We start from the raw sequence: 571,345 nt of genomic DNA, 5'->3' as shown, positions 1-571,345 counted from the left end.
CAGAAGGTTCTGTAAACGATGAGAAGAGTATATGGTTATCGCCTGTAGGAGGGTTAGTTTTAGAGCTTCTTTGGCGAGGCACACTGCCGCTGCCAGGGCTCTAAGGCAGGGTTGCTACGCTTTCGTGGAGGGATCCAGTTGTTTTGACAGGAAAGCTACTGGTTGGTGTCCAGGTCCTACTGGCTGGACCAGCACCCCAGTTGCTATTCCCGTCTTTTCTGTAGTATATAAGAGAAAAGGTTTGTTAAGGTTAGGCAGCATAAGCTGGGGTGAGGAGAGGAGGGCATTTCACAGTTCTTCAAAAGCACGGACCACTGCTGTAGGAGAGATGAGTGGCCAGAGGGCATTTCTTTGGCAGCAGCATACAGAGGCTTAGCTAATAAGGCAAAGTTAGGGACACAGTATCAGAAAAACCCCACCAGTCTGAGAAATGACAAGATCTCAGCTCCTGAGGTGGGTGGTAGAAGAGCTCTAATGGAGGCTGTTCAGTTCACTGTGAGTGCCCTGGAAGAAGGAGTTGGGGACACTCCAAGGTTTGTAACTTGTGGGGTGGATAACTAAGCTTTTGATGGAGAGACTCTATATCCCTGCTGAGCCAGGAAGTTTAGAAGGTAAGCCATGTCTTGAACAGAGGCCTCTTTTGTGGGGCTACATAGGAGGAGATCATCGACCTACTGGAGGAGAGTGCTGACTCCCATGTCATGATGGGACAGATCTTACACCAGTGCCTGCCTGAAAAGGTGAGGACTACCCCTGAAGCCTTGAGGGAGGACCGTCCAAGTTAGTTGTCTAGTTCAGCAGGTGTCTGGGTCCTCCCAGGTAAAGGCAAACAGTAACTGGGAATCAGAGTGTAGAGGGATGGTAAAGAATGCATCCTTAAGGTCTCAAACTGTAAAGTGGGAGGTGTCCAGGGGAACCTGAGACAAGAGAGTATAAGGGTTAGGGATGACTGGGTGAAGAGGGACTACAACCTCATTGATTATCCTCAGGTCTTGAATGAGCTGGTAGGCCCCCAATGGCTTCTTGACTGGAAGGATGGGAGTATTACAAGGAGAATTAGTCAGTAACAGAAGCCCTTGGGAAAGAAGACAGTTAATGATAGGTTGGATGCCTTTGTGATGGGCTTGGAAAATAGGAAATTGGGGCCTAGAAGGAAAGGAGGATGGGTCCTTGAGGCGGATGAGTACTGGAGCATGATGGCTTGCCACTACAGGAGTAGAGGTGTCCCAGACCATTGGGTTAACATCAGTCGATAGTACAGGAGGGTCCACAGAGGCCTCAGGACCACAACTTATACTGGATAGGGTGATGAGTGAACTCGGTTGGGGATGACTAAGTGGCAGGGAGATTGAGGCACCAAGCTTGGATAGGAGATCCCTCCCTAACAAAGGGATGGAACAGGACGGGGATGAGTAGAAATGAGTGGGTAAGAGGATGGCCCTCAAACGTGCAGGCTGCCAGACCTGTCTCCAGTTGCTTGGAGGGGATTCCCATGACACCCACGACCAAGACCTGGGAAGGATGTAAACGCCTGTGAAAGGAAGGTAAAACAGAGTAGGCAGCCCCCATGTTCACCAAAAGGAGATGGACTTACCCGCTACCCACAGCGTGGCCCTGGGTTAGGCAAGGGTGATAAGGGTGTTCGAGTCCAGACATCTTCAGTCTTCAAGTAGGCCCAGCAGGTCTGGGGGAGAGTCTCTCGGGGGGGCCTGCCTCTCATGAGACTCTGTCGCAGGGGATCAACCTTCCCCAGCCGGGCACTCTACCTTCCAATGACCTCTCTTACTGCAAACCGGGCAGGGTTTAGTCGGCTTATTGGTCAGATTTGGGCATCTCTTTGCCCAGTGGCCTTCCTGGCTGCACTGGAAGCAAGATCTTGGAGGCTCACGAGCTCCGAATCAGTCTTTGGTGTGATGAGACCCCTGTTCTGCCAATTGTAGGGCCACCATGAAGGCTTGGGTCCGGGATGTTATCCTCCTCTCATGTTCTTCATCAAGGGTATGAAAGACTTTAAAGGCCATGGCTACCAGGTCATGGAGTGGAGTCTGGGGCCCCTCCTCTGCCTTTTTAAACTTATGTCTTGTGTCTGGGGCTTACTAGGTAATAAAATGAGTAGCTAACACCATTGGGGTCGAGGTGGGTATGTATAGAGAGAGCCTCAGTGAGCTGGTTAACAGGCTGGGTTCTCATCAGGTCTCTGAGTAATCTCTCTCAGTTTATCATAATTAATGGCCTTTTGAGCCATCTTACTCATACCTGCCAGTAAATACCAGAGCATTCGGTCCCTCTGAATTCCCCCATCTTGGTTATTATAGTCCCATTGGGGGGTCCATGAGAGGAACCGCTTCCATACCAATTGGCTCAGCTGATCCGTGTTATGTGCCTTGTTTGCACAATGTTGGGTAGTGGAGGTAACATGGTCATATTCTTCAGAAGTAAGAGTGGAGGTTAGGATAACATGTATATCATGCCAGGTAAGTTTGTAGGCCCAAGTTAGGTAGTCAAACTCTTTGGTATAAACTGTGGGGTTAGAGGAAAAAGAGCCCAGGAGTTTCTTAATCTGGGATAAATCTAGGGAAAAAGGGGAATGAACCCGGACAACCCTTTCTGTCCCCACAACCTGTCAGAGAGGGGCTACTAGTTGGCCCTTTGTTTGGGGTGGCCGCTGGGCCTTGGATCTGGTGACTGGAGGGCTAGACCAACTGGGCACTAAGGGCGGTATGGGCACATAAGATGATGGCAGGGTCGGAACAGGTAGTGAAGGACAAGATGGCAGTGATGCCAGAAGAGGAGGATACAAACAGGGAATGGTGGGTGTGGGGTGGGGTGTAGGGTTGTGAGAAAAAGGAGACAGGTCTGTGCTGGAAGGAGTCTTGTGTGTGGCTTCTGGAAATGGAAGGCAGGAGGAGCCTGTTCTGGTGGGGAAAGAGGGCGGTGAAGGCAGAAGGAGAGGGGGAGGGGGTGGCACAGACACCGGAAGAGGAGAGGAGCAGGAAGATGGCGTGGCTGAGAACGAAGAACCTAAAGATAGCAGTGATGCGTGTGAGGTCAAGGGACCTAAAGATGGCGGTGGCAAGAGGAGGAGGGGATTGTGGGCAGACGGAGGTGGGCAACCGAGGTCCTCCAGTGGATCTGAAAAGGCGGAGGTACTGGGCAGAGTAAGAGGCTGACAAGATTTAACTGGAGATCAGACCAGGAGAACTTGGGTTGTAGAACACAACGTAAAGGTCAGGGCGGGAGTGCAATGTCCAAAAGGCCTGGACATACAGGACTTCAGACCACTTCCCAGTTCGGTGACAGAAGTTAGTTAGGTTGGTGAGGAGGCTAAAATCAAAAGTTCCCTCTGGGGGTCAGTGAGATTGATTGTCCAGAGGATACTCGGGCCAAGTCTGAGAAGAGAGTCAGACCAGTTTCCATTTAGGGATCTCCTCCACTATATCTAGGGTCGCCAGATTGGATATGAGACACCACAGAGGGGTCTGAGCCTTCGATTTAGAGGACTGGTTCCCCATGTCTGTTACCTGTTTCCCAGAGCCCCTAAACTGGCCAGCCCAGCGTCCCAAACTCACTCAGGTTAGGAGGAGACAGGGAAGTATTGTACTCTTCCTCAGAGATCTGGGAGCCCGGATGAGGACATCTCCTCTATCTAGGGACCAGGACAGGCTTAATGCCTAGACAACCTGGACATAGCTATGATTTTGAAGTTAACCAAACCAGGTGGAGACAGGACTGGGAAAACAGACCAGGGGAAAGGAGGGACTCACCGAATCGCAGTCTGAGGTGCTGAGAGTAGGTGGAGGTCCTGGATCAGGGAAGGAGGGGTGGGAGCTACCGGTGGTCGGCCGGAGCCCTGCACCTTATCTCCTTCCTGGATTTCAGCACCAGATGTAAGGTAAAATTGAGCCAAAATGACCAGGCAAGGAGGCAACAAAGGAGCCAAAAGTTTAATAGGGCACAATTCTGGGTGATGTTCACTGGTCTGGTTAGTCACAGGCTGGAGAAGTAGCGTCCAGCAGGGCAGGCAGTGAGTTTATAAAGAAGTTAGGGGGAGGGAGAGCATAAGTCGACAGTGGCATGAGGATTGACTAGCCTAATGCACATGTCATTGGCTTTTACATTAGACAAAGTACTAGAAAGTTACTACTCCTTTTCCAGGTTGGGAGGGGGCAACAGCTGGGGATTTTGGCACATCATCAGGCCAGAATCTGTTGGTCTCTTTCCCTTACTACACTGGGGTTGGGGGCTTTGCAGCCCCCTTTCCTTATTTGGTGAGGGCTGAGCTTGTCTGACATGCTCACCCCTCCCTCCAGTGCCTCTAGCCTGACAAAGAGCTTCTTAATTTTCTTCTGAGATTGTTCAGTGATTAACATTTTGGAACTCTGAGGGTCATACATACTGGTTTACTTGCTCTGAGTTCTAAAGGGTTCTAAAACTACCTCATGCAGCTCTGTCCATAAAAGATAAGTGGCAAATATATCAGAGATCAATTTAAGGGTCACTTCTATTTTTTTTTAATGAAGGTGTCATTGATATACAGTGTTGTGAATGTTTTACATGAGCAACATTGTGGTTACTATATTTACCCATATTATCAAGTCCCCCCATTACCCCATTGCAGTCACTGTCCATCAGTGTAGTAAGATGCTATAGAGTCACTACTTGTGTTCTCTGTACTATACTGCCTTCCCCGAGCCCTCCCCCCACATTATGTGTGCTCATCATAATACACCTTAATCCCCTACTCCCTCCCTCCCCACCTGCCCTCCCCCATCCTCTTTCCCTTTGTTAACTACTAGTCTCGGCCCCTTCTTTTACAGAAGAAAAACTAACTTTTAGTTAATGCTTCTTCCTACTGTGAGGTCTTTTATTTGTCAATAGACTATAAGCTCAAGAATTGTTCTATCTCCTTATCCCTTGCACATGCCTAGTATCTAATGTAATAAGTATTGAATTGTGCAAGTGTCTGCTGAGTAAAGAAAGAAACCCTAGTTAAATCTTTGAATAATCTGGATGATGAACCAGTCATACTGAAGCATTGGGCATTTTCAAGAAGGAAAATTACCAATGGATAGAAATCTTAGTGTGAGCTTCATTACAACTGTTGGGAGCAAACCTGTGGGCCTTTAGGCAGACTCGGTCACAAAAGCCTTAAGACAACAGCAACGTTTGAGTAAAGTCTTTCCTGTAAAGTCAGCAACAATGAATCCATCCACGCGTTAGAAACAAGTTTTCCCCTATTACCAAGAAACGCATTTAGTGAACTCCTAGGTTAGAGCTAGTGGTTAGGTTACCTGCAACATGTGCTTTTCTAGGTTAGAGCTAGTGGTTAGGCTACCTCGCAACATGTGCTTTTTCTGTCCTTTGTTAATCAAGAAACACCCTCTGCCCCAGGGGAAAGCCCCTCCCTTAAAACCTCCCTCCCAAGGGCCCCCACCCCCAAAATGGCGAACTCCCCGCTTCTCTTCCGGGTCCTCCGTTCCCGCCAGTGCCAACCAAGACCCAATCACCCCTCTACACCTCCCCGCCGGTGCCACCTAAGGTCCAATTATCTCCTGACCCACCCCTTACTTGCTAACCTGTATAAATTGAGCCTGCAAACAATAAACTGTGCCAGCTTGATCAGACATCCTGTCTTGCTGGTCGTTCTTTGTGTCCCTTGCCTCTCTCTCTTTTTTTTTTTTCAATTCTCTCCTCCAGGTCGTCGACCCCCGTTGATAGTCCTGCAGGTTGGGACAACAACTATGGAACTTTGAAAAGCATTAAGTTAAATACATTGCCAATAATTTTGACAACAACAACAAAAAGCCATGTGGGCAAAGATTCTGATGGCCTCTGCCTATACGGGACACTCATGTGCACCAGCTCATCCTAGATATAAGGGCAGAGCATGGAGTGCTTCACAACCTGAGGAGGGGCCTGCTCTTCACCCTGGGGAGCCCGTGGTTGTTTTGTTTTTTTTTTCTTAATTACAGCTGGGCAGGCCTTTGAAACAGGAGAAGATGTACCTCCAGCGGTGGCCTCAATAACAGATCCGCCCATGGCCCCACCTCCTCCTCTTCTCCCTCTGGCTCCTCCAACATCTCCAGAGCTGAAGGCAGCACTCTTTCTTCCCCCTCCCTCATGACCTCCTGCAACACGGCTTTTTCTGCCACCTACCACCTCACTGCTGCTAAGGAATCTTCTAGAAGCATGACCTGCCTTTTCAGTAACTCTCTCTTTGCTAACCCTCTTGATAATCCTCTCTCCTGTATAACATTTTTCACTATCTTGATGAAACGAGACCCTACAATGCCAGCTGCTACACAGCCCCCTAAGGTCTCCAAGCAGTCTTCCAACTCAGGGAGGGCTAATTCTGCAACTTCAGGTGTTTCCACCATTCTCTAGTTCTGGGGAAGGCACCACTCCTCTAGGAGGTACTTTCCCCTAGACCAATTCCCCACTAGGGTCTATGAAATTGGAAGCCCCACAGCTGGGGGAATAATAACACATGAGTCTGTGTCATTTGCCACTACATCTACTGGGCCCTTCCTACCATCCATGGAGGGTTCCAGGCATCTTCCCACCATCTCTAGGGGCAGCAGTCCCATAGGTTGCATCCATTTCAACAGATTTCAGGTTCGGAGGTCCTGCCACCTACCTCAACTATAACTCTGAGGAGAGGAAATCCTGGAGCAAAATACCTCTAAAACCAAAATCAAAGGGAGAAATAAAGCTTAAAACCCACTTATTGCTGAAAAATTGCAGTCTAGTGCATCTCTTTCCTACTCTGGCAAAAGCAAGCAAGCCCTCCTTTTAACCTTTACGGTTCAGATAAGCCCTCAGTTGCCCAGGTAATTACCCACTCATAATAAGATGTACTTCTCTCCACCCTGAGGAACACCTGTTGATATGCAGATGCACTAAAGCCAGGCAAGATATTCTGGAAATATTACAATTTTAACCACACTCGCCCTTGTAATTACCTATTGATATGGAGATGGCTACTTCTCTCCACCTCTTGGAAACACCTATTGATATGGAAATGCACTAAAGCCAGGGAAGAGATTCTGGAAATATTGCAATTTTATCCACATACCTGAAATAGAAAAGACTTAAGTGTTCATCAAAGATGAATATTTGGGGATCACTTAACAATTCTGCACTTCTGGCACTTTATCACATTCCTGAAAATCTTCAACTGCCCATAAAACCCCTATACAATGCACAACCACAGACTCTTGTCCTCTCCTGGTGTGTGCCAGGAGCTCTTTCCTCTCATTTTATGTGGGCAAAACTAATATTTCCATAATATCTTCCCTGGCTTTAGTACATCTGCGTATCAATAAGCATTCAGAGGTGGAAAGATGTGTGGCCCCTGGTGCATTTGCATCATTCCTCATGGGTAGAGAGAAGTTAAACTTCATATCAATGGGTAATTACCTGGGCAACAGAGGAGGGCTTATCTGTACCTGAGAGGTAAGGAGAGGACTGGATTTGCTTCTGCTGGAGCATGAAAGAGAGACGGCCCAAGACTGCAGCTTATGAGCAATAAACGGATTTTAAACTTTATTTCTCCCTTTGATTGATTTCGGTTTTTAGAGGTATTTTGCCCCGGGATTTCCTCTCCTTGGACGTACATCTAGCAGTATTTGACAGTATTCCTCTGCAACTGAAACCTTGTCATAATGAGTGTGACTTTTGGGAGGGACACCCCTAGAAATGATGGGGACAAGTGGCACTCATGCCGAGGGAAGTGTATCTACACTTCTGTAGTCATGGAGTCGCCACCATTGCTACTGGCCATGCCAACCCAGGCCCATGACCCGAACCTAGGGCTACTACTGTTCCTGCTGCTGGCCGGAGCCTGGTCACAACTATGGAAAGGAGCAGAGATCCAGGTCACCTTGGTAGAGAGGCAACTGGCTCCTGTGTACCACACCTTGCTGGCAATGGAGCCCATCACCAGAGCAGCTCCAACCAAGGTAATAAACACCTATCCCATTGCAAGGTGAGTGAGAAACTGGATCCAAAGGCCACAGAGTCATGTGGCACAAACACCTACCATGTATATTTGACTGGCCATTTGCCTTTGGCATTCCCACAGAATAATGAAGCAGACAGATTGGCCCAGGTGCCCTGGCTAGAAGGAAAGTTTGCCTCTGATGTGACCCAATGGCTACATCAGCATTTGTTGCACATGGGGCAAAAGACAATGTGGGCTGTAGCCTGTGAGTGGGGCTTGCCACTGACCTTTGAAGAAGTCAGCCAAGCCCAGAAGGAGTGCCCTGCACGTTGTGCAGATCAGCAAACCACCAAGAGGGGCCTAGAGTGTGTCCTTGCAGCCTAAGGCCTGTCTCCGGTGATTGGGAATGATCAAGGCACCCACTTTTTTGGACATGCGTTGCAAGCATGGGTGCAGCAACTAGGAATAGAATACACATGGCTTTGGACATTTTGACACATGGACTGGTGATCACTGGCTCTTCTGGCACCTTGGAGAAAAGGCCTGGAAGCTGGCCTCCTGTGTATTCTGGGAATAACAGCAAAGTGACCCCCCACAATCATGGATATTTGCTCTACAGTTCTTGTTTCCAGAGGGGACCTTTGGCTGCAGCTGCCACATGATGGCTGGAATGGAAGAGCTTTGGACTTAATATGCATAAGACTTTGAAGCTAGCTGAATCCTCTGGCTTGAGGACTGTCATGACTTTATTGTTGTTGCTATTATTATGTCATTAGGCTGGTCACAATGATCCAGTTTTCTCTCCCAGGGACCACTGCAAAAGAATGGGAATGAGTACATTGTGAGGCAAGATTTCTAGAGGGGTGGCCTGTGGGTAAAATAGTAACATTTCCAGAATATCTTGCCTGGCTTTTGTGCATTTCATATACTCAGGGGTGGAGAGTTCATCTCCATGTCAATGGGTAATTACCTGTGTTAGGGTCCAGGAACTCAGGGTTTTCCCGAGAGAACAAAGCACACAGGCATGGAGATGTAAGTACAGGCAAAGTCTTTATTCAGCCAGCAAGCTGGGGTCGACAGCACCTCCCCTGACACGCAGGCCGAGTCGGAGCTGCAAACCCCCAGGCAACTTTAGGTATTGCTTATATAGGATTTTCACAGCCGTTACACCGAAGCCCGCGCATTTCTACAACCAATAATTTTAAAACACATTCTATATTCTACCCTTTTAGGGAAAACTCCAGTTGCCTGACCGCTTCAATTGTTATATGTTGCTTACCCAAGCATGTCTATGTGACTTATCATGGATCACGCCCCCAGGCTGTTGCCCACTTCTAGTTATCTAACTTAAAGCAGGCGCATTTCTAAGCTTAGCCTCCGGTTGTTTATTCAAAACTGGATGGCCCATGCTTTAGACAGTTAGGTTAAATGTTATTGGTCCTTTTTCCTGACTCTTGATGCCCTCTGCCCTCCTTTACATTTCCCCCCTTTTCTTGATCAGACTAAGGAATCTTCCGCAGCGGTGTTTAGGGCCTGATATTTTTGGCGAAGGACCAGGAGTTGGACAGTGTCAAACTTCTCTTGCACAAACTGAAGCAGCCTATTTATTATACACGGGCTATGGTAAGCAAAAACAGCAGGATGACCAGTAGCAAACCATGGCTTGTGCTTAAACCAAGATTCAAACCAGCCTTCGTTGCTGGTGCTTTCATATTCTTTATGCTGCCTGTCAAGATCTTTTTTTAGTTTGGCTAAGGAATCTCTAACTGCACCTGTCTTATCTACATAGAAACAGCATTCTTCTTTTAGGGCTGCACATAGCCCACCTTCTTTTAAGAACAAGAGGTCCAGGCCTCTTCGGTTCTGTAGGACCATCTCTGCCAAGGAGGTGAGGGATTGCTCCAGGATTGATACTGACTGTCGGAGCTGTTCTAGGTCCCTGTCGACTGCCAGCCTCACGGTTGTGAGCCCTTTTTCCCATGTCACGAGGGCTGCGAACCCAGTGCCTGCCCCTGATATCCCTAGGGAGACAAGGATCCCAATGGTCAGGGCAGTAACAGCCTCCCTCTTGCTCCGGTGGGGATTCGGCCTTTCTTCCCAATAAGAAAGGAGAGAGTCATGAGAATGATATATTAGGCGAGGTAGAATGGCCACCAGCACACAAAACTCATTATTAGTATTGAACACAGAGGTGGATAGGGCCGGGGTGAGGCCTGTCTTTGAACAGAGCCACCAACCCAAGGAGGGTATAATCCACTTTCCTTGCTCCCACAGGGTGCCATTATAGGAGGAGCATTACTGGCTCTGGGCCATCAGGACTGTGCCTACACATGTACCAGCGATAGAGACTTGAGCGATTGTAAGTCTCCTCGGTCTCCCGTCCCAGTAAGTGGGATGGGAGTTGTTGATAGTGTAGGAGCCATTTATCCCGATTGCCTCATAGAAGGGGGGTGAACCTGGGTAGCATAGCCAATGGGGATCGGTGAGGGAGGAAGTGGTGAGGTTAAGAGTCTCTACTACTGCCTGCACCATTTCCCACATGGGATTATCTAACCCAGAGGGAGTGTGCTGGGACCATAACCCAGAGGTCGATGGACCCGGTCCTCTTGTGGGTTCTGGAGCAAGTGTCCTGGTCGGCATTTTCTCATCCTTTTTGCTCAGGCCCTTATCTTGGATTGAAGGTTTCTGGGGATTTATAACCAGGTTGGGACCTATGGCGGCGGTGGGAGCTAACACGGTTAATTTAATGGTGAGGGTTGAGCCTTCTTCCTCATGTCCCCAAGATTTATAGTACTTTATCCCCCATGTTAGCCCTCTTATCCAACGTGATACCTCAGTCTTTTTGCCCATCTCAGTGAATTGAATTCGTACCCAATCCCGGTCCCGGTCACAAGCCCTGTCCCTTTGCATGTGACGTGGGAGGCCCTGGTTGACATAAGAAAATTTGACAGCATCCCCTTTTGTAACCGGCCATTTCTGACCCCCATCATTCGAGGTTACACAGGTCAATTTGGCACACCAGAAGGGCCCCCACCCACATGACTCTCCTTTAACTGCTTTTGGGCAGGCATAAAATCCCTGGGCCTGGGTGCCAGCCAAAGGGGTGATCCCCCAAAGGGTCCTGTAACCTTGGTTGATCCATCGAAGGCAGAAAAACAGGTCAGGCCACCAGGTTCCGAGTGGCGCACTGTGTTCTGTGGTGCTGATGACTTCCCCAGTTGCGCAGTTGACCAGCACCAGGTCAGGCCCCATGGCTGGGGGGGGGGGGCTGGTCACAGATGTGGTTCCCTTTAAGGTCCATACTAAGGCACTTATCAGCAGGATCCCCTTCATCTTCGGCTTAGGTGTAGTTTCAGGGGATTCGCAGGATGCTGCTGCACCTTCCACTCCTCCTTGAGGGCCGCTGGATCCTGATGAGGCAGGATCTTCCGAAAGTGGGTGTGGTGCACCCAAGGAGCGATACCGTCAACCTGGAGAGCAGTGAGGGTGGTAAACAATACAACGTAAGGTCCTTTCCACCTGGGCGCGAGAGTCTTCACTTGGTGTCTCTTGACCCACACCATATCCCCTGGGACTATGCCATGTTCCGGGCTCGGAATTTTCCCGCCATCGTAATACACTTGGATCAGGGGCCAGATTTCCTGCTGCACTTTAGCAAGAGCTTGCAACACCTTCAGATAGTCAGGGGACGGGTCCTCTACACCGGGAAGCTGCACTCGCCGGATTATGGGTGGAGGAGTCCCGTACATTATCTCAAATGGAGTTAAACTACGTACATAGGGGGAGTTCTGAGCACGGAAGATGGCTAAGGGAAGGAGGGTCACCCAGTCCCCACCAGTCTCCAATACCAATTTAGAAAGGGTCTCCTTCAGGGTCCGATTCATTCTTTCTACCTGCCCGGAGCTTTGTGGGTTATAAGCACAATGTAACTTCCAATCTACTCCCAAACCTAGGGCTAGTCCTTGCAGGACTTTGCTAACGAAAGCTGGGCCATTATCGGAACTTATTGCTTCAGGGACCCCATATCTGGGGATGATTTCCTCAATTAATCTTTTTGCTACTACCTGGCTAGTCTAATGCTTGGTTGGAAAGGCCTCCAACGACCCAGAGAAAGTATCTACCATAACCAGCAAATACTTGTATCCATACTTACCTGGTTTTATTTCGGTGAAGTCTATTTCCCAATTCCTCCCTGGAGCCCTCTCCCTTTCCCGGGTACCTGCCGGGTGCAGCCCTCTTGGGGCTGGTCTTAGACTTGCAGCTACTGCATTCATTCATGATCTGACGAGCTGCTTCATTCTGGTGGGGAAACACCAACTGCGCAGACTGGAAAAGGCTGAGCAGCTTTTTCCAGCCTAGAAGGGTGAACTTGTGCAGATTAGCAAGCATGTACTGCCCCAATGCTTCAGGCAGGATCAACCTACCTTCTTGGTCCCTACTCCAAATTCCCTCCCTAAACACTTTCCCCGAGACTTGTTTCTTAATCCACTCAAGATCCTGGGGGGAATACTCAGGTTTGGGTGGCAAGGCGGGCAGTTCAGGTATGGGTATTTCGAGGGCTGCAAGTACAAGGGAGTCCGAGAGGGCTGCCCTTTTAGCTTCCGCATCAGCATGGCTGTTGCCGACGGCCTCAGGTGTCTTCTTTGATTGGTGGCCCAGTACATGTATAACTGCTACTGCTTTGGGTTTTTCGACAGCAGCTAGTAGTCTTTGGACTTCTTACAGATTCTTTAGTCCCTTCCCTTCTGCAGAACGGAATCCTCTTTCTCGGTAGATGGCACTGTGGATATGGACAGTGCCAAAGGCATATCTGCTATCTGTGTATATGTTGGCCATCATGCCTTCTGCTCTTTCCAGGGCCTCAGCAAGAGCAATAAGTTCCACCTTCTGTGCTGAGGTGCCAGGGGACAGAGCTGCGCTCCAGACAACTTCCCCTTCGTGGGTTACTACAGCTGCTCCTGCTCTCCTGACCACCTCCTGCACAAAACTGCTCCCATCCGTATACCAATTCAGCTCACAGCTTGGTAACAGTGTGTCTTTCAGGTCTGCTCGCACCTGGATAATTTCGGAAAGGATGTCTCTACAGTCATGGATGGGGGTCATCAGATCTGGGTCCGGCAGAAGGGTGGCAGGATTTAGGGTTACCGGGTCAGAGAAGGCAATTCGTGGAGAATCTAGTAGAAGCCCTTGGAAGTGGGTGAGTCTTGCGTTCGTCTTCCATTTTCCTGGAGGATGCTTGAGGATCCCCTCTACAGTATGTGGGGCTGTTATTCTTAGGTTCTGGCCAAAAGTCAGCTTGTCTGCCTCTTTTACCAGTAAAGCGACGGCTGCTAGGATACGCAGACAAGGTGGCCACCCGGAGGCCACTGGGTCTAGCCGCTTGGACAAATAGGCCACAGGTCTCTTCCATGGGCCCAGCTACTGAGCCAGGACTCCTTTGGCCACTCCCTTCTTTTCATCTCTAAACAGGATAAAGGGTTTTTCTGGGTCTGGCAGAGATAGGGCGGGGGCCCGGAGGAGAGCTTCTTTTAGTCTGTCAAAAGCCTCTTGTCGTTCCTGAGTCCATTGCCAGCCCGGCCCTTCTTCGGTCACTTCATATAGCGGTCGGGCTATTTCTGCGTACCCTGGAATCCAAAGCCTGCAAAACCCCGCTAAGCCAAGAAATTCTCTCACTCCCCGGGGTGAGGAGGGGATGGGGATAGTCAGGATAGTTTGTTTCATAGCCTGCATTAGCCACCTGGCCCCATTAGATATTTTGTACCCCAAGTAGACTACTGACATCTGACAGATGTGGGCTTTCTTGGCGCTGGCTTGATATCCCAGTTCACCTAGTTCAGCCAGCAAGTTCCCTGTGGCTTCTTCACACTCCTCACAGGTTTCTGTAGCCAGCAACAGGTCATCCACATACTGCAGCAGTGTCACGCGGGGGTGGCTCCTGCGAAAGGGCTCCAGGTCCTGGCTTAGGGCTTCTTTGAATAAGGTGGGAGAGTTCTTGAAGCCCTGTGGCAGTCTAGTCCAGGTAAGCTGCACTTTTCTTCCTCCCCCTGGTTCTTGCCACTCAAAGGCAAACAAAGGCTGACTAACTTCAGAGAGTGGGATACTGAAGAAGGCATCTTTCAGGTCCAGAGTAGTATACCACACATGTGCGGGTGACAGGTAGCTGAGTAGGGTGTAAGGGTTGGGCACTGTAGGATGGATGTCTTCTACCCTCTCATTGACTTTCTGCAAGTCCTGCACTGGTCTGTAATCTCTACTGCCAGGCTTCCTCACTGGAAGCAGGGGCATATTCCATGCAGATTGGCAGGTTTTAAGGATTCCTGTCTCCAACAGTCTATGGATATGGGGTGCTATCCCTTTCCTAGCCTCTTCCGGCATTGGATATTGCCAGACCCGGATGGGTAGAGCCGCGGCTTTGAGTTGAACAATGACCGGGGATAGGTGTTTAGCGAGACCAATTCCTCCGGTCTCGGCCCATGTGTAAGGGAACCTCTGTAACCAAGAGTCCATTTCTCCCTGGCCCCCCTTTTCTTGATCCGCCTGAAACAGACGATGTTCGTCGGCCAGGGACAGAGTGAACACATGCGCTGGTTGTAGGGGCTGCCCTTCTTTGTCCATGATTTTTATCCCTTCTGGTTTAAAATGAATGCACGCCCCAACCTTGGTTAATAAGTCTCTACCTAACAGCGGTGCGGGGCTCTCAGGTACGACCAGAAATTTGTGAGAGACCTGATGCCTTCCTAGGTCCACTTTTCTGCTAGTGGTCCAGGCACATTTCTTGGACCCTGTCGCTCCCTGGACTATACTTGTGCGTCCTGGGTTTAGGGGACCGTGGGCCTGGTTGAGAACTGAATATTGTGCCCCAGTGTCTACCATGAACCCAATGGGAGTCCCCTTCATGCAGAGGGTTACTCAGGACTCGGGGAGGGGTGCCGAGCCCCATCCCCGTCAATCCTCCTCTCCTAGGTGCAGGGTCTTTACAGGGTTCCCTCCTCCTTGTTCCCTCCTTTGGGGGCACTCCCTCTTCCAATGTCCATATCTCTTGCACAGGGTGCATTGATCTTGTCCTAGTCGGGATTGGCGGGGTCCTGTTCCTCGAGGTGGCCTAGGGCCCTCCTTCACCCCGGCCAGGAATATCCTGGCCATCTCCTCCCTCTGCTTCTTGTTTTCCCTCTTCTGAAATTCTCTGTCTTCCTTCCTATTTTTCTCCTGTATTACCCATTTCTCTTTCTTCAGCCTTTCTTCTCTATCTTCCGGAGTTTCCCTAGCATTGAAGATCTTCTCTGCCTGCTGCAGCAGCTCTCTAATAGAGATCTCCCCCAGGTCCTCCCGCTTGTGGAGTTTTCTCCGGATATCGGGGGCTGCCTGGTTGATGAATGAGAGGACTATAGCTGATCTGTGTTCCTCTGCTTCTGGGTTTGAGGGGGTGTACTGCCTGTAAGCATCAAACAGCCTTTCCAGATACGTGGCTGGGCTTTCCATTTCCCCCTGAACAATAGTTTTTACCTTAGCCAGTTTAGTGGGCTGTCTGGCGGCTGCCCAGAGACCGGTCATCAGAGTCTGGTGGTAGACCCGGAGACGCTCCCTACCATCTGCAGTCCCGAAGTCCCAGTCCGGGCACGTAAGTGGGAACGCCTCGTCGATGATGTGCTGGAGGGTAGTGGGTCTTCCATTCTCTCCAAGGATATTTTTCCTGGCCTCATTGAGGATACGCTCTCACTCTTCCGTCGTGAAGAGAGTGCGGAGCAATTGCTGGCAGTCGTCCCATGTGGGACGATGGGTAAACATAATGGACTCCACTAGACCTATAAGACACTTGGGGTCCTCTGAGAAGGGAGGGTTCTGAGTCATCCAATTATAGAGGTCACTAGATGAAAAGGGCCAGTATTGATATTGTTGAGCGATGCCTGTACCGATGGCACGCACAGGCAGAACCGGCACTGCTCCTTCTGAGGTGGAGGAGGGAGCCTCCCCTTCTTGTTCCCTGGCCCCCCAAGGCCTTAATTGCATTCCTCCTGTTCTACCTGGTGCCCAGCGTGGGGCCAGGGCAGGGCAGTGTGGGGAAGCTCTTTCTGGCCTCCTGCCTCCCTCTGCTGAAGAGTCTGGGGAAGCTGCGGCCACCTGGTTCCCACTGGGTTTCCCAGCCTCGTTTTCTATCCTCCCGGCAGCTTCACCCCCCTCCTCCGCATACGGGGGTGGCTGCTCAATTGGCAGAAGGGGGTAGAGAGGAGAACTGTTGGGGAGGACAGGCGGTGCACTCGGGCACACAGGATATCTGGCCCTGCGATCAGTGGGCTCTAATTTTTCCTGAGCAACTCGGACGGAGGTCTTTAGGGGGTCAGTATGAGGTATCCCCACCAAAAAGGACCTCAGCCAGGATGGAGGATTCTCGGCTAGATTTTCCCAGACCAAGATATAGGGGAGTTGGTCAGGGTGGCCCTCAGGGTCTTGTCGGGTGATAATGGTTTTGACTTTGCCGATAAGGTCCAGGGAAAGAGATCCCTGGGTCGAACAGCCTACTCCAAAGGAAGGCCACTCGACTGAGCAAAAGGTGTCGAGCTTCCCCTTCTTGATGCCAAGGCTCATATTTAAGGCCTTTTTCTTGACCTCCGGGAAATGGGAAAGGATCAGACTCTTAGGAGTAGCCTGAGCCTGACATATAGTGAAAAAGAAGAAGAAAAAGGATATGAGGGAGACAAAGGCGAAGGATGAAGATGCCACTTCAAACAAGATGACTGTTATATGTGCTTGTGAACGAGTGCCCGTTGTTGCACAGTTTTCCTTCTGCGGGGGACGCGAATTTATCTGGGATTCGCGGCTGTGACCCCCTTATCCTGTCACGGGAGTCTTCTAGCGGCAGGCGCCCTAATGGCTCTTAATTGCCCGACCCGTGCCCACGGGGATTGATGTAGTAGTGGCAGATAGGAGGAGTATAGTGAAAAAGAAGAAGAAAAAGGATATGAGGGAGACAAAGGCAAAGGATGAAGACGCCACTTCAATCAAGATGACTGTTATATGTGCTTGTGAACGGGTGCCTGTCGTTGCACAGTTTTTCTTCTGCAGGGGACGCGAATTTATCTGGGATTCGCGGCTGTGACCCCCTTATCCTGTCACGGGAGTCTTCTAGTGGCAGGCGCCCTAATGGCTCTTAATTGCCCGACCCGTGCCTGCGGGGAATGATGTAGTGGCAGAAAGGAGGAACGGAGAGAGCAGGAGAACCTTAGAACAAGGAAACTTAAAATGAGAAGCGCATAAAAAAATATAAACCGAAACCAAAACACAGTAAAATAAACACCAAGCACACATACCACATCTGATCACACTCATTTGGACCGGTCCTTCTCTCACTCTGGTGCGCACCACACTCACCACTTTCAGGATCCTCAAAAACTCTCGTTATTCTCCTGAAAGGCGTCCACTCGGACCGCCGCAGGGTGACGAGCTCGATCTTTTCCTCCTTGGGCGCCAGTTTTCTGCCCATCGGACTTGCCTTCCTAAGGCCTAGTCACTCAGACCTTAGGGCCAGGATTGGTTACCTGGGCTTCACCCAGGGTCACTAACCTGGGGGCCGGGACTACCAACCCAGACTCTCTCACTCAGGGTCACTAACCCGAGACCATACACGGGATGGCGACTCCCGCTTTATAATGGATTTATGCAGACACAAGGGGGCGACCCTCAAATTGCACTGCCCCGTACGGATAATTAGACCTTGCCTCCAGCCGTCCTTTGTTCTCAGGGAAGCCGCACGGATCCCGGACAAGCCCCCAATGTTAGGGTCCAGGAACTCAGGGTTTTCCCGAGAGAACAAAGCACACAGTCATGGAGATGTAAGTCCAGGCAAAGTCTTTATTCAGCCAGCAAGCTGGGGTCGACAGCACCTCCCCTGACACGCAGGCCGAGTCCGAGCTCCCAACCCCCAGGCAACTTTAGGTATTGCTTATATAGCATTTTCACAGCCCTTACACTGAAGCCCGCGCATTTCTACAACCAATAATTTTAAAACACATTCTATTATGTAACCTTTTAGGGAACACTCCAGTTGCCTGACCGCTTCAATTGTTATCTGTTGCTTACCCAAGCATGTCTATGTGACTTATCACAGATCACGCCCCCAGGCTGTTGTCCACTTCTAGTTATCTAACTTTAAGCAGGCGCATTTCTAAGCTTAGCCTCGGGTTGTTTATTCAAAACTGGGTGGCCCATGCTTTAGGCAGTTAGGTTAAATGTTATTAGTCCTTTTTCCTGACTGTTGATGCCCTCTGCCCTCCTTTACACCTGGGCAATCAAGGGTGTATCTGAACCTGAGAGTTTAAAGGGAAGGGCGGGCTTGCTTCCTTGCTTCTTCACAAGCAGAGGAGAGAGATGGCCCCGGACTGCAGTTTGTAAGCAATATACAGATTTTAAACTTTATTTCTCCCTTTGACTGATTTCAGTTTTTAGAGGTATTTTGCCCCATATTTCCTCTTCCTGGACTTACACATCCATAGCTTCTGGTGTCTGTTAATCCCTGGTTAGGAGCTCTTTGCACATGAGAGGTCCAACACTCAACAATCGACCTTTTGGGACCCAATATAGACTTCTGAAAACTGGTGTGGGTAAAATTGTAACATTTCCAGAATATCTCACCTGGCTTTAGTGCATCTGCATATCAATAGGTGTGACTTAAGGATGGAGACGTCATCTCCATATCAATGGACAGTTACCTGGGCAACCAAGGGCTTATCTGAACCTGAGAGGTAAGGGGGAGGGCTTGTTTGTTTCTGCCCAAATAGGAAAGAGATGGCCCTGGACTGCAGTTTGTAAATAATAAACAGGTCTTAAAGTTTATTTCTTTCTTTGACTGATTTCAGTTTTAGAGGTATTTGCCCCAGAATTTCCTCTCCCTGGAGTTACACGTGTCCAGAGACGTCATGGCATACTGATATCCTTCTGAAGTGGACAGAGACCCAATATAATTGATCTGCCACCTGACAAGGGATATCAGCCCCCTTACTATTTTCCCATGTTGCTGTAGGACTCGGTGTAAGTCCCTCTTAGAGCACACAAGTCACTACTTCTGAGCTCAGCTTAATTCTTCAGATGCCAATGGCAAGTCCCACTGACGGGCTACAGCCCACATTCTCTTTTGCCTTGCATGCAACAAACGCTGATGCAGCCCTTAGATTACATCAGATGATATACAGTAGGTGAAGGGTCCCCACCAGCAAGATGGCAAACTTCCTGCTTTTCTTCGGGGTCCTCAGTTCCCGCCGCCGCCACCTGAAGCCCAATCACCTCTCGCCCCCCTCCCAATCCCAGCACCTAGCCAACAGCCACCAGCCCTGAAGAAGTGACACCTCAATCAATTCATGCCACCTCCTATATAACCCAGCACCTTTCCCTAATAAAGCGGAACTCTCCGGTGAATTGCTGCTATGTGTCGCTCCTTTCCTTTCATTGGTGCTGAAACCCGGGAGACGGGACACCCCAACTGGGCCCCGTCTTCCCCCGACACCAGCAGCAGCTTGCCCTCGTCCTCTTTTTCTGGCGATGGCTCATCACACTCACCACTCCTCTCTGGCCTTTAGGTAAGTTTTCCCCCCGGAATGGGCCACTCTTCCCCGAGCTATCGCAGTGCCATTGACCGTGATTGTCGGGCAAGGCCCTGATGCTCGGGGATGAGGAGGGAACGCTCCCCGCCTCAGGCCTTCACGGCTGTGGCGGACCCTCAGGCCCCTCCTCCAAAAGCAATAAATCCCCGCCTCAAGCCTTTACGGCTGTGGCGGACGCTCAGGCCCCTCTTCCGACAGTCATAAACGCATTCACCATCCCTTCCATCAGTGCTGAAAGTTTTTAAGCAAAATTTCTCTGGGGTGAGCCACTCTTCCCCAAGCTATCGCAGTGCCATTGACCGTGATCGTCCGGCAAGGCCCTGACGCTCGGGGATGAGGAGGGAACTCTCCCCACCTCAGGCCTTCACAGCTGCGGTGGACCCTCAGGCCCCTCCCCAAACAGCCATAAATCCCCGCCTCAAGCCTTTACGGCTGTGATGGACGCTCAGGCCCCTCCTCCGACAGTCATAAATCCCCGCCTCAGGAATTCATGGCTGCGGTCGACTCTCAGGCACCCCCCTCCAACAGCTATAAATGAGGTGACTCCTTTGTGGATGAGAACGCTCCCTTTTCCCCCCCTCCTCCTTCTGCTCCATCCGCCGAAAACGCCTAGCGCTAGGTACCTCGTGACTCCGGCACTCTGCCTTCTTAGGGAAGTCTGGGTGACGACCCACATTTCCTAAGAAATTCCGACTCATATACGAGTTTCCGCAGACCACCAAGGATCATCGGGGACGCCCTTTGTCTCCTTGTGGTCTGCTTCCAGTCCGAGGATCTCCGTTCGTCTTCCCCTGTTTGTCTCCTTCTCTGTCCTTTACCATGGGAGCCTCCTCATCCCTCCCTGAAAGTTCACCTCTTGAATGCCTGCTTAAGCATCTGGCTACCCTCTCCCTGACGCCTGATATAAAACCAAAACTTCTCCGTAAATATTGCTCCCAAGATTGGCCAACATACCCCCTAGACAATAACAACCAATGACCCGCAGGGGGAACTCTTAATCCTAACATCACTCGCGATCTTTTTAACTACTGCCAGCACCTGAAAAAATGGAAGGAGATTCCCTATATCGAAGCTTTCCACCTCCTCTTCTCCCCGCCCCCTCCAAAGTTCTCCTAGCCTGCAAGCCACCTCCGCAGAAGCCTCCTGTTCACTCCCTTCCCCTTCTTCTCCTATAAGAGCCCTTCTCCCTTCCTCCCCAACCATCTCCTCCCCCATCTCACCTCCTCCACCTTCATTCCCTGCAGATTAAGCCTGAGCCATTCAACCCCCCTTTAACTAGGTCCCAGGAGCCTCCTCCGTCTTTGTCCTCATCACCTGTTTCTCCCCTGTTAGGGACCGCCTTTGTCTTCTCACATGTTTGTAGAGAGAATGGGAAAGCACCTCCCCCCATGTCTGAACGCAGCATGGGAAAGCACAAGCTAGAGAACAACCAGTACAGTCCTTAGAAGTTATCTGTCCACAAAAACATATCTTGCCAAGACTCCTCACTCTGAAAATAGGGAGACCTTGAAGATGTGTAGAAACACCGCCCCTGCTTCTAGCTATGCCCTTTCCCCACTTGCCGATGTGGCAAGAATAGAAAACAACGCATTCCATAAGCAATTAACTGCAGCCCTGCTGTAGCTCAGTAGAGCATGGGACTCTTAACCTCAGAGTCATGAGTTCAAGCCCAACTAAAGCAGCAGAGGCAAGCAGCTGGGCTGCTAGCTGGCGACATGTGGGTCGATTCTATCTTTCTTTATTTTCTTTGCCCCCCTTCTGCACTTCAGGACCTGCTCGACTAGGCACGGTTAGACCGCGTCACTCCCCCACAGACTGAGCCAGAACCCTTCAGTCCCCCTCAGACTCAGTCCCGAGAGCCTCCCAAAATTATCGCCCCCCTCCGGGAGGTAGCAAAATCCAAAGGCATCGTGTGCGTTCACGTCCCTTTCTCCATAAGAGATTTAGCCTAACTAGAGAAACGCCTAAGTTCCTTTTCCACTGATCCCATGACACACATCAGGGAGTTTCAATAGACCCTCCAGTCTTATAGCCTCACACATCATGACATTTTCATGCTCCTGGCCAATACTCTCCTCCCTGAAGAGCGTAGACGAGTTTAGGACTTCGCCCAAATGCAGGCTACTGAAACCCACAGGACTGACCCCACCTATCCCCCTGGCCCCACTGCTGTCCCCGAACAAGACCCACACTGAAGTTATAACACCGCCATGCATCTCCGCTCTCGAGATATTTTTGCTTCCTGCTTAATAGCAGGTCTGAAAAAGGGCAGGTTGTAAAGTAGTCAATTTTCAAAAGCTCCAAGACATAATTCAAAAGAGAGATGAAATCCCCTCCGAGTTCTTAGACAGACTCACTCAAGCCCTATTACAGTATACCAGCCTGGACCCAGAAACACCTGAAGGAAGACATGTCCTTATGACATACTTCCTAGCTCAAGGCTACCCCGACATTAAAGCTAAACTCAAAAAGTTAGAACAGGGCCCTGCTACCCCACAGACTGAGATCCTAAGAGTGGCCCTTAAAGTCTTCCATAAGCGGGAGGAGGAGAAAGAACGCCGTAAACAAAAGGCTGATGAGGCCAATTTCCAAATGTTAGCCCAGCTGATAAAAACACAACCTGGGCGCCCCTCTACAAACAAGCCCCCCCAAGAGCTTGTTTCAAGTGCAGAAAAGAGGGACATTGGTCAAGGGCGTGCCCCTCCCCCAGATCTCCTACCACCCCATGCCCCAGATGCCACAAAAAGGGCCACTGGGGGTCTGATTGCCCAACCACCCGAAGGGGAGGCTGGATGAACAACCCCCATCCTAAGCCCGCCGTAGTGGGGCTGGCAGAAGAAGATTGATGGGGCCCGGGGGCTTCTCGCCCGACCATTTCCATCACCAAACAGGAGCCCAGGGTTACGTTAACAGTAGACGGTCGGCCCATCTCCTTCCTCCTAGATACAGGAGCCACCTTCTCAGTCTTGTGAGAATACCGGGGCCCTACCACGCCAGCCATTACTCCTATAGTCAGAGTAGGAGGTAAACAGATTTTCCCATTAAACCCCCCACCCACCCTTTTATGCACAATCCAAGACAATCCCATACCTTTCTCCCACTCCTTCCAGGTTATGCCCCAGTGTCCCATCCCTTTACTAGGACGAGACATCCTTTCCCTCCTCCACGTTTCCATAACTATATCCACTCCCACAGCCCCCAGTACTCCCTTTCTGATGGCCCTCATAGCCGACGACCCCCCTCTGCCCAATGACAGCTCCGGTTCTGCCCTCAAACACCCTGTTAATCCCAAAATTTGGGACATTACAAGCCCCTCCGTGGCCCTATGTCCCCCTGCGTCTATCAAATTATGTGACCCCTCTCAGTATATCTGTCAGGCCCAATACCCCCAAACCACTTCAGCCCTCATAGGCCTCCAACCCGTCATTCAAGCAGACCCACTCACTCCCCATTTAATAACCCCATATTAGCTGTTAAAAAAACCAATGGATCTTTCTGCCTTGTCCAAGACCTTCGCCTCATCAACATAGCCATTGTCCCTATCCATCCCTTAGTTCCAAATCCATACAGCCTCAGCATCCCACTTCTCAGTCCTAGATCTCAAAGACCCATTTTTCTATCCCTCTAGACCCCTGCTCCCAAGATTTTTTCATCTTCACCTGGACGGACCCATACACAAGACATTCTAAACAACTCACTTGGTCAGTTTTGCCACAAAGCTCCCGAGATAGTCCCCATATTTTTAGACAGGTCCTAGCTCAGGACCTCAAACAGTTTCATCATGATCACTCCAAGTCCACCTTATAATACATAGACAATCTTCTACTCTGCAGTCTCTCGTGGGAACAGTCTCAACTTGACACTGCCTCCCTACTTAACCTTCTAGCTTCCAGAAGTTACCGAGTATCCCCCGTCAAAGCTCAAATCTCTTCCCCTCCTGTCGCTTACCTCAGATTCCTTCTATCTCAACAAAGAAAGTCCATTACCTTAGAAAGAAAATGGCTCCTCTCTGACCTGCCCATTCCCAAAACCAAGACAAAAATCCTTTCCTTTCTAGGCACTTTCTAAGCCTAGCTAGATATTTTAGAACGTAGATCCCTAACTTCTCCCTGCACCCTGTTGGCAAGACCCCTATACAACCTCAGCAAGAGCCCCCCTAAAAAACCATTATCCTCTTCACCCCGACACTCCTTCATTAACCTCCGTCAAGCCCTTGTAGAAGCCCCAGCTCTCCATCTTCCTGATTTGTCGAAGCCCTTCTCATTATGCATTCATGAGAGGTCCAGTCACGCTCTAAGAGTCCTAGGCCAATATTATGGCCCATCCTTTGCCCCAGTAGCTTATCTCTCCAAGCAATTAGACCCCACAGTTCAGGGATGGGCCCCCTGCCTATGAGCATTAGCCGCTGGACAGTTCTTGCAGAAAGAAGCTCATAAACTGACATTCAGGGCGCCCCATACCATTCTGTCCCCACATCACATAAAAGATCTCTTAACCTACAAATGTTTACAGACTCTCCCTCCCTCCAGACTCCTCACCTTACTGTCCTCTTTCCTCCAAAATCCCGTTCACCCCATTTGCCATCCATACCCGAATCATGACTTTTTCCTCCTTTACTGCTCTCTCGCTTTTTTTCCTCATTCCTATTGTCTTCCCCACCACCCCAGCCTCCTTTGTATGGCGGTTCAAAGTCAGACAGACATACACACAGCATCAAACAAAAGTTACTCCCCTCATTGCCACACCAGACTGCCCTCTGAAAAGCTGCTCTGAGCCTTTATACCTCCACTTTCCTCCCTCCACTGAAGTGTTCACTAGCAGCTACCCTTATTCTCCCTACCTCTGCTTCCTCTATGACCAAAAACAAGCCTATTGCAGGCAATGGCCAGATACCTACAGGAGATGTCCCTACTAGTCTTGCACCATTTACTACATAGGTAACTTCCAGTACCCACAGTATTACTCCTCCAACCGTTTCATGAAATATCCGAACGGCTCATTCTCCTTATCAATCCCAGATCCCTGGGACTCTCGATAGGCTGCCAGAGTCACAGCCTCAGTTTACTACGGGGGGTCCTCAACCCCCCACGGTACCCTTCATATCTCTCAAAAGTATGTTCCCTCTCATTCCCAGATCTCTCAAGTTGCATCAGATAGCAGACATTCCAAAAAAGTCGTTATCCAAACTCTTGATAGTGTCTCTTCATCTTCTTATCCCCACCCCTCTTCCCATTTCTCCTACTCTTCATTACAGCTCATTCAGGACACCACCATCTTTCTCAACCACACCCTTAACACAGCCAATTGTTTCTTGTGCGCATCACTACAGCGCCCACTGCTGGCCGCCGTGCCCCTTAATATTTCCAACTACTCCTTCCATGCAGAAAGACAATCCCTCTGCCCCCTGGCAGACATACCCTTATGGGAACCAGAATACGCAGATAATCTCACCATCCACCACTGTGTAGGCCCAACTCCACCCCCCTCCAGCGCACTTCACTGCCTCTCTATCTACACCCCTACCTCCGGCTCTAAGAGTTTTACGCAACCGGGACACTTCTTTTAGTGTAATGGCAGTCTTTTCAACTCAGTGCCTCTCAACTGCGATACACCCTGCATTCTCGTCACCCTAATCCCACGGTTAACACTTTACAGCATGGCAGAATTCCTTGAGCTCCAACCTCCCTTGCCCTCATGCACAAAAAGAGCTGCTTTCCTTCCCATCATGGTCAGTAGCTCTTTGATCACCTCAGCCATTGGGGCAGGGTTTTTGGGAGAAGCCTTAGGTCACTCTCTATAGGCAGTTAGAGATCTCAACGCCAAACTTGAGAGAGCCCTGACATCCACTGCCGATTCCCTAGCCTCTCTCCAAAGACAGGTCACTTTGCTAGCTAAAGTCACCCTTCAAAACCGGCGGGCCCTAGATCTGCTTACAGCCGAGAAGGGCGGCACCTGCGTCTTCCTCTGGGAAGAGTGCTACTATTACATCAACGAATCCGGCATTGTAGAAACTGACATTACCAAACTCACCGACCTTGCCTCCAGTCTCCACTGTGCTTCCAATTCCAACCCATTCTCTTCAATACTAACAAACCCCCTCATCACCTAGCTCTGGCCCATTGCAGGCCCCATAATAATCATTCTTCTTGCCTGTCTCTTCTTACCCTGTATAATAAAGTTCATCAAATCCCAAGTCGGAAAAATCTCTAATCAAGCTTTCAACCAGCTTTTACTCAGGAACTACCAGCTTCTGGCCACAGAAGATCCCTCACCCTCACGTGACCTCCTCACCACACGCTGAGATGGACCCCTCTCTCCACTGGAAACTGTTCCTGGAAACAATAGCTGCAGACACCTGGCTCCTGACACCCATATCCTCTTGGCCAACCTATAGTTACAGGGAACCTTCATTGATTTCCAAACCTGAAGAAGTCCACATCTACTCGTCCTTACTGCGGGGAGTCCTATCAACCCTTTCCTCCCAATCCTCAAGCCCTCACTCCCTTCTCCGCCCCTGTTCAGCAGGAAGCAGCCAGAGAGAAAGCAACGTCCACAAACCCATAGAGGAGAAAGGGGGGAATGAAGGGTCCCCACCAGCAAGATGGCAAACTTCCGGCTTCTCTTCGGGGTCCTCAGTTCCCGCCGGCGCCACCTGAAGCCCAATCACCTCTCGCCCCCCTCCCAATCCCAGCACCTAGCCAACAGCCACCAGCCCCATAGAAGTGACACCTCAATCAATTCATGCCCCCTCCTATATAACCCAGCACCTTTCCCTAATAAAGCGGAACTCTCCGGTGAATTGCTGCTATGTGTCGCTCCTTTCCTTTCAGTAGGTGTCTATGCCACACCACTCCATGGACTTTGGGTCCAGTCTCGTACTCAATCTGCGATGGGATAGGTAGTTATTACCTTGGTCAGAGCTGTTCCAGCGATAGGCTCTGTAGTCTGCAAGGCATGGTACACAGCAGCCAGTTGCTTCTCTATCAGGTTGACCTCTACTCCTTTCCATAGTTGTGACCAGGCTCTGGTTGGCAGCAGGAGCAGCAGCAGCAACAGCAGCAGCCTTTGGCTCAGGCCACGGGCCGGGTTTGGTGTTTCCAGCAGCAGTGGTAGTGTCTCGCACGACCACACGAATGCAGACACACGTCCCTTGGCCCGAGAGCCACTTCTCCCCATCATCTCTAGGGGAAGCCATCCCAAAGGTCACAGCCATTATGACAGTGATTTCGGATTTGAGATCCGTTGACTACTCCCAGATGTAACTCCAGTTAGTGGAAATCCCAGGGCAAAATACCTCTAAAATCGAAATCAGTCAAGGAGAGAAATAAAGTTTAAAACCTGTTTATTGCTTACAAACTGCAGTCTGGAGCAGTCTCTCTTTCCTGCTCCACAGAAGCAAATCCAGTCCCATCCCCCACCCCCCCTCATCTCTCAGGTTCAGATAAGTCCTTGTGAGACAGGGACCATGGATATAGTCAGAGTAGGGTGAGGGCATCTGGAGGGGGCAGGGCGGGATATTTGCAGTCAGAGCAATGTAACTACATGCAAGGAAACCCCCCTACTAAAACTCTATGTTAAACATTGAGCTCTAGAATCATTCTTCAGTGAGATCAGTTAATGTTCCCCAGATAAAGAAGATTAGCACATGTTTTACTATGCTAATCATTTGTAACCATGTGTAAGATTCACTTTAGCATGCTAAAAGGCCCAGGCCTATGTGCTGTCTTTCCTCCTTTGAATCTGAGGTGATTTTGCAAACTGAGCAATTAACTTAGCATGCAGACCCAGCTGTAGACGACATGGTAAAAGGCAGGAAGAATTCCATCTTAAAGATAAGATTGCATTTTAATACCCAGGAAGTTCAAGAGGCAAGATTCTTTAGCAAGTAGACGATACCTCAGCCCACCTAGGGGGCTGGGCAGGCAGCCTTTTGATGTGCTCCCTGGCCAAAGTGCCGGTGTCCCAGAGAGAAATCAAGACAGGAAATTCCTTACAGTTAAGTTAATTTTTAATATTCAGGAACCACTTAATAAGTCCCACCCCTAAGTTTTTTCATGTTCTCGAAAAATCCTTAACTGCCTTTAAAACCCTCTAGACAACACACCACTACAGACTCTCTTGTCCCCTCCTGGCATGAGCCGGGAGCTCTGTCCTTTCACTGTATCTCTAAATAAAAGCCTGTACCTTGCTCTCCTACCTTGACTGTTTGTGAAGCTCATTCTTTGGCTCCGCAAACAAGAACCCCAGCATCACTTGGTTGCTCAGGTAAGTACCCATTGATATGTAGATGAGCCTTTCTCCACCCCTGAGTCGCACCTGTTGGTATGCAGATGTACGAAAGCCATACTTCTCTCTACCCCTGAAGATGCACTAAAGCCAGGTGAGATATTCTGGAAATATTACAATTTTACCCACACACAGGCTGAAGTAAATCTTACAGTGGCATGATCTAATTGACACAATGAAGACATGGGCTATGCTGAAATGCTTTTTTTAAAATCTTGGGAATATTCAAACGGTCCAGGCCAAGTTCCTCCAGGTCTTTTGAACTTTAACTGATTAATTCATTAACTCTGAGTCTTTTTTTGCTTTCGAGTTTTAACTGGTTACAATTTTGAGTCCATTTTAGTGCATTTTACTGGCCTTACTCTCTATGCACCCTGCTCAGATATATTTTTCTGCCTAATATAATCACATGGTTGCTAATTTCTAAATAATTTTAACACTTTTTCACATTTATAAATGAACTGGACCAAGGATTTTGTTTATACTTTATTTTAAATACTAAAAATGATCTGGGTCTGCTGAATTCACTTTCAGCATGACAACCCCACAGCACCACAAGGAGATCTGGGCTGAGTATTCTGTTCTCTGGGGATATTCCAATGCTTTCAACTTGGAGAGTGGTAGAATACACTACCCCAGAAGATGCAACTTAGGCATAAGAATTATTTGAGCCAAAGGCACTTGGAAAACAGCAGGTGCAAGAAGGGCACTCTGGCCACCATTTTCTTTCTAACAACAGGAGACAAAACTCCCATGTGAAAGATGCCTTACCTCTACCAGGAGGAAAGAAACACTGGCTACCAGAGACAAGAAGTTGAGGCCAAGAGAAATCTGTACAAGCAGACCTTGTTAAACTAACACTTATATTCCTTAAGCCTCTCCATCTTTGTACTTTTCGACAATTGCCTCTCTTTGTTCAATTTTGCATATAAACACTTAAGCCTTCCCACTCCTTTAGGTTTCTATTTTCCTATTAGATTTCTCAACTACATATAAAAATATGTAAACTTTCTCCTGTTTATCTGTTTTATGTCGCTGTAATTCTCAGGCCATCTGGAGACAACTAAGAGGGTAGAGGGAAGGTTTTGCCTCCCTTACAGACTCTCCTAATGAGACAGGGACCATGGGCTTAGACAGTGGGGCCTCCAGAAAAAGCAAGGCAAGATATTTACAGTCAAAGCAATGTAACAATGTAAAGTCCCTATGGAAACTCTGTGTTCAGCATTATGCAAAGTCAAGGTCACATTAATTCTCTAGGGTAAAGATACCAGACTAGAGTACAGACATCTTCAGTGACATCAGTTAAAGCTCAAAAGGCCAGGAGCAACATGGCCTAGAATGTTTGAGTCTTCTGCAAGGTTGGCATAATCTGTGACTTCACTGTAAACAGCCCTAGCAAACAGAAAACAACCCAGCCCACCTTGAGGGCAGGGCAGGTGGTACAAGTCCACACACCTAAGTCTTTTTGCACATTCCCAAAAATCCTCAATTGCCTATAAAACCCCTGGACAGTGCACCATCATGGACTCTCTTGTCCCCTCCTGGCCTGAGCTGGGAACTCTGTCCTTTCACTTTATCTCTAAATAAAAGCCTCTCCCTGGATCTCCTACCTTGAGTGTTTGTGAAGCTCATTCTTCAGCTTCATAAACAAGAACCCTGGCATCATCTTTGGGGGCTCGTCCAAGATATCTTTGGAGGTGAGTGTCAGCATCCAAGCCTGCTTTTTTCTTTCTCTGTCCTTATAGAAGGAAATCATCTGTGGCACACAAAATTGGGCACTTGTCAGCCACTTAAATGGGACTAGCTTAGCTGCTGATCCCAAAGTTGAGTGACAGGTTCTCCTGTGTCTCCCTCAGTGGATCCCCCATCTCCCTTGGGAGCCAGAAAAATCAGTGGAGTGGAGGCCAGGATTCCCTTCCAGAGGCATCTCCTTGGATGTGAGGGACTGAGGAAAGCCATGGGCAACTGCGAGAGTCTAGGCTGAGGCTACACTTCTGCGGCTTCTCAAAGGCCCACGTGTCTGGAATCAGACCCCGACAGCCCAACCAGGTATCTGTGAGGAGTGTCTCTTTCTCTGTCTCTGACTTCCATCCTGCTTCTTCAGGCCACCCTGGCCTCTGAGTGAGGCAGGGGATGTTCCTAACTCTCTCCTAACTTCATCAGTTTTATGGAACCCGATGCTCACCACTGCAAGGTAAGAGATCTACACTTCATTCTTATTCCTGACTTAATACTGCACCTTTTACCTCACAAAAATGTGTCTGGGCACCCATTAGCCACTTAAAGGATGATTAGCATCAGCCACCAGTCTTAGTGAAAAGTTACCCAGTGTCTGCTGCTCCCTGATCCCCTGCCTCTGGATGGTCGGGAATGGTCGGGATCTGAGCCAATTTCCTACTTTCCTCTCCTAAACTGTGGACTCTGAGGGCAGACTGGATCAGTAGACAGCGGTCCTGGATCTCAGCTCGGGCCAATTCATTTGATGGCACCGAGTGAACCTCCAGCTAGGCTGCTGCCTATGTGAGAGTAGCAGATGACCCCTGACCTCTTGTCTCACATATTAGATTTCTTACAGTGGGTGACTAGCAGGATAATTACCATGCAGTAGCAGAAACTGGTGTTTATGAGTATAGACCACCCCCCCACCCCATAAATGTCCGTGGCAGCCTCTGAATTTTATCTCTGGCCTTGGAAAAACTTCCCATGCTCCCCATTCAAAGCAGTCCTCTTAGGCCTGCACCACTTTCTCCTGTGTAATGTAAATGAGGTCTGTGAAGTAATCAAAATGAACCCTGAGCCCAACATGTAATTGGCTCTATTGATCTCACATCCTTAGAGGCAGTCATCCTGGGGCTGGGTGTTTCCTTTTCTGCTGCCCCAAGGAACTGAAACAGGCTTGTAACTCTGACCAAGGCTCTGGCAGCCAGAGGTCACACAGTCCCTGCACTTACCAGACATGAAGGGGGCTCTCAAGGATTGACTAAAACTCATGCAAAGAAAACCAGGATAACTCCCAGAAGGCATAAAGTAGGAGCACACTGGTAAGGTTCCACTAAATTCAGAGCTCTGAGGTGACTCTTGCTGAGTGGGAAGGCAAGAGGGAAATCAAGGCAAGGTGCAGGCCATGCTGGTAAGGAGTGGTTAAGTCCAGTAGGCCTGGCAGAGAAGGTGACTGACCACTGTCACCCAGGCTCCAAGGCGAGGGGATGCCCTCACAGAGAAAGGATGACCAGGTGTTGCACACCTGTCCTTCTCTCTCTTCCAGGTGGGAACATCCTCTTCAAGTTTAAAGCCAGACCTGCCTCTGGCATGCATTCTGAGGAACTGGGAGCAATTAGATCCTTAAACTGTAAAAAAGTGCCTTATCTTCTTCACACAAGCCTGGCCTCAATACAAAGTCTCTGATTAGAGAGGCTTGGCCACTGAAAGAAGTATACAATATAATAAGGTTATGCAGCCAAATTTATTTTAATGCAAGAAAAGAAAATAGTCAAAAGTCCTGTGAACTACAACAATATGGAACTAGTTTTCTAAATTCTTTTCATGGAAATCTATTCTACTTATTAGGTTCATCGCTATCCTCAAAAATTGGAAAGTTTTTAAACTAGACTCCCTGAAATAGAGGAAATTTATCTTTTACAATACAGCCTGGCTTTAAATGACTGGTACTAGAATTGTACTTGCATTCCATTTCCAGCCCCCTGGACGCACACAGTCCCTATCAGTTCAGAGCTTTCATCGGCCCTGTTAGTACAGGGCCATCTAAACCTTAACCCATTTATATAAACTGCTCGCACTTAGAGTGTATTCTTGAAAACTGAGATGCTTTTAGTCAAATAAGCTAAAAGGAAAGAAGGCAATTGGATATCAGTAACTCAAATCTTTGTATCACTTTATCTCTCAGTGTATATGTTCTTTTATGAAAAGTGTTGCTAACTGTAGTCATTACATCTCAATCTGTTTCTGTGTCTAAGCATGTAAATGAAAAATATTTTTCTACCTCTGAATAGTATTAATAAAATTGATTTAAAGACAAGTGTTTGTGAAAATTGGGCATTCTAAAATTTCCGGAAAATTCTAATAGAAAATATTAACCATTAATGCTAATTTAAGTTGAACTGAAATGGACATGTCCTATGGTTATCAGCTGCCTAAGTTTACCTAAAGTCATTTAAGTTGATGTTATCTGCTAAATCTTTCAAGAATAAAATGCTTAGAGGCTTGACTTTGTCTAATATTCAGTAATGGTTTTGTAAGTAATCTAGCATAGTGTTAAGAATGAGTAAACTAACTGTAGCAAGTGAACATCTTAATAATAATTGTGTGTTACAGTGTGTATACCTACCTACAGCCTGAGAATTTTTGTAGTAACCTAAAATCTTAATGTTTTGATAAGTGTAGACATATTTTGTGCTTAGTGAGATACTGCTGTAAAGCACACAGTTCCAGAAATTATAAAATGTCTTCATAGGGGGAGGAGCCAAGATGGCAGTGTGAGTAGGACAGCGGAAATCTCCTCCCAAAAACATACATATTTTTGAAAATACAACAAATACAACTATTCCTAAAAGAGAGACCAGAAGATACAAGACAACAACCAGGCTACATCTACACCAGCAAGAACTCAGTGCCTCGCGAAGGGGGTAAGATACAAGCTGAAGCCTGGCAGGACCTGAACACCCCTTACCCCAGCTCCCAGGAGGAGGAGAGGAGTCAGAGCAGGGAGGGAGAGGGAGCCCAGGACTGCTAAATACCCAGCCCTACCCATCCGCACTGGGAGTGCAGAAACACAGTGCGTAGTGTGCTGGACACTAGGGAAACGGGACAGTAAAATCTGCAAGTGGGTCCCCGCAGCCGGCACCCTGGGACAAAAGAAAAGCAAGTGCTCTTTGAAAGTCTTAAAGGGACAGGGTCCTCACAGCTGGATGGAAGCGACCCGGCACACTAAGCCCAGCAGCTGGGAATCCTGGGGAACTCCAGGTGCACTAACCTCCTGGGTGGCAGCACTGCTTGGAGGCCCCTCATGGCAATAAACAGCCTCCCGCATGTTCCCCCTCTGGTGCAGCCCCACCATAGCAGAGCAGGCTGGCCATGCTTACAGCAACAATGGAGCTTAACTCCATAGCGGCCCTGGCAAGATTCAGAGACCCCATCTGCATGCAATGGCTCAACACAAGCCTCTAGGGGTCGCCATTCTCTGAGGAGAGGAACACGAGGAGCAAACAGGAAGGGATTTTGTTCCCCAGCTGACACACGTGCCATCTGCCCATCACCATGAAAAGGCAGAAGAATTTGTTTCAGACCAGAATCACACAGACATCCCCTGAGAGGGACTCTGGGGAGATAGACCTAACCAATCTTCCTGAAAAAGAATTCAAAATAAAGCTCATAACCATGCTGATGAACTTGCAGAGAAATATGCAAGAGTTAAGGAGGGAGAATACAGAAATAAAACAATCTCTGGAAGGACTTAAAAGCAGAATGAACGAGATGCAAGAGGCCATAGATGGAATAGAAATCAGAGAACAGGAATGCAGAGAAGCTGATGCAGAGAGAGATAAAAGGATCTCCAGGAATGAAACAATATTAAGAGAACTGTGTGACCAATCCTAATGGAACGATATCCACACTATAGGGGTACCAGAAGAAGAGACAGAAAAAGGGATAGAAAGTGTATTTGAAGAAATAATTGCTGAAAACTTCACCAAACAGGGGAGGAAATAGCCTCTGAGCCCATGGAAGCACATAGAACTCCAAACAGAAGGGACCCAAGGAGGACAACACCAAGACACATAATAATTAAAATGGCAAAGATCAAGGACAAGGACAGAGTTTTAAAAGCATTCAGAGAGAGGGAAAAGGTCACATAGAAAGGAAAACACATCAGGCTATCATCAGACTTCTCAACAGAAACCCTACAGGCCAGAAGAGAATGGCATGATATATCTAATGCAATGAAACAGAAGGGCCTAGAACCAAGGATACTGTATCCAGCACAATTATCATGTACATATGAAAGAGGGATTAAACAATTCCCAGACAAACAAAATTTAAGGGAATTTGCCTCACACAAAACACCTCTACAGGGTATTTTAGAGGGACTGCTCTAGATGGAAGCACTCCTAAGGCTAAATAGATGTCACCAGAGAAAATAAAATCACAGCAGAGAAAGTGGAACAATTAAATACTAACCAAGGGGAAAAAAACAAAATCAACTACCCACAAAAACAGTCAAAGAAAACACAAAAGAGCGCACACACACACACACACACACACACACACACACACACAAAACAACACCTAACATACAAAGAATGGAAGAGGAGGAATAAGAAGGGAGAGAAATAATGAATCATCAGACTATGTTTATAATAGCTCAATAAGCGAGTTAAGTTAGACAGTAAGATACCAAAGAAGCTAACCTTGAACTTTTCATAACCACAAACCTAAAGCCTGCAATGGCAATAAGTACATATCTTTCAATAATCACCCTAAATGTAAATGAACTGAATGCACCAATCAAAAGACACAGAGTAATAGAATGGATATAAAAGCAAGACCCATCTATATGCTCCTTACAAGAGACTCATCTCAAACCCAAAGACATGCACAGACTAAAAGTCAAAGGATGGAAAAAGATATTTCATGCAAACAACAAGGAGAAAAAAATAGGTGTTGCAGTACTAGTATCAGACAAAACAGACTTCAAAAAATGAAAGTTACAAGAGATAAAGAAGGACATTACATAATGATAAAGGGGTCAATCCAGCAAGAGTATATAACCATTATAAATATATATGCACCCAATACAGGAGCACTGACAGGATATGTGAAACAAATACTAACAGAATTAAAGGAAGAAATAGAATGCAATGCATTTATTTCAGGAGACTTCAACACACCACTCACTCTAAAGGACAGACCCACCAGACAGAAAATAAGTGAGGACACAGAGGCACTGAACAGCACACTAGAACAGATGGACCTAATAGACATCTATAGAACTCTACACCCAAAAACAACAGGATACACATTCTTCTCAAATGCACATGGAACATTCTCCAGAATAGACCACATACTAGGCCACAAAAAGAGTCTCAGTAAATTCCAAAAGATTGAAATTCTACCAACCAAGTTTTCAGACCACAAAAGTATAAAACTAGAAATAAATTGTACAAAGAAAGCAAAAAGGCTCACAAACACACAGAGGCTTAACAACATGCCCCTAAATAATCAATGGATCAATCAAAATAGAGGACCAAATCAAAATAGAGATCAAGCAATATATGGAAACAAATGACAACAACAACACAATGCCCCAACTTCTGTGTGATGCAGTGAAAGCAGTCTTAAGATGAAATTATATAGCAATCCAGGTGTATTTAAAGGAGGAAGAACATTCCCAAATGAATAGTCTAAAGTCACAATTATTGAGATTGGAAAAAGAAGAACAAATGAGGCCTAAAGTCAGCAGAAGGAGGGACATAATAAAGATCAGAGAAGCAGTAAATAAAATTGAGAAGAATAAAACAATAGAAAAAACCAATGAAATCAGAGTTGGTTTTCTGAGAAAATAAACAAAATAGATAAGCCCCTAGCCAGACTTAGAAAAAGAAAAAGTGAATCTACACACATTAACAGAATCAGAAATGAGGAAGGAAATATCACGATGGACTCCAACAGAAATACAAAGAATTGTTAGAGAATACTATGAGAATCTATATGCAAACAAACTGGAGAAACTAGAAGAAATGGACAACTTCCTAGAAAAATACAACCTTCCAAGACTGACCAAGGAAGAAACAGAAAATCTAAACAGACCAATTAGCAGCAAAGAAATTGAAGCAGTAATAAAAAAACTACACAAGAGCAAAACTCCTGGGCCAGATCGATTTATGGTGGAGTTTTACCAGACAGAAAAGACATAATACCCATTCTCCTTAAAGTTTTCCAAAAAATAGAAGAGGAGGGAATACTTCCAAACTCATTCTATGAGGCCAGCATCACTCTAATACCAAAACCAGGCAAAGACACCACAAAGAAATAAAATTACAGACCAATATCCCTGACGAACATAGATGCAAAAATACTCAACAAAATATTAGCAAACTGAATTCAAAAATACATCAAAAAGATCATCCATCATGATCAAGTTGGATTTATGCCAGGGATGCAAGGATGGTAAAACATTCGAAAATCCATCAACATCATCCACCACATCAACAAAAAGGACAAAAACCACATAATCATCTCCTTAGATGCTGAAGAAGCATTCGACAAAATTCAACATCCATTCATGATAAAACCTCTCAACAAATTGGGTATAGAGGGCAAGTACCTCAACATAATAAAGGCCATATTTGACAAACCCACAGCCAACATTATACTTAACAGCGAAAAGCTGAAAGCTTTTCCTTTAAGATCGGGAACAAGACAAGGATGCCCACTCTCCCCACTTCTATTCAACATGGTACTGGAGTTCCTAGCCATGGCAATCAGACAACACAAAGAAATAAAAGGCATCCATATTGGCAAGGAAGAAGTTAAACTGTCCCTGTTTGCAGATGACATGATATTGTACATTAAAAACCCTAAAGAATCCACTCCAAAACTACTAGAACTATTATTGGAATTCAGCAAAGTTGCAGGATACAAAATTAATACACAGAAATCTGTGGCATTCTTATAAACTAACAATGAACTAGCAGAGAGAGAAATCAGGAAAACAATTCCATTCACAATTGCATCAAAAAGAATAAAATACCTAGGAATAAACCTAACCAAGAAGTGAAAGACCTATACTCTGAAAACTACAAGACACTCATGAGAAAAATTAAAGAAGATAGCAATAAATGGAACCACATCCCATGCTCATGGATAGGAAGAATTAATATTGTCAAAATGGCCATCCTGCCTAAAGGAATCTATAGATTCAATGCAATTCCTACCAAAATCATCCTAAAATTCATATGGAACCACAAAAGACCTTGAATAGCCAAAGCAATCCTGAGAAGGAAGAATAAAGCAGGAATAATTATGCTCCCCAACTTCAAGCTCTACTACAAAGCCACAGTAATAGGACAGTTTGGTACTGGCACAAGAACAGACTTATAGACCAATGGAACACACTAGGGAGTCCTGATATAAACCCAACCATATATGGTCAATTAATATATGATAAAGGAGCCATGGACATACAATGGGAAAATGACAGCCTCTTCAACAGCTGGTGTTGGCAAAACTGGACAGCTACATGCAAGAGAATGAAACTGGATTATTGTTTAACCCCATACACAAAAGTAAGCTCGAAATGGATTAAAGACTTGAATGTGTCATGAAACCATAAAACTCTTAGAAGACAACATAGGTAAACATCTCCTGAATATAAGCATGAACAACTTCTTCCTGAACCCATCTCCTCAAGCTAGGGAAACAAAAGCAAAAATGAACTCATGGTACTACACCAAACTAAAAAGTTTTTGTATGGCAAAGGACATCATCAACAAAACAAAAAGGCATCCTACACTATGGGAGAATATATTTGTAAAAGACACATCCGACAAGGGGTTAACATCCAAAATATATAGAGAACTCACATGCCTCAATACCCAAAAAATCAAATAACCTGATTAACAAATGGGCAGAGGAGGTGAACAGACATTTCCCCAAAGAAGAAATTCAGATGGCCAACAGACACATGAAAAGATGCTCCACATCACTAATCATCAGGGAAATGCAAATTAAAACCACAATGAGATATCACCTCACACCAGTAAGGATGGCCAGCATCGGAAAGACTAAGAACAACAAATGTTGGCAAGGATGCAGAGAAAGGGGAACCCTCCTACACTGCTGGTGGGAATGTAAGCTAGTTCAACCATCATGGAAAGCAATATGGAGGTTCCTCAAAAAACTAAAAATAGAAAAACCATTTGATCCCAGAATCCCACTTCTTGGAATATACCCAAAGAATACAACTCAGATTCAAAAAGACATATGCACCCCTATGTTCATTGCTGCACTATTTACAATAGCCAAGATATGGAAGCAACCTAAATGTCCATCTGTTGATGAATGGATAAAGAAGATGTGGTACATAGATACAATGGAATACTATTCAGCCATAAGAAAGAAAGAAATCCTACCATTTGCAACAACATGGATGGAACTGGAGGACATTAAGCTCAGTGAAATAAGCCAGGTGTAGAAAGACAAATGCCAAAACATTTCCCTCATTCACGGAGTATAACAATGAAGCAAAACTGAAGGAACAAAATGGCAGCAGACTGAGAGACTCCAAGAATGAACTAGTGGTTACCAAAGGGGAGGGGTGTGGGAGGGCTGGTGGGGAGGGAGGGAGAAGGGGAGTGAGGGTATTATGTTTAGTACACATGGTGTGGGGGATCACGGGGAAAACAGTGTATCACAGAGAAGGGACATAGTGGATCTCTGGCAACTTGCTGCACTGATGGACAGTGACTGCATTGGGGTATAAGTGGGGACTTGATAATGTGGGTGAATGTAGTAACCACATTGATATTTCATGTGGAACCTTCATAAGAGTGTATATCAATCATACCTTAATAAAAAATTAAAAAAAGAATATACTAACAGTTACCAAGGGGAAAGAACTGGGGAGGGTGTGTGGGAAGGTAGAGATAATAGGGAAAATGGGGCATTACGATTAGCACACATAATGTAGAGGGGGTGACATGGGAAAAGCAGTATATACAGAGAAGACAAGTAGTGATTCTATAGCATCTTACATCGCTGATGGACAGTGTGACTTTAATGGGATATGTGGGGGGGACTTGATAATGGGGGTAGTCTAGTAACCATAATGTTGTTCAAGTAATGATAATGTGACATTAATGATATCAAAATTAAAAAATTAAAAAAAAAATAAAACACTGGTTATATTGCCAAGGCTTTGACTGGAATGTTATACCTGAGAGACACGTGCGTAAACTCAGATATGAACAGCTTTAAGGAACTAAGGTTGACTTTATAAAGGCAACAACGCTCTTTGGAAGAACTGGCCTGGTATCTTGCTTACAGGGTTCCCAGCAGCCTTACCAGGTGAGTAAGGAAGGTCACTTCCTGGCAGGTGCAGGAACCTCAGGATGTCTTGGGGACCTCGAGAAGAGAGAAATTTGCCCAAATCTACAGGTACTGCAGGCAAAATCTGGCTTGGCTTTCTGGCTTCAAGAGGCTTTTAAAAGTCCAATCTGAAATTCCTTATAAAAAGCTCCAGCAAAGCACATTTAAAAGACCCTATGTAATCACTTGCTCTTTTTGCTGTACTTATGCAAATAATAAAACCAAGTGTTAAATATTTTCTTAATCTGTTTACTTCTAATAAAAATGAAGGTGATTTTAGAGAAAAGTATTGTTTCAATAATGCAGCCTTATCTATAGTAAATCCTAATACTAGTCATTGGGACATAGACTAGATCCAGAATTTTAGTTTCTTCAAAATATCTGGCTATGATTCTCCAGATATTTTAGTTTTCTCCCATAATTTCAATTAAATTTTTACTATTTCTAATCCTCATATTGAGCCATGCATTCTTAATCTTGTCAAGTTGATTTGAAATGGAAAATCCAACTTCACATGTTACTACTTAACCTAATAACACAATTTATTCTATCTTGCCTAGAAGCCATAAAACTGCAAATAGTAATAGAAATGGAACCTGAAATAGAAGTGCCGATCTTCTGAGGGGCCCTCTCAACTGACCACTGATGGAGACCTAACTGCACCCTTTACTGTGCCCCTTCTCAACATGAAGCAGCCAGAGCGGTCATTGCCCCCTTTCCCTAGCAGCAGCTAGGGTCTCTATCTGTAGAGGGGGAAATGAGACAGGGACCATGGGCTTAGACAGAGCAAGGTGAGGGCCTCCAGAAAAAGCAAGGCAGGATATTTACAGTCAAAGCAATGTGACAATGTAAAGTCCCTGTCAAAACTCTGTGTTCAGCATTGTGCAAAGTCAAGGTCCCATTAATTCTCTAGGATAAAGATACCAGACTAGGAATATAGACATCTTTAGTGAGATCAGTTAAAGCTCAAAAGGCCAGGGGCAACTTGGCCTGGAATGTTTGAGTGTTCTGAAAGGTCAGCATAACCTGTGACTTCACTGTAAACAGCCCTAGCAAACAGACAATAACCCAGCCCACCTTGAGGGCAGGGCAGGTGGTACAAGTCCACACCCCTCAGCCTTTTTCTCACATTCCCCAAAATCCTCAATTGCCTATAAAACCCCTAGACAACGCACCATCCCGGACTCTCTTGTCTCCTCCTGGTGTGAGCCAGGACCTCTGTCCTTTGCCTTTATCTCTAAATAAAAACCTGTACCTTGCTTTCCTACCTTGACTGTTTGTGAAGCTCATTCTTCAGCTTCGTGAACAAGAACTCCAGCATCACTAGGACCACAAAAGAGAGGACTAGAGAAAGGCCTCTGTCAGGAGCAAGAACTGGTCCTGGTAGAGGGAACTTGGTGTATGATTAGTAGGCCTAGTAGAAAATACTAGAATTCTTAGAATCAGATGGGTGGAAGAGTGAGAGGCTGTTTTAAAAGACAAAAGTTGGAAGGGGAAAACCAGAGAGACAAGCTGTCATTACTGGGGACCAGTCCTGGGAATCCATCACTCTCCTCCCCTCTCTTTCTCCTCCCAATTCCATGTCTCTTCCCTCTGAATCTTCCTTCACATTCTCTTTCCCACTCGCCTTGCCTGGTGTCACATTTTTTTCCATGTGTGTAGGTTTTTAACCTCTCTTCTACTAAGGACTTCCTTGGTGATTTACTGAAACCTGAGCACCCTTTGAGGGAAAAGACTTTTCATGAGTAGAATAGAACATTTTAAATTACAAAGGAAATCAATTACTTTCTAATCCAGTTGTTTTTGTGGGGCTTCCACAGTGTGATAGCAGAATGAAGTAGAATCTCAGCTGGGCGACTGAGGTTACACAACCAACCTCCTTTGCCCAGAACCAAGATGACCCTAGAGTTGGGGTGGTGAAAAATAAGAAAGCTTAGGTTCTGCAAGTCTCAGAAATTGAACCGACTAGACATCAGTAATTACTATCCAAATATAAGCAATAGTGGATCTGGGGAGCAGTTCCAAAGGAAAGGGCTATGCGCCCCCTGGTGGCCACCGCGAGGAACGTAAGGCTCTGGCAACTGTGGGTACCCAAAACAAAGAAAACCAAATAAAAAGCCGCGGACTCCCGGCGATGATCAAGACCTTGAAATGAGATGTTGTGCGCTCTATAGGAGCTAGCAAGATGCAGAGAAAATGAGCTTCTCTTCTCCCTAGCAGCTTGGGATCAGTTGCCCAAGCGTAAACTTTTTGAACCAATACTGAGGGCAACCACTGCACGTTGAGGATGAGGAAATTGGATTCTACAGAGCTTATGGATTTCCACCCAGCCAGAGATGACCAACACTAAATCACGGTCCGGGCCTATGATCATCCTACTTCTGAGCTCCAGGAGGAACCAGGGTAGTGGATGGAAGAAACTGCTGCGTGGAGTGGAGTCCGGCTTAGCGAGGGACTCTCCTCCCTGGGCCTTTTACAATGCCTCTCTTAGTGCTGGTTTCCACCCAGACTGAACCGCAGACTTACATGGAAAGGACATCCAGGATAAAAGGGTCTTTCTCAGTCCATCTCAAGGAGTCCCACCGAAACTTACCATGGATCCACCTCTTTATCCTGTTACTGGAATTTCCCAACTTTCCATGGCAATCGTGAATGCTTTTCTCCAAGGTCTTTAGGCTCAAGTGAAAGTTCAAGCTGAGCCAGGTTTCTGTGCCTCTTCTCTGGGGGCTGCTGGGGAAATAAGAAATTCGAGGCTCAAAGAACACTCATTGCTGATGCCGGGGTTCTTGTTCACGAAGCCGAAGAATGAGCTTCGCAAACACTCAAGGTAGGAGAGCAAGGTACAGGTTTTTATTTAGAAATAAAGTGAAAGGACAGAGCTCCTGGCTCACGCCAGGAGGGGACAAGAGAGTCATGGTAGGCTCACTGTCTAGGGTTTTTATGCGCGGTTGAGGATTTTCAGGAATGGGGGTAAAGGGCTAAGGGTGCAGACTTGTTGAGTGGTCCCAGAATGCTCATTTCTGATAAGTAATAGAAGAAATTTTCTGCTCTGATTCTTTCTCAAGATAGCAGTTTCCCTCCGGGAGCACGTCAATCAAAACCGCCTACCCTGCCCTCACTGTGGGCTGGGTTGTTGCCTGTTTGCTGAAGTAAGAATCTTACTTCTTAACTTCTTGTGCTGTTTATAGATGGGCTTGTTTATTAAATTAGTTTTTTTCCTAGATTGCAGATTACTTGGTTAGGATCAGAGAAGGAAATACAGCACATAGGCAAGGTTAAAATAAGCTGGGCCTTTTAGCAGGCTAAGGTAAATTTTACAGTGTCATGATCTAAACTAATACAGTGAAGTCACAGGTTGTGCTGAGATACTTCTCTTTATCTGCAGAACACTGAAACATTCCAGGCGAAGTTGCTGCTGGCCTTTTGAGCTTTAACTGATCTTACTGAAGATGTCTATATTTCTAGTCTGGTATCTTTACCCTAGAGAGTGTGACTCTGACTTTGCGTAATGCTTATCACAGAGTTTCAATAGGGACTTCTTTGCACATTGCTGCATTGTTCTGACTGTAATTATCTTGCTCTGCTTTTTCTCCAGAGGCCCTCACCCTATTCTGCCTAATCCCAAGGTCCCTGTCTCATTGCTAAACAGTGTTATAAGTTTATTAAAAATGTCAGAGTGCATCCTTGCAGGTAGCCCGCATATGGCTACAAAGTTATAGTGAATTTTCAGCTCTATGTGGAATTTAAACTAGTTGTCATCATCCTACTCCTAGTAAACAGTCAGCATTGTTTAGGTTGCTCCAGTAATGATATTAAGCTTACTCCGACATCCTGTTCTTCAGAATTCTTTATCAGTATCTCCTATGGTTGCTTGTGACTGCATCGCCTGAACAGTACAAACTGCTCATCATAATTCTTCAGCATCCCTCTGCCAGACACAGGGCACAGGGGCTGGAGGAGCGGCGGTGCGCAGGGACTCCTGACCAGCAGGGCTGGGGCCCAGTGGGAGTTCCCTCAGGGATGGCGGTTTGTAGCTTTTCCTCCCCTCCTGTGGTGAGCACTGGCAACGGGTGCCTTGCCACCTGTTTCAAGGTGTGAACTTGAGAAGCTGCCAGGTCCAAAGGGCGATGTCTCATGTCCTTGCTGTCTTTAACCAAGCATTTTAAAGAGAAACATCCCTCTTTCTGACTCAAGAGCATCAACCGTACACAAACACGCTGGGAGCGGTGGCCAACAAAGAAAAGGCAAGGGAAGGGTAATCATGAAACTAGACATTTTTGGTTTTCTGTTGGCCTTTTTCTTTACTGTCTAAAGTGTAGAAGTTTTCCTCGTCCCTCCAACAGGCTTCCCCCATTCCCACTAGCTTTATTTTCTTCATCTCTCCCTATTCAACCCTTTCCCCCTCAGGACCGAGACGCCAGACTGAGACCTCGCTGTGGTACAAGGGTGGGGAGCTTAGTTTGGTCCCAGTGAGCACATGTTGAAAGTCGAGACCTTGGGCAGTTCTTAGCTCTGGAGATGCAAGCACATGGGCCTTGGAGAATCGTCCTCCCTTTCCCAGTTCCTCGTAGCACTTAAAGCTTAAAGCCCGCACTGGGGTTGGTTCCAAGGACCCTGTGGCAGAATGCATCCTTCACTGAGCATTTACCTACTAGAAGCCAGGCCCCGCTCTAAGGGACCAGCTGCATCGCCAGCAATTCCCTGGTCCTGCATGGAATTCACATCTAGAAGCCTCAAGAGCAGGCAGCGCGGTGGGGGTGGGGGTGGGGTACTGCTGGTCATGTGCTTTGCACACGCACGCTTTGTGAGCGCAATGAGTGAAACAGAGCTAAGAATGGGAAAGCTACAACTCAGCCGGAGAGGCTGTGGTGGTTACCTGGAGCTAGATGGACTACTGAGGAGATGAGAAGCAGATGGGAAAGCAGTGGATCTGGTGGTGTTTGGCTGTTGGAGTCTGCCCCGACCCGCGGGATGAACGTGGAGTGTAGCCGGAGACGCCTGCAGAAATGAAACAAGCAAGGGACACAAAGAACGACCAGCAAGACAGGATGTCTGATCAAGCTGGCACAGTTTATTGTTTGCAGGCTCAATTTATACAGGTTAGCAAGTAAGGGGTGGGTCAAAAGACAATTGGACTTTAGGTGGCGGCAGCGGGAAGGTGTAGAGGGGTGATTGGGTTTTGGTTGGCGCCGGCGGGAGCAGAGGACCCAGAAGAGAAGCGGGAAGTATGCCATTTTGTGGGTGAGGGCCCTTTGGTCTCCGGCATCTCCTCCCTTTCTGTTTTTTAGGAAGGGTTGGAGCACTACTTAGGGTGCTTTGAGCCACTTATCTTCTGGGTAGACAGTGCCTGTCTTAGGTTTAGAGGTCTTATACCTGGCCTGTTTCCAGGAGCTTGCCTCCTTTCGGAGTCGGCCTGATATTTTCAGGGGAGCTTGCCCTAATACTGGATCGGCCTGTACATACAGGAGCTTGCCCCAGTATTAGATTGCCCTTTTAACCAGAGGTCTTATATCTGTCCTGTATCCTTGCAGGTATATCCTCTTAATTACCCGTCATTGACTACCAGTCTTGACTTTAGATCTTATGATTTACAAGTGGGGGGGCTGGCTGCAATTTCAAATAGTGCAGGTCTCTTAAGGCTTGTTGGATGAGTTTCCACATGCTGCAAAGGACATAAGGCAATATGCTTAGTAACAGCAATAGAAGACATAAAATGCTTAGGGTTAAGAGAGGTGTGACAGCATGCCAGACACTATTCAGGGGTTCTTTGAACATGTCGAAAGACAGACATAACTTGAATATATATATAGGTTTTAACAAACTACTAGTTAAATTGCATATACACATTAACAATAGGAATATAGATAGATACATAACAAAGGCAGACTTACAATTACTAGTTATATCTAATGAAATTAAGAAAACTAGTCAGATAGCTTAGGCATTTGTAAAAACTTATTGACAATATGATGGATATCATCTAATTGATTTTGGGTAGTTTGAGAAAAATCAAATTGAAACAGCACATTCTTGGAAACTGTTCACATCTTACATGCTCTTTTAACAGCAGACTGTCCACAGCAGTGTGATTCTGAAGCACTGCAGCTCACACTTCTCTCAGTTCTTGATTGAGTTCAGATAATACAGAAGCAGTCAAATTTGTTATTTTGCTATATGCACAGGCCAGCTTAGATATCTCTTTCTGCATTCTAATGGCAAGTCCAGGAACCGGCAGGAGGAATGCAGCTGCAACTGCAACAGCGGCAGGATCTCAAAGTTTCAAGTTTTCATGACAATCAGATAGCAGAGCTAGGAGAAGCTTCTTGCACTTATATTCAGGTGGTCTATTAGAGCAGGAAGAATGCATCCCACTTTACAAACACCTTGATAGTGTGAAGAAAGGGCTTGATATGTTTTGTTGTTACAAAAAAATACTCAACCATTTGGAAGTCTATATCTAGAAGACCATTTTACAATGATTGAAGAATTACAATAAGAGGGCACATGAGTACAATTAATACATACACAATCAGTAATTATAGTAGTATTAACAGGTAAATTTAATTGGGCATCAGGAGCAAGCACTTTAGGGGGAAGTGTGATGTTTTTTGCCTGAGATATTAGTAAACACCATAGGAGAAAGTCTTATGCCTATTAAATTCTTCTTCAACAGTTCACTGATAGAGGAATTTCTTGCTACACAAAAAGATGACGTGCAACTTTTGGCTCATGAGTAGTTGTAACTACAAGTTAGGTGAGGAAAAATTATTTTCTGGAATGAGCGATATATTTAAATACACCTAATTACTCTTATACAATATGACAGGAGTTCTTTTTTGAAGCTTTTCACAAGTATAACTGCCAATATCTTCTTGGGACAAAACTGCTTTATAAATATCATAATGATCACCATCTCTAACAGACCAATCAGCAATATCATTCCATCTAAGTTTTCCTCTATCATGTGTCTATACATTTCTTCTGTAGTATGTACATACATAAGTGCCATTATTGCAAATAAAAAAAGATACTATTATTTAGTGGGCTTCAGTTTTCCGTGTTTGACATGCAGACATTAAAACACTCAGTAATAAAATCGAGCATTATTCCTTTTGACAGCACTTTTTAGGTAAGTATATATCAGCTAAATAAGCCAAATTAGTCAAATATTTTCTTTGATGAGAAGAAGAAATTCTACTGATATGTTCCAGGGGCCCTCTGGAAAATATCAGAGTTAATTGAGAGGTAAAATACTTTTTAAATTTGGTCTTGGGAAGTTGTCAAAAAGTTTTTAAGGCACTTGCCTAAATAGAATTATAGTTATTAAGTAACACTTATTATTTAACCAGAATGATAATAAAAAAGTTTAAAAGCAAATGCAGAAGGTTACATAGTTGTTAACAACACTTAGCTTAGTCTTTTTAATATTAAGATCTTATTTTCTTAAATACTCAGACAATTCATTTAGACTTTAAACTTATGAAACTGTTTTAATAAAACAATTAGAGAACCCTTTGCAATCTTTCAATATTAAGAGCAGACTAACCGTTAAAGAATACTTTGTCTTTCTAACTGAAAACAAACGTCCAATTTTGCTGTGTTCTCGATATTAAGACTCACTTGCTTTAATTTCACATAGCATGATTATATCTGTAAGAATATAGTAATTTATTCTTCATTTGCCCCATGGTCCCAAGCACACAAGCCGGTGAGAACTGTGCCTGGGCTTGCCTGGGGCTTGAATGGGTTTATCCCGCCTAATCTCTAAACATCCCGACCCTCCCCCAAAGCAGCAGGCCGAGCTGATCTGCCACAACAAAAGGCACCACACTGCTCTCTCAGTCTCTGTATCTCTGTCTCCCTTTAAATAAATAGCTGTATTTTAGAACAATTAACCTTTTTTTACTCTCAACAAAACAGCTTACAGTTGGAGGGCGGGGCGTGGCGGCAGGAACAATAGCAGGGCCTTTAGATGGCCAGTCAGGATTATTATGGCGTGCTGCCCCTTCCTATAGAGTGGCCTCATCAGCGGGACTAAGGGGCTCATCAGGGTTTAGGTCGATGAGAGTAGGGTAAATACTTGGGGGAGGAATAACAGCATCGGCAGAACTATCAAGGGGAGGGGACAGAGAAAGAGACTCAATTGTTGGCAAGGGCGGGAGTTCGTTTGGGTCCTGGGAAGGGTTTGTAGCGGGATCTGAAGGATGTGTTTTAAAAGAAAGGGAAGCTGGCCGGAGGCTTCGGAAGGGGGACAAGAACGGGATTTTAAGGTTTTTTCTCCCTCAATAACAACTTTCTGTAAATCGAGCCATTCGCGATGAACATGCAGGATATCATTAATGAGATTCCAATAGCTAAATGCTGACACAGGTACTTTTCCTGGACCAAAAACTCTGTAATAGTCTTGAAGGCAATGGCCCACGCATTGCCATTTCTTTTCACTAATGGTCCCTTCTTGAGGGAGCCAAGGACAGACATCTTCTAGAAAGACAAAAAAACATTTCAAATCTTTTTTCTTAACCCTTGTTCCTCGTGTCCTGAGGGACTCCTTGAGTCCGCTAAGAAATACCTCGTGGGAGTTCAGTGAGTTGTCCATTAGGATGGCTGCGACTTCCGCTCTATGTAAGTTTGAAGTTCCCCAATTCAGCCGCGACTACACCAATGTCCTGAGCCACTGGAGCCACTCTCATCAGCTCAGATGAGCCCTTGCTTACGTAGGACTGCCGGCAGGTATAATCCACCTGCTCGGACCCTCTAGGGCAGGGACTCTGTAGTCAGAGTCCCTTGTGCAGGCCCTATAGGTGAACGACCATTAGCCCAAAGTAAGCACAAGGTTTTCAGAGAGGAAAAACCAGAGGACAAAACAAGGAATAAATCGCGGCAGCAAATTAGAGGGAGGGGATCAGTGAGAACTCACAAGAGGTATTTAAGATGCTTGCTTGGGTGATGCGTCTACTCACCTCTCCGGGATCTGTATTATGGACGGGTGAGCCGCAGTGATCCTCAATGCAGAGTCGACATCAGGTGAATACCCGTGCGATGACTCAAATGAATGCCTGGCCAGGGCTTCGAGCAGACGTTTCAGCAGGAGTCCCGGTGCCCCACGTTGGGCGCCAGTATGCCCCGACCCATGGGACGAACGTGGAGTGTAGCCGGAGAAGCCTGCAGAAATGAAACAAGCAAGGGACACAAAGAACGACCAGCAAGACAGGATGTCTGATCAAGCTGGCAGTTTATTGTTTGCAGGCTCAATTTATACAGGTTAGCAAGTAAGGGGTGGGTCAAAGACAATTGGACTTTAGGTGGCGGCGGCGGGAAGGTGTAGAGGGGTGATTGGGCTTTGGTTGGCGCCGGCGGGAGCAGAGGACCCGGAAGAGAAGCGGAAAGTACGCCATTTTGTGGGTGAGGGCCCTTTGGTCTCCGGCAGGAGTCCCCCAACTGACTGACCTGGAATCAATGTCCAAGCGTGCTCAACGACACCACTCTTGGCCTCAGTGTCTCCTGTGCCACAAGTTTCTGAGGTGCAGTATGAGGATGTCTGCAGCCAGAGGTTGAAAAGCAATTTCTGGGATCAGGATGTGAGTTTGGAGAAAGGTACTATTTGCTTCTTGGTGGGTAATTCGTTTTCGCTTTCAGCTGCTAACCAAAATGTTGGTGGTTCGTGCACATCCAGGGAAGACCTCTCTTCATTGAAGTCCTTCTAGCCACTTGCATAGAGAAGCCCAGGCTTCTGCTGCTGAAGAACCCAGAACTCACCCTCATGAGGGGACCTTCATGGTTGGTCCTGAGCAAATAAAAATGGGAAAGGGAAGACTTCTAAAGTTTTAATCAAATGGAGACTTAGATAATGGATTTTTTCTTTTTAATTTTCTTGTGGTGGTAAGAGGAGAGATTGCATTCTTGGAATTTTATGTGAGGGACTTAACAGTAGTTATCCTACTGCTCTTATGGAATTGTTTGGTCTATGCTGGTATGGGATACTTACTATAAACCCTTGTCTATTGAGCAGAGGCAAACAATTAGCTTGAGAAACATCTCATAGACAATAGAAACAGATGCATTCTAAAATAGATTAACCTGAAGTCTGATTTTGATCCTTTCAAGTCTTTTTTTGGTGGTATCCTAGCTCACGCTGCTATAACAAAATACCATAGACTTGGAGGCCTAAACAACAGACACTTATTTCTCACAATTGTGGAGGCTGAAAAGTCCAAGATCAAGATGCTGGCAGATTCAGTTCTTGGTGAGGGCCCTCTTGCTGGCTTGTAGAAAGCTGCCTTCTTGCTGTATGCTCACAGGAGAGTCAGAGGAGGAGCTTGTGATTCTTCTTATTTTCATAAGGCTACTAATCCCATCATAGGGGCTCCAACCTCATGACCTCATCTCAATCTAATTACCTCCTGAGACCTATCCTAATTCCATTACATTGGGGGTTACAGCTTTAACATATGAATTTGGGAGGGACATTCAGGACATATGAAACATTCAGTCTACAACAGGCAGTAACAAAGATATATTCCTTGAGTGTCTAAAATGCCTGCATAGTGACCAGATAGCACAGACTTGAGAACAGTCATGTGAAGGTGAAAGCAGAACTTGTCCTCTAGTTCTTCAGTCTTTTGCTCCTAGAGGGAATGTATGTGTATACATGCATGTGTGTGTGTGTGTGTGTGTGTGAAATAACAATCAAAGAATTGTTGAAAGGTACAGGTGGTGAAAAACTTCTCAACTCCTCTATTCAACCCTATAGTTCCCAAAGGCCAAATAATATTAACTAATTGTTCTTAATAAATAATTTTATTTTTAATAAAACAAGATAAAATAATTTTATTTTTCAATGAAATCAATAATCATGACTTTATTACTGTAAGGTTGAAGGCACTGGGGGGAGGGCTGAGCACATCAGACACTGATGATGTTCCAAAGTCCCCAGCTGCTGCCCCCTCCCAAACTGAAAAATGTGCCTTAGGCTAGCCAATCCTCGCCCCTCTGTAAATCTAAGCTCTGACTCCTCCTGCCCTCTTTAAAAACTTGCTGCCTGCCCTGCTGGGGGTGACTTTCCCAGCCTCCATTTCTGTAGACTAAGAAACCCTGCCCAGGAATTTGCGTTCAAATAAACTACCTGGCCCTTTGTTGCCTCTCTTCACCTGCTTATTTCAACTAGAATTTATCTTACATTTGGTGCCAAAATCCAGGGAAGGAGCATGAGCGCGGGGCTCTAACAGGCCACTGGTGGCCCCGCCCCCTCCTTCCCCAACCCAGGACCTCAGCCTGCTATCCGCTGCGTGGACTATTTTCTGGTGAGTCCCTCAGTTTCCCCCAGTCTGTATCCCTTCCTAACTCCATGTCACCTGGTCTGTTAAAAATCGTAGCTACATCCAGGTGGGGCATCCAGCCCCTTGGGCATCCATCCCACCAGCTGTGGGCATCCGGTCTGCTACTGGCCCTGCAGTACAGGAGACGTCCCTACCCCAGGCCCTAGGACGTCTGCGGGCATCCGGCCTACGCCTGGCCCTGCAGTGTGGGAGATGTCCCTCACCCAGGCTCCCAGGATGTCTCCCCTGACTTGGTGTGCTTGGGACACTGGGTGCTCCTCTCAGCGGATTAGTTAGCAAGTGGTGCAGACATGGGGAACCAGCCCTCAAAAGCGGAGGCTCAGACCCTGTTGTGGTGTCTCATTTCTAATTTGGCTACTCTATATTTGTCCCGGGAAGTTTACAAACAGAAGCTAGTCTTTCTTTGCTCTGAGGCTGGGCCTCAGTATCCCTTGGACAGTCAATCTCGCTGGCCCCCTAAGGGAACTTTCAATTTTAGCCTCCTCACCAACTTGATTAATTATTGCCACTGGAGCAGAGAGTAGAGTGAAATACCATATGTACAGGTTTTTTGGACTTGCTCTCCCACCCAGACCTTTATGTTAAGTGTTCAATGACCCAGGTTCTCCTAGCCCGATCTCCAGTTAAAGATTGTCAGCCTCTTACTCTGCCCAGTCCTTCCTCCTTTTGAGATCCGCCAGAAAACCTCAGTCGCCCGCCTCCCTCAGCTCGCAATCCCCTCCCCCTCTCTCCACCACCATCTTTAAGTCCTTTGTCTTCACACATGTCGCTGCCATCTTAAAGCCCTCCATTCTCAACCATGCTGTTGTCCTGCTCTCCTCTTCCAGTGGCTGCATCACCCCCTCCCCCTCTCCTTCCGCCTTCACGGCCTTCTTCCCCCACTGGAACACGCTCCTCCCGCCTCTGGTTCTGGAAGCCACGGACAGGAAGCTGAGGAGAGGGAAAGCAATTAGATATCAATAACTCAAGTCTTTATATCGTTTTGTCTGTGTATATGTTTTTGTGTGGGAGGTGTTACTGACTGTAGTTGTTGTGTCTCAGTTTGTATGTTTGTGTGTCTAGGTGTGTAAATGAAAAATATTTTCATACCTCTGGATGGTATTAATAAGAATTGATTTAAAAACAAGCGCTTGTGAAAATTGAGCATTCTAAAACTTACAGAAAATCTGGTAGAAAATGTTAAGCATTAATTCTAATTTGGGTTTGGCTGAGGTGGGCATGTCCTTTTTTGGTTGTCAGCTGCCTAAGTTTACCTAAGGTCATTTAAGTTGATGTTATCTGCTAAATCTTTTAAGAATAAAATGCTTAAAGGCTTATCTTTGTCTAATATTCAGTAAAGGTCTTATAAGTAATCTAGCATAGTTGTTATGAATGACTGAATTAAATAAGTGTAGCAAGTGAACACCTTTTTAATTGTGTGTTACAGTGTGTATACCTATTACAGCCAAAAAATCTTTGTGGTAGCCTAAAACCTTAAAATTTTGCTAAGTTAAAAAGATACACCTTATGCTTAGTGAGAGATTGTGTTGTAAAGCTCATAGTTAACAGAAATTATAAAATGTTCATAAATTTGTCAATCCAAACAATGCTAGTGTAACAGTATACAATAGCCTGCCTCTCAGTGTTCACTAAAAATTAAAGTACCTAATAGTTTTAAGTTCTAATTAAAACTACTTAAAGTAATAAGGAAAACATTTCTGCATGCTAAAGAATGTGTCTTGAACAAAGAAAGTAACTTTGTTCTAAAGTACAGCTGCTTATTAGAGAGAGAACTCTAAATATAAAAACAAAGTTGTAGAAAGTTTGTAGAAGAATTTAATATGGTCATTGAAGGGACCCCACCAGTAAGATGGTGAACTTCCGGCTTTTCTTCGGAGTCCTTGGTTCCCGCCGGCGCCACCTGAAGCCCAATCACCTCACACCCCCCCTCCCAATCCCAGCACCTAGCCAATAGCCACCAGGCCCATAGAAGTGACACCTCAATCAGCTCATGCCCCTTCCTATATAATCCAGCACCTTTCCCTAATAAAGCGAAATTCTCTGGTGAATTGCTGCTGTGTGTCGCTTCTTTCCTTTCATTGCTGCAGAAACCCAGGAGACGGGACACCCCAACTGGGCCCCGTCTTCCCCCTGACACCAGCAGCAGCTTGACCTCGTCCTCTTTTTCTGGCACTGGCTCATCACATTCACCACTCCTCTCTGGCCTTTAGGTAAGTTTTCCCCCTGGAGTAGGCCGCTCTTCCCTGAGCTATCGCAGCGCCATTGACCCTGATCATCCGGCAAGGCCCTGACGCTTGGGGATGAGGAGGGAACTCTCCCTGCCTCAGGCCTTCACGGCTGCTGTGGACCCTCAGGCCCCTCCTCCGACAGTCATAAATGCACTCACCATCCCTTCCATCAGTGCCGAAACTTTTTAAGCAAAATTTCCCTGGGGTGGGCCACTCTCCCCCAAGCTATAGCAGTGCCATTGACCGTGATCGACCTGCAAAGCCCTGACTCTTGGGGATGAGGAGGGAACTCTCCCCGCCTCAGGCCTTCACGGCTGCAGCTGACCCTCAGGCTCCTCCCCCAACAGCCATAAATTCCCGCCTCAGGCCTTCACGGCTGCAGTGGACCCTCAGGCCCCTCCTCCAACAGCCATAAATCCCCACCTCAGGCCGTCACAGGTGCGGCAGACCCTCAGACACCCCCTCCAACAGCCATAAACGAGGTGACTCCTTTGCGGATGAGAACGCTCCCTTTTTTCCCCCCTCTTCTGTTCCATCCACCGAAATCCGTTCTGTCTGCCGAAAATTCCTAGTACTAGGTACCTCGTGAATCCGGCACTCTGCCTTCTTAGAGAAGTCTGGGTGACAACCGACACTTCCTAAGAAATTCCGACTCGTATACGAGTTTCCGCAGACCACCAAGGATGATTGGGGACGCCCTTTGTCTCCTTGCGGTCTGCTTCCAGTCCAAGGATCTCCGTTCGTCTTCCTCTGTTTGTCTCCTCTGTCCTTTAGCCATGGGAGCCTCCTCATCCCTCCCTGAAAGTTCACCTCTTGAATGCCTGCTTAAGCATCTGGCTACCCTCTCCCTGACACCTGATATAAAACCAAAACTTCTCCATAAATATTGCACCCAAGATTGGCCGACATACCCCCTAGACAATAACAACCAATGGCCCGCAGGGGGAATTCTTGATCCTAACATCACTTGCAATCTCTGTAACTACTGCCAGCACCTGAAAAAATGGAAGGAGATTCCCTATATCGAAGCTTTCCACCTCCTCCTCCACCCGCCCCCCCAAGTTCTGCTAGTCTGCAAGCCGTCTCTCCCGCAGAAGCCTCCCGCCCACCCCCTTCCCCTTCCTCTCCTACAACAGCCCCTCCCCCTTCCTCCACCACCAACACCGCCCCTGCAGAAGCCTCCTGTTCACTCCCTTCCCCTTCTCCTACAACAGCCCTTCTCCCATCCTCCCCCACCATCTCCTCCACCATCTCACCTCCTCCGCCTTCATCCCCGCGGATTAAACCTGAGCCTTTCAGCCCCTCTTTAACTAAGTCCCAGGGGCCTCCTCCATCTTTGCCCTCATCACCTGTTTCTCCCCTGTTGGGGACCACCTTTGCCTTCTCACATGTTTGTAGGCAGAATGAGAAAGCACCTTCCCCCATGTCTGAACGCAGCATGGGAAAGCACAAGCTTGAGAACAACTGGTGCAGTCCTTGGAAGTTATCTGTCCACAAAAACATATCTTGTCCTCAAAGATGAGCACCGAGACTCGTCACTCTGAAAATAGGGAGACCTTGAGGATGTGTAGAAACACCGGCCCTGCTTCTAGCTATGCCCTTCCCCCACTTGCCGATGTGGCAGGAATGGAGAACAAAGAACATTCTCTTTACGCATTCCATAAGCAACTAACTGGAGCCCTGCTGTAGCTCAGTTGGTAGAGCATTGGACTTTTAACCTCAGAGTCGTGAGTTCAACCCAACTAGAGCTCCTGGCAGAGGCAAGCAGCTGGGCTGCTGGCTGGCGACGCATGGCAGCATCAGCCCTCTCGGTCCAGTTCTATCTTTCTTTATTTTCTTTGCCCCCTTTCCACACTTCAGGACCTGCTCGACTTGGCGCGGCTAGACCGCGTCACTCCCCCACAGACTGAGCCAGAACCCTTCAGTCCCCCTCAGACTCGGTCCCGAGGGCCTTCCAAAATTGTTGCCCCCTTCCAGGACGTAGCTTAGACAGACTCATTCAAGCCCTATTACAGTATACCAGCCTTGACCCAGAAACGCCTGACAGAAGACATGTCCTTATGACATACTTCCTAGCTCAAAGCTACCCCGACATTAAAGCTAAACTCAAAAAGTTAAAACAGGGCCCCGCTACCCCACAGACTGAGATCCTAACAGTGGCCTTTAAAGTCTTCCATAACTGAAAGGAGGAGAAAGAACGCCTTAAACAAAAGGCTGATCAGGCCAATTTCCAAATGTTGGCCCAGCTGATAAAACCACAACCTGGGTGCCCTTCTACAAACAAGCCCCCCCCCAGGAGCTTGTTTCAAGTGCGGACAAGAATGACATTTGTCGAGAGCATGCCCCTCCCCCAGATCTCCTACCACCCCATGCCCCAGATGCCACAAAAAGGGCCACTGGGGGTCTGATTGCCCAACCACCCGAAGGGGAGGCTGGACAAACAACCCCCATCCTAAGCCCAGTGGGGCTGGCAGAAGAAGATTGACGGGGCCCGGAGGCTTCTCGCCCGACCATTTCCATCACCAAGCAGGAGCCCAGGGTTACTTTAACAGTAGACGGTCGCCCCATCTCCTTCCTCCTAGATACAGGAGCCACCTTCTCAGTCTTGTGAGAATACCAGGGCCCTACCACGCCAGCCATTACTCCTATAGTCAGAGTAGGAGGTAAACAGATTTTCCCATTAAACCCCCCACCCACCCTTTTATGCACAATCCAAGACAATCCCATACCTTTCTCCCACTCCTTCCAGGTTATGCCCCAGTGTCCCATCCCTTTACTAGGACGGGACATCCTTTCTCTCCTCCATGTTTCCATAACTATATCCACTCCCACAGCCCCCAGTACTCCCTTTCTGATGGCCCTCCTAGCCGACGACCCCCCTCTACCCAATGAAAGCTCCGGTTCCACCTTCATACACCCTGTAAATCCCAAAATTTGGACATTACAAGCCCCTCCATGGCCCTCTGTCCTCCTGCCTCTATCAAATAACGTGACCCCTCTCAGTATATCTGTCAGGCCCAATACCCACTAACCACTTCAGCCCTCATAGGCCTCCAACCCATCATTCAAGATCTCTTAAACAAAAATTACCTCAGACCAACTCACTCCCCATTTAATACCCCCATATTAGCTGTTAAAAAAACCAACGGATCTTTCCACCTTGTTCAAGACCTTTGCCTCATCAACATGGCCATTGTCCCTATCAATCCCTTAGTTCCAAATCCATACACCCTTTTATCACAGATGCCTGCCTCGGCATCCCACTTCTCAGTCCTAGATCTCAAGGACACATTTTTTTCTATCCCTCTGGACCCCTCCTCCCAAGATTTTTTCACCTTCACCTGGACGGACCCATACACAAGACATTCTGAAAGACTCAGTTGTACAGTTTTGCCACAAGGCTTCCAAGACAGTCCCCATATTTTTGGACAAGTCCTAGCTCAGGACCTCAAACAGCTTCATCATGATCACTCCGAGTCCACTTTATTACAATATGTAGGTGATCTTCTACTCTGCAGTCCCTCATGCGAACAGTCTCAACTTGACACTGCCTCTCTACTTAACCTTCTAGCTTCCAGAGGTTACCGGGTATCCCCCATGAAAGCTCAAATCTTTTCCCCTCCTGTCACTTACCTCAGATTCCTTCTATCTCAACAAAGAAAGTCCATTACCTTAGACAGAAAACGGCTCCTCTCTGACCTGCCCGTTCCCAAAACCAAGACAAAAATCCTTTCCTTTCTAGGCCTGGCTGGGTATTTTAGAGCGTGGATCCCTAACTTCTCCCTGTTGGCAAGACCCCTATACGACCTCAACAATGGCCCCCCTGAAGTACCATTATCTTCCTCACCCCAACACTCCTTCATTAAGCTCCGTCAAGACCTTGTGGAAGCCCCAGCTCTCCATCTTCCTGATTTGTCGAAGCCCTTCTCATTATACATTCATGAGAGGTCCAGTCAAGCTCTAGGAGTCATAGGCCAATATTATGGCCCATCCTTTGCCCCAGTACCTTATCTCTCCAAGCAATTAGACCCCACATTTCGGGGATAGGCCCCCTCCTACGGACATTTGCTGCTGGACAGCCCTTGCACAAGGAAGCTCATAAACTGACATTCAGGGCGCCCCTTACCATTCTGTCCCCACATCACCTAAAAGATCTCTTAACCTACAAAAGTTTACAGACTCTCCCTCCCTCAAGACTCCTGACCTTACTGTCCTCTTTCCTCCAAAATCCCGTTCACCTCCTTTGCCATCCATACCCAAATCATGACTTTTTCCTCCTTTACTGCTCTCTTGCTTTTTTTCCTCATTCCTATTGTCTTCTCCGCCACCCCAGCCTCCTTTCTATGGCGATTCAAAGTCAGACAGACTTACACACAGCATCAAACCAAAGTTACTGCCCTCATTGCCACATCAGACTGCCCTCTGAAAAGCTGTTCTGAGGCTTTATACCTCCACTTTCCTCCCTCCACCGAAGTGTTCGCTAGCAGCTACCCTTATTCTCCCTACCTCTGCTTCCTCTATGACCAAAAACAAGCCTATTGCAGGCGATAGCCAGACACCTACGAGAGATATCCTTACTGGTCTTGCGCCATTCACTACATAGGTAACTCTTGGTACCCACAGTATTACTCTTCCAACCGTTTCATGAAATATCCCAACGGCTCATTCTCCTTATCAATCCCAGATCCCTGGGACTCTCGATGAGCTGCCAGAGTCACAGCCTCAGTTTACTACGGGGGGTCCTCGACCCTCCACAGTACCCTTCATATCTCTCGAAAGTATGTTCCCTCTCATTCCCAGATCTCTCAAGTTGCATCAGATAGCAGACATTCCGAAAAAGTCATTATCCAAACTCTTGACGGCACCTCTTCATCTTCTTATTCCTCCTACTCTTGGTTACATCTCATTCAAGACACCACCATCTTTCTCAACCACACCCTCAACACCACTAATTGTTTCTTGTGCGCATCACTACAGTGCCCACTGCTGGCTGCCGTGCCCCTTAATATTTCCAACTACTCCTTTCATGCAGAAGGACAACCCCTCCGCCCCCTGGCAGACATACCCCTATGGGAACCAGAATACGCAGATAATCTCACCATCCACCACTGTGTAAGCCCAACTCCACCCACCTCCAGCGCACTTCACTGCCTCTCTATCTATACTTCTACCTCCGGCTCTAAGACTTTTACGCAACCGGGACACTTCTTTTGGTGTAATGGCAGTCTTCTCAACTCACTGCCTCCCAACTCCGATACACCCTGCATTCTCGTCACCCTAATCCCACAGTTAACACTTTACAGCATGGCGGAATTCCTTGAGCTCCAACCTCCCTTGCCCTCGCACACAAAAAGGGCTGCTTTCCTTCCCATCATGGTCGGTATCTGTTTGACCACCTCAGCCATTGAGGCAGAATTTTCTGGGGGAGCCTTGAGTCACTCTATGGGCAATTAGAGCTCTCAATGCCAAACTTGAGGGAGCCCTGACATCCACTGCCGATTCTCTAGCCTCTCTCCAAAGACAGGTCACTTCGCTAGCTAAAGTCACCCTTCAAAACCGGCGGGCCCTAGATCTGCTTACAGCCGAGAAGGGCGGCACCTGTGCCTTCCTTCGAGAAGAGTGCTGCTATTACATCAACGAATCCGGCATTGTAGAAACTGACATTACCAAACTCACTGACCTTGCCTCCAGCCTCCACTCTGCTTCCAATTCCAACCCATTCTCGTCAATACTAACAAACCCCCTCCTCACCTGGCTCTGGCCCATTGCAGACCCCATAATAATCATTCTTCTCACCTGTCTCTTCTTACCCTGTATAATAAAGTTCATCAAATCCCAAGTCGGAAAAATCTCTAATCAAGCTTTCAACCAGCTTTTACTCAGGAACTACCAGCTTCTGGCCACAGAAGATCCCTCACCCTCACATAACCTCCTCACCACACGCTGAGATGGACCCCTCTCCCCACTGGAAACTGTTACTGGAAACAATGGCCGCAGACGCCTGGCTCCTGACACCCATATCCTCGTGGCACCATTAGAATCAACAGGTCCTTGACCTATGGTTACAGGGAACCTTCATTGATTTCCAACCTGAAGAAGTCCCCATCTACTCGTCCTTACTGTGGGGAGTCCTATCAACCCTTTCCTCCCAATCCTCAAGCCCTCACTCCCTTCTCCACCCCCATTCAGCAGTAAGCAGTCAGAGAGAAAGCAATGTCCACAGCCCCATAGAGGAGAAAGGGGGGAATGAAGGGCCCCCACCAGTAAGATGGCTAACCTCCGGCTTCTCTTTGGAGTCTTCGGTTCCCGCCGGTGCCACCTGAAGGCCAATCACCTCTCGCCCCCCTCCCAATCCCAGCACCTATCCAATAGCCACCAGCCCCGTAGAAATGACACCTCAATCAGCTCATGCCCCTTCCTATATAACCCAGCACCTTTCCCTAATAAAGCGGAATTCTCCGGTGAATTGCTGCTGTGTGTCACTCCTTTCCTTTCAGTCATGCTATATAAAATTAAAGCAAATGAATCTCGGTATCAAGTACACAGCAAAATTAGAATTTTGTTTTCAGTTAAAAAGACAGTTTTCTTAACTGTTAGTCTGCTCTTATTATTGAAAAATTGCAAAATGTTCTCTAATTATTTTATCAAAGCAGCTTCTCATGCTTAAAGTATCAATGAGTTGTAAGAGTATTTAAGAAAATAAGATCTTAATATTAAAAGGACTAAAAGCTAAAGTTTGCTAACAACTGTGTAACCTTCTTTATTTGCCTTTGAGGTATTTTGTTGTCATTCTGGTTAAATAGATAAGTATTGCTTCATAGCAACCTATAATCCTGTTTAAGCAAGTGCCTTCAAACTTTTAACAGCTTCCCAAAATCAAATTTAAAAAAGTACTTTTACCTCTAGTTAACTCTGATATTTTCCAGAGGGCCCCTGGAACATATCAGAAGAACTTTTTCTTATTGGAGAAAGTATTTGGCTAATTTAACTTATTTATCTGATATATAATTACCTGCTTAATTACCTAAAAAGCACTGTCAAAAAGAATAATGTTAAACTTTGTTACTGAATGTTTTGTGTTACAGAAATATCAGAATTTCCTTATGTCAACTGTCTTACAGAAGGCTCTCATCAGATCTTTAACCATTGTCATTTGTAAGTTTTTATTATTTATAGTCACTGTTTTATTACTCTTAAGCTAGTAAAGAACTAGATTTCAGCAGAACGAGTATTAGTTACATAAGATTAAGTAAACCAAAGAAGATGATTTTGTAGCTTTTTGTTTCAAATGATGTTGGTAAAGTGTTTTAAGCTTTTTTTCTTAAGCTGACAATAGTTCAGTAAATGACTACCTTTATAAGCAGAATTGAGACTTTATCTTTCTCTCTACCTGATCCCTCTAGAATTAAAAAAAAAAAACTCTCAGTGACTATTTTTATATTTCATGGCACTATGTTTATTTGCACAAGTTCAATAAGAATCTGCTTTCCTTGTAAGTAGACCAGTTAGAAACACTGGTTATATTACCAAGGCTTTGACTGGAACGTCATACCTGAGAGACACGTGTGTAAACTCAGATATGAACAGACAGCTTTAAGGAACTAAGATTGACTTTATAAAGCCAACAAAGCCCCTTAGAAGAACTGGCCTGGTACCTTGCTTACAGAGGTGTATACCTCTGTAAAGCCTTACCAGGTGAGTAAAGAAGGTCACTTCCTGGCAAGTGAAAGAACCTCAGGAATGTCTTGGAAACCCCAAGAAGAGAGGAATTCACCCAAATCTACAGGTACTGCAGGCACAACCTGATGGCAAGTCTGGCTTGGCTTTCTGGCCTCAAGAATCCCTTAAAAATTCAATGTGAAATTCCTTACAAAAAGTTCCAGCAAAGCATATTTAGAAGATCCTATGTAATCAATTGCTCTTCTTGCTGCACTTATTTAAATAATCAAGCCAAGTGTTACTTATTTTCTTAATCTAGTTACTTCTAATAAAAATGAGGGTGATTTTAGAGAAAAGTATTGTTTCAATAATGCAGTCTTATCTATACTAAATCCTAATACTAGTCATTGAGATGTAAACTCGATCCAGAATTCTAGTTTCCCCATGATACCTGGCTATGATTCTCAGTTAAACTCTTCATGTTTCTAGTTCTCATATTCAGCCATGCATTCTTAATCTCATCATGTTTGTCCTTCCACAATGGAAAATCCAACTCCAGATGTTGCTACTTAACCTAATAATTTGTTCTATCTTGCCTAGAAGCCACAAAACTTCAAATAGCAATAGAAATGAAACCCAGAATAGAAGCGCCAACCTTCCAAGGCCCTCTCAACTGACCAGTGATGGAAACCCAGCTGCACCCTTTACTGCACCCATCTCAGCATGAAGCAGCCAGAGCAGTCACCGCCCCTTTTCCCTGGCAGCAGCTAGGGTCTCTATCTGTAGAGGGGAGAATGAGACAGAGACCATAAGCTTAGACAGAATAAAGTGAGAGCCTCTGGATAAAGCAAGGCAAGATATTTGCAGTCAGAGCAATGTAACTACATGCTACAAACCCCCCCCACACAACGCCCCTTCTCAGTCAGAAGTAGCCAGATCAAGTCATCTCCCATTATGACCAAAAGGCTGGAATGTAAGGTTGAAGGCACTGGGGGGAGGGGTGAGCACATCAGACACTGATGAGGTGCCGAAGTCCTCGGCTGCTGCCCCCTCCCAACCTGAAAAATGTGCCTTAGGCTAGCCAATCCTCACGCCGCTGCGGGAGTCCAGCTCCAGCCTAGGGGTGGGATGCCCAAAGGTGCAGGACGGAGTTAGCACATGGAGAGACAGGACATGGAGTCAGATGGAGGTGGTCTCTCGTCAAAGTGCCGATGACAGCTTTATTTATACTATTTTGCACAAGGATATGATTATTTTTTATTATTTTGATGATTAACTAGAATACACAGTTGGTTAATAAGTATTGGCAAGCTTTTTTCTTTCTTTTACTTTCTAATCTATTCATGGTTGGTCAAGCGTTAGACAGGTGATTGTTTTTCTGTTCTTTGACTAAAACTTTTCTCATTAACATGTACTCTATTGTGTTTTACGTTTCTATGCAACACAGTTTCTAAGAAGTGCATGTGACCGCAGGAGCGTGCAGTATGTAGCAGCAACTATGGAGTCTATCAGCTCAGGGTGTAATACAGGTCACCTACTGCCACAGTTAGCTAGAATTCTTTCCCACAAAAATATTCTTAGAGGCTTTAATAAATGTATAATCAATCTAAAATCATAAACTCATATCTTCATTATAAACCCCTTTATAGGGCACAGTAAGCAGCAAAATAAATTTCCCCTTCATATCTACATTTCTCTTTCTTCTGTGTGGATACCAAAATCTCCCTGACATATGCTACACAGCTCTCTATGACTCCACTACTGCAGAGACTAAACAAGTTCTTACATGGTGAACAATGCAAGGGCATTCATATCATAGAAACTTTCTGTTTTAACTACAAACTTTAAACTATAAACAATCACGTCAAATGTATGATTATTCATTTGGTTTTTATACTTTATATGTGAATCTAATAATGTTAATGTAGTAAGCAAATGCAAGATATAGATAGAAAGCATGATTTAGAACTGTAAGAAGGCAGGTATAGATGATCAGGTTTGTGCCTACAGACCAGGTCTTAATCCAAGCTGAACAAGGGCAACAAAACATCCACAGGTGTAGAAGATTTCTCTCAAAACTGGGGGGGTGAGGTTCTAAGCCTCACCTCTGTTGGCCCCCTTTTTCTCACCTGATGGCCCCCCTGCGACTGTGCCTGTCTTAGGTTGTTCCTCCCTTGAGGAATCTTACCCGTCTCTGGCTAACCAGCCATCTTACGGGGCCATACAGGGAGATGTAAAGCTGGTAAGTGAGAGAGAAGTAATATTCTTTGAAAAGGTTAGTTTTTCACTTCTTTGCAGATTTATGCTCCATGGCTTCTATGCCCAGCACTTGTTTTGAGGTATCTTTACTTCCTGGAAAATCATGGTGCTTGGTAATTTCACGTATGAGGCACAAATTCTAGTAAAGGGCTGTGATTAGGAAAGAAGAAAAACAAACTATAGAAGTAGTAGAGGGAAGAAAACATGAGATGATTAATTAAGTGTCAACAGGGTTATTCTATTCAATATTCTTTCATAACTTGATTTCTAGAAAACTTTCCATCACTAGTTTCACTAGCATAAACAAGGGGAGCATTCTCAGTGGAAATGGGGTGGTCAATGTTTGACTGACTAACAGCAGGTTTCAGTACTTTATGCTAAGATCACCATTTGGCCCCTGTGTGTTCTATTCTTCAGGAGCACTGTCCTGAAAAGCTTTTGGGAAGTTTATGTTCTCATCTTTTCTGTGCTGTTTAGCAAAGGTTAGCTTAGTCTTTGACAACAATGCAAGCAAAAACAAAGCTAATAGTATAATGGAAAATAACAAAATCAAGGTGGGTAATAGAGGGAGCCAGCTGCGAAGGCCCCTGCCTTGCAGGGGTCTTCCTCCAGCCTGAGCTTCGCTACACAGCTTGAGTAGCATGGCTCCCAGCACGCCACTGTAAATCTAAGCTCTCCCTCCCCCTATCTTCTTTAAAAACTTGCTGCCTGCCCTGCTGCGTGTGACTTTCCCAGCCTCCATTTCTGTAGACTAAGAAACCTCGCCCAGGGATTTGCATTCAAATAAACTACCTGGCCTTTTGTTGCCTTTCTTCACCTGTTTATTTCAGCTAGAATTTATCTTAGAATTACTTTTATAACAAAACAATCATCTACTCTTTCAAGTATAAATTAAAAACTTCCCATAAACCAGGCTACTTCCTGCTGTAACTCAGTTTTGACTATTGGCTGCTGAAGCCACAGGGCACACCATTAACCCACAGTCACAGCCTGTCACCTCAGAGCTTGGGCAAGTCACAATCTCTATGACCTTAGAACATCATGATCCAGAAATTCCAAAGGATTTTTTTTCCTTTCTTTCTTCCCTTGTCTGTCTGCTATGAGCTAGAAGCTCAAAGATACTGAAAAAAATATCCTGCATTTTGAAATTCTACTCACATTACCAATATTTTTGTGGAAAAGAGAACTCAGCTATGGTATACGAAGGGCCCCCACCAGTAAGATGGCAAACTTCCAGCTTCTCTTCAGGGTCCTCGGTTCCCGCCGGTGCCACCTGAAGCCCAATCACCTCTCGCCCTCCTCCCAATCCCAGCACCTAGCCAACAGCCAACAGCCCCATAGAAGTGACACCTCAATCAATTCATGCCCCTTCCTATATAACCCAGCACCTTTCCCTAATAAAGCGGAATTCTCTGGTGAATTGCTACTGTGTGTCGCTCCTTTCCTTTCAGTATGAAAAGCATATACCAGTGTCAGTAAAATTGTAACATTTCCAGAGTATCTCGCCTGGCTTTAGTGCCTTTGCATATCCTCTGGGTTGGAGGGACACTTATCTCCATATGTTTGGGTAATTACCTGGGCAATGGAGGGTGTATCTGAACCTGAGAGTTTAAAGGGAAGGGCTTGCTTGCTTGCTTCTTCAGGAACAGAGGAGAGAGATGGCCCTGGACTGCAGTTTGTAAACAGTAAACGGGTTTTAAACTTTATTTCTCCCTTTGACTGTGTAACTCCAGGGAGAGGAAATCCCAAGGCAAAATACCTCTAAAAATTGGTATCAGTCCGTGGGTAAAATTGTAACATTTCCAGAATATCTCTCTGGCTTTAGTGCATTTGCATATCCTCAGGGGTGGAGAGAAGTTCATCTACATATCTACAGGTAATTTTACCTGGGCAATGGAGGGTGTGTCTGAACCTGAGAGTTTAAAGGGAGGGACTTGCTTGCTTGCTTGCTTGCTTGCTTCTTCAGGAGCAGGGGAGAGAGATAGCCCTGGACTGCAGTTTGTAAGCAATAAATGGGTTTTAAACTTTATTTCTCCCTTTACTGATTTCAGTTTTTAGAGGTATTTTGCCCTGGAATTAACTCTCCTCAGACTTTCAACCAGTTACAGAATTTTCTTTTAATGAAGTTGGAAAGATCTGACAAAGAAATGAGGTTCTGACAAGGAATGATTGGAGCAAAACTTAGCCTAGAGTTTATAGTGATCTCAGGGAGGAAGGACTGAACCAAATATATACATACATACATATCTCCAGTCCAAACATCATACAGGTGTAAAGACAACAGATATTCTCATACAAATGAAAGAATTCAGGAAATACAAAACCTTTTTGAATAACCTACTTGACACTAAAAAATGCAACTACTGATACAATTATTTCACAATTAAAATCTCAGAAATGATGGAACTGTACAACACCAAGGGTGAACCCTAATGTAAACTATGGACTTTAGTTAATAATAATGTATTAATATTGGCACAGCAATTGTAACAAGTGTACCACACCAATACAAGATGTTAATAACAAGGGAAACGGGGTGGAAGAGAGAGACTGTATGGAAACTCTGTACTTTCTGTTCAATTTTCCTTTAAACCTAGTACTACTCTAAGAAATAAAACCTAATAATTTTTTAAGAAAATTTCTTGAGAAAAAGACCATATTTTGCTGCATATTTTTCTGTCCCTCCAGATTCAGTTTCACCATTATAGACACTATTATATGCCCCAGAAATTTAACCTTTGAACTGCACAAAAAGGCTCATCTGTCTACTGGCTTTGTGTTCGCTACAGCCTAGGGAATGCACTGATTGGAGATGGGAGAGTGGGAAGAATATGAGATCAGGGTAATTATTCACTGCAGGCTGGCAGTGATTGTGTTCTCCACCACTCCGAAATGCCACACCTATTGTTTCCTGGAACTCTACTACAGTTACAGCCTTAGCTACAACTATTACTCTTCCAGGTTCCAGGAGTAGTTCTCACTCCCTTGCCCAATCAGGCTTAGCAATTAGTCTACACTGTTGCTAGTGCTGGGATACTATACCATCTTTTCAGTAGTTACATTTCCCTCTTACAGCCCAGGAATCCTGAGCTGGGAGGCCCCCTTAATCTTCAGTAGGTTTAGTCTCCAAAGACCCCCAAGGAATTTGCCACAAAATCATCTGGGAGCTCACTGTATCTCTATTCAGCTCATTGGCAGAAGAATAATTATGCATTTTTTTCCTTCAAAAATACCCTTAATAAATTTTCTTAATTGAAGTATGGTGGGAGCCATGTTACTCAAGCTGTATAGCAAAGCTCAGGCTAGAGGAAGACCCCCGCAAAGTAGAGGCCTTCGCAACTGGCTCCCCCTATTACCCACCTTGATTTTGTTATTCTCCATTATACTGATGCCAGGCTTCTTGTTTACAAAGCCGAAGAATGAGCTTCACAAACAGTCAAGGTAGGAGAGCAAGCTACAAGATTTTATTTAGAGATAAAGTGAAAGGACAGAGCTCCCGGCTCATGCCAGGAGGGGACAAGAGAGTCCGTAGTGGTGCATTGTCTTGCGGGTTTTATAGGCAGTTGAGGATTTTTCAAGAACATGAAAAAAACTTAGGGGTGTGGACTTGCATCACCTGCCCTGTCCTCAAGGTGGGCTCAGTCAAAGTCTCATTGTTACGGCTGACAGCAGAGTCACGGGTAGTCACGGGTTATGCTGACACCCTTGCAGAACACTCAAACATTCCAGGCAAAGTTGCTTCAGGCTTTTTGACCTTTAACTGATCTCACTGAAGATGTCTATATCTTTACCCTAGAGAATTAGTGTGCCCTTGACTTTGTATAACTCTTAACAGAGTTTCAGTGGGGACTTCTTTGCCCATTGTTACATTGCTCTCACTGTATAAATATTCCACCCTGCTCCCCCCCCCCCACCCGGCCCTCACCCTACTCTGACTACACCCATGGTCCCTGTCTCAATACTATTGGCTTTGCTTTTGCTTGCATTTTTGCCAAGGGCTAAGCTAACCTTTGATAAGCAGCACAGAAAGGAGGAGAGCATAAATTTCCCAGGAGCTTTTCAGAACAGTGCTCCTGAAGAATGGAACACGCAGGGGCCAGATGGCGGTCTTGCCATGGAATACCAAAACCTGCAGCTAGTTAGTCAAACATTGACTACCCCATCTCCACCTAAGTGGGAATGCCCCCCTTTTTTATAATGCTAGTGAAATTAGTGATGAAGAGTTTTATAGGAAACTTAGAGAAATAGAGTTATGGGGGAATACTGAATGGAATAACCCTGTCTGACACTTAATCAAACTTCTCATGTTTTCTTCCATCTGCTACTTCTATAGCTTTTCTTCTTCCTTCCTAATTACAGCCCTTTACTAGAATTCATGCCTTCAAATGTGAAATTACCAAGTACCATAATTCTTCCAAGTGGTAAAGATACCTCAAGACAAGTGCTGGGCATAGAAGCCACAGGGCATAAATCTGCAAAGAAGTGAAAAGCTAACCTTTTCAAAGAATATTACTTCTCTCTCACTTACCAGCTTTACATCTCCCTGTATGGCCCTGTAAGATGGCTGGTTAGCCAGAGACAGGTAAGATTCCTCAAGGGAGAAACAACCTAAGACAGGCACAGTCGCAGGGGTGCTATCAGGTGAGAAAATGGGGATCAACAGAGGTGAGGCTTAGAACCTCAACTCTCCAGTTTTGAGAGAAACCTTCTACACCCGTGGATGTGTTGTCGCCCTTGTCTAGCTTGGGTTAATACCTAGTCTATAGGCACAGACCTGATCATCTACACTTGCCTTCTTAGAGCACTAAATCGTGCTTTCTATCTTTATCTTGCATCTACTTATGATAGAATAAATATTGAGGGGATAAAATGTACCCATTGCATTAGAAATATAGATGGTGATACCTGCCTAGCTAGCTGTAGCAGTGAGTGACCTGTATTTCACCCTGAGCTGATAGACTCCATAGTCACTATTACATGCTGCACGCTTCTGCGGTCACATGCCTTACTTAGAAACTGCGTTGCATAGATACAAGAGACACAATAGAGCACATGTTGCTAGGAAAAGTTTAGGTCAAGGAACAGAAAAAAGCACCTGTCCAACACTTGACTAACCATGTATAGATTAGGAAGAAATAGAAAGAAAAAGCTTGCCTATGCTTGTTAATAAAAAGAACAAATAAAAAATAATCATACCCTTGTGCAAAATGGTATAAATAAAGTTGTTATCAGCACTTTGTCGAGAGACCTCCTCCAACTGACTCTGTGTCCTGTCTCTCCGTGTGCCAACTCCGTCCTGCACCTTCAGGCATCCCACCCCTTGGCTGGAGCTGGACTCCGGCAGAAGTACCATTGATATACAATCTCATATTGTTTTCAATTATACAACACTGTGGTTCAACAGTTACCCATATTATTAAATCCTCACCATCACTATAGTGCAGTTACTATCTGTCAACACAGAAAGATGTTACAGAATCATTGCCTATATTCTCCATGCTGTACTACCATTCCTGTGACCAACTTATATTATGATTGAGAATTTTTGTGCCCCTGTAGGTAAAATTGTAATATTTCCAGAATATCACCTGGCTTTAGGACATCTGCATATCAATAAGCGTTCAGAGGTGGAAAGAAGTATGGCTTTAGTTCATTTGCATCATTCCTCAGGAGTGGAGAGAAGTTCTTCTCCATATCAATCCTTAATTACCTGGGCAAGGAGGGCTTATCTGTACCTGAGAGGTGAGGGGATGGGCCGGTTTTGCTTCTGCAGGAAAGAGAGAAGGGCCTGGACTGCAGTTTGTGAGCAATAAACGGATTTTAAACTTTATTTCTCCCTTTGACTGATTTCGATTTTTAGAGGTATTTTGACCTGGGATTCCCCTCCCCGGACTCACAGCCCCTTCATCTCCCTCACCCTCCCCACCCTCTCACCCCACCCCCATGACAACCACTAGTCACTTTTCAGTGACTGAGTTTACTGGTGTTTTGTTCCACAAATAAGTGAAACTACATGGAAAAATACCCTTAATAAATTTATTACAGTCTTGTAGGGGAAACCGTTTCTAAGCATGACATAAAATTGAAAATCCCTAAGGGAAAAAGATAAGTGCATTTAACTTCTAAAAAATTTAGGAATTTTTGTACCAAACAAAGCAAAAATTTCTAAAATAATTTATCATTATTTATGAAAGGAAAGGAGCGACACATAGCAGCAATTCACCGGAGAGTTCCGCTTTATTAGGGAAAGGTGCTGGGTTATATAGGAAGGGGCATGAGGTGATTGTGGTGTTACTTCTATGGGACTGGTGGCTACTGGCTAGGTGCTGGGATTGGGAGGGGGGCGAGAGGTGATTGGGCTTCAGGTGGCGCCGGCCGGAACTGAGGACCCCGAAGAGAAGCCGGAAGTTTGCCATCTTACTGGTGGGGACCCTTCATTCCCCCCTTTCTCCTCTATGGGTTTGTGGACGTTGCTTTCTCTCTGGCTGCTTCCTGCTGAACAGGGGCAGAGAAGGGAGTGAGGGCTTGAGGATTGGGAGGAAAGGGCTGATAGGACTCCACGCAGTAAGGACGAATAGATGTGGACTTCTTCAGGTTTGGAAATCAATGAAGGTTCCCTGTAACCATAGGTTGGCTAAGAGGATATGGGTGTCAGGAGCCAGGCGTCTGCGGCTATTGTTTCCAGGAACAGTTTCCAGTGGAGTGAGGGGTCCATCTCAGCGTGTGGTGAGGAGGTCACGTGAGGGTGAGGGATCTTCTGTGGCCAGAAGCTGGTAGTTCCTGAGTAAAAGCTGGTTGAAAGCTAGATTAGAGATTTTTCCGACTTGGGATTTGATGAACTTTATTATACAGGGTAAGAAGAGACAGGCGAGAAGAATAATTATTATGGGGCCTGCAAAGGGCCAGAGCCAGGTGAGGAGGGGGTTTGTTAGTATTGACGAGAACGGGTTGGAATTGGAAGCAGAGTGGAGACTGGAGGTGTTGGATTCCCCTGAGGAAGGCGCCGCCCCAAATCACTCACCAAAGACGTTTCTTGATGCAACAAGCAAGAGGAATTTATTCAGAAGCCAACTAGTTGGGGTCCAAGTCAGCCTGTCGCAACGGGTCTCAACGAGGACCCTGAGTACTTACAACTAAGTGGTTATATAGGATTTTCTGAGGCATTCAGCCCTAGAGAATTACCATGGTTACAGATTATGTTGTAGTAACAAGATAACAATACTACATAGCAAGATAACAATACTACAAAGGCAGTAATTTTTCAAACCTACGATTTCTGGGTTAGTGCCACGTCCTGGGGGTGTAGCAAGGTAGGGTCAGCTTTTATGTTAAACTAACCGAAAGGTTAGCGCTGCCAGCAGTCATGATTGATTAACTTGTTTTTCCAGAGGAGTTACCTGGTTTCAGTTGTTCCCTCTGAGTCATATATCAGAATGGCTTTTTGGGCTTCAAGATGGCTACTCTTAGGCTAACTTATTTCTCAGGGAGGTTGGGGTCCTACATTCCCCACTTCTTTTTCTGAACATTCTAATCATGGAATGTTGGTGTCTTCTTGATGTGTGAGGGTATGATACTGTTGTCTCAGCATTAGCACCTGCACAGCACTTACTCTTTCTCTAATAAAGGTTATTACTCGATTTAAAATGCAGGGACCTAAGGTGAGGAGCAATATAAAAATAAGCAGGGGTCCTGTCAAGGTGGATATTAGAGTTGTAAGCCATGGGGATCTAGAGAACCAGGATTCAAACAGGCTCTGGTTAGCTTCTCGTTCTCGCTTTCGCTGATCTAATCTTTCTCTTAATTTAGACATTGAGTCTCTTACTACTCCAGTATGGTCTGCATAGAAGCAGCACTCTTCCTTTAGAGCTGCACATAATCCACCTTCTTTTAGAAATAGTAAGTTTAATCCTCGTCTGTTTTGCAGCACTACTTCAGAGAGAGAGGTTAGGGACTCTTCAAGTTTAGAAATAGACTGTTCTATAGTTCTCAAATCTTCATCGATAGCTATTCTTAGTCCTTCATAATGTTGGTTTTCTTGTATAATTGCAGCCGCCCCTGTTCCTACTCCGGCTGCGACTCCTACTCCTAGTAATACAGCTAGAGTGAGTGAGACTGGCTCTCTCTTATACCTTAGTCTAGGTTCTAATTCTGCCATGAATGAGAAGTCATCATGATACATTAGTCTGGGTACTAACTGGACCATTATACAGAATTCGTGGGAGAAATTGAAGACAGAGGTGGAAACACATGGAGTTAGTCCAGTATTACAGGCCCACCATCCTTCAGGTGGTGGGACTAAATACCTGTTTTCTCTTGTGGGGATCATGGGGATGGTCTCATTACATAAATTTTTATGCGTGGCGGGAACCGTACCTAGACACTTTCCTATTCCAGACACTTCGGTTAGTGTTAGCTTTTTATGACTGCCCCAACTACAAATTTCGTGGCTGGTTGTATTCTTAAAATCAGCTGACAATCCCAGCCTTTCATAATAAGGTGGTCTAGAAGAAAAACATAACCAACAGGACTCTGTAGCATTTAGGACTCTGAAAGCTCCCTCAACAAGGGTGAGGAGGCGCTGTCCATTGCTAGAAAAGGAGGTCAGTGGGCTAGGAGCAAAGACGGGGACAGCTGAAATAGTTAGGGTTCTTTTCGGGGCTGGGGTTGGGAGGCGAGGCTGATCTGGTAAGACAGTGTTTGGTCCTACTGGAATAGCTGGGAGGGTTTCTACTTTGAGTCTAAGAGTGAATACAACTCCATTATCATATCCTTCCTGATAGAGTCTTAATCCCCACATGAGCCCTCTTTCCCAATTTGCCTCCTTTCCGGCTTCAGTAAAGGAAATATCAATAAGATTACAGGTAGAGCTGGTCATACATTGGGCCTGAGTACTGTTTCTTTTAACTCTTATAAGACTTGGAGGGGAGCTCCCGGCATTTCTGCCTATCCAATGACATGTCCCTGTTTGTTCACAGCCCCAATTTTTGCAGAAAAAGTCTGTCTGCCCACCACACTGTGAGGCCTTAGCACGATCGGTTGAGGGGGCTGGGCACACATAGAAGCAGGTATCTTGGAGTTTTTTCATAGAAGCCCGAGATCCACATCCTGGCCTTCCTATTCTACCTCCGTGCCGAGGGTCTTGTTTGAAGAGAGTACATATGTCTACAGTGAGGGTAGGCCACCAAGTCCCCCTAGGATGCTGTTCTGTTAACTGGACTACTACTTGGTGGGAAGCTGGGGTAATGATTTGCCATGTCAGTAACCTGGGTTCATGGGGGTTAGGGTTCTGGTGGGTTGGAAGTAGCAGGAGCATCAGAATTACTAACAGCATAATTCTTTTTACACAAGCGAAGCTTAAGGGGGTTATCAGTCCGAGTTACTCGCCAGTCCGGGTCCGGGGGTGCCTTCTTTAGATGTGAAGCGTGTATCCAGGAAGAGACGCCGTCCACTTTTACAGCTGTGGGAGTAGTCAGGAGAACGATGAAAGGTCCCTTCCACCATGGCTCGAGGTTTCCTGTCCGGTGCCTTCTCACGTAGACTGGGTCTCCCACCTGGAACTGGTGAGGCACTGAGAGGTCTTCTGGCTGATAGGCTTCCTTGATGGAGGCCCACACCTCTTTCTGCACAGCCTCCAAGGCTCGTAACCTTTCAAGCAAAAACTTATTAGTTGCACACTCAGGGAATGTATGAAGATGTGCTGACTGAAGCGGGGCCGCGGCCCCAAACATTATTTCAAAAGGCGTTAGTCCAAAGCGGCTGGGAGTGTTCCTGACTCTAAACAGGGCAAAGGGAAGGAGGACTAACCAATCACATAAGCCAGTCTCTATGGACAATTTAGTCAAGGTCTCTTTTAGAGTTCTGTTCATCCTTTCTACCTGTCCTGAGCTCTGGGGCCTGTATGCACAATGCAATTTCCAATCCGTCCCCAGGATCTTGGCCAATCCCTGACTTACCTGGGCAACAAAAGCAGGGCCGTTGTCGGAGCCGATTACCTTTGGAATCCCAAACCTGGGAAATATTTCTTCAAGGATTTTTTTAGACACCGTCTGAGCTGTTTCAGTTTTGGTGGGGAACGCCTCTGTCCATCCTGAAAATGTGTCTAGAAAAACTAGAAGGTACTTGTATCTATACTTAGCAGGCTTAATTTCAGTGAAGTCAACTTCCCAATAAGTTCCTGGGCGATCTCCTCGAAGTCTTTTCCCGGATATTGCTTGATTTTTGCTCACGTTTACTAATTGACAGGGAACACAATTTTTTACAATCTCGTCAGCTAATTTTCCTAATCCAATAACATGATAAGGGGAGTCTCGAACTAAAGTCTTTAGGTTTTTTGCTCCCAAATGTGTCAGTTGATGTAATTGCCTTAAGTGTTCTTCTGCCTCTTTCCGGGGCAGGACAACTTTCCCTTTTTCAGACTTGTATATCTCTTGGGGTGAGGAATTTTTGAACCCTAATTTGTTTATACAAACGAGATCTTCAGGTGTGTACTGGAAGCTCTCGATGTGAGTGGCTTCCGGACACACTTGAAGGGGCAAAATGTTCATTCCCTGAGCCGCTTGCTTTGCGGCTTGGTCTGCTCTCTGATTTCCTCGAGCTATTGGAGAGTCATCTTTCTGGTGTCCAGGGCAATGCATTATTGCTACTTCTTTAGGCCTATGGATGGCTTCCAGCAAATCTAAAATTTCTTGTTTGTTTTTAACATCTTTCCCGGCAGAAGTTAACAGCCCTCTCTGTCTATAAATAGCCCCGTGTATATGAGCAGTGGCAAAGGCATATCTGCTGTCAGTGTAGACGTTAAGTCTCTTACCTTCTGCCATCTTTAGGGCCTGAGTCAGGGCGATGAGTTCTGCTCGCTGTGCAGAGGTGCCTGTTGGGAGTCCACTGGCCCATACAACTCGGTCATCATCTACTACTGCAGCTCCGGCCATTCTCTTACCATCCATGATGTAACTGCTCCCGTCTGTATACCAAGTCAGGGGTCTCGTTCCCCCTAAGGGCTGATCTTGCAAGTCCTGGCGGGTTCCTGTCTCTTCAGCCAGGATTTCCTGGCAGGTGTGAAGCACTTCTTTCTCCAAATCGGGGAGCAGAGTGGCCGGGTTTAGGATGGCAGGGGGGGCAAACTCTACTCGATCACGATTCAGGAGTAAGGTTTGGTAGTGAGTCATTCTGGCATTCGACATCCATCTCTCGGGTGGTTGCCGAATTACACTCTCCAATGCATGTGGAGCAACTACAGTAAGTTTCTGTCCCAGTGTCAGTTTGTCAGAATCTTTAACTAGGAGGGCCACAGCCGCCACTACTCTCAAACAGGCAGGCCATCCACTACTTACTGGGTCTAATTTTTTTGACAAATAGGCGACAGGTCTCTTCCAAGGTCCCCATTGCTGGGTCAACACTCCCCGAGCCACTCCACTCCGCTCATCCACAAAAAGGACGAATGGCTTAGTTACGTCTGGCAGGGCCAGAGCGGGTGCCAACAGGAGGGCTTTCTTGATTTCATCAAAGGCCTGTTGCTGTTCAGGTCCCCAAACAAACGGGGCTGCCTCTTTGGTTAGGGGGTACAGGGGGCGGCTAAGGTGGCATATCCGGGTATCCACAATCTGCAGAACCCTGCTGTTCCCAGAAATTCACGGACTTGGCGCGGAGTAGTAGGGACCGGGATCTGCGTCACAGTCTGCTTCCGGGCTTCAGTAAGCCACCTCTTCCCTTCTTTCAGGGAATACCCTAAATAAGTCACTTGTGGTTGGCAGATCTGTGCCTTTTTGGCAGATGCTCTATACCCCAGCCTAGTAAGTTCAGTCAAAAGGGCTTCAGTAGCCGCTTGGCAGACTTCCTGTGTAGGAGCGGCTATCAGTAAGTCATCAACATATTGTAACAAGGTTACCTGCGGGTTGGAGGCTCGGTAAAATGCCAAGTCCTGGTGTAAAGCCTCGTCGAAGAGGGTAGGTGAGTTCTTGAATCCTTGTGGCAAGCGAGTCCAGGTCAATTGTCCAGTAGTTCCTGTGGAGGGGTCTTTCCACTCAAAAGCAAACAGCGGTTGGCTACTCTGGTGCAGGCGCAAACAAAAGAAGGCATCTTTTAAATCTAAGACTGTATACCAAGTATTTTCTGGGGCCAGAGAGCTTAGCAGGTTGTAAGGATTCGGCACAGTGGAATGAATGTCCTGTGTTCTCTTATTAACTTCTCTCAAATCTTGCACTGGTCGATAATCTCCTGTTCCCGCTTTCTTTACAGGCAGCAAGGGAGTGTTCCATGGGGATTTACATTTTACTAATATCCCCTGTTCTATGAGCCTCTGGATATGGGGCCTAATCCCATCTCTGGCTTCTTTACTCATTGGATATTGTCTCACAGTTACTGGTGAGGCTGAGGCTTTTAATTCTATGACCACCGGGGGTTGGTTTACAGCGAGTCCCATACCTGCCGTCTCTGCCCAGGCCCCTGGAAACTGGTTGAGCCACCTCTGATTAACTCGGGAGGGTTCTGGTTCCTTAAAAAGGCGGTACTCGTCTTCTAACTTTATAGACAGAATGCTTAGGCCCAAGGGTCTCTTTTTTCTATCAGTCACTTGGGTATCTTCAGTCTGAAAGGATATTCGGGCCCCGACTTTGGTCAAGATGTCTCTTCCCAACAAGGGTGTAGGGCATTCCGGTATAACAAGGAATGAGTGGTTTACTTGTCCCACTCCTAAGTCTACTGTTCTTTGGGTAGTCCATGCATATTGTTTCTGACCCATGGCCCCAAACACCCAAGACTTTTTACTAGAAAGGGGGCCTCTAGCTTGGGTCAGTACTGAATGTTGAGCACCGGTATCTACCAGAAACTCAACGGGTTGCCCCTCCATCTTCAGAGTTACCCTAGGCTCGGGGAGGGGCTCCGAGCCCCGTCTTTCCTAGTCCTCATCTTCTAGCAGGGACAACACTTTCTTCGGAGGTCCCCGTGGTGGTTTCTTAGGGCAATCTTTCACCCAATGCCCCTTTTCCTTGCAGTACGCACACTGATCTTTATCCAAAGGAGGTCGGTTGCCCAGGGACCCTGCCTTACTAGTTCTACCACTAGAGGGCGGCCGTCCCTTACTTTCTACTACTGCGGCCAAGATTTTTGTTAAATTTCTCTCATGCTTCCTATCTCTCTTTTCTTCTTTACTTTCCCTCTCCTTCTCTTTCCTTAACTCCTTCTCTTCTTCAGTCTCTCTCTTATGATAAACTTTCTCTGCTTCTTTCACTAAATCTCTCAGCGACAAATCCTGTAAGCCCTCCAATCTCTGAAGCTTTTTCTTAATGTCGGGTGCCGATTGCCCGATAAAGGCAAGGGCCACTGAAGCACTATGCCCCTCAGAAGTGGGATCAAAGGGGGTATACCGCCTGGAGGCTTCTATCAGGCGCTCTAAGAATACTGCAGGTGCTTCAGTGGCTCCCTGGCTGACCTCTCTTACCTTGGCCAAATTGGTGGGGCGTCTTGCGGCCCCACGGAGACCTGCCACCAGAGCCTGACGATAGATGGTTAGTCGCTCCCTACCTTCTGGAGAATTAAAGTCCCAGTTGGGTCTAGTCAACGGGAACCCCCTCTCTATGTCATGAGGGAGTTGCGAAGGCCGTCCGTCGGTTCCAGGCACATTCCTCCGTGCCTCCAGGAGAATCCTCTCTCTCTCTTCCGTGGTAAAGAGCACCTGCAAAAGCTGCTGACAGTCATCCCAGGTGGGCTGGTGGGAAAACATCAGAGACTCTACTAAACCAGTTAGTTTCTGTGGCTCCTCTGAAAAGGGCGGGTGGTTAGCTTTCCAATTATACAAATCAGCAGAGGAGAAGGGCCAATATTGCAGGGGTTGGAAAGGTGGTTCCCCTTCTTCTCCAAGGATGGGAACTCCATAAGACCGGAGAGGAAAGATACCCGGTGGGTCCAAGATGACCCCTCGGCGTCGCCGGGTGCCCTGGGCAGGTCCCGGAGCCTGCCCTACTGCCTCAGCATCAGGGACTGAGGGTGCCGGAGCTGGGGGTGCTGGGGGTGCTGAGGGTGCTGAGGGTGCTGGGGGTGGGGGCACCGGGGGTGCCGTAGGGGCAGGAGGGTAAGGAGGGGGAGGGGGATCATCAATTATAAGCGAATCCTGAGTATCAGGGTAAACTTTGGTAGTTTCCTTTTCCTTTTTCTGAGGTTGAGTCTGGGCAGCTAAAACTCGAGGGCCCATTTTCTTTTGCACCCAGGGCTTTACCCAGGGTGGTGGGTTCTCCACCAACTCTTGCCAGACTACAATGTAGGGTTGCTGATCCGGGTGTCCTTGAGACGAATCCTGAAAGACAACAGCTTTTACTGCTAATAAGGTGGGGAGATCAAAAGTCCCCTCCGAGGGCCACCCAACATTGTAGGTGGGCCATTCGGAGGTACAGAAAGTCTGCCATGGTCCCTTTTTCACTTCTACTGACAAGTTATGTGCCCTCGCTCTAACTTCCGTCCAATGATCTAGCGTCAGGCTAAGGGGAGTCGTCACTGTCTATCCCATTGTCAGTATAACAATAATTAGACACGTAAAGGACACAAAAAACAAAGACACACACAGATTAGACACACAGCGGCCGCTTTTGGTTCTTTTCAGAGCCTCGAACAGAAACCGAAAGGAATCAGAGGGTTGATATTCTCGGCGCCCAAAAATCAACCCTATCTCATCAGGTTCAGTTTGCCGGAAAAACAGACGGGAGGCTACCAGGCGTCCCTGGCCTCCCAACCTCCCTGGGGCGTCCCCCAGGGTTGCAGCCTGCGGTGCTCTAGTACGTCTACCGACCGCAGTCACAGCCCCTTTACGGGATTGAGACGGCTGCCAGACAGCGGGTACCCTTCAGAACTCCGACCGGTCTCACTGAAACAGAAAACAGAACACATACAACTCAAGGCGCCACTAATCTTACCTCTTCCTCCAAGAGCGACTTCGGGAGTGAAGCGGGGTGGACACCCGATCCCGGACGAGCCCCCAAATGTTGGATTCCCCTGAGGAAGGCGCCGCCCCAAATCACTCACCAAAGACGTTTCTTGATGCAACAAGCAAGAGGAATTTATTCAGAAGCCAACTAGTTGGGGTCCAAGTCAGCCTGTCGCAACGGGTCTCAACGAGGACCCTGAGTACTTACAACTAAGTGGTTATATAGGATTTTCTGAGGCATTCAGCCCTAGAGAATTACCATGGTTACAGATTATGTTGTAGTAACAAGATAACAATACTACATAGCAAGATAACAATACTACAAAGGCAGTAATTTTTCAAACCTACGATTTCTGGGTTAGTGCCACGTCCTGGGGGTGTAGCAAGGTAGGGTCAGCTTTTATGTTTAACTAACCGAAAGGTTAGCGCTGCCAGCAGTCATGATTGATTAACTTGTTTTTCCAGAGGAGTTACCTGGTTTCAGTTGTTCCCTCTGAGTCATATATCAGAATGGCTTTTTGGGCTTCAAGATGGCTACTCTTAGGCTAACTTATTTCTCAGGGAGGTTGGGGTCCTACAGAGGCAAGGTCGGTGAGTTTGGTAATGTCAGTTTCTATAATGCCAGATTCATTGATGTAATAACAGCACTCTTCCCAGAGGAAGACGCAGGTGCCGCCCTTCTCGGCTGTAAGCAGATCTAGGGCCCGCCGGTTTTGAAGGGTGACTTTAGCTAGCGAAGTGACCTGTCTTTGGAGAGAGGCTAGAGAATCGGCAGTGGATGTCAGGGCTCCCTCAAGTTTGGCGTTGAGATGTCTAACTGCCTATAGAGAGTGACCCAAGGCTTCTCCAGAAAACCCTGCCCCAATGGCTGAGGTGATCAAAGAGCTACTGACTATGATGGGAAGGAACGCAGCTCTTTTTGTGCGCGAGGGCAAGGGCAGTTGGAGCTCAAGGAATTTGCCATGCTGTAAAGTGTTAACTGTGGGATTAGGGTGACGAGAATGCAGGGTGTATCGGAGTTGGGAGGCAGTGAGTTGAGAAGACTGCCATTACACCAAAAGAAGTGTCCCGGTTGCGTAAAAGTCTTAGAGCCGGAGATAGGGGTGTAGATAGAGAGGCAGTGAAGTGCGCTGGAGGGGGGTGGAGTTGGGCTTACACAGTGGTGGATGGTGAGATTATCTGCGTATTCTGGTTCCCATAGGGGTATGTCTGCCAGGGGGCAGAGGGGTTGTCTTTCTGCATGGAAGGAGTAGTTGGAAATATTAAGGGGCACGGCGGCCAGCAGTGGGCGCTGTAGTGATGCGCACAAGAAACAATTGGCTGTGTTAAGGGTGTGGTTGAGAAAGATGGTGGTGTCCTGAATGAGCTGTAATGAAGAGTAGGAGAAATGGGAAGAGGGGTGGGGATAAGAAGATGAAGAGGCACCGTCAAGAGTTTGGATAATGACTTTTTCGGAATGTCTGCTATCTGATGCAACTTGAAAGATCTGGGAATGAGAGGGAACATACTTTCGAGAGATATGAAGGGTACTGTGGAGGGTCGAGGACCCCCCGTAGTAAACTGAGGCTGTGACTCTGGCAGCCCATCGGGATTGATAAGGAGAATGAGCCGTTGGGATATTTCATGAAATGGTTGGAGGAGTAATACTGTGGGTACTGGAAGTTACCTATGTAGTGAATTGTGCAAGACTAGTAGGGACATTTCCTGTAGGTATCTGGCCATCGCCTGCAATAGGCTTGTTTTTGGTCATAGAGGAAGCAGAGGTAGGGAGAATAAGGGTAGCTGCTAGTGAACACTTCAGTGGAGGGAGGAAAGTGGAGGTATAAAGGCTCAGAGCAGCTTTTCAGAGGGCAGTCTGGTGTGGCAATGAGGGCAGTAACTTTTGTTTGATGCTGTGTGTAAGTCTGTCTGACTTTGAATCGCCATACAAAGGAGGCTGGGGTGGTGGGGAAGACAATAGGAATGAGGGAAAAAAGCGAGAAAGCAGTAAAGGAGGAAAAAGTTGTGATTCGGGTATGGATGGCAAATGGGGTGAACGGGATTTTGGAGGAAAGAGGACAGTAAGGTGAGGAGTCTGGAGGGAGGGAGAGTCTGTAAACATTTGTAGGTTAAGAGATCTTTTAGGTGATGTGGGGACAGAATGGTAAGGGGTGCTCTGAATGTCAGTTTATGAGCTTCTTTCTGCAAGAGCTGTCTAGCGGCTAATGCTCGTAGGCAGGGGGCCCATCCCTGAACTGTGGGGTCTAATTACTTGGAGATATAAGCTACTGGGGCAAAGCATATTGGCCTAGGACTCCTAGAGCTTGACTGGACCTCTCATGAATGTATAATGAGAAGGGCTTCGACAAATCAGGAAGATGGAGAGCTGGGGCTTCTACAAGGGCTTGACGGAGCTTAATGTAGGAGTGTCGGGGTGAGGAGGATAATGGTTTTTTAGGGGGGCTCTTGCTGAGGTTGTATAGGGGTCTTGCCAACAGGGTGCAGGGAGAAGTTAGGGATCTACGTTCTAAAATATCTAGCTAGGCTTAGAAAGGGCCTAGAAAGGAAAGGATTTTTGTCTTGGTTTTGGGAATGGGCAGGTCAGAGAGGAGCCATTTTCTGTCTAAGGTAATGGACTTTCTTTGTTGAGATAGAAGGAATCTGAGGTAAGTGATAGGAGGGGAAGAGACTTGAGCTTTGACGGGGGATACTCGGTAACTTCTGGAAGCTAGAAAGTTAAGTAGGGAGGCAGTGTCAAGTTGAGACTGTTCCCACGAGAGACTGCAGAGTAGAAGATTGTCTATGTATTATAAGGTGGACTTGGAGTGATCATGATGAAACTGTTTGAGGTCCTGAGCTAGGACCTGTCTAAAAATATGGGGACTATCTCGGAAGCTTTGTGGCAAAACTGACCAAGTGAGTTGTTTAGAATGTCTTGTGTATGGGTCCGTCCAGGTGAAGATGAAAAAATCTTGGGAGCAGGGGTCTAGAGGGATAGAAAAATGGGTCTTTGAGATCTAGGACTGAGAAGTGGGATGCTGAGGCTGTATGGATTTGGAACTAAGGGATGGATAGGGACAATGGCTATGTTGATGAGGCGAAGGTCTTGGACAAGGCAGAAAGATCCATTGGTTTTTTTAACAGCTAATATGGGGTTATTAAATGGGGAGTGAGTGGGTCTGCTTGAATGACGGGTTGGAGGCCTATGAGGGCTGAAGTGGTTTGGGGGTATTGGGCCTGACAGATATACTGAGAGGGGTCACATAATTTGATAGACGCAGGGGGACATAGGGCCATGGAGGGGCTTGTAATGTCCCAAACTTTGGGATTAACAGGGTGTATGAGGGCAGAACCGGAGCTGTCATTGGGCAGAGGGGGGTCGTCGGCTATGAGGGCCATCAGAAAGGGAGTACTGGGGGCTGTGGGAGTGGATATAGTTATGGAAACGTGGAGGAGGGAAAGGATGTCTCGTCCTAGTAAAGGGATGGGACACTGGGGCATAACCTGGAAGGAGTGGGAGAAAGGTATGGGATTGTCTTGGATTGTGCATAAAAGGGTGGGTGGGGGGTTTAATGGGAAAATCTGTTTACCTCCTACTCTGACTATAGGAGTAATGGCTGGCGTGGTAGGGCCCCGGTATTCTCACAAGACTGAGAAGGTGGCTCCTGTATCTAGGAGGAAGGAGATGGGCCGACCGTCTACTGTTAACGTAACCCTGGGCTCCTGTTTGGTGATGGAAATGGTCGGGCGAGAAGCCCCCGGGCCCCATCAATCTTCTTCTGCCAGCCCCACTACGGCGGGCTTAGGATGGGGGTTGTTCATCCAGCCTCCCCTTCGGGTGGTTGGGCAATCAGACCCCCAGTGGCCCTTTTTGTGGCATCTGGGGCATGGGGTGGTAGGAGATCTGGGGGAGGGGCACGCCCTTGACCAATGTCCCTCTTTTCTGCACTTGAAACAAGCTCTTGGGGGGGCTTGTTTGTAGAGGGGCGCCCAGGTTGTGTTTTTATCAGCTGGGCTAACATTTGGAAATTGGCCTCATCAGCCTTTTGTTTACGGCGTTCTTTCTCCTCCTCCCGCTTATGGAAGACTTTAAGGGCCACTCTTAGGATCTCAGTCTGTGGGGTAGCAGGGCCCTGTTCTAACTTTTTGAGTTTAGCTTTAATGTCGGGGTAGCCTTGAGCTAGGAAGTATGTCATAAGGACATGTCTTCCTTCAGGTGTTTCTGGGTCCAGGCTGGTATACTGTAATAGGGCTTGAGTGAGTCTGTCTAAGAACTCGGAGGGGATTTCATCTCTCTTTTGAATTATGTCTTGGAGCTTTTGAAAATTGACTACTTTACAAGCTGCCCTTTTTCAGACCTGCTATTAAGCAGGAGGCAAAAATATCTCGAGAGCGGAGACCCATGGCGGTGTTATAATTTCAGTGTGGGTCTTGTTCGGGGACAGCAGTGGGGCCAGGGGGATAGGTGGGGTCAGTCCTGTGGGTTTCAGTAGCCTGCATTTGGGCGAAGTCCTAAACTCGTCTACGCTCTTCAGGGAGAGTATTGGCCAGGAGCATGAAAATGTCATGATGTGTGAGGCTGTAAGACTGGAGGGTCTATTGAAACTCCCTGATGTATGTCATGGGATCAGTGGAAAAGGAACTTAGGCGTTTCTCTAGTTAGGCTAAATCTCTTAAGGAGAAAGGGACGTGAACGCGCACGATGCCTTTGGATCCTGCTACCTCCCGGAGGGGGGGCGATAATTTTGGGAGGCTCTCGGGACTGAGTCTGAGGGGGACTGAAGGGTTCTGGCTCAGTCTGTGGGGGAGTGATGCGGTCTAGCCGTGCCTAGTCGAGCAGGTCCTGAAGTGCAGAAGGGGGGCAAAGAAAATAAAGAAAGATAGAATCAGACCCACATGTCGCCAGCTAGCAGCCCAGCTGCTTGCCTCTGCTGCTTTAGTTGGGCTTGAACTCATGACTCTGAAGTTAAGAGTCCCATGCTCTACTGAGCTACAGCAGGGCTCCAGTTAATTGCTTATGGAGTACGTTGTTTTCTATTCCTGCCACATCGGCAAGTGGGGGAAGGGCATAGCTAGAAGCAGGGGTGGTGTTTCTACACATCTTCAAGGTCTCCCTATTTTCAGAGTGAGGAGTCTTGGCAAGATATGTTTTTGTGGACAGATAACTTCTAGGGACTGCACTGGTTGTTCTCTAGCTTGTGCTTTCCCATGCTGCGTTCAGACATGGGGGGAGGTGCTTTCCCATTCTCTCTACAAACATCTGAGAAGACAAAGGCGGTCCCTAACAGGGGAGAAACAGGTGATGAGGGCAAAGATGGAGGAGGTTCCTGGGACCTAGTTAAAGGGGGGCTGAAAGGCTCAGGCTTAATCTGCCGGGAATGAAGGTGGAGGAGGTGAGATGGGGGGAGGAGATGGTTGGGGAGGAAGGGAGAAGGGCTGTTGTAGGAGAAGAAGGGGAAGGGAGTGAACTGGAGGCTTCTGCGGGGGCGGCGGCTTGCAGGCTAGGAGAATTTGGGAGGGGGCGGGGAGAGGAGGAGGCAGAAAGCTTCGATATAGGGAATCTCCTTCCATTTTTTCAGGCGCTGGCAGTAGTTAAAATGATCGCGTGTGATGTTAGGATGAAGAGTTCCCCCTGCAGGCCATTGGTTTTTATTGTCTAGGGGGTATGTCGGCCAATCTTGGGAGTAATATTTACGGAGAAGTTTTGGTTTTATATCAGGCATCAGGGAGAGGGTAGCCAGATGCTTAAGCAGGCATTCAAGAGGTGAACTTTCAGGGAGGGATGAGGAGGCTCCCATGGTAAAGGACAGAGAATTAGACAAACAGGGGAAGACGAACGGAGATCCTCGGACTGGAAGCAGACCGCAAGGAGACAAAGGGCGTCCCCGATGATCCTTGGTGGTCTGCGGAAACTCGTATACGAGTCGGAATTTCTTGGGAAGTGTGGGTCGTCACCCAGACTTCCCTAAGAAGGCAGAGTGCCGGAGTCACGAGGTACCTAGCGCTAGGCGTTTTCGGCGGACGGAGCAGAAGGAGGAGGGGGGGAAAAGGGAGCGTTCTCATCCGCAAAGGAGTCACCTCGTTTATGGCTGTTGGAGGGGGGTGCCTGAGAGTCAGCCGCAGCCGTGAAGGCCTGAGGCGGGGATTTATGACTGTCGGAGGAGGGTCCTGAGCGTCCGCCGCACCCGTAAAGTCTTGAGGCGGGGATTTATGGCTGTTTGGTGAGGGGCCTGAGGGTCCTCCGCAGCCGTGAAGGCCTGAGGCAGGGAGCGTTCCCTCCTCATCCCCAAGCGTCAGGGCCTTGCCGGATGATCACGGTCAATGGCACTGCGATAGCTCAGGGAAGAGTGGCCCACTCCGGGGGGAAAACTTACCTAAAGGCCAGAGAGGAGTGGTGAGTGTGATGAGCCAGCGCCGGAAAAAGAGGACGAGGGCAAGCTGCTGCTGGTGTCGGGGGAAGACGGGGCCCAGTTGGGGTGTCCCGTCTCCCGGGTTTCGGCACCAATGAAAGGAAAGGAGTGACACATAGCAGCAATTCACCGGAGAGTTCCGCTTTATTAGGGAAAGGTGCTGGGTTATATAGGAGGGGGCATGAATTGATTGAGGTGTCACTTCTACGGGGCTGGTGGCTGTTGGCTAGGTGCTGGGATTGGGAGGGGGGCGAGAGGTGATTGGGCTTCAGGTGGCGCCGGCGGGAACTGAGGACCCCGAAGAGAAGCCGGAAGTTTGCCATCTTACTGGTGGGGACCCTTCAATTTACATAGACAAAAGAAAGAAGAGCTGAAGGTACAGACTTCCTGGGTCCATATCCCACACATCAAAAGGGATGACATTGAAACAAAGGTGTTGGCAACTGCAATGCAAATTGTGGGATCTCTTACTGAGGAGCCAATTCTAGACCGCAGCTAAGTGGTTTTATAGGCTGCAGCTCTACCCAGGGAAGGAGTGGTGAGGTGAGCAGAAAGCCTCATATGTCATCGGAACCTGGAAGGCAATGAGAAATTGTTGTAGCATGACAGCCTCCCAGGGGAGATGGGGAGGTGGGATCGAATGGAGATGGCGTGCTGGCAGCTCTTCACAAGCCTCTCATCAGCTCTTGTTCTGGGACATTGTGAGTAAAATTGTAATATTTCCAGAATATCTCGCCTGGCTTTAATATATATATGCATATCAATAGGCGCTCAAGGGTGGAGAGAAGTATGGCTTTAGGGTATTTGCATCATTTCTCAGGGGTGGAGAGTTCATCTCCGTATCAGTGGGTAATTTTACCTGGACAACAAAGGGCATGTCTGAACCTGAGAAGTTAAAGGAAGGGGGCTGGCTTGCTTCTTCAGGAGCAGAGGAGAAAGACAGCTCTGAACTGCAGTTTGTAAGCAATAAACGGGTTTTAAACTTTATTTCTCCCTTTGACTGATTTCGGTTTTTGAAGATATTTTGCCCCGGGATTTCTTTTCCCGGACTTACAGACATCATGAGGCAGTCTGCCTTGTGGTAAGATGCAAAATAGTTTCAGTTCAAGCCTTTGCCTGTGTGGTGTGTGTAAATACACCCAAGCACACGTGGGTGCCACAGCACAGCCATTCCCTTATGAAATTCAAAAGACAACCAACGGGTAAAATACTTGAAACACTACAACATACAAAAAGATAACTCGGGGCTGCTACTTCTCTTATTTTATTTAGTATTTTTTAATCAAGTTTATATATGCATGCAGTTTAGAGTCACACTCTTAACAAAGCTTCTAATGGAAACCAACAGTCCTCTGACGCCCTCCCTGACTTTGTTTCCTAGAAGTAACTACATTTGCGGGGGAGCCGACTTGGCACAGGACGGCGCGGGAGCCTCACTGGTCAGGGACTCAGAGCGCCCTTGGGTTAGGGACCTCTAGTCTCAACTACCTGCCACAATGCTAGAATCACTGGTCCGGATTCTTTTTTGTTGAATTTGGGGCGAAAGTGAGACGATTCCAGGACACTCCTACCAAAGTTTAAAAACAGTGGCTGCCTAGGAATCTTGAGAAGCCCATGAGTTTTGGTTGCTGACAGAGAGGATTCGATAAAAACAAATCCCAGAGGAAGAAAAGCCCGCCCAACGTGGGGCTCGAACCCACGACCCTGAGATTAAGAGTCTCATGCTCTACCGACTGAGCTAGCCGGGCACTCCCAGTCACGTTTCACCTGTTTATTTTTTTCAAGGCACAGAATGCATGGTCTAGTTACACACTAATTAGATATCAGGATCTAGGATTTCGTGGATACTCAAAAGCCCTTTAACACAAAGGAAACCCTAGGCTTCCAGAGACTGATAGGAGTTGCTCAGGGATAGGCAGGGTCGAGTCCTGCAACCTCTGTTTCCGCAATTTCCTTCTGGTCCGGGTCACTTTGAGAACCCCGTTTCTGGGACCCATACTTCTGAGGAGGAGAAAGATCGCAAGGAACTGGATGAGAGGCGCAAAACAGGCGCGGGGAAAAGGAGGGGCGCGGGAACTTGTGCTCCCGGGACTTTGGCAATGCGGTCTCTGCTTCCTTCCTCTCGTCCGATATACCCTTTTCTCCTTAAGTGACCAAGGGTCTGAGGTGGGAGTGGGGCTGAGAGACTTCTGACTGGAAAAATAGATCCTATTACTATTCATTTGCAGCACGGATTTGTTTTTAAATATCAAAATTTTGTGTGGCCTGAATACATCCCACTGAGATTTAAATTTGGCCCGAATAAAAGACTATATTCACTACATGTAAACGTCTCACTGAGATTTAAATTTGAATGGGATTCAGAGTCTCAGGCGTGAGCGCTAGCACGAAATTTCACTCCACTCTTTAAAGCGTTCATTTTTCAAACTTATGAAAGAGATGCTGAGTTCTGGAGTCATCATCGAAGGCTTGCTCAGCTCAGCTCAGGTAAAGGCCAGGGAGCCTTCCTCTGCAGCTTGGATAGCAGCTCCGAGGTTCTCCACACAGCCCTGCAGGATCTTTGTAACGGCTGGTAACGGTCGCCTCGGTCGGCGAGCCGAGGAGTGAGCTGAGTGGAAACAATCATTCACCCAATTCGTTGACTGCACTTCTGCGACGCTGCCTGGAGCAAAGGCAGAATTATGCTTTCACCTCTAAAGAATTTTTAAAAGATAAAGCTGACTGGTCAGAACGCTACCGTAAGACCCGGATTCGTGCCGAAGTTGCTGCGGCCACGACGCAGAAACACTCCTGTACGGTCGTTGCGCGCCATAAGCAGGGTAACGAGCTTTTCCTGGATTTTATGCCTTTTAAAACAGAAAGGGCCACCGTGTGTTAAGTGGATGGGGGAGACAGCATCACGCCCTCAGCACCCCATCTCAGCTGGGCTGCAGAGCTCCCAGGTCCCGACTTGGGGACTGAAAATGGCGGTTGAAGTCCGGGGACTGCTTCCGGCTTGCCCCTTCTCATGCCCCGTCTCTCTCCCACAAATAATCGAGCCTCCAGGCTAGGAGCCCGGATTTTCCTATTTACATCTCCAGCGTGTATCCTGAAATTGAGGTTTCTGTCGCCGTAATGGTGAACCCTGAAGAGAAGCGGAGCTGACGAGCTGACGAGCTGCCTTCACCCCTCTATTTTTCCTTGCTTTCCCTCACCTCTAGAAGTAACCTGGCGCGATCTCTTACGAACTGCGGGCGCTAGGTCTGACTTCCTTATTCTGACTCCGCAGTCATTCAGAGCCGCTTTCGAGTATTTAGAGAAGTGATTCCTACTTGCCTCTAATTCAGAAACTTCCCTTAAAGACCCTCAAAAAGATAATTACCGTGAAGTGGTGTGAAGCCAGCTGCCAAAATCAGCAGACGGGCTTGGCTCAGGAACCAAAATACAAAGAAAGCTCCCCTACGTTTGCTTTAGTGGGAGAATCTCCGAAAACTCAATCTCAGGAAATAGGTGAAATCTTTACCGCTCCCTCTCGCTCCCTCGCTCCCCGCTGAGCTTAATTACCTACTTTAACTTTGAAGAGGTTGAAAAGTTATGCCTGCATTGGCCGGGAGTCGTACCCGGGCCAACTTCTTGGAAGGCAGCTATGCTCACCACTATACCACCAACGCACACTAGCAAAAACTGCCATTTTCTTATTAATAATAGCTTATTAAGTTTTGGTCCCACAGTTTTCTCATTTTGAGATTCGTGTTATAAAAGACATTTCCAACACAAAGCCAAAGGAGGAAGAAGAGAAGCTCCTTAGGATTACTCCTATGGTTATACCGAAAACTCTCTGATAGTTTCTTATCCTTTCACAGGTTTAAGGAAAGACAACTCTAGTATTTCTATCCTCGTTTGAAGGAGGCGTCTAGACATGCAGTGAGAGTTAAGGCTCTATAGTGATTTCTGTACACGTGTCGTTACACATTTGAAAGTGTTTCCTTAGGGCAAATGCACAAAGGTAAAGTTGCAATTGAAAGATAGGCACATTTTAAAGTTTTGGATATATATTGCCAAATTGCTATGTGGAGAGTATCACCAATTTTCACTATTTACTGAGTATTACCAAATTACAACAGTCAACTAGATATTTTCATCTCTTCGAAAGTGCAGGATAAAAATTTGGAGTCATTTTAAGTTGCATTAATTCTGTCACTATTGAGATTGATAGCTTTTCATGAATTCACTAACAATGTATATTAGTTTTGAGACTTATTAAGTCATATGATTTGTCTGTTTTTCTTTTGAGTATTTATATTAAATTGATATTACTGATTTATACCAGTTAGTCATTTGTCTTTTAATAGTACTTACAGGGTTTTTAGATGGGTTGAAGTTTTCAGTTTTTACGTAGTCTGTTTTATTCTCTATGATTTCTGTCTTTGCTTTTATCTTGGAAAAGTCTTTTCCACTCAGGATAATTATGCACTATTTTTTCTAGCTTTTTAATGGTTTCAATTCTTGCATTTAATTCTTCAATTCATTTATTTAATATATGGTATAAGGTAGTAATTCCACTTCTATGAATTTGCCCTAAGGAAACATATAGGGATATACACAAAAATGTATCTACACAAATGTTCATCAAAGTGTAATTTGTAAAGCCAAAATTTTAGGGGTGAAAACCCCGAAAATTCCAGAAATACGATTGATTAAATTCACTTAGATGAAAGCCCACATGAGTTTTGTTTTTTTTTAATTACATATACACTGTACATTGCTGGTGGGAGCGTAAATTGGCACAATTTCTATGGAGGGCATATTGGCAATATCTGTCCACAAATGCACATACCTTTTAAACCAACATTTCAATTGCTGGGCATTTACAAAATGACATACGTACAAGATTATTTATGGCAGCATTGTTTATAATAGCAAAACATTAGAATAATCTAAGTGTCCATCAATAGGAAGCTAGTTCAATTAATTATGGAATGTCAATACAATGGAATACTATGTGCCGTAAGAAAGAATGAGGATGTTTTGCATGTCTAATCCCGAACAATATTAGGTGAAAAGGGCAAAATGGAGAACAGCATGTACAGATTGCAATCGTTTGTGTAAGGCAGAGAGTATGTTTGCATGTGCTTCAATTTGCATAAAATAATTATAGAATTATAATTAAGAAATTCAAAATTGGTTGCTTTATCAGATGGAAACTAGATGGCAGGGGTGAAATTAGGTTTATCAGTTATGTCCTTTTGCATATCCTAACCATGTAAATATCCTAAACCATATTACCTTTACAAAAACGAAGTAATTAAATTGAAAGAAAATACGTTTGCTGGAGAATATTTGTTTCCACTGATAAGTGTTGGAAATATAACTTTAAAAAAAGGCCGGTAATAGAATGAGTAATATCTTAAAATTGGAAGTCAGCAGTTATCACTGTATGGTAGATTTGTGAGCAGTGTTTTTCTTTGTAGTTATTTCCTGTATTTCAGCTTGCGGATGCGGGAAGTGACTAGCAGATACAATAATGACCTAGAAAGGATTCTTCTGGTTAGCAAAAGCTGTTTCCTTGACCGGGGATCGAACCCGGGCCGCGGCGGTGAGAGAACCGAATCCTAACCACTAGACCACCAGGGAAGGTATTGATAGCTGTTTCTGATTGAGAATACATGATTTCCACTAATTGAGTGTCTGCTTACCCTTTCTAATGTGTATGTGCCTTTAACTGCCTAGGTTTAGAATTTCTTGAATAGCGGACCTTCTCCCTACAAACAAACAATTTCTTCCTCGTATTTCTTTTTTGGTACAGAAAACCCATGAGAGAATTCCCACGCCTGGCTCCAGTGCTGAGGGAGGATCATATACACACATGGTCACAGTCCCCAAGATCAGACTCAAGTTTGGAGAAAAGAGCGAGAGACCGAGACTAGGAACTGTTTAGATTCACGTGGTTTCCTGAATTGTGCTTAGCAGGAAAGTGAAGGTTTCCAGCTGGGCTTTGCCCAAACTGACCAGAACTTTTCCTTAAGGCATAAGGACGTCGTGTGAGTAACGCTAGGAGATCCTGGTTCAACTGCAGCTTTTTCTCATCTCGTGTGAATTTAGACCAGTCTGTTGACTAAAAGGAGTATTACAGACAAGCGAAAGTCTCTCAGTCGACTGGTTTGGTCAGCAAAATCTGAGCTTAACTCGCAGGCGAGAGACTAATAAACGGACAGGGTTTCGGTGCTCAAAATTTTTTAAATATGGAGAAGAAACGGAGTGAGAAGAAAGAAAAGGAAAATGGGGGGTATGCCTAGAATGAAGGAATTTTTAAGCCATATCCACCAATGTATGCAGATTAACTTTATATGAGAGGGAGAAAAGCAAGTATAGCAAAATGTTGACAATGTAAGTGAAGGGCGACTGAGTATTCATTATTTTACTCTTTAAACTCTTCTGTAGAATTTAAAATTTTTTAAATGAAAAGTTGAGAACAACAAATGCTGGCGAGGGTGCGGAGAAAGGGGAACACTCCTACACTGCTGGTGAGAATGTAAACTAGTTCAGCCATTGTGGAAAGCAGTATGGAGGTTCCTCAAAAAACTAAAAATAGAAATACTATTTGACCACTCCTAGGAATTTACCCTAAGAATGTAGGATCCCAGTTTCAAAAAGACACATATACCCCTATGTTTATCACAGCACTATTTACAATAGCCAAGAACTGGAAGCAACTTAAGTGTCCATCAGTAGATGAATGGATAAAGTGGATGTGGTACATATACACAATGGAATATTATTCAGCTATAAGAAGAAAACAAATCCTACCATTTGCAACAACATGGCTGGAGCTAGAGGGTATTATGCTCAGTGAAATAAGCCAGGCAGAGAAAGACAAGTACCAAATGATTTCACTCATATGTGGAGTATAAGAACAAAGCAAAAACTGAAGGAACAAAACAGCAGCAGACTCACAGAACCCAAGAATGGACTAACAGTTACCAAAGGGAAAGGGACTAGGGAGGATTGGTGCGAAGGGAGTGAGAAGGGGAATAAGGGGCATTACGATTAGCACACATAACATGGGGTGGGGGCACGGGGAAGGCAGTATAGCAGAGAAGATTAGTAGTGGCTCTATAGCATCTTACTATGCTGATGGACAGTAACTGTAATGGGGTATGTGGTGGGGACTTGATAATGGAGGGAATGTAGTAACCACAAGGTTGTTCATGCGATTTTATATTAATGATACCAAAAAAAAAACTAAGAAAAAAATGAAAAGTTGAGAAAAATGAAAATGAAACAAACAAAAGTCTCCCCTAATGCCTTTTTTAGTCAGATGACCGACCGCAAGGTGATTAACTCTGCACAAGAGCTCAAACAGAAATTTTTTAAAGCAACCCCAGTACACTGAAGTCAGAAAATACTTTTGAGAATAAAAAAGATGATTAAAAAACTGATTCATCAATGATGTGTAAAAATCAGCAGGGCCTAACAGAAAAAATGGATGGGAGGACATGGGGGGTTTGGGGTTTGGGGGTTGTTGTTTTGTTTTTCTTTTAAAGTATCTATGTTAAAATGTTGTTTAAGAAAAGTATTCATCCTTCAGTCATCCAATCTCCATCCTGCTATGGGTTTAAATGCCAGAAATTAGGAAGAAAAGTAACTAAATGGTAGAGATTTATTTTCACAAAAACAAAGTAATCCTGTTGTCAGGTCATTTTCATCCATTATTCTGTCACCTGCTGGTAATTTTTGGTGACACATGAGAACCTAGGAAAAGTGTATTAGCTCTGAAAGCTAGCCTCCATTCTCAACATCAAAACACCAGGAGAAACCTCATCCTCCAGGACAGAATTAAAACTCCTCCTCTTCCTGGTACCACACACTTGAGGGTAGATGAAGGAGGAGTGTGATTCATTTACTTCACTCCATGTTCTATTTTCTTTTTCCCTTTTTTCAGACATTTACAGATCATATGCCAGACTAGGTAGTGAAGATACAAAAAATGTACTTAAAGAGATCACAGTCTAGTGGAAAACCAAATAAATAAGTGAATATAAGCAAACGGAGCAGGGAAGATCGAGTAATGTACTATTCCTATTCCTCTTGCTAACACACAACTAGACATTGCATATAAAACAAACATAGAAGCTCAAAAGGTAGAAAGGAGGAGACAGACTAGCTAGGGGCCTCAGAGCCCAAGGAACTACACAGTGGTGATTTCACTGGGTTCTCTTTTTTGCCTCATCTATCCCAGACTTGGGGCTGAAGAAGCCAGCAATCTGGAAATGCCAATGGGCTCAGCCAAAGGAAAAACAACAAAGCAACAACAAATGCCTGCTGTGTATAGCCAAAGGGCCAAGAAAGAGGCAGCCTGGCCAAACAGAAAACTTTTAGATAATAACCACTCTATGCCAGCCAAACACCACAGAAAGAACTGTGGCTCTCCCCTACTCACACCAGCAAGAGCTGAAGGGGGTGCCTAGATTTCCACCCTCACCAGGTCTGTAAGGAGGTTTCCTCCCCTTCCCTGCTAGATTGGCTTCAAAGGAGACTTAATAGAATGTGAGTACTTTTACCAACAGACAGTGGTAACAAGGCCACCCCCATTCCTTAGTATCAACGGAGGCCATGTGCAGAGGAATAAGGAAGCACTCCTGCCTCTCCCAGCCAGGCTGGTATTAGTGTAAGCTGAAACTCAGAAACAATGCTCCGCTGGCCATCAACAATGAGGAACCTCTTTCAGGTGTCAGTAGAGGCTTGGTGGGGAACCTGGATTCCTATACCTACCCAAATGTAACAAGAACCCCCTCCACTTCCTCTCCCAGTAGTATCAGAGAAAGCCAATTAAAATAGAAGGTTTAAATAAGATCCAGAGCTCTACATGCCCAGGTTTTAATAAAAAAGTACTCATTATACCAAGAATGAGAAAGATCTCAAATTGAATGAAAACAGACACCAGATGACAGATGTTAGAATTATCTGACAAAGATTTTAAAGCAGTTATCATAAAAATATTTCAACAAGTAATTATGAATATGCTTGAAACAAATGAAAAAATAACATTGTCAGAAAAGAAAAGTTTCAGCAAATAAATAAAAGACCTAAAGAGGAGCTAAATGGCAATTTTAGAACTAAAAAAATACAATAATCAGGAAAAACAAGAAAACAAAACACCTCAGTGGATGGGTTCAACAGTAGAATGGAGGGGACAGGAAAGAATCAGTGAACCAGAGGATATAACATCAGAAATTATTCAATCTGAACAACAGAGAAGAGAATGGGGGCATGGAGAGGATGCACAGCATCTCAGGGACCTGTGGGATTATAACAAAAGATCTAGCATTTGTGTCACTGATTCCCAGAAGAAGGAAATAAAGAACATGACTGAAAAAAGTACTAAAAGAAAGAATGACTGAAAACTACCCAAATTTGGCAGAGGGATAAACCTACAAACAGATTCAAGAAGCTAAGTTAACTCCAAAGAAGATAAATCCAAACAAATTCAAGACATATCACAAATCGCTGAAAGCTAGGAACAAAGAAAACAATCTTGAAACAATTTGAAATATGACACCTAACCTATAGGGGAGAAATAACTTGAATGACACTACATTCTCATCAGAAACCATGGAGGCCAGAGGAAGTGGCAAATTTTTTCAAGCACTGACGGAAGACCATCAACCTGTATTCCTATATCCAGCAAAAAATATCCTTCAAGAATGAAGGTGATACAATTCAACAACAAACAGACAAACAACCCAATTTAAAAATGAGCAAATGACTTCAATAGAATTTCTCAAAGATATCCAAATGACCAGCAAACTCATGAAAAGATGCTCAATGTCATTAGTCATTAGGAAATGCAAATCAATACCATAATAAGATATCACCTCACACTTTTTCAAATAATGGCTATAATTTTTCAAATGGAAAATAACAGTGTTGGTGAAGATGAGGAGAAATTAGAACACTTATCTATTGCTGGTGGGACTATAAACTGTTTCAGTGGCTGTGGAAAACAGTTTAGTGGTTCTTTTATAAGTTAAACATAGAATTAGAATATGACCCAGTAATTACACTCCTAGGTATATATCCCAAAGAAACTGAAACAGGTACTCAAAACAAATGCTTGTACATGCACATTCATAACAGCATGCTTTCACAATAGCCAAAAGGTGAAAACAATTAAATATCCATCAATAAATACCTAGGAATAAACCTAACCAAGGAAGTGAAAGACCTATACTCCAAAAACTACAAGACACTCATGAAAGAAATTAAAGAAGATACCAATAAATGGAAACACATCCCATCCTCATGGATAGGAAGAATTAATGTTGTCAAAATGGCCATTCTGCCTAAAGTAATCTAGACTCAATGTAATCCCTATCAAAATACCAACAGCATTCTTCAATGAACTAGAGAAAGTAGTTCTAAAAGTCATATGGAACCACAAAAGACCCCGAAAAGCCAAAGCAATCCTGAGAAGGAAGCAAAAAGTAGGGGGGATCTCGCTTCCCAACTTCAAGCTCTACTACAAAGCCACAGTAATCAAGACAATTTGGTACTGGCACAAGAACAGACCCATAGACCAATGGAACAGAATAGAGAGCCCAGATATAAACCCAAGCATATATGGTCAATTAATATATGATAAAGGAGCCATGGATATACAATGGGGGAAATGACAGCCTCTTCAACAGCTGGTGTTGGCAAAACTGGACAGCTACATGTAAGAGAATGAAACTGGATTATTGTCTAACCCCACACACAAAAGTAAACTCAAAATGGATCAAAGACCTGAATGTAAGTCATGAAACCATAAAACTCTTAGAAAAAATCATAGGCAAAAATCTCTTGGACATAAACATGAGCAACTTCTTCATGAACATATCTCCCCGGGCAAGGGAAACAAAAGTAAAAATGAACAAGTGGGATTATATAAAACTAAAAAGCTCTGTACAGCAAAGGACACCATCAGTAAAACAAAAAACATCCTACAGTATGGGAGAATATATTCATAAAAGACATATCCGATAAGAGGTTGACATCCAAATTGTATAAAGAGCTCACGCACCTCAACAAACAAAAAGCAAATAAGCCAATTAAAAGGGCAGAGGAGCTGAACAGACAGTTCTCCAAAGAAGAAATTCAGATGGCCAACAGGCACATGAAAAGATGCTCCACATCCCTAATCATCAGAGAAATGCAAATTAAAACCACAATGAGATATCACCTCACACCAGTTAGGGTGGCCAACATCCAAAAGACAAACAACAACAAATGTTGGCGAGGATGTGGAGAAAGGGGAACCCTCCTACACTGCTGGTGGGAATGTAAACTAGTTCAACCATTGAGGAAAGCAATATGGAGGTTCCTCAAAAAACTAAAAATAGAAATACCATTTGACCCAGGAATTCCACTCCTAGGAATTTACCCTAAGAATGCAGGAGCCAGTTTGAAAAAGACATATGCACCCCTATGTTTATTGCAGCACTATTTACAATAGCCAAGAAATGGAAGCAACCTAAGAGCCCATCAGTAGATGAATGGATGAAGAAGAGGTGGTACACATACACAATGGAATATTATTCAGCCATAAGAGGAAAACAAATCCTACCATTTGCAACAACATGGCTGGAGCTGGAGGATATTTTGCTCAGTGAAATAAGCCAGGTGGAGAAAGACAAGTATCAAATGATTTCACTCATCTGTGGAGCATAAGAACAAAGCAAAAACTGAAGGAACAAAACAGCAGCAGACTCACAGAACCCAAGAATGGACTAACAGTTACCAAAGGGAAAAGGATTGGGGAGGATGCGTGGGAAGGGAGGCATAAGGAGGGGAAAAGGGGCATTAGGATGAGCATGTATAATATAGGGTGCAGGGGACACAGAGAAGGTAGTATAACACAGAGAAAACAAGTATTGATTCTGTGGCATCTTACTACACTGATGGACAGTGACTGTAATGGGGTATGTGGTGGGGATGTAATAATAGGGAGGGGTCTAGTAACCATAATGTTGTTCATGTAATTGTACATTAATGATAGCAAAATACAAAAAAAATCCATCAATGAACGAATGGATAAACACCTGCATTATATATATATAAACATTATATATATATATATATATATATATATATATATATATATATATATATATATTTGGACATAAAAAATGAAGTACTGATACATGCTACAACTTGAATCAATCTCCAAAATATTATGCTAAAAGAAAGAAGCCTAGTAATGGGGTATGTGGTGGGGACTTGATGATGGGGGAAGTCTAGTAACTATAATGTTGCTCATGTAATTGTAGAATAATGATACCAAAATTTAAAAAACTAAAAAAAAAAAAGAAAGAGAGAAACCAGACACAAAAGGTCACACACTGTAGTATTCCATTTATATGAAATGTCCAGAATATACAAATCCATAGAGACAGAAAGCAGACTGGTTGTTGCCAGAGGTTGAGGAGTGACTGCTTAATGAGTACAGGCTTTCCTTTTGCGGTGATGAAAAATGCTCTGAAGCTAGAAAGTGGTGGTGGCTGTACAGCATGTTTACTATACCATTGAATTGTATACTTTAAATGGTTAAAATTATGAACTTTATGTTATGTGCATTTTACCACAATTTAAAAAGCAGTGAAGGGGAAATCTTAGCAAGACTTCTTTTTTTTAGATATAGATATAGACAAAATTATTCCAAGAGTTCCATGGAAAGGCAAAAGGACTAGAAGAGTTAAAACAAATATTGATAAAAATAATCAAGCAGGCAGAATCAGCTTACCCATTTTCAAGACTTATTATAAGGCTACAGTAGTCAAGATGATGTGATATTGGCAGAAGGATAAAAACACAGGTCAATGAAATAGAATAGAGAACATAGCAGTAGGCCCACACAGATATGCCTAAATTACTGCTAAGGTGCAAAAGCAATTCAATGAAGGGACAATACCTCTTTCAATATACATTGCCAAAGAAACTGGACATCCATAGGCAAAAAACAGAAAAAACCCTCAACCTAAGTCTCATATCTTACACCAAAACTAACTCAAAGTGGATCACCAACTTAAATGTGAAGCATAAAGCTTTCAGGAAAAAAAAATAGGAGAAGCTCTCATCACTAGGGCTATACAAACATTTGATGCCAAAAGCAAGATCAATCAAAGATAAAATTGACAAACTAGACTTCATCAAAATTAAATACTAAATTTGCTCTGCAAAACACCCTGTGTTACAAAGATGAAAAGGCAAGCTACTGATTGGGAGAAAATTTTTGCCAACCACATAACCCAACAAAGGACTATTATCTGTAATAGAACTCTCAAACCCAACAGCAAAAAAAAAAAATCCAAAGAGAAAATGGTCAAAAGACATGAAGGGACATTTCACCAAAGAGGATATACAAATATAGAAGAGATAACAATAAGCACATGAAAAGAATGCTCAACATTATTAGCCATTAGGGAAATACAAATTAAAACCACAATTGAATATCACTGTATACCTGTCAGAATGGCTAACATTTTTTTAAATGACATCATCAAATGCTGCTGAGAATACAGAGAAACTGGATCACTCATACATTGTTTTGGGGAATGTAAAATGGCACAGCCACTCTGGAAAACAATTTAGCAGCTTAGTCAAAATAATAATATGTAATTTTCATGTGACCCAGCATTTGCACTCCTAGGTATTTATCTCAGAGAAATAAAAACTAATGTTCACACAAAAACCTGTACACAAGTGTTATCCAATAATAATAGCCAAAAAACAGAAACAAGGAAGTTGTCCTTCAACAAGTGAATGATTAAACAAACTCCAGTACAGCTATAGCATGGAATACAATTTAGCAATAAAAAAGAACAAATTACTGATACATATACAACTTGGATGAATCTCCAGAGAATTACATTGAGTGAAAAAAGCCAATCTATATGATTTACATATGGAGTTACAAACTATATGATTCTGTTTATATAACATTCTTAAAATGACAAAATTATAGAAATGGAGAACAGATTAGGTTTTGCTAGATGTTAAGGTTAGAAGGGAGGTGGGAGGGAAGTGGCTGTGGCAACATGAAGGCACCTTGTGATAGACATGTTCTGTATCTTAACTGTACTAGTGTCAATATCTTGGTTGTAATATGTGTTTCCTAAGATGTTACCACAGGGAGAAACTGGGTAAGTTATACAGTATCTCTGTACTATTTCTTACAACTGCATGTAAAGCTATAATTATCTCAAAATAAAAAGGTTAATTTATGTTTAATGGATGTAGAGTTTCAGTTTTGCAAGATGAAAAGAGTTCTAGAAACTGGTTGCATAACAACATGGATGTGCTTCACACTACTGAACTGTGCACTTAAAAGTGATTAAGGTAGTAAATATTACAGGGTATGTGGCGGGGGGACTTGGTAATATGGGTGGATGAAGTAACCACAATGTTGCTCAGGTGAAAACTTCATTGGATTGTATATAAATGGTTCCTTAATAAATAAATATATATATATCAGACTCAAAAAAGATAGTACATATTACATCGTGTGTATTTTACCACAATTAAAAAAGTTTTAAAGAAATTTAAAAGTTTAACTTAAAAAAAACAAAGTGGAAAGATTTTACAAACCAACAGACACTAGAAATTGAGTGGGAAAAAATGTGATTAATTCCACCAGAGGGAGTGAAGAAACATTAGAAACACTGCAGCACACCAGTAGCAAAGCCAGCATTAGAACTTGCGTACCTCCTCTCCAAATATTTAAGATCTTTCCTTATTTTGGGCTTTAAGATCCAAGCGAGCCCCTAATCCTTTTTTACATTAGATTTTCCCACATAATACCAGATGACATCAATCTCAAGTCTCCCTGTGGTCCATAGCATTTCCTGTCTGCATGGACATTCCTGTCTTCACCATCCTTAGGCTAGTGGTTCACAACCATAGTCACACATGAAATCACACAGGGAGTATTGACAACCACAAAAATCCTGGTGGTTGGGTTCCACACGACCCCCCTCCAGAGATTCTGATTTCATAGGTCCTGGGTGTAGTCTGAGCACAAAATTTTTTTTAAAGCTCCCCAGACGATTATAACATGCAGCCAAAGGTAAGAGCTGCTGGTTTAGGCACTAGACAGTGCATCTTTCCATTAAGCACTACATTACAGTTGTCTTGAATTAGACTGTTACTTTTCATTTATGTATATTTTATCTCCATGGCAAGACTGTAATGTCCTAGAAGGCCTTAATTCTATCATATATTTCTAGCAAATTTTAAGTGCTGGGTCAACGCTTGAAGAATTTAACTAAGCCAACTTGCTGAGAAGTTTCCTGGCTTGGCGCCAGGATCCAAATTAATTTTGGTTATTTAATATAGTCCAAATATAAGATAGAACAGGTCAAAGACAAAGTCTAATCTTTAGTGAGAATGGCAGACATTATTCCTGACAGAGCAGTGGCTAAAGTCCAGGCCTAAATAACTGAGAAATCTTTGCCTGGTTAGCAGCAAAAGTCTGGGAACAAAAAAACACAAGACATTAATCACTATTCGTATCTCATGGTAAGCCCTTCTACCAATCTGGTTTGTTTTATCCACAATGTTATAATAAGCATGCCAAGAACACTCCAGAAGATGGAAGACCGTATATGTGATACAGCCTAGAAATCTATCAGAAATGCCCAAAGTCCTTCTGGGGAAGAGTCTAGGTGGACATGTCTACTGTATAAATAACAATCCAGCAAGTAGACCCAAATGGGTAGTAATTCATAGACTGAAGTTCACCTTGTAGTATTCCACAGACTTTGGTAATTTGGAGTAATCTATATCCAAGGAGCCTAAATTTCCTGATACATTCAGGAGAGATCTTGCTCTATAACATAACAGCATGAATGTCTCCTGTGCCCACCCAATTTCCAAGTTCTGCTCAATTGAGGGGACAGGAGAAGTGCTAGAATTATAAAGACTTTGGGCAAGCACCACAAGAGACACCTTAGATCAAACACATAATCTGTTGGTTTTTCAATCCATTTTAATAATAAAACGCTTTTTTTCTAATGAAATCATACCCTCAATCCCGAAGTTTAAAACAGCTCAAAGCAGAGCTGCTCTGGTTTGGACTGTGTGTAGGGAATCCCTACAGCTCTGGGAGCATGGGTTTGATATCCAAATTCTGCAGGTAATGGGGCTGAGGTTTACCTTTGTGTGGCCCTGTCCTTGGGAGGTTCCAATGGAAGCCAATTACATGAATTAGAAGGAATCAAACACCTCTCTTATATGAGAATGCTAGGAAGATCATGTCCTTGACCTCCACAAAAATAAACTGTTTCTAAAGCAAGGATGATCCATACAGTGAAAAGACTTCATCTCCTAAACCAGTTATGGTCATAGTAGTGTGACCACCTGGGATTGAGAATGTCTAAGTGTATTCCTCAACCTTCCCCAGAGTGCCTGTGGAAATATGTAGGGGTACTTTAAACAAAGAATTGTCCCTCCCATAATGTCAATAGGGCACCACTGAGAAACCCTGAAAGCAACAGAAGCCTGAAAGATTTGGGTAACTTTTTACTCAAGGTCCCAATGACATACCTCAACATGATCTCCCACAAGTGAATCCTAATCTCTCTCTCATTACTTCCACTGCCTCTGCTCTACTCCTACCAGTTATTCACATTATCAAGAAAATAATCCTTTTTTCAGATGTTAGAAGATCTGTAGCTTCCATGGAGTCCAGGAGCTCCTGGTGGTCTATCCATAATAAAGAGGTAGCTCCTTGGTGGTCTAGTGGCTAGGATACAGGCCTTTCACAGTAAAAAGGAGCCATCTGCAAAGCAGCTGCATTACAATTTTATTATGGAAATTTTTCAAATCCTTACGAAAAGAGATAGCATTATGAATACCTGTGTATGCAATACTCAGTTTCAAAATCATCTAATATCCTGTAGGCATTCATCAGCATTCAAATATCCCCACTTGTCTCTTCATTTTGTTGTTTCCTTGAAAACGGATCCAATAAAGCCCATGCTCTGCAACTGCTTGATGTCTCTTGAGTCCTCCTCTAATTTATAGGTTCTCTCTCCATCTTCTTTTTAAAAAAATATATTTGTTTGTGGAGTATTTTTTCCTGTAGAGTATTCCCATAGTCTGATGTATTTCCTGTAAACTAGTAGTTAGCTCTATACTAGAGGCTGATCAGATTCAGACTGAAGAGCTTTTTTCGCAAGGTTACTTCATAGGCAGCATTGTATACTTCACCTAGGACCAGGAAAGGCATGGTGTTTGTCTCTCCTTTTGCGATGGATAACAGCCATTGTTGATCATTGCCTAGATATACTAATTCATTAGGGGTTACAAAATGGTGATATTCTGATTATGCTATTCCATTTTCACTCCTGTGCTGAAAAGCCTCTACAAAGAGAAAGTTTCCCCTCATTTTAAGTTCCCACAGGAAAAAACAGGGTAAATGCTCATTCTTTCTGATTACTCGCAGTTTTCAAAATGAGTTGATCCCTTACCATTCTCCAACAATGACCAATGATTTTATATATTTTTTTTAATTTAAATTTTTATTTTAATATCATTAATGTACAATTACTTGAACATTATGGTTACTAGACTCCCCCTATTATCAAGTACCCCCCACATACCCCATTATAGTCACTGTCCATCAGCGTAGTAAGATGCTGTAGAATCATTACTTGTCTTCTCTGTATATACTGCCTTTCCCGTGTCACTCCCCACCCCCACTACATTTTGTGTGCTCATCGTGATGCCCCTTTTCCCCCCTTATCCCTCCCTTCCCACCCATCCTCCCAAGTCTCTTTCCCTTTGGTAACTGTTAGTCCATTCTTGGGTTCTATGAGTCTGCTGCTGTTTTGTTCCTTCAGTTTTTGCTTTGTTCTTACACCCCGCAGATGAGTGAAATCATTTGATACTTGTCTTTCTCCACCTGGCTTATTTCACTGAGCGTAATATCCTCTAGCTCCAGCCATGTTGTTGCAAATGGTAGGATTTGTTTTCTTCTTGTGGTTGAATAATACTCCATTGTGTATATGTACTACATCTTCTTTATCCATTCATCTCCTGATGGACACTTAGGTTGCTTCCATTTCTTGGCTATTGTAAAGAGTGCTGCAATAAACATAGGGGTACATATGTCTTTTTCAAACTGGGCTCCTGCATTCTTAGCGTAAATTCCTAGGAGTGGAATTCCTGGGTCAAATGGTATTTCTACTTTTAGTTTTTTGAGGAACCTCCATACTGCTTTCCTCAATGGTTGAACTAGTTTACATTCCCACCAGCAGTGTAGGAGGGAGGGTTCCCCTTTCTCCACATCCTCGCCAACATTTGTTGTTGTTTGTCTTTTGGATGTTGGCCACCCTAACTGGTGTGAGGTGATATCTCATTGTGGTTTTAATTTGCATTTCTCTGATGATTAGGGATGTGGAGTATCTTTTCATGTGTCTGTTGGCCATCTGAATTTCTTCTTTGGAGAACTGTCTATTCAGCTCCTCTGCCCATTTTTTTAATTGGCTTATTTGCTATTTGTTTGTTGAGGTGTGTGAGCTTTTTATATAATTTGGATGTCAACCCCTTATCAGATATATAATTTATGAATCCCATACTAATGAGTTTATATTTTTAAGTGTCATTGTGAACTCATATTGTGATATCAAATATGCTTAAATCCATTGCTGATAGCATCCATTTTGATACTCAGATTGTCCACTTTGGCCAGTGGGAACTATTCTAGATGCTTCTGAGCCCTTTGATACAATCCCAAGAGTACTTTGAAAGCTTCCTCGCTTATCCTGTACAATTCCTATCTTGTTTCCCATACCTGAAATCAGCCATTTCTCCAAGGAGTTCCTTTTAGTGGGAAATGGTAATTAGATAGCTCAGTTTGAACATGAGGGGAGTTCATTGCTCCCGGGATATTGTCTCTAGGCCTTTTCAGGATAAAGCTAGGAAATGTTTTAGGATAGAATGTACTACAAACTCACAGTTACGCTTCCAGTTTAAATTTAGAATTACAGAGATTTTATCTTACTTCATCAATAATAAATTTGTACCTCTTTATTCTACACCAAAAATCCTGATTCATGAAGACACTAACATTATTACTCATTTGTTTATCCCACAATAATTTTAGAATAGCAGTTAACACTACCACCACCATGACTACTTTAAAATACTTTGTGCTTCTTTTTGTTATTGGAGTGTATATTCCACTTGAAATGTCATAATCAGATTATTGTATTTTAAAATTACATAGATAGTTTGGTTGGGGGCATTTTACATTTTTGTAATAAAATCCCTTGTGATATGGGCCCATGTGGTTGAGAAAAAAACTAAATTTGTCAGCTATATACGTATAATAAAGAGAAGATACTGTGTGGTTCTCTAGATTCTGAATTAAATGTAAAGGAATTAATGCAGATGCCTTGGTAACACTATTTGGAATCAGCCTTTGTGTTAAGTTCATTTGACAAGCACTAAGAGATGATGTTATGGATGCCCATGGCTGCAAAAATATGACAAGGCTAAGTTTCTTGGTTGCAGTATCTTAAAAGGTGGCAAGATTATGTTAATCCACAAAAGTACCTTTCTGAATCTCTTCTTCTCAGTTTCTCTCTCCAAGTCTTCCTCCCATGTGGATTAGTAACTTTCAGAACATTGTATCCCCTTTCCTTCTTCACCTCTTTGCCTTTGCTAGTCTCCTTCCCTAGCAACTCAGGAGTTTACCCTTTTCTGTGTATTGGTGAGAGGGAGAGAAAAGGAATTGCTGTGTAAACTAAGGGAATGAAAATGGAGGAGGTAGGGGGATGGACAGCTGCAAGGATCTGGACTGGTAGACTGAAACAAGCCCTCATCCTAAACAGCTGAGAGCTCAGATTTCTTCTCTGCACAGCTGGCTTTTTTAGTCCTTCTGAAATACTATGCAAATGTTGGGGAGGGACTGTTAACTCCCTCTACCATGGATTTATTTAAAGTCAGCTATCTCCTAGATATGCTCTATAGAAACTAAATGCAATATTCAATATTCAATATAGCAGGGATGAGGGTGGTGGACGAAAGGTAAACAATTTCTCACTCTAATTTTTAAAGGCCAGGAGCTCATTATTGAGAATGCTGGAGGACTGCCTGGAGTAGGCAGTGACAAGAGTCATATAAACTGGAATTGGATATCTGACTTGCCTGTCATATAACTGCCCGCCCCACCACTACCAACTTGCACCCTATACTTCATATTCTTTCTAATCCAACCTATCCTTCCCACTGCCTCCCACTCTGACACCCTACCCCCACCAACGTTCCTGGAATTTTGGACTTAGCTATTTTTAAAACAGTCAATTCAGTAGCCACCTCCCTCCCCCGCTCAGCTGTCCAGTACTCTGGCCAGCTAGCTATACACTTCCCCTCCCCCCCACACCAAACCTTCTCTGGTTCCCTGACCTCAGTGAGACTGCAGCCGGCCTGGGGACGTGGGGGAAACATGGAGAGAGAAACAGGAGATACCCTGGCTGGAGCTGACCCACAGAATAGGCAGTCATGACTGGAGACTTGGATATCAGAGTAATGTTTGGCCTCTGGAAACAGTAAGTCAAAATGAAATTGCAATTCCTTTATAAGGTTTTGGACTGAATTTAGATTTTCATAAAATTATGACACCTACTTGGATGTCACTGGTCCAAAAGCTAGAATCTCTTCTATACCAAGGTGCTCCAATCCCCATTTCTCCTTCTGTCTTATTTCTGGTCTCTGGCCATTTGAAGTTTAATCCTCCATCTCTCCTCTGGCAGTCTTAGCTCTCTTCTTACCTTGTTATCTCAAGACTTCTGGTGAAGTTTTAGGATTTTTCCACATCCCCAATTCTGTGCTTTTTTCACCAAGGTCAAATTTAGCCTCAGATGATTAGTCACTGATACTCTTCTATGTTGCCCCTACTTAGCAGTATCCTTCACACTGGGCTTCCAAGGGTGGGGGCTGCTCCTTGTTGTAAATTATTTCTCCCCGCAGTTCTAGCCCCAACATCCTCTTTTCCCTCCTGCATGACTCTTCCCCCATCATATCCTCACCCCAAGAGAGGGGAGTTCAGCAGGAGCCCTTCCCCAATCCCTGTCCTCATCAAGAGACTGAGAACTTCTAAATTTGCAAAAGAAGTATAATGGAATGAGTGGTTCTTTCATCAGATTTGGAAAAATACAAGAACTATTGCCTCAGAACAAACAAATATTGATTTGCATGCTTGGTTTGCCTACCATTATTCCCTGAGAGAAAGGGATTATAATGCAGCTCTTTAGAGTAGAAGAAATAAATGGGTTCCCTTTTTGTTTGAATACTGATGTTTTAGAGAGGGGATAGGTGTTCCACCCTTATTCCTTCTTGCTGAAAATTCTTACACAAAGAAGGAAAAGATATGAATGACCCCAGGAGTATGTTCCCTTCCGATGGGGAGGGGCAAATAAGAGGTATGTTTCTGAAGTATTTTCAGATCCTTATGCTATTGGGGAGCCCACTGGGATAACTGGGATATGATCTAGCCACATGATTCCTTTTTTGACATTTCTATTTGGCAGCTCAGGATGGGGCAATATAGTGGACTCTGCCCCCCATAATCTGCTCAACCTTCTTCCCACCCCCACCTAGGGGTATTGCCTAAGGGACCTGAAAGTGGCCACAAGAGCAGGGCACAGAGGCTGAGAAGCCACATTTACTATTTGGGGAGCCCTGTGATCCCCAGACTCCATTGTGTTCATCCTTTTCGTGATCTCTCCAGATTCTTTTCACATCATCCTGAACAATCTTCAACTCTCTCTCTCCCCATGCCCAGCCAAATTTCTTTTTTCAGTCCCTTACAGGACATCCAGTCAAAATTCACTAGGTAGGAGAGTCATCAGCTGGAAAGAACCGGAGCCTGGGGGGACCTGGCTGGATAGGTATGGGGGATCCAGGCCAGTCCCCTAGTCCCTGGCCCCCCCGTGGCACTCCCCCAACTCTAAGCACTCTCACTCTCCTGCTGCTCCTCTGTGGACATGGTAAGGAAGGGCTAGGGAAGGGTTTGGGGAATCTAGAGGGTAGGCTGTCATACAGGGGTGGGCATGTGAGCATGTGTGAGTGGGAACAGGTGGATGCTGAGGAGTGCTAGTCACTCACCCCACTCAAATTGGTGTATTTTATTTCCCGTTCACCTTGGGGAAGGGCACTGGGAAAACCCTTGATAGGCAGTGAGAAGATATCTAGGGGTATACACACCTATTTAGCAAGTCTGAGTGAGGACAGGCCTAGGGAGCTGGGGGTTGGGGACGGAGGAAGGCCCTCAGTTGAAACAGCTGGAATCCCCTCTTGAAATCTGGGAGTTACGAACGTACATAGAGCGGGGATCCGGAGACCCTCTCACGATTCTCTCCCTTCGTCCTTAGCTCATTCTCAATGCAAGATCCTCCGCTGCAATGCTGAGTATGTATCGTCCACCCTGAGCCTTAGAGGTGGGGGCTCACCAGGAGCGCTTCGAGGAGGTGCAGAAGGTGGCGGCCGGGTCGGAAGGGTGGGCTCGGGAGGCCTCTGCCGAGCCCTCCGCTCCTACGCGCTCTGCACTCGGCGCACCGCCCGCACCTGCCGCGGGGACCTTGCCTTCCATTCAGCGGTGCACGGCATTGAAGACCTGATGATCCAGCATAACTGTTCCCGCCAGGGGCCCACAGCCCCTCCCTTGCCCCGGGGCCCCGCCCTTCCGGGCGCAGGACCGGTTCGCTCCTCCGGTCCCGCAGCCCCGGACCCCTGTGACTATGAAGGCCGGTTTTCCCGGCTGCACGGTCGACCCCCGGGCTTCTTGCACTGCGCCTCCTTTGGGGACCCCCATGTGCGCAGCTTCCACCACCACTTTCACACGTGCCGTGTCCAAGGAGCGTGGCCCCTGCTGGATAATGACTTCCTCTTTGTCCAGGCCACCAGCTCCCCCGTGGCATTGGGAGCCAACGCCACCACCACCCGGAAGGTCAGGGACTGGGTTGTTCCTGCAGATCTTCTCACGGTCGCCCCAGGATACCACTCCCTCCCTGTTCCCACTATTTCACAGCACTTTTCCCTATTCCTTTTTTTTCCTCAATCACTCCCACATCTTGAATCACTCCCTCCTACCAGACACTGGCTCCTGTAAATCACTTTCCCTTGGTGGGAATTTTACTCAAATGCAGAAAACGTGAAGAGAAAGCTGAGGTGAGAAGAGCTGAGGAACCCTAGGTTGAGGACATACAGAGGGAAACTTTTCCTTCTGTGGGAGTTGCTGAGATGGAGACTAAAAGGAGAGAGGGGCTGAGCAGGTATGAGGCAATACTGGGACATAAAGAGCAGGGAATCGAGGGAAAGGGCCGAGATCAGACTTGTAGCTCTGCTGGGATCACATCCCTGACTGTGTGTGAGGACTGACTGGGGGTAGACAGGAGGATGCTCTGGGCCCAAAATGAACTGTTTCCCTTTTTGCCCTCACAGCTCACCATTATATTTAAGAACATGCAGGAATGCATTGATCAGAAGGTATACCAGGCTGAGGTGGACAATCTTCCTGCAGCCTTTGAAGATGGTTCTATCAATGGAGGTGACCGACCTGGGGGCTCAAGTTTGTCCGTTCGAACTGCTAACCCTGGGAGCCATGTGGAGATCCGAGCTGCCTATATTGGCACAACCATAATCATTCGACAGACAGCTGGGCAGCTCTCCTTCTCCATTAAGGTAGCACATGATGTGGCCAGGGCCTTCTCAGCTGAGCAGGACCTGCAGCTCTGTGTCGAGGGATGCCCCCCAAGTCAGCGACTCTCTCGCTCAGATCGCAGTCGCCGAGGAGCTATAACCATTGATACTGCCAGACAGCTGTGCAAGGAAGGACTGCCAGTTGAAGACGCCTACTTCCATTCCTGTGTCTTTGATGTTTTAATCTCTGGTGACCCCAACTTTACTGTGGCAGCTCAGGCAGCTCTGGAGGATGCCCGAGCCTTCCTGCCAGACTTAGAAAACCTGCATCTCTTCCCCTCAGATGCTGCGGTTCCTCTTTTCTCAGCGACCCTCCTAGCCTGGTTCCTTTCTGGGCTCATTGTTCTGTGGCTTTGTGTTCTAGGCCAGCAAACCCATGACAGGTTCGGAAATGAGTTGGGGATAGAGACTGATGGGGAAGAACATGAAGAATCACTGAAAGAAACAGCAGGGACTAGGAGACACATGAAACAATGACATTTATCCAGTCAGATCAGGTTGCAGTCCAGGGTTGAAATTACCACAGAATAAGGATTCTGGGCAAGGTTTCTGCATTCTAGACCTCTGCAGGGGCTCTTCACCAATTTCCTCAGTACCGTTTATAGTAAGTGAATTGTTCCAGTTCATCTACTCCTGAGATCACCCAACAAACTTAGAGGTTATAAAGGTCCTGATTATCAGTAGAAAACTTAAGGATTGAGACTTTTAAGAAGAACTGAAAGAAGACATGATCAGTACCCATATGAAACTCAAAATCTAATTTCTCTTGGAAAGTAGAAAAAGGAAGAAATGATTAAGGAAAGGAATCTAGTTGATGAATATATGTATATAAGATGTGTTCTGCTTTCTTGGTTCAGAAATGAAGTGAGAATCTCTGCCTTTGGAGAATGGCACAGACAGGAAAGAAACTGTCATCCCCATTCCTAACTGATCTGTTATTAAAGCTATAAATTCTTCACATCCTCTTCTCTTGCAGATGTTGAATCTCTTTTACAGATGCTTGAAATACAGTAAGGACAATGTGTTCACTTCACTGAAAGAGAGTTCAGAAGTATCAAATATTGTTTCTGTCCTCAGGAAATGTACAGGTTAATAGAGAGATAAACTGATTCACATGAAGGAGTGATGAATGTGTAATTATTCACTAAATTCTATGGTACTGTGAATTAGATGAGAAGATGGTAATGAAAAATAAAGAAAAAATAATAGGAGATAATAAAGGAGATGGGATGTGAAGTGATCTTTGAAGATCAGTTAGGATTTAAATTGTTAAGGACCTTCTAGGGCAATAGAAACCATTTGGAGTTACGTATAGATGTATGATTCAGTGAGGAAACCAGCAAAACTCAAACGAAGTAGACAGGAAGTAATGGGATAGGAGAGTAGGTGGGCAGAGGCCAAATTATGAAGTGTCTTGAAAGGGCCAAGATGTTTAAATTCAATTAATAACTAACATCTATTGAGCTTAAAATCTGTCAGGCAATGTTCTAAAATTTCTTAAATATGAATTAATTTAACCCTTACAAATCTGCATGGAAAGTAATATTCATTTCTTCATTTTTAAATAAGGCAACAGAGGTACAAGGTTAAGCAACCTGTCCACAGTCATATAGCTAATAAATAGTAGAATCAGAAACTGAACCCAGGCAGTTTGGTTCCAGAGTCTTAACACTACATTTATGTTGTCAAGGAAATAGCCATTAAAATTTTTGGTTGTGGAGGGGAAACTGTGGCAGTGGCTGCATCAAAAAAAAGTACTTTCTTTTTTTGTTGAATGAAACCCAAACAGGACAGTTGGGGCAGGGGAAGCCCAAAGTTGAAGGAACCTAGTTTGTGAGAATAGAAGCTGTTCTTGTCCAGGATGTTCTAAAGTAACAGTGCTGCTGTGAACAAACCTGTGAAGTTGGTAACTTTTATATTCAGTACTGTTCCCCTGTTTCAGGTCTTAGTCTCCCTCTTTAGGTACTCCATTATCTGGGGCTTGCCCTCCCTGATCTAATTATGTATTCACCCTTATCTTCCCCCTCTTTCTGTTTCATACACCTGACCGTACTCCCCCTGAGCACACACACACACACTGGCAAGTGGCTACTGGATAGGGTGTCCTCGCTGGTCTGTCATTTCAAATTTCTTTTGCAATTCTTCATCCCCTATTCTCTCCTCTCTCTCTCCCCTAAGGACCACAGCCATTCTACCATTCCCTCAATGTAGTCTCTATACTTTCTCAAATAACCTTTAGTTAATCTAGAAAGCAACTTGTTCTAATGGAAGAAAATGGGGGAAAAAATATCCAGAGCTGTCCCTTCACTTACAGATAACATAGACATTTTACCTCAAAATACCTTTTAAAAAAACTCTTTATATTGTTCTCTTAGGTCAAAAGAGCAACTTTATCCCTCAGGTATGGGAATTTCAAATCAATTGAGAAGACTTTCATAGCTAACTGGTGAATGAAATTCTTTTATGGTACCTGTCATGTAGCACTACTTCCTTTGCCCAAATTTAAGTTTAGCCCTATAATCAGTGGAGTATTTAAAAATGGGTAGCTCAAAATAAGCACATGAAAAGATATTTCAACATCATTAGTCATTAGGGAAATGCAAATCAAATTAAAGCCACAGTGAGAACACATACTACACAACTACCAGAATGGCTAAAATTATAAAGATTGACCATATCAAGTGTTGGCAAGATGTGGTGCTCTCACATGCTGCTGGTGGGAATGTAAAATGGTACCACCACATTGTAAAAGTCTGGCAGTTTCTTTAAGAGTTAAGCATATGCTTACCATACAATCTAAACATTCCATTCCTAAGCTTTGACCCAAGAGAAATGATAACATGTGTCTGTATGAAACTTGTGTACAATTGTTCATAACAATTTTGTCTATATGAACCAAAAATTGGAAACTGGAAACAACCCAAATGTCCATGAACAAATGAATGGCTATACCAATTGTGGTAAATCTATACCAACAGAATACCACTCAGTAATAAAATAAACTGATACAACAGCATGATAAATTTCCAGATACTAATACAAGTAAAAAAAGCCAAACAAAATAAAGAGTACCTACTGTTTGCTTCCATTTATATAACATTTTAGAAAATGCAAATTAATATATAGTGACAGAAAAGGAGGTCAATGGTTGTTTGGGGATGGATGGAGAGAGGAAGGGATGGTTTACAAAAGGGCATAAGTAAACTTATAGGACTAACATGTTCATTAACTTAATTGTGGTAGCAATTTCATGACAATACATGTCAAAACCCATGAACGTATACACTTGAAGTATGTATAGTCTATCATACATAAAGTATTTCCAACTGTAAGTCTGGAGAGAGGAAATCCCGGGGCAAAATTCCTCTAAAAACCGCATCAGTGAAAGGGAGAAATAAAGTTAAAATTCATTTATTGCTTACAAAAGTGCAGTCCTGCCCATTTCTCTCTCCAGTACAAGTAGCAGCAAAACTGGCCCTCCCCCTCACCTCTCAGGTACAGATAAGTCCTCCTTGCCTGGGTAATTAATTACCCATTGATAGGGAGATGAACTTCTCTCCACCCCTTAGGAATGATGCAAAGGCACTAAAGTCACACTTCTTTCCACCTATGAACACCTATTGATATGCAGATGTACTAAAGCCAGGCGAGATATTCTGGAAATGTTACAATTTTATCAACAAGCCACCCCTCCAAGTCTCGCCTTACAATTTACTCATCCCCCCTCTTCTAACCAATCTAGTAACATACAATAGTAATAGCAATAAAATCTTGATAATCCTCAAACCAGAGGATTCAGCCTATGGAGATTAAGTAAATGTACTTTACAGCACAATCTATCACTAAGAACAAATGTTTCTACACTTGTTTACTCATTCCTAACAACCATGCTAGATTGCTCACAAAACTTTTACCAAACATTAGACAAAGTCAAGCCTCTCTTTAAGCATTTTTTTCTTGACAAGAGCAACACAATCATGATAATTCTCAAACTAGAGGATTCAGCTAGGTTCAAGGTCGCATTCAGATTAAGTCGAAAGCTCGTCCATTCCAGCCATCACGCAGCAGCTGCAGCAAGAGGGCGCTTCCAGGACACAAGAACTGTAGGAGAAAACAACCGTGATTGTGGGGGGTCCAATTTGCTGTTATTCCAGGAATACACAGGAGGCCAGCTTCCAGGCCTTTTTCCCTTAAGTGCCAGAAGAGCCAGCCATCGCCGGTCATGTGCCAAAATGTCAAGGGCCACGTTCATTTTATTCTTAATTGCTGCACTCATCCTTTCAACCCATGTCCAATAAAGCAGGTGCCTTGATCGCTCTCAATCACCGGCGACCGGCCATAGTCTGCAAAGAGACGCTCTAGGCCCCTCTTGGTGGTTTGCTGATCTGCACAAGGTGAAGGGCACTCCTTCTGGGCTCGGCTGACTTCTTCAAAGGTCAAAGGCAAGCCCCACCGACAGGCTACAGCTCACATTGCCTTTTGCCCCACGTGCAACAAATGCTGACGTAGCCATTTGGCCACATCAGAGGCAGACTTTCCTTCTAGCCAGCACACCTGGGCCAATGTATCTGCTTTACCATCCCCTGGGGATGCCAAAGGCAAATGGCCAGTCACATAATACACAGTAGGTGTCTGTGCCACACCACCCATGGCCTTTGGGTCCAGTCTCTCACCCACCCCACGGATGGAATAGGTGGTTATTACCTTGGTTGGAGCTGTTCCTGCGATGGGTTCCGTAGCCAGCAAGGTGTGGTACACAGCAGCCAGTTGCTTCTCTATCAAGGTGACCCGGACTTCTGCTCCTTTCCATGGTTGTGGCCACGCTCCGGCCGGCAGCAAGAGCAGCAGCAGTAGCAGAACAGTAAGTAGCCTTAGGCTCGGGCCATGGACCGGGGTCGGCGTGGCCAGCAGTAGTGTTGGTACCTCCACAACCACATGAGTGTAGACAGATGTCCCTCGGCGCGAGCGCCACTTCTCCCCATCATTTCTTGGGGCGGCCTTCCCAAAGGTCACACCCATTATAACAGATTTCGGGTTCAGAGGAATCCTACCGATTGCGCCAGGTGTTTGTACAGGAAGAGGAAATCCCAGGGCAAAATACCTCTAAAAACCGAAATCAGTCAAAGGGAGAAATCAAGTTTAAAATCCGTTTATTGTTTACGAAACTGCAATCCGGCCCATCTCTCCCTCCTGCTCAAGTAACAGCATAACCGACCCTCCCCCTCACCTTTCAGGTATAGGTAAACCCTCCTTGCCCAGGTAATTACCCATTGATATGGAGATGAACTTCTCTCCACACCTGAGGAATGATGCAAATGCACTAAAGCCATACCACCTATGAACGCCTATTGATATGCAGATGTACTAAAGCCAGGTGAGATATTCTGGAAATGTTACAATTTTACCCACACCAACAAAGCTGTCATTTAAAAAAAAATGAGGAGCCCAGCTTTCCCTCTTCCTTTGGTGGATCAGACAAAAGCTAAGAGTGACCATAGCATGAGAAGGGAAATTAGAACAGATTTTCCTTCTACAAAAACAAGAAGAAGATGATAACTGGCAAGAAAAGACAATACTTAATGACTTTACATTCTCTCTTATACACCTACCATGGGGACCATATTCTTTCCTCCAAATTGTTATTCTCAAGGTCAGACCATAGAAAAGGACATTTTCTAGTTTAAAAACATCAAGCCCTTACCTCATAATTCCTCTATTCCACCAACAGTCAGCAGGTGGCGATGGTGACTAAAAGAATTACTCTGGTGGTTGGAGCACCAGGAAAAAAAATTTTTTAGATTATCAGATACATTGACCATTTGAGAGAAAATATTAATAACCACTTGACAGAACTGGCATTTCAGAAATAAATTGAAGGTAAGTACATAAACATATTTAAATAAGTTGTTTAAATAAATAATCATAACTTCATAATAAACGAAGTGTTCAAAACAATCAAAATATACATGGTTCCATAATGGATAGTATTTACACCATGATAATAATGTAAACACTGACTACTGACATAGTCAAAATTGTGATATTACTCTATTTGGAGGACGAGGTAAGAGGAACGGGAAGGTAGGGATACTGTGATGTCAGAGTTAAAATTTCAATTACTATAACAAAAAAGATAAGTCTATATTTCTAAATTAAGAAATAAAAGAAGAAATAAGTCATTTAGAAATATGAAGTAAGTACCAGATGAAAAGCTGAAAGAATATTGGAAGAGACTCTACTGAATGTCTCACCATAGGAGCCTAAGGACTGTTGTTTTTTGTGTTAAGCACTAAGTATTATGTGTTTTCTTAACTAAATTATGTTACATTATTTTGATTTTAAAAAAAGAGGGCATTTCCATCTTGGCCAGTCCTGAACTTTACCCCTTCACTTCTCACACCTGTGGCCACCTCAACCCTTCTCAAGTCCACGCAGCACCTCCCTATTTATTTCACCCTTCCTTGTATACTTCTTGGCAAGTTTCTTCCAACATTTCTTCTCAATGAAACAATCTCCACAGTACAGTAATTACAATTCTCAAAATCAGTGCCAGGAAATTGCACCAGCGCTAAGGAAAGGGAAGAAGGCAGAACATTAGAAAATAAAAGGCTTTCCTCAATTTTTCTACTTACTCCCAAACCAAATTATTCACCATCCTTCCAACAATTCAAAGGAAGAAACAAATTATGTATGTTTCCTGAGAAATTTGTGTGTGAAAGGAAAGTGAAAGAGAAATTGGGAAGGATAATTAGATTCTGCCTCCACTACAGAGCTAATGATTTTGGAATGATTGCTTGCTATTGGTTCAAAGAACCAATTTTAATGTCAAGGTTTTGTGTAATCAGCCTGTGATACAGAATTTTTACTCTACTCCTACCTCTGAGAAACTAAGTCAGATTTTTAAAAAATTAATCAGCCTCTTTATCCTGTCTTCCCATCCTACTTACTGCAGCCAAGACTTGAAAGGTCCCTTGCTAAAACTACAGCATCTAAAATAGAAAATGTTCTGCTACGTTTTTGTCTTTATGAAGATCACTGCCTTGCATCTACCACAACCAAGTATACAGCCTCAGAGGAATAACATCAGTATTGGAGAAGAAACCCAAACCAGAACAGTGAGCAACAGGGTAGGCTATATCTGCTACACATTAGCTGATCAGACTAAAATAATCCTATGGATTGGATTTGACTCTTTTTAGAATTTTCAGAGCACCTATTTATGCCAAGCCACAAGACAACATGGCTCCTACCTTTGGGAAGCTTGGTTTAGTGAGAAGAAACAGACAGATAAACAAATAATTACAAGATAAGTGATTACTATTCATAATATATGAGTATGTCCAATATGCTGTAGGAATGCCAAAAAGGAATGCCAAATTACATCAGCTTGTAGAAACCAGAAAAATCTTTACAAAGGAGATGACCTTTTTTTAAGGAGCAGAAATGCACTAGTGTAAAGATCTTTGAGCCATAAATCAGATTAGTTTTATTCTAAGCTGTGTGACTGTAGATCAAGCACTTGAGCTCTCTGAACCACAACAGTCTCTTCTGCAAAATATCTGCCTGGTGAGAATCAAATGTTCGTGCAATTGCTTTATAATGCACGTATATAGATAGCTCTGAATACACTATGAAATGGAAATTTAACCCTTACTATAATCCTTGATACAAAAAAAAGTATCACTGAATGTCTGAATAAAAAAACAAATGTTTTAGTATATAGTTTCTTCCTCTCAGTCATGAAAATCATATTCCTTCCTCTATTCCTTCTTCTCAAGATCAAAGAACTATCTTCACCACTCAGGGTAGTGGGTTGGGTCAAGTTTCAGGTTTCAAGACAAGCTTCTGAGCATTTCAGACAATTCTTGGACTAAGGAGCTCAACAGTGCATAAATCTACCCACTGGGTGGCAGGGCTGAGTCAACTGGATTACTGAATTGTGAAAGAAAAAATTTCTCAGAAAAGGGGAAGTTGGGCTTGAGCACACAATGTCCCATCTCTCTCATGCGTATAAACATCAAAACAGTCCAATTTTCATGTCACAGAAAAACAAACCATCACCTTTCACCGCCTTACCATGTTGGCAGCCGCGCCCAGAAAATGGCACCCAATGCAGGGCAGCCGGAAGGCCCCAAACTTCCTAGTGACAAAACACCCCACACCACTAAACCACATGCTAATTACGCCTTGGCATAAGGACCAATGAGACCCACCAAATTGTTATGCTAATAAGGCGTATGGAGCCGCACCAACCAGGTCAGAGCATGAGAACTATATAAGCAAGCCTCTCCTTCCCCTCTGGGTCCTGCCCAACGCATTTGTTTCACAAAGAGCTGAAGAATAAAGCTTTCTGCAGAAGAATCCTGCTGTTGTTGCGTGCTGTTCTTGCCGGCGAGGACAGGGCGCGCGACAAGTGGTGCCGAAACCCGGGAACCAGAACATCACCGGCACAGGGAGGACCCTTCAGACGCCTGGAGAGGATTCAGAACTGCAGGCCAGAAGAAAACCCAGAGGGGGTAAGTTCCGAGAGATGTGCTCTTTAGGGTGGTGGCTGATGGTTCTCTGTAGATAAAGAGGCACCATGGGGAATGCACCATCATTAGTCACGGCGCTGCAGACAGCTCTCAAAGAGCGAAACTTGAAGGTCTCCAGCAAAGTCTTAGGATCTTTTGTAAAGGAGATAGACCGTGTAGCCCCCTGGTTTATTTGTTCAGGGTCCCTCTCAATCCTGAGTTGGGACAAGCTGGGGAAAGATCTTGATAGAGAGGAGGAAGAGGGCAGCCTGAGGGGAGGCACCAGACCCCTCTGGAAGCTGATTAGAGCTTGCCTGCAAGATGAGAGGTGTGAAAAAGTAATAAAAGAAGGTCAGAGAGCCTTGACGGATATCCAAGAGAGCATGTCAGAAACGGAACGGGAGACAGAGAGCGCGCGCGGCCGAAAAAAGGCCACAAAAACGAAAGTAAAGAAACCCCAAAGTGAGGGAGGAAGCCCGCCTAGGGCAAAAGCGAAAGAGCCCCAAGAAACGAGTGACGATCGCCTCGGAGAAAACAGTAAATATCCCTGGAAAGAGTTGAGGGACCTCCAACTCTCCAGTAGGGAATCTGAAGAAGAATTAACGTCCGCAGAAGAGGAGGAAGAAAATAAGATCGCAGAATGCAGAAGTAAGGGAACCAGCAAGGTCAAAAAGCGGACCAAGGAGGAAGTGAAAGTAGGGCGTTCCCCGACGCCCAATGCCCTGCCACCTTACGTGAGCGGCGCACTCTCTTTTTGCCACCCAGATACTCTTCAGGCAATTAGACAAATGTTTCCTGTATTTGAAGATAATGGCGTACGCTCCCACCAGCCCCTGAGCCATAAACAAGTTAAAGAGTTAGCAGAGTCCGTTCGGGCTTATGGAGTCAGTGCTAACTACACCATAGCCCAGATTGAAAGGCTGACAGAAACAGCAATGACACCCGCAGATTGGCAATACGTAGCTAAAGCATGTCTTTCGAGTATGGGCCAGTATATAGAATGGAAGGCGCTTTGGCATGATATCAGCATGGCCCAAGCACGCGCAAACGCGGCTGAAGGGCCGCCCGCAGCTCACTGGACCTATGATATGCTGACAGGACAGGGGCAGTGGGTAGCTAATCAGACAGCCTTCCCCCTCCAAGTATATGCGCAAATAAACACATGCGCCGCCAAAGCATGGAAGGCACTCATCAACAAAGGAGAAGTGTCAGGCAATTTGACAAAAATTATTCAAGGGCCGAGCGAGCCATTCTCTGATTTTGTTGCTCACATGATGGAGGCCGCGGGCAGAATATTTGGAGACCAAGAGCAGGCGATGCCCCTGATACAACAGCTAGTATTTGAGCAATGCACAAAAGAATGTAGATTAGCTATAACACCCTGGAAGCAGAAGGGATTACAAGCCTGGTTGAAGGCTTGCAGAGAACTAGGAGGACCACTCACCAACGCAGGCCTAGCCGCAGCCATATTGCAAAGTCAAAAACAAACCAAGATCCCTAGCCGAAATGTTAAATGCTTCCAATGCGGAAAATTAGGGCATATAAAGAGAGAGTGTAGAAGCCCAGCTTCAAAACAAGCAACCCAAAAAACCCCTGGGTTGTGCCCAAAATGTAGAAAAGGCAAGCATTGGGCTAATGAGTGCCGATCTGTTAAAGACATAGAGGGGAAACCGCTCGAGCAGCCAAAAAACGGGCAGAGGGGCCCCTGCCACCAGGGCCCGCAAATGTATGGGGCAACCAGCACCCAAGTGTCCTTCGGGAGCAACAAAACCCCCCAAGGAGAGCCACTCCAGGTTCCACGGGACTGGACATCCGTGCCACCACCAAAATAGTGTTAACACCACAGATGGGAGTTCAACCTATCCCTTCAGACTTCAAAGGCCCCTTACCACCAAATACAGTCAGGTTGCTATTAGGGCGCTCTTCTGCTGCCTTGAAAGGCCTGGTAGTACATCCCGGAGTTATAGATCAAGATTATGAAGGACAGGTGAAAATCATGTGTTCAGCCCCCAGAGGAATCTATCCCATATCCCCGGGAGACCTTATTGCCCAACTGTTAGTATTACCTAGCTTGCATGCTCAGTACCCCGCTGCTGGTGGGGAGAGAGGGGAAGAGGGCTTTGGCTCTTCCAATTGGAACTCAGCATTTATAGTGTTAGATTTAGCAGATAGACCAAAATTAACTCTTCAAATAGAGGGAAAGAGCTTTGAGGGAATCCTAGATACTGGAGCAGATAAAAGTATTATCTCTGCAACCTGGTGGCCCTCCAAGTGGCCTGTGACCCAATCCTCACATTCATTGCAAGGTTTAGGGTATGAATCAAGCCCTTCAATTAGTGCCAAACCACTGAAATGGCGAGCCCCTGAGGGACAAGAGGGTACGGTTACCCCTTATGTACTCCCTCTACCGGTCAATTTATGGGGGAGGGATGTCATGAGAGACTTAGGCCTCAAACTCATTAATGAATACTCCACCCCCGCCCAAGGCATGATGATGGATATGGGATACATCCCTGGTAAAGGGCTGGGGAGACACCAACAGGGACGCACAGAGCCCATCCTACCCAAAGTAAAGAATGACCGTCACGGCCTGAGTTTTTCATAGGGGCCATTGAAGACGCCATGCCCATACCTTGGCTCACAGAGGAGGCCATATGGGTTCCTCAGTGGCCCCTATCCTCTGAAAAATTAGAAGCAGCTCACTGTTTAGTACAAGAGCAACTCCAAATGGGACATTTAGAACCCTCTGTGTCCCCATGGAACACACCCATATTTGTGATCAAGAAAAAGTCAGGATCATGGAGATTGCTTCATGATCTCAGAGCAGTAAATGCTCAAATGAGAATGCTTGGACCCGTACAACGGGGACTGCCATTCCTCTCTGCCTTACCCAAAGAATAGAAGGTGCTCATAATAGATATTAAAGATTGCTTCTTTTCCATACATCTGAGCCCCAAAGACAGGGAAAGATTTGCTTTTACTTTGCCAGCTATTAACCATGAACAACCCGATGCCAGATTTCAGTGGAAGGTCCTCCCTCAAGGAATGGCAAATAGCCCCACCATATGTCAACTGTATGTTCAGCGAGCGCTAGACCCGATTCGTAAGACCTACCCCACACTAAAAATCATCCACTACATGGATGATATCCTTCTCTGCTCCCCACAACCAGCAGAAGTAGAGGAGGCATACATAGATCTCGCTAAATCTCTAGAAACTCGGGGACTGAATATAGCAAGTGAAAAGGTCCAAAAATCTAGTGTTAGCAAATTCCTAGGAGCCACCATTTACACAGATGTAATTTGCCCCCAAAAGCTTGAAATAAGACACAATCAGTTGCGAAATTTGAATGACTTCCAAAAACTCCTAGGGGATATTAATTGGTTGCGGCCATACTTAAAGATACCCACAACTGAATTGACACCACTGTTTAAAATCCTAGAAGGAGACTCACAACTAACATCACCGCGCTCCCTTACACCTGAGGCATTACAAGCCATTCGCAAAGTAGAACAGGCTTTAATGACAGCACAATTAAATAGGGTGCAATTGAGTGAACCCTTTGAGTTGTGTGTCCTTCCCACCCCAGAACTGCCAACAGCAGTCTTGTGGCAGCACGGCCCACTGATCTGGATTCATCCCCAAGCCTCTCAGGCTAGGACAATAGAGTACTATCCGGCAGCCGTGGCCAAACTTGCTTTGAGAGGAGTAAAAACCTCCATGACACATTTCGGAGAAGCTCCAGCAAAGATTATAACCCCTTACAACGTAGAACAGATACAGGTATTGTGTGCTATGAACGATGATTGGGCCATACTTGCTTATAGTTTCTCAGGAACCTTTGATAATCATTTCCCAAAACATCCCCTCATCAACTTTGCCAAAAATCATCTCCTAGTGTTCCCTCAGGTCACTAGCCTAACCCCGCTGCCTCATGGAAAAACAGTTTATACAGATGGGTCTAAGACAGACACAGGTGCCTATGTCTATGATGGCAAAGTTGTGACAAAAAACTACACACCTAACACTCCACAAATAGTGGAATGCCACATAGTTTTAGAAGTATTGCAAACCTTTCCAGAACCTTTAAATATTGTGTCTGATTCCTGTTATGTAGTTAATGCAGTCAAATCTCTAGAAGTGGCCGGGCTGATCAAAGCATCCAGCCCAGTAGCCACTTTGTTCAAACAGATACAATCAGCATTACTTCACAGACAATCTCCTTTGTATGTAACTCATATCAGAGCACATTCAGGCCTTCCCGGGCCTATGACCCAAGGCAACCACTTGGCAGACCTCGCAACCAGAAGTATAGCCTTTCCCCTGCTAGACCCTGTCACCACAGCTTCAAAATTCCATTCGCAATTTCATGTCACGGCCGAAACACTGCACAAGCAGTTTAGCATTACCAGGGCCGAAGCTAGGAACATTGTCCTTAGCTGCCAACCCTGCTGCAGCTTCCTTCCCACACCTCATGTTGGGATCAACCCCAGAGGTATTAGGCCTTTACAAGTTTGGCAAATAGATGTGACGCATATTTCGTCTTTCAGGAAACTGAAATATGTACATGTATCTGTAGATACTTGTTCAGGAGTCATCTTTGCCTCCCCATTGTCCGGAGAGAAAGCTTCCCATGTCATCCAGCACTGCCTTGAGGCTTGGAGCGCATGGGGGTTACCACAGATTCTGAAAACAGACAGTGGCCCAGCCTATACCTCTACAAAATTTGCTCAATTTTGTCATCACATGGGGATAAAACATATCACTGGCCTTCCCTACAACCCACAGGGTCAAGGGATTGTGGAGTGCGCGAACCGCATGCTCAAATCCTATTTACTTAAACAAAAAGGGGGAATTGAGGATATACCCCCCACACCAAAAATTGCTATAGCCCTAGCACTTTTCACTATAAATTTTTTGAATCTGGATGCTCGAGGCCATACAGCGGCGGACCGCCATAATCAGTGGCCAAAAGACCCACAAGAACTAGTAAAATGGAAGGACGTGTTAACTAACCAGTGGAAAGGCCCGGATCCAATTATAGTTAGATCCAGGGGAGCTGTATGTGTTTTCCCCCAGGGTGAAGAAAACCCCTTCTGGATCCCGGAGCGCCTGACGAGGAAAGTCCTAACCAAAGGAGATGACTTCTCTGTACCTCCTGACCCTGCTCCTGACATTGGAAACCCCGACTCAGGGAGTATTAAGATGGGGAATACTGTCTGCCTTTCCTAAACCTATGCCTGTCCGCTTCAATGCGGCCGTTTTTCCGCGCTTTTTCACTACCAATTCTAGTATGAATCTGCCCTACTTAGCAAAAGACACTGTAACCGCCCCCTTAGGAGAGAACCGATCGTTCTTTACTGAGGGAAGTCTATGCTTTTCCACACAGAACCTTTCCAAGTGTATTCACTTAAAACAGCGTAAGTACGGGTGGTTCGACAAGGCTAAGATCACCGTGTCACATACAAATCCTACAATTAGTGTGAACATGCTCCATTCAGTTCTCTGGATCAATGGGACCTTTGTAAACCCCCCTAACAGCACTCATTCCCATACTACTAGTCCCCAACAACCTAAATATTCCCCCCACTGTCTAGGTAATTATGAAGGAGAGTTGTGGCCCTGGACAGATTGTCAGTCACATAAATCCACCTGGGCAGACGTAGCGCAGAGGTACACCATCTCCCCTAGGATGCTTGACCCAATACTCCCAGGACCTAACGTTACTTGGGATATGGGAGGCTGGCAGCAAGATAGGAACGTGAACCCTTTCCACAAATGGATGCTTTGTGGAATTAATGGCTCCTGTTCTGACCTTTCCCCTCTAACTGCCCTCCTGGGAGGATCCATCAGCGGTAGAAGTAATGTCTCTTGTACTCATCATTCTACTTTGACCACAGGGAAATCGAATTTCAGCTGCACCACAATACATGAAGTGCAGAATGCTACTGCTTTCCCACCTTCTCCAGTATGCGTTTACCCCCCATTTCTGTTTATACTATCCAATGGCAGCCTTGACTCTTGCTCCAATGAAACCTGCTTTATGTCTCAGTGCTGGGATGCACATAATTACACAGATGCCTTAGTGGCCCGCATCCCTCGTTGGGTCCCAGTCCCTGTAGACGCACCCGACGCCATGACCCTGTTTCGAGAAAGACGTGACTTCGGCGTTACAGCCGCCATAGTGCTCCTGATCTCCGTGACCGCAGTTGTGGCCACCGCCGCTGGTATAGCCCTGGACACCTCCATCAAATCAGCTACTGAGCTCAACAACCTTGCTGCTTCAGTAGCTTCTGCCCTAGACCAGCAATCCACACTCGATGGCAAGCTGAAAGGAGGAATAATGATCCTCAATCAGCGCATAGATCTAGTAGAAGAGCAAATGGAAGTACTTTGGCAGATGGCCCAATTAGGGTGTGAGCGTAAATACCGCGCCCTCTGCATTACTAGCATTCAATATGATGATTTTACACGGGCAGCTAACCTGTCACGAGACCTGTCCCAGTATCTTTCAGGAAACTGGTCCCAAGACTTCGATGGAGCGCTAGAAGAACTGCGGCGAGAAATAATCCACATCAACTCCACCCGTCTAGATATCTCTGTAGCAGAAGGACTCTCTTCCTAGTTCCTCAGAGCTCTCTCCCACGTCAAGGAGTGGGCGGGCATGGCTGGGATGGGCGTGTTCATGCTTGGAGGTCTCATGCTCCTACTCTGGTTGTTATGCAGGCTCCGCAGACAACACAAGCGGGACAAAGTAGTCCTTGCTCAAGCCTTAATGGCAATAGACGTTGGCACCTCTCCCCAAATCTGGCTCAACATGCTTGAGAAGGAAGCCCGGCTTTAGCTTGAGGTAGCTCTTGCACCCTGAGCCCATGTGGCACTGCACCAGGCCCGAGTACCTCACTGCTTAATCACAGCTTTCTTTAAGAAGCTCATGGTGCAAGAGGGTTGAGAAAAAAAGTCCAAACCCTTTGTACCAAGCGGTCCCAATGCCAGCCAGAGGATGCGAGGCAAAGCACTGCAAGAGGTCTTGGACCCCTCTGAGAGGCATGCCTGACTGCATAGGGGTAGATGCCCAGAAACCCCTCTCCAAAAAAGGGGCATCAGAAAGTGTGATGGAGGTCAGGCCTCTGTCTCCGCCTCTGCTGGCAAGTTCCGCTTTGAGCTTCTATTAGACAAAAAAGGGGGAGATGTTGGCAGCCGCGCCCAGAAAATGGCGCCCAATGCAGGGCAGCCGGAAGGCCCCAAACTTCCTAGTGACAAAACACCCCACACCACTAAACCACATGCTAATTACGCCTTGGCATAAGGACCAATGAGACCCACCAAATTGTTATGCTAATAAGGCGTATGGAGCCGCACCAACCAGGTCAGAGCATGAGAACTATATAAGCAAGCCTCTCCTTCCCCTCTGGGTCCTGCCCAACGCATTTGTTTCACAAAGAGCTGAAGAGTAAAGCTTTCTGCAGAAGAATCCTGCTGTTGTTGCGTGCTGTTCTTGCCGGCGAGGACGGGGCGCGCGACATTACCACCCTCGCTCTGATACATAATTGGGCCATAGGCTTTGATGAAGGACTGGTTTTATATGATACAGTATAGCAGAAGGAAATGGAGTTGAAGTTTAAAATCTAACACTGATAAGAAATAATACTAGGTTCTGATTAGTGGTATATTCTATTCTAGAGACATACCCAAATCTATCAATTCAACTTACATTTAATATATTTACTCTATGAAATGTGCTCTGCTAGATGCTATGAAAAATGCAAAAATAAAGGATATGAGGAATTCATTTTCCAGAAGAGAAAAGGAAACTTACATTTAAGTTCTATATGAGAAATATAAACAACATTTGTGCTATGGAGTATCCAAATAAGAATGAAATCTTATTTGGTTGCAAGGGGAAAGATTAGGGGATTGGGAAGCAAGAAAGCTTTCACAGAGGAAAAGTCATTTGGCTGTCTACTTAAGAGTGGGTAGGATTTCAAAAAGCGGAAATGTGGAAGAAGGTCAGGCATTCCAGGTAGAGAGAAAAGCATAGCAAAGACATAAACACAGAGAAGGATATATTAGGGGAACACTGAGTACTCAAGTTTGGCTGAGGTATAAGGTACATACATGAGGAAGTAGTGGGAAATGAGACAGAAAACTTTGGTTGAGGCCAATTTGTGAAGGCTTTAAATACCAGGTTTGGAAGCATTTGAATTTGATTTGGTAAACAATGGGTTTTGGAGCATCAAAGGAACAGACAAGAACTCAATTTTGTTAGATTGATCTACTTGTGGTCTACAGATTGCAGCAGAAAGATCAATTAAAAGCTATTAAAATCTAGGCAAAAGTAATACTCTAGGACATGAACCAAAGGGTGGTGGCAGTGGAACAATAAGTGAGTCTAGGAACACCAGAAAGATGGCCTCCACAGAATCTGGCAGTTGTTTGGATGTGAGAACACATCAAAGGCAATTCTTGGATTTTAAACCTTGATAATTGGGTTCTAAGTCCAGGGAGAGGAAATCCCGGGGCAAAATACCTCTAAAAACCGAAATCAGTCAAAGGGATTAAATAAAGTTAAAATCCATTTCTTGCTCACAAACTGCAGTCCCAGGCCGGCTCTCTTTTCCTGCTCCAGCAGAAGCAAAACCGGCCCTCCTCCTCACCTCTCAGGTACAGATAAGCCCTCCCTTGCCCAGGTAATTACCCATTGATATGGAGATGAACTTCTCTTCATACCTGAAGAATGATGCAAATGTACTAAAGCCATACTTCTTTCCATCTCTGAACGCCTATGCAGATGTACTAAAGCCAGGTGAGATATTCTGGAAATATTACAATTTTACCCACATGGGTCTATTGAGAAAATCAAAGGGGGAAGAACTGAATGTGAGTGCAAGGGGAAGATAATGAGTTCCATATTAGACAAATTGAATCTGAGATGTCTACTGGAACTTTGGAGTCAGGTTAGAGGTATAGTAAAGCTTTTACATGAATTATGCACAGATGGGCAAACTGAAAAGCTAAGGTTAAAGAAAGAAAAGGAGAGGGCCAAGGATAAGTCCTTGAGAAAAGCTTTCAGGGGTCAGAGAAAAAAGGAATTGCTAGCAAAGGAGAAATGGATAAAGCCCAAAAGCCAAGATGAATGTTTAAATTTTAAAAAGATGGGTAGTTTTCAAATTATACAGGAATCAAAGGGAAGAAGTCCTAAAAAATCACTCTGGTTTCCTCAGGAAACCCTGAAGGAAACTGTTTTAGTGGCAGCAGAAGCCAGACTACATAGGGAAAAGCATAGTTAACAGAAAAAGCTGGTATAAGTTATTCTCTTAAGAAATTTGGTAGTAAAGGAAAGAAAAGAGATGGTGTGGTAGCATGAGAAGGGAAATTAATTTTTTAATATAATAAGGCAACTTTAAGAAATATCTTAAATGAACTCCAAATAAATTAATTCACCTCTTCCCATCTGTGGATAAAAAGAGTCCCTGTGGCCAGGATTCTCACCTGACCCTGGTTGACTAGCTCACTGCACACCTGTGGGTAATATGTGGCTGTTGACTCTCTATAAAGAGCTCTGCCCAATGCTCTGGGCACGACACGGTAGTACAGGCGCAAGGCTGCAGGAGAGCAGAGCAGAGGCTGGAATGGTGGCAGCACTGAGGACAGAGGCCCAGAGGACAGCTGTGTGGGACGACTGTGCAGAGAGGCCCAGAGGACAGCTGTGCAGACAGAGGGGCCCAGAGGCAGAGACCAGCTTGCTGTGTGCAGACTTGCTCTGAGTGAATGGAATTCTAGTGACAGACCTGCCGCCTGGAAATAAAGTTGGGTATAACCCTTTCACCCCAAGAACATTTTACTGTCATTTCTTTGGTCACATTGAATCCATAGTGAACTTGCCCAGGGCTGAAACCCACTGGTAAAACACCATCTTTCTCTGAAGTTGGGTAATTCCTAGATTTCCATTCTTTCCTAAAGTAGTAGAAAAACAGACCCCAATAAACATGAAATGTGGCCTTCCGATATCGTTAACAATTAAAACTAAACGTGAAAAAAAAAGAAAAGGAACCCCGACTGTGCATCCTAGAGACAAGAACTCTATTAAGAACACTGGGTTTGGAAAATGGCTTCACCCATTACTAGCTGTTTGTCCTAGAGCTTAACTAAAATAAGAAAGCTTTTTTTTAAAGACTGCTAGAGGCCCCTTTAACTCTAAAATTTTATGAGTCTTGCTCTGAATCTTTTACAGTGAAGATCAAACAAAACAATGTGCTAAAACACTGAGAGGCAGGACAACACATTAGAAAGAGTAACTACTTTAGATGAGACAGACCTAGGTTCACCATCTTGCTCTATTTTTAAAACCTGTGACCTCAGGCAAATTACTTAACCCTCTGAGCCTGACTTAATCCTGACTCACAGGGTTATTGTGAGAATTAAATGAAATAATTTAACCTTAAATCATTTCTGGGACAAGATGACAGATGAACTTATAAAAAAATATTAAGATAATTGTATAAAGGACTTGGTTTATTATAGGTGCTTGATAAATAACAAAAAAGTCACTTTGAACTCCAAGATGCTATATAGTTATTAATATACTCTTAGTTATCTATGACTTGGAGGCATACACACAGTTGAGTAGTCTTGAATTCCACACTCCCTTTCAACCTTTATTTGCCTCTAAACATTCCAATCGGAAAATCAGAAAGGCTGATGGCTAAGGGTAAAGGAAAGTTTACAGAATGTGATTAAAAGGGGTTTGTTTCGCATTAGAATTGTGAGTCTTTAGAGTTCTAAATGTTCATCAGGCCAGAGGTTAAAGAAAAGAGAACCCAACCAGCTCCTTGACTCTGACTGGAACAGAGTGCTTCCCTCCCTGGAACTTTGGCTTTATTCCACCAGGCGCTGGTAAAGCAAACAACAATCACCCCTGGGTTTCCTTTGGGCACCGAGATTGAAGAGGGTGGGAAAGGAACAGGTAAAAATGATCTAACTTGCAAAATTCCTGAATTTAGCCCTACTTTGCTGTTCCTCCTGTACCTGTCCGTTCCCCACCATACCACACCAGTGTTTGTACCCCGTTTTCAGGACAGGAATTTACAAGTTTTTCTTCCTTTGACTCAGAAACTGAGAAAGAAGAATCGGGAGAGACTTTTATGAGAATACCGGGTTATAAGGTGAAAGGTCATAAACAGTGTGTCCAGGAGGGCTCCATTTCAGAACATGCCTTGGCCACAGGCCCAGTAGGCGGCTACTTGCTCCCAAAGCTAAATACTTTTTTGGCACGTGAGGGAACCCAGGCATAACACAGAGCAAGTAAATGGTCTGTACCGGGTTCTGCAAAATGGGAAAGAAAGAAGAAGTGGGAGCCAAAGAGAGGAACTTAGAGCAAGACAGAATTGTATTAATATTTTTAAAAACTCAAAAATTCAGTACTTCATAGATGTGCTCAAATAAATACCAGCATTCCCTTTTCTCTAAGATGTCCCAAATCAACACCACCTTGATCTGTTACTACTCACCCTCTCTTCTCTTCCCCTCAAAATTTACTTAGTTACATATCACAATTTAAGAATATTGATTGATGTTATTTCTTTGTAAACATTTTGATGTTTCATATTTATGTGGACTTTCAAGCCCATCAAACTGAAAGTTCTCCCAGAAATCACAATTTTGAATTTTAAAAATTACTTCAGTGACAGTCCCACTTCTCTGCTCCCAGTAATTCAGTCAATATTGTTAATGACTGAAAACAACTCAGGCCTTGTCTGTTAACTTTCTGGCACAGGGTACTGCCTCAGGGTACCCTAAGGGTCAACATGTTCCCCTTTTTGGTCCTGAGGGTTCGTGCTGTGTGTTTGCGCATCTGTAGTAGGTGTGTGGTATGTGTAGCACGCACGTGTGCTTTCCAAAGGAGTCTTGATGCCTGATCCTCAGTTTGCTTAATACTGGGATTGAGTTGTAACTTTGTTAGGTTTAGGGTCTCATCCCAGTTAGGGTGTATGAGGAAGAAAGATCCTTAACAGCAATGAATAGCCTGCACTTTTGCTGAGAGAGATTTCTGTATAATGCTTATTTACTTCCCCATTTCAGTCCTGGAGGGGATTATCTTCCTGTTTTCAGCACAAGAAATGAGGTAATAATCTTATTATCCCAACACAGGCATGAAGCAGCCCAGGAATCAAAGAAAAGGGGGGAGAATCCATGTATTTCTGCATACAAGTTTTTCTTATTGCATTTATGAAGAATTTCTCAGGAGTCATCTCCTAAGTTGTCTTGTGGCCAGGTTGGGAAAAACCCATCTGACAGAGAGCCAAATGACAATACCGAATGAGGAGTCAAGGTCTCTTAAACATATTGTGTTCTAGTGACCCTTTTGTCTTTTCTTTCCTTTCTTACTGATTTCTAAATGGCTTAGGAAAACACTTTTAAAATATAGGGAAATTGTTCCTTTAAACAGGAATGACGCCATCTCTCCGACGATTATAAAAAAAGAACTTTTTTAACTTGAGGGCTGTGATGAGTATGGGCAACCGATTTAGGGATGTACCTTTGGTTTAGTGAGTCAAGAGAGAATGAAGACAAGAGTGAAAGTAATTCAGGAAGAAAGTGAAGAAAGTGATGCATCCTTTTTTCTCTCCCTTTCCTAGAAAAGCAGGGAGGGAGGGAGAGATAATCAGAGACTAAAGAACACTTACTGAAGAGGTAATGAGGTAACTTGGGAACATAAGCAAAGTGTTCCCCAACTTTGCACGTATAAACGGAAGAGATGAGGGGATAAGAACAGGATACGAACACGCCCTTACTTTTTCCGTTCCAGAGAACAGAACAGGGGGTACAGGGGTAAGAAAAGCACAGGCACACCGCCCTGGAATCCCGAGGGGCTACAGAGGCAGGGAGAAGGCCAATTAGTCCCACATACCCGCTTTTCAATGAGGACTGGAGAGGTTTAAGTTTTTGTGACAAGTTTTTTCCTTCATATACAAGTTTTTTGTTTTTAAATAGAGATGAGGAGCAAGAGAAGGGCAAAGGGGATCTTCCTTAACAGTAACGCCAGCATTCCTTGTCCTCCATCCCAATCCTTAAGTAGTCTCGGGTCTATGAGATTGTTTTTCACCCAATTTGACTTGTGAGCCGGGAATAAACGGTCGTTTCTAAATTAATTGCTGTGACTAAGGCTAGGCACGGAATTCCCTCATAAGCACATTTTCCTTTTACCTCAAAACACCGCTCCCAGCCCAGAAGCAGCCTCACCCGCCCTCCGACAGCAACCAGCCCTGGATGAATTCTAGGGTCAGCAAGGCCCTCCCTCCTCTGGGCCCAAAGGAAGCCGCGTTGATGCCCCTACAACCGCTGCAGCCCCTACAACCCCTCCTCCCCGCGAAGCAGCGGCGAACTACAACCATTTACCCTGCCAGGAGCACACCGTGTCCACGCGCCGCAGCAGCCTCGCTGATTGGTCGGACTCGAGGTAAACAAGGAGCAGGCAGCCAATGGGAGGACTGTGCACGAGGGCAGCACGAGCCTCCGGGCCGGCGCTCGCGTGGGCTCGCCTGCACGGGCTACTATATAGAGCAGTTTCCGGCTCTCGGTTGAATCTATTCTTTCGTCTGTTACCCTGGTGCTGTGTTAGCCATCTGGCTGGCGTTGGGAGCTCTCCTCTAGCTATTGGAGGAAAGAAAGAAAAGGAAGAGCTCATTTTCTTTTGAACTTTATTAGAATAACCAGCAGCTTACCTTTCTCATTTTTTATTTTTGACCTCTTTTCGAAAATTTAGTAGAGAGTTGAAGAAATCTTAATTTTTATTGCAAAGGGTCCTTGGATTTGGGGTTTGGGCATTTTTACCCCTCGCGTTTCTAAGTCTTAAACCAGTTCAGCCCCAGCATGGTGATGTTTAAGAAGATGAAGTCTTTTGAGGTGGTCTTTAACGACCCTGAAAAGGTGTATGGCGGTGGAGACAAAGTGGCTGGCCGGGTGATGGTGGAGGTGTGTGAAGTCACTCGAGTCAAAACTGTCAGGATCCTGGCTTGCGGAGTGGCCAAAGTTCTCTGGATACAGGGATCCCAGCAGTGCAAACAGACCTTGGAGTATTTGCGGTACGAAGACACGCTTCTTCTGGAAGACCACCCAACAGGTGAGTAGCCTGGTTGTTAACCTTCCAGAGGGTGAAAAAACTGATACGAGCAGAGAATTGAAACGAATAAATGGAGGTTGTATTAAATATTATAAGTTGCTCAGGTTGAGTGGTTTGAATCTTGTGTTGCTTCCTTATCTTTAAAAAAGTTTTATTTTACAATCTGCCCCCCGAAAAAAGGGATAATTTGTTACAGTATTTTATCGTGCTGTGCTTTGAAGGTGATCCTGAGGGATGTTGCCTTTTTTACTTAAAGATTTTCAGTATGCCTAAATTAATTATTTTGCTTCCTGTTTGAGGTGACTACTTTTAACTGCCCTAGTTGAGCCTTTCAGCATTGCAGGACTTGCAAGTTTTTGCCCATTAATATACATCAGAATATATCATTTAAGAACATAAGGGATGAAAAAGGGGAGTACTGCAATTTGCACAGTTGCATTTTACTATAACAAGAAACCTAATGTCTCCTCACTTTTCTCTCCCTTCAGGAGAAAATGAAATGTTGATCATGAGACCTGGAAACAAATATGAGTACAAATTTGGTTTTGAGCTTCCTCAGGGGTAGGTATCAGCTAGATGCAGCTTTGGACTTTTTTCTGTCTGAAAACCTTCTCTGCCTTTGATCACTTTACTGTTCTTGGAAAGAGTGTTTTAATTGTTTCCTTTTTCTTCACACAGGCCTCTGGGAACATCCTTCAAGGGAAAATACGGGTGTGTAGACTACTGGGTAAAGGCTTTTCTTGATCGCCCAAGCCAGCCAACGCAAGAGACTAAGAAACATTTTGAAGTGATGGATTTAGTGGATGTCAATACCCCTGATTTAATGGTAAGGTTCTTTTTAAGATTGTGTTCTCCTAGGTCTCAGGGATAGTGTCTTGGTAGCAATATATTAAAGGAGTCAAGTCCTAAATTACCAAGGTGGGAGGGAAAGCTGCCTACCCTAAGTAAGGAGTGGAAGGGAAAGAGAAGCAGAGGAGTTCTAGACATTCTCAAAACACGTTTTTCTTTCCCCTTCTACGTAGGTACCTGTGTCTGCTAAAAAAGATCAGAAAGTTTCCTGCATGTTCATTCCTGATGGTCGGGTGTCTGTCTCTGCCCGAATTGACAGAAAAGGATTTTGTGAAGGTAAATTACTACCTAGTGCTTAATGATAGACTAATAAAACAGGAACTATGGGTTTGGGAGAGAGGACAGAGACAGAAGTCATTAACTATACTGACCATCAGTTAATAACTTTTCATCTTTCTCATTGCTAGGTGATGAGATTTCCATCCATGCTGATTTTGAGAATACATGCTCACGCATCGTGGTCCCCAAAGCTGCCATTATAGCCCGCCACACTTACCTTGCCAATGGCCAAACCAAGGTGCTGACACAGAAGTTGTCATCAGTCAGAGGCAATCATATTATCTCAGGAACCTGTGCATCATGGCGTGGCAAGAGCCTCCGGGTACAGAAGATCAGGCCTTCTATCCTGGGCTGCAACATCCTTCGAGTTGAATACTTCTTACTGGTGAGTGGGTGGGGTTGGAGAAAGCGTTCCTCTGTCAAAACAACAGTGGTGGTTTCTCCAGACCTCTAGTCTAACAATCTTGTCTTCCTTTCTAGATCTATGTTAGTGTCCCTGGCTCCAAGAAAGTCATTCTTGACTTGCCCCTGGTAATTGGCAGCAGGTCAGGTCTGAGCAGCCGGACATCCAGCATGGCCAGCCGAACCAGCTCTGAAATGAGTTGGGTAGATCTAAACATCCCCGATACCCCAGAAGGTGAGCCAGACCTCTTGTATTTTCTTGCCCTTCTGGCCTACTTGAGTTTGTAAAATTGTGATGGTCAGGCATTTCTTGGCAAGGCTTCTTATCTCTCTGTATTTTATCTCTAGCTCCTCCTTGCTATATGGATATCATTCCTGAAGATCACCGATTGGAGAGCCCTACCACACCTCTGCTGGATGACACAGATGTTTCTCAAGACAGCCCTATTTTTATGTATGCTCCTGAGTTCAAGTTCATGCCACCACCTACATATACTGAGGTGAGAACTGTCATTTTACCATTAAACTTTGTTCTGTGGCTTTTGTAGGAAGTTGACTTGAAGTTGAAGGGATTGCTAAACTGGGTTGTTCTTTCAATTCTTACTCCAAAATGGTCTCTTCTTTTTTTCTCCCAGGTGGATCCCTGCATCCTCAACAACAATGTGCAGTGAGCATGTGGAAGCAAAGAAGCAGTTGTACCTACCCACTTGTTTCTTTCTGCCTCTCTTCCTGGACTTTTACTTTTTCAGAGACTCAGTAGTCTCTACAGTGGGGTATGGGTCCACCCCAGCCTCTTGACACCTCCTGTAGGAGGTAATCAGCAAGGCAGTCTCTTGGGCCTTTAAAGAGTGCACACTCATCCTCACAGCCTTTGAGATGTGATATGGGGATGTTTGTTGGATGGGTTTAAAAACACTAGAAAAACTCAAGCCCATCCGATTTTCTCAGATCTTGAAAATTGAGGCATTTTCAGTAGTTCTGGATAAGGGACAGAAATGGTCTCCTGGCATGGTCTTTCCCAAGGTTTTTTGGATTACTAACATTAGATCTTGAACTTCACGCCATGTGGAGCAGACCCAACTTAGCAAACCAGGAAAATGAAAAAATTCATGGCCAAAAATTTGGGAAAAGAACATTCTTAAAATCAGTGTTGCCCTTTGTACATTTACAAGAAAAACTCTACAGAGCTCTTCTTGAGAGAGCTTCCTATGTGAATTAAAGGGAAAAAGCTCTAAGGTTGTCTATGCTTAAATACAATCTGGCTCACAGCAGTAGTAACTGCCGCACCAAAGGTCTTAAAAGCCATTCTTAGAGCCTATTGCACTGTGTTCGCCTGTTGCAGACATTTTCATGTGGGAGAATGTTTCTCTTTTCATGTGACTCCTTGGAATTGATTCTGAGGTGATATTCTTAGCACTTTATCCTGTCAAATTTTGGGGGTTTCTTTTGTATCTCAAAGGTAAGCTAAAACTGATCTACTTTGCTTTAGGGATAAGCACAATGACAAAAAAAAGTGTTACTCATTACTTTTGAGACTGTGTTCCAGTGTACAGAATTCTGTAATTCTTACACTTAATTATATGAGGAGGGTTGCTGCTATCAGCCTTGCCCACTGTGACTTCTCCACACTCCAGGAGGAACTCTAGATCAGGATGCCCCAACACTGAGATCTAGAGGGCAGGTCTTCATGAAAGTCCCCTGGGCTCTCTTCCTGCCCAGTGTTAGGACACAGGATGTCAACAGCCCTCTCACTGCAGCCCCTACCACTTGGTCAATCACTTTCAGCCTTAGCACTTTGTTCACTGTCCTGTGGCAGAGCACTGAGCCTCTACCCTTTTCTGAGAAGGTATGTTGGCTGATGGTTGTTTAATTTTTTTGTTTTTTAATTGTGTATCTTTTTGTATTATAAAAAAACTATATTTTGTACCTAACCAGATATATTTTCACCCCATGTGGAGATACTCTTTGTAAAAAAGATAAAATAAAAAAATTTTAATGTAAAAACGTGTGAGATGGTGTTGAAGTTAGTAGAAAGTGTGCGTAAAAGAACTTTGGCTGTACTTAAGATTCACATTCTTGAAAACCCTGTAGAGAGAGAATATTCCCTATTGACCCTAATGAATATAGGCAGAGTTAAGGTGGTAATGGTGGAGAGGGAAGGAATGTGAGCTCCATTTAGTGTTTGGCAGTTCACTAAAGACCTACAGTGGGATCGATCTTCTGGTGGTGTAAGTTGATTTTCTACATCGATAGTTAAATTACTAAATTGCTTCAGTTTAGGAGTACATGAACCTTTTTTCTTCTTAAATGAATACTTAATGTTGAAATACAGGGAAATAGGGTTTGAGGAGATACGGAAGGAATGGGTTACAGTTCCCTATTTTAGTTTGGTTTCATCACAGAGTTTCTTCCCAGTGTTAACCTGGTTTATATGCAATAAATAATTGTTCATGACTTAAGCATTTAGTTAACAAGTATTCTTTGAAGGCAGCTACCATTTCGTTACCTCTTCAATTCCTAGCACTTACTATCCAGGCACATAATACAACTCAGTAAATGCTGAATATTCAACCCCACCTTCTTCCATTAAGGCTTTGCCAGTTTCTAATTCCTTGTAGGGTAACAACAGATTGATAACAATTCTGCAGCTAATCAAAATGGTTTTTATTATTCCTAAAAGAGTGACCACCTTTCAGAGTGAAAAACCTTGAGATGGCAGAGGTTAACACACTTTCTGGTTCCTGGCTTATTACAGCTTTGGCAGACTGATCAAGTGCTGGCTCTTGGGGGTTGGCTTTTCTGTGGACCTCCACATACAATTCCACTAATTGAATAGAAAGTGAAATTTGAGAAGATTATTTTCCACTGCCCTCTTTGTTGAATTGACAGTGGCTCTTTTGCTCTTTCCTGGCTTTTGTTTTTTTTCCTTTTTTTACCACAATGTTAGTCTCTAGCTCTACTGCCATGGTGACTCTCACCTTCATTCTTAACTTTTCAGCTGCCTTTTCTTACCTGTTCAAGAATTTAATGGCTCCACCCTTTATCAAATAACAAGGAAACTAGGTCAAAGTTAATGGAAAAGTTTTTTCTGCAGCTTGTTTTCCAGGGACTGGAGGGGTGGAGCAAGGACTAGAGCTAGCCAGAGGGCAGGACAAAGGGGTGAAGAGATTGTGGAGCACAGAGAGTCTGATTTTTGTGTACACAGCCCGCTTACTGAAACTTGATATGAGAAGGGGATAAAGGGGAGAGGGTAGATAACTTATACCCAAGATCTGTTTAGAGATTTGATCCTCAAAGGGCCTGAGCATATACATCCTTTTCTGATACCCTAATACCTCAAATCCAGCCCTGTCCAATAGGACTTTCTGTGATGGTGGAAGTGTTTTATATTTGTGTTAATACAGTAGCCATTAACCACGTGTGGTGGCTATAGAGCTCTGAAATGTGGCTACTGTGACTGGAGAACTGAATTTTTATTTTTTATTAATTAAACTAGCTCCAATGTACTAGTGACTACCGTACTGAAGAGCACAGCAAAATATGAGGAAGGAAGGAAGAACTATAGCTGTTCTCTCAGAGGAGGTTCATTCTCCCCTTGGAGCACAAAAGTCTCCACTCAAATTCCTTTTGCCTTCTGCATGCAACTCTACCTCACCCCAGGACATTTTCGGCATGTAGGCTTGCTTAAGTACACTTCACTGGGTATGGGCCCAGCTGCTTCTCCACTTACATGGGTGGATTCTGGGTCTTCCTTCCCATGCTCTTCTCATATGCCCTTTAATTTTTTAAAAGTGGTAACCTTCATGTACAGCCATTAGAAGAGATCTAGTTCTTAGAATCATTTGTTAGATTCAATCAGGTATAGGAAGATCTGAGGGAAGAGAGAATATCTAAAAGAGGGAGAAGAGCAAGAGAAAGTGAAATTAACAAGAAAACGGCAGATACTTCCACAGCCCGGGTCATTGTCTGCCTTGATGCATCTGAACATACAGGAAACACAAGGGTTCTACTTGGGTTGAGGCATTGGGAGGGAAAAGTGTGGAGAAAAGATCTGACCAAGTACCTGGTCAACAAAAAACAATCACTCCAGGCTGTAAAGGAATGACTTTGGTCTAGTTCTTTCAATAGCCTACAGACCCCCTTCCTAGAGTTCTCCAGGTGATGGAATGAATAAGGTGGATAAGGAAAATACTTTACTAACCTTCCAATGTCTGTAGCCCCTGTCACAAGCATCCTGACCTCAGCAGCCATTCTCTGTTCTGATCCCACATACACCTCCATTTCCTAAGCTGAAAAACTTCCTCTCAGAGTGGCTGCAGATCAAGGGCTCCAGGTCTTTGCCCAACAGGTGAGTCTATAGCCTATAAAAACTTCAGGAATCTGACATATCTGATAAGGGGTTGACATCCAAATTATATAAAAAGCTCACGCACCTCAACGAACAAAAAGCAAATAAGCCAATTAAAAAATGGGCAGAGGAGCTGAACAGACACTTCTCCAAAGAAGAAATTCAGATGGCCAACAGGCACATGAAAAGATGCTCCACATCCCTAATCATCAGAGAAATTCAAATTAAAACCACAATGAGACATCACCTCACACCAGTTAGGATGGCCAACATCCAAAAGACAAACAACAACAAATGTTGGCAAAGATGTGGAGAAAGGGGAACCCTCCTACACTGCTGGTGGGAATGTAAACTAGTTCAACCATTGTGGAAAGCAGTATGGAGGTTCCTCAAAAAACTAAAAATAGAAATACCATTTGACCCAGGAATTCCACTCCTAGGAATTTACCCTAAGAATGCAGCAGCCCAGTTTGAAAAAGACATATGCTCTCCTATGTTTTTGCAGCACTATTTACAATAGCCAAGAAATGGAAGCAACCTAAGTGTCCATCAGGAAATGAATGGATAAAGAAGATGTGGTACATACACACAATGGAGTATTATTCAGGCATAAGAAGAAAACAAATCCTACCATTTGCATCAACATGGATGGAGCTAGAGGGTATTATGCTCAATGAAATAAACCAGGCAGAGAAAGACAAGTATCAAATGATTTCACTCGTCTGTGTAATATAAGAACAAAGGAAAAACTGAAGGAACAGAACAGCAGCAGACCTACAGAACCCAAAAATGGACTAACAAGGGGAAAGGGACTGAGGAGGGTGGGTGGGAAGGGAGGAATAAGGGAGAAAATGGGGCATTACGATTAGCACACATAATGTAGTGGGGGGGACATGGGAAAGGCAGTATGTACAGAGAAGACAAGTCATGATTCTACAGCATCTTACTATGCTGATGGACAGTGACTGTAATAGGGTATGTGGTGGGGACTTGATAATGGGGCCTAGTAACCATAATGTTGTTCAAGTAATTGTACATTAATGATATAAAAAAAACATTCAGAAATCTGCCTTCCTATACTATTGAGGAGAAATAGTATAGTGTGGTAGTTAAGCACATGGGCCTTGGAGCCAGACTGCCTAAAATCAAATCCTACTTCCACCACTTAACTAGCTATACAACCTTGGGCAACTTTTTAAAATCTCTGTGCTACAGTTTGTTCATCTGTAAAATGAAAGGGAGTAATAATACCTACCTCAGAAGATTGTTGTGAGGATTTATTGATTTTTTATTGAAGTGTAGTTGATACACAATATTATATAGATTTCAGGTGTACAACATATCATGATTCAACATAATAATTCAGCACAGTAATTATCTACATTACTCAGTACCATGATAAATACAGTTACCATCTGTCAACATACAAAGATATTACAATATTATTGACTACAGTCCCTATGCTGTACTTTCATCACCATGACTAATTTATTTTGTAATCGGAATTTTGTACCTCTTTATTTCCTCTATTTCACTCCTCCCGCCCATGGCAACCACCAATGTCTTATGTGTACATAAGTCTATTTCTGTTTTGTTTATTTTGGTTTTAGATTCCACAGTAAGTGAAATTACTTGATATTTGTTTTTCTCTGCCTGACTTAGTTCATTCACTTAGTATAATACAATATGCTCTAGGTCCATCCATGTTGTCACAAACAGCAAGATTTCATTCTTTTTTCATGGCCGAGTAGTATTCCACTGTGTATATGTACATCTTCTTTATCCATTCATCTATCAATGGACACAAGTTATTTCCATATCATGGCTATTGTAAATAATGTTGTAAAAAACAGAGGAGTGCGTATATCTTTTTGAATTAGTGATATGGGTTTTTTAAAGGTAAATTCCCAGAAGTGGAATTAGTAGGTCATATATATATAGTGGAATTAGTGGGTCATATGGTATTTCTATTTTAATTTTTTAAGTAATCAATTTACATTCCCACAGTCAGTATGTGAGGGTTCCCATTTCTGCACATCCTCATCAACACTTGTTACTCCTTATTTTTTGGAGAGTAGCCATTCTAACTAGTGTGAGGTGACATCTCATCTAGGTTTTGATTTGCATTTCCCTGAAGACTAATGATGTGGAGCATCTTTTCATTCACCTGTTGACCATCTGTATATCTTCTTTGAAAAATGTCTATTCAGACAGCCTTTGCCCAAAGTGTTGCTGCGTTTTCCTGCTTCAATAGTGCTTGGACGAACTGGCACTTGTCCTGCACCCCGCGGGCTGCTCAGAGCCAGCCCTGTGTGGCTTCCTCACCATGCCCTCCAGCCGTCCAAGACCCCCACCACGGCTCCAGCGCTGCACAGCCCTGGCCTCTCTTCAGCCTCCCGCCAGGATGGCGGCATCCCCCTTGCAGGTGCTCTTGAACTACCACCAGATCTCGGAGGCCGTGGTCAACTGCCAGGTCAACCTGAAGCACTATGCCCCCTATGTCTACCTGTCCGTGTTTTACTACTTTGACCACAATGATGTGGCTTTGAAGAACTTTGCCAAATATTTTCTTCAACAATCTCATGAGGAGAGGGAACATGCTGAGAAACTGATGAAGCTGCAGAACCAGCCAGATGGTGGAACCTTCCTTCAGGATATCAAGAAACCAGACTGTGATGACTGGGAGAATGGGCTGAACACAATGGAGTGTGCATTACACTTGGAAAAAAGCATGAATCAGTCACTCCTGGCACTGCACAAACTGGTCGATGACAAAAATGACCCTCATTTGAGTGACTTCACTGAGGCTCATTACCTGAATGAGCAGGTGAAATCCATCAAAGACTTGGGTGACCACGCAGCCTACTTGTACAGGTGAAGACTCTGGAACCTGGTATGGCAGAGTATCTCTTTGCTAAGCACACCCTGGAAGACAGTGATAATCAGAGCTAAGCCTTAGGCTAGCTTCCCAGAGCCACGAGGGTGACTTCTCTGGCCTCTATCGTAGTGCATGCATGTTGGGATTACTTTGACCTTTCCTACAAGTTGTACCAAAACATGTGCTTAAGTCCTTTCATTTGTACCATTCCTTCAAATAAAGAAATTTAGTGCCCGCCCCTCCCAAAAAAGGGAAAGAAAAATGTCTATTCGTCTTCTGCCCATTTTTAAGAATCAGATTATTGTTATTATTTGGTGTTGAGTTGTGTGAGTTCTTTATTTTTTATATCAACTTCTTGTCAGATATATCATTTGCAAATACATTCTCCCATCCAGTAGGTTGCCTTTTCGTTTTGTTGATGGTTTCCTTTGCTGGGCAGAAGCTCTTTAGTTTGATGTAACCCCATTTTTTTTTTTTTTTTTTTGCTTTTGTTTCTCTTGCCTGGGAAGACATATCTAGAAAAAAAAACTACCAATGCTGATGTTCAAGAGTTTATTACTTATGATTTCTTCTAAGAGTTTTATAGTTTCAGGTCTTATACTTAGGTCTTTAATCTATTCAGAATTAATTTTGGGTTATGGTATAAGACAGTGATCCAGTTTCATTCCTTTGTATGTATGTTGTGAGGACTTTTAAAAATATATGTGAACTGTTAGAACAATAGCAAGTAAGTGCTTGTTATCTAAAATAAAAAAAGGAAGCGTACCTACACTTGACTGGTTCACTCCCAGACATGTCCCCAAAATTGTTCTTCCTCTCTGATTGATTTCTTTCCTGTGTTAGTGGAACAAAACAGTCTGAGAAGAGGTCAATATACAGAAACTGACTCAGCTTGGAGTTAATTGTGGCAGAGAAAGGTAGCCTACTATTGGCACTCTGATCCCCAGGCTAAGATGCACCCTCTGCATACCCCCAGTATTTCATGGTATAGCCCTGGGAGCACTAGAGTTTTCTCTCTTATTACCAGTGTGCCTCACAGGCCTCTGGATTAACTCTATCACCTTAAAATTAATTGAGTTTTCTTAATTTTTCAGTATACAACTCCAGGGGAAAGCTGCCTACCATTTGGAATGACAAGCTGAGGAACAGAGTGCTGGTTATACAGTGGGACAAAGAATTCTCAGACTGTTTTCAAAGGTATTGAATCTCTTTTGCTTTTTTTCCCCTGAGATAGACTAGACTGAGCAGCATAAAAGCCAGTGGAGGCAAGCTCCCTGTTGAGGCCCAGTTTAGCCTTCTTAGGCTATTCCTGTCCTGTCCTGAGCTTTCCCTTGGCTTAGCCTGCTATATTCCATCTTAGGCCTGTTATGTAAGGAAAAAAAAGAATGAACAGACTCTGAAGATTGAGGTTTTTTTGACTACCAATTGATTGGTCATCTCTAGGCAATGGAGTGATGGGAAGAGGAGGAGTACAGGGAGAACTTGGGGACTTGATTGTGAATCTCACATGCCTTGAGTCCTGGGATGTCAAACAAGATCCATTCTCATTCCTTTTTGGGTGATGGAGCTGCTGACTACCTCTCCAAGTCAATTAAATGGTTGGTAAACAGGTTCTTGGAAATGTCTGACTGGGTGCCCAACTTGGATATTTTTAACCTTCTGGACACATGGACAGAGGAAGGATTTCAGTCGCTGGCAGGGGAGATGGTATTCAGGGGCGTGAGAACTGTGTTTCCCTTATATGGTTCTGTGGCTAAAGACCCTTCTCCCTCCATTTCACCTGTCTAAATTCTCACTTCCTCCTTCATCTGTCCAGACTCACAGCTAATCCTTCTTTTGTCCTGTTACCTGATTTCTCTCCATTCCTGGTCTTTCATACTTGTCTCTTTTATACTTGTTTCCAACTCTGAGGAAACTTCGGTTTCCATTCCAGACCCCAAGATGTCTTTATCTCCATATCCCTCTAGATCAGGGAAAGTGTAGCTGGGTAGTGAACACTGGTTCCTTTACTTCTCCTGGAGAAAAGTGTAGCTTGCCAGTGGTACCTAAAGGCTTCTTGTCAGTTCTGCCTCCCTAAGCTCCCCTGCAGGAGAGCTCAAGCTCTCCTGCAACTCATGCACCGTACTGTCCCCAAGTACTGGGAACAGAATGTGAGACCTTGAAAGCCCATATCTGAGCCTTATACATCTTTGGAAAGTAGAAGAAATGTTGGTGGAGGTCAGAGGCAACAAATGGGAGGCGCAAAGGCAGAATCAGCTTGCTGACGATTAAAGATCTGTACGGTTTCTTCCTAAAAATTTGAATTAGTTGCAAACATTTAAAAACTAGAGTTCACCAAAATTACTGTCCTGCCTTCTCTTAAACAGCAATTATATTTGGTAACACTGAGCACACATTCCTTCATGGCATCAACCTTTTGGAGCTAATGGGAACAAGCAGGCTCTTATTTGCCAACTCTCACTACTCTCTATTAAATTACACTCACCCGCTTCACTCCTTTATACCTGCCTGATTCTGTCAGGCATTCAAATTTGTCGTAGGTTGGTACCTCTGCTCTAAGTAGAGCTTTTCATATTTCCTCTGAAGGACCCCTAAGATGAGGAAGAGCAAATATTTTTCCCCAGGGCTTCTGGAGCAGTCCAAAGTAGACTGTCACGAGTCAGAAATGTTTTTGAAATACCTACTTTATGTTTAAAAAGTACAAATTTTGATTTGTACTGCATAATCTATTTGTGTACTTTTAGTATAAATATAGCTTATCTTCTCCCACCAAATCATAAAAGTAAAATGGGCACTTTGAAGGTGTTCTGTGTATATTCTCTGGCTCCAAATATTATTCACCACATCACCCATGAATAACCCTATTTAAGTAGCACAATGCTAAAGACATGAGGCAAAGAGAGACACTAAAAGACAGACATGGAGAGAGAGTCAAGAAGAGGAAAAGAATATGAAAGTAAGAATGAGCCTGAGTGATAAGCTCTTTTTTTGGTTCTAAGACCATCCTGACCTGGCCCAGTCCATCTTCTGAGAAGTTTGTAGCCATCTCTGGTATCTGTGGACAGGTGTTAGTGTGGTGGCTCGGGGTGAAAAGCAAGTCTCAAAACAGAAGCTAGACCAAGTAAGGGAGAGTTGAGGGGCCAAGAGCAGCTAAGTATGGTCAGACAGGAAAGATTGTGCAGGGGCCAGGAGAGAGGGCTGGAAACAGGAAGCAGAAGGCTAAGAAAAGGGCTGGTCAGCATTTGCCTTTTCTCCCACTGTGCCCATCTTTGTTTCACTTCCTTTTACTACCCTACCTGAGAAAAATTAGGTAAAAGAGTTACCTTGCCTCCTTAGATGAGGGAATTTCCTCTCCAGAATGACTACATCTATGGCCATAGCAGAACATAGGGAAGATGAGTACCAGGGCTTACTTATTTCACTGCAAAAATGGGATTTAATATATTCTCTCCAAGATAGGAAGTACTTCAGATCTCTGTCCCCAACTTAACATGAGTTTGTTCTCTCTGCTCCTTTTGGTAAGGCAAAGACAGGTCTAACTAATCTCCCTCCTGTTGTAGTACCATCAGTGCTGCCTGGAGTATGACAAAGAATGTTAGAGACAGGATTTGGATATTCCCTCCTTTGTCTATTGTATACCAAAAGAAAATCACAAGATGCAGATGATTCGGAGAGGCAGGGGTCCAAATTTTGGAAAGCCCAGCCCACAAGTGAAGATCCTGGGAGGAGAGGAGTTTGAGAATGAAGAAGAGTCTCAGACTCAAAGGTCCTAGGGACAGTTGCTCCCTGCATTGGTCAGAACTGGGTCTGAGGAATCCCTGGATTCCTTCCCCCAAAGTTCTGGGCTCCCACGGTGATTGCACTTAACTTCTCAGGTCCTGCAGTTAGGGTTGGATTATCAATTTTCCACTGACTCCCATTAGGGTGGCAGGAGGGACCTCCCTTCCCTCCAGGATACAAAATGACAAATTAAGTTCTGTGGGGGTTAAGGCAAAGGCCTTTTTGAGGTGATACTAGGAAACTAAAACTTATTTCCAGCTTTCAGGTCCCAAATGATTTTGCTGGGAGAGTGAGCTCAGTAGGGGAAAGGTCAATGGAAAAGGATCAACACTGGTCTAGTCAGATTAGCTAAGCTATTCTTGTCTAGCTCATTTCTCTTCTCTGTCCTCTGGCCAGAAATGATATAAGAGAAGAGGCTATGCCCCACTGGCCCCTTCCTCAGTCAGAAATTTCTTGGTGCCTTTTTTTAATTAGAGTCCTGGCTTGCAGACTGTGACCTTGAACTCTGATTCAGGGCTTGTCTCCTTCCTTGCTAGCTGATGGAATTGCTGATTTGCCTGCCACTTGGGCTGAAGCAGTTTCTTGGAAAGGATTGGCTGTATGCCTGTGGTATCTTTAGTTTGCTCAAGCTGCAAATAGGTGGGAAAGTCCAGTGGATGGAATGAATTCAGCAAAAGCTGGACATGCCCTGACCTTTGATCTCAGAACCTTTTGGAAACACACAGGAGGATCAACATCAGCTCAAAGGATTCCTAATGGACACCTAATCCAAATTCTGTTTCGTACATGAGGAAATTGAGGCTTGGAAACTTGACATGACTTCCCCAACGGCACAAAGCTATGGAGTGGTGAAATTAGCACTGTGAACTAGTGCTTTGCTCAGTGGAGATAGCAGCTCTTTCCCTCTTCCCCTTGTTTTCAACCAGCTTACTCCTACAAACCGCGCTTTTTTCCTTTCAAACAACAAAAATGAATTGAGGAAAATAATTGTCTTTTCATAATATCTGACCCCCTAATTTTCTTTGGTCTCCAATCTGTTTTCTAAACTACATGTTGCATCCATGTCTCCCATTCAGCCCTGCCTCAAAACAGTTAAATTCCTGTGCTAAGGTTTGCAGACCCCACTTTCAAGCTTCTTGCCCAAGGTGAGAGAGAACTAGGAGGCTAGGGATTGGGTAGCAATAGGATAGGATTCTTGCCAGAGAACCTACCCTGCTGGGGCCAGGGCAGCCCAGCCTGTGGGCGTGGGAGTAGTATGTTTTCAACATAAGCAGGCCCCAGCAGGCAGACAGCACAGGGCTGAACAAACACTACATGGGTCCTCTTTAAATGCTTGCAAGCAAGGCCCTAACCTCTAACTGCTCAGGAGGTCCTCCAGAGAAATAGTAGCCCTGTTCACTGGACATATTAGGCTTCAGCCTCAGCCTGCCTAATATGACCTATGGAAAGTGGGGGAGAGGTCAATGAGAACAGTCTAGCTCATGCTTGGAGCTGTTCTGGAATCTGAGGAAGCTGCTGGATCCCATGTCTCTGGCTTTGTTCAGCAAGGTCACCTGCCAAGGGAGGCGGAGAGCCAGACAGGAAAGAGTCCAAGAATGGTCTTATCTTTCTGATACTTGGACTTTGAGGCAGTACAACCGATCCCAAATGGTCTCTCCCACCTTCCTTTGTCCTTTCTACCATTTCATGGAAAAAGATGTGTGCATATAGAAGTGGAGGCAGGGATGTGTCCTAATCCTTGTCTACTGTCTCTTGCTTAGAATCTCCTTATTCTGCACTCTTTTAAAAGTTCTCAGGCTAGCATTAGTTGAGATTTATGCAGTTGGCTATGCCCCCAACATAGACACAGATATAGTTGACCACATTAGGACTGGTGGGTATGTGTAGGGAAGGATGGTAAAAGATTTTCAGTGTCTTTTACATTTGTTTCTTGCTGGTTTCTCCCTAGCCACAATCACAAGCTAAAGTGTGACTATGGGAAACCCCAGCGATAGGTCCCCCGGCCCCTCCCCCACTCCACCCACACCATACCTCAGAGCTACAAAAGGAAACACCAATCATCACAAATTGCTCAACAACTCTGGAACTGGAACGTTCTGTTTCTATTCCAGCTTCCTTCTCTGTTCTTTCGGCTGCTTCTACCTAACACCCACTACCACACACACCCAAACCAGGCTTTCAAGGTGCTTTCCCTCAATGGAGTAACAGCCCCTATTCATTCTTTACAGTAGGGTAAGAAATGGCTAACATTAGATTGCTGGTCTTTATCTATCAGTTGATGTTGTAAGGAATTCAGTCTGCCTGCCCAAATAGGATTGTGGAATTTCTCAAAGGTTCTTCTGTATCCCATTTTTATGGTTTTCAAATGTTTAGTAGGGTTGTTAAGACAGTATCCTAGCTATCTGCATCGGCCTTCTTATTCAGTCCCTATTTTGGACACACAGCTAGCCCGTGACTGTTGCATGTCAAGTGGCTGCAACCAGTCAGTTCATCCAGAGCTTCCTCAGAAGCCAATCAGAGCCCAGGGAAGTGACTCACTAAAGGGAGAGCTGTGTGGGTGAGGAAGCATCCCTCAGAGCTGTGAGTATCCCTAAGTCACTCCCCTCCTCTCCACCCTTCTTACTTCCTGTAATGCAAAACCCCATCTCCCTCCCCCCAAGAAGGAAGTGAGAAAGGCTAAATTCCACAAAGGAAGAACCAGAAAAGAAACTGCAACTCAGCAACTCAGCCACACAGCATCTGGTAGTGAAGAGGATGTTTAGGAGGCTTCCTCTGCACAGACATACTTTACAAGTGGGGTCTCCAGGGCTTGGAAGAGGGTGAGTGCACAGAATAATAATCAGCACCTCCTCTCTATACCCTCTGCACCTGGCTTTCTTGACTCTCCCACAGAAATAGCTGTAATCATTCCTTGTAAACAAGGACAAGATCAAGGTCAAGTGTGGGAAAGAGAGGGCCTGTGTCCCTGTGAACACATATGATCAGGGACAATCGTGTCCCTGTGGCTTGAGGACCAGAGGCTCAGAGCCAGCTGGTCTTCTGGGAGTGGGCTGCTCTGCAGATGATTTGCTGAATGTTCCATGGCAGGTCTAGAATGAGACCATGTGTCCCACTGTGGGGTTGGGAGGGAAAGGGCAAAAGACAGGAAGGCTGTAACCCCCAGGGGTCACGCTAGACTGGCAGTCAAGGAGAGAAGAATGGTTTAGTTAGGCATCCCCTTCATTCCTCCATTTCTCTCCCACCAGGCCTCACCTTGGATACAGAGACAGATAAAAACATTTTATTTAAAAATATAAAACTGGCCTCACCCTTCCTAACTGCTCCTACCCCAGTTATCTCCACAAAGAACTATAATAAATGGGCAGGGACATGTGTACAGCTGTTCCAGCTCGAACAACTCCAGTTCTTCTTCTGACCCTTCCTCCCTTTTATACAATTAAGATAGCAGTTCTTTGCCCTTTTCCCAACATATCGGAGTTGATACAGGGTAGAGAAAAGGGAAGGGTAGAAAAGCTTATCATCTTCCATTACTGTCTCCGAGGACCAAACAGGTTAGCTGGCCTCTGAGCAAATGATTTGCTTGTCCACAAAACCAAAGAATAGGGACAGTTACTCTGTATCCTAAATCAAGAAAGACCTGAAGGTCTGGGTATTGTTTAGGGTCATTCCTCAATATATAGCCTCATCCATATTGTCATCACTGTCACCCCCAAAGTCCTCTCCATTGTCAAAATATGACATGATGTAGTCAGTTTCCTGAAATAGAGAAAAGAAAAAAACAAAGTTAGGCATGCTTTCAGCATTCTCCTTCGTCCCTATGTATCAGGCCCCTTCCCTCCCAATCCAAGGTTTAGAAGCCCCTTCCAGCTGTAATTCATTCTTGAGAGGGGCCCAGGACAAAGTGGGGGGCACTATCCTTTGGAGACACTATCTCCTTTGGCCCTCCAACCCTCTGAAGCGCATACTCCTGGTGCACAGAGTCAAGATGCCCAGAGCTCATGAGAGGAAGAGAGGAGGGCTGAGGGTGGAAGGAGGTCCTCCTCACCTCTTCATGTTCTTCTTCATCATACTCTTCCTCTTCTTCCTCTCCCTTCTCTTCTTCTTCTTCTTTCTCCTCATCTTCCTCTGAACTCACTTCTTCCTCCTTCTTTTCCAGGGTCTTATGTGAAGATGAATAGCTCACAGAAGGGAAAAATGGAGGCACACATAGGCCAAAGGGGAGGGAATGGATCTGGGACTGCGGTGGTCTCTGTGCATATATCCTCCTTACCTCTAGTTTCTGTATTGTTTCTTCCTTATCTTCTGTGGTCTTAGGAGGCCTTTTGGGGAGCAAAATGGTGGTCCCTGGATACGAGATAAGGTGCACCATCAGAGAGCAAACTTCGTTGTTAACTTTCTACCCACCCTCCTGCAGAGACCATGTCACTGTGCCGCCCTCATGTGGCCACCGTGACATCCAGCAACAATACTGGATGGAATGGATAGGAATTCGGAGGGGATGGGGGGGCCTCCACCAGCAGCCTTGACCCTCCAGCTGATGAAGGACATCTCTCTTCTCTCTCCTTCTTCCAGATACTCACGCTCCTTTTGTAGCTTCCGCACTCGGATCTTTAGCTCCCGGGGTAAACGTCGCCAATCTGGGAATAGTGGGAACATAAAAGTCAGTAAGACCCTGCTTGGAGCCTCCTATAACTGATGACCGATTTCAAAGGAAAGGTAAGGGTTGTGGTAAGGGTCATGAAGAAAGGAGTTGGGTAAAAGTTACTTGGAAAAAAACTGTGGCCCAGATGTCTCCTGAGCAGTGGGGCTATTTAACAGGTTTTCAGGTAGAGTCTAAGAGTGTTTGAGAGCACATCTAAGGCTCCAGAATAGGAGAAGGGACAGAGGAGGGTGGATTAGGTGGTGGCTTGTGGCTTGAGATTTCTCAAATATTTGAAAGAAGGGCAGTCAATGAAAGGGTCCATCACTTACCAGGGTTCCAGTCGATGGCACTGTCAATCGGCCCTGACATTTGATATTTGTCTGAGTAACGCTCTACATCTGAGGGGTTAGAGGTCAAGGGTCAAAGTTATATCTTTTCAGAGCTCTAGAACAGGGTTGTTCCTGAGGGTCCAGCCCTCTCAATACTCAGAAATTGTCTATTCCCTCACCCCAAACTCATGGAGTGCAGGGTGTCAGCTTAATTGAGGACCTTCCACACTCTTCTAACCTGTACCTTTGCCACCCAAAACTACAATGTTTTTGTTACCTCCCTTAACCCAAAGGCATGGCTATATTGAGATGTACAGTGGAAAGTACAGTAGAGAGCAAAAAAACAGGGTCTCTTTCTTCCCTTTACCCCTTGCTAATGGTGCTCACTTAGGCAAGTCTTAATTTCTCTGAGCTTCAGCTTCTAAGGCTTCCACGAAAGCACTGTATGTCAATATACTGAAATTCCATCCTTTCATATCAGTGGGTAAATATCCACTATCCCAAGCTTCCCAAGTGTACCCCCTTCTCCATCCTTCCTGATCTCACAATCCACTAACCACAGGGGTAATAGTTCATTTAGCAGGGCTTTTCAGAGACCCAGCATAAGCCTGCCCTCTGAGGTTGGTGTCTATAATATCCAAATTGTCAAAAATTTTAATAGGTCTCCCCACTTATACCTGTGAAATGGGCATCTTAGTACTTGACCTCCTACTGTCCCAAGACTGTTGTGAATGTCAAAAATAACCCCCAAAAAACAAAAACCATGGATACTATAATGTATTTCAAATGCATGGGTAATTATTATGATTTCCCCAGCTAGACAGTGAGCTTCCTGTGCCTCTCCTGGCCTCTCTAGCCCCCAGTGGTGCTGAGTACAGAGTGCTACTCATGAAAGGCACTCAGAATATGATGCTAACATCCCAACTGACCTCTCTTGGGGATAGCTGGCCGAATGAAGTAGGGGAGCTGTCTCATGGCCCCTCGTAGCTCCTGCTTCAGTGCCAGGACATATTCCCCTTCCTCTCCTGAGGGCAGAGGCACTGGGTGGAACTCCAAGGGCTAAGGAGGCATGGGCAGTGGTTAGTTCAGGGAGAAAATGCTGGAGTACAAATATGGGAGGGCCTTCCCCCAGTTCAATTCAGTGGCTCCCATTGGAGCCAAGAGCCAAAAGAAAATTGGTGGATCACCAATAACTTTAAAAGTCAGGGAGCTGGGAGTACGAGAGGTAAGGGCACACACTTCCTTGCCTGGAAAACATCCCATTTGAGTTGGGAGTATAGAGGCAGAGGGGCAAGACGAAGATGGTTTTATGATGGCCTAGGAGAAATCCAGGATCATATACAGTCAGACAGAGGCACACAGGAGTCTTGGGAAGGGAGGGCAGACACTTACAGGGAAGAGTGGAGAAGGCTGCAGGGTGGGTGGAGGAAGAGTATCCCCCTTCCCAATGCCCACAGCCTCCATGTTGAAGGTCAACTGGCCCCGGCCACGACCCCGGCCCCCACCCCAGCTGGCCATGGTGGAGGGGGCCTGGGTATTCAGAGATCCAAGGGAAAAACCTGATAAAGATAAAAACAAAGAGCAAAGGTACAGTAGAATGGATGGGAGGGCAGGTAAGTACAAGACACTCAATCTCTTCTACTTGGGACCTGAAAAGTCAGCGTAATTCAACAAATTTTGACTGAGAAGTCATAGTGTCAGGCAGGGTATTTCTGGAATTATAAATATGGATGAGATATGGTCCCAGCAGAACAGATAACTGCAATTAATTGAAACTGTAGCACAAAGGGGAAAGTGATTAGATCTGTGGATAAAACTTCCCTACATCCCTAAGTTAATTTTGATGTTTATCACCATCAGTATATCTACATATGACCTTTGAATTCTTTTTCTCACTGGCTTTCCAAACACATCCAGGCCCCAATTCAATCCAGTGCAATACATTTCAGCAAAATATTTATTAAACATCTACCATAAAAAAGGTAGTGTGCCAAGCATTGTGGAGGCACAGAGATAAGTCAGCAGTCTCACTGCCAGTGGCAGGGTAGGGTGGAGAGAATCATTACAGTCAAATTGATCTTTTTAAACACCACTTGGAAGCAGAGAATTTTAAAAGTGGAAGGACCCATAGAAACTAGTCCAAACCCACTAAATGCAGGACTCCACTAAGTTGTTAGTCATTCAACTTCTGGCAGCATTTTCCTAAAGAGAGGGTGTCCATTCTTCCCCAAGACAGCCAATTCATCAACTCTGATGAATCAGAAGTTCCTCCTGCTAATGACCTCTTGTCGTCAGTCTGGAGGGGCCAGTCAGAGGCAGACAGGATGGGAGATGAAGTCACCAAATGAAAATGAAAGTTGAAAGAACTGACACCCCAGTAGCAAGGAGTACATCTTGGTTTCTAATAACATTTTCCAATTAAAGGAATCAGGGCTTCTTGGAGAAATGGCTGATTCTAGGACTGGGGCTGGAAATATACAAGATGAGCCTAAAGAACCTTGTAGTGCCAGAAAGCAAGGAAGTACTCAAAACAAACACACACACACATTGAGGGGGTATGTCATAGGGGCATAAAAGTCAACTAAAGGAGCTCCCAATGACTGAAACTGGAACAATTTTGGCAATAAAAAAGTAGTATTGGATTATAACTCCCAAGTAGAAAATAAATATCCATGAATTCATACTGATATAAATAAATTACTGAATAAATTAATACATGGGGAAAAAAGACAAATCTCTCATACTGAATCCCAAATAAATTATGTATTCGACCCTAAAGAACAGGCACTCTTAGAGAATTTTGTCCAATACAATTTTGGAAAGGAGGGAAGTAATTTTAAAGTGGAGATACTGGACAAACACTGCTTCACTCAGATGACCAAGATCAACATCAACAATATTAAATTATGGGTGGGGAGGGTGAGGGGCATAAAGGGGCACAAAAGTTCTCAATCATAATATAAGTTGATCACAGGGACAGTAGTACAGCATGAAGAATAAAGTCATTCTGTATCATTGTTCCATCTTGACAGATAGTAACTGCACTAGTAGGGGTGAGGATTTAATAATATGGGTAACTGTTGAACCACTGTGTTGTATACTTGAAACCAATATACGATTGTGTATCAACAACAATGATACTTCAATTAAAAAAAATCAGCATCAGGAAAAAATTTTTTAAATTATTTTCTTAGTATGTACCCTTAATATCATGTGATAAAACTAAACTGGGCCTTTATCTCTGTGATCCTCTTCCCATAAACCTACAACCCCAGTCTAAACAGTAGAAAAACATCAGACAAATTCCAACAGAGGAGATTCCTATAATATACCTGGCCAATACTCTTTGAAACTGTCAAGGTCATCAAAAACAAGGAAGGTCCATATTTTCATTGTAAAAGGGAGAGCTGCCCTAGTGGCAGCATTCTTAAAAATAAAGAAAACCTTTCCGTTTGTTTTCTGATTATAGCAGTAATATGCATGTATTCTGGAAAAGTTGGAAACACAGAAGGTGTAAGAAAGGTATAAAGAAATACCTATTTTTTCATAACTGCAATGTAGTGATGATCATTAATATTTTAAATGTATCCTTTTGATTTCATTTCTGCATATACATACATATACACACATGCACATACACATAACAGAGCCGTGACATCCAGTATCCCGGATGGGATCCTGAAACAGAAAAAGAACATGAAGTAAAACTGAGGAAATGTGAATCAAATATGGACCTTAAATAATTATAATGTATCAATATTGATTCATTATTTGCAACAAATATACCATACTAAGATATGATGTTGACAACAGGGAAAACTGTGTGCCCAGACATATGGAAACTTCCGGTACAATCTGCTCAGTTTTTCTGTAAATCTAAAACTGTTTTTAAAAACTAATAAAAAACAAACTTGAGAAGCAATTCAAATTTAATTTTCTCAGATCTTCCTTATTTTTTATGACCTTGACAATTTAAAGAGTACCAGTCAAATACATTACAGAATGCTCCTCTGTTGGGATTTGATGTTTTCACCTGATTAGATTGGGGTTATAGGTTTGGGGAAGAAGGATCACAGAAGTAAAGTGACATTTTTATCATTATATTAAGCGTACACACTAACAATCTGTTAGCTAGGGAGCAATAAGAGACAACACAATATATGATTAAGATCTCTTAAATTAGTAGCTCAAAATATAATTGTTAACACAACTCAGAGAAGGGAGAAAGCTAGGAGGAACTGGCATGCTGAGGGGAGGCTTTATGAATCACAAAGTCTCAAGTTTGGAAGAGCCCTTAGAAACCATGTTTTCATTCATTCATTCAACAAATATTTATTGAGCATCTATTATATGCTAGACACAATGCTAGACAATGGGGATCATAGTGAATCTTCTTCTCTAGAAGAAGACATACATTCTTCCTTTGTTAAACCATATTTAGCAAATTGCTATCCAGCTTCTATTTAAACATCTTTAGTAAGAGAACTCCTTACCTCACTTTACAGATAATTCCATTTTTGGATATTTGTTCTTCAATCAATATCCAACAAGTACTCTCAACAAGAAGTATATGGCTCAACAACATGCATTCCACAATAAATTAGTTGGTAAGAAAAACATTTAAGAATATGTATAAGGTAATCTGCTCAAACATACACACACATAAATAAAAACATGTTCTTGAAGGATATACACCAAAAATTAATGTTGGTTAGTGTGAGGTGATGCGATTGGTTTTTTTGTTTTGTTTTGGTTTTGTGTATTTTTTCTGTATTGTTGAGGTACTGCTTTTATAATAAGAGAAAAATATCAATTAAAAATTTTAAATATAGTAACTGAATAGTAGATGCAATTAAGAATATGTAGTAGGAAGGGAGGGTAGAAAAATGTCTGTCTGAGGAATTTGTAAAGTTTTAAGTCCAACAAAAAAATGTGAGGAAAATGGCTCTTAGTTAATAGACTAAACTGTGATGCAACTGAAAGGACATATTAAAGGAGAGAGGATGTCTCATGGACACTTGAGAAGAAGTAAGAATTTGTCACCATGTCTTTAGGCCCTTACAAAGGGAAAGGACACTCTAACCAGCTGGCTTAGGTATCTTTCCACTTGAGAGAGACAGTTCTAGCAGTGGAGAAGGGAGCTGTTTTGAGGAGTCAAGGAAAGACTGTGTGCTTTGAGGTTGGACAAATTTAACTCCATTTCCATATACTAACCAATGACCCCCAAAGTAAAAAGAAGACAAAATTTTATTTAATTAAGGTAATAAACTGGTGGTTAGGAATGGTAAACCATTCCTCACTACCCGACTCAGTTCAGAAATCTACAATGAGCCTCTTCTACTTAAGATTGTGATGGAGTCTAAATTCTTGAAGATATTTAAGGTCTCCCATAATCTGGACCCAGACTGTTCCTCCTTAACACCAACCTTCCCATGTCCACTCCTGTACTCTGCTTCTCCCAAAACAACATCTCATATACACTGTACTTATTCTCAATCATGCATAACTGTGTATTGTGGTAAAAGTTACTAAGAAGAAGGTTTCAACAAAACATACAAAAAATGTTTTATCAAATTTAAGAAAGGCAGTACATGTAATGGTTGAGAACATGAATTTGAACCCCAGTTCTGTTATTTCCTAGCTACACAAACTCCAGCAGTTTATTTAGTATTTCTAAGCCTGTTTACTCATCTGTGAAATGGGAATAATAATAAAAGCATCTTAATTCATTCAACAACTATTTACTGAGTGCTTACCATGTGCCAGGCACTGTTCCAAGTGCTAAGGATACAGCACTGAGCAAAATGGACAAAAAACTGCTGCATCCATGGAGTTTAAATGGAGCTTACCTTCTGGTGGTGTTATCAGTATACATATATTCCAAGCCATGAGACTGGGTGAGGTCCCTAAAGGAATGAATGTGAATGGAGAGAAAAAAAGATCCAGGGACTGAGGCCTTCCTGGAGCACTCTAGTTTGCTACATTTTAATAATGAAAACAAGGAGACATCGCTCTTATTGTATTAGAACTCATGAAAATCCAAATGAAAAAAAAAATAATCCCACACAAATAATAGTGCAAAGGACATGAAAGGCAATTGAAAAAGAATGCCCAGAAAGAATATTAAGAATGGTTTTCACTTTTTATCTATCAAGTTGACAAAGTTTTAAAAAAGTAATCAGATTCTCATAATTTTGTTTGAGATGGTCACTCTCATACTCACTGGAACGACTATTAAACACAATCTTTTGGGGGTGCAATTTGACCACTTGAATCCAACAGCCTTTATTTATTTATTTATTTATTTATTTATATTTTGGTATGTACAATTAATTACATGAGAAACATTACAGTTACTAGACTCCCCCTGTTATCAAGTCCCCACCACATACCCCATTACAGTCACTGTCCATCAGCATAGTAAGATGCTATAGAATCACTACTTGTCTTCTCTGAAACAGCCTTTTTTTAAAAATTAAGGTATCATTGATATAAACTCTTATGAAGGTTTCACAAGAAAAACTATGTGGTTATTACATTCACCCTTATTATCAAGTCCCCCCCCAATTCCCCATTGTAGTCACTGTCCATCAGTGTAGTAAGATGCCACAGAGTCCCTACTTATCTTCTCTGAGCTATACTATCTTCTCCATGACCCCACACACACCGTGTGCACCAATCATGATACCCCACAATCCCCTTCTCCCTCTCTCCCCACCTGCCCTCCCCTACCTCTCCTCTTTCGTAACCACTAGTCCCTTGGAGTTTGTGAGTCTGCTACTATTTTGTTCCTTCAGTTTTGCAGTCAAACAGCCTTTTAAATGTTCATGTCCTTAATCCAGTAATCCTACTTTAAAAATCTATCCTAAAGAAATCATCTGATACATAGTCACAATATAAGTGCAAGAATTTTCATCAAGGAACAATCTAAGGTATCAAAAATTGTGAAATAAACTAATGTTTCAACAAAAAAAAATGGTTTAAAAAAATCAAATATCTATTTTAGACTATTATATAGACATAAAAATGACTTCAAATAGTATTTGAAGGCTGAAAATGTTCACAGTATAATGTCAAGTGGGGGTACATATGATATAAAATTGTATTTGTTGTATAGACCAATTTGTATATGCATACATATTGTGTATATATACATATGCACACACACATACAGGCACACACACAGTCAAGCCCTGAACAATGCAGGGTATAGGGACACTCACACCTCCCCTACAATGGAGTGGAAAATCCAGGAATAACCTTTGACTCCCCAAAAACTTAACTACTAATAGCCCACATTGACTGGAAGCCATAGCAATAACATAAACAGTCAATTAACACATATTTTGTATGTTATACACTGTATTCTTACAATAAAACCGGGAAAAAAATTATTTTCAAATTGTCACAAATCTCCAAATAATTTTCCAATAAATTTATTGAAAAAAACCCCACATACAGGTGGGCCCACACAGTTCAAACCTGAGTTGTTCAAGAGTCAACCATACACACACACACACACACACACACACACACACGTATATATATCTATACATGGAGAAAAGAAATAGAAAGGATAGATTTAATAAAATAATGATTATGGTTATCACTACATAATGGTCATGAAATACTAGGCATTTTTATTTATAATTTTATGTGTTTCCAATTTTTCTAGAATCTATATTACTTGTATAATAAAAAACAAAAGGGGTGGTTTTCTTTATTCTTAAGAATGCTACCACTAGGAAGCTCTCTTTTACAATGGAAATGTGGGATAAATTTCATTGTGCTATATATTTGTTTAGTGTATTTGTTGGATATTGATTGAAGAACAAATAGCCCAAAATAGAATAACCTGCAAAGTGAGATAAGGAATTCTCTTATTAAAGATGTTTAAATAGAAGCTGGATAACAATTTACTAAATATGGTTTAACAGAGGAAGGATGCATGTCTTCTTCTGGAGAAGATTCACTATGATCCCCATTGTCTAGTATTGTGTCTAGCATATAATAAATGCTCAATAAATATTGAATGAATGAAAACATGGTTTCTGAGGGCTCTTCCAAACTTGAGACTTTGTGATTCATAAAGCCTCCCCTCATCATGCCAGTTCCTCCTAGCTTTCTCCTTTCTCTGAGCTGTGGGAACAATTATATTACGAACCACTAATTTAATAACTCTTAATTATAACTATTGCATTTTATTTTGTCTATTATTAATTGTTCCCTAAGTCTATTAGTTTAAATTCTCCCTCCCCAATCAATTCCATTCAATTAACCTTTATTGTGTACTATGTATTAAGCATTAGACCTGCCCTACAAAATCTTATATTCTAAGAATAGAAACATTAAAGAGAGAGCGCGCACTAAGTGCTCTAATACAGGTATGCATAAAATGCTATCGTCAGGCTGGGGCAGAATAAATCCTGCAAAAAAGGTATTCCAGGAAAGCCATTGGTAAGAAATATTTCACCTTAGTCTTGATAGATAACAGGAGTTTGCCAGTCTCATAGGGGAATAATATTAACAGATTCGGGGGGAGCTGATGCCATAGCAAAATTTAGAGGTACAAGAGAGAGTCTTGCCTACTTTCTACTTTAATACCTTTCTCCTGTGCAAGAAAGAAAACTATGGGTCTCTGGCATACAATCGATAGAGCAATGGAAGCCCAGAGGAGAAAGGGTAGGGAACCAGGAAGGGCTGGATCCAAAAGGCTGTCGGGAAGCCTGTCTATCTATCTAACAACTTAGCCTGATTAACTAGTTCAGGAAGTGTGGGACCGAACAAGGTCAGAGCCTCCAGGTCGGAGCCTTACCTGCTGCTCCTCCCCCACGCGGAGCCAACTTGAAATTTGCTCTTCCTCCTCTAGCTGGTGGCGTTCTAGGTCCGCCTCCCAGAGCTTCCCATTGGTGAATTCTCCTGGCCAATCTAGGAGCCAAGGAGGGAGGCCCGCCCACTTGAGGCTGCAGAGGAGAAAGAGCGAAGGAGTCCTCCCGAGCCGAGTTGCAGAGCCAGTGACGGAGAGAGATGGGCCGGCAGAATCAACCAGGGTCGATTATTTCCTACCTCATCTCAGACTATCCAGAGTTATCAGAGGGAACATGACGCTCAGATCTCACCGAGGGGCTCTTTTGAGGGAACTCCCGCAGAGAAATGAACCCCTATGACCTGCTGGTTAGGGATCAGCCTTTCTGTGACTCACTTCATAGGTTAGCCTCGCCTTCATTATCAAAGCTTGCCTCAAATCCTACACTGCTTCCCTCCAGCACCACCAATGAATACTCTAATTTTTTCTCCTCCTGTTGGCTTGCTGCCATCTCTGTGAGAAATACGAAGAGGTTTTGCGGAAGGAAACTCAGATAACAAGAGTTGGGGAGGCAGAGCAATAGCCCAGTGTTTGGGGCATTTTCCACTGTCTTCCAGCTCCTAGCCCTTGGTGGTTGTGGTGGTGGTGGGACACCATGGGAAGGAGAGTCCTACTTTCACCAAAAAACAATAACACAATAAAGAGTTCAGAGTGGAGATAGAATCTAGGAGTTAATCATGAAGAATATCCCAGATGTCAGAGACAATGGTTCTGAGAGTGAAGCCTGTGAACTTGGAAGGCTGTAAGTTGTAGCAAGTGCCCAGTCTTTGGGATAGGACATAAACAGAACTCTGAGGCTTTGGAGAACTTGCTAAACTTGTTTCAGTTTCTTCATCTATAACAAAAAGCTAATTCCTACCTTATTGTGAGGACTGGAGATAATGTATGTAAAGTACTCGGCACATATTTGGTGTCCAATTAATGGTAGCTAGTAAAAAATGAGTAGCGTCCCTGCAAATATCTCTCTCCCTCCTTCTCCAAGAACACTATTTCTAGCATTTTGTGTCTGGTGGCCGGCAGCCTCTGCATTATCTGACGTGAGCTTTCCAAATCCTTAGGATTTTTTTCCTTGTCCCCCACTTCCCCTGATGCCTTCCAGCTGGACACAAACTTATTCCTAAAATATGCAGATGGAAGCTATGGTAACCATGGAGACAGGGCCCGTGGCAAAACGAGGCAGAGACAGTAGAGCGACCAATTTCAACAGAAACAGAGAGAGAAGACGAGCCATTTGGCAAGCAAGATGGAAAAATAGTGAGTCTAAGCAAGACTGAGAGTAAAGAGAAGCAATGAAAAAGGGTGTGTTACAAGGGTCGCTCTTCGCATGGCCCCTTTTCTATATCCCTACCCCTATCCCAAGAATATGGCGAGGAGGCATCTGGAAATGCCCCTTGCTGTATCTAAAAATGACCCCAGATATCCACTCTCTTCATACTTATCTAAGAGGTCTGTACAGGGGAGCTGAGTTCCAAGTTTATCTATGCTATGTGTTCCATTTTGGGGGAGGTGGAGTGAGGAAGTACTGCTGTGTCGGACTCCAGCTCTCCCTGACATTTAGACTCGGAGAAAGCAGCCAGATCTCTTGCCTCTGTCTACACATTATGGACTCCAGCTGTGGATCCCAATCGCCATTCTCCACCCCTCTGCACAGTGTGCCACGTGCCCTGTGCGGTAGGTCAGGTCTGGCGCACAAGGCTTGCATAAACACACCAAGAGCAGAGAATGGGAATCTGCTGAAGCTCAACGAAAACTGGGATGGTCCCAGTCGCGGTGGTGGAGGAGTCTCCTAAGGAAGTCTTAGGTTTCGGAGGCTGAGGGGAGGTCGGCTAAGCGTGGTAAATCAGGATTGGAGCCTCTAGGTTTTGAGCGTTTCTTTCTGCACGGGTGGGGGAACGGTTTGGTGCCCGACGCCCCCACCCGCTGAGACTAGGCTATAAATAGCAAGGCAGAGCTCCGCCCCCCCCCCCCCAGCTTCCCTCCTCCCGAGCCGGCGCCGTGCCCGGGGCGCACCGGGAGGAGGGACCAGGACCCGGTGCCCGGGCGCAGATATTGACACCAAGGGAATCCGGGTGCCCCCCCGTCCGCCGCCATGGGGACCCCGGGGAACCCGGCTCCGCCACCCCGGCTGCCCCGCGGCCCTGGCCTCAGTCTTGGCCGGGCGGAGATCCTGCGGACATTCAGGTATCTATTTGGGCACACAGCCTGGGAGGGGAAAGAGCAAGGAGTGATAGGGAACATAGCAGGGGCAAAAGAAACCCCCAATTCCACCCCACAACCCGTTTTAGGTCCCAAACACAAGCTGCTTCCCTCCCCCCATTCAATTTATGGGGCTGTGGCAACCTAAAAGATGTTAGGATTAGGAATATGTGTGTGAATGTATGAGTGCATGTGTGTGGGTGGGTGGCGTTCAGCCCTACACAGAAAGGGGGATTCCAAGAGCGGATAAGAAAAGGGTGATGCTGGAAAGGTCTGATAAACCTTGGGGGTGGGGATGGGGTGCGAATATCCACGCGCATGCACGTAGGCATTTGCACGCGCGCTCGTCCTTCAATGCGGGTGCATCCTTCCCACCTCAGGCATGCATGCGCTAGGAGGAAGGGGCGGCTCAGAGGCACGAGTTAGAAGAAGGGCTGTGTGCAGTGCGGTGGAGATGGCCATCCCACGCCAGATCTTTCTACCGGTGCCTCAGTTTCCCTGCCTGAATCCGTCAATAAGATCTCTTTCTGGCAGGGATTGACTTCGTCACTGAGTCCTCAGGCCTCTGCCAGCCACCATCCCCACACCCCTAGCCATCCTCGGCAAGTCCCAGTCTCAGCTCCACCGGTGCTCTCGCCCCCGCCGCAACTATGCTGCACACCGAGGGCCACGCTCTTCTCCGGGCCGTGGGTCAGGGTAAGCTACGCTTGGCCCGTTTGCTTCTCGAGGGGGGCGCCTACGTGAATGAGGGTGATGCCCAGGGGGAGACTGCGCTAATGGCAGCCTGTCGAGCCCGCTATGACGACCCTCAGAACAAGGCTCGCATGGTACGCTACCTTCTGGAGCAAGGCGCGGACCCCAACATCGCAGACCGCCTAGGGCGCACCGCTCTCATGCACGCCTGCGCCGGGGGTGGGGGCGCCGCCGTGGCCTCGCTGCTCCTTGCCCACGGTGCAGACCCCTCAGTCCGAGATCACGCGGGCGCCTCGGCGCTTGTACACGCCCTGGACCGCGGGGACCGCGAGACCCTTGCCACGCTGCTGGACGCCTGTAAGGCCAAGGGCACGGAGGTCATCATCATCACCACTGATACCTCGCCCTCGGGAACCAAGAAGACCCGGCAGTATCTCAATTCCCCACCGTCCCCAGGGGTGGAGGATCCCGCTCCCACTTCTTCTAGCCCAGGGGTCTGCACGTCGCCTTCGGAAATCCAACTGCAGACTGCAGGAATAGGAGGACGAGGGTTGTTATCCCCTCGCGCCCAGGAAGAAGAAGAGAAGCGGGACGTATTTGAATTCCCTCTTCCTAAGCCCCCTGATGATCCCTCCCCTCCTGAGCCGCTCCCCAAACCACCCCGTCACCCTCCAAAACCACTCAAAAGGCTCAACTCTGAGCCCTGGGGCCTAGTGGCCCCTCCTCAACCGGTACCGCCCGCGGAAGGGAGGCCGGGGATCGAGCGTCTGGCTGTGGAATTCAACGGCCTGACCCTGACCGGTCGACCCCGTCTTTCCAGACGTCACAGCACTGAAGGCCCAGAGGACCCGCCCCCGTGGGCGGAGAAAGTGACGGGTGGGGGTCCTCTCTCTCGCCGAAACACAGCGCCGGAAGCTCAGGACGCTTGTCCTCCTTCCGGGCTGAGGCAGAAACTGAGCCGTATTGAGCCAGTGGAGCTAGACAGCCCCGGGAATATTTGCCCTGACTCCCCGGAGTGCAGCCGCCTGTCCTCGGAGCGCCGTCGGTACAGCGCCTCCCCGCTGACCCTCCCTCCAGCCGGTTCGGCTCCCTCCCCGCGCCAGTCTCAGGAGAGTCTCCCTGGGGCTGTGTCTCCGCTGAGTGGACGGAGGCGTAGTCCGGGACTGCTGGAGCGTAGGGGCTCCGGGACGTTGCTCCTGGACCACATCGCGCAAACGCGGCCTGGTTTCCTGCCCCCTCTTAACGTCAGCCCCCACCTTCCCATCCCCGACATTCGTCCTCAGCCAGGATGTCGGGCGCCTTCGTTGCCCGCTCCTCCCCAAGTCGGGGCGCCAGGCTCTCCTAGGACCAAGCGCAAGTTGGTGAGGCGCCACTCCATGCAGACTGAGCAAATCCGCTTGCTAGGGGGCTTCCAGAGTTTAGGCGGGCCAGGGGAGCCAGGGCGCTGAGAGGAGTGAAAGGAGTCAAGGAGGGTGGGGATGAGGAACTTGACGGGACAGGTGGGAGAATCAGCTCACATACACACCACAGACACTGGGTGACTTGCATATGTTCATGGACACTGCGCATGCACACATGGGTAAACGTGTCCACAAGCACAGTACTTTTACTTGCACGGAAGGTTAAGTGTCTATTTACGGGGCATATAGACACATGCATTCATGTCCTAGTCACTTCGTATGCATAGGGGAGTTACTCGTGTACCCACAGGCAAGGCACACACAGGACCACTTGTGCTAGGGCCCCAAGTGGGTCCCAAACTCATTCGCATTTGTCCAGAAGCAGTAGGTAGCCCTTACTTAGGGATAGTCTCCAATCTCTTTGGGCTTTTGCAGAAGCAATCCCTTGCTTCCCATGTATGCCCTGCAACACAGCCCGCTTATAATTTTGCACATTCTAACGTCTTTATGAATATCCCACACCCTCCAGGTCTTGCTACTCTCACATGCCTGGCTCCTTGTTCACACAGTGCTACCAGCCCTAACCACTGTTTAGGAAATCTTCTTCACTCTCCTTGGGGGTTTCTTGTAGCAGTCCCCAGCCTCACTTGCTGTTGCCTTTCATGGTCTGGGCTTTACTTCTCAACTTCCTGCTTTTTATTCCCACTCTTATTTCCCCAACCAATACAATGGGTTGTCTAATTTTCCAGGGGATGGGTCATGGGCTCTAAACTGCTCTTCTGTCTGAGCTTATGAACACCCCAACAGGTAGAAGTGGGGAGTAACAATAAATCACTCTTGTCTCCACTTACCAAATAAATGTGTTGAAAGTCTCTGTTTTGTCACTTTTGCCTGGGGATGTGGGGAATGAGTAATGGGGAGGGAGGATCATGCTAATTATAGCCATAATAATCTAGGGAATATTTCCAGGAGCCCAAGTGACCAACTGTGGTTGAAGAAGAAAAGGAAGCGTCCTGTGTCCTGAAGGTTTTACATATTTGGCAGGGTTTCATTTCCCCAATCTCCTCTATGTCCACCTTCAAATACTTTACCTTAAGATTTCTACATAGTCCCTGCCTCCACCATCAGCAGATATATCCCAATAGATTTAACTGTCCTTTTTTTCAAGTTTCCTATTGATCAATCACAGTTTTCCCCCTGGGTGTGTGTGTGTGTGTTTGTGTCTAACTTTCATGTTGCCAGGTGCACTTCATGAATTTCCTTCTATTTCTGACTTCTTGTTCACCCCATTCTTGATTTCTGAGCCACTACAGGGTGGGTAGAGAAATTTGGAAAAAGAGAGAGTAGTAGTTGCTATAACCTCACCTGGGTAAAAAATGGCATGATGGTCAACCAACAAGGCTGTGAAGTGCATGTGTATGCGTGTAAGAGTAATCAGAGGAACCCAGTCTGACAGGTTCTATAAACAAGAGTATCTGTCTTAATCTTCTCTCTGGACTTCAGTTTGCTGATTTTCTGCATATATTCTAAATCTTCCTCATTTGAATGGGAGGTAAGGGAACAGCCCATTCTTTTAATTTTGGTATCATTAATCTACAATTATATGAAGGACATTATGTTTACTAGGCTCCCCCCTTCACCAAGTCCCCCCCACATCCCCGTTCACAGTCACTGAGGGAACAGCCCATTCTACTCTTTCTTGCTCCCTCACCCAATTTAGAATAGATTAAATCAGAAAATTACCCGACAATGTGGTATAATGAAAAGATAAAAATACTGGGAATCAGAAGACCTATGTATGAAATCCTCCACCCCGCTTTGCCATCTACTAGTTATTTAATTTGGGGCAGTTTAGATGTCTGTGTCAGTTTCCTTATCTGTAAAATAATAAAATATAGTTAGTCATTGTGATTACTAAATAAGACAATGCACTAAAGTACACTGCACGTGTCTAATACATAGTAGGCATATGCTCATTAAATGTCGGTTTCTTCCTTTGCTTTGGTTCCACCACCAACTGCATGCGATCTTGGAGAATCTCATAACTTCTCTGCGCCACTTCCTTCCTCATCTACATTTATAAAATGAAGTAGTCATGCAAATGATCTCTAAGAATCCTTTCACTCTGTCTACAATCTTCCCCAGCTTTGATCTAGACCTCCTCCTCCCCACCCCCAAGTCTCGCCCCAGGGATCTGGCCCGCTTTCTAGCACTCCCCACGGGACTCCCAAACACTGGTCCTAGCTAAGCTTTTTCTCCCTCACAGAGGGTAACGCTTTTTCTCTTCTCAATTGGTTGCTCAGAACCTCCGCCCTCCTCAATAATTTGCGTATGGCAGAGCTGGAGCCTGCCAGCTCCCGCCCCTTCTCTGGTGATTGGCATGTCCTACTTGTCCCCGCCCCCGCTTGACTGACAGTTGGGCTCCGGCAACGCCTTCTGTCCCTGAGCTAGCAGGCGACGGTGGCTGGGACCGTTAGCTCGCCAGGCTGGCAGGCATCGGACTGCTACTTCACTGGCGGCCAGGATGGAGACCATGCGAGCGCAGCGGCTGCAGCCTGGAGTGGGCACCAGCGGGAGGGGCACTCTGCGAGCGCTTCGGCCCGGAGTTGCTGGGGCAGCGGCTGCCACCGCCACACCCCCAGTGGGGCCCCCGCCGGCCCTGCCGCCACCCGCACCACCCCCGCCGCCCCTGCTCCTGTCAGGGGCCCCAGGGCTGCCGCTGCCCCCCGGCGCCACCGGCAGCCCCGCGGTGCTTCGGGAGGCTGTGGAGGCCGTAGTGAGGAGCTTCGCCAAGCACACGCAGGGCTATGGCCGAGGTGAGTCTGCGGGGTCTGGCCTCCTGCGGGACAACCTCTGTAAGGGAGCCTTCTCCCACAGTCCTCTGGATCTCTTTTCCTGGCGCAGAGCCCTCACATGCATTTCCTTTTGGGGAGTTTCCTTCTGGGCTACACACACATGAACAGATGCACACGCAGACACACGTTAAGCCTCACCCCTCCCCTTACTGAGTTACTACTATATTCTTCAGGGACCTCTTTTTACGGAAAGAACCTTCTTTTCTTCCCAACGTTTTCTCCTTCAGAAATGCAATTCCTCCTGTAGCTTAATGCCTAAACATCTCGCTGGCTTTGAGAGCCAGTCCCCATTGTGTGGGATTATATCCTTTATCTCAGATCAAGACATTTCTCACTCATACCCTCTCAATCATTCTAATGTGATATCAGCAATTCCTGGGCTCCCCGGGTAATTTACTCCATCTCCTTAACCTTGGCTTTTTAGTTCTTTTCTTATCCTCACTTTGAAATTTCCAATGCAACTTCAGATTTGCTGGGGAATCAAGTAAGTGCCTTTACAAGTCACTTAGAATAATTGTGCTTTTAAATCTGGACCCATACCATTGAGTCCATACCACCTTCCTGTTATTGGGTACCTCACTTTGGTGTCTTTTTTAGTGTGGAGCCTCACAACTGTGGCCTATCTGGCTCTGTTTTCCTAGCCCTTCCCCAGGAACTGAGGATAAATCCCAGCCTTGGCTTTCTCATTGTAAATTCTGTGGAAATGAGCCAGGCAGAAACCCTATTTCCATTAGAAATCTTCATCTTAAAGACACCTAATTTCTAGGGTTTCTGAGAAGGGGTGTGTGGATTTTCTTTGATTTTGTTTAACCAATGCAGAATTTCCTGAGTTTGAGTTTCAGATTTATAGTGCAACATGGAATATGTAGTGAGGGGTATAGGATACAGAATTTATGCCTGGAATTTCTGAGACATCACCTCTCTCTGCTTGGCTAGATCCTGCCTGACCTGAAAGTGACTATCTTTAATTTTGTAGCTTAGCAGTAATACAGAGAAAGGTTGCAGGAGTTGCTCTATAGACAGTAATGACTTTTTCACCCTCCCTGAGAAAGTGTAGTGAAGAGCAAACACAGGCTTTAGAGTCAGACAAGTCTGGATTAAATCCCAGATTAAATCTCTGTCACATGCCAGCTATGTCTCTATGGAAGTGACTTAACCTCACCAAGCTTCAGTTTTCTCAAAGGTTATGATGTGGATTAAAGAAGATATAACACCTGACACTTAATGAGTACTTTAAAAATGATAGTACTATCCCAAATTTATTGCTTCACATTTCCTTGGAAAGAATATGTCTCATTTTTGTCCCACTCTTAAATCCTCACTATACAGACCTAGAGATTCCTATGGAAACAGATTTTTAGATTCATTTTGCTATAAGTGCCTAATGATACATTTACTATCAGTTTCCCTTTTTCTTCAACATTTTGAACTCCTACCATGGGGCAGGCACGCTGCCTGGTGTGGGGAAACAAGTTCATATGATTCTGAATTCATCATGAAGTAATATAGTTGCTTTTCTAGTTTAATTCCTAGATTTAACAGGGTTATGTGCTGGAACTGACATCAGCTGTTGTCCTGCTGCTTCAGATCTCTTTGAGTTGACACCAAGGGAAGGTCTTTGTCCCTAGGTAAACATAGGAGTGAGTAGTCAGGAACAGTCACCCTAAACCTGAATCCTTCCTCTTGGAAACTTACAGGCACTTATTGAAATCATAGAGGTGTATACCCTTTTTTTTGTCCATGGTACCTGGAGAGCCTCTGGTTTGGTGTCTAAACTGAGTGTTCTGTAAAAACTTTTTCATTTCCTTAGAAAGGATGAGGGAGCAAGGGGATTGTACTGACAAAGGGCAATCAGTCAGGCTTCAGACTGCATGAGTCTTTCCTCTAACCTCCCCACCTCCTACCACAGTCCTTCTCATTATTCTTCAGTTTCTCATTTCCAGTTTGGGTGTCCAGCCAGTACTTTTGGAGAGTTTGGCAGATAGTTCAGCTTCAGGCAGGCAGAATGTCTGCTGATTTGGCTTAGAAATCCTTCACCACATGGAATCATTTATTCTGCTTCGATTAACAGGCAAAGCTGCCATTGGCATATACCCACATGCCCTTGTGACTGATGGCATGGTGTTTGGGGGCTGGCACTATTCCCCTGATTATAGTTTACTTTGATCTTTGTCTAGACCTTTCCCAATCTAGCAATGATTTACTGAATCATCTTCAATTCACATCCTTCTTCTTCCTGACTGCTCCAAATTCACCTTTTCCAGTCATGGTCTTTAGATTTTTCACTTTCTCGGCATTTATATAAGAAAATTCTTCTGTTCTTTCACCTGTTTGTCCTTTACCTTCTCCCAACCCCCTTGATCCTCATTCAAGATACACATAGCTCAGCATGCCATAGGATTTTATACAGTGCATAGGATTTGGAATTAGAGAACTTGGCTCTGTCAAATAGTGCCTGTGTGATTTTAGATAGATTGCTTAATTTCTCTAGGCCTCATCTGTCCATTTATTCATTTAACAAATATTTATTGATCACCAGATACAGTGGTGATTAAGACACTCAAGAGACTACCTTCATGGAGCTCATAGTCCACTTTACAGAGCATGTATGAGGATTTAATGGTACAATAAAGCAGGATAGTACAATAGAAATTCAGTTGGTTTTGGAGGCAAACAGTTTCTATATCCTGGTTCTGCACTGTGACCTGTTCCTTAATTTGTTCATTTTTTGTAAAGTGGGTATTATAATACTCATCTTGATAATTTTGTGTGGATTAAATGAGATAATGAATGTAAAGCATGCAGCACATAGTACTCAATGAGTGATTGCTATTACTATGCATTTGAAAATGATTTGAAAATTACATGTGATAGATATTGTTAGCATTACCATTTCTTTTGCCCCCTCTTTTCCATATAATCTCCTTCTTCTAATGCTTGACAGCTGGCAATCCCTAAACTGGCATGACTAACTAAATGACCAAGTCACTTTCTTTGCTCTGTAACTTCTGCATTGCCCTTTTAAAACCGATTTTTTTTAATTATTGCTCCCCCTTTATATCACAATATGGTTGCATGATTGGTGTAGCCTGGCTACAGCACTAGGTTGAACAAATGAATCTTGTATGGTATTTTTTGTTTATTTGTTCCTTTTCACCAGAACCACAGAAAGCTTCTTTGCCTATAAATGATTGTGGAGTTAAAGTGCTTGGTCTGAATATTTCCAATTTTTCAAATGTTGGATTTGACCCTGCATTAATTTCCTATGGATGCTTTAACAAATTATCACAAATTTGGTGGCTTTAAACAAACAGAAATTTATTATGTCATAGTTCTGGAGGCCAGAAGTCCAAAATCAGTATCACTGGGCCCAAATCAAGGTATCAGCAGATCTGTGCTCCTTTCGGAGGGTTTAGGGGAGAATCTGTTCCCTTGCTCTTCCAGCTTCTGGTGACTTGCCAGCACCCCTTGGCTTGTGGCTACATCACTCTAATCTCTGCTTCCATGGTCACACTGCCTTCTCCTCTTCTATGTTTCATCAAATCTTCTTCCCTAAGGACACTTATGATTGCGTTTATGGTCTACCCAATAATTCAAGATTATCTCCCCATCTCAAAATCCTTAACTTGACCACATCTGCAAAGTCTTTGCCACATAAGGTAATATTTACAAATTCCAAGTATTAGGACATTTTGGCAGGGACATTATTCAGCCTACCCTAGTCCTCTCCCAAAGTCACTGTCACTTTGCAATTCTTCCCTTCCAGAGAGTCTATGCACTGTGGGCTATTCACGGGTACCTTCTACAAATTGAAGTAGGAAATGTCAGATGAAATTGTTAAGCAACTTCCTTACCTTCATAGTAATGTGAATAAAGCTGGGCCAGCCTACTCTTGATCCTATCCAATCAAGGAGAAGCTTCTCACTCCCCTCTCAATCGCCTCATCTATTTATTACTTACTTATCCGTGCTCTTCCACCACAAAATTACATTTGTTTTTCTGATATAAAAATTTTACTCTAGTGTCGTGTGGTTTTAATGTTATACTCTGGTGGATATACAATGTACCTCTCATCCCACTTAGACATTCATCTAATATTTTATCTCCTAAGGGAAAAGTCAAAATTATTCTTTTTTATCATTGCACAGGCACTTAAACAGTCCTCCCTATGTTGGTCTTGTCCCTTTCAGCCCAGCATCCATCAGCAACTTCCAAAAAGCAGTTGTAGTTGTCAGATGTCTTAGTTATTGCTACCCTCCCACCTCATTGTTCTTTAATCATCCTTATGTAAACCACTATATCCATAGTTCCCAATGAAAATCTGATAAACACACATATGCACATACACACATAACTTTGCTTAGAGTTTTAGGGAATTGTGAGCCCCCATGCAATTCCACCATGGACTGACCTTAGACTCTGGGTTATGATTACCAAATTGGAAAGAATACTGGCATCACGATATCTATGTTCATGTCCCAACTGTGCCATACCTGTGTGACCACAAGCAAGCCATTTACCCTTCCTTACCCTTAGTTGAACTAGGTGATTTCTAAAGTCCCTTTCAGCCCTAAAAATGAGTGTATGAGTATTTTCAAATGCAAATCACAATTAATTGCTTTTTTTCTGGCCACTTTGCCCAATTTCCCATTATTAGAAAAAAGTTTGTGCTGCTTTTCAAATTCTGGCTGGCGCATGGAGTGCAGAGCAGGTAGGATAACAGTTATTACTGGCTACTAGATTTTGAACATCTCGCTGTCAGGGGACATATGTTACTCATCTTTTCATCCCTAGCCTAGAATAGAGCTGTGAACCTGTTGGATGCTCAAATTTTTGCTTAATGTGTGTATGGCAGCCATGAAAACATGCTGTTCATATCTCCTGCTGCAGGGGCATAACTGACTGACAGCCTTAAGTTGCTGTCCCTTCTGGATCAATCAACACATTTGCACTGAGGCCACATATCCTGCAGGCTTCTCTTAGCCAGTGACTAAGCATACAGGGTATTACTAACTCAGGCACATCTTGGTGAGGTATGGGATTCCACTGTCCTGGCCAAACCTTTCTTGGAACTGCACTGTAGTCTGAGACTCTCATATCCTAACCTCCTTTCCCTCTCTCCTTCCTCAGGTGCCTGACTTTCAACAGGGTCTCAAGGCTCTCCCTTCTCCCACTTCCTCCCCAATAAATCTCCTGCATTTCTATTACATCTTGGTGTCTCCTTCTTGGCAGACCTAAACTAAGACAATATAAAAGAATGTTTCCTTGTTCTAACTAAGGGTGGTCATGTTAGAAGATATTGGAGAATGTGTGTGATAATTTATTATTATGAGACTTTAGTAAAGCCTTCTGAAATGTTTGGAATCCTAAAGTCAAAAGGATCCTTTCCAAAAGCAAACTGATCTCATCCCTCCTTCCATTTAAAGCCTTCCAATATCTTCCCATTGCTCTTAGGTTAAAGCCAATATTCTAATATGACATACAAGGTCCTACTTGGTTTGGTCCCTGCTTCCTTTTTCAACCACATCTTGCATTACACATCCCCTCACTCTTTTCTAGCCACACTAGTACCTTTATTCATCATATTTCCAGCTGCTACAGAGCCTTTGTACATGTTGTTGTTTCTGCTGAGAGCACTATTCTCTTACTTTTTTGCCTAGTGAATTTAAACCCATATCTGAGCTTAAGTATCACCTCATCAGGGTAGCTTTCTTTGACCTTCTTAACTAAGTCAGATACTGCTACATCTCCCATTATCTACTACTCCTTTATAGCATTTTTCACAGCTGTAATTTATGTTTAAGATTATTTGGTTAATATCTTCCTCCCTTTTTAGATTGTGAGCTGTATAAGGAACAGGAACAGTTTTGCTCACTATTGTGACCTAGCATCTAGCACATAGTCTAGCAGAGAGTAGGTACTCAATACTTATTGGTGGAATGACTGAGCCCAAGTGTTGCAGGATTAGAGGAACTGTTCTGCAATACAGAACATTCCTGGGGTTTGATTTTAGCCTATTTACAACTAACAAGTTAGCCGGTTACTATTTCATGGATGCTGGCAGAAATCAAGAGACTTCTGGGTCAGAGACAAAGGACTTTATTACTCAAGGCACAGCAAGTAGCATAAGCATCATGTTTGTTTGCATCAGTTCCCCTTGCCTTCCAAGTCCAAGGTGGAGGCTCAGGGAGCTGATTGCAGAGCAATAGGTTGCATTAGAGGAGAGGAGCACTGAGCTTGGGAAACTTGCCATTTTATAGTAAACAGTAAGCAAGCTTGTTCTTTGTCCCAGAGGGAAACATTACCTCATCTAGCAACATATCTTGCTGCAAACACAATCCTGAGAAATGGCCCAAGAACAGAGCAGTCAAGACCTTGAAATCTTGGATACTCAGCCAGACAGAAAGGAGCACAAAAGACCTGTAAAGGAGTGTTTTCCATTATATAGTTCCTCCAAAAATCATTTTTGCTTAGTGAAAGCCTCAGAAGAGAAGTTTATTCCCTCTCTCTCTCACTCATACACACACACACACACACACACACACACACACATGTATAGTACACACATACTATTCCAGAATGGGAAAGGAATTGCCATGAGTTTACTCAACAGAATAATAGGCTTGAGAATGGCTAACAGGGCCTTATTTCATTGAGTGGCAGTATTGCATAATGGTTAAGAACAGTGACTGGGACCAAGACTTCTTAGGTTTGAATTCAGCTACTTTCTAATTGTTAAATCCTTGGTTAAGTTATTTAACTTCTCTATGCCTCATTTCCCTCATCTGTAAAATGGGGATAATAAAAGTACCTGCCTCATGTGGTTGTGATTAAATGGGTAAAGCACTTAGAGAAATACGTGACATACAGTAAGTGTTCAGTAAATATTAGTATTTATTATTGCCATGGTTATTATTCTTCTAGGCCAGCTGAACAATTGTGGGATAATCTGCTTGCATTCATCAGGCAGTAATGATGAATAGTGATCTGTTGACCTTGGAAACTCTGCCTCCAATATTTAAGTTATTGATTTTCCTTTGTTGTCTAGGACTAATCAAAACGTGAACTGGAGAGATGGGGACGGAGGGCAGGCATATTCTATGCAAATGAGCTTAATCACAATCTAAGTTTACTAATTAAAGTGCTTTTAAATAGTGATAGGTAGGGAGCTAAAGAGGGTACACTGTTAATATAGGTATGGGTTACAGATGCTGTATTGCAGCACAGAATGACTGGGAGGTGTTTTCATTGCTGAACTTAACTACTCTTTTTGTAGTGAATGTGGTGGAAGCACTTCAGGAATTCTGGCAGATGAAGCAGTCCCGTGGGGCTGACTTGAAGAATGGGGCTCTAGTGGTTTATGAAATGGTTCCGTCCAACAGCCCTCCCTATGTCTGCTATGTCACCCTGCCTGGAGGAAGTTGCTTTGGAAGTTTCCAGGTAAGACTTAACAAGGGAGCAGTTGCAAAGATAAATCTTAGCTGCTAGTAATCACTTTGACCATTAAAACTCTGTCTGAAATCATACATTTGTGGACCCAAACCAATTCTAGGTAAATCATTCCTGCAGGCCTCTATCTGAGGTTCATTTGACCACAAAAGAACCTCAACAGCATGCTTTTCTCTCAGCGTGCAAAAACGCAAATCCACCTTAAATTTGAGTAGTTATGCATTTGCTCTTACACAGTTTATCTATCAGCACCTAAAGCATGTTCTGATCTGACTTTCCAACTTCCTGCCATCACTTTTTGAGGACACTGAATAATATTCTCTGCCCCCAATACTTTTTCACAGGCAATTACTAAAGAAAGCAATGTTTGAGTTCTCTAAAAGATCAAAGTGGAGATCTATGGACAGTGGAAACAGTAGTCATCTAAGAGTTAGGAGATCCAAATTCTCATTCCCCTGACTGCCAGTAGGGCAAGTCAAGTAACTTCTCTGGGCCTTAGTTTCTCCATCTATAACGTAAAGGAGCTAGGTCATTTCTAAAGTCTTTCTAGTACTAACATTCTGCAATTACATGAAAGACCTGTAACATATGATGATGAAAAGAATGGTTGCTATTATAAGGGAATGAGAAATTTGACTAGATTGAATATTATCATCAAAGATAGATTTTTACATTGTAGATAGAAAGGTAGCCTTCTGAAATGTCAACTTAAGAGTCTGAGTAGGAATTTAGAGAAGATAATAGACAATTTTCTCTGTTTTCCATATGGTTTGTATAATCCTTAGACAGTTGTAAGCCCTGCTGTGTGCTCCATAGCACCCTGAAATTCCCCTATTATATCACTGATCACAACATATTGTAAATGACTATTTATCTCATCTAGTGGATTATGCTCCATGGAGGCAGAGGTAGCACCTTTCTTCTTTCTTGTTTGGTTTGAAATCCCTATCACCAAGCTCAGCACCCAGCACCGAGTAAGTGCTTAATAAAATCTGTTACATGAATGAGTGCCATTGCAGTTCAGTTCCTGCTTCCAACGGAAACAATCCTAAAGAAGCCTCTTTTCAAATCAGGTAACGAAAGTTTTTCCCTCAGAACTGCAGCCATTTCAGAGAAATAAATATATGCTCAGGATGACTAATGTTTAGGCTTTCTCTTCTAGAGGTTAAGATTTTTCCTTCCATCTCCCACTGTACCGTTACTGAATAAGAATTTGATAATTTTATGGTGATGTTCATAACTGGACAATTAAAGTAATTTGATTTTAGTTATTCTCTGAAAGAGTAGATATATCTATCTCAGCTTCTTTTAGCTTATACCTTTCTTCTCTTTTAAATTTTATTTATTTATTTATTTCCTTATTTTGGTTTCATTAATATACAGTTACACGAGCAACATTGTGGTTACCAGATTCCCGCATTATCAAGTCCCCACCACATACCCCATTACAGTCACTGTCCATCAGCATAGTAAGATGCTATAGAATCACTACTTGTCTTCTCTGTGCTATACTGCCTTCCCCGTACCCCACCCCCCTACATTATGTGTGCTAATCGTGAGGCCCCTTATTCCCTTATCACTCCCTTCCCACCTATCCTCCCCAGTCCCTTTCCCTTTGGTAACTGTTAGTCCATTCTTGGGTTCTATGAGTCTGCTGCTGTTTCATTCCTTCAGTTTTTTTCTTTGTTCATATACCCAACAGATGAGTGAAATCATTTGATACTTGTCTTTTTCTGCCTGGCTTATTTCACTGAGCATAATACCCAATCCATCCATATTGTTGCAAACAGTAGGATTTGTTTTCTTCTTATGGCTGAATAATATTCCATTGTATATATGTACCACATCTTCTTTATCCATTCATCCAATGATGGACACTAAGGTTGCTTACATTTCTTGGCTATTTGTAAATAGTGCTGTGATAAACATAGGGGTACATATGTCATTTTCAAACTGGCTCCTGCTTTCTTAGGGTAAATTCCTAGAAGTGGAATTCCTGGGTCAAATGGTATTTCTATTTTGAGCTTTTTTTTTTTATGTTGGTATCATTAATCTACAATTACATGAAGAACATTCTATTTTGATCTTTTTGAGGAACCTCCATACTGCTTTCCATAATGGTTGAACTAATTTACATTCCCACCAGCAGTGTAGGAGGGTTCCCCTTTCTCAACAACCTCGCCAAGATTTGTTGTTGTTTGTCTTTTGGATGGTGGCAATCATTACTGATGTGAGGTGATACCTCATTGTGGTTTTAATTTACATTTCTCTGATGACTAGCAATGTGGAGCATCTTTTCATGTGTCTGTTGCCCATCTGAATTTCTTCTCTGGAGAACTGTTCAGCTCCTCTGACCATTTTTTTAATTGGATTATTTGCTTTTTTGTTTGTTGAGGTGCATGAGCCCTTTATATATTTTGGATGTCAACCCATTATCAGATATTTCATTTATGAATATATTCTCCCATACTGTAGGATACCTTTTTGTTCTATTGATGGTGTCCTTTGCTGTACAGAAGCCTTTCAGCTTAATATAGTCCCACTTGTTCATTTTTGCTTTTGTTTCCCTTGCCCGGGGAGTTATGTTCATGATGAAGTTGCTCATGTTTATGTCCAAGAGATTTTTGCCTATGTTTTTTTCTAAGAGTTTTATGGTTTCTTGACTTACATTCAGGTCTTTGACCCATTTCAAATTTTTGTGTATGGGGTTAGACAATGATCCAGTTTCATTCTCTTACATGTAGCTGTCCAGTTTTGCCAACACCAACTGTTGAAGAGGCTGTCATTTCCCCATTGTATGTCCATGGTTCCTTTATCATATATTAATTGACCATATATGTTTGGGTTAATGTCTGGAGTCTCTATTCTGTTCCACTTGTCTGTTGGTCTGTTCTTGTGCCAGTACCAAATTGTCTTGATTAATGTGGCTTTGTAGTGGAGCTTGAAGTTGGGGAGCGAGATTCCCCCTCACACTTTATTCGTCTTTCTCAGGATTGCTTTGGCTATTTGGGGTCTTTGGTGGTTCCATATGAATTTTTGAACTATTTGTTCCAGTTTGTTGAAGAGTGCTGTTGGTAGTTTGATAGGGATTGCACTGAATCTGTATATTGCTTTGATCAGAATGGCCATTTTGATGATATTAATTCTTCCTAGCCAAGAGCGTGGAATGAGTTTCCATTTGTTAGTGTCCTCTTTAATTTCTCTTAAGAGTGTCTTGTAGTTTTCAGGGTATAGGTCTTTTACTTCCTTGGTTTTTTATTCTTTTTATTCTTTTTGATGTGATTGTGAATGGAATTGTTTTCCTGATTTCTCTTTCTGTTAGTTCATTGTTAGTGTATAGGAAAGCCACAGATTTCTGTGTGTTAATTTTGTATCCTGCAACTTTGCTGAATTCATATATTTCTTCTAGTAGTTTTGGAGTGGAGCCTTTAGGGTTTTTTAAGAACAATATCATGTCATCAGCAAATAGTGACAGTTTTACTTCTTCTTTACCAATCTGGATGCCTTGTATTTCTTTGTTTTGTCTGATTGCCATGGCTAGGACCTCCAGAACTATGTTGAATAACAGTGGGGAGAGTGGGCTTCCTTGTCTTGTTCCCTATCTTAGAGGAAAGGCTTTCAGCTTCTTGCTGTTAAGTATGATGTTGGCTGTGGGTTTGTCATATATGGCCTTTATTATGTTGAGGTACTTGCCCTCTATGACAATTTTGTTGAGAGTTTTTATCATGAATGGATGTTGAAATTTGTCGAATGCTTTTTCAGCATCTATGGAGATGATCATGTGGTTTTTGTCCTTCTTTTTGTTGGTGTGGTGGATGATGTTGATGGATTTTTTAATGTTGTAGCATCCTTGCATCCCTGAGATGAATCCCACTTGACCATGGTGTATGATCTTCTTGATGTATTTTTGAATTCGGGTTGCTAATATTTTGTTGAATATTTTTGCATCTATGTTCATCAGGGATATTGGTCTGTAATTTTCTTTTTTGGTGGGGTCTTTTCCTGATTTTGCTATTAGACTGATGCTGGATTCAGAGAATGACTTTGGAAGCATTCCCTCCTCTTCTGTTTTTTGGAAAACTTTAAGGAGAATGGGTATTATGTCTTCTCTATATGTCTGATAAAATTCAGCAGTATATCCTTCTGGCCTGGGGGTTTTGTTCTTGCGTAGTTTTTTGATTACTGATTCAATTTCGTTGCTGGTCATTGGTCTGTTTAGATTTTCTGTTTCTTCCTTGGTCAGTCTTGGAAGGTTGTGTTTTTCTAAGAAGTTGTCCATTTCTTCTAGGTTCTCCCGTTTGTTTGCATATAGATTCTCATAGTATTCTCTAATAATTCTTTGTATTTCTGTGGGGTCCATCATGATTTTTCCTTTCTCATTTCTGATCCTGTTTATGTGTGTAGATTCTCTTTTTCTCTTAATAAGTCTGGCAAGGGGCTTATCTATTTTGTTCATTTTCTCAAAGAACCAGCTCTTGGTTTCATTGATTTTTTCTATTGTTTTATTCTTTTCAATTTTATTTATTTCTTCTCTGATTATTTTTATGTCCCTCCTTCTGCTGACTTTGGGACTCATTTGTTATTCTTTTTCCAATCTCAATAATTGTAACTTTAGACTATTCATTTAGGATTGTTCTTCCTTCTTTAAATACGCCTGGATTGCTATATACTTTCCTCTTAGAACTGCCCTCACTGCATCCCATTGAAGTTGGGGGTTTGCCATTGTTGTCATTTGTCTGCATATATGCTTGATCTCTATTTTAATTTGTTCATTGATCCATTGATTGTTTAGGAGCATGTTGTTAAGCTTCCATGTGTTTGTGAGCCTTTTCATTTTCTTTGTACAATTTATTTCTAGTTTTATACCTTTGTGGTCTGAGAAGTTGGTTGGTAGAATTTCAATCTTTTTGAATTTACTATGGCTCTTTTTGTGGCCTAGTATGTGGTCTATTCTGGAAAATGTTCCATGTGTACTTGAGAAGAATGTATATCCTGCTGCTTTTGGGTGTAGAGTTCTGTAGATGTCTATTAGGTCCATCTGTTCTAGTGTGTTGTTCAGTGCCTCTGTGTCCTTACTTATTTTCTGTCTGGTGGATCTGTCCTTTGAAGTGAGTGGTGTGTTGAAGTCTCCTTGAACGAATGCATTGCATTCTATTTCCTCCTTTAATTCTGTTAATATTTGTTTCACATATGTTGGTGCTCCTGTGTTGGGTTCGTATATATTTATAATGGTTATATCCTATTGTTGGACTGAGCCCTTTATCATTACATAATATCCTTCTTTATCTCTTATTACTTTCTTTGTTTTGAAGTCTATTTTGTCTGATACTAGTACTGCAACTCCTGCTTTTTTCTACCTATTGTTTGCATGAATTATATTTTTCCATCCCTTGACTGTTAGTCTGTGTGTGTCTTAAGGTTTGAGGTGAGTCTCTTGTAAGCAGCATATAGATGAGTCTTGCTTTTTTATCCATTCTATTACTCTTTGTCTTTTGATTGGTGCATTCAATCCATTTACATTTAGGGTGATTATTGAAAGATATGTACTGATTGCCATTGCAGGCTTTAGATTCGTGGTTACCAAAGGTTCAAGGGTAGCTTCTTTACTATCTAACCATCTAACTTAACTCTCTTATTAAGCTATTATAAACATACTCTGATGATTCTTTATTTCTCTCCCTTATTTTTCTTCCTCCTCCATTCTTTATATGTTAGGTGTTTTTTATTCTGTACCCTTTTGTGTTTCCTTTGACTGCTTTTGTGGGTAGTTGATTTTATTTTTTGCCTTTAGTTAGTATTTGGTTGGTCTGCTTTCTTTGTGTGACTTTATTTTCTCTGTTGACATCTATTTAGCCTTAGGAGTGCTTCCATCTAGAGCAGTCCCTTTAAAATACCCCGTAGAGGTGGTTTGTGGGAGGCAAATTCCCTCAACTTTTGCTTGTCTGAGAATTGTTTAATCCCTCCATATTTAAATGATAATCATGCTGGATACAGTATTCTTGGTTCAAGGCCCTTCTGTTTCATTGCATTAAATATATCATGCCATTCTCCTCTGGCCTGTAAGGTTTCTGTTGAGAAGTCTGATGATAGCCTGATGGGTTTTCCTTTGTAGGTGACCTTTTTTCTCTCTCTGGCTGCTTTTAATATTCTGTCCTTGTCTCTGATCTTTGCCATTTTAATTATTATGTCTTGGTGTTGTCTTCCATTGGTCCCTTCTGTTGGGAGTTCTTTGGGCTTCCATGGTCTGAGAGACTATTTCCTCCCCCAGTTTGGGAAAGTTTTCAGCAATTATTTCTTCAAAGACACTATCTATCCCTTTTCCTCTCTCTTCTTCTTCTGGTACCCCTATAATGCGAATATTGTTGCATTTGGATTGGTCATACAGTTCTCTTAATATTCCTTCATTCCTGGAGATCTTTTTATCTCTTTCTGCCTCAGCTTCTCTGTATTCCTGTTCTCTTATTTTTGTTCCATTAACGGCCTCTTGCATGTCATCCAGTCTGTTCTTAAGCCCTTCCAGAGATTGTTTTATTTCTGTATTCTCCCTCTCAATTTGATCCTTTAGCTCTTGCATATTTCTCTGCAGGCCTGCCAGCATGGTTATGACCTTTATTTTGAATTCTTTTTCAGGAATATTGGTTAAATCTATCTCCCTTGGTCCTCTATCAGGGGTTGTCTGGGTGATTCTGGACTGCATCAAATACTTCTGCCTTTTCATGGCTTTAGGGGTAGTCGTAGTCAGGTAGCACGTGTGTCAGCTGGGAGAACAAAGTCCCTTCCTGCTTGCTGGTTGCCTTGCCCTTCTCTGCTGCCTGTGCTAGTTACCCGCACTGGGAGCAGGCTTTGTGTTAATTTTCTGAGACATGGCAGGCGGGGCAGCCCAGAGCCCTGCAGGGAGAGGCAGATGTGCCGGGTGTGTTCTCCTGTGAGAATGGCATCCCTTCATGCCTTTGCCTGTGCAGGGTAGCTGTTCGCTGCTGGTGGCTTGTGTCTCGCCCGGGTGCCTCTGCACTGGGAGGAGGCTCTGGGCAGCTTCCTTGGGTGTGGTTGCTCCCAGGCTGCTCTGCCGGGGCCGTGCTGTGGGAGGGGGAATGAATGGCAGGCTGCTTATCGCCATGAGGGGCTTCAGAGCTGCATTGCCACCCAGGGGGTTAGGGTGCCTGAAGTTCCCCAGGGTTCCCAGCTGCTGGACTGAGTGTACCCGGATGATTCTGTCCAACTGTGAAGCCCCTGTCCCTTTAAGACTTTCAAAAAGCACTCACTTTTCTTTTGTCCTGGGGGAGCCAGCTGTGGAGACTCGCTCGCAGATTTTATTTTTCCATTTCCCTAATATCCAGCACACCATGCAATGTGTGTCTGTGCTCCCAGTGCAGATTACTAGGGCTGGGAATTTAGCAGTCCTGGGCTCCCACTCCCTCTCTGCTCCAACTCCTCTCCTCCCACCTGTGGGCTGGGGTTGGGGGAGCGTGTGGGTCCTGCCAGGCCGTGGCTTGTATCTTAGCCCCTTCCTGAGGTGCTGAGTTCTCACAGGTGTAGATGTAGCCTGGCTGTTGTACTGTATCCTGAGTTCTCACAGGTGTAGATGTAGCCTGGCTGTTGTACTGTATCCTCTGGTCTCTCTGTTAGGCATAGTTTTATTTGTTGTATTTTCAAAAATATATATGATTTTTGGGAGGAGATTTCCACTGCCCTACTGATGCCGCCATCTTCTACTGAAATCTTCTCTGTGTCTTTTGATTGGTGCATTCAGTCCATTTACATTTAGGGTGATTATCGATAGTTATATACTTATTGCCATTGCAGACTTTGGATTTGTGCTTACCAAAGGTTCACGGGCAGCTTCTTTTCTATGTAACCATCTACCTTAACTCACTTATTGCACTATTATAAACACAGTCTGATGATTATCTCTTTCCCTTATTTTTCTTCCTCCTCCACTTTTTATATGTTAGGTGTTTTATTCTGTACTCTTTGTATTTCTCTTGACTGATTTTGTGGATAGCTGATTTTATTTTGCCTTTAGTTAGTATTTGGTTAGTCTGATATCTTTGCTGTGGTTTTATTTTCTCTGGCGACAGCTATTTAGCATTAGGCATACTTCTATCTAGAGCAGTCCCTTTAAGTAGAGATGTTTTGTGGGAGGTAAATTCCTTCAACTTTTGCTTATCTGGGAATTGTTTAATCCCTCCTTCAAATTTAAATGATAATCTTGCTGGATACAGTATTCTTGGTTTGAGGCCCTTCTGTTTCATTTCATTGAACATATCATGCCATTCTCTTCTGGCCTGTAAGGTTTCTGCTAAGAAGTCTGATGATAGCCTGATGGGTTTTCCTTTGTAGGTGACCTTTTTTCTCTCTCTGGCTGCTTTTAATACCCTGTCCTTGTCTTTGATCTTTACCATTTTAATGATTATATGTCTTGGTGTTGTCCTCCTTGGATCCCTTGTGTTGGGATATCTGTGGACTTCCATGGTCTGAGAGACTTTCCTTCTCCAGACTGGGGAAGTTTTCAGAAATTATTTCTTCAAAGATACTTTCTATCCCTTTTTCTCTGTCTTCTTCTTCTATAATGTGAATATTGTTCTGTTTGGATTGGTCACACAGTTCTCTTAGTATTCTTTCATTCCTAGAGATCCTTTTATCTCTCTCTGCCTCAGCTTCTCTGTATTCCTGTTCTCTGATTTCTATTCCATTAACAGTCTCTTCCCCCTCATACAGTCTGCTCTTAAATCCTTCCACTGTTTGTTTCATTTCTGTTATCTCCCTCCTGAATTCATCCCTTGGCTCCTGCATATTTCTCTCCATCAGCATGCTTATGACTTTTATTTTGAATTCTTTTTCAGGAAGATTGATGATTTCAGTCTCACCAAGCCCTCTCCCTGACGCTTGAGGGATTTCTGACTGAACAAAGTTCTTCTTCCTTTTTGTGGTGATGGGAGTGGTCGCCGGCGAGTGGCGTGTGCGTCAGCTGGGAGAACAAAGTCCCTTCCTGCTTGCTTTTCATCTTGCCTGTCTCTGCTGTCTGTGCCAGTCAGTGCACAGGGAACAACAGCCTCTGGGTTAATCCCCTGAGCTGCTGTGGGTGGGGTGGCCTTGGCATGGCCTAGGGCACTGGCGGGGGTTGCAAGCGAGTGGCATGTGTTCTGCCACAAGAACGGAACCCCTTTATGCTTCCCGGACTCTGCTCCCATTTCTGCTGTCTGTGCCGGTCAACCACGCACAGAGAGCAGCCTCTGGGTTAATCCCCTGAGCTGCATGGATGGGGCAGCCCTCAGAATGGCCTAGGGCACTGGCGGGGGTTGCAGGTGGGTGGCGCGTGTTCTGCCGCGATAACAAAGCCCCTTTGTACCTTCCAGACTGTGCGCCTGTCTCTGCTGTCTGTGCCGGTCAACTGCACACAGACAGTAAGTAGCCTCTGGGTATGGGCTGGTTAGCCGCATGGGGAGAAGTCTCTGTTCTAAGCTGTGTGTTTGCTGCAGGTAGGGCTGCTTCCTGGCTGTTCCGCAGCAATGGCAGGTCAGCCAGTTTGCTTGCAGTGCTGTCAGGCAGGAAGGACTGGCAGGCTGCCTATTGCCTTGAGGAGATTTGGAGCTGCATTGCCACCTAGGGAGCTAGGGTGTCTGAAGTCCCATAAAGTTCCCAGCCTGCTGGGCTGAGTGTGCCAGGATGATTTTGTCCACCTGTTAAACCCTTGTCCCTTTAAGACTTTTAAAGCACCTGCTTTTCTTTTGGCCCAGGGCAACCAGCTGTGGGAACCTGTTCACAGGCTCAATCTCGGACCTTGCTCTTCTGCTCCTCCAGTACCCAGTGCACCATGCAGTGTCTGTCTCTGCTCCTAGGGCAGACCACCAGGGATGGGTATTTAGCAGTCCTGTGCTTCCACTCCCTCCCCACTCTGATTCCCTTCCTCCCACTGGTGAGCTGGGGTCAGGGGAGTGCTCAGGTTCCGCCAGGTCACGGCTTTGTATCCTATCCTTTTCTGTGAGATGTTGGGCTCTCACAGATGTAGGCTGGCTCATGTACTGTATCTTCTGGTCACTCTTTTAGAAATAGTTGTATTCGCTGTATTTTCAAAATATATATGGTTTTGGGAGAAGATTTCCGCCACCCTACTCACACCACCATCTTGAGAAAATCAGCTTATATCTTTTATTTCTACTTTGACAGATGACATTTCTCCTGGCAGTTTTCTTCATAGATGACTTTTCAGAAATAGCACTATACAGTAGAATGGTCAGAAGGCTAGTAAACAGAGAGAGAAGTAGAAAAAGAGAAACTGAAGAAGCAAGAAGATTTAGGGTTAGTGTATATGCTGTCTCAGAGAGACCTGTCAGCTAAAGTAAATTGGTAGTTACTGATATTAAGGGTGGTAAAGTAGCAAACATATCCTGGTCTACTTTTTAAAATCGTAACATCACGTTCTTCCTTTTCTCTAATGTTAATTGTAAATGACAAAGGCTACGAAAGGCCTTTGAGGCAGCCAGTGAAGATGAATTATAAAGGAATACTATGGTACCTATGGATCTGAAGTTGAGTGATTTAAGACTTCTGAAAATCAGACTTGTTCTATGATACCTATGTTGGATACAATGTAAAAACATGAGTTTTCAACTCTTTCCTCCTTTTCTTAGGTCAACTTTCTTTCTTCTAACCTAGCCACTTTTCTCCTCCTTGCTTCCACTGGGAGGAAAAAAAGACTATAAATTCCTTCTTCAGACCTTATGCACTGTTCAGAGATAGCTCCTAGGCTCACTACATTATTAGGCAAACTGCCTGCTCACAACTAAAAGTGAAGTCCAAGAATCCCAGACAGGTGCTCTGCCAAAGCAGCATAGATCAGCTTTGTTCTAATCTCAAGTTACCTGGAAGGATAAGAAAAACTTGCCTGTCCACAGAACAAGAGAACAAGATACAGATTTCTAACAGGATGGCCAGAATCTGGCTTTTGAATAATTAATTCTTGCTGAAAGTTTTAACAGCGGTATTTTTCATATCCAGTGATTATATGCTGACTTCAGCAGCTGTGTTCATTTTGCAGTCAATTTGGTATGAACTACAGCCATCTTCAGTTCCTTAATGACTTAAGGATGTTGAATCAAAGTTATGTTTCCAAATGCCCCAACCATTTTACATTAAAAACTTGGAGGGTGTGTTGAACAAAATGATTTATCTAAATCATGTCCAAGTGTCTTCTATCCCAAGTGTTTCCCTCCTATTGTAGCTTCCTCTCTCCGACATACATACATACGTATTTTCTCTCTGTCCTGCCTAGTTTTGTCCCACAAAAGCTGAGGCCCGGCGGAGTGCTGCAAAGATTGCACTAATGAACTCTGTGTTTAATGAACATCCTTCCCGAAGAATCACTGATGAGTTCATTGAGAAGAGTGTCTCTGAGGCTCTGGCATCTTTCAATGTAAGTTACTTGGAATTGGAAGAAAGGAGAGTGGGGAATGGCTGGTTGGGAAACAGCAGGATTACTTGAGGAACAGCAAGAATTCTTGCTTTCCTTCTAATCTACATCTCTATTCTTTCTGTTTATTCTCTGTCAATCTTTTGTATTACATGCTCCATATGTCTTAGTCTTTAATTCTGTGTATGTGTGTTTATGTTTTTGTTAGTATTTTGTCTCTTTCATTGTGTCCCTTTGGTATCTAGAAACATTTAATTCAAGAATTATGGAATTTTATAGATACTCCAAAATAAAAATTGAGTTTCATTTTGCTTTTCCCAATTTTGGTTTAAGACCTTAGTCCTTTCTTCCTTCACTGTTCTTTTTTTTATATGACTTTTTTTATTGTCACTTGTTTCCTGCCTCAATTACTTCATCTTATTAATAAAAAACACTTTATAATACGTGTCTTGTCTTTTTCCCTTTCTATGAATGGGGAGGATAGTTTATTTACTCTCTTTAAAAATAACATCTGTTCTTTCAAGTGATGATGATGATAATAACCATAGCTAATCCTAATTGAATATTTACTTTGTGCCAGGGATTATTCTAGGGAATTTATATGTATTTTATCTCATTTGATCTTCACAACAAGGCTATGAGGTATAAGTACCATTATTACCCCTATTTTTACAGATGAGGACAGTAAAACCCAGGAATGAAGTTTTGTCTAAAGTGATATAGCTGGTTAGCAAGTGGCAGAGCCAAGACTGGAACGCAAGCTGACCTGTATACTTTTCTAGCTTAGAAGTATATCTTGGAAATTAACACTGCCTTCTTCCTTCCCCCACAAGTTCATTGGTAGGGTGATAAAGTCAGATCAATTTTGTTTCTTTTCACTTTGCATTTATGATGTAATTATATGTATTAAACTGCTTCAGTTATCTGTTGTGTGGATTAGTGCTGAACATTTTCAGTCATAAATTGGCTTCCCTCAGTTATCTAGGATGTATCTGTTTTTCTCCCATTACTCTTTGCCCAGTCAGCAGCATCTGCAGGGAATAAAAACATTTTTATGTGACTCAAAGCCAATTAAAATTAAGAAAGTACATTTGTCACTGTTAATTCATCTAATGTACTATAAAACAAAACAGTTTGGATTGTAGAAGGTGGTGGTTATGAGTATGAACTCAGAATTAGTTGTTTTGAAATTATGGTTCTACTAAGCTATGTGACTTTGAGCAAGTTACTTAATCTAAGTCTCAATTTTCTCATTTATAAAACAGGATAACAATTGTACCCATCGTATAGGATTATTTGATAAAAATATATTCAAGCACTTAGCACATGTTACCTGTTTAGAGGCCTTTGAATGCAAGTAATAGAAAATCTCATTTCAAACTGATTTAAAGGAATAAATAAAGGAAGGAAATTTATTATCTAATGTAACAGGAAGCCCAAAAATAGGGAAAAATTCAGGGCTGGTTGATTTCATGGATCCAAAATATCTACTGGACTAAATCCTTTCCATCTCTCCACTTATCCATCCTTTAGATTCTAGCTTTGTCCTTGAGCTAGCTCCTTGCAGGATGCAAGATCGCTACAGAATTCCATATATTAAATACAGACATAACTATATTCAGAGACAGAGGAAATCACCTTTTCTAGTGTCTTTTTAGTAGTAAGGAATCTTTCCCCAGAAGCCCTCCAGCAGACTTCATCCTTACCTCCAAATGGCCAGAATTGCTGTCTTAAAACCAATTATAGGTGGAAGGGATTAGGCTTTATCCACTGGAATTAGAATAAAATTACTCTTTCCTGAGACGCACAGGAGATGAGTACATACTAGAAAAAGATTAATGTTCTAAGGAACATTAATGTTTCTAAGGAAGAAAGAAATAGATATTGGGTGGGTCACCAGCAGTGTCTACTACAAAGTGTTTTAAGAAATGTAAACTATTATTATTCTCATGCCACTATTCCTCTCTGATTAACTCTCAAAGTTAAGCATTTAATAGATTCCTCATTAATTTCCTAATGAAATCCTTGTTCTCAAGAGTAACAGTTTTCATTTGGTCATAGCCATGGGTAAACAGTAATGTCCACATTCTTTGCTTTTAGCTTTTGTTCTTTAAAAGTCCTGAATTGGACACTATATTATACTATAGCTTTGAAAAATCACTTTGCCTCTATGAGTCTGCGTTCCTTACTTGTAAAGAAGTAGGCTGAATTAAATTAACTAATTCCAATTATATTCTAATGTTTCCACCATTTATCAAACTATTCTGTGATTAAATGCTTATTGAATAAGTGGAGTTTGTTTATAACCATGTTCAGTGTAAAAGTGTCATATGAGATAGAAGGCACCAGCTGGTCAGTCGGGCCACTTTAGTGTACTCCCCATAGGTTACAGATGTGCCATGATTATTGGTCCCCTCAGCTCTCAGACAGCTGAGCAAGGCCTGGGGCAGATGGACTTCTCTGCCCAACAGCCTCTACTGACAGGCTGCTCTGTTAACAGCCTCCTCTGTATATCCCACTTGGCTATAGAGATATGATCATCATTTTCTATGTGCCATATTATGGAAAAGTTTGGAGGTACTGAATAAGGTATTGTATTGAAAAAGTAGAGTAAAAAATGAAAACAATTGCTTGCTTCAGAGCCCTAAATCCTAACGGTGAAGATGACCTTTTTCCTTCCTCCCTCTAGCTTTTCACCTTTAAATCCGAACTTTGTGATCTTTGCACCACAAAGATTAACTACATGTGGCATTGTTGTTTTTCATGAGCCACAAAACAATATGGGTTGATCTTGAGTAGTTCTGAGTTTTTATTGATTCTAGCAAACACAGTGAAAACAAATAATAATAGTAAGATAGCATTTATGGTATACTTACTAAGTGCATGGAATTATTTTAGGTGTGATATATATATATACAGTAAAACCCCATGATAAAGTGTCCCACAATAAAGTGAATTTGATTGGCTCCTGACCTCTACCCAGTCCCCTCTCTCAAATAGAGCAGGATAGAGTTCTTATCTTGGCATATGGGGTTTGTGTGGAACTAGCTAGGAAGTATAAGCAGCTTCTCAGGAAGCAGGAAGAGAAATTTTGGTCCCTGTGTTCCCAGTAGTATGGCTTTATTTTCCTAGATGAGATTGACAAAAGGGTCACCAATAAACCAGGAGATGCCCTATTTTGGAAGTCCCAGAAAGCCTCAGGATCTGGAATTATAATACTAGTAAGCCACCACCAAAGAGCGCCAAATCAGAGCCAGTAGCAGAATGGAATTGGACTGTGTAACAGTACTAAGCCCAGTACAGTAATATACCCACATTTTATATGATTGGAGTTTTTAGATCACATTTATCCATTTTTAACTTAAAAGAAATATTTAATTTCCAAAACAATCTTATATGGCAGATCTATGACTATTACCAATGAGGAGACTGAAGAACAGAGAGGTTAAATGATTTCACCAAGGCCACAGACTCGTAGGAGCTCCAGTCCATGCTCTTAACTTCTATACTATATTGATTTTTGCACAAACTAGGCTTGCAGGTCATCAATGTATCTTAGTTTTACCCCTGCAGGGTCATGTCACCAGTAGAAGACATATGAGGCAAATGTTCAGGAGGCCAAATTGCTATCCAGAATTAGCCATGCTGACTCCCTTTAAACCACATTTGCTCAACTGTCCTCTAGACTAGTCCAATCCTGTATGCTGCTGAACTCACTCTATTATTTTGGCTAAACCAGGGCTCTTCTCTGTTTCAGCATTCCCCCTTTGTAGATAGGGAAAGTCAGATTGACCTCTATCACCCAAATTAAAATGTGTGATGACTTTGGAATCCTCTAGGTCTGTGCTGACCAGAAGAATAGCCACTAGTCATATACAGTTATTGAGTACTTGAATTGTGTGGCTAGTATGAACTGAGATGTGCTGTAAGAATGGATGAGACACCAGATTTTGACAACTTAGTATAAGAAACAGAATGTAAAATATTTTTTTAATAATTTGTGTACTAATTACAGTTGAAAAAATATTTTGATTCGGTTAAATAAAATATGCTATTAAATTTAATTTTACCTGTTTATTTTTACTTGAATGGGGCAGCTAGGAAATTTTTAATATGTGGCTTGCATTATATCTACTAGATGGCACTGCTTCAGGTGATAATCCTAATTGAAAATCGATTTGTCTTTTCCTTTCCTCTGTTACCAGGGCAACAGGGAGGAAGCTGACAACCCAAATACAGGAATCGGTGCTTTCCGATTCATGTTGGAATCCAACAAGGGCAAGTCAATGTTGGAATTCCAGGTACTATTCCATCCCTGGCTCTAATAATATGGGTCAGCCTGCATAAAAATATATGCCTCCTACTAATATATATATTTTTATAGATGACTCCTACTAATCCCTCATTGATACTCATTTGGAAAGGAAGGGAGAGAAGGTTGTTAGAATATTTTTCAAAATATAAATACCTTACTTCCCCCAAGGACATTATCAGAGTTGATATAAGAGATGCTTCCATAAATAAATTTTCCAAGAGGTTCCCTATGTAATTCTGATGCAACCTCCCAGTAGAAAGTCACTGTCCTGCTACTTCCTATCTTCTTCTCTCAGGAGCTAATGACCGTTTTTCAACTGCTTCACTGGAATGGCAGCCTTAAGGCCATGAGAGAAAGACAGTGCTCTCGGCAGGTAAGAGATCCTGTGGGTAGGAGAGGTCTGGCAGAGGTTCTATGGGTGAAGTGTCTGTTTTTTTAGAAATAAGCAGGCCTATGGTTTGTAAGTTGTGAATACTGAAAACTTTAAAGTACCCTCTTCACTTCTATAATTTTTCCTATTTAAATCTTAACTGTGATTGTTTTGCCTGCCTTGCTTCCCCCACCAGGAAGTTTCCCTTAAGAATCTCCTTAGAGAACTTAAGTGCTGACTTCAATTAGGGCTCCAAGGCTGGGTTCCTAGCTAGTCCCAGTTGAGTCAATATGGTATGAACCTCCACCTTGTCAGTGACCTTCACGTTCTTATTCCCCTCCAGGAAGTACTGGCTCATTATTCACACCGAGCCCTGGATGACGATATTCGCCACCAAATGGCATTGGACTGGGTGAGCCGGGAGCAGAGTGTACCAGGGGCACTGTCTAGAGAGCTGGCCTCTACTGAGCGGGAGCTGGATGAAGCCCGGCTGGCAGGCAAGGAGCTGCGCTTCCACAAAGAGAAGAAAGATATTCTCATGCTGGCTGCTGGGCAGTTGGGCAATATGCATTCTTCCAACTGCTAGGCATCCACCTACCTGCTCCTCATTCTCTCTGGGCCCTTTTTTATATATCCTTTCTAAGACTTAGCATGATTTTTGTACATACTTTCTCAATTTTATACTTAAAAAATATATATATATGTATAAATTCTATCCCTGGATTCCTATTTGCTAAAAGATCCCTTTTCTTACTTCTAATTTTTGGATGTAGTTTCATTTGAAACATCGCCACTCTGCTTTACAAGAAGAGTAGGTTGTCTTTAAAGCATTGTTGGTTCTTATACTCCCAATAACTGTGTAGTCATTTCAGTAGCACAAAGTAATTGACAAAGTGTTCATATCTCTTTCCTTTGAAATAACAGGGAGCTTGAATAGGGATTGTGCACCCCACCACCACTTTGCCCAACTCCCACCACATACACACACATATATTCACCCTCATTCTTGCTTTCTCTTGGACTCAGAGAGGGTATTAGTATGAAGCCTTTGACTCTGGTTTACCTTGAGCTGGGCCTGTTGGTACTGAGTCATTCCTCTGGTAACTAGGTATTTCCTAGCCTACACTAGCTCCCCACTCCCACTACCTTACTCCTGCTCTGCCCCCATATGGTACTTCATTTTGAGGCTTCCCTGCATTATTATTTAGTAGGAAGTGGAGGTCTGGTTTCTTATTTTTAAAAGCATTCCTGCAAAACTGCCTCTCTTGAAAGAACAAGAGAGGAATTATAAATATAATTCATAGGGGCTTATCACCTGAGTTGCTTCTGGGGCATAGATGCCATACCATACTGGTAGTCCAAGATTTCCAGATGTACTGTATACTACAGAAGGGGTCAGGATTAAAGATGTGTATCTTTCAATATTTCCTTTTCATTCTGCTTACTTAGCTTAGCTAAGCCCTGTATTTAGATCTTCCTGCCTACCGACATTGGTAGAAAGTAAAACATTTCCCTCTACTCTCTCCTCCCATCGTTTTGCTCTTTGGTAACATTATCTATACTATTTGGTGAGGGCCATGTTCCTCTCACTCCCACGAAGTTGCTGCTGTTTATTACCTTAGATACACTTACCTTAGATTCACATTTATTTTCTCCCCTTTCTTTCCTCTTCTTCCTCATTGATTATCAGAGCATGAGTTGATCAGGAAAATTAGATAAGACTTTGGCATTATGGCACTTCTTAATCTTCAGGAGATTGCAGGAGGGAAAAGAGAGCTGATAATCAGCTGGATTTTTTTGCTGTTTTTTAATGCTGTTCTCTTCCCCACCTCCCTCCTGGGTGAACTAGGAGAGAAGTAATTTGGAGTACAACTAAAGCATTCCCTTTGGGAGGTATATATTTTCCCCTTGTTTTTGTAATCTCCTTTGTACCATATTATAGCTCAGCACACTTTTTAAACTGAGGTTGGGAAGTTTAATGTTTCTGCAATTGGACTTTACATTTAATGATTATACACTTTGCTTTTAGAAATGTTAGGAAACAGGCCACAATATGCTCTTTTGGATCTGACAGGAACAAGATGAAAGTGAGCTATTTTCCTTTTCAAATCCTCTTCGTGACCAGTACATATAGGATCAGAGGTAAGGAATCTAGCAACTGTTGTGTTAGTGCTTGAAAGGCACCTCCTTGAGTTCTCCAAGCTCCATCTCTATATTTCATGAAGCACATGCAGAGCTAGAGGTGCCTACATTAAATAATAGGTGTGTCTATTTTAGTTTTGAAATGATATTTATAATTCAGAAATCATAAATCCTTGTTTCTTCTATGCTCCTTTTTCTGGGAAGTGTTAAGGGGTAGGAATTATGGGAAGAACTTGTCCTTGCACCTCCTAGATTTATTATTTTTCTCAAATACCAACCAGTAAGATCCCAAAGAGTTTGAGAAAATTATTCCCTGATCTGTCCTTAAAGATTTTACTAATCATTTTAGTACTATGTATTTTACATATATAATTTTATACAATTAAAAATAGATTTTTGTCTAGTGAGCCAGATTGTTTCTTGAGATCTGTGTATCAGAGGAGCACTAAAATGACCCTTTCTCTTACACACACACACACACATACACACACACACATATAAATAATTTTTATTAGAATCTTTTAGGTAGTAGAAGTAAGATTGTATTGCTGAGGAACCCGGATTTTGTCTTTGGCCCTTTCTCCCAAGCTCTACCCATTTCCACTGTCAATCTCACCATTATAGTAGCTTAAATTCTATCATACACACAATTCTCAAGCTATTTCTTCTATCCCAACCAGTTCTGTGCTTTTACACCTACATTTCATATATTGCATATCACCACTTGACTATGGCACAAGCTCTTTGAACTCACATATCCAAAATAAAAACCAAAGAGGCAGGCTCCTCTTTGACTTTCTAGATCTGTTATTGGGATTATTATCTACCCAGTTATCTAAATTAGAACCTTCAGACCCATCCTTAACTCTTCCCTACCATCACTTCACCTACTTATTGTTGAATTTATCTTCCATATAAACTTCTTTTCTGTTTTGTTCACATCTACTACTGCCTTAGTTAAATCCTTTATCATCTCTGGGCTGGACCACTGCAACAGCTTTCTAATTAGTCTCTGCATTCGTTCTTAACATTTTCTAGGCAACTGTCAGACTGCCTTCTAAAATACTTAGTCCTGTACGACTCCCTTGCTTAAACCATTACATAGCTATCTTTACCTTTAGCAGCATTCCCCAAACTTTTATATATGAACCCTTGGGTGTTACCTGAGATGATGTTAGGTGTTAGATGGGCAAACATTTTTTTACTAGTTATCTATATTTGTAGTAGAAAAATACGGGTTTTCCATTTATGGCAGTGGTAGACTTGTTTAAAAAGTCAGTCTATTTAAGGAAAAATATGAATAAAAATAGTATGGGGATTATTTGCAAATGTTAAAAGTCATGAATACTCAAATACTTAAAGCAGATACATTTCTTGCCTATAGGATAAGTTTCAAAATCTCTAGCATGGCATATAATTTGGCCCTAAACTGCATTTCCATCTTTATTTCCTAGTCACACAGCATTAGGCATACAGAATTTCTTGCCATTCTGATTTTCATTCATTCAGTATTGTAAGATAAATTCTAACCGAAATAAGCAGGCAACAAAGGGCCAGTTTATTTGAGTGCAATCCTGGACGATGTTCCCAGGTCTGGCTAGTTACAGTCCAGGGAAGACCTGCGCAACTAGAAGGGCAGGGAGTTTTTAAAGAAGGTACGGGGAGGCAGAGCATAGATTTACAGCAGTGCGAGGATTGGCTAGCCTAAGGCACATTTTTCAGGTTGGGAGGGGGCAGCAGCCGGGGACTTTGGCACGTCATCAGTGTCCGCTGTGCTCACCCCTCCCTCCGGTGCCTCCAACCTTACAAGTATTTACCAATGTTTACTCTGAGCCAGGCACTGGTCTAAACTCCGGAGATATCGTTGACTTAGAAAGCTTACATTCTAGTGAGAAAAGCAGACAATAAGCAAGGTAGTTAAAGATTCAGATTTAAATGCTGTGAAGGAAATAGAGTGAAGGATAGTAGGGTAGAGAAGACCACTTTGGGTGAGGTAGTATTTTAGGGAGATCAAAAGGATGCGGTTGAACTAGCTATGTGAAGGGCTGGAGGAAGAGTATTAGAACAGATAATTACAAAAGTCCCGAGAACGTAGGATAGAACATTGAGGAAAAATGTAGAGAGAACTTGATGGGTGAGAGGAGAAAATGGTGGTGGAAGAAGTTGGGAGACATAGGCAGAGAAGACCGTGTGAGTTTGAATTTTATTCTAAGTGCAAAAATTAGTCAAAGGAATTTTTTATAGGGATATTGACTAACTTATTTTTTAAAAGATCACACTAAGTACTGTGGAGAATGGACTAGAGTCTCCTAGTGTCCATACAACTGCTTTGCCCGTAAAACCATCCAGCCTTAAAGGGCCAGTTAAAAGGGAAGCCCTCATTTACACAGACTCTCCTGGCTCCCAGTCCTATTGGAAATATTCTTTGTACTTTCATAGCACTCTGTAATGTTAATTATCATTTTCATAATGTAATTATAAAGTGATTGTTGAAAATGCAACTCTTTTTGCTTGTATTGCCAGCACCTCCTCACACATATAAGCATTATAACTGATTAAAAAATTAACAAATAAGTGAATGTGCAGTCCACTATTATTGAAGGCCTACATTGGGATTCCAGACTTTGGGGGCACGGAGTTTTGCCTCAACTCCTAGATTTTTAAATGTGAAATACCTGCACACCATTTCAAAGAGACTAAAGCAGGTTTTGTTTAAAACCATGTATGGGTAAAATTGTAGTATTTCCAGAATATCTCTCCTGGCTTTAGTATATCTGCATATCAACAGGTACTCAAGGGTGGAGAGAAGTATGGCTTAAGGGCATTTGCATCATTTCTCAGGGGTGGAGAGAAGTTCATTTACATATCGATGGGTAATTACCTGGGCAACCAAGGGCGTGTCTGAACCTGAGAGGTTAAGGGGAAGGGACTGGCTTGCTTGCTGGCTTGCTTCTTCAGGAGCAGAGAGAGCCAGCTTTGGACTGCAGTTTGTAAGCAAAAAACGGGTTTTACATTGTATTTCTCTTTGATTTCGGTTTTTAGAGGTATTTTCCCCAGGGATTTCCTTTCCCCAGACTTACACCATGACTTCTTTTTTTTTTTAATTGCCAGAGGTGGTGGGAAACGCTTGGGAGTTTACCTTTTAAAAAAGCAAAGAAAATAAGTTGGACTTGGTGATGGGGGAGTCTAGTAAACATAATGTTCCTCATGTTATTGTAGATTAATGATACCAAAAAAAAAATAAGTTGGCGTCTGTCTCATAAATCGTATTTCACAGACAACCAGGTCTGTTAGTTTCCTTAAGAATTCGGTGCTGCGGTACCTTCTAGAAGCAGTTTTTTTTAAAAAGGGCTTCTATCACAGATCTGGCTGCTACCCTGTAAGCTGTGAGAGGAAAAACTTTCCTCAACTTCCATTTCCCAGTAAGGAGTGAAACCGGACGGAAAGCAACCCTCTACAAAGATATTAGGTTGGGCTTTGCTGTCAGTATTTGTCGACTGCCCTAGTTAAAGTGGAAGACAGTGACCCCGCCTACCCACTAACTTCTCCATCAGAGCGTGGCCGTTTTCAGCTCTCGACCTGCTCAAGATGGCTGCAGAAACACTTCCGGCGCCTTCCCAAAGTAGGCCCGCCTGCACTTGCGAATATTCACCGCGACAAGGGCGGGACTTAGAGTGAGCTTCTGACTGGTCAATTTAACTGGCGACCTTTCCCCTCCGCGACCGTTTCTCGAGGTGCCTAGTGCCTTAGCGGCACGGACGAGAGTTAGAAAGAAGGCAAGATGGCGGACGTGCTGGATCTTCATGAGGCCGGGGGCGAGGATTTCGCCATGGATGAGGATGGGGACGGTAAGGATAGTGGAGACGGCTGCGGGAGGCGGGGAAGGTGTGAGGGAAGGAAAACATAATCTTTCTTCCTGGCAGTGTCCTCCTGCTTGGGAACCGGGAGCCACCGAACCGGGTTTTGGATTAGAGACCGCCCACTTTGGGAAGAATGAGGGTGGGGCCAGGAAGGGAATGGGAGGTGGTGGGGTCCACTTTCAGATTTGTCTTGCCAAAGAGACTATTGCTTCTGAACAAATGTTATCTTTATTCCTTGTTCTTTTTCTTCTGGGACTCCAGAGAGCATCCACAAACTGAAAGAAAAGGCGAAGAAAAGGAAGGGCCGCGGCTTTGGCTCCGGTGGGTGTTGTGGGGAAAATGGGGTCTAGAATGGTGACAGCTGCGAATTTGAATTCCCCATTCAGAGTTATGGGGAACAGTAGGAGAAGGCGGCTTTCCGGTGATCTCGTGTCTGTTCTTTATAGAAGAGGGTTCTCGAGCTCGGATGCGTGAGGATTATGACAGCGTAGAGCAGGATGGCGATGAACCTGGACCACAACGCTGTAAGTAAGGTGGAGTCTGGTAGGGATCTGTATCTATAGAGCATTAGGGACCAGTAAAGTAAAACCCAGTAGGAATGGGGTAAAAAATAGCCTAACGTATCACTAGAGTCCACACTCACTGTACTCTAGTCATCTTCCTGTTTCTCTTTCATGTGCTTAACCTCCATCCTTTCCCCAACAGCTGTTGAAGGCTGGATTCTCTTTGTCACTGGAGTCCATGAGGAAGCCACTGAAGAAGACATTCACGATAAATTTGCAGAGTATGGGGAAATAAAAAACATCCATCTCAACCTGGACAGGCGTACAGGATACCTGAAGGTATCCTAAGTGACACTCCATAGCCTCTCTACCCCTATAACGCTTGGAGAGCATTGGTAGTTCGTTCATGTTTGCTGTGGTTGGCCAGGAGCAAAGTTGGAAGTAAAATGACATTGGAAATTGATTTTGAAAACAGAGCAAAGAGACAGACACACACATTTTGTATATATGATAGGGGTCTATAATGTACATTAATTGCTTAATGTCTACAGATTCTTCTGTTTAAGTTTAGATTTGAGGAAGGTGATACACAGTGATGCTTGCTGGGATAGGAGGGTTTTGATACTTGTCTTTTGACTTGTCTCAGGGGTATACTCTAGTTGAGTATGAAACATACAAGGAGGCCCAGGCTGCTATGGAAGGACTCAATGGCCAGGATTTGATGGGACAGCCGATCAGTGTGGACTGGTGTTTTGTTCGGGGTCCACCCAAGGGCAAGAGGAGGTAAAGTGAAGAGGGCAAACACTACACTATCTTGGTGAAGGGACTATAAGTGAAACAGAATAAGGACATTGTATTATGTCTCTCTGATGGACCCCTCCCCTTTCTTTTCCCTAGAGGTGGCCGAAGACGCAGCAGGAGTCCAGACAGGAGGCGGCGCTGACAGTCCATTTGTTGTCCAGGTGTTCTCTCCAGAGATTCCATCTAACAATGCAGCCTTGGAGAAACAGGGCTGAGGTGGAAGTCACTTTGCTTATATTTAATTTCTTAACCTACCTGGTTTATGTTTATTTTGAGTTATGAATAAATGTCCCGTTTTGTTTTCTACATTTAAAGTTACTTTCCTGTTCTAACATTGGAAGCTCTGATGCATTATTTAAAAGTAAGCCAGTATGGGTCACTGAAAATACTTCTCCCAGAGACTGACTTCTGTGTGAGTTTCTACATTAGTCATAGTCTCAAGTCTCAGCTAGGGTCAAAGTAGAGACACTGCTCAGTTTTTTGTTTTTTTTTTGAAAGCTATCAGAGCAGAGGTAGAAGTGAGGTATTGTCATGATAGTAAAGAATAATTGCTCTGTATATACTCTGTTCTGGGCAAATGGATGTTACAGGAATGTTTCTCTTGTTTTTCCAGCCCTTCTTGCCGTCACATTTGTTTGTACTTCCAGCTGTCTGAGGGCTTGAATCTTTTGTTGGGGTGTTCTTTCTTCTTTGCTGGAGAAGTCCATACTAAGTTCTTGGTAGCCGAGGGTGAAGGTTCCCATATAGATGATCCAGAGGAGCATTGAGGAAGCCAAAGAGGCAAAGCGTGTGGCTGAGGCTGCGAGAGACTTCAGTTAGCATGGTGGGATAAAACCAGTACCACAGACCCAGCAGGTAATAATGGTATCCAGCAGAGAATGAAGGTCAGCAGGATAAGTGGGGTCAGTCACCTGGCTTGCAGATGAGCACGGGGGCAATTGTCTAAGGAGCAGTGGAGGGTAAATTCACCAGCAGGGGCTAGGCATTTAGAAAATATACTCAAATTCATAACCCCTCAGCTTCTGCACTGAGTATAGTATGAATTGATGGGTGGGCAGAGATAATGAGGATTCCTATAGGGAAGAGAATGCTGCAAACAAGGTAATGCTGCAAGCCCTCTCCACCCTTCCCAGTCTAGGGCAGACTATGTTCCCCTCCCTCAAGGGATTATGACACACATGCTGGATAAAAGGTTTTGATTGAGGTACTCTGTTATATGAAGTTACTAAGTCTACTTAAAGATTCATGTCTGAGAGTAAAGAAGAATACTGATAACATTTCTTCTTAGTCCTTGCCCCAGCTAACTCAACTTCAGAGAATGGCTAGAGCTGGCTGGAATTGAAGGCATTCAATAAAATTATGTACCGCATCAGGTCCTAGGGATATGGTTAGGATCTTACTTTTGGCTTGACATATAGTTGTCAGATAAATGAGGCTAGAAGCAATAGTTTAGAATATGGATTAGCGCCTGGGGATTGGAGTCTCACCATGGTTCTCCTTCCTTGTCCAGGGACCAGACACATTGAGGACAATGTGGCTATAGCAGATGGTCATGGCAGTCAATGGCAGCAGAAAGTGAAGAGGTTATAGGTGGTCTTATGCCATTGAGCCTTGAAGCTGCCTTAGCTGACACTGAGTGAACGGTACTGGGCCAGCTCTGCAGACAGTATGGAACAGGAACAGCTGGAGTGGAGTTGAGGACTATTAGAATGGGTCTCCTCCCACCCTCCCAACTTACCCACTTTTGTCTCACTATACCCTCCCAATCCTTTCTTAATTCTCTGAAGAACAGTACTGTACTGAATAGTGGTTCATCCATGGTGTGGCATATGAAAGACTAGATACATCTTGAAAGTCCCTATCTTCCCCCTTAAGCTATGGAGCTAATCATTAAGTTTTTTAAATCCTTGGATTTAAAGAACCTTGCCTTCTCAAGTACTAGTCTAACATTGCATTTTTTAAAGGATCTCTACCACCTCATCAACATTTTTTGCTGAAATGATTTTCTGGTGTGTCTGGTTAATTCTGTGGGGAAAAGATCTTGTACAAAATGGGTGCTGCTAAAATTTCAGGCCATTTGGAAGCCACTGTGAAGTAGCCATTAAGCGCTAGTCTTGTGTACAATAACTAAAGTGGTGAAATAATGTTTAATAAAGTTTAACATTTTTCCAAATACTGTTGGCTGTCCCTCCCCCTTTTGATAAATTGGTGTGTTTAAGTTTGAATCAGTAAAGAGCACTTTTCAGTTTAAGAGCTTCAGGGTTAGTTCCTTGGTTCAGATAAGGTAGATTGAGTCACCAGTTTGGTAAAAGGCAACCTAAGTAGGTATCAGATTACTAGATTTAAGGCATTTGGGAAAATGATTTCAGCAGGTATAAGAAACCTCTTCGGAAGTCCACATCAGCCATAGACATAACTGTTATGAATTGCTTGGAGTTACGATCAGGCCACTGAGCTAGTTGGAGAGTGGTCTGTCCTTTGTCCCTATATTGAGTCCATAGATTTCTGGGGGCTTTTTTTTTTTTTGGTGTTGTGCCTGGAAATAATTGACAAATTATGAGAAGGGGTTTAAAAATAGGCAAGGCTCCTAGACTTACACAGTTTGGCCTATAGCCTGACTTAGCTGCCTCCCCTTTAACCCTATTTATATGCAATTTGTTACCTACTATAGAAATCTTCCTTTCAACTACTGATAACTTGGAAATGTAAACCTACAAAAATAATTTTTAACTAGCCCACTACTTCCTCACCATACTAATACCACACTTAAAAAAAATTTAATTGATGTATTAGTCCTTGAAGGCAGGACTAATATTTTAAATAGGATATATGGGCAATGCAGAATTTATACAAGAGCATGCTAATTTGAAATAAAAAATAATCACCTTATGCACTGTAGCATGATGTTACCATCAGTTTGCCACTGAAGAAAATGAATATTGTAATTGTGAAATTGTCAGGTTGTAAGAAAGGACAAATTCATCTGTTTCATCATCTTGTGGCCCATGGGTGCCCAGTGATTTAGCCAGTCATATAACTAGTTAGTGGTAGAGCCTGGACTCAGAAAAAAATAAAGAATAACAAGCAAACTGCAACACAAGCTTCTAACTCCTGTTCCACATCTAAAATTTGGTTCATGTAAACAATTACAATAACAATCCCTTTTGTACTGAGGCAACAGGCTGCTTTTGAAAGTTTGGGTGGCAGAGCAGCATATTGTTGGAAGCAGTATTTTTTGTCCTAGAGCTAAGTTATGGTAGTTATATTTCTATTATTTGAGGATTTAAGGATCAAATCTTAAATTTGATTCTATTGCATTACCATTCCAGAGACAAATTCTAGCCCCTTGACAATCCTAATCCTACTCAGAGGTGCTTCTCTATTCCTTCCCCTCAGATGGTGGTAGTGGTTTTGGTTTTGAAGGAATTGCTTCCTATTTAGCTTCTTTCCTAGGTTTCTAGTTCATGTTCATTGTTGATATTTGACTAACTGGTCGACTTCACATGCTCCCTTTTCTGCTGGTTTTGACACCCATTCCACAAAGAAATTAGAGTAAAAAATACAAATCTGGTTATGTCACTCTCCACCTTTTAGTGTCTTTCCACTGCCCTCAGGATAAAAACAAGCTTAATATTTGTGATATGACTTCACTTCCAGGCTTATTACTTACCCTTTTTCTAGACCTCAGCTTTAGTTGCAACCACCTTGATATGTTCTGCCTTCCATCCTGCCCAGCATTCCTCCTGTTTTAACTTTTCAGTCAAATTTTAACATCTCTGAGAAGCTTTTCCTGACTGCCCCAGAGTGGGTAAGACACTCCTCATTGTTATTTAACTCTTATGCTTACATTTGGCCTAATACTGGACTGTATACTGTATTGTAATTGCATATTAATTGTCTTTTGCACAAACCTATAAACTTATTGAACATAGGACTTTGCTGCTCCGTCCTTGATAGAGCATTTGAATGTACTTAGGGATGATACACATTTCATTTTCTGAACCAATGAGAATGTACCACAAAGTCTTACCCAAAGCTCCTGGCTTCACTGTTTTCTTATAGACCCCCATATATGTTTTTTCCCTGCCCTAGAGTTTCTCTGCAACAATCTTGAAAAAGGTGGACTGAGAAGGTGCACAAAACTGAAGAGGCAGGGGTAGGCACTTAACACATACAAATTAACATGCAGTGATCTTACTTTGCAAAAGAGCAAAGGCTCCCCCCAGAGGATTATTGGCTGACTTTCTCTAAGCACAACCCCTTGACCCCTTGCCTTCAAAAGCTCACATTGTGTGCCCAAATTCTTGTCCAGTCTAGCCCGAGTCCTAGTGTAACTCTGGGGGTGGGAAATATGTTCCCAGCCTGGGGCAAATAACCTTTGAAGCCAAAATCAGTCAAAGGGAGAAACCCGTTTATTGCTTACAAGTGGTAGTCTACTTCTCTCCCTTGTCTCTTGCCATTTGGCTGCAAAAATGACCCCACCAAACCTCTCCAGTCCAGAAGTGCCTTCACTGACCCCCTGGTAATCAGCTGTTGATATGGAGATAGACTAAAGGCCAGGGGAGAGATTCTGGAAATACTGCAGCTTTACCCACACCCAGTAAGTCACTCACCTGGATTAAGCCAAGCAGGAAACTTAAGTCCCTAAACTGCCCCCAGAAGTTTTCTTCCAGCTGAACAGGGGCCAAGCGAGTTAAGTATTGCTGCCTGGCAGTAAAGCCCAATGACCAGAGGCAGGAAAGCTAAGGCATACATGGCAGAAACAGTGTCCGACATGCGATATCCCCAGCTAGCCACTGAACAATGATATTCCAGGTGGCATCTAGTGGCATAACCACAAAAGTGACCAGGAAGTCAGCAGCTGCTAAGTGGGCAAAGAGTCGAGGTACTGGCAGGGCTGGAGCTGGCTGGGTTCGGCCTTGTCACTGACCACAGCACAGTGGTCACTCCCACTCCTACCTTGGCTGCAGCCAAGAAGGTGGGCATCTCTGAGCCCTCCACCTCTACTCTTGATCCTGTCCAGGCAGGCCTCTTCCCAGTTGCTGACCCCCAAGGGGGTGCCATTGCCTGCAGACGTGGTGTCCTGGAAGGGGAAGGGATTGGGGAATGAAGGGTGGGTATGAAGAGGTTAGCTCTGGTCATGGATTCTTCGCCCTCCTTTTTAGGATCTGGAGCTGGATATTACAAATTTCGTCCACTAAAGCCTCTGTAGGGACACTCCATCTGTATTTTCCCAGGACAGTCAGGGTCCTGCAGGAAACGGATCTGGTGCTGGCTTCTGCTTCCACAGATTTCTTTAGCTCCTTAGAGCCCTGGGGAAGGGGAGGAGAGCAGTGTGTGTGGGCGCGCGTGTTCACCTTCATGTTCGAGGTGTTTTGCAGGACGAACGCCCAGGGAAGCCCTATCCCAGCGACCGCGACAAGATGCTTGCGGCGACAAGATGCTTGCGGCGCCTTCTCGCCCCACCCTACCCAACTCTTGTAAATCCCGCCTTTGGTCCAGAATATTTAAAAAAGAATATACAGCTGGAGGCGTGCTTAAGAAATAGTGATCATTTGATAAAAGAAGCTCTGATAGAGACACACACAAAACACTTTGGTGTAGATCCGGAGACCAGCGGTTCTCCTAGAATTCCGCTTCAGGGATCGGCTCCACTCGCTTTCTTTTCTGAAGACGTTTGTCCCTAGTGAGGCACCGTTGGGTTGTCCAGGAGGCGTGACTAGGGGCGGGAAGTGGGGCGGGAGCCGGGCTGCGAAGCCGCAGCCGCCGCTGTCATGGACGCCTGGGTCCGCTTCAGTGCTCAAAGTCAGGCCCGGGAGCGACTGTGTAGGTGCGGCCCAAACAGGAATCGGGGGAGGGCGGGCAAATGAAGATCCTCGTGAGGCTAGGTCAGTTCACACTACGCTACGAGTGCCCGGATGGAAGGCGAGGCGCCGATTTGAGCGAGCAGTGAGATGATTCATTTCTGCTCACGGAAGAGATGGGGAAACTGAGGCATGAGTGGGGTAGTAGCGGGGTGCCGCTCAGGGTTACCGTGCCCACATAAGACTTAAGACCAACACATTCCTCACCGGGCGGTGATGGAATGAGGGGTGTTCGTCCCGCGGTGGATAGCGACCGGGACTCTGTCCCCGGAGATGAGGAGGCGCTCCGAGTTGGGTGCCCCTTTACACTGCTGTTATCGGGGACCTCCTCTGCCTCCGCCCTGTGTTCTATTCTCCATTCAGCTCGAGGGCCCTGATATCCTTAATTCACCTGTTCTGAAGACTCCTATGCCTTCATTCCCTCATGTATCGGAAACAAGCTCACACTGATGTGCTTGTGATGGATCCACTGCTGCCTTCACTATCCCTTTCAGGCCTTCTCATTGTCTAATCTCTTATTTTCTCTACTCTTAAGTAGTGTTCCCCACCCACTTCTATGCTCCTTTTTATGTCTTTTCCTTCCCCTGATCTGGAGGAGAAACAGTGAGATAGGGGCATGAAGAGGAGGAACAAGAATCGTCTCAAACTGGTTAAAGGGAAAGTCCATACTTGCTTTTCGGAGGATATCTTTGATGGGGAGGTTAATGAGGTCCCCACATTACCTTGCCCATCCTCTTCTCCAGGGCTGCCCAGTATGCTTGCTCCCTTCTTGGCCATGCACTGCAGAAACATGGGGCCGGTCCTGGGTTACAGAAACAGATTCAACAACTGGAGGGGCATCTGAGCCTAGGAAGAAAGCGTAAGTAACCATGCCTTCCCTTCTATTACTCCAACACTTCCTCCATTTCCAACTGTTCTCTTTTAGTCCGTCCTTCCTGTTTTTGACCTTCTCTGTCTGTTCTCCCTCATTTGGATCTGCACTTATACTCTATATGCCTCCTGACTGAGATAAGAGAGCCAGGGGTAAGAGAATAATGAAGGATAGAAAATAGGGCAAGTTTGAGAAAACTAAACTGGGGCACAAATTAAGATTTGATGTAAAAAAGAATGAACTATTTCTGCTTTTTAGAACAATTGTTTATCATTTTCTGTATCATTTCTCCACCTTCACCTCTTGCTTTCTCCCTTTCTCTGTGTCTTGCCCTCTGTTTGCTTCTGTACATCCAAATCCTTGCTTTTCCTTGCTAATTCCCCTCCAAGTTCTGCGCTTGGGTAACTCAGCAGATGCCCTTGAGTCAGCCAAACGAGCTGTGCACCTATCAGATGTTGTCCAGAGATTCTGCATCACTGTTGGTCATCTCAATCGAGCCTTGTACTTTGCCTGTGACAATGTCCTGTGGGCTGGAAAGTCTGGACTGGCTCCCCGTGTGGATCAGGAGAAGTGGGCCCAGCGTTCATTCAGGTTTGTGTCCTTGTATCTTGTAAGAACTTTGTATTCTCCATACTTCATAGCTTATGGTTTTATGAAAGAAAGATCTCCCAGAGGCTTCCTAGAATATATTACATCTTAATCACTTGGCTGCCAATTTTAAACTATCAGAGAATAATGAATGGGGGCAGATGGAAGAAAAATGCTCTTCCATGATTAATGACTGAGATAGGGCAAGATAAGATATATTGCTTTAATTTTGCTTCTGTCTGTACTACAGGTTATGCACCTCACTGCCTGGTCATTTATTCATTCTAAAAATATTTAGTACATGTTTACTCTGGGACAGGGAATAAAGCAAACAGCTAAAGTAGATATGGTTCCTGCTCTTATGAGGCTTCTAGTCTTGCCAGATATTGAAACCAGTAACCTCCAAACCAAATATTTGTGGAAAAGTACAGGGTGTTATGAGCTATATAACAAGGGGAACTAATTTAGATTGAAAAGTCAGAGCACTCTTTGAGTGAGTAATACTTTAGTTTAGACCTGACATCTCAGTAGAAGTTAGACAAAGCAAACAGGAGCAGAGAAGACCTTTCCAAACAGAAAGCACTTTCTAAGGCCTTGAACAAGGAAGAGTTCATGGAATTAGAGAAATAGAAAGAAAGCCAGTGTGATGGACAGTATTGAGTAAAGAGCATAAGGTCAAACTGGAGAGGTAGACAGGTGCCATATAATTCATGCAAGACTTTTTAGGCAATGGTTGAATTTTTTGTTTAGTTTTGTTTAAATTATATGCTAAGTAGAATGAGTTCTGAGCAGGGATATGACATAACTCAAATTGCGTTTAAAGATCTCTCTTGCTACTGTGTGGAAAATGGATTGCAGTAGGGCAAAAGAGGAGGCCCTAATATGGCCAAGATATGAATGTTGGCTTGGATTAAGGAGCTGGCTGGTAATGAAGGTGGAGAGTAAGATGATTTGGGAATAAAATTATCTGTACACATGTCATCTGCATTTTTTTTGTTTCCCTATGATTCTCTTTGTTCTTTTACATTATCGTAGCATCTTCCCATCTCTATTTATGTCTTGCTTTCCTCTTATCTTCCTCAGTGATTTACAGCTATAACATGTTTTATGGTATATGAAAGGTGGGGGTGGAGGTATGGCAGGAGTGGTGTGGAAAACTCCCTAGAAGAGTTTATATGCCATGTTTATTCATTTCATTCAACAGGTATTTACTGAGCATTTAGATCAGGCACTGGTCTAGACATAGGGATATAGTGATTAAGACAAACAAGATCCCTGTACTTACAGAACTTATAATGGGAGGAGACAAACATAAATAATAAGAAAAATTTTGCTTCTATCTATACTACAGGTTATGCCCATCACTGCCTAATAATTAATTCATTCTAAAAATATTTAGTAGTAGTAAATGCTATACAAAAAAATTAAAATAGAGTCATGGTAGGGAGCAAATGGCTCACTACTTTAGAATGGGGGTCACAGAAGGCCCCTCTGGAGCGGTGACATTTAAGCTCAGCACTGAAGAGCAAGGAAAAGCCAGCCATGTGAAGACTGTGGAGGGAGAATATTCCAGATAGAAGGACTAGATAATATAAAGGGCCTATAGCAGGAACAAGCTTGATGTGATCAAGATACAGAAAGAAACTAATGTGGTTGGAGCATAGTGGTTGAGGTAAAGTGGTACAAGATAGAGAGGCAGTATCAGATGTTGAGTTCTTCTAAACCTGTTTAAATTATCCAGATTTTTTTTTTGTATCATTAATCTACAATTACATGAAGAACACCATGTCCACCAGGCTCCCCCCAACCAAGTCCCTCCCACACACCCCCATAGTCACTGTTCATCAGCATAGTAAGATGCCGTAAAATCACTACTTGTCTTCTCTGTATTGTACAGCCCTCCCCGTGCCCCCGACAGACTATACATGCTAATTGTAATGCCCCCTTTCTTTTTCCCTGCCCTTATCCCTCCCTTCCCACCCATCCTCCCCAGTCCCTTTCCCTTTGGTAACTATTAGTCCATTCTTGGGTTCTGTGATTCTGCTGCTGTTTTGTTCCTTCAGTTTTTCTTTGTTGTTATACTCCACATATGAGTGAAATAATTTGGTACTTGTCTTTCTCCACCTGGCTTATTTCACTGAGCCTAATACGCTCTAGCTCCATCCATGTTGTTGGAAATGGTAGGTTCTGTTTTTTTCTTATGGCTGAGTAATATTCCATTGTGTATATGTACCACATCTTCTTTATCCATTCATCTACTGATGGACATTTAGGTTGCTTCCATATCTTGGCTATTGTAAATAGTGCAGCGATAAACATAGGGGTGCATCTGTCTTTTTCAAACTGGAGTGCTGCATTCTTAGGGTAAATTCCTAGGAGTGGAATTCCTGGGTCAAATGGTATTTCTATTTTGAGCATTTTGAGGAACCTCCATACTGCTTTCCACAATGGTTGAACTAATTTACATTCCCACCAGCAGTGTAGGAGGGTTCCCCTTTCTCCACAACCTCGCCAACATTTGTTGTTGTTTGTCTTTTGGATGGTGGCCATCCTTACTGGTGTGAGGTGATATCTCATTGTGGTTTTAATTTGCATTTCCCTGATAACTAGCAATGTGGAACATCTTTTCATGTGTCTGTTGGTCATCTGAATTTCTTCTTTAGAGAACTGTCTTTTCAGCTCCTCTGCCCATTTTTTAATTGGATTATTTGCTTTTTGTTTGTTGAGGAGCATGAGCTCTTTATATATTTTGGATGCCAAGCCTTTATCGGGTCTGTCATTTATGAAAATATTCTCCCATACTGTAGGATACCTTTTTGTTCTATTGATGGTGTCCTTTGCTATACAGAAGCTTTTCAGCTTGATATAGTCCCACTTGTTCATTTTCACTTTTGTTTTCCTTGCCCGGGGAGATATATTCATGAAGAAGTTGCTAATGTTCACATCTAAGAGATTTTTGCCTATTTTTTTTTCTAAGAGTTTTATAGTTTCATGACTTGCATTCAGGTCTTTGATCCATTTTGAATTTACTTTTGTGTATGGGGTTAGACAGTGATCCAGTTTCATTCTCTTACATGTAGCTGTCCAGTTTTTCCAGCACCATCTGTTGAAGAGACTGTCATTTCCCCATTGTATGTACATGGCTCCTTTATCATATATTAATTGGCCATATATGTTTGGGTTAATGTTTGGAGTCTCTATTCTGTTCCACTTGTCTGTGGCTCTGTTCTTGTGCCAATACCAGATTGTCTTGATTACTGTGGCTTTGTAATAGAATGTGAAGTTGGGGAGCGAGATCCCCCCCACTTTATTCTTCCTTCTCAGGATTGCTTTGGCTATTCAGGGTCTTTGGTGGTTCCATATGAATTTTTGAACTATTTGTTCCAGTTCATTGAAGAATGCTGTTGGTAATTTGATAGGGATTGTATCTAATATGTATATTGCTTTGGGCAGGTTGGCCATTTTGATGATATTAATTCTTCCTAGCCAGGAGCGTGGGATGAGTTTCCATTTGTTAATTTCTCTTAAGAGTGTCTTATAGTTTTCAGGGTATAGGTGTTTCACTTCCTTGGTTAGGTTTATTCCTAGGTATTTTATTCTTTTTGATGCTATTGTGAATGGAATTGTTTTCCTGATTTCTCTTTCTATTAGTTCATTGTTGGTGTATAGGAAAGCCACAGATTTCTGTGTGTTAATTTTGTATCCTACAACTTTGCTGAATTCTGATATTAGTTCTAGTAGTTTTGGAGTGGAGTCTTTAGGGTTTTTTATGTACAATATCATGTCATCTGCAAATAGTGACATTTTGACTTCTTCTTTACCAATCTAGATTCCTTGTATTTCTTTGTTTTGTCTAATTGCCGTGGCTAGGACCTCCAGTACTATGTTGAATAACAGTGGAGAGAGTGGGCATCCCTGTCTTGTTCCCAATCTCAGAGGAAAAGCTTTCAACCTCTTGCTGTTCAGTATGATGTTAGCTGTGGGTTTATCATATATGGCCTTTATAAATTATCCAGATTTTATTCTAACTGTGATAGGAAGGAAACTGTGGAGTGTTTTAAGAAGGAGAGTAATGATGTGACTTATGTTTATGCTAGCTACTACATGAAGTTAGATTGTTGGGGTTGGGGTACAAGAGTGGCCATGGAGAGACCATGTAAAAGACTAAAGTAGTAGTTCAAGCAAGAGATGATGGTGGCTTAGACTGGTGGCAGAATGTAATAGATTGTAGTTGGATTCAAGATGTGTTTAGAGGTAGGACAATTAATATGGGGTACATGCCACTGTTGTCAGAGTGGAATAAAAATAAAACATGGACTATTCTTAAGGAATTTATGATCTAATACATTTGGCAAGCTGCTTAACACATCTGGGCTTTTTTTTTTAACTAAAGGATAGGGATGTAAATTATCTATAATGTATCTGAGTCTGAAAAACAACTGAAGCTTGTTCTTTCAAAACAAATGTGTATTATTATAGTTTAAATTGATTGTGCTAATGGGTTGCTAAATGGAAAAGTGAAATTTGAGGTTGATCTTGGAAGATTGATGATGCTAATGATCTTAAGGTACACATAAACACGTATTAGTTACAGAAAGGTGGGAGGACATTTCTAATAGCAGCTAGGTTGGGTACACATGCCTTTACTGACTTTTTTGTCCTGTACCCTATCCTAGGTACTATCTGTTTTCCCTCATCATGAATTTGAGCCGTGATGCCTATGAGATTCGCCTACTGATGGAACAAGAATCTTCAGCTTGTAGCCGGCGACTGAAAGGTTCTGGAGGTGGAGTCCCAGGAGAAATTGAAACTGGGGGACCTGGGGGTCCAGGGACTCCAGGAGGAGGCCTTCCCGAATTGGCTCTAAAACTTCAGCTCCGAGTCCTGCTCCTGGCTCGGGTACTTCGAAGTCACCCCCCCCTTCTACTGGATGTGGTCAGAAATGCCTGTGATCTTTTCATTCCACTGGACAAACTAGGTCTCTGGCGCTGTGGCCCTGGAATTGTGGGGCTTTGTGGCCTTGTGTCCTCCATCCTGTCTATTCTCACTCTAATCTGCCCTTGGCTACGACTCAAGCCCTGATACTGTGGTACAGAATAAGAGGGGACTTGAATTGGTAAGATGGAATCTTAGATTGTCCCTAAGATACCACCCTTATTCTAACTGTACTCCTTGGCTAAACTTACAATTCAGAGATTTAGGAGCAGAGAGAGGAGCTTTGGGGAAAATGAGGTGAAGAAAGGTAACTTGTGAAGTCAAGGATGATTCTAATGTTCAGATATGCTGAGCTTTTGTCTTTTCTTTCACTGCATTGTCTGAGTCTCTTGACTCTTTTTACTTTGTTTCTCTTAAGTCTATTTAACATTTTGTCTCTTCATCTCTTTTTTTTACCTTCTTAGTCCTCCTGTCCTAGGAATTTAATCAGTAGCAGAGTTAGTTTTGGGTAGGGGAGGTAAAAAAAGTGAGGTCTGTAAAATTTGCCTTCTTTTTCCTCCCAAAGGTGGCTTATGGCAGATTTTACCTCCTTCAAACTCAAAATCATAATTTTAAAGACATTATGTCCCAGGGTACTCTTCACACCCCAGAAGTATTTTAATGCTTCTCTTCCTCCCTCATGGCTACCTCACCAGCCTCCCTCATGACATGGCCCTTATCCTTCCCTCTACTCATACCTGCAGATTTCTGCTTACACCTTGATTTCAGAGCTCTGTTCCCTAGTCTGTTCTTACCCTTTCTTTGCCTATCCAGAAGGATGCTGTGTCTAGCATCTTGTTGTAAATATTATACAATGATTCTGTGTAAATAGCTGTGGTCCGTGCCCATAATGGGGAGCAAGCTTTCCAGGTCAGCAGATTAAAGATCAGTTTGCTCATTAATGTTTGGCCTGGTGCTGTTTGTTCTGGTCATCTGAGGCCCCTATTCCTGTCACTATGGTTTGGGTTTCACATGGGATTAGCCACTGGTATCATCACCCACAGATTTATATTAAGCACCTACACTATACAGGGCATAACACTAGATGGCAGAGATGACAAAAAACTAAGAAATTCCATGGTCCCAACTTCAGATTGAGAAGATGGGGGTCTAATGATAAAGTATTTATTCTCGTTCCACAAAGCACACCCCACACCAGTTTATAGTTTTTAGTCCCTCCAAAAACCATAATGTCACAAGGCAGCAGAACCTGAGTCACAAACAACTAAGTGGGGTGGGGCTGATAAGGCTTGGTTTATGGACTGGCTCTGTCCTCACATGCTGTGACTCCTCTGGGTGGATGGGGAAATGATAACACTGTTATTACCTCGTTCATTTTCCATATCCCAGGTTGAGATAAATAAGAGTAGGAAGTGAAAAGCATTTATATCCTACTCCTACTTTCTATTCCAAACCTGATGAAAGCATTATTGTCCAGCAACAACTAAGGAGAGAAAAAGAAAAAAAAAGGCAAAAAATAATCAAGAATTGTGCTTGCCATTGGATGTTGAGATGACGCCTCCAGGGGGCAGCACGAAGGCAGAGAAATAGACTTAAGATGCCTAGTCCTTTCCTTGGTCTGGGACTCCCCAGAGTTCCCCACCATCCCTCCTCCCATTCCTTCCAACTTTATTTTTAGCTACCAGTGGGAGGGGGCAGGATGAGAGGGAGAGTAAAGAAAACAGAAGAGGAGAGGGACACAAGCACAGAGGACTTCTCACCCAGACAGAGAACAACCAGGCATGGAGTTCCTCACCCCTCACCTGTTCTTACCCCTGATGTTCCTGACAGGTGAGGGAGGTAAACTTCTTAGTTTCTAGTGAGAATGGGAGATGTACGGCTTGTTTGGCATTGGGACCTTTAGGGTTAAAATTCTCTCGGAGTTACGGTGAAAGGTTAAACGTGTGTGTGTGTGTGTCTTTGCATGCTTCCATTTTTATTCCCACACATATGACAGCTTCATTATTGAGGCTGGCAAGGCCTTGCACCCGGTGTCAGATTTGTGTCCAGTTACCTAAAACATTAGTTCTAAGCCCTAGAGGAATGAGTGGATCAAAAAGAAACATGATGTGACCTGCCACGTGGCTAGTCTGATTCCTATGATCCCCTTTCCTACTTCTTCCTACTCTGGTGGTCTCTGAGACCTGAGGCATAAGTGACTGTGTGGTCAGAACTCTGGGTTTATCTAACCAATGTGCTACAGTTTCTGGTCACAGAATCCTGTCAGTTTCCTGGATGCAAAAAGGCTCACGTACAAAACACCTTTCTGAAAACGAGCATGGTTTGGGACAGAGCCTTGATGGTAGTGGTGGTGGGGTAGCCTGAGAGGGGATTGCTTTAAAGGAAGAAGCAAGACAGAGGGAAAGAACCATGGGAGGGACAAGAGCTCTGGAATTTTTCCTCACCAGTGCCCTGTAATCTTTGCTTCCCAAAATACCAGTTCTGATTTTAAAGGGATTGGTGTTGGGAGGGAAGAATCAGCCAGGATATGATTAGGGAGTTATTGAAGTGAGTCAAGAGTTAAGGAAGAAATGCAGGTAGGCGGAGAGTGGATGAGTTAGAGAGCAAGCAGGTTGTGGGGAACTTTGGGGTGCTGGGACCCTTGGTAAGAATGGATAGCAAACCATTTGTGTGGGCAGGCGAGTGACCCCACCCAGTTAATTACCCACTGAGGTTTTCAGGGCTGGAATCAAGCAGAGACGTAGACACTGGAGAAAGAGGGTAAGTGTAACAATGACATTGGAAGTCCAAAAGAGAGACAAGAGACCCAGGCATGCAGTGCTCCCTAGCCTCCTCTTGTTCTCCCTATGTCCTGGATTCGGGGAGAATTTGGAAGGAATAGTAGTTCTGGGCCTGCAGAAAGGCCCGCTCCCTCTTTTGACCCTCACAGTTTGGGGAGGACAATGTGTAGGAGTAGTAATGCCATAAAAAAGAGGAACTTGCCCCTTCCACACATGTCTGTAAATGAGATTTCAGGTGTAGGAATGGAAATACAGCTGTGCACCAGCATGGCAGAGGGCCACAAGTCAGACAGCTGCATTCCGACACAGGAAGGAGATCATCCTTGCTTGGAGGTCTGTGTACCTGTCATCAACAGAGGCCAGGACAGCTATGAGTAAGAAACAAGAGTATAGACTGAGTTCAAAACATTCCCTTCCTAGTTTCTCTCTGGTTGTGCCTGTCTGTGTGTCCATTAGCCTCTCTGGCTGCTTCCTGCTAACCTTATGACCCTGGCCCCCCAGGTCTCTGCTCCCCCTTTAACCTGGATGTGCATCGCCCACGACTATTCCCAGGGCCACGGGAGGCTGAATTTGGATACAGCGTCTTACAATATATTGGGAGTGGACAACGATGGTGAGGAGGAAGCTAGAGGGCCATGGATTGGGGCTGTAATCCAACTGTTAAAGGAGAGGCACAGTGGGTGGGAATTTAAATTAATCTGATCTTTTGGAAGTGGCTGGGGCTCTAGACCTACCACCCCCATGTACTTTTCCTCTGGCCTACCTCAAGGGTCTTGTTCACACTATGCTTATATTAATGTCCTCCTCCCAGGATGCTGGTGGGCGCCCCCTGGGATGGGCCTTCAGGTGACCGAAGGGGGGATGTTTATCGCTGTCCTGTAGGGGGACCCCACAATGCCCCATGCATCAAGGGCCACTTGGGTAAGAAGATACCTCATTCTTCCACTCCTAATCCCTTGCTAACCTTGCAATGCTAGTAGCTTTGACTCCTTATACCTTACCTTCTTCACCTGCATATCCTGTATCCTACCCGTCCCTAACTTGATTCTGATCTGTTCTCATCCTTTTCCAAAAGCACCCTTAACTTAAGCAACCTATCCATGACTCCAGGATCTCATTCTCTTCTAACCCTCTCCAACCAGGTGACTATCCACTGGGAAATTCATCTCACCCTGCTGTGAATATGCACCTGGGGATGTCTCTACTAGAGACAGATGGTGACGGGGGATTCATGGTGAGTTAAGGAAAGGGTGGTGGGAGGGTCTCTGAAGGTCCATGGTGGAAAGAAAGCAGTATGGTAAGGGAAACAGGTCTATGTGGAGGGATCAAGGAGTTTAAAACCTTAGAAAGCAAGGAAGGGAATTTTGGGGAGTGGTCTCAATGCCTCCTTCAACTAGGAGCGTGTTCTGAGGGTGTCCTGTCAAGTCTGGGAAGTAACTTTTCCCCCTCCTCATCCCCAGGCTTGTGCCCCTCTCTGGTCTCGTGCTTGTGGCTCCTCTGTCTTCAGTTCTGGGATATGTACCCATGTAGGTGCTTCATTCCAGCCTCAAGGAAGTCTGGCACCCACCACACAACGTGAGCCAGAAGCAGGGCCTGATGACTCGGTCTCCAGAATGGGGTGCAGGGTGGGCAAAAGATGGTGCAACAGGGTGTGATGCTTAACAGGAGGCCTGCATGGCTATCCTCACTGCTATCTTACAAAAGCCCCATGTTTCCTAGCAGGTTAGAATTCACATTCTTTGCCAGGGCATCAAAACTTTATGAACTGATCTAACCAATTTCAAAAACTCCCTCCACACACTTGGCCATAGCATGTACCTCACCCTTCACTGTGTCATCTATTTTATACCTCCATCTTCTTTGGTCTGAAATGTTCTCCATACAAATACCTTTCCTTACACTTTGATTTCCCATTATCAGAACTGACCCTCTTCTGTTCTCCCACAGCATAGAGCAGTATTGTGTGTCTACCTAGCACTTAATTTCTTCATTGTTTCATTTTTTAGTAAATTACATGGATGTCCATTTCCTCTTTTTCTCATTTCTATATTTACCCAGGGTAGAGGGCACACTACTTTCCTTGCATGTCAGAGTACCTAATAAATGTTCCTCCTGTGACCTCTTCCATTGTTGCCCCATGCCCAATATCCTTCTACCCCTCTGTTCCCCATCACCATTCCACTCCTCCTAGGCTGCCCCACATACATGGATGTTGTCATTGTCTTGGATGGCTCCAACAGCATCTACCCCTGGTCTGAAGTTCAGACTTTCCTACGAAGACTAGTAGGAAGGCTGTTTATTGACCCAGAGCAGATACAGGTAAAAGAAGGGAATATGGGTGGGCTTGGAGTGGGAGAGACAGGGAGATGTTGGGAGTGCCTTCAGTAGTACCCAAGTACTCAGCAACCCTCCCTCACATACTTTTCTTCTCTCTCCTCACCCCATACACACACTCCATTTGAGTGCACTCTTTATTCTCAGGTGGGACTGGTACAGTATGGGGAGAGCCCTGTATATGAGTGGTCCCTGGGAGATTTCCGAACCAGGGAAGAAGTGATGAGGGCAGCAAGGAACCTGAGTCGGCGGGAGGGACGAGAAACAAGGACTGCCCAAGCAATCAAGGTGGCCTGGTGAGGCACTGGGGAGACAAATGTGGGATGCCAGAGTGAGGAGGGCCTAGAAGGGTCAGGAGAGGGTTTGCAGTGTGGTGTGTACATTCCAAGATGTCTTGCATGTTTATCTTTGTGTGCACACTACTGGTGGGTTGGGGGAGGCTAAGTGGCTGTCATCACACTCCCTCTCATTGCATTTCCACAGTGTCTATGTCTGTGTCTCTCCATGTTTCTGCTTTATCTCTGCAAACAGAACTCTTTATTCTACCCTCCTCTCCCCCTTTTTTCTTGGCCCTCAGGTTCTCCACCACTCATGAGTGATAATTCAAAACTCATCTCTGGGAAGACTCCCTGATCTGACCATTCTCCTTTATTATACATTCCCTCAGTATTTGTCCCCCCAAATGCAATATTGCCTGAATGAATTTATGAATGAATGGATCTTATACTCATTTGTATTGATAATTTGCTGCTCTGTCTGTTCTGTGGCACTCAAACATTTGTGTTCGTATTGTGTGCTTGTCTCCATGTGACACACTGTCAGGGAAATGGACTAAAAGCAAGATGTCTGACCTTGGTGAACTGCTGAAAATGTCAAGTTGTGTGTGTGTGTGTGTGTGTGTGTGTGTGTGTGTGTGTGTGTGCATCTGATCACACTTCACTTGTTTCTCTCCTCAGCACAGAAGGATTTAGTCAATCCCATGGAGGCCGACCAGAGGCTGCCAGATTACTGGTGGTTGTCACTGATGGAGAATCACATGATGGAGAGGAGCTTCCCACAGCACTAAAGGCCTGTGAAGCTGGAAGAGTGACACGCTATGGGATTGCAGTGAGAATCTACTCTGGATCCGGAAGGATTGAGGAGGGGTGGGGACAGTGACACTGAGGACTGGGAACTTGGGAAAATGGGCATTAACCACTTCCCAAACGTCAACCATATCCCCTACTGTGCCAGCTGTAACATCTCATGCCACACAGCTAACAGACCCCACTTTGATTTCCTGACCTCAGGTCCTTGGTCACTATCTCCGGCGGCAGCGAGATCCTAGCTCTTTCCTGCAGGAAATCAGAGCTATTGCTAGTGATCCAGATGAGAGATTCTTCTTCAATGTCACAGATGAAGCTGCATTGACTGATATTGTGGATGCACTAGGAGACAGGATTTTTGGCCTCGAGGGTAATGATTACTTTGGAGAAATGGAGGACAGGGTAGGGGCTATTCTGGAGTGTAGGTGAGGTTCTGGAATGAGTTCAGTAGGTCAAAGAGGGAGCTGTCTTTCCTGATATTGCCTTGATATTTTCTCATGCTCAAGGATCCCATGGAGAAAATGAGAGCTCCTTTGGACTGGAAATGTCTCAGATTGGTTTTTCTACACATCGACTAAAGGTTGGACAGACTCTGACCCTTCCATGAGCCCTCTCAACAGCTGACTCTTTCCAACCTCTGCCTCAGACACCTTCAATCCCTGGCCTCTTCTAGATTCCTCCTTTAAGTAATGTTCATTCTGACCTTCTCATGCCTTTCCAGCTGACCTCAGCATACTCTTAGTGACCTTCTCACACCTGGAAAGTACTTTCTCCTTATTCCCTGCTGTCTTTTCAGTGACCCCATCTGCTTCTACTCTACAGGATGGGATTCTCTTTGGGATGGTGGGGGCCTATGACTGGGGTGGCTCAGTGTTATGGCTTGAAAAAGGTCATCGCCTCTTCCCCCAACGGACGGCCCTGGAAGATGAATTCCCCACTGAATTGCAGAACCATGCAGCCTACCTGGGTGAGTTGCATTAAGTTGCAAAGGATTAGGGGTGGGGAGGAAATGCTTCCTCAGTGGGGACTAGGAGGTACCCCCTCTTAACTCAGGCAGTTTCTCACTTGATCTCCTGCTACTTTCCTTGGGACCTCTTCTTGTGCCTTTAGGAAGCCATCCCACTCTGACCCCATCTTCTTTCCCTTTCATCCCTGATTCCTTGTCCACTTCTAGGTTACTCGGTTTCCTCCATGCTTTTGCGGGGTGGGCACCGCCTCCTTCTCTCAGGGGCTCCTCGGTTTAGACATCGAGGAAAGGTCATCGCCTTCCAGCTTAAGAAAGATGGAGCTGTGAGGGTCGCCCAGAGCCTCCAGGGGGAGCAGGTAGGGCATCCAAGTGAGGGTGGGACTCTTGGATCCTGAGGGACCTCCAGGCTGGGGGAAGAGTGAAGGGGCAAGAGAGTCCTGAAAAGCCTGTGCTGAATTCAGGTTGGCACAGTCTGTTAAAACTGTCAGGACCAGATTGGCAGGCCAGTGGGTGCTTCCCACTTGTCCATAATCACCTTCCCATTTCTCTGGGGTTATAACTACCCACCACTCTCCAGATTGGCTCATACTTTGGCAGTGAACTTTGCCCATTGGATACGGATGGGGATGGAACAACCAATGTCTTACTTGTGGCTGCCCCCATGTTCCTGGGACCCCAGAATAAGGAAACAGGACGTGTTTATGTGTATTTGGTGAGCCAGGTGAGACTTGCTGGGATCCCTTAAAACTTGTTTGTTGGGGGGTGGAAGGAGGGAGGAAGGGAAGGCACATGCATTTGAGGACTGGCTGAAGGGTTGGGACTGTCAACTCAGCATCTTTCCATCTTCTCACCTCCACCAGCAGTCCTTGCTGACACTCCAGGGAACACTTCAGCCAGAACCTCCCCAGGATGCTCGGTTTGGCTTTGCCATGGGTGCCCTTCCTGATCTGAACCAAGACGGTTTTGCTGATGTGGCTGTGGGGGCACCCCTGGAGGACGTGCACCGTGGAGCACTGTACCTGTATCATGGGACCCAGAGTGGAGTCAAGCCCCATCCTGCCCAGGTCAGATGTGTGCAGATAAAGCAGGGGCATGGTGGGCGGAAGGGAAAGGGGAGGTGCGCTCTTTGCTTATCAGTGCTCTTCTGGGTTGAGACCCAGATTGAATAAGTGCTTTTTTATCAGCAGTGAGAAAGGTGAGGTGGTAGGGTAGTATAGGGATTGCTTCACTAAGGGACTCCTGAACACAGGCAAGTTTCTCCTATTCCTTCCCATGCCTGATGGGAGAGTTAGGAAGGCCCAGGTGGGCAGAGCAGGAAATCAGGTATAGGAGTACCTGCTCAATCTCCCCTTTCTCCCTTTCAGCGGATTGCTGCAGTTTCCATGCCACAGGCCCTCAGCTACTTTGGCCGAAGTGTGGATGGCCGGCTCGATCTGGATGGAGATGACCTGGTGGATGTGGCTGTGGGTGCCCAGGGAGCAGCCATCCTGCTCAGGTGAGTGGTCACAACTCTGGTAGCAGTGGACAGAGAGCATGGCTGTTACAAGCAAGGGCTTTGGAGTCACCGACTAAGGTTTGGATTTCTTGATCCACTTATTCTGTGCCTCCATTTCCTAGTTTATAAAATGGGAATAATTAATAACAGCACCAAATTTACAAGCTTGTTGTGAGGAATTGATGTAATAATCCATGTGAAGATCTTAACAGTGCCTAGTACATGGGAAGTGCTTATTAAATGTTAGCAATTATCTTACTTCTGTCAGGAGGTTCAGGGGAGCGTGACTTATGTGCACGTCACCCCTCATTCTTCCCTGTGACCTCAGGGAGACAAATCCTGGAGATTACCTTGCTCACAGAACACTTTGCTCCTAGTGCTAGAATTTTTTCTCTATTCTGTGCCCAGCTCCCGGCCCATTGTCCACCTGGCCCCTTCACTGGATGTGACCCCTTCGGCCATCAGTGTGGTTCAGAGCAACTGCAGGTGGCGAGGCCAGGAGGCAGCCTGCCTATCTGCAGCCCTTTGCTTCCAAGTGACCTCCCACACTCCTGGCCACTGGGATCGCAGATTCTGTGAGTGACTGGAATACATCCCAGCAGCTCTCAACCCCTTGGTCTCTGGGCCCCTCTCCACTCTTGCTCTTCTCCACCCTATTCAGATATGCGGTTCACAGCATCACTGGATGAGTGGACAGCTGGGGCACGTGCAGCATTTGATGGCTCTGGCCAGAGGCTATCCCTTTGGAGGCTCCAGCTTAGTGTGGGGAATGTCACTTGCAAGCAGCTGCACTTCCATGTGCTGGTGAGGAGGGGACAGGAACTGCTTTGCATCAGGGCTGGGAGTGAGGAGAAGGCTGGAGCAGAGGAGGAATTTCTACTGGATGGGCAAGAAAGAGGAAGGCAGGAAGTGAGACAGTTTGGACTCGAGTCAGGCTGATCTGGGTTTGGATCCTAGCTCTGCCATTTACCACCGATGAACTCTGGCAAGTCACATAACTTGTGAGCCTCAGTTTCCTTGCCTGAAAAGGGGGGATAATAATCAAAACTACATGATAGGAGTTGTAGTCGAATTAAATATAATGATATTGGTAAACCTTAGGACAGTGCCCAGCACACAGAAAGTACTTGGTAAATGATCACTATTAAGTATCACATTCTGCTGCAGGCCTGGGTGGTACCCCTGTCCCCGGCTCCTCATGATCCTTGACTCTGGTTTCCATCAGGATATGTCAGATTACCTCCGACCAGTGTCCTTGACTGTGACCTTTGCGTTGGATGACACCACAAAGCCAGGGCCTGTGCTGAGTGAGGGCTCATCCACCTCCATACGGAAGCTGGTCAGCGGCACCACGCCCTGCCCTGCCCCTGGGTCCTGACCCTGCCCTTCCTAGTGAACTCTGGAGAAAGGGGAGGGAGGAGACATGAGATTCTGGTGAAATCTGACCTGGGCCCCCTTTCTTCTCTTTCCATTTTCCCCTGAATTTCATTCCTTTCCACTGCCTTCCTCTTAGCCCTCAGCTTCTCTCCTCTCTAGGTCCCCTTCTCGAAAGACTGTGGCCCTGACAATGAATGTGTCACAGACCTGGTGCTTCAAGCTGACATGAACATCAGAGGCTCCAGGTGGGATGGACGCGAACTGGCCAATGTAGGGAGATCTGAGGCTGATTGGAAGGGACTTGAAGGGAGCAGAGGGCTGTTTCTTGCCCAGGAAAAGGAATTGAGGCTTTCTGTACCCCTTCAACTCCCGGACTCTTCCTTACTCATCACCCCTAGGAAGCACCCGTTCGTGGTTCGAGGCAGTCGGCACAAAGTGCTGGTGTCAGCAACTCTGGAGAACAGGAAAGAAAATGCCTATAACACCAGCCTGCACCTCAGCTTCTCCAGAAACCTCCACCTGGCCAGCTTCATTCCGCAGGTGCCCTTGGGGAGAGAGTTTAGGAGGAGCTGGGGAAGGAGGAAGAAGACTGGGGTATTGGTCGTGACTGCAAGATGCTCTAGAGAAAGGCTCAGTGATGAGAGGCTGTGGGCAGGAGAGCAGGTGCAGCCCCAGCCCCAGATGCCCACCTCCATTCTTCTGCTCCCAGAGGGACAGTCCAGTGAAGGTGGAATGTGCAGCCCCTTCCTCTCATGCCCGGTTTTGCAGTGTGGGGCACCCTGTCTTTCAGACTGGAGCCAAGGTGAGTTGGGGCCCAGCATGAGAAAGGGGCTCTGAGAGAGCAGGGGCTGGAATCTGTGGGTCTGGGAGTTTAGGGAAGGAGGCACACAAGGGCTCCTGCTCCTTTGCAGTTGCCCCATGAACAGGAATCTACCATGACCCCTTGTTCTCTGCTCCCAGGTGACCTTTCTCCTAGGGTTTGAGTTTAGCTGCTCCTCTCTCCTGAACCAGGTCCTTGTCAGGCTGACTGCCACCAGGTGAGAACAAAGGGAGCCCCCTCCCAGCCCTTTCCTATTGGTTTTCATGGTGGTGGGCGGGGCGGGCCAGATTGGAAACAGCACTGACTCCTCTACTCCAGAGAGGGGTGTCTGGGATGAAGCTGGTATGTGAGCCTCTGCCTCTGACTCTACAGCAATAGTCTGGAGAGAAATGGGACCCTTCAGGATAACACAATCCAGACCTCAGCCTTCATCCAATATGAACCTCACCTCCTGTTCTCTAGGTATGGGTCAGCCCCCTGCTGGGACCTTGTTCTGACCCCAAACTCATACTCTTTATATCTCCTCCCTCTCCCTCCATGTGATTGTGTGTTCCCCAAAACCCAAACCCTTGGGGCTGCTCCATCTCTTTGCCCTCAGTACCACTCATGCTGAACCTTCTCTTTTAAGCATCTTCCTTTCCTAGGTACAGGTATACCTATACATCCTAGGTATAGGGCTTTGCTGGGCCCTGGGGACTGAAGCTGGGGTGAAGAGGTATGGGATATGATCATAAAGTTTGTACCCAGTTTATGTCATGTCTCATTCCTATCTTATATATTCTATCTGTTTATCCATGTACTGGCCCTGCCCTCCCTGAATCCATGTCTGCGTGCTGATCATGTTCTCCGTGTCTGTGTCGTGGCTGTGACCATGTACTGCCTGACTTGGTGTCCATGCAGTGAGTCCACTTTGCATCGCTATGAGATTCACCCATATGAGACTCTCCCAGTGGGACCTGAATTCAAAACCACTCTTAGGGTGAGAAGCTGGAAGGGCCTTCACCAGCATGAGCTGGGGTGGAGTGGAGTGGGGAGAGTCCTGAGCAAAGGATGGGGAGAGTCTCTCTGAGATTTCAAAGGCAACCAGGGTGAAGTGGAAGAGATGAGTAGGAGTCCTCTGTCTTCCACCTCTTCCCCTTCCTAATCCTCCTCTCAGGTTCAGAACCTAGGCTGCTATCTGGTCAGTGGCCTCATCATCTCAGCTCTCCTTCCGGCTGTGGCCCAGGGGGGAAATTACTTCCTGTCACTGTCTCAAGTCATCACTAATAATGTGAGTCTGGGCTAGGGGTATGTGGAACCTGCCACCTTGTTCTGGTGGACTCACCCAGCTCCCTATCTGCCGGGTCACTTCCCTCAGGGCTCCTTCCCCTGGGGACCTTTCTTTTACATATGTGGCTTCTTTGGGACAAAGGAAAGGGGTTACCCAGGGAAGAACTGTACGAGTGTGGGTAGCATGTGGCTTCTCAGCCTGAAGTGGGTGGCCTCCCACCTCAAGCTGGATCTTCCTCCAGGCAAGCTGCATAGTACAGAACCTGACCGAGCCCCTGGGGCTCCCTGTGCATCCGGAGGAGCTTCAGCACATAAGCAGACTGGTATGAGTTACAAGAAGGTGAAGAAAGTGTTCAGAGTGGGAATGCAGTGGGGAGCAGTGGAGTTTTGAGGTTTGAGATGAAGAGTGGTAAGTAGGGGACACTTTGGACACACTGTCTCTCTTTTCTGGTAGAATGGGAGCAATACTTGGTGTCAGGTGGTGAGGTGCCACCTTGAGCAACTGGCAAAGGGGACTGAGGTCTCTGTTGGACTACTGAGGCTGGTTCACAATGAATTTTTCCGGAGGGTAAGTCTTTCCTCTTCTATTAATCTTCTCTTCTGCTCCTCTTTGGAACTTTAGCATCTGCCTTGGAGGCAGATAGACCCAAGTTCAAGTTTCAGCTTTGTCTCCCACTAGCTGTTGGACCTTGAACAAGTTATTTCATTTCTCTAAGCTTTCTCCTCATCACTAAGTGGGGTGGGTAATACCAACTTCATATTGTAAAGAACAAATGATAATGTGATGGACTCATTAAATACTAGTTATTATCCTCGTATTTACCTCCATTTACCATCCCTTAGTGCTATATCAATAATCAATCAAGATTAATAAGATGCCTAAGTTCAATCAACTAATAATCTTTCAAGTGCCTACTATATAAAGGCCCTGTATTAGGCAGATAATGAGGAGAATATCCCCAACATTTAGTACCATGCCTAACTCACTGTGGTGACTTAATACATTTTTCTTAAATTAATGAATAAATAGTTGGTATTACATGCAGGCTATGTATTAGAGGGTAGTGGGGATATAAGATTGTATAGTTGAAAGGAATCTAGATTATAAAAATTCTCTAAAGCTGGGGACATTGAAATTGAACTCAATGTGGTAGACACTGAAGAGTTACTATGAGTTCCTGAGCAGGGAAGTGACTTCCTAATTATAACAGCTATGGAGTGTTAGGGGTTTATATTGTGCTTTCCCATGTACCATCTCCTTTGAATAACACAAGATCCCTGGGATGTAGGCAAATGTTTTAGGGAAGTTAAGTCTGACAGACCATCTCTTTCTAAGTCTGGTTCTCTCTCTTTGGTATCCTTTTTTCATGCCCTTATTTATTCTTTCAACAATTAGTTATTGAGAAACTGCTATGATACAGTCCTCGATCTCAAGGATCTTAGAGTTAAGTGTTAAAAGACAGAGAAGTAAATAGAATATTATAACTTAATCCAGGACATTGGAGGTTAGGAGGAACCATTTCCCTAATTCCCAGGGGAGATGATATCTAAACTCTGACTTAAAGGAGGTTAGCCGAAGAAAGGGGAGCTGAATGCATTACAGGTAGAGCAAACAGCATATATGAAGGGCCAGAGGCTTTCCCTCTATTACCCTTCCTCTCTTTCCCCATTGGTCTCCAACCTTTTCTTCTGCTATTAGAACATGAGCCATCATCAGGTGGTTCAGCTGTACCACCTAATGATGGCTCACACTAATTGTCTTCTCATCTACTTGTTCTGCAGGCCAAATTCAAGTCTTTGACAGTGGTCAGCACCTTTGAGCTGGAAACTGAGGAGGGCAGTGTCCTACAGCTGACTGAACCTTTTTGTTGGAGTGAGGTGGGGCTGGAGACTGAGTTTGAGAGCTGTGGAAATAGTGAGGGTGGGGATGGGTTGGGCTATTGGCCCTTGGGGGGCTTTTCTGAATAGAAACCTCTTCATTAGACGTCAGTTGGAAAGTCAGAGTGATAAATCAGGACACTGGGGTCCTACTGCCTCCATTCCTGCCTCAGTTTCTTTCCTCTGTCTTTCTGGTTTGAGGTTGGCTTTGCTATAATGGGAGGTGAGGGTAGCTGGGCAAGAGGGTGCAAGTGATAAACAACTCTCCTTCCTATACAGAGCCTCTTGGAGGTGATTCAGACCCACCCTGCCCTCATTTCCCTGTGGATCCTCATTGGCAGTGTCCTGGGAGGGCTGCTCCTGTTTGCTCTCCTTGTCTTCTGCCTTTGGAAGGTAAGTACTGGTTTAGTGGGGAGATGGGGCATGGTGCCCATGAGTTGAGAGATCCTTGATTATAGCAGGGAGAGGTACATTTGTGTTAAGCAGCTGAGCAGACTGTGGGTGTCATGCCTGAATCTCCTTCACTGTACTCCACAACTGTTGGTTGAATTAAACTAAATAAAATAAGTTTGAATCTCATTTTTGGAAGCAGAACAAAAGTGAAGACTTGAGATATGTCTGAGAGCTCTTGACAGGGTACCCAGGCAGGGCATTTTGTCATGACTCTTATCTCTTCCTCTACAGCTTGGCTTCTTTGCCCGCAAGAAAATCCCTGAGGAAGAAAAAAGGGAAGAAAAATTGGAGTAATGAATGTAGAATAAAGCCCGAAAGTCTTTCCTGGAAGCTTCTCCAAAAGACTTGCATAAGAGTGGAGGTTTGGGGGCTCAGGTGGGATAAGAAGAAGCCTCTGGACTATTTCCCCAGACCTGCAACCTGACTTGACTTTTAAAGTCATGAGGATGCTGCTAGCGGGATATGAGGTCTTACCTCAGACAAGGTCTGGCACCAAGACTAGGAACAGTCCCACCCTGTGTGCTTCCCTCCTCATAATTCTGGTTCCATAGCCAACATTAAGGCCTTGGTTTGGGGCATTTTTTCCCTATCTCCCAGGAATCAAAAATTTTTTGCCTAGGCCTCTGACTCCTTTCAAATTCCCTTTACATTCTCCTTCACAGTTTGGAAAGGATGAGGGTTATCTTCCTCCATTTGTCGCCTCTCACCTTCCTGTCTGCTCCTTGCTCCATAGAAGGGAGCTGACGTTGGCTCAAAAGGAGTAAAGTCAACATCTGCTGCTTTCCTGTGGAGTCTGGTGATTCAGAGAGCAGGATGGGGAGAGTCAACAGGAAAAAAGGAGGGAGGAGGAAAAGCCACAAGAGACATTCTGTACAATTCCAAGGAACAGAGAAGCCTTTAGACAGGCAACTGCCATCCCGCTGAAACCTGAGATTTCGTGGTGCACTCGCCCGCCCTCAGGTGCTGGTGAAACAGAGCCACCCCCAGGCCTGCTGAGCTAGGATTTCCCAGCTTCAGCCTTCCCTGGGAGCAGAGCCAGGGCCTAGTGCCCGATTCTCTGGAGCCAGGGGCCCTCACGTGGCTAGAGCTGGAATAGCAGAGACGACTGGCTACTCCTGGCAGTGTTTTCTCCCCAGGGCTCACACACTCTTGAGCCCTTCTTATGAGAAAACTAGATAGAAGGGAGGGGATTGCTGCTTGACCCTGGGAAACCCTTTCACCTTACCAGCTTTGGGAAGCAGCAGCCCCACAAGGTCTGAATGAGAGGGGTCTGCATTAAGGAAGAAGCTAAGTGGGTGGCAGGAGGTCTCTGGGGAGTAAGCCGTTACTTGCTCAGCACTGACTTTGTAGCACAAATGGCTTCTAAGAAAATGTTTCTGGGGCAAATGCAATCATACCTTGTAGGAGTTCTTTGGTGGAATCAGTTTGCCAGCCCTTGCCTAATTTTTTGGACATATTTTGCCTGATGTTTACTGGACAGTCCCAAGTTAATTTCTATCTCTGGATCACCATTCCCCTTCTCTGCTGTCCCCCTTCCCCCACTATTTGGTTATGGCCAGTAAAGAGAATTGGATTCTCATCAACAACTGGGTAGCTTATATTTCTTTGCAATCAAGACTTTGGAGACCAAAATAGTTATTGGTCTCCGAAGTACAGCTCTGACAGCCCTCTGAAGAATTAGCACCTATTTAGAGCTGAGAAGAGAGGAGACCTGGTTTGAGCAGTTGATAGCAACCACAGAACCTGCCCTCCAAACCTGGCCACAATGTTTATTTTTTGGCATGTCTCTGGCCTTGTGCAGAGGGCATTGTCTCTGTTTCCCCACAGGGTGGACAGTATGTCAGATAGTCAAAACAAACAAAGTTAGTATCAAATGACTTCTGGCTCTGTTTGAGTTCCCTGGGTTATGGACTGCTCAGGAATGGTGAGACCTTGGGTGAGACGTGGGTCATTGGTTCACCCGAGACCTTATACAGTTGAGTCCCTGAAAGGCAAGGTTATGAAGTATTTGAGGTGTTTTCTGTGACTCTCTCACTGGAGATGTGCTCTAGCCTCCTGCAATACTAAACCTACTTAAGTGATCATAGAGTATAAAATGTGTAGGTTTGGGAAGCACATAAACCTAGACTGAGATCCCAGGTCTGCCATTCATTAGCCTTGTGGCCTTGGGAAGTCGTAATTACCCCAAGGCTCAGCTAACAATAAAAGGCTGTGTAGTACAGTGATGAAAAAATGCAGACAGACTTGGGTTTAAATCTAAATTATACCACTTAAAACCTGTTTGACCTTGTACAGATTTAAACTTCTCTGACTTGGCTTTCTTGTCTTTAAATTTACTAGGATTGTGAGGACTAAGTGAGATAATTCAAGTAAAGCGATCATTTAGTAAGTACTCAATAAATGGTAACTATCCTTGAAAATATTCTGATATAAAATAATCTGCCCTACTGTGTGTTGTGAGGATTAAGTGAGACAGTGTATTGAAGTATCAGGTGGTGCTACTGCCCTGTGACCCACGTCCCCTTCACAGACCCTGGAGAGTTGTTTCTTTCTCTGTGTGCTTGTCTCCTTCCCTAATTCTTATCCTCTGCCTCATCCCGGTTGAAATAAGCCCTCATGCCCACTAAGGCAATAATTAGCTAATTAACTTAAGGTTCTGATGATAGAAATCAAATCTATTGTTTTAGTATTCTCAAGAACATGTGCACTTAAGCAATGGTCTTCTAGAAACTATGTCTCTGCCTGTTTCCTACCCCTGAGAATGGTGGCCTATCTGGCCTATTAGGCAGGGAGAACCATTCTGTAGCATGCTGGTGAGTTATTTCGAGGAGGAGATTGTGGTGCTGGGCAGAGTGTGGGTTTTGCAGGACCTGCAACTTGAGGAACAAAACCTGAAGGAACAACAACCTGGGGAACAAAACCCCCAAAGGAAGATGGATTTTCTTGAGTGCCGGTTCCCCTAATTCTTTATCCATAGGACTAAAAGAGCACGTTTAGTTTTTTTCTCCTTCTAGAGATCCCTCTCCTCTTTATCCCTCAGCACCAAAGTAGGACTTTCTTTAACCCCAACCTGTTCTTCAGTAAGTCTCTTCCTTTGGAGCAGAGCCAGTTTGAGAAGCAACTCTACTAACAACAGGCTCTCCCCAAATGTGTGAGTGTTCTTCTCTTTGTCGCTCCTTCATTCCTTCCTTCAATCTTTCATTCACTCACTTAGCAGACATGAAGCGCCTAATATGTGCCATGCAATGGGAATAATATAAAATACAACTCCTACCATTTAAAAGAGCCCAGTCTACTAGGGGATACAGGTAAATGAATGGCAAATTATTCGCTAGCGGAAGGTAGGTGGTTGCTATACAACACGGAAGTATTAGAAGTGTGTCAAACGTTAAGAAGCACACTTTTTGGGGGTGGGGGAGCAGGGTTTTAAGGGAAAACTTTACAGAAAAAAAAAATTTGGCTTGAGGGGCCACCAAGTATGAGAGGAGGCATTCCAGGGAGGAGTAATCACCAGCGGGGACGGGAATTGTAGTAAATTAGAACAGCCTGAGCAGGGGGCTATTTATGAAAGCGGTGAGGGATAAGACTGGAGAAGGCAGGGTGCAGCTCCTGAAGAGCCTGGTAAACTACTTGGAACTTTATCCAGCAGACTTTCATAGGCATTTGCGTGGGCTCACTTTGGCCGCAGAAAGGAGAAAAAAAAAAAAAAAAAAAAAAAAGAGATGGGTAGACCAGTTGGCTTGCGACCCTGTTCAAGCAAGAACTGCTTAGAATCTGGATTATAAGGATAGTGGAAATTGTGAAAGCAGTTTTTAGTTTCTTTTGTGTGAGAAGGGACTGCTGAAAGTAAAACTTCTCTCCGCCTCTGTCCTTCCTAACTTAGAGGGACGTTAGGGTAGAAAGTCTGATCCCCTTTCCCTCAGGTTTTGTTCCCCAGGTTACGGGTCCTGCAAAACCCGCACTCTGCTCAGCACCACAATCTCCTCCCATTTCCAAACTGCTCTTTTCAAATCCTCTTTCGTGCCTGGCTTTTGGACGGGGAATGGTGGAGGAAGCAGAGGTAATTAAGCTGGCCAAAGGTCGCTGGATACAATAAGGCGTCGTCACGAGTGGTTAAATGCGCCAGCTGGTTCAGGGCCGGGCACACCCGGAGGAGGCGGGACCCGCCCGCCTGGGCTGCGGCGCTCACCGCGGGCTGGGGGTGAGGGGCGCCTGGCCGAGGCGGGGTTGGGAAAGGGGCTGCAGTCCAGGGCCGAGCGCGTGGTGGGGGGAGGCGGGGCCGGAAGAGCAGGGCTCCCTCTGTGATTGAGCCATTCCCAGCTGTGGACCGGCTCGGTTTGAGAACACCGCCAGGTCGCAAAGACCGCAGCCTTTATGCCTCCGCCGCGGCGGGCTGGGGCAGGGCCAGGGCGGAGTCTTAAGCCCAGACTCCGGGTTCTTGCCTCTGATTGAGTGGGGCGGGGGCGGGTCCCGGGACGGGTCCCGGGCGGGGCGGGTCCCGCTCTGCTTTTGACAGCTCTCTTGAACAGCCGCAGCCAGCCAAGTCCCGCGGGTTCGGGAACCTGTGGCCCCGCTCTTCGCGCGTCCCCGTACCCCCGTGGCCCTGGCCCTGGCCATGAAGCGCATCTTCTCCTGCTCCAGCTCACAGGTGGCGGTAGGTGCCAAATGTCTGGGAGGATGGGCGTGGGGCTGGGGTCCAAGCCCTGTGGTGATAGAAGTCCCGAGTTCCATCTCCAAACACCATCGGCTTTTCTCTTTATCGGTCTTTACAGCTTTTCCGCCCCGCAGTGCAGCCCGCCAGCCTTGCCCTTCCTCAAGACCCTGTCTCCAAGCCTCTGACTTGCCCTCCTAAGTTCTCCCCTCCCCGAATTTCTTTCCCTTGGCCCTTTCTTGTCCTCCTAGCATCTACACCCCCAACTTCTGACTTTTCCTGCAGTTCTCCCCCACCCTGAGGCCCTGTCCTCTACTTCTGCCCTGTCTCCTAGTGCTGAACAACCCCCAAGCATCTGCACTGTCTCAGCACCTGTTCAGCCCCAAGTGCCATTCTCTTGCCCAAGCCCTGCCCCATGGCCCCATTTTCCAGCCTTGCTCTGTCCTCACAACCCTGCCCCCTTGCACGGCCCTACCGTTTTTGCTGCTTCTCAACTGAACAAGTACTTCCAGCCCCAGTCCTTCCCCCAGCCCTTCTTCATAGCCCTCTCCATAGCCCTTCTTCTCTGCCCCTGCCTGCCCCATCTCACCCCATGCCACTTCCACTCCCATTCTCTCATCATTGTCGCCGTCTCTCAGACATCACTACAAACTTCTTTCCAACTGGTGCCTCCTACAAAGCAGCCTTCTCCTTTTCTCCCCTTCAGTCTCTGCCCCTCTCTGCCCAATGGCTGTTCAATCCCACTCCCCAGCCCCCTTTGCCCTGACCTCCTTCTGCCTGCTCTCTGTGGGTTAATCTTGCAGTCTGGCCAGCTTGACAGGCACTGCCAGAGGAAGCAGAGTTGCCTGGCCACTCCCCAGGGAACTGGGTAAGGTGCCTGCAGAATCCATCCTGGCCGGTTTACTGCAGTGTCTGGTCAACGGACTGGTTCTTGGTCAGTCAAAGCCTCTGTCTGCTTCTCTCCAGAGTTAATCTTCATTCTAAACTCTCACCCAGCTGTGTAAGGCTCTTACTATCTAATCTCTTTGCGCTGGGGAAAGGTGATGGTGGGAGGATAAGAGGATAGAGTGGATTCACTCTGAGAGTTTCCAGTAGAAGTCATTCTATTCCCCATATTCTCTCAGAACAAAACACAAGGGAAAAGATTACAGAAGGTAGTAGCTTAGGAGGGTATGGCTTCTTCTCTGAAGGTCCCTTACAGAAAGACCCCCTATCTGGGGTGACATTTTCTGTGGGCGCTGGGGTTATGGCTCCTTTAGAAGTAAAGTAGTCAAATGCTTGAAATGTTGCTCAGCCTGACCAGACTCAGTGGTGTCATTCATAAGCTAACAAGAGGAATGCTTGGCTCACTCTGCATGGGCAGGCCATGGAAGCTTGGAAACGAGCTGTGAGGCAAGAGGAGGAACTCTGTTGAGGCCTGTCCTTGTCTCGCTTACAGTTGCTTCTCCACTTAGTTTCCACATGTTGATCAACCAGTCAAAAGGCATTTACTGAATGACTACTGTAGATACCAGAAACTGAAGCTACCCAGACTATGACTTGACTCATAATGATTTTCTTATTCACACAGACTCTTCCCTCCACATTGCCCTTCCCTCTCATGTTTGTGGAGTCTGCCTGCTCCTTGGAAGTGGGGGAACTATTTCATTTTCTCTGATTCTCCCATCTTTGGTCAGCGCCTGCTTCCCAGCCTGCTGGGGTGAGCAATGGGCTGAGTGTCGGAATTTGAAGGCATCCCCCTCTCCTTCTTCACCCCAGCTCTACAGAGGTTTGGCCATGAAGAATTTCCACCCATTCTAAAATCTTCTTATAGTATAACAAGATTTTAGGAAGTAAATTGGGTGAATTTAGTGCTCTCTAGCTGGAAAGAAAACTGTTTTCTCAGATTAGGATTACAAAAAGTTTGAAAATAGGACAGTTTCAGCAGAAAATTGTTTCCTCTCGAAACTTCCCCACACTTATTATAAATTTCTTCACTCGCTGGGTGGCTAACCACCATAGACCCATTTGTTGGAGAAACAGTGCAGCAGCCTTCCTGGCCACTCATAAAGCCTGGCTTCCCAGTCATGCTGGAAGACTGCCTCTACCCATCCCCACTCCCACCCCTGGGTCCAGGGCCAGAGCCCTGCACCCTCAGATTGAGAAAAGGACCGAAAGACCAATGATCATTTTAAAATTAGTCTAAGCTATCCAGAATATAGGAAGCTCAACAAACAAATAAAAATCCAGCTCCTGTTCTCATTTCATGTCAGTCAAGAAGATGCCCTGGAGGGTGTCTTACATACTCTCTTACTCTGCCTCTGTAGGAAGGAGACCAGAAGACGGTGTTAAACAGTTGGTGCTGGATCAGCTTAGAGGAATGTCAGTTGCAGTTAAAAAATTGAGAGTCAACTCCTGGTTCCTCTAGGGCAGGCTTTCCATTTCCATTCACCTGTCCTACAGTGGTAGCCACTCTCTCTCTGTTAGTATGTTCCATCTTGATAGGATGCTTATAGGCACACAGCCAGAGATAAGGAGAGGCTGCAATTACTTCTACAAAGGACCCCTAATCGTGCCTACAAAAATACAAAGCTCATCCTTGTTTTTGAGTTTGCTGGTTAGTTTGGTGATTGCTCCCTCGAGGGTATGATGGTAACCCAGTGTCTCTTTTCCATGATGCTGGGGGGAGCACCTTGGTTTGGGCCTTGGAATTTAGATGCATCCCTCTGTTTTCTTCACCCTAGCTCTGCAGAGGTTTGACCATGAAGAATGTCCAGCTATTCTAAATTATTAATGTAACATGATTATAGGAAGTAAATCAGGTAGATTTAGAACTATCTAGTTGGGGGAAAAAAGCATATCTACAGTGCCAAGAAGCACCCTACTATCTATATAACCTGGATGCTATGAATTAGCTGATAAGAGCAAGATCCGCCTTCCCACTCCCCTGGATGGAGACTTCTGAGTCCAGGAACATCCAAAATGTGCCCAGTGAGGCTAGGAAGGTTGGGGATAGGAATATCATTGTGCACCTACTATGCAACAGACATAGTGTGAGGTGCTCTATATGGTGTTATATCATTAGGAAACAGGTTCAGAAAAGTTGTTCCCTACCTAAACTCACAAGAATAGAAAGCATTGGAATCAGGATTTTAAACAGAGAACTTCAGTTTGAGGTCAGCTGATGGCAGTGTCCTGTGGTGGAGGCATAGTTCTAGCTCTCTGCTTTTTCTGAAGGCAACTGGGCCCCTAAGAGACATTAGATGATAATGTTCTTACAACTCAAAGTCTGTCAGTATGTGGAATAGTCACTAATTCTCATTTTTTCCTTTGAGAATTAACCTGTTTGGAGGCCCTCCTCCATGCAGGGAATGGCATCTAAAAGGGGGTGGCTTTGCCTTGGAGGCAAAGAACCTAGTCCAAGAACCTAGCCTTAGACTATTCACTGGAAAATAAGTCCACTTTTCTCCATAGCTCTGTAGTAGTCTGGTCTGGTAGCGAGTGCTAGAATTGGGCTTCAGGTAGCTGTCTAACCTCAGTGTGCCTCAGTTTCTTCTTCTGTAAAATAGATAAAATAATTTCAGCCCTAACTACTTTCCAGGGATGTTGCAAGGCTAATGGAAAAAGTACTTGAAAGGACTAGGAGGAATTACAAGTGCTGTGCAGGTGTATTACCTTGGACTCCATCAACCCTAGATAATTTTATGGTTTGGGCATTTAAAATCTTTCCTGTTTTTTTATGAATTGTTTGCCTTGCCTATGTAAACAGAACTTGAAAAATGAGTCATTTGGCTTCCATAGACCCTATTTTTTTCCACCTCCTTTCATAGCCTCTTTCTTTTTGAGATTACAACTCATAAAATGCAATGTGCCACCATCAACACCCCCCTACTTCCTGTTTTGCTGGACACTTGTATGGCATTTTAAAGAGATTTCACATACATTAGCTCACTTAATGCAACATGATGAGGTAGTTATTATTTCCCACATTCTGTAGATGAAGAAACAGGTTAGAGGTGTTCAATGGCTTCCTCTAGGTCCCACAGCTGAGAAAGTAGCTGAACCAGTCCCTGAACTCAGACCTGTTGACAAGACATTCATCTAGGGCTCTTTGCACCATACCACAGATTCTTCCTTTCCTTTCCCCTCTCTAGATCAAACCAGGCTTTTCTGTGCTTTCAGACCTTGGTGTTTTTACAGAGCTCTCTCTTTCAAGCCCTGTGATACCTCAATTATTCTAATTATGCCACTGCCCGCCAATGTCAAGCTGGAATGATAGAACAATGCATGCCCAGGTGTGGCTGTTGTCTGTGACAGCTGTTCCCAGCCAGGAAGATGAAGAGGGAGAGGAGAGAGGAGCAGGGGAGCTGCCCCCTGCTGCCTCCTCAAGCCTAACTGGAGACTTATCTTTGTCTTTTGGGCATTGTTGCTGTGGAAGGGGAAAAGCAACTAGCTGAAGGGCATAGATATGAGATGGAAAAAAGAAACTCTGTGTTTCTTCTCCCAGTTTTGGGAGCCAAAGACAGTGGGTAGAGGTGGTATAGCTAGTTATTTGGACTCCTGGCTGTAACCTGAAGCTAGTGCCTTGATTTCTCAAATATCTGAGGATAAAAAGCAGAGCAGCATGGGGAGGTAAGAGGCAATGTGAACCCAATCAAGGGTGGTCAGTGTAGTTAAGTTTGCTCCAGCAAGAACCAAGAAAGCAAAAGGAAAAAGAGTCACGGGCCTACAAAAGACTCACCTCAAACCCAAAGACATACACAGACTAAAAGTCAAGGGATGGAAAAAGATATTTCCTGCAAACAATAGGGAGAAAAAAGCAGGTGTTGCAGTACTTGTATCAGACAAAATAGACTTCAAAACGAAGAAAGTAACAAGAGATAAAGAAGGACATTACATAAATGATAAAGGGGTCAATCCAACAAGAGGATATAACCATTATAAATATCTATGCACCCAACACAGGAGCACCTCCATATGTGAAACAAATGCTAACAGAATTAAAGGAGGAAATAGAATGCAATGCATTCATTTTAGGAGACACACCACTCACTCTAAAGGACACATCAACCAGACAGCAAATAAGTAAGGACACAGAGGCACTGAACAACATACTAGAACAGATGGACCTAACAGACATCTACAGAACTCTACACCCAAAAGCAGCAGGATACACATTCCTCTCAAGTGCACATGGAACATTTTCCAGAATAGACCACATACTAGGCCACAAAAAGAGCCTCAGTATATAAAAAAAGATTGAAATTGTACCAACCAACTTCTCAGATCACAAAGGTATAAAACGAGAAATAAATTGTACAAAGAAAACAAAAAGGCTCACAAACACATGGAGGTTTAACAACATGCTCCTAAATAATCAATGGATCAATGACCAAATTAAAACAGAGATCAAGCAATATATGGAGACAAATGAAAACAACGGCATAAAACCCCAACTTCTGTGGGACACAGCGAAGGTAGTTTTAAGAGGGATGTATATAGCAATCGAGATCTATTTTTAAAGAAGGAAGAACAACCCCAAAAGAATAGTCTAAATTCACAATTATTGAATCTGGAAAAAGAAGAACAAATGAAGCCCAAAATCAGCAGAAGGAGGGACACAATAAAGATCAAGGAAAAAATAAATAAAATTGAGAAGAATAAAACAATAGAAAAAATTAATGAAAACAAGAGCTGGTATTTTGAGAAAATAAACAAAATAGATAAACCCCTAGCCAGACTTATTAAGAGAAAAAGAGAGTCTACACACATAAACAGAATCAGAAATGAGAAAGGAAGAATCACTATGGACACCACAGAAATACAAAGAATTATTATAGAATATTATGAAAATCTATATGCCAACAAACTGGATAACCTAGAAGAAATGGACAACTTTCTAGAAATATACAACCTTCCAAGACTGACCAAGGAAGAAACAGAAAATCTAAAAAGACCAATGACCAGCAATGAAATTGAATCAATAATCAAAAAACTACCCAAGAACAAAACTCCTGGACCAGATGGATTTACCGTTGAATTTTATCAGACATATAGAGAAGACATAATACCCATTCTCCTTAAAGTTTTTCAATAAATAGTGGAGGGAATACTCCCAAACTCATTCTATGAAGCCAGCATCACTCTAACACCAAAACCAGGCAAAGACACCACAAAAAAGAAAACTACAGACCTATATCCCTGATGAACATAGATGCAAAAATACTCAACAAAATATTATCAAACTGAATTCAAAAATACATCAAGAGGATCATACACCATGACCAAGTGGGATTCATCCCAGGGATGCAAGGATGGTACAACATTTGAAAATCCATCAACATCATCCAGCACATCAACAAAAACAAGGACAAAAAGCACATGATCATTTCCATAGATGCTGAAAAAGCATTTGACAAAATTCAGAACCACAAAAGACCCCAAATAGCCAAAGCAATCCTGAGGAGGAAGAATAAGGCAGGGGGATCTCTCTTCCCAACTTCAAACTCTAGTACAAAGCCACAGTAATCAAGACAATTTGGTACTGGCACAAGAAAAGACCCACAGACCAGTGGAACAGGGTAGAAAGTCCAGATATTAACCCAAACATATATGGTCACTTAATATATGATAAAGGAGCCATGGATATATAATGGGGAAACAGCCTCTTCAATAGCTGGTGTTGGCAAAACTGGACAGCTACATGCAAGAGAATGAAACTGGATCACTGTCCAACCCCACACACAAAAGTAAACTTGAAATGGATCAAAGACCTGAATGTAAGTCATGAAACCATAAAACTCTTAGAAAAAAACAGGCAAAAATCTCTTGGACATAAACATGAGTGACTTCTTCATGAACATATCCCTCTGGGCAAGGGAAACAAAAGTAAAAATGAACAAGTGGGACTATATTAAGCTGAAAGGCTTCTGTACAGCAAAGGACACCATCAATAGAACAAAAAGGTATCCTACAGTATGGGAGAATATATTCATAAATGAAAGATCCGATAAAGGGTTGACATCCAAAATATATAAAGAGCACGTGCACTTCAACAAACAAAAAGTGAACAATCAGTTAAAAAATGGTTAGAGGAGCTGAACAGACAGTTCTCCAAAGAAAAAATTCCGATGGCCAGCAGACACATGAAAAGATGCTCCACATCGCTAGTCATCAGAGAAATGCAAATTAAAACCACAATGAGATATCACCTCACACCAGTAAGGATTGCCACCATCCAAAAGACAAACAACAACAAATGTTGGCGAGGTTGTGGAGAAAGGGGAACCCTCCTACACTGCTGGTGGGAATGTAAATTAGTTCAACCATTGTGGAAAGCAGTATGGAGGTTCATCAAAAAGCTCAAAATAGAAATACCATTTGACTCAGGAATTCCACTTCTAGGAGTTTACCCTAAGAATACAGCAGCGCAGATTGAAAAAGACAGATGCACCCCTATGTTTATCGCCGCACTATTTACAATAGCCAAGAAATGGAAGCAACCTAAGTGTCCATCAGTAGATGAATGGATAAAGAAGATGTGGTATATATACACAATGGAATATTATTCAGCCATAAGAAGAAAACAAATCCTACCTTTTGCAACAACATGGGTGGAGCTAGAGGGTATTATGTTCAGTGAAATAAGCCAGGCGGAGAAAGACAAGTACCAAATGATTTCACTCATCTGTGGAGTATAAGAACAAAGGGAAAACTGAAGGAACAAAACAGCAGAAGCATCACAGAACCCAAGAATGGACTAACAATTACCAAAGGGAAAGGGACTGGGGAGGATGGGTGGGAAGGGAGGGATAAGGGCGGGGAAGAAGAAAAGGGGCCTTATGATTAGCATGTATAATGTGGGGGTGGGGCATGGGGAGGCCTGTGCAACACAGAAAAGACAAGTAGTGATTTTACAGCATCTCACTATGCTGATGGACAGTGACTAATGGGGTATGTGTGGGGGACCTGGTGAAAGGGGGAATCTAGTAAATATAATGTTGCTCATGTAATTATAGATTAATGATACCAAAAAAATATACTCAAAATAGAAATACCATTTGACCCAGGAATTCCACTCCTAGGAATTTACCCTAAGAATACAGCAGCCCAGTTTGAAAAAGAGATATGCACCCCTATGTTTATCGCAGTACTATTTACAATAGCCAAAAAATGGAAGCAACCTAAGTGTCCATCAGTAGATGAATGGATAAAGAAGATGTGGTACATATACACAATGGGATATTATTCAGCCATAAGAAGAAAACAAACCCTATCATTTGCAACAACATGGATGGAGCTAGAGGGTATTATGCTCAGTGAAATAAGCCAGGTGGAGAAAGACAAGTACTAAATGATTTCACTCATATGTGGAGTATAAGAACAAAGCAAAACTGAAGGAGCAAAACAGCAGCAGAATCACAGAACCCAAGAATGGACTAACAGTTACCAAAGGGAAAGAGACTGGGGAGGATAGGTAGGAAGGGAGGGATAAGGGGGGAAAAGGGGCTGTACAATTAGCACACATAATGTACAGGAGGGGCACAGCGAAGGCAGTATAACACAGAGAAGACAAGTAGTGAGTGACTATAGCATCTTACTACGCTGATGGACAGTGACTGTAATGGGGCATGGGGTGAGGATTTGACAATAGGGGGAGTCTAGTAACCATAATGTTGCTCATGTAATAGTACATTAATGATACCAAAATAAAAAAAAAAAGAAAAGAAGAGTCAGGGCTAAGGTTGCTCAGCTCTAAGAACAATAATCATATTGATGGTAAAAAAAAGACATTGGAAATACTATGCATTCAGTACTCAAAAATGATGTTTAGTTCAGTAGTTCAAGTATCTTTTGGTTCAGAGCTGGTAATAATCAGCAGTGGTTCTTGGTCACACATGAGTTCATGACTATTTAACTGGCCCACCTAAGAACTAAATGACCAAGGCTGAGTAACCTGTGGAAAACTGAGAGTATCTCAGGAATATTCCCTTTTCCCTTGGTTGGTACCCTAAGTATCTTCTTTTCTTTCTCCATTCCACCCGTACCCACTATGTCCCCACAATTTGTGGCTCTGGACCAGGTGGAGAGATGGAACTGCCGTGATCAGAAGCTACTGGAGGCAGTGCAGCGGGGGGATGTGGGACGTGTGGCTGCCCTGGCCTCCAAGAAGTCTGCCCGACCCACCAAGCTAGACTCAAATGGCCAGTCCCCGTAAGTAAGTCCTCCTGACCCCACCCTTGGCATATGTTTCCCTTTGAAAGCCCTAAACCCCAATATGAGGTAGGACCAAGGAATGGTTTCAGCTTCAGAGCCCTTTTTGTTTTAATTAGCCAGCATATAAATAAATCTTTACTACATGTCAAGTGAAGCAAGAAAATCTTGTCCCTGGGTTTCATCTACATCACAACTCAGATCAACAAAACTTACAAAAAAAGGACATAAAGCTTATTAAACAAACAAAAAACTGATACATATACTAGAGTATTTCTTCTTTGCACAAGCAGGAGGGTGTGTATGGGTGAGAAATCATGAATGAAGTGGAAGCCATGAGGGTCACATGGCTGGAAGGACAGATTAGGACAAGAGGGGTATTATCCCTTGTCTGCCCAAGTCAGTCTTCAAATGTCCAGCCCCCTGCTCTGCTCTGGCTGGCTCTTCCTGTGACACTTCCAGTCTGCTAAGGGTCCTGTGCTCAGAGCAACAGGCAATTATGTGTTCCCTGGACACCCCTGCAACAGTCTGAGATTGCTTGAGACCTGCCGCTCCTGTTTCTATCTTTGCTCCCTTTGACTTTGACAGTAGGCCATATTGCCTTCTCTTTCTCAGAAAGTAAGGCTAGGAAAGCTCCCTTCTGTGATTTTGGGGTTGATTTGGGGTGAGGGAGCATAGCAGGCAGTGCTTATTAAGATTCTCCCATTCCTCATCCCCTAGTCCCTTTATCCTTCTGCCTCCTGGCCTTGATTCTGGCAGGTTTCATCTGGCAGCCTCCAAAGGCCTGACAGAATGTCTGACTATCCTGCTTGCAAATGGGGCTGATATCAACAGCAAGAATGAGGACGGTGAGTTAGACTGAGCACTGAACCATGCTGCTTGCTTTCCCCTTTACAGCAGCAGTGCGGGCCTCTGTCCCCTGAAGCCCCCTGCTTCTCTCCTCGTAAATGCTGGCCAGCATCCTTCCAGGGATTCCCCTCCCTGCAAGCTGGGCATACCTCCCCTCCCCTCCCACATCCACCACAGGTACCAGGCACTTGGGGAACAGGAATTTCTGGCCCTGGGTGGCTGGGAGCTTCTCTCTCTAATCTCCCTGATTATCTGTGTGTCTCTTGCCTCCCTCCCTGCGACTCATCAGCATACATGGGGCCACCCATCTCCCTCTCCCCTTCCTCTCTTTCCAGGAAGCACTGCCCTGCATTTGGCCACCATATCCTGCCAGCCACAATGTGTCAAGGTCCTACTGCAGGTGAGAGCAACCCCTTGATGCTACTCTGGTGAAGGGAGGAAGTGGACCCAGAGTCTCCTAATTTGGCCTTGTAGTTACAAGCAATATTTGGCCAAATATACCTCTCTCATCTCCAATAAGAAAGGTGATGATCATTGACTCATTAATTCACAAATATTTATTTAACAACTATTATGTGCAGGTACCATGCTTAATGCGACCCTTAAGGGCAGGTCATAAAGCAAAGTTGCCAGGGACTAACTGCCAGTTGATCAATATGCATACGTTGAGCTCTGACACAGGCAGAGCCCCTGCAGGGAGCAACTGCCATGATGCTGGGCATGAGGAAGGAGGACAGAAGTACTCACATTAATCCAGAATCCTACTGTCTCTTTTTGAGGTGTTTGTAGCAGAGGAGCACAAAAAGAATTATACATGTGAAATGACACGTGGACAGTTTATAAATAAGCCTCCAAAAGTACAAAAGGCACAATTCAACAGGCCGTTGGGTAAATGGCTGTTGGGTAAAGGGATGCTTTTGTTCTTCCTGGTCCTTTCCAGCTTTCCCAATTGTGATCCTAAAGTACCAGTCATGGACTTAGGTGTCATTTTCCCTAACATGTTTATTGGTTTATAATCTGACTTTTCTTAGGCCCTAGGTTTAAGAACCAGGGCTGAAATTCATGGCTGTTTATCATCTGCAAGGAACACATTGGGCTTGCCTAGCAGTTGGCCAGAGCCGTGATCCTCCTTCCCTCCACATAGTGCTGTGGAAGTTAGTTGGTGTGTCTGTTGCATGGGGTATGCCAGCAGGGGATATGGCTGGAGGACAGTAATGCTCCATTCTGCTTCCCTTTGTGACTGTTTGCAGCATGGCGCCAATGAAGATGCTGTGGATGCGGAACATCGGAGTCCACTGCACTGGGCAGGTGTGTGCCAGGGGACTGGTAGGAAACGGCTGCAGGGGCCACAGGGTGGGCTGGTGGGAAGGGCAGGCCAGATCTGACTGCTGAAATGGTAAGAGGGTATGTTGGGTTCTGGTCTAACTAGGTGTGCTTCCTGCTTCCCCTTAACCCAATTATCCTTCAACCCTCCCACCCCCAGCCTCCTCTGGCTGTGCCTCAAGTGTGCTCCTGTTATGTGACCATGAAGCCTTCCTGGATGTCCTGGATAATGTGAGTGTCCCCTGCGCAGCTGGTCAGCGCCCCACAGCGGGAGGCTGCTGCTCTCTCTGAGCTGCTTGGCCAAGTTCTGTGAGCAGAGGTTGTGCAGCACCACCTCCTCTTTCTTCTCGCCCTGCTCCTCCTCCTCTTCTTCCCCACAGACAGGTTAAGCCGTATCTTTTGGAGCACTTCTAACCCTCTGAGAAGGAGTATTTAGCTTCAGGATTGGGGCTTTTTTTGGGAGAGGGGAGTTGGAGTGTGTCAACCTCCTCATTCCCCCTGCCTTCTCATGAGCCCCTTCCCACAATCTGTGCAGGATGGACGTACACCTCTGATGATTGCATCTTTGGGTGGTCACGCAGCTATCTGCTCACAGCTACTGCAGAGAGGTGCCCAAGTAACCGCCACAGACAAAGATGACAAGTGAGTCTTTCCCACCTTCCCACCCTGAATCCAGACTCTGGGCACTGTGCAAAGTGCACTGCTGAGCAGTGTGTGTGTGTGTGTGTGTGTGTGTGTGTGTGTTGGGAAAGATGGCAAGTTGGTTTTTGTTTTCTTGTGTGTTTGTGTGTGTGTGTTGGGAAAGATGGCAAGTCGGTTTTTGTTTTCTTGGGAACCTCCTTCCTTCTAAGTGGTGCTTCAGAAGAGCTCTGCCTGCTGCTTCACTGTTTTTCTCTTGCAGAGTTGAGAAAATTTTCCTTATACTTTCCTATCCAGCTGCTGCCACCACCATCTTCCTACCATAAATGACTCCAGAACTAGAATCAATAATTCTGGGCTCATTAGTTTGATTTACAGGTTTTTGAACTATCTTCTGAGCAATGGAAGCCCTTTATCCAATAAGGAATGTATACAGAGCCTCAACACAGAAAGCAGATGAAAATGGAGCCCTTCCAGTTGGCCCCCTGCTTTCTGATGCTACAGCTCTGACGAATGGCTTTTTAAAAGTTCTGGTCTGGTTTAATCATTGGCTGGTGTTGGTCTGCTGTTCTCCTGACAACACTGAGTGAGAACTGACCCTGTAGGTGGAATTTCTGGAACTAGGACCCCTAGTTTTTCCATGGAGAAAGCTGATGCTTGCATTTGTCCTAACCCACAGGTCAGCTCTGATTCTAGCCTGTGAGAAAGGCAGCGCTGAGGTGGCTGAACTGCTCCTAAGCCATGGAGCAGATGTGGGGGTGGTGGACAACATGGGGCATGATGCTCTGCATTATGCTCTCCACACACAAGACAAGGTCCTGTGGCAGCTGCTGCGGCAGGCCCTGAACCGGCGCCAACAGGCAGGTAAAAGCCAATTTCCTTGTAACTTCAAGATTCTCCTTGATAGCCTTAGAATTAAAAAGCTTTTTAGAATCCCATTTGTTCCCATGAAAATAATCCATCTGATGAGTAATTTTTACTTCAGTTGAGAGTTTATTTATTGCTGCTACTATGAGATGGCCCCATATTCCCAAAAGCATGGTCACAAAATGCCTTATCTCTTATTGAAGGCAACTCTGGCTAGTACTATTACTAGCAATTATGAGTCATAATTGTACACCTATTTGTATAATTTGCTGGCCAATCTCTCTCTCCCTTGCTAGACTGTAAACCCATCAGATGACAGGCCATTTCTGTTTTATTTATCATTGAGGTTCTAGTGCCTAAAACAGTAACTAGCACAGTATCCAGTAAATAAGCAAGTGAACAAAATGAATGAGCTGGCACATCTCTGGGATAGGGAACCAAGGTTGCTAAGGTTAGGCACCCATTGAACAGAGGTGGATCCCAGTGCCAGGAAACCATGTGTGGTAAGGGTTATTATACTGAGGGACCACTCCTCTCAGAGAAAGTCTGAATACAAAGTGTGGGCTAGAAGCATGCTGAGCCAGACTCCTCTCTCATTTTCTCCATGTCCTTTTGTATAGGTCAGGAACTAGTTCAACACCCATATCTTGCATCCCAGGTAAGACCCTAAGAGCATCCCCTTTTTGCTACTGACCCACCTTGGGCTACCCCACTGCGATATCTCCCAGGCAATGATCCTGGGGGCATCAAGACACTGTAAGAGAAGAAAGGCCTTCCTGGAACTAGGTTAGCTGCCTGGCTTCACTTCCTTTTTCTACACAGGCTTCTCCATCTAAGCCTCAGGTGGGTTTTCCACCTAAGAGCCCATGGAAAGCAGAGCCTAAGGAGGAGCAGGAAGAAGAGGAGGATGAAGACCCAGTCTCAGAGGAGTGGAGATGGAAGTATGAAGAGGAGCGAAATAAAGTTTCTCTATTGGAGGAGGAACTGGTGCAAAAGACTGAAGAGTATAAGGCTCAAGCTGCAGCCTACTTGGGCCTGGAGAACCAGATTCGAGAGCAGGTGCAGGAGCTAGGGGTCCTTCTATCCCCAAAGCCTGGAGCTCCAGGAGGGCAGGGCTCTAGTCTCTGGCCTGGAGGGGATGGCATGGACCATGGCTGTCCCCTGGACCTGCTGGCTGGATGCATACGAGAGCTAAAGAATCAGCAGCAGGCAGCAGCCACAGCAGCCCCAAATCTAGTATTAGCTTCCAAGAAGGCTGAGGAACCAGGCCCTTGGGGGAGCCAGGATGAAGCCCATGGAAGGTCCCAACCAGAAGAACAGGGGCCACCCCGGAGCCAAAGGCCTCAGACCTTTGGGAAAACCACAGGACAGCAACTGACTACCATTGGTGGGCAGGCCCTTAGCCCTGATCCAACTGACAAGCTGTATGTTGGCCAGGAAAGGGCCCAGGCCCCAGGAGCTGAACCAACAGGCACAGTGGCTGAGCCAGGGGCCCCAGTGGCCATGAACCAACTCTTGCTACAACTGAGGGAGGAGCTGGCTGCAGTTTGGCGAGAAAAGGATGCTGCCCGTGGGGTTTTGTCAAGACCAGTCCTGGAGGGAGCTCTGGGGACACCTCGGGCTGAGGCTGCAGCAGCTGCCTGGGAGAAGATGGAGGCCAGGTTGGAGCAGGTGCTGGTGAGGCTGGATCGGGCAAAGGCAGGACTCCAGGTGAAACCTGAGGCCCCTGTCCAGGAGTCCAGGGAGGGAGGCCCAAAGGCAGGTCCAGGGACCATCACCAAAGAGGATGAAGGCAAGGACAAAAGGGCTCCTGGGGCCAGGGGAGAGCCTCTAGGGGCCCCAGGGAGGGAACAGATGCTAGGAGGAGGCCTGGCAAAGGAACAGCTGGAGAAGGAGGTGTCCGCACTGAGACTGAGCAACAGTCATTTGCTGGAGGAGTTGGGGGAGCTGGGGCGGGAGCGGCAGCGGCTGCAGGGAGAGCTGCAGTCCCTGGGCCAGAGGCTGCAGCAGGAGTCTGTGTCCAAGCCAGAAGCGCAGGTCCAGCTACAGCAGTTGCGGCGGAGTGTGGGGCTGCTGACAGATGAACTGGCCATGGAGAACGAGGCCATGGAGGAGCTACAAAAGCACCTGGCCTCCCAGACCAGTGGCCTCCGTGGGCTGTGGGACTGCCTGCCCCCAGACCTACTGGGCTGCGGGAGTGCACGGAGCTCAGCAGCCAGGCCTCTGGAGGAGCTGCGGGCCTGTATCAGCACCCTGGTGGGCTGGCACCGGCAGGCCCAGCAAGTGCTGGCTCGGCTAGAAGAGGAAAACCAGCAACTGAGGGGCTCTCCCGCCCCACGAGGGAAGACAGGCGGGTACTCAAAGGCCCCAGCATCCCCCGAAGTGGCTGCCCTGGAGCAAGACCTGGGGAAACTGGAGGAAGAGCTGCGGGCCGTTCAGGCCACAATGGGCGGGAAGAGCCAGGAAATCGGGAAGCTGAAGCAGCTGCTTTACCAAGCCACAGAAGAAGTGGCGGAACTGAGGGCCCGGGAGGCCGCCAGCCTGCGGCAGCACGAGAAAACTCGGGGTTCACTGGTGGCCCAGGCCCAGGCTTGGGGCCAGGAGCTAAAGGCTCTCCTGGAAAAGTATAACACAGCTTGCCGGGAAATGGGTCAGCTGCGGGAGGCGGTGGCCGAGGAGCGCCGGAGGAGTGGGGACCTGGCTGCATGCGCAGCGGAGCAGGAGCGCCGGGCCAGCGAGATGCGTAGGCGTTCGGAGCAGTTTGAGAAAACAGCAGAGCTGCTGAAAGAGAAGGTGGAGCTTCTCACTGGGGCTTGCTGGGACAAGGAGGCCAAGGTGAGCAGTCAGGCAGGCAGGTGAGACAGTCGTGGGAGTGGGGTGGGGGTGGGGGGTGCATCAGGGGAGATTACCCTGTGAGCTTTGCTAAATTAGATCTACCTTTGGTTAGTCGTATTAATACCCCGAACAGAACACTAGTCATTTGCAAGGACCTCACTATGTTCACCTGGTCTGAGGGGTTTTAGACTTGAGATTGGAGGTAGGTAAGGTATAAATAGAACAAGGAAGGGGACTTAGGTTTTAAATTTTGGGACTCGGGTTCAGAAGCATTGTGGTCAGGGCTACCACCAATGGAGGGCAATGGCTTATTAGCATTTGACTTAAATCGTGTATTAGCCTGGGAAGAGGTCTGATAGGATGGTGGATTGCTGTGCTTTTTGCTGGGGTTTTGAGGTGTTGACTCGGGCTGATGGGTTAAGAAAAGCAGACTAAACTGTAGTCCCTCATCTCCCCTCACACTTCAATCAGAGTATGTTCTACAAAAGATTTCCACTGGCCAAGAGGGTGTCAATGCAAAGAAAAAACGTTTGAGGACCACTGTGTTAGAGACCTGAATTTTCTAATGATTGCTCCAAAAATGAGTGTTTTCTAGGAGACATGTTTATATATTCTGAAAATCAATTTACAAATGAATTTAGTAGTTCTAGGACTACTGTGGAATGAATGAATTCACTTAATATTTGTGTACATAATCAAATTTAGAATGACTACAAATTATAAGTATACATTTTACATGTTATAGAATACATAAAAATAGAAGGAATGCTTTACCGAGTAAGAATTAGTGTGGGGTGGGGCTAATTAAGGAAAGGAGAAATTTTGTGTTGGTGTTGAAGGAGAAGATGAAAGTAAGCAAATGGGCAAAAGAAAATAGTGTAGTGGACTCTACACTGAGATTGTCTGGAATTGAATTTCAGTTTCAAAACGTACTGGTTTTATATAACTCTAGGGCGAGCTATCTAAGCCTCTAAGTCTAGGCCTCAGTTTTATCACCTATACAATGGGGATTTTATAACCTATATAAAATATAGGGTTATAGAAAATTGTCATGTTGTATTACATTAAATAAAATACTATATTCAAAATATGCAGAACAAATTTTGACAAATGGCAAATATTCAGTAAAAGTTAATTATTTTTATTATTCCTATCACTGCTGGCTATCAGTAACCACATATGTGCCTCAGCTTCACAAACCACAAAAATTCATCTCGATTTCCCTGAGTGGTCAGCAGCCAGAAGTAGGTCAGGATCCAGTACAGAGTTATGAGTATAGACCATACAAAGATCTTGGTTCAAAGATTTCATCACTTACTAGCTGTTTGATTTTGGCACATGGCTTAACTCAGTCTCCTTACCTACAAAATGTACATAACAATACTTCCCTCAGAGAAGTATTGTTCTCAGAATAGAGGAAGAGCTACTTTGAGTATTAAATGACATGATGTGTATAAAAGTATTTGGCACATATTAAGTCCCCAATAAAAGGAACTGATCTTGACCCTGGATGGTATTGGAGAGGGAAATGACTTGGGCCTCATAGGTTCCCTTTCTTTCCTTTTGACCTCAGATCAAGGAATTGTTGAAAAAGCTGGAACAGCTTTCAGAGGAGGTCCTAGCAGTTCGGGGAGAAAATGCTTGCCTTGCCCTGCAGCTGCAGGTATGTTTTGACCCTTGGGGAAGTGGGCACTGCTAGAGAAGAGGGTGGGCAGTGGAAGTGATGTAGATTCTGGGAATCACAGAGGCCAGGCGGGGCAGTGGTCCAAGCTGGGCCAGTGGTGGGTCAAGAAGCCTACCTGGCATAGCTGACCATTTTATTGTTCCTCATGCTTGGGGTGATGGACTGAGGGTGGAGGGTATGTATATAACCTCCCATTGATGCTCACTCCCAGGATTCCCAGAAGAACCATGAAGAGATCATCTCTACCTATAGAAATCATCTGCTGAATGCTGCTCAGGTCAGCATTGGGGGTGGTAGAGACAGAGAGCTGGGCACAGGTTACTGCATTTGTGTGGTCCCTTCTTTTACTTGCACATAATTGTCATTTCTTGGAAAGCTGGACTTTAGATGTTCCAGTGCCAGCCTTCTAGATCTCATTATGTGTATTTAGAAAAGTCGCACATAAATGTAAAGGAGAAGAGGCATTTGCCTCTCCTTTTCAATTCCCTGATCCACTGTAAGGCCTTTTCGTGTCCCTTATGCCCTTCCTCAGTTTCCTCCTGAGCCAAATTATCCCTTACCAAGGAAGAAGAGGTAGGTGGCTTGTTCCATTATTAGGAATAATAATAACAACAAAGAATCAAACACTTGCTGTGTACCAGGTTGTTTGTTTCACATTCATAGTTGAAATCCTCATAGCAATCCTGAGAAGTAAACATCGTTATGTTCCTTGTAAAGATTAGGAAACAGCCATGGAGTAGTTAAATACTGTAAGTGAGCGAACATAGTAAACAGCATTCCACTATACCCAGAACCTCTTCCTCACCTGTCTGTCCCCATTTTCTGTTCATCTTCTTTTCTTTCCTGCCACCTTCAGGGCTACATGGAACAAGATGTGTATAATATCCTACTGCGAATCCTCAGCCTGCAGGAGGAGTGATGCAGCCTATGCCCTGAGGGCTCCGTTGTGAGTTATGGGTACAGGGTGATTAGGGAAGGAGCTTGGACACACGGCTTGGGAAAGGAGGCTTAAGGATGGGAACTGGAGTCTCCATTTGCTCCCATGTGGTGGTTGACATTGAGAGGTTCTGTGGGGCATAGAGCATGAAATGAGGTCAATTGAGAAGACACAAAATGGGAATCACTGGGGGGATTCGGGAATCAGTGAGCAGGTGGACTGAAGGTGGTTGATGTGAGGTAGATACTGAAAAGAGCTGAATGACTCTTTTAAGGTCTGGGGTATGAGATACCAGTGAAAGGTGAATGATGGTGGGATAGTGATACAAAGTTGTTTCCCGGGATGGGACTCCACAAATTCCAGAATCTCTCTTTCACCCCCTTGCCATTCATTCATAGTAGTCATCCCCTATTCTTCTCACCACCCCTATGCAGGTGTCCAGATAGATGAGGATCCCCATTAGCATCTTGGCACGGGTAGGAGGAGACTGAGGATAAGGAAGTGTGTGCATTTCAACCTTGAATTTTTTCTTTCAGTGAATAAGAACATCCCTGGTTGAGAGAGGCTCCATCAGGCTGTGGTGGGTGGCAGGTTGGCCAGTAGCGATGGTGTAGGTGGGGTTGCACCTGCCATTGTGGACCCAGACCTGAGAACCTGGACCCTGGAATCAACATGAATAAGACTAGAGGAGGTGTGAATGGAAGCAGCTCTATGGAAAATAAAGCAGAAGGCAGTGTGGTGCTGGGTGACACTGCGTTTTGTCTTTGAAGGGGAGTGGGGGAAGGAATCTTTTTCATTCCTTTTTAATCACAAATGGCCCCAGAAGTTGGCAGCTTTCAAACTTTGATAATGATCTACAGTAAGAAATACATTTTACATCTTGTGTGTACATACCTGAAATAGTACTTGCCCTTACTGTTTCTATGTTATTCCATCTCTGCTGTTACATTCCACTGAAAAAATATTGGTCAAAATACATCCACTAATGGGTTAAGACCCACAGTTTGAAAAACAACCCCTCCACAAAAATGGGCATTGACATTATTCCTTTCTCTTTCTCAAATCTGTCTCTTACTGGTACATCTCTAACCTTTTTTTCTGTGCCTTGGGGTATCTGCATCCATGATCTTTTTAAAGGAGGAGAGATTGATAGGCCTAGCTTTACTTCAAGATGTGCAACCTAAAATATTGTATCAAGAAGACACAAATAAATGGAAATCCCATGCTTGTGGATAGGAAGAATTAATATTTTCAAAATGACCATCCTGCCTAAAGCAATTTACAGATTTAATGTAATCTCTATCAAAATGCCAATGGGATTTTTCAATGAACTAGAGAAAATAATCTCATATAAAATTTATATGGAATCACAGCAAATCCTGAATAGCCAAAGCAATCTTGAGAGAAAGAACAAAGCTGATTTCAAGCTATACTACAAAATTACAGTGATAAAACAGCATGGTACTGGCACAGGAACAGACCTAGAGGTCAATGGAACAGAATAAAGAGCCCAGAAACAAACCCATGCATATATGGCCAATTAATATATGACAAAGGAGCCAGGAATATATAGTGGTGGAAAAGACAGTGTCTTCAATAATTGGTGTTGGGAAAACTGGATGGCTGCAGGTATAAGAGAATGAAACTAGTTCACTATCTTACACCATACACAAAAGTAAATAAAAAATGGATTAAAGACCTAAATGTGAGACATGAAACTATAAAGACTTAGAAGAAAACAGACAAGAATCTCATGTACATCAATATGAGGAATTTTTTTGTGGATATGTCTCCATGTGCAATGGAAACAACAGCAAAAATAAGTGGGGATACATTAAACTAAAGTTTCTGCAAAGCAAAGGAAACCCTCAACAAACTAAAAAGGCAACCTACAGTATAAGAGAATATATTTGCAAATGCTGTATCTGATAAGGGGCTAACATCCAAAGTATGTAAAAAACTCATACAACTCCACACCAAAAAAATAACCCAATTTAAAAAAATGGGCAAAAGACCTAAATAGACATTTTCCTTAAGACATACAGATTGCTAATAGACACATGAAATGATGCTCAGCATCATTAATCATCAGAAAAATGCAAATCAAAACTACAATGAGGTATCACTTCACACCAGTCAGAATGGTTATTATCCAAAAGATAAGAAATAACAAGTGTTGGTGAGGATGTAAAAAAAAGGGCACCCTCCTACACTGTTCGTGGGAATGTAAATTGGACCATACACTGTGAAAAGCAATATGGAGGTTCCTCAAAAAACTAAAATTAGAAATACATATGACTCAGCAATTCCACTTCTGGGAATTTACTTGAAGACAACAAAATCAAATTCGACAAGATATATGCCCATTTATGTTCATGGCAGGATTATTTACAATAGCCAAGATAAGGAAGCAACTCAAATACCCACGGATAGATAAAAGGTAAAGAAGATGAGGTACATATACACAATGGAATATTAGCCATAAAAGTGGAAATCTTGCCATTTGTGACAGGATGGATGTACCTAGGGGTATTATGCTAAATAAATAATCCAGGCAAAGAAAGACAAATACCATATTATTTCTCTTATATGTTGAAATCTAAAAAGCAGAACAAACAAAAAAAGAAATAGATTCACAAATACAGACAGCAGACTGTTATCACCATAGAAGAGGGATGGAGAGATGGGTGAAGTAGGTGAAGGGGATAAAGAGGTACAAACTGCAAACTGTCAAATAAATTAGTCATAGGAATGGAAGTACAACATATAGGATATAACCAATAAAATTGTAATATTTTGGTATGGTAATGAGGGAACTACACTTACTGTGGCAAGCACCTAGTAATGTATGTAATTATCGAGTCACTATGTTGTACATCTGAAACCAATGTAATATTGTATATCAGCATCATTCCAATAAAAGAATATATATATAAAAGAAAAAGTTACTTTCCTCAGTATTTTATCATCCAGGAGAGAGATACAAGTAAACATTCTATGAAAATACATGACAGTAAATCCAACAGAGAAAGAGACCATATACTATGGGAAAGTAGGGTGGGAAAACAAATGCACGTTGGGATGTGAATGTCAAAAAGACGGCTTCCTAGAGGAAATTATTGACTCCAAGCCTTTAAGGAAGAAAAGTAGCTAACCAGGTAAAGCTATTTCACATAGAGGGAACATTGGAAGGCATGAAACATGACACACGACAGGACATGAATGTTGGGGAATAATAAATCCCTTAGTATATAACTGGATTATGGTTTTGGATGGCAGGAGCTTAGAGGAAGACAAAGCCAGACAAGTGAGCAGGCATCGGTTCATAAGGGCAATGTATGTCAGGTAATGAAATGTATTTGGAAGAAGAATCAAGCACAGGTCTTTATGAAAACAAGTCTGTAATGGATCCAGATGAGTGTAACACCTGGGTGTCAATGAGGAAACTTCAGTAATCATTTGTAAAGAGAAATCACATTTTCTCACTCCATGAGGGAAATGAAGTCACTTAGTTAGGAATAAAAAACTGAGAAAATGGATTCCAAGATATTCTCTACAATTCAAAACAGTACCCTTTCTTCCAAAGCTCTTTGTTTCTCAGAAGTTGTCCTGTTTGTGAGTCATGTCAGAGAAAGCACATAAAAGAAAACAACTTTAGAATTCCTATGCAGGAAAAGACTAGACTATTCTATTATTGAATCTAAGACAAAGAGAAATATATTAGTGTGGCTGATGCTGTGAAGCACTTGTTATCACATCCTGCTGCTTTCCTTTCTCCATGTGTGTTGATCTTAAAAGTGCCCCCTTAATAAAATTTCTGCTTTATGAAAAAAAAAATGTCTATCTTGTGTTAAACTACAAATCTACATTTGAGGCACATGACGTGTTCTCTGTTCCAGGTGCAAAGAGGGATGAAAAGTCTGATTCCTGGGAAAGGGATGAAGGAATACTCAGAGTTGGTTTCTTCCCTCCAGTTCTGTTCTTAGACTGAAAAAAGGTATCTCTCTTTGCTGCTTCCCATGGGAGACCTCTTCCACTTCCTGTCTCTCCACCAGCCAGATTCCTAGGTTGAGAGTGAGACAGTGAATTCCTCCAAGATGTGGGATTGTGGTTGGTGGCCCACACATGGATCCCTCCCCATTCCTTCTTTCAGCCCGCCTCCTGCTCGGTTAAGCTGGGTTAAGGCAGTATTTGGCAGGGAATGGACTCACTGGGTTGAGAGAAGACAGGGGGCCACACAAGGTCTGCAGAGCCTGGTTCCAGGGCTGGCCAGGAAAAGAGCAGCTTTGTAGATTAGGTCTTAGAGAAGCAGAGGGTCAGCTTTGGGGTTTGTGTGCCTGGGCACAGGATTGCTTGAAGGCTGGGAGAATGGAGCTAGGAGCAATTGATGGAGAAAGGGAGAAGGGGTGCAGATGGGAGAGGAAGAGCATCAGAAAGGTGGGAGTCATTTCTCTTAAGGGAATGGAAACTTTCTTTTCCTTCCTGCTCTTAGAGTTACCAAAGAATACAAAAGGACTGTTACAGATCTTATCATATATGGGTGTGGGCTGGAAAGAAAGAAAAAACTGCTGAGAGAAGGATTTAGAAAGGGGGAGATCCTTTGGCTAAGCTCAAGTATGAGTCAGAAAACAGCTTGGTAATGGAAGCCAGGACTTTGACTTCCCCTTGGGCTCCTGGAAGATGATCCCAGAATGGCTGAGCTGTGGGAATGGTCAATGAGGTTACTGTTAACACAGGAGTGGAACCTTCCCCAGCCCCTGGTCTTCCCAAACAAGCTCCATCTATTCAACCCCAGAAACTGTTTCCCCAACCACCCCAAGGCCTGAAAACTCCTTTGATTTCATAAATAAATCTTTCTTTCCCAAAGTAATTCTAGTCCTAATGTTCCCCCCATTCCTCCTGGGCTGCCCATTTAATGGGACTTCAGTAGGGACTTGGTACTCCTGTTTCACTTGCCCCCTGCTCTCCAGGCTTCAGCTGTAGGAGGAATGGGTGAGTAGGTGAAGCTTGGTGGGCCACGATGGGGTTCCAAATGTCTTTAAATGCCCTCAGTCCAGAACTTGGTCCTGATTTGCAGTTTCACTCCTTTGTCTGGTAACATTCATTTGTTAAACTGGTACTTAAAGAGTCTACTATGTGCCAGGCACTGGGGATGGAGTGAACAGCACCAAGTCTTGTCTTCATGGAGCTTGCATGCAGGATCAGATTCAGGTGCCTTGGTTCCTAGTTTTCTGTTATCCTCTAGGGATGCTAGAATTTACAACCTCACATTCATTATTAATCTCAATAACTTCCCCTCTATGAAGCCATTGGGATTCAAGGTGAGGCTTGGCTTTCTTTTACATTGTTACAGCTTTAATGAGGTCTAACTGACATGCAATAAACTGCAGGTCAAAACTTTGATCAAAGTGTTCAACTTGTTAAGTTCTGACATATGTATACAGCCATAAATCAACATAAAATCAAGATAATGAACATATCCACTCCCAACATATCCAACCCCACCATCTCTTTTCTTAATCCTCTCCATTCTCCTTCCCTTGAAGTCTATGAAACTTCTAGAAGATACAAACTAGTCCTTAGTAACTTTTGATGTATAGAGGACTGAACTGAATAAAACAAGGAGCTTAGGGCCTAATGAAGACTCAACTGTTGGAGGGAGAGAGAAGTTGGGATTTAGAACCAAATACTTGATCTTGAGTTTAGCTTGAGTTCCCATCATTGCTGGCAGCAAAGTGGCAAGGAAGGAACCTGATTGTCAGGAGAGAGTGGACATCTTCTCTAGGGACATAATCCATAAAGCAGTTGGGCATGGTCCAGTTCAGCAGATACCTGGGGATATCAGTAGGCTGCTACCTTCGGTCTTACGTCTTGCATGGAGTCTCATGGAAAGGATTATACTGAAGGTTTAAGCTAAAAGAGAGGATTATCCATATTATTAAAACTTTTTTGGTATGCTGATTATAGGTTTAACTGTCTTGACACTACTGCTAGACTGAGAGCTCCTGCAAGGCTTATCTGTCTTCAGCACCTAACAATCTCTGCATTCAATTATTTATTGAACAAATGATATCATCACTTAGGTCCCATCCAACTACCTATAATAAAATAATACCTAGTGTGAGTAAACTGCCGTCAAGTTGGTACTTTCACGGAAATTGCAATTAGCTTGCAATTAGTGACTATTTGCTTGGTTGAGAATGGGCCTCTGGAAGGGCCAAGGATTTGGAAGGAGAGTGGGTAGTTCGGAGAGGGGCAGAAATATGACTCTTTTGAGTAGGAAAACCTCCCCGCTGTTCACCGCCACCAACACCAAAGATGTGAAGTCTCCGGTAATGATCTGAGTATTTGGAGTAGGGGGTGGGGGACCACAGGTAGAGTTAGGGGTTAGGTACCCTTTGGATTCTAGCAGCCCAGGCTTTCCTCCGAGTAGGAGTTTCGTTCCAAGTAGGAACCTCTTTATGCGGTTCGATCCCTGGTCCACACTGTCTTCTTTGCAGCATGCCTTCACCTCAAGACCGTGCACCGACGCCAAGAATTTAGGGCGGTAGTGAGAATGATAGGATCCAACAACGTTCTCTCTCCCAATCCACTCACTCAGAGGAGCTAATTTCTCCAGCGTCCGGCTGGAGTCCCTCCCTCTCCTGCCTCAGACCCCGCCCCCTCCCCCAACTCCGCGGTCCAGGCGGGCTAACCCAGGAGGGGACGGCGCCAGTCGGATCGCTGGGTGGGGCGGAGCTCCTGCCCGGGAGGAGTTGTGGCTTCACCGCCTGGACGCCCGACCGACCTCCGGCTTAGCCGACTGTGCTTGCGACGCCGGGCCCCTCTTCCTTCACCTCCCCAGCCCACTCTCTGAGCCTCCGGAGGCTCCTTGCCGCTCCGTGCAACTCTGCTGGTAAGTCCCACACCAAACTTTCCTGCTGCGGAGTTTCAGGCCGATCCTCGAGCTACATTGTAGTTGATAGTGCTTGGAGGTGCGTGGTGGTGAAGGATTGAGACTAGCCGTCTTGAACTATTCACTATTCCACAGCTTTTCTAAAGTGAGTCACATTTCACCCATTTCCCGAGTTGGTAGGGCTCTAGACTTTTGTCGGTTCAATTTGTAGAGAGGGAGATGAGGGTATTCACTCTAACTTCGCTCCCCCCGCTTCCCCCCGCCACCATTTCTGAGATTAAGCAGTTCTCCATGCTTTCCCTCCGTATTTCAATTATCTTTGGCTCTGTAAAAGCCCATCCCCTCCCATCTCTGGCGTGGCAAAGCCCCTCCCCCAGGCATTCGGGTCCACCTCCTCTCCATTACCCTCGGGGACCCCAGATATTTCGGGCCGCAAGTTCCCTCCGGGTCTCCGGGGGTCTCCGGGTCTCCGAGTCCTGTGTACTAGCTAAAGACGTGCGGGGGCTGGGTCCGGCTGTGAAGGGAGGGGCTGAGGCGGCGGCTGGTCCGAAGCCAGGCGGGCGGGGTTGGGAAGGGGAGGTGTAGGGGGCCGGGCGGGGCGGAGCGGGCGGCATTTGCGGCCGGCGCCGGGGTGGAGAGTTGTGCGCCTGTCCCTGGGCCTGGGCTCGGGCTCGGGCTCGGGCTCGGGCGCCTGCGATGTCTCAAGATGGCGGAGCTGGGCGAATTAAAGGTACCGGCCCCCTCCCCCATCCCCATCTGGACTGAGCTCGGCGGTACGCCGAGTCATGGAAGCTACCGAGACTGGGTGCCGAGGGCTCGTGTGGGGGCTGGAGACGTGGCGGGGACTGGCTGCTGGCGATGGGGGAGTAGCGGCTGTGAGCAAGGAAGGGGCTTTGGCGGGGCTCCGGGGGCGGGGCCGCGGGGCAGATGTAGAGGTGGGGCCGAGGGGAATTGCAGCTGTTGGGGGCCGAGGCGCCGGAGGCGGAGACGCGGGGTAGAAGTCGGATTTGGTAGTAGAGGCAGATGTTGGGGTAGGGCCGGCGGAAAAGCTGTTCTAGAAGCACAGGGAGCGAGTTGATCACGGCCAAGAGATGCGACAGTAGGGGGCAGATGTAGGGATGGGGCTGGGGGAAGATGTACCGGAGGCTCCCAGGGATATGCAGCTGAGAGGATGGAGGCTCTGGACTGCTGTAGCAGTCCGAGCCTTGGGAAGCATCAGTAGGCGGCTGAGATCGAGGGGGCGGGGCTGTGCGGGCGTTAGATCGAGGGGTGGGGCAGAAGCATTCTGGAGACTGAGAGAGGAAGGTCCTGCCTTAGTGAGTCGGAGTCTTTGGGCGGGGACAGGAGTGAGAAACTAGGGATAGAAAGGGGGAAGTTTTTGACAAAGCTAATGGAGAAATAAAGACAGGACGGAGGAAATAAGGACGGGTAGAAAGGTAGAGAGGCAAAGTTTTAATCACATTCCTCAAAAGGGGCCCAAAGCTATAAGCCTCCTTTGAGGGGAAAAATTGCAGAGGGCTAGCAAGGCTTGCCGCGGACAGGGTCTTCTAAGCATTCCCAGAGGGGTGTCCTTTACGGGAAGAGCTTTTTGTGTCCTCCTGTTACCACACAGTCTTGAGAATGACCATATCCGAGGACATCTCACAGAACCTTAAGAAACCATTGGGTTCATCCTTCTGCCTCCTGGCTTTGTTCTGGCCCTTGAAATGGAGCCATAGTCCTGAGCATAGGAGAGCTTGCAGTTCTGCACCCTGGCTCAGGGACTGCGTGCCTTTTCATTCTCCCTCTGTTTAGATCTTCGTCCACTCCTCTTCTACCCCTGTGGAGGGGGAGGATCACTTTTTTTCTGTATGGAGGAGAGAAGCAGGTTATTAGTTCCTGGGAGATGGAATAAATAGGTAAACAAGAATATTTGGACTCGTGATATTAACCCTGCCTCACCCCAAGTTTTGGTCTTGTTTCTTTCCCAGAAAAATAGGACTGAGTGGGGGTGGTTATGTAAATGACACCGAGAAAGGATTTGGGGGAGTTATGAGCATTGAACCCTGACCTAAAAACCTGGCTGCAAAAGTTTCAGAGGCTTGGGCAAAATGGCTGAGGTGGATTGAGGTGTTGGGAGGGGTGGGCCATGGGGCACAGTCCTCCAGCTACCTGGCCCCATTCTTCCCTGTGGGGCTGTCACCTGAATCCTCTTATCCCGCTCTTTCCTCCATTCTCCTGTCTTCTTTCCAGGAGGCTGTGAATGGGTCTGAGAGTCAGAAAGAGCAGGAGAGGAGATAAGCCACTTAAAGGGAAATCAGGCTTGAGACAGGGATGGAGGTAGGAGTCTGTGGTGGATTCAGAGGTGTGCATAACGATGGTTTGCTGTGTGCACCCTGCACCCTGCCACCACCTGGTCAGTCTCCAGGCATGGGGAGATAGGGTTGCTCAAGCTCTGGGTGGGTTGACCTGAGGGTTGCTGAAATGGGACTGAGATGTCCCTTTGGCCAGATTGGCTATCTGGCAGTAATCTTCTAGTTGCACAGTGTGTTTTTGATCAGTGCTGGAGGGAAAGAGGCAATTACGCGCTTGGTAGCTCAGTCCCACGTCCTTGGTAGAACAGGCCTGTGTAAGGTAGGATTCTAAAGTTTCACTGTTTTCCACAGCACATGGTGATGAGTTTCCGGGTCTCTGAGCTCCAGGTGCTTCTCGGCTTTGCTGGCCGGAACAAGAGTGGACGGAAGCACGAGCTCTTGGCCAAGGCCCTGCACCTCCTCAAGTCTAGCTGTGCCCCTAGTGTCCAGATGAAGATCAAAGAACTTTACCGCCGCCGCTTTCCCCGGAAGAACCTAGGGCCCTCTGATCTCTCTTTGCTCTCTCTGCCCCCTGGCACCCCTCCTGTAGGCTCCCCTGGTCCTCTAGCTCCTATCCCCTCGGCCCTCTTGGCCCCTGGTTCTGTGCTGGGTCCCAAGTGTGAAGTAGACATTCACCCACCTCTGCCGCAGCCTGTGCACCCTGATGTCACCATGAAACCGCTGCCCTTCTATGAAGTCTACGGGGAGCTTATCCGGCCCACGACCCTTGGTAAGGCTCTTTGTGGTCCCTCAATTTTCCTGAACTCCATGCTTCTACCCCAAGCCTTTCTTAGGCTTTAGTCCTATGGGATCAGCAGCCTGGGGTGGGGGCAACCTATCTGTGGATAGGCTTGGGAATAATTGCCCCTCTGTGTCTTCAGCATCCACTTCAAGCCAGCGGTTTGAGGAAGCCCACTTTACATTCGCCCTCACGCCACAGCAAGTGCAGCAGATTCTCACGTCCAGGTACATCACTTTCAGTCCTCTTGCCACATCTGAGGGTGGTTACCCCTTTCTGCTCTCTGACTCTCTTCTGCCCTGTTCGCCTCCCTGTTTACCCTCCTGTACCTGCTTTGTCTCTTATTCTCTTGTGTGTCTCTTTTCTGTCCCTGGATATCTAACCTTTTCTGTCACTGTCTATTCACCCCTGCCCTCTAGGGATCACACACTCACACCTCTTCCTCTCCTTCTGTGTTACAGAGAGGTTCTGCCAGGAGCCAAATGCGATTATACCATACAGGTGCAGCTAAGGTGAGCTGATCTTCCCTCCCTGCCCTGCTGGGCTCCCATGGGGGGTTGGCTTGAAATAAGGGTATGACAGATACTTCTAGGATATCCCTGCTCTGCCACATCCACTCCATTCCTGGGAATCATGTTTGATGCTGAGGGCTACAGATACCCATGACTGTTTTCTGAGGTTCCCTGCCTCACTGCCAGATTCCCCTCAGGAAACTGCCTCCTACCCTTTCTTCTCTCATCTCTTACCAGGTTCTGTCTCTGTGAGACCAGTTGCCCACAGGAGGATTATTTCCCCCCCAACCTCTTTGTCAAGGTCAATGGGAAACTGTGCCCCCTGCCGGTAAATGCTCTAACTTTCTTCTGGCAGTAACCCCTTCTCTGTATCAGTTCATATTTGTTAATTGCAAACCTATTATGAAAGAGACAGGCCTAGCACAGTGCCTGGCTCATGGTCAGTGTTTAGTTTACTGATTGAATCAGTATAATCTAGAGAGTACTAAGATAGGGCTGAACAAGTATTCTGTCAGAACCTAGAGGAGGGACATTAGTTCAACTCAAAAGGGCAGGGAGGACTTCTCAGAAGGGATGACCTAAGAGCTGAGATTTGGAGGGAGTGGGGTGTTCTCATTCTTCCTCCTCAGGAACTCAGTGAATAAGCTCTCCTTCCCTGCCCCACCAAATTGAACCCCACGAGCAACCCTAGATGGTGCCCCAGTCTTTTGAGTCATTGAATGGGCCCCCATCTCCTTAGTCAGTGAGTGAGCTGGCCTTCCCTCCAGGGAGTGGTAACCTGCGACAAGATGTCTTGACCAGTCCCTCCCTTCCCCAGGGTTACCTTCCCCCAACCAAGAATGGGGCTGAGCCCAAGAGGCCCAGCCGCCCCATCAGCATTACACCCCTGGCCCGTCTCTCAGCCACTGTTCCCAACACCATCGTGGTCAACTGGTCATCTGAGTTTGGACGGGTGAGCATGGCTGAGGCAGGGAGCCTGGAGAAGCCTGTAGGGAGTGAGGAGGATTTATCTATTGTCCCGGGTTGGGGAAACATCTTCCTCTTTATGTGTCTCTCTCTTAACCTGCTGTTTCTGGTTCTCATAGAACAAAGGAGGGGGGGTGGGGTGTGTGTGCAAAGCAGAGGCTAATTGTCTCCCCCCACCTCCAAGTAGAATTACTCCTTGTCTGTGTACCTGGTGAGGCAGTTGACTGCAGGGACCCTTCTACAAAAACTCAGAGCAAAGGGCATCCGGAACCCAGATCACTCCCGGGCACTGAGTGAGTAGTAACATGCTGCCTCTCTTTCCAGTCTGATCTGGAGCCAAGTCTTCTGGCCCTCCAGCCTTTATAATCAAACCCATACCCCTCTGATGACAATTTACCTCACCTCTCACAGGAACCCCAGCTCTTCCTCATCCCCCTCACGAATCTTCCTGGTTGAAAAGTCAGATCACTCCTAGACACTGAGTGATGATACCTTTGCATTTATTCCCTGTTATCCATCTGCGTTGCACACTTCACAGACCCTAACTCCAGGCCTGCTGGAATATGGGTTCTCTGTAGACTGAGAAGAGTCTTAGGAATCATCTAATACAACTCTTGTGATGCTTCAGTTTCCTCTAAGTCATCTCTGTCAAAGTGTCACCCAGCTGTATTTAAGCATCTTCAGGGATGGGGAAATATTTCCCCACAACCCATCCTTCATAATCCGATTTCAGACCACCCCCATGTGACATCCGTCTGTTCCCCAAAGGCTCTCTCCCCAGCTGCCTCTCAGCCAGAGCCATCTGCTTCTGGCCTTACCACCTCCCAGGCTTCCTTACAGCTTTGCTGACTCCATGGCTGTGGCCTAACTCTTGTTTCAGTCAAGGAGAAATTGACCGCTGACCCGGACAGTGAGGTGGCCACTACAAGTCTCCGGGTGTCACTCATGTGCCCGGTGGGTACAAGGGAGAAGTGGGAGGAGGGTTGTGTTACACTTGGACTTAGATGATGGGTCCTAGGGTTATCACAATGAGACTTTCTGGGTTGTGGGGACTCTGACCAGAGAATTTGTCTCTCCTCAGCTCGGGAAGATGCGCCTAACTGTTCCTTGTCGAGCCCTCACCTGTGCCCACCTGCAGAGCTTTGATGCTGCCCTTTATCTGCAGATGAATGAGAAGAAGCCAACGTGGACATGTCCTGTCTGTGACAAGAAAGCTCCCTATGAATCTCTTATCATTGATGGGTAGGGCCATTCTGCATTATTTCCCTTACTCTTAGGATACCCACTAGGACCCTAGGACTCTCTCTCTCTCCCTCTCTAGAGACTGAGAGAGAGCACTTCTCTACCCATGAACCCTAACTCTTAAGCTATCCCACTTTATATATATTTATTTATATATGCCCTTTATAATATGTATATTTCCAACCCTGAGGACTTAATACATACTAGGCATCTTGCTGAGCATTTTGCATTCCTTATCTTACTGAATCCTTGTAACCCTATGAGATGGGTATTATCATTACAGGTGAGAAAACAGGCCCAGAGAGATGGAGTATCTTGCTCAAAGTTATATTGTTAGTAAGTGGCAGAGCCAGGGTATCCAATTGGTAAAATATCTCTACTATAAAAATTACCTGACCTCTCACTGAGCACAGGAGTAAAGTTCTTTTGAGGGACTGGATATGCTGATGTAACTAATCCTAACCCCTTTTCTAGAACCTACATTAAGGTTCTTGTTCCCAGTGCTATGTTTGAAATGTTTATAGAGTTCTGTATCTCTGCTCCTTTTGTCTTGTCCCTAGTATAACATGAAATGGTGTTTAGAATGTATTTATGTTAAAAGAGCACTTAAAGTTTGCAAAGCTCTTTTACATACCTTATTTTATTTGATTCCAGTAACTCAGAGAGGTCAGTAGGGTGGATAATAATAGCCCCATTTTCAGATGAGGAAACTGAAGATCAGGAAGTTGAGTCCCAGAACTCCTTGGCCACTGTTCCAGCCCCATGAATTCCCATCTCTCCCCTTCCCCAGTTTATTCATGGAGATTCTTAATTCCTGCTCGGATTGTGATGAGATCCAGTTCATGGAAGATGGGTCCTGGTGTCCAATGAAACCCAAGAAGGAGGCATCTGAGGTTTGCCCCCCACCAGGGTATGGGCTGGATGGTGAGTGAACCCCTGTCTCCCAGCTGAGCTAAGTCTTGGATGGCCTCTTCTCTGAGACACAGTCTTCCTACCACCCATAGGCCTCCAGTACAGCCCAGTCCAAGAGGGCAATCCATCAGAAAATAAGAAGAAAGTCGAAGTTATTGATTTGACAGTCGAAAGCTCATCAGATGAAGAGGATCTGCCCCCAACCAAAAAGCACTGTCCTGTCACCTCAGCTGTCATCGCGGCCCTACCTGGAAGCAAAGGGTATGAGGAAACAGGCTGAGTCTATAGCAGAAGGGGCAGAGGAAGAAGTCAGAAATGCTCTCTGATCACTGGGCAAACCCTGGGGCAGAGAGGGCAGTTGAGAGGCTGAGCTGGGTGAGGGTGGCTGCAGCTTGCTGGTTGCCCAGCTCCTCTCTCCTCACAGGGTCCTGACACCTGGTCACCAGCCATCTTCAGTGCGTCGGAGCCCTGCTGTGGGCACATTGGGTGGGGATTTCCTGTCCAGTCTTCCACTACATGAGTACCCACCTGCCTTCCCCCTGGGGGCCGATATTCAAGGTATGACATCAATTGCAGGGTGGGGCCCTACATTGCCACATCCTCCTGAGATCCAGACCAGAAGAACCCCCTGCTTCTTGTCAAAGCTTTCTGGCTCCCTTGCAAAGGACCACAATCCAAGGAACTTTTATTTTTAGCAGTGAAGGGGTCAGACAGGAGGTTGATTTTAATTTTTCTTTTCCTACCAGGTTTAGATTTATTTTCTTTCCTTCAGACTGAAGGTCAGGTAAGTGATCCTTTTCCCATGAAGATCTCAGACCTCTGAAGCTTTCTTCCTACTCCTTTCCCCCTCTCATTTTCCCTGAAAACCTAAACTGACTTCTCTGAGGGCAGGCCAGGGATGGGGGTGTGTGCAGGTATGTGCAGGCAGTTTATTTCCCCCCTCAGTCCCACTGGTACGTCCTCAGATGTCACCCATGTCGTCCTTGAACCCACTACTGTTCTTTCTCTAGACTTTTTAGTGTAATTCTGCCCACTGTGTGCTCACCACCCCCAGCCCATGTGAACTTGAGCACCATGCCTGCCGGACATTCCATACATTTCAGACGCCCACAGGGCCAAGAACCTAGCAAGCTGGAAGGACCGTGTCAAGGCAGGGAACAGGGGTGGTGTGGGGGGTAAGTAGGAGAAAGAGTCAGAGGCTCTCCTGCTTCTCAGAGAATACCTTGGAATCCAGAGGGATTGATTTATCTCATGGTATTTCTGACATGAATGATTCAGAAGTGGGTGAAGTTAGACTAACATCTTAAACTGTGCCTTTGATTCCTCCCAGCACTATGGTCCCTCTGTCATCACCTCGCTAGATGAGCAGGATGCCCTTGGCCACTTCTTCCAGTACCGAGGGACCCCTTCCCACTTCCTGAGCCCACTAGCCCCCACACTGGGGAGCTCTCACCGCAGCACCACTCCAGCACCCCCTCCTGGCCGTGTCAGTAGCATTGTAGCCCCTGGAGGTGCCTTGAGGGAGGGGCATGGAGGACCCCTACCCTTGGGTCCCTCTTTGACTGACTGCCGGTCAGACATCATTTCCCTGGACTGAGACCCCTGGATTATGGAACCTTTACTGCCTCCCAACACAACACTAAGCAAATATGCTGTGGAGCCCAGACCCCTGGCCTCTGTGACCTCTCAGGGGGCTTTGGCGAAAGGCCTGAAAGACCTTCAAGGACACCTGTTTTTGGCCTCTTCTCTGTCTGAGAAGGCCAGCACCCAAAGGGTTAATATTTAACCTCTTTTTAGGGACACTGGGATTCTTTTTGGAAATGTTCTTTAGATGGCTGGCACATTCCTTTGGGTATGTTTACCTAGGCAGTGGGAGGCAAATGGGATGGAAAGTGAGTTGGGGGGAGGGCTGGATCCTCAGCCATGACTCCCTAGTGCCTTGTGGGACGAGGTCCTTCTCTTGTACCCCAGATGCCCTCTCTTCCATTCTCCAGACCCACATGTGGCTCTGTTCCATTCCCACATCGATTGTCCATTCCATTCTCTTTGGCCAAACACACAGGTGGAGAAACAGACAGTCAGATACATGGACAGAAAACTATTTCGGGTTCCAGATTTTTTGTACATAAACAAGAAAAACCAAAATACTCCAAAGATGTCTTCCCCTGCTTCCTACTTTCCAGTATGACTGAAGAGAAGATAAGGGTTTTGGGAAGCAGGGCCTGGCCTATTGCCTGGGTTTCTCTCTATTTATATATTTAAGTTCACAGTGTTTCTTATGCCGACCAGCCAAGACCCTGAGCTTCTAAAGGCTCATGGCCCTGTGGTTGGGTCTGGCTTATTCTACACCTTTCCTTGGAGGTGAGAGGACCCTCATACTCCCCCCAGTCTCCTTTATCAGGCTCCTCCACGGCCTGGGACTTATGTTGTAATTTTACTTGTTATTCCCAAAGTTGTACAAAGTTCTTACCCATAATAAAGGTTGTGAATGTTCTGTGAGTGTCATGGAGGTAGGTAGGCTGGGGAGGGGATTATGCACTTTGCTTTCCAGATCCCAGTTTTGGGAGGAGGGGGTCCATGTTCTGTTCTTCTTTTGTGGGTCCTGGGTCCACATGAGCTCCACTTTCACAGAGTAGAGGTGTCACCCTGAGGATTTCCAAGAGCAGTTGTTCTTTCTGCCTTCCTCTCCCCCACGCCCATAAAACACTACAGCATGCAGCCCAATGCTGTGGAGCTCTCAGGTCCTTCACCCTTACCTGCTTAGATGTTGCAGCCAGAGCCTGAGGGCAAATTTAGTCCCAGTGCTGACCCTCTCTTTGTCTTCTGCTATGGTTGGGGTCGTTTGCAGCAGTGTAAACGCAGGCAGGGCCAAAGGTCGAGCTCCTTCATCCTCCTCTAGTTCCACCGCACTGCGTGATAACTGTCTAGGCTTTGTCTAGTGGCTTAGCCCACTTCCATGTCCATCAGGTCATTGAGTCCTCTCAGCCACTGCAGGAGAGGGGTAGGGTGGGTGTCAACCTCATTTTACAGAAAGGAAACATGTTCAAGGAGGGTTAAATGATTTGCCCTTGTGGGAGAGACAGACTCAGATCCAGTCTTCAGTGCTACCCAGTTGGAGCAGGAACTCTTGGAGTTTAATGGGCATTGTTTTTGATCTCATGTGCTGTCTTCGTTATTAGTTAACCAACTCTCTCCCTAAGAGACTCCAGCACAAAATTCCTTCCTGAGGAGGGAATAGAAGCTGAAGTTCTCAATGTGAGTGTTGGTGTGTTACAATGTCAGGGAGAAGTTATTACTTATAGAACAGAAGATGATAGGTTCTGGGGGAGATGTCTGGGTGCCTCTGTTCCATCCTCTGTGGCAGCCACTGTAGCAGCCACATCTGGTCCCAGCCATGTAAAGGCACTCACCTCACTTGGGTTTGGCTGGATCCGAGTCTGGGGCCAGACATGTTGATGGCTTAGTCATGACCTCTCTTGGGAGGCCTGTTTTTTTATCACAGACTACCCACTGGCAGAATGGAGAGGTGAGGTACAGGGGGAGAGTCTATTGGATTTCTTGGTTACCTGTGACTACCCCCACCAACTTAGTAACAGTCAGAAGCAGTCTGCTTGGGTGTCCTGAGCCCCATTTACTTCCTCCACTGCCAACCCTACCTGCAGCTGCTGCTGGGACTCCTGGGAGGCCACAAGTAGATAGAGGATGATGTGGTGGTATTTGGGGAGACCCCAGCTCAGCCTAGGAGGGTAGGCAGACTAAGAAGAAAACAGCGAAAGTGAGAATTTTCTGTCTAAGACTTTGTAAATACAGCTGAGGAAGTGGGGCATAGAAATGGCACAGGAGGGACACAGTAAGGAGTCTCCACTTGGTGTTTGGGGTCTCCAAACCATGCACATTTCATAGTTTCCCCTGTGTTGGAGGTTGGTAGGGCTGTGCGGTGGGTTAGAAGTTGTTGAGGGCTCTTGGTTTAATAGGAAGGGACCTCTTCCAGGTCCTTGTCTCACCTCCCATAACCCCAGTGGGACCCAAGAGAACTGGCCCTGGGGCAGCTGTAGTCCACTCTCTTCCCAAAGTTCTCGAAGTCTTCCCATCCAGCAGCTGGAAGTGAGAGAGTGCAGGTCAGAGAGGTCAGTGCCTGACTCCTCCAAGTCTTTCCTTTGCCCCTCCCCCATTCCACACCCAGGGTGGTCCCAGACAGGTCTCTGGTTCAGGGCAGGTTGCAGGTTTGATCAGCCGATTGATTACCTCTTCATCAAGTTCCACATGACCACCTGCAACACAATGGGACCAATAGGGGAATGGTGGTGTTCTTAGCCAGGGATCAGCATTCACTATTTACACTGCTCCCTCCTCCAGTGGGTACAAATGCAGTTGCAGCCCCTTATGATAATGGGACACACCATATTTCTGCCCCTACTTCCGTCTCGACTGGGAAAGCAGTGTTGGGTGAAGGGCAAGTTTCCTCTCTGCACTTGGGGCACCACCCTCAGGGTGCTCACCTGGGGGTACCCAGAGATTGGGCAAAACGCTGAGGGTCCGTGTCCTTCGGGTCAAGACAGTCAGATCGCTGGACTGCAGAATGACTGCCACACCTAGGTCCACACCACGATTTGTGGGCATCTCGGTTCCCGGAGGTCTGGACTGTTGGTCCACAGCCGCAAAAGGGCAGAAAGGGGGTCGCTGGAGGGAGTGAGCCCTTGGGGTTAATACTTAAGAAGTGGGGCAGGGCTTTCAAAAATTGGGCGACACCCCGCGATGGCGTTAGGAGGTGATAATGCTTCATACGGGAGTCAGAGCGATGGCTCGGGCCCCAGGTCTCTTGCCGCTAGCTCCCGCCCGACTCCAGGCTCCACCTTCGGCCCTGCCCTCCTGGTGGGTATGGCCCTCCCCCAATCCTCGCGCTGGGACACCCTCCCCCATCTTTCCACAACCTGGAGCGCAAGTGTGATCGAAGCTCCGGGAAATGGCCTGTCCGAGAGGACGAGTCCTCCTGGCCTCAAGCTGCAGTGCGTGGGCCACGGCCCGAGCCCTGGGCCGGCGCAGGAGGCCACACATACTCTGCGCGAAGTTCACCGGCTCGGGGCGCCCGGCCAGGTATAGCAGCAATCACGCCGCGGCCATCACGCGACTCTGGGGCGCTGCGGCCTGCCGGGCGCCCTCTGCTGGCCCAGAGGTGCCTCCCCGCGGAGTCGGAGGGAAGCTAGGCTTCCGGGGAAATTCAGGCCTAACACTTGGGGACGAGACCGGAAACATTTTTGGCACCTACCCTTCTCACTCAGATGGCAACCAAATACAGCAGATTCTACCTCCTTAAAACTTTCTCAAATCCATGTCTTACTCTCCAAGCTCCATTGCCCTAATACAAGCCTTCCTCATATTCTGCCTGAGATACTGCAAGTCTAAATAGTCCTGCCCCCACCAGTTTATTCTCTACATTGCTGCCAGAGAGCATTCTCAAACACAAGTCTAATCACTTTCCCACTGCTTCTCAGGATAAGCTAAGCTACTTAACCACAGTATAGTAAGGACCTACCTGTCCTTGCCCCTACCTCTCTCTCCAGCCTGAATTCTGGCAGGACATATGCCCTATTTTCGTCACACCCTATTTGCTGATCTCCCAAGAACCAGGCTTTGCGTCTCTCTGGGATCTTTCCCCCACCTTCCACCCAGTAAATATTCATCTATCAAAACAGTATCACTTTCTCTGTACTCTCTTCCTTACCTGGCCCTTTTCCGTGTCGCCTCACTCTACTCTTCCACTATAGTCCCCCAATACTTCCTTGTACTTATTTGTCTTCTCCCATTAGGCTGTAGGCATAAGGCTTTTTTGTATTCCTAAGGCTGGGCCCAGTACTGGGCATGTAACAGGTGCTCAGCAAATGATGGAGAGTGGCTTAAAAGCGGAAATGGTTATATCTTTGTATATTATATCTAGTATAATGGCTGGCAATTAATTGGCATTCAAATGAGTTAGAGAGAATTAACACTGGTAGGAGGAAATTGAAGAAATGATAAAACAAAACCTAACTGCTTTAAATGAACTGAAGTTGCTGGGACAAATTACATCAGTTATATTAATCACCTATTCATGGTACTGAGAGTGAGAACTTAAGGATTGCTGTTTAAGAAACCAAGAAAGAGGAGGGCAATGATTTTATTGCTTACCATCTGCCAGGCTTTGTGCTAAGTTTTACATGCATAATTTCAAATGTGCTAGAAGCCTGAAGCTATTAAAATATGGTTTCTATCGATAGGATCTAGTGTGGCTGCTAGGGTCAGTCTACCTGCTACTTCCGCAAATAGCTATTATTGCCAGCTCTGTGGTAGTCTTTTATATTCCTTACACTGTGTGTGTTTAAGATTACTGCTTAACAAAATACAGAACAGGTCTAGCCACTTGAAAATGGAACGAACTGCTTAGGATGAAGTTTCAACTGCCAGGGATGTTTAGACACAGGGTTGGCACTCCCACTTCTTGGTGGGAACTGATGCATCTGATAGATGATTAATCTAGTTGATTTAAGGTTCTTTCCTGGATCTAGTTGACTTAAGTTTCTTTCCCTTGCCAAGATTTGATGAGGGGAGAATATGATGGGTCTAGGACAGGCTTAGCAAATTTAAAAATATGTCAAACTCTTTCTGGTATGTTCTGAGCAGTTAGGGATGGGGGTTTCAGTACAAGAATCTGCAACTTATCTCACTGCAAGGAATATATGTAGGCATTTCCTTTATTTTTCTTTACAATCCCCCCAGATCTTTTGAGGAAGACTCTTATGTTGGGTCATTGTCTCTTCATGGTGCTCTCAATGTATGACTCCAGCAGGAAGATGGTTTCATCTACCTGGATCTCACTGGCATCCAACCTGAATGAAAAAGTGAAAGTATTTGTTCAAACTGAATGTTCAGACTGAACATTCATCAGCATATTTAAGATTAGAGGCTGGGCTGGGTGTGGCCATGGAGAATTGCTTGGTTACCTTTGAGAGTAATGGGTGGACTGCAGGGAACCAATAGATCATTCTCCCACTTACTGAGCATCTTTTATGTGCCAGCCACCATGGAAATTGCTGAGGATCAAAAGATATAGCCTCTGTTCTAGGAGAGGTTACAGTCTTAACTTGCAAGCAGGGGAAAGAATGGCACATGTTAAAGACACAAGTGTAAAAGGACCTAGTGTGCTTTTAAAATAGAAGCTGAAAGGCTAAGGCTTAAAGTGAGTAGTGATTAAGACTAGGAGGAAACTTCCTCAACCTGATATTACACCATCTATGAAAAACTCAGAGCTTACATCATACTTAATGGTGAAAGACTGAAACTTTCCCCCTATGATTAGGGACAACACAGGGGCATTTGCTTCTCACTTCTATTCAACCTCATAGTGGAGGTGTTAACCAGGGAAGCTAGGCAAGAAAAAGAAAGAAAAGGCATCCAGACTGGAAAGGAAGAAGAAAAGCTATTTTTGTTCACACATGACATGATCCTACCTACAGGAAATCTCAAAGGATCCACACAAAACCTAATAGAGCTAATAAATCAATTTAGCAAAGTTGCAGGATATGAATTCAAAACACCGAAATCGATTTTATTTCTATACACTAGCAAAGAACAATAAACGAAATTAAGAAAACATTAAAATAGTGTCAAAAGAGAATAAAATACTTAGGAATAAATTTAACAAAATAAGTGCAAGACTCAAATACTGAAAATGACAACATTGTTCAAAGAAATTAAAGAAGATCTAAATAAATGGAAAGACTTCCCATGTTCATATGCTGGAAGATTTAATAAAGATGGCGGTGCTCCCCAAAGTGATCTAGATTCAAAGCAAACTCTATTGAGCTCAATGATGAGGAGTGAAAGCAAATGAAGATGGAGATAATGCAGCTATGAGACTGAAAGGCCAAGGAGTTTAGCCTTTATGCTGCAAATATAAGGAGCTAATAAAACATTTAAAATAGAGTGATTCAGAGTAGGAGAGAGTGGAGAGCCTTATAAGAGATGGATTGGGGTGGAGGTGGGGGTGGGGAGGCCATGGGGGGTTGGGAGGGTTGGGTGATTGCAAAAGTCTAGGCATGAGGTGGTGAAGGCCTGCAAGAGGACCAAAATTAAAGACCAGGTTGGAGACATACGACTGAAGTAAAATCAATAGCCTTGGTGAACAACAGGGTGTGTGTGGTCAATGAAGAAGAAGCTGAGGATGTCTTTAGATTTTTTAGCTTAGGAAAACAGTTGGATTAAAAATTCTGTTAACTGAGCTAGGGAAGAATATAGTGAATTTATGTTTGCTCATGTTAAGTTAGAGCAGTAACAGGATATCGACGCAGATTTGTCTGGAAGGTGTTTGAAACTGGTTTTAAGTGTATGATGCTTACTTATTAACATTACGTTTCAGGGTCTCTAGCTGTTGGCGTTCAGGGGCTGTGATCATCTCCTCTATTTCTTGTAGCTGTGCCTCCTCTGCACCTGTAGCCTGCATAGATGCAATGATCGCTTCTACCCTCTGAGACTTCTCTAGTAGACGTCTGTCAGACAAACACAACTCTCAGGCAAGTCCCCTAGCCTTGGGATTTTTTTTACCCTTTAGACCTGGGGCATAACTCCCCCAACCCCCTTACCATGTTCCTGGTAAAAGTGGATAGTGTGTGTCACTCTCTAAGGATATTTTCTACAAACTTATAATTAGAAACGTAACTCCATTCCCCAAATTCTTACTGCCTCCCATTTGCATTTAAAATTTAGTGCCAAATTATACATTTCTAATACATTTAATCTGCAGAATTATTCCACTGGGGGTATAGAGAAAAGTTTAATGTGTGATTTATGCCAACCTAAGCTAATAATTCAATACAACTATACTGGTTATAGTTCCATCGGTTTTCATTTTTACAGGAAATTTTCCCTCAAACATTTGACCTTGAAAAATGTAATTACTCAAATGAATTGAGTAATGCTACTCACTTGTTCTCTTTGGTTTCAAATTGCCTCCTTTCTATCAAGTTGGCTATGCTCTGAGGGGAGAGAAGACAGATGCACACTGTTCCATTTAAGTAGTTGAGGTAAAATGGCTGAAAAGGGCATGAGAGTGAGTCTGTGGAGGGAATGGGGAGAAGGTCCTGCAGGAGTTACCTTGTAGCACCTGTGTAGCAACATTCGTGCAGCTGACATGATGTTCACAGTATATAAATAAAAGGTCCTGGATGGAGCATGGTCTGGTGTTTTGGGAATTTCCTATTTGTCCACAAAAAGAAAAATAAGAGAAATTATTATGTTCTTCAGAACTGGGCAAAGTAAATCCCAGTTCCATCTGGAGCTATGCAGTCCTCTCTTTCATTTATACCTTCCTCTTCCTCAGTCATTCAGCATCTGTGTTTATGGTATAATCAGCCACATGGAGAGTTGGGCTGCCCTGTTTTATGCATTTGCCAGTCAGTCTTCTGAGTGGGGAAGAAAGAGAAGGCAACTAACATTTACTAAGCAATTCTTACAAGCCAGGGAGACTGTATTTGATCTTTACAACAAACCGTATTACTTTTAACATCATCCATTACCATTTTATAGAAGGGAAAAATTACAGTAGGTAATTTTGCTCAATATAACTGGGTAAGAGGCAGAGCTATGATTCTGACTCCAAAATTCATTCTCTTTCCTCATAGGATATATCACATGGTTCTGCATATAGTGAGGATCCAATATTTGCTATTGATAAACTGAATCTATAATAAGCTTACGGCTCGAAAGGAGGACACGTCAGAGGGACTAGAAACCAAGAAATATAAAGATAGGGTGTTTCTGGGGTGATTTCTTGGCTGTGCCACTATTTTACTAGACCAGTGAAAGCTCCAGTTATCTTTCAAGTGCTTGCTATGTCTCTTGATCTGTCTCAGAGCTGGACAGTTTGCTTGAGATGTTTGCCTCAGGAGTTTCTCTCACCCTAGGCCAGCTCTGCAGCTTGGCGATTATTACACTAATGATTACCTGGAGTGATATGAAATTTTCTGAGAGCATCTTATAAAGCATATCCTTTGCCTCCTTTGCTGGAATCATTGCAAAGTCTTCTACCTGCTTCTGCTCCAGATGTCTCTTTTGCAAAACTAGACGGAATATTCTGGCACAGCGAGACCCAAATCTGGAATGAAGAAAGCCAATGGCACACCAATATAGATAAGATTTGACTCCTAGTCACAGATGGTGGCTAGACAAGAACAATGATGGGAGAATTCTTTTACAACTCCAGAGACTGATGATCACAAGGCACTGCTAATCACAAGGCAGTCAGCAAGTGCTGACCCACTTGAATGCCTCAGTTCCTGCATTTGTGAGTAAAATCTTTAGGAAGGCTGGTTAATTGGAATCACAAGGAATTAAGCAATAGGGTATTTAGGGTGAATAGTAGCAGATGGATCCATAGCATTCTAGTGGAAAAATGGGGCAGGATGTGCCATGGTGTGCCTATATTGGTTGCTTAAATAATGATCAAATTACTTGTTCAAATGGGGCTTGGAAAGGAAGTGTCTGACCCTAACCCAATCAGGTGATCCCCTTACCTCTCTTGTACGACGGACTCCAGAGTGGCTGTGGCTAGGGATCCTAAAGCCTTATGCAGGTCTTTACGTAGAGGATTAAGGTCACTCAGTAATGTTTTGGCCTGGTCATTGTGATCTTAGTTTTATTCCTAAGTCTCTAATTTAAAATTTAAATGCTATTTTGTTTTTCACATTGGTCTCATTTAGGGTATGTTAAGTATTTCAAAACCATAGTTATATAACCAAGAAACACTAGGGTGTGTAAGTCAGGGTTTTGCTTAGCTAAAATTTGGTTAATTGAAAGTCCTTTCTACCTTATTAAAATGTAATAGCTCAACTTTCTAAGTTACTTAGTATACTAAATACTACCAAATCATAAGGGCAGGGTAAAAGAAAGGGGGCCTTACGATTAGCATGTATAATGTGGGGTGGGGGGGCATAGGGAGGGATGTGCAACACAGAGAAGACAAGTAGTGAGTCTACAGCATCTTACTACGCTGATGGACAGTGACTGTAATGGGGTTTGTGGGGAGGGACTTGGTGAAGGGGGGAGTCTAGTAACCATAATGTTCTTCATGTAATTGTAGATTAATGATAATAAAATGAATAAATAAATAAACAAACAAATAAATACTACCAAATCTTTTCTTCTGTAAGTCACTTTTCTGTTTGGACTACCTGACTATAAGGAAATAACTGGAAAGGATACTGATGACATACATTCCTCCACCACTGTCACCAGACTTTCCAACAAACTCAAGCTATTAAAAAAAAAAAAAGAGTGTGTTAACTGAATGAGAAGTCCAGTGATTCTATTTCCAAAGGACCAAATCTGGCCAAGAGTCGAATCAGGTAGCCTTCTTGTCAGATGATAGTAGAGAAATTGTCTGAGCTGGGAGCAGGCTAGGTAGAGAATGAAGCTATAGGAGAATGATACCAGGTATCAGTGGCAGAAATAAATCATAAACACAGCAAAAAAAAGAAATAAAACAAAACAACAACAGACTTACTGGATCATCTGCCAGTAGAGTAAGATACTGATCAAGAACTTGCTTAGAGATGTTATAGCCAACAGGTAGAGATCTGAAGATCTACGGAGCAAAAAGAGAGTGAAAATGGGTTTGGGAACTTAGAATTGTGGACATTATGGAAATAAAGATGCTTTAATTTTAGGTATCAGTAGAATAAAAATGTCCAAAAATATAACAGCATTGTTTCTAAGAATAAAAAACTAGAAACAATCCAATAATAAGGAATTGGTTAAAATAAAGTACAGCATGGCCATTAAGTGGAATGTGATACAGCCATTATAAAAAATGAGATAGATCTATAAATACTGACATGAAAGAAGGTTTACATATACTGTCATATGTAAAAAAGCAAGCTTAGAAAATAGCATGCAGAATATAATCCCATTTTTTTTTTGGTTAAAAAAATAGACTTGCATATATATGACACTATACATAAAAAAAGGTCTGAATAAGGGTATATACCAAAGTACTAAACAAGGATCTGTAGGGCTGGGATTATGCAAAACTATATATATGTTTTTTTTAAAATTGAGGTATCCTACAATAAGAAGCACAGATATTAAAGGTACAGTTTGATGAATTTTAACAACTGTATACCCATGTAACTTATCATACCACTTACAACAAAATATAGAACATATCCACCACTCCTGAGAGTTTGGGAAACTAAACTTTTAAAAAATTATATATTTCTATGCTGTTTGAATATAGGTTAAGTAAATTACTTTCATCAGAAAAAAACTTATGTTTAAATTTTTGTTATATAATGAGCTAAAAAACATGAAAGAGTAACTATATTTAATATGGATAAATGTATTATGAAATAGAATATAAATATTTGATATTAATATTGGTATTTTAAGAAATAGGTATTAAAAACAAGTTAAATATATAAAATTAATATATTCAAAAAATAAAACATAAGGAGCCAAATAATTTCCTGAGCATCAAGGCTCTCAGATTCCAAGAAGATTCTCAGAACCAATAGGAATAGCTTGTATTTTGACTAAGAGAATGGTTTAGAGATTTTTAAAGGCTGGATCCTGAGAGACCAAATATTTCAGTACCTATCCCCTGAAGATAATCCCCATCCTACCTCAGACAACAAAAACTCTTTCAAGGCTTGATGTGTAATAATTATGTTATAATATCCAAGAGTTTGTCACAAAACTAGGACAAGAACATAAAACTCACCTCATTGGAAGAGAGTGGCTGTGTGAAGGGAGCACTGGAGGGAGTAGTAATCTCACTCATCCGGAGCATGGTCCGCCCAATCTCGCTGCTGGTCTGTGTTTGAAAAGTGAACTGGAATTCAGAATTCACACTGGCGCGCTGGCTCTGGCTATTTGCCAATAGCCACATCTGACAAGTAAGTTCCTGATGGTCACTGTACCACCCACTTAGAGATCACCTGGTCCATCCTGTTGGCAACTGCACTGACAATGGCTTGGTCCCGGAAGTGCTGGTGGAATCTGTCAAGATTGGCTTGCCAATAAATCCCATCATCTGGAATGGGCTGAGGAGGAGAAAACGATTAGAGAGAAACATTTAGATACAGTGAAGAGTTTTCTGGTGAGGAGCTTGGAGGATTTAACTGTGTACCATTTCTTTTTCTTTACAGTAGCAACTAGATTGGTTAGAGAAAAATCAATCATGTGGATTAGTGCCTTGACAACATCAAATTCATAATCCCCAACTTGAGATTCTCTAAACTCACCTTTCCCATCTTTCTGTTTTAACTCTTCTCCAGTATCCTCAAATCTCTCAATTATCCCTCCCTTCTCACTCTTATAGCAGGTGACCTAGCCTTTTATTTTAGATAGAAAATAGAAGTCATTAGGCCAAAACTCATTCAATTTTGTGCATACATCCCCACCACACTTTCTTTTTTTTTTATAGAGCTATGATGTAATTTTTTTTTTTACTTTTTTTATTTTGGTATCATTAATCCACAATTACATGAGGAACATTACGTTTACTAGACTCCCCCTTCACCAAGTGCCCCCAACAAACCCCATTACAGTCACTGTCAACCAGCGGAGTAAGATACTGTAGTCATTACTTGTCTTCTCTGTGTTGTACAGCCCTCCCTGTGCCCCCACCACATTATACATGCTGAGCATAATGCCCCCTTTCTTTTTACCCCGCTTATCCCTCCCTTCCCCTTTCCCTTTGGTAACTGTTAGTCCATTCTTGGGTTCTGTCCATTCTGTTACTGTTTTGTTCCTTCAGTGTTTTCTTTGTTCTTATACTCCACAGATGAGTGAAATCATTTGGTACTTGTCTTTCTCCGCCTGGCTTATTTCACTGAGCATAATACCCTGTAGCTACATCCATGTTGTTGCAAATGGTAGGATTTGTTTTCTTCTTAAGGCTGAATAATATTCCATTGTGTATATGTACCACATCTTTATCCATTCATCTACTGATGGACACTAGGTTGCTTCCATATTTTGGCTATTATAAATAGTGCTGTGATAAACATAGGGGTGCATATGTCTTTTTCAAATCGGGCTGCTGAATTCTTAGGGTAAATTCCTAGAAATGGAATTCCTGGGTGAAATGTTATTTCTATTTTGAGCTTTTTGAGGAACCTTGATACTGCTTTCCACAATGGTTGAACTAATTTACATTCCCACCAGCAGTGTAGGAGGGTTCCCCTTTCTCCACAACCTCGCCAACATTTGTTGTTGTTTGTCTTTTGGATGGTGGCGATCCTTACTGGTGTGAGGTAATATCTCATTGTGGTTTTATTTTGCATTTTTCTGATGACTAGCGATGTGGAGCATCTTTTCATGTGTCTGTTGGCCATCTGAATTTCTTCTTTGGAGAGGTGTCGGTTCAGCTCCTCTGCCCATTTTTTAATTGGAGTATTTGCTTTTTGTTTGTTGAGGTATGTGAGCTCTTTATATATTTTGGATGTCAACCCTTTATCGGATCTGTCATTTATGAATATATTCCCCCATACTGTAGGATACCTTTTCTATTGATGGTGTCCTTTGCTGTACAGAAGCTTTTCAGCTTGATATAGTCCCACTTGTTCATTTTTGCTTTTGATTCCCTTGCCCGGGGATATATGTCCATAAAGAAGTCACTCATGTTTATGTCCAAGAGATTTTTGCCTATGTCTTTTTCTAAGAGTTTTATGGTTTATGACTTACATTCAGGTCTTTGATCCATTTTGAATTTACTTTTGTGTATGGGGTTAGAAAATTACCCAGTTTCATTCTCTTACACGTAGCTGTCCAGTTTTGCCAACACCAGCTGTTGAAGAGGCTGTCATTTCCCCATTGTATGTCCATGGCTCCTTTATCGTATATTAATTGGCCATATATGTTTGGGTTAATGTTTGGAGTCTCTATTCTGTTCCACTGGTCTGTGGGTCTGTTCTTGTGCCAGTACTAAATTGTCTTGATTACTGTGGCTTTGTAGTAGAGCTTGAAGTTGGGGAGTGAGATCTCCCCCACTTTACTCTTCCTTCTCAGAATTGTTTTGGCTATTCGGGGTCTTAGGTGTTTCCATATGAATTTTTGAACTATTTGTTCCAGTTCACTGAAGAATGCTGTTGGTAATTTGATAGGGATTGCATTGAATCTGTAGATTGCTTTGGGCAGGATGGCCATTTTGACGATATTGGTTCTTCTTAGCCAAGAGCATGGGATGAGTTTCCATTTGTTAGTGTCCTCTTTAATTTTTCTTAAGAGTGTCTTGTAGTTTTCAGGGTATAGGTCCTTCACTTCCTTGGTTAGGTTTACTCCTAGGTATTTTATTTTGATGCAATTGTGATTGGAATTGTTTTCCTGATTTCTCTTTCTGTTAGTTCATTGTTAATGTATAGGAAAGCCACAGATTTCTGTGTGTTAATTTTGTATCCTGTAACTTTGCTGAATTTGATATTAGTTCCAGTAATTTTGGAGTGGAGTCTTTAGGGTTTTTTATGTACAATATCATGTCATCTGCAAATAGTGACAGTTTGACTTCTTCTTTACCGATCTGGATTCTTTGTATTTCTTTGTTTTGTCTAATTGCCGTGGCTAGGACCTATGTTGAATAACAGTGGGGAGAGTGGGCATCCCTGTCTTGTTCCCAATCTTAGAGGAAAAGCTTTCAGCTTCTCACTGTTCAGTATGGTGTTGGCTGTGGGTTTATCATATATGGCCTTTATTATGTTGAGGTACTTGCCCTCTATACCCATTTTGTTGAGAGTTTTTATCATGAATGGATGTTGAATTTTGTCGAATGCTCTTTCAGTATCTATAGAGATGATAATGTGATTTTTGTCCTTCTTTTTTCTTGATGTGGTGGATGATGTTGATGAATTTTTGAATGTTGTACCATACTTGCATCCCTGAGATGAATCCCACTTGGTCATGGTGTATGATCCTCTTCATGTATTTTTGAATTCAGTTTGCTAATATTTTGTTGAGTATTTTTGCATCTAAGTTCATCATGGATATTGGTCTGTAATTTTCTTTTTTTGTGGTGTCTTTGCCTGCTTTTGCTATTAGGGTGATGCTGGCTTCATAGAATGAGTTTGGGAGTACTCCCTCCTCTTCTATTTTTTGGAAAACTTTAAGGAGAATGGATATTATGTCTTCTCTGTATGTCTGATAAAATTCCGAGGTAAATCCATCTGGTCTGTGGATTTTGGTAGTTTTTTGGTAACCACTTCAATATCGTTGCTGGTAATTGGTCTGTTCAGATTTTCTGTTTCTTCCTTGGTCAGTCTTGGAAGGTTGTATTTTTCTAGGAAGTTGTCCATTTCTCCTAGGTTTTCCAGCTTGTTAGCATGTATGTTTTCATAGTATTCTCTAATAATTCTTTGTATTTCTGTAGGGTCCATTGTGATTTTTACTTTCTCATTTCTGATTATGTGGATGTGTGTTGATTCTCTTTTTCTCTTAATAAGTTTTGCTAGAGGCTTATCTAATTTGTTTATTTCCTCAAAGAACCAGCTGTTGGTTTCATTGATTTTTTTCTATTGTTTTATTCTTCTCAATTTTATTTATTTCTTCTCTGATCTTTATTATGTCCCTCCTTCTGCTGACTGTGGGCCTCATTTGTTCTTCTTTTTCCTATTTTGATAACTGTGACTTTAGACTATTCATTTGGGATTGTTCTTCCTTCTTTAAATAGGCCTGGATTGCTATATACTTTCCTCTTAAAACTGCTTTCGCTGCATCTCACAGAAGTTGGGCCTTTGTGTTGTTGTTGTCATTTCTTTCCATATATTGCTTAATCTCTATTTTAATTTGGTCATTGATCCATTGATTATTTAGGAGCATGTTGTTAGCCTCCATGTGTTTGTAAGCCTTTTGTTTTCTTTGTACAATTTATTTCTAGTTTTATACCTCTGTGGTCTGAGAAGTTGGTTGGTAGAATTTCAATCTTTTTTAATTTATTGGGGCTCTTTTTGTGGCCTATTCTGGAGAATGTTCCATGTGCACTTGAGAAGAATGTGTATCCTGCTGCTTTTGGATGTAGAGTTCTGTAGATGTCTTTTATGTCCATGTGTTCTAGTGTGTTCAGTGCCTCTGCATCCTTATTTTCTCTCTGGTGGATATGTCCTTTGAAGTGAGTAGTGTGTTGAAGTCTCCCAAAATGAATGCATTGCATTCTATTTCCTACTTTAATTCTGTTAGTATTTATTTCACATATGTTGGTGCTCCTGTATTGGGTGCATATATATTTGTAATGGTCACATCCTCTTGTTGGACTGACCCCTTTATCATTATGTAATGTCCTTATTTATGTCTTGTTGCTTTCTTTGTTTTGAAGTCTGTTTCGTCTGATACTAGTACTGCAACTCCTGCTTTTCTCACCTTGTTGTTTTCATGAAATATCTTTTTCCATCTCTTGACTTTTAGTCTGTGCATGTTTTGGGTTTGAGGTAATCTCTGGTAAGCAGCATATAGACGGGGTCTTGCTTTTTTATCCATTCTATTACTCTGTGTCTTTTGATTGGTGCATTCAGTTCATTTACATTTAGGGTGATTATTGAAAGATATGTACTCATTGCTATTGCAGGCTTTAGATTTGTGGTTACCAAAGGTTCAGGGTTAGCTTTTGTATCTTACTATCTAACTTAACTCGCTTATTGAGCTATTATAAACAGTCTGATAATTCTTTATTTCTCTCCCTTCTTATTCCTCCTCCTCCATTCTTTATATGTTAGGTGTTTTATTTTGTGCTCTTTTGTGTTTCCTTTGACTGCTTTTGTGGGTAGTTCATTTTATTTTTTGCCTTTGGTTAGTATTTGGTTGGTTTGCTTTCTTTGCTGTGATTTTATTTTCTCTGGTGACATCTATTTAGCCTTAGGGGTGCTCCAATCTAGAGCAGTCCCTCTAAAATACCCTGTAGAGGTGGTTTGTGGGAAGCAAATTCCCTCAACTTTTGCTTGTCTGGGAATTGTTTAATCCCTCCTTCATATTCAAGTGATAATCATGCTGGATACAGTGTTCTTGGTTTAAGGCCCTTCTGTTTCACTGCATTAAGTATATCATGCCATTCTCTTCTGGCCTGTAAGGTTTCTGTTGAGAGGTCTGATGATAGCTTGATGGGTTTTCCTTTGTAGGTGACCCTTTTTCTCTCTCTAGCTGCCTTTAATACTCTGTCCTTGTTCTTGATCTTTGCCATTTTAATTATTATGTGTCTTGGTGTTGTTCTCCTTGGGTCCCTTCTGTTGGGAGTTCTGTGTGCTTCCGTGGTCTGAGCAACTATTTCCTCCCCCAGTTTGGGGAAGTTTTCAGCAATTATTTCTTCAAATACACTTTCTATCCCTTTTTCTCTCTCTTCTTCTTCTTCTTCTGGTACTCCTATAATGCAGATATTGTTCCGTTTGGATTGGTCACACAGTTCTCTCAATATTCATTTCTGGAGATCCTTTTATCTCTCTCTGTGTCAGCTTCTCTGCGTTCCTGTTTTCTGATTTCTGTTCCATTAACACCCTCTTGCACCTCGTCCATTCTGCTTTTAAGTTCTTCCGGAGATTGTTTTATTTCTGTATTCTTCCTCTCAACTTTTTCCATTAGCTCTTGCATTTTTCTCAGCATGATTATGACATTTATTTTGAATTCTTTTTCAGGAAGATTGGTTAAATCTGTCTCCCCAGGTTCCCTCTCAGGAGATGTCTGTGTGATTCTGGTTTGGATCAAATTCGTGTGTGTTTTCATGGCGATAGAGGTAGTTATGGACAGTTGGCGCGTGTGTTAGTTGGGAGAACAAAGTCCTTTCCCGCTTGCTCATTGCCTTCCTCTCCTGTGAGAACGGTGATCCCTAGTGGCTTTTGCTGGGCAGCTGCGTGTTGAGGGGGCCTCTGAGTCTGGTTCCAGCAGCTGTGGAGGCGGCTCTGCGTGGGTGCTGTGGGCGGGCCCGGTCTCAGGCTGCTGGTCTGCTATAGTGGGACCATGCCGGAGGGGGAACGGGTGGGAGGTTGTTTATTGCTGTGAGGGGCCTCAAGGCTGCGGTTGCCCAGGGGGTTAGGGCACCCAGAGTTCCTGGGGATTCCGAGCTGCTGGGCTGAGTGTGCCGGGACGCTCCTGTCCAGCTGTGAGGCTCCTGTCCCTTTAAGACTTTCAAAAAGCACTTGCTTTTCTTTTGTCCCAGGGGTGCCTGCTGTGGGAACCCGCTTGCAGATTTTACTGTTCTGTTTCCCTAATATCTAGCACACCATGCACTGTGTGTCTGCGCTCCCAGTGAGGATGAGTGGGGCTGGGTATTTAGCAGTCCTGGGCTCCCTCCCCCTCCCCGCTCCGACTCCTCTCCTCCCAGCAGGGAGTGGGGGAGGGGGTTGTGCTTGGATCCTGCTGGGCGTGGCTTGTATCTTATCCCCTTCATGAGGCACTGGGTTATCACAGGTGTAGATGTAGCTTGGCTGTTGTACTGCATATTCTGGTCTCTCTTTTAGGAATAGTTGTATTTGTATTTTCAAAAATATATACGGTTTTGCAAGGAGATTTCCACTGTCCTACTCACGCCGCCATCTTGGCTCTTCCCACACTTTCTTTTTTTTTTAATGTGTATTTTTACCCACTTTTATCACAGTGGAAGAATGTTTCTCCTTTTACCAAAGGTTAATACCCATACTGGTACACTAGATCTTACTCTTTCCTGCATTCTCAGGAACCCAGCTCTTCTCTCTTCTCCTCCACTAAATCTTTGGCCTTTACTGCCTTCTTCCCATTAGCCTTTATCTTGTGCATAGTTCCTCCATTCTAAAAGAATACTCTTACTCTATGCCTTCCCTCCTTTTCCTTCTCAGAGAGTTGGCCATCCCTGCTGTATACCCAACCCCAGATTTATTCAACCCATTTCCATTATACCAAATGCCAAGGTCCCCAAGGACTTACCTGTTGCTAAAGTCAAAGAATACTTTTCAGTTCTATCTTATTTTATCGTTCTGAAGCATATTACATGGTTGGGTGTTTTCTATTTCTGAACTATGTGGCTCCTTAGATTTTATGACATCATTCTTTGTTGGTGCTCCTGTAATCCATTCTAGAAACTCTTCATTAGTCTACCTATGTTCACCAGGGTTTGGTCCATAGCCCTCTTTTCTTTTTAACTCTATGTATTCTTCTTAGGTGATTTTATCTGCTCTCAAGGCTTCAATTCAACTGTTGGTAGACTTCCAAATCTATTATGTAATTAAAGAACTCTCTACCAAGCTCCAGATGCATAAACTCAACTGCCTATTTGAGCTGCCCCCTATTCCCCAAAACTATTCTTTTAGAAAATTTTCAGCTAAGTGTACTGCAACCAACCCAATATCTGAAGTTAGAAACTTGAGTATCAACCCTAACCTCTTGCTCTCCCTTATCTATCATCCAACTACCAAGTTTTATCCTTTATGTTTATCAGATGTCTACTTTTCTTTATCCTGACAGTCATTATCTTATTTTAGGCTCCAATCACGGCTCACCTGGGTTACTATAACAGCCTCCTAACTGGTTTTCATTTTTTTTAACATAATGGATGCTATAAAAAGGATAACTCAGTTTTCTGCTTTTAGTCTTGTTCCTTTTGCATTGTTCTCCCCATTTCTCACAGAGCAGTGCTTTTTTACCTTTTTTGGGGTCACAGTTCCCTTGAAGAATCTGAAGAAAGCTAGGGAGTGGTCTACAGAAAAATGCACATATGCACAAGTACAGGTGGACTCTCTGAAATCCATCCATGGAGTTGGAAAAATTATGAACAATGAATCTAGTTATATTTTGAAAATATAAATCTAGTCACTTCATTCTCCTGGTTAAAATCTATCAATGGTTCGATTCTGGGAAGAAGATGGCAAAGTCAGAAGGCAAGGCAGAGACCTTTTCCCAAATCACATAGAGCAAGAAAATACAGCAAATACAACTAAACCTGAAAATGAGCTGAAGACTGCAGAACTGACTACCTACATCTGGGAAAGAAGAGAAGATCGCACAGAAAAGGATAAAGTGACAAAGCTGAGATCTGGCATGATCCAAGCCCTTTCCCGACCCCAACCCACAGTAGGGATGAAGAGGAACAGAGTAGGGAGGGAGTAGGAGTCCAGGACTGCTGAACACCTGGCCCTGCAGATCTGATCTGGGAACATGAACCCACGTTACATGGTGCGCTGGTGATTAGTGGGTCTGGACAACAAAGACAGGCAGAATACCTGAGGCTGAGATTCCAGCCACTTGTGGAGAACAGGCATGGTCTACTGGCCTGTGAAACAAAAGCAAAGTGGGTAGTCTGAAAGACTTCCTAGCTGTGAGAAGGCCACCAGAGGGAGAAGGGTTACACAGAGCTGTCTGCTCAGGAGAAAGGGCAGGTGAACAAAATGCCTCAGCCTGCCCTTGCCCCAAAGGTTAGTAACTCTCAGGAGCCCCAGATGCTCTGCCCCCTTGCTGGAAATGCAGCCCCAAGGCTCTTCCCTGTAGTGTGTGGCCTGCCAGCCGACAGTGCAGTCAGACCTCGCTCCCAGGTAGCAGAGGGAGACCCTCCCAGCTTTCTTAGCCCTGTTTTGGGACAGCTGGGGAACTGCCTCTGGGTGCCAGCCCAGGGAACTCCTTGCTCCTGGCAGGTGCTGGTCCCACTCACCTCACGCCTGCTATTGCTGCAGGCTTGGTGGAGAGGGCCCTGCCCACAGCAACTTCCAGTGGTGCAGCCCCAAGATTCCTCCCTGTGCACACAATCAGCTGACAGCTCACAGAGCCCACCTGAAATCAGATCAGTACAAGCCAGAAAGGCACTCCACCCAGCACACTAACAGCTAGGGGCTCCCTCACAGAAAAGTAAAGTGTCTTGAGTTTCTGGGCACTAGAGGGTGCCTCCTCCATAAAGTTATTATTCCATAGGAAACACTAAAATAAATGAAGAATCCGAGGAATCTGGTCCAAACAAAACTATAAGACTAAACACCAGGAAGTGGATTGAGTGAAACTCAAATCACCAATCTTCTTGATAAAGATTTCAAAGTAAAAGTTAAAAACATGCTCATGGATCTACAGAAAAATATTCAAGAACTCAGGGAGGATCTCAACAAAAAGACCTGCAAAAGAGTCACTCAGAGGTTAAAAAAAACACAGTATTTGAAATGAAACATACAATGGAGGAATCTCACAGATTATTACAGGTTGAGGAAGCTATAAATGAAATGTAAATTAGTGAAAAAGTAAACAATGAATCCAAAAAACAGAAAAAAGGATCTCTAGGAATGAAATAATAAAAGAGCTGTGTGACTAATCCAAATGAACAATATTCATGTAACACAAGTACCAGAAGGAGAAGAGGGAGACAAAGGGATAGAAAGTCTCTTTGAGGCAATAATTGTTCAAAACTTCCCCAATCTGGGGAAGGAAATAGACAATCAGGTCATGGAAGCACAGAGAACCTCTAACAAAAGGAACCCCAGGAAGACACCACCAAGATGTACAGTAAAATGGCAAAGATCAAGGAAAAGGAGAGTACTGAAAGCAGCCAGGGAGAGAAATTAATTACTTTTAAAGGAAACCCAATCTTGCTATCAGTAGACTTCTCAGCAGAAACTTTACTGGCCAGAAGAAAATGGAATGATATATTTAATGCAATGAAACAGAAAGACCTCCAACCAAGAATATTCTACCCAGCAAGATTATCATTTAAATTTGAAGCAGGGATTGAACAATTTCCAGATAGACAAAAGTTGAAGGAATTCATCACCACTAAGCCAGCCCTAAAAGGTATGTGAAAGGGACTGCTGTAGATGGAAATGTTCCTAAGACTAAACAGCTGTCACCAGAGGAAAAAGACCCACAGTAAAGGTAGTAGACCAATTAATTACCAAGCCAGTACAAAATTAAATCAACTATTCACAAAATCAGTCAAGGTACACACAAAAAGTATAGCATATGATACCTAATAAATAAAGTGTGGAGGAGGAAGAAGGGGGAAAAATAAGTACCTCTAGATTGTGTTTGAAATAGAGTAGTTAGCGATTTAAGATAGACTGTTAGATATAAGGAAGCTACCCTTGAACCTTTGGTAACCACAAATCTAAAGCTTACAATGGCAATAAGTACATATCTATTAATAATCACCTTAAATGTAAATGGACTGAATGTACCAACAAAAGACATAGAGTGGCAGAATGGATATAAACAAGACGCATCTATATGCTGCCTACAAGAGAGTCATATCAGACCCAAGGACATACAAAGACTAACTGTGAAGAGATGGAAAAAGATAGTTCATGCAAATAATAGGGAGAGAAAAGCACAAGGAGCAGTACTTATATCAGACAAAACAGATTTCAAAACAAAGAAAGTAACAAGAGACAAAGAAGGACATTACATTTAGAGGGGTCAGTCCAACAAGAGGATATAACCATTATAAATATCTATGCACCCAATATAGGAGCACCTAAATATGTAAAACAAATACTAAAATAATTAAAGGGGGAAATAGACTAAAACACATTCATTTTAGGAGACTTTAACATACCACTCACACCAATAGATCAACCAGGCAGAAAATAATGAAACAAACAGAAGCACTGAACAACACATTAGATCAGATGGACTTAACAGATATCTACAGAACACTCCACTCAAAAGCAGTATATCACATTTTTCTCAAGTGTACATGGAATGTTCTCCAGAGTACTAGGCAACAAAAAGAGCCTTAATAAATTCAGAAAGATTGAAATTGTATCAAGCAGCTTCTCAGACCACAACGGCATGAAACTTGAAATAAATTACACAAAGAAAACCAAAAAAACCCTAAAAAGATATGGAGGCCAAACAACATGCTTCTAAATAATCAATGGATCAATGACCAAATTAAAACAGATCAAGCAAAATATGGAAACAAATGAAAACAACAACTCAACAGCTCAAAACCTGTGGGATGCAGGCAAAGGCAGTTCTAAGAGGAAAGTACATAGCAATACAGGCTTACCACAAGAAACAAGAACCCCAAATAAACAGTCCAAAGTCATAATTAAAGAAGCTAGAAAAAAATAACAAATGAATCCCAAAGTCAGTAGAGGAATGGCCATCAGAGCAGAAATAAATAAAATTGAGAAGAATAAAACAACAGAAAGAATCAATGAAACCAAGAGCTGGTTCTTTGAGAAAATAAACCAAATAGATAAACCCCTAGCCAGACTTACCAAGAAAAAAAGAGAGTGTACACACATTAAACAGAACCAGATATGAAAAAGGAATAATCATAATGGACACCACAGGAATACAAAGAATTATTATACTATGAAAAATTACATTGGACAACCTAGAAGAAATGAACAACTTCCTAGAAAAATACAACCTTCCAAGACTGACCCAAGATGAAACAGAATATCTAAACAGACCAATTACCAGCAATGAAATCAAATTGATAATCAAAATTAACTACCTAAACACAAAATCCTGGGCATAGATGGCTTCACAGCTGAATTTTATCAAACATTTAAAGAAGAGCTAATACCTATCCTTCTTAAAGTATTCCAAAAAGTAGAAAAGGAGGGACTACTTCCAAAATTATTCTATGAGGCCAGCATCACTCTAATACCAAAACCAGACAAAGACACCACAAAAAAAGAAAATTATGGACCAATATCCCTAATGTACATAGATGCAAAAATACTCAACAAAATATTAGCAAACTTAATTCAAAAATACATCAAAAAGATCATCCATCATGATTAAGTAGAATTTATTCCAGGGATGCAAGGATGGTACAATATTCATAAATCAATCATTATCATATATCACATGAACAGAAAGGACAAAAATCACGTGACCATTTCCATGGATGTTGAAAAGGCATTTGACAACATTCAATATCCATTCATGATAAAAATTCTTAACAAAATGGGAATAGAGGATATGTACCTCAACATAAGGACCACATATGACAAACCCACAGCCAACATCATACTTAACAGTAAAAAGCTGAAAGCTTTTCCTTTATGATCGGGAACAAGACAAGGATGCCCACTTTCCCCACTTTTATTCAACATAGTTCTTGGGTCCTAGCCACAGCAATCAGACAACACAAAGAAATAAAAGGCATCCAGATTGGAAAGGAAGAAGTCACTGTTTGCAGATGACGTGATATTATATATGGAAAACCCTACAGACTCCATCAAAAAACTATTAGAAGTAATAGCTGAATTCAGCAAAGTTGCAGGATACAAAATTAATACACAGAAATCTGTTGCATTCCTATATACTAACAACAAATTAGCAGAATGAGAAATGAGGAAAACAACTCCATTTACAATTGCATGGAAAAGAATAAAATAATTAGGAATAGACCTAACTAAGGAAGTGAAAGACCTTTACTCTGAAAACTATAACACATTCATGAGAGAAATTAATGAAGGCACCAATAAATGGAAATCTATCCTGTGCTCATGAATAGAAAGAATTAATATTGTCAAAATGGCCATCCTGCCTAAAGCAATCTACAGATTCAATACAATCCCTATCAAAAGAGCAACAGCATTCTTCAATAGACTAGAATAGTTTTAAAATTCATACAGAAACACAAAAGACCCTGAATAGCCAAAGCAATCCTGAGAAAGAAGAACAAAGCTGGGGGGGATTACGCTCCCTCACTTCAAGCTCTACTACAAAGCCACAGTAATCAAAACAGTTTGGTACTGGCCACTAGAACAGATCCATAGATCAATGGAACAGAATAGAGAGCCCAGATATAAACCCCATATATGGTTAATTAATATATGATAAAGGAGCCATGAATATACAGTGGGGAAAAGACTGCATCTTTAACAACTGGTGTCAGTAAAACTGGACAACTACATACAGGAGAATGAAAATGGATTATTGTCTAACTCCATACACAAAAATAAACTCAAAATGGATCAAAGACATGAATGGAAGTGATGAAACCATAAAACTCTTTAGAAGAAAACAGGCAAAAATCTCTTGAATGTAAACACGAACAATTTTTTTCTGAACATATCTCCTCTGGCAAGGGAAACAAAGCAAAAAATGAAGAAGTGGGACTACATCAAACATTAAAAAGCTCCTGTACAGCAAAGAACACCATCAGCAGAACAAAAAGGCATCCTACAGTATAGGAGAATATATTCATAAACGATTTATCCAATAAGGGGTTAACATCCAAAATATATAAAGAACTCATACACCTCAACAACCCAAAAAACAAATAACCCGACTGAGAAATGGGTGGAGGACCTGAATAGACACTTCTCCAAAGAAGAAATAACAGATGGCCAACAGGCACATGAAAAGATGCTCCTCATAGTTAATCATCAGGGCAATGCAAATTAAAACCATAATAAGATACCATCTCACACCAGTTAGGATGACCACTATCCAAAAGACAAGAAACAACAAATGCTGGGAGGATGTGGAGAAAGGGGAACCCTCCAACACTCTTGGTGGGAATGTAAATTGGTTCAACCATTGTGTAAAGTAATATGGAGGTTCCTCAAAACACTAAAAACAGAAGTCCACATGTCCCAGTAATTCTATCTACCCAAAGAAAATAAGATCTCTGATTTGAAAAGACACATGCACCCCTATGTTTATCGCTGCACTATTTGCAATAGCCAAGATATGGAAGCAACCTAAGTGTCCATCAATAGATGAATGGATGAAGAAGAGGTGGTACATATACATGATGGAATATTATTCAGGCATAAGAAGAAAAGAAATCCCACCATTTACAATAACATGGATGAACCTAGAGGGTATTATCCTCAGTGAAATAAGCCAGGTGAAGAAAGACATACCAAATAAATTCACTCATTTGTGGAGTATAAAAACAAAGCAAAACAGAAGGGACAAAATAGCAGTAGACTCATAGACACCACAAAGGAACTTGTGGTTACCAAAGGGGAGGGCTTGGAGAGGGTGACGTGGAGAGGGAGAAAGGAATTAAGGGGCATAGTAATTCTCAGTCACAAATATAGGTAGGTCATGGCTATGGTAGTATAGTACAGACAATACAATTAATGACTGTAACATCTCACTACCTTGATAGACAGTGGCTGCAATAGAGGGGGTAAGGATCTGATAATATGAATAAATGTTGAACCACTGTGTTGTGTACTTGAAACCATCATAAGATTGTATTTCAATGACACTTAAAAAAAATAAAAAATGAAAAATAAAACAGAAAACAAAATTCTATCAGTGGTTCCCTGTTGCTTTCCAAATGTCTCAGTTCATCAAGAAATGTTTAGTTTTGCCGGTATATTAAGTGCTAGGGAGAAGATATTACCTTCAAGGAATTTATAGGGAGTGGAAAGACAAACATATACATAAATAATAATTTGATACTTACAAATGCTGTGAAGATAAAATGGAAAAATGTATGGTAGAGACCTGAGTAGAGGAGGGGCAATGGTGCTTGAAGGCTAAGAAAACAGTATTTGAGCTGAGAGCTAAATGATGAAAATGTGGCAATTATGTGAACATCTGGAGGACAAGCATTTGAAACAGAAGAAATCCTCTGCTTTTTTCAGGCAAATGCGTGAAGTGTGGAAAAAGTATGACGTTTCAGAACAGAAAGACAGAAGCTGGAACATGTGAATAAGAGGAAACATGGAGAGGCTGAGGTTGGAGAGCCTTGTCTTCAGCAGATCATGTAAAGACCCAGCTTATGTAAAGCTTAATAATACATTATAAAGACTTAAATTTCTTCTAAGAGTAAGGAGAATTTATTATAAGACTCTAAATGATGTGTTGGGTTTAAAAAAAAACAACTTAGATAATCATTTTGGCTCTTAAGTAGGTAAGAATACAAGTAGATCACTTTGGAGAGTGTGGGCAAAGTGCTGACTAGAGATGACAGTGGTTTGGACTAGGCTAACAGCAGTGGGAATGGTGAGAAATAGTTGGATTTGATGTAATTTTGGACACTGGACTGATGGATTTTACTGACAGACTGGATGGTTTCTAGGATTTTGGCCTAAGCAAATGGCAGGTTCCACGTGGCTGGCCCCAGTGGAGTCTTTTACTAAGATTAGGAAAGCTTAGAAGGGAATAGATATTTGGGAGGGGGAAGTCAATTATTCTGTTGTGGTCATACTAATTTGAGATGCTTATTGGATACCTTTATAGGGATGCTGTGAAGGCATATGAATATAAAAGCTCAGGCTTATATGTATCTTTCTAGACTCATTTCTCACTCCAGCCATACTGAAACAACTTAAACTTCTTCTAGGCCCTTTTTTTGGCATAAGCTGTTACCTCTGTCCAATGATTGAAGTTAAGCTAAGCCTCAGATGGGAGATGGCAATGGAGTTCATTATTTGTTAGTCTATTCTCAGCCAATGTTTAATGAAATACAGCATCCTACTACTTCTCAACCCAGGAACCTTTAAGCTCCCCTGGGGTTTGTTATCTTATTGTTTTTTTCTGGCTTGCCTCAGTGTGAGGACTCCTAATCAAAGCCCAATTACCTCTTTGTTTTCGGTGGTATGCTTTGGTCTCTTGGCCTTGGGCTCCCCGGCAGCATCTCCGTCAGATGATCTCCTCCTTTTACCTTTCCCTGCCGAAGGCAACAGCTGAACAGTTAGGCTACATCTCATATGTTGACAGTAAATGACTGAACAGGACAGTAGGTGTCTCTCCATCTCAAAGACATCTGTAGCTGCCTCTAGGTTAGAGTTGCTGAAGAGACTGAGGAACTACAAGATATTCAAGTTAATGATGAAGTCACCTGAAACTCAATATGGTCAAAAAGAAATTCATCATCTTTCTCTCTCAAACTGCTCCTGCTCTAATGCTTCCTTTCACAGTGAATAGCATCATCATCCTCTCACACACACAAGTCAGACACGTAGATGTCATTCTTAACCCTTGTCTTCCTCACACCTTCTGTATCTAATGGTATCTAATTTTTCACTGGTTTGTCTATATTTATCTTTGCTGCATCCTTCCTGCAGACAGAAAAATCTTTTAAAATGCGAATTAGATCATGTCACTTCCTTTAAAATCCTTTAGTGGGTTTCCTTTGCCTTAGGATAAAGAACAAATGCTTTACAAGGTCTTATTTGATTTAGCCTGTCTGTCTCTCTAATCTTATCACATGGCTCTCTTTATCTTGCTCACCACGTTTTAACTACACTGACCTTATTTCCTGAAATATCCTATTTTTTTCTCACTACATACTAATCCTTTTGCCAAAAATGCTTACGTTGCTCCCCTTCATATCTTATCTCACTGGTCGGTTCCTACTTCTGCTTCAAATCCTAGCTCAAATGTCACTTTCTCTAAGAAGGATGTGCCCTAAGCCCTATAAATCTGGTGTCTCTCTCTCTCTCCCTGTCTGTCTGTCTCTATACATATTCTGTTATATATTTTCATAACACCTCATACTTCCCCTTCATAGTACTTAACAGTTTGTTAATTACACATCTGCATGGTTATTTGGTTAATGTAACTTTCCTACACTAGACTTAAGCCCCATGGGCAGGGACCATGATGTTTTTTGTTCATCATTTTATATATACCACAGTACCTGGCAGAGAGTCAATCTTTGGTAAAACTGCTCTATTGATTCATTTATTCACTTAACAATCATTGAGGAAGAATCCACAAATAGGGCAAGTCACAGTTACAGGGATCAAAATTCCTTACCTATCAAGCTCAGTTTAGGAACCATGTACATATCCTTTTCATTGATGACAAGGGTGGGAGCAGGCGGCAGTGGCCCAGGATCTGAATTCTCAGTGGCAGGCACCAAGGGGCAACGCTGCACAAAGTGTGTGTCTGCTAGTCGCACAAATGTGTTTGATACCTCAGCATAGTCCATGGTCTTGCCATCTGTACAACAGGAGGAAAGATGCAGGTGAGATGGTCTAAGATAGTGGAGTGTCCACTCCTACAGCCAGCCAATCTATGCTTTTGCAAATAGTTGTGGATACAGTACTGACCCTCCATAGTCTCTGTGAGCCGGTCTGCCACTTTCTTCACAACAGCTGACATTGTCATTTTCCCATTCAACAGCAGCTCTTCAACAATTAGCTCCCCAGTGTCACTGTACAGTGTTTTGGCAGTATAGATGTACCGTGGATACCTAAGCATTCGCAACACCCGGCTGCACTGGGCTTCATACTCCACCACACCACGTTTGTGCACTTGATATATCACTAAATTATGTTGGATAAGGACGCAAAGGGCTTTTTTTACCTAGATAGGACCCCAAAAAAAGAGGGAGATCTGAAAACACAGCTTACTATTGCTGGCAATTTTTGTTACAGTTTACTAAGCATAAAGAAATGGCTGGATAAGAATCTCTGTATTTCTTCCCTTCCCTCCACTGGAATAGCTAGTAAGAACAACATGTCAATAGAAGAAATGAGGAATATTCCTTGCTATGATGCTCATATGATCTTTCAAAGTACAATTTACTTCCCTTTATTATTCTCATTCCTTAAAAGTAGTACTGAGCTTGATAGAAATCTCATTATGAATAAATGAGATATAGTACTGGAAGAGCAAAGACTTGCCTAAGAAGTCACAATGAGACAGGAACACTTTGAGAAGGAGAACCTTGGGCCTACATCTCCTTTTCTTTACCCCAAATAACACTGCTCTGATCCTAGGGTAGGACTGCCCCCTTTTCTATTTTGCGGGTATAGGGACTAACAATATTCAAAGGTAGATAAAAGCAAGCAAATTAATATCATCCAAACATACCTGATCCAGCGATGTTCCTGTGTCATGGGCTATTACTCTCAGGGGCTGGCTGCCAGTTCTGATTAGGTGGACTCCAATTTTTTCTACAATCTCTCCGAAATGCTCTTGCAGCAACAAAGAACACAATTTAATTTCTGCGTGAGTCATTGTGCTGAGGAGTCTCAGAGCTAGAAAAAGGAAAGACCATATGATGGACAGTTTCTTTCATGTTGGGAGTAGAGCTGCTGAGTGCAAATTCATGTTCTTTCTGGAGAGCAATTTGACATTATATATCAAATATAATGTCATATTTAAAGTCTTGCATACCTTCAACCTAATAATTTCATTTTAGATACTCTGTTCCAAGGAAATAATAAAAAGATGTCATTATAGTTCTTTTTAGAATACTGATATACTGGAAACAACCTAATATCTAACAGTAAGGGATTAATTCAATAAATTACGGTATACCCATACAAATGAATACTATGCCAACATTTAAAATGAAGTTTAATATATCCTACCATTGAAAATTGTTCACTAAGTAAAAGAAGCAGGCTACAAAGCAAAATGCAGAGGAAAATTCAGTTATTGTGAAAAACATGTATGCATAGAAAAATAGAATGGAAGATGATATATCAGATTCATCTTTATGGGATTATGTGTGATTCTAATTTTCATTACTGGCTTTGAGATCTGTAATAGACCTTAATTTCATTGCTTGGAAGAATTAAGGCCAATCCATAAATGAAATGACAACTGAGGCAAAGACATTGAGGGCTTCCCAATAGGGTGTTCAAATAGGAGCTGAAGTATGTTGTTTGCAGGGCTGTACTTAATTTTGAAATTTCTACTCCTTGACAAATTAGACACAAGCAGAAACAGACGTAGTTGACTGCATAATTACTTCCTTATTATCACAAGTGCTACCAAACATTGTTTGTTAGTTTTATTTCTACCATTTTCTCAGAATCCAGTTCCTCATTGCCTCTTAGACTCAGTATCCGCATCCGCTTGGGAGGGCATCCCCAGACCCTTTTGCCATCCTAGGAGCTTGGCTCCTGGCTCTTCACTACCTTTACGCAGACTCCTTTTCCGGAATTTGTCTCTTTAACCAGAGCCAGGGCCGTCTTGTTCAGACAGCATTTTCCACTAACCTTTGTGTCAATGCAATCTAACGCGGTTGGTTTCGGGCGGCTCCCACTAGGGGTCCGGGAAGAAGGGAAACCTACCGCCCTTTCTAGCAAAAAGATCGACGAGGAGGAGGATGCGGAAAGGGGAAAAACGTGTGCCGCTCTACCCTAGAGTTTCGGTGGTTTCCGGGGACGCTCTTTCTTTCTTCTCGCTGGAAGGTTGGAGGACGGGCTAGGGGCTGTTTGAGAAGCCGGCGGGCGGGCCGCGGCGGGAGGACTCCTCTTCCTGCGCCTTCCTGGGGCGGGGAGGCGGGCCGCCATCCGCGCCGCCGCCTCTCAGGCCCCGGCCGACTCACGTGACCGACGTGGGCTCTGGTGCCGCCCGCCGCACTGAAGAAGCGGCGGCAGCGGCGGTGGAAGCCGCGACCGCAGCCGACCCGTAGCGGCCTGGCGAAGAACGGGCCCACTGCCCTCTCGGACAGCCGCGGCGGGAGAGAAAAATGGCGGAGGCCTCGGCGGCCGGGGCAGGCGCCGGCGCCGCTGTGACCGCGCACCGGTTTTTCTGCCACTTCTGCAAGGGCGAGGTCAGCCCCAAGCTACCGGTAAGAGCTCCGTGTCCCCTCGGGCATCCGTGTGGAGGCCTCGTCCTGAGGTCCGGGAATGTGTGTCAAGTGTATAATACCGCAGATTCCCCTTACATCGGCCTCCCAGATGTCCGCTCCTACTGCCTCGGTTGCCGGCCCCAAATCCCGGGCCTGCCGGCCTTGGCTCCGTAACTCCTGCCCAGCGTTTCTTCTTGCTCGGATTCTCCACCTGCTCCGCACTCCCTTTTCTCTCTTCACCTGCCCTCCTCCATCTTTTTGTTTTCCTTATCAATTTCTCCTCTGACAACTCTCCCCTCCATTTTCTTGCACTCTTCACCTTGTCTTCTTCCCACGATGACCTCTTTACCGCTCCTTGATCTCTGCGCTAATGCGTCTCACCTTCCTCTACTTCCTTTTCCACTTCACCAGATCCTCCCTTCCCCCCTCCTCAGCCTCGCGAAATAGAGGATTGCTGAGGATTCGTCCTATTCCGTAGTCTCTGGGGAAGGAAGGAAGCACGGAAAGAAAGAGGGTTGGCAGGTAACTGTGGGGCAGAGAGGGGGATTCTGCTGTTCACTGGTTTCCAGGGTTCTTGTGAAAGTGAAAATAGCAGTGTACTAATGATGTGGAGACGATCTGCACACCTTATCACTGTTAAAGGAAGTGGCTTCAGGAAGAAGTACATTCTGTTTCAACTTGGTTATTTTGGTTGTAGTGCTGCCAGTGTCATTAGCACCTCCTCACTTACCCGCCCCCTCCCCCATTCTGCCCCTTCGCTTAATGAAAAGATGAGGATACAGTGCTGGGCATTGCATCCTCTGACATGAAATGGTTTACACAAGTTTCTGTCAGACTATTAGCTTGTAGAGAGGTGGTGCTATGGTTGTGAAGGAAGTGCTTCTACAGTATGCTGGCCAGCTACAGCACATTAGACCCAGAGGCTGTTTGGGGTTGGGTTATAGCTGTTGCAGAGAGACCCACCGGGATGAAAGTTAATCCTACTTTGGATTCGTTATGGTCTTTCTTTTAGGTAGAAGCATCCAGGTTCAGTCTTAAAACAGTTTGACTACGTAACAACTTACCTCTGTATTGTAGTGCCTCAGATGCAATCAGGGAGAAAGCCTATTAAAAGTTTGTATGTCTTACTTCTTAGAAACACAAATGGAGTTCAGTGTTCAGTGAGTGCCTAAAGGGTATTTTAGCCTTTTCACGTTAAAGTTGTGCCTTTTCAGGCATTTACGGCATTTTCTTTTCCCTCTACTTACCCTACCCCCAACTTCATAGTTATAGTTTTATTTACGTGCTCTCTTAGTTTTGCTTGCTGATTTGGCTCTGTGTGTGTGTGTGTGCGCGTGCACGCGCGGGGGATGGGGGGCAGAGAGAGAGAGAGAACATCAGTCTGCAAACCTCTTTTACCACAGTCTGAAATTCAGCCAGTGACATGTCGAATGTGATGCCCTGTTGAACATCGTAGCCTTAGTTCGCCTGATCTATTTAAGTTGCTGTAAACTATTTGCATTTAAGAGTGAGAAAACAGTTTTTCACAACTTGTATTTTTCCACAACTTATTGTATCTTTTCTTCTTACCACTTCAAGTCCTCCCTTCACAATGCTTCTGAAAAGGGATACTTTTTAGGCGTTTTTCTAAACCTTAGTTTGATGCCTAGAGGAGACGTTACTGATCTTTTTAGTGTAATTTATTATCTGTTGTGTCCTTATTTGTAAATTTGAGGCCAAACACAATTAAATATAACCGATAACCTCCTGCATGCATACAAGTTTCTTAGCTGAATGTTCTGGAAGCGATACCAAGAAATATGTGGTTCCTGCCCTTAAGGACCTCACAATTTTAGAAAGACAAGACAGACATGTAAAAGTAACAATGCAAGGTAAATATTGGTGCTTTAGAATTCAAAAGGGGATATGGTAGCATTGGTGAAGTGAGGTCTGGGAAGAAGTGACAGATGGGATGGGATTTAAATTGAGTATTGAAGGGTAGGTAGAATTCAGGTTGGGAATATCTGCATAGGTGGAGGTAGAAAAAGGAAGAATGAGTTGAGGAAGGGAGAAACATTTAATAAATCATTGTTCTGCATTTTTAGGAAAAGGTGCAGTGTGGTCAGGGGCATAGCTTTGTTTTGTAGATGAGCCAGTGAGTTTCATCTTGTTTCATGGCTTTTTCTCTACCCTTAACTCTAGAGTGTCATCTTGAAAATGTTGGTTGTAGAAATGACCAGGTCAGTAAATAGCAGGTTCAGTACAAATCTGTCTCTGCTACTGAAAAACCAACCCAAACACTGGTAAATCAGTTATATGATTTTCATATATATAGGACAGTATTGAAAAGTTTTTAAAACCTAGTTTATTATACAAACTTGAAGTACCCTCACTATAAGTACTCAGCATATATTAGGCATGCATTGTTTCCTGAGCTGGACAAATGTTACAGAAAACTGGGATGTCTTTCTGAGGATAGTTAGACCTGAACCCAGCTTATCTTGAGTAAAGTTGGTTTGTTGTTTTTTTTTTGTGTCTTGATTTAATGTGCATTTCAAGAGGGTACTTACTGTTGTTCTAGATGGATCACAGGAACCATCACCTATGAGTACTGTCCTCTGTGAACATTAGAGACTGAGTATTGAGTTTTATATCAGCTTTTAATGAGCTATTTAGTAGGTGGGTTTCTTTTAGTCTACCTGGGATGGACTAGTCTGTGGGATGGACTGCTTCAGAGTTATCTCATCTCTTGTCAGTTTATTCACTGCTTAAAGTCATAATTGTGTTCACTGGGAATAGGTTGCAAGATTTTACAACTCTTAATTTCTTCTCCTATCCCCAATCTCTAAGTTACAGCACTTCTTGATACATTTGGAAGTGTGTTCAGGCAATAACAATACCTTACCCAAGGTTCAGCCCTGAAACTACACTTAGGTTTTTGTTTATTATATTTCTTGTGCCACTACTTTGAAAAATTCATGGGTCCAGCTAACTTTAATGTCTGTGTTAAAAGAAATAATTTTGGTTATAACTTCTGAGAGATTGGAGCATGCCTGATGCTATGCAGGTTAAGCCACTTTCAGTTAAATTAGTTAAATTTGGTGAAATAACACTCCTACTGCTAATCTTGATCTATCCATTTTAGCTTTGTGTGTCGTTGGTTTGGATTCTAACAGATAAGAGAACGAAAGATTCATTTGGAAAGAAGATTTTAAGAAATGAGGGACGTCGTGAAGGGAATTTTAGAATGAAAATATATTCAGTGGTACTGTTATTGTTAGGCTTCAAAAGAGTTTCTACTCTCGAAATGAATATTGATTTAGGAATTTCGTTCTCTTCTTAAAAGTATTTTCCTATTTATGGTGAAAATAATTTTAGTGAATCCTAGGGTTTCAAGTTTATGTATGATTGGTAAAATGGCATTGTGTGGAAGAATTGTATTGATAGAAGAAATTCTCAAGTAACAAAATTATTTTCAAAACACAGCAGAAGCTTCTACCTCGCCTGACTATCCTTTGAAAGACAGTGTGAAGCCTCAACTAATAGTTATTTGCTATAGGGATGACTGGGTGGTGCTGCAGAAGGCTGTGTCATGGAATGTAAAGGTGTCATTCCATCTCCACAATACCTTCCCCCACTTTTAAATCAAGGTCGGGGAATGTTACCTTGTGAGACTGAATCTAGTAAAGTTATCATTAAGCAGGTGAGAGAAGTCAAATGCGGTGTAAACTACTTTTGGTATAGATAAAAATAGTGGTTCTTAAGTGTTTTATGGAGATCAGAGTGTCCAAATCCAGACAAGAGACCAATCTAATTAAGGACTGCTAGTGTGTTGCTCACCTCTGAGGCTCTGCCTGATGGAACTAGCAGGTTTCTCTCCCTCTCATGTCTCCTTTATTATATCACCTTTGATCTAATGAAATATCATCCTTATCAATAAGTGATGTTATCTGGCTTGGTTCTTTACCAGGTGCTGTAGAAGTGATTATCATTGTGCTATACTTGTAATGAGTACATTGTACTATACTTGTAATAGTGTATTACAGGAAAACTTGATAAACAGCCCATAATAAGAGGAGCTAAAAAGTACATTTCTTAAAGACCTTGTGACTCTTAAAACTCTAAGCTCACTGACCTTGCTTCTTACTTTATTCTTAGAAAAATCCCAGAGCAGTGTGTAAGTAATGTTAGTAATGTTGTTGAATTGGGGAAAGGAATTTAGTGATCTGAGCGCGGTTTGAGAGGTTTTAATTATTAGGTATCTTAAATTCTGCTATTGGTGACTTACCAGATTAAAAAGTCTACTTGATATCTAGCATTTTATCTGGTACTATGTGATAGCTGCTTAGTAAATATTTCTTGAGTGATATAAATTGAATACTCACTAGTTAAATTACATATAAAAATAGTGGCTTTACTGTGGTGAGAGCTTTACCTAAAAGGTTTCAGTGGTACCTGCATTTTGAACTAGTGTCAGTAAATATATTTCCTGCAAGGATGTAGAATTAAATATGTTTTCTTATGGGTGGAAGGCTAGTTCTAGTTGTGAAATTCTGCTGATAAATAGACATGTGTATATTGGGGAAACCTGTGAGATTTTTTTTTTACTCTAAGGAAGAACAAAAGTCTTAAAATCAAACTCAATGCAGATGAAATTCTTTGTATTTTTTTGGGGAAGTACCAACTCTGGATGCTAACACTTTGTATTTCTTTTATGTTTACTTTATGATTTATGTTCAGGGAGAGCATGCCGAGGCCTTTCAGATAGCTATCATATTAGAATAGGAAAGATGTATATTGATTCTTACTCTCTATAGTTAAATTAGAAGGGGTCTAATAATAAGCTTGTAGATATTAACTTCTTCTTCATGTCTCTACAACTTAATAATAAGCAATAATGAAGATAGGGTAGAGCAGTTCTCAGCTGGGACAGTTTTACTCCCCAGGAGCACATTGGGCAATGTCTGTGATATTTTGCTTCTCACAATCCGGGTAGAGGGAGAGTTGTTTCTGGCATCTAGTGGGTAGAGGCCAGGGATGCTGATTAATATTCTATAATGCATAGGACAGCCCTCCACAACAAAGAATTTTTGGGCCCAAAATGTCAAGAGTGCTGAGGCTGAGGAACCCTAGTATAGAAGGATAAAAGGACTGTCACTGTCTTCTGTGTCAGAGTGCTTGAGGTTTTCTTCTGGTGTAGCTTTGATTTCTAATTTTGGGATTCTAATGATAATTGAGACTATATATTTCAGCTAAGCCCCTGATGGAGGGATTATTTAGAACAATACTTAGTGGCTGCTGTCCCATTATAGCTGTATCTGTTGGGATCACTTTCTCTCCTTGTGGTTACTTAGACCAGAAGAATTGGATCAGTCTTCTCAAGTTACACACTGTAGGGCAACTTGTGAAGGAAAAGTATCCAGATTTTTTGTCAGTTGGGAATTAACTGAGGTAGTAATGCTGCATGTAAAGTGAGACATCTGGAAATTCCAGTTTGAAAACAAAGATTAAAAAGCAGACAACAAACCTAACTTTTAGTTTTTCTGTATCTCTTCTTAGCATTAATCAAGTTTTACTTTCTGTGTTTCTCTTATAGCTCTTAGAAATCTCATGAGCTCAAGAGTGCTTAAACTTTTAGTTTCTTAAAGTCTTGGTTGAGAGGATGAATTGAAGTTCTCAATCTTTGTTCTAATACTAATTCCTAATGTGACTGGAGTGGAGGGAGTCATTTGACTTTCTCAGTTCACCTTACTACATCCCACTGTAAAATAATACTTAGGTGCACTTATTGTAAGTTCTGAGAAGTGGAGCTGTATAATCTTTGATTGAAAGGTAGTGTAGGAATGAGCAATCCTTAATTGTAGAGAAATAGGGCCTTTAAAAACATTTTAGGTAGTTCTTACAGTTTCACATATGGAAGTTTAAGTTAGATTCTGAAAGAGTGTTAAAATCTTTTTAAAAAATTCAGTTGTTAGCAGTTCAAAGTTCCTTATAAAGATAAACAATATTATGTTGGTTTCTATAGTCAGTGATTCTGTAACATCTTTCTGTGTTGACAGATAGTAATCACACCAGAGGGGCTGAGGATTTACTAATATGGTTAACTGTTGAACCACTCTGTTATATATTTGAAACCAGTGTAAGATTGTATTATCAACAATACCTCAATAAAAAAAATCTAAAAAATATATTGGTTTCAAGTATACAACACAGTGATTTGACAGTTATCTACATTATTAAATGCTCACCCCAACTAGTGTAGTTACTGTCAACATAGAAAGATATTGCAGTTTTATTGACCATATTCTCTATGCTGTACTTGCATTTTCGTGCCTAATTTATATTGTGATTGAGATTTTGTCTCTCTTCATCCTCTTCTCGTGTTTCACTCACCAATCCTAACCCCTCCTCTTTGGTAATCACCAGTCACTTCTCAGTGTATAGGAGCCTGTTTCTGTTCTTTTGTTTTGTGTTTTAGATTCCACAAATAAAGGAACTCATATGGTATTTGTATTTCTCTGCCTGTTGTATTTTACGTAGCATAATAATTTGGCTTGTGATAATTTCCTTTTCAGGAATAGTTTTGTAAATTTCTTTTTTTTTTTTATTACTATAGATCTGTTCAGTTAACTCATTTTCTTAGTTTGTAATGGTCAGTGGCTGTTTTTATCAACCAGTTCATATGTGATCTTTCCTGACTTGAATGTCCCTGAAGTGAATTAGACCATAGTTATAATGTTCTTTTATACAATGTTCTTTTATTGATTGGAAAGTCTGTACTAGAATTCGAAATATTATTTGTATTTTGATGAAAAGGTCTACATCATAGGTTCTGGGTTTGCTGGGCACATGGCAGAAAGGAGGACAGTGCTAAATTATTTTATTTAAAAGTCTGTTATTTTATCTACTCTAAAGGTCTGTTCTTAATTCTTGTCTTCCTGGTTTTGAACTGAATCTTTTAAAATGAAATTGTGGTGATAGTAGCTGATTTTTTTTTTAAAGTTTTTACTTGGCAAAATAAAAAAATTGACAATCCTATGTGGGTTCTTCATTTTTTAATTTTAAAATTGAACTGCTTTGTGTATATGAAAGTCTGGAACTCAGTAGTCTAAATCGGTATTTCTCAAACTGTGTGCCAGGAGATTTACCAGAAGTTCAGAATCATGGTAAAATGCTGCATACTAAATCTTTTCCCAGTCTCCATCCCTCTCCTTCCCATATTACAGTACAGGATAGCACATTATCATTCTGAAAAATCATTCAGAAAAGCAACATGCTTAAGAACATTGCTTAATCCAGCCTTTTCCAGATCTGTGTTTTTTCTTAACAGTCCACTGATTAATGTCTTGTGGAATGTGGTTTGAGAAACGCTCCACATTCAAATTGCTCGGAGAAATTTATTAGAATCTACAACTTGTTGGAAACGATTATGTTCCAGGCACTATTTCATTGATGAAGTGACTTGCCCAGTATCACCCAGCTAGTTTGTTATTCTCTGTTTCCAATCCAGTTTTATATAACTTCAGATTCATTGCTCTTAACCACTTAGACTGTTCTGAAACATTGCTTATTTCTTATTTTGAGGCTAAGTAAGATTAGGATCTTCAGAGTAGTTTTTTTTTTATGTATCTGTACTTCCCTAATTATGATTTTCTTAGAACATACACTGGGTACATGATTTCAGTGACTTTTAATCTCAGGTTAGTTTTCTTTCCCCAACAAATATGTTTTTTTTCTGCACAATGCTTGGAATGTATAGTTTAGAATATATTTGTGAGTGAATGAATGTTGTCAGTTTATGTAAGAGGATTCTGTCAGCCTATACAGAAGGTAAGAAGATAAATTTTTCCTCCAAACTATGGTGGTACACATCAGAGCTGAAGGAAAACCTTTTGGATCATTAACCATTTTATATCTGTGCCACTGGGGTGTTCCTCTTCTTGCTGCCTTTAGTGTGAGCAAGCAAAAACCACTATTATAAATATTTTCTGGCTGTATTGTGTTGTATAAAGTTCATTTTTTTTCTCTGATAATTCTTGTTAGTCTGTTTTTTTCTTTAAAAATGTGGTTTCTTGTTCACTTGATAAAGTTTATGTCAGGTACCTCTTTGTCTCATGACCTGATTTTCTGCCTTGTTACACAATGAGCTAAAGGAGGTTGGTTGATTATATACTCCTCTTTGGAGTTCCTGATAATGTTAGTGTTCATTCATGGCTTGGAATGAAGGAACAGAATGATGAGGGTTGTGAATGTTACTATTTAAGAATGAGTGAGACCATAAATTAAGTCAGTTTTATTGCCTGGAACTTAGTCACAGCTCTTTGAACAGTATTCAAATTGTATAGGTATGTTTGTGTAACACTAAAACTGTAACATAACGTTTTTTGTTTTGTGTTTTTTTTTGTAAACTGCTTTTCTTTCTGATTAATAGTAGGGGGAACAATTGCTTAAGATTTCTTGAGTTTAGAGAACTAATTTCAAAGTGCTTAAACTGGAAAATTTTCCTTTTAAATGAGTAATTGGCCACATGAATGGTGGAGACTTTCTTGCTTTCCTGAAGGGGAGTTGGGGGAGACAAGTAAATGAGAACAGCATTCGTGCTCTAGTTTTACAAATGGAGAAAGCAGGTTTTCGCAAAGACCATGGGTAATGGTGGAACTGGGAACAGAACTCGGAAGTTCTGTTGTCTTTGTTTTGGGGTTCATTTGATGCTTTTGAGAAGGGAGGAAGTGTAAACTGGCTTGAAAAGGGGTTATTATAGGAGATCACAGAAAAAGTCCCCAGAAAAAAAGCATTGTCTCTGATGTAGAGATACGCGTTGGCATGAAGTTTACAATGTGATAGGTACTAACCTAGGAGCTATGTTTCAAACAGTTTGTGTTTCTAACCCTTCTAATTACGAGTTTCTGAACAGTTTTGCCAGGTGATATTCAAAGAGAATGTGAGCAAGGGGGTGTGATTAATTTAATATTGTGATCTTAGATATTAACTCTATTAGACTAAAGAGAAGATAGGCTACTGTAGATAGACTGCTGTTTTGGATAAAATTTAAAAAGAATAACCACTTAGATGTTGATAGTGAACATGTAGAAAAGACCTCATTTTCTTGCCAAGGCCTTATTTTTTGTGGTAACTGATTTGAAATATTAGAAGGAAAAGAAAATAATTTATTAAAAACTACCCTTTTCCTTTCTCTCCTATATTCCAAGTGCTTTGCATCCTCCTGTGCTATTCTAAGTGGGTAAGCAGCAGGGCAAAGCTATTCTCAGGAAGTTACTTCTGATTTCAGACTATTAATAGTGAAAAATATTTCTGCTTGTGGGTTCTTTTAAATGAAGCAGGCAGTGAAACATCTAAAGCAGTTCATTCAAGTGTACCTGCTACTGAGTATCTTTACCAGAGTTTTATACAATAACCCTTTCAGACCCTGGTGGAAAAGCAGCTTAGTTTGGTGGAAACACCTTGGTTCCTATTTCTGGTGATTCTGGGTAAGTAACTTAGGTTTCTTATTCTTCTCTTTTACAGATGATATGATAAAAATGACCTAATGATTTTTTTTTTTTTTGTTAAGACTTTGTGACTGATGTAACTTAGTCTTTTTTTATAAGACTTTGTGACTTGGCAATATTTGGTGGTGGTGGTGGTGGGGCTTTGGTGTAAATATTTAATGTATTAATATTTAAGCAAAGTGATTCCATAGTGCCACCATAGTGGGATCTTAAATCATTATTATCCCTGGTTTGCCCTTTCCTACCCACCCCTTAGTACCTTACGCTTACAATTTAAAACTCTGTATTTGAATATGTCAGGGTGATACTAAGTCCTGAGCCTGGGTGTTTGAGGAGGGTAGAGGCAGAGAGAGACTATGTTCGTTCCTGTTTGACTCTTTCCTTACTTAATTCATGGATAGTCCCCCAAATTGAAGTTAAGATTACCTCTGAAAAAAAAATTAGGAAAAATTGAACAGTAAGTTGGCCATCTTTACAAGTAACTAAAGAGATACACACTTAGAATCCAGTCTTGTTATAGTATCACTGTAGGGTATGACTAAAATTGTGATTGTCACTAAAAAATATAGCCAAGTAATTATATTATACAGCTGGCCAGCTGAACTTTGTAAATCCACAGAAACATGAGATAATAAATTATTGTTTTAAGCCACTAAATTTTGGGTGCTTTGTTAGGCAGTAATAGAAAACTATCAGGAGAAAGAATGTGCCTATTAGGAGAGGGTGTGGGAATTACAGGTCAGCAGTGGAAGAACAGAGTCAGAGGCCAGCATCAGCTGTGTCTCTTCCTGGTACTCTCCTGGGGGAGAAGAATCCCAGGTTCTGATTTTGAGGATTGGGTTTATTCTCATAATGGGGATGGGTATATTAGGCCATCCTAGCATGATGAAACAATCTGTGTATCCACTTATGTTATTGTTCTGATTCTCTGTAAATCCACAGAAACATGAGAGATAATAAATTATTATTTTAAGTCACTTAAACCTTGAATGTTTGTTAGGCAGTATTAGAAAACCAGAACATTGCACAAGGGTTAGGAAAGAGCTTTGAATCTGATTTATTTATTTAGCAAATGATTAGAATCTACAATAACTACAATAGCTATATTTATCAAACATCTACTGTCTAATATGCCAGTCACTGAGTTAGGTGTTTGGCAGACACCTTAATCTTTCCAATAAAACAGCTATGAAGCAAGCATCTCTATTTTACAGATGAGGAAATTGAGTCTCAGAAAGGTAATGTGACTTGCCTGAGACTTCTTAGAGGTGGAGATCTGGTCTCTGATTCCAAAACTCTTTACTCTGTGCCATGATACTTTCTGGCTAAATTTGCTGAACAGTAAAAGGGCTACTTGGTAAATCTTTTTCATTGAAATTAAGTAAATTGGCATTTTGGGTTTTATATATATGGCCTCTGAATTTGATTTTCTGTGAATCTTCCTCTGAGAGATCGTCTCTTGGTCTGCTAAATTAGATTTCCAAATTTATAAGATTGGAAGTTTGAGACCTTAGATTGTGTGTTCATCAGGGCTAATACTCTGTAAGGGAGGGAGAGAGGGGGCTGAATGGCTGCTGAATTTCCCAAGGCCTCCTTTGGGCCTCCCACAAACTTTTCCATTCAGTCTTCAGCAGATTATAGTTCCTGTTCCCTTCTATAAAGGCATAGTTATTTTTAATCACTGTGGTATATGAAAATAATACAGAGTTTTGAATTCAAGAAAGACAAAGGTTCAAAGCTCTTTTCTATGCCTTGGGCAGTGTTGTGGTGGGCAGTGTTGTGGTTTTCTCTTACTGCCTAACAGATCACCCAAGATTTAGTCACTTAAAACAGTAATTTTTTTTTTTTAGAGGGCATCTCTCATATTTATTGATCAAATGGTTGTTAACAACAATAAAATTCTGTATAGGAGACTCAATGCACAATCATTAATCAACCCCAAGCCTAATTCTCAACAGTCTCCCAATCTTTTGAAGCATAACGAAAAAGTTCTTACATGGTGAACTAATTCTTACATAGTGAATAAGTTCTTACATGGTGAACTGTGCAAGGGCAGTCATCACAGAAACTTTAGGTTTTGATCGTGGCATTATGAACTATAAACAATCAGGTCAAATATGAATATTCGTTTGATTTTTATACTTGATTTATATGTGAATCCCACATTTCTCCCTTATTATTATTATTATTTTTAATAAAATGCTGAAGTGGTAGGTAGATGCAAGATGAAGGTAGAAAATATAGTTTAGTGCTGTAAGAGGACAAATGTAGATGATCAGGTGTGTGCCTGTAGACTAAGTATTAATCCAAGCTAGACAAGGGCAACAAAACATCCACAGATGCAGAAGATTTCTCTCAAAACAGGGGGGGTGAGGTTCTAAGCCTCACCTTTGTTGATCCCCAGTTTCTCACCTGATGGCCCCCCTGTGACTGTGCCTGTCTTAGGTTGTTCCTCCCTTGAGGAATCTTACCCGTCTCTGGCTAACCAATCATCTTCCGGGGCCATACAGGGAAATGTAAAGTTAGTAAGTGAGAGAGAAGCAATATTGTTTGAAAAGGTTAGCTTTTTACTTCTTTGCAGATTTATGCCCTGTGGCTTCTATGCCCAGCATTTGTCTGGAGGTATCTTTACCACTTGGAAGAATTATGATACTTGGTAATTTCGATATGAGGCACGAATTCTACTTAAGGGTTGTAATTAGAAGGAAGAAGAAAAGCTATAGAAGTAGCAGACGGAAGAAAACATGGGAAGATTGATTATTTCTTTGACATATCTTCTTGTAGAGTAACATAAGCATGTATAGGTTTTAAACTACTAATTAAATTGCATACACACATTAACATAATAGGAATACAGCTACATAACCAAAGCAGACCTACAATTACCAGCCATCTCCAGTGAAACCAAGAAAACCAGTTAGGCACCCTAGGCATTTGTGAAAACTTATCAATGATATGATAGATTTGTCTAACTGAATTTTAATAGTTTGAGAAAAATCAGGCAAATTAAAACAACACATTCCTGGGAAGTGTTCACATCCCATATGTTCTTTTAATAGTAGATAGTCTGTAGTCGCAAGATTTTGGAGCACTGCAACTTTCACTTCTCCTAATTCTTGGTTGAGTTCCGACAGTATAGATCCAGTCAAATTTGTTGTTTTACTGTGTGCACAGGCCAGCTTAGATATCTCCTTCTTCACTCCAATGGCAAGTCCTGGAACCGGTGGGATGAATGCAGCTACAACTGCAACAGCGCCAGGATCTTTGTTGAAGTTTTTTGATGATCGTCTTCTGGAATGACTCTTCCAGAGGATGTTGATGTTGGAAGTTCTTCTTCATATCGTATCTTAATTCTTTTTCTAGGTAGCCAAATTAGGCTTTGATCCTCTGTATAAACACAAACAAACCCCTTTGCCCACACTTTGATATGCCCTTTATACCATTGTGAAGAACTTATTGGAGATCACCACACAGGAACTGCTTTTTTTTTTTTTAAGAGAAAGGAATATTATCAGAAAAATATATTTCCATAGCTGATCATCTGACACCCTTTAAATGATCAAAATTAAGGATATTTAAAGCATGCATTAATAGTTGATTTACAGTTAGTTTTATCCTATCAGGTAGCAATCCCCCTTTTCTTTCTTTTTTTTATCATTAATCTACAATTATATGAAGAATATTATGTTTACTAGGCTCTCCCCTATACCAGGTCCCCTCCACAAACCCCTTTACAGTCACTGTCCATCAGCATAGCAAAATGTTATAGAATCACTACTTGTTTTCTCTGTGTTTTACAGCCCTCCCCTTTCTCCCACCCCCCATTATGCATGCTAATCATAATACCCCCTTTTTTCTCCCCCCCCTTAATCCCTCCCTACCCATCCATCCTCCCCAGTCCCTTTCCCTTTGGTACCTGTTAGTCCATTCTTGGGTTCTGTGATTCTGCTGCTGTTTTGTTCCTTCAGTTTTTCCTTTGTTCTTATACTCCACAGATGAGTGAAATCATTTGGTATTTCTCTTCCTCTGCTTGGCTTATTTCACTGAGCATAATACCCTCTAGCTCCATCCATGTTTTTGCAAATGGTAGGATTTGTTTTCTTCTTATGGCTGAGTAATATTCCATTGTGTATATGTACCACATCTTACTTTATCCATTCATCTACTGATGGACACTTAGGTTGCTTCCAATTCTTGGCTATTGTAAATAGTGCTGCGATAAACATAGGGGTGCATCTGTCTTTTTCAAATTTGAGTGCTGCATTCTCAGAGTAAATTCCAAGGAGTGGAATTCCTGGGTCAAATGGTAAGTCTATTTTGAGCGTTTTGAGGAACCTCCATACTGCTTTCCACAATGGTTGAAATAATTTACATTCCCACCAGCAGTGTAGGAGGGTTCCCCTTTCTCCACAACCTCGCCAACATTTGTTGTTGTTGTTAAAACAGTAATTTTTATCTGTCACTTTTCTGTGGATTTCCAGAGTTCACCTGGTCAGTTCTCACATGCAATTGTGGTCAGACAGTACTTGGAGATGGAGCCATCTGAAGGCACCGCTGGGCTGGACCTTCAGCATGGATTTTCCCTCTTACAATCCAGTCGTTGTCTTTGGTGCTCCTCTGTGGCCTCTCTGTCCAGCAGAGTAGGGTGGATTTATGTGGCTGTTCAGGGCTCTAAGAGTCAGGAAGCAGAAACTGTCAGGGATTAAGGACTTTGTCTGAAACAGGTCTAGTATTCTATGATTTAAGTCATAGAGTTCCCCGGATTCAAAGGGAATAGAGTGGAAGGTCACACTGCAGAAGAGCATGTGAGTTGGGACATTTGTTGGGGTCATCTCTGGGAAATCAAATCTGCCACAGACAACTTACTTTATGTTCTTATCTGTAAAACAGAAATAATATTCATCTCACACAGTTGTTTGGAGGACTAGTACAGTGTCAACCCCATCATAGGTGTTTTGTAAATCTAAATACCCTTCTCCCTTAATTCTCCAACATAGTAGATTACTTCCAGTCTACTTTTACTTTGGGTCACAGTTTGTTCAGTACATAGTTGGTTAACATTTTTCCTGACTTGGTTATGTTTCTCAGACTGATCTAACTTAAAACAAACTAAAAAAATTAGAAAATAATGGAAAATTTCAAATGTATCAAGAGAAGAGAGAATAGTATAAGAAACCCACATGTACCCAGCTTCAATAATTACCATAGCTAATCTTGTTTCATTAATCTCTACCCTCACTCAACATCTTGTCTCTGCATTAGTTTGAAGAAATTGATATCATTTCTAAGTCTTCAGTGTAAAGGGTGGCACTCTTGGGTGTGTAGCTGGAAGTTGAGAAAAGTAGCGAGTTAATGTGAATCCAGAAGAAAAATGGTGGTAGTAAGTAGAATGCTGTCAGGCCTTTAAAAAGAAAATCTAGAAACTGAAACTGTAATTTCTTCAGAATGTTATTTTGGGGCTTTCCAACTTCCAAGAGAATGGAAGTGAGGTGATTTTTTTTGAGACCAGATCTTTGTTCTAGCATACTAAAGTATGTAAGGACAAATGTGCATTTTTTACTTTGAAAAGCTTTCAGTTTCTCGCTGTTAAGTATCATGTTTGCTGTGTCTTTGTCATATATGGCCTTTATTATGTGGAGGTACTTGCCCTCTATACCCATTGTGTTGAGAGTTTTTATCATGAATGGATGTTGAATTTTATCGAGTGCTTTTTCAGCATCTATAGAGATGATCATGTGGTTTTTGTCCTTTTTGTTGATGTGGTGGATGATGTTGATGGATTTTCAAATGTTGTACCATCCTTGCATCCCTGGGAAGAATCCCACTTGGTCATGGTGTCTGATCCTTTTGATGTATTTTTGAATTCGGTTTGCTAATGTTTTGTTGAGTATTTTTGCATCTATGTTCATTAGGGATATTGGTCTGTAATTTTCTTTTTTTGTGGTGTCTTTGCCTGGTTTTGGTATTAGAGTGATGTTGGCCTTGTAGAATGAGTTTGGGAGTATTTCCTCTTTACTTTTTGGAAAACTTAAGGAGGATGGGTATTAGGTCTTCACTAAGTGATAAAATTCAGTGGTGAAACCATCTAGTCCAGGAATTTTGTTCTTAGGTAGTTTTTTGATTACCAATTCTATTTCTTTTTTTTTTGTTAATGAATGCATGATTTTAATATCTCTATGACGTACAGTCAACTTGTACTTTAAGGAGGTCATTCAATTTTTTAGCAAAGAAGCAACACCATTTAGCAGCAATTAAAGTGCCTTCAAGAAGACTAAAAAAAAAAATACAATATCCAATGAGAAAAGCCATATTTTTAAACATTTATACAAGAATAAGCTGCTGAAACTTGGTAACTGAAATATGACATCTGTACAACAATTTGCAATAGAGCTAGAAGGGAATTTATCATTATCCTGCATAGAACTGGTCTGCATTTGGTTACATACTGTCACTTGTTTTAATGAACAAGGCCTGGTAACAAAAGTAATCTGTTAAAATTCTAACCTGTTAAAATTCTAACCTGTTCAAAACACTTGAGATATTAAAATTTAGTGAATTCAACTAATTTCAAACCAAGCAGCCTATTGTGTCAAAAGTGTAAAGTATCTAGGAACAATAGCTCTCCCTTTAACATAACCAGTGAAAAAAACAGACATGTGATTTCGAGGTACAACTTGGTAAAAGCCCAAAGAGGCAAATGACAAAGTCTAACTTTGTCCAAAGATTCTCTCACATTCCATTACTATAAACACAACTGTCACTGTCATTCAGCTTTACTTTGGTTCCAGCAGAGTAACTGCTGAATGCTGAAGAATGTATCCAGGCACTATATTTCTTGTGTTAGAAATGTCTCATATTTTTTCCCATCTATTTTTAAATAATGAAAAACTACCCTTCATATTAGAACTCTCTAGTAACAACCAAATGTATTTAAGTATCATAAATGTTATTTACAGTGTCCCCCAAACAAATGACCATCTTCTCTCTTAACACCACATTTCTGTTTCTGAAGGCAGTCGTCCTTCACCGCTCAAGGTCACAGGCAGGAGAGCACACACATCCACTGTCCACGATCCACTCATACAAATGATGCTACCAAGAACTTCAGTTCACAAATGGTTCTTAACCATGCTCTGTGTAAAAAGAGAAAACAACCACTCAAATGCTCTCAAACTCAAGTGTGCATCTGGAAGCAATTTAAAGATATCATGCCAACTCTGGAGGAAAGTTAGTAAGTAATTATGCTTGAGGAAGGGGGTGCAGGGGATGCTGTAAGCCCAGTCACATGTAAATTTCCTGAAGAATTTGATCTTCTCATGTGCGGGAGAAGGTATGGGTCATTTGCCAGTTGGTGCATATCAAATCGATCTTCTTTTGGGTATGCCAAACACCGTCTTACAAAGGCCTTTGCTTCACTGCTTACAACTGGTTTTACTGGGAACTGGACCTCTATGGCTTTTAATATTGTATTTTCTTGAAGAATGTCTTGTTGAGATTGATTGTGACCAAATGGCTTTCTACCATAAAGACACTGAAAGAAGATTACTCCAACTGACCACACATCAACCTTGTTGGAAATCTTTGGTGGTTCTTTTCCAACTACAAAACATTCAGGAGGTAAATACCAGTAAGTGCCTGCCCCTTGGGAAGTTAGATCCATTCCATCTACACCATAGCTATCATCATCCATAATCTTGGATAGACCAAAATCAGTCATTTTGATTTCTCCACATGCTGTTCCATCTACCAGAAGGATGTTTCCTGGCTTAAGATCATAATGTATAATAGGGGGTTTGATTTCATTGAGATATCTTAGTGCATTTACAATTTGCATTACAATAGACGTAGCTTCTTTCTCTGACATTAATTTATGTTGTTTCAGATAGAAATCCAAGTCATTGCCTTCACAGTATTCTAACACTGTACAAAACATATCTGTATCCAAGGAAAAATAATCATAGAGTTTAACTATTCTGGGGTGATCCAGTTCTTTGTGTATTCTATGCTCTCTGCAGGCATGTTTGAGGTAGTTTTCCTTCTTCTCATCCCTCCAGCTTTTATTAAGCTGATATATCTTTACAGCAGCGTATCTTTGTTCATAAAGGTCAAAAGCCTTATATACTTCACTAAAGCCACCTCTTCCAAGCAGATGAAGTAACAAATATCTTTCATTTAACGTTGGGTGATCTTTGAACTGTGAATTATCTTCATTATTTATTCTTCTGAGTTCTCGAATGTGAAGATTTCTGACTCTTTCCAAAGTTCTGCCTGGATTTCTGCCTCTTCCTTTTTGAGATGTCCTAGTCTAGTTTGAAAATTTCTTCCTGTTCATGATATTCTGCCAAAGTCAACTTCACAAGATTCTGAAATGCAAAACCATCTGTTCATTGTTCAGTAAATGAAGCACCATGTCTAACTGTTGTGAAGTGCCCAAGGTGTAATCTGTCTTGCATACTCTTCTCTCGGCTTGACAGTTTTTCTTGTGTACTCTTTTCAATAAGCAGTTTCTTACTCATGGATATGCACTTATTTAATCGTTCTTTGTATTTTTCAAGTAACTTCTGTTGTTCATCTATTTGCCGTCTGAGATCACAGTTTGCCCTGAGCAAGTCATCTATACGACCTTCCTTCTTTTCCAGGTCCTGGTTTTTATTATTTTCTAATGCTGCTAATTTCAGTCTTTTTAATTTTAAAGGATAACTGCTTTGGTTGTATAATAGGGTTGTCCCCAAAAGCTAATGCAGTAGGAGAAAGGCTATTTGGTCGAACAGATGAGGAAGGAGTGGAATGTGAATGCGAATTTTGAGGAGAACGGATTGCAGGAGGTATGCCTCTTACTGGACTTGAGCCATTCCCACCTTGGTATTCAAAATAGTCGCTAATTTTGTGGCCACGTCCCCCAATACTTTTTCCCTGACTACTTTCATTCTGGGTTTCTGCTTTTCTTTTTCTTCCTCTTGATGACTCCGATTGTTTCTTTTCTGGAGTCTCTGATTCTTTGTCACTTAAAGATCCCAAGCTTCCAAAACTGTGATTAGAGCTTTCATTATTTGTTGAGGCTTTAGCTCCAACACTGCTCCCAGTGCTCCCACTTTCAACTCCTGTAAATCTAGCTTCCAGTAATTCTTGCCTTCTTGGATCCAGACTATGAAGCTCATCCATTGCACCTTCCCTGGGCCTCCCAGATGGCGGTGTATGATTCAGCAGGGACCTGGCCGCCGCCGCCGAGCCTGGGGTTGGAGATGTGGAGAGCTGGGACCAAGATGGCGGCCCCTCCAAACTTCGACTGCTACTTTGGACACTCATCAAGCTACTTTCTGGGAACCCGACTCCCCCCCCCCCGTGACGGCAGCGGCAGCAACGGCACCGGCACCCGCCTCCGTCATGGTGGGGGCCATGCTGAGGGCGAGCAGGAGAGCGAGGGCAGGGAGGGGAGAGTCAAGGGGGTAGGGGGGAAACCAAGAGGGGGAGGTGGGGAGGGAAGAGGTAAGGGGAGGAGAGGGGATGGAGAGGAGGGAAAGGGGGAGACGCGAGGGAGCAGGAGGGCGCGCTGGGGAAGAGCCAGTTCTGTTTCTTTGCTGGTAATTGGTCTATTCAGATTTTCCGTTTCTTCCTGGGTCAGCCTTGGAAAGTTGTATTTTTCTAGAAAGTTATCCATTTCTTCTAGGTTATCCAGTTTGTTACCATATAATTTTTATAGTATGCTCTCTTATTTCTTTGTATTTCTGTGGCATCCGTAGTGGTTTTTCTTTCTCATTTCTGATTCTATTTATGTATGTAGACTCTCTTTTTTTCTTGATAAATCTGGCTAGGGTTTATCTATTTTGTTTATTTTCTCAAAGAACCAGCTCCTGCTTTCATTGATTGTTTCTGTTGTTTTATTCTTCTCAATTTTATTTATTTCTGCTTTAATCTTTATTATGTCCCTCCTTCTACTGACTTTGGGCCTCATTTGTTCTTCCTTTTCTAGTTTCATTAATTATGAGAGTAGATTGTTCATTTGGGATTGTTCTTCTTTCCTGAGGTAGGCCTGTATTACAATATATTTCCCTCTTAGCATGGCCTTTGCTGCGTCCCACAGATTGTGTTGTTGAATTCTTCTTGTCATTTGTCTCCATATATTGCTTGATCTCTATTTTTATTTGGTCATTGATCCATTGATTATTTAGGAGCATGTTACTAAGCCTCCATGTGTTTGTGGGCTTCTTTTCTTTGTGTAATTTATTTCTAGTTTTATACCTTTCTGATCTGAGAAGCTGCTTGGTACAATTTCAATCTTTTTGAATTTACAGAGGTTCTTTTTGTGGCCTAGTATATGATCTACTCTTGAAAATGTTCCATGTGCACTTGAGAAGAATGTGTATCCTGTTGCTTTTGGATGGAGTGTTCTGTAGATGTCCGTTAGGTCCATCTGTTCTAATACGTTGTTCAGTGCCTCTGTCTCTACTTATTTTCTGCCTGGTTGATCTGTCCTTTGGAGTGAGTGTTGTGTTGAAGTATCCTATAATGAATGCATTGCATTCTATTTCCCCCTTTAATTCTGTCAGTATGTGTTTCACATATGTAGGTGATCCTGTGTTGGGTGTGTAGATATTTATAGTGGTTATATCGTCTTGTTGAGCTGACCCCTTTATCATTATGTCATGTCTTTTGTCTCTTGTTACTTTCTTTGTTTTGAAGTCTGTTTTGTCTGATACAAGTACAGCAACTCCTGCTTTTTTCTATTAGTTGCATGAAATGTCTTTTTCCATCCCCAATTTTCAGTCTGTGTATGTCTTTGGGTTTGAAGTGAGTCTCTTGTAGGCAGCATATAGATGGGTCTTGTTTTTTTATTCATTCAGTAAGTGTGTGTCTTTTGATTGGTGCATTCAGACCATTTACATTTAGGGTGATTATCAGTTGGTATGTACTTGCCATTGCAGGCTTTAGATTCGTGGTTACCAAAGGTTCAAGGGTAATTCCCTTACTATCTAACAGTCTAATTTAACTTACTTCATATCCTATTACAAACACAACCTAAAGGTTCTTTTTTTTTCTTCCCTCCTTTTTCTTCCTCCTCCATTCTTTGTAACTTATGAATCATACTTTGTACTCTTTGGCTATCCCTTGGGGGACATCTATTTAGCCTTAGGAATACTTCTATCTGTAGGAATCCCTCCAAAATGCACTGTAAACATGATTTGTGGGAAGTAAATTCTCTCAGCTTTTGCTTATCTGAAAATTGTTTAATCCCTCCTTAAATTTAAATGATAACCTTGCTGGGTAGAGTGTTCTTGATTCAAGGCCCTTCTGCTTCATTGCATTAAATATATCATGCCACTCCCTTCTGGCCTGTAAGGTTACTGTTGAGAAGTTTGATGATAGCCTGATGGATTTTCCTTTGTATGTGATCTTTTTTCTCTACCTGCTTTTAAAAGTCTGTCTTTATCCTTGATCTTTGCCATTTTAATTATTATATATCTTGATGTTGTCTTCCTTGGGTCCCTTTTGTTGGGAGATCTGTACACCTCCATGACTTGAGAGACTGTCTCCTTCCCCAGATCGGGGAAGTTTTCAGCAATTACCTCCTCAATGACACTTTCTATCCCCTTTTCTCTCTTCTGGTACCACTATAATGTGAATATTGTTCCCTTTGGATTGGTCATACATTTCTCTGAATTCTTTCATTCTTAGAGATTGTTTTTTCTCTCTATGTGTCAGCTTCTTTGTATTCCTCTTCTGTAATTTCTGTTCCATTTACCGTCTCTTCTACTACATCTAATCTGCTTTTAAGTCCTTCCATTGTATGTTTCATTTCAAATATGAAATTTCTTAATGATTGAATCTCTGTCTTAAATTCATTCCTGAGTTCCTGAATATTTTTCTGTACCTCCATAAGCATGTTTATAATTTTTATTTTGAACTCTCAGGAAGATTGGCGAGTTCAGTTTCATTTGGCCCTTTTTCTGGGGTTTGTGAGATTTTGGTCTGAGCCATATTCTTTTGACGTTTCATATTTCTTTGTGGTGCCCACTAGTGCCCAGAAGCTGCCGTCTCTGGAGCTGCTTAGCCCTAGAGTGAGGTTGGAGGTCATAGGGAAGTGGTGCTGGTGCCTGGGGGGAGGAAAGATGTTTCCTGATTCCCATCTGTGGTGCCTGTCTCCAGTGTCAGAGCCAGTGGGCCAAGCACACAGGTGTAAGCCTCGGTGCTTTGCGTCTCTACCTGTTGTAGGTGGGGCCTCCCACTGGCAGGCTAGGAGGAAGGCTCAGCAGGCTGCGTGTCACAGTGGGGGGCCTCAGAGCTGAATAGGGCAATCAGGGGGATGGAGCACCTGAAGTTCCTCAAAGTTCCCAACCAGCTGGGCAGAGCACACCCTGACAACTTTGTCCGGCTCTCCCTTCTCCTGTGCAGCAAGGTCTGTGCAAACACCGCCCCTTCAGCAGCCCTCCTGGCTGCTAGGAAGCCTGTCAGGCTGCCTGCTTTTCCTGTGACACAGAGTGGTCGAATGTGGATCCCCTCCTCCACAAAGGGCTGGAATCTCAGTCTCTGGAGCACTCCATCTGCCTGAGCTCGCCAGCGTCCAGAGCACCACACAGTGTAGGTTTCTGCTCGCAAAGCAGACCTCCAGGGCTGGTGTTCAGCAGTCTCAGGCTTCCACCCCCTCCCTGCTCCATTTCTCTTCCTCCCACCGGGGATCTGGGGTGGGGGAAGGGCTTGGGTCCCGCCGAATTAAAGCTTTCATACATTACCCAATTTTGTGAGATCTGCTCTGTTCGTGAGGTCTGTATATAGTCTGGTTCAGCCTTCTTTCTTGTTGCTCTTTTAGGGTTAGTTGTATTAATTAACTATATTTTCATACTATTTGTGGTTTTGGGAGGAGTTCTCTGTCTCACCTCTCATGCCACCATCTTGAATTCCCCTCTGTTATTCGATATCTGACTTTTGAAGTAATTTTCTCTCTGTCACAACTGTCATTTGGAAGTTTCATTATCAGTGTAGACAGCCCTTTAAATCTAAAAGACATTCTTCACTATGCCACTTTAGCCACCTACTCCCAAAACTGTATCTTGGACTTTGTGATCACCCAGAGGGTTCTACTTCTGAAACCTTAGGCTTCACTGTCCTATGATCTGGCCACAACTTCTTGTTTCCAGCTCTTTTAATTCTTTGCTTCAACTCTTCCTAGATTCTGGTACTTTGACTCCTGTTTGTGAGGTCTTTGGCAAGTAATTTCATGCTTATTTATTCAGTAAATATTTATCAAATACCTGCCTGTTCTAGGCATATAGTGTTAAACAAAACTGATCTGGACCTTGCCATTATGAAACTTAGAGGTTACTGAATGGAGGTAGACTTTTTCTTTTAAATTTTATTTTGGTATCATTAATCTACAATTACATGAAGGACATTATGTATACTAGGCTCCCCCCTTCACCAAGTCCCCCCCACATCCCTGTTCACAGTCACTGTCCATCAACATAGTAAGATGCTGTAAAATCACTACTTGTCTTCTTTGTGTTGCACAGCCCTCCCCGTGCCCCCCAACACACTGTACATGCTAATCGTAATGCCCCCTTTCTTTTTTTCCCACCCTTATCCCTCCCTTCCCACCCATCCTCCCCAGTCCCTTTCCCTTTGGTGACTATTAGTCCATTCTTGGGTTCTCTGATTCTGCTGCTGTTTTGTTCCTTCAGTTTTCTTTTGTTCTTACACTCCACAGATGAGTGAAATCATTTCTTACTTGTCTTTCTCTGCCTGGCTTATTTCACTGAGCATAATACCCTCTAGCTCTATCCATGTTGTTGTGAATGGTAGGATCTGTTTTTTTCTTATGGCTGAGTAATATTCCATTGTGTATATGTAGCACGTCTTCTTTATCCATTCATATACTGATGGACATTTAGGTTGCGTCCATATCTTGGCTGTTGTAAATAGTGCAGCAATAAACATAGGGGTGCATCTGTCTTTTTCAAACTGGAGTGCTGTATTCTTGGGGTAAATTCCTAGAAGTGGAATTCCTGGGACAAATGATATTTCTATTTTGAGCATTTTGAGGAACCTCCATACTGCTTTCCACAATGGTTGAACTAATTTACATTCCCAACAGCAGTGTAGGAGGGTTCCCCTTTCTCCACAACCTTGCCAACATTTGTTGTTGTTTGTCTTTTGGATGGTAGCCATCCTTAGTGGTGTGAGATGATATCTCATTGTGGTTTTAATTTGCATTACTCTGATGACAAGCGATGTGGAGCATCTTTTCATGTGTCTGCTGGCCATCTGAATTTCTTCTTTAGAGAACTGTCTATTCAGTTCCTCTGCCCATTTTTTAATTGGATTATTTGCTTTTTGGTTGTTGAGGTGTGTGAGCTCTTTATATATTTTGGATGTCAACCCTTTATTGGATCTGTCATTTACAAATATATTCTCCCATACTGTGGGATACCTTTTTGTTCTATTGATGGTGTCCTTTGCTGTACAGAAGCTTTTCAGCTTGATATAGTCCCATTTGTTCATTTTTGTGTTTGTTTCCCTTGCCTGGGGAGATATGTTCAAGAAGAGGTCAGTCATGTTTATGTCTAAGAGATTTTTGCCTATGTTTTCTTCTAAGAGTTTTATGGTTTCATGACTTACATTCAAGCCTTTGATCCATTTTGAACTTACTTTTGTGTATGGGGTTAGACAGTGATCCAGTTTCATTCTTTTACATGTAGCTGTCCAGTTTTGCCAGCACCATCTGTTGAAGAGACTGTCATTTCCCCATTGTATGTCCATGGCCCCTTTATCGAATATTAGTTGACCATATATGTTTGGGTTAATGTTTGGAGTCTCTATTCTGTTCCATTGGTCTGTGGCTCTGTTTTTGTGCCAGTACCAAATTGTTTTGATTACTGTGGCTTTGTAGTAGAGCTTGAAGTTGGGGAGTGAGATCCCCCTTCCCACTTTATTCTTCCTTCTCAGGATTGCTTTAGCTATTCAGGGTCTTTGGTGTTTCCATATGAATTTTTGAACTATTTGTTCCAGTTCATTGAAGAATGCTGTTGGTAGTTTGATATGGATTGCATCTTTTTTGTATATTGCTTTGGGCAGGATGGCCATTTTGACGATATTAATTCTTCCTAGCCAGGAGCATGGGATGAGTTTCCATTTGTTAGTGACCTCTTTAATTTCTCTTAAGAGTGTATGTCGCGTAGTTTTCAGGGTATAGGTCTTTCACTTCCTTGGTGAGGTTTATTCCTAGGTATTTTATTCTTTTTGATGCTATTGTGAATGGAATTGTCTTCCTGATTTCTCTTTCTATTAGTTTATTGTTAGTGTATAGGAAAGCCACAGATTTCTGTGTGTTAATTTTGTATCCTGCAACTTTGCTGAATTCCGATATTAACTCTAGTAGTTTTGGAGTGGAGTCTTTAGGGTTTTTTATGTACAATATCATGTCATCTGCAAATAGTGACATTTTGACTTCTTCTTTACCAATCTGGATTCCTTGTATTTCTTTGTTTTGTCTAATTGCCATGGCTAGGACCTCCAGTACTATGTTGAATAACAGTGGGGATAGTGGGCATCCCTGTCTTGTTCCCGATCTCAGAGGAAATGCTTTCAGCTTTTCGCTGTTCAGTATGATGTTGGCCTGTGGGTTTATCATATATTGCCTTTATTATGTTGAGGTGCTTGCCCTCTATACCCATTTTGTTGAGAGTTTTTATCATGAATGGGTGTTGAATTTTATTGAATGCTTTTTCAGTATCTATGGAGATGATCATGTGGTTTTTGTCTTTCTTTTTGTTGATGTGGTGGATGATGTTGATGGATTTTCGAATGTTGTACCATCCTTGCATCCCTGGGATGAATCCCACTTGGTCGTGGTGTATGATCCTTTTGATCTATTTTTGAATTCGGTTTGCTAATATTTTGTTGAGTATTTTTGCATCTGTGTTCATCAGTGATATTGGTCTGTAGTTTTCTTTTTTGGTGGGGTCTTTGCCTGGTTTTGGTATTAGGGTGATGTTGGCTTCATAGAATGAGTTTGGGAGTATTCCCTCCTCTTCTGTTTTTTGAAAAACTTTTAAGGAGAATGGGTATTATGTCTTCTCTGTATGTCTGATAAAATTCTGAGGTTAATCCATCTGGCTCGGGGGTTTTGTTCTTTGTTAGTTTTTTGATTGCCACTTCAATTTCGTTGCTGGTAATTGGTCTGTTTAGATTTTCTGTTTCTTTCTGGGTCAGTCTTGGAAGGTTGTATTTTTCTAGGAAGTTGTCCATTTCTTCTAGGTTTCCCAGCTTGTTAGCATATAGGTTTTCATAGTACTCTCTAATAATTCTTTGTATTTCTGTGGCGTCCATTGTGATTTTTCCTTTCTCGTTTTTGATTCTGTTGATGTGTGTTGACTCTCTTTTCCTCTTAATAAGTCTTGTTAGAGGCTTATCTATTTTGTTTATTTTCTCGAAGAACCAGCTCTTGGTTTCATTGATTTTTGCTATTGTTTTATTCTTCCCAATTTTATTTATTTCTTTGATCTTTATTATGTCCCTCCTTCTGCTGACCTTAGGCCTCATTTGTTCTTCTTTTCCCAGTTTCGATAATTGTGACATTAGACCATTCATTTGGGATTGTTCTTCCTTCTTTAATATGCCTGGATTGCTATATACTTTCCTCTTAAGACTGCTTTTGCTGTATCCCACAGTAGTTGGGGCTTTGTGTTGTTGTTGTCATTTGTTTCCATATATTGCTGGATCTCCATTTTGATTTGGTCATTGATCCATTGATTATTTAGGAGCGTGTTGTTAAGCCTCCATGTGTTTGTGAGCCTTTTTGCTTTCTTTGTACAATTTATTTCTAGTTTTATGCCTATGTGGTCTGAAAAGGTGGTTGGTAGGATTTCAATCTTTTGTAATTTACTGAGGCTCTTTTTGTGGCCTAGTATGTGGTCTATTCTGGAGAATGTTCCATGTGCACTTGAGAAGAATGTGTATCCAATTGCTTTTGGATATAGAGTTCTGTACATGTCTATTAGGTCCATCTGTTCTAATGTGTTGTTCAGTACCTCTGTGTCCTTACTTATTTTCTGTCTGGTGGATATGTCCTTTGGAGTGAGTGGTGTGTTGAAGTCTCCCAAAATGAATGCATTGCATTCTATTTCCTCCTTTAATTCTGTTGGTATTTGTTTCACATTTGATGATGCTCATGTATTGGGTGCATATATATTTATAATGGTCATATCCTCTCGTTGGACTGAGCCCTTTATCATTATATAATGTCCTTCTTTATCTTTGTTACTTTCTTTATTTTGAAGTCTTTTTTATCTGATTGTAGCATTGCAACACCTGCTTTTTTCCTCTCTGTTGTTTGCACGAAATATCTTTTTCCATCCCTTGACTTTTAAGTCTGTGCATGTCTTTGGGTTTGAGGTGAGTCTCTTGTAAGCAGCATATGGATGGGTCTTGCTTTTTTATCCATTCCGTGACTCTGTGTCTTTTGATTGGTGCATTCAGTCCATTTACATTTAGGGTGATTATTGAAAGGTATGTACTTATTGCCATTGCAGGCTTTAAGTTTGTGGTTACCAAAGGTTCAGGGTTAGCTTCTTTACTCTCTTACTGTCTAACTTAACTTGCTTATTGAACTATTATAAACACTGATGATTCTTTATTTCTCTCCCTTCTTATTCCTCCTCCTCCCTTCTTCATATGTTGTTTGTTCTGTTCTGTGCTCTTTTTAGTTGTTCTCCCATCTAGTGCTCCCTGTAAGATGCCCTGTAGAGGTGGTTTTTGAGAGGCAAATTCCCTCAACTTTTGCTTGTCTGGGAATTGTTTAATCCCTCCTTCATATTTAAATGATAATCGTGCTGCATATAGTATTCTTGGTTTGACGCCCTTCTGTTTCATTGCATTAAGTATATCATGCCATTCTCTTCTGGCCTGTAGGGTCTCTGTTGAGAAGTCTGATGATAGCCTGATGGGTTTTCCTTTGTAGGTGACCTTTTCTTTTTCCTCTGGCTGCCTTTAATACTTTGTCCTTGTCTTTGATCTTTGCCATTTTAATTATTATGTGTCTTGGTGTTGCCCTCCTTGGATCCCTTGTCATGGGAGTTCTGTGTACCTCTGTGGTCTCAGAGGCCATTTCGTCCCCTAGTTTGGGGAAGTTTTCAGCAATTATTTCTTCAAAGACACTTTCTATCCCTTTTTCTCTCTCTTCTTCTTCTGGTACTCCTATAATGCGGATATTGTTCCTTTTGGATTGGTCACACAGTTCTCTTAAAATTCTTTCATTCCTGGAGATCCTTTTATCTCTGTCTGCATCAGCTTCTCTGTGTTCCTGTTCTCTGTTTTCTAGTCCGTTAATGGTCTCTTGCATCTCGTCCATTCTGTTTTGAAGTCCTTCCAGAGCTTGTTTTATTTCTGTATTCTCCCTCCTTAGTTATTTCTCTGCAAGTCCATCAGCATGGTTATGACTTTTGTTTTGAATTCTTTTTCAGGAAGACTGGTTAAATCTATCTCCCCAGGTTCCTTCTCAGGGGAAGATGTAGAAGATGTTGAAGTTGTCTGGGTTAGTCTTGTCTGCATCAATTTTTTTTTTCCTTTTCATGTTGATAGGTGCAATGGTGAGCTATTGACTCATCTGTTAGATGGGAGAGCCAAGAGTTTCCACTTGCTCCTGGCCTTTCTTTACTGCGATAACTGTGACCCCTAGTGGCTTGTGTTGGGCAATTGCATGTAGACTGGGTCTCTGTATCTTGCCCAGCCCGTATGGAGGAAGCTTCCTTGCTGTGGGCATGGCCAGCCTCAGGCTGTTGCTCTGCTAGGGCGGGGCCCCGGAGGGGTAATGGACAGGGGGCTGTTTGGTTGTTTACCTCTGTGAGGGGTCTCAGAGCTGTTTCCCAGGGGGTTAGTGCGCCCGGAGTTTCCTGGAATTTCCAGCTGCTGGACTGTGACCCGGGATGCATCCGTCCAGTGGTGGGGTCCCTGTCCCTTTAAGACTTTCAAAAAGCACTCGCTTTTCTTTGTCACAGGGGCGCCTGCTTTGGGACCCGCTTAAAGGTCTTACTGTCCTGTTTCCCTAGTTTCCAGCACCCCACGCACACATTATGTATGCGCTCTGGTGGGGATGGCTGGGGCTGGGCGTTTAGCAGTCCTGGGCTCCCTCTCCCTCTCCCTCCCTGATCCGACTCCTCTCCTCCCTCCGGGAGCTGGGGTGAGGGGCCTCAGGTCCCGCCGGGCTGCGGCTTGTATCTTACCCCTTTTACCAGGCGCTGGGTTCTCGCAGGTGTGGATGTAGTCTGGCTGTTGTCCTGTGTCTTCTGGTCTCTCTTTTAGGATTAGTTGTATTTGTTGTATTTTTAAAAATATATATGTTTTTGGGAGGAGATTCCCACTGTCCTACTCACGCCACCATCTTGGCTCTGCCTTTTGGATGTAGACTTTTAAAAAGCATTAAACAAACACAATTACAAATTGTGGTAAGTGGTATAAAGCAATGAATGGGGTGCTGTAGTAGAAAATGATAAGAGTAAACCATTTAGATTGGGTGGTGAAGGGACTTCCTGATGCAATATTAAAATGCAGACTTTAAAAGGATTAGAAGTCCTTTGCCATGCAAAAAGATAGGTGAATAGTATTTCAGTTATAGGAGCAATATGTATTTCATTTATAGGAGCAGTATATTTGAAAGCTTAGCAGCAGGAATGAGCTTGATGAGTTAGTAAACTTGAAAGACTCTTGTAGCTGGAATGCTCTGAGGGAGGGAGAGAGTGCCCTGGAGTAAGGCTGATAAGTTGAACAGAGACCAGCTGAATCAGGGCCATGTACATCATGTTTAAGAGTTTGATTTTATTCTGAGTGTTTTGGAGAATACCTGAGAGGGTCTAAGCTGGGAAATGACATGGTCCCTTTTACGTTTTAAAAAAGATTGTTCTGACTACAATATGTAGAACAGATAGGAAAAGGTTAGAAGAAAGTCAGACAGCACTTAAGCAGGAAGATATTCAGTGTCTAGAGCCAGAGCTGGCTTGGGTTAAGATAGAGCCACTGGAACAAGGAAGTAGATTTGAGGAATGTATTTGAGGTAGGGGTGTCAGGATTTGATGGTTGGATGTGGAATATAACCAAGAGGAGGGTGTCAGGAATGATTCCGAGGTTTCCAGTGTGAGCAAACTCAGTGCCACCTGTTGAGAGTATGTGCATGACAGTAACTGTGTAAGTAAGAGAAGAAGCATGAGAGAGACTATATATGAGAATAAATGATCTGGAGTTCACATGAGTGGTCTGGGTTGGAGATACACATTGGCAGTTGTTGCATATAGGGGATCTTGAGAGCAGTGGGAATGAGGAGAGAGGAAGAGGGAAGGAAGAAGGCCTTCCCTGTGATAGTGACAAATTACATTTTGTAACTGATTCTGTTTTTTCTTTTTAATTTTAGATATTAGAATAGATTTAAGGTTAGCCTTCTAAATCTCACTTTGATTCAGATAAAGTTTCTTAGTGGTAGAGAAAGGAATGGACTTAATTGCTACCTGGGAGGGTAGGGATGAAGAAATGGGGGAGTGCTCAGGGCTTTATGTGGTCTCCAGATTATTGTATTTCTGGAGTAGTTCACAGTATGCTCATTAAGAGTGTTTCTCATCCTTCATGTGCATAGTGGAGAAAAAAGTTAGCTTCCGATCCACAGGGGAGGTACAGTTCATAGTAATCTGAAGTTTTCCATAATTTTATCCCAGCTTGCCTATCAATGCTCATGATACCACTCCCCTCCAACCTACTTGAATTCAATATTCTAATGTTAGGCTCCCTAACCCATAATTTCCTTTTTCATTGAGTGAACAGACTAATATTTTAAGTCTCTATGTCACGCAAAGCCTTCCTTGATTCCCTCAGGCAAACTTAGGCATTTTTTATATTCCCAGTATACATTGATTATAGCGATTATTTTACTAAACTCTACTGTATCTTGGATTGACTTTTTCTTTATCAAATTAATCTCCTTGATGGAGGATTGGTCTTTTTTTCCCTTATATCTCTTTTAAGAAAATATTTGAATGTTTGAGTTACCATTCTGTCTTTGAGTAGCCAAATGCAGCTTACATCACCTTCTGATAATACAAAGATTAGGGTTTAGAAAATATAGTGAGCAAGAAAATAGTTGAAAGTGTCTTTCCCAGATCTATTTTAATAGATAGTTAAAATAAACTTTTTAGAGCTGTGTTAAGGCAGTCTTTAAAGTATATTCTCTCTTATCAACCCTAGAACTTGATATTATTTACTATGGAAATTACTGAAGGAAAGAGTAAGCTGATTTAATGACATCGCTCTGGTTATTTGAATTAACATTTCTGTAGAATACCTGAGAATATTAAATTTTATTTGGAACCATTGGTAATCAAAAAATGGAGTAGAAATTTTGTAAAACTGCATTGTAAATTCCTAGTCTAAAAATTATGCTGTGATTCAGTTTATGTCTCATATGTACATGGTAAAAAAACTGCAGTTTCTGTACCCATCAATATTATAATCTTTTACTGCTCTGATACATCTAGTGTAGTTTTTTCATTAGATTTGAAAAGGAAATTAGATAATCTGTTCATTCCAGTTAAAAAAAATCAACCCAAATTAAAAAGAGAATATCTTTGACATTTTCCCTTTCAGCACTCAGTGGGAACCCTTATGAAGCCACTCTGCAAACATCTTACGGAATTCTTTCTTTGCCAGAGTATGATAGAAAAACTACCCTGGGTGTCAGCATTTAAATAACACAGTACAACATTTCATAGCTTGTATACTGCATATTATTCTGAAACTACATACTTAGGTTTCTAATGAAACAATTTTATTTTTTTCTTCCATAGGAATATATTTGTCCCAGATGTGAATCAGGCTTTATTGAAGAAGTGACAGATGATTCCAGGTATTGTACAAGCCCATGAATAAATGAGGCATTGTTATAATAATTATTTTCTCTCAGCATGTACTGAATAAATAGAAAGGAATTTTTATAATTCAACTCTTTACTGAAAGGGGTGAGAGGAGAGGGAAGGGGAAGAAAAATGGAAAAATTTGGAAAGGGATGTTAGTGGGTGTCAGGCTTCTCTTTGTGTGTGGCATTCTTTGGAAGCCTTTATATACATATCAGTAAATCTGATAAGTTTTCATTTATATTCTGAGATTTTGGGGTTCTCTCAGATTATTGGTTGATTTTTAGTGACCACTTTGTTGCCCAAAGGTAAATTGCTATTGTACTTCTTTGATGGACTAGAGAGTGACTTCGGGTGAAGATATCTAATAAGTTAGATAGGCTCTCCTAGTCAGGGAAACTGCATTTCCTGATATTACTCTGCTTTGAGGAAGCCGTGGGTTGGGTTTGTTCTTATTAGGATTATTGTGGTCAAACATATGCCATTTTGCCACTGTAATAGTAATAATTGGGTTCATAGTGCTTGAAATTGGCTCTTACTGGTCATACTAAAGGTATATAGCCTATAAAAAGTGGAAATATTTCTGAAAGTGACAATATTACAATTCTTGATTAATATGAGTAAAACTGTAAAGAATAAAAAGTAGAGTAGCATTGATAGGATGTACTTCCTTGGCTAAATATAATGAATGGCATGTTTGCTGTTTTGTGGCTGTTTGGTTGAACTTTGGTTGAAGAAGTACTGAATGGATAAAAAGAATCTGTAATCCAAATCTTCTAATCTTGGAATGACTTTGGGAGTTTCAATGGCAGTAAATATTCCTTTACTGTTACTGTTGGCAGACTCTAAAGTTGAAGGTCCCTTCCACAACCAGGAAAAACTACACATTTTACAGTATGTATTATTAGTTTAACTTTATCAGTGATTGGTGGTCATATGTATAAATGAACTGGAGCTTCTGGGACAGTATATGGCATGGGATTTAGTTTGGTTCAAACATTTAAATGTTGATCTAATAATCTTGGCTTTAAATAATACAATACCAATTCTAAAACCTGTAAGATTAGCATGACAGCAAGATTAGCAATTTTGTATGGATGGCATGCTAACTTTGGTTGGCTTTTTATTTGTGCTATCAAATACTTATTTCAAGCTCTTATGCTCTGCATGTGTTAAATAGCATATTAGTTGTTGGGGGGCAACTAATGGGCTTATGTTTTTCTATGTTTTTAAATAGTAATCCTGGTTTCTTTAGTCTTGTATACAAAATATGGTTATAAATGAGGATAGTGATTAACTGCAGGATTAGTCCATGGATCCTGCTCTCCCTTGACTTAATTATTTTATTTATGCTCTTATAGGTCAAAAGTTGTCCTGTGTAGGTGCTATGGTAGCAAATACTCCATGTGAAGATTAGGTCTTCTGAAAATCAGTGTTTTAAATGGTTGAAGAGATTTTTTCCTTAGAATTAGTAGAAACAGCATGGTATTCCCTTCTATAAAGTTCATAAACATTTGCTGATGTGAATTTACTGTGGTAAGTAGTGGATGGTAAAAATTAACAAGAGGAAGATCTTATATGTAAACATGGGAAAATGGGCTCCATTTGCAACTAGATATTCATCTGCAGGGACATCTAGTAGGTTTTTTAAGAAAGCATTTCTCTGAACCATGTAGTTGTTTTTATTATCCTTTCTCTATGATTAGTTTTACCACTCAAAATGCAAAGGAATTTTAAGGAGAGGGAATGCTGAAGGAGTTTCAGGAGTAGAACCCCAAAAGATAAGAGTTGATAGCTTTAATTACCAGGGATGTTTGAATTCCTGAAATTATGTAGTTAAGAACCCTAGAAGCCTGTCTAGACTTGAGCAGTAAAATGGGTACACTGCAGTAGTTCAATTATTTGTTTATTTGCATAGATGTACCTGTACGTGTGAGCTTGTTCTATGTTTAAAGTGCTTTTTACCAGAGGATTTTTAACTTCTGAAACCAATATAGGTGTTAAATGATTTCTAATCAGAGAATGAGTCCTCAGAATGATTACCTAGAGAATGGCATTAGCTTTGCTCTTTCACTTTTGGTTCCAGACTAACCAGAGTGTGTTTGTTTCTTCAATGAGCTTAGTGCAGTGCCTGGACTGGTATTGTAATTCTGAAAATGAAAGCTATTTGAGTATTTTGTGGACATGTGAGTGAGTGTACATGTTTGTGTGCTTATTTGTGTCTAAAAGTGGTATCCAGCAGTTCTTGTGATCCTTTCCATCCTTTTCTCCCAAAGTGTTAGCCAGTTTCCTCTTGTCTTTGCAAATTTCATGGGGGTAATAGGATCTAATAGTTCTCCCAGTCTTTGGGACTAGGTAGCTGTTTTATTGTTTACACATGTGACATTAATTCAACAACTTTTGTTTTAGAATCATCAATATAGGTATGGCATTTTAGGGTCTTCAAAAGTGATGAACGCTCTGTATAATGTCTCACATAATAAACTATGTATGTATTTATGATATTAATAAAATACAGTTTTTACCCTCTGGATTAATTTTTGTTAAAGGGAAAGTGGTAGAAATGGATGAGACAAATTTGAGATATTTATAATATAAAGTAGAATTTATAATCAGAGCCACAGAGGGGTATGGAGAGGGCTCATTTGGTTGGTGAGTTCAGAAAACACTTAAGGGAGGAGGTAGCATTTGGGATGGGTCCTGAAGGATGTGTAGGATAATCAAAGACTAGGATAAACTATCAGAACAAGAAAAAATAGTGAGCCATTCTATAATTGGCAAATATAGTACCAGACCCCTTGCATTACTACATTTAATCATTTTCAAGTAGCCTCCAGTGTTGTGTTCATCTGGTGGTGGTTTTTTTTAGTGAATGTTATTTTGATAAACTCATTTTATTTCTTAGCCTCTTTGAGAATAAATGTTTGCTTTTCTTCTTTTGCTAGGTTAAATTTGAATTGTACTGCTGGCTGTGGGTCCTTCTTCTCTGTGGTGGCCCTGTCTCAGTTTTGCACTTGATTTAGCCTTGATTTTGTAGTTTGTTCTAATATTTTTCATAGATGAATCCACATGTCAGTTCTTTATAATTTCCTTTGTAGGTATCATGTTGGGATGAGTTACTTTTCCTTATTGGGCTTTGTTCTCAATGTACCATTCTATATTTAGCTTCTGAGAGAGAAGCTTGTTCCTGGGAATAGAATGACTACTCATTCCTTTTCCTCTTCAGTTTTTTAGGTGGTGGTGGCAGCAGGATAGACAATAGCACATCAACACATTTTGCAGAGGTAAGTTTTACTTTGGCTGTAGGGATTCTTTAGGTAGTGGGTGGGTGTTAAATCATGACAGATTTTTACTTCCCAGTGCAGCAAAACATCAGAATGAATAAGAAAAATGTGGGTAACAGTAGACCTTAGAAAAATCTGTTTTTCAATAGATGTGGCTTGCTTTGGTATGTTACTTTTGGGAAATCCTTGATTAGGAGATCACGATAACCTTCAGTTGTGCTGTTTTTAAACCTGGTGGTATTTACAATTCTGTTCCTGGCTACTTTATAGTGTACATATGGTATGAGAGTAATAAGCTTGTGTTGTTTTTTGAAATAATAGTGTTGCAGACTCGGCTTTTGTGGCATGACAGACAGATAAAGAGCAGGCCAAGATGAGTTGCAGTTGCAGTTACAATGAGGCACAGTATTCAACTTTGATGTACTGGTTTCTGGAGACTACTACCAGTGAACATGGTAGTTTGGTATAATTGGAATTAGGACACCAGATTAGGGTTAAGATACTTACTTGCCTTCCAGATCTCAAGGTGGAATCTCTAATTAATTTCCAGTTCATTATAGAAAAAAGCATCCATATTTTTTTTTGGAAAAAGTCTGAACTATAATTTGAAAATAATGCATTAGTTTGCATCTTTAAATACCATTTTATATTAAATTCAGAGTAATTTTCTTTTTTCTTTTTATCCATTGACTTAAAAATTCCTGTTCAGTTTTTTTTTTTGGGGGGGGTAGGCATTTAAACCATTTTTAAGTGTACAATTCAGTGCCATTAAATACTCCTTGGTTTTAATCATTTAGGGACTATAGCCCGTAAGGGATGGACCTCCTCAGCCTACAGAAAACATTGGTTTGCTTTTGCTTCTGTTGTCACACAACTTGGTTGGCTCCAGAAAACTAACAGTTGCTAAAAGAGAAAAGAAAAATTAAATCCCATAATCATAATTTATTTGTGTTTGAGGACCACATTAGTCTTTTCCAGAGATAGTTCAAGTACCTAGAAAGCTAGCAGAATTTTTCAGTTTTTATTTGTGTGTAAATTAAAACTATATTAGAAATGTAGTTGAAAATTGGTGTCCAATAAAAAGCCCATAAAACCCTAAGCATCTCTCTTTTATCCTCTTAAAATTATCTTAAAACCTATAGCCCCCCTGATTTTTATGTTGTTAGATTTATAGTCAAGAAACTTGATGAAGTGTTTGGATAATATTTCTGTTTTATTAGGGGTATTTCCTTTTACTTATGGCCTGTGGTACTTCTTAAAATCCAGTATTAAGTTTTTTGGTTAGCTCTGAACTGCCTTGGTACATGGTTTAATTAGAGGGTAATTCAAGACAGATCATGAATTTGAACTCTATTGTTATTTTCTTACTGTGATGGATTGAAAGACATTGAAAATTTATTCTGTTGTATGCCTGAAACCAATATAATGTACATCAACTGTATGTTCAAAAATATATATTTCTGGGCCTGGAAGGCTTTCTTATTTTAGTGTTTTTTCGCCTGTGTGTGCTCTTCCTGGTAACACAGATTGTCATTTACTGATTATACATATGCAGAAGAAACTTCATCTGATTTTCCTTGTTTTAGTTCCCCTTTAGCAAGTGGAAAACATTATTGGTCTGCCAGTTTTATAGATATGACTCACCAGAGAAGATGCATTAAGGAGAAAAATAAGTATATGTAGTCAGTGGCCTAACTTTAGTAATGCTAAATCCTGATGGCATGAGTTATCCTTCAGGTGTTAAAGTAATTTTGCTGAGTCATCGTCTGTGACTTCATGTTCTTTAGGGTTTATAGCAAGGGCATGATTATGCCCAGTGTTCACTTTGTAGAATTTCCTTGTCATCATGCCTGAATATTTCAGTGTTCTCCTTTTTTAAATAATACTTTGCATTTAAAAAAATAGAAAAATAATCTGTCTTTATAATAAAGAATTTGCCAGGGATTTAAAAAGAAAACAGCTTAGAAGGTATTTATTAAGTGCTTTTATACAGAACACTCTGCTAGAAGTAGGGGCAAGAAGCAAATGTCATTGTTGCCTTGCCTGCAAGGAACTTATAATTTAGTTGGTGAGTAAGTGCGTATGAAACAAATAAGAGAGACCAAGAAAAATTATACAGAAAGTATAAAACTTATTTGGGGTGTATGTAACAAGTACAGTAGAAGGGAAAGGTTAGGTAGGCTGCAGTCTCTGGGAAGGTTAATGTCTTTAGAAAGAGAGGTCAGATAACAGTGATATGCATGGAATCAGATTGCTTGAGTTGAAAGCCTGGGTCTACCACTTACTGGCTGTGTAACTTGTGCAAAATTACTTAGAATCTCTGTGCCTCTGTTTCCTCATTTGTAATTTGGGGAAAATAATACCTAGGGTTAGTGTTAGAATTGAATGAGTTAATGCATACTAGGTATGTAGGCTAATGTGTCTGCCACAGAGTGAGTGCTTAACAAATTTTAGCCATATTAAGACCTCATAGAGAAGGAAAAACAAAGCTTCATGTACTGGAGCCTAAAAGGGTGGGTGAAATTTAGATAAGCAAAGAGGTGGGAAAAACTATCTCAAGATACTGTTCATAGACTATAAGGCTTTATACCCATGTCTCTGGAAAAAACACTTAGAAAGAAAATTATATGTGGAAATTGAAGTGATATTTCTATTCTGTATTTTAGTTGGTAATTTCAGCAAAGGTTTATGCTCAATTTTGCTCTTTTTTTCTTTAGTCAGAGTTGCCTGTACAATGAAGAGATCATTTGCTATAATTAGCATTTATTAGTAGCTGAATTCTTAAAATACTAGCTATAAAGGAAGAGGTTTAGTTTAAGGATAACAAAATCAGTATTTTTTTTTTTATTGTGGATGTGGGATGGGAGATAGAATGGATGAGGATGAGGATGTGAGGAGAGTTGCCAGTTAAATGGGAGCTATGTTTAAGTAACGCGTGAAGGTCAGTGGAAAGTGAATCTAAAAATGTTGCTGGCAGTTGTAGAGAGAGAGGAGGTGGCTGGTCTGAAGTCCCTGATGATAAGCTGAGAAATTGAACCCATGGCTACCTGCATGTTTCCTTGATAACTTGAAAGCTTCTCATCATGACCTGGTACCAGTGAGACATCTGATCTGAGAGGCTCAGCTTAGCTGAATAGATTATTTCAGTGCAGGAACTCCCAGGTATGCACATGAGGTCAGGATGCTCTGGATTTATGTTAATTTAAATAAAATTTGTTTTGGTAAATATGCATTTTAATGGCAATAAAAAAAGTATTAAAAATATCTGGAGTCCCACTATTCTAAGAGTGCCCTTTCTCCATATATTTCCTTTCTGGTTTTGTCCTGAGGCATAGATATTGAAAGATATTATAACAACATTAAGAAGATTTAAAAATATTAAAAAATATATTAAAAAAAGAAAAATCTCTCATATTTTTATTAACTTATTTAACCTTTTTTCCATAATACTTTCCTTTTCTCACATGCAGGCTTCGTATAACTGCTTACAGATACATAGAGTAATACCATATTATATTTCTACTTTTTAAAATTTACTTAGGATTATGTCACAGATTTTTTTCCTTATCTCTCCGTAGTTGTAAGAATTATATATTTTATGACTTCATAAAATATATCTGTACTGCATTTATTAAGCTGTTCTCCTGTGTTAAAAATCTCTCATTATATGTGATGGCTGATTACTGATCATACCTCTTCCTTCCACCACTGGGTCTATAGCATATTAAGAAATAAAACATTGATGCCAGATTGATGGAAATAAAAATACAGCTTTTATTTAACTGAATTGGAGAACACAGTTAACCTGTGGTCAGATGGACATCCTAAATCTAAATAGGATGACCCTCCTGAGAATGAGAGGCTGCAGAGGAGGCATATGTACATACTTAGAACCACTTCTTATACATTTATGCAACTTCCTAATACATGAACTCCATCCACTGCGGAAATGTGAATTAGCAGACGTTAGGCTGTTGCTACTCACCAATCAGGCACATCACTTCTGATAGGGAATAGTAATTTGGAATGAATGAAGAGGTCAGAGGTAGAAATGAGAGATGTGATTCTTCCCTCTTTACCTTTGGGTTCAGTTATTTAAGCCTATAGTTTTAGTAAGGGTCTTAGAATTAGTAACTGTGGCATTTAGGGAAGGAGATCAGTAATCTGTGAGGGCCGTTTTGTTTCTGCCTTCATGAAGACCCACTCATGCTCTTTTCTGTATGTTCCTGGTACCTGTGGAAAAGGCTCTGAAATAATGAAGAACAATATAAAGTTAAATTACAGTGAACTTAAATAAAATTGTTGATATTCTACTGTTTTTGACCTACAAAAATGGCAATTTTAAATAATTACTCCTAGTGAAAAGAAATTAAGGATTTCAAACCACTGTTCCCCAAGTAAACCATTAGAAAGAAAATTATATGTGGACATTGAAGTGATTTTTCTATTCTGTATTTTAGTTGGTAATTTCAGCAAAGGTTTATGCTCAATTTTGCTCTGTTTTTCTTTAGCCAGAGTTGCTTGTATAATGAAGAGATCATTTGCCATAATTAGCATTTATTAGTTGAATTCTTAAAATACTAGCTATAAAAGAAGAGGTTTTGTTTAAGGATAACAAAATCAGTATTTTTTTTTTGTTTCTGTGTTCAGCATTTGTGCAGTTGCAGACTGGATTAATTCAACCAAATCTTCAGTGTGTTTCAGTTTTTAGTGTAAATAGTTAAAAGAGCTCATACCACAGTACCTGCTTCCAAAATCGGTTTGGATTCCTGAGTTTTCAGCAGTTTTTCAAGTAATAACTATTTTTCTGTAATTTAGTGCTTAAGTTCATACCCAGAATATGTTGCCAAGAAAAGATCATAACACAAACACAGTTATTAACTGAAGGGAGAAGAGTGACATAGAAAATATTGTTGGTGCCAGCCTTGTCAGTTTTTTGTTCAGTGAGTGTCAGTTGCCCAGAGTCCATGTTTTGTAAATTTTAACTCATTTGGGAAAAAAGCACCTTTCAAGAGATTATCTATTGCACAGTACTTACTACATTATTGGAGAGGCAGTGTTGTACATGACATTTTTTTCTTTGTGAATGGCATTTGAATGCTCTATATTTTTGTAAAATTTAGGAATTTGTCTTGGTGGCAGCCGTAGTCTTGAGATTGTTTTTTTGAAGGTCCTTTCTGGCCCAGCCATCATATTCTACACCTCCTAATTTCCGTTTACTTTTGGGTCTAATACTCAGACACACCCAGGCTGATTTAAAGATGAGCACTGTTTTTTTTAAATTTTTACTTTTATTTTTATTATTTTTTTATTTTGCTATCATTAATGTACAATTACATGAGCAACATTATGGTTACTAGACTCCGCCTATTATCAAGTCCCCCCGACATACCCCATTGCAGTCACTGTCCATCAGCATAGTAAGATGCTGTAGAATCACTACTTATCTTCTCTGTGTTATACTGCCTTCCCCATGTCCTCCTCCCCACATTATACGAAGAGGAGTGCTGTTTTTGTTTTCCTTTCAGTATCTACTGTTCCTGACAGTCATTCTAGTGTTTACTTTTTTAAAAACTATTCTAATTTTTCCTTAATTTATTGAACAAATACATCTATTTCCTAGAGAAGACTTTTTAAAGGACAGGTCTTTTTAAATTGTCCTCAGCTTTTAGACTTGTAGTAATTTTATTCAGACTTTCATTTACCTCAAAGTAGAAGCTTTATTTCCATGGTAAATGGGATCCCTGTGCTTCTTTACCTGTTTGCTAATAAAGCTACTACCTTTCTCTGGATGAAGATACCACCTAGGTTTCTAGTATCTAAAACAAAGGATGAAGAGTCAACCTCTCCGAAAACTTCTCTTGGGTCCACATGCAGTTCAAAAATAAAATGAAGAGGAGGAGCCAAGATGGCAGCGTGAGTAGGGCAGTGGAAATCTCCTCCCAAAACCATATGTATCTTTGAAAATACAACAAATACAACTATTCCTAAAAGAGAGACCAGAAGATACAGTACAACAACCAGGCTACATCCACACCTGGGAGAACTGAGTGCCTCACGAAGGGGGTAAGATACAAGCCGTCGCCCAGCGGGACCTGAGCGCCCCTCACCCCAGCTCCCCAGAGGGAGGAGAGGAGTCAGAACGGGGAGGGACTGGAAGCCCAGGAATGCTAAATACCCAGCACCAGTAGCGCAGACACACAGTTCGTGGTGTGCTGGATACTAGGGAAATGGAACAGTAAAAGCTGCGAGCGGGTTCTCATAGCCGGCGCCCCTGGGACAAAAGAAAAGCAGGTGCTTTTTGAAAGTCTTAAAGGGACAGGAGCCTCGCAGCTGGACAGGAGCGTCCCGGCACACTCAGCCCAGCAACTGGGAATCCCGGGGAACTCTGGGAGCCCTAACCCCCTGGGCAGCAGCACAGCTCTGAGGCCCCTCATGGCGATAAACAGCCTCCCACCCGTTCCCCCTCCCTTGCAGCCCCACCATAGCGGAGCAGCAGCCACGCCCACAACAGCTGCGCAGAGCTTCCCCGGGCAGCCACCCGGGCCGACCCAGAGATGTTGTTGGCATGCAGCTGCCCAGCAGCACAAGCCACTAGGGGTTACCATTCTCACAGGAGAGGAAGGCAACAAGCTAGCGGGAAGGGACTTTGTTCACCCAACTAACACATGTGGCAACTGCCCATGACTACCTTTAGTGCCATGAAAAGGCAGAAGAATTTGATTCAGACCAGAATCACACAGACATCCCCTGAGAGGGAACCTGGGGAGATAGATTTAACCAATCTTCCTGAAAAAGAATCCAAAATAAAGGTCATAACCATGCTGATGGAGCTGCAGAGAAAAATGCAAGAGCTAATGGATAAAGTTGGGAGGGAGAATACAGAAATAAAACAATCTCTGGAAGGACTTAAAAGCAGAATGGAGAAGGTGCAAGAGGCCGTTAATGGAATAGAAATCAGAGAACAGGAATGCAGAGAAGCTGACACAGAGAGAGATAAAAGGATCTCCAGGAATGAAGCAATATTAAGAGAACTGTGTGACCAATCCAAACGGAACAATATCCGCATTATAGGAGTACCAGAAGAAGAAGAGAGAGAAAAAGGGATAGAAAGTGTATTTGAAGAAATAATTGCTGAAAACTTCCCCAAACTGGGGGAGGAAATAGTTGCTCAGACCACAGAAGCACACAGAACTCCTAACAGAAGGGACCCAAGGAGAACAACACCAAGACACATAATAATTAAAATGGCAAAGATCAAGAACAAAGACAGAGTATTAAAGGCAGCCAGAGAGAGAAAAAGGGTCACCTACAAAGGAAAACCCATCAAGCTATCATCAGACCTCTCAACAGAAACCTTACAGGCCAGAAGAGAATGGCATGATATACTTAATGCAGTGAAACAGAAGGGCCTTGAACCAAGAACACTGTATCCAGCATGATTATCACTTGAATATGAAGGAGGGATTAAACAATTCCCAGACAAGCAAAAGTTGAGGGAATTTGCTTCCCACAAACCACCTCTACAGAGTATTTTAGAGGGACTGCTCTAGATTGGAGCACCCCTAAGGCTAAATAGATGTCACCAGAGAAAATAAAATCACAGCAAAGAAAGCAAACCAACCAAATACTAACTAAAGGCAAAAAATAAAATGAACTACCCACAAAAGCAGTCAAAGGAAACACAAAAGAGCACAAAATAAAACACCTAACATATAAAGAATGGAGGAGGAGGAATAAGAAGGGAGAGAAATAAAGAATAATCAGACTGTTTATAATAGCTCAATAAGCGAGTTAAGTTAGATAGTAAGAGAGAAAAGCTACTGAACCTTTAGTAACCACAAATCTAAAGCCTGCAATAGCAATGAGTACGTATCTTTCAATAATCACCCTAAATGTAAATGGACTGAATGCACCAATCAAAAGACACAGAGTAATAGAATGGATAAAAAAGCAAGACCCGTCTATATGCTGCTTACCTCAAACCCAAAGACATGCACAGACTAAAAGTCAAGGGATGGAAAAAGATATTTCATGAAAACAACAAGATGAGAAAAGCAGGTGTTCCACTACTAGTATAGAACAAAACAGACTTCAAAACAAAGAAAGCAACAAGAGATAAATAAGGACATTACATAATGATAAAGGGGTCAGTCCAACAAGAGGATATAACCATTCTAAATATATATGCACCCAATACAGGAGCACCAACATGTGTGAAACAAATACTAACAGAATTAAAGGAGGAAATAGAAAGCAATGCATTCGTTTTAGGAGACTTCAACACACCACTCACTCCAAAGGACAGATCCACCAGACAGAAAATAAGTAAGGACACAGAGGCACTGAACAACACATTAGAACAGATGGACCTAATAGACATCTACAGAACTCTACATCCAAAAGCAGCAAGATACACAGTCTTCTCAAGTGCACATGGAACATTTTCCAGAATAGACCACATACTAGGCCACAAAAAGAGCCTCAGTAAATTACAAAAGATTGAAATTCTACCAACCAACTTCTCAGACCACAAAGGCGTAAAACTAGAAATAAATTGTACAAAGAAAGCAAAAAGGCTCACAAACACATGGAGGCTTAACAGCATGCTCCTAAATAATCAGTGGATCAACGACCAGATTAAATTAGAGATCAAGTAATATATGGAAAGAAATGACAACAACGCAAAGCCCCAACTTCTGTGGGATGCAGCACAAGCAGTTTTAAGAGGAAAGTATATAGCAATCCAGGCATATTTAAAGAAGGAAAAGAACAATCCTAAATGAATAGTCTAAAGTTACAATTCTTGAGATTGGAAAAAGAATAACAAATGAGTCCCAAAGTCAGCAGAAGGAGGGACATAAAAAAAATCAGAGTAGAAATAAATAAAATTGAGAAGAATAAAACAATAGAAAAAAATCAATGAAACCAAGAGCTGGTTCTTCAAGAAAATAAACAAAATAGATAAACCTCTACCTAGACGTATTTAGAGAAAAAGATAATCAACACACATCAACAGAATCAGAAATGAGAAAGGAAAAATCACGACGAACCCCACAGAAATACGAAGAATTATTAGAGAATGCTAGAAAACCTCAGAGAAATGGACAACTTCCTAGAAAAATACAACCTTCCAAGACTGACCAAGGAAGAAACAGAAAATCTGAACAGACCAATTACCAGCAACGATATTGAAGCGGTAATCAAAAAACTACCCAAGAGCAAAATCCCCAGGCCAGGTGGATTTACCGCAGTATTTTATCAGACATACAGAGAAGACATAATACCCATTCTCCTTAAAGTTTTTCAAAAAACAGAAGAGGAGGGAATACTCCCAAACTCATTCTATGAAGCCAACATCACCCTAATACCAAAAGCAGGCAAAGACACCACAAAAAAGAAAATGACGGAACAATATCCATGATGAACATAGATGCAAAAATACTCAACAAAATATTAGCAAACCGAATTCAAAAGTACATGAAGAGGATCATACACCATGACCAAGTGGGATTCATCTCAGGGATGCAAGGATGGTACAACATTCGAAAATCTATCAACATCATCCGCCACATCAACAAAAAGAAGGATAAAAACCACATGGTCATCTCCATAGACGCTGAAAAAGCATTCGACAAAATTCAACGTCCATTCATGATAAAAACTCTCAACAAAATGGGTATAGAGGACAAGTACCTGAACATAATAAAGGCCATATATGATAAGCCCACAGCCAACATCATACTGAACAGTGAGAAGATGAAAGCTTTTCCTCTAAGATCGGAAAGAAGACAGGGATGCCCATTCTCCCCACTATTGTTCAACATAGTACTGGAGGTCCTAGGCACGGCAATTAGACAAAATAAAGAAATACAAGGAATCCAGATTGGTAAAGAAGATGTCAAACTGTCACTATTTGCAGATGACATGATATTTTACATAAAAAACCCTAAAGACTCCACTCCAAAACTACTAGAGTTAATATCGGAATTCAGCAAAGTTGCAGGATACAAAATTAACACACAGAAATTTGTGGCTTTCCTATACATTAACAATGAACTAACAGAAAGAGAAATCAGGAAAACAATTCCAATCACAATTGCATCAGAAGAATAAAATACCTAGGAATAAACCTAACCAAGGAAGTGAAAGACCTATACCCTGAAAACTATGCGACACTCTTAAGAGAAATTAAAGAGGACACTAACAAATGGAAACTCATCCCATGTTCTTGGCTAGGAAGAGTTAATATTGTCAAAATGGCCATCCTATCCAAAGCAATCTACAGATTCAGTGCAATCCCTATCAAATTACCAACAGTATTCTTCAACACACTGGAAGAAATAGTTGAAAAATTCATATGGTGCCACCAAAGACCCCAAATAGCCAAAACAATCCTGAGAAGGAAGAATAAAGTGGGGAGGATCTCGCTCCCCAAATTCAAGCTGTACTACAAAGCTACAGTAATCAAGACAATTTGGTACTGGCACAAGAACAGACCCACAGACCAGTGGAACAGAATAGAGACTCCAGACATTAACCCAAACATATGGTCAATTAATATACGATAAAGAAGCCATGGACATACAATGGTGAAATGACAGCCTCTTCAACAGTTGGTGTTGGCATAAGTGGACAGCTACATGTAAGAGAATGAAACTGGATCATTGTCTAACTCCATACACAAAAGTAAATTCGAAATGGATCAAAAGAATGTAAGTCATGAAACCATAAAACCCTTAGAAAAAGACATAGGCAAAAATCTCTTGGACATAAAGAAGAGCAGCTTCTTCATGAACATATCTCCCTGGGCTAGGGAATCAAAAGCAAAAATGCACAAGTGGGACTATATCAAGCTGAAAAGCTTCTGTACAGGAAAGGACACCATCAATAGAATAAAAAGGTATCCTAAAGTATGGGAGAATATGTTCATAAATGACAGATCCGATAAAGGGTTGACATCCAAAATATATAAAGAGCTCACACACCTCAACAGACAAAAAGCAAATAGTCCAATTAAAAAATGGGCAGAGGAGCTGAACAGACAGTTCTCCAAAGAAGAAATTCGGGTGGCCAACAGACACATGAAAAGATGCTCCACATTGCTTGTCATCAGAGAAATGCAAATTAGAACCACAATGAGATATCACCTCACACCAGAAAGGAGTGCCACCATCCAAAAGACAAACAACAACAAATCTTGGCAAGGTTGCGGAGGAAGGGGAAACCTCCTACACTGATGGTGGGAATGTAGATTAGTTCAGCCCTTGTGGAAAGCAGTATGGAGGTTCCTCACAAAGCTCAGAATAAAAATACCATTTGACCCAGGAATTCCACTGTTAGGAATTTACCCTAAGAATACAGCAGCCCAGTTTGAAAAAGACAGATGCACCCCTATGTTTATCGCAGCACTATTTACAATAGCCAAGAAATGGAAGCAACCTAAGTGTCCTTCAGTAGATGAATGGATAAAGAAGAGGTGGTATATATACAGAATGGAATATTATTCAGCCATAATAAGAAAACAAATCCTACCATTTGCAACAACATGGATGGAGCTAGAGTGTATTATGCTCAGTGACATAATCCTGGCGGAGAAAGACAAGTACCATATGATTTCACTTATATGTGGTCTATAAGAACAAAGAAAAAAGTGAAGGAACAGAGGAGCAGCAGAATCACAGAACCCAAGAAAGGACTATTAGTTACCAAAGGGAATGGGACTGGGGAGGATGGGTGGAAAGAGAGGTAGAAAGGGTGGGAATAAGAAAGGGGGCATTACGATTAGCATGTATAATGTGGGGGAAGGCATGAGGAAGACTGTGCAATACAGAAGACAAGTAGTGATTCTACAGTATCTTATTACGCTGATGGACAGTGACTGTAATGGGGTTTGCGCGGGGGGACTTTGTGAAGGGGGGAACCTGGTAAACATAATGTTCCTCATGTAACTGTAGATTAATGACACCAGAATAAATAAGTAAATAAATAAATACATACATGCATACATACAGACATACGTACATACATACATACATACATAAATAAATAAATAAATAAATAAATAAATAAGAGGTATTTAGACCAGCTATTCTAATGTCATTTAACTCAGCTACCAATTGCAGTGTTAAGATATACAGTTGTAATAACCATATAATTTATCTTCCAAAATGGAGTACTTTTGAGTGCTAATGGTATGCTTAATATAATAAAAAGTATAATTTGTTGCAAATTTATTTATTGACCAAAAATTTCTTTTATTGTGTTTGCAAACTTGTTAATTAATTGTGTTCAAATTCTTTTCAAGAATAAAATTCTAAAAAATGAAAAACACTTAAGTCCTTATGACAAAGACATTGTAAGAAAGGAGAACTGTATATTTGGTATCCCCTCATGAACACAGATGTGAAAATTCTAAACAAAATTTTAATAAACAGAACCCAACAATATATAAAAAGGGCTGTACTTTGTGTTCAAGTGGAATTTATCCCAGGAATGCAACATCTGTAGTTGTAGTTCAACATTTGAAAGTCAACCAATGTAATTCACTATAATGAATGGACTATATTAAAAGAAGATTATTCTACACAAAAGAATTAGATTTTTTACATCAAGTCATTTTTATTTCCAATATTTGTTCTCTTGGGGTGTCTAAAATATGTCAATAAATTCTGTACTTAAAACAAATTTGTATAAATACAAATATAACTAACTGGTGAGATAATTGTCATAATTATTCATCCCCAAAGTATAAGTAAAAACCATATGATCATCTCAGTAGATAAAATTAAGCATTTAACAAAATCTAACATCAATTTTTGTTACTGAGCAAAACTAAAATATATGGGAACTGCCTTAATCTGACAAAGAGCATCTACTAAAAACTTGTTATGTCATAATTAATGGTAAAAGAAAGAGCATTTTCCAGTTAAGATCAGAAACAAGACCAGGATGTCTTTCCTCACCACTGTGTTCAGCATTTTACAGGTGGTTCCAGTCAGTGTAATAAAGATAGACAGATCAAGAGAGACCGACAAACATCAGTGGTATCTAGATTGGAAAGGAAGAAGTAAAACTGTTTCCACAGTTGATAAAATGTTTTAGTAGAAAATTTGATGTAATCTACAAGAAACCAATTAGAATTTAGCAAGGTTGCAGTTGTAAGAAAATAAATTATATCAGTTGCATACAGAATCACTTGCATTTCTACATATTAGTGACAAATATTTGGAAATAGAAAACTAAAAAAATATCTTTATAATAACACAAAACATGACATGTTTTACATTTTGGAAAAGATGTATAAAATTTGTACAAGGAGAACTACAAAATATTATTTAGACAAATAAAAAAAACCCTAAGTAAATGGAGAAATATATCCTGCTCATGGACCAGGAAACTTAGTATTGTTAGGATGTTGTTCATAGATTCAGTTTAATTCCAGTCAGGATTCTAGTCAGCTTTCTTATAGAAATCAACAAGCAGACTCTAAAATTCATATGGTGTTGCCCTCTGCAACAATGGCGCAAAGGAGATGAACCGGACCAGCCTGTTGCTCCCTGGAGCTGAGCGAGAGGGCAAGTGTCGACCACTTGATCCTCCCCCTCCTTCTGAGGCAGGGGGAACACAAACCACACCAAGCCAGGAGATGTGTCAGCCTTGGGGGTGCAGCAAAACTCAGCTTTATTGCATCAGAAGCCCAGTTACATAGGGGAAGATAAGGAAGTAGCAAAAGCCAATTGGAATTGATTATCGCATCTGTCACTAGGGTCTTAGGCAGGTTTCGGGTTACGTGGGGAGGCGGAGTTAGGGCCAAGAGTGAAGCTAGTTAGGCCATGAACGCGGAAGTAACAAGAGAGGATGGAAACCTCCAGTCTGCAGCCGTCACAGGCCTAAAAGAGGCAAAAGGTCCCAACAGTTCCCCCTTTTTGTTTTATAAATGCCCTGGGATGTCCCGGCGGGCAAGGCCCCTGTCTTAGGTTGTCCCGCCCTGGGGATCTTATCCGTCACTGGGTATCTTGCAGCTACTCGGTTGTCCCAAGCTTACTCATCCTCCGGGGCCTGTCTTAGGTTGTCTCCACTTTGGAGATCTTACCCATCTTTGGCACACGGGGAGATAGTTAGGCGGAATCAATGGACATGGCCTCATTATAAGGCTCACAGCGACTGCAGGGGTCACTGGCTTCTGTGGCAAGCCTCTGGTATTGTACTTGCACGTTCATCAACTGAATTGATTCAGTTCTTTTTTGGACAAACTGGACAGTTTTGTTGATAAGGCAGGGCCCAAAAGTGAACAGTAGGAGCAAAAGAAGGATAGGACCAAGGAGGGGCAGAATGTAAGGTAACCATCCATGTAACCCAGTCCAAAGAAAATTGGCTTGTAATTCATGCCTGCATCTCCCGAGGTCTTGAAGTTGTTTGACTTTATTTTGGACTATGCCGGAGCGGTTCGCATAGAAGCAGCATTCTTCTTGTAAAAAGAGACATAAGCCTCCTTTTTCAGCAGTGAAGAGGTCAAGCCCCCCTACGGTTCTGTAGGACTACTGCCGCGAGGGAATCTAACTGTGCTTGGAGGTCAAGAATTGTGCTGGCCACAGCTCGTAGGTCATCGATCATCTGTTGAGAAAGGGCTTTATAATAATGTAGGGAGGTCCCTAATCCTGCTGCCCCTGTGGCAGCTCTGGTGGCCACCCCAAGGCCTAAAAGCAGGGGGATAACCTGAATGGCCCTTTTTGATCTACCTCTGATGTGGTCTAAAGCGGAATAGGGAGGCTCTGATTATTAGGGACCACTCCAATGTCAGGGAAAATTACAGCTGGAGCACAAAGTTCCATCCAGCCTGTCAGGAGAAAGCCAAATGCATCTCCCCCACAAATGAAGACTGTTCCATTAGGGGGACAGAGAAGAGTATTGTTCACAGTAATATTTTGTTGGCAAAAGGAATAGTGGATTCGACCTACATCTGTCCCACTAGTATTATCAGAAAGGGGGTCAGCTTTGACGCATGGGCCTTTAGGGGAGAGAGGGTCTAGATAGACCCCAGAGCTTGAGGGCAATAGCGGGCACTGGGGCTTGGTCTGTGACAGGTTAACAAGAAGAGCATTAACTCGTAATGGTCCCGGGTTCAGGTACAGCCAGCAATCTTTAGCTAAATAAGGATTGGTTGTGTTGAGTAATGTAAAAGCAGCCTGTATGATTGATTGTGTCTCAGGATCAAGAAGCAATTCTCCCCTGATCTCCGGGAGGCTAAGAGGGTGGTAAATCGGGGGGTTTTGGTCTTCAGTCAGCCTATCATATTTTTAATTTGGTGCTGTTGAACCTGATCTTGGACTCCACCCTCATCAGAGATGCCTATAGGGGCAACTCAATTCCAGGAGGTGTGAGCTCCCCTACTCTCTCGACAGTCAGCATATTCAGTCTTGCCTTCTGTCAGAAATGCATACGAGTATGTTTTGTTCTGTTTAGTGCAGGGGCTAACTTCCTTATAGCATTGAGCCTGAACGGAGGCATGAAAAGTGGTGCAAGGACACAGAGGGGGGTTTCCCTTGGGTGGGTGGATATATTTTTGGGTCCGGCCAACACGTGTGAGTGAGAACTCTTCCAGGGCATCCATTTTCTGTCCCTTTCATGAGTGTGGCTGCCCGTTGCCCATTAGGGCAGATTTTGATAGAAGTGTAACAGGTTTTGGGGGGAGGAGTTTGGGTGAAAGAGCAGGCCGTGCAGGGGTCTCCGATGGTCTTTCATAGTATGGCTCTTGCTTGACTGGGATCTCCAAATCCTGTCTTAGCTAATGGGAGATTCATCGCTATTAGCAGGGAGACCAGCATCATTGGGTTCACTGTGGACTCTGAAAGAGAGAGAGAAGAGAGATATCCTCAAGAGGCGAGGGGCCTTCTGGGTCATCATTGACATTAGTGAACTCCCCCTCCGTAGGGGGGTAATACTTGAGATCTCTTGCGGGGACTCAGATCGGCCTTTCTTCATTGGTCAGAAAGACACAGCCGAATCCCCTTCCAGCTGTGATGAGGGGGTCCGGGCCTCTCCATTCTCCAGTAAGGGGGTCCTTCCATCAGACTCTAACCGTCTGATAAGGAACGGTTGTTGTCCAGTGCTTTTGGAAGGGTGAGAAGTGTTCGCCTTTGGCAAAATTCAAAATATTTAGAGTAAATAATGCCATCTTTAGTTGATCATGGGGGGGAAGTGTTCCCCCTTTTTGTTTTATTAATTGACATTTGAGGATATGATTGTGTTTTTCTATGATTGCTTGTCCTTTAGGGTTATAAGGAATTCCAGTGGCACGAGAGATTTGCCATTTACTCAAGAATTCAGTAAAAGACCTACTAATAAAGCAGGGACCATTATCGGTTTTGATTTGGTCTGGCAGGCCAAGGATGGCAAAGCACTGGAGAAAATGGCTTATGGCATGTTTGGATTTTTCTCCCATATGGGCTGTGGCCCAACAAGCATGGGAGAAGGTATCAACTGTTAGAAATATGTATTTAAGCTTCCCGAGAGGGGCAAAATGTGTGACATCAGTCTGCTAATAGTTATTGGGCCTCAGGCCTCGAGGGTTCACTCTGTTCTTTTGAAGCGGAGGAACCTGTAGAAAAGGCTGGCATGACTTACATGTCCTAACGATCTTTTTTAAGTCTCTGATGGGGACTTGATGGAACCGATGGTGTAGTCTCCTCCAACTAGCGTGTGTAAGTTGATGAAAAGAGGTGGCTTCCTGTACTGTGTAGGCTGAAGCTAGTCGGTCTGCAAGAGCATTGCCTCTCGACTAAAAGCTTGACAAGTCCTGATGTCCTCTTAAATGTTGTACAAAAAGGGGAACAGTCTCTGTTTTAACAAATGGTGGGCTTGAATCATTAAAGGAGTGATGGGATTATTGTCAAGTCTGATGTGAGTGCCCACAAGGTTTGGCAGTAGATTGACAATGTAAAGGCTATCAGAAAACAGATTAAGAGGGCCTTGGATCTCAGACAGAGCTAAAACAACAGCATAAAGCTCTTTAAACTGGGTGGAGCCCTGCACCTCATGAAAGAGGTTTACAGCTGGAGGGCATTCACTTGTGCCCCGGGGAAACATTACCACAGAGGCTCCCCGCTTACCCCCATCAGTAAAAACAGAGGGGAAAGAGGGGTCTGCCTCAGAGAGGAACATTTTAGGTGGCTGCCACGCCAACTGGCTAAAAGAACTCATCCATTTATAGGGACCATAGTGACAGTCCACTATCCCCGGAAAGCCTTCCATGGCCATTGCCAATCTGGAATTATTTCTCTGTAGCCACGAGAAATCATTGACCCGAAAAGGGACGATCAAAGAGTGGGGTTCACACCCAAAAAGACGGACAGAAAGATCTCGTCCCTTGACAATGCACTCGGCCATTTGATCCACTAGAGAGTACACTCGGGGTGCCCATCCCACAGATAGATGTATCCAATGTACGGGATCTCCCTCCTGAGCCAAAAGGGCAGTGAGGAGGGTCTCTCCCGCCATAATATAGAGGATCAGTGGCAAGTTTGGACCATATCTTTTTTTTTTTTTTTTGAGAGGGTGTCTCTCATATTTATTGATCAAATGGTTGTTAACAACAATAAAATTCAGTATAGGGGGGTCAATGCTCAATGTACAATCATTAATCCATCTCAAGTCTAATTCTCGTCAGTCTCCAATCTTCTGAAGCATAACGAACAAGTTCTTACATGGTGAACGAATTCTTACATAGTGAATAAATTCTTACACGGTGAACAGTACAAGGGCATTCATCACAGAAACTTTCGGTTTTGATCACGCATTATGACCTATAAACAATCAGGTCAAATATGAATATTCATTTGATTTTTGTACTTGATTTATATGTTGATCCCACATTTCTCCCTTTATTATTATTACTATTTTCATTTTTAATAAAATGCTGAAGTGGTAGGTAGATGCAAGATAAAGGTAGAAAACATAGTTTAGTGCTGTAAGAGGGCAAATGTAGATGATCAGATGATCAGGTGTGTGCCTATGGACTAAGTATTAATCCAGGCTAGACAAGGGCAGCAAAACATCCACGGATGCAGAAGATTTCTCTCAAAGCAGGGGGGGTGAGGTTCTGAGCCTCACCTCTGTTGATCCCCAAATTCTCACCTGCTGGCCCCCCTGCGACTGTGCCTGTCTTAGGTTGTTCCTCCCTTGAGGAATTTTACCCATCTCTGGCTAACCAGTCCTCTTCCGGGGCCATACAGGGAAATGTAAAGTTGGTAAGTGAGAGAGAAGCCATATTGTTTGAAAAGGTTAGCTTTTTACTTCTTTGCAGATTTATGCCCTGTGGGTTCTATGCCCAGCACTTGTCTCGAGGTATCTTTACCACCTGGAGGAATTATGATACTCGGTAAATTTGATATGAGGCACGAATTCAATTTAAGGGTTGTAATTAGGAAGAAAGAAGAAAAGCTACAGATGTAGCATATGGAAGGAAACATGGGAGGATTGATTATCTTTTTGACATATTTTCTTGTAGAGTACCTTAAGTATGTATAGGTTTTAAACTACTAACTAATTTGCACACACATATTAACATAATAGGAATACGGTGACATAAACAAAGCAAATCTATAATTACCGTCCATCTCCAGTGAAGCCAAGAAAACCATTTAGGTACCCTAGGCATTTGTGAAAATTTGTCTATGATGTGATGGATATTGTCCAACTGTACTTGAACCGTCTGAGAGAAATCAGACAAATTAAAGCAGCCCATTTCTGGGATCTGTTCACATCCCATATGTTCTTTTAACTGTAGATAGTCTATAGTCATAAGATTTTGGAGTGCTACACCTTGCACCCCTCCCAACTCCTGGTTGAGTTCCAACAGTACAGATCCGGTCAAATTCGTTGTCTCACTGTATGCACATGCCAACCTAGACATCTCCCTCCTCATTCCTATGGCAAGTCCAGGAGACGGTGGGCTGGATGCAGCCACAACCGCAGCATCGTCCAGATCCCTGTGGAGGCTTTTTGATGATTATCCCCTGGCACAAGTCCTCCAGAGAGTGCTGATGCCGAAAGCTCCCCTTCATATCGTATCTTAGTTCATTTTCTGGGTATCCAAGCTAGGCCTTGATCTTCGGCATAGAAACAAACAGACCCTTTGCCCACACTTTGACATGCCCTCTATACCACTGTGCAGAACTCATTGGAGGTCAGCACACAGTAACTGCTTTTTTTTTTTTTTTATTAAGAGAAAGGAATATTATCAGAAAAGAGGACCTCCATAGCTGATCATCTGACACCCTTTAAGTGATCAACATTAAGGATATTTAAAGCATGCGTTGATCTTTGATTTACCAATAGTTTTATCCTATCAAGGAGTAATCCCCCTTTTCTTTCTTTCTTTCTTTCTTTTTTTTTTTTTTAATTTTTAATCTACACTTACATGAAGAATACTATGTTTACTATGCTCTCCCCTATATCAGGTCCCCCCTAACAACCACATTACGATTACTGTCCATCAGCTTAGCAAAATGTTGTAGAGTCACTACTTGTCCTCTCTGTGTTGTGCAGCCCACCCTCCCCTTTCTCCCTCCCCCCCATGCATGCTAATCTTAATACCCCCACTTATCCCTCCCTGCCCAACCATCCTCCCCAGTTCCTTTCCCTTTGGTACCTGTTAGTCCATTTTTGGGTTCTGTAATTCCGCTGCTGTTTTGTTCCTTCAGTTTTTCCTTTGTTCCTATACTCCACAGATGAGTGAAATCATTTGGTATTTCTCTTTCTCCGTTTGGCTTATTTCACTGAGCATAATACTCTCCAGCTCCATCCATGTTGCTGCAAATGGTTGGATTTTTCCACTTCTTATGGCTGAGTAGTATTCCATTGTGTATATGTACCACATCTTCTTTATCCATTCGTCTACCGATGAACATTTAGGTTGCTTCCAATTCTTGGCTATTGTAAATAGTGCTGCGATAAACATAGGGGTGCATCTGTCTTTCTCAAACTTGATTGCTGCGTTCTTAGGGTAAATTCCTAGGAGTGGAATTCCTGGGTCAAATGGTAGGTCTGTTTTGAGCATTTTGATGAACCTCCATACTGCTTTCCACAATGGTTGAACTAATTTACATTCCCACCAGCAGTGTAGGAGGGTTCCCCTTTCTCCACAATCTCGCCAACATTTGTTGTTGTTTGTCTTTTGGATGGCAGCTATCCTTACTCGTGTGAGGTGATACCTCATTGTAGTTTTAATTTGCATTTCTCTGATAATTAGTGATGTGGAGCATCTTTTCATGTGTCTGTTGGCCATCTGTATTTCTTTTTTAGAGAACTGTCTGTTCAGTTCCTCTGCCCATTTTTTAATTGGGTTATTTGTTTTTTGTTTGTTGCGGCGTGTGAGCTCTTTATATATTCTGGACGTCAAGCCGTTATCGGATGTGTCATTTTCAAATATATTCTCCCATACTGTAGGGTTCCTTTTTGTTCTATTGATGGTGTCTTTTGCTGTACAGAAGCTTTTCAGCTTAATGAAGTCCCACTTGCTCATTTTTGCTGTTGTTTACCTTGCCCGGGGAGATATGTTCAAGAAGAGGTCACTCATGTTTATGTCTAGGAGGTTTTTGCCTATGTTTTTTTCCAGGAGTTTAATGGTTTCATGACTTACATTCAGGTCTTTGATCCATTTTGAGTTTACCTTTGTATATGGGGTTAGACAATGGTCCAGTTTCATTCTCCTACATGTAGCTGTCCAGTTTTGCCAGCACCATCTGTTGAAGAGACTGTCATTTTGCCATTGTATGTCCATGGCTCCTTTATCAAATATTAATTGACCATATATGTTTGGGTTAATTTCTGGAGTCTCTAATCTGTTCCACTGGTCTGTGGCTCTGTTCTTGTGCCAGTACCAAGTTGTCTTGATTACTATGGCTTTGTAGTAGAGCTTGAAGTTGGGGAGTGAGATCCCCCCTACTTTATTCTTCTTTTTCAGGATTGCTTTGGCTGTTCGGGGTCTTTGGTGTTTCCATATGAATTTTTGAATTATTTGCTCCACTTCATTAAAGAATGTTGCTGGTAATTTGATAGGGATTGCATCAAATCTGTATATTGCTTTGGGCAAGATGGACATATTGACGATATTAATTCTTCCTAGCCATGAGCATGGGATGAGTTTCCATTTATTAGTGTCCCCTTTAATTTCTCTTAAGAGTGACTTGTAGTTTTCAGAGTATAAGTCTTTCACTTCTTTGGTTAGGTTTATTCCTAGGTATTTTATTCTTTTTGATGCAGTGGTGAATGGCATTGTTTTCCTGATTTCTCTTTCTATTGATTCATTGTTAGTGTATAGGAAAGCTACAGATTTCTGTGTGTTAATTTTGTATCCTGCAACTTTGCTGTATTCCAATATCAGTTCTAGTAGTTTTGGAGTGGAGTCTTTAGGGTTTTTTATGTACAGTATCATATCATCTGCAAATGGGAACAGTTTAACTTCTTCTTTACCAATCTGGATTCCTTGTATTTCTTTGTTTTGTCTGATTGTTGTGGCTAGGACCTTCAGTATTATGTTAAATAACAGTGGGGAGAGTGGGCATCCCTGTCTGGTTCCCGATCTCAGAGGAAATGCTTTCAACTTCTCGCTGTTCAGTATAATGCTGGCTGTGGGTTTATCATATATGGCCTTTATTATGTTGAGGTACTTGCCCTCTATTCCTATTTTGCTGAGGGTTTTTATCATGAATGGATGTTGAATTTTGTCAAATGCTTTTTGAGCATCTATGGAGATGATCATGTGGTTTTTGTCTTTCTTTTTGTTGATGTGGTGGATGATGTTGATGGATTTTCGAATGTTGTACCATCCTTGCATCCCTGGGATGAACCCCACTTGGTCATGGTGTATGATCCTTTTGATATACTGTTGAATTCTGTTTGCTAATATTTTATAGAGTATTTTTGCATCTACATTCATCAGGGATATTGGTCTGTAATTTTCTTTTTTGGTGGGGTCTTTGCCTGGTTTTGGTATTAGGGTGATGTTGGCTTCATAGAATGAGTTTGGGAGTATTCCCTCTTCTTCTATTTTGTGGAACACTTTAAGGAGAATGGGTATTATGCCTTGTCTGTGTGTCTGATAAAATTCCGAGGTAAATCTGTCCGTCCCCGGGGTTTTTTTCTTGGGTAGTTTTTTGATTACTGTTTCAATTTCTTTGCTCGTAATTGGTTTGTTTAACTTTTGTGTTTCTTCCTTGGTCAGTCTTGGGAGGTTGTATTTTTCTAGGAAGTTGTCCATTTCTTCTAGGTTTTCCAGCTTGTTGGCATATAGGTTTTCATAGTAGTCTTTAATAATTCTTTGTATTTCTGTGGAGTCTGTCGTGATTTTTCCATTCTCATTTCTGATTCTGTTGATGTGGGTTGATTCTCTTTTTCTCTTAATAAGTTGGGCTAGAGGCTTATCTATTTTGTTTATTTTCTCGAAGAACCAGCTCTTGGTTTTGTTGATTTTTGCTATTGTTTTATTCTTCTCAATTTTGTTTGTTTATTCTCTGATCTTTATTATGTCCCTCCTTCTGCTTACTTTAGGCCTCATTTGTTCTTCTTTTTCCAGTTTTGATAATTGTGATGTTAGACTGTTCATTTGGGATTGTTCTTCCTTCTTCAAGTGTGCCTGGATTGCTATATACTTTCCTCTTAAGACTGCTTTCGCTGCGTCCCACAGAAGTTGGGGCTTAGTGTTGTTGTTGTCATTTGTTTCTATATATTCCTTGATCTCTATTTTGATTTGTTCATTGATACATTGATTATTTAGTAGCATGTTGTTAAGCCTCCATGTGTTTGTGAGCCTTTTTGTTTTCTTTGTAGAATTTATTTCTACTTTCATACCTTTGTGGTCTGAAAAATTGGTTGGTAAAATTTCAATATTTTGGAATTTACTGAGGCTCTTTTTGTGAGCTAGTATGTGGTCTATTATGGAGAATGTTCCATGTGCACTTGAGAAGAATGTATATCCTCTTGCTTTTGGATGTAGAGTTCTATAGATGTCTATTAAGTGTATCTGTTCTAGTGTGTTGTTCAGTGCATGTGTGTCCTTACTTATTTTCTGCCCGGTGGATCTATCCTTCGGGGTGAGTGGTGTGTTGAAGTCTCCTAAAATGAATGCATTGCAGTCTATTTCCCTCTTTAGTTCTGTTAGTATTTGCTTCACATATGCTGGTGCTCCCGTATTGGGTGCATATATATTTAGAATGGTTATATCCTCTTGTTGGACTGAGCCCTTTATCATTATGTAGTATCCTTCTTTATCTCTTGTTACTTTCTTTGTCTGATATTAGTACTGCAGCCCCTGCTTTCTTTTCACTGTTGTTTGCCTGAAATATGTTTTTCCATCCCTTGACTTTTAGTCTATGCTTATCTTTGGGTTTAAGGTGAGTTTCTTGTAAGCAGCATATAGATGGGTCTTGCTTTTTTATCCATTCTGTTACTCTGTGTCTTTTGATTGGTGCATTCAGTCCATTTACATTTAGGGTGACTATTGAGAGATATGTACTTATTGCCATTGCAGGCTTTAGATTCTTTGGTTACGAAAGGTTCAAGGTTAGCTTCTTTAGTATCTTACTGCCTAACTTAGCTCGCTTATTGAGCTGTTATATACACTGTCTGGAGATTCTTTTCTTCTCTCACTTCTTATTCCTCCTCCTCCATTCTTCATATGTTGTGTGTTTTGTTCTGTGCTCTTTTTAGGCGTGCTCCCATGTAGAGCAGTCCCTGTAGGATGCCCTGTAGAGGTGGTTTGTGGGAAGCAAATTCCCTCAGCTTTTTCTTGTCTGGGAATTGTTTAATCCCGCCATCATATTTAAATGATAGTCGTGCTGGATACAGTGTCCTTGGTTCAAGGCCCTTCTGTTTCATTGCATTAAGTATATCATGCCATTCTCTTCTGGCCTGTAGGGTTTCTGTTGAGAAGTCTGATGTTAGCCTGATGGGTTTTCCTTTATAGGTGACCTTTTTCTCTCTAGCTGCCTTTAAAACTCTTTCCTTGTCCTTGATCCTTGCCATTTTAATTACTATGTGTCTTGGTGTTGTCCTCCTTGGATCCTTTCTGTTGGGGGTTCTGTGTAATTCCATGGTCTGTTCGATTATTTCCTCCCCCAGTTTGGGGAAGTTTTCAGCAATTATTTCTTCAAAGAGACTTTCTATCCCTTTTCCTCTTTCTTCTTCTTCTGGTATCCCTATAGTACGAATATTATTCGTTTTGGCTTGGTCACATAGTTCTCTTAGTGTTGTTTCATTCCTGGAGATCCTTTTATCTCTCTCTATGTCAGGTTCTGTACGTTCCTGTTCTCTGGCTTCTATTCCTTCAATGGCCTCTTGCATCTTATCCATTCTGCTTATAAATCCTTCCCGGGATTGTTTCAGTTCTGTGATCTCCTTCCTGACATCTGTGATCTCCCTCCGTACTTCATCCTACTGGTCTTGCATTTTTCTCTGCATCTCATCCCATTGCTCTTGCATTTTTCTCTGCATCTCTGTCAGCATGTTCATGATTTTTATTTTGAATTCTTTTTCAGGAGGACTGGTTGGGTCTGTCTCCTTCTCAGGTGTTGTCTCTGTGATCTTTGTCTGCCTGTAGTTTTGTCTTTTCATGGTGATAGAGATAGTTTGCAGAGCTGGTACAAGTGACCGCTGACCTTCCTCTCCTGGGAGAATAGCGACCTCTAGTGACTTGTGCTGGGCAGCTGTGTGCAGACAGGGCTTCTGCTTCCTGCCCGGTTCTATGGGGTTTTTCTCCGCCTTTGCTCTGGGCGTGGCCTGGCTGGGTTGCTCCTCCAAAATGGTGGAGCCCCGTTTTAGGGGGAGCGGCCGGGAGTCTATTTATCTCCGTATGGGGCCTCTGTGCTCCCTACTGCCCAGGGGGTTAGAGTGCCCAGAGATCCCCAGATTCCCCGCCTCTGGTCTAAGTGACCTGTCCTGCCCCTTTAAGACTTCCAAAAAGCACTCTCCAAACCAAAACAACAACAGCAATAATGAGAGAGGGAACAGAAAACAAACAAACAAAAAAAAAGCAAAAAACACGCGAGTCTTTTTTTTTTTTGTCCTCAGGCACTGGTCCCAGGCATCCGCTCACTGGTCCTGCTGCCCTGCCTCCCTAGCACCAGGGTCCCTGTCCCTTCAAGGCTTCCAAAAAGCACCCGCCCACTGGTCCCACAGGGAAAAACGTGCGATATTCTTTGTCCTCAGGTGCCGGTCCCAGGCACCCGCTCACCAGTCCCGCCGGCCTGCCTCCCTAGCACCGGGGTCCCTGTCCCTTTAAGGCTTCCAAAAAGCACTCGCCAAAAATAGAAAAAAAAAGGGGAAAAATGCGCAATTTCCTCCGTCCTCAGGTGCCGGTCTCAGGCACCCGCCCACCGGTCCTGCTGGTCTGTCTCGCTAGCACTAGGGTCCCTGTCCCTTTAAGGCTTCCAAGCAGCACTCACCAAAAAGAGAGAGAAAAAAAGAAAAATGGGGAAAAATGTGCAATTTCCTCCCTCCTCAAGTGCTGGTCTCAGGCACCCGCCCACCGGTCCCTCAGGGAAATACGCGGTATATTCTTTGTCCTCAGGCGCCAGTCCCAGGTACCCGCTCACCAGTCTCGCCGCCCTGCCTCCGTAGCACCGGGGTCCCTGTCCCTTTAAGGCTTCCAAAAAGCACTCACCAAAAATAGAAAATAAAGGGGAAAAATGCGGGATTTCCTCCATCCTCAGGTACCGGTCTCAGGCACCCGCCCACCGGTCCTGCTCCTCTGCCTCCCTAGCACCAGGGTCCCTGTCCCTTTAAGTCTTCCAAAAAGCACTCACCAAAAAGAGAGAGAAAAAAAGAAAAATGGGGAAAAACGTGCGATTTCCTCCGTCCTCAAGTGCCGGTCTCAGGCACCCGCCCACCGGTCCCGCAGGGAAGTACGCGGGATATTCTCTGTCCTCAGGCGCCAGTCCCAGGTACCCGCTCACCAGTCCCACCGCCCTGCCTCCCTAGCACCGGGGTCCCTGTCCCTTTAAGGCTTCCAAAAAGCACTCACCAAAAAGAAAAAAAAAGGGAAAAACACGTGATTTCCTCCGTCCTCAAGCGCCCGTCTCAGGCACCCTCCCACCGGTCCCGCAGGGAGAAACGCGGTATATTCTTTGTCCTCAGGCGCCGGTCCCAGGCAACCGCTCACCAGTCCCGCTGCCCTGCCTCCCTAGCACCGGGGTTCCTGTCCCTTTAAGGCTTCCAAAAAAGAAAAAAAAAAACCGCTCCGGTTTCTTTCCACCCGCCGGGAGCCAGGGGGAGGGGCACTTGGGTCCCGCCGTGCTGGGGCTTGTGTCTTACCCCCTTCGCAAGGTGCTGGGTTCTTGCAGGTGTGGATGTGGTCTGGATGTTGTCCTGTGTCCTGTGGTCTCAATTTTAGGAAGATTTTTCTTTGTTATATTTTCATAGCTCTATGTGTTTTTGGGAGGAGATTTCCACTGCTCTACCCATGCTGCCACCTTGGATCATATCTTTTTAAAGCAGCGTTATCAATGGCATGTTGAACTTTCGCCAATGTCTCTCTATGTATAGGAGTTAAAGTCACTGTTGAAGCTAGGTTAAGGCCTTTTAATAGGTCGAAAAGAGGGATAAGATCAGCTGTGGTTATAGGAATCCAGGGCCTCATCCAATTGATTTCCCGCAGCAGTTTCTGGAGCTGTGGTAGCGTATATGTGTCTTGAATACATAACTGGGGCTTAACAGGGGAGACAACATCTAATGTTAAAGTAGTCCCCAAAATATTAAAAGGAGGTATTTGTTGAACTTTATTTGGGCCGATTTGAAGTTGTAGTTTTTGAGCAGGGAAAGGCACCTTTTAAAGAGGTCGTCTAATTTGCGGGAACAGGTGGCTCCCAAGATAATATCATCCATATATATGTAAAAGAGTATGTCAGATTCTTCTGCTACTGGAGATAAGATTTTAGACATATAGTCTTGACAAATAGGGGGGCTATTACCCATCCCTTGGGGCAACATGGTCCACTCGTAGCGCTGGTCAGGTCCCTTATAATTTAGGGATGAAGAGAAGAGGCAGACTTCTCAGTGTCCTCAGGATGGAGGGGGATGGAAAAGAAACAGTCTTTGATATCTATTACTATTAGGTGCTGGTTACTTGGAATGGCAGGCACCCAGGGTAGCCCCCTTTGGGGGGTCCCAAAAGGTTCCGTTCTTTCATTGATTTTTCTTAAGTCTTGGAGAAGTCTCCATTTACCATTAGGTTTTTTGATAACAAAGATGGGAGAATTCCAGGGACTCATCGACCTTTGGAGGTGACCCAATGATATTTGTTGTTTAACTAAAAGATGTAGTTGTTGCAGTTTTTGTGAAGGCAAAGGCCACTGCTCCACCCAGACAGGGGAGCCCGGAATCCATTTTATTTTTGGCGCCCCGGGGGGAGCAGTGGCCCTTAGGATTGGGAGTGGGGCCGGGGTTTGAATGAGGTTGGCCCCTTCTGATCATTTCGAAAGTGAGGTCATCTCTGTAGTCAGGGTGACACCTTTCGCCCCCTTGAAATTGTTGTTGGTATCCCTCCTCATCCAGGAGATCTGCATAAATGGCTTTACGATCAGTGGAAATATACACACCTAGGCTTCCCCCAAGACATCTTGGCCCAGTAGATTGGCTGTAAGGCCTGGAGCCACAAGGGGGTGCACCTCTCCCGTATTCCCATCTGGGTCAACCCAGGGAATCCATTCAGCAGTTTCTTGGGAGCTAGTCTGTCCACCCAACCCCAGGAGGGGAGGGCCGGGAACTAATCTTTAGTGGAGGGGAACTTCTTCTTTTCTGAGGACAGTCCTGTCCGCCCCAGTATCAATGAGGCATTTGAAAGCTTTCCCCTCAATAGTGAGTATCATTTTAGGTCTAACCCCAGGCCACAGAGGAATTGTCCAGTGAACCCGTGTGGGGGGACTCCCCTTGTTTAACGGGGCTGGGGAATGCCCCCTTTGGAGTTTAAAGGTCTACCCTGTATATCAGTCTTAGATCTACAATCTTTAGGCCCAGTGGAACCTTCCCGACATTTCGGACAAGGAGTGCGAGGCAAGCCAGGAGGCTGGGGCCTCGCTGGAGGAGGAGGTCCCTTTTGTTTATGAGGGCATTATTGCTTAAAGTGTCCCTCCTGACCACACCCAAAGCAAGTATAGCCTTTACCAGGGAATGCCTGCTGTAGAGCACATACCAGGGTGGTCATATCATCCTTGCGAGAGGCTTGCAACACGGAAGCTATTGTCTGGGCCTGATGGGAGTGGGTACCTATATCTTTGGTGGCAATGATCCATCCTTACAGGCCATTTTATGTTCTTGATTCATACCTTCCCACACCATCATCTTAACAAAATGATCTCTGAGATCCCCAGGGGGGAGCTTTCTCTTGATGCTCCCCTCAACTCTATTAATGAAGCTAGCCAGATCTTCGTTAGCCCATTGGTTTATCCCTGCAATTGGGGATTCCAAGGGGCCTTCCTCAAGCTTCCTCCATGTTGCCAGACTCAGGGCTCGTATTTGGTCCTGATAGGGAGGGGGGATGGCGGCCTGTTGGAGTCCCAAGGAAAATTGTTTGGAGGTCCCCGCAAGCATTCCCATGGTGATAGGGATTACAGGGTTGGCACCTTGATTCCTCTCAGCTTGTTGCTGGCATTCCTCTTTATACAAAGCACACCACTTAATATAGAGGAGGCCAGGGAGAACCGCCCGGGCAAGAGCCCTCCAATCTGTGGCAGTGCACGGATGGTGAGCAAGTCCCTGGAGGATGGTCTCAGTCCAAGGAGCACTGGGACTGTCCTCAAGAACGGCCTTCTTTAACTCCTTAAGGTCACCTGGCTCCCAAGGGTACCAGGGGCAGGGCAGTTACCTCCGGGATTAACATTGACAGGAAATAGCTGACATGGCCCTGGGTCAGGTTGTGGGTGGAGCCCTGAATTCTCTTGAAGTGGACAACCAATAGGAGAGCACAAGTCCTTATATGGGAGAGGAGCTGAAACCCCTGCCCATTGGTAGGGAGTGGGAGCTGATGGTGATTTGAAAGGGTTAGAAGGGGAACTAGCACCAGGAATTGGTGGGTACAAGGGGGCCATGGATTTGGGAGGCCAGGGGGCAGCATTGAAAGGGTCGAGGCACCACTGCCACGATTCTCATCCGGCTCTTTATGGCTTTCCTGCCCTACCGGTGTGGACTCAGACTGAGGAAGGGGATCAGAATTTCCCTGGGAAGGGGCTCCCGACCTGGTGGCCTCCCCATCCACTAGGTTCTTGGCAGTTGGCTTCGATGGTCGAGGAGGGAAGCAACTCTTAAGGGCTACTAAAGTGGGGAAAGTCTGCAGAGGGGGGATATCCCCCCGATTAACCTGGGCTTTGCATATGAGTTGCTCCACCCTGTCCCAGGTCTCCCAATCAAACAAATTACTCATGGGCAGCCATGGGGTGACTCTTAACTAAGGTCTCCCAGATCTTGATAGCTTGGCTGTCAGAGAGCTCTAGGCCCCTACTTCGGAGGAGGACCCTAAGGGATTCAAGGGAGGGATCAGACTTGGAAGAAGAATGTCCCATAGTTTATGGGAATACACTTACTTACCCGTGGCCCGATTAGCTCGTCAGCGAAGCAAGAGATCCTCACACAGGGCACCAGTTGTTGCTCTCTGCAACAATGGCGTGAAGGAGATGAACAGGACCAGCCTATTGCTCCCTGGGGCTGAGCGAGAGAGCAAGTGTCAACGACTTGATCCTCCCCCTCCTTCTGAGGCAGGGGAAACACAAACCACACCAAGCCGGGAGATGTGTCAGCCTTGGAGGTGCAGCAAAACTCAGCTTTATTGCATCAGAAGCCCAGTTATATAGGGGAAGATAAGGAAGTAGCAAAAGCCAATGGGAATTGATTATCTCATCTGTCACTAGGGTCTTAGGCAGGTTTTGGGTTTGGTAGGGAGGCGGAGTTAGGGCCAAGAGCGTGCACGCGGGAAGCTAGTTAGGCCATGAACGCGGAAGTAACGAGGGAGGATGGAAACCTCCAGTCTGTGGCTGTCACAGGCCTAAAAGAGGCAAAAGGTCCCAACAATAAGGAAATGCAGAATATGTTAGAATAGTTAAAACAACTTTGAAAGAGAAGAAAAGTGTTGGAGGACTAATACTACCTGATTTCAAAACATAATGAAGCTATGAGGAATTAAGCTTTGAAATAAAATTTTAAGAATTTTATCTTGTTATTGCCATCAAGATAGATCAAATGAACAGAACAGAGAGGCCAGAAACAAACCCACACATTATGGGCAACTGATTTTGACAAAGGTACAAAATGCAGTCCAGGAGAAAAAAGATAGCCTTTTAAATAAATTGTGCTGAAACAGTTGTGCATCCACAGTACAAAAATATGAGCTTGGATACATACTTAAACCATGTACAAAAATTAACTCAAGGTGGGTGACATACCTAAATGTAAATATTTATAGAACTTGAAAACATAGGAGAAAAAAATCTTTGTGACCTTGAGTTAGGAAGATATTTCTTAGATGTCGCAACAAAGGCATAATCCATTAAAGAAAAAATTGATAAACTAGACTTCATTGAAATTGAAAGCTTCTGCTCTTCTTCAGGAGAATGAAAAGAGAAGTTATAGAGTGGGAGAATATATTTTCAAATCATGAAAAGGACTCTTAAAATGGAATGATAAGAAAACCCATTTTGGTAAATGGCAAAATATTTAAACAATCTACTTCACCAAAGAAGATACACAGATGGCAAATAAGCATGCAAAATATGCTGTCATTAGGGAAATGGAAATTAAACCCACAGTGAAATAGTACTACACATTTAAGAGAATCGTAAAAGACTGACTATTGTTGGTGAGGCTGTGAAACAACTGAAATTGAATGTAGAAATAATATGACCACTTTGGAAAACAGGCTGTATTTCAAAGAAAGATAAAATTACATCTCCCATATGATCCAGCCATTCTACTTCTCTTACTTACCCAAGAGAAAAGAAAGCATATATCTGCACATATACACATGTACACAAATATTCATAGCAATTTTATTTGTAGTAGCCCAAACTTAGAAACAATCCAAATTATCATCAACAGGTGGATGGATAAACAAATTATGGTATTTCCGTACTGTGGAATACTACTCATCAATATAAAGTATATGAAATACTGCTCATCACAAACTATTGATACATGTAAAAATATGCATGAATCTCAAAATAATTGAGTAAAAGAAACCAAAGAATACATACTATATGATTCCTTTTATGTGAAATTCTAGAAAATATAGAATTCTAGGAAGTAAGAACCTCAGAAAGATCAGTGGTTACTTGGGGGGCAGGGAGGGCCAAGAGGGAGAGATTACCAAGGGACACTGGGAAATAGTTGGAGGTGATAGATGTATTCTTTATCTTGATTTAATATTTTCATAAAATTGCCTGTGAATTTTTAAAAATTGCATTTCTAAGGTTAATAACATTGAAATTATTCACCCTCAATTGACTCATCTCTATAGACCATAATATTTTTTGAGATATAATTCATATACCAGATAATTTACCCCTTTAAAGCATATATATAATTCAGAGGTTTTAGCATATTCACAAAGCTGTACAACCATTACCACTAATTCTAGAATTTTTTTATCACCCCAAAAAGGAGCTGTGTACTCCCCTTTTCTCCTTAATTCCTCCAGCCCTAGGCAATCACCAATCTATTTTCTATCTTTAAATTTGCCTATTTAGTACATTTGATATACATGGACTCATATATTATATGACGTTTGTGACTGGCTTCTTTCACTTGCCGTAAAGTTTTTGAGGTGCATTCACTTCATTCTTTGTATGGCTGTATAATATTCCACTGTATGGATATGCTACATTTTGTTTATCCACTTATCAGTTGATAGATATTTGGGTTGTTTACACTTTTTAGCTCTTATGAAGAATGCTGCAGTGAATATTTGTGTACAAATTTTTATGTGAATATATATACATTTTCAGTTCTCTCGGGTATATAACTAGGAGAGAAATTTCTGGGTTATATGTTAACTGTTGCTTTTTGAGAAACAGACTGATATTTTAAGAGGTGCTGGTGTCATCATCATTAGCTTATAACAAATTCTGATAAATGAAAGATATTGTTCATCCTGTTTTTTTATATTGAAAAATATAAATATTTCAGCCCACATATTTACAAAAGTATTCTTTGTAATCTCCATTTAGACTAACATTTTCAGTTTTTTCAAGACAAAAGTTGTCTAATAAACTGTCTCTGTGATTCTTTGGAATGTTTCACCAAAACTTTATAAATATGGTGTTATTTGTTTATACTTATGTAAGCCACGTCCTGAATACCCACTTTTGTTGTATGAGCTGTTTTTTGCTCTTATGCTTGTCTAAGTCTGCTCAGAGGCAAATGACCTGAAGCTATTTTTATCCTTGTGTTGATTTGGTATAAACTTGGTGCACTTCTTAATCCTACATTCTATGATCAGGGTGCACTATTATTTTGGGACAGATATGTTGACTGTTATTAGTTTGAACTAATTTGTAGTTTCCAAACAAACAGTAAAATACTTCATGTTGATATGGAAGCTGCTTTTAAAGCTTGGGTTCCTTCAGAAATTTTACATACATTGGATGTGTTAATGAGTTATGTAATTATCAGTGGAGATGATTGGTATTATGAGCTTGGTGCTCAACTCTTCTTTTAGTAAAATTTTTCAAATACTTAGTTTTTACATTAATTACAATAAAAATAATGATTGCTTTGAGGGTTCTTTTTCTGTGAGCAAATGTCATGAAACTATTCATATGGTATGGAAATTGGTTGCATATAGTTGCCAAAGTAAGATAGAGGTTGGAGAACATGGAGGGATCTGCTTATACTTTTTTGCTTTTTGAAGGTAAGTGTAGTTTTGGATGTTTAAATGTCACATTTACTTTGGTAAAGAAAAACTTTGCATTGAAGACCACTTTTCAGACTGGGACCTAAAGGATGGAGGGGTCATTAGAAAGCAAGGGGAAATAAGTAAGTCTGATATAAGAAGTATAAATTGGCAGTTAAGATGAAAAGGTGCTTTACCTGACAAGTACTTAGAGAAGTCTTTTTGGTGTTTTAGTGTACATATTATTTTTTGCTCTTCAGATTGGATATTAGAATTAAAACATTTTTTAAACGATTCTGGCAAGGGTATGGGAGAATGTAAGCTCTCATAATCTGGAGGAATGTAAATTGGTATAGACCTTTGGAGGGCAGCTTGGCACTCTCTAGCAAAATTCAAAATGCATGTAGTTAGTAATTCTATTTCTGTGCTACAAGATGTTTTTATGAAAGAGAAGAAATACTTCCCAGTACATTTTATGGGGCTAGTATAACCTGTTGCCAAAATTAGAGAAAGATAGTACACACAAAGGGAAAATTACAGGCCAATGCACTTGTGAACACAGATGCAGAAATTCACCCAAAACACCAGAAATAGAATCCAGGAATTTATCATGAGCCAAATTGTGTTTGCCCTTAGAATTCAAGGTTGGGCTAATATTGAAGGCTAAATAGTCAGTGGGATAGCATATTTAAGAAAAAACCTTGCCAGTCAAGAATTTTAAATCTGTACAAGTATCCTTCAAGAATGAAGGAGAAATTGAGACATTCCCAGATAAGCAAAAGCTAAGGGAGCTTATTACTAATAGACCTTCCATACAAGAAATGCTGAAGTGAGTCATTCAGGCTCATTGCAGACCTACTGAATTTACTTTCTGGAGTAGAGCCAAAGAATATGTGTTTTAAATAAACGCTCCTATTTATTTTTACATACCAAACAAAAAAACCTCACAATGAGATTCATTTTCTTACCAGCAGATCAGTTAAAAAAAAATTCTGTATTATGTGTTTGCCAGGATTTAATGCAATAATGGGAACTCTTAAACACTCTTGGTGGGTGTATAAATTGGAAAACGATTTGGCATTACCTAGTGAAGCTGAAGATGTATAGATCATAAAAAGTTGTACAGACTACTAATAGAGAAACTTCTGTCTCTGCAGAAGACATATGTAAGAATGTTCACACTGGCTGTAATAGCAAAAAACTGGAAACAATCCACATGTTTATTGAGAGGAGAAAAGATTTTAAAAACCTTTTTAAAGTGGACGTAAAGTGTATGTGAAAGTGGAGCCACAATAGCAAGTGCTTTCATAAAGCACTTTCATGATCCATAAGGCACAGTTTGTTTAGGGATGTATAATTTGTAGTAAAATTGCAAAGAAAAGTAAGGGGATGATAAACCAAAATTGAAGTTAGTGGTTACAGGTGGGGCAGGGGAGGGTTTGAAACACACACAGGGTTTTAGTGACTTTGATAATGTGAACTAAGAGATGGTTATGTGGGTATATGTTTTATTTTCTTACACCTCATTTATTAATTTATATGACATAAATACTATGTCTATTATAATAAAAATGTTAGACTACATAAAATGTAAAAACATCCATGCTGTTGAAAAGAATGATAAGACTTTGTATATTGAGTCATTGCAAGCCTTTTTTTCTTCCATAGCATTTATCCCTGTCTAACATGTACAGTTGCCTTTTCCTTTTTTTTTTTTTTAAGGGAGAGAGTGTGCCTGTTTCTTCCCACTTGAAAATGAATACAACAAAAAGACTAGAATATGACCAGGGTTATTACTTGGTTGGATGGAGTGAAATAAGTAGTATTTTATGGAATTCTTGAAATAACTGGTGTGCAAATACATAAAACTTAAATGATTTCAGAGGTAATTTGTTTTTTTCCATTCACTCTTTGTTTAATGATTCCTTAGCCAAACCCAATAAACACCCCTCCCCACCCCTCCTCTCCTGCCCCAATGCCCTTTTGTGATAAAAGGTACAGCAGAATGGTCTTATCAGATAATACCGCATTGCTTTGGCATAGCTATGACACTGCCTTTTTCTGAGCAATGTCAGTTTCTCTATCAAGAGAAGTATTTTATAGACATCTGTCTCCACTTGCAGTGGTGATGCTCTTTACCGGTATGTAATATATCCATTTTATTTTATAGTGGAAGTGTGAATGTCGTTTGTGACAGAACACAAGGGTGTGTTGTTGATTTAATGATTGATTACGCTTAGGACAGAAGTCCATTACCTTTAGCTCATGTTTTTATTTCAGAAGGTGAACTGGTCAGAGGCATGTGGGTATGAGCTCAGTGGTAAGGAAACAGTATAGTCATTGTTGTTTCTATGTGAAGGAAATTAAGTTTCTCAGTATTTTTTTTATTCCCACTATGCATGCACTTGAAAGAATTCTCTTGGGGAAACATACACTTACTTAGTTTGGAACTGCTGAAGTTTTCAAAATGGTAAAAATCATTCCTCTTTTTATCCAGTATTTCTTCTTGTTTCCTCTTTTTCTTGCTCTTGAAACCAGTAATGTGGTTTATTTCTGGTTTTTATCAGCTCTGGGACCATTTGGACCACACAATGTTTTTCCAAGATTTTAGACCATTTCTAAGTAGCAACCCACTGGACCAAGATAATAGAGCCAATGAGAGGATTCACCAAACTCACACTGACTTCTGGGGACCAAGTCGGCCTCCACGGCTGCCAATGACTCGAAGATACAGATCTCGAGGAAGTACTCGTCCTGATAGATCCCCAGCTATTGAAGGGTGAGTGCAAAGTTGTTTTTTAAATTCTCTTTCAGGATAGTTTCAGTAAAGGACATATGAGCATAATTAATTTGTATAAGGTTCTCATACTTGAACTACCTTTGTGGACAAGATGGGACTATATAGATAGAATGAAAATGAACCTAAATTGAATATCTGTACTCAACTAGTGCCAGTTAACAAATGAAGATAAATTAAAGGATGATAAAACTAATGATTGTAGGTCTTTGGTTAATACTTTTTACCTTAATATCTCAGATTAATATATTGATGATATGTTTGTATATAAAAATTTGTATATGGAAGTTTATATATAAAAATCAGTAGGAGATACTAAAAGGGATTTCAATTATACTGGATGACATTAGGATTAAAAAAATCTCCACAGATTGAAGCAATGGATTTACTATGGAATTTGATAGGAATAAATGTGCAGTCTTATAACTGCAAAAACATTTGTACAACAAATTTTTATTGAGTGTCTTTTATGCTGGGACACTTGTACTAGACACTGGGAATACAGTGGTGAACAAAACAGATGATGGCTCTTGATCTCATGGATCTCATTTAGTAGGAATAATAAACATGAATTTTTTTAAGTGTTCGCCATATGCATAGGATTTTGCTTCATGCTGTATCTGCTGATCTTATTTAATCTATAGAATTAGTAGGTCCTGTTGCTATTCTCTTTATATAAGAATAAATTGAGCCTCATGAAATAAAGTAACCTGGATCAGTTGTGGATCCAGGACTTGGATCCAGCATGATGTCCTCCAGCTCCATCCGTGTTGTTGCAAATGGTAGGATTTGTTTGTTTCTTACAGCTGAATTAGTATTACATTGTGTATATGTACCACATCTTTATCCATTCATCTACTGATGGACACTTAGGTTGCTTCCATATTTTGGCTATTGTAAAAAGTGCTGCAATAAACATAGGGGTGCATATGTCTTATTGAATCTGAGAAGTTGTATTCTTTGGGTAAATTCCAAGGAGTGGGATTCCTGGGTCAAATGGTACTTCTATTTTTAGTTTTTTGAGGAACCTCCATATTGCTTTCCACAATGGTTGAACTAGCTTACATTCCCACCAGCAGCATAGGAGGGTTCCCCTTTCTCCGCATCCTCGCCCGCATTTGTTGTTCTTAGTCTTTTCAATGGTGGTGATCCTTACTGGTGTGAGGTGGTATCTCATTGTGGTTTTAATTTGCGTTTCCCTGTTGATTAGTGATGTGGAGCATCTTTTCATGTGTCTGTTGGCCATCTGAATTTCTTTGGAGAACTGTGTCTTCATATCCTCTGCCCATTTTTTAAATGGGTTATTTGCCTTTTGGGTGTTGAGGCGTGTAAGTTCTTTATGTATTTTGGATGTTAACGCCTTGTCGGATATGTCGTTTACAAGTATATTCTCCCATCCTGTAGGATGCCTTTTTGTTCTATTGAACAAAAACTTTTTAGTTTGATGTAGTCTCATGAGTTCATTTTTGCTTTTGATTCCCTTGCTTGAGGAGATGTGTTCAGGAAGAACTTGCTCATGCTTATATTCAGGAGATTTTTGCCTGTGTTGTTTTTTAAGAGTTTTATGGTTTCATGACTTACATTCAGGTCTTTGATCCATTTTGAGTTTACTTTTGTGTATGGGGTTAGACAGTAAACCAGTTTCATTCTCTTGCATGTATCTGTCCAGTTTTGCCAACACCAGCTGTTGAAGGGGCTTTCATTTCCCCACTGTATGTCCATGGCTCCTTTATCATATATTAATTGACCATATATGGTTGGGTTTATATCAGGGCTCTCTATTCCTTTCCATTGGTCTATGGGTCTGTTCTTGTGCCAGTACCAAATTGTCTGGATTACTGTGGCTTTGTAGTAGAGCTTGAAATTGGGGAGCATAATCCCTGCAGCTTTATTCTTCCTTCTCAGGGTTGCTTTGGCTATTTGGGGTCTTTTGTGGTTCTGTATGAATTTTAGAATGATGTTCTCTAGTTCGTTGAAGAATACTGTTGGTATTTTGATAGGGATTGCATTGAATCTGTAGATTGCTTTAGGCAGGATGGCCATTTTGACAATATTAATTGTTCCTATCCATGAGCATGGGATGTGTTTCCATTTATTGGTATCTTCTTTAATTTCTCTCATGAGTGTCTTGTAGTTTTCAGAGTATAGGTCTTTCACTTCCTTGGTTAGGTTTATTCCTAGATATTTTATTCTTTTTGATGCAACTGTTAATGGAATTGTTTTCCTGATTTCTCTCTCTGCTAGTTCATTGTTAGCGTATAGGAATGCCACAGATTTCTGCGTATTAATTTTGTATCTTGCAACTTTGCTGAATTCAGTTCTTAGATCTAGTAGTTTTGGAGTGGATTCTTTAGGGTCTTTTATGTACAGTATCATGTCATCTGCAAAGAGTGACAGTTTGATTTCTTCCGTGGCAATCTGGATGCCTTTTATTTCTTTGTGTTGTCTGATTTTCGTGGCTAGGACCTCTAGTACTATGTTGAGTAGAAGTGGAGAGAATGGGCATCCTTGTCTTCTTCCTGATCTTAAAGAAAAAGCTTTCAGCTTCTCACTGTTAAGTATAATGTTGGCTGTGTGTTTGTCATATATGGCCTTCATTATGTGGAGGTACTTGCCCTGTATACCCATTTTGTTGAGAGTTCTTATCATGAATGGATGTTGAATTTTGTCAAATGCTTTTTCAGCATCTATGGAGAGGATCATGTGGTTTTTGTCCTTTTTGTTGATGTGGTGGATGATGTTGATGGATTTTCCAATGTTGTACCATTGTTGCATCCCTGGCATAAATCCTACTCGATCATGATGGATGATCTTTTTGATGTATTTCTGAATTTGGTTTGCTAATATTTTGTTGAGTATTTTTGCATCTATGTTCATCAGGGATATTGGTCTGTAATTTTCTTTTTTTGTGGTGTCTTTGCCTGGTTTTGGTATTAGGATGATGCTAGCCTCATAGAATGAGTTTGGAAATATTCCCTCTTCTTCTACTCTTTGGAAAACTTTAAGGAGGGTGGGTATTAGATCTTCACTAAATGTTTGATAAAATTCAGTGGTGAAGCCATCTGGTCCAGGGATTTTGTTCTTAGGTAGTTTTTTGATTACCAGTTCAATTTCATTGCTGGTAATTGGTCTGTTCAGATTTTCGGTTTCTTCCTTGGTCAGCCTTGGAAGGTTGTATTTTTCTAGAAAGTTGTCCATTTCTTCTAGGTTATCCAATTGTTACCATATAATTTTTCATAGTATTCTCTAATAATTCTTTGTATTTCTGTGGTGTCCATAGTGGTTTTTCCTTTCTTATTTTTGATTCTGTTTATGTGAGTAGACTCTCTTTTTTTCTTAATAAGTCTAGCTAAGGGATTTATCTATTTTATTTTCTCTAAGAACTAGCTCTTGCTTTCAATGTTTCTTTCTATTGTTTTATTCTTGATCTTATTTATTTCTGCTGTAATCTTAATTAGGCCCCTCCTACTAACTTTGGGCCACATTTGTTCTTCTTCTGTTTTTGTTATTTATGAATTTAGACTGCTCATATGGGATAGTTCCGTTTTCCTGAGGTAGTCCTATATTGCAGTATACTTTACTCTTAGCACGGTCTTTGCTGCATCCCACAGATTTTGCGGTGTTGAATTATTGTTGTCATTTGTCTCTATATATTGCTTGATCTCTGCTTTTATTTGGGCATTGATCCATTGTTTATTTAGGAGCATGTTGTGAAGCCTCCATGTGTTTGTGGGATTTTTCATTTTCTTTGTGTCATTTCTTTCTAGTGTTATACCTTTGTGGTCTGAGAAACTGGTTGGTACAATTTCAATCTTTTTTAATTTACCGAGGCTCTTTTTTTGGCCTGGTATATGATCTGTTCTTGAAAATATTCCATGTACACTTGAGAAGAATGTGTATTCTGCTGCTTTTGAGTGTAGGGTTCTGTAGATGTCTTTTTGTGGCCTGGTATATGATCTATGATCTGTTCTTGAAAATATTCCATGTACACTTGAGAAGAATGTGTATTCTGCTGCTTTTGAGTGTAGGGTTCTGTAGATGTCTGTTAGGTCTATCTGTTCTAATGTGTTGTTCAGTGCCTCTGTCTCCTTACTTATTTTCTGTTTGGTTGATCTGTCTGTCAGATTTAGTGGAGTGTTGAAGTCTCCCGGAATGAATACGTTACATTCTATTTCCCCTTTTAACTGTTAGTATTTGTTTCACATATGTAGGTGCTCCTGTGTTGGGCACATACATATTTATAACGGTTATATGTTGTTGTTGGATTGACCATTTTATCATTATGTAATGTCCTCTGTCTCTTGTTACTTTCTTTGTTTTGAAGTCTATTTTGTCTGATAGAAGTATTGAAGCTCCTGCTGTTTTCTCCTTAATAGTTGCATGAAATATCTTTTTCCTTCCCTTCACTTTTAGTCTGTGTATGTCTTTGGATTTAAAGTGTCTTGTAGGCAGCATATAGATGGGTCCTGTTTTTTTATCCATTCAGTGAGTCTCTGTCTTTTGATTGGTACATTCAGTTCATTTACATTTAGGGTGATTATCAATAGGTATGTACTTACTGCTATTGCAGGCTTTAGATTCGTGGTTACCAAAGGTTCCAGGTTAACTTCCTTACTATCTATGAGTTTAATTTAACTCACTTAATATGCTAGTAAAAACACCATGTGAAGGTTCTGTTTTTTTTTTCCTCCTCCTTTTTCTTCCTCCTCCATTCTTTATATATTAGGTATCATATTCTGTATTCTTTGTCTATCCCTTGATTGACTTCGGGGATAGTTAATTTAATTTTGCATTTGCTAGTAATTAACTGTTCTACTTTCTTTACTGTGGTTTTATTACCTCTGGTGACAGCTATTAAACCTTAGGAACACTTCCATCTATAGCAGTCTCTCCCAATTACAGTGTAGAGATGGTCTGTGGGAGGTAAATTCTCTCAGCTTTTGCTTATCTGGAAATTGTTTAATCCCTCCTTCAAATTTAAATGATAATCTTGCCAGATAAACTAATATTGGTTCAAGGCCCTGCTGTTTCATTGCATTAAATACATCATGCCATTCCCTTCTGGCCTGTAAGGTTTCTGCTGAGAAGTCTGATGATAGCCTGATGGGCTTTCCTTTGTATGTGATCTTCTTTCTTTCTCTGGCTGCTTTAAATAGTATGTCCTTACCCTTGATCTTTGCCATTTTAATTACTATATGTCTTGGTGTTGTCTTCCTTGGGTCCCTTGTGTTGTGAGATCTGTGCATCTCCATGGCCTGAGAGAGTATCTCCTTCCCCAGATTGGGGAAGTTTTCAGCAGTTACCTCCTTAAAGATACTTTCTATCCCTTTACTCTCTCTTCTTCTTCTGGTACCCCTATAATGCAAATATTGTTCCCTTTGGATTGGTCACACAGTTCTCTCAGTATTCTTTCATTCCTAGAGATCCTTTTTTTCTTTCTGTGCCTCAGCTTCTTTGTATCCCTCTTCTCTAGTTTGTATTTCGCTTATCGTTTCCTCTGCCATATCTAATCTGCTTTAGTACCCTCCATTGTGCTCTTCAACTATTGAATCTCTGACCAGAATTCATTCTTGTGTTCTTACATATCTTTCCTTACCTCCATGAGCATGTTAATGATTTTTATTTTGAGATCCCTTTCAAGAAGATTCATGAGGTGTCGATGTCATTTAAATCTTTCTCAGGAGTTGTATTAAGAATTTTACTTTGAACCAGGTTCCTTTGGCATTTCATATTTGTATATATGTCGCCCTCTAGTGTCCAAAAACTCTACTCTCTGGAGCTGCTCAGTCCCTGAAGCAATGTTGGGGGTCACACGGGAGTGGCATTGGTGCCTGGGGGAGGAAACAGCTGTTTCATGCTTCCTGGCTGCTATACTTGCCTCCACTGCCAGAACCAGTTGGCCAAGCACACAGGTGTAAGCCTCTGTGCTCTGAGTTTGTAGTTGTAGACATATCTTCCCTCTGGCTGGCCGAACACCAGGGTGGGGTTTGCCAGTTTGCAAGCCAGGTGGGGCTGGCCAGGAGAAAGGCAGTGTCGGCTGGGTATCATGGAAAGGGTCCTTGGAGCTGTGTAGCCAGCCAGGGAGCTGGAGCACCTGACGATAGTGAAAGCTTCCAACCTTCTGGGCAAAGTGCCCTTGGACAGTTTTGTCTGCCTGTCCTTTCTCCTGAGTGTTAGCTCTGTGTAGTCCTTGCCCCTTTAGCAGCCCTCTTGCTAAGGGTTTCCTTGTTAGGAAGTCTCTCAGACTGCCTGCCTTTCTTTTGGCCCAGAGCAGCCGTATATGGATCCCTGGTTTGCACAAGTGGCTGGAATCTCAGTCTCTCCAGGAATTCTGCCTGTCTTAGCTTTCCAACCCCCTAATCATGAGAGTACCACGCAGGCACCATGAAATGTAAGTTTGTGCTCCTAGAGCAGATCTCCAGAGTTAGATATTCAGCAGTCCCAGGCCTCCACTCCCTCCTTGCTTCATTTCTTTTCCTCCCACCATTGAGCAGGGGGTGGGAAGGGCTTGGGTCTCACAGGGCCACAGCTTTGAGGAGAAAATTGCTAAAAACTTGCCAAATCTGGGGAAGGAGATGGTCTCTCAGGTCTTGGAGGTACACAGATCTCAAAACACAAGGAACCCAAGGATGGCAGCACCAAGATATATAATAATTAAAATGCCAAAGATCAAGGATAAGGACAGAGTACTAAAAGCAGCCAGAGAGGGAAAAAAGATCACATACAAAGGAAAAATCCATCAGGCTTTCATCAGACTTCTCAACAGAAACCTTACAGACCACATGGGAATGTCATGATATATTTAATGCAATGAAACAGAAGGGCCTTGTACCAAGAATACTCTACCCAGCAAGATTATCATTTCAATTTGAAGGAGGTATTAAACAATTTCCACATAAGCAAAAGTTGAAAGAATTTACCTCCCATAGGCCATCTCTACAGTGTATTTTTCAGGGACTGCTATAGATGGAAGTGGAAGTGTTCCTAATGCTAAACAGCTGTCACCAAGGGAAATAAAACCACAGTAAAGAAAGTAGACCAATTAATTACTAAGCAGATGCAAAATCAAATCAACTATACCCCCAAAGTCAGTCAAGGGATAAAGAGTACAGAATATAATATCTAATATATAAAGAATGGAGGAGGAAGAAAAAGAAAGAGAACCTTTAGATTGTGCTTGTAATAGCATACAAAGTGAGTGAAGTTAAACTCTTACATAGTAAGGAAGTTAGCCTTGAACCTTTGATAATCACAAATCTAAAGCGTGCAATGGCAATAAGTACATACCTGTTGATAATCACCCTAACTGTAAATGGTCTGAATGTACCAGTCAAAAGACATAGTCACTGAATGGATAAAAAACAAGACCCATCTATATGCTGCCTACAAGAGACTTCACTTTAAACCCAAAGACATACACTGACTAAATGTGAATGGATGGGAAAAGATATTTCAGCAACTAATAGGGAGGAAAAAGCAGGATTTGCAGTACTTATATTAGACAAAGTAGATTTAAAAACAAAGAAAGTCACAAGAGACAAAGAAGGACATTACATAGTGATAAAAGGGTCAGTCCAGGAAAAGGATATAACCATTATAAATATCTATGCCTCCAACACAGGAGCACCTACATATGGGAAACAAATACTAACAGAATTAAAGGGGGAAATAGAATGCAATATATTCATTCTAGGAGACTTCAACACTCCACTCACTCCAAAGGACAGATCAACAAGACAGAAAATAAGTAAGGACACAGAGGCACTGAAAAATATAATAGAACAGGTGGAGGACCTAACAGACGTCTACAGAACACTCCATGCAAAAGTAGCAGGGTACACATTCTTCTCAAATACACATAGAACATTTTCAGGAGTAGATCATATACTAGACCACAAAAACAACTTTAGTAAATTAAAAAAGATTGAAATAGTACCAACCAGCTTCTCAGACCACAAAGGTAGGAAACTAGAAGTAAATTATACAAAGATGAAAAAGCCCACAAACACATGGAGGCTTAACAACATGCTCCTAAATAATCAAAGGATCAATGACCAAATAAAAACAGAGATCAAGCAATATATGGAGACAAATGACAATAATAACAACACTGCAAAATCTGTGGGATGCAGGGAAGGCTGTGCTAAGGGGGAAGTATAGTGCAAAGCAGGCTTACCTCAGGGAAGAAGAACAATCCCATATGAACAGTCTAAACTCACAATTAACAAAACTAGAAAAAGAAGAACAAATGAAACCCAAAGTCAGTAGAAGGAGGTACATAAAAAAGATTAGAGCAGAAATAAATAAAATCCAGAAGAATAAAACAATAGAAAGAATCAATGAAAGGATATGAACAGATACTTCTTCAAAGAAGAAATTCAGATGGCCAACAGTCACATGAAAAGATGCTCCTCATCACTAATTATCAGGGAAATGCAAATTAAAATCACAATGAGATATCACCTCACACCAGTTAGGGTGGCCAACATCCAAAAGATGAGAAGCAAGAAATGCTGGCGAGGATGCAGAGAAAGGGGAACCCTCCTACACTACTGGTGGGAATGTAAATTTGTTCAACCATTGTGGAAAGCAGTATGGAGGTTCCTGAAAAAACTAAAAATAGAAATACCATTTGACCGAGGAATTTCACTCCTAGGGATTTACCCAAAGGATACAGGATCCCAGATTCAAAAACACATATGCACCCGTTTATCATAGCACTATTTACGATAGCCAAGATACGGAAGCAATCTAAGTGTCCATCAGTAGATGAATGGATAAGGAAGAGGTGGTACATTTATACAATCGAATATTATTCAGCCATAAGAAGAAAACAAATCCTACCATTTGCAACAATATGGATGAAGCTAGAGGGTATTATGCTCATGAAAAAAGCCAGGCGGAGAAAGACAAGTACCAAATGATTTTTTCCCTCATTTGTGGAGTATAACAATGAAGCAAAACTGAAGGAACAAAATAGCAGCAGACTCACAGACTCCAAGAAGGGACTAGCAGCTACCAAAGGGGAGGGGTGGTAGAGGGTGGTTGGGGAGAGAGGCAGAAGGGGATTCAAGGGTATTGTGATTGGTACACATGGTGTGTGCTGGGGTCACAGGGAAGACAGTGTAGTACAGATAAGACAAGTAGTGACTGTGGTATCTTACTGTGCTGATGGACAGTGACTTCAGTGGGGTAAGGGGCGGCTTGATAATATGGGTGAATGTAGTAACCACAATGTTTTTCATGTGAAACCTTCATAAGAGTGTATAGCAGTGTTACCTTAATTAATTAGTTTAAAGAAAAATGAAACTATAATTATTGAATGAGATAAAAAAAAATGAGACATGAGCTATGGTCCTGGATGAGAAGTTTCAATATTCTGAAAAGTGTCACCTGTCCCCAAATCAATATATATAAATCTAATGCCTTTCTATCAAAACCACAGTAGAATGGGGAAAGGAGCAGATATTGACAAACTCATTAAAAATCCATTTGGAAGTTTAAATGTAAGAGAAGCATCAAGAAATTTTTGGAAAAGAACAATAATGAAGTGGGCTTTCTCTGCTACGTATCAAATCATAGTATAAAATTATAGAAAGTAAATCCATAAGGTATAGGCATAGGAATACAGAAATAAAATCTATTATCTTATCAACTTTCAAGTATGCAATACAGCATTATTAACTATAGTCATCATGCTGTACATTCCATTCCATCACTTATTTGTTTGTACCCTTTGACCCCCTTTTTTTCTGAAACCAATTTCCTGCCCCCACACTACAGCAACCACTAATCACAAATGTGTTCTCTTTATCTGTGAACTCAGTTTTTGGACTTTTTAGATTCCACATTAAAGTAAGATCATACAGTATTTGTCTTTCTCTGACTGACTTCACTTGCCATAATGCCTTCAGGGTCCATCCACATATTGTGGCAAATGGCCAGATTTCATTGTTTTTAAGGGCTGAATAATATTCCTGTGTGCCTGTGTAGCAGGATTATATTAGTTTGATAAAATGAACTGGGAAATCCTGCTGTTTTCTTACATTTGGGAATAGTTTAAATAACATAAGAATTACCTAGTCCTTACAAATTTGATAAAATTACCTGCATTTTTGGGTGGACCATATCTGTTACAACCTTTTCCATTACTTCTGGGGTTAATGGTCTAGGGTAGTGGTTTATTCATCTCTGTATTCCCAGCTTCTAGAATAGTGACTGTTTTATAGTGGATACTAAATAAATCTGTGTTGAATGAATGGATAATTTTTACTATGTTTCTAGGAAGCATATGGAACATATGACTTAGTAGTAATGATAGTTAAGAGTTTGTGCCAAGCACTAGTCTGAGTGCTTTTACAGGTATCAGTTGGTCTTCACTATATCTTATGGATAATTACTGCTCATATTTCCATTTTACAGTAGAAACTGAGGCAGAGAGAGATTAGATAAACTGCCTAAAGACATAAAGTCAGTTAAATATTGGAGCCAGGATTTAGCAAAAATGATGATATTTGGTGGGATTATAAGTGTTTAAAAAATACTTGAGAAAATGCAACAATATCATATATTGTCTTTGCCATTTAAAAAAAGAGAATTAAGCATTTCCCTAATTTCTTCAGATTTTCCTTTCATGGCACACATACTAGTGTGTCAGTAAGTAGAACTTGAAACTTTGTAGCTCAGTTTCTTTTTTCTTTCCTGTAAGTGTAAAATGGAACACAACCTATCTCTGGGTATATTATTCTGCTGGCTTAGCAGGTCTTCCCAGTTTGTTCCACATGATCAGTAACCACTTTACAGTAGTTGTCATTTTAATATTCCTTAGTGTCTTGAAAGCATATTAATTACAATTACACATTTTATAGATTTTCATTATTGATTAAATTTTAGCGTGGCTGCTTCCTAATAAGAGTTTGCCCTACTGATTTGAGACAGAGTACAACATTTTATTCTGCTTGTCAGGCTTTCAACTAGAGTTTTCCATGGGCTGCACCTCAGGCTCTTGTTCTTTCTACTGATTCCACTGTAGACAGAGAGTACTTTGTCATTTGAGAAATCAAATGTCAGAGATTAGCTTTTTAAAAATTTTTTTATTTTGGTATCATTAATCTACAATTACATGAAGAACATTATGTTTACTAGACTCCCCCATCACCAAGTCCCTCACACGAACCCCATTACAGTCACTGTCCATCAGCGTAGTAAGATGCTGTAGAATCACTACTTGTCCTCTCTGTGTTGCACAGCCCTCCCTATGCCCCCCTCCCCCACATTATACATCCTAATCATAATGCCCCCTTTCTTTCCCCTCCACCCCCCTTTATCCTTCCCTTCCCACCCATCCTTCCCAGTCCCATTCCCTTTGGTAACTGTTAGGCCATTCTTGGGTTCTGTGAGTCTGCTGCTATTTTGTTCCTTCAGTTTTTTCTTTGTTCTTATACACCGCATATGAGTGAAATCATTTGGTACTTGTCTTTCTCCACCTGGCTAATTTCACTGAGCATAATACCCTCTACCTCCACCCATGTTGTTGCAAATGTTAGAATTTGTTTTCTTCTTATGGCTGAATAATATTCCATTGTGTATATATACCACCTCTTTATCCATTCATGTACTGATGGACACTTAGGTTGCTTCCATTTCTTGGCTATTGTAAATGGTGCTGTGATAAACATAGGGGTGCATATGTCTTTTTCAAATCGGGCTGCTGAATTCCTAGGGTAAATTCCTAGGAGTGGAACTCCTGGGTCAAATGTTATTTCTATTTTGAGCTTTTTGAGGAACCTCGATACTGCTTTTTTTCCACAATGGTTGAACTAGTTTACATTCCCACCAGCAGTGTAGGAGGGTACCCCTTTCTCCACAACCTCGCCAACATTTGTTGTTGTTTGTCTTTTGGATGGCAGTGATCCTTACTGGTGTGAGGTGATATCTCATTGTGGTTCTAATTTGCATTTCTCTGATGACTAGTGATGTGGAGCATCTTTTCATGTGTCTGTTGGCCATCTGAATTTCTTCTTTGGAGACCTGTCTGTTCGGGCTTCTCTGCCCATTTTTTTAATTGGAGTATTTGCTTTTTGTTTGTTGAGGTGCGTGAGCTCTTTATATATTTTGGATGTCAACCCTTTATCAGATCTGTCATTTATGAATATATTCTCCCATTCTGTAGGCTACCTTTTTGTTCTATTGGTGGTGTTCTTTGCTGTACAGGAAGCTTTTCAGCTTGATATAGTCCCACTTGTTCATTTTTGCTTTTGTTTTCCTTGCCTGGGGAGATATGTTCATGAAGAAGTCGCTCATGTTTATGTCCAAGAGATTTTTGCCTATGTTTTTTTCTAAGAGTTTTATGGTTTCATGACTTACATTCAGGTCTTTGATCCATTTTGAATTTACTTTTGTGTATGGGGTTAGACAGTGATCCAGTTTCATTCTTTTACATGTAGCTGTCCAGTTTTGCCAACACCAGCTGTTGAAGAGGTTGTCATTTTCCCATTGTATGTCCATGGCTCCTTTATCGTATATTAATTGCCTATATATGTTTGGGTTAATATCTGGAGCCTCTATTCTGTTCCACTGGTCTGTGGCTCTGTTGTTGTACCAGTAGCAAATTGTCTGGATTACTGTGGCTTTGTAGTAGAGCTTCAATTTGGGAAGCAAGTCCCCCTCCCCCCCAACTTTATTTTTCCTTCTCAGGGTCTTTGGTGGTTCCATATGAATTTTAGAACTTTTTGTTCCAGTTCGTTGAAGAATGCTGTTGGTATTCTGGTAGGGATTGCATTGAATCTGTAGATTGCTTTAGGCATGGTGGTCACTTTGACAATATTCTTCCTAGCCAAGAGCATGGGATGAGTTTCCATTTGTTAGTGTCCTCTTTAATTTCTCTTAAGAGTGTCTTGTAGTTTTCAGGGTATAGGTCTTTCACTTCCTTGGTTAGGTTTATTCCTAGGTATTTTATTCTTTTTGATGAGATTGTGAATGGAATTGTTTCCCTGATTTCTCTTTCTGCTAGTTCATCGTTAGTGTATAGGAAAGCCACAGATTTCTGGGTATTAATTTTGTAGCCTGCAACTTTGCTGAATTCAGATATTTCTTCTAGTAGTTTTGGAGTGGAGTCCTTAGGGTTTTTTACGTACAATATCATGTCATCTGCAAATAGTGACAGTTTGACTTCTTCTTTACCAATCTGGATGCTTTGTGTTTCTTTGTTTTGTCTCATTGCCATGGCTAGGACCTCCAGTACTATGTTGAATTAATAGTGGGGAGAGTGGGCATCCCTGTCTTGTTCCTGATCGTGAAGGAAAAGCTTTCAGATTCTTGCTGTCAAGTATGATGTTGGCTGTGAGTTTATCATATATGGCCTTTAGTATGTTGAGGTACTTGCCCTCTATACCCATATTGTTGAGAGTTTTTATCATGAATGGATGTTGAATTTTGTCGAATGCTTTTTCAGCATCTATGGAGATGATCATGTGATTTTTGTCCTTTTTGTTGATGTGGTGGATGATGTTGATGGATTTTCGAATGTTGTACCATCCTTGCATCCCTGGGATGCAATCCCACTTAGTCATGGTGTATGATTCTCTTGATGTATTTTTGAATTCAATTTGCTAATATTTTGTTGAGTATTTTTGTATCTATGTTCATCAGGGATATTGTTCTGTAATTTTCTTTTTTGGTGGGGTCTTTGCCTGGTTTTGGTATTAAGATGATGCTGGCTTCATAGAATGAGTTTGGGAGTATTCCCTCCTCTTCTATTTTTTGGAAAACTTTAAGGAGAATGCGTATTATTCCTTCTCTGTATGTCTGATAAAATCCCGCAGTAAATTCACCTGACCCGGGGGTTTTGCTCTTGGGTAATGTTTTGATTACTGCTTCAATTTCGTTGCTGGTAATTGGTCTGTTTATATTTCCTGTTTCTTCCTTGGTCAATACTGGAAGGTTGTATTTTTATAGGAAGTTGTCCGTTTCTTCTATGTATTCTCTAATGATTCTTTATATTTCTGTGGGGTTCATCGTGATTTTTCCTTTCTCATTTCTGATTCTGTTGGTGTGTGTAGATTCTCTTTTTCTGTTAATAAGTCTGGCTAGGGTCTTACCTATTTTGTTCTTTTTCTCAAAGAAACAGCTCTTGGTTTCATTGATTTTTTTCTATTGTTTTGTTCTTCTCAATTTCATTTATTTCATCTCTTATGTTTATTATGTCCCTCCTTCTGCTGACTTTGGGTCTCATTTGTTCTTTTTCCAATTTCAATAATTGTGGGTTTTGACTGTTCATTTGGGATTGTTCTTCCTTCTTTAAGTATGCCTGTATTGCTATATACTTTCCTTTTAGAACTGCCTTCGCTGCATACACAGAAGTTGGGGCTTTGTGCTGTTGTTGTCATTTGTATCCATATATTGCTTGAAATATTTTAATTTATATATAAATATATATTTAATTTAATATATATTTGTATCCATATATTGCTTGAAAAGAGTTTAATTTGGTCATTGATCCATTGATTATTTAGGAGCATGTTGTTAAGCCTCCATGTGTTTGTGAGCCTTTTTTGCTTTCTTTGTACAATTTATTTCTATATTTATGCCTTTGTGTTCTGAGAAGGTGGTTGGTAGAATTTCAATCTGTTTGAATTTACTGAGGCTCTTTTTGTGGCCTGGTATGTTTTTCTATTCTGGAAAATACTCCATGTGCAATTGAGAAGAATGTGTATCCTGCTGCTTTTGGATGTAGAGTTCTGTAGATGTCTATTAGGTCCATCTGTTCTAGTGTGTTGTTCAGTGCCTCTGTGTCCTTACTTATTTTCTGTCTGGTGAATCTGTCCTTTGGAGTGAGTGGTGTGTTGAAGTCTCCTAAAACGAATGCATTGCTTTCTATTTCCTCCTTTAATTCTGTTAGTATTTATTTCACACATGTTGGTGCTCCTGTATTGGGTGCATACATATTTATAATGGTTATATCCTCTTGTTGAACTGACCCCTTTATCATTATGTAATGTCTTTATCTCTTGTTACTTTCTTCGTTTTGAAGTCTATTTTTATCTGATACTAGTACTGCAACAACTGGTTTTTTCTCTCTATTGTTTGCAGGAAATATCTTTTTCCATCCCTTGACTTTTAGTTGGTGTATCTCTTTGGGTTTAAGGTGAGTCTCTTGTAAGCAGCATATAGATGGGTCTTGCTTTTTTATCCATTCTGTTACTATGTGTCTTTTGATTGGTGCTTTCAGTCGATTTACATGTAGGGTGATTATGAAAGGTGATTATGTACTTATTGCCATTGCAGGCTTTAGATTCATGTTTACCAAAGGTTCAAGGGTAGCTTCTTTACTATCTATCTGTGTAACTTAACTCGTTTATTAAGCTATTATCAACACAGTCTGATGATTCTTTATTTCTCTCCCTTCTTATTCCTCCTCCTCCATTCTTCATATGTTAGGTGGTTTTTTCTGTACTCTTGTGTGTTTTGTTTGACTGCTTTTGTGAGTAGTTGATTTTATGTTTTGGCTTTAGTTAGTATGTAGTTGGTCTGCTTTCTTTGGTGTGATTTTATTTTCTCTTGTGACATCTGTTTAGCCTTAGGAGTGCTTCCATCTAGAGCAGTTCCTTTAAAATGTTCTGTAGAGGTGGTTTGTGGGAGGCACATTCCCTCAAGGTTTGCTTGTCTGGGATTTGTTTAATCCCTCCTTCATATTTAAATGATAATCATGCAGTATTCTTGGTTCAAGCCCATTCTGTTTCATTGCATTTAAAAATGCCATTCTCTTCTGGCCTGTAAGGTTTCTTTTGAGAATTCTAATGATAGCCTGATGAGTTTTCCTTTGTAGGTGATCTTTTTTCTCTCTCTGGCTGCCTTTAATACTCTGTCCTTGTGCTTGATCTTTGCCATTTTAATTATTATGTGTCTTACTGTTGTCATCCTTCGGTCCGTTGTGCTGGGAGATGTGTGTGTTTCCATGGTCTGAGAGACTTTCTCTCACAGTTTGGAGAAGTTTTCAACAATTATTTCTTCAAAGATACTTTCTTTCCTTTTTGTCTCTGTTCTTGCTCTGTTACCCCTATAATGTGGATATTGTTCCATTTGGATTGGTCACACAATTCTCTCAATATTCTTTCATTCCTGGAGATCCTTTTATCTCTCTCTGTGTCAGCTTCTCTGTGTACCTGTTCTCTGATTTTTGTTTCATTAACGGCCTCTTGCACCTCATCCAGTCTGCTCTTAAGTCCTTCCAGAAATTGTTTTATTCCTGTATTCTCCCTCCTAACTTGACTCCTTTAGCTGTTGCATATTTCTCTGCACATCTGTCAGTATGCATATGGCCTTTATTTTGATTTCTTTTTCAGAAAGATTGGTTAAATCTATCTCCCCAGGCTCCCTCTTGCATGTTGTCTGCGTAATTGTGGACTGGACCAAATTCTTCTGCCTTTTCATGGCAATAGATGTAGTTGTAGGCAGTTGGCGCATGTGTCAGCTGGGAGAACAAGGTCCCTTTCCTGCTTGCTGGTAGCCTACCCCTTTTCTGCTGCCTGTACCGGTTACCCGTACACAGGGATCAGTTTCCAATTTTATTTCCTCAGCTGCTGGTGTTGGGGCAGCCCAGAGCCCTGCGGGGAGTGGCTGGCACACCGGTTGTGCTCTCCTGCGGGAATGGTGACCCTTTGTGCCCTGTCCCAGATTCCTTTGTCTGTCCCAGGCAGCTGCGTGCCAGCGGGGCCTCCGAGTCTGGCCCAGCTGGCTGTGGAGGAGACTCTGGGCCGCTGCTGTTGGCGTGGCCGCTCTGACGCTGCTCCCCTGCTGTGGTGGGGCTGTGCTGGAGGGGGAATGGACGGGAGGCTGTTTATCACCGTGAGGGGCTTCAGAGCTGTGCTGCCACTCAGGAGGTTAGAGCGCCCGAAGTTCCCCAGGATTCCCAGCCTGCTGGGCTGAGTGTGCCGGGATGATTCTGTCCAGCTGTGGAGCCCCTGTCTCTTTAAGAGTTTCAAAAAGCACTTGTTTTTCTTTTGTCCCAGCGATGCCGGCTCTGGGGACCCACTTGCAATTCTTACTGTTCCGTTTCCCTAATATTCAGCACCCCCATGCACTGTGTGTCTGCGCTCCCGGTGCGGATGACTTGGGCTGGGTATTTAGCAGTCCTGGGCTCCCGCTCCCTCCCCTCTCCGGCTCCTCTCCTCCAGCCGGTGGGCTGGGTTGGGGGGTGTGCTCAGGTCCCACCTGGCCGCAGCTTGTATCTTATCCCCTTTGTGAGGTACTCAGTTCTCCCAGATGTAGATGTAGCCTGACTGTTGTACTGTATCTTCTGGTCTCTCTTTTAGGAATAGTTGTATTTGTTGTATTTATGAAAATATATATGGTTTTGGGAGGAGATTTCCGCTGCCCTACTCATGTCGCCATCGTAGCTCCTCCCTCCGAGATTAGCTTTTGTGGGAATATTAATGTGTTCCTCAAACTAATTTAAAGAGTTCTCCTGAAATGAGATATATTTCTTTTGGCTTTTTCACTGACATGAGTGAAATCTTTTTGTTAATGTAAAGAAGGGTAAGTGCTTCATTGTTCATTCATTCTGTAAATATTTGTTGAGTGCCTAAAGTGGGACTCTGTTCTCTAATCTGCAACTTTGAAATGATAGTTTATCCAGGCTTAATCAAGTCTTGAAAAATTAGCTCATTTTATCTAATCTTAAATGAATCTGACCTGTGCCAGAAGACTAATTTATTAATTTACAACTGGGGGTTTTCTATTTCAGTGAGTGGAAAACTCATTTCTGCTTGTTAGCATAATGTCATCTTTGAATTTCCCAGTTATTAAGAAATTAGAAGCAATCAAATGGTTGCTTGGTGTGTATAGAAAGAATCGACGAAGGAAATTGCAAAGTCTTTAGGAGAAATTTCATTCAGATTGTGATAAGCCTGAGGAATTATTCATACTTCACCTTAAAGAATTTTTTAGGATGGTAAAATATTTGTATTTTCAGTTGTTCTTTTTCTTTGTATTAAATCAACATATTTTTTACTTTCCAGCTTCATAGAGATTAGTACCCATTAGTTTACACTTACTACATTAAGAACTATTTTTATTTTAGTGTGTTGTACTCTTTTAACATTTGCTTTTTAAATTGTTATATTTTAGTTTGATATTTCAACCTCATTTCTTATGATACAAAGGATAGTACTTTGATCTTAGCAGTAAGCTGTCTTGAATTGCTTTGTAGGGCACATTACTTCCAAAGCCCTTCCTTTAGAGTATGTTCTCCTGCAGATGACCCTAGGTTCTGGGCCATAATTTTCTGACCACTGATCACAACTCAGATTTTAAGAATTGACTTTTGTTAATTTTTTTTTGTTATTTAAAAATATTAGGTTTTTTTTTCTTTTTGCATGTAATAAAAAGATACATTACCCAGAAATAGCTACGGTTATACTTTGATATATAATCTTGTAGACCGTTTTCTATACATACATACATATATATATAATAGCTACATCTGTATAATTGAAATGGAATCATACTATATCTGTTTTATAATCTCTGTTTTATCTTAATCAGGTGTATATCTTTCAATGTACATCTGACTAGATCCTGTCTTGGGGTCTTTTAGTCATTCAGCAAACATTTGTATATTACTATGCAGGTACTGTTGTAGATGTTGGGCACATGGTAGTGAACCAAATGTAATTGCCCTATGGAGTATAAATACTGAAGGGGAAAGACAAGATAAGTGAAATATGTTAAATTAGTAGAGTGTTAAGCAGTAGTAAATGCGATGGGAAAAAGAGGGAATGGTAATAGGGAGTGTGACAAGTGAAGTTTCAGAATAGTCAGAAAAGGCCTTAACTGAGAAGGTATTTCAGTAGTTACAAAGGAAGTGAGGGAATGGGCCACAAATGTGCCAACAAAGAGAAACCAATGTGGAGCAGAATAAGAGTAGGAGATGTGGTTGCTGGGGATGGGGAAGTGAGGATCAGATCATGTACAGCTTGGTACACTTTTATTAAAAGGGCTTTTATTCCAAGTGCAGTGGAAATCCAGTGGAAAGTTTAAGGCCAAGAAGTGACATAGTCTAACTTAATGTCTTAAATTGATCATTCTAACTGCTATGCTGAGTATAGAATGGGGGGCTACATGGAATGCAGGGGCAAAGGCAGAAGCAGAGAAACCATTTAAGAGGCTGTTGCATTAATCTAAGGTATAGGTGCCAGGTGGCTTGGATGAGGTAATGAAAATAGTTGGATTCTAGATATTGTTTGACAATGGCATGATAGGATTTGCTGGCAGATTGGATATGAGGTGTGACAAAGAGGAGCTAAGGATGACTCTACGGTTTTTGGTGTGAGCAATTAGAAAAATGGAGTTGCATCAGCTGAGATGGGGAGCAGTAAGAGGAACAAATTTTGGGGGAGAAGATTTAAGAGTTCAGTTTGTACAGAGTTAGTTGGAGGTCCTTATTACACATTCAAATGATGATGAGTAGTCAGAGGTCTTGGCTGGAGATAATTTTGAATTTTGGGGCTGTATATGGTATTTAATATTATGAAACTAGATGAAATTGTGAAATTGAATCAAGATAGAAAATAGACTTCTGAGTATTAAACTCTGGACTCTCTTTGATTAGAAGTTTGGAAGAAAAGAGGAATAAGCAGAGGAGACTGAGAAGGTACCGCCAGGGAGCTAAGGGGAAACCTAGAAAGAGTATAGTTCTGGAAATTAGGTGAAGGCAATTGTCTAAGCATGTTTTCCCCTCCAAACATTATGGATTGATTTTTCTCTTCTATGGGTTGTTAAAATTAAATATATATACCACCCTCCTTCCCTCTCTCCTCCCCCCATATAAGCTACCTTTCACTTTAACAAGAAAAGATTTCATGTTTTAACAAAAATAATTCTGTGTCAAAACTTATGTGTCAACTGAAGATAATCTCCTAAAAACAGCTCATGCACTTACTGGGGTCACTCTGGGTAGTCTCACTCTGTTACTGCTGCAAAGATGTGTAACCAACATCTGACTTCCAGTGAATAAGCAGCCAAGAAAGGGGAATCAGCAGGTCATCAGCTAACGTGTTCCGGGCAACTTTGAGCATCTGAATAGGATCAAGAAATTAGGCTCTCTGTCAAACATGATTTACATTTATTTATTGGTTAGTTCAAGCATGTGATCATTTATTCTTCTAGTTACTAGCAAGCAAGGAGGATATATCAGTTATTTATTGTTATCTCCTATTTCAACAGTTTATAAAAATGGGTATTTATTATCTTACAGTTTCTGAGGGCTAGGGATTTGGGAGCAGCTTAGGTGGTTCTAGTAAAGGGTTTCATGAGGTTATAATCAAAATGTCAGCTGTGGCTGTAGTCGTCTGAACATTTAACTAGGGTCTGGAGGATTCACTTCCCAGATGGTCACTCACATGGCTGTTGGCAGGAGGCCTTAGTTCCTCACCATGTGCACCTCTCCAGGAGCCTCCTTCAGTACCTCCATGACTTGATTTGATAGGTGTTTTTCCTCAGAGTAAATGATCTAACAGAGAGAAAGGAAGAAGGAAAGAAGCTATAATGCCTTTATATCCTAATCTTGGAAGCCAAACACTGTCATTTTGGCCATATTTTAATCTAAGATGTGAGTCACTAAGTCTGGCCCACGTTTAAGGGAAGGAGAATTAAGCTCCACCTCTCGAAGGGAGGAGTATTAAAGAATTTGTAGACATATTTTAAAACTACCATAGTTGACCCTCTGGCCACAAACTGCTTACATTTCTCCCGTGTGCAAAATGTTCTCATCTCCTAAGATACACCAAAAGTCTCACCCCTTTAGAGTGTCAACTTAAAATCCAGGTTGTTGTCATTTAATTAGGTTCAAGTGTAGATGAGGCTCTTTGGCTGTAGTTCCTCAAATATGATTCCTTTTGATGTGAAGACCTATAAACTAAACAGAAAAGTTTTCTGCCCCTCACAAACTCAATGTACATTGATGGGACAGGCATATAATAAAGCAGATATAGAGATTCCTATTTAAAAAGGGAGAAAATGGGATGCAGAAAAAAGCTACTGATTCATAGCAATTCTGATGTTTGTCTGGGTAAATGTTGGAATTTCCTTGATTAGGACTTAGTTCTGCTTCTGCCCAAGAATGCTGAACCATGGCTATGTACTCCCTCCTGGTTCTTGCTTCCCCTCTAAAAGTCATCCTTCCTTTTCCATGAAAGTCCAGATTTGCAATTGCATAGTTTTCTTAGCTTTTTTCTTACCAGTAGAATTTTGAGGGCCCAAAGACCTCTTTTCAGTTGTACTGCCTCTATACCTCCCAGTTTAAGCTGGCAACATTTCTTTTTAATACTTTGAGTCCCTGTGAATAATATTGAGATTGGTACTCTTAGCAAAAGCAGCCACCAATCTCTTCTAGACTCTCTCTTTTCTACCTTTGGCTTCTGCTGGGATTGCTGAGGGACAGTACTTCTAGTGGGTAGAATTGTATTCCCTAAAAAGTCCTAATATCTGATGTCTGTGAATGGTGACCTTCTTTGGAAATAAGGTCTTCACAGATGTAATCAAGTTAAGAGGAGATCATACTGGGTTAGAGTGGGCCCTAATTCAATGGCTGTTATTCTTACAAGAATAGAGAAATTTGGATACAGAAGACACAGAGAAGAAAGTCATGTAAAGACTGAGGCAAAGATTGGAGGAGTAATATGTTTATAAGCCAAGAAACAGCAAGAATTGCTGGGAACCACTGAAAGCTTAGAGAGGCATGAACAGATTCTCCCTCAGAGCCTCCAGAAGGAACTAACTCTAAAATGTCTTGATTTTAGACCCCTGGCCTCCAAAACTGAGAGAGAATAAATTCCTGTTGTTTTAAGTTGATGGTTCATGGGAATTTGTTATGGTAGCCCGAGGAAACTAGTACAACATTCTTAAGCTTCTTAGAAGTCCATTTGTTTAGCTGAATAGTTCTCTAGCCTACAGTACATCTTTCTAAGGTATTAACAATGAATTTTTATAGCCATACTTTTGACTTCCTCTTAAACATTTTCTTTTGGCAATGCCCTGGATTTGATTCTTGCTTGGAAGCCATTTCTTAATTTTAGTATCACTTACTAGCTGGAGAAGGTAGGAATTTTCAGAATTATTCAGTCTTCCCTCCTTTTTATTTAACTATCCTTCTTTAATATCCTCCCCTCTTTACATTTTAATGTAAGCAGCAAAAAGCAGCCAAGAGGCACCTTTTAGCACTCTTGTCTGGACATCTCATTAGCTAGATTATCATCCAGTGCATGAGCCACAACTTCTGCTGTCCACATTATAGCAGGCAACAGCTTTTGCCACTATATACCAGGATCCTTTCCCTCTAGTTTCCAATAAGATTTTTCTTACTTTCACTTAAGCTCTCACCCATAACTTCCTTAAAGGGTTCCTTTCACTGTTTCTTCAAGGGTCTTCAATTTTCACTGACACTTTCCTCAAAGTCCTTCCAATGTCTGTCTTCTACTGGGTTCCCAAATTCTCACATTTTAGGTTTTTGTTAACAGCAGCACCCACATCCGGGTAACAGAATCTGTATTAGTTTTCTAATGTTGTATAATAAATTACCCAGAGTTTACTGGGTTCAGTGGGCCAGGAATTTGGGAACAACTTAGCTGGGTGGTTCTGGTCCAGGGTCTCATGAGTTTACTGTCAAGATGTTGTCTGTTTCTTCAGTCAAAATATAGGTCATTGGAACAGAATAGAGAGCCCAGAAAATAAACCCAAGCATGTATGACATAGGAGCCAAGAATAAACTATGGGGAAAGGACAGCCTCTTTAGTAAATGATGTTGGGAAAACTGGACCACTATCTTATGCCATACACAAAAATTAATTCAAAATGGATTAAAGACTTGAATGTAAAACCTGAAACCATAAAATCCCCAGAAGAATACAATTGTGGTAAGCTCCTTGACATCAATCTTGGCAATAATTTTTGGACTTGACTCTAAAAGCAATGGCAGCAAAAGCAAAAATAAACAAGTGGTACTATATCAAACTAAAAACAGCAAAAGAAGTAGTCTGCAGAATGAAAAGGCAATCTACTGAATGGGAGAAAATATTTGCAAATCAACTATTTGATAAGGGGTTAATATCCAAAATATATAAAAACTCATACAACACAGTAGCAAAAAAACAAACAATCCAAGTATAAAATGGGTAATCTGAATAGACATTTTGAAAAGATACTCAAAATCACTAATCATCAGGGAAATACAAATCAAATCCACAATGAGATATTACTTCACACCTGCTATTCAAGAGAAATAACAAGTGTTGGTGTGGGTGTGGAATAAAGGGAATGAACCCTGTGTAGGAATGTAAATGGGTACAGTAATTATGGAAAATTGTATGGAAAAATAAAACTACCACCCAGCAGTTCCAATTCTGGGTGTTTAACTGAAGAAAATAAAAACACCAATTGAAAAGATGTATTCCCCACCCCCCCCATTCACACACACACACACACACACACGCATACACAGTGGGATATTATTCAGCCATAAGAAAGAATGAATCTTACCATTTGCAACAATGTGATGCATCTTGAGTGCATTATGCTAAGTGAAGTTAAGTTGGAGGAAGACAAATATTGTATGATCTCATTTATATGTGGAATCTTTAAAAAAACCAAGCTCATAGATACAGAGAATAGATTGGTGGTGGGACATGGGTGAAATGGGTGAGGGTATCAAAAGGTACAAACTTTCAGTTATAAAATAAATAATGGAGATGTAATGAACAGTATGGTGACTACATCATCAGGAAAATGCAAATCAAAACCACAATGAGATTATAGTTTATTGTAGTTATTATAGTATTATAGTTTATAGTACTGTATTGTATATTTGGAAGTTGCTAAGAGAGTAGATCTTAAAGGTTTTCATTACAAGAAAATAAAATTTTGTGGCTGTGTAGGTGATGAATATTAATTAGTCTTATTGTGATCATTTGCAATGTATATAAACATTGAATCATTGTATTGAAAGTAATTTAATGTTATATGTCTATTATACTTCAGTCAAAAGAAAAAGTAAGTCACTAAGTGCAGCCCACACTCAGAAGTATAAAATGATTTGTGGACATATTTTAAAACAAACACGTAGTGTAATTACCTATTATTGAACTGTAGGAATAGGGAAAATCTAATATTGGCTATGCTGTTATATTGGTCGGCCGAATCCATGGCAAGTACATATCATGTCACTTATATCTCAATAAAGCTGGGGGGAGATTCATAGTATTCAGAAAACAGGAAATCTAGGGGGAAAGTTCCTTTAGTGTTTTTCTTTTGCTGAGACATTACCCCGTTATGTCTTTGTGTAACAAAGACCAACTTATTAGGGTAAAAGTGTGGGTAAATGTGCCATCTTAAGTGTTCAGAATGATAAGTGCCGAGCATGTGTATGTATATATAGGTGTTTGTAGTTATAAGCAATTGAAACACATTTTGAGGGCTAATTCAGCATATTGATAAGTACTTGTAAAATGGAATTACTCTTAAAAAAAAAAACTTTTAAAGGGCCCATTAAAGTATCTTACACAGAAACCCAGCATGTAAAACACATAAAAATGGTACTACCCTTGTTACAGGGAAGTGGGCCTAGAATCCTAATGGCTTAGCATCCCTTTCAGCCTCTCCTTGTATTTCTACCAGAGAGCCAAGGAACATACTTTGAAAACTACACCATACTTTCCCAGCCTAATTCATGGAAACCTGTTAATATATAAGGTAGCAGAGCTCAGACAGATAGCCATAAAATCAAAATAGAACTCTGCCAGGTGGCAGAACTTATTTCTGGTGCTATTTATTGTATATCTGTAAGTGAAAAGCCACCGTGGATTGGGGAAGGAGTTGGTGATTGGTCAACCATGAATATCTGTAGAGTTCTTTAATTATCAATTTTGTTTTAGCTAATTTCTCTTACCTAATTTTTTCTCTTCCAACAGAATAATACAACAGATCTTTGCAGGATTCTTTGCAAATTCTACAATCTCTGGATCCCCACACCCTTTTGCCTGGTAAGTAACTACCTACCTTCTCTCTTACTCTGATGGAGTTGTGTCATTTTAGGTACTATAGTTTCAGTGCCCTAGTGAGAAAAAACGAGCTGATTGATGAGTGTATAGGTGTGATTGGTAGGCTGTTTGTTAGATTGTCATTATTTGCTGAGCCCAAACCTAATCAGAATTTATTTTCTATTCAGGCTCTTGAGGGTCACCCTAGTCTCTCAGGGTGGCTGGGTACTTGTGTCTGATTCCGTTACTATTCTGGAGTGAGGGTTGTGTTGAGGTAGGGAATGAGATGTTCCCTGCTAGGCTTGCTATCTGATTTGTGGGGTTTTCTTCTATATCTTACTGGAAATTTCATTCCTTAAAAATTTCTGAAGTTGAAAACATGCTGCTTAACTTACTTTTTTCAAAGTAAGGTTTGTCAGAAGAAACAAAAGGGTGTAATTCAACATCAGAGTAACACTTATGCATGGCAGGGATCAAAGATAGGATTTCCTCTTGTCTGGACAATTATTTGCCACTTCTGACTCTGCCCCAAGAAGGTTTTATGCTCAGAGGGATCCCAGTCCTTCCACACAGTTACCGTTTTCTAACCTCTAGTCCTCAAACACATTCTAGCCAGAGTCTGGACACCCATCATCCAGGGTAGGGAACCAGCAGTTCCAAAAAGAGGTGCTGCAAAGTTCCTGTTGTATTTGCTCTAATTTGTGACTCAGAAAGGCTGCTGTGGCTACTTTCTACTTGAAAGGTCCTCATTGTCTAGGACCTCATGTATCATGTAGTCTCTTAGAATGAGGGAAGTCTCCTGTAGATTTTGGGCAGCCATGAAGGGAAAACTCTCCTTCAAAAGCAGCTCCATGTATGTTTAATGTTAAGTGGACACAGAGAAGACAAACTCTTCTTAACCAATAGGCAGTGAGTAACTTTTTTTGCTCTGGTGTATGCTGTGGTATTTTAGGTAGCTTCACATCCTATGTTTCAGTTAGGTAAAAATTCCTAGATAATAGAGAGACTATCTCTACGTAATCTTTAAAATATTGGGAAATTCTTTGCTACTCAATTCTTGAGACTAGTGACTTTCCAGCTCTGAGAGAGAACAGGATCCCTCTACCAGTTTTTTCTGTGGTGTAAGGTGGAGCCTGGTCACTCCATCTAATGCTGTCTGTCTCATCTCATGTATAGGAGCGGGATGCTGCACTCCAACCCTGGGGACTATGCCTGGGGTCAGACAGGGCTTGATGCCATTGTAACCCAGGTGAGGAGCTGCCTTTTGAGGGTGTCTGTTCAGTGTGTCTCATGGTTCCACAGGCTTCCTGCTTTCCTTCTGCTACTCTCTGAAATGGCAGTCACTCTGCTTTCCCTAATGTTTTGAGCTTGTGGGTTTCCATTTTACTAAAGGAATAAATGGTTTATGAGTTTGGCTCAGCATCCACGTATCTTCTAGGTCCTAGGGGCTTTCTACAAGATGGCTACACCTCCATGAGAAGAAAAGGATTTCCTATAACAAATAGTATTTCGTAGTTTGTCCTCTTGTTCAGTCCTATGATGGTCCCATTCACAAATAGTTGACAAAATGAAGGCTGTCTTCATATATTGAAGCAGGGATTTCTGCTAGATGGAGCAAAGTAGGGGAAGGAAGCAGAGAAAAAGATATTGCCATGCCATATGTCTTGCTTCCACTTATTTATATTTATTTTAATTTAATTGGTTTTTCATTTCCCTTGTGTATTGCTGAGAATAGAAAGCATGTTGTTCATATCCAAGTCATCTTCTAGAAAGGCAGTAATTTACCTATTTCTTGGGTTATTTTATGCTACTTTCCATACTCCCACACTTTCCTTTCTTCCAGCAGAATGAAGATTTTGGACCAGTTACGTATTATTTTTTGTTAAACTGTGATTTTGTTCATGACATCACAACCCCTTTGCTGCCTTTGAAGTTGCTTAATGCCCAAAGGTGGGCCTTGCAATGGTGGGCTGTAATTAGGCTTTTATTGATAAACACTCTGAAATTATAAAGCAATTGTGAGTGTTCTGGAAGCGGGAAAGAGGAAACCCAAGCCTCTAAAAGAGCTTTACAGAAGAAGTAGGAGCAACTAATTTCTAATACCTGCTGCTGTTTGTTCTCAGTGGAGCAGCTCCTGCCCTAGGGATAGTGAGATGTCTGTGACTTCTTCTTTCTTTCTTTCTTTCTTTCTTTCTTTTTTTTTTTTGGTAGCTTTTAGGACAACTGGAAAACACAGGGCCTCCCCCAGCTGACAAGGAAAAGATCACATCTCTTCCAACAGTGACAGTAACTCAGGAACAAGTTGGTAGGTTAATTTCCATACTTATTCTGTTATGTCATCTTCTGATCTCTATTCAAAATCCCAGCACCTTCCTACACTTAGGATCTTTAATGAGGCTATAGCATTCCTAAAATCCCATCCTGGGTACTACATAAGAAAGTTTACTAACTCTTTTGTTAAAAGTTAGTAAAGAGGTATTTCCTGAGCAATTACCATGTCCCTTTTCTAGATGCCATGCAGGAAATAACGAGGTACAAAGTTTTTTACGACTTGGTGTCTTGAAGAACTTACCAGGGGAAGCAAAACTCACCAAACAGACAACAGTATGAAAAACAGTGTTGAGCAGATGATACTGATTGAGGAAAGAGGAAGAGAAAAAATGGGAGGCTGGGGATTTGTTTCACATATACTTTGTATCAGATACACTTAGGAACATTAAACATACATATTATTTTATTTATAAGCACTAAAGGTACTTAGTGATAAAGGATATTTGGACTGGGAATTACTTTCCCTACAAATTCCAGTTTAGAGTCAGAGATTTTAAAGACAAGATGAACCATCTTAGAGAGGTTATCCTATATACGGAAAAGCATGAACCAGTGTAAAAATGTCAGCATGGAATTGGTGTCTGTGTCAGCTGTGAGGAGAATGATGTTATTAGACCTGAAATAGAATCTGGTTTTGGGGGAATAGTGGGAAATGTAACTGGGTAGGAAGGGTAGGGCCTTGTTATTGAAGACCTTGGAACTGGCAGAGTAGTTAGAGCTGGATATTTTAGGTAGTAGGTAAGTTATTTGTTTGGAGGTAGTGTAAAATAGAAGAGAGAAAACAGAAACAGGGATTTAAGGAGCTGTTAGAGCATCCATGTAGGGTTCCATTAATGGTGGCAGTGCTAACAAAAGGAAAGGGTAATTCAGAAAATCATTTTGAAGAAAGGCCTTCAAGGAGAAAGGGTAAAAAATGATTCTAAGAGTTTGCAACTTTGTAACTACAGAGACAGTGCTGCCATCATCAGGGAAGGGGGAATTATGAGGGGGCTCTCCTTTGGGTAGGGAGTTAGTGTGATATTTTTTATTTTTAATTTGTTGATTTTGAGGTACCCACTGAAAATCCAAGTGAAAATGAGCTGGAGATTTCTATGAAGGGAAAATTAACCAGTAGAAAAGTATAGGATATATTTGGAGGGTTGAAGGCCTGGAGTCAGGGATGCTGCCTGGGAGGCTGTTATAGCAGACCAGGTATAGAAGTAAAAGCTAGAATTAGGCCAAAGTTGGTAGGAGTGGAGAGGAAGGAGTGAATCTGTTGAGTTGTAGTCTCGCTTCAAATGCCTTGAATGCTGTGGGGCATGTAAGCATATTCTGGCTGTTAGAGAGATAAACTAGCTGGTATTATTAGCCAGACTTGAGAGACTTGGAATTTGCTCCTTGGTACTCTCAATTTAGATTGTAGCCATTTCCTCTCAGAAAAGAGGACTTCCTGTCTCTGGATTTAGGGACTGAGCTACCCTTGGGCTTTGCAATTCTGCAGCACCACCTCCTGGTACAGCTTTTAATTAACAACCTGTACAGAGGACTTTAGGGCAGCCACACTGAAAGAGGATAAATAATATGAAAAAATAGTAGTGTAAAAGCAGCTTGAAACACTGAATATGAACTGCTAAGATTGCTGAGATGAGTCCCTCAGTTATGTAGACAGGTAGCCAGTTTCCTAAGTAGAAACTGCCAGAAGGGTGTCATGCCTTTGGGAAGATATTTTTCCTGCTTTATTTAACAGATAATCTAAGCCCCAGTTTATTTCTTCCAACTCTTTACATTGAAAAATAGGCTTATATCCTGCCCACAGCAATTTACAGATTCAATGCAACCTCTATCAAAATACCAATGGCATTTTTCAATAAACTAGATCAAATAATCCTAAAATTCATATGTAACTGCAAAAGACCACAAACAGCCAAAGCAATCCTGAGAAAGAAGAACAAAGCTCTGGGGGATTATGCACCCTGACTTCAAGCTAATACTACAAAGCTACAGCAATCAAAACAGTATGCTATTGGCACAAGAACAGACCTGTAGATCAGTGAAATAGAAGAGAGAGCCTAGATATAAACCCACACATACATGGTCAGTTAATATACAATAAAGGAGCCATAATGTACAATGAGGAAAAGACAGCCTTTTCAATAACTGGTGTTGGGACAGAGAAGACAAGTAGTGATTCTCTAGCATCTTATTATGCTGATGAACAGTGACTGTAATGGGGTATGTGGTAAGGACTTGATAATAGGGGGAGTCTAGTAACCATAATGTTGTTCATGTAATTGTACATTAATGATAGCAAAATAAAAAATAAATAAATAACTGGTGTTGGGAAAGCTGGACAGCTGCATGCAAGAGAATGAAATCAGATTATTGTCTAACTCTATACATAAAAGTAAATTCGAAATGGATCAAAGACCTAAATGTAAGACATGAAACCATAAAAATCTTAGATGAAAACACTGGCAAAAATCTCTTGAACATAACCACAAGCAATTTTTTCCTGGACACATCTCCTTGGGCAAGGGAAACAAAAAATGAACAAGTGGGACCACATCAAACTAAAAAGCTTCACTTCTCTACAGCAAAGGACATCATCAGCAGAACAAAAAGCCAACCTACAGCATGGGAGAATATATTCAAAAGCAGTTTATCCAGTAAGGAACTAATATCCAAAATATATAAAGCACTCATAATCCTCAACACCCAAAAAACAAATAACCCAATTAAAAAATGACAGAGGACCTGAACAGATATTTCTCCAAAGAAGAAATGCATATGGCCAACAGGCACATGAAAAGATGCTCCACATTACTAATCATCAGGGAAATGCAAAACAAAGCCACAATGAGCTATCACTTCATACCATTTAGAATGGCCACAATCCAAAAGACAAGAAATAACAAGTGTTGGTGAGGATCTGGAAAAATGGGAACCCTCCTAACTGTTGTAAATTGGTGCGGCCACTTATAGAAAGTATTAATGGAGGTTCCTCCAAAAACTAAAAATAGAAACACCATACAACCCAGTAATACCATTTCTAAGGATTTGTCTGAAGGAAACAAAATCCCTGATTTGAAAAGATATATGCACCCCTATGTTTATTGCCATATTATTTACAATATATAAGCTATGGAAGCAACCTAAGTGTCCATAAACAGATGAATGGATAAAGAAGATGTGGTACAAATACACAGTGGACTATTATTCAGCCATAAGGAAATCCTGTCATTTACAACAACATGGATGGAACTAGAAGGTATTATACTAAGTGAAATAAGCTAGGCAGAGAAAGACAAGTACCAAATGATCTCACTCATCTGTGGAGTATAAGAACAAAACAAGAAAATGAACAAAACAGCAGTAGACTCATAGATAGGGAGAAGTGACTGGTGATTACCATGGGGGAGGGGTTGGATTGCATGGGTGGAGAAGGTTAGGGGATAAAGGGGCACAAAAATTCTGAAACATAAGTTGGTCATGGAGATAGTATAGCATGGAGTATATAGTCAGTGATTCAGTTAGATCTTCCTATGCAGACAGATAGTAGCTGCACTAGTGGGTTAGTGAGGATTATGTGTATTAAATCCTGTTGAACCACTGTATTGTATACTTTAAACCAATACAAGATCATATATTAGGGGTACTTCAATTAAAAAAAAGAAGTTTAATTCAAATGTAAACAAAAAAAAGAGAAGAAGGCCTTATATATAGTTCCTATCTAGGCCTTATTGGAATAAGCCCATTCATCAGGGCTCCTTTTTATAATCCTGCCTACTACTACTTTTTACCACTACTACCATTTTGAAATAAAAGTCATGCTTCCTATCTGCCTCCACCTTGGGAGTACTTTGTGTCTTTTCTTTAGGCATTCTGTGGTTGTGGGCTGTTAAAGACATTGAGGTAGTTTTTTCTTCCTTCTTTTTGCTTATTTACCTTAAAAGGCATTTCCTTCTCTAACAGATATGGGTTTAGAATGTCCAGTATGCAAAGAAGATTACACAGTTGAAGAGGAAGTCCGGCAGTTACCCTGCAACCACCTCTTTCACAGCAGTTGTATTGTGCCATGGTTAGAACTGGTGAGTACAGAGAGTGTATCCATGATGGAGCATCTATGCCAGTAACATCTTACTTACGGGGATGGTTCAGAGTAAGGGTATTGTTAACATTTAATGGAATGCCAAGCAGAACAGATTTTACTCCCTAGCTAACTCCTAATGGTACTATTACTGTTTTTTAGACTATTACTTGTTTGTAACTTCCCTGACCAGGGGTTAGCAAACTGCAGTCTACAGGTCTCTGGCCTGCCACCTGTTATTGTAAATGAAGTTTTATTGCAACACAGCTATGCTTATTTGTTTATAATCATCTATAGTGCTTTTGTGCTACATCAGCACAAATGAATAGTTGGAACACAAATGGTATGGCCTGTAGTCTAAAATACTACCTGTCTCTTTACAGAAAAAGTTTGCTGACTCTTGCTTTAGACCATCTCAGGTCACTGTTTCTGGTTAGGTCTGTTTGGTGGTATGTGTCAGCTATTGTTAAATTGCTGGCCTAGAGTTCTCTGTCACTGCTGTTTCAAGTTCTGTTTGGGAGATGTCCTGGTGTTGCATCATGGAGCCCAGTGTGCACTGTGTGTTTTTCTATTTGTCAACCCTCAGGGTTTCTTAAGTGTTTGGTACATCCATCCAGCTTCTCAGGACAAGCTGTTTACATGGACTGCTATCTTTCTGTTTCAGCATGACACATGTCCTGTATGTAGGAAGAGCTTAAATGGTGAGGACTCTACTCGGCAAATCCAGAGCTCTGAGGCCTCTGCAAGCAACAGATATAGCAGTGATAACCAGCTACATGACCGATGGACTTTCTGAAGCTAAAGACCACATCTGAGCCAGAGCTATGGTAGTCTTCCTACCACAGTGTAAATTGTATCAAAACAAAAAATAGTAGGTGGATTTAGGAATTGCCTAAGAAACCCCAACCCATAATATTAATGCCTTCACTGTTTTTTCTTCTCTAAATTTAGTTAGTATCTACAACCACATGTCTCTTATTCCTAAATTCAGAATGATAATTTTATAAGCGTGAAAGTTAATTGTGTTGGTCCCCTGCCAGAGTAGAATCAGTTCCTTGAAGTCTAGCTAGGGTCCTGCTATCTGTCATGTTACCTTGTAATGGATGTTTCCACTTCCTTGTCCAACCTGCACCCTACCATTAGTATATTTTACAGTAAATACAATGGAACCAGAGCCCTAAAGTCCTTCTTTTTAATTGTACAAAAACATCTATTCTCGGCCACATTAGCCATGAAGTGAGGGCAGAATAATGCAGGAATCTGAGGCTAATGATTTTGTTTTGTTTTGAATCCTCAGAAAATCAAAGAAAAATTATAGTGGGAAGGAGAAAGTGGCTTATGATTATACTCTTTGGTCTTCTCATTTTAATTTTTAAAGACTACTTCACAAGATGCAGTTTCTGCAGAAACCAACATGACATGTCTCAGGAGTCTTATGTTGGTGGCAGTCTGATTCTGGTTCCTTTTTGGGAGTGAGCTGGGCAGCAGACAGGTACAGAAGGACAGATATTTGAAGTCACTGGTTTTGTGGTCTTTTAATGACCCCCAACTCATTTTTTACTGTCTTTTGTCCTGGAGACCTTAAAATAATTTCCCTCACAGAAATAGAAATACTTCATTACAGCTTCTACAGCCAATTCACTGTGTTTAGTAATTCATTGGTCTTCAGGAATTAAGATTTCACATTTTCTCAATTTTTCAAGATCTTTTACATCTCTGAAACTTTTCTGTTCTGCTTGGTTCTGGCTGTATTTGGAATCAAATTGACTATGATGATCATGACCTAGGAGAAGGAGGCCTTATCTCTTCATTCTAAAAGTGTCCCATGCACATGTACATACTCTTTGGCGCATTTAAATGTTTAAAGTTGAATAAATGAAGAAGATCAAGAATGTTGCTGGAACTTTTAAAGTCTCAAAAGGCAATGATGGGGACATGTAACTACTGTTGGTGTACCAATAAGGTTGACAGAATGTTACCTTTTGTATGGTCATATTAACCCTTCATAGTTTGGATCAGAGCAAGAGGGCCATTCTTGGATGAGTCTCTCTTATGGCTAGGAGTCTTTCCTCAGTTTTGTTGACTATCATACACTGGTTTTGGGGTTGAGGTATGGAGGTTAGGGATACCAGTATACTTGGTAGAGGATAAAGAAATACAGTGGGGAGAAGGTTGGAGAGTTGCTTGCTGAATTAGTAGCCTACCTCTAAAAGTTGTGACTGTAAGGTATGATTCAGGTTGGGCCCAGAGGAATTAAAAGACATTTTCTCATACTTCCCTCATATTATACCTCTTTGGAGATTGTTTCTTTGGAGAATGTGAGCTATTTGCTATAGCTATTGAAATGTAGCCCCAAAATACATAGGTTTTGAATGGGAGGATGAAGAGGTTATGGGTAGGTAAGAGGTATATTATGAATATTTAATTGACCAATACTTAGATGGAGTAAGACTATGCTGCAGTTGGAGCACATTGCAGTATTCAAGTACAACGGTATCAGAAAAATTATGATAGCTGGAAATTTTTGTCTTCCTGTTAGTTGCTTGCACCTGGAGATGCCAGTATAGGCAGTTGTATTTTACTTACAGCTATTGAACTAGAAAGGATCCGAGTAACTTCACAAAGGGATGGAAACAAAGTACTGGATAGGGATTTACCTTTTCAATACACAGAGTAACAAATAGCATCAGTCTAAGTTATCTGAAATTTCTTCACTTTTTTTTGCTCTGATAAGAGGATATGAGACTCATTTTCTATACGTGGACCCCTCCCACTTAATGAATCTGTAGTGTCTGTTCCTAGATAGGAGGCATCTTAAACTTTCAGGTTAAGTTAGGTTAAGGAGTGTGTTAGTCACAGTTCTCCAGAGAAACAGTTTTCCCAATAAGGGCCATGTGTGTGTCTGTGTATAAAGAGATGTATTATAAGTAATAGGCTTGCATGTCCCAAGATTTGATAGCACAGTTCCAGTCTAATTCCAAAGGTCTGAGAACTTGGGAGAGCCAATGGTATAAGTTCCAATCTAAAAACTGGAAGGCTTGAGATTCAAGAAAAACTGATGTTTCAGTTCAAATTCAAATTTTCCCCTTGCTAAAAGGAGTGTCAGTCTTTTTGTATTTTCAGGCCTTCAACTGATTGGATGAGGCTCACTCACATTAGGCAGGACAATCTTCTGTACTTAGTCTACCAATTCAGATGTTAATCTTACCAGAAATGCCAACACACCCAGAATGTTTAACCAGATATCTGAGCACCCCCTGGCTCTGTTAAGTTGGCGTACACAAAATTTGCCATGACAAGGAGGAAGAATTGATGCACACAGCAGAATGGTCCTCATCCCACTTAAGTTTTGCTAAGTAAACAATGTGTGTGAGAAAAATATCTGCCTTGGTTAGATACCTCAGTATTAAGTAGGTTAAACAGTGGAAGAAATGTGAATGGGATGAGGACCAGTTTGTTGTATGCTTATCTGTTTTCTTCTTAATGTATATTAACCTGGAAGTCTGAGAAGCCTTCCTTTCTAAGGAACAAACATTGCAGATTCATTGCTTTAGCACTAGAACATGGCTGGGGTCAAGAGTTTATTTCTAGGAATGACTTGAAAGACTCTTTCTTTATAATGTTTTAATCTGTAAGAAGAAGGAATTGCTCTAGGTGGAGGATGTGGGAATGGCTGTAAATTAAATAGCTTCTTCAGCTTATTAAAAATTTTGTTAACATTTGCTTGAGCAGGTGTTTAGATGTTTTCCTTGAGCAGTACTCTCTCTGGTCCAATAATTCTCAAGTTAGAAGATTTTGGGGGAATGATTTATTTTTTCCCAACAAGTCTCACTTTGATTAAATAGTTATTAGGAGAAAAATTCTTTGTTTATGTCACTGTATTACACACTTGTGTGTGTGGTGCACATATGCATGTGTGCACTTATATTCATAAGTACACACCTATATGCACATTTCATAGTAGAGGAAGAAAGGATAGAGGAGGGCACTGCGGTAGAGTTAACAAGGTTGCAGTGGAAGACTGGAGCCTCACAGTCTGATTCTCACTGCATACCTCAGGCCCGTGTATTTCCACAGCTCTTTGGTAGAGGGCACTGTCGGCTTGGGCAGGTCCCCTGTTATATGGTGTGTGTGGCAAAGGGATTCACTGGAGGTAGAAGCCTAGTCGTTTCTGAAGGTTGAGAAAAAGTGGATTTGAGGAAAGGGTGTTCATCATCCATTGTTTCTGTATTATAATTAGTTGAACTCAAACACAGTTGTCTCTTTAAAAATTTTTGTCTTGATAAATTATTGATACCAAATTGATTTTTCTCATGACCTCCTGCATGCTTCCAGTTTCTTTCTCTCTTGTGTCCAAGTACTATTTCTTCAAGGAATACAAATTAAGTCTATCAGTCTTAACAAAAACTAATCAAGAGGGAATCATAGTTAGTGTCTGTTTTAAACAGCAACAAAAAACAGCCTCTGGAGTTTGGGGAGGTGAAGGGCACTGCGGAGTTGGATCTAGGCAGGCCACAAACATCTGTGAAGGAAAGACAGATTTTAGGAGGAGGATGAGCAGAGCTGGTGAATAGAGAGTTGGATATTAGGGAAAAACCCTTTTTGGCCCATGTGGTATAGAGGTGGGATTATAAGAGTGCTGTTTGCAAGAATAAACCAATGATGATTTGGGAGTTTGGGGTGACTAGCAGGAGAGAGTACTCTTATTGAGAGTTTTGAAAATTAATTTCACGTCAGATCTGATGCAGGAAATCTGGAAAGATTTGGTGGGGTGAACATACCAGAAATAGCTATCCTGAAGGGAAATTGTACCTTGCTGTAATGTCAATGTTTTAGCACTTAGGCTGGAAACCACAGGGCTGCCCCAAGGGTTTAAAATGGAATGCATAGAATACAATGTTTACAACTGGATATTTTCCAGGATCAAAATAGAGCCCTTGTCTTATCCAAAATACATTATGAGTTTTGATCTCTCATACCTGGCGGATAAGTGGGATTATAGGCATTTGACTCTCAAGATTTTATACATATAAACTTTGTTTTGCTGAATTACACTTAGATGCTGTCCACAGAAGCAGTCTGTTGCCTTTCCTCTTTCAGCTGGAACACTTAGATCTATCTGTGAGTCGTGGGATATAAGCTTGTGGTTCTTTACCTTTTCTAATAAGGTGTAGCAGTTTTAAGGTCCAAAAATTATCCCCCCCTCCGAAGATGAGTTTTATTTTTAGTATCTTTTGATGAAAAAAAAAAGCAGCTATTATTTTAGTAATGCTTTTAAATCAATTTGTCTTTATTAGCTTACCAAAATCTACATCCAGTTGAAATACAATATATACATATTTATAAGATACATTATTTAATAAGACTGAAAGTAATGTTTATACAGATTCCTTGTAATAACTCATAGGAGTTCAAATTCCATGAGTTGTGAATATCACTCATACAGATTGAGGTTAAATTGTGTGTCCAGGAAACTACCTATTCATGCATGGAAATTTACAGGCTTATTTGAAATCAGTGGTATCAGTGCATTTTGAAAACCAATATATAAGAATTTCAAATTTCTGTGTAACCAAGTCTTGAGGTAAGCAGAATAATAAATTCTTTATAACTGAGACCTCTGACTCATCATTTGAATTTATTCTGCTTAGTTCAAGTCACAGCTAATAGTCTGATATTCTTGTCTTGATAAACTTGAGCAGCAGTCATGTGTCCTTTTTGCAGAGTTTTACATGTGGTCTGTAATTAGTATAGCACAATGGATGAAACCTTTTCTATAGGACATGGCTTCTTTGTGAGACCTCCAGTGATTGTGTGATATTGAATAGTTTCAGAAGATTCTTTGAATAGTAAAAGCAAAAGACATCTCCATACATGTGAGCTTAAAATTTAGTTAGAAACACAAAACTAACTTCCATAAAACAGCAGAGAAGGATTAAAGTGAACAATAGAGTGGAAAGAGCTTTGGAGTCTCTCAAGTCAGAATTCAAATGGCTCTGGGTTTAAGGTCCTAAATCTCATTTGATCCTCAGAGCAATTCTGTGGAAATATATAGATATATAGGATATAGAGAAGGCAATATTCCATTTTACACATCAGTAGACAGAAATAGTATCTCAAAACTTCATTTGCCCAAGGACACATAGCCGGTATGTTGGAGAACCAGAATTTGAATCCAGGTCTTTTGACTCCATGCCTAGTCTTTTTACCTCCATAAGACACAGAACCCAAAATCCTTAATTTGAGGTTCAAGACCATCACTACTAAGGGTCGTAACCATCTTGTTCAGTTTTCTCCCTCTGTTCCCACAGACTCTAGCTCCCACATTTGACAGGTCCTGGCCAGGGATCACAGGTAAGGGGTCTGTTTCCTTTTATGGCTTGCCATTTCGTTCCAGTTAAATCATCTGTTTTCCTACCTCTTCATTCATGTGGTTCTTATTAGGAATATCCTGCCTCCTCCTCTCTGCTTAACTATGACAAGAGGTCATCTGTTCAAAGAGAAAGACAAGTGGATTTGTGAATTCAAGAGAAAAGAAAAGGCTGCAAATACTGCTTTGGGCATTTATTTTAAGAGAGAGAGAGAGAGATGACCAAAGAGGCTGACAAGTTCTTAGTTGAAGCTAGAGTGTTACGCTGTGCAGTGCACCTGTTCTGCTCAAATCTTCTCTTCTTCCAGCAGTGCCTTGTGGACGCTGTTGAAAACCAAGATCTCCCTTCATTTCCTTTTTCATACCATATCAGTAGTTGGGTCTGGCTCTCTTCCTCTCCTCTCTTACCTATCTTTGCTTGTTTCCTCTCTCTTCAGTTTTACAGTGTTAAATAAAAATTTCTTTCAAAAAAATTGGTGTTCTCATTTTATTTGACTTGCTTGTTTATTGTGTTGGAGGGGAGGGAGGAAAAATTCTTCCAGGGTACAAAAACACATATGCTTATCCAATATTTGAATGAGAACTGTAAACCAGCCACTTTTGTGAAAGCTTTTCTTTTTATTTGCTGTTGGCTGAAGTGGGAAGAGAGGCAGGTTTGCTCTGGCAATGAGGAGGGCAGGTCAAAGTATACATTCATTTACCCCACCTTGTCTTTTCCCAGATGCTTGGCATCTTTAACATCTTTTCTCCAGTGACTGTTTTCTTCTTTGTGCATATTGTAATGTGAAAGATACCAAGCTAAAGAGAGTGAGATTTATCTTGCTGTAAATTTTGAAGTTTCTTCTGGGACAAGGCTCATAAAACTATGGAAAGAAAAAGGAAAGCTTGTATTATTGTCACACAACCTAGAGTAGCAATCAACAAAATACTTGATGAAATTCATCCGGGATATGTGTTGATAAGTCCTCATGACTAGAGAGGGTATGGAAAAGGAAAGAAGGAAGGAATGTAATATATGTGTTGGGTCTTGGAAGATTTGGCAAATCTAACTTATGGTGGAAGTGGGGAGGAATCAACCTTTGATCTATCTCTCTTTGCTGGAAAGTAGCACAGTCAAAGAAAAAATAGATGCCACTACAGAGGTTCAAGGTTGATTTTCCATGTATAGCACTGAATGGTTGGCATGATGGTAGGGCAGATATTCACTGAAATTAGTTTCATGAGCTCTGAGGGAAATGGATCCAGAAAACTACCTCATTCTTTTTGTCACATGTGAGAAGTTGATCTGGGCCTGAAAAAACATACTTTTCTACTGGACACTACATCTTCCATAATTCTCCTAAACCTTGAGTAGGAGGAGAAAGAAAATGAACTATCAAAAAGATCTCACCTGGTTGAGAAAGGGAAAAAGAGCTTAACATAATTCTGCTCTAGCATAACGTGGGAGTCAAAGGTAGTAAGTGGTAGTAGATTGTGTGACTTAGATTCAATTTCCTCTGGTCTTCAGAGTTCTTATTCTGTACGAAGAAATAAAATTTAACAGAGAAGCCTAACTATATGAGGGGATTTAGATTCAGTAAAGAATATCTCAAGGGTCAGACACCTTGATGACTCAACAGTTTCCTCCTAAACACTGGCATTTGGTTTAATTTGGCAGGTCTTAAGGATCACAGATAAGGATTCTGTTTTAAATTGTTTGCAGATAAGGGGCTGAAATAGGGAATGTTAGGTGGTCCTGAAAGTGGAAGGAGGCAGTCTTAGAATGGGGAGGGTGCTGAAGGAGTGGAGAGAGAAGGTGCTTAGTGAATAGTAGGTAGTTACTGAGAACGCAGTTTTAGAGTGAGAAGGTCCTGTGTTAATTCCTGGTGGACTGGGGCAGTGTTAACTTCTTTGCACTCGTTTCCTGACGAGTAATGAGAGAATATTTGCTTGGAATGCTTGTGTGAGGTTAGAAATCACTATATGTAAAGTCTTACTCATTACACAAATCTTTAAACATATATTAAGAGCCTACTGTGTACCTGGTACTGTCTTTTTGTTGGGGTAAACAAGACAAAGTCCCTGCACTTTCATTCTGGTAGCACTCAACAGTGCTAGTTATTGATTAGCAGAAAGCCTCAATGAAATGGAATTAAGTGCCAAGGAGAAGCAAAAAAATATGCATCAGTTATTGATTATGCAAAAACATAATGGCAAATCATTGCAAGTTCCAGTCTCTTAGAAGGAAAACCTTGATCTATATTGATGAATACTCAGAGGACTCAGCTACAAGTATTTAATATACTTAATCTGGTTCTCAGCCTTTGTTGAGGAGCTACATTGTTTAAAACCCACCTCAAGACCAAGTTTGTCTCTTGTCTTGTTCATTTTCACATAACCGGCAAACATCTGTTGCCTCAACTTGTAGCCCTCTGGTCATCCAGTGAGTAGAGAAGGCTGTATTTACTTCCCTGTCTCAGAGGCTTACTTTCCTAATAGGTCTGACCTGTCTAATGGAACATATGATTCATCCAACTTTCCCTCATGAGTAATGTGTTTGGTCCCTTTGGACCAATTTTTCCCTCACATTTGTTTGATGTTTTCCTATGGCTCACCAGGACCATTAGCTTTTCCCCTTCCCATCTGGGCTTTTCCACCCCTTTCCTGGAGAATAACCAAGATGTCAAAGGTATAGCACCTTCATTGCTTGGGATGATTAAGGCTCTTTTGAACATACCTTGAAGGGCTACCAAGCTGGTGACCAGCATCACTGAGATCTTTTCTGGCAGGAAGCCTAAATTGAGAGCACCTTTACTGTGGCTGAACTTGGGGTGTTTCAGTCCCATCACTGTCACTGTGTAGTTTCCTGTCTCTGGTTCAAAAGAGAATCCATGGATCAGGGGAGGGTTTTAGCATTAATACCTCCTTTTGCATTATCTCAGGACATTTTCTTTTTGATCTCCAGGGATACCTCAGCATAATTCATTGCCCAAATAAATATTTTTTTTAACATTTGTGGGTGATGATGATGTTCTTAAGCAGCAATAAATAAGTATAGAATCTGTGTGTCACACTGGGGATGCAAATAGGCCTACCTGTTTATAGAGTTTATTTCAGTTTGCAAATAGGCCTTACCTACCTTTAGAGTTTAGGGACTCAGTCTTGCTAGAGAGACAGCTAAAGTAGCTTAGTCACCTTGGACTTGGGTGTCCATCTTCTGGATTGGGTCCAGCAGTTTGGTCTAAGTTAAAACCCTGGACTTTGGAATACATCTGAATTTTTAAACACCATTTAGTAGCTGAGTGTAACTGCACTTACACAAATTACCTTTGAGCTTGAGTAACAATAATAGTACCTACCTCAAAAGGCCATGAAGATTAAGTGAAATAATCAAAATATCACTTAGCACAATGCCTGGCACACAGTAAGCACTCCAGTAAGCACTCTGAGTGGTAGACATTGGTTATTGATATTATCTGTTACCTGTTTGGCCTTACTAGTTTCACCCTCCAGAAGGAACATGTTCACATTTTCTAAGCATCCATATGTGCTGACTCTTATATTTAAATATCCTGATAGGATGAGAAAGGTATTCTATATTAGGGAGAACCATCTCAACTAGAAATGCTTTGGGTGTATTAGAACATGAACACTAGATTATAAGGAGCTTTGTTTTAAGACGCCCCCCACCATTATATTCTCTAAGGCTTAGTGCTATGTCTGGATGCACAGTCATAGTTAGATGAATGGAAGAGGAGTTTCCCTTAGATTAATTGGGATGGATTATCCACATAAGTAGAATGAAATTTTATAGACCTTCCAATGCCAGGCTAAAGTAATTTAAACTTTGTCCCGTAGACAGTTAAAAACCATTAAAACTCTTGAGTAGTGGTTTGGCATGTACAAATTGGCATTTTAAAAAGATGTCTGTAGCAGTTTGGAAGCAGAGTATTTAGAGTTGATGGATCATTTATCAAGCAGCAGGTCAGTGCCAGACCCTGAGGTAGGTGTAGGAGATACAAAAAAGAATAAGACATGGTTGGATCTCAAGAGGCTTACCAGTTAGGAGACCATTAGAATATTTTAAGTGTAATGAAGACCTGGAATACACCTTTGGAAAGAAAGGAATGAATGTGAGCAAGAATGAATGATACTTTAAAACTGATTGGATGGGAAAGAGAAAAAGGAACCAAGGTTTTAATTGTAAATCATGGATAGAAGTTATCAGGAGGATAAGTTTGACTTTGAGTTTGAGGAGATGGTAAGGCATTCAGGAGCTAGGAGTCCAGTTGTAAGTGGGAATGTTTAATTGAAACTTAGGAAAGAGGTGAGAGCTGGAGAAGTTGATCAATGGGTCAAGTGCAAGGGGGTGCAGGTTTAAATCAGGAGGGTGGATGGGAACTGGGGAGAGACAGAAGAGAGAAAATATTGAGGGGATGAGGAGTGAGTCTTGGGTAATCAATTCTCATATTTGAGAGGTAGGAGGAAATAGAGGCAGAGAAGAAGAGAAAAGCCAAAGGAGTAAAGAGTCAGAGAAGCCAACAGAGATGAGAGTTTAATAAAAGAGAGACTGAAAGTGCTGAATGCTGAAGCTAGGTCAGATGGGAAGACACGAAAAAGCAAGTAAGAAAATACAAATCAGCCTAGACTGAAGTAGAACATTTGAAATAGCCACTAACCATAGGAGATGTTGAAAACATTTGTTAAAAGGCCCTTAGCTAGATTTTTTATTTTTTTGTGTGTGTGGAACATAATTTGTATTTTTTTCTTAAAAAGTAAGATAGTATTTGAAGGTTCATTAAGAATGATAGCAGTATTCTTTTATCCTAGGTTGCATATTTCCCAGGAAAACCACTGTCAACTCAGGTATTTTATCATATTCCTGAATAATTTGCTCATATTACCACTTACTGATGACAAAGTTTAGACATCATCTATTGACTTAATGTTAGAGAAGATGAGGGAAATTTAGAAACTTTCCTTTTGTAAAACTTGGTGTTTTCCCTGGAAATAATAATGATCACCTGAATTTTTTTTTTTAAGCAGGCAGTTTTCCATATCCATATCTTTAATCCTTTGTCAGATCTGTCATAAGCCTTCAGAAAGATGATATTTGAATTCTGTTTTTAGCCCCTAGAGATCTAGAGCACTATCCCTCCTCTCTTCTGGAATAATTGCCCTTTGAGCCCTTTTTCATTCTAGAATTTCCTTATTTCCTTTCTTCTATTAGAGTCTTTGTTTCCTGAATCCCATTTTATCCACTCTACTGATTCACTTTCTTATTTTACTGAAGCATGTCCTCTGGTAGCTTCTTGAGAAAGATAACATGAAAGGCAAAAAATATTTGAGTCATTGCATGTCTGACAGTAGCTTTATTCTTGCATCACATTTGATTGGTATTTTGGTTGGGTATAGAATTCTAGGTAGAACATATTTTCAGATTGAAGGCTTGCTCCTTTGTCTAGGAATATGGAAACAAGGAGGCTTTCTGCTAGGCACATAGGGAAGTCATATATAGAAAGCTGAAGCTGGAGAGACCATATTTAGGCTGTGCCAAAGTAATAACACCAGGGGAGCATGCACAAAGTGAAGGAAATGTGGAGAGATGAGAGGCTTTGCTGCCCCAGAGAAAGTAAGACTAACTGTTTGGGTTCTGTTGACTTTCTGGTTTCTGATTCCAGAAACAAACTCACGAGGGCCAGTTATGCTTCTTGCCGTACTATTTTTCCTCCTTAATCTGTGGCTACCTGAATGGGTTTCTGTTTCTTACAATTAAATCCTCTTTTAGACAACTATCCATTTTACCTCAATTCATCTCTCTGTCCCAGCTCAGTGCCTGTATTTAGAAATATAGCCACATCTCTGAGAGAGCTCTGAGTTGGGAATCAGAAGGCCTAACCTGCAGACCTCTATCTGATTTTGCTGGCATTGGTCTGTGAGTGGCATTAGACAAGTTGTTTTACCTCCTTGTTAATCACTTTCAGTGTCAATAAAAATGGGATAGCTACCTCAGTGTGATTTTAAAACTTTAAAGATGAATTGAGGTTACCTTTGTATCCTTGCTTTGAGGAAAGGCAGCATTTGTCAGTGGGAGTGATGGGGAAAATCGGATTGAGTAATGGGCAGGACTTTTCCCCCAGAAGACTGCCTATTCAGGACCTGAAATAACTGCTTCTGTCACCAGCATTTGATCCTGCTTACTGTCTCACCTGGTGGTATTAGGGATATCAGGAGCTCACCTGTGACTAAAACGGTGAAAATATGGCCCTGCAGGCGGATATCTGGCTTCTGGCTTCTTGCACAACACTGGTAGTTCCCGCTGTCCAATGGCGTGGCTTGGTCTATGGTGAACACCAACTGAGATGGTCTTTGACTGGCACCATCTCTCCCAGGATCCCGTGTAAGTCTCAGTTGCTCCAAGCTTGTCTCAGGGGAGCAGTCCCAAAACCTGTCCTTGCACAAAAACACTATAATCCCCTCAACCTCTTCTTTCGTGTGCCACACAGTACAGATCAAGCTTAGTCTCTTTCCTTCTTGGGAAGTTGAGCTGAGGATGTGCATGCATCCTGAAATGGGAAGGATAGAATTAGCCATGGAAGGCCAAGTATACATGGTAAACTAAACTCACTCATATATGAATGCTTAAGCAGAGACAAGGGCTGCCCCATGGGCATCAAATACCATCCTCTTAGAATAGTAGTCTGTATGTAGGTTATACCCATATTGGAGGGAGGTCCAATTACTCATTGACTTGGAAATAGTTCTTATTTTATTTCTGTTCTTCAACTGAAACTTCCACAGGACCTTTATTAAAGTGCTTTGTGTACATGTAATCATTGGTTTAGCCCCAGAGACAGGTATTGATGTTCCCATTTGATAGATAAACTGAGGCACAGAGTGGTTAAATGGGTTGGTAAAGTTGACAAATACTGTGTCTGGATCACAAACTTGTATTTCAAACTTACAGTACATTTAAGAACTTGAAGAAATCTTAGATTGAGGGTCAGGCTCTTTGATTACCAGGCTCTTTGCTGCCCAGAAGAAGCACAGTGTCTGATGGAAAGATAACTAACAAAAAAAGAGAAACTGTATTTCTTAGCACTCTTGATTAGTGTCAAGAATAGTGGGTCCTTTTCTTCTGCAGAGCCAGAACAAACAAACAAACAAATAAGTAAATCATGTGCTCTATCCCTCTTTGTGAGTCTAGGATTCTCTCTGATGGCTGTCTGCTCTGGGGATGTGGGGTTGGGTTGTCCTTACCACCAAGCTGGATGTCCACGATTGCCAGCAGAATGGCTATGGCAAAGCAGCCTCTACCAGGTGCCATCAGCATCCTGCACATTGTTAGAAACACCAGGAACTTGAAGCAAATGTTGGTTCTGCTGAAGTCCTTGGCCTCACTTTCCTGAAAGCACACAGAGACTCCTAGACAAGGCCTTCCAGGTTTCCAAGATCATCCCTGCATTGCAGGCACTAGCTTTGGTTGGCTAAGAGTCTGTTGGATGTGGTGGAAGGCTTGGACATGAGAGTCCAGATGTTTGGGAAATGAGACAGTCTACTGAGATGTACTAGCGAGAAGAGAGGAAAAGAAAGAAGAGACATAGGGAGACACTAAAGACTATATTTCCAGATTATTTTTTTCTAAATTGAATTGCTGGGTCAAAGAATATGAACATTAAAAATTTTTTTCTACCATGTATTATCAGATTGCTCTCTGAAAAGATGGTTGAGATTCAGATATTGAGCAAGAATGCTTCATAGTGTACATTTCTTTATGCACTTGCCAAGCACCATTATCTGTCTTTTAAATTTTTGCCAATCTGATGCATGAAAAATAAGATCTTGCTGTTTTTTTATTTTGTATTCCCATGACTATTGAGAGTGAGCATCTCTTCATATGGTTGTCATTCATATTTCCTCTTCTATGAATTGCCTAGTATATTTGCACTTTAAAAAAATTAACTTTTAGGAGCTTTCTCTATATACTAACCTGTTGCCTTCTCTTTTCTATTTTAACAGTGTTTTCTCCCAGTTTATTGTTTTTCTCTTGGCTCTTTTGTTTTTTCCCATGAGGAAAATATACAATTGTATTTATTAGTTAAATACAATACACATATCTTCTCTTGTAATTCACTACCTGTGTTTTCTATATTGCTTAAGAAAGTTTCCCTCAGGCTAAAGTTATAATTTTCTTCCAATATTATATAGTTTTTTGTTTTATATCTTATAATTCCAGCTAAGAAAAATTATCTACCTGTCAAAAAACCCAAAATGAATAAAAATCAAAACCAAGAGAACACCTAAATTTTCATCATTAGGAAAATGACTGAACAGATTTTGATTCATTTGTACAGTAGAATGTTACATATTATGATGAAGAATGAGTTAGTTCTATGAATAGGGGCCTGAAAGGGGATGTCCATGATATGCTGTTATGTTAAAAAAGGCAAATTGCAGAGCTATGTATATAAAATAAATACTTTTTTAAATTAAAAATCCTGTGTATGTGTAGGTGTTTAAAAATAAATTTAAATAGTTTTGTAGTTTATAACTTTTTGGGTAGATAATTACATTCACAGGGTTCAAAACTAAGACTAAGGAGAGGTATACAGTTAAGTTTCCTTCCTACTCCCACCCCCTGTGACTCTTTTCCTAGAGTAAGTCGATGTTGCCTTATTGTTGTGGAATATCCTTCTAGAGATATTCTATGCATATACGTAAGCAGTTCCATATTTTTCCTTTAAAAAAAATAACAGTAGTGAATGATAGCATACAATACACTCTGTTCTACATTTTGCTTTTTCCACTTACCATTCCTGGAGACCATTCCATATCAGTACATAAAGAACTTTCCCTCTGTAAAAATTGCTGCATGGTGGTTACCAAGGGGGAGGGTAGAGGGCAGGGGAGGGGGAAAGGGAGAAGGGGACAGTTGAACCACTGTGGCATACACTTAATTTAAAAAAAGTAGTTGTGCGTGTATGTGTGGGTCTATTTCTATATTCTAGTTCATTCGTGTGTTAGTCTATTTTCTCACCAATACCACAATACCTTGTTTACTATAGTTTTAGACTAAGACTTGAAATCAGATAGTATTAGCTGCCCAACTTTATTTTTTCAAAGTTGTTTTGGCTATTCTATGTCATTTGCATTTCCATATGAATTTTAGGTTCATATTGTTAATTTCATCCACAAAACTTCACTGAGATTTTGATTTGTATGAATCTGCAGGTCAATCTGGAGAAAACTGATATCTTAACAATACTGAGTCTTCTGACCCATGAACAAGGTATATTGTTCTATTTATTTGGGTTTTCTTAGTTTCTCTTGTAATGATTTGTACTTGTCAGTATACAGATCTTGCATATAATTTGTTAACATGGTTCCCTTTTTTTTGATGCAGTTGTAAAGAGCATTTAAAAAAATAATTTCAGCTTCCATTTGTACGTTACTGGCATACATAAGTATAATTGATTTTTGTATATTGATCTTGTGTCTTTCAACTTTGCCAAACTCACTTACGAGTTCAAGTAGCTTTTTGTAAATTCCATCAGATTCTTTATATAGATGATAATGTCATGTGCAAATAAGCGCAATGTTCTTCTGCCAAAAAAAAATGCACAGTATTCATAATGTGAATTTATTCACATAGATTCCTATTAGCAGGTATTTCAATTTTCTGATTTTTTTATTGAGGTATAATTGACATATTAGTTTCAGATTTATAACAATGATTTGACATTTATATACACTGCAAAATAATCACCACAGTAAGTCTAGTCATCCATCATCATAAAAAGTTAGAATAGTCTTTTATCTTTCCTGAGAAACTTCAAGTTCTACTCTCCCCGCAATCTTCAAATGTGCACTACAATACTATTAACTATAGTCACCATGCTGCACACTACATCCTCTTGACCTGTTCATCTAACAACTGGAACTCTGTACCTCCTACCTTCTTCACTCATTTTGCCCAAACCCCAACCTCCCCACACTCTGGCAACCACCCCTCTGTTCTCTGTATCCATGAGTTTTGTTTGTTTACTTGTAGTGTTTTTTTAGTTCCACATGTGAGATCATACAGTATTTGTCTTTGACTTCATTTAGCGTAAATACCCTGAAGTTCTATCCATGTTGTGACAAATGGCAAGATTTCATTTTATAGCTGAATAATACCATTTTTGTGTGTGTGTGTGTATCTCACATCTTTTATCCATTCATCCACTGATGGACATGTAGGTTGTTTCCATGTCTTGGCTATTGTAAATAATGTTGCAATGAATACTAGGGTGCATACATCTTTTCAAACTAGCATCTTCATTTTCTTCAGATAAATAACCCATAGTGGAATTGCTGGATCATATGGAAGTTCTATTTTTAATTTCTTGAGGAACTTCAATACTGTTTTCCATAATGATTGCACCAATTTATATTCCTATCAACAGTTCACAAGGGTTCATTTACTTTTCTCCACATCCTCGGCAACACTTTCCATTTCTTTTCTTCTTGATAATAGCCATTCTAAGAGGTAGAATGTGATACCTCACTGTGGTTTTGATTTATATTTCTTTGATGATTAGTGGTGGTGAGCATCCTTTCATGTACTTGTTTGCCATCTGTATGTCTTCTTTGGAAAGATGTGTATTAAGATCTGCCCATTTTATAATTGGAGTGCTTGCTTTTTTGCTGTTGTGTTGTATGGATTTTTATGTATTTTGGATATTAACCCCTTGTAAGTCCAGGGAGAGGAAATCCCGGGTAAAATACCTCTAAAAACTGTAATCAGCCAAAGAGAGAGAGAAAGTTTAAAATCCATTTATTGCTTACAAACTTCAATCCTGGGCCTTCTCTCTTTCTGCTCTAGCAGAAGCAAAACCAGCCCTCCTCTTCACCTATGAACTAGACTGGGACCATCTCTGTCTCTGCTCTGGAAGAAGCAAAACCAGCAAGCAAGCCAGCCCCTCACTTTAAACTCTCAGGTTCAGACACACCCTTGGTTGCCCAGATAAATTACCCACTGACATGGGAGATGAATTTCTCTCCACCCCTGAAGATATGCAGATGCACTAAAGCCAGGCGAGATATTCTGGAAATGTTACAATTTTACCCACACCCCTTATCAGAGACAGAGATGGTTTGCAAACATTTTTTTCCTATTCAGGAGATTGCCTTTTCATTTTGTAGATGGTTTCCTTTGCTGTTTTCCTTTTTAATTTTGATATTGTTAATGTACAATTACTTGAACAACATTATGGTTACTAGACTCCCCCTATTATCATGTCCCCCCCACATATACCCCATTACTGTCCATCAGTGTAGTAAGATGCTATAGAGTCACTACTTGTCTTCTCTGTATATACTGCCTTCCCCATGTCCTCCCCCCCACATCACATGTGCTAATCATAATGCCCCATTTTCCCCTTATCCCTCCCTTCCCACCCATCCTCCCCAGTCCCTTTCCCTTTGGTAACTGTTAGTCCATTCTTGGGTTCTGTGATACTGCTGCTGTTTTGTTCCTTCAGTTTTTCCTTTGTTCTTATACTCTACAGATGAGTAAAAACATTTGGTACTTGTCTTTTTCCGCCTGGCTTATTTCACTGAGCATAATACCCTCTAGCCCCATCCATGTTGTTGCAAATGGATTTATTTTTTCTTATTGCTGAATAATATTCCATTGTGTATATGTACCACCTCTTCTTTATCCATTCATGTACTGATGGACACTTAGGTTGCTTCCATTTCTTGGCTATTGTAAATAGTGCTGTGATAAACATAGGGGTGCATCTGTCTTTTTCAAACTGGGCTGCTGTATTCTTAGGGTAAATTCCAAGGAGTGGAATTCCTGGGTCAAATGGTATTTCTATTTTGAGCTTTTCGAGGAACCTCGATACTGCTTTCCACAATGATTGAACTAATTTACATTCCCACCAGCAGTGTAGGAGGGTTCCCCTTTCTCCACATTGTCACCAACATTTGTTGTTGTTTGTCTTTTGGATGGTGGTGATCCTTTTCGTGGAGGTGATATCTCATTGTGGTTTTAATTTGCATTTCTCTGATGACTAGCGATGTGGAGCATCTTTTCATGTTGTCTGTTGGCCATCTGAATTTCTTCTTTGGAGAGCTGTCTGTTCAGTTCCTCTGCCCATTTTTTAATTGGAGTACTTGCTTTTTGTTTGTTAAGGTGCATGAGCTCTTTGTATATTTTGGATGTCAACCCTTTGTCAGATCTGTCATTTATGAATATATTCTCCCATACTGTAGGATACCTTTTTGTTCTATTAATGGTGTCCTTTTCTGTACAGAAGCTTTTCAGTCCTTTGCTGTTTTTAGAAGTTTTTAGTTTGATGTTATCCCACTTGAATATTTTTGCTTTTGGGGTCAGATGCAAAAAAATCATTACCAAGATCACTGTCATGGAGCTTCCTGCCTGTTTTCTTCTGGGGGTTATATGCTTTCAGGTCTTACATTCAAGTCTTAAATCCATTTTGAATTAATGTTTGTATATGGTGTCAGATAGTAGTTAGTTTTATTCTTTTGCATGTGGCTGTCCAGTTTTCCCAATGTGATTTTTTGAAGAGACTTTCCCCATTGTTTATTCTTGGCTCCTATGTCATAAGTTAATTGACCGTATATATTTGGGTTTATTTTCTGGGTTCTCTATATTCTGTTCCATTGCCCTTTTTTTTCTGTTTTTATGCCAATACAATTATAGTTTATTCTGTAGCTCTGTGACTTCTTTTTGCTACTTTCTTACATTTTCTATCTCTTTGTTGAAGCTTTCCTTGTATTCATCCCTCTCCCAAGTTTGGTGAGCATCTTTATGACTATTACTTTGAACACTTTATCAGACAAGTTACTTATTTCCAGTTCATTAATTTTTTTTGAGAGTTTATCTTTTTTTTAAATTTGTAACAAATTCCTCTGTTTCCTTATTTTTCTTGACTCATTGTACTTGTTTCTATGTATTAGCCAAACAGCTATCTGTCTGTCTTACAGGAGTGGCCTTGTATAGGAAATGAACTTATCTTCCAACCCTGTCCTAGCTCTTGTTTGTTTCTTGACTTTTTGTCTTGTAGCTTGTCTAAGTAGCCTGATTTTCTCTTGATAAGTCCCAGTTGTTGAGGGTGTGACAATGCCTATCAGTGTTCCCAAGGGAGAGATTTCAATTAGCATCTCAATTAGTTTCTGATTGGAACCCAGACCCTCAGGCAGCAGTCTTTAAAGTATACAAATATATGCAGTCCAGTGGGACTGCAACCATAAACCCTGCTAGCCTCCATACCAGGTGATCTGTAGGTGTCCCCTGGGTAAGAGCTGTAAAAATTCAGATGAGTGTATAGGCTCCTTCCTGGGAGGAACTGATGAGCTATAGCAAGGCTGAGGGAGATGGTAAAGATGGCAGCCCCTGGCTTACATTCCATGAGAGCACCTCTATAGCTTCTAGATGTGTGTCAAACCTGAAGTCAGCCCCTCCAAGACAAGTAAATACACCTTTTTACAGAAAGGCTAAGGGTGTGTTTCAGTTTGCTCTCTGTGTAGCACCTTCGGTGGTGGTACCTTGCCAAGAATTGTCTCTTCGATTGTTACATCCCTGTAGCACCCAGGAACACCGGACCCCCTGACCATCAGAGCCAGACAATCAGAGTGTTCCCTGTGTGGACTGTGTACACCCTCCGGCTTTAGTGATGGAGTGGAAAGTTCAGGCTTTGTCTGCTAGCACTGTCAAGGCAGAGGGAGAGTGTAAGAGTTGTGTCTAACTGTGCCTCTGTCCCCAGAGAGTTTTAATAGGCTCCTGCTGCTTCAGTACACATTTTAAGATTGGCGAATGAAGTGCCTTCACATAAAGTCTAGGCACTTTTCAAACTTCTGCTTTGGTGCTGTTAGTCTGTGTGTGAACCCTTAAAGAGAATTATCTCAGTTTCCTATGGCCCTTTAGGTCTCCTGGATGTGAGCCCCTTGGTTTTCAAAGCCAGACATTTCAGAGACTCGTCTCTCCATTATAGGTCCCAGGAGTTGGGGTGGTTGATGTGGGGCATGAACCCCTTGCTCCCCAGGAATAAGCTCTGGATTTGTGAGATCCCTCCCAGTTGTGGGTGTTCATGCTGGGAGTGGGGTTTTTGGCAAGACTGAGTCTGCCTCTTTCACCCAACTCAGTGGTCCTTTTACCATTTGTTATGAAGGACCTCTTCAGCTGGTACACAGGTCTTTTCAGATGGAATTGTCCCATATGTACCTGTAGATTTGGTGTGTCCTTGGGAAGAAGTGATTATTATGCTGCCATCTTGGACTGCTCCCTTCCTCTCAACAGGCTTCCAATTTTTCCTTTTCAAAAACCTACTGCATTTCCTGTAAGATCAGGAACAAGACAAGGATATCCACTCTCACTACTTTTATTCACCATAGTACTGGAGGTCCTAGCCACAGCAATCAGACAACGCAAAGAAATAAAAGGCATCCAGATTGGTAAGGAAGAAGCTAAACTGTCACTGTTTGCAGATGACATGATATTATACATAGAAAATCCTAAAGACTCCACCAAAAATCTATTAGTAGTATTAACTGAATTCAGCAAAGTTGCAGGATACAAAATTAATACATAGAAATCTGTTTCATTCCCATATACTAACACTTAATTAGCAGAAAGAGAAATCAGGAAAACAACTCCATTTACAATTGCATCAAAAGGAATAAAATACCTAGGAAAAAACCTAACCAGGAACGTGAAAGACCTATACTCTGTAAGCTATGACACTCATGAGAGAAATTAAAGAAGACACCAATAAATGGAACTCTATCCCATGCTCATGGATAGGAAGACAATATTGTCAAAACGGCCATCCTGCCTAAAGCAATCTACAGATGCAGTGCAATCCCTGTCACAATAGCAACAGCATTCTTCAACGAACTAGAACAAATAATTATAAAATTCATATGAGACCATAAAAGAACCTGAATAGCCAAAGCAACCCTGAGAAAGAAGAACACAGCTGGGGGGATTATGCTCTCCAACTTTAAGCTCTACTACAAAGCCATAGTAATCAAAACAATTCGGTACTGACACAAGAACAGACCCATAGCTCAGTGGAACAGAATAGAGAGCCCAGATATAAACCCACACATATATGGTCAATTAATATATGATAAAGGAGCCATGGATATACAGTAGGGAAAAGACAGCCTCTTCAACAACTGGTGCTGGAAAAACTGGACAGCTACATGTAAGAGAATGAAACTTGACTATTGCCTAACTCCATACTCAAAAGTAAACTCAAAATGGATCAGAGAACTGAATAAGTCATGAAACCATAAAACTCTTAGAAGAAAACATAGGCAAAAATCTCTTGAATGTAAACATGAGCAACTTTTTCCTGAACACATCTCCTCAGGCAAGGGAAACAAAGTAAAAAATGAACAAGTGGGACTACATCAAACAAAAAAGCTTCTGTACAGCAAAGGACACCGTCAGTAGAACAAAAAGGTGTCCTACAGTATGGGAGAATTTATTCATTAACAATTTATCCAATAAGGGGTTAACATGCAAAATATGAAAGAGCTCACATGCTTCAGCACACAGAGAAATAACCTAATTAAAAAATGGGTGGAGGATCTGAACAGATACTTCTCCAAAGAAGAAATTCATACAGCCAACAGGCACATGAAAAGATGCTCCACACCACTAATCATCAGAGAAATGCAAATTAAAACCACAGTGAGCCATCACATCACAGCAGTTAGGATGGCCAACATCCAAAAGACAAACAACAAATGCTGGCAAGGATGCGGAGAAAGGGGAATCCTCCTACACTGCTGGTGGGAATGTAAATCAGTTCAATCATTGTGGAAAGGAGTATGGAGGTTCCTTTAAAAACTCAGAATAGAAATACCATTTGACCCAGGAATTCCACTCCTAGGAATTTACCCTAAGAATACAGGATTCCAGATTCAAAAAGACATATTCACCCCTATGTTTATTGCAGGACTATTTACAATAGCCAAGAAATGGAAGCAACCTGAGTGTCCATCAGTAGATGAATGGATAAAGAAGAGGTGGTACATATACACAGTGAAATATTATTCAGCAATAAGAAGAAAAAATATCCTACCATTTGTAAAAACATGGATGGAGCTACAGGGTATGCTCAGTGAAATAAACCAGGTGGAGAAAGACAAGTACCAAATGATTTCACTCATCTGTGGAGTATAAGAACAAAGCAAAAACTGAGGGAACAAAACAGCAGCAGACTCACAGAACCCAAGAATGGACTAACAGTTACCAAAGGGAAAGGGACTGGGGAGGATGGATGGGGAGGGAAGGATAAGGGGAAAACGGGGCATTATGATTAGCACACATAATATAAAGGGGGGCATGAGGAAGACAGTATAGCACAGAGAAGAAAAGTAGTGATTCTACAGCATCTTACTATGCTGATGGACAGTGACTGTAATGGGGTATGTGGTGGGGACTTGATAATGGGAATCTAGTAACCACAATATTGGTCATGTAAGTGTATATTAATGATGCCAAAAAAACCCAAACAATTTATCCAATAAGGGGTTATCACAAAATATGAAAGAGCGCACATGCTTCAACAGCTAAGGAAGAAATAACCCAATTAAGAAGTGGGTGGAGGATCTGAACAACACTTCTCCAAAGAAGAAATTCAGATGGCCAACAGGCACATGAAAAGATGCTCCACATTGCTAATCATCAGGGAAATGCAAGTTAGAACCACAATGAGTTATCACCTCACACCAGTTAGGATGGCCAACATCCAAAAGACAAGAAACAATAAACACTGGCAAGGATGCAGAGAAAGGAGAATCCTCCTACAGTGTTGGTGGGAATGTAAATTGGTTCAACAATTGTGGAAAGCAATATGAAGGTTTTCTTTAAAAAACTAAAAATAGAAATACCATTTGACCCAGTAATTCCACTCATAGGAATTTATCCGAAGAAAACAAGATCCCTGATTCAAAAAGACACATGCATTTCTATGTTTATTGTTGCACTATTTACAATAGTCAAGATGTGGAAGCAACCCAAATGTCCATCAATAGATTAATGGATAAAGAAGAGATGGTGCATATACACAATGAAATATTATTCAGCCATGAAAAGAAAATAAATCCTACCATTTGCAGCAACATGGGTGGATCTAGATGGTATTATGCTTAGTGAAATTAGCCAGTTGGGGAAAGACAAATACCAAATAACTTTACTCATTTGTGGAGTATAAAAAAGCAAAGCTGAAGGAACACATGACTCACAGCAAACTCACAGACACCAAGAAGGGACTAGTGGTTACCAAAGGGGAGGGGTTAAGGAGGGATGTTGGGGAGGGAGAAGGGGAATAAGGGGCACTATGATTTGTAATAACAATATAGGTAGGTCACGGGAGAGGCCATACAGCATGGAGAGGACAAGTAATGCCTCTATAGCATCTTACTACACTGATAGACTGTGACAGCAATGGAGGAGGTGAGGACCTGATAACATGGGTGAATGTTGAAACCACAGTGTTGTTTATGTGCAACCATCATAAGATTGTATATCAATGATACTTTTTTAAAAAACCTTACTGCAGTGAGTAACATTATATATATATATCATTTTGCAAATGATGACTATCTAGAAGTGGTATTGCTGGTCAAAAGGTGTATGCATTTGCTATTTTGTGAAATGTTGCAATTTTGTCCACCGCAGAAATTGTACCAATATATCTTTCCACCAGCAATATATGAGAGTGTTTCCTCATACTCATGTCAATAACATTTTGCTAATTTGAGAGGTAAAAAATGGTTTCAGTGTAGTTTTCATTTCCTGTTCTCTTATACCAAGGTTAAGCACATTTTTACATGTTCAAGAAACATTTCTTATTCTATGAGCTTGCTTTTTTTCCTACCGGCTTGTTTAGACTGATATGTAGGAGCTCTTTATAATACTAAAAAATCTTTGGTGATAGGAAGTAGAAATATTTTTCAAGTTTGCCTTTTGTCTTTCCCTAAGGTGGTTTTGTTTTGCAGAAATCTTTTTGTTTTCATTTTTATATAGTTAAACTTACCTTTTTTTTTTTTTTTTTTTACTTTGATGGCGTTTAGATTTTGTGACATTCTATCCAGGCTTCTCTGCTCCAAGATTGAAATAATTATCTCATGTTTTCTTCTAGTACTTTTGTTTTTTCATTTTTTTACATTAAAATTTTTGTCCTTCTAGAATTTACTTTGGTGGAAGATGTGAGGTACAGACTTAACTTAATTTTTTCAAGCTACCAGTCATTTCAGTACCATTAGTTGAGTAAAACTTCTTTTCATCATTGACTTGAAATGCTTTATTATATATAGCTGTGTATAGCATACCTATTTCTGTATATTCATTCTGTTTATGTACATGCCTGACAAATTGGATTAATATTTTAATTCTTAGAAAATAATATGTAGATTTGTTAGTACTTTATTTTAAAATGTCATTTTTTATAGATTTAGAATGTTTTAATATTTAGTCTTCCCCTTTAACTTTTCAAAATTTCCTTTTTATTTTTCAGTCTGATTTGTATAATCAGCTTGTCTAGTCTTTCCCCTCCCATTTTCTACCAGCAAGAAAAAGCCCTATCGATATTTTAATTGAGATATATTCCATTTACATTTTAACTTAGACTTGAAATTTTTGTGACATAGATTGTTTGATCAAAGATCATGATAATTCCTTTCCATTTTTAAGTCTTGTGCTTTGATGTGTGTGTCTCTCAGACATGTTTAGAAGTTTTCCTTATTAAGGACTTGTCCATTTTTTGCTGTTTATTTCTGTGTATTTTATATTTTTTGTCACCTTTGAAAATATCATTTTCCCACAGTATCTTTTATGTTTTGAACTTTATATCATTTTTCTTTTATATCATTCATTATATCTTTAACTTTTCACTGTTGTTCATACATAAAAGACTATTGATTGTTTTAGATTAATTTCATACCCATCTATCTTCTCTTAGTTCTGTCATTTTTAATAATTTTGCAGTTGACTCTTGTGGATTTGCCAGGCATGGAATCATATTATTTGTAGTTAATGATAATTACTTCCTTTTTTATTTTTATATCTCTGATTTCTTTTTCCTGTCTAATTGTGTTGCCTAATATCTCCAGAAAATATCAAATAATTATGGTGATAATGAATCCCTGTCTTTTTTCTGAGTTTATCTGGAGACACTTCTATTGTTTCCTTATTAGGTATTATACCAGCACAAAATATTAAGGAATATGCATTTCTATTAAGGATTTTAAAAATATCAAAAATGAATATTGAGTGCTTTCTTAATTGCCTTTTAAACATCAACTAAGGCAGCCATATGATTTTTCTTTATAGATACATTGTTATGGTGGTCTGTGTTAATAGATTTCCTAAAATTGGTGCATCCTTGTGATCCTAAAAAACATAAGCAAAAATAACATTTGGTCTTTGTATATTATTCTTTTAATATGCTACTGGATTCTGTTCCATAATATTTTGAGATTTTGGCTTCAGTATTCCCAAGTAAGGTTGATTTCTTTTTTACTTTTGGTGTTAGTTTTGTTGGGTTTTAGAATATATATTTTGCTTACTTCATAAAAAGAATCTGGGAACATTTTTAAGCTCAGGAATCATGTCAATAGCATTGGAGTAACCTGTTTTTTTAAAGGTTTAGTAGAATGAATTCTCTAGTGATACTTCCTGGGCCTTGTGCTTTGAGGGAGGGAAGGTAGGCCTTGATAATTTTTCTCTATTTCCTGCTTGGTAACTATTCTACTTAGTACTCTCTCTTTACTGGAACAAATGAAGCCTGAAGTCAGTAGAAAAAGGGACATAATAAAGATCAGAGAAGAAATAAATAAAATTGAAAAGAATAAAACAACAGAATCGAAAAACCAAGAGCTGTCTCTTTGAGAAAATAAATGAAACAGATAAAACCTTAGCCAGATTTATCAAGAGAAAAGGAGAGTCTACGCACATAAACAGAACCAGAACTGAGAAAGGAAAAATCACTACAGACACCACAGAAATACAAAGAATTATTAGAGAATATTATGAAAAATTATATGTTAACTGGGTAAACTAGAAGAAATGGACAACTTTCTAGAAAAATACAGCCTTCCAAAAGTGACTCAGGAAGAAACAGAAAATCTGAACAGACCAATTACCAGCAATGAAATTGAATCGGTAATCAAAAAACTACACAAGAACAGAACTCCCGGACCAGATGGCTTCACCACTGAATTTTACCAGACATTTAGTGAAGACCTAATACCCATCCTTCTTAAAGTTTTCCAAAAAACAGAAGAGAAGGGAATACTTCAAAACTCATTCTATGAAGCCAGCATCACTCTAATATCAAAACCAGGCAAAGATACCACAAAGAAAGCAAACTACAGACCAATATCCCTGATGAACATAGATGTAAAAATACTCAACAAAATATTAGCAAACAGAATTCAACAGTATATCAAAAGGATCATACACCATGACCAAGTGGGGTTCATCCCAGGGATGCAAGGATGGCACAACATTAGAAAATCCATTAACATCATCCACTACATCAGTAAAAAGAAGGACAAAAATCACATGATCATCTACATAGATACTGAAAAAGCATTTGACAAAATTCAAGGCCCATTCATGATAAAAACTCTCAATGTAATGGATATAGAGGGCAAGTACCTCAACAATAAAGACCATGTATGACAAACCCACAGTCAACATCATACTTAATAGCAAGAAGCTGAAAGCTTTTCCTCTAATATCAGGAACAGGACAAGGATGCCCACTCTCCCTACTTTTATTCAACATAGTACTGGATGTCCCAGCCATGGCAATCAGACAACGCAAAGAAATAAAAGGCATCCAGATTGGTGAGGAAGAAGTCAAACTGTCACTGTTTGCAGATGACATGATATTGTACATAAAAAACCCTAAAGAATCCACCCCAAAACTACTAGAACTAATGTCTGAATTTAGCAAAGTTGCAGGATACAAAATTAACACACAGAAATCTGTTACATTCCTATCCACTAACAATGAACTAGCAGAAAGAGAAATTAGGAAAACAATTCCATTCACAGTTGCATCAAAAAGAATAAAATACCCAGGAATAAACCTAACCAAGAAAGTGAAAGACCTATATCCTGAAAATTACAAGACACTTATAAGAGAAATTAAAGAGGACACTAATAAATGGAAATTCATCCCATGCTCTTGGGTAGGAAGAATTAATATTATCAAACTGGTCATCCTGCCTAAAGCAATCTACAGATTTAATGCAATAGCTATCAAAATACCGACAGCATTCTTCAACAAAATAGAACAAATAGTTCTAAAATTCATATGGAACTATAAAAGACCCCGAATAGACAAAGCAATCCTGAGAAAGAAGAATAAAGCCTTGGGGATTATGCTCCCTGACTTCAAGCTCTACTACAAAAGCACAGTAATTGAGATAATTTGGTACTGGCGCAAGAACAGACACATACACCAATGGAACAGAATAAAGAGACCAGATATAAACCCACACACATATGGCCAATTAACATATGATAAAGGAGCCGTGGACATACAGTGGGGAAATGACAGCCTCTTCTACAGCTGGTGTTGGTAAAACTGGACAGCTACATGTAAGAGAATGAAATTGATTACTGTCTAACTCATACACAAAAGTAAACTCAAAATGGATCAAAGACCTGAATGTAAGGCATGAAACCATAAAACTCTTAGAGGAAAACATAGGCAAAACTCTCTTGAATGTATACATGAGCAACTTTTTCATGAACATATCTCCTTGGGCAAGGGAAACAAAAGAAAAATGAACAAGTGGGAGTATATTGAACTAAAAAGCTTCTGTACAGCAAAGAACACCATCAGTAGAACAAAAAGGAGTCCTGCAGTGTGGGAGAATATATTTGTTAACAATTTATTCAATTAGGGGTTAACATGGAAAATATGAAAGAGCTCACATGTTTCAACACCGAAAGAAATAACCCATTTAAAAAATGGGTGGAGGATCTGAACAGACACTTCTCCAAAGAAGAAAGTCAGATAGCCAACAGGCACATGAAAAGATGCTCCACATCGCTAATTATCAGGGAAATGCAAATTAAAATCACAGTGAGATATCACGTCACAGCAGTTAGGATGGCCAACATCCAAAAGACAAACAACAGCAAATGTTGGTGAGAATGTGGAGAAAGGGGAACCCTCCTACACTGCTGGTGGGGATGTAAATTAGTTCAACCATTGTGAAAAGCAGTATGGAGGTTCCTTAAAAAACTCAAAATAGAAATACCATTTGACCCAGGAATTCCACTCCTAGGAATTTACCCTAAGAATACAGGATTCCAGATTCAAAAAGACATATACACTCCTATGTTTATTGCAGGACTATTTACAATAGCCAAGAGATGGAAGCAACCTGAGTGTCCATCAGTAGATGAATTGATAAAGAAGAGGTGGTACATATACACAATGGAATATTATTCAGTGATAAGAAGAAAAAATATCCTACCATTAGCAGCAGCAACATGGATGGAACTAGAGGGTATTATGCTCAGTGAAATAAACCAGGTGGAGAAAGCAAGTATCAAATGATTTCACTCATCTGTGGAGTATAAGAACAAAGAAAAAACTGAAGGAGCAAAACAGGAGCAGACTCACAGAACTCAAGAATGGACTAACAGTTACCAAAGGGAAAGGGACTGGGGAGAATGGTTGGGAAGGTAGGGACAAAGGGATTAAGGGGCATTATGATTAGCACACATAATGTATAGGGGGCACAGGGAAGGCAGTGTAGCACAGAGAAGACAAATAGTGACTCTATAGCATCTTACTATGCTGATGGACAGTGACTGTAATGGGGTATATTGTGGGGACTCAATAATAGGGGGAATGTAGTAACTACAATGTTTCTCATGTGAAACCTGAGCACAAGAGTGTATATCAATGATACCCTAATTTAAAAAAAATAAATGAAATGGAGGACAAGGAAAGAGCAACTGTAATGTTGGACACTAGACGATTCTATACATGTTAGGCACTTTACATGTATTGAATCATTTAATCTTCACAGATTTTATCTCCTCCTTTCAGGGAAGGCTACTTGCATTCCTTTCCTCTGGAGTTCTTTCTAAATTTTCCTAAAACTACAAAACTTGGGTAGACACTAATTCAACTCTTGATTCTGCTTCCTTGGTCTTATCTCTGGCCTCTGTTTCCTCATCTGTAAAATGAGGCTGCCTGTTTCAAAATATTGAGCAATGAAACCTCTAATAACACAGATCTGAAGTTGGCATTCTTCACATTGAAAAGGTATCAGTGACTTCATGTAACTGGTATTTGTACTTCTCTGGCTACCCAACCTTATGTTTTAGTGGAACCAGCCCTACCCTTCTTTCTCCTCTCATTACCTCCTTGTGAGTGCTGACAGAAGGCAGAGCTCTGATTCTTTCTATAATCTGCCTTTGACACTAGCTGTGTAATGTTGGGCAAGTTTCTTAACCTCTTTAAAAATCATTGTATTGATCTATGAAATGGTGATAATATTATCTTCCCCGTGTAGTACAGGTTAAATGAGTCAGTCTATGTAAACTACATGCTACAGTGCCAGCATAGTGCCCGGGCATAGAGTAAACAGCCTAGTAAGTGTTAGCCATGATTATTTTTATGGTTCCTCGTATTTGAGGCAATTTACAGTGTCCCAAGCACATCCACATACATGATTGTGTTTTTTTCTTAAAGAACACTGAGCTCTTATGGTTATATAAGAATCTGTCATTTGTACTAAGCATATGGAGGCTTACAGAGGCCTTGTGACTAGCTTAAAATCGCAGCTTCTAAATTGGAGAGCTAGTATTCTAACGCCCAAATGATGTGTATATTTCTCTTGGAGTTTCATTTCCTTTTCCTTCTTTTCACACCTATCCAGCCATTCGGAAGAGGTTGCAACACAAGGAGGGCTGTGATGAAAATAATAAGGTCATAAGTATACCAAGGACTAAAGAACGAGAAATTCTGAATGAGGGATCTGGAAAGGCTACAAGATGGCAGTTGGAATTAGGCCGTGATAGATGTCTGTCTACTTTGGGGAGCTGGTGCTGACGGGTGCGTCGGTGAGGTAAGGTGGGGAGGGGGGCTGGGGAGATGTGGCTTGCAGTTCTGGCTTTTGCACTAGCTAGCTAGCTGTGAGATGTCAAGGTCACGTCCCTTCTCTAGATGTGTTTCCTGAGGGACTGGCGCAGCGGGACGGGGGCAGGGTGGGGTAGGAACTGTTTCCAAAAAGAAAGCGGCAGACAGGCCCGCTCGCAGGCGCGGATCAAGGAGTGGCTGGGCTTCGCCGTGCCGAGGGTTGAGCTGGAGCAGAGCGTGTAAGTCTGTGGCGCGCCATTCTGGAAGGCTGGAGGCAGGTGGGGGTATGGGGAAAGGATACTCTTGGAATAGGTGACCTTGGTGTCGTAGCAGGAGCACCCTTGTGTGATTGACTCAGGCAGGGCCCGGCAGAGCAGGCGTCGCTAGTTTTGCACTCTGGCCGCTAGGGGGCGCTGCCTTCCAATGGGAGCTTCCACCCTCCCTGCAGTTCCTCAACCAGGCCTTTGCCCCTTGAGCCGGGGTGGGGGATTAGGCACGCGGGCTAGTCCGGTAAAAGCTAAATTAATATTGGAGATGTGGGGGGGTGCAAAGTCGGGTCTGGTAGGTCCTTGGATGCAGGGTATACTAGGGCCGCATCTGGGCCCCAACAGCGGGAGGAGGTTGGGGTGGGGGTTAGTCTGTGGACTAGGTTAGGCTGGATCCCCCACGTGTCAGGGCCAGGTCTCCTCTCCCTCATAAAGCGTGGCGAGCCCCGGAGCGGTCAAGGATGCGGGTGGACATTAGGTTGGCCTCCTCACCTTAAAGCCTTCCTCGGGCTCCTAACCTGCTCTGGCTGCCCAGGGCCTATGTACTCTCTGGAGAGCGAGATAGCAGCCGGCGGACCGTAAACGCCCTCCTCTTACTGACCTTTTAAAGTGGAGGCGCCTGGAATGCTGGATTCGAATCCAAGCCTCGTGTGATATTGGGCACGTTCTGAGCCTTGCATAGCCTCACATTTTTCCTGTGTTTAAAGCTCCCTCATGTGAATGTTGTGATAAGTAATGACCTGTGGAAGCTGTGCCCGAGGTTTGTTGGGGGGTATGGACTGTCGCCGTTGGGATAATATCTTCTTTACATTTGAGGGCACATGTCTTCTAGTTATTTTATTTTCACTCTCCCATTCTCTCTGCTACCAGAGTCCAGACCTAACCTCTCTGAAGAGCTGTAAGGTTAGCAATTATCTCCACAGGTACCTTTGCTTGCAAATCTCCCACAAAACTGGAAAAGATGCTCCAGGCCCAGAGATGGGATCTCTTCAGTTGACACAACCCCAACCTCCTTAAAGTAGAACCGGATTTGTAAGTAAAACAAAATTAGGTTTAGGAGACCCTTGGAGCACTTGTCTGCTTTCTCAGGCTTCCAGCTCTGATACCCTCAACACATGGGAGCAGGGCTTCTTAACATTAAATGCATCACAGACCCTTTGTTATATGGTGACACTTGTAGATCCCCTTTTCAGAATAACATTTAAATGTAATAAAATAAAATATAGTTTAACAAAGGAAACAAATTATGTACACATGGTTGTACAAACATAAGAATATATAATAGAGTAGTATACATGCTTTAGAACTAACATTAGCCTAATAACTATCCTAATTTCATAGTAATGATGAGTGCTTATGACATTTTGAGAAAACTCTTAACAACTGTAAGGAGATTTGAAAATATCTGTGGTTTATACTGATGGTAAATTCTGTTGTGGTTTGTTGTCTACATTCATAATTGAAGCAAATGCTAACTTTCAACTAGAGACTGGTGAAGGTAAAGATGTAATAATGTTTCCCCCAAATTCACAACTATGAATGAATCCATGGATCCTCAGTTAAGAACCCCTGCAGAACAGACTCATCGTTTTCCAACTAGGAAAACTGGGGCCACCAGATCTCCTGATTCCTAGGTGACAGGTCTTTCCTCTAAAGTACATAACTCTGGAACTTGGGGAAAACTATTTCTAAGCCATTATCTTCCTTTTCTTCACCCTGGAATTCCCAGGTTTACTCTGCTAAAAAGGTTTCAGTGGCCTGAAGCCTCCCCTTGTTTGCGTCACCCCCAGAGCATACATCTGGGATGTGAACTCACCTCTGATGGGTCTCACATGACCAGGGACATGGGACAAGCATAATGATTAACTTTTCCTGCCTATGATGAAAAATGGTGAGATATAAATAGTATAGTAAGAACAGGAGGGACTCCATCTTAAGCCTAAGATTCCATTTTAAAAGCAGCAAGTTGAGAAGTTAGATTTCTAACATATTCTTTGGTAAATCAGCACATAACCTATCTTAAGGCAGGGCAAACAGTCTTAACTGATATGTTCCCAGTGTTTGAGGGAAACCACTATCTTGGAGAGGAACTGGATCAATAAATTCCTTGTGTTAAGTTTATCTTACAGAATTATCTAGAGGACTGACTGTGGATAATAACTTAATGTCTCTCACCAGAGACATCATGAGACCACAAGTCAAGCCTACATGCAACAACCCCCACCCCGCCCTTTTTCCCCATTCCTGAAAGCCTTAAAAGACAGTCCTAAGCCCTAAGTGTGCCTCCTCTCTGAGGTTGCCAGCACTCCTCTTTCTTTGAGTGTATACTTTTTGCCTTAAATAAAAAATTATCATTGCTCAGCTTATTGTGTTTTGTCTCTGTGGTCTGCTCTTCCAGTGGTAAGTGTCTTTGTTACTTCGTTATTTCATTCTGTTTTCTAGACTTTAGCCCAGGTCTCCACTCTGTCCTACTTCAGCTTCCTTGCTTCTTGCTGCCTGCGAGGCAGCTGCCATTCGCTGCTATTCTGGCTTTAATGAATTACTTCCTTACCTACGTTCATCTGAGCTGCTCAAGAATTCTTTCTTGTTCAGAGTTAAGAACCCTCCCCTGTCAGGCTGAGGCTTCACCTGGTATGCAGGGAGAGACCTCCCTGGATGCAGCTGCCCGGGAACACCAGCCCCATGCAGCCCACTGGCTTTTCCTGGGCTAGGCTTTGAGGGGTCCGGAGGAGAGCTGATTCAAACCTCATACCTTTCCTCTAGTAAGCATCTCCTTTTTATTAATAAGAGTGCCCCTTTGTCACTTATCACGCATGAGCACTGAACAAAAGAAAGTCGCCCGGAGGTACAGGTACTCCAGAGGCCTCACCAGGATTCCCCTCCATGAACATGCAGTGTGGTCCTTGCCCACTTGAGAAAACCTCTGACAGCCTGGGGGAGAGGAGCTGGCACGCTGGCCCAGCTGGTGCGAATGATGCCTCTGGCCCAGGCCTCTGAGGGTAAAGGACATTTCAAGAAAAAGGGACCTCACCTTACCGTCTCAGGGCCTTTCCTTACCTGAACAGTTCTGTCAACTGTCCCATCCCTGCTCCACATCTCAGGTGCCCAGGGGCCTCTTTACCTTTTGTCCCAGTCTCTGGCTCTGGTGAAAGCACCCTGAATGAGCTCTCAGCCCCAGGCTTGTTCTTCAGTCTTGTTAAAACCCCATCTCCCACTTCCGTCATTTATCATGCTTTCATTACTGGTATATATGGTCTTTGAAAGCCACAGAAAGGGTTTTTCCTTTTTAGCAGTCACGGGTCTTCCTGCCTCTCTCTCCACCTACCCCCTCTGTGAATATTTTCCTCCTCCCTCTGCTCTACTTGTCATCTTCTGCTTTCTCCTTTCCCTCTTCCTTGTGTGTGTGTGTGTGTGTGTGTGTGTGTGTTAAAAATAGACTAAGATGCCGAGGGACTGAGAAAAACCACACTGTGAAATTGTTTCCTTCACCTTGGGGGACAAATATTTTTCACTTGATAATTTATAATAAGGGTAAGAGTGAAAATAAAATAACTAGAAGATATGTGCCCTCAAATGTAAAGAAGATGCCAAGTCTTCCTGAGAGGTCTTGCTCAGGAGTAGGTCAGAGAACAGGGATGCTCCAGGCTGAAGGGGAAGAAGGGCGGGAAGCCATCAAGAGATGGGGGAAAAGGGGCAGGGGTGTGGCCGCTGATCACACACGTGTTCACACTGGTTACTGCAAAACCCTCACAGTTCTGCAGAGACCTTGGGGCTTGAAACTGAATCTCCGAGGGCTTCCTTCTCTTCAGTCATGCAGCATTTGTCCATCCTGCAAACAGTTGCATACATAATTTTCTTAAAATGCTACTTCTGATCACTCCTTCCTGAACGTTATTGTGCATGAGGCATTGTGGGGTTGGCATGACTGCGCACTTGGCCTGCTCTCAAGGAGAACGTGCTTTGTTGAGAGAGGCCCATTCTGGTTGAGATGAGGCAGAATGAGCCAGGTGCTATATATACTCCTGAAGTGAAAGAAAACCAGAAAGGAGAGAAGGGAGACTTTACTGTGTGCTGTTACGCACTTCAGTGGACAAAGTGACATTTGAATTGAGCTTTTAAAGAAGGTAAGATTTCAAAAGGCAGGGGTAAGTGGTTTTCAGATGAAGGAACAATATGAACGCACAAGGTGTAGGGACATACTAGGCTTGTTTGGAAACCGATGAGGCAACTGGTGTGGCTGGAAGGTAGGCTGTCTCCTGGTAGGGGCACTGGAGGAGCAGCCCCTTGCCCACAGCCTTCAAATGGCTATCCTGTTAGCTTTTGGATATCTAAGGTACCTGAATCTAAGTACAAAGTTTAGCAACTGATACATTGTTTTCAAGATATTACTAGTAAGTGCTCAACATTGAAAGAAAATCTGGTTAAATGTTAAATCATAGCTTAAATCTTACCTCTGTAGAATTGTGGGACCTCAGAAATGGAAGGGCCTAAAGAAGTTATCTGGCAGGATGCAGACACTTCTATGCCAGTGATTCTCAGACTTGAGCATGGATCAGAATCACCAGGTGATTGTTGAAATACTGATGGCTGGGCCCAGCCACAGTTTCTGATTCAGCAGGCTTGCAGTGGGGTGCAAGAATCTGTACTCCTAACAAGTTCCCAGGTGCTGCTCTTGTAATGCTCCTTGCAGATGGTTCTCTTCAATGCCTCTTGCACCCTCTGCTTTCACCTCTCTAGGAGTGTGTAGCTCATTACCACCCAAAACACCCACTCAATATTCTTTGTTGAACGCCTCCAGTTTAAAAATTCTCTCTCATGTTGCTTTCAGACGTGCCTCCCTTTAACATCCAACCATTGCTCCTGATTCTGCTGAGGGCTTCACACAGAATGTGTCTCTGGTTGGTGATTAAGTCACAGGCAGAGGAATCATCTCCTGACTCCACCATTATTATGTGACTTTGGGTAAGTCACTCAACTTTTCTGAGTTTTCCTCATCTGTAGAACAGGAATAATAATAGCACTTACATCATAGACATGTTTAGATTAAATGAGAAAATGTACATAAAATAATTAGCATGGCATTTGGTACATAGTAAGTACTCAGTGAATGTTGGCTGTTATTACCTAGTTTTTTTTTTCCTATGGTGAAGTCCATCAAACCCTGAACAAAGTTAATCATTTCAGCTAACATTTCTCCTTTCTGGGCTAAATATCCCCAGCCTCTTCAGCTATGCCTTCTAGCACAGTCTCTGTATTTCCTCCATCCTTGTCACTTCCCTCTGAACAGTCTAGTTTGTCAGGTTCCCTTGTCAAGTGTGTACGGGCCTCAGAACTGCCACCTGCCTCAGCGTAGTCCACATCTTGTCTATTCACTGCAGCCAAAGATCACTTTAGGTTTTGTGACTGATTTCCACATTTCACTTGACAATATTAGCCTTTTAGGCAATGAAGATGCCAGAGGCCATGTCTGTGTATAGAGAGAACATCTTGTCGCTCCATCACCTTTCCTCTTGAAGCTCACTTGGCTGCATCCACGCGTGGCTCTTACTGTGTGTGAATTTGTGAAGCATTGGTTGGAGAACACACCTCTGATCCTTGGTCTGATTTTGAGCTCACACCTGCTTTGTGACTGGTGTGATTGTCAGCAACCTGAGTGACTGTGAGGAAGCCCATCAGACCTGACAGAAAAGAGGGATCTACTACCTTTCTCTGCTTTGGCCTCAGCCCCTCCTGGCCGCAGGGGCCTGGTAGGAGACCCCGTGTCTCCCCTGGAGAAGGAAGAACTGACCCCTTTGGCACAGCTAACAGTTTTCTGGAAGGAAACCAAACCCCAGGGCCAGAGGGCACTTAGAGTAAAGCTGTGTAGGCATTTCAGTCCCCACCCCCAGCCACTGTCCCTGCTGACCTTTTGCCCAGAGTCCTTGGTACAGCATATGAGGAGGGAGTCAGGGCTATTTTACTGTAAGACAAGGGTGGGGGGCGGAGAGCGCCAGGGCTTTGGGCAGCAAGATGGCAGGGCAGGCCCTGGGGGCACCTCTGTTAGTTTCAGTTATGATTTCCAGTCTGTAGTAAATGGTGGCTCACCAGGAACATTGACCTTGAATTCTGTCTTTTTAAATAGAAGGCAGAGAAGATCTGTGTGCCCAAGTCACTGTGGCATGCTGGAGAGTCTGCCTTGTCCCTCCTTGGTCATAGAGGACACAGGTTCCTTCACAGCCAGGTCTCCTGCTGATAGGAGACCAGGCCTCCAGGACTCCTGGCTCAGCAGCCCCGACACTGCCACCTGCTCCACTCACTGATTTGTATGGGGACAACTTGAGTTTCTCCAGGACACACCAGCCTGATGGCAGAGGTGGCTGCAGTCACAGCTCTGTCTGTGATGCCCCTCACCACCACCACCCACCACCACAAAGCCACCCTGTGCTGTGTGAACAAATAAGAAGATTCCTCTCTGCAGCTCAGGGCCATGCTGTCTCCTGCAGGCCGAAGTCACACAGCATGTGCCCTGTAGCTGCAGATCCCCAAACGCCTCTGCTTATTGCCTCCTGAGAGTTGCCCTACAAGCTACAGCCAGGAGAATCCTTGTGCTGAACTCCTAAGGCTCCTCACAAGCCCTGCCTTTGGCCAAAGGAGTTGAGGAAACTGGCCTCCCATACTTTGTGATGTCAGTACATCCTCAGCCTACCGCAGCCACCAGGAATCCCAGGCCTTCCTGATGTCTAATCCCTTGAATCAGGGACTTAACATTTTATCCTCCAGGATATTTCCAGTCTGATCTAGGAGAAAGGAAAAGATAGTGTTTAGCAAAGGAAACATTCCTGGGAGTGTGCTTGCAGGTACTACTTAGAAGTTGGCTGGGGGCACAGAGGCTGCACCCCTCATTAAGGCAGATCAAATGGAACCGTCCTCTTCCTGACTTGAGCTTCTGAGAAGAGAAAAATGCCTTCTTCCATGGATAATAAAGGCAAGCATTGCTCTTTTTTTACCTGGCATGTTAGAATTCTAAGCAATGGGGAGAAATAATGCACATGGATCAGTTTGCTCTCCAAACTGGCTTGTTAGGGTGGTACTAGGACCATCCTGAGGGAGGCAATGCTTTGAGGCAGGGGTGTCTTCTGAATCATGCCACAGACGTGGGCCCTAGGCTGCTTCTGGCCTTGATTCTGTCTCACTGGCCTATCACCCCTGGATGGAATGGTCCCCATTCTCTCCGTGAGGCATGGAGTCAGGCTGAGGCCGAGGCCTTGAGATCCTTGGCACATTCCCAGGCTTGTCTCTCTGGGACCCCTGAGAAGCTGACCCTTTAGGACTGGACCAAATTTTCCAAAGGCCACTGATCCTTTGTTTCTGTCTCAGAAAGAGTCAGGTGGAGACCGTGATCCATTCTTGAGGAGTACCTAGACTTTGGTGCATGCAGGAACCCAGGGCATGGTCTATTCTTGCTCTGCACCTTGATTTTTCTTTTGGTGGAAAAATATTGTGTATTTTGACCCTTCAGCTGGAAAAAGGAGGAGGGAGGGAATGACTGCTAAAGCATCCTTTGCAGCCAGCTTGCAAATGTTAATGATTCACAGTTCTCCTGGGCCTCTGGGTCTCAGGCCTCTTCTGATCCGCCATCCAGTAGCTGCAGATCAGCAGTCATGTGGAGCCACAGTGGGCGATGCAGCTGAGGAGAGTGCCTTTGCCTTGCCTCTCACCCATTACCTTGCACTGCTGTAAAACATTTATCTCAGTTCTGCATCTGGACCCTGGCCTAATGAATTCCTCCAAAGGTATGCAGACTACACAGACTGCTTCTTCAGGTGGTGGATGAGGCCAGAGTAACCTGGGGGGTAAAAGGGGAGGCTATCATAAACAATTACTCAGGACAGGGACAGAAAACCACAGGAACTTAAAATGCCAGGCTCTGAGTCAGTTAATGAGCTACTAAGAAGACAAAATATTACTGGGAGAAGCAGATCTGAAGTTGGAGTAAAAATTTGGGAATATCAGGGATAGATCTCAAATGTGACCAGTAGAGGCTGGTATCCTGTATTGACCCAGGCAGGCTGATGTCATGGAAAGGGGCATCAGCCTTGGAAGTAAAAGTACAAGGTTTTAGCCATGGCTCTGCTATAAACTTGGAGTGGCTTTGGCCAAGCACTTAACCTTTCTGGGTCTTTGTTTCATAGTAAAAAAATTGAGGTGGTATAACTCAGCAATAAAAAAATCAAATGACCTGATCAAAAAATTGGCAAAGGACTTGAATAGACATTTCTCCAACGAACACACATAAAATGTCAATAAGCACATGAAATGATGCTCAACATCATTAATCTTTAGGAATTGCAGATCAAAATCATAATGTCACACACATTAGGGTGACTGTTATAAAAAAAGAAACAGAAAATAACAGGTGTTGGTGAAGATGTGGAGAAACTGGAAGTTGTGTTCATTTGCTGGTGGGTATGTGAAATGGTACAGATGCTGTGGGAAAGAGCACGGTGTTTCCTCAAGAAAATTAAACATAAAGTTACCATAAGATCTAGCAGTTCCACTTCTGTGTGTACATCTAGAAGAATTGAAAGTAGGCACTTCAACAGATATTAGTTGGCCATGTTCACAGCAGCTTTATTCACAAAAGCCAAAAGGTAGAAGTAACCCAATTCATCACCAGATGAATGGATAAATAAAATGGGCTATATACATACATGGAATATTATTCAGCCTTAAAAATGAAGGAAATTCCGACACATGCAAAACATGGGTGAACTTTGAAGACATTTGCTATGTGAAATAAGCCAGTCACAAAAAGATAAATACTGTATGATTCCACTTACATGAGGTCCATAAAGTAGTCAAATTCATAAAGACAGAGAGTTGGATGGTGGTTCTCAGGGCCTGGGGGAGGCGAAAATGGGCAGTTGTTTAATGTGTGTGGAGTTTCAGTTTTGGAATATGAAAAGTTCTGGAGATGGATGGCAGTATGATTGCATAACAAGGTGGGAATGTACTGAATGCCTCTGAAATGTACACTCAAAAAGAGTTAAAATGGGAAATTTTATGTGATATATGTTTTATCACAATAAAAAAAATTGAGGCAGAGAGATCAAAGATTCCTGATCAGGGTGACCAAATATGCCAATGCCAAGATAACAATCCCTTCCAACTTTGGGTAGGCCAGGCAGGGCTAGGGCAGCTGAAATCCTTAGCTAGGTCACTGTCTCCTTGAAAATCCTCATATGTCTACTCTGGTGAACTATATAGCTATTATCATTTTCTGTGTGACATGGTGGGAGAAGTGTTGGGAAGCATTTGGGAATTTTTTCTAATTTTCTGTTTCTGACCCGTTGCACAAAATGCTTTGTTGTAAGGGGGCAAGAATGACATCCATCATGCCCCAAACATCCCGATCTCCTGAGCTGCCCACTGTGTACTTCTAGCCTATTTATTTCCATAAACCTTTTGTACAATGTGTACCAATAAATTAAGGGAGCATAATTTGCAAAAAAAGTAATAATAATGTTACATACTGAACATTTACTAGGTTCTGGGTGACCTACAAGTATCTTCTTACCAAAGTCTCCAAGAAATCCTATGAGGTTGTATTACCTATATTCTATGGAAGAAGAAGCTGAAGCTTTGAGAGTAAAACTAACTGCTAAAGTAGTAGAACCATTTCTGGAAACATGGCAGATAGATAATCTGAAAATCCTCCCTCTAAAAAGTTTGTAGAAATACTGGGTGAAAAAGTATATCAAACATTTTTTTCAAATAGCCAGTTGAACTTAGAAGAAAGGAAAGAAACCTCCAGAAGTGAAGAGAAAGCTGAAAACCAGTAACCAAGCAGTTTGTTTTCACAGTGTCACTGTGGGGCAGGAGATAAGGCCTGGGAACTAAGGCCCTGCATAGAGCTGAGACCTTAAGAAAGCTACCTTCTAAGTGAAGGGGTGGGCTAAAAACCAGTCCTGCTGGCAAAAGGAGATTCATTTATTCACTCAGTCATTCAATAACACAGTTTTTGAAAATTTGCTATAAGCCAAGTTTATATTCCAGACACTTGGGATACAGTACAAAACAAATAGAAATCCCTGTTGTGGGGAATTTGGGGAGACACAGAAAATAATTAATACACATACTATTTAAGTATGATGAAAAGGGATACATTTCTGGAAAAAACAGGCAGGAAAAAACTCATTAGGGATAATGGAAACCATCATTCTTGGCTTGGTATCTGGCAAGAAAAAAGAATTCTCTCCTGCAAATTCCCAGCCATAGATCTGCCTTTAAGAGGGGTTGGGGTTGTAACTGACATTAATTATTCACATGATCTAGAAACACTAAGGCAGGGAAGGAACATAAATTGACCCAGGTTGTTAGTGACTTTCCTCCTCATTCTAGGGGTATGGAGAGGGGCTACTTTATAAGAATGAAAGAAGACCCTCCCCTAGGCTGCCAAGGGTCCCCGACGATATGTAAGCCCAAACAAACTTGAGCTCACAATAAAAAAATACAAAACTGTGAATGGCAGACTTAGGATTCACTGCAATACAGCGTCTGTTTGAATGCTAAAGCCCATGCTCATAACTCTTATCTACATGCCCTCTGCATGTGAACCAGGATTTACAACCACACACCCTCATAGGTGTAAGATAAATTCTAGCCGAAATAAGCAGGCGATGAGAGGCAACAAAAGGCCAGACAGTTTATTTGAACGCAATCTCTGGGTGATGTTCCTCGGTCTGAAACACAGGCCGGGGAAGTCACACTCAGCAGGGCAGGCAGAGAGTTTTTAAAGATGGTAGGTGGAGGCAGAGCATAGATTTACAGCGGCGCAAGGATTGGCTAGCGCAAGGCACATTTTTCAGCTTGGGAGGGGGCAGCAGCCAGGGACTTTGGCACGTCATCAGTGTCGACGTGCTCCCCCCTCCCCCCAGTGCCTTCAACCTTACATTAGGCAGAGTTGCTTTAGGACACATGGTGTTAAGGATCACAGAATCTTAGAGTTGGAAGGGACCCAAGAAACCCTCTATTCCAGTCTCTGTAACAATAAAGGACATCCTTCTGTAACATGACATGGATGACTGTCAGACTCTGCTTGAATACCTCTAGGGGAGAGCATATTCCTTCCCTGGATGGTGGGAGGCCTTTTTGTAGAGATGAGTCAACACTACCTAAGGAGACAAATTGGCTCCTTCTGAGCCTGATGATCTTTGGCAGGATATTTATTATAACCAGAGGAATTGAAAATTTCTAATCTATAAAATGGAAATAGCATCATAGTGTCATAATGAGGGTTAAACAGAATAATGGGTATAAAGACCTACCAGGCACATCAGAGATAATGTTGTCTTCCTTTCTATTGATGTCTAGGTCTAAGTAAGAAGTAAAATGATGTACTCTGCTTTGCATTAATCGGATCAGAAACACTTAGAGGCATAAGATTTTTTAAAATCCAAATTTTAATGAGGGCAAATTTCATTCAGTTCAACATTCCACTGGGAAAGGGTTTTGTAATTTTTAAAAATTGCTCATTTCTATTGGATTTTGAACCAATATTGTCTGCATTTCAAGGCCTCTTCTATTTCCAGTCTGAAGTCTTGTGGCTATTTGTTCCATCTGTGCTGGAATGAAGGGCAAGTCTAAGAAGTCTCTTGATTAGGGACTAAGTGTAAGCTCCACTATGAGGGCTTTCTTTTTATTTTTGTTTTTGTCACACAACTTTTTAAATATTATAACTTTCAAGAATAAATTTTACTGACTTAGGCTCCTTAATTTAAAAATTAAGGTTTTTCTTTACATGCAATATAATTCACCTATTTTATGCATACAGGTTGACAAATTTGGTAATTGCAGACAAATGCACAATGATTCGTTCACCTTAAAGTTTCCTTTTAGACCCTTGATTTTAAGGGGGGCATTGACAGTTGGGGTGGGGTCCAGGATGAGGTCTCTTTTACTTTTTTTATTGAAGTATTGTTGATATATAATCTGTGTTGGTTTCAAATGTACAACACAGTGGTTCAGCAGTTACCCACATTATGAAATCCTCATTCCCTCTAGTGTGGTTACTGTCCATCAACATAGAAAGATGTTACAGAATCATTGACTATATTCTCCATTCTGTGCTACCGTCACCGTGACCAACTTATATTGTGATTGTGAATTTTTGTGCCCCTTCATGCCATCACCTTCTCCACCCATGCAATCCAACCCCTCCCCCATGGTAACCACCAGTCCCTTCTCAGTGTCTATAAGTCTCCTGCTGTTTTGTTCATTCTGTTTTGCTTTGTTTTTATATTACACAAATAAGTAAAATCATATGGTATTTGTCTTTCCCTGCCTGGTTTATTTCACTCAGCATATTACACTCTAGGCCCATCCATTTTATTGCAAATAGCAGGATTTTTTTTTTCCTATGGCTGAATATTCCATTGTGTATATGTACCACCTCTTCTTTATCCATTCATCTATTGATGAACACTTTGGTTGTTTCCATATCTTGGCTATTGTAAATAATGTGGCAATAAACATAGGGGTGCATATCTTTTTGAATCAGGGATTTTGTTTTATAAATTCCTAGAAGCAGAATTACTGGGTCATATGGTATTTCTATTGTTAGTTTTCTGAGGAACCTCTACTGTTTTCCACAGTGGTTGCACCAATTTGCATTCCCAACAACAGTGTAGGAGGGTTCCCTTTTCTCCATATCTTTGCCAACACTTATTTCTCATCTTTTGGATAGTGGCCATCCTAACTGGTGTGAGGTGATATCTCACTGTGGTTTTGATTTGCATTTCTCTGATGACTAGCGATGTGGAGCATCTTTACATGTGCCTGTTGTCCATTTGTATTTCTTCTTTGGAGAACTGTCTGTTCAGGCTCTCCACCCATTTTTTAATTGGGTTATTTGTTTTTTGGTGTTGAGGTGTATGAGTTCTTTATATATTTTGGATGTTATCACGATGAGGTCTTGAAGTCATGTAATAGGCAGAACACTTTATGGAATAAGAAGCATTCATTGAGTCCCATAGAAAAGGCTTATGGGGGATATAACTGCCTTTAAATATTTGAAAAGCTGCTTTGTAGAATACTGTAAAGAATAGATTTAGTGTAGTTCCAGAGGGAACAGTTAGGATTTATGTGCAGAGGTGAGAGCTATTTTAATTCAATGTAAAAAAAGAAATTTCTAAAGACAATATAATACCAACTATTTACAGAGGATAAAGGTAAGTGCAACTAGGAGTTAAAAGTGAATTACTCCAGATCAAACACCTGGGTACTGCAGAGTCAGAATTTGAACCCAGGTGTTCTGATCTTGAATCCAGATTTTCCCCTTCTACGCTTCCACTTTGGAAGATGCACAGGAGGCCCAGGGCACTTAGTGTCAATGTGGAGATGACCTGGCTTGAGTCAGCTCCTCAGATGTTTGTCATTTTCGACATTTTCCCTCTGAGGGTCATGCCTTTGTTGGGGCAGCTAAGGCCCTGGTAAGACAAGTGACCCTTCCAGTGTGGGTGGAGGAGCACGAGGCTGCCCTGTCCTCAGCCTGTGGTTTGCATTGCCATGCTGCCTGGAGCAATCTTCTGTCCTCATTTCTGCAGGTCAGGGAGAAGCCACAGGTTGCCTGTGTGGGTGCTGCTGATAGACATCAGCTCCTTCCCCAGCGAGGGGTCCAGCACAGGGCACTGCCCGCCCGCTGCTGAGGCAGTGTGGGCACAAGCTCGCAGAAATGCCTTCCGCCTTCACCACTGGGCTTGCCTGAGAGGCTTTGAGCATCTGGAAGGGGAGGGCAATTGTCAGTAGATTGGGAAATAAACAGAAGACCCTCAGGTGAGGGAGGGAGTTAAAAAGGAGAGAGAGAGTGTAAGAAGAGGAAGGGGGCCTGGGAAGTAAGAGCAGGGGCTTTGTGGGCTGAACTAGGGAGCCCGTGATTAAGAACTCCCAGGGTGGAGGGGGAGAGGGTGGGCACAGGAGGGGTTTCACCCCATTACTGGGATCTGTGGCCTTCTGCTGGGTGGGGGCTGCCCAGGTTGTGCCCCCGCCATGGGGTACAGTGGAGGCACTGGTTGTTGGGTGGGTGTCCAGAGGCATCTGCCCAAGGGAGAAGCGGGGAAGGCACCTAGAGGTGGCTCCTCCCTGGCTTTCTTTCCCTCTGTCTCTCCCTCCTCTTCTCTGAGGGGAGGCAGCAGCCCTACACGGCTGGGTGGGCAGGCGGGTCAGAGGGAGGGCTTTTCAGGTCTGCCAGCTCAGGGCCCACCAGCTGGCAGGAAGCAGGACAGAGGTCACTTGAATTCAGACCACAAGTCCCTGTTAAATATATCAACTTTTAAATCAATCTTTGTCCAAAGTCCAGTGAGTTCCAAGACTAGAGCTCACCAGCAGAGAGCGGATTCCTGAGTGAACAGAGTGGCACCTCTTCCTCCCAGGCCCGGGTAAGAACTGCCTCTGTGTCCCCTGCCTGAGGGTGCCGGCCACCTGGGGCTGAACCACTTTCCTTCCTTCCCTTTTTCCTTTTCCAAGGGGTAGTTGGCTACCCAGGGCAGAAAACAGGCCCCCTAGGGGAGGACCCAGTGCCCGCGGGGGCAGTGGTGGGGGGAGGGATCGTGCACTCAGAGGTTCTCTCTGCCTGTCACTCCCCGGCCCTTGCGGGTTAGGGTCTGCTTGGTGCAGGAGCTGGGAAACTGATCCTCAGAAAAAGCTTTTCCCAGTATTGCCTGGGGGTTTGATGTGCAGCCAAAGAGAGTGAGACGACTGACTTCACAGGTCACCAGACAGGCACTCACAGGGACTTCCCACTGTGCGAGAGCTTTGGGTACTTGAGATTTTCTTCTGGAAGCAGCCCTTAAAGCCTAATTTAATTTTCCCATTGGATTATTAAAAACAGTCATCTCTTCTCTTTTTGTCAAGTTACAGCACTAAGGAATGAGGAAAAACCAGTGGATTTCTAGACTGGCTGATTTTTAAAACAAAGTTCCCCAGGCTCTACCCTCTGCAGTTTCTAAATCTTCGCTTTTCTAACACTCCTTCAGATGATTCTGGTGTGCAGGCAGGCTTGAGAGCCACTAGTAACTTGCTTCCTAAGAAGAGTCAAGGGACTTCAATGTGACTTTCACATAAGGGCTCAGCAGCAAAGGAGACCCCTGGCCTGGGCTGGCTCCTCGGAAAGAACACTTTCTCCCTTAGCTGTCCCCTCAGTGTGGCACCGAAGTGCACTCAGCAGTCACAAGGGTTGACTGTCTCAGGCCACGGGTGTCTAGTCACCTAGAGTCACATGTTCTTTCCTGTAGCAAATAACTCAGGGACTTTGAGTTTGTGTGTTATGACTAAGTAAATTGTTCTTATCTTTGACTCTTTTGTATGTTCTTTGCACCATAAACTATGAAGCTGCTACTAATGATGTTTTATGTTGAGAGACCACTGGCTAGACAGCTCCTTCCCCTCCAGGGGAAAGAACACCAGACTGGAATATAAATGACCTGCATTTTGATTTGGTTGTTAGTGATAGCCGCTAGATAAGTCACTTTGCCACCGGCTGGTTCAGTTTCATCATTTATCAAATGAAGGTCTCTTATCTTCCCCAAGGCTGTACTGAAAATTAAATTATCAATAGGATGTTTTTGAGGGGATTAAAAGTACAAACAAGGTGCTTGCATTTCAAATGCAAGTATCCAAAGGTTCTGTGAGATTGTGGGCAGACAAAAGCTCTCAGTCAGCTGGGAGACCTTGACGCAGTCTTGTCATCTAGTAAGCTTCCCTTCACTCACCTGTAAAGGAGCTGAGACTAGATAATTGCAATGTCCAGCTCAGCCCACCAAGTATAAGGTAGATCCTGCAGCTTTGAAGGCTGACTCCCTCTTGTCATTTGGGTATGAATTCAAACGTCACCACCCCAAAAAGGGGCTTTCCAAATGAGCCCCCCTCCATTCTGCCACTCTGTCTCATTATTCCCAGCTTTTATCATCGGCAATCATGTTGTTTACTTTTTACTTGGCACTCTTGCCAGATATTAAGCATCAGCAGAGCAGGGACCGTGTCCTTTGTGTAACCTGCTATAATCCCAATTCTTAGGACAATACCTGGTGTGGAGCAGATGCTCAGATATTTGAATAAGTGGAAGTTAGTGTGGCAGGGAAGGAGCTGCAAGAATAGAATCAGGATGTTTTGATTAGCTGCTCTTAAGGTGAGGAGGCTTAAGCACTCTGATACTCTCTCAGGTCATCTGAAGCCCAGGGTCTGATCATGTGGAAATGGCATCTCTGGTTACATCAGGGTTAAATGATTTTCATATTTATTGCATAGGGATTTGATAATAATAGCAAGTTAGAGCTAGGTATGTTTTCTTCAAGATCTCAGCAACTCCTTTCCTTGACTCTTCATGAGGGACTGCTTAGATTTCCTTGATCTCTTTGCCTGGTGGGAATCCTGGCTAAGTGATAAAGAGCATAGGTATTGAAATTGGAAACCTGCATTCCAGAGCAGACATATTCTTACTATTTAAACCTCTATTTCCTCAACAGTTGAATGGGCATAATAGAACCTAGTTCCTAATGTTATGAGTAGTAGAAGGGAAAATGCACTTGCTGCCTAGCACAACTTACATGCTGTGGTTCTGATGGTTTTCAGACAGCTTTGTGCTGGGCATGACCCCAGGGAAGGAAGGGACCCAGGAAGTGGCAAGGACTTTAGACAAATAGGGACGATAGCCCCTGTCTATGCCCTATCTGATAAATCAGGAAGATAGCTCTGGAGGGCTGCTTGTTGCCTGAGAAGGCTCCCAGCCTCGGAGGCTCTGTGCCTCACACGACAGGAACACCGAAGCTCTTCTGTCATCTGTGGGACCTCCCAGTCCAACCTGACCTGCTTCTTCGTTCCACCCAGAGCTCTCTCTTTTCTGGGCTTTGTGAACCACTTGGAATGCAGTACAAAACAAATATGAATCCTTGCTGTGGGGAATTTGTGTTCCGATGGGGGAGACACAAAAAATAATTAGTACACATACTATATAAGTATGTTGAGAAGGGATATGTTTCTGGGAAAAACAGGGAAAAACTGATGAGGGATAACAAAGCATGTCTACTCAGGCCAGTTTGGTGCTGCTCAGGAGCAGAGGGGAATAAAGTAGGGCTGAGTTATGCTGAGCCACAGAGCTTGAGCAAGGACTCTGGACTTTTGGCTTGAAAGATGTTTTAGAGTCTGACATGGTGAGAGCATGATCAGGAGGTTCGTCTCAAGGCAGTGGCTAGGAGAGACTGCAGGCAGGGTGACTCTGGTGCATACAGAAAAAGTGAGGGGACAGAAATGCAAGTTCAAAGGGTCTTGTAAAACAACATGTCAAGTGCAGGGACACTCTTGTCCCAGCCAGCACTCAGGATGCTTTGGTTATTTTCAGGGACCATTTCCATCAGCAGCATGGGGGAATCCTCTCTCTGAGCACATCTCTGTTTCCACACAATATCAACTCCATCTCTCTCCCAACTTGCAGAATTCATAGATAAGCCAGTCAACTATGAAAGACCTTGAACTGCAGAGTCCTGCCATAGAGGACAAAGTACTGTTCATGGTGCCTGCAGGTGGGGAGGAGGTATTTGGTACCAGTGGGCAAATGAATTTCGGGATAAGCAGATTCCATTCCTTATCAGAAATGAGAAATGAGAAATGCTCACTGGGCGTGTGATCACTCTGCTCTACGTGATTCTCAGTGGAATGCATTTTATTAATTTCCCACATTTGAAATATATTGCTGGCTGAGACCAAACAGTAATTCTTATCACAGTGGGAAACTACAGTTAATAAATACACATTTTAGGACCCTGCTTATCTTTCTTTTTTTGAGACTAGTTCTTTAAAATTGATATACTTAAGTGTTTGAGTTTCCACAGATATTGTTTTTCAAAGGAAGAATCCAGGTGACTTAAATATATTATCTGCAGCAAAGACATACGATAGGCTCTAGGTAAAATATTTTTGCAGAAGGACAAAACTGAATTGCCTTTATTTCTTCCCTGCTCGAGACATCTGTCAACACCAGCTGAGATACAATGAGATTTCTTTTACGCTGTTGGGAGAAACCACTCTGAAGCAGGCACTGAAAGAAGACGCTTCAGCTGACATGGGGCAGGAAGCCCTTGGTCAGGGCTGATGGCTGTGGGGAATTCTTGGCCTGACGAGCATCTAGTCTTAACATCACACATTCTCCACAGTTGTATTTTTCCAACAAAAGCTTAGTGTTTGGTTTGTCTTACTTATTACACAGATGTGTACAAATGCTGGAGAAGCTGCATTCCTCCAAGCTTGTGGTGTACAGATAGACCTGCTCAAGCTCCTTGGAATGTCGCTTTCTCTGTGCTGAGGTTCAAAGTGTTTTATAGACCAGCATGGAGTTTAGAGCAAAATGAGTAACATTTAGGTTGAATGTTTCCTAAGAGCTCATGCCCTCTCTTCCCCTAATGCCTTGATGAAACAAATAATTTATTCTATGGTTACATCCTAGGTTATACAATCGAATATCCCTCCATTGTCACCATTACAAGAGTTAAACCTTCTTCACCTGCTATCTTGCTTGCTTAGTTTTTTATGGCTTGTGTTGGTTATATAAATGCCTTTGAGGAGAGCCTCTGTTTTCTTTGTAGTCTGATACTGATTTGATTCCTAACTACTATTAAATAAGATAGTGCTGGGTCCAGAGTACTCCTGACTAATGGCCGTAGATTATTGTATGTATAAAATAATCTTACTACTACCCTGGACTTTGGGAGACAGGCAACAAAGACAGCATCTGGTCCCTTTCCCCTGATGGTAGTCACTGCACCTGGCGATCACTGATGCAGCCCCCTCCTGTTCCCCACCTCTAGGCAGAATCCTGTTTCTCCCACACACTCTCGCTTATCTTTTGGAAATTCAGTGATGCTGTCTAGTGAGTGAGGCTTTTCACTAATTACTCCCTGGCTACTGGTATCCATACCTGGGCCAGATGCCTGTATATAATAGTTCCCTTACTCCATCTTCTCCACCCTTATCTGCTCCTTGGGTCTCTTGCCTGCTGTACGTTGTGCTCACATCTGTTAGAGCTCATCTGCTGTAGGAGTTGGGTCTCTCTGGCCAGCTTAAGTTCTATAAAAGCTCCCCAGAATCTTATACTTCTTTGATATGTGTCATTCAGTTCTGTTTTTGTAATTCCCTTGCTTTCATACTTACGTGAGCCTTCTGTGAAATCTTAGTTCAGTATTTGAGCTTTCTTTCGTGGGGAACAAAGTCTTCAGCCCTGACTTTTCAGCAGCTAAAATAACTTTGAAGAGGTGACCCGGAGTGATCACTCACCAGGCAGAGAATCTGTGACCTGACAGTCAAGGTGCCTGCCCATCCGTAGTCCCTCATTCATCTATTCTGTGCTTCAGAAAGGAAATCAGGAACACTGCTCAGATGTTCTCTCAGAGAATGCAATTACTACTACATCAGGACTCCCACCAGGTGATGGGCATGGATTGGGCTTCTCTGCTCCAGATATTGTACTTAGATGGGGCACATGTTCTAGTTTAAGTGTGTCCATATACATTTCCTATTCTGGGTGTATTTGTCTTCAACTCAAAATTAAGGAAGTCACCTATGTTCTCACAGCAAGTGGTGACACTGGGACACTGGGATTAAAAACTGCATTTAGCTTTGAAACTCTTGTTCTGTCTAATGTATATTTTACCTAGGCTAGAATTCTGGGGGAAGATGGAAATAAAAATACAAATTTCCTTCACACTATCCACATACCTATATAGTCTCTTTAGACTTTTTGTTCCTGGAAATTAGTCTGTCTAAAGATCTTTTACAATTACTTTTCCTGTGTCAATTCCTTAATTTTTGAAACTGTTCCTTCAGTTTTGAAATAGCTGTCAGCTTTTTTTTTTTTTTTTGAGAGGGCATCTCTCATATTTATTGATCAAATGGTTGTTAACAACAATAAAATTCAGTATAGGGGGGTCAATGCTCAATGTACAATCATTAATCCATCTCAAGTCTAATTCTCGTCAGTCTCCAATCTTCTGAAGCATAACGAACAAGTTCTTACATGGTGAACGAATTCTTACATAGTGAATAAATTCTTACATGGTGAACAGTACAAGGGCATTCATCACAGAAACTTTCGGTTTTGATCACGCATTATGACCTATAAACAATCAGGTCAAATATGAATATTCGTTTGATTTTTGTACTTGATTTATATGTTGATCCCACATTTCTCCCTTTATTATTATTATTATTTTTATTTTTAATAAAATGCTGAAGTGGTAGGTAGATGCAAGATAAAGGTAGAAAACATAGTTTAGTGCTGTAAGAGGGCAAATGTAGATGATCAGATGATCAGGTGTGTGCCTATGGACTAAGTATTAATCCAGGCTAGACAAGGGCAGCAAAACATCCACGGATGCAGAAGATTTCTCTCAAAGCAGGGGGGGTGAGGTTCTGAGCCTCACCTCTGTTGATCCCCAAATTCTCACCTGCTGGCCTCCCTGCGACTGTGCCTGTCTTAGGTTGTTCCTCCCTTAAGGAATCTTACCCGTCTCTGGCTAACCAGTCCTCTTCCGGGGCCATACAGGGAAATGTAAAGTTGGTAAGTGAGAGAGAAGCCATATTGTTTGAAAAGGTTAGCTTTTTACTTCTTTGCAGATTTATGCCCTGTGGGTTCTATGCCCAGCACTTGTCTCGAGGTATCTTTACCACCTGGAGGAATTATGATACTCGGTAAATTTGATATGAGGCACGAATTCAATTTAAGGGTTGTAATTAGGAAGAAAGAAGAAAAGCTACAGATGTAGCATATGGAAGGAAACATGGGAGGATTGATTATCTTTTTGACATATTTTCTTGTAGAGTACCTTAAGTATGTATAGGTTTTAAACTACTAACTAATTTGCACACACATATTAACATAATAGGAATACAGTGACATAAACAAAGCAAATCTATAATTACCATCCATCTCCAGTGAAGCCAAGAAAACCATTTAGGCACCGTAGGCATTTGTGAAAATGTGTCTATGATATGATGGATATTGTCCAACTGTACTTGAACCGTCTGAGAGAAATCAGACAAATTAAAGCAGCCCATTTCTGGGATCTGTTCACATCCCATATGTTCTTTTAACTGTAGATAGTCTATAGTCATAAGATTTTGGAGTGCTACACCTTGCACCCCTCCCAACTCCTGGTTGAGTTCCAACAGTACAGATCCGGTCAAATTCGTTGTCTCACTGTATGCACATGCCAACCTAGACATCTCCCTCCTCATTCCTATGGCAAGTCCAGGAGACGGTGGGCTGGATGCAGCCACAACCGCAGCATCGTCCGGATCCCTGTGGAGGCTTTTTGATGATTATCCCCTGGCACAAGTCCTCCAGAGAGTGCTGATGCCGAAAGCTCCCCTTCATATCGTATCTTAGTTCATTTTCTGGGTATCCAAGCTAGGCCTTGATCTTCGGCATAGAAACAAACAGACCCTTTGCCCACACTTTGACATGCCCTCTATACCACTGTGCAGAACTCATTGGAGGTCAGCACACAGTAACTGCTTTTTTTTTTTTATTAAGAGAAAGGAATATTATCAGAAAAGAGTACCTCCATAGCTGATCATCTGACACCCTTTAAGTGATCAACATTAAGGATATTTAAAGCATGCGTTGATCTTTGATTTACCAACAGTTTTATCCTATCAAGGAGTAATCCCCCTTTTCTTTCTTTCTTTCTTTCTTTTTTTTTTTTTTTAATTTTTAATCTATACCTACATGAAGAATACTATGTTTACTATGCTCTCCCCTATATCAGTTCCCCGCTAACAACCACATTACGATTACTGTCCATCAGCTTAGCAAAATGTTGTAGTCACTACTTGTCCTCTCTGTGTTGTGCAGCCCACCCTCCCCTTTCTCCCTCCCCCCCATGCATGCTAATCTTAATACTCCCCTTCTTCTTCTCCCCCCCTTATCCCTCCCTGCCCACCCATCCTCCCCAGTTCCTTTCCCTTTGGTACCTGTTAGTCCATTTTTGGGTTCTGTAATTCCACTCCTGTTTTGTACCTTCAGTTTTTCCTTTGTTCCTATACTCCTCAGATGAGTGAAATCATTTGGTATTTCTCTTTCTCCGTTTGGCTTATTTCACTGAGCATAATACTCTCCAGCCCATTCCATGTTGCTGCAAATGGTTGGATTTTTCCACTTCTTATGGCTGAGTAGTATTCCATTGTGTATATGTACCACATCTTCTTTATCCATTCATCTACCGATGGACATTTAGCTTGCTTCCAATTCTTGGCTATTGTAAATAGTGCTGCGATAAACATAGGGGTGCATCTGTCTTTCTCAAACTTGATTGCTGCGTTCTTAGGGTAAATTCCTAGGAGTGGAATTCCTGGGTCAAATGGTAGGTCTGTTTTGAGCATTTTGATGAACCTCCATACTGCTTTCCACAATGGTTGAACTAATTTACATTCCCACCAGCAGTGTAGGAGGGTTCCCCTTTCTCCACAGCCTCGCCAACATTTGTTGTTTGTCTTTTGGATGGCAGCTATCCTTACTGGTGTGAGGTGATACCTCATTGTAGTTTTAATTTGCATTTCTCTGATAATTAGCGATGTGGAGCATCTTTTCATGTGTCTGTTGGCCATCTGTATTTCTTTTTTAGAGAACTGTCTGTTCAGTTCCTGTGCCCATTTTTTAATTGGGTTATTTGTTTTTTGTTTGTTGAGGTGTGTGAGCTCTTTATATATTCTGGACGTCAAGCCTTTATCGGATCTGTCATTTTCAAATATATTCTCCCATACTGTAGGGTTCCTTTTTGTTCTGTTGATGGTGTCTTTTGCTGTACAGAAGCTTTTCAGCTTAATGTAGTCCCACTTGCTCATTTTTGCTGTTGTTTTCCTTGCCCGGGGAGATATGTTCAAGAAGAGGTCACTCATGTTTATGTCTAAGAGGTTTTTGCCTATGTTTTTTTCCAAGAGTTTAATGGTTTCATGACTTACATTCAGGTCTTTGATCCATTTTGAGTTTACCTTTGTATATGGGGTTAGACAATTGTCCAGTTTCATTCTCCTACATTTAGCTGTCCAGTTTTGCCAGCACCATCTGTTGAAGAGACTGTCATTTTGCCATTGTATGTCCATGGCTCCTTTATCAAATATTAATTGACCATATATGTTTCGGTTAATATCTGGAGTCTCTAATCTGTTCCATTGGTCTGTGGCTCTGTTCTTGTGCCAGTACCAAATTGTCTTGATAGCTATGGCTTTGTAGTAGAGCTTGAAGTTGGGGAGTGAGATCCCCCCTACTTTATTCTTCTTTTTCAGGATTGCTTTGGCTATTCGGGGTCTTTGGTGTTTCCATATGAATTTTTGAATTATTTGTTCCAATTCATTGAAGAATGTTGCTTGTAATTTGAGAGGGATTGCATCAAATCTGTATATTGCTTTGGGCAGGATGGCCATTTTGACGATATTAATTCTTCCTAGCCATGAGCATGGGATGAGTTTCCATTTATTAGTGTCCCCTTTAATTTCTCTTAAGAGTGACTTGTAGTTTTCAGAGTATAAGTCTTTCACTTCTTTGGTTAGGTTTACTCCTAGGTATTTTATTCTTTTTGATGCAATGGTGAATGGAATTGTTTTCCTGATTTCTCTTTCTATTGATTCATTGTTAGTGTATAGGAAAGCTACAGATTTCTGTGTGTTAATTTTGTATCCTGCAACTTAGCTGTATTCCGATATCAGTTCTAGTAGTTTTGGAGTGGAGTCTTTAGGGTTTTTTATGTACAGTATCATATCATCTGCAAATAGTGACAGTTTAACTTCTTCTTTACCAATCTGGATTCCTTGTATTTCTTTGTTTTGTCTGATTTCCGTGGCTAGGACCTCCAGTACTATGTTAAATAACAGTAGGGAGAGTGGGCATCCCTGTCTGGTTCCCGATCTCAGAGGAAATGCTTTCGGCTTCTCGCTGTTCAGTATAATGCTGGCTGTGGGTTTATCATATATGGCCTTTATTATGTTGAGGTACTTGCCCTCTATTCCCATTTTGCTGAGAGTTTTTATTATGAATGGATGTTGAATTTTGTCAAATGCTTTTTGAGCATCTATGGAGATGATCATGTGGTTTTTGTCTTTCTTTTTGTTGATGTGGTGGATGATGTTGATGGATTTTCGAATGTTGTACCATCCTTGCATCTCTGGGATGAATCCCACTTGGTCATGGTGTATGATCCTTTTGATATACTGTTGAATTCTGTTTGCTAATATTTTATAGAGTATTTTTGCATCTACATTCATCAGGGATATTGGTCTGTAATTTTCTTTTTTGGTGGGGTCTTTGCCTGGTTTTGGTATTAGGGTGATGTTGGCTTCATAGAATGAGTTTGGGAGTATTCCCTCTTCTTCTATTTTGTGGAACACTTTAAGGAGAATGGGTATTATGTCTTCTCTGTGTGTCTGATAAAATTCCGAGGTAAATCCGTCTGGCCCCGGGGTTTTGTTCTTGGGTAGTTTTTTGATTACCGTTTCAATTTCTTTGCTGGTAATTGGTTTGTTTAACTTTTGTGTTTCTTCCTTGGTCAGTCTTGGGAGGTTGTATTTTTCTAGGAAGTTGTCCATTTCTTCTAGGTTTTCCAGCTTGTTGGCATATAGGTTTTCATAGTAGTCTTTAATAATTCTTTGTATTTCTGTGGAGTCTGTCGTGATTTTTCCATTCTCATTTCTGATTCTGTTGATTTGGGTTGATTCTCTTTTTCTCTTAATAAGTTGGGCTAGAGGCTTATCTATTTTGTTTATTTTCTCAAAGAACCAGCTCTTGGTTTCGTTGATTTTTGCTATTCTTCTCAATTTTGTTTATTTCTTCTCTGATCTTTATTATGTCCCTCCTTCTGCTGACTGTAGGCCTCATTTGTTCTTCTTTTTCCAGTTTCGATAATTGTGATGTTAGACTATTCATTTGGGATTGTTCTTCCTTCTTCAAGTGTGCCTGGATTGCTATATACTTTCCTCTTAAGACTGCTTTCGCTGCGTCCCACAGAAGTTGGGGCTTAGTGTTGTTGTTGTCATTTGTTTCTATATATTCCTTGATCTCTATTTTGATTTGTTCATTGTTCCATTGAGTATTTAGTAGCATGTTGTTAAGCCTCCATGTGTTTGTGAGCCTTTTTGTTTTCTTTGTAGAATTTATTTCTACTTTTATACCTTTGTGGTCTGAAAAATTGGTTGGTAGAACTTCAATATTTTGGAGTTTACTGAGGCTCTTTTTGTGAGCTAGTATGTGGTCTATTCTGGAGAATGTTCCATGTGCACTTGAGAAGAATGTATATCCTGTTGCTTTTGGATGTAGAGTTCTATAGATGTCTATTAGGTCCATGTGTTCTAGGGTGTTGTTCAGTGCCTCTGTGTCCTTACTTATTTTCTGCCCGGTGGATCTATCCTTCGGGGTGAGTGGTGTGTTGAAGTCTCCTAAAATGAATGCATTGCAGTCTATTTCCCTCTTTAGTTCTGTTAGTATTTGCTTCACATATGCTGGTGCTCCTGTATTGGGTGCATATATATTTAGAATGGTTATATCCTCTTGTTGGACTGAGCCCTTTATCATTATGTAGTGTCCTTCTTTATCTCTTGTTACTTTCTTTGTTTTGAGGTCTATTTTGTCTGATATTAGTACTGCAACCCCTGCTTTCTTCCCCCTGTTGTTTGCCTGAAATATGTTTTTTCCATCCCTTGACTTTTAGTCTATGCTTATCTTTGGGTTTAAGGTGAGTTTCTTGTAAGCAGCATATAGATGGGTCTTGCGTTTTTATCCGTTCTATTACTCTGTGTCTTTTGATTGTTGCATTAAGTCCATTTACATTTAGGGTGACTATTGAGAGATATGTACTTACTGCCATTGCAGGCTTTAGATTCGTGGTTACCAAAGGTTCAAGGTTAGCTTCTTTAGTATCTTACTGCCTAACTTAGCTCGCTTATTGAGCTGTTATATACACTGTCTGGAGATTCTTTTCTTCTCTCCCTTCTTATTCCTCCTCCTCCATTCTTCATATGTTGTGTGTTTTGTTCTGTGCTCTTTTTAGGGGTGCTGCCACTTAGAGCAGTCCTTGTAGGATGCCCTGTAGAGGTGGTTTGTGGGAAGCAAATTCCCTCAGCTTTTGCTTGTCTGGGAATTGTTTAATCCCGCCATCATATTTAAATGATAGTCGTGCTGGATACAGTATCCTTGGTTCAAGGCCCTTCTGTTTCATTGCATTAAGTATATCATGCCATTCTCTTCTGGCCTGTAGGGTTTCTGTTGAGAAGTCTGATGTTAGCCTGATGGGTTTTCCTTTATAGGTGACCTTTTTCTCTCTAGCTGCCTTTAAAACTCTTTCCTTGTCCTTGATCCTTGCCATTTTAATTACTATGTGTCTTGGTGTTGTTCTCCTTGGATCCTTTCTGTTGGGGGTTCTGTGTAATTCCATGGTCTGTTCGATTATTTCCTCCCCCAGTTTGGGGAAGTTTTCAGCAATTATTTCTTCAGAGAGACTTTCTATCCCTTTTACTCTTTATTCTTCTTCTGGTGTCCCTATAATACAAATATTATTCCTTTTGGCTTGGTCACATAGTTCTCTTAGTGTTGTTTCATTCCTGGAGATCCTTTTATCTCTCTCTATGTCAGCTTCTATACTTCCTGTTGTCTGGCTTCTATTACTTCAATGGCCTCTTGCATCTTATCCATTCTGCTTATAAATCCTTCCAGGGATTGTTTCACTTCTGTGATCTCCTTCCTGACATCTGTGATCTCCCTCCGGACTTTATCCCACTGCTCTTGCATTTTTCTCTGCATCTCATCCCATTGCTCTTGCATTTTTCTCTGCATCTCTGTCAGCATGTTCATGATTTTTATTTTGAATTCTTTTTCAGGAGGACTGGTTAGGTCTGTCTCCTTCTCAGGTGTTGTCTCTGTGATCTTTGTCTGCCTGTAGTTTTGCCTTTTCATGTTGATAGAGATAGTGTGCAGAGCTGGTACAAGTTACCGCTGGAAGAGCTTCCCTTCTTGTTGGTTTGTGGCCTTCCTCACCTGGGAGAATAGCGACCTCTAGTGGCTTGTGCTGGGCAGCTGTGTGCAGACAGGGCTTCTGCTTCCTGCCTGTTTGCTATGGGGTTTATCTCCACTGTTGCTGTGGGCGTGGCCTGGCTGGGGCTGCTCCTCCACAGTGGTGGAGCCCCGTTGGAGGGGGAGCGGCTGGGAGGCTATTTATCTCCGTAAGGGGACTCTGTGCTCTCTGCTGCCCAGGGGGTTAGAGTGCCCAGAGATCCCCAGATTCCCTGCCTCTGGTCTAAGTGACCTGTCCTGCCCCTTTAAGACTTCCAAAAAGCACTCTCCAAACCAAAAACAACAACAGCAACAATTAGAGAGGGAACAGAAAAAAAAAAAAAAAAAGGAAAAAACACTTGATTTTTTTTTTTGTCCTCAGGCGCCGGTCGCAGGCACCCGCTCACTGGTCCTGCTGCCCTGCCTCCCTAGCACCAGGGTCCCTGTCCCTTCAAGGCTTCCAAAAAGCACCCGTCCACTGGTCCCGCAGGGAAAAACGCGCGATATTCTTTGTCCTCAGGCGCTGGTCCCAGGCACCTGCTCACCAGTCCTGCCGCCCTGCCTCCCTAGCACCAGGGTCCCTGTCCCCTTAAGGCTTCCAAAAAGCACTCGCCAAAAAGAGAAAAAAAAAAGAGGAAAAACACATGATTTCCTCCGTCCTCAGGTGCCGGTCTCAGGCACTCGCCCACCGGTCCCGCAGGGAAAAACGCGGGATATTCTTTGTCCTCAGGTGCCGGTCCCAGGCACCCTCTCACCAGTCCCACCGCCCTGCCTCCCTAGCACCGGGGTCCCTGTCCCTTTAGGGCTTCCAAAAAGCACTCGCCAAAAAGAGAAAAAAAAAGGGGAAACACACGCGATTTCCTCCGTCCTCAAGTGCTGGTCCCAGGCACCCGCTCACCGGTCCTGCCACCCTGCCTCCCTAGCAATGGGGTCCCTGTCCCTTTAAGGCTTCCAAAAAGCACTCGCCATTAAAAAAAAAAAAACCGCTCCAGTTTCTTTCCACCCACCAGGAGCTGGGGGGAGGGGCGCTCGGGTCCCGCCGGGCCGGGGCTTGTATCTTACCCCCTTCGCAGGGTGCTGGGTTCTTGCAGGTGTGGATGTGGTCTGGATGTTGTCCTGTGTCCTGTGGGCTCTATTTTAGGAAGATTTTTCTTTGTTATATTTTCATAGCTCTATGTGTTTTTGGGAGGAGATTTCCACTGTTCTGCCCACGCCGCCATCTTGGCTCCGCCTCAGCTTTTTAAAATGGAAATATTTTGCATAATCTAGATTTCAGCTTCTTTTGAAAAATTGTAGGATGTGGCGCATGGGGCTCTTGTCCCCTCTCCCCGTTCATCCTACTAAGCCAGTTCCTGAAACACTTTATCTTTCTGATCCCTCCCTTTTGGCTTCTCTTACCTGCTAAGTCACATCTGTCTAGCATTCCAGTGCTGTGCTTGTTGTAAACATAGAAATCTTTACCTCCTAACCTGCTGTTTTTTAAACATGTCAAATCCCGACTTGGGGTAAAACTTACCAATTTCTAATCTTGACATAAATTATGGTGAGAAAAAGCCATGATAAACCACGCTGATTGGTCTGCTATAAATACATGAGATCTATCCATCTAATGTAAAAAACATATTTAACGTAGGTTGTTTCTTAGAAAACTTTATTCAGTTGTTGATTCATTTTAGTTAAATGATTCTGTGGCTATTGGAAATTCATTTTGCCAGTGGTTACACTGCCAGCCGGGGGCTCAATTCTGTTTAGTTTACATGGAGTTTCTTAACATTTTGAAATAGCTGTCAGCTTTTTAAAATGGGAATATTTTGCATAATCTAGATTTCAGGTTCTTTTGAAAAATTGTAGGATGTGGCACACGGGGCTCTTGTTCCCTCGGCAGCAGCTCACCCACAGGCCACCCCTGGCCAGCTTCACTGGTTTATATGTTTGAACCCAGTGGATACTTTGGTTCATAGTCTCAAAATTCCTGATTTGTTTCAATTACTTTGCAGGAAAGATTGAAGCTGAGGGAAGTGGCCTTATTTTCCTCTTTATCTCATTTTTCCCACTCTGTCCTGCCCCAGTAGAAGTGTGCATTTCATCAAGGCAACCCATTTCTCATACTTTTCCTAGTCAGTCCTTGATATACAAACATGTGATAATTTTCTTAACATTAAAAATAAAATTATTCATCAACCCTGCTTTCCCCTCAAATGCCACCAGCTCTCTCATTTATCTGTTTCAAGATGTATCTACATATATGGCCTCTGTTACCATTCACTTGCTTCTTAGTTCCTTACCTGTCCTGGACTCCCATTTTCTAAACTTAGTGGCATTTTCTATTTTCATGCTCTTTACCTCTCAGCATCATTTCACATTTTAACTATCTTATCTTGGAATTCTTTAGTTTTGATTACATTGTAAAATCATGACCTTCTGATTATTCCCTCTCTGCTTCACTTCTTGTCACCTGGACACAGGTGTCTCACAAGGCTTTACCCTTGGCCCTCTTCCTGCATGTTCTCACTCATGGGCTTCGCCTGGCACCTAGCCATGCACACTTAGCCCATCATCTCCAGAGCTCGAGGCCCACACTTGTAACTTCCTTCAGGGTGCTCTGCCAAATCTTCTGATTTAAACCCACCTAAAAATGACTTTGCCGTCTCATTCCTCACGACCACACCATCTTTAATGGTATCAGTTTTCTGCCAGTCACCAAGGCATGTGCTTGGCTTTGTTTGACTCCTTCCCTTTCCAGCACCCAGCCCAAGTGGGCAGCTTTACTTGGAAGATGTATTAGCCTCCTAGCTGTCATAACAGACAACCACAGGCTGGCTGGCTTCCCACAGTTCTAGAGGCTGGAAGTCCACAGTAAGGGGTCAGCAGGTGTGGCTTCTCCTAAAGCTTCTCTTGCTGGCTGGCTAGTGGCTGCCTTGTTGCTGTGTCCCCACATGGCCTTTTCTCTGTGTGCATGCAATCCTGGTGTCTCTTCCTCTCCCTCCAGTCCTGTTGGATTTGAGTCCACCCTCCTGACCTTATTTAACCTTAATTATCTCTTTGTAAAGCCCTGTCTCCAAATCCAGGCACATTAGGGGTTAAGGCTCCAACATATAAATTTGGGGAGGGATTCAATTCAGTCCATAAGAAAGAGGAGTCTAGGGCTTGAAGTAGAAAAGGTATCAAGGTTTGTTCACAGAAAAAACTGAGCTAAGGTAACGAAATCAGAGAAAGTATACAACTGGCCCTTATGGAATTGTGATGAGCCAAGTGGCTTTAAGATCGCTTCCCTCCCACCTGTGACTCCTGCCCTGGGTAGGCTTATGAGCATTCATGCCCAGAATGTTTTTTAATCAGCTATTTACACATAAAACAATTAACTTAGAATAGAGGCCTTTTTGATGTACAGGGTGACAGTGCAACCACAATTTGCCAACAAGTCTCACCAACATCAGGATCTAATGAAATGAAGTCTCACTCCTTCCCCAACTAGCTCTCTGAGCAAAGTCCTGCAATTTCCCACCCCAAACACACAAACTGAGGGGAAAATGAGACTTCTACCTAGCCTCAGCCAACTAAGCCGAACACTTCTGGCTGTTCCAGTCTTCTTATGCTGTCATAGCCCTTGAGGAACCGCTGCCGGCCCAACCCCCGCCTCTGTGCAGAGCTGCTGGTGAGGGCGGCTGTTGGCTCAGGATCATGTATGGGCCCATGTTGATGGCTGGCGGCTGAGAAATCTTGGTCAGCCTTGGGCTCAGAAGGGCCCTCTGGGTCTCTCACTAGCTATTTCTTTCCTTTGGAAAATAGTCCAGTGGCTTCAATTCTTTCTTCCCTGGTCACATCCAGGGGTTCCACCTTCTCCTGTTACTGCCGAGCCTTCCCAACTTCTAAAGTGTACATAATTTTTCTTGACCATGGGCATATTATTCTCCTTCCTGGTAGCAATAATCTAATCCTAATCCTTTTGGAAGAAGGTGCAGTCTAATGGTATGATTACTCATTAAGACTGATTTTAAAAAACCTCAGCTCTCACCCTTGAGTGTTTCCTATCCATCAGCCAGTACTTTGTTCTCTTTCCCACAAAAAGCAACTTTGTTGTCAAAAATAGACTTTTTTTCTCAGAGTTCAGAAACGTTACAGTTTTCTTTGGTTTACAATATTTTAGTTTGGCTATTGGAACTGGGTAGTGAAGCCAGCTGGAATCAGTGGATTCCAGCACCGGATGATGGATGATACAGTATTATAGAATTCCGCAGGCCTCCACACATCTATGCACTACAGGCTGATCTCTGGATTTTCTCAGGAAGCAGAAAATGTGAGTAGGGGCAAAAGAAACAGGAAACGGTATCCTTAAATACAAAGATCCTTCCTAGGTAGGCCCTGTGTCCGAGTCCCAAGCATCCTCATCACGGAGCAGTGACAGATTCTTGCTGAAGTGACTGATTTCAGCCCTGATTTAGGGGCCAGTGTAACAGCAGGATGTGGACTAGACAGACCCAGGACTGGAGCTGGACCAGAGCCCAGCACTCCTGACTCTCAGTTGAATCCTCTCTCGGCAAGAAGGCAAAGGAAATAAATAGTTTTAGGGCCCCAAGGGTCCCATATAAGGCCAGGTGTTTGGGGTTCTGATCAGTTTCTCCACTGGGACGGTTTAAGGCGTTAAATGTTTCATGGGTTTGGTGAGGGCACCAGCAATGGTCCTTTGACGGTGAAGTTGTGGGGAGGGCGGGTTTGGTGGCAGTCGGCAGCTGGGGGCTCGGGGCAGGAGAGGTTCCCCGAGCAGCGTGGGAGCATGTCTGCCCTTGTGACCTGGCTCTCATTCTCTGGGCTTCAACCACAGATGTGAAGAGAAACTCAGACCTTGAGCACCAAGCCTTCAAAAGACACAAGTGCAGATCTGAGTGATGACTGACTGGATGGAAATTTTAACCACGCAAACAACTTGAGATTTTGACATTAAACAGTGATTTGTCTTTCCCTGTATGTTGGGCTTTTAGGTCTTGATTGAGGCACAGGGGTGCTTTGCCTCTTTCTCCCTCTCAGACACGGGCCGAGTCCTTCTAGCGAGGTTTCAGTATCAATGCGCAACCAACCTACAGAGGAAGAGATTAAGAGCCTGTGGTTGACACCAGTTTGCTCCATTTTAGGGGTCGGTGCCCTAGAAATGAGTATTCATATGCTGATCACAAACAGCCTCATCTCTTAATGAAAACATAGCATCTAATGGTCTTTATTTTGATTATAAAGACCTGTTTTGGATTTTGTAGGATTTAGTTGAGGTTTCTCTATAATTACGCCAAATTTTAGCGGTAATTTTTCTTTCAAGCCTTTTCAGCCCTGTGAAATTGAGAGTTGATAAAGATCTAGAGGTACGTCTGGACATAGATGTAGATTTGAGTTGGGAAAATGGAATTGATTCTCGTGGGCTAAAAGATCAGCAGAGGAGCAAAAGCGAAAGGCAGAGGGGCCGTACATAGGGGCCTGCACGTGAGGAGAGCCCACTCTGGCACCGCCCTATTCTCCTGACTCCCTTCTGTGCCCCTTTCCTCCCAAAGCGGCATCTTCCTGGCAGTTATTCATGAAACCGCAGGCTCTGAGGCTCCCCCGGTGGAGGGGCGACCATGGAGATCTGGTTTGCTCTCCTCTCCCCTTGTGACTCAGCGGGGAGGGCTCAGGGCCAGGGCCTCTGAGAGGGAGAGCGCCTGAAACACTGTTGATTTCTTATTTTCTTGGCTGTTTAGGCATTCCTGCTGCTGGTGGCATGGCCTCCATCTGCTGAGATGGCATGAAATGGCTAAGCAAACAGGCAGTGGGAGGCTTCCCTCCTGGTTGGCTCTCCGTGTCTGTGACGTGTAGTTCAGGGATGGTCACCTCCAATCACCGTGGCGTGATCTCCAGGGAGCCTGGAGCGCTCTGTCTCTCCTCCACCCTGTGCCCTCCAATCCCTGTGTGGTCATCTGCTCTTGCTCTAGGATTGAGGACAGTTTATTCTCTGAGTTTGTGGCAGATCATTTTGCTGAGGGGAGCACAGGGTTCGCCCTGTGGGTGTTAAACCAGCAGAGTCCAACTTGCTGCTGTCGGGCCCCTGCCTTACAGCAGCAGTTCTGGCCTCCATTCTTTCTCTCCTATGAAAGGAAAGCTTAAGCCAGGAGGACTTGGGGACACTAGCAGGGGTCTTCCCCTCAATAACTGGGTGCGAAAGCCCCAGCTGTTGGGTTTCACGCTGTCCTTTCCTCCTCCTGTGTCCCAGGGCCTTGTGCCTGCAGTGGGGCTGAAGGAGGGGGCAGGGTGGGTGGGAACGGAAGTTGCTTCAAGAGGGAGAAATGTGACCTGGCCCAGGAATCCTTTCTCTATTAGGCATCCCTACTCTGCTCTGCCCAGAGCTTCAGGGTCTGAGTGTGAAACCCTTTTTTTTATCTCACCTATGATGTATCAGGCCAGCTCTGAGGCCTGGCTTCTCTGCTCTTTAATTGTTTGAAGTCTTCCTTGTCCTGTCCTACCTCATCTGACTCCTGCTGATCTTCAGGTCTTGGAAAAATCATTCTTCCAGGAAGCCACTCTTCTTTTTAAAATATTTTTAATTGAAATATAGTTGATACACAATATTATATTGGTTTCAGATGTACAGCATAGTGATTCAACAATTATATACATTACTAAATATTCACAATAGATGTAACTGCAGTCTGTTAATATACAAAGTTACTACAATATTATTGACTATATTTCCTATGCTGTACTTTCATCCCTGTGTCTATTTTATAATTGGATGTTTGTACCTTTACCTATTCATCCATCCCTCCCCTCCCCTCCCCTATGGCAGCCATCAGTCTCCTCTCTGTGCTGAGTTTATTTGTTTTGGTTATTCACGTTTTATTTTTTAGAATCCACATATAAGTGAAATCATATGATGTTTGTCTTTCTCTGTCTGACCTATTTCACTTAGGTCTATCCATGTTGTTGCAAATGGCAAGGCTTCATTCTTTTTTATGGCTGAGTAATATGCCATTATATATATGTACTATATCATTTTTTGGATATTTAAAAAATTGAAGTATAGTTGATATACAATATTAGATTGGTTTCAATTACACAACATAGTGATTCAACATTTATGTACATTATTAAATCCTCATCCCAACTAGTATAGTTACTGTCAACATAGAAAAGATGTTACAGAACTCCTGACTATATTGTCTATGCTGTACTTTCATTCTCGTGACTAATTTATATTATGATTGAGATTTTGTGCATTTATATCCCCTTCACCTAATTCACACACCCACCCAGCCCCTCCCCCATGGTAACCACCAGTCACTTCTCAGAGTCTATAAGTCTACTGCTATTTTATTCATTTTGTTTTGTTTTTAGATTCTACATATAAGTGCAGACACATGATATTTGTCTTTCTCTGCCTGGCTTATTTCACTTAGCATAATACCCTCTAGGTCCTTCTATGTTGTCACCAATGGCAGGATTTCTTTCTTTTTTAAGGCCGAATAATATTCCATTGTGTCTACTTACCATCTTTTGTTTTGTTAAAAAAAATTTTTATTTTACCAAATGTACATCACAGTGGTTCAACAGTCACCCTCCCTGCTTCCCTGTCTACTCCCCTTCCCTTGGTAACCATTAGTCACTTCTCAGTGTCTATGCGTCTACTGCTGTTTTGTTTCTTCTGTTTTGCTTTGTTTTTATATTCCACAAATAAGTGAAATCATATGGTATTTGTCTTTCTCTGCCTGGCTTATGTCACTGAGCATAATACCCTCTAGATCCATCCCTGTTGTTGCAAATGGCAGGATTTTTCTTTTTATGGCTGAACAATATCCCATTGTGTGTATGTACCACATCTTCTTTATCCATTCACCCATGATGGACACTTAGGTTGCCTCCATATCTTGGCTATTGTAAATAATGCAGCAGTAAATATAGGGGTGCATATATCCTTTCAAATCAGGGATTTTCTTTTCTTCGAGTAAATATGTAAAAGTGGAGTTATTTGGTCTATACCCCACATCTTCTTTATCGATTTCCCTATCGACAGACTCTTACGTTTTCCAGGAAGCCATTCTTAATTCTTCCCACCCAATTCTGTATTCCCAAGATACTTTGTTATAGTCTCCCTTATCACTCTATTCTTCCCTAGCATATCATTCATCACAAGTTATTGTAAAAATATTTTCTTCCCAATATGAGAGTAAATTATTGATCTGTCTTATACACAGTTTTATCCCCAGTGATGGGAACTTGGCAGGCTCTTCAAATACTTTAATGAAAGAGGGCTTGTATTTTCTTAAAAGTTTTAGGTCATATGTTTGGACCTAATTTCTTGAGGTCAGGGGACAAAGAGGAATTTGGTTTTGGAGCTATTGATACTGAGGCATCTGTGTCCAGAACCATCTGAATACAGGGTCTGAAATTCAAGTGAAGAGGCTATCCTTAAGGAAAAAATTGGAAATCATTAGCAAGTCATGGAAGGGGGCCTCCCCAGTGTTGCTAACCAAATAGTCTAGATCTGGTATGATTAGAATAGATTACAGGAGATGGAGGACAGGTTTCCCACTCCAATTAGATTTTCTTTCTCATGGATTTATCCATTTGTTTTTCATAACAGAAATGGCCTCCACCTTCAACCCCCGAGAATGTAAGCTATTTAAACAAGAAGGACAAAGCTATGGCTTCTTCCTGCGAATTGAGAAGGACACTGATGGCCACCTGGTCCGGGTGGTTGAGAAGGGTAGCCCAGCAGAGAAGGCAGGTCTCCAGGATGGAGACAGAGTTCTTAGGATCAATGGTGTCTTTGTGGACAAGGAAGAGCATATGCAGGTGAATGGGGCATCTGGGTACATTCAAGATCTCTCCATCCCCCACATTTGCTTATCATTTTTGGGGTCAATGACGATGTCCTGGCTGCCATTAGCAAGGCAGAACACCTTTATGACTGTACTTACTGCTGGCTAATAAAAAATTGTAAAAATCATTCCCAGATTTGAGTAGTGTCAGGCCTACTATGCATTACATGTTTGCTATATGCCAGGAACTATCCTAGGCAATTTCATATATTTTTTTGTTAAATCCTCATCACTACCCATGAGGTACATGTTACCACTTCACAGATGAGGAAGTGGAGGGTCAGATAACTTAGCCTGCTAATATGTTCATGTGGTGAATATATGGGAGGGTCTGACCTTGCCCCAGTTCTGCCTGCCTCCAAACAGGTGCTCGTTTCACTGCACCCTTCTGTCTTCAAAGACCCAGGAGGACCTGCTGTGCTCTAAGGCAGCATTCGTCTCTAGAAAGGACCGGTTCTCATAAGAGTCCCTGAGGCTGGAGTTGCACCACACTCTAGATTCTAACAGTGCTGGAGGCCGAGCGTAATCTGCACTTGGATCTCTGGAGGGCTGTGGTGGAGATGGCTGGGGCACTATCTTCCAACACTTTGGTGTTGGAGGTCAGCTATCAGAATCTCCAGAGCCAAATATGAGCCAGATGGTGAACATCCCCTCTGGAGGTTAACAGAGGGTTATTAGTTAAAGTCATCTTTTTCTTTCTTCTGCCTAGGTTGTGGATCTGGTCAGAAAGAGTGGGAATTCAGTGACTTTACTAGTTCTGGATGGGGATTCCTATGAGAAAGCCATGAGAAAACGAGTAGACTTGAAAGAGGTGGGTCAAAGTCAGAAGGAACCGAGTCTGAATGATAAGAAACTGCCCCCTGTCATGAATGGAGGAGCGCAGACTTGGACCCAGCCACGGCTCTGCTACCTAGTGAAGGAGGGGAGCAGCTATGGCTTCTCTCTGAAAACTATCCAAGGTGAGCCTGAGGGTGGGGTGTGGACAACAGTCCAGAAGAACTGTATTGCTATCAGTTAATGACTTCTTTTGACTAACTTTTCAGTTGCCATGGATATTCAACAGCAGCTTCTCTCTCCTCCCTGGCCCTTCCCTTGCTTTCATATTATTTTTTGTTAAATAATATGTGAGGACACTGGACAGCAGCACAGTGGGGCAGGGGACACTGGGCACTCCTGTCCCCCAGTATGTTTTAGGCTGAGCCTTTGAGGCCAGGGCATTAGAGGGCTGATGCTTCTGTTATTCTTCTCTAGCCTCCTTAGGGTGAGGGTAAGGGGAGAATGGAGAATAAGAGGTGAGAAAAAGGAGGCTTTTCAGATAATAGCTACTTTTCAATAAGAATAGTATCTCTTTTCATCTCAGAGTATCTGAGTGGTCATTCATTTATTCGACAAAGTCTTGAGCACCTATTGATGATTTTTCTAGTCATTTGTAAGTCCTTATGAAGTGACCCTTGGCCTAGGAATTGGAAAGAATGTGAAGCACCTCAATCATACCATTTACTAATGTGGACTGATGTATATATGCATGCTTTCCCCTCCCTCCTGTGCCTCTAGCCTCGTTAATTTGCACCAGTGAGATTTACTGGTACACTGGCATGTGATTGTTGGTTATAGTACTGATTAAAGAGGACAGAATAGAGCAGATGCCTTCTAATTCTACAAATGTGAAGCAAGGGCATATGATACAATGATGCACCATGTGCCTGATTTGGTATTTTTCTGGTTCAAGAGTCCAGTGCCATCTGAGATTCCTTCCTTGCATTTAGTTGGACGCAGACATTCTATTTAAATCAACAAAAACCAGCTGAGTAATGGCTGTGTCAAGCTTTGTGCTAGGAACTATAATTGTAATTTTAGATCAGAAACCAAAGTGTATTTGAGTTAGCCTCATAACTGGAAGTTCTAATTTGCGTTATTGGGAGAAAACCCTTTGCTGTTGGACTTTCTATATAACAGAGTCTAACTTGTTCATCTCCTACTCTTTCAGGCAAAAAGGGCGTGTACATGACTGACCTAACACCTCAAGGTGTGGCTAGGAAAGCTGGGGTCCTGGTTGATGATCACCTGATCGAAGTGAATGGAGAGAATGTGGAAAATGCCAGCCATGTGGAGGTGGTTGCAAAGGTATATCCCGAAGGTGTCATTTTCTTATCTTTCACTCTCCTCTCACTGGAAGTGATGGAAAGACAGGCATGGTAGTTTGTGATGAACGGAATCTAATCCTTTGTACTGAGAGCCAACAAACTCACTGGCAGTGTGAGCAGTGTTTATAGTTTTGGAGTAAGGCTTTTGATACTTCCATGTTATCTGAGAAGAAAAGTGTTGTAAAGAACCATTAACTTTATCTTTTGAATCTTATTTGTACTCAGTTGGGAGTCCCCTCTGAATTCATAATAAATTCAATGTGGAGATATTACTAAAATATTTTAATGCAAAATGGAAGATAGCCAATGTGGTCATGAATACAGAGGTACACATGGGGAGTTTTGGAAGACCTGTTACCCCAAATCTTATGACTGAGCATGGTTCCACGACACATGGAAAACACTGTGAGATTTTCCTTTGAGGTCATATGGAACCTTGAAAATTGGCCAACTTTATCTTCTCTTGGTAGAATGATCTTTCAAAAACCTTCCTTTTCTAGTCTTTAAAAAAGTACCTTTCTGGGTTTTCTGAATTCCAGTTTTCACTTGGGTTAAGTTAACATCTGTGTGGGTGAAGTCATACCTAACAAAGGAAAAACAACAGTAGACATGGAAGTGGTAGGAAAGAATATTATAGCTTTAATTCAGGTCTTACATCCCATATTTGCTGTTGAATGTAGACTGTGTGCCTCTATATAATAACTTTCCTATTTCCTAGCATTGTTCTAAGAGATTGATATTGGTCTTCACCTGTGTGTGTAATTCCAGGTGAAGAAGTCTGGCAGTTGTGTAGTGTTCCTGCTGGTAGACAAGGAAACTGACAAGCACCATAGTGAACAGAAGATAAAATTCAAGAGAGAAACAGCCAGCTTCAAACTGCTACCACACCAGCCTCGGATTGTGGAGATGAAGAGGGGAAGCAATGGCTATGGTTTCTACCTGAGGACAGGCCCAGAACAGCAAGGTAAGGCACTGCAGCAGAAAGCCTGGCAGTGTGACTATCCAATTCTTCACCCCTCTCTGACTCCAGCGTTCCATTAGGTCCCCAAACCCCCACCAGATATATGATGGGACAGTAAGAAACTAGAAAGCATAGCTGGGTCAGTTTCCATGTCATAGGGGGACCCAATGATGGCCATCCCAAGGTTCCCACAGCAGAATGACAAGGAATTTGGGATGTGGGAAGTAGTAATGCTGGCAAATTGGTTCTCTGGGGAAAAAAAAAAGTAACCCCAATTTGTAGTATTTGTTGATTTTTGTGGTGTAATTACTCCCACCATGTCTGATTTCAAACTCTAACATGCTGTCACAGGATGCCAAGTTGAGAAGTATTGCACAGAATTGGTTCTTATGAACTGGTGTGAACCAGCTTCAACACACCATTAGATATGAGGCAGAGGTGTGGGTTGGGATCTGGGACTCAAACAGAACCAGGAGGCTTTCTGATGCCTTGTAACTCAACAAGGAAAGAACAACGGTCCTCTGAGGGAAGCTGAATACAAAAAAAAAATATGGGTTCAGGCCTTGCAAACTGTTATTTACCAGAAGTTACTATCTTCTTTTCATTATACAGTTTACATTAATTGATCAAATTAATTTGGTTCATATGTAAAAACATCTTCAGGGTGTTTGATGATATCAAGGGAATCAGAAATTCCTCAGTCCAGGAGCCTCTTACTTGTAGAGGAGATAAGATATGTGTCCTTAACTGAGGATAGATTAATATAGGGGTGGATAAGGTACTATGGGAATCCAAGGTTGGAGCAAGCTTTCCTCACCAAAAAGATACTGCAAGGCCTCACAGTCAAGGTAACACTTGATCTCAGGCTTTGTAGTACGAATAGAATTTGGACAAGTAAATGAAGCAGGGACACGGAAGGCCATTCCATGAAGATAGGATACAGTTTGATTGGCAACTAATGTGTAGCACTGTAACCAAGTTAGAGAGGTAGGTTGGAGAGAGAAGAGGAATGACCTTTAATGCCAGGTTGAGGAGTTTGGATGGTTCTCTAGTCAATGGGGACTTATAATTTTTTTAAGCTGTGTGACAGAGAAGAAAGTAATTAAGCCTATAGTGTCTTGGGGGCTTTACAAATTTCAATTACTCCTAATACTTCTGCAAGAACTGCTGAAATTGAGGTCTTGGAGAAGATACAGTAATTATTATAAGATCAAATAGTTAGTTGTGGTATAACTGGGATGAAATTCAGGTGTTTAGTTTCAGAGCCCATGTTCATGCTGTTGACCTGGGGAGTGATGGCCAGACACTGCATCAAGATGAATCTGAGGCAGGTCTATAGCGGAGAAGACAAGGATTAGGGACAGAGAGCAACTGGTAAGGTGCTGTAGGAGTTTTGGTAGAATTCAAGTTAGGAACTAATGCAAACTGCACTTAGGGTAGAGGAAGTAGGACCAAATAAGAGGAGATACATACTGAAGTAGCATTGAGCACTTAGCAGTTGACTAGATATGGGGAGAGAATGCTGATTCTTCAGTTGTCAAGTGTCACTGACGGGCGTGATGGTGCTCCCAACTAACAGGTGATGAAAAGAGGGGCTTTGGGTAGGGAGAGATGGGTGGGCAGAGATGATTTTTAGTTTCTATATATTACATTTGAAGGAACTATGAGATATCCAGTTGGAGATGCCCAGCAGCTAGATGGAAAAGAGACTGGAGTTTGTTAAAACAGTGTGAGCGATAAGAAATGTGTGAGAGACATGGTGGCATCTGGTGAAGATAGTTCAAGTCAGGACAAGGCTAAAGACAACATCCTTGAGGTGTGCATACACAAACGCATTCACAATCAAACATATGCAGTTGCTACTAAAATGCCAGCATGGGTTTCCTAGGAGCTTAATTCCTTGGTTCTGTTCATTCTTGCCTTCCTCCTTTTTTATGGCTTACCTTCTACGTAAGATGTATGGATGCAAGTAGGCCCGCTGACTTCCTCGGAACTTGCTGATCCTTGACACTTGCATGCTCTTCTGTCAAGATAGAATCTCAGATGCTTTCAGTAACATGACTTATTTCTTTAAGACCCTTTCATTATAAATGGCTAGGTTTGTTTCTGGAGAGGGCTCTGTGCAGGAAATGGGCTGGATTGGGTGCTTTAGAGGCTACCTAGGATGCCAGTGAGAGGGACAGTATCTGTACTCAGCAGGCCTTTCATATCTATTTTATAAGGGCCTTGTGTTATAGCAGTAATTCCAGTTTGTTTTTTTAGGGGTCTTTCTCATTATTTTTTTTTGGGGGGTGGTAGGTCAAATCGTCAAGGACATAGATTCTGGAAGTCCAGCAGAGGAGGCTGGCTTGAAGAACAATGACCTGGTAGTTGCTGTCAATGGCGAGTCTGTGGAATCCCTTGATCATGACAGTGTGGTGGAAATGATTAGAAAGGGTGGAGATCAGACTTCACTACTGGTGGTAGATAAAGAGGCTGACAACATATATAGACTGGTAAGTAATATAAGACCACATATTCATGCATTCAGCTCAGGTCCATTCACTCATGCCCTCAAACTTTGGCTAAGTTACCACTTTGATCTTCATACTGGAAGGAGCAAAACAATTATCATTAAGGCTGCAGTGAAGCTCAAATTGTTAGTGGTAAGAGAATGCCAAGTGACTGGCACATGACTTTTAAGCCCTTAGATTCAAGATTTTGAAAGAATTTGCAAATATAACTGCAGAGTTACTCTTGGTGATCTGAGGAGAATCTATACCTGGAATTTGGCAGATGTAGCCCTAACTTTCCTAAATAGGAAACAATGGACTTTATAAACTGTAGACCAGTAAGTCCCACATTAATCCCATGTAAACGTCACAAAAGGATTATTAAACAGCTGGCAAGCCTTAGCAAGGTAGAACACAGATTCACCAAGATCAAGTGTGTCAAACTAACTTTATTTCCCCATAACTCTTAATCAGAACAGTTATTATCTGCATGATTTAAGCTTTTTACAATATTTTTATTTTATCAGAAGAACTGAGATTCAGTGTATCTTAAAAGACATTTGGGGGCCTTCTAAGTACCATCTGCCTTGCTAGGTATTGGTCACAAAGATAACAAAGATAAACTTGTTTTACGTGATATATAAAAGTAGTATACAAAGGTACATAAATGATACAGAGGGAGGAATGATATGGGTGGTGGTGGTGGTATTAGTTCCTTCTTGTAGACTGAAAAATTGAAGCTTACAGAGACTGATGGATTTGCTAGTCACCCAGCTTAGTAAAGACTGAAGCCAGTATTTGAACTCAAGTTTTTAATTCATTATACCAGATACTTTCTCAGCACAGTTTGATTGGATATTTCAAAATACTTGTGTAAAGAAGATTAAAGAGTGAATTGGATGACAGAAAAATTAATGGATTTTTTTAGCTAGTTGAACAACCATACCTAAATAATACTTGATATTGGAACAGTGTGAAATGAAACAAGTATCTCTAATAGAATGCTACTTGTTCCTACTCTAAGCTAGTTTATTATCAAATCTGGATAGAAACAGAAAACATATTTAACATACTTAAGTCATACAGATGACTTAATGTGCTCATGGATAGTTTACTAGAGACTATAATTAATATTCAAAATATCTAGTCAGGATAGAAAGAATAAAAGCTAGCAAGTTTAAACAGAAATAAATTTCAAGTACTATACTAACTGAAAAGTAAATTGTATGAATACCAAATGGTGAGATCTTATTTGTTGACTATAGAGAAAGACCAGAAACTTGAATGACACTCTAAGTAGCTGCGCCCGCCCAAAAAGGTGATTTAAAGCTACATTAGTGGTTTTGAAGACATCAGACCATACTTGAAATTACTTAATGTAACCTTGGGCAAGTTACCCTCCCTGTGCCTTCCCTTTGTTGTAAGGTGGAGGTGGCTACCATGAAGCGCGTCCATGAGGCTGAATGAGCTGTTTAGAGCGTTCAGAATGATGCCCAGCACATATATTTGTTAAATCAACATTGTGTCAGTTCTGAGAACCTCACTTTAAGAAGGCCATTGTCAAGAAAGGTAACCAGGGGAGTTTTAAGCATAGGCTTTGGGGAATGAAAGGCTAAATGGTAACTATGTAAGGTGATAGTTATGTTAATTAACTTGATTGTGGTATTCATTTCACAATGTATCAAATGATCAATTATATGTTAATAAAGCTGGAAAAAATATGAGAAAAAATTGACAAAATTGAAAGGAGAAATTGTCCTATAATAGTTGGAGACTTCAGAATACTACTGTAAATAATAGATAGAACAACAAGGCAAGTAAGGAACTAGAGGAATTGAACAATAAACCAGCTAGGTTTAACAGACATACAGAGAACACTCTACCCAACAACAGGATACACATTCTTCTCAAGGGCACATGGGATATTCTCCAGAATAGACCACATACTAGGCCACAAATGAAGTCACAATAACCCAAGATAAAATTAACCCAGTGTCCACTGACAGATGAACGGCTAATATGTAAAATTCCTCCTAATCTGTCACGAGAGAGATTAGGCACAGGGAGGGTAATTTTCCCAAGATTTAACTAAAGTTTTAATGTTTTAGTTAATATAAAACTTTGATAAAAAAGATGTCTGTCCCCATCTTCTTCTTCCTTGTCCCCTCCCATCCCCCAAAGTAAGCTCAATAGGTGGTGGATCTTTGAGATACACAGTGAATAAAACAAACATCTAACCAGTTCCTGGCACATACTAGACACCCAAATATTTGAAGAATGAATAAAAACTCATTAAGTGTTTAATGTTACTATACTTTGCCTCAAGATTGGCTGTTACTGCCGGATACAATATTTGATTTGCTTGTTTGGGTAGTGATATCAGAGGTATTTTTGCATGTAATAAGTCACTTTGATAATTTTCTACATTTTAAAGAGAGAAAGAAATGTGGAACACTTGCAAGTGTATCATCAAAAGGTCTGAAGTTAGTTGATTTGGTTAACTAGGAGGTTCTGTGCTGGTGCTACTCTTGCTTAGAAAGGAAGATGTGCTCTTGTGGTTAGTAAGACAGATTTAAACAGAAATAAATTTCAAGTACTATACTAAGTAGAGGATCTCAAATCTAATTTTAGCCAGGCTGCTGAACAGTATGATTCAGGGTAGATCACACATTGTACTCACTTTCAATTACTTGATTTTCTACTCACTGCCTAACAAATGTCCTGAACACTTGTGGGAAGCAACTTAACAACAGATGCAAGATCTCACCATACCCAAATCTATCCTTTCAATTCTCTCAACCAAACCCCACAATCAGCTGAACACTTCATTCTATAAAAAAAATTAATCATGTTTCCTGTTTTGTGCTGCTTCTGTATTCAAGACCATCCCTGTCTTCACATGGATGGTATGGGAGTTGAGATGGGTTAGAAGTATTTAAAGATGGTGAAAAGTTTGGCATAACACAAATGTCAATTACTGGTTACAACAATAAATAGTAAAATAAATTGAGTACAACAGATCACAGGACCAGATGGGGAGCAGGAGAAGTAAGTAGCAAGGCAAACTTTTGTTACCATATGACTGCTGCCACCCTCTACCATCTCCCCACAATTACTGTGTATATGTACTTCAAAGAGCAATGAAAATAGTGTCTTTTGTTTCACTTACTCTAATGTGTTTAAGGAGCTCTGAAGACCATCTTACTGAAGAGGGAAGGCCAGATGAACCTACTTTGCATGAGATCCCGGACAAGTCACTCAGTGTGTAACCTGCCAACAGGGAGAATGCCCATGGTCATTCAGTGACTTGCTCACTAGTCAGAAGAAATTAGCAATTTTGTTAGACCTGTTTTTGGATCTTTGTACATTTCATACAACTTTTATTTTATGCATATGTGCATTTGCTTACACGTTTATATGCATTATTCCATGATTGACCTGACTCTTCCTTTGTACTCTTTCTGGTTGGGGTAGCAGAGAAATTTTACAGCCCACAGTCAGATGTATCTGGAAGAGGAGTGGAATATATATGACACCTTGTAAATTAAATCAACACATTTCATAAAGACTACTCATAGTTACAACTGTTTTTTTCACCTTTATTTTCAAAAGGCTCAATTTTCTCCATTTTTCTACTACCAAAGTCAAGAGCTACCTAATGGTTCTATCAAGGAGGCTCTGGCTCCTACTCCGGCCCCTCTGGAGGTCTCAAGTCCAGATGCTACAGAGGAAGAAGGAGAGAAGCCTAAACTCTGCAGGCTGGTTAAAGGTGAAAATGGCTATGGTTTTCACCTAAATGCGATTCGGGGTCAGCCAGGCCCATTCATCAAAGAGGTATGGTAATCTGGTTCCGGCAGCCCAATGAACACAGCCACAGTAGAAGAGACTCAGTTTCTCCCACTCATTGTTGGCTTAGTAAAAAGGTTGGATTGAAGGCCTACACTGAGGGGTCTTCCCTTGAGTTCAAGTAAATGCTGTCACGGTCCTGTACCTTTTAAGATAACTATTAAGACATGCTAAGCTCACATTTTTTGTTTCTTGAACTTCTGTTCCACCTAATTCTCTTTAGATACTTTCAAATCAAACAGAATGTGTTGATAGGACTATAGTTGGCAGTCACTATCAACTCTGGGAGTGACTTGTTTGCTTCTGTGCATTTGGCATAATGTCCCTACCCTGTAGGGATTGACAGTGAGAAGACTATCCCTACAGCTCTCAAGTTGGGAATGAAGAAGGCGGACCTATGAAATCTAATGCCTTCAATCCAGAAGATATACCATGTAATGTCCAACCACTGTAATTCTACTCAATTGAGTATGGAAGTTGTAGTTTTTAAAAGCAGAAATGCATTAGAGAACCTTTCTTCTGTATCTCAAGGAGAAATAACAACACAGTTAAGAATAAATTGTCAAACTCCTCATCTGAAGGGAAGCTAGTCTAACACCCGCCTTACACCTGTTTGGAGGTGGTAACTCAGATCCCTTACTGACAGGTACAGAAGGGTGGCCCGGCTGACCTGGCTGGACTGGAGGATGAGGATATCATCATCGAGGTGAATGGCGTGAATGTGCTGGATGAACCCTATGACAAGGTGGTGGACAGAATCCAGAGCAGTGGGAAGAATGTCACACTCTTAGTCTGTGGAAAGAATGCCTATAATTATTTCCAGGCTAAGAAAATCCCTATTGTGTCCTCTATGGCTGATCCACTGGCTGCCTCTGCTGAATCCAAAGAAGGAATGCTGGGGGAATCAGAGCACGACTCACACATGGCAAAAGAACGAGTGAGTGGTGATGCATTTCTTTTAGTGATCTAACTTACCAGAGTATGGTTATGTCCTTAATAAGTGTGCCTCCTGTCCATGTTTACCACATATTTCCTAAAATACTAGAAAATTACTATGTAAAGAAAACTAGCAAATCAAGTTACTGTGGTGGAGAGGAAGTAGTATACGGACAACAAATTTCTTTTTCATAGTATGGAGCTGACAGTAACTGTCTAGAGTTGATCATCAACAAAGAAAAGTAAGTTTATCAAAATTACCGTGGGAGCCACAAGAAGAATGTGAATCAGACTATCTACAAATTCCCGCTCCTCCACTTATCAGCCTTGGGCAAATGGACTTATTCTTTGTGTCCTTCAGTATCCCACCAATAAAACAAGGATAATTTGCAGGATTATTATCAGGCTTACATTAACTAAGACGATTAAAGTACTTTGAACAGTGCCTAGTTCGTGGTAAGCATGAAAATGAATGATGGTGGTCAGAGACAATGTTGTTTTAAAATAAATGGCAGGTATTGAAATTGTATTCCTGGAGAGGAGTAAGCATTATTTTATATGTATGTGGATTAGACAAATTCCTTAGTAAGTCTCAGTTTTATGCTTTTTTCCAATTTCTTTTCATAGATGAACTTGAGGTCCAAAAGGGAAGTGACCTATCAAAGTTCATAAAGGAAGCATATGGCAAAGCCAAGACTAACTTTTGTTTTATATTACTTTTCTTTCCACTACATCTGCTGATTGGTAATATAAAAAACAAACACTAATTTTTAATACATACTGTCCTAGTTCATTTGGGCTGCTATAACAAAATACCATATAGGCTGGGTGGCTTAAAACAACAAACATTTACTCTCACAGTTCTGGAGGCTGGGAAATCCAAGATTACGGCACCAACAGATCTGGCATATGGTGAAGGCCCTCTTCTGGGCTGCAGACTGCTGGCTTCTTGCTAGGTCCTCACATGGTGGAAGGAGCTAAGGGGGCCGTGGGGGGCCTCTTTTTATAAGGGCACTAATCCCCAAAATGACAGCTCTGACTTCATGACCTAAGCACCTCCTAATACCATCACCTAATTTTAGGATCAGGATTTCAACATATGAATTTTGGGAAATCACCTAAATATTTAGACCATAACATACACAATAGCTACTGACTCAGTATTCTGGACTACTTAATAAGGAAAGTATTCTAGTTGTGTTTTAAAAGTTCTGTAATATCTCTAAGGAAATCAATTATAGTACTATGCTAGCTTTATAGAAAAGAAATATATATAGGAATTAGGAGATTTATTAGTGTCAAATACCAAACTAGGAACAAAACCAAGTGAAGAATTCAGGTCACCTGGCTTCTAGTGAGTGCCTCCAGTCCCTGACTTAGGTAATTCAGCTCTGGAATAGACCATCTAACTCATGATGCTCACACTCTACCACTTACAGATTGTTTTCTTTTGCACAGGCCCACAGTACAGCGTCTCATTCTTCTTCCAATTCTGAAGATACAGAGATGTGACGAGAATAAATAATGGCTTTGGCTGAGAGCTGTTTCTGGGTATTTAACAGGAATCCTTTCCTAAGGAATGAGCTGCCACCCATTTTCTGTCTCTGCTAAAGAACTCCTCTGGAAACTAGTTCATCAGGTGTGATTATATTCTTTTGTCATTTGTCTTGGGGTGGCTATTGTAACAGAAGGCTTATTTAAGGTCAGTTTATGAAGAGTTAAGGCAGAGGCCAGATTCTTTTTATTTGGCCTCTTTTAAGCTTCAACTTAACTACATTTCTCTGTGTGATGATACCTCTTACCAAAGATGACTCATAAATCTGTATATTGGAAAGCTGCTAATTAAAGTATCTGAGATGATAAGCCTATTAAAATTATGTTTTTAAGAATGTTGTGGTCGCTAAAATAAATGTCATTAAAATGCATTTTGAGTATGCTTAAACCTTCCCTGTTAGCTAACACAACCTTAATAGCGGTCTTGTTTGGTAAGCTTTTTATGCTTTAACCTTCATTTTGCCTCTAGAAACCTAAAACACAATAAAATTCAGAGTAAGATCTTAGTAATAAAGAGAGACTTCCTGGTAATAAAATTCAGAATTTTCTTAAATTGCATTTCTGAAGGTTCTACAAATTTTCTAACATCGTCCTTTAATAGATGAAGAAATTGAGTACTAGGATAGGGAAGTGACTTATTTCAGTTAAGTTATTCATAGTTTTACCCCACAGCATGAGAGGCAGATGGTAAGAAAAAATGAGACATTATATACAATTGAATGTAGAATAATTCATGCTTAAAAGGAAATCAAGAAAAATGACATAATTTAAGTCTTTCTTGGTAGAACCTATTTCAGTTGCATAACATTCCTTAACCAGAAAATAAAAGACAACCTCTTGGTTATTTTAATGGAGCAGGGGTGGGATGGCAACTCCTGTTAGATCTCTCAACATAACAAGCTATCCTTGATAAAATGAAGCTAAGGCCGAAGAGTTACAATCTCTGATTTTAATGACTGACAGTCTCAAAGGGAAGCCATACACCCTCCATGTGAATCTTGAATTAAACAGAAATCCTATGTGTTTGGCTCAGCTACCTTAGACTTCTCTTATCCAAGAGTTCCAGTGTATTTTTCCTCCTAGTTTCTAAGGTCTTCCCTCCATCCCCAAATATTGCACTGACCTCAGATTCACTCAGGATGCTCTCAGCAGAGTACTAGGCTTGCGTCACTTCACTCTCTCACGTTCTAACCGACAGTACTCGCGGTCACAGTATTATCCGAGTAGGAAGGCATAAGCTAGAGGTAGAATATGCTACCACCACATTTGTTTGTTTAAAAAACACTAGGCCCTTGTCTCCTCCATTATTTTTCTCTCTTATATCCAAATTCGGACACCACTGGCCTATAGCAGTCTGCAGTAGACATGAGTTCAAGGTGCCATATGCTTCTCTGGTGCCTGTTTGTGAGCCAAATAGAGGAACAATATGCTGGAGAGAGCACTGACCAGGAAGATCACATCAAACCAGCGGTGATAGAAGTTGAACTGCAGCTCTCCAAGGACTTCGGTGATGATGGTGCGGTATTCTAGAGGCATGCTCATTCGGATCAGCAGCACAGAGGAGACAAAGTACATGCCCTGTAAGTCACACAAATTAATCCAGAAGTCACTTTGAATGTAGTGAGGGACAGGTCAAAGGAAGCTTAGAATATTTAAAAGTATAAAACACATTTCTTATATTTTGCAACTGTAAACATAAAGCTAGTTCATTAAACTTACCATTATCTGTGCTAATAGCAGGACAATGACATTGGAGGACTTACTACTGGAGATGGCATAAAAGAACTGTCAAGAAAAGGATGAAAGATGAATGTATACAATACTGCTTGATTCCTGTGTCAAGAATATTAAGTAGCATGGTTAACATGCCATAATCCCATATAGAAAAATTATTCATATGATTAAGGCATAAAGACAAATAGACCACTGAAAAAGGATCCAGTTACAGTTTTCCCGTGAGGCAGTTGATGGATTTAAGAATTACATGACATGAAAGGATTCTGACATCTATTGAACTTTACAGAAACTATGTGATACATATGACTTCATCATTATAAACATTAACACAAGATTACCCCAGGCTACTGTAAGCCCTTAGAATTATTACTTAGCTTCTAGGCTCTTTCCAAAATTGTGTTAGATGCCTAGAGATCCCTTCTCCTCCTCTCCCAAACTTTTCTCTCCTTCCACTCAAACAACTCTTGGATCTTGAAATTGCTACCTCTTCTACAAGACAGATTTACCTTCCATCTCCATGAAGTCTTCCTATGTTGATCAGAAAACATCCGAACATCCTGCTTTTCCTAATTCCATATCCTCCTTAAAAGGGACTCCATAGTTACTCTTTTAACCTCAAATGCCTATCTCATTCATTCATTCATTCCAAACATCTGCTGAGATCTTACCATGTGCTGGGCTCTGTTCTAGAGGCTTAAAAGGGACTCCATAGTTACTCTTTTAACCTCAAATGCCTATCTCATTCATTCATTCATTCCAAACATCTGCTGAGATTTTACCATGTGCTGGGCTCTGTTCTAGAGGCCGGTGACATATCAGTAAACAAAACACACTGATCTCATTTTCTGACCTTTGGTAAATGTAGTTATCTGATTGCTAGAATATATAAATATATCATCATCAATTTATGTATTACTTTAACTTTTTTTTTATTCTGTTGTATGTCTTTTAAATGTTTGTGACAGTTTTCTAAGATTTTAGAAGGCAGAAATTTTAATGAGATAAAATTATGTCATGGTGCCACATATAATTGAATAGGTACTTCTTAACTCTGTGATATGACATACCTTGGTAAGAGTGATCAGCAATCCTCTGATGGATGTGACAATGATTATTCCAACCAGAATGAAGGAAATGTGTTGGGACCAGAACTTCACCTGCCACCATAACAGGAAGAAAAAAATGTGTTAAATCTCTGTCCAGAGACGTGAAGGTTAAGAAGATACATTATTCTGATCACTTTCATACTGTGACAGGGAACTTCATTAGGTCCTGTATGATCAAAAAAAATTTTGGGGAGGGAAGAATGTGGGCAACTAGAACGCCTATAGGAAGCCTACAATGGATGTCTTAATTAGCTGACTTGAGGACAGAAGAAAGCAAGTGCAGTGAAGTGATGAAAACACTAACAAATCAGAGGAAACTCAGAGTAAACTGTGGCTTCAATGTGATAAGTGAAAGCACAAACTAAAAGGAAACTAAACAGCAGCTTGATGACTTTAGTATCTGTGAATGACAGTCCTGATTATCCAAAACTTTAACAGCTGACCTTCATTTCAATCACATTAAGTAAGATATCTTTTTTTCCTCTCAGATTGCTTCATAGTGGGAGGCAGCCTAGGGACTCTCTGCTTGATTCAGGTATGAAAAGTATCTGAGGGGGAGCTGCTATTATTCCCATCTAAAAGATGTTACTCAGAATTATGAAATGTGGAGTTTATAGATGAATTATAGATGAAACACATACATACATACAACTAAATAGCCTCAGAAAGAACTGATAAGAACATTTCTAAAAATTGCAGTCCAGTAAAAAATTTAAAAGGAAAACACACATGTAACAATAGTGAAGAATACTTACCCTAAATTTATATGTTCAATGAAAGATACCATGTTCCTTTACATGAAAAAGGACCACACTATTGATCTGTTACCACGAAATGTGTGCTCTGAGCTGTTTCTCAAGGACTGGAACCTAATTTGCCCTGATTCATTTTCATCTTATCCAGCTACCAGAGGCATGTGCTGCCGAGCTGGATGACGGAGCACACAGTCTGTGTGGGCTGGGATCTCAGCACAGCTAAATGGCCCTCACAGGGACTAAGAACACGACATTTGTCCTAGTATCAAAGTGCTAATCAGCTATAATCATTTGTCATATATATATCTGGAAAATACACTATTCTACAAATAAAGACAAATTGGGATAAGAGTGTTGAATGACAGTGGTATTATAAAACAGGTAGAAAGATGGTTAAAACTTTGTGCACAGGCTAGTTACCATCTTTAGCTACACGTAAAGTCCACATAAAGGATAATTCTTTTACAGCAGAAATCATTTCAGTTATAACATGGAACACTAATTACTAGTTAATTTTCTACCAGAGGGATCAAAGGTAAGTTGTGTGTTTGAAACTCTTCATCAAGTATCATAGAGAGAATTATCTGAATATTTATTTGGTGGGGAGAAATTGGTGAGTGGTAGCTAATTACAGAGAAGCAGAGGAGGAACAACAGAAATAATCAGCAACTATGACAATAGTAAGTCCTAGTCATTTCTTAATGGTTTTACATCTTTTACAAATTTTCACTATGACTATGTTAAAATATACAGAGGAGAGTGGGAAGAACCAAAGAATCATGTACCTATAACACAGAATTAGAATCATAACAATTGCAATTTATAGCAAATAAAGTAGAAAGCAACATAACAAACCAGGATCTTGATACAACTCTTACATCAAATTGGATCCCCAGATAATTCACAGTGATCTCAATGCCTCTTGTGACAGGATCAGTTTTCCCAACTCGGTCAAAAACGATATTAATGGTTGCCTGCAGAGATATAGACCTTTATATTAGAGTATTTCAATAATCACTATTTCAAAAAGTGATTCAAAATAATGAATTAATTATCTCAACATATCTTACAGGTGGATGTTCCTAAAAATGCAATTCCATTCTCAATCTAAATCATGTATAAAAAATCTGTTTTGGTTATTCACATATAGGCAAATGGAAATCCCTATGCCCTTTCTTTTCTGTAAAGAGTAAAGAGGAGTAAGTCTATGTCATATATACCTTAATTTATTAGAAGCTAGAGAGGTAACATTCTCATAGATAAAGTCAGAGTAAGAAAATCAAAGAATTCTGGGGTCATTCTCTGTGGTTACTTTTTGAATTTTAACAGCAATCACTAAAGTGACAAAAAGAGTTATAGCTAACAAACCAACAAAAGAGATCAAATGGAATTATGAAAAATACCCCATTAATCCAAATGTAAGCAAGAAGAAAGGGAAGAAAAAACCAGATGGGACAAATAACATATAGCAACATGGTTGTTTTAAACCCAACCATACCAATAGTCACATTAAATGTAAATATTCTAAACCCCCCTGGCAAACTTTGCCACTGTAGTGTGACAGAAGCCAAGACAACATGTAGATGAATGGGCTTGGCTATGTTCTAATAAAATTTTATTTACAAAAGCAGGTGGTGGCTGGATTTGGTCTGTGAGCTGCAGAAGGCTGACTCCTGGTCTAAATATGCCAATTAAATGGCAGAAACTATAAGACTGGATAAAAAAGCAAGACCCAAATGTTGTTCACAAGGAACCCACTTTAAATATAAAGATACAAATACGTTAAAAGTAAAAGGATGGAAAAAGATATGTTAACACTAATCAAAAGAAGACTGGAATATTACTATCAAAGCAGCCTGCACAGGCAAAAAATATTGCAAGATTAAAAGGACCATTTTATAATGATAAAAGGATAATTTCAACAAGTGGTACCTAATGACCCTAAATGTGTATGTCCCTAATACTACAGCTTTAAAATACATGAAGCAGAAACAAAGAACTAAAAAAGAAATAGACAAATCCCCAACAACTTCAATAACCTTCTCTCAATAACTGATAAGTGGTCAGAAAATTGGTAAGGGTATAGAAAACTTTAACAATACTACCCACAAACTTGACCTAATTGACATTTATAGAACATTCCAGTCAGCAAGAGTAGAATTCACATTCTACTTATGGAATATTAACCATGGTTGACCATATTCTGGGCCAGTATCAATAAATTTAAAAAGATTAAAGTTTTACAAAGTATGTTCTAAGATCACATGGAATTAAACTAGATATCAATTAGACTGACATTTGGATGATCCCCAAATATTTTATAACATACTTTTAAATAACACATGAGTCAAAGAAGAAATCAAAAGGGAAATCAAAAAATATTTTGAACTAAATAAAAATAAAAATGCAACACATCAAAAAAGTTGCATTTTGTGAGATGTAACTCAAATAGTGCTAAGCAAGAAATTTATAGCACTAAAACACCTATGTTAAAAAAGGTTTTGAATCAATGATTTTAGCTTCCACTTTAAGAAATTAGAGAAAGAAGACTCAAAATAGGAGAGAAATAATAAAGATCAGAAAAGAAATCATTAAAATAGAAAGCAGAAAAAAATTAATTAATTAACCCAAAAGCTGGTTCTTTGAAAATTCAATAAAATTAACAAACTTCTATCTAGACTGATCAGGAAAAAAAAAAGAGAAAAGACACAAATTACCAATATCAAGATATCACTTCACATCCTCCCACAATAATAAAAACGACAAGTGTTGGTGAGGATATGGAGAAATTGCAACCATCACACAGTGCTGGTAGGAATGTAAACTGGTACGGTGGCTTGGGAAAACAGACTGGCAGTTTGGCAGTTTATCAAAAGGTTAAACATATATGATATGCTTAGTATGTATGTTTATATGCTAACAAAGGCTAGCATATAATCCAGCAATTCTACTTCCACAAGTATATACACCTAAGAGAAATGAAAAAAATATGTCCACATAAAAACTTATACATGAATGCTCACCACAGCATTATTTTTAATGGCCAAAAAAGTGGAAACGACCCAAATGCCCATCAACTGATGAACAGATAAATAAAACATGATACATCCATATAATGGAATGAATATTATTCAGTCATAAAAAGGAATGAAGTATTGATAGGCTAAAACATAGAAGAACCTTGAAAACAAAAACCTGAACATAAAAGATCACATATTGTATGATTCCATTTATATGAAATGTCTAGAATAGGGCAGTCTATAGAGACAGAAAGTAGATGAGTGGTTGCCTAAAGCTGGGGGATAAATAGGGAATGACTGCTAATCGATATGAGATTTCTTTTTGGGGTGACAAAAACTAATTATGTTGATGGTTGCACAACTCTGTGAATATATTAAAAACCACAGCACTGTACACTAAATGGGTGAATTATATTGTATGTGAATTATATCTCAATAAAGCTCATTATATAAAAAGAATAAGAGGAGTGATATCACTATAGATTTTATAGACATTAAAAGGATAATAAGGGAATACTACGAGCAATCTTATGAAAATAAATTTGGCAACTTCAATAAAAATGGACCAATTCTTTGAAAGACAAAAACTGCAAAAGCTTACTCAAGAAGAAACAGATAACTTGAATAAACCTTGTATCTATTAAAGAAAATAAATCTGTAGTTAAAAAATCTTCCTGCAAAGAAAACTTCGGGTCCAGATGGCTTTACTGGTGAATTCCACCAAATATATTTAAGAAAGAAATAATAAGAACTCCATACAAACTCTGGAATATTAAAGGAATATTTTAAAACTTATTCTCTAAGGTTAGCATTATAAGAAAACTACACTCTGATATTCCTCAAAACAGATGCAAAATTCTTAACAGAATTTTAGCAAATTAAATCCAACAACATAATAAAGACAACACACCATGACATTTAAGGTTTACTGCAGGTTACACAAGGTTGGTTTAATATTAAAAAAATTAGTTAATGTAATTCACTATACTAGCAGACTAAAAAAGAAAAACTGTATGATCGTCTCAAGAGATGCAAAAAAAAACAGCATTTGATAAAATCAAACATGCTTTCATGATGAAAAACAATTTTAAACTATAAATAAAAGGAATTTCCTCAACCTGATAAAGGACATTTAAGAAAAACCAAGAGCTATCACCATACTTTATGGTCTAAGACTGGATGCTTTCCTGCTAAGATTTGGAACAAGATCAAGGTGACTGCTTTTACTACTTCTATTTAGCTTTGTACTGGAGGCTTTGTTCAATGCTGAAAGGCTGGAGGAGGAGAAGAAAGATTGGGTGGGACAGGATTGGAGAGAAGAGGATGGCATGGGATAGAATGGGAAGGGAAAGGAAAGGAAGCGAATAAAATGTATCCGGATTGGAAAAGAAGCAGCAAAACTGTCCTTATTTGCAGAGATCTGATTGTTCATATAGAAAATCCTATGAAATCTATAAAAAGCATCTAGAAAATAAGGGTTTAGCAAAGTTACAGAATATAAGATTAATATACAAGAATCAATTATATGTACACACACACAAACACAGAGGCAACACTCAAGAAATTGAAATCATTAAAAAATCCCATTTATAATAACATAAGAAATTATAAATACTTAAAAGATAAATCAGATGAAAGATGAAAGAACTGTATACTAAAAACTAAATACTGTTGAGAGACTCTAAGGAAGATCTAAATAAATGAAGTGTTATACCAGGTTCATAGTTTGGAAGACTCAATATTAAGATGTCACTTCTCTTCAAATTGATCTGAAGATTCAGTGACATTCTAAATTCCCAGCAGGTGTTTTTGTAAGCATTAATAAGCTGACTCTAAATTTCACATGGAAATGCAGAGGACACAGAATAGTGAAAACAAGTTTGGGAACAGAACAAATTTCAGAACTTAGACTGATTTCAAGACTTATTATAAAGCTACAGTGGTGAAGACAGTGTGATATTGACATAAATAAAGGCAAATATATATCACTAGAAAAGAACAGAGAGTACAGAAACAGACTCACATCTACATGGTCAATTAGATTTTGACAAGATTGCAAAGTCAACTCAATGCAGAAAGGATAATCTTTTCAACAAGCAGTGCTAGAACAATGGACAGCTACATGAAAGCAATGAACTCGGATCCATACTCTGACATCATATTAGAATTAACTCAAGATGGGTCATAGACCTAAATGTAAAACCTAAAACTATACAATTTCTAGGAGAAAACATATGAAAAAAATCTTTGTTACCCTGGATTAGGCAAAGATTTCCTAGATACAACTCATAATAGAAAAAAGGGAAAGTGGAATTAATCAAAATTAAGAACTGTTCTTTGTAAGATACTGCTAAGAGAAAGAAAAGCCAAGCCACTGGGTGGGAGAAAATGTTTGATCTGGAAACCACATATTTGATAAGGAGTTTCCAGAATATATCAAAAAAGTCACAAAACCCATTAGAAAGAAAACAAATAACCTAATTAAAAATTTGGCAAAAAATCTGAATAGATATCTCACCAAAGAGGATATATAGGTGACGAGTAAGTACATGAAGAGTTGCTCAATATCATTAAACATCAGGGAAATGCAAATTAAAACATTTCAATACCATCTCATACCTATTAGAATATCTGAAATAAGACTGACTACAAAGTATTGGTAAGGATATAGAGTAACTGAAACTCTTATATACTGCAGGTGAGAATGTAAAATGGTACAACCTTTAAGGAAAAGTTCAGCTATTTCTTCAAAAGTTAAACATACAACTGCCATATGACCTAGTCATTCCACAGCTAAGTGTTCCCAAGAGGAAAGTGGGTGTATGTTCCATATATAGACTTATATACAAATGTTGTTAGCAGCTTTATTTGTAATATCTCCAAACTGGAAACAAACAAATACCCATTGGCAAGTGAAGAGATAAATAAATTGTGTTACAGTCATACAATGGAATACTACTCAGCAATAAAAAATAAACTATTGGTGCACACAGTAACATGGATGAGCTTAAAATATTATGCTTGATAAAAGAAGCCAGACACAAAAAGGATATATACAATAAAATTCCATTTATATAAAATACTAGAAAATATAAACAAATGTATAATGGCAGCAGATTGGTGGTTGCCTGAGGACTGGGGGTCGGGGAGAGGGGCATTAAAAAGGGCTACAAGGAGACGTGGAAGTGATGGATGGATATGTTCTCTATCTTGATTGTGGTGGTAGTTGTTGCACAGGTATATACAATGTCAAAACTTACCAAACTGTACCCTTTAAATATGTACAGTTTATTGAATGTCAATTACAACTCAATAAAGCTGTTAAAAAATATGCTTCCCTAAAGGCTGCATCTCATACCTTTCAATAGGTTAGGTAATTGAACAACCTACCTTCATTTACCTTCTCACACAGAATAAATTAAGATTTAAAAATGTCACCTGAATGGGTATTAACATCAAGTCATTATAACATTAAATCCATTAAGGCCATTAAATCCAGAATCCTCCATTCATCTATACTGATAAAAATTAACAAGCTGACAAAGCTCCTTTTTGTGCAAACACAGCCACAGTAGGTAAGTCACCCAACCAGAAAATCAAATCAGACTTTTCTATAATCACACTGAAATCCATTAATACCTGCAGATGAGTCACAAGTAAAGATGAATAATGTACATAAAAAGCACATAAAGGATAGAACATTAAGGAAGGGCCACAAAAGAATAAGAGTTGTAGGCACATAAAATGAATTTATCTATAGAAATATGTTTTAGAACTATTTTGGACTTAATTTTTTTAGGCATATACACATTATTAACAAGGACAGGTCATTTCTATTCTGAGTTGAAGATAGGAGTTGAGTAGTGTATTCATGGATAATATGGGCAGCAGAGTGTAAAATAAACTTTTACTTTCACTTCATATATTTCATAATCTAAGACCTTATTAATGATTTCTGACAGAGGAAAAATGTAACCTTTTTTTTTCTAGGTGACCTAAAAAGGGCAGGGCAGGGGACAGAAGGAAGAGTGAGGCTCAGAGATATGAAAGATCCCACTATATTGACTCAACCGGTGTCGTAACTTAGCTCAATGCCTCAATCAATCCCACTTTTCTCTCTCTCTCTGCCATTAACAGGGAAAATCACCTAAACCCTGATAGTTAAAAATAATATACTTACCATGAAAATTTTCCAAACACAGTAAATAGAGAAAAAGTAACCCAGAAAATTAAAATATTTCCCCTTGAAAGTTTTGGAGTATTCTATTCTCTCCTGAGGGAAAGCAAACACAAAACCTGGTTAGTTTCAGCTAAATGTAAATTTATATTTAACAAAAATATTCCTGCCTCTATGAATCACTGTTCAGGCTGAGTCAAAAAACCAAACATGGTAATAATATTAAAATAATAACAGTAGCAGACATTTACCAAATGCTTACAGTAGGCCTAAAATTGGGATAAAACCTTACATGCATTATCTACTTTAATCTTCATAACAACTCTTACATGTTCTATTATCTTAATTTTACAGATGAGAAAACTTAGGCTCAGAGAGGTTCAGTATAACTTGCCCTAGGTCACAACAGCTAGTGAGGAGAAGTTAGGCTCAGGTTTGTTTCCAAAACCTATGTTAATCTCTATTCTATACTCTACTCCTGTGAAAAAGGATTAAAATAGTTTGAACAACCTTAACTACTAGAGTTTGTATACTTAAATTATATTGTATTTGGGGTATAAATAGTGAAGTTACTTCTTGTAGTTAGGTCACTTCTTGATCTGGATCCTTTAAACAGGGCTAGATCATGGCAGATAGGTGTCATATTTCTCCTCCAGTATTACTAACTTATAAGGGATAAGAAGCAATCAGAGGAGCTACCATCTTGATTCTGGATGAGTAGGAAGTAGTGTGTGACACCTTCCTAGATGTTGAATAGCTTCTTCTGACTATACCACTAATTTCATTTACAGAGAGTGTTCAGTTAAGAATTTTGTTAGTGGTAGGAGCAATGTCACGAAGATGCAGACTCCTAATGCTTCGTGGCTGATATTGAAGTTATGAGGTATCTCTTACATTGCTTGGCTATAGAAGACACTAAAAAGCTATTTTCATTTCGTTCACTCTTCACTCATATTGGTAAAAACCACACTTCAGTTTCCTTGCTAAGTACCTTGGTAGCATACAGATCAGCTGTTTCCAGAAAAAGCTGCCTGCTTAATTCTTCCAAAGCATCCACTTCCTGTTGAATAAGAGTAAGATCTGGCACAAAATGGGCATCAAGGTTTAAATCACATAGAAGTTTCAAGAAATAACAATGAAGAAAGCATATGCTTTTGGTTTCTCCTATAGTGAATCCTAGGAACTGCCTATATTTTCAATTTGCTGCTTCATAGCCAGCAGTACTACTTCAGAGAAATTTCCCAAACTTGACACAGGTATGTAAAAGCTTCTTTATCAAGAACATTACCACCAAACACCTACCATTCAGTTATTCCCTAGCTCAAGTGGCTAAGAGAGATGGTTATGTTTATTTGTTTTGTTTTATTTATCTAGGTAGATTAAGTGAAATGTAATTTTAAAATTTCAAATTGTTACACAGTAAAAAGAACACCTATTAATACAGCAGCTTTCTCCTTCATTATCTGAATAAATAAAATGTTAGGAAAAGGAAACTAGTATTTACTGAGTTCTAATACAGGCTGGGATTTATAGACATTACCTTCTTCAGTTTTTTACAGACACTCTTCAATTATTCTCAAAACCAATCCCATGAGATGTTATTACCCATTTTGCAGATAAGGAAAGTAAAGCTCAGAGAGTCAGTAATTTGCACAGTCACACAGCTCAAAAGTGTGGATCAAAGTCAGATATGCCTTACTCTAAGACCTGCTCTTTCCATTACACTATGCCACTTTCCGAGAACTCAGTGAGGTAACATTATTATTCTCTCCATTTAGGAAACAGGGACCTAGAGAGAGGCCAAAAAAATTCCAGTATTTCTGTTGATTTATCATCCCTAAAATAGCTTTAATCTAAACTTTAGCTTTGACGTATTTTTAAGTAATAAATATAGTAAAGATAGACCCTTCTAAAACAGAAGTATTGAATTTAACCCAAATCCTCTTCTCTCTGTGATTTTTTCTACTCTTACCCAAGTCAACAAGTGCCCTTCAGTTCCTTCCTCAGTAATGGCTGCCAGTGGCATGGCTGGGCCACCAAACAACAGGGTTTTGCTAGTTACATGTCGGTGTCTCCCAAGGCCAGACGGGCAGCTCCTTGAGGGGAGAGGCTGTACTCTGTTCACCATCTTATCCCTTAGTATTCTGCCTGGAAATAGACATAAAGTATATGTTTCTGGACTAAATGGGCTTAAAGGAATCCTTTCTTTTCCTTTCCCATGGTCACCTTACTTTTCTTTTGTCTAATTCTTACCTGCATTTGATACCAGAAAGATATGCCATAATTTATAGCAAGAATAGATTACATCCTTTTCCTCCGGGTAAAAGAAAAGGAAATTCATACTTCTTCAGGTGAGAGAAAGAACCAGGAATAAGCTATCTTACCACTAGTCCTCCGAAGTTTTGACTTAATAGGCTGGTAGCCTCAAAGAGATTTAGTTAAATTTGGGAATTTAACATTGCAATTAGGTGAGTCAAGAACAATCCATTAACCCAATCTCCTTGATTCTTTAGAATAAAAAGTTACTGGAGATACAGAACTGCTTAAAATTTGTTTAGGAATACTGCTTGCTTTAGGAATGGGCCTGTTCCATCCCATATACAAACCATCCATTTTAAGGAGTTTCTATGTTTTGTGGTATTTTTTCACAGTTGGGGACTCTAATAGTGTAGTGGAAAGAACTAAGAAAAGGAAAACACAGCTTCTGGCCATATCTTTGCCACAAACCACTGTGTGACTTATCTTCTCTGGGTCTATTTTCTCATCTGTGAAATGGAAAGACTGACTTATTAGGACCCATAGGACCCCTTCAGCTTAAAGACAATGATCTTTTATGGGTGCTGGAAAGATGACTCTACACACTGTATTTCTTAAGCTTAGCCCTGGTCACCTGGACTCTGATGCAGTCAGGTTCTGTAGAAGAAACTAGCCCAATATGCCTTCTTTCTTTCACCCTTGGCACAGAGAGAGAAGAATAATCAAGCAGAAGGATAAAGGATACTTTCACTTCCTGGTGCTGAAGCGGTAACACTCTTTATCATTCCCCAGAATCCTGATGGTTTGTTATGTACCTCCCCCTTCTGGAACATTGTTCTCCGTGTCATTGCCATCCTGAAATGAAAGAAAATATAAAACCTCAGCAAGGAAGTATGGACCCTCATAGTCCATTCACCTTCCAACCTCACAACTGACCCTGCTGTTCAGGGAAGGAACCAAATTCTGGAGGTCTACTTTTCTAACTGAAGGGAAACTATACACTCTCAGAAGCCATGTGGCCTGGGTGAAGAAGCACAGAATTTGGAGTAGGCAATAAATCTGAGGATTGGCTCTGCCACTTAGAAGCTGTGAAATTTTAGAGTTTTCATTTCCTCACCTCTGGTTGAATGTCTTTGATGGTAACTTAATAGTAAAAATGAGTAAGATGAAATTCCGTTAGCACCAATTCATAGTCAAATTTTCTTGAGAAAGTCTAACAGTACAAGTTTTTTAAATGTGTTTGTATCTTACCTTTTCTTTTTGCTTATGATCATATCCATGGTTTGGAGCAGTCGTCGTTCCAAGGAGAGAATATCTGTGTCAGTCACATTTCTATAACAAGCACAGACTATTAGCAAAGTTTTGGGGTCCCCATCCTTGTGTGTAATACAAGGCAGAGAAACATATAAACTTCAATTATTGCCCAGTAATTCAAGGCTTTTCCTGAAGAATATTAAAATGACTATAATAAGCAAAAATATTTCTGCTATAATTTTTGTATAGTTAAGACTTCTGGGGTCTCAGGGCACTGGAAGGCAACTAGCTCTGTCATAGTCTTTTTTAGCTTTTATCCAATGACATTTATGATGTATGTGTAAGCACACTTTTCCTTGGCATTGTCTTCAAATCCTCTACTTTTAGAAGGAACTGATTTACTAAAGTTGAGAATAGCTCACATTGCTGTCTACTTAGAGATGTGTCTTTGAAAAGTGGGGGTAGCAGGGGGTGGGGAGGTCAGAATGAAATCACCATTTAAAAATAAATGAATGTAGGGCAAATAATAAAGGACAGGCAATGTAAGTGATAAGACTTATTTAGAAAGATTCCTAGGTCAATGTCCATAAGGATAGAGCAAAAGAAGAAAAAGGCAGTGTTAAAGACCTAATATTTAAGTATTAATGATGTTGACATGATATCACATATATATTCGAGAAGTAGTGGGTCTAAAAGAAAAGAGACAAAGTTCTCATTACCTGAGGAAATAGGACATGTAAGTGTACGGGCAGTTGACAGCACCAAATCCAGAAAGAAGAGCCACGAGAGTCACTCCGATCACACCAACTCGGCTGATGAGCTGCTCTATAGACAAGATCCCTGAAGACATCAAAGCACATTAATGACATGAATGGCATTCATCTGCACTGCAAAAGGAAATATCACTGAAATGATCAACTATTACATGTAACTAACATGTACAAGGCTGAAGTTTAATTATTAATGCAGATTTTCTATAATAAATAACATAAAAACCCATTGATTTTCTTCCTATTTCATATGTTTCCAGAATCATCTCTATTACTGGGTAATGATAATAGTAAAATAATAACAATAATATAAGTATACATAGCTTTTAAAAACTGCTTATTTCCTCTGACTCTCCTATAGGAGAGTCTCATAACCTTTCTCCCCCAAATCCCTGCTATAGGCAATGAGGAGACAAGGAAGGATGTATGGGACGCATGGCAGGTTCTAGATATTGGCTTGTTCAACATTCATTCCAGTGTTTTTCTAGCATGTGCTCTTGTGCTACTGAATCTAAAGCCAAAGTTCTCCAAGATTTCCTGGAAGCTAATGTTCTGAATGTTACCTAGGTTGCATCAAATTCACAAGGCCATCTGCATCACCTCAAACACAGCAGTGAATGTGGAAATGGTGGCAGCACAAGGCTGCTGAAGCAGCTGGGACAGAGGCTCTATTCTCTGATCCCTGATGTCACAGGTCCTGAGAGCCAGGTGACAACTTCAAGAGAGTTTTTTTCTAGTTTAGTCTTGTGGTGCAATTAGATGTTTCTCTTCATTATGTAGCATTTAAATTTGATGTCCTTTCCCTAAATACTATAAACTCCCTAACCCTAACATAAATCACTTTCTGGTTTAAACTAGTTAAGAGTAGATTCTATTTTCTGCTATAAAAACCCTGATAGATAGAGCAGGATAGTGAAGTGAATAGATGCATATTTTTTTTTTAGAAAGTTCTCATGTGAAAGCTCCAGTATATTTATTACAGGTGGGCTCTCTAATCTCTTTTAGATTCATATATATATTTCTGAAGTAGTTCTGGAAAGTCTTGTTAGCTGAGAGGTTTTTGTTCATGGTTTTTAGTACAAAAATTAGGGCGGTCTCTATGGCCTGTGCTTATATTTAAAATGAATTTTTTTGAGTGTGAGGAGAGACACTGACTCCTAAAAAGCTTTTCTTTAGCTACGAATTGTGAGTATTTTATGTCATTGTTTTTTCCCCAGAATACATACACTCCCTACTAAAGACAATTTTTACCATCTCTTGAGCAATGGTCATTCACCTTTTGGGTCCCAGAACCCTCTGGGAATCTGGTAAGTTTATGGATTCCTCACCTCCAAATAGGTATACAAATATGTTTCCATGACTCTGCATACATTACCCAGAGATTTAAGTAAAGGACACCTTTCTTCACCCCTCAATCTCTTGAAGTTCATTAATTAACCTCAGATAAAAAGCTCCCACTCTAAAATGTCAGAAGTCTGTTCCAAAAACCAGCATCTGATTCCTCTTAGGATGAAAAGAAAATTCAGTTCAAAACCAGACATTTTTTAGAGAAAGAACTTGCTGTATTTCCCACAATCATAAGTTTTTAAAAAATTATTATTTTTTTAATTAGAAAAATATAAACAATTCTTTTCCCTTCCCTACTACAGATACACTCACCATGTTTTGGGCTGAGAATGGGAAATGGATCTCCTAATTTCCAGAAGAAGTACATAAAGGTCAACCATAAGAGACAGGAAAAAAGTAGTCGCTGTTTATGCACTAAGAAAAAAAGAGACAAGACTTTAAGGTTAAATAGATGTATATTAAAGACCTTGCTCTACTTGAAGATAAAGGAGTCGTGCTAACTAATATTTGGCTGGCTTGTTCACTTGCAAATGAATGATGGAATAATACAATTTTTAGAGAAAGAATCCATACTACCATAAGAGAAATTTGGCTGAAATTAAGACGTGCACTGAGTTAAGGGAAACATTATGGTAGAAACAGAAATAAAGCTGTGACAGGACAAATAGCCTAATCATTCATTCAATATTTATTTTGTGCCAACCTTTTAAAGATGCTGTGTATGGGGTGCCCGCAAAGTAGTAGCTATGAAAGTAATGTGGAAATGAAGCTCCCCACACCCTCAAACCCCAAGAATATTCATCTCAATCTATGTGTTAACACAAGAGGGTAAAATACTCACATAGTCGGATGTTGCTTACAATAAAGTAGCCAATATAGAAAGGCACCATGAAAACCAAAATCAGAAGAATTACACACAGGTTCATTTTCCAGTGAAAATAACGGGAGCTGAAATAAATGTCAAAGAATATATCACTAGGAAGGGAAGGGCAGCAAATTTCATTCTCTTTGGTCCCCAAAGGATCTCTTGCTCTTTGAACTCAATACTGAATATATCCCAACTAATCGGTCAAGTAGGCTATTACTATCTGCTCATAAGAGGTTAAAAAACATAAAATTCTGAGAGGTATATATGACCATCTTAACCTCCTAAATTTCACTTATTAGGCTAAGAATGTTAATGTTCTAGTTATATTCATAGGCAATGCAGAATAACATCAACATATACAATAACATATATTAACTTATTACTGGTAGAATGACTATTGTTACACTCACCTCTGGGAGTCTTATTTCAATATAAGAATTGGAATAAAATAAATGTTAATAGTAATATGTGCTAAAAATACTTAGAAATATTTCCTTTGTGTCCTCAATATAATTAAACATCTGATTTGTATGACTATTTTTGTTACTGCTTATAAAATGAATTTATTTATTAAAAGATTTTTAGGAATTTTTGCTGTTTATAACAATTTGAGATATAATTTACCCATTTAAAGTGTATGATTCAATGGTTTTTAGTATTTTCAGAGTTGTGCAACCATCACCACAATCAATTTTAGAACACTTTCACCACTCTATAATGAAATCCTATTCCCATCAGCAATCATTCCCCTTTCCTCCCAACCACTCATATACTTTCTGTCTATATGGAGTTGCCTCTTCTGGACATTCCATATAAATGCAATTATATAATATGTGGTCTTTTGTGACTGGCTTCTTTCATTTAGCATTAATGTTCTCAGGCTTATCCATGTTATAGCATCTCTCATACTTCATTCCTTTTTATGGCTGAATAATATTCATTCCATTACATGGATATACTACATTTTGTTTATCCATTCATTATTTGATAGGCATTTGGATTTGTTTCACCTTCTGTCAGATCAGTGTTCAACAAACTATTGCCTGCCAGCCACCTGTCTTTATAAATGAAATTTTTTTAGAATATAGCCACACCTATTTGTTTACGTTTGTCTTTGAATGCTTTTGCTTTACTTTTGGAAGGAACTGATTTACTAAAGTTGAGAATAGCTCACATTGCTGTCTACTTAGAAATGTGTCTTTGAAAAGTGGGGGAGCAGGGGGTGGGGAGGTCAGATTGAATAGAGCTGGATAGTTGTGACAGGAACTGTATAGGCCACAAAGCCTAAAGTATTTACTTTCTGGCCCGTTACAGAAAAGTTTGCTGCCCTCTGCTTAGAGAGCAGTGAAACTTCCAGGTGTAATAATAAAATTTAGTAACTAGCACATGAAAGAGCAGTTGCCTATTTTCAGCAGTTACAGAATCTATATTCAGCTCATGCGAAAAAGGTTCAGATTATTAAAGAACAAGTTTAAAAAGTAAGAAGTCAGAATGCAGTCTTGTTTGACCATACTTGTTTGACCAAGTTTTTAATTTATCTATCAAGAGATCATAATTTTCAACTCTGAGTCCTAAAAAGAGAATCTGAGAACACAACCTCTGTAAGTCTCAAGTGTCAGGGGTCTGTAATGAATTATACAGCTTAGCTCAGCACTAATTCCTGACTATGGAGTCAAATGTCACTTTATCCTTAAAGATTATTCTGTGTAGTGATAAAAGTCTACATAGAATAGCTGATGTACTCTACACATAAACACTGGCCTAAAAAACTCAAGCTTGCAGTTTAACAAGCAAGAAATATTCTGTATAGACTAATAAACTAACAGGTCTATTATTTGGAGGGGAATAGGAGTTGCTTTTAAAAAATGTTTTAAAGAACACTCTAAATTCAATCAGACTTGACCATGCCTGTAAAATCAACAAAGGTAACTAATTTAGTAAGAACTGGATTTCAGACTTCAGAGAAGCCCGTAACTAGCTCTAAGGAATTCTGATTTTCTCAGGTAGAGATTATTCAATCAGCAGAACAATGTGAAGGGACATTACTAGGATACAGTCAGAGAGTTGCCTGAGAGAAATAGAACTTCCAGGAGTGAACCCTGGGACCTAAGCTGTCACAGCCTCATTCTCAATTAGTACTTTAGAGCTAATGGTCAGACTTTCTTCTTGCTATTTCACAGTCTTTGTCAAACCAATTACAACATGGCTGGGTCCTGTATTTGCTATGATTAATACAGTTACTAAGACTAAATTAACCACATGACAGATTTTTTTCAGCTATGGGATGTAGGTAAGTCTTCCACCATAAAGAAAATAACATAAGTCTCTTCAAGAGGAGAACTAATTAGTAACCTTACTCACCTGCTATTCAATACTTTTAATATTTCAAAGATGATGAGCTCAAACATTGTGCAAGAAAATGCAAAAGTCACAGAGAAGATCACCTGTACCACATACTGACGCACCTGTTAAAAGCAAAATAAAGACTAAAATTCATTTCTTGTGTGAAATAGTGAATTGAGAATCTTCTGGTTATAAGTCAAAAAACTTATTTTGAAGAAATTATCCAGTCATTGGAAACAGGGCCAAAACAGTACTTGTATGGATCTAAAATATACAGATGAAAGTAGGTAGTAAGTTTAGGTCATTTATACCATCATCCTCTTGTGGATGGAAAATTTTAAGACACAAGAATATGAAGTCACAGAGTTGGAAGTAGCACTTAGAATTTTTGATGCACACTAACAAAAAAAAAGACAGATATATATATATGTGTGTGTGTGTATATATATATATATATACACACACACACATATATAAGGTCATATATATATATATATATATATATATATAAGGTTAGTGCTAAGGGTTTCAACACTGCATAACTTGGGCCAGTTCTGGGAGGCCTCCCCTGGGAGTCCTCAAAATATTACGCAGAACAGACAAACCTGGTGGATTCCGAGAAAAAGATGGCAGTGTAAGAAGGTAAGGTGGAAACCTCCTCCCAAAATCACATAGAATGTGAAAATACAGCAAATACAATGAAACGTGGAAATGGCCTGAAGACTGAAGAACTGACTACCTACATCTGGGGAAGAAGAGAAGGCTTACAGAAAAGGGTAAAGTGGCAAAGCTGTGATCTGGCGGGATCCATGGTGTTCCCCCACCACTGTCCACAAGCGGGAGGAAGAGGAATGGAGCAGGTAGGGAGTAAGAGCCCAGGACAGCTGAACACCTGGCCCTGGAGATCTGCTCTGGGAACACGAACCCACATCACCTGCTCTGGTGATTAGTGGAGCTGGACAACAAAGACAGGCAGAACACTCAGGGAAGGTGAGATTCTAGCTGCTTGTGGAGAACAGGTATGCTCTACTGGCCCCCCAGAGACAAAAGCAAAATGGGCAGTTGGAAAGACTTCTCAGCAGCAAGAAGGCACCAAAGGGGCAAAGATTACACAGAGCTCTCCGCTCAGGAGAAACAGCAGGTGGACAATACCTTCCCACCCACCCTGAGTCCAACAGGTTAGTAACCTCAGGAGCTTCAGACACTCCATCCCCTCACTGGCACTGACAATGCAGTCTTGAGGCTTCTCCCTGCAGTGTGTGGCATGCCAGCCAGCAGTGAAAATCAGACTTTGCTCCCAGGTAGGCAGAGGGAGATCCTCTAGCTTTCTCAGGCCTGTTCTGGGGCAGCTGGGGAACTGCCTATAGGAGCAAGCCCCAGGAGCCCCTTCCTCCCAGCAGGTGTCAGTTCTGCTCACCTGTGGCACCTGCCATTGCTGCAGGCCAGGGGGAAGGCAGCTGATGGCCTACACAGCCCACTGAAATCAGATCAACACAAGCCAGACAGAAAGGTGCCAATACCTGGGGCTCCCGCACAGGAAACAGCTTTTGGGCACTAGAGGGTGCCTCCTACACAAAGCTATTATTCCATGGGGGGGTGGGGGTGGGGAAGAACAGGCAAAGGAATTTGGTCCAAACAAAACTAAAAGACAAAACACCAGAAGAGGGCTGAGTGAAACTGAAAATCACCAATCTTCTTGATAAAAACTTCAAAGTAAAAGTCATAAACACGCCCACAGATATACAGAAAAATATTCAAGATTTCAAGGAGGGCCTCAACAAAAATATAGAAGACCTTCAAAAGAGTCAGAGCTGAAGAATGCAGTATCTGAAATGAAAAATACAATGGGGGGATTTAATAGCAGGCTTTCACAGGTTGAAGAAGTTGTAAGTGATCTGGAAATTAGTAAGCAAGCAAACGATGAAGCAAAAACAAAGAAAAAAAAGAATCTCTAGGAATGAAAGAATTAAGAGAGCTATGTTACCAATCCAAATGGAAAAATATTTGCATTATAGGGGTACCAGAAGAAGAGACAAAGGGATAGAAAGTCTCATTGAGGAAAAAACTGTTGAAAATCAGACAGAAAATAAATAAGGAAACAGAGGTACTGAACAATACATTAGATCAGATGGACTTAACAGGTATCTACAGAACAATTCACCCAAAAACAGCAGGATACACATTCTACTCAAGTGTACGTGGAACATTTCCCAGCATAGATCTCATACACAGCCACAAAAAGTGCTTCAATATTTTCAAACAGATTGAAATTGTATCAAGCAGCTTCTTAGACCATAGTGGTATGAAACTAGAAATTACACAAAGAAAACAAAAAATCCTACAAACACATGGAGGCTAAACAACATGCTTCTAAATAATCAATGATCAATGAACAAATTAAAATGGAAATCAAGCAATACAGGGAGACAAATGAAAACAAAAACTCAATCACCCAAACCATGTGGGATGCAGTGAAGGCAGTTCTAAGAGGAAAGTACATAGCAATACAGGCATACCTCAGAAAATGAACAACAATCCACAATAAATAGTCTAAACTTACAATTAAAGAAACTAGAAAAAGAACAAGTGAAGCCCAAAGTCAGTAGCAGGAAGGACATAAGAAAGGTCAGAGCAGAAATAAATAAAATAGAGAAGAATAAAACAATAGAAAAAAATCAATGAAACCAGGAACTGGTTCTTTAAGAAAATAAACAAAAAAGATAAGCCCCTAGTCGGACTTATAAAAAAAAAAGAGAGTACACACATAAACAAAATCAGAAATGAAGAAGGAATAATCACAATGGACACTACAGAAATACAAATAATTATTACAGAACACTATGAAAAATTATATGCCAATAAATTGGATAACCTAGAAAAATACAACCTTCCAAGACTGACCCAGGAAGAAACTGAAAAATCTCAACAGACCAATTACCAGCAATGAAATTGAACTGGTAATCAAAAAACTCCCAACAAACAAAATTCTAGAACCAGATAGCTTCACAGCTGAATTCTACCAAACATTTAAAGAAGAGCTAATACCCAACCTTCTTAAAGTATACAGTAGAAGAGGAGGGAATACTTCCAAACTCCTTCTATGAGTCCAGCATCACTCTAATACCAAGACCAGACAAAGTCAACACAAAAAAGAAAGTTATAGACCAATATCCCTGATGAACATAGAAGCAATGTTAATCATTAGGGAAATGCAAATTAAAACCATAATGAGATATCATCTCATAGCAGTCAGAATGGCCACTATCCAAAAGACAAGGAACAACAAATGCCAGTGAGGATGTGGAGAAAGGGGAACCCTCCAACACTGCTGGTGGGAATGCAAGTTGGTTCAAGTATTGTAGAAAGCAATATGGAGGTTCCTCAAAAAACTAAAAATAGAAATACCACAACCCAGTAATTCCACTTCTAGGAATTTACCCGAAGAAAACAAGATCCCTGATTTGAAAAGACATATGCACTCCTATTTATTGCTGCACTATTTACAACAGCCAAGATATGGAAGCAACCTAAGTGTCCATCAACAGATGATTGGATAAAGAAGAGGTGGTACATATACACAATGGAATATTATTCAGCCATAAAAAGAAAATAAATACTACCATTTACAACAACATGGATGGACCTAGGGGGTATTATGCTCAGTGAAATAAGCCAGGTGGAAAAAGAAAGATAAATACCAAATGATTTTACTCATTTGTGGAGTATAAAAACAAAGCAAAACAGAAGGAACAGAATAGCAGTAGACTCACAGACACCAAGAAGTGACTAGTGGTTACAAAAGGTGGGGGGAATGGGGAGGGAGAAGGGGATTTAGGGTCACTACAACTTGCAACCACAATGTAATACCATCATGATGACAGTAGCACAGCACAGAGAATACAATTAATGACTCTATAATATCTTAGTACATTGATAGACAGGGACCACAAAGTTGGGGGTGAGGACTTGATAATATGGGTGAATGCTGAACCACTATGTAGTGTACGTAAACCCAGCGTAAAATTATATGTCAATGATACTTTAATAAAAAAATAATAAGCAGAACAGAATCTCTAGAAAACAGGTATTATTTTTTATTTTCTTTCATTGAACTATAGTTTACATACAGTACCATATTGGTTTCAGGTGTACAATGTAGTCATTCAACAGTTATCTACATTATTTAATGCTCACCCCAATATTATAGTTACTGTCAACATACAATGATACCATGACAGGTATTGACTATGCTCTCTATGCTGTACTTTTCCTCCCTGTGATTTATTTATTACTGTAATTTGTACCTCTTTATCACCTTCACCTCTTTCCCCCACCGGCTCCCTCCCCGGTGGGAACCACCAGTATATTTTCTGTGTCTATTAGTCTTCCTGCTTTATTTTGTTGTTTATCTTTTTTTTAGATCCCATAAATAAGTGAAACCATATGTTGTCTTTCTCTGTCTGACTTATTTCAGGTAGCATGATATCCTCTAGGTCTATCCACATTGTTGCAAATGGCAAGATTTCCTTCTTTTTTAATGTCTGACTAATATTCAATTGTGTATATGCACCACATCTTCTTTATTCACTCACCTATTGATGGGTACTTGGGTTACTTCAGTATCTTGGCTACTGTAAATAATGCAGCAATAAACATAGGGTTGTCCATATCATTTTGAATTAGTGGTTTTGTTTTCTTCAAGTAAATACCCAAAAGTGCACATACTGGGTTGTATGGTATTTCTATATTTTTAGGACCCTCTGTACTGTTTTCAGCATTAGCTATACCAATTTACACACCTACCAGCAGTGCATGAGGGTTTCCCTTTCTCCACATCCTTACCAATGCTTGTTTTTCCTTGTCTCATTGATGGTAGACACTCTGACTGGTGTGAGCTGATACCTCCTCAGGGTTTTGATTTGCACTTCCCTGATTGTGAGCGATGTGGAGCATCTTTTCATATGCCTCTTCACTATCTGTATTTCTTCTTTTGATAAATGTCTATTTAGGTCCTCTGCCCATTTTTTAACTGGGTTATTTGTTTATTTTGGTGTTGAGCTATAGGGGTTCTTTAAATATTTTGGATATTAGCCCCTTACCAGATATATCATTTGCAAATACAGTCTCCCATACAGTAAGTAGTTGCCTTTTAGGTAACAGTTTTCTTTGCTGTGCAGAGGATTTTTAGTTTGATGTAGTCCTGCTTGCTAATTTTTGCTTGTGTTTCTCTTGCCTGGGGAGACACATCCAGGAGAAAATTACTAATGCTGCTGTTCAAGAGGTACTTGCCTATGTTTTCTTTTAGGAGTTTATGGTTTCAGATCTTACATTTAAGTCTTTAATCCATTTCCAGCTTTTTGTGTGTATGATGTAAGACAGTGATCCAGTTTCATTCTCTTGCAGGTTACCTGTTCAGCTTTCCCAGTACCATTTATCAAAGAGACTATTTTTTCCTCATTGTATATTCTTGCCTCCTTTGTTATAGATTAACTGACCATACATACCTGGGCTTATTCTGAGCTCTCTATTCTGTTCCACTGATCTATGTATTTGTTTTTGTTCTGATACCATACATTTTTTTTTTAAGTTTGCAGAACCTTGGAACTTATTTTCTGGAGATAAATTAACTTGGTCAGAAGAATATGTAAAACTTTTGTCAGGATAACTTTTAACAGCAGTGTATCCACTGGTTGAATTCTGTGTATCCATGAGGTTAAATTACTATATTTTCAGAGGCTCCAACATAGAATACTTCAGGTGCTGAGACAATGTATCTGTTGAAGTAGTGAAATTATATAGGCAATCTGTTAATAAAACATAATTTTATATGTTTTTCACTGAGGAGAATCAATTTAAATTAGCAACATTTCTTGCCCTTAACAATATATTTTTTATTCCTAAAAACCTTATTGTTTACAATAATGCAGGATAGCTTCCTGAAAACATCCTAAGGATGAGATTTCAAGGAGGCAGATGAAAGTGACTTTGACCAGTTGCAGCTGGAGAAATGCTGAATAGAGTCATCCATAAGAAATGAAATAGGGAATAAACATGCTTCTGTCTTGTGAAGAATGAATTTTTAATCAAAATAACAATTTGTAAGTTACTCTTTCATGGGGCAGGGGGTACCATACTATTTTGATTACTGTATCTCTGTAGTATAGTTTGGAACAAGGGAGCATGACACCTCCAGCTTTGCTCTTCTTTCACAAGACTGCTTTGGCTATTTGTGGTCTTTTGTGGTTCCCTATAAATTTTAGGATTACTTGTTTCAGTTCAGTGAAAAATGCGATTGGTATTTTGATAGTGATTGTACTGAATCTGTGATTGCTTTGAGCAATATGGCCATTTTGGCAATATTAGTTCTTTCTATCCAATGAGCACGGAGTGTATTTCTTTATTCCATTCATTTGTATCTTCTTCAATTTCTTTTATCAGTGTCTTATCGTTTTCAGAGTACAGAGCCTTCACCTCCTTGGTTAGGTTTATTCCTAGGTATTTTATTCTTTTTGATAAAACTGTAAATGAGACTGTTTCCTTGGTTTCTCTTCTACCTTGTTATTAGCATGTGGAAATGCAACAGATTCCTGTATGTTGATTTTGCATCCTGCAACCTTACTGAATGCACCTCTTAGTTCTACTAGTAATTTTGGTGTAGTCTTTAGGGTTTTCTCTATATAGTACCATGTCATGTGGAAAGAGTGACAGTTCTACTTCCTCCTTCTTAATTTGGATACCTTTACTTCTTTTTCTTGTCAGACTGCTGTGGCTAGGACCTCCAGTACTACGTTGAATAAAAGTGGTGAGAATGGCATCCTGTCATCTTCCTGATCCCAGAAGAAAAGCTTTCAGCTTTTTTCCATTGAGTATGATGTTGGCTGTGGGTATGTCACATATGGCCTTATTATTTTAAGGTATGTTCCCTCTATACCCACTTTGGTGAGAGTAGATTTTTTTCCTGTCATCACTTTGAATATTTCATTCTACTCCTTTCTGGCCTACAAAATTTCTGCTGAAAAATTTGCTGACAGCCTTATGGGGTTTCCCTTGTAGGTAACTGTCTGCCTTTTTTCTTTCTGCCTTTAAGATTCTTTTTTTATCCTTAACCTTTGCCATTTTTATTACTATGTATCTTTGTGTGGAACCTCTTGGATTCATCTTGTTAGGATCTCTCTGAGCTTCAAGGACCTGCATGTCTGTTTCCTTCCTCAGGATTGGGAAGTTTTCAGCTATGACTTCTTCAAATAGACTTCCTACTGCTTTCTTTCTTCTACTTCTGGTATCCCTATAATACAAATATTGTTTGATATAGAGTTGTCACAGTGCTCTCTTAGCATCTTCTCATTCTTTTTTCTCTCTGTTCCTCAGCTCAGTTACTTTCCACTACCCTGTCTTCCAGCTCACTGATTCATTCTTCTATATCCTTTAGTCTCCTGTTCCTTATCTCTATTGCATTTTTCATTTCAGTTACTGTATTCTTCAGGCCTGACTGTTTTTTTTTTTTATATTTTCAGTCTCTTTGCTGAAGTCCTTCCTGAAGTCATCCATTCATTTATCCACTTCATTGAGCATCTTTATGACCAGTACTTTGATTTCGTTATCAGGTAGATTGCTTATCCCCATTTCATTAAGAACCTTTTCTGGTGCTTTGTTCTTGTTTGGAACATATTCCTCTTTCTCATTTTGTCTGGATCTCCTTATCTATATATATTAGATAGATCAGCTATGCCTTCTGGTTTTGAAAGTAGTGGCTTTGTGTAGTAGGCATTCTGTGGTGCCCAGGAGCACAAAATCCTCTGCTCACCAGGGCCAGGTGCTCCAGGGGTGTCCCCTGTTGTGGATGAAGTACAGCTGCTGTTGGTATGTGTGGGGAGGCTCCATCCTCTGCCTGGCTGCCCACCATGGCCAAACCCCACTGCTATGCCTCAGAATGCAATGCCTAGCTCTTTTGGGATATGCCATGGGTGCAGCCATCCATCCTCTGCCTGGCTATCTGCAATGGCCAAACCCTCTGCTATACCTCAGAATGTGATGCCTGATTGTTCTGTGATGCACTGTGAGTGGGGCCCACTGGGTGGCTGCCTGCAATGGCTACTACTGCTGGGCTGGATGTGTTGGATGGGGCAGATCTGTAGTGAAATGCCAAGGCTGAGCAAGTGGAGGAGATGGAGAGCTTCAAAGGTGGCTTCTGTAAGTGTGTCTGGCCAGGTGGATTCCGGGTATGCTGGAAAACTGGCATCTATCAGCCCTTTTTCCACTGGAGAATGCTCGCTCAGACCCCTGCCCCTCTGGCACACTTCCCAAGGCTAGCAGACTTTTAAACTGCTACCTCTGTGTCAGGTCTCTGAAGGACTGACAGAGCATGTTGGTCCTCTGTGAGCGGAGGCTTGATTTCCCAAAATGCTCCAACTTTCCCTGTCTAGTCCTGCTAATCTTCAAAGCCCCACTCACAGTGCATCACATAACAATCAGGCATCACATTCTGAGGTATAGCAGAGGGTTTGGCCATTGCAGATAGCCAGGCAGAGGACTCATCTTCCTGGAGCAGATGCCAAGGGCCATGTGTGCCAGATTCCTCAGGGTATTTTTCCTCTCCAGTGTGTTCCTCTCTCAACCTTGTGGGTTGGGATAGGGGAAGGGCTTGGATCCTGGTTGATTGTGGTTCCACCTCTTTACCCTTCTCAATGTGTTTACTCTTTTTTTGCCAGGTGGAGAAGGTCTGTTCTGTGGTCTTCAAGTCATTTTCTTTTCCCCAGAATCATCATTATTTTTATTTTTCAATTGAAGTATTATAAATATACAATGTTATATTGGTTTCAATTATACAATACAGTGGGTTCAACAGTTTATCTATAAAGTCCTCACCCCTACTAGTGCAGTTACTATCTGTCAATATAGGAAGATGTTACAGAATCATTGGCTACATTCTCCATGCTCTACTACCATCCCTGTGACCAACTTATATATGATTGAGAATTTTTGTGCCCTTTATATCCTCCTTATCCTCCCCACCCATGTACTCCAATGGTAAGCACCGGTCACTTCTCTGTGTCTATATGAGTCTACTGCTGTTTTGCTAATTTTGTTTTTAATATTCCAAAAATAAGTGAAATCATATAGTATTTGTCTTTCTCTGCTTGGTTTATTTCACTTAGCATAATACACTCTAGGCCCATCCATGTTGTTGTAAATGGCAGGATTTCTTCTTTTTTTCCCCTGTGGCTGAATAATATTCCATTGTGTGTATGTACCACCTCTTCTTCACCCATTCAACTATTGATGGACACTTTGGTTGCTTCCATTTCTTTGCTACTGTAAATAATGCAGCAGTAAACATAGGGGTGGATATACCTTTTTGAATCAGGGATTTTGTTTTCTTTGGGTTAATTCCTAAAAGCGTAATTTACAGTATTTCTAATTTTAGTTGAAGAACCTCCATACTGTTTTCCACAGTGGCTGCACCAATTTACACCCCCACCAAGAGTGTAAGAGGGTTCCCTTTCTCCACATCCTTGCCAGCACCTGTTATCTCTTGTCTTTTGGATAGTGGCCATTCTAACTGGTGTCAGGTGATAGCTCTTAGTATTTTTGATTGCTATTTCCCTGATGATTAGTGGTGTACAGCATCTTTTCATGTGCCTGTTGTATTTCTTCTTTGGAAAAATGTCTGTTCAGGTTCTTCACTCATTTTTTAATCAGGTTATTTGGATTTTTTTGGTGTTGAGGCATATAAGTTCTTTATATATTTTGGATGTTAACCCCTTATTGGATAAATCATCTATGAATATATTCTCCCATACTGTAGGTTGCCTTTTTCTTCTGCTGATGGTGTCCTTTGCCGCACAGAAGCTTTTTAGTTTGATGTTGTACCACTTGTTCATTTTTTATTTTGTTTCCCTTGCCTGAGGAGATGTGTCCAGGAAAAATTGCTCAAGAGATTTTTTGCCTGTGTTTTCTTCTAAGAGTTTTATGGTGTCATGTCTTACATCTAGGTCTTTAATCCATTTTGAGTTTACTTTTGTGTATGGAGTTAGACAGGGATCCAGTTTCATTCTTTTACATGTAGCTGTCCAGTTTTCCCAACACCAGTTATTGAAGTGGCTGTTTTTTCCCCGTCATACATTCACAGCTCCTTTATCGTATATTAATTGACCATATATGCATTGGTTTATATCTGGGCTCTCTATTCTGTTCCATTGATCCATGGGTTTGTTCTTGTGCCAGTATATACTGTTTTGATTAATGTAGCTCTGTAGTATAGCTTGAAGCAGAAAGCATAATACTCCCAGCTTTGTTCTTCTATCACAGGATTTCTGTGGCTATTCAGGGCCTTTTGTGGTTCACATATGAATTTGAGGATTATTTGCTCTAGTTCATTGAAAAATTCCATTGATATTTTGATAGGGTTTGCATTGCATCTGTAAACTGCTTTGGGTAAGATGGCCATTTTGACAATATTAATTCTTCCTATTCAGGAACATGGGCTAGATTTCCATTGATTTGTGTCTTCTTTAACTTCTCTCAGGAGTGTCTTACAGTTTTCAGAGTACAGGTCTTTCACCTCCTTGGTTAGGTTTATTCCTAGGTATTTTATTCTTTTTGAAGCAATTGTAAATGGGATTGTTTCCCTGATTTCTCTTTTTGCTAGTTTTTTGTTAGTATATGAGAACACAACAGATTTCTGTGTATTAACTTTGTATCCTGCCTGCAACTTTGCTGAGTCCAGTTATTAGTCCTAATAGTTTTTTGATGGCATCTTTAAGAGTTTTCTATATATAATAGCATATCATCTGCAAACAGTGAGTTTTACCTCTTCCTTTCCAATCTGTATTGCCTTTATCTTGTCTGAGTGCTGTGGCTAGGATCTATAGTACTATGTTGAATAAAAGTGGTGAGAGTGGACATTCTTGTCTTCTTCCTGATCTTAGAGGAAAAGCTTTTAGCTTTTTGCTATTTAGTATGATGTTAGCTGTGGGTTTCTCTTCATTGGCCTTCATTATGTCAAGGTACATACCCTCTATACCCATTTTGTTGAGAATTTTTATCATGAATGGATATTGAATTTTGTCAAGTGATTTTACACCATCTATTTAGATGATTATGTGTTTTTTATCCTTCTTTTTGTTAATGTGATGTGTTATATTGATGGATTTACAAATATTTTACCATGCTTGCATCCCTGGAATAAATCCCACTTGGTCATGATGGTTTGATGTATTTTTGAATTTGGTTTGCTAATATTTTGTTGAGTATTTTTGCGTCTATGTTCATCAGGGATATTAGTCTATAACTTTCTTTTTTGTGTTGACTTTGTCTGGTCTTGGTATTAGTGTGATGCTGGCCTCATAGAATGTGTTTGGAAGTATTCCCTCCTCTTCTACTTTTTAGAATACTTTAAGAAGGATGGGTATTAGTTCTTCTTTAAATGTTTAGTAGAATTCAGCTGTGAAGCCATCTGGTACTGGACTTTTGTTTGTTGGGAGTTTTTTGATTGCTAATTGTGGGTAAAATTATAATTATTTCCAGAATATCTCCCCTGGCCTCCCTCTTTCGTACTTGCTTGATAAGTTATTGGTCTACTACCTTTACTGTGGGTTTATTTTCACTGGTGAAAACTATTTAGGCTCAAGAACACTTACATCTACAGATGTCTTTTATATATCCTGTAATACTGGCTTAGTGGTTGTAAATTTCTTCAGCCTTGGTTTTCTGGGAAATTTTTAATTTCCTTCGAATTTGAATGATAATCTTACTGGGTAGAGGATTCTTGGATGAAGATCCTTCTGTTTCAATATGTTAAGTATTTCATGCCATTCCCTTCTGGCCTATAAAATTTCTGCTGAGAAATCTGCTGATAGCCTGATGGGGTTTCCCTTATACATAATCTTTCTTCTGTCTCTGGCTGTTTTCAATACCCTCTCCTTATCCTTAATCTTTTGTCATTTTAATTATTATATGTCTTGGTGTTGCCTTCCTGGGGGTTCCTTTTGTTAGGGGATCTCTGAGCTTTCAGGACCTGGGTGTCTATTTCCTTTCTCAGATTGGGGAGGTTTTCAGCAATTATTTCTTCAAAACTTTCTACCTCTTTGTCTCTCTTTTCTCCTTCTGGTACCCCTATTATGTGAACATTGTTTTGTTTGGAGTTGTCACACATCTTTCTTAGCATCCTCTTGTTTCTAGAGATTAGTTTTTCTCTCTGTTCCTCAGCTTTGTTGTCTTCCTGTTCTCTAATTTCCATCTCATTCATTGTCTCCTCTACTTGCAGCAATCTATTATTCACTTCCTCCCTTGTATATTGCGTTTCAGTTACTGTATTCCTTATCTCTGAGTAGCTCTTTTTCAGCTTTTCTATCTCTGTTGTAGGCCTCTCTGAGATTATCCACACTTTTCCACAGATCAGTAAGCATATTTATGATGTTACTTTGAAATCTTTATTCAAGAAGATTGGTGATCTTCATTTCATTTAGCCATATATCTAGTGTCTTATCCTGCACTTTTGTTTGGAACATATTCCTCTACTTTCTCATTTTGTCAGGGTTCCTGTGTTTCTTTGTACTGATAAGTCTGCTATGCTTCCTGGTCTGCAGAACAATGGCTTTATGAAGAAGATATCCTGTGGTGTCCAGAAGCTCAAGATTCTTTACTCTCCAGTGCCTGGTTTTCCTTTACAATGGAGCCCCAGTTGCTGCTGGTGGGCTATGGGTGGGGCTGCCTTTCTATCTCTCTCTGCTAGCAGTGGTTTACCTCAGTCACCACAGACGACAGTTCACATCAGCTAGCCCTTTGTGAGCCAAGCAGTGGAGGTTCTGCTGGGATTGTTGTGGGCCGGACCACATTCTGTCTGCCCTGAAGCAAAGGCAAGTGCTTTATGGGTGCATGGCACACTGGGCTGGGCTATCCACAAGGAAGGAGTGCTAGGAGGTGGCTCCCACAAGTATTTACTCAGTTGTGCTGAAATAGGGCCCAGAAAGTTAGGATAACCTCCTTCTGCCTGCCAGCCAGCAAAGTCTGACACTGCTAGGCTGAGAGGGCTGCATGGGCAGGCAGGTAGTGTGCAGGAGCTGAGCTGCCAGCAAGGGAGATGGAGTGTCTGGGACTCCTGTGAGTGCCTGATCTATTGGGCTAAAGGAGGGCTAGGGAAGTGCCTGATCTGCTCTCTCTCCTGTGGAGCGAGCTCCATTCAACCATCACCCTTCTGACACTCTTCCTGCTGCTGGTAAGTCTTTCAAACTGCTGCCTCTGTGTTGGATCTCAGTGGGATTGAAAGAGCATGCCTGTTCTCCACAAGCAGCAGGAGTCTCAACCTCCAGAATGCTCTAACTCTCCCTGCTGTCCAGCTCCACTAATCACCAAAGCCTGAAGCAATGTGGACTTGTCTTCCCAGAGCAGATCTCCAGGACCAGGTGTGAGGTGTTCTGAACACTTATCCCATCCCCAATCTGTTCTTCCTCCTGCTTGATGGCCTCTTCTTCCCTATGTGTAGATGGTCTGCTCTGCAGTCTGCGTGTCGTTTTCAAGGTTAGTTGTATTTTCTGCAGTTGCTTCCTTGGTATGTGTGTGTGGGAGGAGGTTTCTGCCTTGCCTTCCTACTCCACCATCTTTTATTTCCCTCAGGTCATTTTCACAGTTAGCTTATTAGATGTAGTTGCTTCCTCAGTGTCTGTGTGGGAGGAGGTTAACACAGTGACCTCCTATTCTGCCATCTTCATCACCCCACTAACCAGGCTTTTAGACAACAACCTAAACTCTCTGGGAAGTTAAATGGAGAACATCCTAGAAGTGACTCAAAAGTACCCTAAACAATTGAACTTATTACTAAATGAGGAGGACTAATTAGGAATTGTCCAGTCTAGGCTAGTGTTTTTCTGAATGCAAGGCTTCAGATGAAAACCAGATTAGTCTTAGGACTTTGGATAACTTAGGATGTAAAACTTGTCATTAGCTTTGAAGGTCAGGTAGTGAGATGAATGGGGACATTTATGACATTGTAAGTTAAATTTTCTCCCAAAGATTAACTATTTACTACTGATATTTATACTGATATGACTAAGGGATGACATTTCTTGCTCCTAGTTTCTGGGATATACATGACTTGCCTTTTCTTTTGATTTTTTAAATCAACTAAGCCTTATCATATTCTCCAATTTAAGAATTATATAGTATTCATCTGGCAAAACCTTCCTATCTTGAAAGTAAATATAACCTTTTTTTAATGGAATCATTTTTCTTGCTCCATTTTAAAATAATTTCAATTTATATAGAATTAGCATAACCAAAATGATCTCTTCTCACCTCATAGTCCTTAAACAGTTGGCGCATAAAGAAAAGCCATCCAAATCCAAAGAAAAGTATCTAGAGGAGAAAGAAGATAGAATGTCAAAATACATAATCCTTTGAGAAATGCCTAATCAGACTATTTTATGACAAAATGTCTATTGACTAGATAGTTTACTTATTTCAGAGAATAAAGATGAGATCCACTCGTGTAATATCTATTAAAGTCCATAACATTGCGAGTAGACATTGAAATGCTCTTCAATTTTGAAATTATCAATGTTTTAGAATGTTTAAGTTGGATAAAAATGAAAGCACATTATTTTTCCTGTAATCTTACAATACTCATTTTAGGACCTAGAGAAGTTAGCAAATAAAAAAGAGTGAGTGAAACTTGCTTCTTACAGATGATCCCCGTTTGCAAATATTTAACAAAACTTGATGGGAAAGGAGTTGAGATTAAAAGAAAAAGGAAAGTAACAGAGAGAGATATGTTTTTCTTCATTGGGCTTTATTAGCTCTCTATCATCCTGCCTAATCCATATAAGGTAGTTTCCATCTCAGTGTAAAGCCAAGAGACTGTAGGATCCCACTTTGTCAGTTTTGGTTCAAGTTGGCATCAGAGATAACAGCCACATGACAGCTCTGTTCAGTGTTCTCAAAGCTAGTTTATTTTGCACTGGTAAATAGAACCTTCTTTATACACACACAACCACAATCTGGCAACTTTTTTCTTATATTGGTTAGGAACTTTATCTAAGAATAAAATTATTTTATGCCTTTCCATTGAGTTTAGGTGCAAGTGCAAACTCTTGAGCACAGTTTAACACAGACTCCTCCAGCCTCTGTGGTGTCCTTCCTACCCACCAAACTCATATTTTCAGTCACATGGAATGCCTTTAGTTCTCTCTTTCATATCAAGACCTCTGCAGATGTGGTCTTCTGGCAGAAACTTCTCTCCAGTCCCCATAGGTCTTCATTTAACTATTACTACATCTGGAAGGCCTTCTCTGACCTCCCAAATAAAGGTAAATTATTGTTTTTACATAATCCTATTCTACCCTCTTTTTCCCTTATGAAAGACTTACCACACAGATTTTAAAAAGACTTACTACACAGATTTTTAATGTCTAATTTAAATGTATACATTTTCTGAAACACTGAATTGTAAGCTCTGTAAAGATAAGGATCACATTAATCTTACTAATTTTTGTATCCTCAGCACCCAGCACAATGCTTAGTACATGGCAGGCTCTTCATAAATGTTTGCTGAATGGACAAATGGTCCACACTGATAGATGGTTTGTTCTTCAGGAACACTCAACCTCAATTTTTTGGTGATCACTTCTATGTGCATTGCTAGATGCTGGAAATACATAGATGAGTAAGGTAGTCACCACCCTCAAGGAGCTCAAAGTACAGTGGTCAATACTCCAAATAAATAATAACAAATTTAATATAGGACATGCAATGATAGATAGTGTGAAAGAATATGAAACAGGGAGGTCAAGCCAATCTGCAGGAGGAAGGACAGATTTTCTAGAGAAGATAATGCCTTAGCTGAAGAAGTTTTAATGTGATTAAAATCTGATATCATGTCAAAGTTTGGGATTATATGCATTTCTAGAGAGTTCCCAAGGTATTCAGCACACACTCAAAGGTTTCCACCATCCCTAAAAAAACACTACTCTCTTAAAAGATGAAAAAGTTAGGCAGGTAGAAGATAAGTAATGGAGCTAGGATTACAGGTCTTTCTTTTCAGAAAGCAAACAGCATGAGTAAAGGCACAGAGGTAAGAAATACCATGGTATATATTGGGCACTACACATGGTGTGGTGCTGCTGGAAGATAAAATTCAAAGAAGGATGCAGTTAAAAATGAGGTAAGAGGGAGAGGATTAAAGATGGCGGCATGACATAGTAATCAAGACAATTTGGTACTGGCACAAGAACAGAGCCACAGACCAGTGGAATAGATTAGAGACTCCAGACATTAACCCAAACATATATGGTCAATTAATATTTGATAAAAGAGTCATGGACATACAATGGGGAAATGACAGTCTCTTCAACAGCTGGTGTTGGCAAAACTGGACAGCTGCATGTAAGAGAATGAAACTGGATCACTGTCTAACCCCATACACAAAAGTAAATTCAAAATGGATCAAAGACCTGAATGTAAGTCATGAAACCATAAAACTCTTAGAAAAAAACATAGGCAAAAATCTCTTGGACATAAACATGAGCGACTTCTTCATGAACATATCTCCCCAGGCAAGGAAAACAAAAGCAAAAATGAACAAGTGGAACTATATCAAGCTGAAAAGCTTCTGTACAGCAAAGGACACTATCAATAGAACAAAAAGGTACCTTACAGTATGGAAGAATATATTTGTAAATGACAGATCCGATAAAGGCTTGACATCCAAAATATATAAAGAGCTCATGCACCTCAACAAACAAAAAGCAAAAAATCCAATTAAAAAATGGTCAGAGGAGATGAACAGACAGTTCTCCAAAGAAGAAATTCAGATGGCCAACAGACACATGAAAAGATGCTCCACATCGCTAGTTAACAGAGAAATGCAAATTAAAACCACAATGAGATATCACCTCACACCAGTAAGGATGGCTACCATCCAAAAGACAAACAACAACAGATGTTGGCGAGGTTGTGGAGAAAGGGGAACCCTCCTACACTGCTGGTGGGAATGTAAATTAGTTCAATCATTGTGGAAAGCAGTATGGAGGTTCCTCAAAATGCTCAAAATAGACTTACCAATTGACCCAGGAATTCCACTTCTAGGAATTTACCCTAAGAATGCAGCACTCCAGTTTGAAAAAGACAGATGCACCCCTATGTTTACTGCAGCACTATTTACAATAGCCAAGAATTGGAAGCAACCTAAGTGTCCATCAGTAGATGAATGGATAAAGAAGATGTGGTACATATACACAATGGAATATTATTCAGCCATAAGAAGAAAACAAATTCTCCCATTTGCAACAACATGGATGGAGCTAGAGGGTATTATGCTCACTGAAATAAGCCAAGCGGAGAAAGACAAATAGCAAATGATTTCACTCATCTGTGGAGTATAAGAACAAAGGAAAAACTGAAGGAACAAAACAGCAGCAGAAGCACAGAACCCAAGAAGGGACCAACAGTTACCAAAGGGAAAGAGACTGGGAAGAGTGGGAGGGTAGGGAGGGATAAGGGCGGGGAAGAAGAAAAGGGGCATTATGATTAGCATGTATAATGTGGGGGGTAGGGGAAAGGGGAGGGCTGTGCAACACAGAGAAGACAGGTAGTGATTCTAAACATCTTAGTATGCTGGTGGACAGTGACTGTAATGGGGTTTGTGGGGGGGCCATGGGGTAGGGGAGAGCCTAGTAAACATAATGGTCCTCATGTAATTGTAGATTAATGATAAAATTTTTTAAAAAGTAAAAAAAAAAACAATAAAACTAACCTCTTGTTTAGTTTGGGTTCAAAGTGTTCCCTACCATCAAAAGCAATTGCAATTGCTCATTAGTTAATGCTGACCTAGATGAGATTTTACATACTCATCTTTGAAAATGTGTTTTGCACAGATGTACAGCCATATGCTGACATTAATACAAGCTTGTAATTTTCTTAATTGAGATAAAATTCACATACTACAATATTCACCATTTTAAGTGTAAAAAAAAAAAAGATGGTGGCATGAGAGGTGAGACAGAGGCTTCCTCCTAAAATGGCATATAATATGAAAATATAATCAATACGACTAATCCTGAAAGAGCAACAGGAAAGAGGGCTGCGTGAAACTGCATACACCTGTAGAAAAAAATAAACCTCATGGAACAGGGTTGGAAACTTTCCTGATATTCAGGTGCTCCAGCTCCCTGGCTTGCTACACAGCTCAAAGGACCCCGTCTGTGATACACAGCCTGCTGTGCCTTTTTCCTGGCCAGCCCCACGTGGCTCGCAAACTGGCAAACATTACCCTGGCGTTAAGTCAGCCAGAGTGAAGCCCACAGCAACCACAAACACGAAGCATAGAGGCTTATACCTGTGTGCTTGGCCCGCTGGTTCTGGCAGTGGAGTCAGGCATAGCAGCCGGGAAGCAGGAAACAGCTCTTTCCCCCCACCAGGCACCAATAATGCTTGCCTGCGACCCCTGACACTGCTTCAGGGGCTAAGCAGCTCCAGAGAGTAGAGCTTCTGGGCACTAGAGGGCACCATATACAAATATGAAAAGCCAAAGAAACCTGGTTGAAAGTAAAATTATGGATACAACACCTGAGAAACAGTCCGATGAAATCGACCTCATGAATCTTCTTGAAAGGAATTTCAGAATAAAAATCATTAACATGCTCATGGAGGTACAGAAAAATATTCAAGAACTCAGGAATGAATTCCGGTCAGAGATCCAATTGTTGAGGGGCACAATAGAGGGTATTAAAAGCAGATTAGATAGGGTGGAGGAGATAAATGAAATAGAAATTAGAGAAGAGGAATACAAAGAAGCTGAGGCACAGAGAGAAAAAAGGATTTCTAAGAATGAAAGAATATTGAGAGAACTGTGTGACCAATCCAAATGGAACAACATTTGCATTATAGGGGTACTAAAAAAAGAAGAGAGAGAAAAAGGGATAGAAAGTGTCTTTGAGGAGGCAATTGCTGAAAACTTCCCCAATGTGGGGAAGGAGATAGTTTCTCAGGCCATGGAGGTGCACAGATCTCCCAACACAAGGGACCCAAGGAAGACAACACCAAGACATATAGTAATTAAAATGGCAAAGATCAAGGATAAGGACAGACTATTAAAAGCTGCCAGAGAGAGAAATGAGATCACATAGAAAGGAAGGCCTATCAGGCTATCATCAGACTTCTCAACAGAAACCTTACAGGCGAGAAGGGAGTGGCATGATGTATTTAATGCAATGAAGCAGAAGGGCCTCAAACCAAGAATACTTTATCTGGCAAGATTACCATTTAAATTTTTTTTTTTCAGCTTTTTCTTTTTTTTCTTTTTTTATTTTATTTATTTATTTTTATTTTTATTTTTATTTATTTTTTTTTTTTGAGAGGGCATCTCTCATATTTATTGATCAAATGGTTGTTAACAACAATAAAATTCAGTATAGGGGGGTCAATGCTCAATGTACAATCATTAATCCATCTCAAGCCTAATTCTCGTCAGTCTCCAATCTTCTGAAGCATAACGAACAAGTTCTTACATGGTGAACGAATTCTTACAGAGTGAATAAATTCTTACATGGTGAACAGTACAAGGGCATTCATCACAGAAACTTTCGGTTTTGATCATGCAATATGACCTATAAACCATCAGGTCAAATATGAATATTCATTTGATTTTTGTACTTGATTTATATGTTGATCCCACATTTCTCCTATTATTATTATTATTTTTATTTTTAATAAAATGCTGAAGTGGTAGGTAGATGCAAGATAAAGGTAGAAAACATAGTTTAGTGCTGTAAGAAGGCAAATGTAGATGATCAGATGATCAGGTGTGTGCCTATGGACTAAGTATTAATCCAGGCTAGAAAAGGGCAGCAAGACATCCACGGATGCAGAAGATTTCTCTCAAAGCAGGGGGGGTGAGGTTCTGAGCCTCACCTCTGTTGATCCCCAAATTTTCACCTGATGGCCCCCCTGCGACTGTGCCTGTCTTAGGTTGTTCCTCCCTTGAGGAATCTTACCCGTCTCTGGCTAACCAGTCATCTTCCGGGGCCATACAGGGAAATGTAAAGTTGGTAAGTGAGAGAGAAGCCATATTGTTTGCAAAGGTTAGCTTTTTACTTCTTTGCAGATTTATGCCCTGTGGCTTCTATGCCCAGCACTTGTCTCGAGGTATCTTTACCACCTGGAGGAATTATGATACTCGGTAAATTCGATATGAGGCACGAATTCTATTTAAGGTTTGTAATTAGGAAGGAAGAAGAAAAGCTATAGATGTAGCATATGAAGGAAACTTGGGAGGATTGATTATTTCTTTGACATATCTTCTTGTATAGTACCTTAAGTATGTATAGGTTTTAAACTACTAACTAATTTGCACACACATATTAACATAATAGGAATACGGTGACATAAACAAAGCAAATCTATAATTACCAGCCATCTCCAGTGAAGCCAAGAAAACCATTTAGGCATCCTAGGCATTTGTGAAAATTTATCTATGATATGATGGATATTTTCCAACTGTACTTGAACCATCAGACAAATTAAAGCAGCCCATTTCTGGGATCTGTTCACATCCCATATGTTCTTTTAACCATAGATAGTCTATAGTCATGAGATTTTGGGGTGCTACAACTTGCACCCCTCCCAACTCCTGGTTGAGTTCCAACAGTACAGATCCAGTCAAATTCGTTGTCTCACTGTATGCACATGCCAGCCTAGACATCTCCCTCCTCCTTCTTATGGCAAGTCCAGGAGACAGTGGGCTGGATGCAGCCACAACCGCAGCATCGTCCGGATCCCTGTGGAGGCTTTTTGATGATCATCCCCCGGCACAAGTCCTCCAGAGAGTGCTGATGCCGGAAGCTCCTCCTCATATCGTATCTTAGTTCATTTTCTGGGTATCCAAGCTAGGCCTTGATCTTCTGCGTAGAAACAAACAGACCCTTTGCCCACACTTTGACATGCCCTCTATACCACTGTGCAGAACTCATTAGAGGTCAGCACACAGTAACTGCTTTTTTTTTTTTTTTTTTTTTTAATTAAGAGAAAGGAATATTATCAGAAAAGAGTACCTCCATAGCTGATCATCTGACACCCTTTAAGTGATCAACATTAAGGATATTTAAAGCATGCGTTGATCTTTGATTTACCAAAAGTTTTATCCTGTTAAGGAGTAATCCCCCTTTTCTTTCTTTCTTTCTTTTTTTTTTTTTTAAAATTTTTAATCTACACTTACCTGAAGAATACTATGTTTACTATGCTCTCCCCTATATCAGGTCCCCCCTAACAACCACATTACGGTTACTGTCCCTCAGCTTAGCAAAATGTGGTAGAGTCACTACTTGTCCTCTCTGTGTTGTGCAGCCCACCCTCCCCTTTCTCCCTCCCCCCATGCATGCTAATCTTAATACCCCCCTTCTTCTTCCCCCCCCTTATCCCTCCCTGCCCACCCATCCTCCCCAGTTCCTTTCCCTTTGGTACCTGTTAGTCCATTTTTGGGTTCTGTAATTCTGCTGCTGTTTTGTTCCGTTAGTTTTTCTTTGTTCCTATACTCCTCAGATGAGTGAAATCATTTGGTATTTCTCTTTCTCCGCTTGGCTTATTTCACTGAGCATAATACTCTCCAGCTCCATCCATGTTGCTGCAAATGGTTGGATTTTTCCACTTCTTATGGCTGAGTAGTATTCCATTGTGTATATGTACCACATCTTCTTTATCCATTCATCTACAGATGGACATTTAGGTTGCTTCCAATTCTTGGCTATTGTAAATAGTGCTGCGATAAACATAGGAGTGCATCTGTCTTTCTCAAACTTGATTGCTGCGTTCTTAGGGTAAATTCCTAGGAGTGGAATTCCTGGGTCAAATGGTAGGTCTGTTTTGAGCATTTTGATGCACCTCCATACTGCTTTCCACAATGGTTGAACTAATTTACATTCCCACCAGCAGTGTAGGAGGGTTCCCCTTTCTCCACAGCCTCGCCAACATTTGTTGTTGTTTGTCTTTTGGATGGCAGCTATCCTTACTGGTGTGAGGTGATACCTCATTGTAGTTTTAATTTGCATTTCTCTGATAATTAGCGATGTGGAGCATCTTTTCATGTGTCTCTTGGCCATCTGTATTTCTTTTTTGGAGAACTGTCTGTTCAGTTCCTCTGCCCATTTTTTAATTGGGTTATTTGTTTTTTGTTTGTTGAGGCGTGTGAGCTCGTTATATATTCTGGACGTCAAGCCTTTATCAGATCTGTCATTTTCAAATATATTCTCCCATACTGTAGGGTTCCTTTTTGTTCTATTGATGGTGTCTTTCGCTGTACAGAAGCTTTTCAGCTTAATGTAGTCCCACTTGCTCATTTTTGCTGTTGTTTTCCTTGCCCGGGGAGATATGTTCAAGAAGAGATCACTCATGTTTATGTCTAAGAGGTTTTTGCCTATGTTTTTTTCCAAGAGTTTAATGGTTTCGTGACTTACATTCAGGTCTTTGATCCATTTTGAGTTTACCTTTGTATATGGGGTTAGACAATGGTCCAGTTTCATTCTCCTACATGTAGCTGTCCAGTTTTGCCAGCACCATCTGTTGAAGAGACTGTCATTTTGCCATTGTATGTCCATGGCTCCTTTATCAAATATTAATTGACCATATATGTTTGGGTTAATTTCTGGGGTCTCTAATCTGTTCCACTGGTCTGTGGCTCTGTTCTTGTGCCAGTACCAAATTGTCTTGATTACTATGGCTTTGTAGTAGAGCTTGAAGTTGGGGAGTGAGATCCCCCCTACTTTATTCTTCTTTTTCAGGATTGCTTTGGCTATTCGGGGTCTTTGGTGTTTCCATATGAATTTTTGAATTATTTGTTCCAATTCATTGAAGAATGTTGCTGGTAATTTGAGAGGGATTGCATCAAATTTGTATATTGCTTTCGGCAGGATGGCCATTTTGACGATATTAATTCTTCCTAGCCATGAGCATGGGATGAGTTTCCATTTATTAGTGTCCCCTTTAATTTCTCTTAAGAGTGACTTGTAGTTTTCAGAGTATAAGTCTTTCACTTCCTTGGTTAGGTTTATTCCTAGGTATTTTATTCTTTTTGATGCAATGGTGAATGGAATTGTTTTCCTGATTTCTCTTTCTATTGATTCGTTGTTAGTGTATAGGAAAGCTACAGATTTCTGTGTGTTGATTTTGTATCCTGCAACTTTGCTGTATTCCGATATCAGTTCTAGTAGTTTTCGAGTGGAGTCTTTAGGGTTTTTTATGTACAGTATCATATCATCTGCAAATAGTGAAAGTTTAACTTCTTCTTTACCAATCTGGATTCCTTGTATTTCTTTGTTTTGTCTGATTGCCGTGGCTAGGACCTCCAGTACTATGTTAAATAACAGTGGGGAGAGTGGGCATCCCTGTCTGGTTCCCGATCTCAGTGGAAATGCTTTCAGCTTCTCGCTGTTCAGTATAATGCTGGCTGTGGGTTTATCATATATGGCCTTTATTATGTTGAGGTACTTGCCCTCTATTCCCATTTTGCTGAGAGTTTTTATCATGAATGGATGTTGAATTTTGTCAAATGCTTTTTCAGCATCTATGGAGATGATCATGTGGTTTTTGTCTTTCTTTTTGTTGATGTGGTGGATGATGTTGATGGATTTTCGAATGTTGTACCATCCTTGCATCCCTGGGATGAACCCCACTTGGTCATGGTGTATGATCCTTTTGATATACTGTTGAATTCTGTTTGCTAATATTTTATTGAGTATTTTTGCATCTACATTCATCAGGGATATTGGTCTGTAATTTTCTTTTTTGGTGGGGTCTTTTCCTGGTTTTGGTATTAGGGTGATGTTGGCTTCATAGAATGAGTTTGGGAGTATTCCCTCTTCTTCTATTTTGTGGAACACTTTAAGGAGAATGGGTATTATGTCTTCTCTGTGTGTCTGATAAAATTCCGAGGTAAATCCGTCCGGCCCCGGGGTTTTGTTCTTGGGTAGTTTTTTGATTACTGTTTCAATTTCTTTGCTTGTAATTGGTTTGTTTAACTTTTGTGTTTCTTCCTTGGTCAGTCTTGGGAGGTTGTATTTTTCTAGGAAGTTGTCCATTTCTTCTAGGTTTTCCAGCTTGTTGGCATATAGGTTTTCATAGTAGTCTTTAATAATTCTTTGTATTTCTGTGGAGTCTGTCGTGATTTTTCCATTCTCATTTCTGATTATGTTGATTTGTGTTGACTCTCTTTTTCTCTTAATAAGTTGGGCTAGAGGCTTATCTATTTTGTTTATTTTCTCAAAGAACCAGCTCTTGGTTTCGTTGATTTTTGCTATTCTTCTCAATTTTGTTTATTTCTTCTCTGATCTTTATTATGTCCCTCCTTCTGCTGACTGTAGGCCTCATTTGTTCTTCTTTTTCCAGTTTCGATAATTGTGATGTTAGACTATTCATTTGGGATTGTTCTTCCTTCTTCAAGTGTGCCTGGATTGCTATATACTTTCCTCTTAAGACTGCTTTCGCTGCGTCCCACAGAAGTTGGGGCTTAGTGTTGTTGTTGTCATTTGTTTCTATATATTCCTTGATCTCTATTTTGATTTGTTCATTGTTCCATTGAGTATTTAGTAGCATGTTGTTAAGCCTCCATGTGTTTGTGAGCCTTTTTGTTTTCTTTGTAGAATTTATTTCTACTTTCATACCTTTGTGGTCTGAAAAATTGGTTGGTAGAATTTCAATATTGTGGAATTTACTGAGGCTCTTTTTGTGAGCTAGTATGTGGTCTATTCTGGAGAATGTTCCATGTGCACTTGAGAAGAATGTATATCCTGTTGCTTTTGGATGTAAAGTTCTATAGATGTCTATTAGGTCCATCTGTTCTAGTGTGTTGTTCAGTGCCTGTGTGTCTTTACTTATTTTCTGCCCGGTGGATCTATCCTTTGGGGTGAGTGGTGTGTTGAAGTCTCCTACAATGAATGCATTGCAGTCTATTTCCCTCTTTAGTTCTGTTAGTATTTGCTTCACATATGCTGGTGCTCCTGTATTGGGTGCATATATATTTAGAATGGTTATATCTTCTTGTTGGACTAAGCCCTTTATCATTATGTAGTGGCCTTCTTTATCTCTTGTTACTTTCTTTGTTTTGAAGTCTATTTTGTCTGATATTAGTACTGCAACCCCTGCTTTCTTCTCACTGTTGTTTGCCTGAAATATGTTTTTCCATCCCTTGACTTTTAGTCTATGCTTATCTTTGGGTTTAAGGTGAGTTTCTTGTAAGCAGCATATAGATGGGTCTTGCTTTTTTATCCATTCTATTACTCTATGTCTTTTGATTGGTGCATTAAGTCCATTTACATTTAGGGTGACTATTGAAAGATATGTACTTATTGCCATTGCAGGCTTTAGATTCGTGGTTACCAAAGGTTCAAGGTTAGCTTCTTTAGTATCTTACTGCCTAACTTAGCTCGCTTATTGAGCTGTTATATACACTGTCTGGAGAGTCTTTTCTTCTCTCCCTTCTTATTCCTCCTCCTCCATTCTTCATATGTTGTGTGTTTTGTTCTGTGCTCTTTTTAGGGGTGCTCCCATCTAGAGCAGTCCCTGTAGGATGCCCTGTAGAGGTGGTTTGTGGGAAGCAAATTCCCTCAGCTTTTGCTTGTCTGGGAATTGTTTGATCCCACCATCATATTTAAATGATAGTCGTGCTGGATACAGTATCCTTGGTTCAAGGCCCTTCTGTTTCATTGCATTAAGTATATCATGCCATTCTCTTCTGGCCTGTAGGGTTTCTGTTGAGAAGTCTGATGTTAGCCTGATTGGTTTTCCTTTATAGGTGACCTTTTTCTCTCTAGCTGCCTTTAAAACTCTTTCCTTGTCCTTGATCCTTGCCATTTTAATTATTATGTGTCTTGGTGTTGTCCTCCTTGGATCCTTTCTGTTGGGGGTTCTGTATAATTCCATGGTCTGTTCGATTATTTCCTCCCCCAGTTTGGGGAAGTTTTCAGCAATTATTTCTTCAAAGACACTTTCTATCCCTTTTCCTCTTTCTTCCTCTTCTGGTATCCCTATAATACGAATGTTTTTCCTTTTGTATTGGTCACATATTTCTCTTAGTGTTGTTTCATTCCTGGAGATCCTTTTATCTCTCTCTATGTCAGCTTCTATACGTTCCTGTTCTCTGGCTTCTATTCCTTCAATGGCCTCTTGCATCTTATCCATTCTGCTTATAAATCCTTCCAGGGATTGTTTCACTTCTGTGATCTCTTTCCTGACATCTGTGATCTCCTTCCGGACTTCATCCCACTGCTCTTGCATTTTTCTCTGCATCTCATCCCATTGCTCTTGCATTTTTCTCTGCATCTCTGTCAGCATGTTCATGATTTTTATTTTGAATTCTTTTTCAGGAAGACTAGTTAGGTCTGTCTCCTTCTCAGGTGTTGTCTCTGTGATCTTTGTCTGCCTGTAGTTTTGCCTTTTCATGGTGATAGAGATAGTTTGCAGAGCTGGTACAAGTGACCGCTGGAAGAGCTTCCCTTCTTGTTGGTTTGTAGCCTTTTCCTGGGAGAATAGCGACCTCTAGTGGCTTGTGCTGGGCAGCTGCGCGCAGACAGGGCTTCTGCTTCCTGCCCAGTTGCTTTGGGGTTTATCTCCGCTGTTGCTGTGGGCTTGGCCTGGCTGGGGCTGTTCCTCCAAAATGGTGGAGCCCCGTTGGAGGGGGAGCAGCCAGGAGACTATTTATCTCCGTAAGGGGCCTCTGTGCTCCCTGCTGCCCAGGGGGTTACAGTGCCCAGAGATCCCCAGATTCCCTGCTTCTGGTCTAAGTGACCTGTCCTGCCCCTTTAAGATTTCCAAAAAGCACTCTCCAAACCAAAACAACAGCAGGAACAATGAGAGAGGGAACAGAAAGAAAGAGAGAAAAAAAAAAGGAAAAAACAAGCGATTTTTTTTTTTTTTTTTTTGTCCTCAGGTGCCGGTCCCAGGCACCCGCTCACTGGTCCTGCTGCCCTGTCTCCCTAGCACCAGGGTCCCTGTCCTTTCAGGGCTTCCAAAAAGCACCCACCCACCGGTCCCGCAGGGAAGGAACGCTCAATATTCTTTGTCCTCAGGCACTGGTCCCACGCACCCGCTCACCAGTCCCGCCGCCCTGCCTCCCTAGCACCGGGGTCCCTGTCCCTTCAAGGCTTCCAAAAAGTACTCGGCAAAAAGAGAGAAAAAAAAGGGGAAAAACGCACGATTTCTTCCGTCCTCAGGTGCTGGTCTCAGGCACCCACCCACCGGTCCCACAGGGAAAAATGCGGGATATTCTTTGTCCTCAGGTGCCGGTCCCAGGCACCCGCTCACCAGTCCCGCCGCCCTGCCTCCCTAGCACCGGGGTCCCTGTCCCTTTTAGGCTTCCAAAAAGCACTCGCAGAAAAGAGAAAAAAAAAAGGGGAAAAACGCGCGATTTCCTCTGTCCTCAAGTGCCGGTCTCAGGCCCCCGCCCACCGGTCCCGCAGGGAAAAACGGGGGATATTCTTTGTCCTCAGGCGCCGATCCCAGCCACCCGCTCACCAGTCCCGCCACCGTGCCTCCCTAGCACTGGGGTCCCCGTCCCTTCAAGGCTTCCAAAAAGCGCTCGCCAAAAAGAGAAAAAAAAAAAAAAAGGGGAAAAACGCGCGACCTCCTCCGTCCTCAGGCACCGGTCTCAGGCACCCGCCCCCAGGTCTCGCAGGGAGAAACGCGGGATATTCTTTGTCCTCCGGCGCCGTTCCCAGGCACCTCCTCACCGGTCCCGCCACCCTGCCTCCCCAGCAACGGGGGCCCGTCCCTCTAAGGCTTCCAAAAAGCGCTCGCCAAAAAAAAAAGAAAAAAAAACCGCTTCGGTTTCTCTCCACCCGCCGGGAGCCGGGGGGAGGGGCGCTCGGGTCCCGCCGGGCCGGGGCTTGTATCTTACCCCCTTCACAAGGCGCTGGGTTCTTGCAGGTGTGGATGTGGTCTGGATGTTGTCCTGTGTCCTGTGGTCTCTATTTTAGGAAGATTTTTCTTTGTTATATTTTCATAGCTCTATGTGTTTTTGGGAGGAGATTTCCACTGCTCTACTCACGCCGCCATCTTGGCTCCGCCTACCATTTAAATTTGAAGGAGGAATTAAACAATTTCCAGATGAGCAAAAGCTGAGAGAATTTACCTCCCACAAATCATCTCTACAGTGTATTTTGGAGGGACTGCTATAGATGGAAGTGTTCCTAAGGTTTAATAGCTGTCATCAGAGGAAATAAAACCACAGTAAAGAAAGTTGAACAGTTAATTACTAAGCAAATGCAAAATTAAATCAACTATTCCCAAAGTCAATCAAGGGATAGACAAAGAGGACAAAATATGATACCTAATATATAAAGAATGGAGGAGGAAGAAAATGCAGGACAAAAAAAGAACCCTTAGATTGTGTTTGTAATACATATTGAGTGAGTTAAGTTAGACTCTTAGATAGTAAGGAAGTTAACCTTGAACTTTTGGTAACCATGAATCTAAAGCCTGCAATGGCAATAAGTACATATGTATCGATAATCATCCTAAATGGAAATGGACTGAATGCACCAATCAAAAGACATAAAGTCACTGAATGGATAAAAAAACAAGACCCATCTATATGCTGTCTACAAGAGACTCACTTTAAACCCCAAGACATACACAGACTAAAAGTGAAGGGATGGAAAAAGATATTTCATGCAACTAATAGGGAGAAAAAAACAGGAGTTGCACTACTTGTATTAGACAAAATAGACTTCAAAACAGAGGAAGTCACAAAAGACAAAGAAGGACATTACATAATGATAAAGGGGATCAATCAAACAAGAAGATATAACCATTATAAATACGAGCACAGGAGCACCCACATATATGAAACAAATACTAACAGAATTAAAAGGGGAAATAGAATGCAATGCATTCATTCTAGGAGACTTCAACACTCCACTCACTCTGAAGGACAGATCAACCAGACAGAAGATAAGTAAGGAGACAGAGGCACTGAAGAACACATTAGAACAGATGGACCTAACAGACATCTACAGAACTCTACACCAAAGAGCAGCAGAATTCACATTCTTCGCAAGTGTACATGGAACATATTCAAGAGTAGATCATATACTAGGACACGAAAAGAGCCTCGATAAATTTTTAAAGATTGAAATTGTACCAACCAGTTTCTCAGATCAAAAAGGTATGAAACTAGAAATAAATTATGCAAAGAAAATGAAAAATCCCACAAACACATGGAGGCTTCACAACATGCTCCTAAGTAAACAATGGATCAATGACCAAATAAAAACAGAGATCAAGCAATATATGGAGACAAATGAGAATAAAAATTCAACACCACAAAATCTGTGGGATGCAGTAAAGGCTGTGCTAAGAGGAAAGTATATTGCAATACAGGCCTACCTCAAGAAAGTAAACTTGAAATGGATCAAAGACCTGAATGGAAGTTATGAAACCATAAAACTCTCAGAAGAGAACATAACCAAAAATCTCCTGAATATAAGCATGAGCAACTTCTTCTTGAATGTATCTCCTCGAGCAAGGGAAACAAAAGCAAAAATGAACACATGGGACTACATCAAACTAAAAAGTTTCTGTACAGCAAAGGACACCATCAACAGAACAAAAAGGCATCCTACAATATGGGAGAATATATTTGTAAATGACATATCTGACAAGGGGTTAATATCCAAAATATATAAACAACTTACATGTCTCAACACCCAAGAAGCAAATAACCTGATTAAAAAATGGGTGGAGGATATGAAGAGATAATTCTCCAAAGAAGAAATTCAGATAGCCAACAGACACATGACAAGATGCTCCATTTTACTAATCATCAGGGAAATGCAAATTAAAACCACAGAGATATCACCTCACACCAGTTAGGATGGCCAGCATTGAAAAGACTAAGAACAACAAATGTGGGGAAAGGGGAACCCTCCTATGCTGCTGGTGGGAATGTTAGCTAGTTCAGCCATTGTGGAAAGCAATATGGAAGTTGCTCAAAAAACTAAAAATAGAAATACAATCTGACCCGGGAATCCCACTCCTAGGAATTTACCCAAAGAATACAACTTCTCAGACTCAAAAAGACATATGCGCCCCTGTGTTTATTGCAGCACTAAGTACAATAGCCAAGATATGGAAGTAACCTAAGTGTCTATCAGTACATGAATGGATAAAGAAGAGGTGGTACATATACACAATGGAATACTATTCAGTCATAAGAAAGAAACAAATCCTACCATTTGCAACAACATGGATGGAGCTGGAGGATATTATGCTCAGTGAAATAAGCCGGGTGGAGAAAGACAAGTGCCAAATGATTTCCCTCATTTGTGGAGTATAACAACAAAGCAAAACTGAAGGAACAAAATAGCAGCAGACTCACAATCTCCAAGAAGGGACCAGGGGTTACCAAAGGGGAGGGGTGTGGGAGGGTGGGTCGGGAGGGAGGGAGAAGGGGATTGAGGGGTATTATGTTTAGTACACTTGATGTGGGGGTCACGGGGAGAACAGTGTTGCAGAGAAGGCAAACAGTGAATCTGTGGAATCTTACTACACTAATGGACAATGAGTGCATTGGGGTATGGGTGGGGACTTGATAATATGGGTAAATGTAGTAACCATATTGTTTTTTCATGTGAAATCTTCTTAAGAGTGTATATCAATAGTACCTTAATAAAAAACTTTTAAAAATATGAGGCTAAGAAGAGGAGTACAGGAGCAATGATTGAGAGCTCTGAAGGCCCCCTAAAGAGCTCTGGATTATAATCTGTAGATGATGATGAGTCACCTAAGTAGGGAAAAGACATGGTTTAAATATAAAGCACTACAGTGGCTATGTGTAAAGTGCATTTAAAGGAAATCACACTGTAGAATGAGACACATTATAGGAGGTTGTTGCATCAGTCCAGGTGAGAGATGACAAAGACCTGAATTAAGACACTGGTGGTTAGAGAGGAGGCAATGGATTTGCGTACCATGAATGAAGGATGACTAGCTTGGAATACAGGATAAAGAATAAGGCCACCCAAATTATGTAATAAATATTAGAAGAAGAACAGTTTTGGAAATGGGGGGATCCCATGATGATGATGTGTTCACCTTTAGATCTGCTAAGTGCCTGAAAGCCATCCCAGTCAACATAAGAAGATCATAAAAGCAGTGATGAAATACCTACCTATTAGTTGAAATCACCAAAGTACATGAGATCACTCAGGAATAGTATGTATAGCAAGGGGAGAAATATGTGAGAAAACTCTAGAGGGTAGGGGTGGGAAGAAGAGAACAGGAAGGAGACAGAGAAGCAATGGTTATAGAAATAACAGACACCAGGAGAGTATGATATTCTAAAATCAAGGTAATAAGCGTTTAAGGGAGTGTCAAATGAAGCAGAGAGCAACAATAAAGCCAGGACTGAAAAACATTCAAATGATTTAGTAACTTGGATGCCACTGTTGACCTTAAGGAAAATAATTTGAATAGTGAGATGGAGGTAGGAACCAGACTGCAGTGGCTGGGGGTTGAATGGGTTGGGTGGGTAAGGCAGTAGAGACAATGAGCACAAATTATACTAGTGAGAGCCAAAGAATTAGAAAGAGAGAAAACATTACATAGTAGCCTAGAGAAAAATGTGAGGTAAATGGAGTTTGTAGATAAAGTAGAGTAAGGGGATAAACAAACATAAGAAGGAACTGATGAAACACTGGAGGATGAGCTAATGAGTGCACAATATTTTCACCATACGCATCTTCAATGTAAGCATATTTACTGCAAGTCTTTTTACTGAAAACACATTTGCTGCATAACTAATTGGCCCAAAGGTAATTTTATCAGAAAATATAAAAAATAAGTGGTTGACAGTCCAGTTTCATTTTTTCATCAATGCAGTACTCCTATTTTTATGTTATATAAATCAGAGCCCTCCAAATAGTCTATACAGTTGTGCAGTTTTGAACTCTCATTTCCCAAGGAACCTTGGAAGTCTGTCAATGGACATGTGACAATATACCAAGATCAAACGACAGTGCAGAAGGCTTTCATGATCGATACAAAGCCCAGTTAAAATGTGCATCCTAGTATTTGTAAATTGTTATTTCTCTTAATGCGGGAAGAAAGTTTACCAAAAAAAGTAAAAGTGTGATGCTGAACAAGGAGACGAATCAACAAGTAAAAATACAATATATAATACTGTGAACAAAAGACGTCAAGATTGGACAACCTAGAAGAAATGGACAAATTCCTAGAAAAATTTAGCCTTCTAAGATTGACCCAGGAAGAAACATAAAATCTGAACAGACCAATTACCAGTAACAAAATTGAACTGGTAATCAAAAAACTCTCAACAAACAAAATTCCAGGACCAGATGGCTTCACAGCTGAATTCTACATTTAAAGAAGAGCTAATACCTATCCTTCTTAAAGTATTTCAAAAAAGTAGAAGAGGAGGGCATACTTCCAAATTCATTATAATACCAAAGCATCACTCTAATACCAAAACTGGACAAAGATACCACAAAAAAAGAAAATTAGAGGCCAATATCCCTGTTGAACATAGATGCAAGAATCCTCCACAAAACATTAGCAAACCAAATTCAAAAATACATCAAATGGATCATCCATCCTAACCAGGGATGAAGGATGGTACAATATTCATAAATCAATCAACGTGATACACCACATCAACAAAACTAAGGATAGAAAACACATGATCATCTCAATAGATGCTGAAAAGGCACTTGACAAAATTCAACATCCATTCATGATAAAAACTTTCAATAAAATGGGTATAGAGAGTACATACCTTAACATAATAAAGGCCATATACGACACTTACACCAAATAACTGGTGTTGGGAAAACTGGATAGCTACATGTAAGAGAATGAAACTGGATTCCTGTCTAACTCCATACACAAATGTAAACTCAAAATGGATTAAAGACCTACATAAGACATGAAACCATAAAACCCTTAGAAGAAAACATAGGCAAAAATCTCTTGAACATAAGCATGAGCAATTTTTTCCTGGATACATCTCCACAGGCAAGGGAAACAAAATAAAAAATGAACAAGTGGTACATCAAACTGTACAGCAAAGGACACCATCAGCAGAAGAAAAAGACAACCCACAGTACAGGAGACTATATTCATAAATGATTTATCCAATAAGGGGTTAACATACAAAAAATATAAAGACTTATATGCCTCAACACCCAAAAATCCAAATAACCTGAATAAAAAATGAGTGGAGAATCTGAACAGACATTTTTCCAAAGAAGAAATACAACAGGCACATGAAAAGATGCTTTACACCACTAATCATCAGGGAAATAGCAATCAAAAACACTATGAGCTATCACCTCACACGGGTTAGAATGGCCACTATCCAAAAGACAAGAGATAACAAGTGTTGGCAAGGATATGGAGAAAAGGGAACCCTCTTATACTGTTGGTGGGAGTGTAAATTGGTACAGCCACTGTGGAAAACAGTATAGAGGTTCCTCAAAAAACTAAAAATAGAAATACCGTTATGACCCAGTAATTTCACTTTTAGGAATTTGCCTGAAGAAAACAAAATCCCTGATTTGAAAAGATATATCCACTCCAATGTTTTTTGCTGCATTATTTACAATAGCAAAGGAATGGAAGCAACCCAAGTATCCATCAATAGTTGAATGGATGAAGAAGAGGTGGTACATACACAGAATGGAATATTATTCAGCCATAGGGAAAAAAAAAAGAAATCCTGCCATTTGCAACATGGATGGACCTAGAGTATATTATGCTAAGTGAAATAAACCAAGCAGAGAAAGACAAATACCGTATGATTTCACTTATTTGTGGAATATAGAAACAAAACAAAACAATATGAACAAAATAGCAGTAGACTCATAGATACTGAGAAGTGACTGGTGGTTACCATGAGGGGGATCAAAGGGCACAAAAATTCTCAGTCATATATAAATTGGTCAAGGGGAAGGTACTATAGCATGGAGAATGTAGCTAAAGACTCTGTAACATCTTCCTATGTTGACAGGTCGTAACTAGTGGGGGTGAGGACTTCATAATATGGGTAACTGTTGAACCACTGTAATATATACTTGAAACCAATATAAGATTGTATATCAATGATACTTCAATTAAAAAAATACTATGAACAAGACTTCAAAGACAGGTGCTTAGGTGCAAACTACAAAATAAAATCAGTTATTTGTGTAGTACTGCCATGAATCTACATTCTACCTTTCTCATGTGCACAAAAATATTTTGTAATAGTCTTCTTAATTTTGTTATTAATTTCTCATGATTCAGTATGTCCTTTTTTACAACAAAATTGTCTTAGAATAAGTTATGCAGTGAAAATTAGTTGTGGCAAAATGCTTACCTCAAAACTACCTAGAACCTGGTTGATGATGTCATTAACAACAGCTACCCTTTATCAACCATCTCTGTATTTCTGTATTTCAAGTACTTAGAGTTGTGATCTCATTAAATCATAAGAATCTGATAAAGTAGGTTTGATTGTCCTGATTTTAGAGAAAGCTGAAGCTTATAGAGATTAATCCGTAAGAGTTTTAATCAGGATTTAATCTGAAGTCTGTGTGACGGACTCCAATGTTTGTGCTTTTAAACACTTCACAATAAACTGCTCCAAGATTAAAGGCACAGGAGAGGATGGGCTTCAACAGTAGTAGGGGGCACCTTATTCTCTGACAAGGGAGGAAAGGAGTTGGGAATGGTTATGGATATAGATATAACTGCTTAGATTAAGCTTTAGGAAGTAGAAAGAGACCACAGCTTTTGGTTCCCTTTTGTTGATAAAAGTAGTAGGCCAGACCATCTGCTAAGAGTAAGAGAAGTGAAGATGGAAAAGGGGACTGAAGGTAGGGATACAGACTCAGAGAATTATGAGGGGAATGGAATAAGTAGCTGATTAAAATCAAGAGAAATAATGATTCAATGAGCTGAGGGTGTCCATAAACACATGGCGCTGGCAATCTGCACGGTTTTCTACAGCACAATTCAAGCTCCTGAATTAATAGCAAACTACAGCAATGATCCAAGTGTTGACTTTTGTATGTAGGCAAAGAAACAGAGGGTATGAGAGAGTAGCTCAGAGACCCAGTGGAGAACAAAAGGGACAAATAGAATAGAAAATACCCTTAGATTATAAATTATTATAATTATAATATATATTATTATATATATATTATATATATATTATAAATTATTATCAGTGAAGACATTTAAATTCAGAGTTTAGAGGCCAAGTTTTTATGATTTATGAAGTCTTGACTGAAGTTGGGTATTTAGGGCTGGGAGTGGTGTGTATGATGGAATGGATGATAAAAAAGAAAATACATATTACCAAGATCAACTTGAAATGGGACTTTTGACAAGGAAAAGAAAACAAGCGAAAATGGTAAGTCTATATGAGGGGCTGGGAAACGGAAGAAAAGAAGAAAGACACATATACCTTTAATATTTCCTTGTGGGCTCCTTTCACACGACACAAAAGCTTAAAAGGATATTTACATAAATAACATGAAAAAAATTAACTGGAGAGTTTAATAATTCCAAGATAAACATGAATTCTGGCAAGATTATAGAGGATTTAAAAAGCATGCAGAAGGAGAAAGCAATTTAAACAGTTTTGCAAATAAAGTAGAAGGTGCACAACTTCATATTCAAAAGAGTATTTCAAAAATTGTGCAGTCTTGCCCTTCGGACTTATAGTGTACTTTGAAACTGGTAAGTTTTATAAATGCACAGAAGGCTCAAAACATGAATTAGATAACAGTGGTTATACAGAAATAACTCCTACATTGAAAATTAGCTCCAGATAAAAAAAAAAAAAGAAAAAAGAGAACCATTGGCAGGACAGTTATTAAAGAAGGAACTGGAAAAGACCCTTTCTTGGATCATTTATTTACCCTTGTATTCCTTTAACAAATATTTATTAGTGTGTAAGGCTGCAGTGTTAAGAGCTGGGGTCTTATCATAAGAGACCTATAAGCCAAATTGAGAATTTGAACTTTATTCTAAGGCACAGTGAACAATCTCTACACTACCATGTTGCCTGAGGCTGACCAGCTTCAATGTATAACCTTTGAATTCAGAATTCATTTCAAGTAAATCTTTCCATTCATACAAAACAGAAAACATGAAGTAGAGGTGTTTCTTAGGTAACTTTAGCATACTTATTTAGAATAATATTTACTAGGCCTTTACTGTGTGCCAGCAACTGGTCTAATGCTGAGGCACAGAACAAGACCGAGAATGTCCTGGACTTCATGAAGTTTAATCTAATGAACACACAAATAATAGCGATAGATACTAACAAGAAAATAAAACAGGGAAATGAGATAAAAGGTGGTTGGAACAGGGGCTACTTTGTGGGTAGGGAGTTAGGTAAAACCTCCCTGAAGTAACATTTTTATTGATACCTAAATGATGAAGTAGCCGTATGAATAACTGGACAGAGAACATTCCATGCAAAGGATTCTTTGTGTTTTGTTTCCTCATCTGTAAAGAGTGTGTTTGAGAATTACATTTAATATTGCAAGGAAATGCATTTGTGAAACTTAAAGTATTATATGCCATAGAAAATCAGAAAGCCACTTTATTGGTTCAACTTAACCAATTAAACCCACTTTAAAATCTTGGAGGCTATACCAAATATAAACCCAAGCATATATGGTCAACTAATATATGATAAAGGAGCCACGGACATACAATGGGGAAATGACAGCCTCTTCAACAACTGGTGTTGGCAAAACAGGATAGCTACATGCAAGAGAATGAAACTGGGTTATTGTCTAACCCCACACATAAGAGTAAATTCAAAATGGATCAAAGACCTGAATGTAAGTCATCATGAAACCATGAAACTCTTAGAAAAAAACATAGGCTAAAATCTCTTGAGTATAAACATGAGCAACTTTTCCTGAACCCATCTCCTCGGACAAGGGAAACAAAACCAAAAATGAACAAACGGGACTACATCAAGCTAAAAAGCTTCTGTACAGCAAAGGACACCATCAGCAGAACAAAAAGGCTTCGTACAGTATGGGAGAATATATTTGTAAATGACATATCTGACAAGGGGTTAACATCTAAAATATATAAAGAACTCACACACCTCAAGACCCAAAAAGCAAATAATCCAATAAAAAGATGGGAGGAGGATATGAACAGGCAATTCTCCAAAGAAGAAATTCAGATGGCCAGCAGGCACATGAAAAGATGTTCCACATTGCTAATTATCAGGAAAATGCAAATTAAAACCAAAATGAGGTATCACTTCACACCAGTTAGGATGGCCAACATCGAAAAAACTAGAAACAACAAATGCTGGTGAGGATGCAGAGAAAGAGGAACTTTCGTACACTGCTGGTGGGAATGTAAACTAGTTCAACCATTGTGGAAAGCAGTATGGAGGTTCCTGAAAAAACTAAAAATAGAAATATCATTTGACCTAGGAATTCCACTCCTAGAAATTTACTCAAAGAAAACAAGATCTCAGATTCAAAAAGACATATGCACCCCTATGTTTATTGCAGCACTACTTACAATAGCCAAGATTGGAAGCAACCTAAAGTGTCCATCAGTAAATGAATGGATAAAGAGGTGGTACATATACACAATGGAATGCTATTCAGCCATAAGAAAGAAACAAATCCTACCATTTGCAACAACATGGATGGAGCTGGAATGTTCAGTGAAATAAGCTAGGTGGAGAAAGACAAATATCAAATGATTTCCCTCATCTGTGGAGTATAACAACGAAGCAAAACTGAAGGAACAAAACAGCAGCAGACTCACATACTTCAAGAAGGGACTAGCGGTTACAAAAGGGGAGGAGTAAGGGAGGGAGATGGGGATTGAGGGGTATTATGATTAGTTTACATGGTGTGGGGGGGATCATGGGGAAGACAGTGTAGCACAGAGAAGTAGTGACTCTGTGGAATCTTACTACACTGATGGGGGGACTTGATAATATGGGTGAATGTAGTAACCACATTGTTTTTCATGTGAAACCTTCATAAGAGTATATATCAATGATGTCTTAATAAAAAATATCTTGGAGGCTATAATGAAATTTGGCATCTCATTTTTATTCTGAGTGAAAAAAATGATACTTAAATATGGTCATTTTTCTTGATAATAGGGTTTAAGTAACCCTGAGCTGAACCTTAGAAAAGTTAATAAAGTTAGAAAAGCAAGAGAATTGCATGCCCAGACTTTTGTACATCAATACATTTGAATATTATGTAGTCAATAAAAACAATAATCATGAAAACTATATAAACGATGGTATGGTAAATTTAAAAATAAAAGTTTATTGTATTAGAGTCTTTGTTGTTTCATACTTCCCAAAATGTTGAAATAAACGTTTTTCAAGAGATAAGGACATGCTCTACTCCTACGATAGACGCATTAGGATGAAAACTAGATAAAAAAAGATTTAGTTTACTTTAAACCCCCAAAAGGAACTGTTTCTATTTGCCACTTGAAAAAAAAATAAATGAAGAAAAACTACTTTAAATTACTGGAAAAACAAGGAGGGGGGGAATCAATAAATATGAAGTCTGAGCTTCTATAAATACTGATAGCTGGTCAACAAATATTTATTGAATGCTTGCACTTGGAGGGGGGAATACAAGGAGAACAAGGAAGTATCTCAAAAATAAATTCATTAATACACAATGATATCAGTGGTATGATAAATGCTATTTAGAAAATAGAGTAATTCAATGAATCACATGGTAAATTTAGGAGGTTCAGTAGATGAAGCTTCCGAAGAGCAGGGGCAGTGTCTTATTCATGTTTCTACTCCCAGAGTTTTATATATCTGTTAAAGTTTGTTAACTGTACGAATGAATGAAGGTGGCCGCCAGTCGGGAAGTAAGGAGGGTCAGGAAAAGATTCGAAAACAGTGGATAGCAAACAGAGGTTAAAGGATGAGGTATCAGCGCATAAACAAAACCTTAAGAGTACGCTGAACATCTCTGAAGTGACGGTGGCAAACTCCTCTGTACCCGGATTCAGGATTTGACTACTAACCAGCAAAGTCCCCACGTGTCCCCAGGAGCCAGCCCCGATTGGCGCTCCGCGCGCTCCGCGCCCGGAACCACACTCTTCCAAATCCTGGGGTCAGCGGCTTAGTGCAGCAGCTTAGGGGCGCTTTGGAGACAGCTCTCTTCCTGCCGCACACACTCTGAGGCCGTCTGACCCTTTCTAAAAGTGGTCGGGAAAGCTGGGGAAGGGAGGCTGGGTGGGGATGCGGATCGCCGCAGGATGCCTCACGACAAGAGTGGAGGGATCCGGACTCAGCAATTAGCACGCCCTGCCCGAGCTTTGGGCCCAGACGCGGGGCTCGGACAAGTGGGTGAAGAGAGCGAGACCGCGGGTCAGCCCCCGCGTTAAGGCTCGGAGCAGATTCGGGAAAAGAAGGCTGAGGGGTCCCGGGGCAGGAGGCAGTGGCTCACCTGGGAGGTAATCATAATGCCGGAGTCGATAAGGAAACTCATGGCGAAGAATAGGGGGTGCTCGTGCCTCCCCTTAATCACTCCCCGAGGCCACAGAACGTCCTGGTCACAGGCCCTCTCACTCAGGAAGTGTTCGCTCTGGGGCCACAGTCAAAACAGCTGCTTGCCAGCTCGACGCCATCAAGCTGCGCCCCAGCCAGCCAATGAGCGGCTACATCCAGCGCTTCCCGCCCCGCGCTAGAAGAGAGCGGAGCCACTGAGAAGCAGCTCTGGGGGCGAGGCTTAATTGGAGACGGCTTGGTTAAAAGGAGCGGAATACAACAAAGTGGTCTAAAAATCCAAAGGCATATGTAATGCAAGGTAGTATTTCCGTTTCTGAGGCTGAGGATGGTGGCGCATGAGCTAACATTTTAGGTGGTAATTCCATTTTGTAATTGTCATATCTAAAAAGATGAAGTTAATAATTATTATTAGAGTTTAAGTCAGCCATTGTGTTTTAAATGTTACAATTTATACTTGGCTCCACAAACAACTGCACAATTACAGGTGAGGAAAGAGTGGAAAGGCAGGTTAGACTTTAGAAAATACAGACAAGTACATGGTGTGTTAACAAGAAAACCGCATAATCTGTAACAATGGACTGATCATCTCGTTGGGTTTGGTACTCATCAGACCACACCTCAAGTACTGCACTCTGTCCCACCCTTTATATTTTTTTATTTTGATATCATTAATGTACAATTACTTGAACAACATTATGGTTATTAGACTCCCCCCATTATCAAGTCCCCCCCACATACCCCATTACATTCACTGTGCATCAGCATAGTAAGATGCTAGAGTCACTACTTGTTTTCTCTGTATATACTGCCTTTCCCGTGTCCCCACACCCTACATTATGTGTGCTAATCGTAATGCCCCATTTTCCCCCTTGTCCCTCCCTTCCCACCCATCATTCCCAGTCCCTTTCCCTTTGGTAACTGTTAGTCCATTCTTGGGTTCTGTGGGTCTGCTGCTGTTTTGTTCCTTCAGTTTTTTTCATTGTGCTTATACTCCACAGATGAGTGAAATCATTTGATACTTGTCTTTCTCTGCCTGGCTTATTTCACTGAGCACAATACCCTCTAGCTCCATCCATGTTGTTGCAAATGGGAGGATTTGTTCTCTTCTTATGGCTGAATAATATTCCATTGTGTATATGTACCATATCTTTATCCATTCATCTACAGATGGATACTTAGGTTGCTTCCATTTCTTGGCTATTGCAAATAGTGCCATGATAAACATAGGGGTGCATATTTCTTTTTCAAACTGGGCTGCTGCATTCTTAGGGTAAATTTCAAGGAGTGAAATTCCTGGGTCAAATGGTATTTCTATTTTTAGTTTTTTGAGGAACCTCCATACTGCTTTCCACAATAGTTGAACTAATTTACATTCCCACCAGCAGTGTAGGAGGGTTCCCCTTTCTCCACATTGTCACCAACATTTATTGTTGTTTGTCTTTTTGATGCTGGCCATCCTTACTGGTGTGAGGTGATATCTTATTGTGGTTTTAATTTGCATTTCTCTGATGAGTAGTGATGTGGAGCATCTTTTCATGTGCCTGTTGGCCATCTGGATTTCTTCTTTAGAGAACTGTCTATTCAGCAACTCTGCCCATTTTTAATTGGATTATTTGCTTTTTGTTTGTTGAGGCATGTGAGCTCTTTATATATTTTGGGTGTCAATCCTTTATTGGATCTGTCATTTATGAATATGTTCCCCCATACTGTAGGATGTCTTTTTGTTCTACTGATGGTATCTTTTTCTGTACAGAAGCTTTTTAGTTTGATACAGTCCCACTTGTTCATTTTTGCTTTTGTTTCCTTTGCCCAGGGAGATATGTTCATAAAGAAGTTGCTCATGTTTATGTCCAAGAGATTTTTGCCTATATTTTTTTCTAAGAGTTTTATGGTTTCATGACTTACATTCAGGTCTTTAATCCATTTTGAGTTTACTTTTGTGTATGGGGTTAGACAATAATCCAGTTTCATTCACTTATGTGTAGCTGTTCAGTTTTGCCAACACCAGCTGTTGAAGAGGCTGTCATTTCCCCATTGTATATCCATGGCTCCTTTATCATATATTAATTGAGCATATATGCTTGAGTTTATATCTAGACTCTATTCTGTTCCACTGGTCTATGAGTCTGTTCTTGTGCCAGTACCAAATTGTCTTGATTACTGTGGCTTTGTAGTAGAGCTTGAAGTCAGGAGCGTAATTCTACCTGCTTTATTCTTCCTTCTCAGGATTGCTTTGGCTATTCGGGGTCTTTTGTGATTCCATATGAATTTTAGAACGATTTGCTCTAGTTCATTTAAGAATGCTGTTGGTATTTTGATAGGGATTGCATTGAATCTGTAGATTGCTTTAGGCAGGATGGCCGTTTTGACAATATTAGTTCTTCCTAGCCAAGAGCATGGGATGAATTTCCATTTATTAGTGTCCTCTTTAATTTCTCTTAAGAGTGTTCTGTAGTTTTCAGAGTATAGGTCTTTCACTTCCTTGGTTAGGTTTATTCCTAAGTATTTTATTCTTTTTGATGCAATTGTGAATGGAATTACTTTCCTGATTTCTCTTTCTGCAAGTTCATCGTTAGTATATAGGAATGCAACAGATTTCTGGGTATTAATTTTGTGCCCTGCAACTTTGCTGAATTCAGATATTAGATCTAGTAGTTTTGGGGTGGATTTTTTAGGGTTCTTTTATGTACAATATCATTGCATCTGCAAACAGGGACAGTTTAACTTCTTTCTTGCCTATCTGGATGCCTTTTATTTCTTTGTGTTGTCCAATTGCCTTGGCTAGGAACTCTAAAACTATGTTGAATAAAAGTGGGGAGAGTGGGCATCTCTGTCTTGTTACTGATCTTAAAGGAAAAGCTTTCAGCTTCTCGCTGTTAAGTATAATGTTTCTGTCCCACCCTTTTAAGAGTCACAGAGACATACTGGAGCATGCTCAAGTTGAGGTATCAGATGAGGATTGGTGAAAAAGGAATTGAAGTAAGAAGACTCAGGGACATGATAGCTGTCTTCATGTGAGAGAATGAGTAGAACTGATAAGGCCCCAAGAGATATTTGTAAGGACAAAGGACTGGTAGATAAAGTTAAATGTAGATAGATTTAAAACAAGGAATAATTATTTTAGAGTCAGAAGATTAATTATTTTAAGAAAGAGCTCCCCACCCCTGCCTTGCCAATGGGTTTCAGCCCCAGGCAAGTTCGCTATGGATTCAGTGTGACCAAAGGAATCGACAGCAAAACGTTCTATTACCTGGCTTGTTCTCTGGTGGTAGGTCGAGCACTAGTGTCTCTGCCTCCGCCCAGAGCACTGGGCCAAGCTCTCTATATAGCACAATAATAGCTTATTGCCTACAGGTGTGGAAGCAGCAGCCCAGCAACAGGCCAGTTACATCAGATGGTTTAAGTTCAGTGAGGATCCTGGCCATAGGAACCCTAACTTTCCCACACTCCACCCCTCCAGGATTCTCATCTTACAATCTACACACTTTCAGTCTTCTGCAATGGTCCCTGTGTGAGAAAGCTGGAGCACTGTAACCGGATTCCACAGTAGCAACAGAGGATAACAACAACTTAGAGATAATAAAAATTAAGATAAAGCAAGATTTTGATACAAAAATTATAATAATCCTCAAGCCAGGGGAGGTTCCTAATAACAAAAATTATAATAATCCTCAAGCCAGAGGAAGTGCCCAATCCACAAAGACTTCAGGGGCAATAAGACACATGTTTTAATACCACCAACATAGGCAAATCTTGTCCATCAGGTAGGATGCATGCAAGAGAGTGGTCCTGTGATAGGACTGTAGCAGAAAGGGGGTCCCTTCCAGGTCTAGTATACCATAGTTTTACTCCTTTCTCCATGGGGATTACTGAAGGGTCTGTATATAGTGCTACTGGAGGTATATGCACTGGCCATAATGATAAAACAGAACTCCCTGGTAAGATGCTCCTACCTTCTGGCTGTTCAGGATATACTACTGTGACCTTTGGGAGCCACTCAGCTGTTATTCCAGGAATACACAGGAGACCAGCTTCCAGGCCTTGTCCCCAAGGTGCCAGGAGAGCCAGCCATTGTTGGTCCATGTGTCAAAAGGTCCAAGGCCACATCCACTCAATGGAGTCTCCGGGGTTCAGTGCAGTTGGTGCTGGCAGCAAGATGTTATTCTGGTGGCCAAACCTCGGCTTCAGTGATTCTTCCTTGGTTTGTACTTGTAGTTGTATGGGGGAAGCAGCCATATGTATAAATATGTTTATGGGGCTTAGGGCTCCCTTTTGGGGCCTCTCATTCAAATGCTGTAGCCCATCCCATAAGCGGACTGACCATCCCCACAGACTATTGCTATCTGACTTTAGTCCGGATTTTAACAAGCCATTGTGCCTCTCTATCATGCCTGCTGCAGTAGGATTATATGGCACATGAAACTTCCATTTGATTCCCAGCTGTCGTACCCATTCTTGCAGTGTATGTCCAGTAAAATGGGTGCCCTGATCACTCTCAATCACCTGTGGTCGGCCATAGGCCACAAAGAGATGCTCCAGGCCTCTTTTGGTCACCTGCTGGTCTGCACAACGGGTAGGAAAAGCAACCAGAAGTCCAGTAGCTCTGTCCACACAAGTCATCACATACCGATATCCTTCTGACACAGGTAGAGGCCCAATATAGTCTATCTGCCACCTGATGAGGGGTATAGGCCCCTTAGCTATTGTCCCATGTTGCTGTGGAACTTGGTGTAAGTCCCTTTTGGAGCACACGACATACTCCTGCTGGGCTCTACTAACTTCTTCAAAGGTCAAAGGAAAGCCCCACCAATGGGCTACAGCCCACATTGTCTTTTGCACTGCATGCAACAAATGCTGATGTAGCCATTGGCAAATGACCTGTCACATGGTATACTGTAATTATTTTGGTCTGACCACAGGCCCATAAGTCTTGCCATAATTCTTACCCCCATAGGGGTTGGTGACCAACCAGCAAGTTAGCATGGTACCAGGTTGGTAGCCACAGGGTCAAGTGCAAGCCCAGCTGTCAGTGCAGACAACTATAGGGGAGGGCTCCTGGCTGATCACAAGCCACACAGCCTGCAGCTCTGCCCATTGGCTGATCTTCCCCTCACCATCTTCCATCCATATTGTCTCAGTCTTAGGATGGAAAGCTATGGCCTCCATTTTGGGGGCTGCCCATGGCTGGAGCCATCTGTGTACCACCCATCTTCGGGTATAGGGGCTCTTCCCTCCCGATAGGGACTGTCTGCTACTAATGGTTCAAAGGCAAGTTCTTCCTGCTTTTCACTAGCATATGTCACCAGTCCCAATAAGCATTGGAGTTCTTCACTCAAGGGGCTACTAGAGAGAGTACTACGCTGCTGTAGGTAAGCACCCCACTTGGCAAGTGTGGGTGTTTGTGCCACACCACTCCTTAGCTTTTGGGCCCAGTCTCATACCCACCCCAAGATGGGATAGGTGGTCATTACCTTTATCAGGACCATTTCAGTGATGGGTTCTGTAGCCAGCAAGGCATGATACACAGCAGCCAGTTGTTTTTCTGTCAAAGTATATCATACCTCTGCCCCTTTCCAGAGTTGTGACCAGAATCCAATGGGTTGGTGAGTTTTTTCGAGCCACTGCCAGAGACCCCAGCCATAACCATCTTCAGTGACATGAACATCCAGCTCACAGGGCCTTGATGGGTCTATCACACTCAAGGCCTGCACGGTCTTGACTGCCTATTTTGCTGTAGTAAAGGCAGATGCTCATGTCTCATCCCAGTCCCACCTGACACCCTTTCGTACCAACTGGTATAAGGGCTTCAGAATTTCGCCAAGTGTGGTATAAACACTCTCCAGTAGCCTAGAAGACCCAGAAATTCCTGTAGCAATGTTACAGTTGTGGGGGTAGGAAAGGCCTAGACTTTGTCTGTAACTGCTTCTGGTATAACTTTGGTTTTACCAGACCAGACAAACCCCAAGAATTACCAGACCAAAGTTATACCAGAAGCAGTTACAGACAAACTAGGTCCCTGAACCTTGGTGTTGTTCACAGCCCATCCTTTCTCCCGTAGATGTTGCAGCAGTCTAGGTGCTACACCTTCTATATCTGAAAGAGAATCAGATGTGAGCATGACATCATCAGTATAATGGTACAGCCGCACCGTTGGCGGTTTCTCCCATGTAACCAGTCCTGGGCTACAAGTCCATGACAGATGGTGGAGCTGTGGAAGTATCCCTGTGGAAGGACGGTGAAAGTCCACTGCCGTCCTTCCCACATGAAGGCAAACTGTTCCTGACTTTCCTGCTCAATGTCAATGGAAAAGAAGGCATTAGCAAGATCTACCACATAATGGAATGTTCCTAGTTCATGGCTGAAGGTATCCATCAAGCCTGCATTAGAGGGGACAGCAGCAGGCATAGGGGCTATGTCTTTATTCAGTTCTCTATAATCCACAGTCATACGGCAGGAGCCATCTGGCTTTTTTACAGGCCACACTGGGGAATTGAAAGGACTATGGGGGCTTTATAATACCCACCTTTTCCAGCTCCTGGAGAGTTACTCCAATCTCTTTACGCCCTCCAGGCAGTTTGTATTGTTTGGTGTTAATCACCCACCAAGGCACAGGCAAAGCTATGGGCGGGTGCCTAGCATGTCCCCTCAGAACTGTCTTCACCACACGTACTCTCAGTCTGAACTCACCTGCAGTGGTCAGCAACCATAGACCCTGCAGGATATCAATCCCCAAAATATACTCAGGAATAGGAGATATATACACAGTATACTCCTTTGGGGGTAGATGCCCTATTCCCAAAGGTATTTGTGCTTTTTACACCCTGATAGCTTTCCCCCAATATCCATCTATGATAGTGGGGGTCCCGGGGAACTGATCAGGGTTACCATGAATCTGTGAACATTCAGTCCCTGTGTCCACCAGAGCCAGGACACGTTGTATGTTCACTGGTGACCAGTGGATAGCTATTTCAACCTGTGGCCTCCGGTCCACCCTTGGTCCCCCAGGGCAGATACCTTGACCTTTCCCTCAGTCAAACCGTATTCCCCAGTCACCTTCCTGCATGGCCTCAAATGAGGTTGGCTTGTTCTCCAGCAGGAAGTCTTGCAAACACACAGGCCGGACTCGTGGCTCTGTCTCTGACCTCTGCCTCTTTGGTCTTACTGGCTGGAACTGCTGCTCTGGTTTCAGCTGTTCCCATAGCTCTAGTAAGATCCTATTTGGCTTCCCATCTAATTTCCTTCCATCTGCTCCTGCCCGTATTAAAGCAACCCACATCTGGGTCCTCGTAACCTTCATGGGGCCCTGTAAGTTCTTCTTGTGAGTAACAGGTCTTATTTCTTTCCAGATTCTCGTTGCCTCTGCCTCTCCTAAGTCTGCTACTGTACGTGTCACTTCGCTTATGGGCTGCCCTAAGTGAGGGGAAAGAATGGACACTAGAGACCCAAAGAGGGATGTAGGAGCCATTTAAAGTACAGTATTTCTCATCCCAGTAGTGAAAATCTCTTCATCTGGGTTATAATTGTCTGGACTATAGATGGCATTTCTTATGTCTAGCTCTCTAGCTCTCATAGCACCTGTTGGGGCTCAGCATACATCTGCCATCTAACAGGAGAGGATGGCAGATCACCCGCATTGGGCCACACAGCACGAAGTGCAGCCATAAGCCAATCAAGGAGGGGGTGACTCCTGGGGTCTGATGTGCATTTTGTAATCACTGCCTCAAGGCAGGCTGCACTGTCAGGGAAGACAGCTTTCCCATCTCTGATCCTGACAGAACAATTCTATCCACCCCTAAGTCCCACAGAGGCAGGACCCAAGCTGATATTGACTCCAAGGGCTTCTGCCTAAACCGGAAGCCCAAATCCACCAGCTCAGCCTGAGTATAGGGGCGGAGCATAGAGTGCTCCACAACCTGGGGAGGGGGCTGCTCCTCTCCTTGGGGAACTTTCAGCTGCTGGGTCCTTATTTTCTTTACAACCACTGGGCGTGCTTTCAATACAGGAGGCGCCAGTGCCTCCGGCGCCACCTCTTCATCCTTCCCCAGCTCCTCCATTTCTGGGGCTGATGGCACCTTTCTCTCCCCTCCCCCGAGTGCCTCCTCTACTATAATCTTTACCTTTTCTACTGTGCCTCGCAGCAATGCTACCTCAGTCTTCAGAAGGTCTCTTACCTTCAGCTCAATGCTTCGCAGCTGATGTTCTCATGCCACCTCCGCCTGTGCTTCCCTCAGGAGTTCGTGTTTTCCCTTGATGGCTTCTTCCTCCTTCAGAACCCCTGGCAGCGCTGCCGTCTTGTCTCCAATGGCATCTTGCTGCCAGTGCTCTCGTGCTGCCTCCTCCCGCATCAAGGCCATCTCCCTCCTCAGGGAATCCACAGAAGTTTGCACCTCACACTCTTGTGCCACCTCCTCCTGCATCAATACCATTTCCCTCCTCAGGGCATGCACAGAAGTCTGCAGCTCACTTTCTCGTGCCACCTCTTGCAACAATGCCACTTCCCTCCTCAGGGAATCTACTGAAGTTTGCAGCTCGCCTTCTCACACTGCCATTCTTGGGTCTCCTCTGTAGACCTTTTTAAGTCTGTGAGAAGCAGCCAACCCACAGTCCCCGCTGCCTCATGGGCATTCTGCTTCTCAAAGGATCTGCTTACTATATCAAGAGCCACCCCTACTGCCTCAGGTGTCACCTCTACTTCCCTCCAGTCCTGGGGTGGGGCCCAGTCTTTTAGGAGGCAAGCCACCTCAGACCACATACCCATTGGGGAACGATCCACTGTCTCCCCATTCATAGGGGCAGCCCACTGAAGCACCCCTCCCATAAGGGCAGCCTGTCTTTTCCCTTAGTCAACAGTGAACCCTCCCGACTTTCACCAATTGTCTTGCCAATGGATTTCAGCCCCGGGTAAGTTCGCTATGGATTCAGTGTGACCAAAGGAATAGATGGCAAAACATTCTTGGGGTGAAAGGGTTTATTACCCGGCTTGTTCTCCGGCAGTAGACTAAGCACTAGCATCTCTGCCTCCACCCAGAGCACTGGGCCGAGCTCTCTATATAGTGCAATAATAGTTTATTGCCTACAGGTGTGGAAGCAGCAGCCCAGCAACAGGCCAGTTACATTAGGTGGTTTAAGTTCAGTGAGGATCCTGGCCATAGGAACCCCAACTTTCCCACAACCCCACTGAGCATTTAGTATTGCTCAAACAGACCCAGTCACTACTTCATCCATTCAGTACTCATTTCATGAAGACTTAATGCACTGCTGTAGGGTTTATCCTTTCTCACCAGGGCTCTAGCTAGTCCTTGTTGGAGCCTTAGTCCTTAAAACTGATTCCAGGTGAGGGCAATAACCTGGTGTGGAGTGGCTCTAGGCAAGGCTGCAGTGAATACCTGGGAGCACAGCCTTGAGTCGGGACCTGGCATCTAGGACCCGAGTGCTTAGACTACTGCAGTCTGAGTAACTGAGATTCACAAATTTATTATACACAAAGGAAGTTGTTTCTCTTACAACTGAACTGTACCATATTAAGCAGCTAAGCAGCAGGACTACCTATCAAATGTCCAATCCCTTATCTAGAGTACTGGAGCAGTGGAGAGCAGAGAAGGCAGCCCTACTGTGGGGTAGTCTTAAAACAGAGAACTTTGTATCCCTAGCTACATCTATCAGGGAAGCAGTTAGCTGCCTACACAGATACTACTGTGTAGGCATTTACCTACACATGATGAGTTAGAATCTCATCTAATTGAGATTCAAGGCTGTGTGATTAAGTGTAGAATGCTGGGAGAGCCTATCAAGATAAACACTACTTTGGTGGCTTATTGCAGTACACTGTGGTGGTCAGAATCTCAGGGAACTGCATTGCAGTAAAAGGTATGCAGTCCTGCTGTCCCCTGGCCTGTGCAAAGCTTTGAATTCTCCCTACTGTAACACCTGTGTCCAGGTATCAAGGACTGTCCTGGGAAGCTCAAGGAACTGCTACCCCTTGCTTTTGATTGCGGAATGTTTCTAGAAATCTTCACTAGGTTAATGTCCAGTTGACTCTCCTCTTAAAGCAGTCTCTTTCCTGGTGGTTGGAGACTCCATCACCAAAAAAGCTTGTCCTCTCACCCTAATCCTGGTACTGTTTTCCTAATCTACTCTAGCTGCTGCTATCCTGTTCAACAGTGAGATCTTCTGCTTCTGCCTCTATTAACTGTCAAGCCACCTGACCTCAGCCTCTGCTCCTTGTTTGTGTCTCATTTTCCAAGGATTTTTCAAAAATATTTCATGTTTATAACTACTGGCCATTGTTTGCCATTCATCTAGAGATTGACAGCTAGATAGTCAGGTAGATCTGCTGTTAGAATCTAATGACAACATGACCAATTTATGTCCCTTGGACCAGTGTTTGTTCATAACAATTTACCACACTCTTTTTCATAGCAACTACCGGTGTCAACAACTCCTATCTTCTCACACCTTACAGAACCATGCACATGCTGATGGCTAAGTATATTCCCCTCTTCCTCCAAATCCATACAAAAGACTGAGCCAAGGAGTTGACACTAACACTGGATCCCTAGGAAACACACATGCAGCACCTGCCCATGCCAGTGACTGGATGATTTCTGTTAGGAATTATCTTTTTAAACTTTTTATTGTGTTATAGTAGTAAGTTCACATGTAGGTGTTAAATTTGGTATCTTTTGAGATACATGACATCATCAAGTCCATGGCATTCTTCTCCAGCTTCTCCCTCCACACACTGCCATCCTATCTTACAGCTTTCCTTACTATGCCAGGTTCAATGAGAATTTGAACCCCACCACATACCCCAGTAAGCCGCTAAAGTAACCTGGCTGGGAAACTCCAAATACTCAGAGAAGCACTTACCTTCCAATGGTCCCATGGACAGCTTCTGTGACGGGTACCTACAAAGTGCATAGGTGCAGTTTTCTCAGAGTGTGGCCCTCTAACTGCTTGGGAAGCTTCTTTAAAATGTGGATTCATAGGCTTTAAGGCAGACCAGTGCACTTGGGATTCCTGGGGATGGCCCCCAGGAATCTGCATTTTTAACAACTTCCCAGGAGATTCTTATATACACCGACAGGGCTGGAGGACTGGTTGTGAGAATCTGCTTCTCACCTCAAAGTCTTCCTAGAATAAGTAAGGGCCTTCCCAGTTGCCAAAGGACAGCTCAATTTGCCTGGAAAAAGGGGAGCAGGGCCCAGAGTGGTACCAGCTATGCTCTTTGTTTTCCATCTAGGCATGCTCGCTCTATAGCATGAGCACAGACTAACAACCTCTTGGCTGTTGGCTCAAAAATTCCCCTAGCCTCATGTTCCTTGAATCTAATTTGAACCTCTTCCTTAGTTGGTCCTCTCTCTTCCAGGCCTTCTTGGCTGTGCACTTTAGTTCTCTCCTCTTATACAGCCTCATTTGGGGTGTGTTGACAGTGGCACTGACCTGGTATGCACTTAGGATGCCCTGTCCAGGACCTTGATTAGTTCAGATCAGTTAGAGTTAATTTTGAATCCAGTGACTGGTTGTTCTCAAGGCTATGTTCCTAAGGAATGGAGAAGCATTAAATAGTTGTATGTCTTGTGCAAGTTACCTAACTCTGTACCTTATTTTTCTCATCGGAAAACTAGGGATAGTAATAATAGCTTATCTCATAAGGTTATTATGAGGGTAATATAAGTAATATACTTAAAACCTTTAGAAAAATAACTACTTTATATAAGTATGTAAATTTGGACTCTGTGACATTACTTAAAACATATTACATTAAATTTCTCTCCATTTATTGAAACTAATTTGGGAATTCCCTAAAATATAATTATCATGAAAATTAATTTGATCCTTATAATTTGTGAATGAAAGGAAAGAACATATAGAGAAGAAATTTTAAATTGACTATATAAGTTGAAATTCATAATTAAAAGTAAAAGGTGTCATTCTCTTACCATTAGAACTGTTCTGAACTTTTCCACACTTAAAATTTGGATCTTCTGCTTTCTGGGATTGGGCAGGGCAGAAAGCTATTTCTACCTCCCCACCACTTAATGCTCTATGACTAACCTCTTCTCAGGATCACTACCAGTGTGGGAATATTCCCTCATTTTAAAGCCCCCACCTTTAGCACTGGGTTGTAATTTACCATAATGACTTTAGAAAGATGATCACAGAGGATCTCAATACTGGCATATTTACAAAGTCTGGGATATTCATTCTTATTCTTGGTTACTCTGTTATACACTCACACCCGTGCACATATAGTTTTTCATTTTACCAAGAATGAATACAATGAGCATAATATTTTGTTATACACGTTTTCACTTAGAAATATATCATGAGCATATTTTCTCATGCCAAAGAGTTTGCATTTTTATTGATTCAATAATATTCCATCATATGATGATGTGATTTATTTTACCTGTTGCTTTTCTGTTTTTTGTTTGTTTGCTGTAATAAAATAACATTGTGGTGAAAAATTTGGCCCACAAGAAACACTTATCCAAGCCTTCAAGCTGCACTGGGCAAGGGTCAGTTGTCGGGTTTATTACCCAGCAACTCTGGGGATACACATCAAGTTCCCCTAAGGTTGGCTTCTGTCGCAGCCTGAGGTGGGCCTGAGAACTTTTGAAGATTCATAGGTGGCTAATGATTAGGAAGAGGTCAGGCTTCCTTCCTAGGAAGTGCTTTCCAGAAAAATCTCAGAGGTTTTCCTTGAGCTCCCAACTTGGAGAGGATGGGAGGGGAAACATCACAGTGCTTTGTGGATTAAGAATATCAGGCACTTCTGCTTTGCTTTTATTTCTCCTTCCTCTCCCCTTCTGCCTCACACAATTCCCAAGTTTGTGTTAGTGTTATCTGGAATTTTAAGCTTCTAAAAAACCTTACTATGTATTAAGAATTATTTGCATTCTGTTTTATAACTGTTCTTACTACATTACATTTAATTCATTTTAATTCATTTTATGCTTATTGTCTTTACTATTCATCACCAGCCTCTTCATATTTTGCCTTCTTGAATTCCTTTTAAAAATTCTCTTTTGGTTTGAGTGGACCATGAAATATATTTTTCTTTAAAGAATGGTTTGTAGACATTTGAGTATTTGCATCATTAAAAAATGGCTTTCAGTTGCCTTCACTCACGAATGAAATTTGTCTTGTGGGGTTCTTAGACTTCTCATTCTCAATATTCTATAAATATCTTATTCTTTTCTGAAATGTAATACATTGTGAAGAATTATGAAGCCAGCCTGATATTTTCTTTCTTTTTACATAACTTAATAAACATCTTGTTCATCAACGTTGGCACCAGAGGTTCACACTCCATGTTGGAAGGGATGGCTGAAACTGAGAGTCTGCAGCTTTGGTTCTCATCCTCACCTTAGCTTCCCTTTTCCTTTAGAGCTGTTACTAATCCCCATGACCAACAGTGGACTCTGAGAGGGAGGGGGAATTTCTCCTTTCTGCCCCTCCAGATCAAGTGCACAAACCCTTCCCTTTAATCTCTATCTCAGCTGAGTGTAACATTTAATAATAAGACTGTGACAGTAATTATCACATAGAATAATGTATATGATGGTGATGGTAACTAATATTTACCAAGTGCTTACTATGTGCCAGATACTGTTCTAAAATCTTGACATGTACTGATTCATTAATTCCCTTAGTTCCTGACTTGCCTCCATATGGCAGGTGCTGATGTTCCCTTTCTTTTGGAAGCATTTTGGGCACAGTGGGACTCATTGGATTCCAGGCTCAAGAGAATGAGGCTCAGGCAGGGAAAGGAATTCCTTCTTATTTAAGGCTCAGCTTCCAAGTCCTCTTTTCTTATCCTAGAATCTTTCTCTTTTCAGGATTTGACATTGAAACATCCATTCTCTTCATAGGAAGCCTCACCTCTTTGTACACTGTGATCCTACCCTGTGTTCCTAACTGGATGAGAATGTAAAAACAACTGTTCATTGGCAATACACAAATAATAGCAGGAGTTATTTTCTTATCTTTCCAAATCTATAGAATTATGTCTTTGTACTTGTAAATCAAAGTTTGTCTAGATTTTTTTCCTGGTAAATGGTGAATTCCTTCCAATATGCAATTTCAGTTCTTTTATCATCTCAAGGAAGTTTCCTCCCATTATATCTTTGATGTTCCTGGTTCACTTGTCCTGACTCTTCTTTAACTGTACCCATGTCTATGTTTGGATTTCTATTGCATCCTCCCCATATCTATTATTTACTCTATGATAGTTTTCATTGTTTAGTTTGTCCTCTTGGCATCCTGGGAAGACTGATATTGATTCTTTACAAAACTAATTTGGCTTAATGTGTTGCTAATTCTACCCTTTATTCTTCTTAAATGCTGCTATGGCATTGTTTGCTAACTCTGCTAGCTTCTTTTCCAACTGGTCTGTTGTCCTAGTATCTTGTGTCTCATATCTTGTTTTATAGAGTTCATGTTTTCTTAACATTTTTTTGAAAGCACCAAACAGACTTTAAGCTTACTTTTATTTACTTCAGTAAATATCTTTTGAAATTACACTATTCTTTTACTGTTTGGTATCCATTGTTTGTTTTCACCTCATTTCTCTGAAACATTTCATTGACTCCAGGTTGTTAGCTATCTCTTTATTATTTTCCTTGTCTGTAACTCACCTACAAAGATGATGTCCCAGTATATGAATAGGGCCTAACAAGACACGATAATAAGGTCAACAGGATGTTTAAAAAGTCAAGAAAAAGGGTCTTTGAGTACTGGGTAAGAAAGTATCTAAAAAATATTTAAAGGGAAGACAACTAGTCTGTAATCCAAGAAAGATATGGAGTTGTGTAGAAATTATTGCTTCACTTAGCCAATCATGAAAAGAGAAACTGGAGAAAATTGAAGTTTTGATCTGAGAGACATTAAAGATGTCCATATTTGTAGCAATGCCATAAGAGCACTCCTTGTCATTGTGTGTGCCTTAAAGATGTGTTGAGAATTTTTTGTTACATTGTATTCTGTTAGTTCATCTCACATTTATTTGATCTCATCAATTTTCTGTTGGTTTTATAAACTTAACTCATTTCTGGAGGTGCCTTGTTTGTTCCATCTACAGATGTAGCCAGTGTAGAGATTATAACTATAGCAAATGAGAAAGATAGAAAAATGCAACTGGAAAAGTTGGCTGAACTAGAAAAATTGAACAGTTTTCAGGAAAGTTGTGTGTTATAGAAAAACAGAAGCTAGAGGAAAAAAAACAAAAGAACTCAAAATTCTGTCCCTGACAAAGGAATCATGGCTAGACATTATCCTTGGCTGAGGGCTTCCTCACAGTGGCAATTGTACAGCGATCTGGAGTTTTGGTATCATTTCTGTATCAATTTTGTTACCAAAAATGCTATCATTTTGTTTGAATCCTGCCTACTTCCAAGAAGCATTTGGAACAGATTATAATACATATTATATGTACAATGAAATCATTAAAACAAAGAAAAAGGAACCAAAATTGATGTCTTTGTCTCAAATATGCTTGTTGCTAGTTTTATTCTCTTCATGGAGCTGGAGCAGTTCAGCAACAGTGACCAATAAAATGAGATGGAAGTAATGGTATGTGATCTCTAAGGTTAAGTCATAAGACACTGAAACTTCTTCCTTGATCTCTTGGATCATTTGCTCTGGGGGAAACCAGTCGATCTGCATGCATGAGGACCCTCAAGTGGACCCATGGAGAGGTCCAATGGAGAGAAACCTACTTTCCAGCCCCAGCTTGCTAGTCATGTGGTCATGTGCATGAATGGATCCTACCATCCCAACTGCAGGCCCTGTCAATATCTGACTGCAACCTCAATACAGAACCCAAGTTACTCCAGAATTTCTGACCCACAGAAACCATGAATGATATTCTTGTTTAAAGTCATTAACCTTTGGGGTGATGTGTTACACAGCAATAGATAACTAATATACAAATCATCACAGGTAACATTTTTACTAAATAGTTGCATGGCATAGCTTAGGGCTCTGTCATTATAGCCTTTGCTTTTCATTTCTTCAATGGTCACTGTTCAACTGTTAAGCCAAAGCCACAGATTTTAGGGTTTTTTTTTTAACTGCATCTAAACTCTATTTCTATACATAGATAAAGTGATGCTAGGTCCTATAACATAAATCTTGAGATCTCAGAGGATTAATATAATAAAAATTTATTTTTTATTTCATGTAAAGTTCAAAAGTCCAATTGGTGGGAATTGGTAGGGATGGGGAGACCTCTGATCTCTAGCCAAAGACTCTGACTGCCATCTTCAACATATGGTTTCCAAGGTTGCCCTGGGTAACGACATCCAGCAATTAATATGAAAATCTCTTTCCTTCCTTTATTTATGACAAATTTATTTCCTTCCCTTATATAGACCTGCTTACCTGGAAGCTTGAAACACTCCGAACCTTGAGGGGACCACTTACTCAGATACGTTTCTATGTGGTGTCAGCCTGCTCTGGTGCTGGGGAGTGCTTGGGTCATTTTTTCCATCTTACTTGTGAGATGTCTCAGTTCTCACTCATTCATTCACTAAACATTACTATATTCTAGGCACTGTGCTAAGTACTGACTATTCAGAGATGTATAGGATGAAATCTCTATTCTCAAGTTGCTTGCAGCCAGATGGGAGAAAAATAAGATAAGACAATTTGGTAAGTACTATGATAGAAGTGCATGTAAGTACTGAGGGATCTCAAAGGAAGGAGCAACTATTCTCAGGAAGTTTTCATAAAGGAGACAACTGAGCTGAATCTTGAAGGATGTGAAGAAGCTAATCATAGAAAAAAAAGGCAGGACAGGGAAGAGTCTTGAGACAACAGGCAGTTCATTCTCACTATGTGCCAGGGGACCACCCATGGTTTTGTAAAGCCTGGGACACATGCACATGTGGATGGATGTGGGAGAGAAGGCTACAAAGGTGGTATATCAGTCAGGGGCTTGCAAGCAATAGAGATAATTTTGGGTATATTAAACTTTTTGAAAAAAGGAACTCTGGGGTAGCTTAGCAAATTGAAGGAAGGATGATGAACCAGGATCAGAGAAAAGAAGAACTAAACATAACCCAGAAATCTGGCAAGCAGGACCAACTGTGAGTCTTTTCAGAGGCTTCTGTCAAGTCCAACCAAATTTCAGTCTGTTACTTCACTCAAGATCTGCATTCAAAGAAGTGAATGTATGGTTGGCCTATTTGAATAAAAAAAAAACCCCAACCTGATTCTCAACCAGGGGCAGCTGGATAAACATTACTGAGTCCTACCGAGACTATGTCCAATCTAGGAAGGGTAATTCACCTACACAAAGTTGAGATGGCATTGTAGAAGAAGGATGGATAGATTCTGAGCAAGTAAAAACAGATGTCCTGTCCAGGTGGGCTGAAGAAAGCTATAAAGGCTTTGAAACCATGTAAGAATTTAGGATTTACTGGGTAAGCAATGAGGATTCACTGGATTTTTAAGCAGAGAAGTGACATGATAAACCCCAGGCAGAATCTTATGGTTAATTTTCTTTATCTATTTTTACCATTAATGAATAACTTTAACTCTATCTGCATTTCTCAGTGACATGGAAGAGAAAGACTCCTATTCTTTTGCCTTTTCCCATAAGGTCAAAGAAGTATACTTTTTGGTTTTCCTGAGGTTTGTGTAGACAAAGGGAGGGAACAAGCTGACCAGGTCTCAGATGATGAGAATTTTCATGTTCTTCCTGAATCGGGTTCTCCTCTCTACCACCACTGGTATGCTGGAGCTGATTTGTACTGGCTTATAAGAGTCATTTGCAAAATTTCCTGAAATTTTGTGAGCCAGGTAGCATAATCATTATTAACAAATAGATAACATAAAATTTAAAAAAAGGCATGAAACACAAATAGGTACTCATATATTCTTAATTATTTTACTATTATCTATGTCCTTGAGGTAATTTATATCTGCTATGTGGTGGAAATGTTTTGTAATATTGTGCTACTCTACATCTCTTCCCGTCTGTGTGTTCAGTGACATGTTGGAAGTTTTGAATTAGCTAATTTACCCCAAGGCAGTTGTCAAACCCTACAAAACAGGGCCTCTTTATTCTGGAGAGAGCTGGTTGTTAAACACATACCAGCAAAACCCTGCCCCCCTCCTCATACTCCAGTCCTCTTGTTGTTCAATCCCATAATTCCAAAGGGAGAATAACCAAAAACTGGGCAGTCACTTCACAGTCTAGGTGGCTGATAGGTCAGAAGAAAAAAAAAGATGGCAAAAAGTCAAGTTAGTTTTATTTGTTTTGAAACAGTCTAACATGTGACTATTAGCTCTAACATAAGTATGTGAAGGATTGGAGAATTCAGGACACAATCCTAATAATGCCTCTCTCCTTTGCCAGAAATTTCTCCAGGAAGGGTGTTATAAAAGTGCTTCTTAGCTAAATTTTTACTAATTCTGTTTCATAGGTGGGAACATCTGCAGAAAAAAGCAGTGAAGCCATCTACTTTCGCCTCCAGCAGACTGTGAATTCTTCCAAAACTCTGTCTGTCCTGGAGTACTTCCCGAAGGCAATGGGGTAATCCCATTGCTACCTTGGTGGCCACTAGCACAGCTGAATCCCATGCTCCCCTGACTTTGGGAGCTGCAATGTTTCGGGCAGTGAAGAGTGACTTGTCTTTTGTCTTATCTAACTGCTAAGCTTAGAATTTTGTTTCCTTTTTCTCCTTCCTTCCCAATTACATATTTAGTTATAATATAATAATAATGAGAAGGGGAAGTCTCTCCAACTATTTCATTTCCACTTCTAGGCACACACTTTCTTCATTTCACAGATTGGATCTCTGCTCAGAGGAGTTTTCCATCCAAACAGGCAAACCTTTTTCATCTAAACCTTGCTAACTTGGGTTGTGTGCTTATTTGCAGGCAATGTGCACAGAGTGATAATTCAGGGTTAGCGGAAGGAGAGAGGAGGAGGAGGCATGGGGAGTGGGGTGGGAGGTACTGTGGGGGAGGTATACTCATTTTCCCCCCCAAGGGTGCCCTAATAACCCTCCTCAGGAATCCATGAAGAGCGGCTGTCTGCACTAGGTTTGCCCCAGGCCTTCCACACAGCTTGGGTTGGAGAGTTCCTGCATGTAGCTCTTTCAGTATCTGTGGACTCCCTCCTGCCACGAGTCAGAGACCGCCTCTGGGGTGGGTGTGATCTCCACATGAGCCCTAGTGAGCTGAGTACCTGCATCACTTTGAGCAACGAATTCTTGCATCATTAAAGATGTCCCTTATTTATAATATAATTCTTAGGAATTCAGAACTACAGAAACGTTGACCTTTTTCTTCCATTATTTGCTTCCTTCATTTTACTTATTTAGTCACTTTTAATCAGTACCTTAGTTAACAAATCTGTACAGCATTCGAAGTGGTGACTCATTGCTTCAGTATATGTTTTACAATAAGGACTTCTGACAAATTTGAATAATGCCTTCTTCCCTTTCCTTTTACTTCCAAATTAGTTAAAAAAAACCCCACTTACTTCCAGTATGCTCTTAGTGTTTGCTGAGCACCAATTCACTTGCAAAGGAGAGGCAGAACTTGCTGCCCCAATTAACCTAGAGAAAAGTGTTACATGGAGCAGGCAAAATGGTCTCTTGGGGTCCTCAGAGTCAGCACTTGTGATCCCCAGGTCACACTGACCTTCAGGAATATCTGTCCAATTCTGTGCTGGATGCTTCACCTGTGTGGCAAGTGACAAAGCCATGGTGAAAAACAGGTGGGCCTTTTTATGATGCCCCAAAAGCTAGGCCTAGGGATTACAGAGCCAGGCCTGAAACAAACTGAACTTTGAGTATCCCTCTTCCTCCCGGTCACAGATCTCCCCTGAGGGAGGTGTTACAACTGCTTTTAAGCAACTGGTCTTTTCCTCTGGAGGGAGCTGCCCTTTTGATATTCGGCTGGCTAATGCTTCTTCTGGATAGATCTACATGCCCTAAAGGTTTAGTCTGACAAGGGAAGGACCAGGAATAGGACTAAAGATGGACCTAATGGAGCCCAGAGGGGGGATCCAGCTGCACTGAGCAAAGGCTTCCATGGACCCACAGCTGCCTGTGAAAGGCACCGGGCAGCACCTGTAAGGCAGCCTAAGAGGGGGCATGAAGGGACATTTTCCAGAGGGTTAAAGTAATTGCCAATCTGTCCTTTTGTCATTTCTCATGGTCAGAGAGCCTCAGGTTCCTACTAAGGGGTCAAGATTCCGTTTTGTCTTCTCTGAAAAACTCATCTCCAGACTATTTATTCCACTCTGAAAAACTCTTCCTAGGCAGCAAATCAAAAGAAGCCGCAGATGGTTGGGGTAAACATGGCAGGGAGGACACAGACAGATGTCTTGGGTGGAATCCCCCATTGCTCTTTGGGAAGAAGTTGTTAGTGCCCAGTGAATGGCTGAATACTATCAACCTGTTACACTGTTACTTCAAATAAAAGATAAAAAATTAAAAAAAAAAAAAAACCCTCTTCCTAGGCAACTTCAGGGCAGGCTGGGAGGGTCAGATGGAAACCACCCACCTTCTTCCCAGTCTCCCTGCTATCAGAGGACTCTTTCAGGGAGTGGCACCACTCATCAGGCTCTAGGCTAAGTGGCCAACTCATTAATCCTTATAATACCCCTGGAGGTAGGTTGGTGGCAAATGCCATCTCTAGTCTGCAGAGAGAATACTGAAGTGCAGAAAAGTTAAAGGATGATAATGACACAGCTACTAAATGGCAGGAATAGAAAAAAAAAATCCTGGTTTCTTGACATCTGTGTGGTTTCTTCCAAAACAGACTTCTATTGTCAAGAACACTACAGGGAAAAAAATGGCAGCTTCCCTCATGGGGTGGGGATGGGGGCGGGGCAGGTACGTCCTGTTTCAATAGCAGAATGCTGCTTCATCCAAGGAAATCCACTCCTTCACACAGCTATGCCCAGTGGAGACAAGGAGGCCAGCAGCCTTCACCTACACCTCTACAGCTGGTAAACCACACCAGCAGTTCTCACTTTGAACACACTGTAGTTTTCTCCTTTTCTATTTTGGAGTAGGTCCTAGTTGAGTCAGACTCTTTATTCTAACAACCAAGCTATTCTCAGGCTCTGAGTTTATGTCTTCTTAAAATGGATCTTCAGGAGCAAAACTGTAGGAGCAACAGTATAGCCACAAGGTAAGTGCAATGATGCTGTCTCTTTCTCAAGCCTGGGATTTTGTTACTTCTCTCATCACATTGAAGGTCTGTGTGGAATAGTATTGAGCGCAAGGGGGCAGATTCAATCTTAGTAGTAGCCAGAAAGTTACATGTCTACAAGATAAATATACCTCTTCTATTCAGCTGTCCATTATCTGACACATTAATTGAGAATTTGTTAAACAATCATACTTTAGAATGGATTTAATTTTTAGACTACTTTACTTTAGTAAGGGGCTCCAAGGAATGGGCATACTTTCACCGAGGGGTTGGGGGGTGATTAGTTTTGGAGGAGGCTTTGCTCTGGAAAAGCATATCTAGAATGAATATCTTAAAAGGAAGGTGGTAACCAGAGGGCAGCACAAAGGATTTGCATACTTTGGGATGGTGCTAGTTGGGCAGAAAGAGGCAGTTTTTCTGAGTACACCTTTTGGGTCCCTGGTGGTTTCCTGTCCAGATCCCTGCCATGTCAACTTGGTGTCTATCCTCCTACCTAAGTTTTGGCACTGCAGCCCATCATGAAGCATAGCTCTGGTTTAAACGAACAGTTTGGTTATTGCTTTCTCCCTCTGTTCTTCCGCTCTAGGCAAAACTGCTCGCTGTGTGAGGTATATACTTATACCTGAGGATTTTCCTTTCCTATACCCTATGTTTAAGGAATGTTTGTTGTGGGGATAAATGGTAGGAGACCTATGAAATCCCTCTTGTTCCCTTCACCCTCTACATCCCTTCCCAGGATGAAGCCTGGCCTGGGACTAGACATTGGAACCCTGGCTGTTTGAGCTCCCACTTTGTAAGAGGCTCTCCCTCGTGTCACTCTTTGTACATGTCTTGTGCCTGAGCAAGGCCTGAGAGCTGACTCTCAGGTCAGGCCAGTGGGCAGTTATCCTCTGGCTCAGAGCTGGGTATGCTCCCAGCTCTCAGTGAAAGGAAATGTAGATTTCAGGCTGGGCACTGAAGTTGGGAGAGGAGAGGAAAGAAGGGGACCTTCTTTCAGGGAAGAAAACTGAAACCAGGCCTCAAGGCCTTTTCAGTTCAGGGAGAGGGCTTTGAGGCCTTGCTCTCTTTCTCTGATGGTTCCCAAGGCAGAAGTCCCACCAACCCAATGAATGTAATTGCATCAGAACCCAGGTGCTGCAGTGACCCAAGAGAAAGGGCAGTGAGAATTCTGGGTATCACCTGTACTGGTGATTTAAACCCAGCACTCCAGAATGGTAAAATGATATTTGGAAGCTGAGACCACAATAATGGTTGAGATGATAAATAATATGGCTAATTCCGTAAGAAATTGGGTTCTCTAGTATAAGCTAACCTTGTAAATTGGTGCCCAACAGGTTAAACTTGGCTTGCACACATTTTTTGTAGCCTATATGGCATATTTAAAATTCATCTGGGAACATTAAAAATGTTGGGAATTTCACTTAAAAGTTTGGATTTTTGGCTTCTTTTAAAAAATCAGATGGCCAGGTAACACTGCCTGGCAATCATTGCCTGGGATTAAGCAGCAACTGTCCCCTGCTCTCCAATCTTCACAGCCCTGGAGCTCCTACAGCATCAGAACAGGCCCTCTTCACCTATTTAAACCATCTACCTGAATCCTGGAGTATCTAAATTTAGGACTCTTGCTGTATGACCACATGGCACCTGCTTGGAAAGGGCTGGGGTGATAAAGTCCTGCTGAATTAGTGAGCTTGAGATAATACTTGTAAAAAGCTATGGGGCAACCACAGTTCTGATTAGGAGGATTTCTACAGAGAAGTGAGGATAAAAACAGAGTTCCCCACAGCCATTGGGGTAGAGGGACAGGGCAGCCAAATGGGACTGGGATCTTCAATGGGACAAGGGGTTTGTCTTGGCAGCCCTTACATACAGGCAAGGCAATTTCCGAGTTGTACAGCGTGTGCTGTTCACTGCAGTGCCTGTCCAGCAAGGGGTGGGTGTGAGAGGAGGAACAGAAGACTCAGATCATGTTGGCATCTTCACATTTCATCTTGCCCTGCGTTAGCTTGGGTGCTTTCTCTTCTTCTTTTCTTTGGCGTCACTTCATACGGTTAGATCATCTGACCTGGCCCGGCTGCTGGCTTTGCTCAGCCTGCTCAGCGGTCTGTTGTCATCCCTGGTCAGCTCTGGGCACAGTGAAGGCGCCTTCTCAGCCGACAGCTCTTGCTTTGACACCTTCTCAGCCTGCAGCTCTTTCTCGCCCTCTTTCCCCACTTCTGAGGTCTCCACTTTCTCCCCCTCCAGCACTGCCAGGGTCTCCTGCCCTTCTGTGCTCACTCTCTCTGCGTCCTGTCTCTTCTCTCCCGCCTCCGATTCGGCACCCTCCTCCCCCCGCTGCTCCTCCCCCTCCCCCTCCGGCATTCCCACCTGAGCATAGGAGGGCAGTGTTTCTTGGTAAGCCCGAGACAAGTCCCCTAGGGGCCCTGTGCCTATCTTCTCCTCAAACTGACTGAAAGGCTTGGCAGAAAGGGGGCTGGTCTCCACCATCCCGACCTCAGTCAAAGGGAAATAGTGGGACACGATTTTCTCTTCTTCGAGGAGCTGGTAGCCCTTGGCTTTCTGGATGGAGGAGACGGCAATGGAATGGAGGGACTTCTCAGGGATCTCTCCCAGTGACTGCTCTAAGGGCCTCTTGAAGGCAGACCGGATTCTCTTCAGGCCCAGGTGACTCATCTCCAGAATATTGAGGAAGAGGGACACAGAGGCCACAGACAACATGAACAGGATGAAGATGGTTTTCTCAGTGGGCCGAGACACGAAACAGTCCACCACGTTGGGGCAGGGCCACCGGCTGCAGCGATAGAGGGGCAGGATCCGGAAACCGTACAGGAAGTAGTGGCCCACTATGAAGCCTACCTCGAAGAGGGTCTTGAAGATGATGTGGCAGATGTAGGTCCTCAGCAGGGTGCCCTCCAGCCGGAACTTCCTGGCGCCTTTGCCGCTGTTGCTGCTCCTCTTGATGCTGCCCTGGTCTGTGGCCACGGGTGCCCTCTCGCCGCCGTTGCCCGCCGCCTGCTGGCACAGCTCCTCTGCCTCGCGCTCCTTGCGCTTCTCCTCCATGCGGACGTGGTGCACCGCGTGTCCCACGTACACCAGGGACGGTGTGGAGACGAAGATGATCTGCAGCACCCAGAGGCGGATGTGGGAGATGGGGAAGGCCTCATCGTAGCAGACGTTCTCGCAGCCTGGCTGCTGGGTGTTGCACACGAAGTCGGACTGCTCGTCCCCCCACACAAACTCTGCGGCCGTGCCAAGGATGAGGATCCGGAAGATGAAGAGCACAGTGAGCCAGACTCTGCCAATGACTGTGGAGTGCTCATTCACCTCCTCCAAAATGTTCCCCAGGAAACTCCAGTCGCCCATTTCTTACCACCTGGAGAAGGGAGAAGGCAAAAGCTCAGCGGCCACGGGGCAGGCCCGAAGAGAGCCAGTCTCTCTGCTAACTCCTGTGTACCTCTGCTTTCTGAGCTCCTGGAACTGTCAGCGTGTGAAGAGCATCTGCTGAGTGCTTTCTCCGTGCTGGCTAGGACTAGACGGCAAAAGACACAAAAAGAATCTGCCTCCATTAGCTTCCTCCTCTGTAAAATGTATTAGTGGTAATACCTGTTCTCATTCACTCCACAAGCAGTCTGAAGGAATAAGGAGGCAATATGTGTATAATTCCTGGAACTCCACCCCAAATAAGGATTCATTGTTGACCATAAATAGAAACCTGTGGTTTTAAATCAATACACAAGCTGAACTAAGGCTCAAGAGGCCTAATGCTGAAAGAATGCTCTGTACTATGGGTGCCTGGGCTCCCAACAAAATTCTTACATGTATGAAATTGTAGCTATCTTATGCCTGTGTTGGGATATATAATGATTTTGTGTTTGAAGGGTAGTGGAAGGAAACTAACAGTTTTTGAATATCTACTTTGTGGCAGACCTTTGACAGTACATTATTTCATTTAATTTGATCCTGCTGGACTGTAATCTTCATGGGGATATGGACCACGCCTATTTTATTTATTGCTATATTCAATGCTTGTCACAGAGCCCAGCACATACTGAGAGCTTGAAAAATATTTAACTAATTTGATTCCAATCCGTGAGAAAACCAAGGCTCATAGAGTTTAAGTAAACGGTCTGAGATCAGACAGTGAAACAACAGCAGTTCTGGCTGCTTAATCCCAAAGGCTGCATTCTTTTCACTACACCACTGAGATATACAGACTGCAATTGGAGCTATACAATTCCGTGATGCTTGTACCCTTAATTTATGTTTTCTTTTCTCTAGGTAGAAATCTGGAAACCATTCTTAATAGCTTTACAAATTGAGAGCAGTATTCCTTTTTATTATTACTACTCTTTTAAGCCCAAAGAATGGGGAGAGTGCTTTAGGAAGGAATCATGCTACAGAGTGAGGAAGGTCCAATAAGACACTGTTAGTGTCTCACAGAGTGGAAAGGTTTTAGGGTGTGTAACATGTGGCTATTTTAGTAGAGCCAAAAATTGGTCTGTAGAAGAAAATACCACTAAACATAATAGAATATAATGCCCCTAAGCAACAGCAGTGAATCAATGGACATGGGTTGAACTGAGAGATGATATAGGCAAACTGGAACATTCATCCAGTGCAAATCTGTGGTGCAAGCTGGTAACCTACAAAGGACCATGATCAAAATTTCCACCTCAGCCTATGGCAGATGTCCCTCCAGCTTGAACATCTCTAGATTTATGGTGTTTAATATCACTGCCCTTAGATCAGGGCAAGAGCCCATGCTAGAGATGCTGCTCTTGGCTTCTTGCAGCCAGACCCCACCCTGTAGGATCAGAAGCCCATGGGGCCAAATGAATTTGCTCACTGCTTTTAATGACAGGGATATTTGTTAAACACCTGAATGATGAAAAGTGGTAATGACAGGGATATTTGTTAAACACCTGAATGAATGATGAAAAGTGGTATCTTAAATTAGGTGTGGTTTTCAACTCTTGGAGAGGATAAACAAAAATGGCATCTTAAAGTCTCCTTCCAACCCGAAGTTTGGAGCCTGGCCAATAGTAGCTGGTGGCAAACACTTATTGCAGGCATGAGCATTGACCAACTTGTGCTCCCAGGTTATGCACAACAGCTTCTTGTTGGGGAGTTGAGGGCACTGCTCCTATTGGAGCTCTAGGAACTCCCAGTTAGATAGGGAATCTGACAGCAGCTTCTTTCCTCCTGGGAAGGCTGTGCATCCCCAGTCATGATTCTGGCATTAGGAAGAGTTCCTTTGTAGGAATGAGGAATTGAGAATATGAGCAGTCCTCTATTCAGAACCAGCAATTGAGAATTCCATTCATATGTGTCTAGTTATACTTCTGCCTTTAATGCTTCTCAAAATACAATTGAATCTAGTGCTTGCCCTGTGAAGAGAGGCAGTCATTCCCATTGCCTTCTAGAAAAAGGTGGGAAACATCACAAGCAGGTAAACAGCTCAGACATAAATCCTATTGGTGGCAGAGCCAGGAAAATCCAAGTTTCTTATCAAACTGTTCAATCCAACATTCATGTTAAAACAATTTATGTAATTTACTCCTATAAGATCAAGTCTGGCTTTAGTGTTCTCTAAAGCTCATTTTGCTAATGTCTTACTCCCAGTGATATGTCAACTCAGTTTTGACACTCGTACTTGTATTGTACCATGTTAGTCCTTTTGGGTTGTTGTGTGTATTTCACTCATGTACCCACATGAGTGTGTGCAGTGAGCAAGCTCTCAGGACTATATGTCCACCAGTCTTATTTCTCCCTTTTAGAATCAAAAGCTTTTGGAGTTCTTTTTGGTTTTCACCCTATGTGAACCATCATGACATAAAACAGACCTTCACAGAGTGTGAGCTGCACCAACACTGGTGGATGGGACCAATAATAATCATATGCAATCTGAAATTCTCAGTCCCTGAGTGCTTGTAATACCAGTAGTACTTAGAGTCCAGGGAACTCCTGTGCTCTTTGGAAAGAAATGGAAAATACCAAAAGCAGATAGTAAACTGATCCAAAACTAGCTGTTTTAAGGCACTGTTTTATACAAGATCAAAGATATTAGCTGTAAGGCCAATGATTCTTGACTCATGAATGTCCTGGCACATGTTCACGAAACACAAAAGATCCTCCTGACCACCCCGTTTATAATTTCCAAACTAAAGCACAACAGAGCTGTGTGCTTCCACACCCTACCCTACAGTGCTAGGATTGAGTGGTTTTGTGAAAAATGTCTAGTTACAAAGCTTCTTGTAATAATGGAAGGAGAGAAACTGTAACTTAGGACAAAATATTTCCAATTCCTTGCTATTGAAACAGGCCAACTATGTCCTTAGGAAGAGAAGCTAGAGGTGCTAAGAGGAAGTGCCTTGGGATTCTGACTTCTAAAATTATATTTAAAGAAAGTTGGATCGGAGTATATTAGAGTAAACTGTTCCACTGGGAGCAGGGAGAAATCTAAACCAAGAGAAGAATATTTATCTTCTCTCCTTCAAATAGGCAAAAGATCTATTAGAGATGGAAAATAAACTGATGGGAGTTCCAGCCTCCACTCCTATGGCATCTACCAGAACATCCCAGCAGAGGATTATGGTTTTAGGTTATAATTAAAATAGCACCTTATCTGTTTATCAGTGATAAACTTTCACATATTTTATTTCAGCTCTCATTTCACAGTAAGCACAACAAAACCGGGTGATCAACATAGGGCTATCAAACCCTCATTTTTCCAAGCAGGGACATATGAATAAGAAACTTGTTAAACCATGAAATATGAATATTATCTGTTTTCACCATCATTTCATAAAAGGGGATTTTAATACCATGAAACCAAAAAGGACATAATTTAAGAAAAAAAGACCTTTAAATCTAACACTTGGTGAAAAATGTACTACATTGTTTACTACGTCATTGTCATATTTTTGTCATAGGCTGCTAAAAAATTCATCTTGGACCAGAACTGATAGGTCCACAAATGGCTGTTTGAGAACCAGTGAACTAGGCATTATCAGCCCCTGTTACCAGAGAGGGAGCCAAGACTGGGAGGTTAAATAAGTCTCCCAAGGGGGCCCAGCTAGTGAGGGCAGAGCTGGGTGAGCCCTGGGCTTTCGGCTTTAAGCCCAGGGTGATTTCTAGCATAGCAACATTTTCCTGGCTTTGAAGATGCGGAAGAACACACGTACATCTTTGTTAACAAGTTCTTCAAAGGATTAGATGACCACTTACCACTCTGGCTGGCAAAGGAGTATAAATGTGTCACCATTCGTGTTTCTAGAGCAGCTACTTTAACCAGCAGCTCTCATAGACAAAAGACCCTGCTCCCAGGAAGAGTTTTATGGTCCTTAGCCAGACCTGTTCTTGCGCTGCATTAAATGCTCCAACATCAAAAATACTGAGCATGAAGCCTCCCCTATACCAACAGCACTTAATATTTAGTACTATTACTCCTATTGCAGGGTTTGAGTGAAAAGGTGAAAAATCTTTCATAAACATCAAATACTTGGTTTAGGTTCCTTCAGATTCCTGTAGGCATTAATTAGTTCATTCTGAAAAAATGAAAGGACTTCAATAAGTCAAGTTGTCGTTAGAATTTAGACATCTCCACCTCCGCTCTCTGCCCCCTATTCCTACATTCCTTTCCCATCCAGACTTGTGCCAACTCTTAGGCCAATTCTAACAGGGTTTTCAGAATTCGACTCTCTTGAGTCCACATATCCCAACCCAAGACCAAACCTTAGTGGCAACTGTTTTCCTTTTGGAGAAGCCTGGATATGTCCCTTAAGTTGGGAAAGAAGTCGGGGCAGAGGGAAGGCTGAAAAGTAGTATCACCCAGGGAAAACTTGCCAATAGGAGTAGGTCCCCCGGAGAAATATGTGCTGTCTTTTCTCTCTTGGTGCTCAGAAGCAAAATGGCAATTTCTGCTTCTTTCCTTTGGTGCCTAAAAGCCCACCTCCCACTTCTCTCCCCGCCCCTACTGTGCTGCACGACTGAACAGATATGACTGGATTGGCCCTGATGGGTAGGTTTTACTGTCCAGCAATATTTTAAGCTCCCAGCCAGACAGCTTTTATGAAGGAGGGATGTTTGGAAGACAATAGGAGAGAGAGAATAGGAGAGCTGTGTTGGGCACCGAGGGGAGGAGGGTAGGGGACAGCTGATGTGGGAAAGCTCAGATGGGGCTTCTGCAGCCTCCAAATGTTGTTTTTAGCAGCAGACAGGCCCTTTACAACAGAAACCTTTGGCTTCTCTCCAGAGTGCAAGAGCCCAGGGTTATTTTCCCAGTGCCTTATCATCAGCTTAGAGAATTTTAGTGATGTAGGGACAGTAAGAGTCACCTGTGTGCTTTCCTCTGCTCTGAGTCAAACTGTGCCAAAGTCACTGAGAAAGAGTGGTCAGTTCTTTTCAAAGGATGATACATCATCCTCTACTGGGGCTCTGTACTTGTGTTTCATAACTTTCAGTTGGGCAGTCTCCCTCATTGAAAGGAGCCTTAATGCTCCAAAGAATTCTGGTGCCACTTGTCAAGATAATAACATTTCTCACATTGTTTCACTCACAATTACAAATACTTTTGAGAAGCTGTAGAGTCAAGGGGATTATGCAATGCAGCCAACAGTTTTAGACTTTAGAGCCTCCACCTGTGAAATGGAGGTATGATGTTTTTGCTCACCACTTGGCTCTGGGTGAAATACCAGTGTGGCTTAATGAGGAATGATGCTTGGGATGCTAGCTTGGAGGGCATGAACTCATGCTTTCTCTGCCTTTCTGAGGCCCACTCCCTTCCCACTGTCTGGGACTGTCTATTGCACTGGTATGAAAATGGTGATTTTGGCCACATTTTCCAAACCAAAAAAATAGGAAATTTTACTCTGCAAGTTTGCTTGTGGCAGCAGTGGAGCAAAAATAGTTTTATGAAATCTGTAATGTGTTATTACTAAATTGAAGCAACTTTGAGGGTAAACCAGAAAAAAATCTAAGCATTCGCCTTCCCCCTATTCCCATTTCCTGTCTTTTCTGGCATGGACATATTGCCTTTTGATGGAGGCAGTTAGAAGAGGATGGCATCAAAGTTGTATGAGCCTCATATTCCAATTTCATTAAAATGTTCACTATCCCATGGTCTTATTGACTTAAAAATTCTGACTTCTTTTGAACTGCCAGGTTTGAAGGCCCACTGTAATTGGGAAAATGCCCTCTAGGAATCCCTCAGTTAAAAACAACTGGTTGCCAACTAATTGGATGACCTAGAAGAAAAGGACAACTTTCTAGAAAAATACAACCTTCCAAGACAGACCCAGGATGAAACAGAATATCTGAACAGACCAGTTACCAGCAATGAAATCAAATTGGTAATCAAAAAACTACTGAAGAATAAAACTCCTGGCACAGATGGCTTCACAGCTAAATTTTATCAAACATTTAAAGAAGAGCAAATACCTATCCTCCTTAAAGTATTCCAAAAAGTAGAAAAGGAGGGAATGCTTCCAAACACACTCTATGAAGCCAGCATCACTCTAATACCAAAACCAGGCAAAGTCATCACAAAAAAAGAAAATTACAGGCCAATATCCCTGATGAACATAGGTGCAAAAACCCTCAACAAAATACTAGCAAACTGAATTCAAAATTACATCAAAGAGATCATCCATCTTTTCCAACTGGGATTTATTCCAGGGATGCAAAGATGGTACAATATTCAAATATCAATCAACATCATATACTACATCAACAAAAAGGATAAAAATCTCATGATCATCTCCATAGATGCTGAAAAAGCATTTGACAAAATTCAACATCTTTTCATGATAAAAACTCTCAACAAAATGGGAATAGTGGGTACATGCCTCAACATAAAAAAGGTCATATATGACAAATCCACAGCCAACATGATACTTAACAGTGAAAAGCTGAAAGCTTTTCCTCCAAGATCGGGAACAAGACAAGGTTGCCCACTCTCACCACATTTACTCAACATAGTACTGGAGGTCCTAGCCACAGCAGGAAGACAACACAAAGAAACAAAAGGCATCTAAATTGGTAAAGAAGAAGTTAAACTGTTACTGTTTGTAGATGACATGATATTATACATAGAAAACCCTAAAGACGTCACTAAAAACATTGTTAGAAGTAATAACTGAATTCAGCAAAGTTGCAAGATACAAAATTAGTACACAGAAATCTGTTGCATATACTAACAAGGAATTAGCAGAAAGAGAAATCAGGAAAATGATTCCATTTACAATTGCATCAAAAGAATAATACTAGGAATAAATCTAACCAAGGAGGTGAAAGCCCTATACTCTGAAACCACAAGACACTCATGAGAGAAATAAAGAAGACACCAATAAATGGAACTTCATCCCATGGTCATGGATAGGAAGAATTAATATTGTCAAAATGGCCATCCTGCCTAAAACAATCTAGATTCAATGCAATCCCTAAAAAGCTAGCAACAACATTTTTCAATGAATTAGAACAAATAGTTCTAAAATGCATGTGGAACCAAAAAAGACCCCAAATAGCCAAAGAAATCCTGAGAAAGAACACAACTGGGGGGATTATGCTCCCTGACTTCAAGCTCTACTAAAATTACAGTAATCAAAACAATTTGGAATTGGCACAAGAACAGACCCATAGATCAATGGAATAGAATAGAGAGCCCAGATATAAACCCACACATATATAGTTAATTAATATATGATAAAGGAACCATGAATATACAATGGGGAAATGACAGCTTCTTCAACAACTGGTGTTAGAAAAATTGGACAGCTACATGTAAGAGAATGAACTGGATTATTGTCTAACTCCATATACAAAAGTAAACTCAAAATGGATCAAAGACCTGAACGTAAGTCACAAAACAATAAAACTCTAAGAAGAAAACATAGGCAAAAATCTCTTGGACATAAACATGAGCGACTTCTTCATGAGCATATTCCCCTGGGCAAGGGAAACAAAAGCAAAAATGAACAAGTGGGACTATATCAAGCTGAAAAGCTTCTGTACAGCAAAGGACACCATCAGTAGAACAAAAAGATATCCTACAATATGGAAGAATATATTCATAAATGATTTATTCAGTACGGGGTTAACATCCAAAATATATAAAGAACTCATATGCTTCAATATCCAAAAAACAAATAACCTGATTAAAAAATGGGTGGAAGATATGAACAGACACTTCTCCAAAGAAGAAATTCAGATGGCCAACAGGCACATGAGAAGATGCTCCACATCACTAATCATCAGGGAAATGCAAATTAAAACCACAGTGAGATATTACCTCACTCCAGTTAGGATGGTCAACATCCAAAAGACAAGAAACAACAAATGCTGGCAAGGGTGCAGAGAAAGGGGAATCCTCCTACACCATTGGTCGGAATATAGATTAGTTCAACCATTGTGGAAAGCAATATGGAGGTTCCTCAAAAAGCTAAAAATAGAAATACCATTTGACCCAGTAATTCCACTCCTAGGAATTTACTTGAAGAAAACAAGAACCCTGACTCAAAAAGACATATGCACTCCTATGCTTATCACTACACTATTTACAATGGCCGAGATATGGAAGCAAACTAAGTGTCCATCAATAGATGAATGGATGAAGAAGAGGTGGTACATATACACAATGGAATATTTTTCCACCATAAAAAGAAAAGAAATCCTACCATTTGCAACAGCATGGATGGATCTCAGAGGGTATTATACTGAGTGAAATAAGTCAGGTGGAGAAAGACAAGTACAGAATGACTTCACTCATTTGTGGAGTATAAAAACAAAGCAAAACTGAATAGCAGCAGACTCACAGACATGGAGAAGGGACTAGTGGATACCAAAGGGAAGGGGTTGAGGAGCATTAGTGGAGAGGGAGAAAGGGATTAAGGGGCACTATGATTTGCAATCACAATATAGGTAAGTCATAGGAAAGGCAGTACAGCACAGAGAAGACAAGTAATGCTGATAGACAGTGACTACAATGGGCACGAGTGAGGACTTGATACTATGGGTGAATGTTGAAACCGCAATGTTATTCATGTGAAACCTTTGTAAGATTGTAAATCAATGATACTTTAATTAAAAAACAAACAACTGGTCAAGGCTGTTCCCCAATATCAGTGAGGCAAGAAGTCAGAGAAGAGATGGAAAGAAAGCCAAAATCATCTTTCTTTTGAGAACATCCAGAAAATGTCAATTCTTGAAGCTTGTGCTTTCCTTGAAATATTCTAGAACCTACACTTTCTCTTCAAATGAACTTCTCCTTTCCAGGGCTTCCCAGTCCAGCATGGCTAATATGTTTGAGCCCCATCTCCTGACTTCACTGTGTGAGAGAATGTAGTAGAAGACATGTTAGAATATGGAAAAACAGGAATGTCAACATGGCTCTGGAGCAGTTATAGTCACTCAGGTTTGGACAAATTCAGCTTTCTGATTTAGCACTTGCTTTGCTTATTTGGTCCATGGACATTGAAGACACTCTACTAATACTACCCAATTGATTGAATTATTTTTGTTGTCAGTTTTTCTGCTTGCAGTTGAAAAGTTCTTGAAGATATAAACAATCCCATACCTCTTGAGGAACCTTTTGAAAGAGATGGGGATAGTGTCAGCTGTCACAGGGATGGTTGTCTATTCCTACCACCAGAGTCAGTTTCTTGGGTCTTTCAGAGGGATGCCTTCCTGTGGTGACTCAATTGTTTTATTTGATGCAAATAAATCTCTAGAACATGAGACTTAACCAGTTACAAATGCAAATTCCAATTTTATAATGTTTAATGTATAATAAATGATTAGATTATTGACACTTTGGGATGGTGGCATTATTCTAACACAGTGAGTTTTGGGAACAGTGAAGCAATTACATGTGGAAAGACTATGGGATTGGTAGTTGGAACACCTGGCTCTGGGTGTGGCTCTTTAGCTTCCTATTTGTGGGCAGTTTGCTCAGCCTCTCTGGGTTACAGTATTCTTTTTTTTTTAAACTTTTATTAAGGTATGACTGATATACACTCTTATGAACGTTTCACAAGAAAAAAAATGTGGTTACTACATTTACCCGTATTATCAAGTCCTCACCCATACTCTGATGAAGTCACTGTCCATCAGTGTAGTAAGGTGCCACGGATCCACTATGTGCCTTCTCTGTGCTACACTATTCACCCCGTGATCCCCCGCACCATGTGTACTAAACATAAAACCCCTCAATCCCCTTCTCCCTCCCTCCCCACCTGCCCTTCCACACCCCTCCCATTTGGTAACCACTAGTTCATTCTTGGAGTCTCTGAGTCTGCTGCCATTTTGTTCCTTCAGTTTTGCTTCATTGTTATACTCCACAAATGTGGGAAATCATTTGGCATTTGTCTTTCTCCACCTGGCTTATTTCACTGAGTGTAACGTCCTCCAGCTCCATCCATGTTGTTGTATATGGTAAGATTTCTTCCTTTCTTATGGCTGAATAGTATTCATTGTATATATGTACCACATCTTCTTTATCCATTCATCTACTGATGGACACTTAGGTTGCTTCCATATCTTCGCTATTGTAAAAAGTGCTGAAATAAACATAGGGGTACATATGTCTTTTTCAATCTGAGAAGTTGTATTCTTTGCATATATTCCAAGGAGTGGGATTCTGGGGTTAAATAGTATTTCTATATTCAGTTTTTTGAGCAACCTCCATATTGCTTTCCACAATGGTTGAACTAGCTTACATTCCCACCAGCAGTGTAGGAGGGTTCCCCTTTCTCTGCATCCTTGCCAGCATCTGTTGTTCTTAGTCTTTTCGATGCTGGCCATCCTTACTGGTGTGAGGTGATATCTCATTGTGGTTTTGATTTGCATTTCCCTGATGATTAGTGATGTGGAGCATCTTTTTATGTGTCTGTTGGACATCTGAATTTCTTATTTGGAGAACCGTCTCTTCATATCCTCTGCCCATTTGTTAATCAGGTTATTTGCTTTTTGGGTGTTGAGGTGTGTAAGTTCTGTACATATTTTGGATGTTAACCCTTTGTCGGATATGTCATTTACAAATATATTCTCCCATGCTGTAGGATGCCTTTTTGTTTTGTTGATGATGTCCTTTGCTGTACAAAACCTTTTTAGTTTGATGTAGTCCCATGTGTTCATTTTTGCTTTTGTTTCCCTTTCTTGAGGAGATGCGTTCAGGAAGAAGTTGCTCATGCTTATATTGAGGACATGTTTGCCTATGCTGTCTTCTAAGAATTTTGTGGTTTCATGACTTACATTCAAGTCTTTAATCTATGTTGAGTTTACTTTTGTGTATGGGGTTAAACCATAACTCAGTTTCATTCTCTTGCATGTAGCTGTCCAGTTTTGCCAACACCAGCTGTTGAAGAGGCTGTCATTTCCCCATTGTATATCCATGGTTCCTTTATTGTATATTAATTGACCATATGTGGTTGGGTTTTTATCAGGGCTCTCTAGTCTGTTCCATTGGTCTATGGGTCTATTCTTGTGCCAGTAGCAAATTGTCTTCAATACTGTGGCTTTGTAGTAGAGCTTGAAGTTGGGGAGCGTAATCCCCCCAGCTTTACTCTTCCTTCTCAGGATTGCTTTGGCTATTCAAGGTCTTTTGTGGTTCCATATGAATTTTAGGATGGGATGCTTTTCTCTAGTTCATTGAAGAATGCTGTTGGTATTTTGATAGGCATTGCATTGAATCTATAGATTGCTTTAGGCAGGATGGCCATTTTGACAATATTAATTCTTCCTATCCATGAGCATGGGGTGTGTTTCCATTTATTGGTATCTTCTTTAATTTCTCTCATGAATGTCTTGTAGTTTTCAGAGTATAGGTCTTTCACTTCCTTGGTTAGGTTTATTCCTAGGTATTTTATTCTTTTTGATGCAATTGTGAATGGAATTGTTTTCCTGATTTCTCTTTCTGCAGGTTCATCATTAGTGTACAGGAATGCCACAGATTTCTTTGCATTAATTTTGTATCCTGCAACTTTGCTGAATTCAGATATTAGATCTACTAGTTTTGGAGTGGGTTCTTTATGTTTTTTATGTACAATATCATGTCATCTGCAAACAGGGACAGTTTAACTTCTTCCTTGCCAATCTGGATGCCTTTTATTTCTTTGTGTTGTCTGATTGCCGTGGCTAGGGCCTCCAGAACTGTGTTGAATAGAAGTGGGGAGAGTGGGCATCCTTGTCTTGTTCCTGATCTTAAAGGAAAAGCTTTCAGCTTCTTGCTGTTAAATATAACGTTGGCTGTGGGTTTGTCATATATGGCCTTTATTATGCTGAGGTACCTGCTTTCTATACCCATTTTGTTGAGATTTTTTATCATGAATGGATGTTGAATTTTGTCAAATGCTCTTTCAGCATCTATGGAGAGGACTTTGTGGTTTTCGTTCTTCTTTTGTTGATGTGGTGGATGATTTTGATGGGTTTTCCAATGTTCTACCACCCTTGCCTCCCTGGCATAAATCCTACTTGATCATATGGGTGATCTTTCTGATGTATTTTTGAATTCGGTTTGCTAATATTTTGTTGAGTATTTTTGCATCCATGTTCATCAGGGATATTGGTCTGTAATTTTCTTTTTTGTGGTGACTGCCTGGTTTTGGTATTAGAGTGATGTTGGCCTCATAGTATGAGTTTGGAAGTATTTCCTCCTCTTCTATATTTTGGAAAAGTTTAAGGAGGATGAGTATTGGGTCTTCACTAAATGTATGATAAAATTCAGTGGTGAAGCCATCTGGTCCAGGGGTTTTGTTCTTAGGTAGGTTTTTGATTACCAGTTCAATTTCATTGCTGGTAATGGTCTGTTCAGATTTCTGTTTCATTCTAGGTCAGCCTTCAAAGGTTCTATTTTTCTAGAAAGTTGTCCATTTCTTCTAGGTTATCCAGTTTGTTAGCATATAATTTTTCATAGTATTCTCTAATAATTGTTTGTATTTTTGTGATGTCCATAGTGGTTTCTCCTTTCTCATTTCTGATTCTGTTTATGTGAGTAGAGTCTTTTTTTCTTGATAAGTCTGGCTAGGGGTTTATCTATTTTGTTTATTTTCTCAAAGAACCAGCTCTTGCTTTCATTGATTCTTTCTATTGGTTTGTTCTTCTCAATTTTATTTATTTCAGCTCTAATCTTTATTATGTCCCTCTTTCTACTGACTTTGGACTTCCTTTGTTCTTTTTTTTCTAGTTTCATTAATTGTGAGTTTAGAGTGCTCATATGGGATTGTTCTTTCTTGAGGTAGGCCTGTATTGCAATATACTTTCCTCTCAGCATGGCCTTCACTGCATCCCACAGATTTTGCAGTGTTGAATTCTTGTTGTCATTTATCTCCATATATTGCCTGATCTCTATTTTTATTTGGTCATTGGTCCATTGGTTATTTAGGAGCATGTTGTGAAGCCTCCATGTGTTTGTGGGATTTCTCATTTTTTTGCTTAATTTATTTCTAGTTTGATACCTTTGTGGTCTGAGAAACTGGTTGGTACAATTTCAGTCTTTTTGAATTTACTGAGGCTGTTTTTGTTGCCTAGTATATAATCTATTCTTGAAAATGTTCCATGTGCACTTGAGAAGAATGTGTATTCTGTTGTTTTTGGGTGTAGAGTTCTGTAGATGTCTGTTAGGTCCATCTGTTCTATTGTGTTGTTCAGTGCCTCTGTGTCATTACTTATCTTCTGTCTGATTGATCTGTCTTTCAGAGTGAGTGGAGTGTTGAAGTGTCCTAGAATGAATGCATTGCACTCTATTTCCCCTTTTAATTCTGTTAGTATTTGTTTCACATATGTGGGTGCTCCTATGTTGGGAGCATAGATATTTATAATGGTTATATCTTCTTGTTGGATTGACCCCTTTATCATTATGTAATGTCCTTCTTTGTCTCTTGTGACTTTCTTTGTTTTGAAGTCTATTTTGTCTGATATTAGTACTGCATCTCCTGCCTTTTTCTCTCTATTAGTTGCATGAAATATCTTTTTCCATCCCTTCACTTTTAGTCTTTGTATATCTTTCTGTTTAAAGTGAATCTCTTGTAGGCAGCATGTAGATGGGTCTTGTTTTTTTATCCATTTGGTGACTATGTTTTTTGATTGGTGCATTCAGTCCATTTACATTTAGGGTGATTATTGATACATATGTACTTATTGTGATTGCAGGCTTTAGATTAGTGGTTACCAAAGGTTCAAAGTTAGCTTCTTTACTATCTAAGAGTCTAACTTAACTCACTTAATATGCTATTACAAACACAATCTAAAGGTTCTTTTTTCTGCTCCTCCTTTTTCTTACTCTTCCATTCTTTATATATTAGGTATGATATTCTGTATTCTTTGTCTATCCCTTGATTGAGTTTGGGGATAGTTAATTTAATTTTGCATTTGATAGTAATTAGCTGTTCTACTTTCTTTACTGTGGTTTTATTACCTCTGGTGACAGCTATTAAACCTTGGGGACACTTACATCTATAGTGGTCCCTCCAAAATACACTGTAGAGATGGTCTGTGAGAGGTAAATTCTCTCAGTTTTTGCTCATCTGGAAATTGTTTAATCCCTCCTTCAAATTTAAATGAAAATCCTGCCAGATAAAGTAGTCTTGGTTCAAGGCCCTTCTGCTTCATTGCATTAAATACATCATGCTACTCCCTTCTGGCCTGTAAGGTTTCTGCTGAGAAGTCTGATGTTAGCCTGCTGGGCTTTCCTTTATATGTGATCTTATTTCTCTCTCTGGCTGCTTTTAATAGTCTGTCCTTATTGATCTTTGCCAATTTTATTACTATATGTCTTGGTGTTGTCTTCCTTGGGTCCCTTGTGTTGGGAGATCTGTGGATCTCCATGGCCTGAAACACTATCTCCTACCCCAGATTGGAGAAGTTTTCAGTAATTACCTCCTCAAAGACACTTTGTATTCCTTTCTCTCTCTTTCCTTCTTCTGGTATCCCTATAATGCAAATATTGTTCCGTTTGAATTGGTCACACAGTTCTCTCAGTATTCTTTCATTCTCAGAGATCCTGGATTTCTGCCTGTCTTAGCTTTCCAACCCTATAATCACGAGAGTATAATGAAAGCACCATGAAATGTAGGTTTGTGCTCCCAGAGCAGATATCTGGAGTTAGGTATTCAGCAGTCCCAGGTCCCCACTCCCTCCCTGCTCTGTTTCTCTTCCTCCCACCAATGAGCTGGGGTGGGGGAAGGGTTTGGGTCCCTCCAGGCCACAGCTTTCGTACATTACCCTGTTCTGTGAGGTCTGCTCTTTTCTCCAGGTGTATGCAGTCTGGCACAGTCCTCTTTCCTTTTGCTCTCTCAGGATTAGTTGCACCAACTGTATTTTCAAATTGTATGTGGTTTTAGGAGGAAGCCTCTGTCTCATCTCTCATGCCGCCATCTTTAATCCTCAGTCTAGTCTCTGGGTTTCAGTATTCTTATCTGTGGAAACGAGATGACAGTAACCGCCTTTCCTGTTCTGTGAAACTCTTCATAATGATAGTGGCTACTAATCTGATGCATGAGCTCTGTGAATCCCTGTTCACTTGTTTCCTTATGTTTGCTATCATCTCCTGTCCCTCTGAGTATGGCTGTGTCTTGTGCCCCAGGGTTATAGGTTGTTTGTTTCTAAGTGTGCCTTGAACAAAGTCATACCCTCGCCCCCTCCTATAGGGAAACTGTCAAAACTGAGAAAACCCAGATGAAATCATTGGCTCCAATCCCCTCATTTTTTTTTTTGAGAGGGCATCTCTCATATATTTATTGATCAAATGGTTGTTAACAACAATACAATTCAGTATAGGGGGGTCAATGCTCAATGTACAATCATTAATCCATCTCAAGCCTAATTTTCATCAGTCTCCAATCTTCTGAAGCCTAACGAACAAGTTCTTACATGGTGAACGAATTCTTACATAGTGAATAAATTCTTACATGGTGAACAGTACAAGGGCATTCATCACAGAAACATTCGGTTTTGATCACGCATTATGAACTATAAACAATCAGGTCAAATATGAATATTTGTTTGATTTTTATACTTGATTTATATGTTGATCCCACATTTCTCCCTTTATTATTATTATTATTTTTATTTTTAATAAAATGCTGAAGTGGTAGGTAGATGCAAGATAAAGGTAGAAAAAATAGTTTAGTGCTGTAAGAGGGCAAATGTAGATGATCAGGTGTGTGCCTATGGACTAAGTATTAATCCAAGCTAGACAAGGGCAGCAAAACATCCACGGATGCAGAAGATTTCTCTCAAAGCAGGGGGGATGAGGTTCTGAGCCTCACCTCTGTTGATCCCCAATTTCTCACCTGATGGCCCCCCTGTGACTGTGCCTGTCTTAGGTTGTTCCTCCCTTGAGGAATCTTACCCGTCTCTGGCTAACCAGCCATCTTCCAGAGCCATACAGGGAAATGTAAAGTTGGTAAGTGAGAGAGAAGCCATATTGTTTGAAAAGGTTAGCTTTTTACTTCTTTGCAGATTTATGCCCTGTGGCTTCTATGCCCAGCACTTGTCTCGCGGTATCTTTACCACCTGGAGGAATTATGATACTCGGTAAATTCGATATGACGCACGAATTCTATTTAAGTGTTGTAATTAGGAAGGAAGAAGAAAAGCTATAGAGGTAGCATATGGAAGAAAACATGGGAGGATTGATTATTTCTTTGACATATCTTCTTGTAGAGTACCTTAAGTATGTATAGGTTTTAAACTACTAACTAATTTGCACACACATATTAACATAATAGGAATACAGTGACATAAACAAAGCAAATCTATAATTACCATCCATCTCCAGTGAAGCCAAGAAAACCATTTAGGCACTCTAGGCATTTGTGAAAATTTGTCTATGATATGATGGATATTGTCCTACTGTACTTGAACACTCTGAGAAAAATCAGACAAATTAAAGCAGCCCATTTCTGGGATCTGTTCACATCCCATATGTTCTTTTAACTGTAGATAGTCTATAGTCATAAGATTTTGGAGTGCTACAACTTGCACCCCTCCCAACTCCTGGTTGAGTTCCAACAGTACAGATCTGGTCAAATTCATTGTCTCACTGTATTCATATGCCAGCCTAGACATCTCCCTCCTCATTCCAATGGCAAGTCCAGGAAATGGTGGGGTGGACACAGCCACAACCGCAGCATCACCCGGATCCCTGTGGAGGCTTTTTGATGATCATGCCCCGGCACGAATCCTCCAGAGAGTGCTGATGCCGGAAGCTCCTCCTCATATTGTATCTTAGTTCATTTTCTGGGTATCCAAGCTAGGCCTTGATCTTCTGCATAGAAACAAACAGACCCTTTGCCCACACTTTGACATGCCCTCTATACCACTGTGCAGAACTCATTGGAGGTCAGCACACAGGGACTGCCTTTTTTTTTTCTTTTTATTAAGAGAAAGGAATATTATCAGAAAAGAGTACGTCCATAGCTGATCATCTGACACCCTTTAAGTGATCAACATTAAGGATATTTAAAGCATGCGTTGATCTTTGATTTACCAATAGTTTTATCCTATCAAGGAGTAATCCCCCTTTTCTTTCTTTCTTTCTTTTTTTTAATCTTTACACTTACAT

At 42.0% G+C, this 571,345-nt stretch overlaps 18 protein-coding genes, 1 long non-coding RNA gene, 2 other non-coding genes and 3 pseudogenes across 56 annotated transcripts; 14 read left to right on the top strand and 10 right to left on the bottom strand.

Annotated features, from left to right (window-relative positions):
• Positions 1-84,991: 84,991 nt before the first annotated feature.
• Positions 84,992-91,143, top strand: LOC140848963 (uncharacterized). Its single transcript, XR_012130316.1, has 3 exons — positions 84,992-86,520; positions 89,170-89,316; positions 89,487-91,143. It is a non-coding gene; the product is annotated as an uncharacterized lncRNA (long non-coding RNA).
• Positions 85,377-85,449, bottom strand: TRNAK-CUU (transfer RNA lysine (anticodon CUU)). The gene has a single exon. It is a non-coding gene; the product is annotated as a tRNA-Lys (tRNA).
• On the bottom strand, positions 89,243-89,314 carry TRNAE-CUC (transfer RNA glutamic acid (anticodon CUC)). Its single transcript has one exon. It is a non-coding gene; the product is annotated as a tRNA-Glu (tRNA).
• Positions 91,144-104,113: 12,970 nt separating the features above from the next.
• HJV (hemojuvelin BMP co-receptor) lies at positions 104,114-108,382 on the top strand. 4 transcript variants are annotated; one of them, XM_017665716.3, is made up of 4 exons: positions 104,114-104,271; positions 105,525-105,711; positions 106,096-106,670; positions 107,165-108,382. In XM_017665716.3, the coding sequence occupies exons 2-4, from the start codon at positions 105,615-105,617 to the stop codon at positions 107,897-107,899; spliced, it is 1,407 nt and encodes a 468-aa protein (XP_017521205.1). In that variant the 5' UTR covers positions 104,114-104,271; positions 105,525-105,614; the 3' UTR covers positions 107,900-108,382. The 4 variants fall into 4 exon arrangements, with proteins under 4 accessions (XP_017521205.1, XP_017521206.1, XP_036877678.1 ...); XM_017665717.3 differs by having other exon boundaries at positions 104,116-104,271; positions 105,507-105,711; XM_037021783.2 differs by lacking the exon at positions 105,525-105,711 and having other exon boundaries at positions 104,117-104,271.
• A 7,121-nt stretch (positions 108,383-115,503) lies between these two features.
• Positions 115,504-123,409, top strand: LOC118973030 (uncharacterized). The gene is made up of 2 exons (XM_073234542.1): positions 115,504-115,938; positions 121,015-123,409. Exon 2 carries the CDS (start codon positions 121,076-121,078, stop codon positions 122,558-122,560), a length of 1,485 nt encoding a protein of 494 aa, XP_073090643.1. The 5' UTR covers positions 115,504-115,938; positions 121,015-121,075; the 3' UTR covers positions 122,561-123,409.
• A 6,137-nt stretch (positions 123,410-129,546) lies between these two features.
• On the top strand, positions 129,547-133,591 carry TXNIP (thioredoxin interacting protein). Its single transcript, XM_017665729.3, has 8 exons — positions 129,547-130,057; positions 130,546-130,618; positions 130,736-130,883; positions 131,080-131,182; positions 131,314-131,570; positions 131,666-131,822; positions 131,936-132,087; positions 132,223-133,591. The coding sequence occupies exons 1-8, from the start codon at positions 129,808-129,810 to the stop codon at positions 132,256-132,258; spliced, it is 1,176 nt and encodes a 391-aa protein (XP_017521218.1). The 5' UTR covers positions 129,547-129,807; the 3' UTR covers positions 132,259-133,591.
• A 3,808-nt stretch (positions 133,592-137,399) lies between these two features.
• Positions 137,400-139,180, top strand: LOC108400375 (ferritin heavy chain pseudogene; annotated as a pseudogene).
• A 6,666-nt stretch (positions 139,181-145,846) lies between these two features.
• Positions 145,847-160,166, bottom strand: POLR3GL (RNA polymerase III subunit GL). Of its 5 annotated transcripts, none has more exons than XM_037021747.2 (11): positions 160,055-160,166; positions 159,463-159,674; positions 156,380-156,527; positions 151,203-151,242; positions 148,957-149,123; positions 148,494-148,623; positions 147,565-147,633; positions 147,174-147,230; positions 146,864-146,937; positions 146,639-146,752; positions 145,847-146,349 (listed from the first exon to the last, which is right to left on the bottom strand). In XM_037021747.2, exons 2-11 carry the CDS (start codon positions 159,519-159,521, stop codon positions 146,263-146,265), a joined length of 945 nt encoding a protein of 314 aa, XP_036877642.1. In that variant the 5' UTR covers positions 159,522-159,674; positions 160,055-160,166; the 3' UTR covers positions 145,847-146,262. The 5 variants fall into 5 exon arrangements, with proteins under 5 accessions (XP_036877642.1, XP_036877640.1, XP_036877650.1 ...); XM_037021745.2 differs by lacking the exon at positions 160,055-160,166 and adding an exon at positions 159,767-159,905; XM_037021755.2 differs by lacking the exons at positions 151,203-151,242; positions 156,380-156,527; positions 160,055-160,166 and adding an exon at positions 159,767-159,905.
• ANKRD34A (ankyrin repeat domain 34A) lies at positions 159,520-160,767 on the top strand. Its single transcript, XM_017665730.2, has one exon. It carries the CDS (start codon positions 159,520-159,522, stop codon positions 160,765-160,767), a length of 1,248 nt encoding a protein of 415 aa, XP_017521219.2.
• Positions 160,768-163,136: 2,369 nt separating this feature from the next.
• LIX1L (limb and CNS expressed 1 like) lies at positions 163,137-191,834 on the top strand. 2 transcript variants are annotated; one of them, XM_037021736.2, is made up of 7 exons: positions 163,137-163,535; positions 170,851-171,014; positions 180,380-180,427; positions 182,296-182,436; positions 186,639-186,734; positions 187,044-187,121; positions 187,462-191,834. In XM_037021736.2, the coding sequence occupies exons 1-7, from the start codon at positions 163,244-163,246 to the stop codon at positions 187,702-187,704; spliced, it is 1,062 nt and encodes a 353-aa protein (XP_036877631.1). In that variant the 5' UTR covers positions 163,137-163,243; the 3' UTR covers positions 187,705-191,834. The 2 variants fall into 2 exon arrangements, with proteins under 2 accessions (XP_036877631.1, XP_017521232.2); XM_017665743.3 differs by lacking the exon at positions 180,380-180,427 and having other exon boundaries at positions 163,140-163,535.
• Positions 191,835-192,962: 1,128 nt separating this feature from the next.
• RBM8A (RNA binding motif protein 8A) lies at positions 192,963-194,730 on the top strand. 2 transcript variants are annotated; one of them, XM_017665745.3, is made up of 6 exons: positions 192,963-193,108; positions 193,382-193,441; positions 193,570-193,644; positions 193,826-193,962; positions 194,270-194,406; positions 194,521-194,730. In XM_017665745.3, the coding sequence occupies exons 1-6, from the start codon at positions 193,042-193,044 to the stop codon at positions 194,564-194,566; spliced, it is 522 nt and encodes a 173-aa protein (XP_017521234.1). In that variant the 5' UTR covers positions 192,963-193,041; the 3' UTR covers positions 194,567-194,730. The 2 variants fall into 2 exon arrangements, with proteins under 2 accessions (XP_017521234.1, XP_017521233.1); XM_017665744.3 differs by having other exon boundaries at positions 192,972-193,108; positions 193,567-193,644.
• Positions 194,731-195,008: 278 nt separating this feature from the next.
• On the bottom strand, positions 195,009-199,787 carry LOC108400376 (putative gonadotropin-releasing hormone II receptor; annotated as a pseudogene).
• Positions 199,788-200,131: 344 nt separating this feature from the next.
• PEX11B (peroxisomal biogenesis factor 11 beta) lies at positions 200,132-207,623 on the top strand. Its single transcript, XM_017665740.3, has 4 exons — positions 200,132-200,254; positions 201,032-201,147; positions 201,549-201,750; positions 206,424-207,623. Exons 1-4 carry the CDS (start codon positions 200,199-200,201, stop codon positions 206,827-206,829), a joined length of 780 nt encoding a protein of 259 aa, XP_017521229.3. The 5' UTR covers positions 200,132-200,198; the 3' UTR covers positions 206,830-207,623.
• Positions 207,624-208,306: 683 nt separating this feature from the next.
• Positions 208,307-222,726, top strand: ITGA10 (integrin subunit alpha 10). Of its 8 annotated transcripts, none has more exons than XM_073234536.1 (30): positions 208,322-208,521; positions 209,964-210,075; positions 210,274-210,383; positions 210,605-210,696; positions 210,923-211,037; positions 211,654-211,781; positions 211,944-212,092; positions 212,753-212,903; positions 213,086-213,251; positions 213,388-213,461; positions 213,704-213,848; positions 214,056-214,204; positions 214,426-214,569; positions 214,712-214,912; positions 215,213-215,343; positions 215,752-215,918; positions 216,005-216,147; positions 216,569-216,682; positions 216,880-216,965; positions 217,119-217,260; positions 217,430-217,522; positions 217,681-217,757; positions 217,913-218,002; positions 218,441-218,519; positions 218,697-218,810; positions 219,052-219,132; positions 219,264-219,377; positions 220,592-220,687; positions 220,967-221,080; positions 221,372-222,726. In XM_073234536.1, exons 1-30 carry the CDS (start codon positions 208,464-208,466, stop codon positions 221,432-221,434), a joined length of 3,498 nt encoding a protein of 1,165 aa, XP_073090637.1. In that variant the 5' UTR covers positions 208,322-208,463; the 3' UTR covers positions 221,435-222,726. The 8 variants fall into 8 exon arrangements, with proteins under 8 accessions (XP_073090642.1, XP_073090637.1, XP_073090639.1 ...); XM_073234537.1 differs by having other exon boundaries at positions 208,325-208,521; positions 212,753-212,864; positions 214,709-214,912; XM_073234535.1 differs by having other exon boundaries at positions 208,330-208,521; positions 214,709-214,912.
• Positions 222,727-225,280: 2,554 nt separating this feature from the next.
• ANKRD35 (ankyrin repeat domain 35) lies at positions 225,281-244,855 on the top strand. Of its 4 annotated transcripts, XM_017665734.3 has the most exons (15): positions 225,281-225,341; positions 225,670-225,794; positions 234,853-234,983; positions 235,704-235,831; positions 236,168-236,232; positions 237,083-237,140; positions 237,316-237,386; positions 237,691-237,797; positions 238,474-238,658; positions 239,282-239,319; positions 239,484-241,496; positions 243,070-243,159; positions 243,392-243,457; positions 244,037-244,126; positions 244,654-244,855. In XM_017665734.3, exons 2-14 carry the CDS (start codon positions 225,756-225,758, stop codon positions 244,097-244,099), a joined length of 3,054 nt encoding a protein of 1,017 aa, XP_017521223.3. In that variant the 5' UTR covers positions 225,281-225,341; positions 225,670-225,755; the 3' UTR covers positions 244,100-244,126; positions 244,654-244,855. The 4 variants fall into 4 exon arrangements, with proteins under 4 accessions (XP_017521223.3, XP_017521225.3, XP_017521226.3 ...); XM_017665736.3 differs by lacking the exon at positions 225,281-225,341 and having other exon boundaries at positions 225,456-225,794; positions 234,853-234,987; XM_017665737.3 differs by lacking the exon at positions 225,281-225,341 and having other exon boundaries at positions 225,457-225,794; positions 234,853-234,987; positions 235,743-235,831.
• Positions 244,856-250,788: 5,933 nt separating this feature from the next.
• Positions 250,789-260,210, top strand: PIAS3 (protein inhibitor of activated STAT 3). Of its 4 annotated transcripts, none has more exons than XM_017665724.3 (14): positions 250,789-251,012; positions 253,658-254,075; positions 254,227-254,311; positions 254,546-254,596; positions 254,834-254,924; positions 255,414-255,548; positions 255,750-255,855; positions 256,443-256,516; positions 256,644-256,804; positions 257,595-257,728; positions 257,809-257,977; positions 258,141-258,274; positions 258,463-258,500; positions 259,047-260,210. In XM_017665724.3, exons 2-14 carry the CDS (start codon positions 253,661-253,663, stop codon positions 259,311-259,313), a joined length of 1,860 nt encoding a protein of 619 aa, XP_017521213.1. In that variant the 5' UTR covers positions 250,789-251,012; positions 253,658-253,660; the 3' UTR covers positions 259,314-260,210. The 4 variants fall into 4 exon arrangements, with proteins under 4 accessions (XP_017521213.1, XP_017521214.1, XP_017521212.1 ...); XM_017665725.3 differs by lacking the exon at positions 250,789-251,012 and adding an exon at positions 251,601-251,742 and having other exon boundaries at positions 259,779-260,210; XM_017665723.3 differs by lacking the exon at positions 250,789-251,012 and adding an exon at positions 251,601-251,742.
• A 17-nt stretch (positions 260,211-260,227) lies between these two features.
• Positions 260,228-263,098, bottom strand: NUDT17 (nudix hydrolase 17). Its single transcript, XM_073234534.1, is given in 9 exon segments — positions 260,228-260,362; positions 260,473-260,636; positions 261,013-261,153; positions 261,373-261,471; positions 261,721-261,814; positions 261,951-261,987; positions 262,216-262,396; positions 262,648-262,756; positions 262,758-263,098. Coding segments are annotated over 9 exon segments (1,152 nt in total). The 5' UTR covers positions 262,970-263,098; the 3' UTR covers positions 260,228-260,247.
• A 1,328-nt stretch (positions 263,099-264,426) lies between these two features.
• POLR3C (RNA polymerase III subunit C) lies at positions 264,427-289,834 on the bottom strand. Of its 2 annotated transcripts, none has more exons than XM_073234528.1 (15): positions 289,695-289,834; positions 288,416-288,582; positions 287,650-287,905; positions 287,354-287,539; positions 286,174-286,262; positions 270,682-270,786; positions 270,465-270,557; positions 269,250-269,330; positions 268,949-269,000; positions 268,261-268,321; positions 267,692-267,842; positions 266,843-266,944; positions 266,675-266,724; positions 266,089-266,238; positions 264,427-264,579 (listed from the first exon to the last, which is right to left on the bottom strand). In XM_073234528.1, the coding sequence occupies exons 2-15, from the start codon at positions 288,560-288,562 to the stop codon at positions 264,498-264,500; spliced, it is 1,605 nt and encodes a 534-aa protein (XP_073090629.1). In that variant the 5' UTR covers positions 288,563-288,582; positions 289,695-289,834; the 3' UTR covers positions 264,427-264,497. The 2 variants fall into 2 exon arrangements, with proteins under 2 accessions (XP_073090629.1, XP_017521215.1); XM_017665726.3 differs by lacking the exon at positions 289,695-289,834 and adding an exon at positions 289,552-289,688.
• On the top strand, positions 289,822-398,666 carry RNF115 (ring finger protein 115). 4 transcript variants are annotated; one of them, XR_012130313.1, is made up of 11 exons: positions 289,822-290,129; positions 321,433-321,491; positions 324,725-324,782; positions 360,222-360,433; positions 385,411-385,482; positions 386,656-386,728; positions 387,691-387,784; positions 391,762-391,877; positions 392,541-392,703; positions 398,188-398,230; positions 398,321-398,666. XR_012130313.1 is itself a non-coding variant. In XM_073234532.1 (10 exons), the coding sequence occupies exons 1-9, from the start codon at positions 290,028-290,030 to the stop codon at positions 392,670-392,672; spliced, it is 918 nt and encodes a 305-aa protein (XP_073090633.1). In that variant the 5' UTR covers positions 289,822-290,027; the 3' UTR covers positions 392,673-392,703; positions 398,188-398,531. The 4 variants fall into 4 exon arrangements, 3 of the variants coding, with proteins under 3 accessions (XP_073090633.1, XP_036877541.2, XP_073090634.1); XM_073234532.1 differs by having other exon boundaries at positions 398,188-398,531; XM_073234533.1 differs by lacking the exons at positions 398,188-398,230; positions 398,321-398,666 and adding an exon at positions 322,341-322,392 and having other exon boundaries at positions 290,040-290,129; positions 392,541-397,493.
• On the bottom strand, positions 290,136-309,009 carry LOC108400378 (serine/threonine-protein kinase tousled-like 1 pseudogene; annotated as a pseudogene).
• Positions 398,667-398,835: 169 nt separating the features above from the next.
• On the bottom strand, positions 398,836-425,934 carry CD160 (CD160 molecule). Of its 3 annotated transcripts, XM_017644892.3 has the most exons (5): positions 425,688-425,928; positions 405,486-405,630; positions 404,465-404,791; positions 400,963-401,097; positions 398,836-399,109 (listed from the first exon to the last, which is right to left on the bottom strand). In XM_017644892.3, the coding sequence occupies exons 1-5, from the start codon at positions 425,724-425,726 to the stop codon at positions 399,102-399,104; spliced, it is 654 nt and encodes a 217-aa protein (XP_017500381.1). In that variant the 5' UTR covers positions 425,727-425,928; the 3' UTR covers positions 398,836-399,101. The 3 variants fall into 3 exon arrangements, with proteins under 3 accessions (XP_017500381.1, XP_017500377.1, XP_017500379.1); XM_017644888.3 differs by having other exon boundaries at positions 398,836-401,097; positions 425,688-425,934; XM_017644890.3 differs by having other exon boundaries at positions 398,836-401,097; positions 425,752-425,934.
• A 1,526-nt stretch (positions 425,935-427,460) lies between these two features.
• On the top strand, positions 427,461-470,521 carry PDZK1 (PDZ domain containing 1). Of its 3 annotated transcripts, XM_037021608.1 has the most exons (10): positions 436,961-437,044; positions 458,288-458,499; positions 459,235-459,484; positions 460,513-460,649; positions 461,438-461,633; positions 463,929-464,125; positions 467,735-467,956; positions 468,615-468,674; positions 468,792-468,905; positions 470,363-470,521. In XM_037021608.1, the coding sequence occupies exons 2-10, from the start codon at positions 458,290-458,292 to the stop codon at positions 470,414-470,416; spliced, it is 1,440 nt and encodes a 479-aa protein (XP_036877503.1). In that variant the 5' UTR covers positions 436,961-437,044; positions 458,288-458,289; the 3' UTR covers positions 470,417-470,521. The 3 variants fall into 3 exon arrangements, with proteins under 3 accessions (XP_073090630.1, XP_036877502.1, XP_036877503.1); XM_073234529.1 differs by lacking the exon at positions 436,961-437,044 and adding an exon at positions 427,461-427,592 and having other exon boundaries at positions 468,615-468,905; XM_037021607.2 differs by having other exon boundaries at positions 436,942-437,044; positions 468,615-468,905.
• A 652-nt stretch (positions 470,522-471,173) lies between these two features.
• Positions 471,174-529,724, bottom strand: GPR89A (G protein-coupled receptor 89A). 6 transcript variants are annotated; one of them, XM_073234530.1, is made up of 15 exons: positions 529,547-529,695; positions 517,963-518,131; positions 504,384-504,443; positions 490,110-490,213; positions 487,722-487,828; positions 487,193-487,294; positions 485,483-485,603; positions 484,761-484,841; positions 484,255-484,364; positions 482,245-482,333; positions 481,257-481,349; positions 474,935-475,030; positions 473,263-473,352; positions 472,178-472,243; positions 471,174-472,036 (listed from the first exon to the last, which is right to left on the bottom strand). In XM_073234530.1, the coding sequence occupies exons 3-15, from the start codon at positions 504,408-504,410 to the stop codon at positions 471,830-471,832; spliced, it is 1,293 nt and encodes a 430-aa protein (XP_073090631.1). In that variant the 5' UTR covers positions 504,411-504,443; positions 517,963-518,131; positions 529,547-529,695; the 3' UTR covers positions 471,174-471,829. The 6 variants fall into 6 exon arrangements, with proteins under 6 accessions (XP_073090631.1, XP_036877518.1, XP_036877509.1 ...); XM_037021623.2 differs by having other exon boundaries at positions 517,963-518,032; positions 529,547-529,691; XM_037021614.2 differs by lacking the exon at positions 517,963-518,131 and having other exon boundaries at positions 529,547-529,724.
• Positions 529,725-547,879: 18,155 nt separating this feature from the next.
• GJA8 (gap junction protein alpha 8) lies at positions 547,880-554,156 on the bottom strand. The gene has a single exon (XM_017641485.3). It carries the CDS (start codon positions 554,149-554,151, stop codon positions 552,832-552,834), a length of 1,320 nt encoding a protein of 439 aa, XP_017496974.1. The 5' UTR covers positions 554,152-554,156; the 3' UTR covers positions 547,880-552,831.
• Between the last annotated feature and the right edge of the window lie 17,189 nt (positions 554,157-571,345).

The sequence above is a fragment of the Manis javanica genome, chromosome 4, assembly GCF_040802235.1.
Source record: "Manis javanica isolate MJ-LG chromosome 4, MJ_LKY, whole genome shotgun sequence".
Lineage (NCBI taxonomy): Eukaryota > Metazoa > Chordata > Mammalia > Pholidota > Manidae > Manis > Manis javanica.
This window is presented reverse-complemented; position numbering and strand designations above follow the sequence as displayed.

Excerpts from the sequence above, each read along its gene's own strand:
- HJV (XM_017665716.3), top strand. The coding sequence starts at position 105,615 with ATGGGGGATCCAGGCCAGTCCCCTAGTCCCTGGCCCCCCCGTGGCACT. Across the intron at positions 105,712-106,095 it reads GCTGCTCCTCTGTGGACATG|CTCATTCTCAATGCAAGATC; the intron begins GTAAGGAAGGGC and ends CTTCGTCCTTAG. Across the intron at positions 106,671-107,164 it reads ACGCCACCACCACCCGGAAG|CTCACCATTATATTTAAGAA; the intron begins GTCAGGGACTGG and ends TTGCCCTCACAG.
- LOC118973030 (XM_073234542.1), top strand. The coding sequence starts at position 121,076 with ATGACTTCTCTGTACCTCCTGACCCTGCTCCTGACATTGGAAACCCCG.
- TXNIP (XM_017665729.3), top strand. The coding sequence starts at position 129,808 with ATGGTGATGTTTAAGAAGATGAAGTCTTTTGAGGTGGTCTTTAACGAC. Across the intron at positions 131,183-131,313 it reads CAGAAAAGGATTTTGTGAAG|GTGATGAGATTTCCATCCAT; the intron begins GTAAATTACTAC and ends TCTCATTGCTAG. Across the intron at positions 131,823-131,935 it reads CATCCCCGATACCCCAGAAG|CTCCTCCTTGCTATATGGAT; the intron begins GTGAGCCAGACC and ends TTTTATCTCTAG.
- ANKRD34A (XM_017665730.2), top strand. The coding sequence starts at position 159,520 with ATGCACGCCTGCGCCGGGGGTGGGGGCGCCGCCGTGGCCTCGCTGCTC.
- POLR3GL (XM_037021747.2), bottom strand. The coding sequence starts at position 159,521 with ATGAGAGCGGTGCGCCCTAGGCGGTCTGCGATGTTGGGGTCCGCGCCT. Across the intron at positions 147,231-147,564 it reads TGCCATCGACTGGAACCCTG|ATTGGCGACGTTTACCCCGG; the intron begins GTAAGTGATGGA and ends CACTATTCCCAG. Across the intron at positions 146,938-147,173 it reads GCGGAAGCTACAAAAGGAGC|GGACCACCATTTTGCTCCCC; the intron begins GTGAGTATCTGG and ends TCTCGTATCCAG.
- LIX1L (XM_037021736.2), top strand. The coding sequence starts at position 163,244 with ATGGAGACCATGCGAGCGCAGCGGCTGCAGCCTGGAGTGGGCACCAGC. Across the intron at positions 180,428-182,295 it reads CGGTCAACTGCACACAGACA|TTTTGTCCCACAAAAGCTGA; the intron begins GTAAGTAGCCTC and ends TGTCCTGCCTAG. Across the intron at positions 187,122-187,461 it reads AAAGACAGTGCTCTCGGCAG|GAAGTACTGGCTCATTATTC; the intron begins GTAAGAGATCCT and ends ATTCCCCTCCAG.
- RBM8A (XM_017665744.3), top strand. The coding sequence starts at position 193,042 with ATGGCGGACGTGCTGGATCTTCATGAGGCCGGGGGCGAGGATTTCGCC. Across the intron at positions 193,442-193,566 it reads GGGCCGCGGCTTTGGCTCCG|AAGAGGGTTCTCGAGCTCGG; the intron begins GTGGGTGTTGTG and ends TGTTCTTTATAG. Across the intron at positions 194,407-194,520 it reads CCACCCAAGGGCAAGAGGAG|AGGTGGCCGAAGACGCAGCA; the intron begins GTAAAGTGAAGA and ends TCTTTTCCCTAG.
- PEX11B (XM_017665740.3), top strand. The coding sequence starts at position 200,199 with ATGGACGCCTGGGTCCGCTTCAGTGCTCAAAGTCAGGCCCGGGAGCGA. Across the intron at positions 200,255-201,031 it reads GCCCGGGAGCGACTGTGTAG|GGCTGCCCAGTATGCTTGCT; the intron begins GTGCGGCCCAAA and ends CCTCTTCTCCAG. Across the intron at positions 201,148-201,548 it reads TCTGAGCCTAGGAAGAAAGC|TTCTGCGCTTGGGTAACTCA; the intron begins GTAAGTAACCAT and ends TTCCCCTCCAAG.
- ITGA10 (XM_073234535.1), top strand. The coding sequence starts at position 208,464 with ATGGAGTTCCTCACCCCTCACCTGTTCTTACCCCTGATGTTCCTGACA. Across the intron at positions 213,849-214,055 it reads GAACCATGCAGCCTACCTGG|GTTACTCGGTTTCCTCCATG; the intron begins GTGAGTTGCATT and ends GTCCACTTCTAG. Across the intron at positions 220,688-220,966 it reads AACCTTTTTGTTGGAGTGAG|AGCCTCTTGGAGGTGATTCA; the intron begins GTGGGGCTGGAG and ends CTTCCTATACAG.
- ANKRD35 (XM_017665734.3), top strand. The coding sequence starts at position 225,756 with ATGAAGCGCATCTTCTCCTGCTCCAGCTCACAGGTGGCG. Across the intron at positions 235,832-236,167 it reads CAACAGCAAGAATGAGGACG|GAAGCACTGCCCTGCATTTG; the intron begins GTGAGTTAGACT and ends CTCTCTTTCCAG. Across the intron at positions 237,798-238,473 it reads GCCACAGACAAAGATGACAA|GTCAGCTCTGATTCTAGCCT; the intron begins GTGAGTCTTTCC and ends CCTAACCCACAG.
- PIAS3 (XM_017665723.3), top strand. The coding sequence starts at position 251,719 with ATGGCGGAGCTGGGCGAATTAAAG. Across the intron at positions 256,805-257,594 it reads GAATCTCTTATCATTGATGG|TTTATTCATGGAGATTCTTA; the intron begins GTAGGGCCATTC and ends CCCCTTCCCCAG. Across the intron at positions 258,275-258,462 it reads CCTGGGGGCCGATATTCAAG|GTTTAGATTTATTTTCTTTC; the intron begins GTATGACATCAA and ends TTTTCCTACCAG.
- POLR3C (XM_073234528.1), bottom strand. The coding sequence starts at position 288,562 with ATGACTCACGCAGAAATTAAATTGTGTTCTTTGTTGCTGCAAGAGCAT. Across the intron at positions 287,540-287,649 it reads GCTCACAGAGACTATGGAGG|ATGGCAAGACCATGGACTAT; the intron begins GTCAGTACTGTA and ends CCTGTTGTACAG. Across the intron at positions 266,239-266,674 it reads TTTGAAACCAAAGAGAACAA|ACGTCTACTAGAGAAGTCTC; the intron begins GTGAGTAGCATT and ends TTTGTCTGACAG.
- RNF115 (XM_073234532.1), top strand. The coding sequence starts at position 290,028 with ATGGCGGAGGCCTCGGCGGCCGGGGCAGGCGCCGGCGCCGCTGTGACC. Across the intron at positions 385,483-386,655 it reads TCCCCACACCCTTTTGCCTG|GAGCGGGATGCTGCACTCCA; the intron begins GTAAGTAACTAC and ends TCTCATGTATAG. Across the intron at positions 387,785-391,761 it reads AGTAACTCAGGAACAAGTTG|ATATGGGTTTAGAATGTCCA; the intron begins GTAGGTTAATTT and ends CTTCTCTAACAG.
- CD160 (XM_017644888.3), bottom strand. The coding sequence starts at position 425,726 with ATGTGGAGCAGGGATGGGACAGTTGACAGAACTGTTCAG. Across the intron at positions 405,631-425,687 it reads CAGTTGACAGAACTGTTCAG|GAAAGTGAGGCCAAGGACTT; the intron begins GTAAGGAAAGGC and ends GTGTGCTTTCAG. Across the intron at positions 401,098-404,464 it reads TTTCACCGTTTTAGTCACAG|AGACAGGAAACTACACAGTG; the intron begins GTGAGCTCCTGA and ends CTTTTGAACCAG.
- PDZK1 (XM_073234529.1), top strand. The coding sequence starts at position 458,290 with ATGGCCTCCACCTTCAACCCCCGAGAATGTAAGCTATTTAAACAAGAA. Across the intron at positions 459,485-460,512 it reads CTCTCTGAAAACTATCCAAG|GCAAAAAGGGCGTGTACATG; the intron begins GTGAGCCTGAGG and ends CTACTCTTTCAG. Across the intron at positions 467,957-468,614 it reads CAGGCCCATTCATCAAAGAG|GTACAGAAGGGTGGCCCGGC; the intron begins GTATGGTAATCT and ends CCTTACTGACAG.
- GPR89A (XM_037021614.2), bottom strand. The coding sequence starts at position 529,588 with ATGAGTTTCCTTATCGACTCCGGCATTATGATTACCTCCCAG. Across the intron at positions 487,829-490,109 it reads TTAAAAGTATTGAATAGCAG|CTCCCGTTATTTTCACTGGA; the intron begins GTGAGTAAGGTT and ends CATTTATTTCAG. Across the intron at positions 473,353-474,934 it reads ATCTGGGGATCCAATTTGAT|GTGAAGTTCTGGTCCCAACA; the intron begins GTAAGAGTTGTA and ends TTATGGTGGCAG.
- GJA8 (XM_017641485.3), bottom strand. The coding sequence starts at position 554,151 with ATGGGCGACTGGAGTTTCCTGGGGAACATTTTGGAGGAGGTGAATGAG.